Source organism: Cynocephalus volans, chromosome 7 (assembly GCF_027409185.1).
Source record: "Cynocephalus volans isolate mCynVol1 chromosome 7, mCynVol1.pri, whole genome shotgun sequence".
In the NCBI taxonomy this organism is placed as follows: Eukaryota; Metazoa; Chordata; class Mammalia; order Dermoptera; family Cynocephalidae; genus Cynocephalus; species Cynocephalus volans.
This window is the reverse complement of record NC_084466.1, coordinates 13,778,848-14,314,250: the sequence shown is the minus strand read 5'-3', so window position 1 is coordinate 14,314,250 and position 535,403 is coordinate 13,778,848. Positions and strand designations below refer to the sequence as shown.

Sequence of the window (535,403 nt, the reverse complement as noted above, 5' to 3'; positions counted from 1 at the left end):
CCGCATACAAAGTACCTCATGCTGGATGTCTTGAAACCACAGAAATTTGACGTCTCATGGTTTTCGAGGCTGGAAGTGTGACATCAAGGTGGGGGTGGGGCTGGTTCCTTCAGAGGCCACGAGGGAGGGTCTGTGATGGCCTCTCCCCTGGCTCTGCTGCTTTTCTGCAGAGCTTCGGGGTCCCTCAGTTTGGAGAAGCGTCACCTCCATCTCCACGGTGGCCTTCACACGGCCTCCCCTCGTATATGTCTGTGCCCACATTTCCGCTTTGTATAAGGACGCTGGTCATACTGAATTAGGGCCACCCTACTCCATGATGACCTCCACTTTGTATAAGGACACTGGTCATACTGAATTAGGGCCACCCTACTCCACGATGACCTCGACCTTACCGTAACTAATCACATCTGCAACAACCCTATTCCCAGACAAGGTCACACTCTGAGGTAGTGGGGGTTCAGGATTCCACGTATGAGTTTGGGGCTGCACAATTCAACCCATACAGTCAGAGGCCATTCATAGTGTACGGCCTATTGCTTTAGGTTCCAGATACCTGTCTACCTTTCGGAAAGGTTTCTGTACCTGACTGTCTAAAATCATAGGTGTAAGAGGCCTGTATCAGCCATCTTCTGGTGGTTTTATAAATCACCTATGACTTTGGCATCTCACTCCCATAACCACAGATGTGAATCTCTAACACCGTTCCTGTTCTCCTTCAGAAAGGAGACCTCTCTGGGGGCCCCGGGAGCCAGCCACCTGTGCACTTGCTCAGAGACCCGCTCCTGACTGCAGGGAAAGGTCAGTGGGCCAGCGTGCTCCGGAGCGCCCGGGTAGCAAGCTGTCGGCAAAGCAGAGATCCAGGCACCGGCCTAAGTCCTGCCTCAGGTCTAGGCAGGGAACCGGTACACAGGTGAGAAGATTTCCCTGGGTGTTAGAACAGCAACCCTTGCTCTCTACGTTATTTTCTTTATCTACTCCTAGATATTTTTATTCCAGAAGAACATCCCTTGTTCAGAACTTAGAGTTAGGTTTACTTTAAAGGCATAAGTGCTGAGAGTGAATAAACAAATATATTCACAGGTTAAGGAGAAGAGAGAGACACTACCCCAGAGCGGGGCCTAGAAGGGGACAGAGGACAGAATATGAAAAGAAGAGGCTACCAGCCTCCTGGGCAACACCTCCCTCACTTCCAGCCACACACACCCAACAGGCAACAGAAACTGGCATATTAGAGTCGGCCCTGATAATGTTGTGTATTGTCACAGGAGAAGACCACGCCAAAGGCACATAGTGTCACTAAATTAAAAGGAACCAATCTCCTGGTCTTTTGGTGGATTTGTTTTGGAAGCAATTAAGTTAGAGACCCTAACTTAACACATGAAGATTTTTAACTCTTACATGATAAATCATGTCTAGAAAAAATGCTTTACAATCACATTAAGTATGAAGTTAGGCCCCCCAAATCCTGTGTCCTGTGGAGCAGTGGCCACTTTACCACCCTGAGGGTTAGCTGTCCCGAGCTCAGACCCCAGCTCAGAGCAGTCACTGCTCACATGCTCCCAGTTCCCTTCCCCTCTCTAGGCCTCCTGTCACCTGGCAAGGAGCTGACAGGTTGGGCCATTGTTGGCCTACCACTGATCACTCAGGGTCCCAAGAGAGACCTTGTGCACTCTGCTCATATCCCAGAGCCTGGTTGGCCAAAGCCTGGGGAAAGGGTTTTCAGGGTGAGGCGTCAAGACAGGATCTCCAGGGATACCAAGTTCAGCTGTGGCTGTCAGGGGAAAATGGGGGCTGAAGTCCAGTCCAGGTGGGTCTGCCCCCACCCACACTGTACCCGAGTGACATTTCTCCTTATTGAAGAAAAGGCACTCTTTTTCTGCTAAACACAAAGGCATCGTGTGGCTGGAGCCTCGCAACTGGGAGTGTGGCTTGTAGACCAGCAGCATCAGTGTCACCAGGGAACTTGCTAGAAATGCAGAGTCTCAGGCTTCACCCAGACCGACCAACTCAGTGCCTGCATTTTAGCAAGATCTCCAGCTGACTCCTACAAGCACTTTACAGTCTGAGAAGTGACGACCCAGGGGTGACCCTGGGGATGTCCTCAGAGTAGAGGGTCAAGGTTCTTTCAGTTCTCCCCATGCCACCTCCAGGGATCCCAGTCGGTGCTCAGCCCCTGCCCTAAGCCAGCCCTGTGAGACCCTTGGCCTCGTAGATCATTCCACACTCTGTGTGACGTTCCCAGTGGTGGGAGTGACCTGCGGTCATCAGGGGATGGGGGTGGGTTTGCTGGTCCTCTGGACCCTGCTTTCTGGTTACCCCACATGCCAAGCAGCCTCCTTCCTCAGGGCCTCACCACAGGCCTTTGAAGGCGCGGCTTCTGGAAGTTGTTTTCTAGTCTGCTTGGAGAGCTTGCCCTCGCCTCTCTGGGAAAGCCTGGGCAGTCAGAGAAGCCCCCAAATCAGAGCTCACACTGGGAGTGAGCCCCTTACCTTCAGCCTGTAATAAAGAATGCATTGGTCCCCACTCGCCGCCCCCCAAAAGAAGTTAGGCTACAAAACCACATACGAATGCAAAATTTTTGCCCAGTGACATTCAGGTTGTACATATCTCATTCCTATCATGGGAACCTCTATATGAAAGTTCTAGAAGTAGAATGTTGGTAAAATATGTGTATTTTAAATTTTATTAGATATTATCTAACAATTCTCAATAGAAGGGTTAGGTGACTTTTTTTCAGTCTTCTCTTGTAATTTTAGAATAGGCATAGAAGAAACAGTCATTTTTTTTTAAAAAAAGGAAAAGTTAAACACTGTGTAGTTAAAGATTTCCTGGAAACGTTGTCCATGGCTGTGTAGTGCAGAATCAATAGAGCAAGAACATGATCTCAAGAATTCATTTGAGGTAAATCACCTGTGTCTGCTCTATCACTTTGAGTGTTTCTGATTTCACCTAATGTTACACATGGGGTTGTTTTCTACATACCAATTTTGTTACTAAATGGATCGTTTAGATCCACTGATTAATTTAGGTCGATTAGAGCTATGACAGGAGAATCCATCTGTCTTGCTAGGGTGAGACACTGGTCACTACACATAGCACCTAAACTAGGCTGCTGGCCACAACGCAGTTACCTTTACACCCTGAGAATATTCTCTCCCTAAAGGCATACATAAATGATATAAATATTTCAGAGAGAAAATTTTCTCTGTATCATGTGGGGGGTTGAATAGCATCCCCCTACTCCCCAAATTCATGTCCTTCCTAGAATCTGAAAATGTGACCTTATTTGGAAATAGGGTCCTTGCAGATGTAATTAGTTAAGGTGAGGTTATACTGGAGTAGGGTGGGCCCTTAATCCAATGTGAGTGGTGTCCTTTGTAAGGGTTAGGGACAAGAGACACAGACACATGGGCAGAGGACAGCCATGTGACAATGGTGGTGGAGACTGGAGTAATGCGTCTGTAAGCCAAGGAATGCCAGGGACTGCCAGCAACATCGGATGCTATGGGAAAAGCATCGTGGAACAGATTCTCCCCTAGAGCCTGCAGAGACAGCACAGCCCTGCTGATGCCTTGATCTCCGACTTGCAACCTCCAGAACTGAGAGAGGCCATTTCTGCTGTTTCAGAACACCCAGTGTGTGGTACCCTGTGACAGCAGCCACGGGAAACTAATACACCTTGTGAGTTTATGTTTTGTTTTGTTTTTCCTGAGAGATATAAATGTTCATTGTTTCCTTTACTATGATAAAATATACATAAGCTAAAATTCATCATTTTCACCATTTTTAAGTCCGCCGTTCGCTGGCATGAAGCACATTGACACCGTTGTGCAGTCATCACCACCTCCCTCTCCAGAACCTTCTCATCTTCCCAGACTGAACTCTGCACCCACCAGAACCCACTCCCCACGCTCCCTCCCCAGCCTCCCAGAGCCAGCATTCCACTTTCTGTCTGTATCTGTCTAACTATTCTAGGGACCTCATGTGAGTAGAGTCCTACGATATTTGTCCTTCTGTGTCTGGCTTATTTCATTTAGCATAATGTTTTCAAGGTTCATCCATGGTGTAGCATGTGTCAAAATTTTGTTCCTTTTAAGGCTGAATAATGTTCCACTGTATGGACAGACCACATATTGCCAAGTTCTTTCTTTCTGCAGCCCCTCTGCCCCTTTCCTCTGCGGAGCTCTGGTTTCCCAACCAGCACATGCCTGGGAGCCAAGGCCAACCCTGCTCAAAACAGACAGCGACCGCGTCTGCTGCGCCAGAAACCCTCCCCTCTCTGAGCTTGACAGTCCTCTTTCGGACCTTCAGGATGTTCCAGTCCTCTGTTCAGGGGACGGAGGGCAGCGGGAAGATATAATACTTCAACCCAAGCCTGACTGGTTAGCTGTGGGATTTCATGAGCCAGCCAGTGGGCTGAGGAGGGGGTGTGGGGTCTGCCGGCCTCTGCACTGTGGCCCCTCCACACACCTGCTGCTGTTGAAGTGGCTCCCCACCTCATCTCCACTTTCCAGGGCCTGCCCTCTGAAGGAGAGGATTTCCCATGAATTAACTTGAAAAAGAAAGAAAAGAAGCTAAGGCCACAAGGTTTCAGGCCCAGGTTTAGTTTATTTCCTAACGACCAAGCTCAGCTTCCTACTACTGGCTTATTCATTAGTGACTTTTTCTTTAATAGCCTCCTTCCCCGCATAGGGAGGCCACAACTGACCTCTTTCATAGTACAGTGGCTGGTGTGTACATGGGGGTGGCTGGTGGGGGGACAGCAGCTTTAGTTATTCTGCACTGGCAGGCATAGAGCAACTGTGCAAACAGGATGCCAAGGGGAGGCTGCTGCTGCTTCTGTTGCTGCCAGGGCCCCCGACACCCTCCAGGAGGCCACCACCGCTGCTGTTGGAGGCTGAGGACTGAGCTCACGTTGGAACGAACATGTCAACTCTGTGAACAGCTCCTGGGATCTTTCCTAATTACCTAGTTCCCAACTTGCATGTGAGGGGTCTGTGACCTAGTCTGTACAATGAGTTTGAAGGGTCCATGGGCCCTAGCCTGACACTACTTCAGTTCATTTCCAGGTCCCCATTTCACTGCAGCCCTGGATAGTCATTATTCTAGCTCCTTCCATCTGTCTCTCTTCTGCCTCCTTCCCATCATGGTATTCTCCAGTCCAGGCCCTCATGAGCTGGGGACAAAGCTTCCCCCCAAGAAAATGAATGGATCATTCATTAGGAAGAGGGGACCAGGCTCAAATGTCTAAACAAAGACCCCCATCCCCCCTGGCCTGATTCCTGATTGAATGAAAAAAAGGTTTATTCCTCCCAAAACATCTTGAAGGTACAAATGTACTTTTGCTATGTCCTAATAGAGCTTATATACAATCTTGTCACTCGAGGCAGATTGTAGAAGTTTTAAATACTTAGTTTGAGAACTTTAATCTGCCTTCTTACATAAATACCTTTGTAAATTTTCTAGTCTTAAGTCTGATCCTTCAACCAAGATTCACTCATGGGCATGGGCTGATTGTCACTATTCCCACATAGTGACTGGATGAGTCTAAACCTTCTCTGCAACCAGGTACTCCTTTCAGCAGCCCAGTTGGGGCTTTGTACAGTTTCCAGTCTAGGAACCTGGGAGGAACTAGACCTTCCTCCTTTTTATGTCCCTGTGGAAGATCCTGTCCCTCTTCCCCTCAGCCGTGGCACTGTCCAGCTGCTGGGACTGTCCTTTAATCCTGCACGCCCGAAACCTGAAGACGAGAGGGGCCACCGGCAAGCAGATGGCCCGCCTGACACAGCCCTCTTCATGTCAAACTCACGAGATGACCCTGCACTACCGTTTCCTCAGTGATGTATTTCCAGCTTCCCGAAACCAAGGGACACAGGCACAAGCCAGTGAGTGCCTGGCTCCTGTGTCACAACCCCAGCCTTCATGACTCAACGATTCCCACTTATCTCCGGTAATATCGCTCTTCCTCTTTCGCCATCCTCAGGGAAGAACGCGGAGCTGCGCCTCAGACGCCACCCGTTTCTATTTCCTTATCAGCTCACCTGGGACATCTACCCACTTCGTCTCCTGCAAGACATGGAATCAAGACGCAGTTGTGTCCCAGAGACACTTCCGCCCCGAGCTGGAAACGCCACCGGTGGGTCGTCCCAGCCCCCGTGGCTCCAGCCACTCCCCTGTCCTCAGTAGCTCTACCATGAGAACAGAGTGGCTGTCCCTGTTGCTAGTGAAGTGTCCTGGTAGCTCGTCCGGCCAGTCGAGTGAGCCCTTCATCTGTTCTCTGTTCTTTAAGGGATGGCTCAGTAGCTCAAAAGGCAGAAGGAAAATAAATGATTCATTCAAAAATCCACGTAAACAAAAACATTGAACAGTTCTACTCAGGACGTTTTGTAGACTACGCAAAAATGTAGCATTAAGATGGCAAATCCTCCAACTTTGACAAGTCACTGCTAGTTGCCGCTTTCACTGGTCTTGTACTACTGCATTTACCTCAAGTGTAACTTGGTGGGAAAATGCTGTTATGGGCTTATGTTCCTGCCCCCTGAGGATATGAGATTCTTCAAGGTAGGATTATTTTATACCCTCACACAGTAATAAATGTCTGCAAAAATAAGTGATGCAGGTCCACCCCTGCCAGCCCTAGCTGGACCACATTGTCACTCCTATTTATTTCTACTCTACCTGCATTCTTAAGTCAGCATCCACAGGCCACTTTCCAAATTCCACCTGCTAATTTACCCAAAGCTTCATCATCATGGACATGTATCCACATGGATAAGCCAGGGGCCAGACGGTACTAGATCTTCCCATGATCTCATGTTTAGGGCAGAGTAACAATTCTCGCACATGGGCAAGCATCAAGAAAAAAAGAGCCGTGCCATTTAGAGTCAGTTAGAGCCTCTGTTCTCTCAGCGTGGACCTGGGGCCAGCAGCATCACCTGGGTACTTGTCCAGACGTAAATCACTGAGCTCTACCCCAGACCTGCGGAACCAGAGCCAGGGGAGAGGGGCGGGCAGTAACCTGTCAGAATAGACCCTCACTCAGGCGAGTTGGATGCATGCTAAAGTTTGAAAACCACTGACCTAGAACAACATCAGCTCAAAAGATTCCAGTGTTACAAGTTCTCTCTTCCTGCTGCTGGCTGGGAAGAAAGTCAAATGCAAAAGGCCCCCTTCAGTGTGGAGCGACCTCGGCTCCCAGCTGGACATTTACAGCTTGTCGCAGGAATGCAGCTTCCCTGGCACTTCCGCCTGTGCTCTGGTTGATGAAAGAACTTCCAGGAAGAGGAGAGAATGTGGAAGGACTTTTAAATGACCAGGTTTGAGGTACCTTCAAGGCTGGTCCATTTACACTCCAGGAAGAGGGGACTTGGAAAAACTCATCGGAAGCATATACAAGGCCGGCCAGGAAGCTGAGATGGGCGGGGGTACAGAAATATGATGAAGTATCCTTCATTTTGTGAATGAATTTTTCAAATCAGCCTGGAGGCCATGGCAGATAGAGGCAGGAGCTTGCTTCATAGAACTTGAAGCCTTGTACCTAATTTTCAGAGTCAAATATGTGGCAAGTGACAAAGCAGAATCTAAGGTTTTCTAGGACCAAAGTGTGGCACGTAATTGGTGAAAGCAACAAATTTAGTGTAGACTCTTGCTAAGTTTTGGATAAGGGAGTGGAGTAGGAAAAAGACCAAATATTTGAAATCTTCAGCAAAAGCATCCCCAACCCTCCAAAGGCCTCCGAGGCTTGCTTCTCCTCACTGAGGTTCTCCCAGCCTCCTAAGAAGTTCTCTGCCATTTGGAGACCCAAGTCAACTGAACAGCCCTCAGGAAACAGCCTTCCCTCCTCCCCAACTCTGAGAAGCACAAAGACACCCTAGAGCAAGGGCAGAAACTAGTCAAGGGCCAGATCTGGCCCCTCCTGGCTTTGCACGGCTCGCAAGCTAAGAATGGCTTTTACATTTTTAAATGACTGATAAAAATTTATGACAGACTATTTTGAGGCACATGAAAATTATATAAAATTAAATGTCAATGTCCATAAATAAGGTTTTATTGGAACAGCTCCATGCATTTAGTTTCATATTGTCTATGGCTGCTTTGGAGCTACAAAGGCAGAGTTGAGAAGTTGCCACAGAGACCACATGACCTGCAAAGTGGAAATTATTTACTGCTTGCCCTTTCCCAGAAAAGGTTGCCAACCTCCTCCTTAAAACAAAGGGTCTGATGTTCTTGATCCCAACAAGACACTACGGCCAGGTTTAGCTGTGCATTGTCACACCCTGCCACTTTTTGTCCTCTATATCGTGGATTCTTGTTGCCTGTGTTACTAAGTCTAATAAACACCTACTGGCACAGTTTGGAATCTCCCCCAGTTTCCTGTTCATTCATAACTTCTGCCCCTGGGTGCCCAGGGAGAGGGGAAAGACCAAGCGTGAAATTTTGTTTCAATTACACCATGGGAGGAAGTCAGTGGCTCCTGGCACAGGTTTCTCTAAGACCCATTTCTTGCTTTTTTGCCTCCTGTCTTCTTCACCAAGTGTTCCAAGTGTCCCCTTCAGTCACCAGGGGATCTTAAATTTTGGCATAATCTGTGAGCCAAAGAACTGTTATTAAGAGTAAAAAGTTACTATTTTTTTTTCTTAAGTAAACCTTGCTATTGAAAATTCGGGACTTCAGTAAAAATCAAACCAGTGTCTGAATATAAACTTTTTGTTCCTAATCACATGCTATGCCAATCTCAGTTGCAAAAAAAAAGCACTTAAAGATCAATTTGCAAACTAGAAAGCATCAACGCATCTGGAACCACGCTTTGAAACGCCTTTGACAACTATTCCGATTTGAACCACCTGTTAGAACTGCTAAACATGGGTCACAGAATTCTAACTCTACACAGATGCTATTGAGGTATTTGGTATCTGAAGACCAAAAGAAATACTTCAGAGCACAAAAAGTTTCCTAGAAAAGTCACACCGAGTGCTAGCGAACGGTGTCTGAGGGTGGGACCAGAACTCCAGCCCAGGAGTCCACCTGCGAAGCTGGGCTCTGTAGGCTGCACTCGCCGACAGTCTCCACCCAAGAGGGAAGTTGCAGGTCCTTCTGGAATGGGCACAATTAGCCACAATTAAAAGTCCAAAGTGTGAGCCAAAGTGCTCCTGCTCCCGAACCACGACCCGGTGTGGCAGAGCAGGACCTGTGAGAGCCTGTGGGGCTGCTGCTCACCAGGGGCTCAGCAACCAGGGGCAGCCACTGACATTTCCACCTAATGGCTGAGGAAGTTGAGGCCCCCAAGAGCCTCTTTTACTGATGCAAGGTCATAGGGGTAGCGAGTGGAAGGACTGGAATATAAACGAAGGCAGGCCCAAGGGGTAGCGAGTGGAAGGACTGGAATATAAACGAAGGCAGGCCCAGCTCGGATCCCCTTCTCTCAAGCACGTGGCCACCTTGGGCCCATCATGGCACAGCTTTGGGGCAGTCACTTGACTGGGCTTCCCCATCTTTAAGAGAGAGGAGCTGGGGGGATCTGCCATCTCTCCCTGCTGTGGCTCTCTGCTTCTGCGTCAATTCAAGAGTGGTGGCTTTTTCTGAAGCAAAGCAGGGGTCAAGTGGTCCTCTAGCTGTTTGGCTGACACTCCATGCCTATCAAGAACCAGCTGCCCATCTTCCCGAGGACAGTGGCAGGACGTTAAGAGGAGACCACAAAGAGATGGCCTCAGTTCCTTTTGGACCAGGGCTCCCTCCAGAGCTCCAGGGTGACCTCCCTAGTCACAAGCAAACGAAGTGCCAAGATAGCCACAAAGCGCCCACCAGACAGAGGCAGGCTCTGCTGGCCCTGGCATCACCAGCCCGAGCAGCTTTCTGCCAGCTCCAGTGTGACCCAGTCCATCTTCAAGACCACCGCCGGCCCGCAGGGTGGGAACACTTGGACCGAGAGTTCCCAACAGGCGGCGGGTCAAGGTTGTGGCCATCATTCTTGCAGCCTTGGAGTCCGAGCGCCTCAGGGGGAGCGCGGTGACCACTCGGGAGGGGACATCGGGCGCCCCGCAACCTCCCCCGACCCCGCAGACCTCCGGATCGCCACGCTTCCCGCCGCCACGACGCGTCCCCGCCCGCGGTGCCAGCTCTCCCGCTCTGAGCGCCAGCCGCAGGGTGACAGCTGGGACCAGCGTCCGCAGCCCGGCCCGGGCTGGCCCGACGGCGCCCCCAACACCGTCCCCTGCGCCCTAGGAAGTGTCCCTGCCCCCCGGCCAACCCGCCCCGCCGGCCGTGCGCGTACCCATGGTGGCGGCTCCGAGCGCTCCCTGCGACTGGCGAGCCGGCGTCCGGCGGGAGAACTTCTTTAAAGCTGCTGCTGCTCGTCGGACCCGTTTCCAGGCCCTGCCCAGGTGGCTGCGGGGCGGCTGCAGGTGTGCGAGGCGGGGCTGGCTCGGCTCCACCCTCGGAGGTGGCGGCGCGGCAGGGACAGAGTCAGCGCCGCGGTCGCCCGCCCGGGACCCCGTGGTGCCGCCCCAGGCCCTTGGGGGGCTGGGCAGAGACTCCCAGTCACGTGGAGGGGCGTGAAAACACACGTCCCCAGGTCCCCTCCAGCTGTGCCGACTGGCAGGTGGCGGCCGCGGCGCCAGAACGTGCGTTTCCCGTGAGTCCAGGCGCGGCCGATGCTGGTGCGGGGACCACCCTTTGCAGCCCCCGCGCCAGGAACACACACCCCTGCGTGGCGATCAAAGCGGGGTGCGGCACAGGTCGGGGGCTGTGTGCGCGTGGCTGGGGTTAAAGCACTTCTGGAAGATTCCGGATTTCCTTTCTTTAAAAATAACAGCACTATAGCGATTGTCTCCAGGCCGTCCTTCTGCTTCCTTGTCTGACCCGAGGACGTCCCTGCTCTGCAAGCACTGAGGAATGAAGGCGAGTCTCTGTTACCTTTGTAAATCATGGTGAAATACACGTAACAGAAGATTTACCGTCTGAAGTGTAAAGTGTACAGTTCAGTGGCGTTAAGGACCGTCACAGCATCATGGGACCGTCAGCACAATCCAGCTCCAGAACGTCCCATCTTCCCAAACTGAAACCGTTCCCATTAAAAGCTCACTCCCGCCCCCCAACCCCCAGTCCGTAACCTCCATTGTCCTTCACGTCTTGTGAGTCTGGCTCCTCCAGGGACCTCATGTGAGTGGGATCGTCCAGGATTTGTCCCTTTGCATCCGGCTTATTTCACTTAGCACAGTGTCCTCAAGCTTTATCCATGTCATATAGCGTGTGTCAGAATTTCCTTCCTTTTTCAGGGTGAGGACTACTCCGCTGTACCATACGCCACACCGTGCCTTCCATTCATCTGTCTCTGTGATCTTTTGGTCTCAGCAGGGCCCCAGCCTCGCTGTCAGGAGGACCGTGGTGTGTGGGAAGAAAAGAGGCAGCTCCTCCCCAGAGGCGGCTGCACCTGCCCCGTTCTTCACTGCGTGGGGGGAGGCGGGAACCTCTTCAGCAGATGCTTCATTGATACACACAGGGGGGCTGGTGGTGTTGCCTAAAGCCATGAGGGCTACAAGTAGGGAAACCACATCAGGTATAAAAATGCAGCATTGACTGAAGGAAAGAAAACCTTGCTCTGGAAGGACTGGAAACAACGTTTTGTAGCTGTTATCCTGCCATCACCTTGCCTGGGTACAAAGGTGATGGCTTCCTGTCAAAGTTTTCTCTGCAGGGTGGTATTTCTGTTGTTCTGGGGCTTGTGAATCTTGGAATCCTGGGCTCCTGTAATGCACTCTTGCTCTAGGCCAGTGGTTCTCGAAGTGTGGTCCCTGGACCAGCAGCAACAGCATCACCTGGGAACTTGGGAGAAAAGCAAATATTCTCGGGCCCATCCCAGGTCTACTGAACCAGGAACTGGGTGGGTTGGGTGCAGCAGCCTTCTCCATACTTGAGAGCAAATGCTGTTCCACGTGCTTCCTTTGTCTGTCATTCAAGCATTATTTATTTATCTCCTCCGTGTGCAGGCTTCTGTGCTAGTGACAGGACTGGGCAAATGGTGTGTAAACAATATGGAGACAACCCTGCACTCACAGAGCTCAGTCTTTGTTATCTTTCAATCATGGCCAGAAGGAGACAAGCTCCACTGATCCTGAATAAATCAGCCAATCCCTAGAATCGACTAGAATTCCTAGGATGGTCTGGACTGGGAGGCCAGTCGTTTCTACCAGGCTGTGGCATAGGGGACAACAGACTCAGGAACTTCTACATCCTCCACAGGGGAGGGAGCACAGAGTCAGCCTCTCCCAGTGCTGCCCTTCCCTCCACCCTCCGTGTATTCATTTTCTGGGCTGCCCCAGCAAATTACCACAAACTTGGTGACTTAACAGAAATGTGTTCTCTCGCAGTTCTGGAAGACTGAAGTCCAAAACCAAGGTGTCACAGTGCGCTCCCTGCAAAGGCTCTAGGGGAGAATCCTTCCTGTCTCCTTCAGCTTCTGGTGGCCCCAGGTGATCCCTGGCTTGTGGCAGCATCACTCCAATCTCAGCCTGTCTTCACACGGTCGTCCCCTGTGCATCTTCTGTCCTTCTCTCTTCTCCTCTAAGGGCACTTGTCAGTGGATGTACGGCCCACCCTAATTCAGGGTGGGCTCGTCTCAAGATTCTTAACTTTATTCCATCTGTAAAGACCCTTTTTCCAAATAAGGCCACATTCTCAGGTTCCAGGTGGGCATATCTTTGGGAAGGAGGGCACTTTGAACCCACCACACTCCCCAAAGGGCTGTAAGTCGAGACTTGGAATGAACAGAATTGGCAAGCTGGTCCTGGGCACAAGGAACTGTTGCTTGGCCTCAGGGGAGTGTCCTTATGAAAACTACTGGAGAGAAGCAAATGTTCGTGGAAACTAGATCAGCACTTGCTGGAGGAGTAAAAGTCACCCCTACCTCCACCCTTCGTGACTCTCTGCGTACCGAAGCACTTGAATGGTACAAAGGTGTCATAGTCGTCTATTCTGGTAAGGACGCTGCCTTGAAGAGGTGGCTTATGGGCTTTTTGGAGTAATAGAATGTCGTTTTCTCCAGCTCTGTCCCTCAGATTGGACGGCTGTAAAGACCTTTTAATTCTGTCTCAGAGGGAAATTGAGTAGAAGCCAAAGATAAAGCAACTGTAAGTGCCGTGGAGGTGCTGATGGCTAAGGGGTGGGCTGTGGGACTAAACAACAAGAGCGGGTCCCACAGCCGTGGACTTGAGATGAGAGAGAGACCCTGAGAGGTGGCACGAGATGGAGGGGAGGAGGAATCTGAGGTAGGAAGATATGCTGAAGGTCACCTGGAAAATAGGAGGACGAGGAACCAGCAACCAGCTCCACCTCATTCAAAGACCTGTAGCAACCAAGGGCTGGCAGGCCCAGTGTCCATGTCCTGGCATGCAAACCCCCAAGTCCTCAGGAACGCGGGCATGGCCCCTGGAGGACGCGATTTTGCCCACCCCGGCTCCAACTGTGATGTCCTACTTAGAGCATCTAGACAACAAGGCAGCATATTAATGTTAACAGATATATTAACTTTACCGTGGGGACCAAAACAACTTAAATTACATCTTATTTGGCAGATTTTGCTTTCAAATCTAGTTACCAATCTTACTCACCTCTAGTGTTAGTACTAACGATTAATACTATCACACACTTACTATATGCGGGCCCTGTGATAAAGGCTGTGCGTTCTCCATCTCGTTTAATTCCTCACTGATGCTGTATCGCTATCAGAGAGCATTATTTTTTTCTTTTTAACTTTTTTATTATGGAAAGTTTCAAACACACACAAAAAGAGAGAGGAGGATATAACGAGCCCCATGCATCCCTCAGCTGGCGTCACTGGTCTGCAGCGTTCGGTCAGTCTTGTCTAAGCGTTATCGTGCACACTGCGCGGAGGAGGAAACTGCAGCACTTGGAGGCTGGGTAAATGGCCCGAGGTCAGGCAGCTGGTAGGTGGGAGGAGCAGGACTGGAAGCTGGCTGCGGGGTGTGTCGCAGGCACAACTTGGGAGGTGGATGGTCACACTGCGCTCTTGCTCTGCTCGTCCCCTCCGTGCCCTGGTCTGGCAACCTTGATGGAGGAAATGGTGTGAGTCCAAACTCAGGAACAGCAGCTGCAAAGAATGCGGTGCTCTTCTGTTCTTCCTGCTCCTAACGATGACTTCGTTCGGTCATTCTCAAGACACTCGCACTGCTGGGATTCCAAGATAAGCCCCCCCACCAAAAGCACGTGCCATAGAAATGAGCAGAAATGACTGTGAACTGATATTCTACCCTCCTTGACCAGTGTGGGTAACCCAAAATTGACTGGGGTATTGGGGAAAAGAGTAAATGTTGGAATTTACAGTTAATTTTCCTGGCATCTGTTACTGAGTATTTGCATATGATAAAAATTGTCAGAGGGGAAAAAAAGCAAATTGCTATGAACTAAATTGTGTCCCCCCCCATTCATATGTTGAAGTCCTAACTCCCAAAGTGATGGTATTAGGATCAATCTCTGACCACATTAAAAAAAAAAGCGTATGGTTTTATACATGATATATGGTTATAAATATGTGTGTGGTTAGATATATATAAATATGTGTATGGTTATATATACATATAGATAAATATATTTTCTCTTTGCAAGATGAACTTCAACACCACCATAATATCAGCAGTCCATGGTGTTTGAGGTGGGGGTTGGAGTGAGGGTAGTTCATAGGCTCCTAGATCAGATGCCACCTGGATTGATGGGATTCTCTAGAATCTTGGGGTACTGTGGAAGAGATGGCAGGAAGATAGGGATCCAGCACCTCTGGGGTGATTGAGGTCCAGAGAGATAAGATAGTTTCCAGATTTCACAGCGTGGTGTCTAGAGACATTCTGGCCTCCATGATCATGTAACTTTTTTTTTGTAACAGTGTTCCTGAGATATAATGCATATACCATACAATTTGCCCATTTAAAGTATGAAATTCAATTGTTTTTAGTATATTTACAGAGTTGTGCAACGATCACCACCATCAATTTTAGAACATTTTTATCATCCCCAAAAGAAACCCCATACCCATTAGCTGTTACCCCTCTCCAGGTCCCAGCAAACACTAATTTACTTTCTATCTCTATAGATTTGCATATTCTGGACATTTCACGCCAATTAAATCACACAATTTGAGGTCTTTTGAATCTGGTTTCTTTCACTTAACATAGAGTTTTCCAGGTTCATCCATTTTGTAGCATGTGTTGGTACTTTACTCCTTTTTATGGGTGAATAATATTCTATCGTATGGATAAACCACTTTTGTTCATCCATTTGTCAGCTGATGGACACGGGTTCTTTCCACTTTTTGGCCATTATGAATAATGCTGCTATGAACATTTGTGTACAGGCTTTTTGTGGACATATATTCTCATTTCTGTTCTGTATGAACCTAGGAGTGGAATTGCTGGGTCACGTGGTAATTCCATGTTAATCACTTGAAGAACTTCCAGAATGTTTTGCAAAGCTGCTGCACCATTCTATATTCCCACCAGCAGTGGATGAGGTTCTAATTTCTCCACATCCTTGTCACAGCCATCCTAGGCGTATGAAGTGATATTACTTATTTTTAATATTTTAACGTATTTTTGCATGTGTTTTATGTACTCGTATAAAATGTTAACATATTTAGTATATTTTAATATTAGTGGAAGCATTTTAAATATGTCTTCAGCCTGTTTTCTTTAGAGCAAAGTGGGTACCTCCAGTTTCCCCCAACAGTAATGAAAGTGTGGTCCTCGGTGCCAAATGGAGTTACTGCTGGTTTATGTCCTTACTGGGCAGCAGGGGGTCATGAGGGTGGAGAAGGCAGTGTCCCAGATTTACAGACGAAGAAGCTGAAGGAATGATAGATCATTAACTTTGAGCACAAGGTCTATCTTAGGATAATCTATGAAATGTTGGTGCCCTACAAAACTTCCTTTTTGAATTCTTTTCCTCCCACAAATGCTTCCTGTCTCAGCTTCCAAGGTCTTCATATTCTGCCTCTGCATCAACATCTGCTGTCAGTAAAGAATACGGTAACTTATGCACACTATGGAATAAATGCCCGATAAGCCTTAACGTGTTAATTTTTCTTGGAATATCTACATTTTACTGGGGGCAGGGAGCCAATGATTTAAACAGAATGAATGAAACTGTAGTTGTGAAATTGAGAGAAGGAAAGTTTCTAGAGCAGGTGTTTCTTCTGGGCATTAAGGAAATGATACCACGAGGCCCCTCCAGTGCAAAGAGTGGCTTGCCCTATGACCTCAGGGGGAGTGGGCAAGGTGTGGCCCAAGTCACAGCGCGTCAGGGCCTCCTCTGTCACTGTCACAATACCGCCTGCTTTAGCAGTAGCTGAACAGAAAGTTATGGGAAATAGGGATGTGGACACATCCTGGGGAGACAAGCGTGTATAAAACCTGGAGCTCTCAGGTGGACCAGCAATGGAGGGCACTTATCTCAGTTTGCCAAATAGTTTTATCTCTGTCATCGCCCAAGGGACACACTGCTGTCTTCCTTCAAATTAAGAAAGAAACAAACAAAACCCTCAAGTTAATTTGGGTATAAAAACGTATATCTCCTTTTGGTGGGTGGGGAGAGGGAATAAAGACCATCAAATAATTCTTCACCTCCATAGGCTGAGAGATCAAATAACATAATTAAAGAATATATTTGTTATTCTCAAGGTTTACCTCCTGAGGCATTTGGGAGGGAACTAAAAAGAGTTTCCTATTAAAGTGATACAAGGAATCACACACATTGTCTACCTGGGTCGGCAGCAGATGCTGGAAGCTTTTGACCGTCTCGATCAAATGTCATTGCTTCAGACAGAGTTAGAAAGTTGCATTTTGGAAAAACTTCTTCCAATTAATTAATATAAAGTCCTTGAGAAATCAAAGTCAAAAAAGAAACAGAAATCCTTGAAATTTCCAGGGTGCTCACTTCACTGCTTTTTTTCTTTTTCTCTTTAAAAATAAACTCATTAGTAGCTGATTTGAGAAATCGTCCCAAATTGCCAGGCCATGAGAATGGTAATGCCTCATGCATAATTGGTTTACATGCCAATAATATTTTAATTCGTTTGTCATCTGATGTAAAAAATACAGACACTTACAAATGTCCTATTTATTGCCTCCTGATTTAATTACACAATATCAGAATTTGTCAAAGTGCATTTATGAGATGATCTGCTTTAGTCAATTTCTACACATTTAAAATAATATAGGTGATGGAGCCTTGGGAGATTACTGTGAATATGTAAACATTTTTTTTTTTTTTTTTTTTTTTTAAAAGATGACCGGTAAGGGGATCTTAACCCTTGACTTGGTGTTGTCAGCACCACACTCAGCCAGTGAGCAAACCGGCCATCCGTATATGGGATCCGAACCCGGGGCCTTGGTGTTATCAGCACCGCACTCTACCGAGTGAGCCACGGGCCGGCCCAATATGTAAACATTTTTGACAACTGATTTACTCACAATTATTCAAGTTTATTTTCTAGAATTAAAAAAGATATGCCATCTCTCTGTATGCCATGGTTAGCAAAGATTTAAAATATTTAGGTATTTCTATAATGCATTGCTTAATTTGTCTTTCATATTTCATAACACCCAAATCTGTATTAAATAACCTGCAAAAATAAAGGATAATTTTTTTGAGGAAGGGTATTAGTTTCTTACTGGTGCTGAAATAAATCACCACAAACTTAATGGATTGAAACAGCACAAATTTATTAAGGTCTGGAGTTCAGACGTCCAAAATTGGTCTTATGGGGCTAAACTCCAGGTGTTGGTAAAGCTGTGTTCTCTGGGAGCTCTAGGGTAGATGCGTTTCCTTGCCTTTCCCAGTGTCTAGAGGCTGCCTGCGTTTCTCACTTCGTGGGCGTTTTCTCGACCTTCAGAGCCAGCAGCGCAGCGTCTTCCAATCTCTGTGTCTCTCTGACTGCAGCTTCGCTGTCACATCTTCTCTGACTCTGACTTTAGCGCCTCCTGCTTGTAAGAGCCCATGTGATCACATCAGGCCAAACTGGAATCCAAGACAATCTTCCTATCTCAAGATTTTAAACTCAATCACATCTGCAAAGTCCTTTTCACCATTTGAGGTAACATTCACAGGTTCCAGGGCATCTTTCGGGGGGAAGCATTATGCTAGCTACCACAGGCAGTAAGAGGGCTAGAATATTGGCTAATAATGTGGTAGTAGCCATTGGCATTGGCTGCTACCAATAAAGGTAAGTGAGAAGCCCAGATCATTTCTTAATATTGGTTAAAGGTGGTAACGAATTTAACTGGATACTTCTATCATAGAGACAGCGTTTTCTTAGAGGAAATCTGCATAGCACACAAGACAAAGAACCATATTTACATAGCATCTAGTCATTCCTCAAACTCACAATTAATGCCAAACAAATAAAACTTCAGTGAGGAACATGAGTCACACAAATGAAACATTTGGATACACATTTTATTTATTGAAATCATTTACAAATGCTGAGTTAAACTTTATGTTGATAAAAAAATTATCTTATATAAAAGTCTTCTTAGTCAATTTTTGGTAAGGCTACGGATCTCAATGTTTGCTTTACCATAAGATAGGTAAACCCCGAGATGTATGAGTTTGAAAGCAGAGGAGTTCAATATATGAAATCGGTGTCTACAGTTGCAACGAACTCAAATACAGTAAGTGAAATACTGTAGAAGGCAGTTGGCAAAGCCTGTGTCCAACTTCTTTTGGTAATATTGTTATTAGTTTTAGTTTTAATTCAAAATTAAAATTTATAAATGAGAAAGTAAAACCTACCACACAGTACAGAACAGCTTATGATGAAACGGTGAAGATCCCTGCTCCTGTCTCCAGTCGGGTTCTGACACTTGACCATCTAAATTAACCATTTTTATGTGTACGGTCCTGTAGTGTTAACACACACTGTAGTGCAACTGATCTCTAGAATTTTTCCATCTTGCAAAACTGCAACTCTACACCCATTGAACAACAACTCCCTATCCCCCGACCCCCCAGACCTTGGCAACCATTATTCTACTTTCAGTTGCTAAGAGTCTGTCAACTTTTGATACCTCGTGTAAGTAGAATCATGCAGTATTTGTCTTTTGGGACTGGCTTATTTCACTTAGCATAATGTCCTCAAGGTTCATCCATGTTGTAGCATATAAAAGGATTTCTTTCCATTTTAAGGCTGCATAGTATTCCACTGCATATATATACCACATTTTCTTTATCCATCCATCTGTTGATGGACACTTGGGTTGCTTCCACCTCTTGGCTATTGTAAATAATGCTGCAATGAACATGAGTGAGCAAATATCTCTGAGATACTTCTTTCAGTTATTCCTTTGGAAATATACCTAGAAGAGGAATTACTGGATCATACAGTAATTCTACTTTTAATTTTTTGAGGAACCTCCATACTGTTTTCCATAGCACCCCAGACTTTTTAATAACAGTTTTACCGAGGTTTAATTTACATACCATACAGTACCTACCACTTTTCTTTACTTTTCTCTCTTCTTACATCTCTAAGGTATGACTGCTGTAACTTTACTTTTACATAGTCAAGGCTGATACTCATAACTTTTCTATTCTGTTCTGTAATTGTCTTCCATGAACGGCCTACAAGTTGATTCTAAAAGTTAAAATCCAGAAAATAGCCTTACCCCGTTAGAATCATGTATATGTTCACTGTACAAACAAGCAAAAGAATCTAATTACATTTTCTTCCCCAGGATTCCGGCATTGCATTCCTGTTCCACAGTGGGAATATTCCCAGTGTCACTGTCGAGTGGATTCCCTTCCTAATGCTCCACCAATGGTTCCATTTGGAGCACCACTGGGTTTTAGTTTGCTTTACACAAACACAGTATAGCTTTTTCTTCTTTTTTTAAATAATAGTGTTTATTTTTTTCTTACTGATGAAATAAATACATGCTTTCACCTAATTCTTTCTTTTTTCTTTTTTCTTTTTTTTTTTTTTTTTTGTCTTTTTGTGACCGGCCGCACTGCGCTCAGCCAGTGAGCAGCGCACCGGCCATCCTTATATAGGATCCGAACCCGCGGGCAGGAGCACTGCTCACCTAATTCTTTTTTTTTTTTTTTTTTTAATGATAAATGGTACTTTTTCAAAATTAAAGAGTTCTCTTCATCAAAAGACAAACTTTACAAATGAAAAGGCAAGACACACACTGCAGAAAATATTTGCATTACACATTCCTGACAAGGGACCTGTGTTTAGAATATTTTAAAAACCAATACAAACCAATAATTAAAGACAAATAGGCCAATTAAAAATGGAGAAAGGACTTGAAGAGACACTCACATAAGGACATATACTAAGGACAGTAAACATTTGAAAAATATTCTCACCATTGTTATTCATCAGGAAAATGCAAATTTAAAAATCACAGTGAAATACTATTTTTTTATCTTTTAGAACTAGCAAACATGAAAATGATTGACGGTGCTGCTCACCTAATTCTGAAGATTATCCAACCCTTCCCTCATGTTATCTGTCACATAGAATCCACTTTCTTCTACCTCTTGTTCCCATTAGAGTTGACTGTTCTGTGGGCCTGAGGCCCAACCATTACCCCAGGTCTCCTCTTCAGTACCCTTCCAGTTGGGATTCCAGGTATTAGATCCCATGACTTCCCAACTAACTTCCTTCTTTTTTTCCCTTCCCTTCCTTCCTTCCTTCCTTCCTTCCTTCCTTCCTTCCTTCCTTCCTTCCTTCCTTCCTTCCTTCCTTCCTTCCTTCCTTCCTTCCTTCCTTCCCTCCCTCCCTCCCTCCTTCCTTCCTTCCTTCCTTCCTTCCTTCCTTCCTTCCTTCCTTCCTTCCACCTGCCTGCCTGCCTGCCTGTCTTGGAACACATTAGATCCCACAACTTCCCAGCTAACTTCCTTCCTTCTTTCCCTGCCCGCCCGCCCGCCCGCCTGTCTGCCTGCCTGCCGTGGAACACATCCTCAGTAACATCATCAGAAAGAGAGCTTGGGAAACAAACTTCCTGAGTGCCTGAGAACATCTCATTTTGTTCTTAGATCTGAATGAAATTCTTCATTGGAATTCAGTTTCCCTTAGGATCATGAAGACATTGCCTTTTAGCTTCTAGCATCTGTGTCGCTGGTGAGTGTAATAGCTGTCTATTTTTCCTTGGTAAGTCTTTTTCTCCCTGGAAACTTCTGATTCTTTACTCTTCTTGGGAGAGCGAATCTAGATGTGGGTCTTTTATCTTTCATTTTCCCGGATGTTTTTAATTTGAAGACGTCTTTAGCTTTGGGAAATTTTCCTCTCCTCCATTTCCTTGGTTCTCTTTTTCTTGAAAACTGTTAGATGTTGGTCTCCTGAACTGATTCTGTCTTTTCTTTTATATCACATTTTCTGTCTCTTGGCTTTATGGGAGATTTCCTTATTTTTATTTTTCCTCCCTTGAATTTTTATTTAGCAAAAATCATTTTTAATTTCTAGGAGCTCTCTCTTGGTTTCTTTCAAGATTTAATATGTCCTTAAATCTCTCTGAGGATACAAATGATCTTTCTCTTCCACAAATCATCTGCTTTCCTCCAGGGTCACCTGCATTCCTCTAGGGGCAGGAATTTTTAAGCTACTGGAATTCCTCACAAGTTTGGTGAGACGTTTTTTTATTTGTCCCTTTGAAGAAGGAAGGATTATGTAGATTTTTCTAGGCGGCTGGCATGGATCTGCCCTGCAGTTGGACAGGCGGATCTGTGTCCTTAGTGGCCTTTCCTTTGACTGGAGAGGCGGGTGGTGGCTGCTCTGGTGTGTGAAGAAAGAGTGTGGTGACCGCAGTGTCACTTGTGGTGACCCACAAGTGCCGACTGTGCACATCTCTTCCCGCTCTCCGTTCAGCGACTACAGGTTGGTGGTTGATATCAGCCATGGCGGGAATATTTCCACCACAGACATTGGCAAATGCTACTAATCAGAATTTTTTTCTTTTCAGAGAGCCGGTTATTAGATATTTACCAACACATCATGGGTAGGGAGGGTTGACAGGCAGGTTTCACTTTTGGGATATGTGGGTGGGGTTTTAAGTCCCACTTTTCTAATGACCAAATTATATTGAGCACTTTTCCATGTACATAGTAGCCGTTCATATGTCTTCTCTGGGGAAATGTCTAACCTTTTGTTCATTTTTACATTGGGTGTTGGTCTTCTTATTATTGAGTTGTAACAGTTGTTTATGTGATTTGCAAATATTTCCCCTCAGTCTGTTGCTGGTCTTTTAATTCTCCCAATGGTGTTTTTAGAAACAAAAGTTTTAAATTTTAATGAAGTGCAATTTACCAATTTCTTAATAGACCTTGCTTTTGTTGTCATAGCTAAGGAATCTTTTCCTTTTCCAAGATCACAAGTGTATGCTCTCATGTTTTCTTCTAGAAGATTTATATAGGGCTCACATTTAGGTCTATGGCCCATTTTGAGTTAAATTTTAGTGTATGGTGTGAGGCAAAGGTATAGGTTTATTTTTTGCATATATTGGATATCCCAACACCATTTGTTGAGGGAAATTTTATTTTCCCTCATTGAATTGCCTTCGAACTTTTATTTAAAAAAAAAAAAATCAATTGACCAAAAATATAAGGGGTTATTTTTAAATTTTTTTCTCCCATCGGTCTATGTCTATTCTTATGCTAATACCACACTCTCTTGATTACTGTTGCTTTACAGTAAGTTTTGAAACCTGATAGTGTAGGTCCTCCAACTTTGTTCTTCCTTTTCAAGATTGTTTTGGCTATCCTAGGCCCTTTATATTTCCATATAAATTTTAAGGTCAGCTGGGGAGGGGGAACTAACTGGCAAGCATATCACTATAAATACCGATACCAATTGTTACATATCAGATTATCTGAAGATCATCTGTTTTTCTATTTCCTTTTTGTCTCATATTTCAAAAAGTAAAATCAGTTATTCATATTAAAATTCTGCAAGTGTCCACAAAGACCTAGTATACTCAGTATGGTTCTCTAATATCTGCTCAGACTATAGTTGTGTCCGTTTATTTTTTTGAAAAAGAAAATATAAGGTGAACAGAAAGAACTTAACAGGGGTACAAAGCATCCACAATTACAGGATGAATCAGATGCCCTAAAGGGCAAATCAAGGAACCAGTCAGGGAGAAAACTGCATGCAAGAGAAGAAAGCAAGGGTAGCAGAAACAATGCTGTAAATGAGTAATGTTGGTAGACAGTGTTACTTTGTTATAAGGTTCAATATACATATTCCCCTCAAACGATTATATAAATCCCACAATCACAAAATTATTTACCAAATACATTTACAAAAATGTCTTTTTAATATAAAAACTATGTTCTTCTAGAGTGTCACTGTGCTTTAAGGAATGATGTGAAGCTGATGACAAGCTGTCAAGGACAGCTTAACATGACTAGTCAATGATATTTTGATTCTTTCATGTTCTGCTACACTTGACTCATTTGCTCTGTAGACAGGAGGAGAGGAGAGAGGACGACTGTTAATGTGTTTTTCAGTCTCCAGGCCTTTAAATAATTACCTTTCACTCTTGAGTATGTGAGAAACTGCTATTACATTCTTAGTTATCTACCCTAAGAACAAGATTTTGTTTTATTTGTGTTTCTGGTGTTTTTAAGGAGTAGGTTAACCTACCTTATTAGTTTCCTATTGTTGCTGTATCAAACTACCACAAATTTGGTGGCTTAAAACAACAAAAATGTATTCTTTCATTGTTCTGGAGACCAGAAGTCTGAAATCAATGTGTCAGCAGGGCCACACTCCTGGAAATTCTAGGGAGGAAACCTTCCTTGACTCTTCCAGCTTCTGGAGCCGTGGCATTCCTGGGCTCGTGACAGCATCACTCTAATCCTGCCTCCATCTACACATCACCTTCTCCTCTTCTTGTGTCCCCAAATCTCCCTCTGCTTCCCTGCTCTAAGGATACATATGATTGCGTTTAGGGTTTACCCTGGTAAATTAGGATTGGTTCACCTGTATCGGTCTGTTTCTGTGAATTATAACAAAATGCTTGGAACTGGGTACTTTGTAAGAAAACAAAATTTATCACTTACAGTTTCAGAGGCTGGGAAGTCCAAAGTCCAGGGGATACATCTGGCGAGGGTCTTCTTTGGTGGTGGCTTTACAGTAATGCAGGGGTCTCACATGGCAGAAAATGGTGGAGCAGACAGAGAGAGATTCTCATGTGATCTCCTTTTAAGCACTCAGAACAATGCCCATGACCACCATAATGATCCATTCATTAGGGCATGTTCCTCAGAATCTAATAACCACTTTAAGGCCCAGGCTTTCAATTACCAGAATAGGATTTCCCACCTTCTTAACACTGTCACAGTGGGGACCAAGTTTCCAATACCTGGAACTTCAGGGGACACAATTTAAGCTTCAATGACTTTGGGGGCACATTCAATCCACAGTACCATCTCTTAATGCCCATCTTCATCACATGTGCGAAGATGCTATCTCCATATAAAGTAACACAGGTGCCCACTTATGACCTAGTTAATTTGGCAAATCAGCTTGCCTGTACCTTTGAGGGCAACACTAAGAAGAAAACTGCTAAAATTCTTAATCTCCAATTACAACCAATGGAGGCTCCTAGGTGTAAGTCAACATAGAAACTTCCTGGGCTGTGCACTACTGTGAGAAACCAGGTCACTGGAAAGGAGATTGTCTCATAAGAAAGAGGGGTTCTTTATCTCAATTTTCCTTTCCCCCTCCCCCACCTGGTGACTAGTCTCAAGGAAGGGAATCTGAGGACCTACAGGGGCTTTTCCCAATTCTCCCACTTAATATCTGGGTGAAATGACACTTCAAATTGGGAATGAGGATTTCACTATGCACATAGATACCAGAGCAACACTGTCAATTCCTTAACCTCACCAGCCTCAATCAGCCCCTGCCTCAGAGTAATAAAAAGATACAAATGGTATGAGTTTCAAATAAACCTTTAACTGCCTTTTTCTCCCAGCCTATTCTCTTCCACCTTGGCCCTCTTCAAGACAAGCACCCGTTTTTGCTTGTTAGTTCTGTCCCTGTCCACTTCTTCAGATGTGATTTTTGGAAAAAATACCATGTCGCAATTTTATTTTCCTGAAAGGGGAAAATAATTTTAGAATTTAGCAAACCAAACTCTGCTGACTCAACCTCGGCATCCTCTGACTCCACCTTGGACTCCTCTGACTCCCTGAATTTCTTCATTTGTTAAGTCATTCCCTGTTCAGAGAACAGAAACAATACCACCACTTCACTGCTGAATCAAAAACCTGTCTCTTTATGGGAAAATTCATTACTGATATTGGAAAAATTCACAGCACCTCCTATTAAATCCAGATTGATCTTTCAAAACTCCTGCCTAATATTAAACAATATCCACTAAGCCAGATGGCATTACAAGATATTAAATCCATTATAGGGGAATACAAAAAACAGGGCCTCATTATCCCATAAACTAGTTACTGTAATACCTGTTGCTTTGCCTCTCTTTGTTGCACTCTCTTTGTCCTCACATGGATTTGCCACCTCTCTCCCCTGGGTGACAGAGACACAAAGGATTACTCAAAGCCCATTTCCTCTGAGCAGTGAGACACTCCAAAGGGGTTAACTTCCCGGCACCCTCAAGAGAGAGGCATTCCTCATTTGGAAAATTAACTCTGGACTGGGGTTCTGTCTCAGTATTTATTCTCCAAACCAGAAAGTTACAGAAAAGCAACATAGGTGAAGTTATGGCTAAGTACAGTTTAAAATAGAGGCTGGTAACATCAGTGAGATAACAAAGTGACATTCCATAATGCAATTTGCAAAAGGTTAAGTCGATTCACCAACAAAAGCTTGTTCTTAGCAAACATTTTCTTTTCCTACAGCAATTTCCTTAGTGCATTTACATAACAATTAAGTAAGGTTAACCTGCACCAAGGACATCTACCCTTTGAGCCAGCGATTTTGCTGTGTTACAGTTCTTATCTTCAACAGAGACGTTAGCCTGGGGAAAGTTTCCCATCTTTTGCAAGGTTAACATTTCTGTATGTAATTTTAAGAAGTTAGGCTAAACCTGAAACTGCAGGGCTTTGGAAACTAGGCCTTGTGAAATGCATTTGCTTTATTTAGTGTACTCCACATCTCCCCCATTTTACTTATTTAATTAAAAGAAAAAGAAAAAGCTATAGATCAAGTTTTCACAGTTAAGACAAAAGCATTTTGTTAAAGCAAAGTTAGTATTATTTAGCATGGCAAGTCCTTTTAATTTATTCCAGGTGAGGACTGATGATGTCACCGTCTCTCAGAGCTATTGCATCGGCATCATTTCAGGTGCTGTGAATTGGGGTGTAATTACCAGTTGTTGAAACTCCGGAATGGGATTCTGCTCCATATAATAGTTGATTTTGAGTCCAGAGAATTTGTTGATATTCACCCATTTAGGACATTACTGTTTCCAAAGCATCTAGTCTCTGTAAAATTTTTTTGATTAATTATAAATCTTTTGTTTAAGAACAGGATGTCTCGTCCAAGTTATAAACACCCTTTTGAAGGCCGAGAAAATTTAGAGAACTGCTTTTGTAGACAAGATATTATTTCCCCCTTTATAATCAAAGCATTTCTCATAAAAGCATTGATGATCAATATTTTGATTGAAAAGGTCTTACTTTTCTTTGTATAGATCCCTTGGTTCTGAGAAGGCTCATTCCCAGGTGGTCCTGTCCTATGTCAGGGAGAGGGGGAAGATGAAGCAGCAATTAGGCCAAATTAGGGCAACATGAAGAGGGGTCAGCAACTTAGAAGAGACACGCTATCCTGTAACCAAAGTTTTAAATTTTATCCTGTTATAAAGAGAGAGAGAGTTAACTTTTATTGAAGTTATGAAAATAGCCACATTGTCATAATAATCATAAAGATACTTAAAATTATTAAGTTTTGGGGGACCAAATAGGGAGAAAACAAATGCTTTTATCTCTGTTTTAAATGATATTTTACCAAACTGTTGTCAGTTATAGACAACTTAGGAGAGAGTTTTTTTTTAATCTGGAAAACAAAACATTTAAGAGAACCAGCAGTGTTTTAAAATAAGGAAATTGTAAAAACCCATAATTCTTTTTAATTAGTTCATTAATTAACTTTTGTTGTCTTGACCTTGGTGAGTAATTTTACAAACCCATCAGTTTTTTTTATTAAATTTTGTAAATTTAGTTTAAAGGTATGAACTTAAAGTTTGTCAGGAAACTGTACTTGTCAGAGTTTTTCCATTAAATATTTGAAGACATAACATTTTAAAATTATAATTGAACCAAGATTATGACCAGTAGCATTTATATCAAGATACAGATTTTCAAGAACCTTTAAGATATTGGAACACATATTTATAACACCTCAGTACTGATGATGCTTTCCCATATTCTCTAATTTACCAAATAAGCCAATTAGTTTTGATACATCTTTTATATATCCTTTGAGAAGCTCCAGGGTCTCTGGAACTCCTCAAAGTTAATTTAGGTCAAAAGGTTGAGCTTTAAGAATTTAGTTTTGGAAAGTCTGTCAAATAACAAAGGCTTAAAACACTTAGTTGAATATGATCACAAATTACTATAAAAATAAAACCACAGTGACAAAGGATTTCAAAGGGAGAGAGCACAAGAAACTATTATGCACAACTTAAAAGAACTCTAGAAAAGGCAAATGTAATCCTGTTTGATTAGTAAACCCAGGCAAAGATGTGTGCTGATAAGAACATTTTTATGCATTCTGGTTAGTAAATAGGCGTCGATTTGTCAGATCAAATTATACAAATCCCAGTTTGAATCTTGGCTATTTTTACCAAATAAATAATTATGGTTTTCCAGTCAAAAACTTTGTGTATTAAATCTATACCCTTATCAGATAATGTTAAGTAGGGCTTATGAGATATTAGGCATGAGTCCCCTTTCACTAACCATCCTGGGTTCCACGTTTCCATGGGGCATTTAGGGCCATAAGGAATCCAGAGAGGCAAAGGGCAGAATTCACAAAAATAATGTCTAAAAGACAGTGTTTCTTCCAGCACGGCCAGGAGGCAGAGCTGAGAGAAGGAAGAGGCATATTGACCTTGAGCCAAATTTAGGTAAAAGGTTTAAATCAAATTTTGAAGATATATTTATTTTATCAAAACTTTAGAAAATTAAAGTCACATGAACTTGAAAAGTATACTTATTTATTTAATGAGCATGCATTGATTATAAGCCAATTTGGTACCATGCAGACAATACAAACACACATACAAACATGAACATGTAGACATAACATGCAGCTTACATACATATATATACAGACATAAAAAACAAGAACAAATAAGGATCTTATAGATTTTGTTTACTAGTATAAAAGGACTGTTAGGCTTAGATTGCATTTTCAAAGAATGTTAGCGCTTACCAGTGAGGCCTCACCTGTTTTAAAGAAAGCAAGATAACAAATTACATTGTAAATCAAAGTATGCAAGGCTTTTCAAGAAGATACAGAGAAAGTTTTCTTTTTTAAAAAAAAATGGCAAAGAACTTTACCAGAGGATTTTGTGAAGAAATACATAGATGAGCCCAGAAGAAAATTTAGAAGTCTGTTCAAGATAACCAGCTGGATACCAGAAAATTTGAGACCATCTAGTTCAACAGGTAGATTTTAGTCTAGTTTTTGTTTCTCAAATGGGCTACTGAGCTTAAGCACTGAGCTAATGAAAGCCATTTGAATGTTGAGGTTTTCAGGAGAAGAGCAATAGACCCAAAAGGGGTTTGGTTAGCACCATGACTGCTTTTCTTCATAAAACCCCAGAGTCTTTGGCAAAAAAGAGTAGCACATGCAGTTAAGAAAGAACCTCTGCTTTTAAGAGAGAAGAGAAGCATTGTGTAGATAACAAAGAAAAACATGCTCAAACAAAACCAGCATTGCAAAGAAATATTAACTTCTTTTACTTTAGATTGTCCAACTTAAAAGTTTTTTCAGTCACTGGCAAAGATTAAGTTTTATCCTTTTTTACAAGCAACCCAATTTAAAAAATGGGCAAAAGAGCTAAGTAGGCATTTCTCTAAGGAAGATATCCAAATGGCCAACAGACATATGAAAAAATGCTCAACATCACTCAGCATCCGGGAAATGCAAATCAAAACCACATTGAGATACCATCTAACCCCAGTTAGGATGGCTAAAATCCAAAAGACTATGAACGATAAATGCTGGCGAGGTTGCGGAGAAAAAGGAACTCTCATACATTGTTGGTGGGACTGCAAAATGGTGCAGCCTCTATGGAAAATGGTATGGAGGTTCCTCAAACAATTGCAGATAGATCTACCATACGACCCAGCTATCCCACTGTTGGGAATATACCCAGAGGAATGGAAATCATCAAGTCGAAGGTATACCTGTTCCCCAATGCTCATTGCAGCACTCTTTACAATAGCCAAGAGTTGGAACCAGCCCAAATGTCCATCATCGGATGAGTGGATACGGAAAATGTGGTACATCTACACAATGGAATACTACTCAGCTATAAAAACGAATGAAATACTGCCATTTGCAACAACATGGATGGACCTTGAGAGAACTATATTAAGTGAAACAAGTCAGGCACAGAAAGAGAAATACCACATGTTCTCACTTATTGGTGGGAGCTAAAAATTAATATATAAATTCACACACACACACACACACACACACACACACACACACACAAAACCGGGGGGGGGGGAGAAGATATAACAACCACAATTACTTGAAGTTGATACGACAAGCAAACAGAAAGGACATTGTTGGGGGGAGGGGAGGAGGGAGAAGGGAGGGAGGTTTTGGTGATGGGGAGCAATATCAGCCACAATGTATATTGACAAAATAAAATTATAAATAAATAAATAAATAAATAAATATAATCACCAAAAAAAAAAAAGTTTTATCCTTTTTTGGTGACATAAACATATCTTTGGTTTTTGTTAAGGTCTTGGATGGGTCTCAAAGCAACTTGACATAGATGTTAGGAGGGAAGCCTTAACGAGACCCATTGCATAATTAACCAGTGACCAATTTGTTCCCAAATTCTTATGTTAAGGCTCCCTTCCTTGAGGTACCAAGGACATGGTTGTTTAATATCCACTAAGTTTTACAAGCTGCCATTCAGTTACTTTACAGCCTGCTGCTTTAAGGAGACATTGGAGTTGTAATGTATGTTCAGTCTCCCCTTTTGTTAATGAATTATCCATATTTTCAAAGTAAAAAGAAGGGAAAAATACCTTCAGGTTGAAAAGACCTAACTTGACCTGCTGCAGGTGTGGACCCCTAACTGAGAACTACCTGTGACCCTCTTTACTGGGGTGAGTCTTCCTTACTGGGACTGCCCTTTTGACGGGATGCGTAGTGGCCGTGGAGCAAGAACTCCTCACACAGGGCACCATTTGTTGCTTTGCCTCTCTTTGTTGCACTCTCTTTGTCCTCACATGGATTTGCCACCTCTCTCCCCTGGGTGATGGAGACACAAAGAATTACTCAAAGCCCATTTCCTCTGAGCAGTGAGACACCCCGAAGGGGTTAACTTCCCGGCACCCTCAAGAGAGAGGCATTCCTCATTTGGAAAATTAACACTGAACTGGGGTTCTGTCTCAGTATTTATTCTCCAAACCAGAAAGTTACAGAAAAGCAACATAGGTGGAGTTATGGCTAAGTACAGTTTATAATAGAGGCTGGTAACATCAGTGAGATAACAAAGTGACATTCCATAAGGCAATTTGCAAAAGGTTAAGTTGATCCACCAACAAAAGCTTGTTCTTAGCAACATTTTCTTTTCCTACAGCAATTTCCTTAGTATGTTTATATAACAATTAAGTAAGGTTAACCTGCACCAAGGACATCTACCCTTTGGGCCAGCGATTTTGCTGTGTTACAATTCTTATCTTCAACAGAGACATTAGCCTGGGGAGAGTTTCCCATCTTTTGCAAGGTTAACATTTCTGTATGTAATTTTAAGAAGTTAGGCTAAACCTGAAACTGCAGGGCTTTGGAAACTAGGCCTTGTGAAATGCATTTGCTTTTAGTGTACTCCACAATACCTAAATTCTACCTATTTAAAAACCAAATAACCATGGGTGGAGGTTTGTTGAGGACCTCACAGCAATAAATAATATTGGTGTTCCACAGCATCCAGTGGCTCCAAATCTTCATACCTTATAAACTCAGCACCCATTAATAACAGGTATTTCATAGTCATTGATCTATATAGTGCATTTTTCAGTATTCCAGTGGGTCAAGCCAGCCAACATCTCTTTGCCTTTGCCTGGGAAGGCCAACTATTCACCTGGACAGCAGTGCCTCAGGATTTTACTGAAAGTCCTTCTTATTTTATTCAAATATTAAAAGCAGATTTGGAGGATGTGGTTTTTTTCCAAGGCTCTACTTCAGTACAATATGTAGATGACCTCCTTCTTTGCTCTCCTTCACACAGTATACTTTTACCAAAGCAACAGACTGCTAAAGTTCATAAAGTCTCTGAATAAAAACTGCAGCCAGTAAACACTCAGGAGAAAAATTTGGGCCATTTAATTTCAGAAAATGGATCACTTATAGACCTAGACTGGATTTAAGGTATCTTGCAGTTTCCTCAGCCAAAACCCAAATGCCAACTCAGTGGGTTTCTTGGACTTTCTGGCATAACTAGATCCTTAACTGAGGAGATAGTCATGGATTGCCCTACCTGTGCTTGTGCTGCATGCTGTGGGAGCTCTCTTAAGCTCACATCACACTCAGCATCTTTTTGCCTATGACTTACTTTCTACGAGCTTCTCCAACTTGCCACTCTTCATATCACTCTCTCATGCTGCCATAATCTTAACCCTGCAACTTTCCTGCCCTCTTCTTCAAATGAGATGTCACATGACTACCCAACTCTGAAATACCACCTTTGAACTCCTCAGAAGAATCTGCAAGAGACTCCTCTGGACAATGCCGAGTTGTCCTGGTTTACAGATGACTCATATTTCAAGAATGACACTGGCAAGTCTTGTGCAAGTGATGCAGTTACCACTCCCTTTGAGATTGTGAAAGCAGCTCCTTTGCCTTTAGCCACTTCAGCCCAGCAAGCAGAGTTACTTGCCCTTACTCGAGCCTGTCTCCTTGTTAAGTAAGACATAGACTTTTAATGTCTGTATGGGCAGTGGGTATGCATTTGGACTTGCTCATGATTTGGGGATGTTGTGGAGGCAAGGATGTTTCCTCACTTCCAGTGGAAACAAAATAAAAAGTGGGACTTAGGTGAAAGTATTATTAGATGCTATACAGTTACTTACTGCTCTAGTCATTATCAAAGTTCCTGGCCATTCAAAACTAGACTCTGTGGAATCTAGAGGAAATCACCTTGTTCGTAAGGCAGCAAAGAATGCTACCCTTAAAGGTCCTACTGATCAAATCTCTGTCATGGCCCAGGTAGAAAGGTTCCCAAAAGATGGTCTTAAAACCGTAATTAAAGATGCATAAAATCAAGCACCAGAAGCTGAAAAACAAATCTGGAAAACAGTGGCTGCTGGTTTAATGATAAAGAGAGACTCTGGTTTGGGCCAAATAAAAATCCTGTCCTGCCAGACTCTACAAAAGTTTCATTATTAACTTCTTTACATGAATGAAGTCCCTAGGTTACAGAAAAGATAATTACTTTTATGAAACAATATTGTTGGGGTAACATCAATAAAGCAGCTAAAAATGCTAATTTAGCCTGCCCCACCTGTCCTAAATTCAGTCATGGAAACTCAGTGCACACAGTCTCTGTCCATTTTAACCTCTTTAAAGGGCCATTTGAGGTTTGGTAGATGGATTTTATCCAGCTACCTCCCTTGCATGGGTACAAATAAATTTTAGTCTTGATCTGTGTGTTCGCCCTCTGTGTTGAAACAGACGAGCCACCACCTCAGCAGTGGCTAAAGTCCCATTAGAGAAGATAATCCTTACTTGGCGCACCCCCCTTGACTGAGGAATCCATTTTACTGGACAAGTTATGAAACGAGTGTGTGCTTTATGGCCAGTCTTACAGCATTCTATTGTGCTTATCATCTCCAGTCCTCTGGACTAGTTGAACACAACAATAGTACTCTTCGGACCCAGTTGGCAAAGTTTATGGAAACCTTACAATTGCCATGGCCAAAAGCCCTGCCTATAGTGCTCCTGAATTTAAGGGCTACTCCGTTTGGATTACACAAGCTCTCACCTTCTGAGATAATTACCCGTGCACTTGGCTCCAACTTCAATTGACCCAAAGTTAATGAAAGGTAAAATACTTCAATATTGTAAAGGTATAATGAAGGTTATGGATGAAAATTATACTCTGGTTGAACAATTTTCCACAGTGCACTCACAGGAGTGAAGACCTAAAGCACTGGTCTACAACCAGTAGATTTTGTATACTAGAAAAGACCTTTGCAAAAGGATTCCCTTCATCCTAGCTGCAAAGGTCCACACCAGGGTCTGCTGACCAACCCCTGTGCTGCCGAACTTAAAGGAACTGATTTCTGGATCTATGTATCTCATACAAAGAAAACATTAGCTCCTGAGTGGCCTGCTCTCCTGTCAATGAATTAAAAGTAAAAATTTTGGGCCGAGCCCGTGGTGCACTCGGGAGAGTGCAGCGCCAGGAGCGCAGCGACGCTCCCGCCGCGGGTTCGGATCCTATATAGGAATGGCCGGTGCGCTCACTGGCTGAGTACACGAAAAAGACAAAAACAAACAAACAAACAAACAAACAAACAAAAAAGTAAAAAAAAAAAAAAAGTAAAAATTTCTAGGATTTGGGGCAGACAATATCTGAGTGAACTGTTTTTTCCCCAGATGTCCAGACCGGACCTGTAAACCTCTTTCTTACTTTTAATTCTTACTTTATTTTCTCCCTCTTTTGCCTGAAAATACAATGCCCTTATCTGCATTTCCCAGTCTGTCACCACATGGGGAAACTTACTGATTGTTGGATTTGTCGTCAGAAACTCCAATCTGTTCATAACTGTAGTGACCCCCTAGTCCAACCTGTAACAAACTTCAACTTCCCAGGCTCAACCACCTGTACAGATTGTATCCTTGAACCTCTGATAGGATTAAACTTATTCATCCACCTTCAACTCCCATCCTCTTTTTACCTACTCAAAATAATGGTCTCCTAGCTGGACTCTAGATACATGTAATAGGTCATCCTTCTTAAAACGTTCCTTGGGTCTCCCTAACATATGTAAAATAAAGTTATTGGGACCAATTCTGAAAGGAAGGTCCATTAGCAATATGTAGTAATATAACTGACCCCTGGTTTAATTCTACTATGGAAAATTCTCAGATGGAAGAATTGTCTGTGCTCCTATTGGATACATTTACTTTTGTAGGTTGGATTCCACAGTTTGGTCCTTCAGATATTTAGACACATGGACAACGGGAGGCTAATGTGAATTGGATACTTGACTGCTTTGTTGTCGATACATAACAGATCTGAAACTGATCATTGAAATATCATTGGACTAGCTCTTTTTTACTACATCAAGTGTAAAGTATCTGGTGAATTATGAGACTCTGGGTTCACTTCCTTTGGCAAATCTTTTGTACTATGGTATGACGTAGATGCTAATGAAGAAATAATAAGAAATTTATCTGCTACCTTAGAAATTCTTGCAGACTCTATTGCAAAAGCTATTGCCGCGCAACAGCACTTGTTAACTTCTCTTGCCAGGGTAGTCTTAGATAATAGGATTGCTCTTGATTCTCTATTGGCTGAACAAGGTGGTGTCTGTGCTATTGCTAACTCTACTTGCTGTACCTGGATAAACTCCTCTGGGAAAGTTGAGACTTGGTTGCATAAAATAAGAGAACATGCTACGTGGCTACAAGTCTCACCCAGTTCCCCATGGTCATTTGATCTATTTAATTGGCTGCCTGTAAGTCTAGGTTCATGGCTTAAAACCATCATGCAAACGAGAATTGCCATCGTGCTGTTATCTTTGATTTGTATTTTCCTTTTTAAACTGTGTACTTGTCTATCAAATCTCTACAGAAACGCAACTCCTAACAAAATAATGCTGGCCCATCACTTTCAGATGAGAACCAACACCTACAGAACTGACAACATCAAACTTAATGATGAAATCCGGGCAACCCAGGCCTGAGAGCTTCTCCTTCTGGCTTCCTTGTTGCTCAAATGTGGCTGAAAGGGTCTTGACACTGAATTCCAGCTCTTCATCACCTCCCCTCAATGTGGGACCAGACCAACTGACTGGGACATGTCCACCCCGGCCTTGAGGGAGCCTTAAAGCCTGACAATTGATCAGCTATGCTTTCAGAGAAACATCTTGATCACAAGGGGAAAAGCATTTTATGTCAGATCCGGACAAAATAGGGCTTGGAAAGGCATGAAGAATGGGGGATCATGCTTGCTTGTCTGAGACAAGAACTGTTTCCAAGGATCTTCTAAAACTGATCAGAAATCCCTTTATGTCCTTCACGTATCTCCTGCTTTGCACATATGCATGTGTTTCTGTGACAGGTTTTTCACCAGACATTCTTTAGAATTGCAGAAATCCAGATAAGACGCTCTGAGAAGAAACTGCCAGTAATGGCAGCTCAGTTGATGAGCTGACGACAAATCTGACTTTGAGCCTCCAAAACCCATGAACTCTTTTCCAAGCAGCTTACATGAACCTCTCCCTTTTTGTCTACAGAAGCTTTGTCTTACCTTCCCTCACCGAATGCATTCATGACTCGCCATGCATAATGTACACTCTGGATTATAATCCCATTTTCTATTTCCAAATAAACCCAACATGTTTGGAAATAATTTTCTCTAATGTGTTCTTTCCAGGTTGACACAGGTTACAGGGATCAGGACCTGATGTCTTTGGGGGGCCATTAGTCAAGGTATCACACCTACTGCTCTGGTGTTTTGGTTTTTGTTTTGTTTTTGGACTGTTGCTGGTAGCCTAAAAGACCCTCACCTCCTTTGGGCAAAGGTCCCAGGCAGAACATACAGCAACTGAGCTGTCACTCAGTGAAATATGACAGGAGTCGCCACTTTGGCATGATGAATGTGATCTTAGAATCAGTCAGTGGCAAGGAAAAATCAACCTAGGTGCAATATTTTGTGAATACAGAATTGAGCTGAAGTGCTGAGAATTGAGAATTGACATTTCCTTGAGGTTGGTGGTGTTATTGAAATTTCCAGATCCCATAATATTTACAATGTAAACATATTGGCAAACTAGACAGTTGTTCATCAAAAGTGTATTTACACATTTGTGTGTCTGTTTCATTTAGGGCCGCTACATAATTTGCAGGGCCTGGTGCGAAATGAATACACGAGGATCCTTGTTCAAAATGCAGGGAAAAGGTGCCATTGAAGGTCCCCAAATATATGGCTTTTTCCTTTCCTCCATGGTTTCTCTCTTGCCTTGTCGTACTGTTTATTTGCAATTTAATGTCGTTTTAAGTAAAGAAAAACTTTAAATCATTAGCATGAATTTTACTGTTCATCTTAACGTTATGTGATGCCAGTCTTAAATGGAACTATAAGCACATTTCATTCATAGGTGAAATCATCAAAAGTACATAAGTCGTATGTCATACCTTATGTGTGCATACACATCTCGTTCTTACCAGAACAGTGGAAACACTGTCCAAATTATCTCAGCTGGTTTTATTTCACTCCTTGACATAGGCACATAACTCTCTGCCTTTGGAGAGAGGAAAGGAAAAGGAACTTTAGGTTGTCCTGTCTTTCCCCTTTTATGTCATCACTTTCAGCAGAAGTCACTGCTGACACAGGAAATCAACACACGTGAGAAAGGAGGATGGGATTCCTTCGTTGGCTGCGTTTCTTAGAACAGCACTGTCTTCCCTCTATGTTCAAAGCACACTCTGGTTGGAATGGAAAGGGGGCCTCTCCTGCTCACGCAGTCATAGGCGTTACACGCTTATCCTGTCCTCTCTCAGTCTCACTGAATCTCATGCATCCTGGGTCCACCGGGATTCTGCGCTCATGGGGCATCGCAAACGCTATGGGTCAAGCAGTAAAAAAGGAACGGTGGAGGGCGTGCAGACTGGCTGACCGCCTCTGCTCACACGCATGCTTCAGTGTCCTGCCAAACTGCACTTACAGAGCACAAATGCAAAGATAATGTTATTAAGAATTTCAAGATGGTGACAACAAAGCATGAGTGAAGTACAGGGCTCTCCTGAGCGAGTGGCCCTGGGTGACGGCACAGGTCACATGCCCATCAAGTCAACTCTGGTTTTCTTGCCTTCACTAAGGATAAGATGGTTCAGTCTAAGTCCCTGTATACCTTCCCCTGTCCTAACCTTTGCTAACATCGGTGTTGGGAACACACTGAATTGCCCTCAAGTTTGGGATCTCAGTTTTGCTGCTAATTTTGTGTGAAATTAGATAAGTTGCTTAGCTTTTTTGAGCCTCAATTTCCTTGAATTTAAAAAGGTAGATAATGATACTTAACTCCTGGGGATGTTGCAGGGAGTAAGGGCATAGTTTATAAAATGTCTGGGTCTTGGAGTTCCATGGACCAGAGAAATACTCAAAATTAGAGCAATTTTTTTTATGAATAGACAGAATGACTTGCACACGCCCACCTATGTCCTGCTGGCTCAGGTTATTCCTGAGGAAAGGGTGTAGGAGAAATGGTGTGGGATGAGCACACCTGAAAATCTGGGATGGATTCCAGCCCTATTAAGCAATAGCTGTATGAACTTGGGTAAGTCACCTTTATTTTTCATGTATGGATTTCCTAGTCATAAAAGAGAAATACTATTATTTATCTCAAGTTACAGAGGTTCTAACGAGATAGATGTATGAAAGTGCTCTGTAATAAAATATGGATATTTAAAAATACAGATAAAAAATAAAGATGTAATAAAATACAAATGTTAGTCACTTTTTAAGTCAAATTTATTGAGTTCAGATAGATAAGGATCATTTAAAAGAAGCGGATTTAAGAAACCTTGCCCATCCTTTTATTTCCAATATTTCTCAAACTCCTTATTTCAGGTGTGTCTCTTGCAAACTGCAGAGTACTGAAATTTGCTTTGTGAGCCAATCTGAAGCTCTTCTATACAAATAGGTGAGTGAGTTAAACTCATTTACAGATGTTTAATTTTAGTTCTATCATATTATGTTTTTATAGTTTTTAAAAAGCTTTTCATCATGTGGTTATTTTCTTTGTGTTTTTAACGGCTTTTTGAAATACAATTTACACACCATAAAATTCGACCCTTGTAAGCATGCAGTTCAATGAGTTTAGTTTTAGTCCTTTGTATTTTGGGGGTTTAGTTTTTTTCCTGATAGTTAGGGAGGAAGATCTGTATTTTTGTACTGGTGGTTACTTTGTAATTATAATCTTATATAATACCCTTAGCCATCTATTTTGTTAGATGTTATCTACTGTTCTGCACTATGTGAAATAACATTACAGTGTTTCTTTTCCTCTTTTATTCCTTTCCTCTTCTTCACTGCCCAATGTAATGGAGTTCTCTTTATTAGTGTTTATTATGTACTGAAATGTCTGCTGTTACTTATCGGTCAGCTTTATGTGATATTTTTGGACTCCCAGCTGGTACACACAAGCAATTGCCTTTTTGTGTTACTATAACAGAATACCTAAGACTGGGTAATTTATAAAGAACACAGGCAGCCTCACTTTATAAAAAGCTGCTCTTGCAAGAACTAACCCAGTGTCCCCAGAACTGCACTAATCCATTCATGAGGGCAGATCCCCTATGACCCCAACTCCTCTAAAGACCCCACCACCTCTCGATGCCATTGCACTGCCAAGCAAATGTCAACATGTGTTTTGGCAGGACTCATCCAGACCATGGCAGCTCAGCAAATATACTCTCCACTCCTTCCCCCTTCCCTGATGTGTCATTGCTGGTTTCTCAAGACACAAGACATTTATACTCTGATCTGTCACTTTTTTCTCGCATTTGTTTTGGTCTTAATTTTACTCTTAAATATATTCAGTTCTCATCATTGGTCCTTTTGCTATAATTTCCCAGTTATTTTCTGATGAATCAATTTCATTCACCCATAATTCCTGAAGGGTTCACGGGAATAATAATCCCTGAAAAATATTCAACTAGCGAAATGATATGTGCCATTTCAATGGGGACAATATGAGGCCATAATGCATAGTTTTCCTTTCAATTGGAGAGTCTGTGACGAGAGAAGAAAAACAGCTTCCATTACCTTAAAGTGTTACTGATCTCTGAAAACAAGGTTTTCTGGAACAAATATTAGAGTACTGTACTGCCTTGGGAAACCTACTCTGAATGTCCGACGGACAAGCAATAAGGCCAGTAGACCATAACTCGGCAAGTTTACTCTTGATTTTAGTGAGCTGATAATTCCAGAGAAAAAAAGGAATTCTCTGTACTGAAGTTTTCTTATCTGTAAAACAGACCAAATAATACTCATTTCTCATGGTCCAGGAGATCGTGTCCTCAGATCCTAACACATTACTGTCAGTGAGAACAGAGTGGATCTATAGAGGCTAGATATGCATTAACCCTCCCCACACTGGTCTACTCAGTAATGTTTGCTCTCTGCAGTAAGTGCATTGGAAAATTCTCTTTTTAATCACATAAACAGTTTCTCTAAACCTAGTGATTGAGAAAAGCCAACACTCTTCCTGAAGATAAGAGAGTCACTACAAATGTTATCAGCAAAATCAAGTGAACAAATTTTTTACAGATAACTTTTCCCTTCTGAATGTAAAAAGTAATACATCTTCACTATAAACTTTTTGGGAAAATTCTGAAAAGTATAAAGAAAGAAATCTAGAGATAGCCAGTGTTAAAGTTTTGGTACACTTATTTGCAGACTTTTTCTTCCCACATAAATTAATAAACATAGCAACACTGGATCATACCATACATATTATTTCATAATCTTCTATTTTTACTCAAACTTCTGCTATGAACATTTCCCCATGTCACTAAGTAGTCTTAAAATTATTTTGAAAAAATTTTTAATTGAAACATATTGATTATACATATTTATGGGGTACAGAGTTATATTTCAATACATGTGCACAATGTGTGATAATCAAATCAGGGTAGTTAGCACGTTCATCATTGCAAAACTTAATCATTTATTTGTAATGTGAATATTTGATCTCCTTTATTATTGCCCCTTGATAACAGACCTTAAATTATTGTTAATTATAGATGCCTAGCTCAGCTATACACCAGTAAAGCTTATTTTTCCTATCTGGCTGTAATTTTGTGTCTATTAACCAACCTCTCACTGTCCCCACCACCTCTAATAACCACAGTTCTACTCTCTCTAAAAGTTCAACTTATTACTATTTATTATTATTTTTTTTAGTTCCCACATATGAGTGAGGACATGTGGTATTTCTTTCCATGCCTGGCTTATTTCACTTAACATAATTTTCACCAAGCTCATCCTTGCTGCTGTGAATGACAGAATTTCATTCTTTTTGACGGCTGAGCAGTATTCCATTGTGTACATATACCTCGTTTACTTTATCCAATCACCTGTCAGTGGACATTTAAAAATCATCAATTTATTTTGACTGCAAGTATATCATTGTAAATAGGTACCATACTTAATTTCACTTATTTCCTTTTATTTTGACTTTTAAGTTGGTTTTTAGTTTGGGACTATAACACTGCAATAAACATTCTAGTACAGAAATGCTTGTGTGTCTCTCTGCTGATTTCCCCAGTACACATTCCTAGAAATTGGAATTTCTTGGTCAAAGGGTATGAAAACAATTTAAAGCTCTCTTTATACACATTGCCAAATTGTCTTCCAGAAATACTTTTCTCTCATCCTTAGTGTATGAAAGTATGAGCCAAATGTGTTGATCATGAAAAACAAAATCACAGAAGCGTAAAAGCCATCATGGTTTTAGAGGACCTGTTCCCAAGACTGCTATGAGCGTGTACTGATGGGAGCTGCCTGTGCAGTATTTTGTAGGCCGTTGGCCAACAGGGCCCCCCACACAGGTGTGACACCCATGCTGTAGCGTGAGGACTCCTCTGCACCAGGTGTGGCTCTGCCGCTGCCTGCCCACTGCTTCCTTCAGCCCTTCTCATCCTGACACCTGATCTCCCACTCTCCACGCCCACGGGAGATACAGCCCGTACAGCATTTTATAGTTATCTGTGCCAAGCACCCCGCTGCAGCTCCCTGTGTCCTGAGACTCGGTGCTGGTGCTGGACCTTCAGGACAGTGGGTAAGCTAGTCCTCAGTCATCGTTCGCTGTGATAGTATCTGACTCAGATTGAGGAAGGGAGGTTACAGTTTGGAGGATTTAAAAGGAATCCATGCAGAACCTGAAGCCTCAGGAAAGTGCTTTTAAATGAGAGTGCGAAGGGCAGAAAGACTGCACATTTGGAAGGAAGGGGAGCGGTAAACAGATAGTGGCCTGGCGACTGGATCTCTCTAGCCCTCAGTTTTTTTCTCTGTCAAGAGGGAAAACTATCTTTCAGACTTGCAAAAAAAGAAAGATAATATATGTTCAGTGTGTGGCATATAACAAGGACTATCTAGTTACTGGCTTTTAAAAAATCACTATTAATAGTTGAGTGACTCTGGACTATCCAGAAACCCAAAGCAGACTCTAAATTAAGTTGAGCAACTGTTCTCAGAGGACCTGACCTTCTCCTGCCAGTCCTTTTGCCAACTGCATTGCACCAGCTCTAAGCTGCCAGCTATTGAGGGGAGCACCATGGATCACTAAGAAAGAAAAGACACAGCCAATTAAACTGTGACGCAAGGCTGTCTTATTGATCATATAAGGCATCCTGATTTTAGAGATGTTTAATGGAAAACATGATTCTTAGGATCAGTGAATGATGGTTCACTGTGTTTTAGCAGATAATCTCTGACTTTGGGACTCTAACTGGGCAAGGACCAGGGGAAGGAGACTGGGCATAGGTGGAGAAGGCTCTGAGCGACAGCCAGAAGGAAAGAGGATGGCAGCGTGGAAGGACAGGGTGGTCTGTAATGCTTCACACACGCACGAGTATGCCATGGGCTGTGCTGTGTGTGCACGAGCCACGTCCCCAGCGACACACCTACATGAAGGCTGCGTGCTGACACGTGGCAGCAAGAGGTACGAAGCATAGTTATAGAGTCAGAATAAAAAGGAACACATGTAGGAAAATAGTGAAACCGGTAAAATTCATTGCTAGAGGTATGGCCTCCCATTTCAGCTTCCTGGCGGGTGAAGAAAAGAGAGATGCATCATCAAAAGTATCCACAGACAGTATTTATAAGATTTGAGAAAAGAACATAAAAATAAAAGCCAAATATACAACCAAGGTGATTCATCCGGTGTGGCCAGTTTTCTGTGATGCTGAGGAATCCCTCCTGAGGGTTTTCCCGGAGTCCCTGAGCCCAGCAGGGCACCATGTCTCCAACTACAGCCCACAAAGACAAAAATGCACCAATTCGTTTTTGCAAGAGAAGAGAGGAAACAAGAAGATGACAACGCTCTAGGGCTGAAATGGGACATATGTCGTGGAAGCAAAATACAAGATATGTGGGTGATTGGCTTTAGTGTTTAATGCCAAATAGTTTTCCTAGTGCTTGTACCAATTTATATTCCCAACAGCAAGATAGCAGAGTTCTGGGGTTTTTCGTGAAAGGCAATAATATAAAAAATATGTGGTCCTCAATATGTCAAGAAAGGCAGGACTGTGACCTTGTATTTTATTTATGGAAAATAAAGAGGCAGGAAAAGAGGACAAAACCTCTTCTGTGACATAGAGACAGCCAGAGGCACCATGGGCCGGGCGTGTGGCCACCCCTGCAGCCTCCCGGCCTCTGCAGTTTATTGCCTCATCGTGAAGACAGACTTGCAGCTTCTCCTGAAACGAAATTTTCCTGTGTGACCTGTGTCGCTGGATAGAACTCATCTCATGTAGGATGTCCTCGCTGTGTGCAATGAGTCTAATCCCCGAGTGTTCACGGAGCTCCTGTTTCGTTCTCTGCACCGTGTTAGGAACCGTTAAGTTATCCAGGAGGGCGATCTGATGGCGTCTACATCTGGGGCTCTGGCGGCGAGCCGTGAACAGTTGTGCTGGCAGAAATGAAACCAGCCATAAGTTTGCCAGGAAAGTTAGCTGTTCTGACTTCCTCTGGGTCCCATGTTTTCAGGCTATGAGGTAGGGAACATAAAATGTCCCACCAAACACAGGTGTGTAAAGAGGTGGGCTGGATTCATAGGCAGAGAAACCATGTGTATCAGGTGCAATGGTCCAAATAGTCTTTAAAAATTTCTTAGGGAGGAAATATGTCTTCCTAATGTCTCTGCACGATAAGTCATGGTTGTCTGACAGATGGTTTTATAGAAACTGTCACACCATCTGCCTAGGGGGCGGGAGTTATCACTCGATCCTCCAAGTGATGACTATTAGGAAGACAGAGAAATCTCTAGAACTATAGAGGAAAAAAACTGTTAGAACAGCCAAACTCCAAAGAGGACATTGTCTGCACCCACACCCTCCCAGCTTTATTGAGGTGCAAGTTACACATAGTAAAATCCACTCATTATAAGTGTATGGTACCATGAGTGTTAGGAAATTTTGGTGTAAGCTTCCAGGATAACCACCTCTAAGCCATGTGCACTTGATAAACTATCGACTTTAGCACTCCTAGGCACAGAGGACTTGGGCAGTTACATCTTGAGTACAGCAGTCCCCTCTTACCCGTGGCTTTGCTTTCTGAAGTTTCAGTTCAACCCCAGAGCAAATTTTATCATCTCACACCATCATCATAGGAGAAGGGTGGGTACAGCACAGCAAGGTATTTACACATTCACATAGCTTTTATTAGAGTATAGTGTTATAATTGTCCCGTTTTATCATGAGTTATTGTTGTTTATCTCTTACTGAACCTAATTTACATATAGTGTTCAGTACTATGAGCGGTTTCAGGCATCCACTGGGGGTCTTGGGATGGATCCCTGAGAATAAGGGGGGACTACTGTAAATAGCTGATCTTGGGATAGTAGGAACTCCAAATGACATGCTTGAAACACAAAGTTTTCTTGAGGCCAGCATGTATCTCTAAATGCAGGCACTGTTTATTAGGATAGTTGAATTACGACCTCCTTGCTTTTAAGACAGAATGGCCTGGTCCAGGGACTGAGTGAATGCTGTGCAGTCGGTAGCCTCCAAGTCCATTTTGCTGGTCGTTGAACCCTTCTGTTCCAGTACTTACAGATTTGTTACATTTCTCTTGCTGTAGCATTTTGATGGCTCAAACTATTCTCATGTCATATTTGAGAAATGTAAAATATTTCAAGTGGAAAACTTAGGCCCCAGTTTTAAATTTCAAGCACAAAGCAGGACTACTTCTTTGCCTGATATTCAGGTTACAGGATGAGAAATCTCAAGAACCCTAAAGGGCACGCAGAGGACTCAGTTAATCTGAAAATAACAAACACCCTGGAACAGAAGGTACTGGCTTAGTTTTTGAATGACCGTGATGTCTTTTTGGCTGCTTATCACAATTAAGTCAGTCCATGCAATGACTCAGGTGAAACGACTTGAATATCCTGATGGGTCTCTGCAGCCCCACCTCCGCTCTGCTACTTGAGTTGTTTCTCAGAACTCAGAGCTGGTCGTGCCGCCCTCTCTTCCCACCTCACTGCCATAACAAAACCTTCTGGAGATCCTCACTGGCCACAGGCTAAATCTCAAGCTCGAATGTGGTACATACAATCCTGCATACAGCAACATCAGCTTCATTTCCGTACCGGTTCCTGTCATCTCAGACTCATGCATGAAGTTCCCCCCAGATAACCGTGCTTTTTTTTTTTTTCTGACCGGTAAGGGGATCGCAACCCTCGGCATGGTGTTGTCTGCACCATGCTCACCAGTGAGCACACCAGCCATCCCTATATAGGATCTGAACCTTTGGCCTCAGAGATACCAGCGCTGCACTCTCCCGAGTGCGCCCCGGGGCCGGCCCTAACCGTGCTTTTTAGATCCTAGAACTGTGCATAGGCTGCAACCCCTGCTGGAAATAACCTCCCCGATTTTGAAATGTCTTTGTCAAGTTGGCCCAACTCTCCTTGGCACTGTGTACATTGTTCTGGCTTAGACATTGATGACACAGTATTGTCACGAAGGGGTCCCCCAAATGCAGCACAGGATGTGGCACACAGCGGGCGGCCAGCACATGTTAGTGTAACCAGCGAGAGGACGTGGGGAGATTTCTGATGTAAACGTGTGGTCAACTTGTGACTGTGCTAGTATTGGTATTTCCATTTCACTATGATCCAGGTCACTTGCCTCTCCTGGTTTCCTTGTTTGCTTTGAGAGAGGGGGTGGTGAGCAGGAGGAACTGCCAGACAGAATGGATTGATTTTAGGAGCGGTTCCTCTGGCTGTGAGACAGCATCATACTTTCCCAAATGACCATAACAGTGAAAACAGTTACTGAAAACACTAACTGCTTGTTACTGTCCATTAACAGTAAGGTGTGTGTCACAGCCACCCAGGCACCTGTGTGCCACTCAAGTAGGACAATTTAAAGTCACACATGCATTGTTTATGATGGCCCAGCATCCTGCCAAAGTTTTTACTGGGCTACCTATTACCTATTCAAGACCAAGTAAACAGAAAATTGTTCACCGCGCCATGTGTGGCGATGGCAAAGTCCAGATGCCTTGGTGGCCCATCTGGGGAGCACCTAGCACAGACTCGGGAGAGAAACAGTTCAACAGAGTCCTGCAGGGGATCCAGCAGGTGCAGGGGGTGCTGGGGGGAGGCCTCCAAGCAGAAGCATCTGGAGGACAGGAACCTGGGGTGAGAGAGCATAGGGCCCCGGAGTTTCCCCAGGTCCCCTAGAGCTGCAGGGGAGCATTTGGGGTGGGGGCCGGGATCATGAGGGATGGGCAGGAGGAGGGAAGGAAGCCAAGAGCGTACCTAAGTTTCTGCACTTTGCCTTAAAGTTGCTCAGAGCGAGCCAGCATTTTTAAAAAAATCAAGACACAGCATGGTCACATTTGCCTCTTAGAAAGAACACGGTGGCAGCTGCCTAAAGAATGGACGGACAGAGGCAGCTTGCAGACAAGGACAAGACAGGAAAGTGTTGTAGTAGTTCAGGAGCGTGATGGGGAACTTCCAAACACAGGCAGTGTTTGTAAAGAGAGGAGGAAGCAGAGGGATTCTGGAAGTATTAGGGTGATAGACTAGAAAAGAAGTGACTGGATGTTCAGGGAGAGGAAAAATGCGGAGCCAGGGATGACTCCGAGAATTCTGGGTGATCTCTCCTCTTCCTGGAGAGAGACACACATAGAACAGTCTGGAAGGGAGGTGATCCAGTTCTACTAAGCCCGTTTTCACCAGTCCTGATCTTATTATCGAGGCTGCAGGTAACAGAAAGCCTCGACTAAAACTGGCTTAAACAATACGGAAATCTATCATGTCCCATCAGAGGACATCCAGAGAAAGGGCTGGCCCTTGGCCTCGGCTCCGCCCCTGCACTGTGGGCTCTGTGGCCACCCTGGACAGCCTCCCTCCCAGTCTGGCATCAAGGTGACTGCGATGATTCCAGAAGAGGAAGAGGAAGCTTTCCTAGAACCCCCAGCAACCTTTCTCTCAGGGCTTATTGGCCAGAGTGCCATTCCCACAGTCCTCACCGGCCAGAGGCCTGGGATTAGCCTGAGCAGCTGGGATGAATTCTGATCCTGCACCCAGCCAGGAGCAGAGATGGGGCTCAGAGGAAAAGAGACCTGAACCCCATCAGAATTCCACGGGCAGGGACAGAGGACAGGGAGGGAATGGACGCCTCGCCAAGTCATGCCTCTGTCATCACGTAACTTCCCCCAGCCAGGACCAGCTCCCGCTCCCCTCCTCACGATGTTAACACGAGGGGGCTCCACCATCACCCTCAATCTGCCACTTGCTCATATGATGCCTTCTTTGTGTTTTGTTTTGTTTTTTTAATCTCAGATTTTGTCTTCTTAGCAGGATTATAAACTTTACGAGAGCACAAGCCAGGCCTTACCCAACCCTGGGCCGTGACACGGGGACCCAGCACTGTCTGGGTTACTTGATTGACTGAAACAAAGAAAGGTGTTTCCTGTTATTACTATGAACTCCTTCCCAGCAGCGCTGGAATAGCTAACATTTATTAACTACATAACAGGCATGTAAGTTCTACAAGGAACAAGGCAAAGGATTTTTATCAGTTTTGAGTCCTGACATATCCCAAAGGCCTAGAACCATGCCTGGCACATCATACGAGCTCAGGCAATATTTGTTGAATGACCGCAGCACCTCCTTTACCCTTCACAGGAAGCCCGGCAGGTCGATGCTAGTGTTATCCTCCATTTATGAAGGTGGAGACAACTTCAGTAGTCCAGGCCCCTTGACTTCAGAGGTCGAGAGTGTCACCACTCTGGTGTACAGCCTCTCTGGGACAAAAGCGTTTGTTTCTGGTGGGGATGAGGGGGGATGCTGGAGCCTTTGGGAAGATGGAAAATTTAAGGAAGAGCTGTTCTTGTTGGTTCAGAGATTCCGAGTCTTGGGCCACAGGCTTAGTGTTACCTCTCCCTTGGGGTGACAGAGACAGAGACGCAAAGGATTACTCAAAGCCCATCTTTCCTGAGCTGTGAGAGGCCCGAAGGGGTTAAATTCCAGGAGGCGATTTCTTCAAGAGAGAACGAATTCCTGGGAAATGACCCCGAATCAGGGCTTTTCTCGGTTTTTTACTGTGCAGGCAAAAAGTTACAGAAAAGAATTCAGGTGGTTAATCAGTCAGTGAAAACGTAAACAGACTGGCTGCATAACAATTTTCATTAAAGTGCGTGCAACTTAAAAACAGTTTAAGCAATTTACCATCAAAGGAGTCATAAAACTAAGCTATGTGACATACAAAAGAACCAATGGGATAATTGTTATGGCAACCCTTAGTTCTCTAGGAAACTTAGACAAGCAGTTGAAGGTGAAATGTGGAACCAGCCACTAATTGGCAGAGTGGCCTTGAAGCTTTCAGTACACATATTTTTCCATAATTAGGTTTAGCTGCACTGAGGGCATCTGCCCTTAGAGCAAGCACTTATGCTGTATTACAATTCTCATATCCACACCAGAGACTTTTTAGTCCTGTGAAAGCTTTCTGTTTTTTCCCAAACTTAGCATTTCTATGTGCATTGCTAAAAGATTAGGTTCTTCCTCAAACTACAAAGCTCTGGCTTTGCTAAAACTAGGGACTGTGTCCCCACTGTGCTACAGCCTAAACTAAATGGCTTTGGCCCTTCTAACAGCTAAGGACTGTGGTCCTACTAAGATAAAGAACCTACTAAGTTACAGCCTGAGCTAAGGACTGTGGTCCTTCTAACAGCTAAGGGCTGTGGCCCTACTAAGCTAAAGGTTAAGGCCCTGTGAAATACATGTGCTTTACTAGTGTAGCACCCTCTACAGCTTACAGCAGGGTGCTGGCACATGGTGAAGGTCACATCCACAGGTGGGCCTTTAACGGGTCACTCTGGTCTACCCGAGTGAGCCAGACCTGCAGGGCTTCATGCCAGGATGGAGCTGTAAGGCCCTTGCAGAATCACTTCCATTGGCTCGCCCGTTACCAGGCCACCCTTGGCTTTTCCTGATGCACAGGTCTACTGTCAGCTTGTTGCGGAGGTCACCGTTCTTCCAGGACCCTAAGGAGAAGCTACGTCCTGCCTTAGTTTCAGGACCACCTATGTTTTTCTTCAACAAGTATTTACTCATCTATTGAAAACCAAGTTTCTTTTTCCACAGGCAACTAAAAAGCCACGTGTGTTCCCTTCCCTGTGATAAAAGTCTCGGTCTTTAATCAGCTGGATTTCTGTCTTCGCCTCCCTCTTGCCTCTGTTTTCTGTTCCAGGCCTGGTTTTGTTTTCTTTTTTCCACCCACCTTCCACTTGCCACCTTTCACACTGTCTGAAAGTATTTGTGGGACAAATGAAATACAGATGAGTTAAAAGTGTGACTAAGGAAAGGCTCTCTTTTCCTCCCTATCATCCCTCTAGCAGCCCTGCAGATATCTGGCCTGGCTCGGGCACACTGGTGTAGGACTTGGAGTGCTGGTCCTGACTGCCAGGAAATGGCCCTTTGGTCCCCTTTTCCTGCTGTGTGGCTCACTGAGGAGTGCTGAAGGACAGGAAGACGAGCACTCGGGCAAGGTGCTTTATCAGCACAGGACAGGCCGCACGTCTCTCATGGACATAGAATGCCAGCCCTTGGCTTTCTGCTAAAGTCTTCAAGGAATGGCAGCACAAGCAGGGGGACAGCTCAGGGTCAGGCCCAAGCTTGTGCCAGCTGGTCCTGGGGTGATCGTCCCAGAAGTGGGATGCCGCCAGGGGCACAAGTGAGCAAGTCCAGGCTGTAGAGATGACTTCGAGGTAGAAAACATCCCGAAGCCACTCAGGCCCGAGAGAGGACTGGTGGGAGCCGCGGGCTCTGCCCAGCTGCCCTCTGAGTGCGGGAGTGACCACCGTGGGGTCACACTTCAGGGGCTTCATCCTCCCGACTCCAGATTCTGTGGCCCGAATGTCTCGTGGAGGGGCTGGCCTGCCCGCCCTGAATGTGCGTGTCTCATATTGAAAACACAGAGGGATCACCCCAAACATTTCAAATTGGTTTGCCATGAGATGTCAGAAAGAATAGCCGGAGGGGACAAGCCGAGAAGCTAGACTTCTTTTTTCTCAATTATTAATTTTATTTTTTAATTGACACACAGTAATTGCACATATTTATAGGGTACAGAGTGATAATTTGGTACACGTATACAACACGTGATGATCAAATGAGAGTAATTAGCATTTCCATCACCTCAAGCATTTATCATTTCTTTGTGTTGGGAACATTCAAAATCCTTTCTTGTAGCTATTTGAAAATATACAATAAATTATGAACCGTAGTCAGCTAAGAGCGCTACAGGTCACCAGGACTGCCTGCTGCTGTCCAGCTGTGCTTCCGCACCCGCTGGCCAGCCGCTCCCTCCCGCCTCTGGCAGCGCCACGCCGCTCTCTGCTTCTGGGACTTCCACTCTTTTAGCTCCCCCACGAGCGAGAACGTGCTCTTTCTCATTCTGCAACGGACGTACTTCATTTACCATGCCTTCCTGGCTCATCCACGTTGCTGCAAATGACAAGATCTCATTCTTTTTTATGACTGAGTAGTATTCCGTTGTGTACACACACCACGTTTTCTTTATCCAGTCATCCATCCATGGACATTTCGGTTGATACCGTATCTTGGCTATTGTGAACAGAGCTGTGAGAAACATGGGAGCGCAGGTATCTCCTTGACATGCGGATTAACTTCCCTTTGGATGTATACACAATAGTGGGATTGCTGGACCACACGGTAGTTCTACTTTTAGTTTCCTTGAGGAATCTCCACACCGTTTTCCATAATGGCTGTACTAATTTACGTTCCCACCAGTGGTGTAGGAGTTCCCTTTCCTCCACATCCTTCAGGCCTTGTTATTTTTTGAAGTAAGACTTGATTAAATTTACTTTTTTCTCCTCTATGATCAACTTCGGAGCCATGTGAATATTGTTCCCTTCTTCCTTCCCTCCCTCTGTCCTTCCCTCTCTCTCTCTCCGTCTTCCCTCCCTCTCTCTCCCTGCTTCTCATATGTTGAGTCTTTGTTAGTTGCCAGGCACTGTGCTGGGCTCTAGGAGATGGAGAATGAGGAACAGACCCCCTCTCTCTGCTCATGTGAAGCTCACTTCCTGGGCAGGCGACTCTGATACTCAGGACATAATGGGGCACGGTGGGTGGAGGGTTTCAAAGTTGCCCTCTCTGTAACTGACCAGCAGATGTTGTGACCAAGAGCCGTCAGGGAGCTTCAAAACACTGGAACACATTGCTGAAAGGTTTGTGAAATCTTCTTGAGATTAAAAATCAAAATGATGGTGGCCTCTGTCTTTATGAGTTAAATAGTGTATATGTAGAATTTCATGAGGCCAAATCGTTCCTTGAAACAATATCTTGAAGATATTAAAAGAGCTGCCTATTTAGACAAAGCTTCTGTTGAGTGCTATATTTAGATTGGGCATTTGACTTTTGCTGTCAGACCCTTCTTGGCATTGGGTTGGAGACTGGGGGTCACTTAGAGCAATGATTCTTAAATCTTAATGTGTGTAGGAATTACCTGGGGTCTTGTTGAAATGTAGATTCTCACTCAGTAGGTCTAGGGTGGGGCAAGACCTTCTATTTAGCAAGTTCCCAGGTGCTCTGCTTCTTGAGGCTGCTGGTCTGCAGACCACACCTTGACCTACAAGGACTTAGATCAAGGCTTCTCAACTTTGACTTTTCTGACATTCTTGGGGAGGGGCATGCTCTGATGTGGGGGACCACCCTGTGCATTGCAGCATGGTCAGCAGCATCCCTGGCCTCAACCCATTAGATTCCAGTAGCACTCCCACCCCCAATTGTGACAACTAAAACATGTCTCCAAACACTGTCAAATGTCTCCTGGTGAGGGTAAGGGGACAAAAATCTTTCCCAGTCCAGAACCACTGGATTAGATGATTTTCAAAGACCCTCCCAAGTCCAGGCTTTTATGATCAAAAGCCTGTATTTAAACCTCTTAGTTTTAAAACACACAGGCCACTATAGGCCTGGAAAAGATGAACCTAGAGCTGATCTCTAAATGTCCTTTAAAAACATGAAATCACAGATCAACCTGTCTTTACAACAGCTGTATGCCACAGCCTCCTGCAAAGGCTGAGCACAGTGGCATTTGCACCCATTAAGGGTCCTGGTGTGTGGCATGACTGGAGAGGCTCTGGAGAAGGGACACCAGGTCTCTGTGCTCAGGTAACCCATGATGGGGATGGGCATGAGCCTGCCAGGGGACAAGTGTCTTCACCCCAGCTCCACAGTGGAGGCTTCCTTGTGAGCAAGAGGGCAGTGTACCTTTCCAGTCAGCAGAAATCACCCCTTTCTTTATGAGGGGACTTCGCTCCATTACCCACAAGACACAACCTGCGTGTGAGGGTTTTAAATGGGGCTGGGCCAGCGGCTGATGACTCAGTGCACATCAGTGTCCATAGGACAGGACAGTGGCAGAGGTCCAAGCGCTGATGCCAGAGACAGGCATGTGGGCCCCGCCTGGAAGGGACGGGTGTCTGTGAGACAAAGCCACAGAGAGAGCGGGCCCAAGAGTCACTTTGTGCAAGACACCACGTACATTAGCTTTTATTAGTATTTATTGCTCTGAAACAAAAATAAGACATTGTTTCAAAAGTCAGATAAACTACTGTACCTCAAGACAAGTTTTCAGACTGAAAGTTATGTGTATAACTACTATGGAGAAATTTCTAGAGAGAGGGGGTAAGAAGACTAGTGTACCACCATTTATCTAAGGGAGCAGGGGGCAGAGCGTGCGCGTGCGTGTGTGTGTCTGATACTGCAACAGTGGAAGGACAACCTAAAATATTTCAAGTTTGTTCTCTGTAAGAAGTAGGAAAGAATATCAGAGACAAGCATAAAAGGTGGTTTTCTGTAAATGTACCTTTTTTCTTGTGTAGTTGACTTTGGAGCCAAGCGAATTAAAAAGCAACGAGTACACTATATTTTAGAGCACTTTTAGGTTCATGACAAAATTGAGGAGAAAGTACGAGAGATTTCTCATACCCTCCCTCCCCGCCCCACGCACAGCCTCCCCACTGTCCACATCCCCTCCCGAGTGGTACGTTTGTTTCACTCCATGAACCTACATGGGCATGTCATCATCTACCGGATCCACAGTTTACATTAGGGTTCACTCTCGGTGTTGTACATTCTCTGGGTTTTGACTAATGTGCAATGACTTGAATGTACCATCGTGCTATCCTACAGACTAGTTTCACTGCCCTAAAAATCACCCAGCTCCACCTATTCACCCTTCGCTCCCCACTAACCTCTGATAATCATGGATCTTTTCACTGCCTCCATGGCTTTGCCTTTTCCAGAATGTCATATAGTTGGAATCCTGCAGTATTTAGCCTTTTTAGACTTGCTTCTTTCACTTAGTAATTTGCATTTAAGATTCCTCTATATCTTTTTTGTGCCATATGAATATTTTGCCAACACATAAAGCAAGATCAAATTTGAAAAGAACAATCTTCACAAATCGAAAACAAAATGACGTAAATGAACTTAACTATTTTAAGAGACTTTAAAGCATATTAATTTGACTAGACATCCCTAGTAGGATAAACCCTAAAAACAAAAATAGCTGCAAAAAAATTGTTTTAAACTATGTCCAACTCTTGGAACCATTCAATTATACTTTTGGAGATAATGTTCGTATTGTTACTGGGTTTTTTTTCTTTCTTTCTTTTTTTTTTTTTTTTTGGCAGCTGGCCAGTGTGGGGATCCAAACCCTTGACCTTGGTGTTACAAGGCTGTGCTCTGGCCAGCCGAGCTAACTGGCCAGCTCTGGTATTGTTTTCCCGAGGTTGTCTGGTATGTAATGTGGAAAAAAGCAAACAGGCAATTAATGATGATTGAATTCTGTCATTCCTGTTATTCTGAAAACCAGGATTATCAGCATGAAAGGGAATACAGATGAAAAATAGAAGAGGTTGCATGAATCTCTGCGGTCTTGGATGTGAGTTGGAAGTGTCGTTATGAGCTCACGGGGTCTGGAGTGGAATTTTTTTAAATGATGTGTTAATGTGTGTGGATCTCCCATTGGTATAATTTCAAATGGTGAGATTAAAAAGGACAAGAAAATCCAGATAGGTGCAGTAGACTGTTTCTTTGAAGTGGGATGGTGACAAGGTGCCCACTCTGACTCCAGGGAAATATTCATTAGGAAAATAGGAATATTGGCTGAAAGAAGCTACAGTGGCTTGGCACTAGGTTTCCCACAATTTTACAAGATATAGCCAGTTTGGAGTGGGAACTGGTTGAAGTGGAGCCCAGGACAAGCCGTCCAGTGCCTCGTCCCCGTGGAGGCTGCTGCCAGCTGCACTTGCTCGGGCAGGCAGAGCCATGACACCATCAGGGACAGGTTGCTCAATTTTCAATTTAAGAAAGACGAGGTCTGAGTCTGGGAGAGGCGAAAGAGCTGGTAATTCTAGGTGCTCCTACACAGTGTCTACCTGGAGCCAAAATTTCTAAAGTTGAGGCAAACCCAAGAAGCCATGGGGAACTCAAAAGACCTAGAGAAAATACTGGAGTGAAGTCACTGAAGTGTTGATGGCAGCTATCAGGAAGAGAGCGGGGATGGAGGACTATGGATATTTTTATTCTCATTTATATTTTTCAGTATTTTATACATTTTCTACTAGGAGCAGGAACGCTTTTTACAGTTAGAAAAAAAGTATAAAGGCTATTTTTATAAAGAGAGAATGAGAGAAAAAACTTTGCTGGATTTGCCTAAAACATGAGATTGTGACTGGGAAGAGATCACAGTGATAAATTCACCTATTCTAAGCTAAGCAACTCTAGAAAGTCGAAGACATCTAGAAATGTGGGAAATTTGAGTGTAGAACCTGGGTGGATTTTGTTCATGTTTGGAATGTGCACATTAAAATAAAATTACCATCTTAAATATTATAGAATGTTTTACTTTAAAATAGTACAGTATCTTACAAACTCCAAAGTTTTTTTCCATTCTACTTTTGAAAGTGTTTCACTTTTTCTCTTGGCTGCCAGGATGCTCAGAGCCAAATTCTGGGCTTAGTCCATGTGGCTTGGTATAATATACAACCACCTCTTCCCTCCTATCCTTAACTTCTATTATTTTATGCTTGCTTAGATAATTGTATTTAATACATCTTTATTACAACCCCCCTAGCATCTTTTGGGGAGTAGTTGGTGGCATAATAACCGATGACCTCATTTGGAAGTCAAGAGGGACGGGGACTTTTCCCACTTACAGATGCCGAAGCTGGTGCTGAGTGGCGGTGGGCTTCCACGCCTGACCCCTTCAACCAGAATCCACCCGCTCAGCCTCCTCCAGTGCTTCATTCTCTATGCCAAGCCAAGTGAGGAGGGGGCATCAGGATGGCTCTCTGTGACCGCCTGTCAGGGACGGTGACAGGAAGGCCCATATTACTTCCACTCCTGGGCCCTCGCCTACCTGGACAGGTGGAAGGTGACTTACCAGGCAACATGGGACGTTGGTGTTTCTCCATTCCTCGGAAGCACGCTGTTAAGAACCAGTCAGACGAGACCGCCAAAGCCAATGGTGACAAGTGATGTTTCCCAATCTTGGTTTCAGAACAAGGGTTAGTTCCCCCGACCCCATTTCTGTCCTGGTTTGGTGACGGTTCTGTTCACACCTTTGTCCCTCTGCGGGTCCTGAGTTTCTCCACACGCCCCTGGGGACGCCTCGGCTCTCCTGCCGCCATGGCTGGGAATCTCACTGGATGAGTTTGCTCGGGCTCCCAGAACAAAGTACCACAGACAGGGCGGATTAAACAACAGTTTACCTGCTCCCAGCTCTGGAGGCCAGAAGTCGGAGATCCAGGTGTTGGCAGGGTTGGTTCCTTCTGAGGGCTGTGAGGGAAGATTTGTTCCAGGCTTCTCTCCTTGGCTTGTGGATGGCCATCTTCCCCGTCGTACATGGTCTTCACCCTGTGTGTGTCTGTGCTCAAGTTTCCTCTTCTTATAAGGACACCAGTCATATGGATTAGGGCCCACCCTAATGACCACATGTTAATTACCTATCTCAAAATACTGTCACATTCTGAGGTACTGGGGGTTAGGACTTCAGCATATGAATTTGGGGGGGACACAGTTCAGCCCATGCTTACCCTCCCCCTCCCAGAGGGAGGGCAACAGGTTCCACAGGGCTCATGTTTCTGGGGGGCCTCAGCACGTAGGATGACCAGGGAATACCACCTCTCTAGAGCCAGCAGCTCTAGACTTCAGACAAATCCCAGTCTCGGCTCCCCACTCACTCTGTGACCTTTGGCGTTTTCCTCCATCTCCCTGGACTTGATTTCTTCATATGAAACCACCTCCCACCTGATAGGATTGTCATGAGGATTAGGAATAACAATGTCTGTACAGTGCTGGCACCTGGGAGGAACTCAAGAAGCAGCAGTTATGACTGATACACAAATTGATCAGGTTTTGCAAGGAGGAGGCTCCTGGCCTGTCCTAAGTTGATGGGGCAGTCACACCTAGAACAAGGTTCGCCCAGGACGGCCTTTGGGCTCCTGAGTGACACACAGGCATCTATTAAACATCTTTTGAGGCTCAGCTCAGTGTCTGTGTCCAAAGACTCCACGTTGTTGGCTTCTCAGCTTCTCGGGCCTGGGTTTGGCCACTGATTTCAGTGCGATGCTGCCATGATTGCTAAGGCCTGGAAAGTGGGCCTCATTTCTTTGCCTGTGGCTCCCTTTGCAAAGCACAGAAAGCTAGGTAAGTTCCCGGTGACTACCACCAGCATACCTGTAGGTGCCACCACCCCCATGTCAACAAGTGGAACCACATTCCAGTTAAATTTTAATTGACACAGACTTCGAGGAACTATGGGAACCATTGTTCTTGCTTCTTCCAAACAGGAAGAGGCATTCCTTCTCAGCCTCGCTGAGCCCACTGACCGGACTCCCCTCTAACATGCACATCACTCCCCACCGTGGGGTGGGAGATGATGGGGCTTTTCCCCTGACTTGTAGGAGATGTGGAGAGTGAAAAATGAACTTGCTGAAGTCACGTGTGGGACAAGGAAGGCACAAGCTCCAGATTCCAATGCCAAGTCTCCTGTCCAATGTTTGTGCAGCATGACAAGCCAGACCCTCGCCGGACGCCAGGCTGACCAGTGACATGCTGCCTCATGCAAGAGCACAGGCTTGGCCCGTTGGGGTGGGTGCCCTCTGCCTCTTCAATCCCCCATCTGATCGGATGGCTGCCAGGTGGAGCATGTGTGCTCCCAGCTGGAGTCACTGAAGGAGCGCTCTCAGGAGCCACACTCCTCCACACAGAGCGTGGGAGGCTACAGAGAATCAACAAGGCCTCAATCAATTTGGGGAATACCCTTAGTAGAGACCTTGCTTGGAAGCAAAGTCCGTAAAAAAGGTATTGAAAAGTACTACAGGGAGAACCTCCTTAACTTACTATACCCTACCTCTCCCAGTCTTTGTCCATTTTGTGCTACTGTAACAGTTACCAGAGACTGGGTAATTTATAAAGAACAGAAATTTATTTCGCACAGTTCTGGAGACTGAGAAGTCCAAGACTGAGGGGCCAGTATCTGGTGAGGGTCTTTCTGCTGCACCACGACATGGTGAAGGCATCACATGGGTAAGAGAGCAGCAGCCTCAAGCCCTTTTACAATCAGCATGTAGTGGATTGAATTATGTCCCCTCAAAACTCACTGAAGCTTGAATTGGGCCCCCCACATTTTATGTATTAGAAATTTAGCCCCCACTGTGACAGTTAAGAGGGTGGGAAATCCTATCATGGTAATTGAAAGGTGGGGCCTTGAACAGGTGATTGGATTGTAGGACCATGCTGTAGTGAATGGGTTAAAAATGGTGGTCAGGGGCTTTAAAAGGAGAGGAGAGTCTCTCTCTCTCTCTGCTTCCACTATCTTGCAATATGAGACCCCTGGGTCACTGTCACCACCACCAGATGGACTTTGGACTTCCCAGCCTCGGAAACTGTTAAGCAATAAATTTTGTTTTCTTTCTCAATTACCCAGTTTCATGTATTTTGTTATAAGCAACAGAAATGGACTAATACACAACAGTAGCACATTTATGAGGGTGGAACCCTTGTGACCTAAACACCTCCCATTAGGCCCCACCTGACAACACTGTTGCATTGGGTATTAAAAAACTGACACATGCTTTTGTGGGGACACTCAAAACAGAGCACTCCATTTTAAAATTTATTTTATTACCCCCATAATATCTGTTAACATCCCACATCCTTTGGAATCAATAATGTTCCATAGGACATGTGCAGGGAAGACACTGGTCAAAGAGGTTACTGAGCAAGAATTAATACTGAAGTCCTCCTTTGGGCTGAGTCCTGGTTTAAAAAAAAAAAGGTAACGTTTACTCAGGGTTTACCACGAGCCAGTCCTTTCATCCTCAGGACTACCCTAGGTGTTGGGGACTATTATTATCCCCATTTTACAGATGAGGAGACTGAGGCCAAGGAGAGTTTAATAACTTGCCTGAGGTCAAACAGCTAGTAAGTGTAAACTGAATTAAGACCCAGTTCACCTTTGGTGTCTTAATTTCCTTATCTTTTCCATTTGCTCAAGTCCAAATAATATCATCAAACTATATCAGGCAGAGTCTATAGACCATAAGTGCAAAGTGATCTGTAATTGGACCATTTGCCAGAAAACTTTCAAATACCACCACTAACCAATAAAGATGCTACATTTTAAAGCATTTAAAAATAATTAGCTTTGCCCTAATCCTGATGTTATTTTTTAGAGAGCAATTTGGTGATGCTGTCAATTTTAAAATGTGCGTTCCCTTTGACCCAGCGATTCCACTCAAAGAGTTTATCCTTTGGAGATAGACAAATGCAGAAAATGAAAATATATTTTGTACTTGTCTTTTCTCTCTAAACCTTAACACCTCTCTCCCCTTGCTTTTAGTGAATGATTTTCATTTCCCGGAGAAAACAGAAGCAACCATAAAGATGCCCGCACACACCCTCAGGCCACCTCTAGCAGAACCTGCCTGCCTGTCCCCTTGTCACCATGGAGTCAGCTCCAGATGCTCCTGTCCACTCTGCCCTGGGCTCCTGCCCTCTTGCCTATTTGACGTCGCTCTTTCTCATGTGACCCATTTTCCCCTTTCTGCTGGATATTTTCCTCAGCCCATAAATATGCTATTATTCTGCCATTTAAAAAACCTAAGCCCTCCCTTGACTTCACACCAGCTTTCCTAGCTACCATCAGTTTCTCTGCTCCCCTTTATGCAAAACATGAAATAAGTGCCCAGACTCACTGTACCCAATTTCTCTTCTTCCATCCCTTCTGGAACCCACTCCAATCAGCCTTTTGTCTGTACCATTCCATCAGGGTCCCCAATCACCTCTACTTCGCCAAATCCAGTGACAATTCCTGGGCCTCATTTTATTCTCACTGGAGTCAGCTGATCACTTCCTCCTCAAAATATTTACGTGGCTTTCAGAACACTGCTCTCTTGTTCCCCTGTCACTGGCTTCTCCTTCATGATCTTCAGTGTTAATTCCTCATCTATGTGGCCTCTACACACGGGAGGGCCCTAAGGCTCAGTCCTTGGACCTCTTCCCTGTACACACTCTTCCCAAAGGCAACCTCGGCTGGCCTCCAGGGCTTTACCTATCATGCTCACTGGCACTGGTGTTGCCACTGTTTAATTGTGGCCATTCTGATAGGTATACAGTGATTTATTAGTGGGGTTCTAATTTACACTGCCCTCATGACTGACGACAGAGCATCTTTTCATGTGCTAATGTGCCACCTGTATATCCTCTCCTGTGAAATGTCTCTGCTAGTCTTTTGCCTATGTTCTAATCAAATTGTTTGATTTTTCTTACTGTTAAGTTTTGAGCATTCTTTATATATTCTAGGTACTTCATTAGATAATATTGATTTGCAAATACTTTCTTCTGGATGTGAAACCCTGAAGACTAATATATAGGTTTCCTTGCCATCTCTTTTTTTCTTGAAACTTAAGAAACCAGGTTGTTTATCCTACAAAGCTTTCTACAAAATAGATTTTGTTTGTTGTATTCCCCATGGTGTCATTTAGTGTGTTCCTCTGTGCCCTGTATGTCCTGGGGAACTGGTGGGTGGCATTAGAGGCTTGATCAGATTCAGATGGGAGTTTTTGGCAAGACTACTTCATAGGTGGTGGTGTGTACTTCTACCACGAGAAACATAACAACACTGTCTTTCTTGGCAATATTAACTCCTTCAATAGACCATTTTTCTTTTTCTTTCCTTTATTCTTCTAGTACCATTAAGAACTAATGAATTTAATTATATACTTTCAATCCACTGCTATTATTTTCTTACTGATGCTCATCCTATGTCTAGCTAGTAGTAGCTCCTTTAAATCTTTTGTAAAATACCTTATTTTTTTAACTGACAGACAAAATTGTATTTTTTCATGTGCAATGCAATGTGATGTTTTGAAGGATATATACATTGTGGAATGACTAAATCTAACTAATTAACATATGCATTACCTCACATAGTTAACATTTTTGTGGTGAGAACACTATGTTCACTGTCTTGGCATTTTTCAAGATTACAATACATTGTTACTGTTTTTATAATAGTCACGGTGTTATATAATAGATCACTTCTTTAAACCCTTTTGACATGACCCAGGTGTCATTGCCAGTCCCTTTACTGTGTGGTATAAAAAGATGCTTGGCTCCTCTTGGACACTTTCTGTCTTAAATCTGGATAATCATTCTCCAAGGAGCCTTGGCTCCTTTGGGTGAGAAAGGTAGTTAAAAGCCATAATTTGGGCACTAGGGGTATGCACCAGCTACTGGGTTGACCTTTCTAGTGAACCAAGTTAGGAAATAAGTGTGTGTGTATGACAACTTGTATGTTTATTTTTATAACAGAAAATGGCCATTTATTAAGAATGCCTATATGTAATGGTTAATCTAAAATTAATCACTTCTCTGCCACCTACACCACTGTTTATAAAGGAGTCTACTGTAGATGATGGAAGTGTAAGTAGGTGTGACTATTAGATGCCCCACACACCAAACCTAAATAACCAAGAGAAATGAAATACCTTCATATGAGATTAAATAAATAAATAAAACCTGGTGCCCAATGATATCAACAAAATATTCATTTACTTTCTCTGGCAATAAACATGAAAAAGAATAACAATACTAATCTCACAAAAACAATACCACACTTCCACAAACAAAACAATTACTGGAAATAGTTGTTGCTTATTTATCATTTGCCTATTTATTGCTACTTTTTTTGTCCTTAGGGTATTTCCTGCTAAGAATGCACAGTGAAATCCCTGTATTTTAAAATTGTTTGAAATATTTCCTTTCTGTATTTATGTCACCAACTTGATATATAGTTAGTTTCCTTTATTTCATTTTGCTTTCAATTTCTAGAAATTAAAAAACCTCATTTTAATAATTATATAAATATTAACATGGTTCTAAAGCTAAATCTATAAAGCAAATTATACTGGACAAGTTTATCTTCTAACCCTGTCCCCTATATGTCATTTCCTCCCCCCATAGGTAACAACTTAAAAAATTTTTTTGCCTATATTTAACAACATGATATAGTGCACTTAAAAATTTATTAAGAGGGTAGTTCTCATGTTAAGTGTTCTTAACACCAAAAAAAAAAAAAAAAAGAAAAGAAAAAGGACACAAGGAAACTTTTGGAAGTGATATGTTTATTACCATGATTGTGGTGATGTCATGAGTGTATGCTTATGTCCAAACTCATCAAATTATATACACTAAATGTGCAGTTTTTTGCCTATCAATCATACCCAATAAAGCTGTAAAAAAATTTTTTTTATCCTGAAGAACACTCTATAGTATACGGAGACATTCTTAATTCCTTTTTATAGCTAAATAGTACTCCACTGTGTAGATGTACCATAGTTTATACAAACAATCCCCTATTGATGGAAATCAATTCTTTTAAAGCGGAGTTTATACACTGAGAAGCTGTCATGATTAATTCCCTATGGTAATTTTTCCACATTCCTAAGTTACCTTTCAATTTTGTGTACCTGCTCTAAGTAGCTATCTTCCATGCAAGGGGCTGTGTACTACCTAGAGTATACTATCTACAGTTAACTAGTTCCCAGGTTCCTAATATCCCTGACAAGGTCCTAACTAGAGTTTTAATTCCAAAGTTACCTCAAATACAATGTTCCCAAGGGGGAATCAGGAAGTTATTGTTTAATAGGTACAGAATTTGTGCTTGGAATGATGAAAAAGTTATGGAGATGGCTGATGGTTATACACTCACAAAGTCAATGTACCTAATACCACTGAACTGTACACTTAACATGGTTAATTTTATGTGTATTTTACCTCAATTAAAAAAAAAGAATAAGTAGGATCTATGGAAAACACACAAAAGTTTATTGAAAAATAGCAATAAAAATTTTCCCCAAGAAACTGCTAATGTGCTAACTTTATACAGAAATTAAAATTTTGTACATAAACTAAATGAGGTTTTTAATTGATACAAATGTGCTTCCCTGCAGGGTCAACAGTAGATGTCATCAACTTAGAGATGGCTCCTTTCTCCACTGCTGTAATAAGTAAGGGTTAGATTCCTAATTATCTTACTACACGGTGACTTGAATTTTATGGCTTCTAAGTTTATGACTAGAAAATCCAGGACAGCAACAGACTTTTATAGCCATCCCTGATAATGTTAGACTCAAGGTTTATTACACTGGCTGGAACATCAGAGATTCAAGACAAACATCTACTGAGACTTTTCTTAAGCCCTATGTCCAAGCAGACTAATGAACTGGCTGTAGACCCTAGTGAGTCACCATGATCCTTCACCGTCTCATCTTCATCTCTTCACGATCTCTTCTTACCATCGATAAAGGGAGAATGTTTCAGATGCCACAAGACCCTGGCTACTGGGGGCTCAAGAGGTACACAGCATCTCAAGTTTTCTCGAAATTGGTCACATAAGAAGATAGCCTTTGCAATCCTTCAAGTAGAAAAAACAGCTATTTTATTCCTTGTAGACAGTCTTCTCTTCCTTCCGTCACTGGGATATATGGGGCTGAGTGACAACAAACTGACTCACCTGCCGGGGTTACTGGACACACCAGAACCAGGACCAACACCTGCAACCTGAGCTGTCACATGTCCCAGTTCAGTGTTTGTGACACTGTGTGGATCAGGGTGTGTGTGTGCACACGTGGCCACCTACCATTGCTGGGATAAACGACCATCTTATCCCAGAGTATTCATCTCAAAGCAAGTAAAGGAGATGAGAAAGACGGAAGCCTTGCTCTAGTTGAAGAGAAAAAGCTGGAGGTGAAAAAGCATCTACATGTACTTGGGAATCACTGGTATAATTCAGAGCTGGACCACTATACAACAAAGCATTCATCCAAGTCCTCTGGCAGATAGGATCCCTAGACTTGCCTCTTGAAATCTATATCATGAAGACTTCCACAAAAGCAGAGAAACTGGGATTATGATTCTCCATGTTCCCAGCCTCAGCTTCAATAGTTACCAATACCTTATAATCTTGTTTTATTAACCCACCCTCTTCCCCCATCAAGTATTTTAAAGAAAATTTCAGAAACCATGTTATTTCACCCCCAAGGATTTCAGTATCCTGCCCCTCTTAGTACTGTCAAACAATAAATACCCAGTATTCACTACTGGAAAATCAGCAATGTTATTTTTAATACAGATGTGGTACAGAATGTTTAATTACAGCAGGGCAGTGATTCCAGTTAAATAAAATTAAAAACCTTTATTTTCCCAAATATAAAATTACTAAGTTAATGTCTTAAAAGAAAATATAACATGGTGAAAGCTTTAAATTATATCACCATTCACCACAGAATTTATGATTTACCAATTACATACTCCATTTTGGCAAAAGGACTAAAGTTTTAAAAGTTTATGAACCTAATATAGCAAAGACTGTGTACATCTTCATATTGCACTCTTTTATGTACAAGAATAAAACAGTAAAGTCAAATGTATTTCATATACTAAGAACAGCACAAATCTGTCACAATTAAACTTAATGCAGAAGCTGATGTATTAAAAATGTAGAAATGTTATACATGTATGTACAGAATGCCAACACGGTATTAACAAACCATATATACATGACAATATACTGTACTACTTTTTACTTTTTAGCATAGTTGTGTTTATTAATATAGGCCTTTGGTTCTAAACTGCTTGATTAGTTTTAAGCTCACATAGTTTCTTAAGCTTTCATATTTTTTTAAATGCAAGGAAATGAGTATAAAAGCACTAAATCTCCTGGTTCACTGGTACAAAAACAACAATGGTCAGTTTCCTTAGGTCATCAAAAACTAGTCACAAAAATAGTTCTTGTATTCAACATGAATGTGCCACAGGAAAAAAAAATATTTTCAAGATTTTCCAGCTTAGCCTAAGGGCACAAGGTCACCTTAGCCTCAATTTCAGTGCTGCTGTCCCTGCTATGTACATTCCAGAACGCTTTTTTCTTTAGGCCATTTATTTTAATACTACTATGTAGGGAAGAATAAAATTTAACTCCAGCTTAAGAGTATACACCACATACCTCTGTTAAAACACAATGGAAACTGTGAATATTGCCAGTGAGAATTAAAAAAATATGTGTACCCTCTTAGGACTCCTATAGAAAATCTGCTATGAAATAACACAGTTCTTTATTCCCTTCTCTCCCATTCCCCTTGGCTTCTCCCTGTGCTCGGTCTCCCCAGCGATTGGCTTTAGAAATCATCCTGAGTTTGAAAATGACAAAGCAAGTCCCCACGCACATCCACCAGGTGCAATCACACAACTGAGGACGAGCTGGTCATCCCGTGGACCATGGTGCTTGTTGGAGTTCCACTGATGGCATTAAAGATGTGGAGGGAATTCGGTAAAACGCTTGTCTTCTCCTCCAGGGGGCAAATCTTGAGGCACAGAAACACAACATTATCAAAGTGAAATGCCCCAAACAAACATTTCTCAAAATGGTGAGTTTCACGTAAAACACAAAGCTGTCATCCAATAGTCACTCTGGTACTGTGAATAATGGTGTGCCAAGATACCTTGGCTTTGGCAGTTTGCAGAGAGACTATTTCTGATTATCTAGCAATTGACCATTTTCAGATTAGAATTGTAAGGAGAAAGGCAAGAACAACATGTTTTGTTTCCTTTACAAGTTAGAGTAGAGAGCTTTCTAGACTTACCAGATCATAAGGTGGCTTGAGGTCTATCTTACACATACTTGATTGGTACACAACCTAAGCCTTGTCCCTTGAAATAGCCTTTTAAAATGAATTTGGAGTATCTGTGTTCTCTCCTGGCTCCTTTTCTCAGGGTCTTACAAATTTCCATCATGGCAAAGAGAGAGTGGCTACCCTCTGACCCTGAACACATATCTTTTTGCTCCCAGAGGCGCCTGATGGAATCTAAGTGTAAGAATCGACCTCTTGCCAGGTGGAGACTCAGAACCCACACATGCAGAGGTTCCTCTGGAAACAACAGAAGCAAATCTACCCCAGGTCACAACCCTTTTGGCTTAAGGGCTGAAAGGGATTCAATCTTCATAGTTGTTGACATAATGGGAAGTTCAAGGTACAGATGAGAGTAAAGCATTGCATTAGAAGTCCATACAATCTGAGAGTTTAATAGTTTCAGCCCATAACTTCTTCCTAGTTTCATCTTTTCTAGTACCAAATGCTCGTACCCACTGATCAAGCTCTCTGTTCTATAGGAATCTGGAAGCTCCATGGAAAAGGTCTTGAGTTCATTCCCACGAGACCCTCCCTTTCTGCTTAATTATTCACACATTAATCATTTCAATTTTTTTTCTACTTTTTTAAATGTCCAGAAAAGGGTTGCTTTCCTTTGCACATGGATTGTCATTACGCCAATGTCTGCAGTCGCTCAAACTTAGTAATAACTTCACGTGAGTCAGTTTATCAGAAAAATAAAATTAAAAAATGACATTACCATCCCATCTGAATTTGTTAGCATGAAGGAGAAAAAAAAGCAAGTAGTTAAAGCTCAAACACTGAAGTTAGTTTCCTGCAACAGAAACTTCCTAACTAAATCTTTATGTGATATGATAACTGACACAAGCAGCCCTGGTGTCCATTTTACGAGCCTGAAAGATAACAACATTGGAAACAGACAAAACCGGGTTTATGTGTTATCAAGGTGCTAACATTAATCATAAAGACCAGGACAGGGCCGACCCCGTAGCTCACGCGGGAGAGTGCGGCGCTGGGAGCGCAGCAGTGCTCCCGCCGCGGGTTCGGATCCTATATAGGGATGGCCGGTTTGCTCACTGGCTGAGTGCGGTCATAGAAAAAGGACAAAAAAAAATTTTTTTTTAATTAAAAAAATAAAGACCAGGACAGTGATTCAGACAAAGTCACTGTGGTTTGGGAGAATGGATGCTTCTCTTTGACATTCACTTGGTACGGTGGGTGGCTGTCTCCTGGGATGAGTACTGAACCCACATACAGAATCCTACTAAAGAAATTCACGTATTCAGGAAAGATGCCTGTCATGGCAAGGAACCTAAAAGAAGTGGCCACGAAGAATCCACTACGGCATCCAGGTCAGCTGGAAAGAGCCAAATATCAAATAACTATGTATTTTTAAATGGCAAAAGACATATAATACAACAGATAATGTTTTAAGCCAGGCCAGTAAGCCCTGTTCTCTCAAAGGATTGAGTGTATCAAGAAGGCTGTAAGAATATCATGGATATTTTTCTTTTGTGTATGGGGCTGTGTGTGTGAGTGTGTGTGTGTGTGTGTGTGTGTGTCTGGACTGGGGTGGAGGGAGCCAAAGCTTATGAAATGATGGGGTAGGGGCTGCTCTCCCCCAGCTGCTTTCAATGGGCAACGTATTAGCTGTTTGCCAAATAACCCGGGACCAGAGAACAGCGGGAGTGTGGTATGCTACATTTGTCTTCAGGTGTCAAAACTCTGGAAGGATATCAGAAGGCTTACAAGGCCATCACAAAGTGTGCTTGAGACCCGACTAATCCACTCATCTTCAATGAGAAGAACTGCCAGCTGCCACGGCCGGTGTGGCACTTACCTGCGCATGCATGATTTCAGAGAGCTCTTTTGCCATTTCCCTGTAGTTGGTCTTCATTTCTTCCTGATACTCTAACTGGTCTTCTTTAATCAGACGCTCGTTGACTGCTAAAGCTTGACCACAAGCTTCCACAAATTGCCTGAAAAGGTGTGGGAGGGTGAAATAAAGGCATGCGGAAGACAAAGAATGAGTTCAGCTGGTAGCATCTCTTTGCTAATTGAGCACAGAAATGATCAATATTTGAAGAGAAAAAAGACATTTTCAGTGTGCTTTACCTGAAAACTTCCTTAAGCAATTTCACCTTATTGTCAGGATATCTTTTTGTGTTTGTGTCATCTAAGAAAGCTCGGGCATAGGCTAGTGGACCAGCATTGACCTAGATAAAGAACAAAGACTTTAAATAATGTTAGGAAGAAAATTACTACTGTCATTTATTTAGTTTCAGTTGGCATGCACTAAAAACACTGTTTGAGTGAGTTAGTCATGACTCCTGCCTTCTAGGAACTTAACGACCAAAGAGGAAACCATGAATGAAGTGTATACGGTTATATGTTGCTTGATTTCATCCTCTCAGCCATCCTCAGATGATGGTTCATTTTATGTATGAAGAAACTGATGCTCGGAAAACTTAAGGACCTGTTCAAGTTTGAACAGCCAATAAGCAAAATGCCACAGGTCAGAGCCCAAGTCTTCAATTCCAGGTCAAGTATTCTTACTAGAAAGGTGTTTAGCCACTGGAATTTGCTACACTACTCTGAACTAACAGGTTAATCTGGCAAATTCAGTGAAAAAGGGAAAGAATATAGTATGCATGCCAGTTTTAAAAAAAACAAGTGTTCACTTCATTGAACTGTGCAGACAGCCCTGAGCAAACTGATTTGCTGTCTCGGATGAAGTAACCATCTGAGGTGTGCTGGGCAGCCAGAGATTGGGAGCTTCTAGGAACATGGGGAGTGCGCCAAACCCTGCATCTCTCAGTGAGCTACGAAGAGTTCTCTGAAGTTGGATAAGTCAGGAAATACAGGAATGTGATGAGAAAAAAGACCGGACACACTGGGATTAGAAGGAGAATGCTCCAGGCATTTGTGACAGCTTGGAAAGTACTCAACCATGCAGTCATTGCCTAATTTTTCCTGGAAGTTATGGTGGGACTGGAAAGCAAGGGAGTAGAAAGAACTGTGTGTCTGTGGTTCTGGTCCAAGGTGTGCAGGACATGTACAGTCATGGCAGGAGCACTGAGCCACGACAATTCACACCAGACGTGGGGAGACAGGAGGGTATCAGCCACAATGGTGAGAGGTGGGGCCTCTGAGGCAGGAACAATTAGCTAACCTCCCGTGATGACTTAATGTGTAAGGGCAGGATGTATCCAGCATTAGGCTGGAACCACGTGAATAACTCGAAGACGACCCAACAATTTTAAGAAGACGCATAGAGGAAAGCTTATGAGACTTCGCTGGGTCAAATATAACAAGATCTTGGAGTGCGGTGCCAAGAAGCCATGCAGACAGCTCTGTCGCGTAAAGCAGCAACCCCAGTGAGCCTCTGGGTGAAAGAATTACAGAAATACACAAATAAAATGATAAAATTTATTTCCTCTGGCTCCAACATTCTTGTTATACTTGGTGGCACAAGTATAAACTTAATACTTAATAAACTTAAGTATAAATTTAATGGCAGGGCATATTTTGCCCTTTAGAAAGCTCAGGCTATCCAGTCCCACCCTTTACTAGTGCCCACACCCCTCCGCTGGCCTCTTAACAGAGGCTGGATGTGCCCACGTCATGTTATTCAGTGATTTCGATTTTAGCTGTAGAAAGTGGTGGCCTCTGGCCCCCGTTATGTAATCACTCACATCGCTGGAATATTTATATTCACTAGCTGATTTATTTTGGCACATCAAGTCTTTCAGGCCATAAGGGAAGAGATTGAAAACATCTGTAAATAATTTGTGGCAAATGACATTTAGAAAAATGTAAGGCAACAACTCATGATTCTTTAGAGTGGATCTGATGAAAAGTTAACAAAAAACTGGATTCAGAAAAATTAACCAAAAAACCCTAAACCTAGATATTACAATTTACATGTAACTGTCATAAACATACCCTTTTTGAAAGAAAAAAGAAAACAATGGGATATAGGATACACACATACACACACACACACACACACACACACACACACACACACACACGCTTGAATTATTTATATACACTTAGAAATATCGATAAAGCAAGAAGCATAGTGGTCACTAGAGGGAAATGATTTAACATTTACCAATTATCCAAGAATCCACATAAGATAACTTTAAAAAAACCTCTTATTGAAGTGTAATATGCAAACAGAAAAGTGCATATATCAAAAGCAAACTGGACGTATTTGTTAATCCATACTTAGATCAAAGGTGATCTTTTCAATAAATGGTACACTTCACTTGGATGACCATATAGAAAAAATGTATCTTGACTCTTACCCTATATCACATTCAAAAATCAATTCCAGATGGATTGCAAATCTAAATGTAAATGCTGAACAAAAGAGGAGAACATCTTTAAATCTTGGAGTAGGCACAAATTTCTTAAAGGGAACACAAAAAAATGCCACCAGTAAATGAAAAATTGATTGAGTAGGCTAAATTAAAATGAAGAATTTCTGTTAATCGAAATATACTGTTAAGAGAGTAGAACTTAAGGTACTTTTTCAGATACAACTTTCACAGAAACCAGAAAACAACAATTTTATAAGAAAACCTACAGCTATCCTTATACTCAGAAGAGTCTTGATGCATCCAAAACACCTAGAATCAGGCACTTAGAATTCCCCAAATTACTAGAAAATCAGGTTAATATGGAGAGTGGTCTCTTGTTCCCAGCACTCAGCTTAGTGAGCATGACAGATCTCATAGGTGGGGATGAGTGGAGGTCCTAAGGCTACCTCCACCTCTGATATCAGGGGAAACTGCAGGAAGGTAAGGGGGATCACCTGAAAAACCAAGGATCTAAACCAGACCTTGCTGGTTTGAACGACCTGAAATTCACCAAGGCGCAAGGGAGCTTTTCACTTGGTTGCCCTGAGGCTGGCTTTGCCTGGCTCACCTGAACGCTCACACTACCCTGGAGTTTGAGCTGCAGTTTGATCATGTCTACATCAGCCGAGGAGCACAGCTGCCGGAGCTCAGCCACCTTCTTACTCATCTCATCAATGGCCACTTCAATGGGGTTCAGATCTGTGTGGTGCTGGTACATGACAGGGATCCGCTTCTTCACATAAGGGAAACAGTGTATTGCTGCAGAGGAACGAGGTCCAGAAGCATTACATGGTTTGCACCATCTTTATCATTATGAGGTAGAAGTAGTTATTATTCCCATTTTACAGAAAAGGATCCCAAAGCTTGCCAAAGTCACATGCCAGTTATTTGTGGAACCAGAATACTGTCTTCATTTTCAACCGTGTATGTTTAATGACAGGTTGTATCATATAAAGTCAATAGAGCTGAATCCCTGTTATCACTTTAATGTGAGAAGTGTGTCTTTGAAGAAATCATTTTTATCATTTCTTGCTCAATTTTCTCACCCATAAACGCCCTACATTCCTTGGAAGTTGTGAGATCTGAGTGTTAGTAGAAGATTCCTTTGAAAACACCAAAGACTAAACAGTTTTATATTACATAACATATTAAGTCTAGAAAATAGTTCCATAAAACTATCCTTGTGAAAATTCATTTTTCTCCACAGAACCACTTTGAATCATATACTAAATTTGCACAGATATGAGAAATCAATGAAAAATAACAAATGAGAATATATTTCCAAGCAAAGAATTTCGTGAACGAGAAATTCACAAACTGTTAGAGCTGCAGTATTAATAAAGGTATTTTGGAACTTATAGGAACAAACAAGAAATATAAATAAAAGTATTTATTTTTTCTTATACATTTTTTTAACCAAAAAAGTTGATTAAATTTGTTTTCATTTATAATAAGAAGATAGCTGAACATATCAATACCAAAGAATTAGTTTAAAAATTAACAGAAAAACAGTAGGTTCTAATTTGGGTCTTTTCCACATTTCTATCTTGTTGCTTTATATGGTACATACATATCCATGATATTCTCATTTAATATATATTTACTAATAAGCATGTAGATATGCACTTAAATTTTATTTTTTAGCAAGCAAAAGTAAGATGGGTTTGGTCATGTTTGGATTCATTACAACTAAGTAAGTGGCTGGGGAGAGTTTATTCAGGAAGGACTTAACACAAAACAGGAAAAAGGGTCAGTGCCCTTAAAACACAGTTCCTATGGGCCAACCAACATGTTGAAAAAGCTGGAAAAGATGTCCAACCTCATCTGTCACACATTTAAAGGCCTGTTCTACTCTCAAAGTGTTTTATCAGTTGCAGGTCAAAGGTCTCTGCCTTGGGTTTCTTTTGTGTTCCTCGTGGACACAGTTTTTAAATAGCAGCACCAGGACTGATTAATCCTCTTTGAATGAAGGCTCCTTTTGTAGGATAACAAGAACTAGGCATTGGTGCTTACCAGCCAGGAAAGCAGCACTCTGACCAGAGGAAGATATTCCTGTATTGGGATAGATAGCCTGATGTGCTTTATAGAGGAATGCCACCACATTCCTTTTGTAAGGAAGGAGTCCCTGTGGAAATGTCAAATGGGGCTAATGGCTATGTCACAACACTGCAATTAGCATCACAGTATTTTTGAGTGCCATAGAGTGATAGCTCCACTATTTCAGAGAGAAAAACCAACTTTAAGGGTAATGTTTGTGAGGTGTCCATGATTATACCGATTTCACTCTGTAAAAATCTTGAGCCACTGCTGCTTGTGACAGTAACTGGAGACGTCAAGAGGTAAAGGAGAGGTAAAACACTGCTACTCAGAAAAAACTCAGTCCCTGCTGAGCCCACCAGGTCCATCTGATCTGGGATACGCCCCTGCCACCCAGCTGTTCCTCGCATCCTTGCTGGCCTCATGTCTACTCCTCTCTCTCAGCCTCCAGCCACAATGGCCTCCTTCTTGTTCCCTGAAAACCCCAGGCATGGGCACCCTCTGTGCCCTGCAGCTTCTTCTCCCCCCAGATGTGTGCATGGCCCACCCCTCACCTCAGACGTCACCTCCTCAGTGATGCTGACCCCAGCTACCTCATTTCAACCCCACATTCCCAGTCTCCTTTTGCTTCTGTCCATAACACAGGTACATTTACTCATTGACTATCTATCATCTGTCTCTCCTGTTTGAATCTAAGCTGCACAGGGTCACAGATCTTTGTTTTGTTAGTATTCCAAGTTGGAACACTGTCAGTGCTCAATAAATTTTGTTGAATGAATAAAGGAATGCATTACTGCTCAAATAACTACAAGAGAGAGCAAAGCAGCCCTAAAAGGCAGACTGACTGAGCAAGCCATTATGTTATAAATAAATGGCCCACAGAAGTGATCTGTGGCCCTTGAGAAAGGAATGAGGAAGACAGAACTGATAAGTGTGGTGCCTGTAAGGCCTGCTTGGACTGAATAGAAGGCGGAGGGCAGCAGGATATTTCCAATCTGCGTAGGAGTCTGGGCATGATTTGTAAGACTTTTGAACAGTGATTAGGAAGAAACTCCTCAGCAGAAGTTCTATGAAAGAAGGAAAGGGAGGATCTTGTTGCGGGCTAGGCTCAGAAATTTCCACCAAAGGAGCTAGAGGAGGATCACGAGGTTTTTCAAATGATCACACAGTTGCAGCTAATGGACTGGGAACTATCCAGGAAAGTGAATCTTTGCCAAATTCAGAGGGCAGGGAAGGCCAGGACTCCCCTACAACCTGGAAGGCCAAAAGTCAGACTGACGCAACACAGTGGAAGAATAACCTAAAGCATTAATAACTGAAGGGAAAACTCACAACTTTGAAGCCTTCAGAATGTCCCAGCGTGTTTATCTTTAACTAAAGATTGATATGGAGTATATATTTTTAGTAGCATTTTTATAACCCTTTCTTTAAATCTTTAAGCTGCCCAGTAACAATTCTTTCAATATTTTGAGGTTTTTCAGGGCAAAAACTTCATCTTTGTGTGTGTGTTTTATTGTACTGTAATCCTCTTTTGCTCATAATCAACCCCAAAAGGCAAGGAGCTCAATGGTAGATGAGATCTAGCAAAATGAAGTAAATTCTTTCCCTCCTGGTTACAATTTACGAAATTATTTCACACAATATAGATGTTACAACTCATTTTACAGATGAGGAAACTAAGGCACAGAGAGGTTGAGTAACCCATCCAAAGTCACACTGTGAAGATGTGACCCAGATCTCCAGGACCCCAGGCCAGGCTCTCCACTGCCCACGCTCTCCCAGCCCCACAGCTGTGGAAGGTGATCATTCCCCTGATCCCCGCCCCCAGGCACCTGTGTGTCTGCTCTGCCTCTTGCTGCAGTGGCGTTACTCTTTGTCCTCTCTGTTCTGGCAGATATGGAGCTTTGCTCACAAGCTTTATCTAATCAAAAATAGTTCTGTAACAAAATGGAGAACTATAACCCTAGGGGAAATATGCCCAGGAAAAACACCCTATGATAACTGTTTAAGAATCAGTATGCTACCTTAATAATCCTAATAAAAATCCTGGCCTTGCTCAGCAGTGAGCTAGGTTTACTTAAAGCAGCACTTCTCAAATGAGTGTGCATCAGAATCATATCAAGGGCTTGATGAACACAGATAGCTGGGCCCCACCCCTAGAGCTTCTGATTAAGCAGGTCTGGGGCTGGGGCCTGAGAATTTGCATTTCTAACAAGTTCCTGGGGATGCTGCTGCGGCTGATCCTAGAACAACCTTTGATAACCACTGATTTAAAGAATCACAAGTAATGTCATCAGAGCTGTACAGACAAACAGAGTAAGCTGGTAATTCCTGTAAAAAGATTCCAAATAGAAATGTAGTTTTCTTGCTTAAATTTGCTACTGAGGTATCCATTAGAAAAATAATTCATTCACATATGGTGGGGGGAGGGCTAATGTTTGTGAGGACCATATTGTTTGTACTTTACATATGTTTTCTTATTATTATAAAAGCAGAAGCAGAAACACTTTAAGAATGTAGATTTGTTTTTGTTTTTTTAAACTTTTAACCCATTTCCCTCATAGGGAGGGTGAAAGATGCCCTGTGATACGCTGTCCTGAGCTATTTTACAATAATCGATACTCTTTTTTTGATAACAGCATTATTGAGATATAAATCAAACCCATACAACTCACCCATTTAAAGTTTACAATTCACTGGTGAGAGTTGAGAACCACCTGAAATGAAGCACCCTAACAGTGCTCCTTTCATTTGTTATGATAATGTGTAATTACAACATTCCATGTCATTGCCCTGATGGGAAACTCAAGACTTCTAGGGAAGCAGTGGGCACTTTCCTTGCTCCACGTAGCTAAGGCCACTCTTGGAAAATGTGCCTAAATGGTGTTATCGACACACCTGGCATTCTGAACAGGCCTCCCCCCACTTATTTAAGTCAAGAAAATGTGTCATTTTAGGTTGCGCCAATTATGTTGCTGGTCCTAACCTAAGAATGGATAGGTTAGGCTCCCCTAAAGAAGGTAAAATCACTCCCGAGATGACTCTACACTTGTCAGAAACTGGGAAATGATGCAAAACACATTTCCAAGAATGGGTTATCAATGGCGAAACAGTGCCGAAGGGATCAATTATAACTGCATGAGCTGAACAGTGAGCTTCCTAGACCGGAGGTATTCAAGCTGAAGCTGGCCAGCTACCGTCAGCAAGGAGGTGGAGGGGATCCAGCCTCACATCCCATTTACTTGCTCAGCCTAAAATTACTAGCAGGTCCATGCTGAAACCTGTGTAGTAGAGATAGGGCTCTTCCCCTGAGAACACACAGCACTATGCCCTCAGCACAGACTGGGGAGGTTCCACATGGGTTTTGGGATAGGCTGTAGATCACCCAGAATTGTGTGCAAGAGCATCCGGTCAGATAAGGGCCCACTGTTTTCATCAGATACAAAAAAAGGTAAGTGACCTTATATTGGATATGAACTTCTAATCTGGTAGAAGAAGAAAGTGTAAATAAATAAATAGAAAAATGTCAGAAGTATTCAAAAGTAATAAGGACTATCCAGTTGGGAGAGCTCTTCATCTTGGGGTGGAGCTGACATCGGGATGTGGTTCTCGGGAAGCCTACCTGTCAATATTGTGCGCCGTTTGCACTGTTCTTCCACCCCACCCTGCCTTTTCCCAGCCTGGGTAAAGGGCATCTCGAACATGAAGCGGCGAATGTTGTGTGATCTTTCAAACTCCGTTTTCCTTTCTTGTAATTCTTTCTCATCAAAGAATGGGATCACGTGAGTCACCTGGATATATGCATACTTGGAATCCAGATCCTTAGGGTTGACCTTTAATTGAATGAGTGAAATGGAAGATTGGTGCTATATGAAGGAATCTCTCAACCCTTGCCCAGCTGTTTTTCCAACTTTTTATTAGTAAATGTGTTGGGAAAACTTAGTACAGCATACACCCACACACCCACCACTTAGATCAACAACTGCTAACATTTTGCTATATTTGTTTCAAATATACACACACATATACAAAATGTATGAATATGTATACACACACACACACACACACACACACACACACACACACACAGGCACACACACACACACACACGCAGGCACACACTTTTTTAGCTGAACCATTTCAAAGTAAGTGGTACTCATCAGGATATTTCAGCCAGTTTCTCCTGAAAATGAAGACTCTCTCCTCTGTAACCACAATACATTATCAACCTACCAAAGTTAACAGTAATTCCCTAATATCATCCAACACCCAGTCTGTATTAACATCTTCTCAAATGTCTCCAGAATGTTATTTATAGCTACTTGTGTCTGAACAAGAATCTAATCAATGTTCACACTTTACATTTAGTTGTTATGTCTCTCTAGTCTTGTTTAATTTAGGAGAATTCCCCACTATTTTTTTTCAGGACATTAATTTTTTGAAGAAACCGTGCTAGTTTTCTTGTTGAATGACCCCTGCCACTCCCCAGTCTGGATTTCTCTGATTGTTTCCTAAACTGTGTTTTTATATGTTTGGTTTAAAGAGAAAAATGCTTAATTTTAGGAAAAATGATTGAAATCTAGGCCCCCAAATTATCATTACTCTGTACACAGACCAGATCAGATGCAAACACCTGTAGATTAATGTAATACAGGTACAGATTAATCTAAGACTAACACAAGTTTAGTTCCTGATTAACTCAGCACATAAATGCTTCTAAAACTACATTGCTAGAATTGGTGGTGCCCTCATGGTGACATGATAGAAAATTAAACATAGGCATTTTCCCTACCGAAACGAAAGCTAGTTTATAGGGGAAGCAAATCAATTTTGCACATTTTAACTGTACTTAATTTTCTAGAGCAATAAAAGGGGACAAAGAAGAAATGACTGTGCAGAGAGCTCAGAAGACTGTACGTGTACAAGGGCAGGCAATGAATGAGAGATGGTTTTACTGTTCTTGTAACAGAGATGTTTGTGAAGAAAAATGAAAAATAGATGTGAAAGTGCCTTACACTTTAGAAGTTAAAAAATAAAGGTATAGGAAGTTATTACTTGTATTTTAGAAAAAGCCATCTGGCCAATCATTATACTTGTATTTCAATCTATTAAACCTAACTTTCTTGAGTAGAAATAATTTAAAGGTAGTGGGAAGGAAATTTTCTTGCCTATTTTTCAGTGGCATTTCCCTACTCTCCATTTTGAAGGTTGTATGTATGTACTAGCAGAAGGAATGGAGGACTGGTGTTTGGTGGAGGAGGAGGTCCAGTGACTCTTTCAGCTGCCCTATCACGGGCCACGTATTAAAAGGGGAAGAATGATTAAGAACCTAGAGAACAGGCTGTAATATTAAAGCCAGCACTTGATCCAGACAAAGCTTTAGGTTTCAGAGAAAAGGAAAACTGGACCTGAGTAATTTGGTCTACAAAATACATAGGTCTTAATAAGGTTGTACTGAAGTTTCTGGTTAAAAATGGTCCCGTGACATGTGTTTATCCCTTTTCCTTTGCACAACTCTATTAAAATGACAGTAAAGAATTAGCCCGCAAGGACCCAGGAAAGAGGACAGAAGACAGCAGTGAGGAGAGATTTTTAACAATTTGGGGAGACAAGTGCATAGAGGAATGTGGGCTGATGGGGCAGGGTGGAGAGAGTTCCAGCCCACATTACCACACAGGTGGCGACAGTGAGTCAGTGCACTCCTCAGAAGCCCAAGGATGACCAGTACTTGTGACACCTCAGATGAGAGTGACTGAGTGAGGTGTGGGAGGAAAACAGGACAGGTGGCCCAAAGTGTCCATCAGGCATCAGGAACTCCAGGTTCCCCTCCCTAGTCCCAATTCCACATAAGAGGAGAAGTCATTCTCTGGAGAAACTGGTCTGGAAAAACTAAGTAGGTTCACTAGTCTCAGCAGAAAGCAGGGACAAGGTTCAGAGTGGAACAAAGGCAGGTAAGGGAGAGCTGCAGGTCAGACGTGATCCCTTCTCCCTTCTCCTCTCCTGCATCCAGAATCTAGCAGTTAGATGTTTATCCCCTGCCTTCCCACTCCTCTCCCTAGCTCTTCACCTACCCGGGCAGGAGACTGGAGGATTCTTCTCTGGAGAAAATGATGAGCCCAAGGAAACACACGGTAGACACCGGGGACTCCAAAGGAAAGCTCAGAAAAGGGGGCTGGCCGATTGATTAGAACATGATAACCTTGGCTAATAACACCAAGGTCCAGGGTTTGATCCCTGTACCGACCAGCCAGCAAAAAAAAAAAAAAAAAATGGAAGTAAGGATTACTGCAAAATGGTGCCCTTTGAAAGAAGCAGGGCTTATCGCTGGTAGAGAGCTGCAGAGGAGGAGCATTTTTTTTTTTTTTTTTTTTTTGTCATTTTTTCGTGACCGGCACTCAGCCAGTGAGTGCACCGGTCATTCCTATATAGGATCCGAACCCGCGGCGGGAGCGTCGCTGCGCTCCCAGCGCAGCACTCTACCGAGTGCGCCACGGGCTCGGCCCAGGAGGAGCATTTTTAATACAAAGGACAGGAGTTCTATCTTTGCCTGGGTTTCAAGAAGCAGAGGGATACCTAACTTCCTGGAGATATCCTGAAGAGTGCAGGACACATAAATGTACAGGAAAAATGTGCAGCTTCTCTAAACAGAAACTACAGCGCATTCCTACAATCATGCTAGCTGGTGAATTCACTCTTTGGTCTATCCCATCTGTCCACATATCCAACAATCAGTGACAGTGTCCAGGCATCCAGGCACAGTGCAAGTGCAGGAAAAGAGTGCAGTAACAGAACCTTGGACCCTACTCTTTGAGAGTTTCTAAACATCTGGACTAAAAATGGTAAAACCCTTCAGATGTTAATTATTTCATAAAAGATGTTTTTAAAAGTATGCAATAAAGATTTGCTTAATGTCAAGCATGTAATGGAAAACACAAAAAGGTAAGAAGAAAAAAATACAGCTGCCACTCAAGGCCAACCATACTTAATTTTTTCCTGTTTGTCTTTCTGTACACATTTATGAATATATAATAAGTAACCAATGACACAGAATCAGAACAATATTATATTGTTATGAAACTTATCAAAACATGGACATACCTTGCCAGAATCCTGTATCATTTTGACATTTTCAGAGCCAAATTTATCTGAATAAAGTTTAAGGAGTCTCTGAGAAATTTCAGACAGAGGTGTGAGTTTGGGTTCTTTGTAAATATACTCCTTTCCATCTTCATCTTCAAAAAATCCCTGTGATACAAAGCACAATTAGAGCTACCCCCAAATATATGCCCAAAGCTCACCACCCAGGAAGGGTTCTTTTGTTATAAGGGTGTAAAAAAAAGGGGGTGGGGGTGCGGGGATGACTCTAAAATAAAATCCTACTTAAAGAGGCTTTTTGAATAGGAAGGAAAATAATAATAATGTGAAGTCTGGGTGCAAAGACAAAGGAAAAACACAAAATTGCAAATTATTCAAAAATGCTGTCATTAAGTGTTGAGTGAAATGAAAGATTTGGGATTCAAGACTGTGTTCTCTCAGTGAAGTCTAATGATGGAGTCAAGCCTGTTTCACATTCCCAAAAAGTAGAACTCACTAAAAAATTAGCAGCAGCCTGCAACGGGCAGGCCTCAGAAATGCATACACCTTTTCTCCTGATGGCTCCCATTTACACAGGATTTTACGGCATGAACTGAAGCATTCAGGTCTGGAGTAGGTTTAGCAGAAGTTACACAAAGCTTCTGTAAATTGTATTGTGCTTTACCAATGAGAAAAAATATTAAGACCTGTAGTGCTATATCAGAACATATTCTCATTATCACCAGTCTGTTTTGGCACCAATCACGTTTGACTACAGGCTTAGAATTGCATGGGAAAGTGAAAAAGGTTGAAAATTTAAAACTGCAGACTGGGGTTAATATTTGAAATAATTTTTTAAAAAGTTTCTCATCTAAAATAAAAGAGAGAAAATGGTGCAAAAAACATATATTCATATATTAAAAAAACAGGCTAACATGAAACGAAAAAACATCCACATCAAACTAGGAGTTTAGATGCAGTAATTTCACTACATTACTTGCTTTTTAAGCATTTACTGTAATTACCTCCACATCTGTTTCACTGTCTGTAAACTGGTATTGCTATAAAGTTATAAAAGACAATAACAGAATAAATTGAAGGTTATAAAATGCTCATAGAAAACCACACACCCTAAATAAGTGGATTATAATTTATATCATTTAGCAATGTTAGAGACTTGAAGGTTAAAATTTAAGCTAAATTTAAGTAAACTCTTCTATATAGGGTTTCTGAAATATTACAATGGTAAATGGATTTGTGGAGATATTATATTACAAAAGATAAAGATGAACAGGCACAAAGGAAACCAGAAAGTCTTAATTTTGGTTTAATACATGCAATATAAATGGATAAGGAAACAAGTGATTTATTTCTATAGATGGAATAAAATGTTAATTTTTTTTTTTGGAGTTTGTAATGACTAGACAGATATACATATAGACTTGAAAAGGAAACTTGCAAACCACACTGAAGTATCAAACATACTGCTAAAAATGTCTTACGGAGGAAGAACTTACCGCTGCCTTAAGAAAGTAATAAAGAAAAGACAGAAAGGAAAAAAGCAGAAAGTTTACTACTGAGGAAGATAACAATCATACTAAATCCAACAAATTCATCAGATCAGCATTTATAGAAAATAGAAAATTTACAAGATATAACTTTATAGAATTGTAAAAAAAAAAAAAAACAAAACAAAAAACGTACGGCCTTAGGACAGCCTGCTGAATGGAGAGACTAACCTGTCCAAAGAAGGCTACTCGAAAGTAGGTGCCCAGGAGCCTGCGGCCCGAGTGCATGACCTCGGTCACTTTGCTGTAGGCCCGGTGCAGGGTGTCATACAGATGCGCTAGCCTCTAGAAAGCAGAACAAACCCATTTCTTCCCACTTGCAAACAGCAGAATCAATTTTAAAATTACAATTTAACGTGATAGTGTAGGAGAAAATTCCTTGAACTTGAGTAAAAAAAAAAACAAAAACAAGAATATATTTTGATTATACAACTTGTAGTGATTGTTTATGAATGGTAATGTTTCCTACCCAATGGGCCAACCTGCATGAGGACTCATCAAATTCCCACATTATAGTAAGTAAATTGTCTTCAAGCTAACATGAGATGTCAGAGGCAGTCCTCCAATGCCATTTTTAAACTTTGTTTTTCCTACTCCATTTGAATATGCTAAGAGAAACCAGACAACCTCCCTAGCCCAGGAAGAAGGGGCACTATTTTCCCATGTAGATGGAACAAAGAAGAGTTCTGAGGCAAAGGCACCTGGTGATTACAAAACTATGTTCAGGACAACCTTTCAAAAGTGGGGTGCTGGGGTGGTAACCCTTGTAGTTCGAGATGTGGGGGTCTGCATGGAGGTGGGGCCCATATATGTGTGATGCCTGATGACTCTTTAGAGGCAGTGACTAGTGCCCACCTTCAGCTTAATGTGGAGGGTCAGAGATCACCTGCTCATCACTGACCCACGGTCTGCTTGCTCTTTGCATATAGGCAGGTCTGGGGATATGTCACACCTGTATCCTTTCAAATAGGAAAAAACAAAAAGTCACTTGGCTACCTCAAAATCCCTCCGCTTCTCATAAATGGGAATGATGAGTTTGTAGATGTCAGCGATCAGCTCATAGCGTTCAGCTTTCCAGAGTCCATCTGCACACTGCTCGAGTAGCTCCATCAACACGTCCTGATCAGAGAGGAAGGCCGCCGGCCAAAGAACAGTGTTATGGGGAATGTGACACTGTATTCCTTGCAGATTGCACAAGTGGTAAGACTACTAGGAGGAAAATTTCAAAATACCTATTTTTAAATGCTAACTTTCATGCTAGTAACAACTCATCACTATGTTCCTTTTTAAGGAACTATTTTTTTTCAATCATGTTTACAAGCAAAAATGAAAAAGGGTCTCATTGCATGATGATTTTAATAGTTACTTGCATGGAAAAACTAACATTTATAGCTTCATACCGATTTTCAACTTTTGATCTTTGTTCTTTCTTTATAAATATAATTCAGAAATTTCTTTTTCCTTTCTGAGGAACAAAGACAATGCTGAGACATGGAGAGTTACTAAGCATGACTTCAAACCAAATTAAACATCTTAGAGAAATTTAGTGATAGTCTATTTCTGGACTCTATATGTCTATCCTTGTGCCAATACTACATGGATTTTTAAATTTTATTTTGGGGGCACTGGCCAGTATGGGAATCTGAACCCTTCATCTTGGTGTTATCAACACTGTGCTCTAACTGACTGAACTAACTGGCTAGCGGACAAGGAATATTTTTGATGCTATTGTAAATTGTACTATTTTAAAATTCTGATGTTTTTTTTTCCCGAGGAAAGTGATTTGTTTGAATAAGATTGAAAGTCATCAGCATATTTGTTTCTAGGAAATATATAATCATTAGCAATATAGTAAAACCATGGTATAACAATCTCTAAATATGAAGAAGGCTGATTGATTTCTATATATTAATCTTGTATCCTATGATCTTTCTAAACCAACATGAGTTTTAGCAGCTTCTTTTGTAAATTTCTTGGGATTTTCCCTGAAACGTAAGACAAAATATCTTATGTCAGTAAAGAAAGTTTTATTTCTTTTTCTTGCCTTACTATACTGGCTAAAACCTCCAGCATGATGTTGAATAGAGTGATGAAAGCAGATATTCTTGTCTTTTTCCCAATTTTAAGGGGAAAGCATTCAGTCTTTCACCATTAAGTATGATGCTAGCTGTAGGGTTTTTGTAGGTAATCTTTGTCAGGTTAAGGAGGTTCCTTTCTATTCCCAGTTTTTTATCATGAATGGATGCTGAGTTTTGTCAAGTGCTTTTTCTGCATCTATTGAGATGGTCATATGGTTCTTCATATTTTTGCTGTTGATATAGCAAATCACACTGATTGGTTTTCCAAAGTTGAACCAACCATGCATTCTCAGAATAAACCTCTTGGTCATAATGCATTTCTCTCTTCTATATATTGCAAGATTCAATTTGCTAATATTTTGTTAAGGGTTTTATACTTGCTTTTTAACGTTTGTATCCTCTATAATATTATAAATGAAGGGCAAGCAAGCTCTGTATTTTTCATTACTGACCTAATGTTTCATTGCAGGCCTAACGCCTACAAAGAAAATAAACATTTTTAAAGTAGTTATGAATCAATTTACCAGAAAATACTATCTATGCAAGACCATTAACTCCTATGTCATATTTATAACATACAAATCATAAAACTGTCATTTGTGTGGCTGAAGTCTGTACCAGTGCTTATAAAAAGATACAGCAGTTGTCTCATGCTTTTACTGTAGGTCTCATTAATTGCAAACACTAAAGCCAGATATATGTAGTAATCACCATAAAGCTATAGACAAAGAAAAAACCAGAAGACATTGTAACACCCTTTCTTTTCTTTTGCATTTTTATTATAAAGATGTATGCCTTTCTTATTTTTGTCTCAAATCCTTTCCAACAATCTACCCATGCTAAGAATGACAAATTTTTATGATTCTTTTCATGCTCTGCTGATTACTAAAAGCTATATAAAAGAAAAGCATTAAAAAAAAACTTGTACAATGTCAGTGTCAATATATTTACTTTTCCATATTTACGAAACTGGGGAATATATTAGAGGTCTAACCTAAACTGGTGTTTGTGAGGATCAAATAAAACTTTACTCATCAAAATGCTCTGAAAATTGTAATTTCTGTGTGGTAACTCACAGGTAAGTTAAACAAACTTCCCTTATTTCAATTATCATTTTCTTTGTATTAATTGAAAAAAAAAATCTTACTTCTGCTGGGCTATATAATATCCCAAAGTGCCACATATATATATATACTGGGTAGTCAAGTATTTCTTAGATGAATGAATCAGTTTGCATTTTTCTTAGTAACATTAACAATATTACTAGGTAATAACTGTCCTTTGCTGCAGAGATAGGATTCCCTTTACTAAATCCGTGCATTTATCGCATATCTTAGGTCAAAGACACCGTCAGTGGATATTTATTGAGCATCTCCATTGTCGGTGGTGCTGTGGGACTGCAGCAGAGGTGGAAGAATTCTGAGAAGACCCAACTTCCTATAGGAAGGAGAACATCATACCACCAAGGCATTCTTCTGATAATGAAACAGTCAAGGGCATGGAACTTTTCCCATTTTAAAACTATTCTTAGGTTTAACTTAACAGACTAATCATGTGATCCCTTCTGTTCTCACTGTTGGGGTTTTGTTCAAAGAGAAATGTATGTTTTTTGTGAAAAACTGCAATTGGTCCTGTTGATATGCTATGGTTCTCACTGTAGATATAAATATACAATGATGACACCTGGTTTATTGTGGATTAGGTCAAATAAACCTAAAGATTTTTAATTCCATGCCATAGCAGTTACAGCATCATAAGAATCCAGAGTAATTTTAATCTAATCTCATAAAAATTGAAAATCCTTCTCAAAAAGTTATAAAAGTTGTTACTATGCACCATCACCACCACATCACTAATACTTTCATTCATTCATTCATTCATTCATTCATTCATTCAGATATTTTACCAAGCATCTACTGCATGCAAGGCACAGTGCTTGAGGTTGGGGTTGTAAAACAAATCTATATAAACAGAATTAAGTCTGTAATTTATAAAACTTGCTTGATAATTTTACAAAATATGGAGGACAGGTTTTGGATGATCTATTAGACTATGTGGCATAAATAAAATTTGCTTCAAGGAGGGGGTCCCCAAGGACATACATGTCGTCGTTCAGAGCAGCCAGAACTGTTAATGTAATAGAGACTCATGACCACTGGCTGGAAGAGATCTGACCTATCTGTTAAGATACCTAGTATGGAGGAAAAAGTGATTTCAAATACATGCCCAAACTGCAAGTCACAAGGGAAGACACTGAACTGAGAGCAGCAGAGATTTATTTACTTGACAGTAGTCTGTGAGTCTCTGGTGAGAACTGAAGAGGCCAACTATCCTGTTCTCCTGGAGCTCAGTACTTCCTGCTCTCATAAAGCTCAGAGTCCACCACGGGAGATAGATCCATAAAAAAATTATGAAAAATAGTTCTAAGTGCACTGATAAAGAAATGTGCAGAGAATCAGGGATGCAGGCAGGAGTGGCATCTATCCAGCTAAGAAGGAAAGGGGAGGGATGGAAAGCTGGAGAAAGTGATGACTGCGTCTTAAAAGATGATCAGGAGTTAGTCAGGTGAAGACAAAAGGTGGGACTGGAAAAGGAACAAAAAGAGGGGAGACATTCCAGGTTGAGGGAACAGCATGGGCAAAGGCAAGGGAATGAAGATAGCATGGTGTGGGACGAATTTACGAGTAGTTTGATGGTTGGAGTATAAAATCTGAATGAGTGAGTGGCAAGAGATGAGACAGGGGAGGTGGGAAGGATTAAACATACACTAAATCGGCACATTCAAAGTCTTCTATGTCAACAATAAGTTAACTATTAAATATAGATAATTTTATGAGACATGAAAATATACAGACATAAATCTACTACCACAAGAAACAATGAAGTAAGTGTGACCCTTGAACAACAGGGGATTAGGGGTGCTGACTCCCTGTGCAGTCATTCAAAAAACCACATATGACTTTTGACTCCCCCAAAACTTCACTACTACTTAAGTACTTTGTCCACTTTCCTCCCGTGGAGTGGGGGGTGAGGTGGGGTCGGCAGGCATCGTTACTTAAGTCATAGTTAAGCACTTAAGAACTAATAGCCTACTGCTAGGTAGCCTACTTAACTGTTTAATTAGATATCTCATATATCCATGACATACCTATCCAAAATTTTTCCAATATATTTCTTGAAAAAAATCTGTGTGTGAGTGGACCCATGCAGTTCAGACCTGTGTATTATATAAGGAAGACATTACTTGATTTTAAAATGATGGTCTATCCATGTAAGGTATCTGTGTACAGCAATCTTTCAGGTATATTTTAAACAGCCCTAGATTTAGTCACTTAATAAATATATATCAAATAGAATTTATGGGTAGTCTTTTGGGTCAAATATTCCTAACTGAACACAGACTAAGATATAACAGACTAAAATATGATTACGATTTTTACTCTTGTTTAGTCAAACTAGAAACAGGTGGAAAGTTTAATAACAGTGAAACCTGAATTCAAGTAGCAGATGAGTACTGATATATATATATGATACATGTACTATACAATATAGATAACTGAGTTCATTATGAAAAAACCTGTTATATTTGGTACTAAAAATTGAACTTCAACTAGGGACACTCCCCAGAATGGCTGGGGAATGGGAAAGTTTGATAAAGTAAATAGAGCTTAGTAAATATTATAAAATAAGTATCACAATTTGATGGTTATCAAGAATTTGGAAATAACACATCATCAACTTTTATACTCTACTGAACATTATTTTATCTTCTATTCTGATTCAGGAGGCATTCAGGATCTGTAGTGTATCAGTCTAAATATCACTTATTATTGTAAAGAAATGGAAATATATTCTATAAAAAGCGGAGTTAGTACAGATTTTACCCAATAGCAAACTAAAAATGGCTTTTCATAAAAAAAAAAGTTAAGTCCTAAAAGGAAAAAAAAAAAAAAGATAAGTTCTTCTCATGAAAGTAGAGCATCAATTACTGATCACCAAAGCTTAATTTGGTAAGATAAATTATTCAAGTTAATGTAAACTCTATACCTAGATGTTTACAGCTGGTGCATAAAGAAACAATTATATGACTAGAAATAACCAATAATCATAGTTAAGTTTGAGAGGCCATATGTCAATACATAATTATAGTCATAAAAACTAAGACATAGTAACTAAACATTGGAGCACATGTAAGTAATATTCCCAGAAGAAATTCTAGTTATTAATTTACTTTGAATTCTCAGCAATCAATGTACCTGAAAACCAGAACTAATCCAGACAACGGTCAGATAGTGATAATCTTGAAAGTTCGCTGTACAGAATACCTGATGGTTTTACCACCTTGTTTAAAATTTAAATGTCAAGATACTTTTTCTAAATTGTTGACATATGCAAAGAACTGTAAGTAATAACTGGTTGAGAAAAGAAAAAAACTCAATGAACTTTATGCATCTGGAAAACATACACATGGATGAATTTAAAGAAAATTACATTAAGTGAAATAAGCCAGGCACAGAAAGAGAAATACCACACCCTCACTCATAAGTGGGAGCTGAAAAAAGAGAAGAAAAAAGAAAAAGAAAAGAAAAGACATACATACATATATACATACCACAATAAAATGTTGAACTTTCAGAAGGAGAAAACAGACCTATAGTTACTGGAGGTGGGAAACTGGGAGGGAGAGGGAGGTTAGGAAGTAATAGGGTAAGGGACACAAAGAATAATTATGATTTGTAACAATTAACATTTTAATGATACTGATTTGATCATCACATACAGTATACAAATACTGATAGTCAGCTCTGTACCCCATAAATATGAGATATGTATAATAATAAAAAATAAATTTATAAAAGGAGGACAAATAAAAAAAAGGAAAGAAAGAAAAACCAAAAACAAAAAGATTTCACTGCACCAAGTTCATAAGCTATTGAAGAAGCTTTTAAAATGTAATTAGCCAGTCTCATTTTTAAGTGCGCCACACTGATGCAATTCAAGACAGTGAGCATCTGTTTGTGGAAACAGCACACTGATGCTGTGCATGTGCGTGTGTGCGTGCATGTGTGTACGTATGTGCGAGGGCATGCATGAACATGCCTGTATGAGCCTGTGTTTGTGCAGGGTGTTTTAAAACTCTTTGTTTAGATGCCATTTGCTCCACTTTAAGATTGATTAATTTAATTAGCCCTACTTATGAAGCTAGATGTTGTCTCTATTGTCTACAATTTGGGGATTACTGTAAGTGTGTGAGCTGGCTTGGGCAACAGCATACCATCATAGCATAATTCACGTTTCTATTAGACCATCGTTTCTCAACAGTTGAGGACCATTCGCATCAGAATAATCACCTGGGACACTTGTTAAAATACAGATTCCTGGGCCCCACACTCACCCAACTGAACTCAGGAATTGGGGTAAGTATGGGAATCTACATTTGTAACGGGAATCCAAGTAATTCCTAGGCACTCTAAAGTTTGAGGGAACCTGCACTAGGTTAGCCTCTCTGAGGCAAGTGTACCTCGCTTATATATCCCCAAGCCAGCACACGACACAGAGCTAGTCTACGGAATGAATCAACAGATGTCAATATCGACATTTCCAGGTCACAAAGAACTCAGACAACTCCTCATTTGTATTCTCAGGGACCATGGTTGAGGTGTTCCTCCTCAGTGGGAAGAAGGCATCAGAAGCACAGAGTCTGCTGTGGCAGGGACAACATCCTGCTCACCCTCCAGTCTCCAGCACCCAGTCCAGTGCCAAGGATGCCCAGTAAGTATTTGCAAAACGAAGCCAGGCAATATGTTCTGGTATCAGGCCAAGGCAGAAAATTTACACACATTTCACTGGCCAAGTTCCCTAGTCACTACTACTACTGTTTTGGAGAATCATTATAATAGTAAGGATACACTCTGTAACTTACATGGTTCTAAGAGCACTCTCAGTCAAGGAAAAGTGGATGGTTAGGTGGCACTACAGGGTTACAATAGCCAAGCTTCAATAAAACATAAATAGTAATCACTGAATGTGTTCTGTTGATACCTCTGTCTCCTGGGATGTTCTATGGACATAATCATTTGTCTGTTACTAGCAGTTTCTGAGTAGAAAGAATTTTGGCTAAGAAAAGCCAGAGATTTGCCTGGTTAAATTCATACAATGTTTATTATACTCAGTGGTGATTCTGTAATGGTGAGAGTTGTTCTGTAAAATAGTTTAGTGTGCTAGATACAGTCAAATCTTGTTATCTGAAGAAATAATGCTCTATAAAGTCACTGTGAATACCAAATTAGTGAATACTGGCACGCTTCCTAAGGAAAATGTAGGGTTAAGTTCCTGCAACCCTCTGGTTACATTTTCATCAATTGATCAATATATAATCTTGCTTCATGTGTGTTTCTTTTTAAAGAATACTGTTGCTTCATTAACACTAAATGACCAACAGCACTAGAACTCATGCTTGAACAAAGATCATGTAACACACGGAAGGCACATCGCAGAGCTCTTACGCTTCGGAACCCTAGGCAGCACATCAGCACTATACCTGGGGCCATTTTAAATGGCAAAATTTCCAACAAAAACCACAAAAATGTGAAAAACATGGCAGTAAACAGACAATGGAAAGGCTACATATTCGTAATATGACAGCTGAAACAAGAAGGCAGAGTGTGACTTTGCTTCACCTCTGCTGGGAACATGTGCTGAGTGGCTCAAGTTCGTTGCTGCTGTGCCCATATTCTGAATGAGTGCAGAAGCGCCATGAGTATTGATTTTGGGGTTACAAAGACATTTTAGCAAATAGGCAGATCATGAGGATTGACTGTAATTTCCACTTTCCCTTCTAGGTCCCCTCTTGGCCTTGTTCTCCCTTACTCTGTCCTCTGGGTGCCGACACATCAGAACTGCTGGCCTGCATGCTGGGCCCCCTGTCCTCTGGCTCCTGGCTGAGTTCAGGTCCCAGCAGGAGACTGGAGGGCATGAGGAGAGTGAAGGTGGGGATACTTGCTCCCTCCCTCCCAGCCAGGGTGCCATGCCTGAGTCCTTACTAAATCTCCCAGGTTCTGTCAGGTGTCCCCTCTACCTGGTTTCTCTCTCTCTCCCCCTTTACCCCTTAAGGTTAAGAGGTGAAATCTAGCAGCTGCTAGCCTTGGGGGTGCTGCAACATTCTTTGTTGGTTTCCCTAAACCCTCTCTGAACTTTTAAAAACATTCCCTTTATGAGAACTTCTTCAATTTCCCAAGCATGGCGCCGATGTCTTTCTAGGACCCTGGTACTATATCACTCAATGGTGGAGGATCTCAAAAATACATGGGCCACTGGAATTGTGACACCATAGGGAACTCAGAATCTTTCAATTTACACAGGCTCAGACATGTGAAACAAAATTGTAAATAGGAATTGGATGTCGTTTTCATCAAAAGCAGCTCGGAGGGAGTCTGCTCTTCAGAGTCAGGAAAGGTGGCATCGGTACCAACAAAAACTCATCTAAGGCTTGCTGCTAAGAAAATTGTGTATTTTTAGGTAGCTCTCCTAAAAAAATTCATTTTAGGAGAGCAACTAAGATATTTAATTATATCTAATAATGCAGATTAAAAGGGCAATGGTTTTTATTAAACCATTTTTTATTAAAAATATACATTATTTCTTGTCAGCTTTTCCCAAATCGCCTTCCTCTCTGGCAGTGATTTTCATCTTTCTTTTTTTCTTCAAACATCCTGGTAGCCAACACAAAAATATACGTGTCAATTTCTGTTTTCCTGTCTTTTAGAACGCATGTTATTCTTTGCACTCCCTGTTAGTTTCAATCTGGATGTGCAGATCTTGCTCAGGACTTTATAACCCCACTGTGCTACACGTTAAACATTACAGATCATCTTGTACTATGAGCCCTGTTAAAAATTTACCAATTTTATGCTTCAAGGACAGGGTGGCAGATCTATATTCTGAGAATTGCTGATAAAGCAATCCTTGTCATATGCTTAGTAATCACTTAGAGGGGGTGCCATTCACAGACATCCCTGACAATGTCTGCACTTGACTTCAAGGGCTAATTCCTTAGGCTCTAGTGACCATTTCTGCCTATTACTAAGTCAGATGAGCAAACTTGAGCTTCATTTTATTATTCCTGTGGGATAGGTTACTGGGAAGTGTTTACTCTCAAAGCTTTAATTGTTCTTGGCATCACTGCTTTCTTTATCTAATTCCAAACAGAATGGTTACCTCTGGAGATCTGACATGGCACAGGGGTGCAAATGTGATTTCTGCAAGGAGACAATGTAGTCATGCCTCTTCCCAGGGAAAAACCCAGTCAAAATCCACCATGAAGTGAGTTTAAAGCCCACAGCATGTGGGCCTTGTTTCTTCCATGACAGGTTCCATGCTTGAGAGTAAAAAGTAAAAAATTAGCACCTGCACAGGTATTTGGAGGCGGAGATACAGCAGAATTATTAATGCCAAGTAATAACCAACCTGATTTTTTTCCCCTAGGATACTTGGAAAATTTTATTTATTGCGGTTAAAATTATTTTAATATTTAAACGTGAAGTGCACTCAATGTATTATCTTTTATCATGTTTAATTTCTAATTTTAAAGGCGAGTTGGGACTAGACAGTATACAAGAGGGGTTCTTAAACTTTTTGAGCTTAAGATCCATTTATATATCTTAAAAATTATCGAGGACCCCAAAGAACTTTTGTTTATATGGACATTCTCACTCCATAGTTACAATATTAGAAATGGAAACTAGAAAAAAATGTAAAGTGATTTATTTGTTAATTTAATTAAAACGATAAACCTATGACGTGTTTTAACAAAAATAACATTTTTCAGTGAAAAACTAATAGTATTTTCAAAAAAAAACGAGAGAAGAGTAGCATTGTTTTACATTTTTGCAACTCTCCTTGCTGTCTGAGTTTGTAGGAGAAACTGGTATTCTCATACCTTCTGCATTCAATATGTCTGATATGTTGTTTGGGTTGATGTACGAGCTCCAGCCTCACACAGACATTCAGTTGGAAAAGTAAAGGCCTCAAAGATTTCCTGAAAGGGCTCCAAGACCACATTTTGAGAAATACTGATTTATGGACTGGTTAATGTCATGGAGAATGTTTGTAATGGGCCCTCCTTACTGGCATGAAAATGGTTAAAAGCCATAATATTGACTGTATGCCACCACACCATGGTCCTGTGAGTCAAGATAAAACAAGTAAAACAGGCAGAAGATATTTACTCCTTTCTCTGTTCTTTCTCTCCACATGGACAACTTCATTTTTCCTTAAAAGATGGGCAAGATTAAAGAGCTTCCCCATGACTGTTTCATTCTGCTCTGGGTTGTGGGGAGGCCGGGACACATGAAGAATGCTTCTGGCAGATACTCACAGAAAAGGAAATACAGTGCATGCAAGCAGAAAACTGGCATTTATTCAGATTTCTAGCTTTATCTTAAAACTCTCTAGTTGCAGATAAGTGGCTACAAGGCTATCACATTTTGGCAAGAAACTTGCAGAAATTGCTACAGTGATCTCATGTCAAACTTTCTGGTCGCTGTGGAGGGCTGGGTGTCCCTGTGGAGGGATAGGATGTACCTCAGAACCTGGGCCCACAAGTGGGAGCAGGAACTGGGGCCCTAAACAACTGCTCTGGCCACATGCCAGTCTGGCCTCTCACAGCTTCCAGGGCTGCACCACAGGGGAGCTGTCCAGTGCTGGAGGCACTAATTTAAAAGTCAGATTAAAACAGCAATAAAATTCAAGAACCAGAGAAATGAATTGCTAGAGAGAATGAGACACTATATGGTCCATATATTCGACCTTTTAGCAGCCTCACTTCATCATGAACCAGCCCCTTAAACCCTCTTTTTAGAGTAAAGGAGGCATTCCTAGAAAGGGGAATAGCAGAAGCTGCTGCTGCTTTGTTTTGGTTGTCTGGAGCCATTTTAGTTAGAGCTGAGCAGGGAGGAAAGCCCTGGGGTGAGTCCCCAGCAGGGCAGAGAGCAGGCTCCAAGACGCCATGCGCTGGTAAATCTGCTGGCATCGAGCACTCACCTCGTTGAAGTGGACATCCTGCATTCCCACGTCTTCCATCATGGAGGCCTCCTCATCGATATTGGGGGTGATGACCCTGAAGGCCGTGCACCCTTGTCTAAACATGCCTACGAATGGAGAGAGCAGGGGTGAGAGTCAGAGTCAGTAACCTGAACATGGGGACCCTCGAGGCTTTCACCTGCCCCGAGTGTCTCTGTGTTGAATGAAATAACCAATTCTGAAGCCTCTGCTGGGTCGGGCCAGCACTCACATGGGAACTGGGGCTACTGTGTGCTTTTCTTCATTCACTTCCTCACCTCCCTCACTTTTTCTTTTTCTCATCCCTTTATTTTTCACCCACCTTTATTAAAATGTATGCAATCTTTAAATAAACTGTAAATAAGCTGAGAACTAAATATCGAATCAAATTAATAGTGAAATAATAATAAATGAAAATGATTTGGTAAGGTGACCCATCCTCAGATACCAAGAACAACGGAGAAACCAAAATCAATGAAAGAGAAATATATGACTCAAAAATAACTGTTTCCTTCAAGCTGTCATCTCACCCACCCTTGCCAGGGAATAACCCATAACTTAGACTAGAATTCCCTTCTCCTTCCTGAGGCAGTCTATGAGACCAAGATGGAACTCAACAGCCACAGCTGCGAGCTGAGAGGCTGCCTTAGCTGGTTCCCACGCCAGCTCCCTAGGGGGTGAGGAGAGGCCTTTACCTCCACGCAACTGAGAGAGCACGAATACTTCAGGGGCCTAGGAACTCTAATTCTCTCAGGGGAAATGGTATAAGCTTGGAGGAAGGATCAATGTCTGGGAGAAGGATAAATTCCTTAACAATTTAAGTCAGTTGGACAATGTCAGCTGTGCAAAATGCTCAAGTGAAGGAGGACTGGAAATGTTTGCTATTCTATTTTGAGATGCCTGTTCACAATAAAACAGAACAGAAGTCAAAACTTGAATTGAGACCTCTCACATTTTGAGGAAAAGAGGAACATAGAGTATTTTGAAATCGGGCCTTGAAAAAGTAGATCCTGAAGTCAGAGATTTTTCTGCTGCACATTAGTCTGGGTTTCCAAGCCATTCCTGGGTTATCTAGCATCTCTGCCACTGTTATAGTTGAGCCTTGCTTTTGTTACGTTGCATGGAAACAAAAGAGTCCCCAATGAAAAGCGTTAATTTAGGAACTTGAGGATGCATTAATGTATAAAAAATAAAATTATAAAAGCCAACCACTCGGGTTTCAGGCTACAGAGTACATTTAAACATAGAACTCAGCTCCAGTGGAATAGTAAAAATGGTGGCCAAAGTGCTTTCCTCTCAGTGCCCAGAGAAACAGAGGAAAAGAAAGGAGGGAAGGAGAGCAAAGTCTGTCCATGCAAAGACAAAACGGAAAATCCTCACACCACTGATGTGAACAGAGCAGATGGGGACCCCTGGGGGCTGGGCCGACCCTCCGCTCACCTCCCCGGCTCCTCCTCTGGCAGGTACTATGGCTGTAGGGGAAGAGGGGTGGCTCCCTCCGGAGTGCTATGTCCGCTTCTAAACATGAGGAAATGTATCACCTGATCAAAGGTCTCAACAGGAAACAGAGCTACTATTAAGTGAACATGGAGCCCTTCTTTAATTTCTTCACTTTTGGGCTCTGATGCATGACAAACCCAGACTCCCTTAAATTCCATTCCAAATAGCCAGCTTTACCAGAAACATACATTTCATGGCCTCAGCATCTGTGACTTTACAATATTTCTCACTTTGTAAATATACCCCTCAGTTGCCCAGATCTGATGCTGCTGTCCTTTAGTATTGTATGTGCAGACTATCTAAGAACCTCAGTACTGCAAAAACAAAAACAACTGGTTGGAGATGTGCTGATTTTGAAATGGAAATGAGCAACTGGTATTTAACCAAAAGGAACCCGTGAAAGAAACCATGGCCCCGTAACATAGGAATGAATGTACGATGCACAAATGAAGCATCAATTCTTGCCTCTCTCCTTCCACTGGGAGGCATGGTTTCTACCAGCAAAGCTGCCTTCTCATACAATAAAGCCAAGTGGGCTGCGTTCCAGAAAATGCTGTCTGATAATCTCCCATTACAACTGTCTTTTGAGTGATAAATAGTTCCAATGGGAACTATCTTAAGAGAAAATAAAATCTTCTCAGCTCTAGATTGGCTGGTCAGGGAAACCCAGATGCAAAGTTCATTAACTAGTTTTTATAGAATGCAGCTATCAATAAGAGGTTACACAACAACATGCCATCTACTTTTCTTTTTATTGGCATTTCTGCTGTCAAGCAAATGTCATGTCAGGGAATAAAGCAATGAATATACTTCACATACACACAAATCTTCCCCACCTCTGAATCTTCCTGATGGCCCCCACTTGCCTCTGCTGCTTTGTACAGTATTACATTCATTTCACAACAAAACACAGGAATAATTCCTTACCTTTCCGTGTGAGATATTCTGCCACCAGGGCTGTTACATGGACATAGCACATTGCTGCCTATAACAAAAGACATTTGCCTCAGAGCCATCCTTCATAACAGCATGTCATAATGCTCACAAACAGATGGAAATCGAAGGGATGCACGTACTTATATTAGCTTTCAAGGAATCAACTAGTGTTTCTAACAGCTGATGTCTTACCTTTTAAAAAAGGTAGATCACTCATATAAACTGAAATTTTGAATTAATTGGGAATTGAGGAAAATGCCAGTAAATTTGTAAGGCTCATTCCCATTTAGAATTATTGAATTTTAATGTAAAAGATAAAAATAGCATTTTTTCACTATACCTACTATTTCTGCATCATTTCTCTTAAAAGAATTCTTTTTCCTTTGAAAAAGACTGAAAAAAAAGTCTGACTGTTTGAAAGAAAGGTGTATTCCTTCCTAGATTCTGAGAGAATGGCTCAAAATTTCAGGTGATAATATATTTTTCTCTCAACTTAAAATAAGATGAAGCTGTAATGTTTTCCAAACAGAATTCTAAATAAAAATCCTGATTCAATTTTAAATGGATAATATTATAAATACCTTAAAATGAAAAATAAATTCTGTTCACCAAGTTGCCATGATGTAATAAAAATCAAAGACAGCTGTTAGACATGAACCCACTGTGAGGTTCTAACACATGAGGCTCTGTTGACTTCAGTTGGGTGGCTGCCACTGTGTGGTATCCTCATCCAGGGCCTCACCCCGAGCTAGCCAACACACAACCACAGAGGCTGCTTGACACCCATGTGTGAGTAAATACATGTCAGTAGTGGAGCACGCACTCTGACCTGTGCCTCCCACGCATAGAGAAGAGTCTGCTAGAGAGTTAGAGTTATACACTGTCCAGTCCTGAGAGGCAGTGTTCACACCTTCCACCTCCCTTCCCATAGTGCATGCCAGGATGGTATACACCAAACAGGTACATGCACAGGTTTACTGAGCAGGCACACAATACCAGATATGGCTAGAGCACCAAGACATCTTATAAATTAGCTGCCTGGAGCCCACACACCCAATCCCAGCCATGCTGTGATCTAATATTGAAACATGTCAGCTCTGTACAGAAGGAAACACTTGAATATCTACTGTATCCACAAAAGGAAATGGACTACCTCAAAAAGGAGAAAGCAATATCTGGTCATTACTTTAATAATAGGAAAAAATAATTTTATCACACAACAGCTGAATTTTAGAACTAGAGAAGAGTTTTGATGCAGAAACTGATAGGTACTTTAATTAGCAGGCAACTATACAAATATGCATATTTTAGGAGCTTTCAAACAATGTTTTTCATGACAGAAACAACTCCTTACAATTTGTTCTAAATTATTAATATGCTCAGTAACTATGAAGTCACCCTGAGCCTAATACTGTTTAAAGTATAGTGTATTTTTATTTGGCTTCTTTTGATTCATGGGACAATATTCCTCAAAACTGGCTTCTTTTGTGAGTGGGGCATAACTGTTTCTCTCAAATCTCAGACCAAGAGGCTGGCAGGCTACCTCTGAGAGATCCCCGTTTTTCACATGGATCCTGGCCATGCTGTCGAGCCACGTCTTCCTGAGCTCAGGAGTGCTGGCGTAGGACTTGGCCAGACTGTACTGGAGGTCCACCAGCATCTCTGGGTCATTCTCATGCTCCTTCATCTGGGCAGTGGCCATCAGAACCGTGCGTATCCTTTTGGTCAAGTCCTTCACATCGGAGGCAAAGCTGGTGTGCTACAACCAAAAAGGAAGAAGGAAGGAAGGACATGTGGCTTTCATCTCCTTTCTGCCTGTCCACATGCATGCCAGGGAGAGTATCAGGGGTGAAGACTAAAATGGGACTGGGCCACCCACCTTGATGAGCCGGTCACTGTTGGCACAGTTGTTGATGATAGACAAGGACTGCTGGAATCTGGTTCCCCCAATGCCAACAACATCTGCTATCAGCTGGCTGACAGAAATAATGACCTGAGAAATACAGAAATGTCAGCAAATCAATTCACCTTCAAATGACCACCCAGGTTCAGCCTGAGGATGTGCCTGAGCATGGGGCAAAGGTGGGGTGCTTCAAGCAGGAATCACTCCAGTGCAGAAAATGAAGTCTGACTTATTTTTTTTTCCTTTCAAGAATTATTCCAGAAGGTGATTTTGCTATCCTTAAAGAATTTTGTTTGCAAAGCAAAATGCTAAATCAGGAGAGTGTAGAACATGGAGAATCAGATTAGTATCACTTGGATAGTTACTTACCTGCTACCTTCTCTAATTAGAAAGGAGACAATATCTACCTCCTTAGTTTTTGGTTTGAACTCATATGTAGTAAATATTCAGTAAGTAGACTGTCCTTTGCATTTTTGATGAGAACATGTACATATTAACTATGGAACAGCGGGTCTGTTTTTGGCCTATGAATAATAGCATTGCCTTTATCCAGTTGCTCTAACAAAAACATGGAGGCCAGCCTTATTTCCTCTTCTTTTACTATACCCAGGTCTAGTCGCTAAGTACTATCAACTCAATCTCCTCTTCCTTCTAACCTCACCACCCCTGGTCCAGGACACCATCCTCTCTGTCCCAGATTTTACAACAGTCTCCCTAGCTGAGGTCTAGACTCCCCCCTATCTATTCTCAATATTGGAGTCAAGGAGATCCCTCCAAATATGCAATGATTTGGATATGCAACACTGTCCTCCTCAACTCATTCTCACTCACATTGTTAAATCCACAATAAGGAACTTCTCCAGTTTCCATTTCCCATGGTGCATCCATAGGCTGGAACATGCTTGCCACTCTTCAACTGCTAACCCCTATTCATCCTTCACTTCTGGGAAGCCTCTCCTGGTCCCCAGGGCCCCCAGCCAGAAACCCCTCCTGGTGCTCTCAAGTTCCTCTATGATAGCACTGGTAACACTGCACTATAAGAGTTTCTGAGTTTTCTGTGACCTCCATTAGATTGTACACTCCATGAGGGCCAGAAGAGGGTTCTATTTTGTTCATGGCTGTATCCATGAATGATAGCACAATGTATGCAGGCAATAAATATCATTTCAAAAAAAGCAATAAATGCAGAGATGGAGAAGGGACTCCTATTATTATATGTAGAAAAAGAGAGTCTACGCAAATAAGATTTGTCATTATCTTGCCTGGTTCTAAGAGAAAAGAACTTAGGATGTTTTAACTCTGGAGAGACAGCAGATTTGTCAGTAGATGGAAGACAGAAAAGAATCACTTTGGGCTTTTTGTTTCCCATCTAAGATGTTTACTATGAAACATCCTCACATAGGTTCTAATATTTCTTGATTCAATAGAATTTCAGTCAGTGCAATATTGATTCAATATTTAAATGTAAATTTACCAATAGAAACACATCTTGGGCCCAGATGTTACAGTACAGAAGCATGAAATAAACCAAGCTAGTAAATGTAACTTCCCAATTTTCCATCTTGGGGCCAGATCTTGCAGTATTTATGATAAGGTAAACCGGTAAATGTGATACTACAAGTTTTCCTGCTAAAACAGGATTCAACAGAGTAAATTGGTATTGGAAAGCTAAACTACACGCACTTGCAAATGTGTCCGGACAAAGGACTTCTTTCCAGTGTAGTCAAAATTGTTCCGCATCAGGAAGTAGAGAAGCTGGGAGGCCTCAGTCCTGATGGAGCTCAGTTTGGAGTTACAGCACTTGAGAATCTCATAGCACAGAGCAGCACACATGTCTGCTCTCCCTTCATAGAACGTTGAGGGAAACTAGAAGGAACACAAGGGAGAAGATCAACCACAAAAAGGTTAGTGCTTGGTAATGTTGCCTAACTCCAGGTGGAAGGAGGAAAACAAATGGCAATCAATTACACCCTTCACTGATGAAGCAACTTACCTTATAAATCAAGGATCTTAAGGCAGTGAAGACATTTTTTAAAGCTATTTCAGATTGATGTTTTTGAAGAAAACACAGGTAGACGTCAAAAACTTTTTTCATGAGAGGATTATGTCCATGGTCAGCCAAGAGCTGGTTCTTAAAACACAGTGACAGCTTCATTAGTAGGACACCCCAGACACTTTTATACAATTTTCAGACTCAAAGACTACATTTTCCAAGCATTAAGACAACTTATAGTTTAAACAAACTCTGCCATACATCCTCTTAGAAAGCACAAATTTTTTTGTGGAACAAATAAATCTATCAATAAATTTATGCTTTGCTTCCCAGCAAACTATCATACAGGACCACTGCTGCTTAGTACTGACTAGACTTCTATTTATTTACTTATTTTCACTCTACACAAGCAACTGATACAGAGGTGATATTTGTAACATCTTAATTCAAACAGAGAAGTGCCATTACAGGTGTTAGCTAATTAATGGGCAAGAAAAAACAGACTTGAGGTATATGAAACACGTCCTCTAAAACAGGGAGTGCTCCCCAGCCTTCTCAGGCACTCTGCTAAGCTATCAATAATCAGACAGTTTGGTACAGTGGAAAACAGACAGGCTTTGGTCAGATACCACTTACCACATACACAAATTTGCACATGTAAACTGAGTCTCAGCACTGTCATGTGTGAAATAGCAATCCTAAAACTGACCCGCACAGCTACTATGAAGACTTGAGATCAAGTGGAGAAAGTGTCTGATGCATATTTGGTCTAGCTCAGTAAGTGGAAGTTAGTAGGATTTTAACATTTCATAGATTTTACTTATCAAAGAAAACAGGAGGATCACAATTAATTGCTTCCAATCATCCTTCAAGATTCCCTCACGTCAGTAGGAAATTCACTCTAATTAAACACTCTGGAAGGCTGATTGGCTAAAACTCCCATCCACTGCTGAATACGCATAGCAGACAGGGGCGCAGCTGGGCAAGAAGCCCACCTGGAGCTGCATGTCCTAACGTGCGCAGCCTTGCAGAGCACTCTACCTTCAAATACATACAAGCATCTCTGCACAAAGGTGTGTGTTTGCAGAGGATACATATGTGCATTTTGCACAAGCAGGCAAAAATGACTGTAATCAAAAAAGTGTCAGAGGCTGGTATCTTGAACCAATCTTACAATTTGGCCAAGTGAACAGAGATAACTTATGTCCATATAATTCTGCTACACACCAAATTATGGTTGGAGTCTCAGAGCAAGATTTGCCTTATGTTAATGCCAAAGAGAAACTTTTACTCAAAAAATAAATTTTGTTTTTTTAGGTTCAGTGAGTCACAGATGTATCCCAGCTGGTAGAACACCTGGAATTCACAATGACTTTTATATAGAAATACTGAAATACCAAATTGAATTCCATCATGTGGAAGAGTAGCAATTTAATGAGCAGGAAATGTGACTAATTAAATGAATATAACATAATTCTCAACCATGAGCAGCTGTTCAAAAAAAAAAAGATTCTTACCAGTGTTGGGGAACTGCTTACATGTTTTGCTGTTTGTGAATACTATTTTTTCCAGAAGCCATAGTTTGAAAGTCTCACTTTTCACATTGCATTTACCTTCCTAATTATGGCTGGATTCAAGTTTAGGGTGAATCTGGAAGTGAGCTTTCACTTTCTTAGCACTCCCTGCTGAAGCTATCCAGGAGAGATGTTTCCTACAAAAATTGCCAAGACCCCTAGTCCTGCTGTCTGAATTGACCCTTGTTTCTAAGTTCTTACTACTTGAGTTACATTTCTCCTTCTTTCACTCTCTCTGATCAAGGCTTTTGCTTCCCATTTTCTGGATTTGGTCCTCCTGGGCTCTGATCTCAAAATTTGCTCACAGGAATGGAGTTCAAACTTATTTGCATTAAGATATAAATAATTTCTAATTTAAAGGGGTAAAGGACCTTTCATTCTAGACACATCCCAGTTTACCAACTACCTTCATTTTCCAATCAATTTTCTTCCCTCTTTCTCTCTGTGGCTCGCTGTTGCTCTCCCATTAATTCGAAAGTAATATGAGTATACACTAAATGAAAACTTTTTGTTGAACAATCAGAAAAGCCCACGGGGGGGGGGGGGGAGGGAGGAAAGCAAAAATCACTCTTCACTCAGAAATAACTACAGATAACAATGCAGTGTATCTCATTTCTACCTTTTTATCCCTATAGACTCTCACTGAGGATGAGAAATTTTTATTTAGGAAATGAAATGTGACATCAGAATAATATAAAGGTGATGGAGTTTGGAAGTGCTGTCCTCACCAAAACTCATGTGGAAATTTGATCCCCAATGTGGCAGTGTTGGAAACTGAGTCATAGGGGCGGACTCCTCATGAATGGATTAATGCTCTCCCTGGGGGAGAGGGGATTAATGAGTGAGATCTCACTCTATTAGTTCCCACAAGAGCTTGTTGTTTAAAAGACCCTGGCACCTCCTCCTTCTCTCTCTCTCTCTCTTTCTCTCTCTCTCTCACATCTTCTCACCATGTGATCTGCTTGTACCCACGAGCTTCCTGCCACTTTCCGCCATGAGTAGAAGCAGCCTGAGACCCATGCTAGATGCAGCTGTCCCAGAATTGTAAGCCAAATAAACCTCTTTTCCTTATAAATCACCCAGTTGCAGGTAGTCTGTTATAGCAACACAAAACAGACTAATACAAAAGGCGTGACATATTTCTAGCAATAAAGTGGAGGCTAATTCTCCAGGAAGGGTCTGACATGGATTCAGGTTCAACTGTTCAATGCAGTCTCTAACGGTGCTTAACCCAGGAAATGGTGCTTTCAGGGAATGAACACTCAATATCAGTAATTTCTAAAGGTCCAGGAATACAGAGGAAAACAAACTTAAATCTTGGGTGCCAAAATGAGATATCTGGAATGAAGTTATTTAAGACAGCAAAGTCTTCCCGAGGCATATGGCCTTTTATTGAGACATTGATTTAAAAATAATTTAAAAATTCAGGCTGGAAAAGAGCTGTTTCAGTTGAATATGCTTGCCAATCACTAAGGTGATCTAAACCTCATGTGTCTTTGTAGACCTGACTCATGGTCCTGTAAACCAGATCACAAAGTCCCTAGCAAGACTCTGATTAAGTACACCTCAGCCTTTTAGTTCCTATTGCTTCTTATAATTATGTATTAGTTCTCCTCATGCAGTTCAAATCAAGAAAAGACACTAAATGGAATTGCTAAAAATACATTTTCAGATTAAATTTGTGAACATATTAAAAAAATCATAAAATAGTTAAAGGCAAACAATGGTTTGGGATTGTGCTAATAACAGACACTGTAAAGTAGCTGCAGAAGAACCATATTTTTCTGCATGTAACTAACCCAGTTTACGACACACACCCTTTTATGTATTAAATGAGATTACATATGTGAAAAGGCCTAGCACTATACTCGGCACCTGGTAAGTACTTGGCAATTTTCTTTCTTTCTCTGTATGAGAGATCATTCAAATACCTTGATATTCACTTAATTCAGCTCATCTCTCTCTCCTCTCTCTCTCTCTCTCATATACACACACCTGACTTAATTTTAGAACAAGGCCTTTTGGACAGGCCAGTTGTAGAGTGATCTTGGGCAAATTTCCTAATCTGTCTCAGCCTTGATTTCTTTATCTGTAAAATGTGGGCAAATTAGATCTACTAGGTGGAGCTGTTGTGATTAATGCCTGAGGCACAGAAGGCAAGAAGCTAATATAATAATAACCACCACCACCACCAAAATTCAGGACTTAAATCTTTTCAAACATTTTATCTTATTAAGAAATTAATTTCTGGATTGTTTTTGGCAACTTATTAGATGTAATCAATTAAGAGAGTCAGGGCTGGCCAGTTAGCTCAGGTGGTTAAAGTGCAGCCTAATAATCCTAAGGTCATGGGTTCAGATCCCCCTACCAGCCAGCTGCAAAAAAAAAAAAAAAAAAAAAAAGTCAGTAATGTCATGGCTACATCTGGAAAGGTATTTCTTGCACAGAATTATGTCAGCTAATTCAATATTATAATTTTTCTGATATGCTCCAACTGATGCCTCAGCTGAGTAAATATTTGCAAAGGAAGATCCCAGTGGCTTCTGTGCCAGTGGGCCTCATGTACCTGGGAATCTAAGCTAGCTAAGCCTGCCGTCCCAATATCCAGTGGCCCAATATCCAGTAATGCCACAGGGTGCACCATACACTTGCCCATCTTCCCCTTTTTGGGGGGTGCTGAGCTTTAAACATCAAACACTTCTGCACACAGGCATATGAATTTTGAAAAGACTACCTCAGCTCTAAAGCTCAATCTTCCCTGGGCATCTCAGGGTTTAGACCCTTTATCATAGGACCAGAGAGGAGTGAACACAGGGAACAGTGCTCGCTGTTAAACTAGAGTTAACATTTGAGCTCCTACTATGTTCCATTCCCAAGGTGGATGCTTTTGGATTCATCACAACAACCCATTCAAACCTCAACCTTATAGAGTAGGCATAATTGCCATATTTTAGGTAAGGAAATAAGGACGAAGAGATATTAAGTAGGCCCAGCCCAAGGCTGAAAAGCTGGCTAATGGAGCTGGAATTTAAAGCCAATGGCATGTCCACATACAGGCTGCCTCCAAGTGTACTTAGTGTAATAGTGTAAAGAGTGTAGAACCTATTTTTCCATTCTTACCAATGAGAAATCTTAGGTCCAAAGATATCAAGCAATTTTCCCAAAGACATTCAGTCCATGAATGTCAAAATCAGCTTTCAATCAGAACTTCAGATGCTGTTTCTTTCTCAGGAGTCAGAACCTACCTGATGGCCAGACATTTGGAGATCTGCAAACCTTGACAAATACTCTTCTTTGATCTTAAGCAAGCAATATAAAGAGGGCTGCATAAGAAGTGCAGGCTATTCAGTAAGGAAACTGTCACCATTCCCATGGGTGTGCTTGGGCTGCTTGTGGCCTCACCTCGTACCCCTGATGCCAGCTCCACACCTGCTCTACAGCTCCAGGATCTCCTGCTTATTTAAGTGGTGGGGCGCAGGCAGAAAGGGAAAGATAGTGCTGCAACTGCTATTCTGAACTTAAGGATTCATGCTTAGCACCTGATACAGGTGTGCACAGCCAAATATTCACATTCAAAACCTTCACTGCCTATTTACCTAATAATTTCTAATTAAAGATATTCCAAAAGAAAACAGAAAGAGGTTCTAAAACTTCTTTTACGGTTCTAGTAGAACCATGGTTCTCAAGCTGTGGTACTCAGGTCTCCTACCCAGAGTTTCTGCTTCAGTAGGTCTGGGGTGGGCCCTAAGAATCTGCATTACTAACAAGTTCCCGGGGGCTACCACTGCTGCATGGCTAGACACCACACTCAGAGCCACTACAGCAGAGGCTACTGCCTCCATACTCTTTCCATTAGGGTTTGTATTTCCTCATCTCTCAACTGGATTCCTAGTAATGAGGTTTCACAGGGACATGAGTGGCATGGCTGGTAAGGAAAATAAAGGCATAGATAACAAAGTGACATCATAGCAGGGTAACTGTTTTCACTCTCCCTAGTAAAGAAATGTGCTTTATAAGTAGTGAAAATAAGTAAAAAAGAGAATGACTTTGGTTATATTTCCCAAATACTCTTGCAAATAAACATACTGTTTCAATATTCACAGCATATTAGCACTAATTCAATTTCCCCTTTCTACGCTAGAAATGGAAGTAATCATTTAGCAAAAGAATAGAAACTGTCAGGTTCCTAAAAACAAAAGAGTGGCTGAAGAGTCCATCTCTACTTACTTGAATATTACTTGCTAAAACTTAAATAAGAAAAAAGAAAAAGAAAAAAAACTTTCCTAAAATGCTTTTATTGTTTAATTTGGCAGCAGATAAAAAAATTTTAAAAGATGAATGTGTTTGTATGTATTGCTCCTCTCTCTACAGGTAGCTAATTTTAACTGCTACAACATTTGGATATGTTTAAAGATATTCAAGGCAGAAGTGCCTGATAGGTTCCCATATTTATCCTCCTCAAGGGTTTGCAAAGCCATGTCTCCTCTGGCAAATGATTTCTTCTAGCCCAGAGTTAACTGCCTCCAGAGACTATGTTTCCACCATTTCCAAGCACAGGGTACATGCTGACCACTTAAGCTTTATTATATTTCAGAGAATTTCACTCATTTACTGTGGAATGGTTTCATGAAGGGAATTTAAGGATTTACGATTTTCTTCCTGAGGCAAAAACAGTTGCTGAAGTAAAAATACAACACAGTAAGTCTGTGCTGGTTGAGCTTAATAAGCAGAATTAATTTAAAAGGTAAAACTGGCCATGAGCAGTTGTTCAGTACAAACCTTAAATGCCAATGTAAATAGAGAGAGAGTGTCCAGAGCTGTAAGGCAAACTTCAGTAGCAATGTTGGCTTCGAGTAATGACTGGTGAAGAACATCTGCATCCGAGTGGCCATAGCCTGCATGAATCGTAACACAAGATTACTGCCCTGTGGTTCAGACAGCAAGGCTGGCAGGATGGGAGAGGCACAGTCAACTTTTGATTACTTAGAGAAGGCCCACTCCAGGGCCTTGTCTCCTGTTTGCCTTTTTTGGGGGGGACCGGGGGGAATATTAATAATGTTTCCATTATAACTCCTTTTCAATTCTGGATGGGCAATAACCAGAGCAAACATTTATTGTGTGCTTGCTGTGTGCCAGCCATGATTCTATGAACTTTACGTGAATTATCTCATTTAATCCGCCAACAGCCCTATGAAGTATATATATTATTGAGCCCTTTTTGCAGATGAGACAGAAGCACAGAAAGGTTAAGCAACTTGTCTAAAGTCACACAGGTAGTAAACAGTGGAGTCAGGACATGCATCAAGACAGACGTCAATCAATTCAACTACCTGACTCAGCTCTCAGAAGAGTGGGAATGCTGAGGGAAGTTGAGATTTCTGAAGCTTCCCAGGTATACAGAAGCAGCATCACAGCACAGGGGTTAAGAAAATGAGACTGAGATCAGGCTGCTGGTCCCTGAATCCAGCTCTGCCACCTCCTAGCTGTGTGACCTTGGGCAAGTCATTTGACCTCTTCATACCTCAGTTTCCTCATCTGTAGAATGGGGATAGTAACAGTATCTACCTCAAAGGGTTGTGGTGAGGATTAAATTTGTTAATATTTGTGAAGCTCTTAGAATAGCGCCTGGCATATAGTGAGTGCTATAAAAGTGTTAAGTCAATAACACCAAGATCTGTATTATCAGCCAGAATCATAAATGATAATCAAGAGTTGACTGAACTGCTAACAGTATTCTACTTGCTTAAATAAAAAGCATAAAAGCCAATATGTCTGAAAGAAATGTTTAAGAAAAGGAAAGAACTTGAAGAATATGTCATTTTAGCTTAACCATACATAATTTAAATATAAACAGAAATCTTCTATATGTGACTGCAAAATCAATTTAATACTGATATAAATGCAGTTTGACATACAATTTGAGATATTAAATTATGAAATGGTATGCATTAGCAGAAATACATGTAGAGATGTGAAGATGTTACAGTATTGAACTAGATTACAAAGAAAGATGGCAATATAATAAAACACCATGTAATGTCTTTCTCTAAGGAGCAAAATAAATCAACATTTATTACTTAGGTAATTTCCTTAATACTCCAGAGAAGAAGACATTATGTATATAGATCAGGAAAATTAAGTACAGAAAATGTAGGGAACTTTCTTGAGACAAGTAATGGGAAAAAACCACAATCTACACTCCAAATTCCTTATCCAGGTTACTGTATCATATACATATCATTAGGAGAAAAGAAAGTAACTAGCATGACATCATTCTGATTTAAATAAATGTCAGAATTATAGAATGGTTTTAAAAGGCTACAAAGAAAAGCTTTTTAAAGCTACAGAAGAGCTTTTAAAAATGAAATAAAAACACTATGTTTTCACATAATTCTGCTTTGCTTTTAAAAAGGTGGTTCTGAGGTTTTATGTCTGTGGATCACGCTACTTTCACTCCACAACTCAGCCGGTATCTCTCTTTAGTGAGAATACATTTGGCACCATGCTAGTTCCATTTCCTTTTATTTTTGCTTTTTGGGTGAGAAATCTCTCAGAGGAAAGAAAGGTGGATATTCTGGAGTACTAATATTAATTGTACTGCCATTACATAAGCCAAGGCATTACTTCATGTGGTGAGGTTTGTTTTGTGAGATACAGACAATGAAAGAGGAAAACAGATTGATGATTATTGTTAAAGTGATCACAAACTATGGTAAGATGAAAAAAAAAAAAAATACAACACCTGTTATAAGACCAACCAAAATTATCACACGGGCCAAAAGGACCCTTTATTGAGGGCTGCCATTTCCCCTAAATGAGTTTTAGTCTGTGTTAAACTTTAACAAGGAATTTACTTTGGTGATTATTTTAATTTCTTTCTCTACACAGAACTCTCCTTTTCTCTTTCAACATAACCTAACCTATTGATCAGTGTATCCAGGTGATCATTATAGATGACATGGCCTACACACTAAAGAAATCACTCAGAATGTACCTACGCCTGGCTGAAAGCCTGGAACAAGTAAAGAGTTAGAATTTGGTGATGTTGTTTTAAAAATATATATAATCAATGGGCTATGCTAATTAAGATATTGTGTAATTATGTATACACATATGGAAACATAATGACAAAATTTCTCCGAGTTATTACACCACCCATAAAACACTACACCATCTATAATCTCCTTTAAAGTAAAAGTCAGATTCAAATAGAAATCTGACTGCCTTTGTCTGAGTCATATAGGAATCTCAAAGAAATGGTCCTTTTAGCCACAATTTGTTACACTTTGCTTTTCTTTAACTGTTTGATCTTAAAAATCAGCAGGATTCCTGAGCTAGTGTTATTTTTAAAAAATCCCTAAAAATAAAGAGCAGCACAGAGAGGTTGTCCCAATTACAGAGACTGGAGACCACATACTCAAGGCCCGGGAACAAAGCTGTGCATAAGGGAAGACTTTAATCAACAGACACCACATTACAGACCAACAAGGGAAAATGAAACCGAGCTAGTAAACCCAAGAAGGGGGCCTTAAGAGCCAGAGAAATTTCTTAAATTAAGGGTCAACAACTTTTTGAAAGAGGATTAAGCTGATTCTGACTCAAGCAAGGAAGGAGTGTGATGTAAACCACACCGATTTCCACTAGGGAGCAGTGGTGCCTTGGAGCATCTGCACAGATTCCCTCCATCCTTGCTGGTTGTGGGCAGCTGGGTAGGACTTTTCCATGGATGTGTCAACTTTGGCATACAGGCTATGGGCTGCTTTAGAGTCACTGCTCAAATTTACACAGTTTTTATTCTATTGTCACCCTGACAAAAGACTTATTCTAAAACCCCAAATCTTTTAAACATTCAGGGGCCAAGGATAAGATTTTCCCCAGTTATATCATCTGCCATGTTTAGATTTAATTAACTTAATCTGTTTTATAAATTCACATTACCTGAATTGCTCAACTTAATAATGCTGACTACAACTGTAAACTTTTCCTCCCACCCTCCTGTGACACACGTGGTAGGCAGGACAGAAGGCTGACCCACGGCCACACGCCTTTTCTGAACATCAGAGCACATTTGGGGTAGAAGAGTAAGAGATACATATTCTCCATTTTGACAGCTGCCTTTACCCCTTTATGAAACCAAAAATCTTGTTTTTGTTTTTACTTTTTTCCTCTAGCTCATTAATATGAATTCAGAATAAGTTTTTTGAGAAAATATAAATAATGAATGATGAGGAATCTTCTTGCTAAAAGAATCCCCCAAAGGTAGAAGACCTAGCTTCCTAGAGATATTAATTTATGATATTAATATTTACTAAGTGCAAATATTTATGCAAAATATCAAACTGATCAATCTTTACCTAATCCACTACTCATTTGTATCCCACTTTTATTGCTAAAAAGGTTTACCTCACAGATGGGCAAGGAGTAGAGAGTAGAATAAGGAATAATATTCCAAGGCAAAAATTATGTGATTTGATATTTGACCTCTGATTCACACACAAAGAAAATAAATATACTCAGAAGGATTTGTGGACATAATCTACAACCTAAGAGTTTATACTTTAGAAACTGGGTATCATGCTGTCAGCTTTCTCTTCTCTGTAGAATACCTCAACTTAATATTTAGCTGTGTCTGAAAATGGTACGTAGTATGAGACATAGCCCCAAACTGTTAAAACCCTTGGCTTAAGCATGCCATACACTTTAAGTCCTCTTTAAAGATATTCAAAATGACTGACTTTAAATGAGCACTGTACCAGATTTTCTCAATTCTGAGACTCCATCAATTCTAAGAAGCACCAAATCAATGACAGAACTACCGTATTAGATATAATATGGAAGATACACCCTGATTTCAGACATGCTAGAAAATGTGCAAAAATGTGACTCAAAATCAAGGAAACATCTCAGAATCAAGGAAATGTGGATTTATAAACAAACATTTCATTTACTATCTTGAGTATATACATTTATAGCATCCACGCACATTTTACCCAATTTAAAAGATGTATTATGCATGTTTTGAAACTTTTGAAAAATATTAATTTTAATTCAGAGATGCATGCACTATCTGTATCTTTCATATTAATTCAATATTATGTACAGTAAAGGAACTTAATAATCACCTATATTCATATTCTTATTTAATTTCAGAGCTAAAAGGGGCCTCACAAGTCACGCCATTCAACTCCTTATGTGATGCTTGAGTGACCTGGACAATATCCACAACAGGTCCTCCTCCAGTCTCTGTTTTCATACCTCCAGCTACAAGTGCCTGCTCTAGCTTTACTGGCAGCTCAGCACATGTCACTCATGGGCATTTCAGTTAGAAAACGCTTCCCAATGCCTGAAATCAAATTCTCTGATCTTAAACTGCCTCTCTATTGAAATATATAAAGTACATGTTTTCTTCACATGTTCCTTCTTCTTAGCTGGCTTTCCCCCATATCATACCAATGGGAAATATAAATTATCATGCAAATAAATTTAATATATTCCTAGAACATATAACATGAAAGTAAATACAAAGTGTTATTTTACATATTTTGCAAATGTATCACTTATTTGAAAACATGTTTCAGTTAGTTTTCCCCTCATAATGTGGTTTATATAATTTACATGTAGTTATCACTCTTGATTTCCCCCCCATAGCATGGTTTATTTGAAATATTCCACCTGTAGCTATCACTCTCAATTTGTCATCTGATGCAAATCTCCTCTACTGATACACGATGAGTACAAGTTACACTAAATAGATCAATGTCTAAATGTTCTAAAGATTTACTTTTCATATACAAGGGCAATGACCCAAGTAACAAAACTGCCCTTAAGAGTGTTTTTCAAATAGTTGACTATCTGGGCACAGTGAGATTTGTCATTTTCATTGTTTCCTACCAAAAGTAAAGAGTAAAGATAAATCCTTGCTACAGTTACTTGTGTAGCTCACACAGTCTTTTCCCATGTCCTACTATTCATGGGTGATAGGGACAGCCTGGGGGACAATGTGGACAGAACTACAAAGTATTAAGTTTCTCATCGTCCTCGGCTGCTCCCTGCTGGTCAAGCAGAGGTCTGACAAAGCCACTCCTCCAACAGAAAGAGAAGAAGTAATGCAGAATATAGGGACACTTCCTATTTTTATTCTTTTCTGAAATAAATTCATCTTAGATTTTGGGGTATTCCTGGCAATTCTATCACATATTGAATCTACGTTATATTGGTTGGTCCAATACAAGGTATTGTATTCCTTACTAAATAGAATTTTTAAAAAACAGATATATATGGACACAAATTTCCCATAAAATACCTAGGTACAGATATAAACAAACATGTATGTATATATACATATACATGTTCACACACATACACATGTATACATACATTGTACACTTCCTTCTCTTTGCGGTTATTGACTGAGTTGATGGTTTGGAGCTCAAAGAGCTAGCAGAGGGAAAGGCTGAAGGCACTCAAATACATAATCAAAATTAGAGATGTAAACACAGACTGAGTTCTAGGAGAAGATGCAATGGACTTAGGAGATATCACAACCAATTCGGGATGAGCAGGAATTGTAGGAACACAGGTGAGGGCTAAAAGAATCAGCTACACACTGTTTATTGGCAAAGCAGGAGGAAATGTGACTGAGGATGGTATGCCACTGAAAACTGAAGAAAGCAAAAATGAGAGAACAGAAGAGGGAGGCAGGCAGGAAAAGCAGAACGCTCAGGGGTTAGCAGGAAGAGATCACGGAAATCAACTGTGTTAACAGGACAGCTTTTGGCAGCAGCACATGGCCAGCTGTCTCTTTCCTCCAATTCAAGTCACCACCACAAAACCCATTTGTAGTGGGAGAAACTGCTGCAGTCTGAGTGGATTAAGGTTATTTCTTCATGTGTTGATCATTCATTTTATTTTTGTTTGTTGTCTGTATCCTACATGATTATCATTAAAAGTGGGGTCTGGGTCTGTTTATGTTTTTTTTTTTTTTTAAGTTCCTTCAAAGTTCAAGCATTTATTTCAACTGATAGTGAGTTAGTCTCTGTGATATATAAATTATGTGGGCAAAGGGAGTCCAGCAGGTCCTGTATGTTACTGGAGATCAAATTTCTGTTGCTAAATAGGAAATGAAAACTAAAAATAACAAAACTCCTGGTTTTGTTTGTTGCAACCCTTTCTCTACAGAGCTAGAAAAAGCCCTGACAAGATGTTGAAAAACCAAGTATTGTAGCTTTAAATATGTCACTAAATGTGCATTCTGACTTAAGTGTGGAACTCAGAACTAGCATTTAAGGGCTACCGATTCAGTGTGTGGCTGATGGGCACAATAACGATTTAAACAAAGTTTAGAATTTTTATAAAGAGAGACTATAGACATAAATTTAGTTTCGCTGGGATAGAAAGCTACTGTGTTTTGATTCCTCAGTCAATTCACTTTGAACTATTGTCAATAAAAGATGTTGGGAATATTGTCTTTTCTTTTAGCCTGTATATTAAGAAAAGGTATGAAAAAATCACGGTGAGTGGAATTCTTATGATTAGAAATGATGGGAAGATATTAATAACCATGCACTAAAGACAATACTTGGAATGAGAACAAATAATAGTCTAGGTAAAACAATACCTAGCTATGTCATGCTTGGGAGAGGAGATGGAACAATTCAGAGAACAGAATGCTAACAGAATGGGACATATTACAAATGATCACATTAATTTTTCATGTGCTGCATGGTTGACATCTTTTAGGTTTTCTGCTTTGAGAAACTCTTAAGATGAAACACTTCTAGGAACAGCATATGATGCCACGTCCCCTCTGGTGATTGATAAAAGTTAATTAAAAATATGCTCTCACATTTTGGCAGAATCTCTGTTTGTGAAGTTAGAAAGCCCCAAAGTTAGGAAGACAAGATGAACAAAAAGTCTCGGTTTGCAAGTGAAGCAGCCTCATAAGCAGACTTCAACCTGATTAAATCTTACCATTGTCTACAGAAATTCCAAGCACACTTGATATCTTTCTCACACTGAAAACACAGAAAAAGTCACTTTGTTATTGGATGCTTTTCCACACCCTCACAAATTGATTCACGGGCTTTATGTTTTCACAGCAGTGGAAGGATTAACATCCATTCAGAGACAGAATGTCAGAATGTGGACGCTTGATCAATTACGTGCACAGGATCATGAGGGGTGAGAGGAATCTGTCCCAATGTTTTTAGCAGTTATAGGGGTAAATCAATGATGCACTGGCTACAAGCAATGAATCCAAACATTACGTTTAAAATATTGGAGAACGTTTGGCTATCGAACCTGCCAAATTTCATTTTGGGAATGGGGCAGAGGTCTAGACTTTGAGGTTTGGTGCCGTAGTTGAGCATGTTCCACATTATGTCATCCCAAATGTTGAGGACTCTCCTCTCCTCCAAGGAAGGGAACTGTGCCATGAGCTCTTCATCCTACTTGCTTTGAGCTGGAAAAAAAATTGAGTTGGTGACATGGTATGGTGTGGCCTGGGGCTGTCCCCTCTGAGATGGCATATGAGATGGCTGGCTGTTACGATGGTATGTCATGGGACTTACTGTGGTTAAAAGTGAGAGAGTTATCCAGGCTGCCCAGCTGCTGCAATCTGGCATGCATCATTCCTGTTCTGTTACGGGAAACAGGCAATGTCTGAGATTTTCGATCATGAACTATGGGTCCCAACCCCTCCTGGTTCCTGCAACATGAGTGAAATGGGATAGAAGCAAAAGTTAGATGTGTTACACTGCAGCGAGATGGGGAGCATTAGTGAAGCCAGGACACTGCACAAGGGAGATGGCCACACGCTGGCAGCATAACAGCCAGAGACACAAACAGGTGGCAGGCAGCTTACAGAGTTCACAGCAAAGCACCTGACGACTGACCAAGAAGCAAAAAACAAGCGAAAGCAGAGAGTTTTTCATTTTTAGGAAATACTTTAGAGATGCTACTTTTAAAAATGTGAGCATCATTCCAATGTGGTGCTACAGGTTAGCGTTTTGACAACTGTCTTTTTGGATTACATATGTTCTGAAAGAGCAAAAATATTTTTTTTTCATTAAAAAAATGCACTGGAAGAAACAGAGAGCAAACATGCAATTGGAGGGAGTATATGAGGCAGTTTTAACACCTTTATTCTTACCCAAGCAGGAAGGAGAAGAGCCACACACTTTGTTAAACTTGTCAGCAGTCAAGTAGAAAAAATAGAAAAGTGATCCGGGTTAGCAATCAAACAGCTAACTTCCTACTGTGTACCATCACCAGAGCAGATGAAAAATGAGACCAGTGCTGGAATGACACCTGTCCCCCATCCCGGAGCCGACTGTTCCCCTCATTGTGTTATTGTGTGTAGGAGAACAGGGACATGCATGGACTATCATCAACAGCATGCTGCTGGGTGATTTCAAGGTGACAATGAGAAGGCACAGTGTTCATAAAACCAGACCACTGTGGATGGCAAACATTGACAACGTTCACATTATAGTTCAGGATCTTTTTCACATGCAGCAAAGGCATGCCATTTCTGTATAAAGCAGGGCATATCTTTCCACAGTGCACAGAACAAAGTAACACCATTTCCACTCCTGTCTTTCCCTGCCCATCTATTTTTAAGGCAGTCCACTCTTTTATATGCAAATATATACAGGGTGCTTATGAAGTCGGAAGAGTTTCTCTTAAAAAGTTAAGTTTATATCCGCTGAAAAATATAAGGTAACCATTTCACAAAACCGAATTCTAAAATATTTTGTCAGAACAGAAATCTTCAGCTTCCCACATTCACCATTTTAAGCTCTGAGACATTTTATTCTACTTGGCACAACATTCTCCAAATGCCATCTTGTGATGTAAGTGGCAGTTACTGCAAAAGAGGGTGTGAAGCTCATCTAGCACACTGCCCTTCTGTTAAAAAAAATCCACTGTTTTCCCATCTTGATGGGACAAAGTCAAAGAGAATAAAAATCAATGTATGAGATGTTATCACTATAAGGACACCTTGTATATATTTGCATTTGATACGTACAAACTCAAATATAAAAACTGTGATAAAAAAATGGTTAAGATTAGAGAACTTAGAGTGCTACTACATTTCAATTAAAAATAGAAAACATTAACAGGAAAGTGCAAATATTCTCTATAAATTTGCTTCTTTTTAAAAGAAAACACATACTTTTGTTTAACATAAAGCATAATTCTGAAAATCTGTCAACATCTCCAGAGAGAACAATGTTAACATAAAAAGAAAACCTCACATTCAAACAGAAGGTCTATTAAAAATCTCTTTTTCATTGCTATAAAGCAGAATTATAGATAAGAAAAACAAACCTCAACTATAACTAAATTGTAAAGCTTCCTTAAAACATAAATACAATTTTATTTATAATTAAACTGTTAAAAACAACAACAGTAGAAAAATATGATAGTTAGACACTAATGTAGAAAACACACAACACAGAAAAAACCAGATACAGACATACTCAATGGCTACCTGGCAGGAAATAAGTACTTGATGAGGACAAGATGTGCTATGAGGAAATACCCTAAAGAAGGCGCTGTCTGGCCACACGTCAGCAAGGAGTTTCTAGCTCTCCTTGAACTCAAGAGAGTTCAGGACAGGGCCGTGAGGAGTTCTGGTCAGATAAGAACACAGGGCCCTTATCTATTAGTTAGAATAAGAGGAGAAAGGGCCACACTTGAGAGCATGTTTGTAGAAGTCCACACAGATTTGGGATGGGCTGAAAACATTCTTTCATTAAGAAAGAGAGAGGTTAGATAAGAAATTAGTCTACTTATAGTTGGGAGCAGGAACAATACAAATGACCTCTGAAGTGAAACAGAGAAAGAAATCACTGAGGAAGGAGAAAATACATGAAGAGAAAGTGAGAAGAGAAAGAGAAGGAGATAGGACAGAGCCTGAGGGAGACTCTGGAAGGAAGTGGAGAAGTATAGTAACAGGCCACAAAGGAAAATCTTTCCAAGAGACATGCATGGGGCAAAACAAGATGGAATGGAATATAGGAACACAGACGAAAGATGCTATCAGAACTCATGGTGGCAATTCAAAGGCCCACCAGCCGTCTTCATGGCTGCTTATGTGAATCCCAACTGCCAGTCACCACAGATGGCCATTCTCATACATGCAGACCCAAGTGACAGAAAATGACACATCTCCAACTAAAATGCACCACAGTACCTGGCTATATATCGCTTCCCCATGTACTGGAACTGGTGCAAGCAGACTCTGAAGACAAGAGGAAAGATTATTAAGGAAACACAAAGATGAACTTAATCTTCAATAAATTGTTTTGTTTAAACTCATTAACAACATCAAATTCGATAAATACTTATGTCTGTCACTAGCCCCTTACTTCTGGTTTTCAGGAATTCTCTGGAAGGTCCCTCTAAACTCAGAGAAAATGATTATCTGTAAGGCAAGCCCTGTATTGTGTGCTATCCATACTGTGGTGGCTGGTGGAGCACAGAGCAAAGGACCAGGACAGAGAGGACTGTCGTCGGGTCAGGGATGGGAGATTTACTCCAAGGCAATCTGCCTTAGAAATCATGTTGGAAACCACACATACTGTTCTGAATTGTTTGTTAACCCTCATTCAATTCTATATAAGGAGCTCTCTCTTTTTGCTCAAGTGTATGAACTGGTTCCCTATAGACATCAAGTGTGTCATTTTTATTTTTTTTAATATAACTACAACACCAATTTTTTAAAAAGTCATGTGTTTAATATGAGGTGGTTAAAACAATGTCTAATGAGCTTTTCTGGTGCTGAATCTCGTTTCACAATATGACAACTCCCCCTTTAACTCATCAGAGGGCATGATCCTGAGGCTACCAACCAAGGCTATGAACCGAGACCATGAGCCAAGCCTCCTGCTGGAGGGTCAGGCCCAAAATGCATGAAACTCTGAACACTAGATTTCCACCTGAGTTGGTGCAAATACATTTGGCACCAAAACATGTCCTGAACTAACAGACATAAAGGTACTCATAGTTATGATTTATCCAATTATTGTGAACAATAACAGCACTGCAGAGATAATTTTTTACTGTGGAAATAGTGTTTGATTGTGGGGTGCTGCCTGAGATGCTGTTGGGATGTTATGGAATATATGTACTCTATATGTAGAAAATTCTGAATTTGGAAAATCATCTGGCCCCAGCAATTTTGGATAAGAGATTATGGATCCATGTTTCTAAAAGTAAAGAGCTCAAAGAAAATAAAACACTTATATGGAAGAAGTAAAATGAGATAAAGTAGATACTATGTTAAGATTTCACTTTTATGTCTTATCATATTTTAAAATTAAAGAAATTTTTCTGTCTCAGTTTCTGCATCTGATTAAGTTAGAGTCAATTTAGAAAAGTAGCATCTACCCAATTCAGCTAATAGATTTTATATTATTTTATTAAGATGGCTCACACATGTAAGCAATTACCTCTCATCTATAACAACCACACATCTGCAATAATTTAAGGCTGGCTACTGTTCATTGGGTCATCAGCCCCAACAATAGGTGTTGGGGTCAGGACAAGGAGAAAGAGCTTAAGGAGTGAGGATGTGACATATAATACATTCCTTGTACAACTACACTGTATTCTCCATACCTCCTAATTATCCAGGAAAAATCAAGAGGCAATGAGCAAAGAAAAAACTACTCACTCAGATATTGTAAAAAAATCCATAAGTTCAGATGTTGAAGCCTTGTTCCAATATGTAAACAATGCATCTAGAAAACAAACATTTATTTGGTCAGAATCACAATACATACTATGTACATTATGGAGAATCACCTGTTATGAAAATGGGCAGAGACCTTGGAGTGTATGCATCCAAACCTTTCCTCTGCCCGCTTTTTTCACTGACCAAAGAACAAACCACAGTGACCAATTTATACTGGATAACACACACAACAGGCTTATTCAATTTAAAGAAGCTACATTTCAACACCTGAACTTAAATTCATCATGCATCATCTAGTACTATATTACAGTACAATGCTTATTTAACTTATACATAATGTGCCCTTAAATAGACTAGAAAATCCAAAGACAAGTGGGCAAATAATCTAAAGTTGGGCTCTCTCATCTCCTACTAGAAAATCCCTTCCCAGCAGGGAATTTGTTGAAAATTTTTGTGAACTACACACTGCTCTGCCCTTTGAGTTTTAATTGAACAAAATATAGCTTTGATCTATTTCAAAGTTTTCCAAGATGCAAAATATTCCTCTCTATGGATGCACCATAACTGAGTTGACCAGTCCTTTACTGATAGACATTCACTGTTTTTTCCCCAAACTTTTTGCTAATATATTTCAGTGACCATCCTTTTCCATGGATCTTTGCAAGCAGGTCTAACTATATTTACAGGACAAATTCTGAGAAGTGAAATAGCTGTATCTAATGGTATACGCATTTGAATCTCTGTGTATGAACCCTTTAACGCTTTTTATTACACAAAGAGTCCTACCATTTGAGAGTTAAACATTTTTGCATTCTTATATTTTACATTGAGGTTGAGAAGTAGGTGAAGAGATTCCTCTCAGGGAAAAAGCCGTTGACTCTTTGGGTCCTGAGATGAGCTGAGAGGCTGCAGATATGCTAACAGCTCATGAAGATGCATGGCCACAAACTTTTACTCTACACTTCTCAAGAACACTGCCAGGCAGGGAAGACATGGGACAATATAGAGAATCTGTTATGTTCCAGGCGCAGTGCTAGGTGCTGTCATAATTCCATATATATTGTGTCATCTAATCCTCACCATAATCCAAGACAGAAGAGGGTTCGCATTTACAGATGAGCTACTGGAGGCTCAAAGAAGTTAAGTAATTCTCCTATTTAGCAGCCTAAAGAATCATGGCTGAACAGGGATGTAAATCAAGTCCACCTGATTCTAAAGGCCACATCTGGCCTATTAGACCAGTAAGGAGAGTGGGTCAGGGAGCTTCCATCTTTGGGAGGTTTTGAACTCAGAATCCAGAGGGATAGCCTTTGGTTACTTGAGCCTGGTGATCTTGATAAGGTGAGCACTCAGGGAGCCAAGTAAAGATGGAGAGCCTCATGGGATCGACCTGCAGGCATCTGTGGCCATCCCCAGCAGATATCAGCAATGTGTTACTAACACTGCCATTGGCTCAGGCAATTGGCAGGGGAAAGTGGGAAGACAGAGTTAAGGTCTATATAGAGGGAGGAGGAATAGAAGGCACATAGAGCCAGGGGCCCATTGTGTAGAAGGTGCTTATTAAATGTGAAATAAATGAGAGGACAGAGTGGCTACAGAGTTACACAAGTGATTTTGGTTGGCTGTCTGGTCAACTATCTCTGGAGGCAATTTCTCCCCCACCCTATCTCACACACAAAAATCAACTCGATAGATTTTTAGGTTTAAATGTGAAAATAAAAAAATACAGCTTTCAAAGAAAATATGAGAATATCTTTGTAACCCTGCGGAAGAGGAAAGGATTTCTTAAATAGGACACACACACAAAAATTTTTTTTTTTTTTTTTTTTTTTTTTTGTTGGTGGCTAGCTAGTACAGGGATCTTGACCTTGGTGTTATCAGCACCTTGTACTTCCAACTGAGCCACCAGCCAACCCAATGACTTTTTTTTTTTTTTTGCTGGCTGGCCAGTACAGGGATCTGGACCTTTGACCTTGGTGTTATCAACACCATGCTCTAACCAACTGAGCTAACCAGCCAAAAAAATTCTAATTTTGAAGAACAGAAAAATCAATGACTTCAAGGCTATTGGGAAAAAAAAATTCTAAAATTGTTTTGAAGAGGCAGTTGCATTTTTAAAATATGTGTCTGACTTTCCAAAGGGCTGACTTTAAAGGATAACTTTCATTTGGATGCAAAAGTTCTTATATATTTGACTTTAAAAAGCAATTATGTTCTTCACATCCTCGTACCAGCTAGTCACAGGAAAAAAATCCAGCAGTTACGTTCTAATTATATATCATACTCAATATTTGAAATTTAAAATATTTCTAAGAAAACTTTAAGCAAAGGCAAGACAGGATTATAATGCTGGCTAAAACTCATTACCATGAAGCGAAGTTTAGAACTTCTGACTTAAATGGGAAGAATTTCAATTTTGTAACCCAAATAACAGAACGAGTGCCCTGTGCTTTTACATTTGGTCATCACTCAAGGAAAATCTTGCTCATCTGTTTTTTCTTTTTCCTTTCTTTTTTAATTTTAATTTTAATTTTAATTTATTTTTTATTCTACTTCTCAATATACATTGTAGTTGACTTTCATGCCCCTTTATCCATTCCTTTCCACCCCCTCCCCTTTTCCTTTTTTGTTTTAAAAAATCGTTTTTAAAGTAACAAATCAACAGAAGAATAAAATTACCAATAAAATATAAGGATAGGCAAGTCATTTCTACCATCTGAGTTACAAAGTCAGGCTGCTAATGCTGTTGAAATGGAAACTTGATATGAAAGAACTACTATTTTTGGCAGAAATACCTTCCACTGGATGTTTAATGCCCACACCTATTGCCACCAGATACAAGCAGCACAAGAGGCCTTCACGTTCTCAAAAAATGGCATTTTATTTTCGAAAGAGTTCATGTTAATTCAATAACCTTAATGAAGCTCATAGCATACTTTCTAACTTGTTGTAGGGAAAATAAGACAAGATTTTTGACCAGGATAAGAATGGTGACCTTGTACCATGACACAATTTCATGGGATTGGTAATATCACACAACTAGAATTAAAATTGTCCTGTCATACATGTTTACATGCTTTATGTGGTACAGATAAGGCATTAACAGTTCTCATTTCTACTAAAAATGTGGCTGTCAAACCCTTAACCAGTAACATATTCTACTATGATAACACTATTGCCTTTAGAAAACTTACACACTCTAAATGGAAGAAATGCTTAGGTCCCCCGACAACATATTTTCTAATTCAAGAGACTGACTAATACAGTTGTATGAGGTGCTAATAAGTTTGTCTGAATAAAAAATTTTTAAACCCCCCCCAAAACCCAGAAGTTTATCTGCTTCTGTGTCCTTTAGTTAAGATGGTAGGTCCAAGTTTAATATAAATTTTTTAAATAGGCCCATTCACATTTTAGAACTCATTTTCTAGAATAAAAAAAAATTAACAAACCTATTTTTTTCACAGTAAAGCTTTTATTTCTACTACATTTACTAAATTAACATGTGTTTCATACAAGAAAAAAAAGCCTTTAAAATCTTTGTATCCTTTTGACAAATTACAATTTAAAAGAAAAAAAAACAAATACTAAAACAAGGAAAGCAAAATAAAAATCTTCATTTTTTACCTACCATCAGACATGCTTTTTAAGATGTATAGGAAACACATCAGTAGGCTCTTAATTTCAGACTGGTCAAGTTTGTCACAGCGAACCACTGAATTTCCCAAAGTGCTACTTTGTTGGTGCTAAAAAGGAAATACAGGTGATTTTTCTATTTTGTTACAGGGAAAAATGTTTGGTTCCATTTTGTCCCTTGGAAGAGAAAGATTCTTAGAACTGAGTTAAATCATACAAATTAGAAGGTACAAGTAATTTGCCAACAGTTAGATGACAGGCACACTTTCACCCAGATATAATACACACAAATGCTGTTTCACAGAAACTCTGGTTTGTCTCCTTTGTACACTTTCCTAAGGGACAAGCCAGAAGGCACAAACCTTTCACACTGGATCAGCATAGTTTTAGTTATGCCAAGTAAAACCTTCTGAAATGCCAAGTAAAACCTCATGCAAAAAAGCATATGTGCTAAGATGAAACAAAGAACAGGATGACTCAGAAGGCACCACTCAACTAGCCCAAACACACAAACATCTCCTCAGGAAAACAGCAGTGGCTGACACAGCAAGTGAAGCCCATGGTTCTGCCACAAAAGCCTGGAGCTGAGGTGCTGTCATTCAGGAGACTTCATGGGGCACAACGTGGGCACTATTGGGGGAAAACAATGGGCAGGTTCCCAAAAGGGACAAGAAGGGATGCCTCAGCACAGCATTGCCAAAGACCCTAAGCAAATGAGGTCACTCCATCAGCAGCTCAGCTCAACACTGCAAATGTCAGGAAGCTTGGGGGGGGGGGGGGGGGGAGGGCAGTTTTGCCACTAGGCAGCAGGTTTACATTTAAAAAAATAGAGCAAGAATCTCATATCATGATTAAAAACATCGGAGATTTAAAAACGCTTCAAGTTATATTTCCAATTGAAATCAGGAACAGTTTTTGCCAAATATCGAAGCAAAAAAGATTGGTGAAAAAGGTTTCATTCAGTGTTGGTGGCCAACTGAAAAAAATACATATAATAAACAGGCTTAAATAAAGATATGTGAATATTTCTATTTAAGGAAAAAATGCAGGTGCAATTAGTGACAAAACTGGCACAGATGCATCATCTCGCCCGCCCGCCTAATCAGAGCCACCAGGACAACTGGGTACTTCTGGCAGTGGGAGGGAGGGTGCAGTGTGCAATGTCTCCTCTGGCAAAGGTGTAATCGTTAGGAGGGAAAAGTCCACAGTGACCCGGTATTTCCTTGCTGACTGGCAGCTCTCCTCCTCCTCGCCAGCACTGCGTATGACACAAGCGGAGTGCCTTCTGAGCAGCCTCTCCCTCTATACACGAAGGAATGTCAGGGTCAAGGGAAAAGTTCAACACATCATGACACACACCTGCACTGGGATGCTCTCGCCTTGACAGAACTGCAGTTAAAGACAATCACCCACAGAACACATGACCAGATGGCAAACCTGATGCTGAAGAAGGATGTTTTCCGAGAACTAGGAATACATCCCTAAATGGTCCACCTGTCTATTGGTACAGGCACTTGGCTATAACTTGAAATAACTTAAGAAAACAGTGCCCAAGGTGATACCAATCTACCACGGTCCCAAGTTTAAATCCAAGCTTTATGCTTCCCCACAAATTTCCAAATAGTCTAAGTCCTTAGTAATTTCAAGAATAAGGGTTAAATATGAGGAGGAAGTGTTGTGTTGGGGGTGGGCACAATGTAAACAGAGTGATTTCAATTCAAGCCTCATGCTTGAGTCACCTTTATGAGGAATTAAACTTTTCTGGAGCTGGCTTCAGACCTAATATCCATGTGCACGGACAGCTGTGATAAATGGTGTTCTCTGGCATAAAGACTACAAGGATTCTAAGTGGGTGGTGGCATTCTGATTCCCTGCTATCCAACCTGCCAGAACCATTCCCTTTAGGTGCTCCATTGTAAACACTGCCCTGACCTGAAATCCTGGAAACAGGAATCAGAGAATTTCAGGGAATGAATCCCAACCTTAGATAAAGTTCTGATCATCTACCCCAGGTTAATTGAGCTGTTTAAAAAAAACAAAAGGTCACACTTAACAGACGCTAGAACATGAAGCATGTTTGCCTTTGGAGTAAACCCATTAGTTATAAAAAACACTTGTTATGTGAAAATAAATTACCTTATCCAGGGAATTGCTCTTCTCACTATTCCTTTCTGGAAGGCTGTTTCCTGAATCGGTGCTTATGAGAGAGCCTCTTGAATCAGCATTTCTTACACTGTTGATGTTTGGAGTTGAAGTTGTATAGGGAGAAGCTGAACAGAAATTAAAACAAGACCAAAGTTTTGGTAAGACAGAACAAAATAAAGATAAGTACAAAAGTTTAAGGGAAATTGCTTTTATACCATTTATTTTTTCTGTTAGGAAGCTGGCTCAAGAGTTCCATTCAATTACTTCACCTTTAAAAAACCAGGTCATATAGAATGAGATAAAAATAAACTTTAATCTGAAACATCAATTCACTTATTAGAAACCACCTTTCATTGCTAAGAGTAAAGGGACACACTATTTCAGAATGGTATAGAATGAACACTTAAATAAATTAAAAGATCAATCCACCTACAACTATTAAATCAAAAAAATAAACTATACAATAAACTGTATTCAACCTGTACGCTGAGATGCCCTAGCAAACTCTGAAGAGTGTCATTTTAAATTTTTAAGAAAAACACAATGATAGTCAAGACTGGCCAGAAACTGCAGTTTCAACGTTAGATCGTGCTACATTCCTTTCACTGATGTCATATCTTTGTGCAGCTCGGTATTTGGTGGTTGCTATGATAAAAAGCAAGTACTGGGTGAAGAAATCAATGTGAAACAGGAAATGAGGATAATGGTGGACATTCTGAATCCAAAGTGTGAGAAGCTGAGTGTCCAATGGGCACACACAACCCACTGGCAATAGTTGTGGGTATTAAAAATGAAATAAACATTTTTTTCCTTAAATTTATGTGTATAATTTTTTTCAAATGCCTACTAAGTTCTTAGGATATAAGTTCTATTAAGTTATTTGGCCCTAAGAACCTACTAAACAGAACTGTTATGTGTTTCTTTTGGCCATGAAAAAATTACTGTGACAATAAGCAAGCCATGAACTGAGAATATTTGGGAATCTCTGCTATAAACAGTTATGAGAAGAAAGGAAATCTAACTTAGAAATAAAATTTTTGATGTCCATGAAAAAACAGTGTTTGAAGGCAGAAATCAGACCCCACCTTGGCAGAATTTTTTAAGGTAATAGACTGACTTTCTGTTTAGGTAAGATTTAAGAAACTCACATAATTAAAAATGACTTTTTGGACTTGTACATTCTGTGTTGAACCGAAGGCATGCCTCCAGCCAAAAGACCTGGCTGGTTTTTACAGATGGCATGAGGAGACTTTTGGCAGTGTGTTTGGCAGCTGTAAGCACAGTCTCCTGGCCCCAAGCTGAGGATGCCTTTATCTGGCACCTCACAACAGGCTGGTTATTTTCAGATTTCAGTATGCAAATAAGCTGCCATGAACTGAGACACTTCTAAGTTAAAAAATAAATAAATAAGAAAATAAATATAGCCGGCTCCTAGGTTGCACAGAAAGTATTTTTGTAAGTCACTCAGTTCTTGCACTTTAAAATTTGATGGCTAATGACATAAATTCATCATTTCTCAGGTGATGGCAAGATGGTCTTTAACCTCAGAAGGAAGACCTGTGACACCTGAGTGGTAAATCCTTCGCACTACCAAACACTCAGATTTATCCACTACCATCCCTAAAACCGATTCAGTGTATTAAGACCAAGAAAAGAAGAGCCAGGGGAATTAGAAAATATAAGTGAAGGCTGGAGCATATAGACTGCTGTGCACACTGTAGTCACAGGCTGCATCTCCCCAGGATAGAAACTATGTGGCTGATTGTCCCAAGAAACAGGTTGAAAACTATGAAAAACTATAAGCCTTTTTCTATACTCAGAAAAGAAACATACTCTATGACCAAATTATAATTGTAGTTCTTCTAATGTAATGTGTGTGTGTGTTTGTATTTAACATACTGAGCCAGTGTATAACATTTAAAGACCTCAAGCAACATGTGAGTAAAACGAAAAGAAGTTTAGTTCACCCCATCCCCTTTGTACCAGCAGCTCAATGTGACACACTGAGTAGGTAGAAAAAGGAACCCTGAGCCTAAGAATGCTTGCCTTTTAAAATGAATGTCATCTCAGAGTAGTTTTTATGCAGGCAATGAATCAGTTTTAGGAATTTTTATGTACCATGCTCTAAAGACATTAAAAAAGCTGGTGAGGGTACATTCTCAATATGTGTGGAAACATATTTCTTCTAAACAGAGATACAAGGAGAAGGATAAGCACAAGGACTAAGATTAACTGGACACTCCCTGATGAATATGAAAAGAATTGCTAAGGCTACCAGGAAAAAACTAGCAAACTCAGTTCAAAGGTGAGCCTTCCCCAGAAGGCACTCCTGAAAGGGAACAATGATTTAAGTCTTCAAGATGGGAGGATATATAGAGAAAGCCTGGGTATAAATAAGCCTGTCATGGTGAATTCCTGTGCAAAGTGGATTTGGATTTTGAAATTCAAGGAGGAGAGAAAAGGGACTAAATCAGCCTCAAGTACTTTTCATAATTGCACTATGAATGCAGAGCAACTAAAGGCCATCTATGCCATTTGGGTCATGCTAAAGACACACAATGGCTCATCTCTAAGTTCTCGAGAAATTCCAAATCCTAACAGGGTGAATGGCTGCACTGGAGAAGAGCCAAATGAATCAGAAAAGAAGTATGCAAAGACTTTGTGGGAATGAATAATCAAGACACAGGGAGGTGATATTCTAACTCATTTGGTTCTCCATGCCAGGTACTGTGCACATCATATTAGCTCTTTGTCACTCATGGTGACTGTTTTGGAGATGTGGCTACAAAGGGTGAAGAGGATGAACACCCTGACCATGGCAACTAGTAAATGATCCAGTCCAGATTCACGGCCACAAGTGTCTAACTTTAAAGCTGGTGCTGTGAACTGGTGCATACCAAACCCTGTGAAGAAGGTACCTTCCCCACTTTCAGAGCAGTGGCTGGGCATATGGACAGAGTAGGACAAAGACAGAGTGCAGGCTCTTGAGGAAGGGCACATGAAAACTTGTGACAGTGGCCAGAATTTGCTGAGTGTTTACTGTGGGCCAGGCTCTGCTCCAGGCATTTTGCATGAATTAACTCCTTTAATCTTTCAACACCAAACAAGGGGAGTACAACTGTGAAAGATATCCATAAATATAAATGAGACTAAGGATTGATATTAGAATTGTAAGATAAATTTGGGTACAGTGTGAGCTTTCTGATTTTATATTCTCCCCTCTTTCATCACCTACATGAAATGGCATATTAACAACACAAAAGGGAAGGACATAACCTCAGAGTGGATGACAGTCCTTCAAATAACTGAATAAAAGAACAGCCCTTTATTCTGTCCATGAATTAGTTCCATTATTGGACAGTCTAACCATTAGTAATAGTAGGATGCTTCATTTATTCAAAGTGTGGTAAAGAGAGAAGGAAATAAAAGACAGAACAAGCTGGTGAACATCTGTGACAATTCTTTGAATATATATATGTATAGTCAGAATATAAATAGGTACATTTTATCAGGCATTTTCTTAGGGAGAAACTACTCTACTTGATTTATGCTATTTTATTTCTGTTTTCCTCCCCATGGGGGCTGCTCTTCCATTATTTCACACAGAAAAAATAGTGTAGGACAAGATTTTTGAAAACTGATTTTAGGATAGAATTCTAGCCACAAACTGCTATCTTCTTCAGGAATTACTATATCACATTTAATCTAAATTGCAAATGCTAGAAATACATCCTCCCCCTCTACCCCCAACACCTGCAAAGATATTCCTTTTCTCAAAGCATAAGCAATCCAATTAAGATTTAAAATGACAAGTCAACTTAACAAGCATTAAACAAAAATCAAAAAGTAGAAGTGACTAAATGTACTATATTCAGGATTCACAAGAATTTTGGGATCTTTATTTCAGTGTATGGTTGAGGGTTTCACTCATTAAATATCACAACCAGGAAAAGAATTCCTAGGGCAGAAACTCAGACTTCAAAGTCCTAGTTCGCAAGTGTGATACATTAACGAATTATCGGATTAAAGACACTTAGAATGACACTGGACAGAAGCCAGTAAGAGCACCACGCATTACCAATGCCAGAGATGGCACCCAGGAGGTCTTTGTGCAGGCTGTTGTCCAAGGTGTTTCCCTTCTGCGGTGTCACTAGTGGATTCACAGCTGGCAAAGCAAGGGATTCATCCTTCACCATCTGTCACCGGGGAAGAGGAGAAATAATCAAAGATGATTGAAAACAACTCATCAATTGTTCTTGGAAGCACAAGGGCAAGTGGAGGAACAAGACAGAGCAGACTGACATGTGACCTGCACCTGCACTTGTGAGGGAGGAGGAGGCGGATGGGTGAGGAGGGGACACAGGATAGTAAAGCCTGGGGGAAGAGAAATCTTGTTCCTTCAAGTCATTTTTTCTCTTTCCCCTGCAACTGCAGCACATTTCTCTTTCCAGAGCTCTGACGCCCAACATTTCTTTAGATCATTTCAGTACTTTTTCCTTCAGAGAAAGCCTCCCCCGCTCTTTCTGACCAACACTGGCTATTTTCTCACATCAGAAATCCTCCCTAATGAGCAACAGCAATGAGAACAGCAGCAGTGACAGTCTCAGGATGTTTAGAGCTTCACGTGAACTCTCAGTCAGTGGAGAAATTGTATTAATTTTGAAGTTATGTCAAAAAAGGAACTTTGCTTTAGTGAAAGCCAGAGAAAGTCCTTGTGTTCGTTTTCTCAGGATTGAAACAGTACCAGGAGGTCACAATCTGTTCTGAATATACTCTGGTTAGAAAAGCAGACAGGGTTAGAGAATATATGTGTGAAATGCAATGTTGCATAGGGTGAGATCAGCAAAAAACCAAAAAGATCTATAAACATGGCTCATCTCAGTGAAATATTATATTTGGAGGTAAGCAGGTAGTGTAAAAAACAGGATAATGCACCACTGTTAGGGGAAAAAGGACAGAAACTCCCCCAAGTATATACCATAATGACAAAGTGGCAAGATTAGCAACCAAGCCAGTTCATGGGTCCAGAATAAAATGGAAGAGGAAACTGCTGAACTGGTAATATCTGTCCAAATTAATAGCAGGAAAGCCCTCTGAAGCCAAGAAAAGAGCTCTAGGAAGAGAAGGAATATGGGTTTTAGCTTGTAAAACTTTTACAAACTCTAATAGTTAAAAAAATATTATAGGTTAATAATTAAAAAGCCTTTTGCAACTAAAATGGGATAAAGAATTTGACAGCGATAATGCTTTTAAAAAGTGGATATCAAAAATCCTTTTTAAATAACAAGACAAATCAACATGTATTATCAAACACTGAGTCAAAAATAAAATAATATATAACCAAAAAGTTTTGAGATAATTTGAGTTATCCTTTGGTCAATGTAATTTCTAATACATCTTTAAATGACCGCACAAAGATAATATAAATTAAGGGGGTCAGTTCTTGGATGTTCCTCATCTTGGCATCCCTAACACTGGCATCCCTAACATCTGGTTAACTTTCTAACTTTACAGACCAAGAGAAATTGTAGCCCAAAGAGGTAGCTTTTCCAAGACTGCATACCACATTACTATCAGAACTGCTAGCATGAGCTTTCATAGGACACAGGTTAGAACTATAAATCTTCTCCTATATATCCCTCCTCCTATAAATCTTTGTTGAATACATAAATGAAACTCCTGGGGCTTTACTCTCACATTAGACCATCAGGAGAGCACAGCTTTTATAGTTATTTTTAAGAAGAGTTGAAGCTTTCCTGATTGACCCCATCTTAGCCAGAAATGCAATTTACCAAGAGTACTATGGATTATCATGGTTTTATTGGCAAAATAAAGGTTGTGTATATACTTGATAGATTACTGTCCCCCCCAAATTTATGCCTACTTGGAACCTCAGGATGTAACCTTATTTGGAAACAGGGTCTTTCCAGGTATAATTTAAGATAAAGTTATACTAGGTGGGCCCTACATCCAGTCACTGGTGTTCTTTTAAGAAGAGGAAAGGGCACACAGAGACAGACACACACCAGGGAGAACGTCAGGGGCAGATGAAGGCAGAAATGTGAGTGAGGCAGCTACAAGCCAAAGGACACAAAGGGTTGCCAGTAACCACCAGAAGCTGGGAGAGAAGCACGGAACAGATTCTTTCCCTAGAGCCTTTAGAAAGAACCAAATCTCACAACACCCTGATTTTGGACTTCTGGCCTCCCAAATGCAAGAGAATAAATTCCTGCTGTTCTAAGCTGCCCAGTTTGTGGTACTTTGTTTTAGCAGCCCCAACACACAATACAGGCAGGGTCTATGGGACTGTGCATACGTACACTGCTTGGGTTCACGGGAAAGGGTGACACATCCTTCACGTTGATCCGCTGTACATTTTCAATAAGCAACCCAAACAGAGGCAGGTAGAGAGTGGCTATTCTTGCCTGATGACTCTGAAACAAAGACACACAGAGTCAGTTTGTCCCATGGCTCTGAGAATTAAATGACAAACTAAGTTGGCACTGGCTGTCTCCTTTATTTGGATCCTTCCTATACAAACAGATATTTGATTGTATTCCAGAAACAGAGAAAAGTCTTAGTGCTGTTACCACAAGTTTTCTAATTGGTTACTTTCTTTATATCACCTAAAATAAAGGACATTTATTAATGCCTATTTCCTTCCATTGGGGACCACATACCCTCGAAGCATATCTGTCATCAAAAGAATGCTTTATAAGCAGGTTCTTGAGCACGCTGATGGCAATTACACGGACCTCCCGAAACTCCTGGAGGGCGGTTCCCACCTCTCTCAGTAACAGTCCCACCAAGAAATGGTTTCTGCAGAACTCATCCGTTAACGAGTAGTCAAGCTGGAGATCTAAAATGAGGACAGAAACTATTTTAGTTAGGGAGGATGCAATGCTGAATAAAATAAAAACTAAAGTCCAGTCTCTGCATTCAGCCCACCCTGTGTGTGTCCACAGATGATCAGACATGGCTTCAAACAGGAAAGGGTTGATTCTAAAATGCTGCTCTACTTCTTAATGCATCAAGCTCTTAAATGAAAACCAAAGTGAAATACAAATAATGTCATTGAATTTTGATTTGGGAACTTATTTCATCCTACGTAATTAAATTAGTGAACAGTTTTGGTACAAATTTTTAGAATATAGAACAGCATATGTTACATTATAAATACAATTTTGTTATGGACAAAGTTCAAAAATAAAGTTGTCCTAAAAGAGCTATAAGAGTAATTTATGCATAACAAACATGTAATTGCAGAAAGAATAAATATACATGGTTTATTAAAATGATCTTTACTACATGAGTTCATTTATCCATATCCTGGTCATTAATGTCTATACACTCCCATTAAAACCCAACATGTTCAAATTGAACAAATTTGCAGATAACTACTTATTCTGCTATCCCTGAATCTTATGCAGTATTTTCTTAAATATCCTCTTAATACTTTTATACCTCTAAAAGTAAATAAAAAATTAATATAAAATAAAACTAAAATAGACAAAGCACCAAACCAAACTAGTAAACCACCAGCAAGCTAAATGAAAAAACTGAAACTCTTCTGGAAAAGAGACAGAAACAAATATGAACTCTACTGAGAGAGGGTGAATAAAAGAAGCTAAACATCACTGTAAAGCTGAAATACACATTTTCAGTAAGGTGAAGTTAGGATTTGAATTGTTATATTGACTCCATTATTAAAGGAAAGTCTATAGACCCCCTCCTTTGATTCTGGTCCCATATCAAATAGTTACTTCTAAATCTACCCAAAATACTGATGCAAGTCCTCTAAAACCCTTTCGTAGAAGGGAAAGAGTATTCATTTTTCCAGAATAATCATAGTAACTGTTCATGATTATTAAACCCAGTATATTCAAACTATAGTTTACAGCTTGAATTCACATAAATCTCTTAGAAGAGAACTATTTGTGGTTTAACTGTGTATGTGCTCACACGTCTGTGCTTGTGTGTATGTGTATGTGCACACTCGTGTGCAAGCATGTGCACCTGTGTGTGCATGCATGTGTGTCCATGAGAGAGAAGTGGGGGAGGAGAAGCAGGTGAGCAGGGAGAGGAGAAGGAGAAAGCTAAAAAGATGTATTCCTATCCGTGTAGTAAATAAGGCAAACTCTCCTGGTACGCACACGCCCACCATACTAGGGCAGCCCTCTTGCTACCAAATACCCTGGCAGTCTACCGAGAGCTTGTGTAGGGCTGCAGGCACTTGAAAGATTCCATTTCACTACATTCCACAGGATAAACAGCAGGGCCCAGCTGAGCAGAGGGGAAGATGGACATTAGCATACATTCACTGCTCAACCACTGGGCATAAATAGCTGACCTCAGTTCTTTAGCAGGTGAAGGGAAAGACAAGCCACAGTCCCAAGTATAGGTGACTGTAGGTGAGGGAAGGTGTGATGAGGTCTGAAGTGCAGGGAAGCAGCAATAAATCCCAGCTGGGGCTCTCAAGGAGGGTGAGGACACCCTGGGAGGCCCCACATAGGAGGAGCCCAGGAACTGGGCTTGGGAGGAAGATGAGGATTCCCAGGGAGGGGACTATTTGAGATTGAGGGGTATCACGGGTGGGCATGCCATGTCTGAGGAGCTGGGAGTAAACAGGTATGCTTGAAACATGGGGAACAGTTTGGGGCATGCAACCAAAGAGGTGGGCTGGGGTTAGACGGCGGTGCTGAATGACTGGCTGGTCCCCCGGCCCAGAAAGCTGTCCCCAGATATGTGTACACTTGGTGTAACCCTCAGTTTCTTCCCATTGTTATTTGGCCACCCTATCTCAAATATCACCCCTTTTCAAATCCCCTTTCCTTGCTTTTTATTTCTCCTCAGCATTTATCAGTCTCTAACATTCCACGTATTTCACACATGTAAAATATCCAAGGATTTTCATTCAGGTTGTCCAGAACTGTATACCAAAGCTAGACAAAGTCAGTGCTGGGTACATATTTGTTGAATGCGTGAATGCCAACTCTGGGGCCACAATCTCCCTTCTTGCTCCTCAAAAGGCAGTGCAAGTCTGTTAGGGGAGAAGATATTTGTCTCCAAATGAATGCCTTTGTATGTTTCTCTCTGAATTCCAGAGGCAGTTGGTTTAGGTGTCAATAGTTTGGTGGTATCCTTCCACTTCTCTCCTTTAGCACAAATAAACCTGAGCACACCTAAGTACTAAATTCAGTAAAGATTACTTTGCAGACCTAACAGACTAAACTGTTCAATTTGATTTACTCAGTGATGACACAGAAATTTCTATGAGCTTAATTCTCTTCAAACCTAAAGAGTATACGGAACAGTTAATAATGACTCAGCATGCAAACAAAAAGCATGTGAAAAAAGCTATGTTGCTTGTGATTTAGATTATTGCCACCACTATGGACAAGGGCTATGAAAATGGTGGAATAATGCATTTTTGAGGTAAAGCAAGGCTGATTGTTTTACTTCTTAAAGAAACACCCTAGAGTACCTTGGGACCCAAGGAGCAAGAAACCAGATGCCTCCCTGGGATGTTACAGCAATGTCTTATATACAACGAAAACAAATTCACTAGTCTATCCTGAGTTTAAAAATTTATCAAAGTATATAGGAAATGCTTAAATGAATAGCATATGTAAGCATTTCAGCAATCACTTGCATTCTTCTTGTAAAGGAGGAAAATGCAAGCAAGCAAGCATCATGCCCCACAGCTACCTACAGGAGTATCATTGACACTACAGTTGGTGAAAGAAAAGCTAATTCATAAGAAAAAAGGAAAAGTGAAATAAAAAGAAACTATACTTAATAAAACAGATTTTTATTGTTTAAGCAAAGGAATTTTTCGACGAAAAAGTCACACTGGCATGATCTGCAGTCTAATAAGCTTGCTGAAAAGTAAGTTCCCATATAACATTGTATCAATATTTTTTTAAATGGAAATTTAACAGGAAAAAAAAATTCATCAATGAATAAAATCATAAAATTCTAATGTCATGTTTGAATCAAATCTCTTTTCTTATCAAAAACAAATGACTCTTTTGTGAAAAGATTAATACAGGTAAAGATAGATTACCTTGGTACCTTTGAATCCTGCCTTTTCCAAATGGCATTGGTAAATTCAAAGGAATATAATGTTCATGATTGCATACCACACGAAGAAATTCAAACTTGTATTCAAAGAGGGTCTGCAGGAAAAAGTGTTTAGTCATAAATTAAATAACTCACTGGATATTTTATATAGTATCCTAAAAATCCTATTAGATATAATATGTAGCTTCTTGATCCTCTTGAATATACATGCTCTATTCCATTTTACTGATTTTAGAATGGCTGCAGGGATTTGTTTGAAAACCAAGAATACATTTCATTAAACAACATACTCAACTGATTTTAAGAACATTTATTATTTATGCTCCTCCTACTTCCATAAAGGATTTCAGACAGCTTATAATTATAGACATAGACTCAAAACAGTAAAAAAAAAAATTAGTAAGGCAGACCTTTAAAAAAAAGACAAGGGGGAGACATAGATAACTCTACTAGAGAAAGGTTACATGGTTATTGCTCTTATCCTGTTAAATAAACTATGATTTGCAACACATGTACTTTTTGTTTTGCAGTTGAGAAGTCATTTCAGGTGTTCAGAGGAAATCAATGGTATGTTTATTTCTCATTCAAAATTACTGTGTCCTTAACATCTCATACACTTAAAGTACTAGTATTTCCAAGAGAGGAAAGTGAGTTGTGCCTGTAGGACTGAAAGAAACTTTTGATGAGAATGGAAAGAAACAGGTTAGATTTCCAGATGTGAATCTGCAAGACAAAAGAATACAGGGCAACAATCCACATACCTTTGGGTCTCCAGGAGCAAAGCAGCTGATGTAGTTGTTGATCTGCTTAAAGACAAAGCCCCTGTCCATAAAGGTGAAACATCTCTGTGGAGGAAACAACCCATAAAGGTCAGTATTTCAGGCCCAAACTTTCTGGAAAGTTGGGTTTAAATCAGCATTTATTGTTAATAAATATATCCTTTAGCATAAAAACATGCCATCAACACTGGCAGAGCACCTAGTCACCGTACCCCCCCAGACAGCTACTTAAAAAGAACATCTTAGTCACAGCTGACACCTTCCCTGGAGGTCCCCACCTTGATGAAGACAGCAAGGCTATGATTTGCATTCTTAGAGGCCTCTGGGTTATCTCGAAACTTCTGAGTGATGTGTGGCATCAGCATATTCACAACAGTTTCCACAGCATGATGATAGGATGCAGGAAATCTCTGGTTTCGCAATAACTAAAAAGAAGTCAGAGTAAACATTTATTTTCTAAGTTGCAACCCTTTGGGGGAAACCAAAATCTCATCCCTGAGTCCATTTATAAAAACAAAACAAAACAAAAAACAAAAAACCCGACAGAGTTCTAATCAATCTCTGAAATTAGATAAAATGAGTTACTCTTCCTTCTCTCAAAGTACTATACAAGTATTCAAATACTTTAAATAAGTGCCCTGGATTAGACTTGGACCTCAACATTAAAGCCAAGGATTTGGATCATCATAGCAGCCAGTTGCCAAAAACAAACACACACAAATAAAATAAGGCGATTCAGTCTCTACTCTCAGAGATTTGGATCCAGGAGCTTGGCAGGGGTGCAGGGACAAGGGGTGGGAACCTGCATTTTTACTAAGCATCATTGGTGATTCTAGTGCCTGTACCAGATCTCTTAGAAAGCACTGGCTTAGGTTTAGGCATCAAGTATTCAGAATGAAAATACGCAGATTCATGATTGCACATGACCATTTTAAACTGTTCGGCAGCAGTCTTCTTTGAATTAACTTTATATAATAATCTTTTCCCATCAGGAATGCTTACCTAGGGAGCTAGGTGTGGTCATGTGACAAAGTCTGCCAACAGAGTTGCAGCAGCAGGGATGTGTGCAACTTCTGGGTCATATCATTAAGGGGGAAAGATGCATCTTCCCCTTCCGGCTGGCTGCAACGTGGGTGTGGACCCGAGTAGACCAAGAGGAGGAGCAAGCTCTCCAGGGGGCAAGGCAATGAGATGGAAGGAGTCTAGACCTCTGATAACTTTGTGGAACAGAATCCCCACGTGAGCTTGGACTTTCATGTAAGAAGAAATAAGCTTTTATCTTCTTGTTTGCATCACTGTTATTTCAGGTCTCTTTCACAGCAGCTGAACCTATGGCCCTATAGTTTAGGCAACCCTAACCCTAACTCATCACCTCCCATCCTGGTGAAGTAAGTCTCTACTGCCCTTCTCAAAAGCTCCTTCTTCTGTACCCTCACACAAAGTATCTAGATGGCCTTTTCCTCCACTCAAATCTGACTTTACTATGTTCTGTTTTGTTTTTGTCAGGTTTACTGAAGTAAAACTTACATAAACTTCACATTTAGAAAGTGTACAGTTTGTTAAGTCTTAACAAATGAATACAGTTGTGTAACCACCACCACAATCAAGAAAACAGTACAACTCTGTCATCCCCACCTCCTACCCCCAGTCCCTGGTAACTACTGCTGTTTTCTGTCCCCATAGTTTTTCTTTTTCTAGAATGCCATATAAATGAGCTCATACTATGTGTAGTCTTTTGTGTCTGACTGCTTTTACTTAATACTTCTGAGATTCATCCATTTTGTTACATGAATATTTTGTTCTTTTTTGTTACTAAGTTACATTCCGTTACATGCAGTTAACGACAATTTGTCTATCCATTTACCAGTTGACAGACATTTAGCTTGTTTCCAGTTTTTGACTATTATAAATAAAGCTGCTATGAACACTTGCATACAGGCCTTTACATGGATATATGCTTTCGTTTCTCTTCAGTAAATACCTAGAAGTGGAATTGCTGGGTTGAGTTAATGGTTCTATCTTAATAACCTCTCTTATTCATTCATAATGCTACCAATCCTTATTCCCAATCCCACCTAATCCTTCCCAATGCTAGATCTTCATCAGCATCACCATAAAATGTCATTTTATATTATTGCAGTTAGAGAGCTCAAAAAAAAAAAAAAAAAAAAAAGAAAGAGGGAAGCTGAGGTGGCATGGAGCAAAGCAGGTGGGGTGCTGGCTATATGGAGGCTCTGCCCAGGCTGCACATTAATAAAAGTATCCATGGAGAACACTGAAAACTCGGTGGATTCAAAATCCATTAAAAATTCAGAAACAAAGATCATACATGGAAGCAACTCAATGGACTCTGTAATATCTGTGGATAATAGCTACAAAGTGGATTATCCTGAAATGGATTTATGTACAATAATTAATAAGAAGAATTTTCATAAAAACACTGGAATGGCATCTCGGTCTGTTACCAATGTAGATGTAGCAAACCTCAGGGAAACATTCAAGAACTTCAAATATGCAGTCAGGAATAAAAATGATCTTACATGTGAAGAAATTGTGGACTTGATGCACAATGTTTCTAAAGATCATAGCAAAAGGAACAGTTTTATTTGTGCACTTCTAAGCCATGGAACAAATGGACCTGTTGACCTAAAAAAATTAACAAGTTTCTTCCAAGAGGATTAATGTAGAAGTCTAATTGGAAAATCCAAACTTTTCATTATCTAGGCCTGCCAAGGTAAAGAACTGGACATGTCATTTCTGACTGAGATGACATGTCAGAAAATACCAGTTGAGGCCAACTTCTTGCATGCATATTCCACAGCATCTGGTTACTATTCCTGGTGAAATTCAAGGGATGGATCTTGGTTCATCCACTCTGTGCTATGCTGAAACTGCACCCTGACAAGCTTGAGTTTATGTACATTCTTACCCAGGTTAACCGAAAGGCAGCAAAAGAATTTGAGTCCTTTTCCTTTGACTCTACTTTTCATGCAAAGAAACAAATTCTGTGTATTGTGTCCATGCTCACAAAAGAACTGTATTTTTATCACTAAAGAAATGGTTGGGTTTATTTCTTTAGTTGTGTGCCAAGTGGGAGAACAGTACAACTGATGTTGTATTTCCCTCTCTCATTTAAATTCAATCTAATGAGCCAGATGGTACTTTGAAACGTATCATTTCCATAGCAATAGAACAACCATGAAGCTACCTCAAACTCAAAACCAGGTAGTCAAAACTGAATTTAATTAGGAATAAATAGAAATGGATAATAGTGCGATAATTATGAGAAAAATGATTGCAAATTTACAGCTTTCATAATTAGCAAGTTTCAGTGATGCTATGCTATGAATTTTCAAGTAGTTATGAAAAAGTTAAACATTTTAGTAATGAATTTTACTAATCTCCCACCCTTTAAAACTGTGCATTCTAATCTTTGTCAAACTATAGGAATGATGATGTGGAATAATGTATCCGAGAACTTGGGAATCCTTGCGCATGGTCAAAGTCCTAAACCTTTATTTTAGAATTGATATATAAAGATGAGTCAAGTCGCATTTTTAGACCATTTATCTGAGATCATGGTTTTATGATGTTTGTCCTAAGCATGTCTTTGTCAAAAAAAATCATGTTTAATATTGAAAAAGAGACTGAATATTTTATTCGAGAGAAAGTGTGAGAAAATGGAGTTGACTCTTTTAAGACTGAAACGCGACATTCACAGAAGGACAGAGTTACATCCATAAGGTGCTGAAATGCAGCTGAGCTGTAAGTATCTTCTCTTTTACTCCTATGCAAATCAGTTGAGCTTTACATACCAGCAAAATACCTGAAGAGCTATTATGTAAATACTTCAAACTGCTGATTATTAGCAGGATAATATGAAGAAATTCTATGGGATCACACTAAACTATAACTTACAAAAGGTGGAATGCAAGGAAAGAACAGTAAATCTATAAGCTGCGCACTCTGTAATTCGAGAGAAGATGGTGTGAGCCTGAGCAGAGGCGGGGCACAGCCTATTCGATGAAACCTTCAGAAAAAGGACCACGAGCTGGTTTCTTCATAGGTACTGGTGCACATGAAGGATGCCCCCAACATATGAAGTGCCAAGTAAGAGAGTGAACCAAATCTAAAACTTCTGAAATGGGAATTTGCCAATGGTGGTGAGAGTCACAAGAATCATAGTACTCTTTCTTTGTAGTAAAATTTTTAAGCATTTATTTTCTGTTCAAGTTTACAATCAAAAGAAAATAGTGGTAATGTTTTATACTCTTGCTGAAATAAAAGAACTGTGGTACACAGCATGGTCATCAAGTCAGAGCTTCTCCCCTGGCACTCAGGGAAACTGAAGGCCAGAGCTCAGCACCAGCTAAGGCGGCCAGGCTATGGGCTCCCACGCTCAGAAGTGTGCAGCCCTCACTGCACCTTCATGTCTCACTGGCTTTCAATCTGACATTTCATGTGAGCTTTCTTTTTACTCAAAAAAAGAAACTCACATTTACAAATGACAGCTATTTGTTTTGACTGGATTTGTAACTCTTTTTAAGTAAATGTACCATGTAATAGTATCTTGAGGTGTGCTCTTGAGTGACAATTTTTAAAAATTTATTTTGCATCTTTATATTAAAATAGAAATTCAATCTTAAAATTAAATTTTTTTTAGAAAAGAAAGAAATATAAAAAATGGCAGTTGCATCAATCTGTTCCATATGCTCTTTAAACTCCAGGGAGTAGGTAGACTCACTGATATAAGTTTCCAAGCCACTCTAACATTTATAACCTCTTTTGTCTTGTCACTCCTACTAAAGAACCTACTCTACCTCTCTATGGTCTCTACCTAATTGTTTGCTGCTTGGCTTCAAAGCTCCTCATAATCTCATCTTTGTTTCTGAGCTAATCTTGTTTGTTACTCTTCCCCTGCCAATTTCAATCTAGCCAGCCTGAGCTCTGCCCCAGAGTCCTTACCTGGGCACGAGTTGTTTCCTCTGCCCAGTACTCATTCTCCTCTCCCTTAACCTGTGGCATCCTTTGAGGCCCAGGTAAATTCTCATCTCTACCCCCACACCAATCTCCTTTCATTCTTGGAGCTCATCTATACACCCTCCGGTACTCTAATTGTTCTAAGTTAAATGTATTCTTCCTCCAATGACTGTCAGCAAAATGACTCAATTTGCATTTCTTCTCTGTCCTCTGCATATAACAAACTGTTCAAACCACTTTCTCATGGATGGAAGTATGAACACAAACATTCTGCCTGTCACATATGCACAGCATTTACAAATCTGGCTTAGGGGAAGTCCAAACGGTCCCTTTAAAATATAAACCATACCATCCTTCTTCCACTTCTCAAGTGAAAGCTCTTTCAATTTTCCTTGCTCAATTAAGCTGGAAAATGGTTGAAGACTAAATAAGTAACACTTAAAGCTACATGTTCATCCTATCCCATGCCAGGTTTTCTAACCTCCTTTCTTAAGTGCACCTGTGGAATGCCAGCAATTAGCTTGATTCAGTGTGGGAGGAAAGGAAATTCAAAACAAGTCTGCTGAAATTATAGTTGCTGAATATAAATGATGAAAAAGAAACACCTAAAAAATGTTGACCACAGAAGCAAAGACTTGGGTGAGAACTCCTTAGTAGGCCTTGATGAAGTCTGTTTCATATTTTCCTCAAAAATCACTTACTATAAATCCCTAGCACATGTCACCTACAAAACACTGGAGTCTGGCACAGTCGTACATAATCAATCCAAACTTTGCAGGTCCATCTGCTATAGTAAGGATTGCTTATTTCAGATGCTACTTCAAAGAGAAGTTCTAATTAACACCATTCCTCGGTGAATGTAACAAAGTGTAGCTTGATTACCTGGGGACGTGGACATAGGTGGCCACCTCCCCCTTCAGCAAGAGTGCAGCATTAGAAGCAAGCCTAACAGTGTGTAAATGTATCCCTCTGTGTAAATATGCATCAGGTGGAGTCACCCCACTAGCACCAGGAATGTACACTGACAGCATCAGCTCAACTCAGCTATGCCCCCAAAGCCGATCAACGCTAGATATCCCTGGAGTAACACTGGAAGTGTTATCTGGCTCTTAAACCACCCCAGGCCCAGGTGCCCCTACAAGATGGTGTGTTCTTGTCATGGCTCTTTAACACTCATCAATGAGGGAAAAAAATCAAGGTCAAAGTTAGAAAGACATCGGAATAAATTAATAATCTTCAGTCTAAAAATATAAAAACTCTGAGAGAATTTGATCAAAGTTTTGGAAGTCACTAATGGTACAGGAACAGCGAATATGAACTTGTTTCCTAAATTTATAGCACTAGAATTGGGGATCAGGCCACAATTCTTAAGATGCAGATTCTTAATAAACACGACAAATACAAAAGCAACTAATTCAAACATATAAAATTCATTACTCCTAAGATATGAGACCAACTGAATGAAAAATGAAAAATGAAAATGTTAGAGGAGTTCCTAGATCAACAATGTGAGATTGAGGAAAAGGAGTGGCATGGCATCTCGGGGACACAGAAGCAGAAGCGAGGAGAATGCTCTGAAAGTAGAAATGTTACTCTACAAAGTGGTAAGTAGGTGTTTGAATCTCTTTTTATAGTAAATTATGTTATGGTTAAGCTTTCTACTTTTGGATACCAGTGTTTCCTTTTAAGCATAGCTGCACAACAATTTAAAAAAAAAAAAAAAAAACTACTTCTACAAACTTTCTGAATATTGTTTTAGGACTGAGATATAATTAACTTACGGAAAAGGTCCTGCATGGTAGCATGTGAGTGGTTTTTGTAATAAAGTTTCAAAGACAAACAAACAATTTCCCAGAGCAGAGATGTTAGGAAATCATGTTATAAGGCTGCAAATGGCTGGACACCCGGGAGACTGACTGTGGCTCTAGCATGAGTTCTTGGCTCTGTTCAGTCATGTGACCCCATGCAGGTCACTTCATGGGTCTACACTTCCATCTCTACCTTTGTGTGATAAGGGAGGAGTTGGGAACAGAAGATACCACTCAGGTCCTTACCATCCCCGAAGGGCGTGGTTTAATATGGCATCTTGAGAACAAACACATACAATTGAATTCCTTTATTCATTTTCTAACACAGTTCTCAGAAAGCTGGCACTGAGGCTTGCTTTTGAGTATCCTTCTTGTGAGTGTTCTCAGAAGCATTCCTTACCTCCCTGACCCTCCATAGCTGGTATGGTCTTCACTGCAGCCTTTAGGAGGGAATGGGCTACTGTAGCTCCCTGAATGTGTGGCGCTGGATCCCAGCTTTTTGCCAGCACAGGTCCCTTCATTCATGCCTTCTCTTCATTCTCCTTTTTCACATAGCCAACTCCTGTTTACTCATCAGAACCCATCTCAACCCACTCCTCTTCCAATCAATCTTTTTGTATTCCCCATGCTCCTGAGCACTCTGTGCCCACCTCTTTCAGAGCACTCATCAAGAGGTAAGGTGACAGTTGAGCTAATTGTACACTTTCCTGCCCAAACTCCTTGAGGGCACAAACCGTGCCTCACCTAACTTTGTAAACTTTGAGCCTGGCATATAGTAGGGGCTCAATGAATATTTGCTAAATAAATCAGTTATATTTTAAAATATAATAAAGTCACCATTTGCTCTGAAGTAATCACATTTATTTGGGGCCAAAAATAAGGAAAAATTCACTGTTATGGGCATGTCAAGGGCTGAACTGTGTCCTCTCTAAATTCATATGTTGACATCCTAACCCCCAGTACCTCAGAATGAGACTGTATCTGGAGATAGGGTCTTTGAAGAGGTGATTAAAGTAAAGTGAGGTCTTTAGGGTAGGCCTTAATCCAACATGACTGGTGTCCTCACAAGAAGAGATTAGGACACAGACATGCACAGGAGAAGGAGACCATCCACAAACCAAGGAGAGAGGCCTCCATGGAAACTAACGCTGCACACACCTTCACCTAAGACTTTCAGCATCTCAACTGTGAGAAAATAAATCTCTGTTGTTTAAGCCACCCAGTCAGTGCACTTTATTATGGCAGCCCTAGCAAACTAAAACAGGCTGTAATCCTGTTCTGTATATAACATTTTTAACAGAGAAGTAGAATATCCAAATGATGTGTGTGTGTGTGTGTGTCTGTATGTGTGAATGCACGCACACTTAGCTGCATACTGCCAAGCAGACAATCTGCTAGATTTTTGCTTGGCAGGCTGTTCTAGCATGAGTTACACGGTGCATTTCTCTGTGGAAGGCAGGGCCCACTTCCATCTGGCATCTTCCTACGTACTAAAATCAGAATCTTTAAACTGGATTTAAGAGGAAAAAAAAAAAAAAGAAAGAAAAGAAAACCACCAGGTCAGGCACCAGCGCCTGCTTTACTGGAGGAGAGTATGGCTTTAGGTTCTTAACCAACAACCTTCCACCCAGCAAAATCTTGCAGCCTTTCCAAGGCTTTATCTGAATCCAGATTCCCTGAGCAGGAGGCCAGATCCTGACCCTTCCTCCTCATCACTCCTCTCTGCTGCATAGGCTCTCATTGTGAGGCAGTGCCTGGCACACACTCCTTGCATAAGCTCCTCCCACCCTCAACCAGACCCCACCTCTACAAGGCTACATTGCTGCGATAATTCAGTCACAAAGACAACTCCAGGACTTGCGAGTCTCAGAAGGAGCTCTGGAATCATCAAAACGAGAATATGATATTTCCCCTTGTGTTTACTGCACTGGAACTTTATAAAAATTTATCTACCTTGAGCCTCATATAGCCAGAGGCAGCTAATCACACCTCAAAGGGTACCAGCGGGAACCAGGGGACAGTTTGGGAGACCCACAGAGTCACAAAGTCACACACACCTAGGTAAAAGTGCAAGGAGGCTAGAGGGGAGAGGAAATTTGAGATTGCACCTTTGCCCTACAAAGATGGGTTATCTCAGAGTCCATTTGTTGGTTCTTGAGGACCTGAGATTGCTGAGAAACTCCCATCTAAGCCCGTGAGAAATGCATACAACAGTCAAGATACATAATAAATACTGCATGATGACATTTAAATGAATACTTAAACTATTATTCCCATTTCAACAAACTTGAAGGCTTCTAAGCTGGTCAAAGGAAAAGGCATACTTTTCTTTGGACTGAGTAACACAGCGGTTCTGGAACACAGGCTTTAGAACCAGATGGTTTCAAACCCTGGCTCCGTCCACTCACTCACAGCAAGACCTTGGGCAAGTAACTCAAGCACTCTGGCCTCAGCTTCCGCATCTATAAAATGGGAGGACATAGCACTTCCCTCACAGGGTTGTTATGAAGCTACAATGACTTATTACTCATAAAGCATTTAGAACAGGCCCGTAACTGGCACACAGGAAGCGTTAATTAAACATTAGCTACAAACAGAATGAAAGAGACTTTTTCTTAAGAACACAAGCCTCCACATGAAGTAACATACCTTAACTTTGGAGTTCTCTATCAAATGTTGAGCCATGGATTTTATCAGCACATCAAAGAAAAACCATGAATACTGAAAGAAGAAAAAAAAAACAGGACCCCATAAGAAAAACAACAAATTAGTAGGTAAGACATGAACTCTCTGAACTCTCTTAGGCTGACAATGTTACTGACATGAAGCAGGTGTGACCCTAAAACAGCTGAACTTTTTGGCAAACTATCATCAGATCCAAGAAGTGAGTGGCAGACATCTTCTGCTTGCATGTGTCCCTCCCACTGGGAAATAGGACGTCTGTACTCTGGCACAATCCAACAAGAAGTGCTGCTAGATTATGTGGGCAGATTTTCCTCTTGGCTGATCTCTCACTTGATGCCACCTGCCTTTGACATCTCTAAATCAGTGTCCTCCATTGATCTGAATATAATGACTTACTAATACCCAACAGCCAATGAAACTCTAAATATAATAATCCCTTGCAGCTCTTATCTCAAGACACAATTAGCAAAGTTGGTATTGGAGAACTAATTCTGTTCCCTCTTTTTAGGAGGGTGTTGATTGTCTTATAAAAGTACACAAAAAGGGTGAATTGACCAAGCTGTGGAATTTGAATTTTTGTCAGTTGACTGCAATACCGCAGAGCATTGGCTCTCCTGACATACCTTAAGTAGTTTGTTGCTGGTGAGAAAATCAGCGGAAGGCTTGAGAATTGTGGTCATGGATTTGGTCAGTTCTTCATGCACTGTCTTATATTCGGAAGCAACATATGGCTCGGCCTTATAAGCATACTTTGAAGAAAAGGGAAAGAGACTTAAATGTACTGGTTCTCCAAGTTGGGCTGACAGCTCGAGAGGCTTCAAAGAATGGAGATCAGGAACTAAGGTACAATTTCAGGGGTGGGAGAGAAAGGAATGGAAATGAAGGTGGGAAAGATGAATGTCATGTGACAGAAAGAGGGAGACCAGGATGTCTTCAGGGAACCCACTGAAAAATGTGAATCATCTGACTCAGGCAGATCAGCGGCCATTCAGCACATAACTCCATCTACACCCAGGACTACAAGAAATAAGCAGTACAACAATGGGTAACTGATATCCTGAAGAAACCACTTTAGTTTTTAAACTATGACAGAGCTGTAATTCACAAAAGTGTCTTTTTAGAACAGTAGCTACCGCTAAGTTTACTGAATGTTATACATAAATATTTATCCTAATGTCATCTAATTTGACTGTGGCCAGAGCTAACCTCCTTATCTTGGGAGAAGCAGCTTTGCTGGAATTTCAGATAGAAAAAAAGGAAAATGCCTATGCCTAACTATATCAGAGGCTTAGCTAAAAGCACCTTAAAATAAATTCCTCTTGAAACTTCCACATCATCTGAATCACATTATTTGGAAAACCCATTAAAAGAAATGTAGCTGAAAGAATGAAATTAAGTAAATAAATGAATGACTGCCCCTGTTTGTAATTCCCCTTATTCAGGTACAAGCATTGGCTATGAAGAACAGAGAGAAGGCATAGATATTAAGTTTCAAGAACATCCCAAAATAACCAGGCTTGTAAAAAATAAGTCCTGAGAAGGAAAATTGGAGAGCCACAGACGTAAATGATTCAAACAGTTTGTTTTACATACCTTAACATATGACCTCAAGTGGCTCTCCAATCCTTCCTCATGGCACTGGGCAACCACATGAATAATGACCCTACACACCACAGGAATGAATAGAGCAATGAATAGTAGTGTGAAAATGGAAACATTTCATTATTATCATAGCAGTAGTAGAACAATGATGATGCTATTGGCACTTAGCAAACAAGGAGACAAGGGATTAGATGGGGTCCCCATATATGGGGTCAACATTTCTTAAATATAATGCTCAGCACATACTAGCACCCCAGATATGTATGACTGTGCTCCCAATGTGCACAGACTGGAAGGGAAGAAAAGTATCTATCTATCCACCTCCCTTACCGAGTCACATTAACTGCAACTTCTTCCTGAGTGGCTCTGGTGAGGACTCGGAAGAGCTGGTTTAGGATGGTGGGCAAGAAGGCAATCATCACGTGGCCCTCCATTGCATGCAGACTCTACAGACATGGAATAGCAAAGTTCATGTTATCATTTTAAAAGTAAAAGTATGCTGAATCCATAAACAAACAAACAAACAAACAATAAAGAGAGAAAGAAAGAAACAACAATCACAATAATGTGCTAAACTTTTAGAAGGAGAGAAAAGAACTGTGGTTGCTAGAGATGGGAAATTGGGGTGCTGGGGGGTTAATGAGAAACTGGCTAATGGACACAAAGAATAATGATGTATTATAATGATAAATAAGCTAACTATCCTGATCTGACCATCACACATTGTAACACAACTATTGAAAGTCAACTTTGTACCCCACATAATATATATACATATATAATAAATTATCTTTAAAAATAAATCATTGTCAAATACAATGTCAAAAAATAAGTAAATAAAAGTATGCTATTTCTAAGTCCACTTCTTGCCACTGTCTAAAACCACATAGAAGCTATTGATGTGATGGCAGCTATGTCAGAACATCCTCACAGAGGTTTCCAAGGGGCAAGAACAACACTGACCACCAAATAGAAAACCCAACACATTCCAAAATCATTAAAAAGGGGCTACTAAGAAAGTCATCTGATACCTTAAGGTATTTTACAAGTTCATTCCCTGAGGTTTGGGCTCCGGATTTGGTTCTCTGACAGTATAGGAAAAAATTATGTAAATGCTGATCCTAGGGGTGAAAAAAAAGAAGGAAAATAAAGTCTATTAATACTTATGCTACGGAAATTGGATCATTTGCTTCTTGCAGCATGCATTTTTTTTTAAGACTATGTAACTGATCACATAAAAATGACATCAAAAAGATCCTCCAACAAAAGAGAAAACCTGTTGAAAAATGTTACTTATACTATTCATTTATATCAGGACATACAAGCACTTATATGTGCTTACTTTCTTCAAAAAAAGACCTATAGAGTAAACATATATCCATAACATATTAGGATTTTGTTTTGCAAAAAGTGCAAACTCAGTCACAGAGCAATAGCTGCTAATTTTAATGGACTAACATGTACCTGAGTATACACCGTAGAAACCAGATGAGTTGATACTTTCAGCAGTGGCTTGCCTCCATCTACCCACTTAATTTCTGGACCATAATGCTGAAACAATATAGAGGAAAAGAAAATCCCAAAAGATTAGTTATCTTGACTTCCAACAGGATCGTCTATGAGGGAACTGATGAGGGACTGAAGGCCCAGGGAGCATCGATGACTTCACAGCTTGCCTGACCCACAGCAGGAATTCAGCCAATACTAATTTCTGCCCACTTTCTCCCCCACTCAGCACAATGCTCTTTTTGCTGGGTCTTCTAAGTTATCTTTTCTGTTTAGTTGCAGTTGTGTGAGTTACAATCTATTTGAGAGGGAAAAAATCCTATTTCACCAGTATCTTAACCAAACTTGAGTTCAAGATTCTGAAAGAGATTGTAGAAGGTATGAGATAAAGCAAACAGGACAGTAAGTACTACCGGCCCAGGCAAAGGGTCAATCATCTGTGCATGTTTTAACTTCTGAAACCTGCATTTTTTTGTCACATCCAGACTAGCAATATAACTGAAAGTGATTTATCCTTCTTTTGGAATATTTTACCTGTCCATAACATGAACCCAAATTTGGCATCATTTAAATGCAGGGAAACACTAAAAGAACAGGCCTTATTAAGCATGTTATAAAACTGAAGTCTGTAAAATTTAAGATGGTTTAAAAAAATGCAAAGCCAACAAACCAATTGGAGGGATCTGAGAAAAATCAGGCTTTCATGAATCAGAAAGATTTCAGAATTAGCTACCATCTGGTTAGAGATTTGCTTATTGGACTCATATTAAGCTGGAAGAAAATTCCTAAAAGTCTGCATGACCATAAGAACTCATATTTTTTTGAGCATGGCTAGTTTACAGAGACAGACTTCAACTTCATGCAGTATTTCCAACACTCTCTTCCCTGCTCAGGTACTGCTAGTTCGGGGCTTATAAAATGCCCAAACTCTAATTCTTATACTGTAATAACTGTTAACAGCACTGCCTTCTAATGGCCTAAATTTTTCCTGAAAATGAATAACTAAAATCAAAATGTTGGGACTGACAAAAATACTGTGTGATTTTTTGCTTTATCGCTGTTTTAGTTGTCCTTCAATATTTTCTGAAGGAACTGAGATAAACCAATGTTAAAGTCCTATACCCTGCCTATCCCAAGCTCCTGGTAGCCGAGGTAACCAGATGGAAGATTAGCTGAAACAGGGATGTGCTGCTCGTTGGTCACCACCCTTCCGTCTTTCAGAAGAGGAAGCCAGGAGTATCCAACTGTGGAAAACAATGAACAAAAACATCCACTGTAAGTGTACAAAAACTGACGAAAGAAAGCCGATGTAAAATCATCTGATTTTTAAGAACTGTTACTAGCAATCAGAGTAAGAAATTTAAAAGGCCCTGAATATAGCCTTTGCAGAACACTGTCTACAATGTACTTTGGCCCCTTTGGGATTAGAATTCAAAAATTTTCTTTTTTAAAAATTTACATATGCAACCCAGGCATGCTACCTTCATTCCACCTACTAACTTCATCTAAAAACCCCTTCACAAAAGTATGCAAATTCAGAACAAAATACTATTTAAGAACCTAAAATGTAAATTATCAAATGTCAAAGGAATGATTAAATTCTCAACCTTGTGTTTCAACAACATCCTTTTTCTTCGTGCTTCCTTTACTCGAGTTATCACAGCTGACATGGAAGAACGTGAACAGTAAGTGGTGCTTTTCATGTAGCTGGGTGGGCAGTTCTATTTTAATCTGAAAGAAAGAAAAAATAACAATCCTTCTAATATTCCCAAACATCAAAAATTCTCCTTGAAAGCAGGAACACAATATATCACCCAATGCACAAACGTGCATTTGTTCTCCAAACTGTCATTAAAATTTTCTCAAAGACACTGAGACTGTAAATAGCATCAAGGAAAAAATGGATCCTAAATTCACTGACCAGAAACAGAGAGTTGATGAATATTTCTACGCTAGAGAAAATTGGGAAACACATGACAGTAACCACTCTGCTAACTTAACAAAGCCAAGGCATTATGAAAAGCCAGGCTAGAACATTTCAAAGTAGAATTTATATAGCAGTTTTATAATGAACTGCATTATAATTCTATATAAGCACACCCAATGATAAAAAAGGAAGAGTCTCAGGTCCAACAGATGTAACTATACTTAAGTATGAATTTGAATGGAAATATTAATTGTGGTAGTAATGGTGGAATTAGAATTTTTTTTCTATATCACCTGCATTTTCCAAGTATTTATATTTTAACAAAGAATATGTTATCTTTATAATTAGGAAAAAAGTATGCAAAAAAGAATAGTTCAACATTTAGTTCTATCATTGTAATTTCAGTATAATATTCATCTCCTAAATTTTGCTTTACCAAGCAATTAACTTGGAGTTACCCTTAACTGGTCAAATAGGGTTTTCTACTGAAAGCATCACTTACCTCATCATAAAATTCTGGATTTTGGTGATGGTGTAAAACTGCAGCAAAGGCGCTTCTTATGAATACTGGCCCACCAGGTCTGCCATAAATGCACTAGAATAAAAGTTAGCAAAGGGAAACACCAGTGTTCAATTAATGGAGTAAGAAATTAAACTCAGACTGTTGCGAGAAAGAGGAGCTCCTATAGCACACTTAATGTAACCATCTCTGCCTACAAGACTCCAGGCCTGCGAGGCACCTTACTGCTGGGTCCAGCCCACCATCCAGCTCATCTTCAGGCCCACTTGCCCGCTCCCTTCCCCCCCACCCAATGTCCTAGCTCTGGACTGAGTTTTGCTCACTCTTCCTTTTCACAGATCCACAGATCTTCAATTCTGTGTGTACCAACCAAACTCGTGCATCCTTCAAGAAATTAACTCCTTCCTCTAGGTCCCCTCAGTGTTTTTCTATACTAATTATTAAATTTGGTCCAAAATAACCATCCAGTACCTTCTCTGTGTCAGGAATTTCTTTTCCATGACTCTTTTCTACTAAACTGAATTTCTTGAGCACAGATATTATATTCTTTTTTACATCTTTGTCTCTTTCCCTTCTTGGAAAGCCATTTTAACACAGTTACAGTAAAGAAGTTGGGCTTGCAACTCATCTGACCATGGATCTCTTTTTCTAATATATTATGGGACTAGTGGAGTGTATTAAGGAATACACTTTGAGTAATATTACTGTAAAGTGTTGGTGATTTAAGGTCAAAAAAAAAAAAAAAAGAAAGAAAAGAAGAAGTAGGGCTTGGAGCCAGACAGCCTGGGTTTGAATCCCACCAATGTATTTAGTTAAATTCTGTGCATTAGTCTCCTCATCTAAAATAATGGATATTAGTAGTACCTAACTTAAAAGAGGTTATCTTACATGAGGTTATCTTTTGGTTCTAACAGAACCAAAAAAGTTAGACTCACATAAGAGCAGTGCCTAGACTACAAGCAGCATTCAATAAACATTACCTATAATCTACTAATACCATTATTACTATACTATAATAAGCACTTAATAAAGATCATCTATTGTTGATCTATTATTATTTCTAATAATAATATTATTCACATCATAATTCTTAGCACCCATACAATGCCTGGCTCACAGTAGGTGCACAATAAGTGTTTACTGAATTGAATATGGATAAGAAACTTTCATCCTTAAAGAATATAACAAAACAGTCAATTAGGAGTAAGAATTTAAGTACTTCATAGTCTGTTAAGGTTCAGCATATGTGATTACATATTGTAACATCACATGTTTTTGGTTTGTGTCAAATGTGCTAAATTTCTTTAGTTGTACAATATTATGTGAGTGCACTTTTAAAATGGAAAAATCAGAATATGCAGGTGAACACACATAAAAAAACAAACCTTCAGGGGCTGAGAGTCTTCCTCATCTGAATCTTTGAATTCGATGCAAATAGCAATATTTCTGGCCTGCAGCAATTGTTAAAAATAAAGAATAAGAAAAAAAAATCAACAAAAATGTCAGAATATGTAAATATTCATAAAAGAACACAGAAAGCCAAATCCTAAGGAAGAGGCCGATATCAAGAATGAAACCTCAATCTTAGCACTCACCTTGGCAAAAGACTTTTGACTGTCATATTTCAAGTACTTAGGATAAAAGTAAAGGTGGTTGTTGTAGACAGTGTAAGGCTGAGTGTGTTTTGGTATGCAGGGCACAAATTCCTCTACTTCCAATGTGATTGGCATTTTAGTACAGGTTTCAAATTGTTTTGTGGGAATGTATGATGAATTAACATAATCTGAAAAGATATTAAAAACAATCCAAACTGAAGTAAAAACCAAACAAACAAAAATTTTGTCTGTCTATTACATAGAACTTACACTTACTAGGGAAGTCTGAAGAAACATTATCAATTGTAATGTCTAGATTGCCTAAAATCACTGGGAGTTTAGCCATCTTCTCAGGTCTACAAACAAAAGAAGAGAAAATCAAATATTTATAAGTTAGGTTAACTCTAAACCTAAATTCTAGAGAATTTCCAAGAGAAATATAACGTAAGCCACAAAGGCAATTTTAAACTTTCTAGTAACCACACATAAAAACAGTGAAAAGAAACAGGTAAAATTAATTTTAATAATATGTTTTATTTAACCCAATAGATCCAAATATTCTCATTTTGGTATGTAATCATTATAAAAATGTACAATCTAAGTCTTCAAAGCCAAATGTGTATTTTACACTTAGAGCACATCTCAGTTCAGACTTTGTATATTTCAAGTGTTCAACAACCACACATGGCTAGTGGCTACCCTGCTGGGCATAGTACAGGTCCAGATAAAGAGTATCAGCAAAACAGTTATAATTGAAGTATTCCTGAACCACTCCAGCCTCACCACAAATACCTGGCTCATTTAGAATCATCAACATTCAGAATTAGAAATCATCTTAGGCTCCAGTGTCTAGCATAATGACAGAGTAGGCGCTCAACAAAATGTCTGTTGTTTGTATTTGTTCTGACTCAGTCCAATATAGCAGTGTCCTGACATTCCTGACAAGCCCTGCTACTGCCTCAACCCCTCCTAGTGACAAGGAAACTTTTGACACAGCCACTTCAACACCAAAGTGTTCTGCCTCATTGCACAGTGAAATTTACCTCCCTGAAACTTCCACTCATCAAGGAGCCTAGTTATGTTTCTCTTTCAACCAGTTATAGATACCATACATTCTGAAGTCCTCCATTCTCAGCACTTTTGTACCTTCCTCCAATGCCATCTCTCTCTCAGAAGAATGTGCCATTTAAACCACAAGACCTGGAACTGCATAGATCAGGTCCAGGATAGTCTGATCTGGGGATAGAGTAGCTGCCTGTTTTGAACAATATAACCATCTACTAATGCAGCCCAGATGCTACCACTTTTAGGTAGCCACACCACCCTAGTGATCCACATTAAATTCACAATCACCTAAAACCCCTAAATCTTTTTTCATATGCTTTACTATCAATCTATATCTCTCCATAATTTATTTATAGTAACCATGTTATCAGACCTCAGAATAGAATTTTTATTTTTGTCTTGATGAAATTTCACCAATTTATATTTGAGCCATTTCTATTTGATCAAAGATTCTAACATCTAATGTATTAGATAGGCCTAATAGCTTTATGTTGTGAAGATATTTAATCAGCATGTTATATCTTCAAAAAAGTCACTGATGAAGATACTGCAAAGAATATTGCCAAGAACAGGCTCCTTCTCAAATCTATAGAGGCCCATTTCCAGACTGACACTAACCCATTAATCACCATTCCTGGCATCCAGTTGTTGCAGCAGTTGAACATCTGCCACTCCAAAGTGCAATGCCTCCCTGACTTGTACATAGGATATCATGGTATATTCACATGGTAAATACATTCTGTCAAAGGCTTTGCAGTCCTCTAAGGTGCTAGCTAAGCAACCCAGTTTAAAAGAGAAAAGAAATGTGGTTAGGACAACTAGGTCAACATGACATGACTTATTCCTAGAAAACAGGATGTCACCTCATGGTTCTTCATAAGCCACCTATTTAAGTTTCTTTTAGAACACTGCCAAGGAACATCAAAGTTCAGTGGCCAACAGATTCAGCATTTGGTTTTGTTTCCATTTTTGAAAAGTTCCTACCTACCATTTTTAAGATTCCTCAGACATTACTGTTTATCTAGTAAGCAGTCTCACATGTAATTTCTCAGTGTATCTTTGAACATTGCTCATCTGAATCATGACTTCCCTAAAAATTTTAAATTCTTGCTTCCTCGTGACTAGAGACTATATTGAGTAGACCAACCTTGTCCCATCACCACCTCTAAGTTGCAGAATCTCTTTCTCCCAGGGTTCTTCCCATTTCCACTTGTCTTCTGTTTACACTTGAGTTTAAATGAGCAATTCCTTGAAAACCTCAGAGATATGATTTCTGTCCTCAAGAAGCCAAAAATCCAGTAGGCATTATCACTACTTATACATATGATGATAATTACTTTCAAAGAGTGTATACAAACCTCTACTAGAAGGTGGAAGATCTAGATCTGTTAGGAATAAAGGGTTAAGACTAGTATTCATGGTGAGAGAAATCACCCTAACAAGGTTTTCATTTATTCCCCACTGCAGTTGTAGGAGGCACGGGCTATTATTCTCCACCCTTAAAAAGAAGAGGAATCCCAGGCAGAGGAGCCACGTGACCTATCCCGGGCCTCCCAGGATGGAAGTGAGCTACAGGCTGGGCTTTGAAAGATGAGTAGGGTCCCCTCAGAGACAAAAGGAAAAGGGGGACTGTGCATGCTGTGTTTGTGGTTTACATGCTGCTTGATGGGGTAGTGTTAGAGGGTGAACAAAACCAATGCCATTTTGTGCCCACCAGCCATGTCGATTGCTTAACCTCATTTTTTTGCTTCACTGACCAGTTACACCTTAACCTTAGGGCAAACATAAAGAGAACATAGCTTTCAGGGAGCGAGTGATTTATTACAGCAGGTGGCATCAGTGGTCTGAGCACAGACATCACAAGACCACCACCCCTCCCCTCAAACCCCATCACAAGACACCTGGTGAGTGATGTTATTACCTTATTTTTCTTAAGGTGTTTCCTTGAAGTTATTCTTAGTAACAGGGGCTTTGCTATATAAACATTGTCTATCTTGAGAGTCAGAGCTCTCACCTGCTGACATCTGATTCTTCACTGCATCCAGCTTCTGGGTCTGATTAATAAATATCTCTAGTTACCGAGCAGACCTGCCCGAATAGACCTGCCCTATTCCCTTGTATGGTTTCAAAGTACCTTCTCAATTTGGAGGGCACTGTATTTTAACTACCTCCTTGCACAGGCAGGAAGGGGACATAATTCAGGCAGAGAAAAAAGCACGGTGGAGTCAAAGTCCACAGTGAGTTTAGAGAAAGTCAAGCACCCCACCTGGCTTGAGTGCCATGTAAATAGAAAAAAATGCAGGTAAGAATGTAAAATGTGTTTGCAAAGAAAATAAATGTACAAATAAACACAGATACATCAAGTAGCATATGCAAAAATCCTAGCAGTATTATTATCCAATATGGTAATATTACTACCCAATATGGTGATATTAAAAAGGTTCCACTTTTTAAAGAAAATGCTCTGCTTTTATCCTTTGCCTTCATATTTCCAGCAGAAGTTAGAAAAGATACAACCCTGAGTAAATCAAGTCTCTCTTCATATATAAATATTTCTTGGAGCATATATGTCAGTAATTCCATCCATCTGATAGAACTGTTTTCCGACTAAATCTTGGAACATATCCCCAAGTAATTATTCCAAGGGAAAGGGAGAAGGTGGCTTATGAGCTTTGGCAGCTATTTTGTAAAGACAAGAGCAGCTTGAAAAAATTTTTCTCATCTATTATCAAATGATATTTTGCGACAAACACGGGAGCAGAAATGATAGCTTTAGATCCAAGCTAGTGCCCAGGCCTCTGATATGAGAAATTCCTCGGAAAAAATAAAGAAAAAGAGCAACGATAAGGTTTTTTTTTAAAAAAAAAAAATGACAAAGCAATCCTCCACTTCCTTAACGTTACTGTGAAGAACATGGAAAGTAGACATCAATGTTTCTTCAGATTCTTATTGAGGATAGCGGCTCCCCCAGCACTGCTGCATCTTCTGATGCTGTTAGCATTAGATCTCTACTTTTGAGTTTCAGGATCTCTAACTGGCCACCTGGAACACATTCTTCACACTAAATCCTTCCAACCAAGCACAGGCACGAAGGCATTTAGGCAGGAAGGGAATCACACTTGGATTTCCCCTGAGCTCTGAACCAACCTGGGCTCCTTGTTGCCTAGCCATGGGCCTTGCGCTCAGATCACTTTTTGATTAGTGACCCTGTGGTTCCTACTTTCCAGCCTCCACTGAAGAAGACAGGACCACGAGCTGGGGCTACCCTGAGGAGCTGCCATTGTGGGGAAGTCTCAGGGTAATCAGCCCAGGAAGTAATTTCTAAGACAGGGCTCCAACCTTCATCACCTATAAAAGACTTCATTGTCTGCTCTGTTTGAATATAAAAGTAAACGTTAGTTAAAAGAAAGTTCACATAAAAATGACAGAACACTATAAAGCAGAAAGTAAAAAATCACCACAAACCCATCCCTCAGAGGTACATGATTAATATTTTGTAGTATATCCTACATGACTATTTTTACGCCTGTCTATCATTCCATCTAGCTAGCTATTTGCCTATTCATTTTTACATTTACATACAAAAAATAAACTTTCTGTTAAAAAATGAGGTCATATAGATATACTTTTTCCTCCTTAACAATAAAGTCTGTTCACCTTCCTAAATTAATACATATAGATCTACACCATTATTATTAGGAGTTGCATGGTAGTCTAGTGAGGGAAAATATTGGTGACTAGGTTTTCAAAAAATTAATTTATTCTACAAGGAAGGCTAAAAGTTTCCTGGAACATGAAAAAAAATGACAATAATTATCGTATGTCAATACAGCATGTACAATAATATGTTACCCACTATCGATAAGGTTTTTAAAGATGCTAACTATGGCTATATTAATAATTCTGAAAAATGAGAACTCTAAATGTCCAAAATTGGGAGAAGAATTAAATATTCTATGATCCATCTGCTCAATAGACTATATTAACGAATAGACATTGAAAATTATGTTTATGAGAATGTACAACACCTTCAGAAAATATTTATGTTCTTATACAGGGAAATATTACACATCTAGCATGACCATAACTACCTAAAACAAACTAAAATACATATAAAGTAAATGCTCCCCCAAAATTTAGCATGGTTCTCCCTGAAGGGTAAAACTAGAAGTAAACCATTTTTCTTCCTTTTATTCTTCTGTAGTTCTCAAAATTTCTATAATGAATATGTATTATGTTTACAAATGGAAGAACCTCTATTATTAAAAAATAAAAATGAAGCACTGTTCTTTCATTTAATCTTCCAAGAACAGCAAGAGATTCATAGGGATCCAGGTGAACTCACTGACGAAACCTTTTGTCCTTGCCAGGGTGCATGACTGCCAGATGGTGACCAGCAAACACGAACACCTTATGTGGTCTAGGAACCTAGGGAGCTAACCCAACGGGCCTCATCCTTCACCTGCATCCTCATCTGTCCCTGCCCCGACTGCCTAAGTGAGCTGGGCAAAGAAAGGTTCATTCAGAATCAACTCAGTGGGTATGTATTTTGTTTTGCTGAAGAAGCAAAACATTGGTACAGGGGAGATGAGCTTAGCGACAGCAAAATTGAGGTTGCACTACTCTTTAAAGCTCCAAGTAGGGGAAACATCAAAACATCAAAACAGTCAAAACTTGTAGAATCTCATAATTGAAAGGGACCTTGAGAATCCTTCACCACTTTCACGAAGGCCCACCTTGATCCATCTAAGATTTTCCCCCTTTCTACTTTTTAAAACCTCTTGGCAAGGGATTCCACCTCCTCTGGAAGGCTGAAGCTGCCTGTTGACATGGACATTAGATTCTTATTAAGGATACATCTCTAAGTTTTTGGAACTTATTGAGCCTGTTTCTGATTCATATCTCTTCTATTCTTACCACTGAAGAGAGAAAAGTAAGAAAAGGGTAAAAATGAAGTAAAAGAAAGCTAAACAGCCATTCTTGAGTTCTAGGCAAGCTGATAATAGTGTTATTTTGATATGCATTTTTCAAATTAAAAAAAAAAGACAAAGTCACCTATGGCATAGAATATTTAGCACCTGGCTCATGGCCATTCTTTTCATTATCTTCTAATGTCCTCAACTCTTTCTCATTCCCAGAATTTTCCCAGAAAAATTCTAAAACCCATATCCCTAGCAAAGGAAATCTGTTTCACAGGTTCAGAAGCAAAAGAGCACCATGAGTAAGAGCACAGACCCTCGGCCAGCCTAACTTCCGCCCACTACCAGCTGTGTGACGCTGGACATGTTGCTCCCTCTCTGCCTCATTATTATGGGTGAATTGCATCCTCCAAAAACATATGTTGAAGTCCTAACCCCCAGTACCCTGTGAATGAGACCTTAACTGGAAACAGGGTCTTCGCAGATATAATCAAATAAGATGAGGTCACTAGGGTTGGCCCTGATCCAGTACGGCTGGTGTTCTTAAGAAGGAAATTTAGACAGAGGTACACAGGAAGATGGCCAGGTGAAGACAGAGGCAGAGATTGGAGTGATGCTGCTACAAGCCAAGGAACGCCTTGGGCTTCCAGAAGCTGAAAGAGGCAGGAAAGGATCCTCCCCTAGAGACTTCAGAGGGAGTGCAGCCCTGCCAATACGTTGATTTCAGGTTTCTAGCCCTGAGAACTGTAAGGGAATATAATTCTGTTCTTTTAAGCCACCCAGTTTATAGTACTTTGTTACAGCAGCCCAAGGAAACTAATACACTCATTAATGTGGAAAAACATTTAGAACAATGCCTGCAAAGTAGCATATAAGTTATTATCTTTTTCCCAACCACTCATTCACTTAATGGTACCACGAGTCAATCTATCCTGCAAGACAGAATCCTGGGAGTTATTTATCTTATACTACTACCCACTTCTCTCTCTTTCCCCTCTAGCACCCAATTGGGAAGCCATGACCCAGTAACTATGCCTCTTTGATGTAACTTGAATTAGTCCCCTTCTTCCTTTGCTGAGTCTTCTCATCTCTTGACAAAGGTTCCTCAGTGTCTCCTTCCTCTCTAGGCTCATCTCTACCCCTAACCCATCCTTCATAGCACCACCAAAACATCTTGTATAGAATTCAAATTAGCCAGGTTCATTATTCCTATGACTTTTAACCCTTTCTTCTTCCCCAAGGACTTGATGAAACGTTCCAAACTAATTCATCCTCCCCCATGATGTTTCAGTTGAGCAATTTAAAGGACTGCTCCCCTGTTCCTCCCTCTTCACCACAAAACTTGTGTTTTTCTGGTGTGGAAATAGGTAAGACCTTGAAACTCACTTCCGAAAGTCTGCAAGTAACTTGAGCATGTCATCATTTGATAGCTTATTGCTGTCTTGCCTGTAGACGGCAGAAAATCTGGCATTTTTGTCAAGGTTTCCAGATGCATCCTTAAACAACGTCCTGAAATAGCAAAACAACAGTTCTAAACTGGGCTTCCAAAAGACCAAAATAAATTCATTTAACCCTGTTTTTTTGTGTGTGAAGACTAATTATTATTCCATTGCCTCTAGCCAACAGAAATCTTGTTATCTAATAGCATGGAAAACATTCATGAGGATGAGCACAACTAACTCAATTTACACTGAAAACAGTTCAAAGCCAACACCTTGTGCTTAAGAAACAACACACATAAATGATTAAGAAGTAGAGACCACAGATAAAGACCACTGCAGGTCTACCTGGACTGCCACCCACTCCCAGCTGGAGGCATGCTGCTGGGACCTGGAATCCCAGGTCTGCAGCAAACGCTCCTGCCCAGCTCCTGCCCAGCTCCTGCCCACCCTGCCAGTTCCGGATGGCTGCACTCTGGCCAGCATCTTTCCACTCTGTGACTCAGCTACATGATTTTTCGGATTGGAGGCTTACTTATTTCTCAGTTTTACACATTCAAATCCTCTTTGTCTCTCAACATCAAGCAGAATAGGTTTATCTACCCATCTATCTATCTATATCTATACAAAAGGTATAAAGGTGTCCCCCTTACCTTGCTGCCCAAGCAAATGGCATTCTGTACTGTCCTAGTCTTTGGCATGCCTGCTTGGCATTCTTCAGCACCTTCTGAGCAACCTTGAAGACATCATAATAAAGTCATGAGATACTGCATCCCACTGACAGGAGAATTATGATTTAAAGAGCCATCATCACACATTCATTAAACAAGCTGTTACTATAACATCAGATGAAAAAATGCATCTTACAGTAATGAACATGGCTGAATTCACACTCCGTGCAGTTTTTTGTTTCTTACGTTTTCTAGCAGTGATTCTCGACGAATACAGAATGATGACTGTTTCCAAAATGCACGTGTTTTCTTTGGTTTGTGAAATTTCAAGCTGTTCATGTGGCAGGGAGAAGTGACAAACATGCTATTCCAGACTTTCATAGTTTTTATGACTAAGGGCTACTTATTTTAAGTCCATTGAGTTATTAATAATTACTAATATTTGGTATCCATGCAAACATATATCACATTACTAGAATTTAAATGAGAACACTAATGAACATACTAAGCTTTCACAGTTCCTAATGTGCACCAACTTGTACAGATTCCCACAATTTGGGGGATAGATATTCATTATTTAGACATTATAAGTGCTGACTTAAGTGAGACCAGGGTTTTCATTTTCTATATTCTTGCTCTCTCACTATAAATTACTGCTTTTTTCATTTTCCAATGATCAAATTTAGTTTGTTGCAGGATGGCTGATTAACCCTTTGGAGCATAGCAAAGCATATTTGCTTTTGGCTTAAGACATGTATGTGTAGCAGGTCTATTATTAATCAACAATACCCCTATTGCTAAAACAAATGACACCTCATTTTCCCAAATTTGCTGTACAGTGATACTTCATTGTTACTAATGCAAAGTTTGATTGATTCAGAGAGTCCGAGTTTGGGCTGAAGGGTCTTTTACATTACTTAAGAACAGCAAACAGGTATTGATATTCAATGCTGTATCCCACATCTATGTACAATCAATTATGTTTCAATTTTTAAAAAAAGAACATGAAGGTCAAACCAATTTTAGAAAACGTGATCTGGCACCTATGAATCATAGTGTGCTCTACAGATCTGCAGTGTTAGAAATGCAGGGTGTCAAGCCCCAACCTGCCTGGATCAGAACCTGCATTCTGACAAGACCTCTGGCGGTCTGTGTACACCATCAGGTTTGAGAAGAGAGGATCTAGAAGTCTCAGGAGTAGAATGACACAGCCATCTGTCTCAAGTGAAACTGAAACCAGCTGTGTGACTTTATAAGTCATTAAACCTCTCTGGACTTCACTTTCCTCACCTAAAAAATAAAGGGCCTGGTTCATACTTTTCATGATCCCTTCTTGTTACAAAACCTTATAATCCTGCCCTAACCATGCTGTTGAAATCACTGCCTTCCTGAGTGAAGAAAACACATCATGATTGAAACAGATGTCAGGAGTTCATCTAGTCGCTCCCTTTCTTCTTCAAGTGGGGTATGTTCACGCCTCCCTAAGGTAGGGTCTCAAACATACACAGCCATAGGATAAAATAGGCTACTTTCTCACAGTGTCAATCTTACTTAGTTTCAGGTTCAAGATTTTAAGGTTCTTATGTAACAATAATGAACATGTTCTACAGCAAAATACAGTATTTGCATAAATTTCAGAGCTAAAACACAAGGCTTCAAATAAGTTTTGCTCTTCTCTGCAGCTCTCGTACTTACCAAGGGTGCAACAGAACATGGTATGTGTGAAAGTCAATGTGAAAAACAATTTTTTGCCCCTTGTGGGTTTTTTCTCTTTCTTTCTTTCTTTTTAAAAAATCTATTCATGGTAGATACCTACAGAGGCTTTTCATAAAAAATTTCCTCCAAAACAAAAATTTACTCCAAACAACATTCTAGATCATCTTAGAAAACAACCCTGATATACAGAAAAAAAGAAATCATTTCACTGTAACATATCTGCTACAACTACTATGCTGATGTAAGGTGACTGAGCCATGATCTCTGCTTTAATTTAATGCTTTGGAGGTGGTAGGAAATTGAGTGCATGGACTAAATTCCACGTGGATGAGCTTTGCACTGCATAAGTAATGAAGGAAAAGCAGACTTCATCACATGCTCACTGGTCACTGGGAAGTGTGCAAAGTGTACACCACAGTGATATGTGATTTTTGCACCAATATGAGCTATGAAATTTCAAGCCATGCACATGGCAGGGAAAATTAGCAAAGTTGGTGTGTCTGGGCCTTGGAAATGTGTTGCATATTCAGTCGGGGGAGTAGATTTTGTCTTGGGCCTTCACTGATTATTAATCAAAACATGAAAGCGCTAAAAGAGCTGCTCATCCAAGGTTTTATAGACTTTTAGTTTAAAAAAATAAAACAGCTTCTCATCAGAGACCAAACTTTACTCAGCTTTTATCAGCTAAAAAGGCTTATTGTTTGAAGCAATGCTCCTGGGTAAATGGGCTTTTACTTGACTGGAGCTGTAGTAAATAATGATGTCTTACATGCTTTCGGTGATTTATGGTGTCCATAGTTCTGTCTCATACATTATCTGTTTGACCTTAACACTGTCCCTGTGAAGAAGGTAGGGACAGGTAGAAATATCATCTTTCACCCGCAGATGGAACACCTGGGGCCCAGAGAGGTGATGTGATTTGTCCAAAGTATCCAGGCTAGTTAGGCACGCAATACCCAGGTCTTCTAACTCCCAGAACCTGTCCTTTAATGACCGTCCTGCCTCTTCGTGGACGATCCTGTGATGTATGAGTGGTCACAGAGATGAAGAGAAGAAGCTCTGAATCAATTCAGTAAACCTCAGTTAGAGCCTCTGGGGTGTCCATCCACTCTACTGCTGACCTGTCCTTGTCAATGTTATTGGACCATCTCTTAGATGACCACGTCTAAATTTAAAACACAAAAACAAACCAAAAAAAAAAAAAAAAAAAAAAACCCTAAAAATATTGAAAAACTGGCAAGGAAAATAGCACTTCCTGGCTTACTCTAACCAGGTAGCAAAATGTACTAGAAAGTGATAGTCAAGTGCCCTTGGCTACTCTAGCTGTGGGACACTGAGCAGGTAAGTAAACCTTGTGAATCTGAGTTTTTGAAGTATGAAAGGAATTCTTGGACTAGATGACTTCTAATATTTGATAATTCTATGGTTTGTCCACACCTAGGCACTTCCCAAGAAATGAACACTACTTTGAAAATACTTTTTTTTGTCTTTTTGTGACCAGTAAGGGGATTGCAACCCTTGGCTTGGTGTCGCCCGCACCGCGCTCAGCCAGTGAGCGCACCGGCCATTCCTATATAGGATCCGAACCCGCGCTGCACTCCCAAGGGCCGCACTCTCCCGAGTGCGCCACAGGGCCGGCCCTGAAAATACTTAAAGAAACTTCTTGTATGCTTCCCTTCCCTCTTCCACCTGAGGTCTCACCAACTCTGAAGTCATAATCCTGCCCCCTCTGATGAAAACCAAGCGGACCTAACCTACTGACACTACTGGCCAGACCAAGGGCTTCTCTTGGTCTCTAGTCTCACATTTAAGTGTGAATGGACCAAAATATAATTCTAGAACACAAGAGACACATCAACAGTCGAATGAACTCTACTTGAATATAATGTATATACTTTTTAATGACAGAAAGTTTACTATTAAGCTGGTAATTCCTTTGGAAATTATTTTAGGATGTCAGAACAGACTAGCCAAATAAAGCATTTTATTTACCCATAGGACTATTTTTCATTAAAAATCAGACACAAAGTTAAACATAAGAGTAAATGTAGAGTATTCTACATTTTTTAGACTATAAATAGGATTTACCTTTGATTTCTTTAAGTATTTTTATTTAGATATAAATCCTTTTTTTCAGGTTGCTTTTTATCATCACAAAGCATAAAAGTCGTTCATACCTTAGAAGAGTCTGAACCCTTCATATACGGCTCAGCGCAATGTGTGATGCTCCCCTGAAGGACTTTTTCGATTCTAGCCACAAGAAATATATCTGGATGAGGACATGTGACTGAAAATATTCCCTAGGGGACAAACAATTTTCTTCAGTAAGTAGAACTCACAGCTGTGTTAAGCAAACCCATGAACATTAAAGGTTCCAAAGCAGCAAAGAACAGAGAAACATTTCAACTATCAGGAAGTACCCAGTGCCAAATGAGTTAGCTGATCAACAAGTCTATTTGATGGGGGACAAAATGAGGAGAAAGTTTGAGAAAAACAAATGAGAAATCAAAAACCACTTCTCTCTCAGCTTGTTTTTTACTGCCTAATTATACACTGTCAATATAATTAACAGTCTCATTTATCCCACTTGTGCACTACAAGATGTCACTGTGACTTTTTTCAATGTATTTACATAGCATAAGCAAGATAAGCCTGAGCAGCATGACTGCTGGGCTCATGCTTCCCACCTGCTTTGGATACTGCATGGAGGCTTCATGAAGGATGTCCTGAAGGGCAGGTGGGCTCTGTCTGCCACCGTTCATCAGAGCTGGGGACGTGGTAGTCAGCATCTGCCTCACTGAGAAATGGTTCAGGTCCACGTGGAAATCGGCAGAAATCTTCCGGTTGCATTTTATGTCAAACAGGGATAGAGTAACAAAGAAAGGCTCTACCTGAATAAAACAAAATAATCCAGATAATCACTGTGGCTCAAACAGCTGGGGAAAAAAGAATGCCACTATCAAAGAAGAAATGGTGAGACCTATTTATTATTATTGCCACGAATTACTACTAAAGATAAATAGTCTCCATCTTTGTCATATGGAGAATTAGGTTATAAAACTTTATAAAAGACAAACAAAACAATGATTTTCCTTTATTTGCTTTTCTACTTAATGTATGCTCCACAGAAAACCATCCTGTCCCTTCAGGCTAAACAACCCTCCATATCCTGATCTAAACACTGCACCTCTTCAATACCAGGAACTAGCATTTCATGTCCAGGCTGCACTGTGTAATGGGCATATCTGAAACTTTTGAATTTTTAAAATTATTTTTAAAAAGGAAAATTACATTTGTAGTGGGTCCTTCTTCATTTTCAGCAACACAGCATTGCAAATTGAAAGATAAATCATTACATTTGACAAGAATCCTTTTTCCAAACTTCTCTTCGAACGGCTTTACTTCTGGCTCAGCTGATGAGAAGTCAAGCTTCTTTAAAAGAAAATGTAAACATATTATACTCCCATTTAAAAATAAATCATTATAAATGTATCCAACAAAAACTGCCTAAAACATAGAAAAGCTATATATACTCATTTACTCACAATAGTGTTACTATTTTATAATAGATTTATATAATTTACAATAATTCTATATAGTTTATAATAACAGTCAAGTAAATGGTAGTGTTTCTATTCAATGGATGATTATACAGAGCTTAAAAATTATGGTTATGAACAACACAAATGTCCATCAACAGATGTGTATGGACATATTAAAAGGGCATATACATATTATGAAATAATATCCAGCCATAAAAAGGAAGGAACTTCTGACACATGCTATAATATGGATGGACCTTGAAAACATTATGCTAAGTGAAAGAAGCCAAACACAAAAGGACGAATATTGCATGATTCCATATTTATGAGGTTCCTAAAATAGGCAAATTCACAGAGACTGAAAGTAGGATAGAGGTTACCAGGGACTGCGGGGATGGAGAAATTGGGAATTGTTATGGTACAGTTCCAGTTTAGGAAGAAGAAAAAGTTCTGGAAACAGATGGTGGTAATGGTTGCACAACAACGAGAACGTATTTAAGGCCACTGAATTGTAAACTTAAAAATGGTTAAGATGACAAATTTTATGTTTTGTATTTTTTACCATAATAAACAAAAAACTGCCCCAAAGCAAATATGTATGTGTATGTATGTATATGTATATATATGTGTGTGTGTGTGTATGTACGGTTATGAAGTCTGTGAAGAAACATAGAAAAATACTTATTATTAAAGTTAAAGGGGAAAAGAAGTTCCATAATAAAGACCGCAAATAAAGAGGGGAAATACATGGGAGGAAATACAGCAGCAATTTGTCCCATCCGGGCAATCCTGTGAGGTACCCACTATTGTGGGCAGCCCTGAAGGTCCTCACCACACCATGTCTGGATTTCGTTGGGACACAGATGTGGAACACATGCACTTCCAGGTTTGTATTCCCTGGACTCGTTGGGAATTTTCACTGCCTCCCAGATATCTGCAGAGATGCTTGTTATTTTCTAATGATTATTTCAACAGTTAAATTACAGTTGTGTGCCACATAATGAAATTTTGGTTGAGAATAGATTGTATATATGATGATGGCTACACCATACAGCCTAGATGTGTATATGCCATCTAGGTTTGTGTAAGGATACTCTATGATATTCACACGACAAAAATCACCTAACAATGCATTTCGAAAAACGTATGCCTGTTGTTAAGCGATGCAAGACTGTAATGTCTTCTTTGTAAACTTAGGAATATCTTTGGATTAATCTCTCTCAATTTCTAGCACTGTATTAAATATCAACTATTCAAATAATTATACTATGGTGATAAGATTATAGGTTGTTTTTATTTTTCCTCCTTTCCCCAAATTTTGCATATTGTGATATTGCTTGTCAGTCCAAAATAAACAACGCAAACCAACAAACAACCCCATGAAAGACTCACCCCCACTCTCCACACACTTTAAATTTTAAAAATTAAAATAATTCTTACCTGAGCATCTGGGTCCAAGTAAAAAAGTTTTACTCTGCTTTCACTTTTCAGTTTGCTTTCTGCTTCTCTGGTACTCTGATAACAAGATAAAAAATTACATTTAAAAAATCCATTTTTTAACAGAAGTGTGCAAATATGTTTGCAAGCTGTCCCATCTTGAAGAGGCAGGCTGACAAAAAATTCTGCCTCATCTCGGAGAGTCAGCTGCATGTCAATAAACAGGTGTACCCTATGGAGCATGCAGCAAACAGTGAAAGTGCTGAGGGGAGAGAAAAGAAGTTAAGGTGTGATCCCTGCCCTATGAAGCTGTGATCACCAACTGCAGAGTCAAAAACAATACAAAGAAAGCAAATGAGAGTAATTAAGCAACAAACTGTCAAGAAAGACTTCATAAAAAGTAATAGAATATGGGATAGGCTTTGCATGAAGGGGTAGAATTTCAATTGCAAAAAGGAGAAAAACGTGAACATTCTAGGTTGAATGAAAAGAACGTATAACACAGACAAACACTGAGGACAGAAATGAGTCCAGATGGTAGAAAGGATTTAATAGGGTCCAGTCTAAAAGTGAGGGTACAAAAAGGGGAAGAGGAAGAAATATGTTTTTAATGGTGGGGTAAAGAAAACTGTGGCAGATCTTAAAGGACAAGAGGCTGATTCACTCAATAAATATTCACTGAGCACCTATTATGTGCCAAACACTGGGGACACAAACACGAATGAACAGTCTCTACCCCCAAGGAACACCAGCTTACAAGCAGGCAATAAACATATAAGCAGGTAATAAGAATGACAAAATAAAGCATAAGGTACAGTGGGAGCTCACCTGGACTAGGGGGTGGTAGTCAGGAAAGACCTCCCAGAGGAAGGCTCACCTCGAAGGACAAGAATATTTGGCCAGGAAAGGAGAGAAGGGCATTCTTGGAGGAGGCACTGCAGGTGCAAAGGGATAAATCACACCTGAACAATGACCAAGTCATTGGGCATGATGAATGCTTGGGCATGATGGAAACAGTAAAGAGAAATAAGTCTGGGACTTGAAAGCTAAAGACTGGGGATTTCATTCAGAATCCAAAATATTCTGCAATATTTCAGCCAAGAGAATAAAATAATGAGTTCTGCATTTTGGAAGCATCACTTGGATAGGGCTGAGGCAATGAATCAAAAAGGCAAGACTAGCAGGCCCATGGTATCTTTCTTGGGTTATCACCACAACAGCCTCCCAGGCTGACAGCAAAGTCCATAACAAATCTCACATTTCTAGCTTGGGTAGCCTGCTCAATGATAAATCCATTAATTGAGAAAGATAATTCAGGAAGAAGAGCAAGTATGTGGAAAAGATGATAAACAAAGTGGAATGTGGAGACATCTGTGGAATTTCCAACTGGAAACCTCTAGTAGACAGCTACAAGGATGGGACTTGAGCACCAGGCAGAGAGGAAGGCTGGAGTTACAGTCTTAGAAAATGTCAGCATAGAGGTGGGAATGCAAGTCTTGGAAGTGAATGAGACTCCCTGTGGGAGAATGTGAAAATGAGTCTGAGGACAGAATTCCAAGAGCCCCAACAATGAAGAGATTGGCAGAGGAAAAGAAGCCACTGAAGGGAACAGACATATGGTATAGTGCACAGATATGGGCTAGGGTGTGGGATTTGGGAACAGAAAGAAAAAGAAGAGGCTTCTAAAACATTCAAAGATAGAAGTCATCTCTAACCTTATCACTTCTAGTGCCTGGTGTCTCTAAATCTATATGCTATTCTTCTTGGCAGTCAGAATTCTGTTATTCTCTATCTCCACAGTCAGGTCTATGGTGTCAGAATAGAATGTCCTCTCTCATCTGCTACTTCCCTGAAGATATGAGTTACATCTCAGCACTTGATGGAGCAGTGACAGCCACAGTGGAAAAGGCATTTTGTCTTCGCTGTTGGTGGCTGAACGACGTCGATTATTACATTTATAATCAAGGCTAATGACAAATTAAGCATCTTCTTAATTTTCTCATCCATGCAGCTGTTATAATGGATCCTTAGCAATGACCCAAACTATCATGACTATTAACCAACTCTCTAAGTCAAAATGAAATAACCACCAGAACAGTAACTAAGAAATTGGGTTCTAGTTCTAGTTCAGTCGCTAACTAGCTATGCAAGCTGTTTAGCCTCCCTGGACTCCATTTTCATTTCTGAGTAAAAATGGTGAACATGATGATGGCTTGCATCTCCTGTCACTACAAAGTTTATCTTGATGCTTTCTATGTGAGCTCAAAGGCTTATGGAGGTTAAGGAGGATTCCTACAAATCTTGTTTGTACTTACAGGGTACAGTATGTACCTGACAGTGGCTGAGGCAGGATCTCTCCATATGGGTGATGGGACCATTTCTTTAATATAATCTAAGAGCCCACAAAACATAGCTTTAAAAAAAATATTATCCCAAAGACTATATAGTTGACCACTTCTTTTTACCCCATCTTGCCTATCACCTTTCCTAATTTTTCACATCAAAAGAGCTAAAACATGCACAAATGGAATCTATTTAACTGAACTCAAAGAATTTGCTTTACAGTGTATACTGCCCACGATGTTTCCTAACAAAACCATCAGTACTAGGTGCTGTGAGCCACCACCCACAGTAACATATTCTATTTCTGAACTGTCAGCTTGAGTCCCTCAACAATGGCAAATACTGTGATCTCAGACACTAAAGTAGAGCAATGGATTCCTAATGTAGACTCAATTCCTGATGGCTTTCTGAACGATGCTTGTTGTCTCAAGTTGACTGTGCTGGGAGATGAGAAATGAATAAAACAAGAACAATTTCTATGAGTTCCATATAATTAAAGGACAAATAAGGATACAGACATATTAAAAGAAAAAAATCAACTATTAGTCAAAATAGACACAAAGTATACTGATGTTGTCACTAATATCCAACAAATATATTCTTCACCAGAGAGATCCTTTACGGGAAAGAAGAGATGATTTTTTAGATGTAAAAATAACCTAAAAGCTTGTAAACTGCCTAACATACATTGACAGCTCTGCTATGAGAGAGATAAAAAGCAAACTTGACTTGTTAAAGTTCCTCCCATCCCTCCCAAGCCTAGGATGATGGATTAAACAGAAGGGAATGCCCAACAGTGGTGGAAGGAAATACTAAGTAAAATCTAGGAGGTAAGAAAATGCCTCAACAAGGACAGGGCTTTGCCCCAGAGTCATGGAATAATAAATATGTGGAAGAATAAAAATGATAAAAAGCTAACATTTATTGATAACTGCCAATATTGATATGCTAGATATTATCCTAAGTGCCTAGGTAAATTTTACACAGCCTTAGGAGGTAGGTATTATTAGTATCCCTGCTCATTAAAAAAGAAAACATTAAGACATGAGGGTTAAGTACTTTGCCCAAAGTCTCACAACATTAAATAGAAGCCTAGCTTCTAACTCAGGCTGTCTGGCTTCAGAGCCCAGACTCTCAACTAATACATAAGGAGAAAAAAAAGAAAAAGGCAAAGAATATGGTCAGGCAAGTCAGAGAGGAAGAAGCAACCCAAATGGCAAATAAATATATAAATATATAAAAAACATCATTACTGAGCAGCAAAATATAAATGAAAGCACAGTAAAATACCATTTTTCACCCCTCTGGTGAGGATGCAGAGGAACAGAAATGTGAATTGTTATAACCTTTTGGGAAAGTAACCTGGAAATATTAAAAGCCTTAAAAACACAATAACCTTTGACACAGAAATCCTATTTTGGAGGGCTTTCCAGTTAACTCAGGTGGTTAGAGCATGATGTTATAACACCAAGGTCATGGGTTCAGATCCCCACACCATCCAGCCTCCAAAAAAGCCAGTTAGAAATCCCACTTTGGAGAATTTCTCCTACTGAAATATGAACACAAGTATTTAATGTCATGATGTTTATTTATTATGCACTGTTTGTAAAGGCTAAAAACTGAAAACAACCTAAATGTTCATTAATAGGGAATGGCTGAATAAATTGTGCAACAGTCACAGTTGGAATATTATGTAGCTTACTGTGTGTAAGGTAGATTACAAGCTTACTACAAAAATGATTAAACTAGATCCTCTATTGACCTAGAGAGGCATCTACAAAATATTTTTAAGAGATAGAATAAATCTCAGAATAATGTATATATCATGATCATATTTTTAAAAAAATAGCTTAAAAACCCTACATGTGTGTATATATGTTTCTATTAGCAATTGGTTCAGTGAAAGAGGAATCACACAGGTTAACACCTGTGTTCTGAGGAATGTTGGAATGAAGGATGAAGGGAGAAGATTAACTTTTCTTTACATAACTTCGGGTATTTTTACTTTTTTATAGCAAGCACACTTATTTTTAATTAAAAATTTTAGTAAAGACAATAAAATAAATACTTGTAATATGTACTTACATAATCTAAGAGCCCATAAAATACAACTGTAAAAAAATATTATCCTAAAGACTATGTGGGTGAGTACTTCTCAAAGTGATAGAAACCAGCTCTGCTCTTAAAATCACGTGTGGTCAGTCCATACCACAGCGGAAGGAAGAACTGACTGGCTTTTCCCCAAGTGCCCTATCACTACCATCCTGCCCACAGCCTGTTTACTGTTTTGGGTTCAGTGGCGAGAAGAATGTGAGGAAAACAGAGAAAGAAAATGGACAACAGCAGAGCCGTTCTCTGTAGAAACTGGCACTTGTTCAGAAGTCAAAGAAAAGACTGATTTGTCTAAAAAAAGGCTATTCCCCATCCTGTCCCATCCCATAAACCCTATATTCAATCACTAACAACACAACCTGACAATGTTTTCTGTCTTAAGAAGTAATTTTGGACAAGCATTCAAGAGTTGCTGCTGCAGGCTTTAGGCATACTGCGTCTTACGTTTATTTGTGAGCAGATAAAACAATATAAAGTCAAAACTAGCATCTTACTTTGAGGCCAAGTTATCAGAAAAATATTGTGTTGACTGTTCAATCATTTAAACAGAATGGTTTGGAACAGGAAGACTTAGCAAAATCTTTCAAGGCCAGACTATATATACTTTTAAATTTAAAGGGCTATCATGATTTATTTCTAATACTTCCAAGGTATTTAACTCCCGAGGACCATCATCTCATTCTCTGTTTCACAAAGCCATAATAAAGCATTATAGAATAAGGAGGCCCAGAAACACAATACCAACTGACCTCACAAACACAGCCCTAGCTGATTACTTTGTATTGTAATCCCATGACATCGTTTTCTGTGTTGGGATGTAGGGAAGGAAGGACTTCTTACAGACTTGGTTTAAAAAAATCAGAAAAGATGTCTGTGAAACCATTTGGGTTCCAGCAAGTTCTGCTGAACTAGTCCCATGACCCTTGCTCAACTTAAATGGTCTAGACTATAAAGTTTGTCCTGTGTTCAACTGTGAAAGATTTATCTAGAAAGATAAGGTTGTTCACTGAACAAGAAGTTATAAGATAATAGGATGTGAGCAATTTTGGATTAATATGAAACTCTGCTTCTCTTTCAGAACCACACAGGGAGACCAAATTAAGAGTGAGCCACTATTCTTTGAGGACTAAAAAAGCTCAAAAATAGAAAAGCTGTGGAAGAAAATACAAAGTGGAGGCACAAAGGTTTTGTTCATACTATCTTTATACAAGGAGGTAATATACACGTTCCAATGTCATTAAGATTAATGTAACCAGAGAAAGAAATGATTAAGTAACTAGTAATGGGGTTTATAACCTGATCATATTACCTCTTGACTTTCTAGAGAAGAAACGAATGAACTAACTTTAACTACAGGTTGTGTATTTAGTAAAAACATTTATAAGACTGATGCTATATATCCTGTTACACTTACAACAAAATTTGCTTGCTTCCATATTAAACAACAGGAGGAAAAGAACAGGTTTTAGAGTAGATACAGTGTGTCCTTTAATATGAACACAACAGAGATGTTCAGTATTAAGTGTATAAACATAAGCTCCAAGAATATAAAAAATATTCTGAAAACCTATATCCATATCACTCACACTAAAACTAAAAGGCCCTTCTATAATACACCAGAATGAGACAACAGTTATTTTTGCACTAAAACAACTTCCTGTTGATCATATCCTGTTTGGCTATGTCTTAGTAACAGTGGAAAACAAAAGCCAGAGCACCAGGATAACGGAGGCAGAAAGAGGAGCTGACCAGAGAGAAGCCAGCCATTAAATTACACCTTCAACCACCTTCTGCATTCCCCCATTGTTCTAGGCCTTTCTCTGCAATCTTCCTTAACTATGGCCCAGCCTCTCGGCCTGATCCCTTCCTGCCCTTCCTACTCTGGTTTTGACCTCTTTACCTCTTTGTTCCCTGATGAAACTTACCCTCTATGCACAGCTGTGTGCCTCGAGCCTCTGTCTCCTCCTGCCACAACACTTCAATCTGATTCTGTAACCTTGGAATCCATTCCTCCCCAAAACAAGATGACCAGTTACCAATCAGCTTCTCTGCTTTCTCAGCACAACAAATGGCCCCCACACTGGAGAGGGATGATAAATTTCCAAAACCACACTCTTGCTCAGGGTCCTGGATTGCGAAGGGGCCAAGAGCAAGGTGCAGGTTTCCAGCTGGAACGTGGGCCCCTCCCCACTGCACACTACCGAGCAGGTCATGAAAAGGCAGAGTGGGCAGACACCGCTCCCAGTGCTTCTGATGGCAGCAGACTGAGTGAATAACAACACATCCTAATTTTCTTCACTTTTTTGCCCCTTCAAAAAATTACCTTCTGCCTTTTTCTACCTTCTTAAATAAAAATATTTTTAAAATGCCTGAGAACTAGGGGGAAAAAGCAATAAAGCCCCTCAAAGTGCTGTATTTTTGGGGCTTTGACCATGACCACAATAAGAAGTATGTTTACATTACAAGATAAACACACACACACACACACACACACACACACACACAATATATACATACATATACATATATTTGAAACAATATCTATCATTATTAAGGGCAGTGTACTTTATATGCTCTATTCAATTCTGCTTAATTTTTTAAAATGTGGGTCACATAACTTTGAGCTAAAGAAGCCTGACACAAAGAGGACAAACTATAATTTCATTTATAGGAAGGTCTAGATCAGCCAAAAATAATCTATGGTGATGGAGGTCAACATAATGGAGGTATCAGCTGGGATGGGGGTACAAGACTGTCTGCTAGGACGCTAGAAATATTCTATATATTTATCTGGATGATAGTTATGTTGGTGTAAAAATGTGAACCCCACTGAGCTGTACAATTCATGCTTGAGCATTTTACTCTATGTAAACTATACACCAGTAAAAAAAGAAAAAATCAAATCAAATCAAAACAAAACAAAAAGAAATGAGGGTTGAAACTAATTAAATTGATTTATCCAACTAAAAGGGCCTCAGCTGATTTGGTTGTAATCTGCAGTTTGAAAATAGTTCTAAATATGTTAATTTAAAAAAAAAAAGTGGAGATATATATAGTCTTCCTAGGTCTTAGGATCAAACAATACTGAATTATATGTTGGCCAGGTAGTAAGAGAAGAAAGGAGGAGCAAATTCCTGTATGTCTTCATAGTAAAAAATATAGATTTCTAATTAATAAACATTAGACTCAAGTAATATGAGTCTTCTCCTAGGTATCCATTCTGTTCACCCAGTAAGCGAAGAAAGTTACTTTCGGAATTCTAGATTGCATCATATATCAACTGCTTCAACAAACTAAAATCCAAACAGGTTCAAACAGTTTGCTTTGAGAAATTATGAACCCCCAAACATCCAGAAATAAAGCAAACCTCAATGCAAAATGTTCACAGAAGTTCACTGCATGAAAACACAAACACAGAAGTTCACTGCATGAAAACACAAACACACAAGCCAAAACTCTTCCCAGACTAGGAGGTTACAATGGTGGCACTAAAATTAGCTTTAATAGGCAGGTGCTAAAAAGATACTGTGGTAACAGTCAAGTCCTGAAGAAAAACAATGCTCTAAAGTCCTAGCCAGGGAGTAAGATTTTATATTTGAGAACAGCCATGTTGTCTTAAAATAAAGGTCAATGCTGAATGCTACTCTATTTATAATCCTATACAGATGAACCCTGTTTCTATCATAGTGTTTAAGATGTGGGTGTGTAATTTCACTGTATAATGAGAAAAAGAATAGAAAGGCAGTAACAGAATAAGAATACAAAGGACCAGAAAAGACAAAGATATTTCTCTCATTTAAAAAAGAATCATTCATAGATGCACACAAGGAGACAAGTACAAGGATTTCATTGTAGTATTGTTTATAACAGAAAAAAAATGGAAATAATAGAACAGCTAAAATAAAATGTTTATACAGTATAATAAAAGGATACACTAGATCCATATACCAACTTGGATGAATTTCAAAAACAATGGTGAATTAAAAAATAAAAGAAAATCAAGTGCAGAATAATACATGTAATATGTTGATATTTATATTACATTTTAAAATACAAAATACCACTATATATATCACTATGATAGATATATTTGTAAAGATATAAAAATAAAACGAAAGTAAAACTCATAACAGTGGCTGTCTCTTGTTGGGGGTAGTAGGGAAAGAAGAGAATGGGAAAAAGGACAGTGTTTTTAAAAAAACTTCCACTATAACTAATGTTTTATCTCTTTTAAAAACATGGAAGCTAAGAAGACAATACAGTAATATGTTAAATCTGGGTGGTGGCAATGTGGTTGTTTTTTCTTTGCGCTTTTCAGTAACTTTTAAGTTTATCAAAATTATAAAACACAGCTACTGCCCTTTTGTTTTTCATTGCGAGTGACCCAGAAACAATTTCTGTAACTCAGGCACCCTCTCTTTGGTTTAGTGTCAAGATTACCACATCCCTCTACCTGGAATTGTGTCTATTAACCTGAATAAGGGGGATCATGTGTGTAAACACAGTAAGTACCACGTCATTATGAGAACAGTTATCTGCATATTTTGGTTACTTCCTCAATACCTGTGATGCAGTATTAAATATTATGAGGGGAAAAAACACTTAGAGAAAAATAAAAAAAGAGTACTTTGTAGGGTGCTTTCTGGAAAACAGTCTGAAGTCTCCCTCAGGTTACTAATGTATTTCATGTCACCTCATATTCAGGTCAGAAAATAGTGGTGATCACAACGTAATTGTTATGATTTCAACAGACTGCATTCTGGACAAACTCATGACATGAGAATACTTCAGCATCATTCAGTGAAGAGCAGATTTGAGATGATGTTACCTTGGCAAGTTCAGGCAGGTAGCTATCTAAACCGGAACCAGAACCTTCCAATTTGCTTTGTTCATCATCTAAAATGGCAAAACAGATTACGTGAGTCCTTTGTAATTGAAAGTATTTTATTTAAAACAGGAGGAAGAAGGCTGTTTCTCTATGTGACCTCTAATGCAGTGGTTCTAAGCTCCGGACGCACATTAGAAACACCTGGGGAGTGTTGAAAAAAATTCTGATGGCCAGACCCAGTGATGAGAGTCAAATATTTAATAGCTGGTACAGCATGGACACTGGCTAATTAGAACAGATACTAGCTATGAACAACAGCCCAATGGCCACACCCATCAGACCCCCCACAAGCCCCATCCCAGGCCAACTAAATCAGAATCTTCAGTGGGACCAAGGAAACAGCACTTTGAAAAAGCTCCCAGGTATTTTTAGGAGGCAGCCAGGGTTCAGAATCACCTAAGGGCTTGAAGTATAACATGAACTGTCAAGAACAGAGCCAGGTTTTTCCCACTAATTTATTCTGAGGATCCTGCCCATCCTAGCTTTGTCTTGAAAATTCCAAAGAATATTATTTATTAGTAACAACAAGAAAAACTAAAACTAATATTTTTTTATGTGGATTCCACGTCAGTAACATGAGATACATTTTCGTGTTTACTCTTCTCATCTGACCAGCAAGTTTCCTCCTTATTCCCATTTTACAGATGAGTAAACTGAGGCTTAGAAAATATAAATAGTTTGCCCCAAGTTACATGATGAAAAATGATACTGACGGGACCCAAACCCAGGCCATCCTCTCTGCTTCCAAAGTTGTGGTTCTTCTCATTATACAATGTCCATATAAAAAATGTCAGAGTAGTAAATTCTCACATGACAAAATCTTTGCTATGTGTGAATAGTTCACATCTGTCCCACCTCTCATGTACCTGTGCACTATGTCTCCTTCCTATACCCACTTAACAAATTTAAAGTCATGCGTAGAGTTTGCATGTGCCTGAGGGAAGACAGACCTACCCACCTTCATGAGAGTCTCCATTTCGCTTTTCTTGCATTGCAGCTTCAAAGTTGAGCTGAAGAATCTTGTTTAGAATTGTGATCCATTCTTCCATTTCCACTTCACTGTCTGCTGCCAAAAGATAACTACTTTTGTCCTGCATCTTGAGCTCAAAAGCAAAACGCCTGACTTTGTTGTTCTGAAAGGGAAAAAGGTAGACACATTTTAAAGAATGAAAAGTGTCTTAAAATAATTTCTCTCTCTTATTTGCTGATGGGTGCTGTCTCATGGACATTTCAGACCAGTTCCCTCCCCATGAGCACCCATCACTATCCACCTTCCCTACTTTATTTTCTCCATAGCTTTATGTTTCCATCTACCTCATTACCTGTTTTACATATTGGTTTTATTCATACCAATGGAATGCATGCTCCTCAAGGGCACAGACCTCCTTTGTTTTGCTCAGTGCTACATCCTTAGTCTCTAGAACAGTGTATGGCACATAGTGGGCCCTTGAAAAATATTTGTGGAATAAATGAAATTTCATGTAAAATTTTCATATTCCTCTAGCTTTTTTTTTTTTTTTTTAAACAAAATAGTGTGTGTATTACGTATTTAAAAGCAAACCACTGTCTATCAATATGTTTGACTTACTCATCTGGAACTTTCTCATCATTTATGAATCCCACAAGGTATTTGGTCTCCCTGTTGATACCCTTGCCTCATGCCTCTGGTTTTTATGCCTGTGAGAGGGTGATTGGATCGAAGTACAAAAACACTGGTCCATGTGCTTTAAATGATGAAGAATGAACGTGCACTAGACCAGGACTGCTCAGCTTAAGTACCACTAACATTAGGGTGGAAAATTCTTCGTTGGGGGGAATGTCCTGTGCATTAGCAATATTTGGCCCCGCTCACTAGATGCCAGGAACACACTCTCCAGACATTGCCCAAATGTCCTCTAGTGTGGCAAAATCTCTCCAGGATGCCCACACTAGATAGAAGTTCAGCTCTGAGGAACCTCAGGCTGCACAAGACTCCTCGTAAACATAGGCTGAGAGATGTGAAATCGCAAACTCCCACCAACCTGAGTGGGCAGAGCAGTCCTCCTACACCTGCCATAGGAGGTGGTTATCCATAAAATTCTAGCTGGTTATCCATAGTCCCTGAAGGAGCTCCTCAGCATAGGTCTCCAGGACAGGGTGACCATCCCAAAGGTATGTGTTTTTGGCCTCACAGTTCTTAGAAATGCAAAGCCTAGTGCTACCCTTGGCAAAGCCACACAAACTATTGTGTACAGATTGTCTGCTGTGGACTCAGTAATTGCCACCTTGGATCTCACTTAAACTTCAAGGCAAGAATCAGAGAAGGAGTCAAAGGCTAGAAACAAAATGAGTTTTCTCCCCAATTCCCCTCTCCTAGCACATTCACAATCATGAAAACAAAAAGTTAAAAGCGGGGAGAAAACACTAGGCCTTGATTCTAAGTTATTCCTCTCTCTCAGCCTGTTTCCTCATTTGCAAAATAAGTATAATCACTTTCAAGGGTTCTAAAACACTTTTAGGGTATAAGATTATAAATCACATTTCTTTCAGGTCTATTAAAATTTTTAATTTAGGCATTGATTTGATTTCACAGCACTGATCAACTAATTTTTTAATGTCCAAAAGTAAAAACTTTTTTAAAACATTTAGATCACAACTTTTGATGCTCAGTTTACAAAGAGACACAGATGAAAACATTTTTAAAAATCTTCTGAAGCCTTAGATACAATTTATTAAATGAAAAACACCACAAGCTGCATCTGCAAAAAGAAATTGGAGGAAAAGAGTTCATGGAACTCCTTAAATTCTGAAATGCTTCCCAGAGACTAAATGATAGCTCAGGATTGCTGTACTTACAAACATCTGTATACTATGCCAAAGACATGAACAAAATTCTCTTGTAAAACTAAAATAATTACCTCTCACTTCAAAAATAAGGTTGCCAAATATATTTAGTTTTGCTTTAAACTTTTTTTAAACTCAGTGCCAGAAAGTTCAGCTAAAAAAGTAACTTAAAGGTCTCTCAACTTAAGAATACAAATGAAAGTCCTGCTTGGGAATCCCAAAAGAAGTGAATTCACTGTCATTGATAATTCACTCTGGTACTCCTTACTTCACATTGTCAATAAACATACTTTGACATGATTCGATTGTTCATACTAACAGCTTTCAGCTGAGATTGGAGTGCTAGCTGAGAGACATTCACATGTTAATTAGCTGTTGATTAAAAATAATTTTCAATGAACATTAAGTGGTGCTGCAGTCTTGATCTAGAGCCCAAATACACTTTCATGCATTCCACCTTTTTTTGTCATGGTTTTTCAATAACTACTAATTAAACACATCAAGATTTAACTAAAATTCTGTACATTTGGTGTTTAGAAAAACCAGATGATATGGCAACATTGAGCTCATAGTTTGATGTTACCAGACTGGCAACATCTTTACAGGGGGCACCTGGGCTCTGGTTTGTGCCAGTCCCCAGTGCTCCCTATTGTTTACAACCAAGCCTCTTCTGTCAGTTAATTTACCTCCATGGCCCCTACAGACATCTGATTTTGGACCCCTAACTTCCACTTCTGGCCATGATGAAGCAACAGGATCTGGACTTACCCTCCAGCCATGATCACTAGAAAACTGACAAAATGGATGAAACAACTGTTTTCAGATAAGGGACAACAGGCAGTGCAGGCCCATGATCCTAAGTAGAAGAGAAATAAATGGAGTCGTGCCATCCCACTGAATTGAAGAGACTGAGTGGAGCTGGGGAAGACCAAGGTGGCCAGAACAAAGATGAAAGAGGAAATGGCACAAAAGACAACAGAGAGCCAGACTCAGTAAAAACTCATTGAGTCACACACCTATTATGTGTATATTTTCTATTTATATGTTATACCTTAGCAAAAGGTTCAAAATCAAAGTCAAGACACAATAACCTAAATTTTAGAACACTAGAGATGAAGAGAAGATCACAAGGACAGGGAATGAGACTAACTCCAGACTCCTCCATCCCCTAAAAGGTAATGGAACATCTTTGAAATTCCAAGGTAAAATGATTTCATTGGATTTCTACATCCAGCCAAACTATGAGTCAAGTGTGAATGGAAAAATAAAGACATTTGCAGATACACTAACTATTAAAAAAATTAACATCTTACACACAGTTTCTCAGAAAGCTACTGTAGGATGTGCTCCTCCAAAACAAGAAAGAGGAAGACATAAGTTCCTGGAAACAGGGAATCCCACACAGGGAGGAAGGCAAAGGGAATCTGCAGGAGGACAGTTGTGTAGGATGGAGAAAGCAATCTCTACAGGTTAGAGCAGGCAGGAGGGTGACAGGAGCTAAAATGCTATCGACCGGCACAGGAAGCCATTCAATAGTGTCCATAATTGATGAATAAAGAAAGAGCAATGGACACTCATTAGCTAGCAAAAATGAAACAGACTCCAGAATAAATAATTTTAGAAGTTGCACTTTTAGCACTGCCCTTCAGTACTATTTGTTTCAATCAGATGAATGCATTCCTTTGATGAAAATGCAGTTTAATCTTAGGTAAACAAGTACACCAGTGGTCAAACAAGATGGCTGAGTCCCTGACTTTAATCATGCTGGCCCTGCAAAAGAATCTCCTTCTAAAAGCCAGCCTCAGGCCAATGTGATCAGCCACCATGGAGTCATTTGAAGGGAGAATTCTCTAATTATGGTGACTGCACCTATTGTGACAAGTTATCAGGGAGACTTCATTAATCACAGAGTCCTCTATCTGAGGGTCCCTAAGAGCAATGCCTGAATGATCTGCATTCTGAGATTACTTGGGTATAACTTCTGACTAATTGGATTGTCTGTATCTTATGTGGCTGTGAATTGTGAGACTGAACAGGTCTCCAAGTTAGACGGTGTACAGTCCAGTTGGTGGCCCACCCACAGCAGGAGTTAGGTCGGCAAAACATATGCTTTTTTCCTAATTCCACTTTATCTTGCCCCTACAGTAACCTCTTGTTCATCTTACTGCTTTCACTCCACTTTAAACTCATGCTACCCTGTGTATTACAAATCCTTATAAGCTGTTGCCTTAAATCTTCCTGGAAAAAGGGAGTGGGGGAGGGGTGGCTGGATGGATGAATGGATGGATGGAAAATGGACAAATGGACAGATGGGAAAACTGACAACACACTTTCAAATACAATTCTAAAAATGTATGGAAGGATGCATACCACACTGGTAACAACTCCCTGGTAAAGAGAGAGATGAGAAGAGGGAAGAAAGAGTCTACAGGGACTTTCACTTTGTATTGTCTGATTTTTTTTTTTTTTTTTACAAGAAGAATACATTCATGCATTATGTATAATTGAAAATAATTTCCCAGTACCAGCCAGCTGCCAAAATAATAATAATAATAATAATAATAATTTTTAAGAATAACTCTACAACTACAACAGCACTATGATAACAAATATATCTAATATTGACTGAATGTTTACCATTTGCTGGCACTGTTCTAAGCTCCTTACATGTATTAGTTAATTAATACTCTCAGCAACCATATTTGGTACTATCATCATCCCTCTTTAACAAACAAGGAAACTGAGGCACAGAGAAGTTAAATACAATTTCCAAGGTTAAGAGGTAGTAAGTAGCGGAGCAAGGATGTGAACTTAATCTGCATTGTAAACCCAATCTCTTGACCAATATACTACACTGCCACTGGTACTATGATGGCAATGAATCACTGAGATGCTAAGAACTATTCTAAATATTTCCATGTGTTCGCTCATCTAATTCTCTCATTTACCCTATAAAGGAACATTATCATTAGATGAATTTTGCAGATGAAGAAACTTTAGTTAAGTAGCCTGCCTAAGGTCACACAGCTAAAAAATGGCCAAGTCAAGTTTTAAAACATAAGAACTCACACACCAGAGTGCTCATAATTCTGCCTCTATGCTATACCATCTTCCACAATGATGAAAAACAAGCCTTTACCTACTTTAATGTTAGATATTATATTTCAACCACGAATATGGCCATTTCTGGAAGTGTTTGCTTAAATCTGCTGATTCACACATAGTGCTATTGCAGATATGAAAACTTGATGATAAAACTCTTTTCATATTTACCTGAACCACACCCATACAGGAATCCAGAAATATCGATCCTTTTGGTTCTTTGGAGATCTTTTCATCTTTATAAAAATTCAAATTATAGGATCCATCACCAAGTTGAATCAGGTGGAAAAATCGTCTCTTAAATGACTGGGAGAAAAATACACACACAGCTATTCTTTCAAAATGAAAGAGTCACAATCTCTATTGATAACTAAGTTAGACTACACACATACGTAAAAACTGTGTCTAATAGTCTCATTGCATTTCAGTTCTGAGGAGGTGGTCCTCTTAACATCCACTCATTTTTCCCATCCACAGAATTTGAGATTTTACATAATCACCCAAAAGCAGTGCAGGGAGTTCGAACTTGGAATGCAGCACAGAAGGATGGAAACTTTCTGTAAAATCCCCAGGGTTTCTTGCTCACACAGGACAGAAACTATTTTCTGCCTCGTGCTGCTGAGCAATTTCCCAGCCTCCAGATTATGACGGTCAGCATTTCTCCTAATTTAATTTTCATCTCCCTGTTCGTCCAACCTCCCACCTCCCTTCCATTGTTTCTTTCCTCTTTTTTATTAATCCTGATCTTTCTCTGATCCTACTTCTCTTCTGAAAGAACAGCTTCTTACACTAGTTTTACTTTTCTCTTTACAACCCTCTTCTAACTTAATATTTTCCTTTTCAATCCACAATTTTTGCTTTAGTTGACATTGTTGCAGTTTAGCACAGAAGTGCTTAGATTTACCATGAAAAATAGCCCCTCGGTGATGTTCTGTCAAGAACCAAGTGGCATTTTCCAGTTAATATAGAGAAGAAAGCTCTGTCAGTGACTGCACCTTCACACCAGCCCAGTGACGGTCTCATTATGCCATCAGAGGACAGTGAGGGGAAGTAGGCAGACAGGCCTGGACCAATGGGGGTGCTGTCACCCAGGAAGCATCTTAGTAACCAGACAATGTCCCTTGTGTCGAGGAGAACAGCACACCCACTAACGCTGAGTACTAGTCTCGAGACCTATAGCAGAAGGATTTCAGGAGCCAGGAAAGCAGGCTGATGAGGCTCCTTACCCTCATCGTCACGCTGATTGCACTGTTCATGTTGCCTTTGTACAGCCACCCGTGCTTGGTGATTCCGCCCTTCTGAGAACCGAGGGAAGCAGCATCCTAGCAGAGAAGGAAAACACCACCACAATCAATCTGTTGTTAGCTGTGCTATTTGCTGTGAGTTTGCTCAATGGGAAAACCATTCCATTTGTGCCAAGCTGTCCATTACCCTTTTACTGGAGTAACCACTGACACTAACACCTACAAGTCACATTAAAGTCCAATTAGCAGTAAAAGAGAGACCAGCCTACATTTCTGAAAACCCTATTCCACTAAACTCAAAGCTAGCTCCAGTCCAAGTTTTTATTTTTAAGTGTTTAATGAGCCGAAGAAAGTACATACCACACTTGACCACTCAAGCTGTAAGGTCTTGTCTGGTTTCATGAAAAATGTTTTCAAATTACACTCCCCTATAGTTGGAGGACAAAAGCAAATTCCTGGAAAACGTCCCAGAGGCTTAGTTCAGGGAAAGGTGAATAAAGAAAGGGAGTAAATGTGCAGCAATTCAGAAAGGAGAGATAAAATGATGGGGCAAAGGAAAAGAAGGAAAGAAAGGCAAAGTGCAAGCAGGGATGGAGGAAAAAGGGGGCAGTTAGAAAGAGAGGAGGAATAATAGCTAGAGCGTAAAGAAGCATGCATCCTCAAATTCAGACCCCACACTGTGAGATCTGGGTTTAAGGAGGTGGGCATGGAGCTGCCCGCTGCTGCTAAAAATGTTAGGCATATATTTGTTTACATATATTTGTTTACATACATTTGTTTACATCTGTAAACAGACAGATGAAATATATACACACAATCTGGCAAATCCTTTGTAATCAAACAGATAACTGAAGAAAGACCCATCCTATGTTTTGTTTTAGAGCATCTCAATATTAATATGAGTGGTTTTATTATTGTTATTATTAGCAATAACAGGAATAATTTACCTGTTGAAGACTTTACAGTTTATTATGCACCCTTACATGCATTATTTCTATTAGTCCTCTTGTGTTTATTAATCAGCACCTAGTTTTTCAAACCTTGAATGACCATTTACTTTTTCTCTTAATTATTTTCAAAGTGGATTCTAAAACAATGTACTACACGGACATTGTTGAATTTCATAAGTGTCTGGTTATGACTCAGCTGACAATTAAAAAAGAAAAGAAAGAAACCTAAACTCACAATGGGGTATCCAATATTTAGTGGGGAGAAGGAAAAATGCAGAGATGGGATGCACTACCTTTTTATTAGCTTTCCCTTGCTCAGTGGACACACTTATCTTAATGCTCTCCTCTCTTATACACTTCTCTAGCCATAATCTTTTCTCCAGGAGTAGGGGAGTGGGCTTGTTAAAATCAGACTTCACTAAAAACGATCATTGAAGAAATAGCCATTCTAAATCTACTGGCTGGCAGTTTGTTTCAAGATATTCTTTGAAAAACAACAGGTCTAAGTAATCTTGATATCTTTTAACAATGCAGCCAAATCTGGATCTGAGTCTTTGAAAATGATCCCAGAACAAATAAACATAACCAGAAGAACACGAAATGGTAGGTAGTCAAGTTGAAACAGAGACTTTATTTTAATCAATCAAATAATACATTTTAAAAAATTCTTCCTGTTTCATGAAACACTCAATTTTCTGTTTTGGCTAATGTTGGTCATTTTCTAACTAATCCTCTAAGTTTGTAGAATCAATATTTAAATCCAGAGTGAAAAGAAAAACAAAAGCAAGCCAGCATCCCACCTCATCTTTGTCCACCTCCTCGTCAACTTCATAGACATGAACTGGAAGTTTATCCAACTTTGCCACTTTGCTGTAAAAACAAGAAAGAAAACGTGTTTAATAATTGCCTAATCAATTGTTCTTGCATTTCTTTCTCCATCACAGGAACCAGCCATTAATAAATCCAAAGCTGGTCCATTCAGATAAAGAATAAAATAATCTATGCCATTGCTTTTCAAAGTGATTGAGCCAAAAGGCTCATGTCAGAAAGCTCCAAAAAGCTATGCAGAAAAGACAGCATAGCTTGTTGGGAGTCAGCAGGTATGTTAAAAGTAGAAAAGTGGGTTAGTTTTTACTAATGAAGACTTGATAGAGTAACTTTTAATACAAAGTTTATGAGAGAAAATGGAATATAGGATCACTGCATTTAAAGTGGTTAATGATAACAGTATTAACAATAATAAAAACACAACAGTAACAACAGCAGCCAGTATTTATTAAAGAGTAATTATGTGCTAGGCCCTGTCCTGTGTACTTTACATATGTTCTCACATTTATCCCTTTAGATGGTGGGGACTATAATTAAGATCAGTTAATAGATGAGGAAACTGAGGCTTACAGAGGGCAGACTTGATCCAGGAAGAACACAGAATCTATATGTTTAATCACTGTTACAATCCTCCTCCTTTTTCTCATCACACATTTAGAATTCACATTAATGCCCAAAGGTAAACCCTACCAGCAATAGAAGTCTATCATATAGTTGTGCAATTTGCTATCTTTAAACCATGAGAATAGTATGACCAAGATGATCAATAAAGATGGGTTAATTCAATCAAATGGGAAGAATTAAAAAATCCCCAAATGAGTACTGGATAAATATAGAACTGAAGAGCATACTCATCTGGAGAAGATAATGCTAGGAGGGAGTGTTCTCGGCTGAGGTTTAAAAAGAGGCAATCAGGGAGTTGGCTGAACACTCTTAAGGAGTGGCCAAGCCACACAAATAGGAAAAACAGCTGAGTCCACTGAGAATAGTATAAAAGGTTCAAACACAAAGATAAAAGAAACACAAAGAAAAATATATTAATCAGGTTTCAAGTAAAATTTTCATTGGCAATGGTTACTTTTATTTTTTTATTTTTTGACCGGTAAGGGGATTGCAACCCTTGGCACGGTGTGGTCCGCACCACACTCAGCCAGTGAGCGCACTGGCCATCCCCTGGCCACCCCCATACAGGATCCGAACCTGCGGCCTCAGTGCTACCAGCACCACACTCTCCCGAGTGAGCCATGGGGCTGGCCCCGGCAATGGTTACTTTTAAAACACAATTCATCACTATTTGCTTTCAATATTCATAATCAACTATACTTCAATTTGCCAACCGCATCATTTCAGGATTTTTATAACAGCCTCTCCAGGTGAGACCTACCTACTCCTGGCTCACTTTAACCACCACTAATCAATCTACACACACTTGCTTTTGGTATATTTTAGAACAAGTTAATATTTAAAGGAGGTAGAGAATTTATCTGGGAAAATGCTTGTTCCTTGCTTTACTTTTAACATAAAACTTGCTCAATATAAAATGCTCTTTATAAGTCTCTTCTTCAAAATATTTTTCTTTAAAAAAACAAAATTGTTTTTTAAGAAAAAGTACACTGCAGTATATTTCAATACTTATATTTTCTTTGTTTTATATTTCTCGGTGAAAAAATTTCACCTATTTATGGTTTCACCTATTTTTTGGGATCCTGTAAAGAATCCCTCATCATAATTAAACCATCCATGTGTTTATTACCACTTTCCAATACCAGAGTACATACTACATTTGAGTCTTATAACCGAAGGCCCTGTGAACAACAGCTACACATACACACAAACTATCTAGAAATATTTTCTCCAATTATTCGATTGCATACGAAGTTACATACCTCCCTGAGCATTTCAAGTGCAAAGACTTTACACTATGTGTATAACCCCATCTTGTATCATCTGACAATTTACTCACTTTGGAAGCTGTCGAAACTCTCCTGAGTAATCTTCATATTTATAGTTCACAAGGTGCCAGTCAGAGTTATAGGTTTTGATGCACTATTGGGGGAGGGAAGGGATTAAAAAATAGAAAGTATAAGAAGAAAACAAAAAGCTATATAATGACTTTTGGAGAACATTCAGGAAGGTTTGGGGAAGGCACACCCATAAGAACATCAAAAAAATGCTTTCCCATTAACCAGCTATTGCCTGATATTCCACCAGAGACTCCTGTGAAGCTTAAGACTCTGAACCACTGAAACATTACGCTTGGGAGAAAGATCACTTTATCATCATTAATGATCTGAGTACAGATTTTACAAGGAGACAAACTTCACAGAAACTTGTGGCATTTACATAGCAATGCACTTGTCTTATACTTAAAAGCACTTGGTTCTTAAGAAGCTACATGGTCACTACTAGAACATAAAAGTGAATGGAAAGTGTGACCCTAAAGACATTTTGATGGTATTTACTAAAGTTAAAATTAGCTCTGTTAGCTAATATTATAAATTTGCCCTTGGAAACTGAGTCACGGGGGCAGATCCCTCATGAATGGATTAATGCTATCCCTGGAGGTCAGGGTCCTGAGTGAGATCTCGCTCTATTAGTTCTCGCGAGAGCTGGTTGTTTAAAAGACGCTGGCACCTCCTCTCTCTCTCTCTTGCTTCCTCCTGCCATGTGATCTGCTTGTACCCGCCAGCTGCCTGCCACTTTCCACCATGAATAGAAGCAGCCTGAGACCTGTGCCAGATGCAGGTGTCCCAGAATCGTAAGCCAAATAAACTTCTGTTCTTTATAAATTACCCAGTCTCAGGTATTCCTGTTATAGCAACACAAATGGACTAATACAGTTAGTTCAAATGATTTTCTGTATAGTCAGCTCTTGACTATACAGATGTGGACTTTTAGTGTGGCACAAAACAAAAATAAAAATAAATAAACAAAAATATAGGTAGATAAATGTATTTATGTCTTACCTATTTTATTTGACTCTGGATGTAACTAACATCATAAACAAAGTCTCTGTTCTGCTTATTGCACTTCACAGTTTATACTGTTGATCTTTTCCTCTATGTTACAGCTTTGCCTGAAGTAAACTTCTGAAGTAAATTCCCTTCCACCTCCAAATTCATAAAAATAATAACAGCAACTACAGCCAGTGCTCATTTTGTGCCAGGCCCTATGATAAACACTTTACTCACAAGGGTACAAGGGGAAGGTAGTAGAAGTTTTTCACATTGCTATTCTGAGAGGTGGACTAATTTGCAGAAAGGGATTAAGAGCAGAGTCAGATGGGGGAGCAGAACAAATTTTCAATTTTTTTTCTATGCAGTTACAAATATTTTAAAAACTGGGGCTGGTCGGTTAGCTCACTTGGTTAGAGGGCGGAGCAGAAAACACCAAGGTCATGGGTTCATATCCCCATATCAACCAGCCACAAATAAATAAATATATGCATACGTATATACATACATACATACATACATGAGTAAATACTATCTTATATTCCTGTAAATGCTTTTTTAAATTTCTCATGGCATTTTCACATTTAGAACATCAGATATTCACATTCAAAACTGCATTCCCAAAACTATTATTTCAGAATTATCCACAGTTTTGGATTTTCCCACTACTGTCCCTAGGTCCACTGGCACAGCTAAATCAAGCCTAACTATGTATGACACAGTCTTATGGACATGCTCCTATTCTCTTTATACAGCCACAGTGGTTTTTCATCAAGCCTTGCAAAAACTAAATAAAGAAGCATAAACTTGTATATCATGAATACATTTATGAAAAGAACATCCGAGTGCCCAGATTTTTAACATCTTAAGCAAAATGGGGCAGAAAGACAGTTATCTTTAAATATTTACAATTTTAAGTCACTGCAAAAAACATAGCTAATCAGATTAAGTACCCAGAGATTATTAATTCAACACACCATTATTGACTGTCTACATACACAGCAGGCACAAGCTAAATTCCAAGGCAGAAGCACAGAATAAGGCAAGCAACCCTCCCCACCTCCAGGGATGTAAAAAGTCTAGGAGAAAATGGGTTTCATCAGAAATCTGTATCCAGAGAATCGTGCCTACTCAAAGACAATGACATGACTGACTGACTACATGATTAACTTATCAAACTTGTGAAATAATATTTTGAAGTTACACTGAAATATTTTTGAAGTTGTTTTTTTTCAGGTCATTCTCCTCTAGACCAGGGGATAGAGAGGATGTGATGTTTCACTCCACCCAACTGGAAGGGTACCAAATGGGTTTAGTTATGTTGGCTCCAGCAGCATAGGACAAAGCAGTTATTGCTCAACCTGCAGTGATTAAAGAACTTAATGGAGAGTTATCTCTCAAAGCAATCTTTTTTAATTAATTGGGAATACCGAGTTAGTAATTAATAATTTTGCCATATGTTTTAAAACAAGGGTCAACAAACTTTCTGCAAAAGGCTGGATAGTAAATATTTTCAGCATTGTGAGTCATATTATCTCTGTTGCAACTACTCAACACTGAGTTGTATTGTGACAGTAGCCATGGGCAATATGTAAACAAATGGGTGTGGCTGTTACAATAAAACTTTATTTACCAAAGTAGGCTGCAGACCAGATTTTGCCTACAGGTCATAGTTTGCCACCTGCTACTTTAAAACAAATATTTATGACTACATAAATATATCTGGCTATATTTATTTGTTATTAATTTCTAATATAGTGAGTGGCAAAGGAGGTAAGATGGGAAGTTATCTTTTCATAAGGATGAGAGAACACATTTAGTTTTAAATACATATTTCATTTTTCAAAATCTCCACAGAAACTAAATATTGTTATTTAATTGATCTTCACTTATGAAAACATAGCTTCCTTGTAGCCGGCAATTTTATTTATGGGCATATTTATCATCTAAGTATCAACTAGAAAAATGGGGATAAAAACTCATTATTTTTAAATGACAGAGCACTTCGAGAAACAAAATTAAAGCACTGAATTAGTTCATCCTGACTAAAAATACCTGTAGGAAGAAACAAACACCCCAAGGGGGAAACACAAACAACCTAAATTGCAATAATTTCTCTTTTCTCCATAACGAGATAATGTTATTTGTATATTCTAATAATAATAGTAATAATAATAATAATAATGATACACTGATCAGGAAAAGTCAGGCTCTGTTCATTATAACCTGGCACTTCATGAATATTAGACTAGTCTTGAAAATAACTTGCAAGTTATCAATGAAGTAAAGGAATACATAAATGTGGGTGCTGAGTCACCATTAAAAACTATTAATAATTATTGTAAAAAAAAATAATAATTACCAGTAAATTCATTTACAAGTTACCCTTTATTTGAAGCTTATGAGGTAAATTCTGTAGAAATCACTTTTTGTAGTCAGAAATGACCCCTGTGGATATTTCCGTCCAAGTTTCAGACTCTGAAAACTTCATGTGATCCTATTTTAATATCCACCATAAAAATATAATTACCTCTGACACTTTCTTGAAAATTCTGAGGTTTAAAGAAAAGGGGCAGGTAGAGGAAAATGTATATTAATGCCTCAAAAGGTCTCACCTCTGTAACAAATAAGCTCTGTGCTTCTTCTTCTGCGTTTACAGGAACTGTTGAGCATATGTATCGACCCTGTCGTCTCAGGATGGCTGTCTGTGAACAAAAGCAAGAGGAAAAGACTTGGTTAAGTGAAGGTGGAAGGCATCGGCCTCAAAATGCAGCTGAGCACTCTGCATCAGGGCCTCACCCCCATCAGCCCCTCCAATTTCTACCAGCCAGTGCAGCTGTCACCTTAGGTCACATACAACAGATTCCATTTGGCATCCTAAAATTCCAAAGCTAGAGTAGGTAATAGCTCCCACTTCTTCCTGGATCAGAGGTCCAATGGTCAAGGCAGGGTAGAGAACCCTTTCATAGTCCCTAACACCCCACCACAAAGTGCTTGATCTTGTCCCAATATACAGCCTTTTATTTGCCTTAACTGCCTTCCATTATTGTGGTAAAATACACATAACATAAATTTACCATTTTAAGTGTCGATAAGTATATTCACACAGTTGTACAACGTCACCACCATCTACCTCTTAATTGTCATTTACATACGCTCCTAATCACTGCCACATTCCCTGTGCCTAAGAGAATGGCTAACTAGACAACTAGAAATCCTCAATAACTGTTAAATGAATCCATGAATTACGAAACTCTCTCTCCTCCTAGGAATGTTCGAACTGTACTCATCCCATGAGGCTTTAATGCATTGTATTAGTCCGTTTCTGTTGCTTATAACAAAATACATGTAACTGGGTGATTCATAAGAAAAATGAAATTTACTGCTTACAGTTTCTGAGGCTGGGAAGTCCACAGTCCATTCCAGGGGTCTCACATTACAAGATGGTGGAAGCAGAGAAAGCAGAAAGAGAGACAGACTCTCTCTTCTTTTAAAGCCCTCAGAACCATGCCCCCGATCACTATTTATAATCCAATCACTACAGCACGGTCCTACAATCCAATCCCTCTTCAAGGCTCCACCTTTCAATTACCATAATAGGATTTTCCATCCTCTTAAGAGTCACAGTGAGGGCTAAGTTTCTAATACATAAAACTTGGGGGACGCAATTCAAACTTCAGTGAGTTTGGGGGGGGGACATAGTTCAATCCGCTACATGTGTATTTTAAATAATAAAATGACTTTCGGTAGCAGCACATCTACCCAATAACTGGCTTCAGATTCCAGAAAGGACTGTTCTAGATTTTTTTTCCCCATGGACTGTAATCCTTGGGCACTATTAACAGATCACAGTCATAAAAACAGCATACATGAAAACATTTTGCTAACAGAATCTATTCTGCTGGCACTTCAAGGCTAATGACTAAGCTGGGATCTCATGGCATCTGTCCTGGATGCAGCTCCGGGTCAAATCTATGATCCCTCCCTGACCAGCCCAGGTGGCGAACTTCAGGGCATGTATTTTGTGGATCACTTAACTTTAATTCCTGCCCATATTTTCTCTATTGTGTTTGGTTCACCTATATTTATTCTTTTCTTGCACTTCGTCCATCCTTGAAAGTAATCTTAAAGCCTATTTTTAGAATAAGGCTTTCTTATTCTAAAGGAAGAAGAAAGGAACTACACCAAAGTCCTCTGTAGGTTAATTATTCATTCATGCAGCCTCTGGGAGGGCGTTCAAGTCCCTGTGTCTTGGTTTCTTTGTAAATATTACAAAGAAATGCTGACCTTTACTACACACCTGTTCTAGTGAAATGCCATAGAATTAAGAGATCATAAGCATGGAAGAGAGGTACAATCTATTCAAAATGCTACAAAGCAACAGACTGATTATAGAGACCATTAAAACTGTTATAAATCAGGTGTGATATCAGTAAAGAGAAATTGTTTAGGAAATTCTATAAACTCCAAAGAAGGAAACATGTTATATCCCCATTTACTGAGTGCTGATCTTGATTTAATCTGGGTCTTTCAAGATTATTAAAAGTAATCATCATATTTTAAAAATGTTCATGAGATGGCTCAAGAAATAGGACTATTAGGGTCATTTCCAGCCCATTTCTCATTGTAGCACTAGGAAGAAAAAAATATTTATTATAAATTTTCCCAGTGTTATTACCAACTCAAGAAGCTTTAATTATGTGACACTTTTCCAAACACGCCTCTAAGGTGAGAAAAATAATAGGAAATAGATATTTTTGATTCTCACGTATCAAAGTGCCATTAATGTTCTCACTTGGAAAAGAAAGCAACTTTAAATCATTAGAGATGTGAGTTTTAACAGATAAGATAGCATAATGTTTCTCATTTTTAAATTGGGTTTACACAAATGTGACTGAAGAAGGCATCTTGGGGATTCCAGCCACTATAGACAGGAAGTAAAGCAGAAGAACAACCCAGCTGAGCCTTGACCAGATTTTAGAATTGAAATAAATTGTTTTCTTAAGTTGTTAGGCTTTGGGGTAGTTTATTACTCAACAAGAGATAATTGAAACAAGATCACAAGAGACTAGGAAAATCTCCAAATTGCAGTACTGAAGAATACTGCCATTTTCAAGAAAGTGAATTTCAAATATTAGCTACAGTACAGAGTTAGGACAGAAGCATTGAGGAGACACACTAAGCTACAATCTGCTTTCTACACTCACTGTTCTAGTCAGGGCCCTCAAAGAGGTCAAGTAAGACAGAGAAAACTGCCTACAGAATCTTTAGAGTAGCCTTTAGAGCATCTTCTCTTAATTAAAAATATTCTACTGATCTTTAAGGGCTCAGCATAAATATTACTTCATCTATTCACTCATCTATGCAAACCTTTACTGGGTCCCTACCTTCTACCAGACTCTGAACTAGCAGCTGAAGATGCAAAGTTTAGTAAAATGTAGTTGCTGTTCTTATAAAGCTTACAGTCTGATGACAGAAGATAATGAGGAAATCAATTATTAGAGCATGATATGTACTACAAAAGAGCATAGAGATAAGAGCACAGGAGCACAGGATGATATTCGAGAAAGAAGAAGGGGAGTCTAAATCCAACAGGGAGGAGAAAAGGACACCAAGAAAAGGTGCACCAAGGGAAAGAAGTGTAAGCTAAATTGTAAAGGATGAGTACAAGTTGTATTCAGAACAAAGGAAGAGAAACTTGGAGATCACTTACCCTTGGGAAGTTAAAAGGATAAAATCAAGACATATAAGATTAACTCTTTGCAAAAAAAAAAAAAAGCAATCCAGTAAGTCCTACAACTAAAAATATATCCCATGTCAAGGGAAAAACTGCCTAGAACTCTAGTTGACCTTGACTCAAACAATACTAAAATCCCACCATTCTGCAGCCTAGTCAATAGTTTTAACCCATCTGGGAAGAATGGGCCAACAGAAAGAATAGGGCTCACGTGCATAGAACAGTTTTGTCAGTGTCTCTATCAGTATTTAAAAGGAAAGGCTGGGGCCCATCAGGCTGGGCCCGCTGGGGGACTACTGGACTTGGCACCAAAGGAAGAGTCACTGTTTGATGCCACCAGTTGTCTGAGTTCAGCCCCACCAAGCCACTTGTTTATAATACGATTCTCTTTGATAAGTATTCTGATCTGCTTGCTAATTCTAGTTCTCAATGCATATTAACAAAATGATATTATGGCTTGTTCTCTTGTGGGGTTAACTGTTATAAGTCAGTTTCCCTAAGTCTGAACAACTCTGGTCATATGATATCCAGTCTTTGGACTTGCAAAGCTGAGTTCTGATTCTGTACTATAATGGTGACCTTACAAACCACCCCCCTGAGACCTGTCTGAATAGCTAGTCAATCTCTCACTCCATTATCCAAAACTCTCCTGCAGGCACATGCTCTTCTTTCCCCTACCGGATTGGAAACTTCTTTAAGCACAGAAGACATATCATCCTATTTGTATCCCTGTGCTAAGTACTCAATAAATTTTTCAAGAATGAATGAATAAAATGGCCAATGCAGATAAAAATAGGAACCTATCAATAACCATCCATTACTTGCATGTAAGTTTTTTTTTTCTATTATTACAAAAAGTTCTCTGGTCCATTAAAGAAATTGACAAGAAAAAATTACAGTATGAATGAATGATCTATTTTAATTTCTCCACAGATTTTATGTACTAAAAGTCACACAGTATACTTTATGCCAAACCAACTCACCTTAAATTTCTGTAGTTTTAAGTATCTTGCTTATAACAAAGTCTAAGTCACTAATACCAGGAGATCTATACTCAATGAATGCTAAAGCCCTTCTCAACAAGGAGCTACATTTTCTTTTTCATGGCTGTTGTATTCTTTCTTACTTTTCTATCAATTAAAATCCTATTCCTGCTAAAAGATGGATCTATAACCACTCTGTATACATCAACATCAAGGTGGGCATTCAAAGCATACCAGTCCTATTTCTATATTTGAAAATAAATCATTTCCACTCTACTAAAAACGCTGTACATTTGAAAGGGGGAGGGAGGAAAAACATTTCACACCATGAAGTGTGATGTGGATGTGCAAATTAAACCTAAACACAGCTAGCATCTCAGACATTCACCGGGATAGAAATCTCACAGCAAAAACACAACTTAAAAATAAAAGTCCTCTTCTTGCTGCTATAATAGAGTCTAAATTATTTCTCTTCAGTACCATTACTTAGGTTAAACTCTGGTAGTCTCTGACATACAGAAATCCTTAGTTACCTTGGCCAAGTATGAATGAGTCTTACAAAGAGTTCCACAGAACCACAGGAGTAACTGAAAAGGAAGAGAAAGGAGTGAAGTCCTCTCCCAAAGGGCTTATTAAAGATGCACAGACACCTGTCAGCCCCAGGTCAATCTTCACCAGACTTCTTTTTTCTTTTTAATGGAATGAGTTGAAAAAGTGTTGAATTGCCCCCAGATCCGAATCTGAAGAGTAAAATTTACAACCATCTTCAAGTCAAGTTTGGAATGACAAATTTCAAATACATTCTTTTTATTTTAAAAACTTGTTTTTCTCTCAGTTGAAATGATTCCCTCCAAAAACTGAGCTATGGGCCATATGTGGAAAGCATGGAATTGTGGGCTGCTGAGCCCAGCGAGGCAGGGCAGTGGGCCACCTAAAGGGAACACCCAGTGGTGCCAACTTCCTCACCAGGGCCAATATCTGGGGCTCCTGACGTTTCTTCTTCATCACTCGCTGCTCTTCCCTGATGGCCTGCTGCAACCCTGTCTCTTCAGCTTAAACGTGGAGGCCCTCTCTGCTAAACTACATTCCTGACCCCAGCCAGTCCAGGGCTCTGTTCTCCCTCCATCAGTGGTGGCCAACCAGTCACCTTGACCTCACTGAAGCTCAGGACACTGAGAAGCTCATGTTTCAAACCACAAGAAACGTGAAGCAAATCATTTCATTAAACTTCTTATGGAAGAATCTGAGAAGCGATATTGGAAAGAGTTTTGAATCAAGAGCCAGGAAACCTGAGTCCTCATCTGCGCTCTGCCTGTAACTAGCCATGTAATCTTGGGGAAAGTTTGAACTTTCCACATCCATAAAATAGAGTCTTCTAAGATCTCTAGGTTTCCTTTGTGGTTTTAAAATTCCACAGTTCTGTGAACATGGAATTCTGAGTCCATCCCTCTCAAATGGTTTATCTGAGTCTTAGGAATTGCTTTGTGAGAAACTAAACATAAAAGCTTCCAGAAAAAAGAAAAAAGATGAATATTGTATTTGCTTTGATTTATAGTTTTATTATTCCACTTATTTTTCTTTATGGAAGGAATTGTTGGGTTAAAAAGAGAGAGAATTCACTATGTAGATTTAGATAAATATGGGAGCGAGTATTAACAAAGACATGCTCTTGTGTCATCATTTTTTTATTTTTCTAACCCTCTCAACTCATATGGCAAAGGATTTTTTATTAATCACTTTACAATGGATATTAAACTATAACAGAACAACCCTCTTCATTCCTGGTGGGAGGTATGCATATCCACTGGGTATTTATAATATCATATTTTATAAGGTTTTAATTAAAAGACTGAAACAAAAGACCCACCCTTCCCCTGGGAACGTATGAACAATGGGCTAAAAGACTGTATCCTGGAGAAGTGGGTGGGCTGTAACCTGAGCCAGCTGCAGGGATCAGTGACAATCTCTCCACATCTCTACTATTCAAAGGCACAGGGAGCTGTGAGTGTTCTCCCTCAGAGAGAAAACATCACAGACAGCCCCAAAAGGAGCGCAGGCTTTGAAGCAGGAAGAGATGGGGAGTATATGGCAGCATCTGCTCAGGAGTCCCAAGAAGACAATCCTGAGGAAAGGTGGGTCCAGGAGTGCCAGCTGAGAGACTGAGGCAGAAGAGGGGAAGGCACTTCACTTCTCTAGGTAACCATCAGAGAGAGCAGGACTGCAGACATGGGGAGAGTGAAGGGGAATTTTCTAGGTTCCTGGGGACAACCTGAAGTCAAAGAGCAGAGAGCCCACAGCACACACTGACCATCTCTTGACAGAGAAGCCCACCAGGCCTCAGAGCCCAGTTGACTTCCATCTACCCTCAGACTAAAAAGCGGACTATCTCTGCTGAGCAGTCATCCCTCCCTCTTTGTAACTCCATAAAAAGCATCCCATATTTGTGTTTATTCTGTTTGTTTTCATTTACTAAATAGAACTATCCTTTCAAACCTAAGGACTTTACACATTTGTTAGAGAATGACTACATTAATCTGTCAGGAGAGGGGCAGCTCTTGGATGGGCACAGGAGTAGGTGCAGAGCTCAGGGCAGGGAGGGAAGGGAGCACAGCCAAAAAGCAAAGCTCAGGAGGTCTGAGCGTATTGAGCTCTCCACGCTGGTGTCCCTTGGGTCTGGCCCATCTCCTTCACTAAATGTGTAACCCTAGCTTGAATTTCTCCTGTGCTTGGCTGGGACAAATGGATAGAGCCCACTTTGTTGTTCTACAGTATCTCCAACTACTCCCTGTTAGACAGTTCCCAACAGCTCCTTCCTTTTGTCTCTCGGCCTGAGCCATACTGCACTGTGCCTCATGTGTCTGTAGCGTTATGTCCCTTTGATATCTGCTGGAATCTCTACTTGGTTGCACTGGTCCGCACATTAAAGGTTTTGTATCCAGCACAGCACTAAACATTACTCTCAGACAACTCTGGGAACGTTGCTGCAACTTACTGAGCACAGTGGTGATGGAACCCTTTCAAGAATCTGACAGATGCATTTGATTCAGAGCGTATGACTTGCTTTTCAAGAGGATTCAGTACCAAGTTAGGCTGAAAACTGAAATTCACACAGGGCGTTCCCACATTTCACCTCTCGGTTCATGTCTTGGCAGCTAACCCACAGTGCTACATTAACATCAGACAGTTCCATTTTCAGGGAAGCAGTTGCCTGAGGATTCTCAATGTTTAATTAGTTAATAATTAAGAAAATGAACAAAGCATGGGACAAGACAAGGGTATGAAGAAATTCCATTTAGGTTTCTGGAGGAATTTAATAAAAAAACAACTCACAAAGAATGAATTAAAAATTACAAGGGCCGAGCTTTGACATGGGCAGGGAAAGGTACATTCTTCATGGACTTTCTGAGCCTAGACGCACCTAAGAAAGATTCTAAAAAACCACCCTCTTAGGGGAATAGGGGGTTCTCTACCTCTCTCTCACTGCTCCTCTTCACTGGCTCCTGCATGGTCCCTGAGCTTCCATCTTTAATTGTCTTTCTCTGTTTACTCTATAGTGTCACCCTTCACCCTGTGTAATGTCAATAACTTTCCCCAAGGTACCTACTGGAATGCACTAATTTAGGGCACTGTCTTATAAAGTATAGTGTCGCACCTTAACTGGTATGCCTGCCTCCCCTTCTATTATCCCTTTTAACTACTCTCCGCACAACTGCCAGGCATCTTTCTAAAACTCATCTGATAGCATCATTCCTCAGCTTAAATTCTTTCAGTGACTCCTCACTGCCACCAAAATAAATCCAAACTTAGGCATGACCTAAGACTTTTCGTGATCAACCTTATCAACTTTCTAGACCTCTTCTGCTCTCCTTCAACCCTCCAGTGACATGGAGTATTTCCGATTCCCTAATGCACCAGCCCCACAGCCGGGCTGTGGAGTTGCTCTTCCTGACATCAGGGCTCCTGCAGCATGCAGCCCTCGACTAGCACACATGCCTTTCTGCTGAAATTACTCAAAAACATTTCTGCATTTTCTTCCAGGCTTGAGAGTCTGGCTATGTGATTCATCTTTCTTTCTCCAATATCCAGTATAACACCTGGCACAAACTAAATGTTTGCTGAGTGCATGGGTTGTCAGGATTTAAAAATGGAGATTGTACTGTTTAGTTGTGAGATCACAGGAGATTCCAAATAAGACTGTCTCAGAGACTGGTGAGATTCAGGTAGCTTCTGTCACCAAGTAAAGTCCTGTTTTCTAAAACTCATATTTCAGTAGATCTTTGAGAGTCATAAAAATTTCATTCCTCTATCTTCTCAAATCCCCAAAATTGTATAGACTGTTCAGTTGCAGTAAACTATAACTAAATAAGTTAAATGTTCAGAACCCTTAACATCTAGACTTGTGAATTAAGTGCATTTTTTAGAGAGTTTTTTGTTTTGTTTGTTTGGTTTATGTTTGGTTTGGTTTGGTTTTATAAAGAAGCCAGTTTTAAATCACTTCCTAAGTACTACTAAGACAGGAGAGGTACACAGAAAACTAGGATTGGCCTTGTGGTCATTCAGGGCCCAAGTGGCAGTGCTGGCTTCCCAATTAGTAAGGGATTCAGCCTATTCCACACCACATCACATCACTTTACAACTAAAAACTGCCACCCTCAAAAAGAAGTGTTGCCTAGAGGAGAAGATGGGACCATAATAATAGCTTCCTACTCAGCCAGCTCCCTCCCCCACCACTGAAGGGTGCATCAGCAAGGGTGTACAAAGAGAATCTATAGACTCTTACACATCTATGAGAATCCAAACTTTAGGGCAAACGTTATCCCTGAACTACAGATTGAGAAAAGTGAGTTTTAGGAAGGTTTATCACTTACCAGAAGATCCAGAGCAGTAAGAGATAGACCCAGGGCTAATGGGTCTTGTCACTACCTCTATGACTAGAGCACCCACCACCCCTCTTGTTTGCACACAATTTGCTTACAATTCAGTTACAGACTTGAAGGTGTAAGCACCTGTAGTTTCTTTTGTTTTCCAGTTGTCTGTACATGTCTCTGGTTGTCTTTCTTTACTATGTAATTTTAGTTGCTAAAAGGACCATGCTTTTGTGTGAATACCTGGCACAGTGATTATGCTTCAAGTTAAAACATGACCATTATCTATATATTCCAAATACGCCAATGAACTTTCCTTTCTGGACTTGCCTTAGGAAGGCACACTCCCTCACGTGCCACCCATCATTTGTGCATAAGGTTTCACTTACGCATTGAGGATAAATTCACTCAAATCCCTCCAAGAGTTTATCAACACCAAGCTGGTCTTGTCAGAGCAGCACTTCAGCTCCTGGGATGCCATCCAAAGTCTTATTTCAAAACAATGGAGAAAAGATTATGTTTTGCAGATAAAATGATAAGCAGATGAGATGGGGAAGGCCCTCTGATTCAAGGACTTTGACATCAGGAGACTTCACTAAACTTCCTGAATTTGTCCTCTTTGAATCTCATGCATACACTCAAGAGTATTGCCAACTCAAGTCTGTTCAAACTGATGCAGGACATAGTCAATGTTATCCAAGTTCTTCCAGGCAACCCTTATAGAATAAGGCAGGGACATAGCAGATATGGACATATGGACATAGCAGGACCCTTTTATGCTGTAGAAACCATAAAGATTTTGTGCCTGGGAATATGTTAAATGGCATCAGGCCAAAACCTGCATTTCTATTCCCTTTAATGACTTAATTTTTGGTTTTTATTTTTGTTTCTTTTTGCATGCAAACATATTAAGTCTCCCTCTCTTCTGCTTCCTTGATTTGCCACTTTGAGGTACATCCTTATGACATCAAAGGCAGCTGGTGCCAAGATCTCAAATCCATCGTTTGTGCAGTATACACATTAAGTGCCTACTCTGAATCAAAACCTGTTGTAAGAACTTTGGCAGATGCAAAGATGAATTTTCAAAAAACCATCTTTTATAATTTTTAAAAAGGGTTTTCTATTCTCATGGAGACTTTATTTTCTACCTGGGGAGAAAATAATAAGCAATCTTGTAGTTACAAACAATATCATAAAGAAGGATATGCAATAAATGCTGTAGATACAGTATATCCTTTATAAATCTCCATCTGCTTAAGCTACCCTTGACTTAAGATACCATACTTGGTTCAAATCTTCCCCTATCCATGCCTGTCAGTCATGTTTAATATCTTAAGATATATATATTAATCACATAGATAAAATTATCCCTTCCACCCTTCGCTGGTTACAAATATGGTCTGCATTTATCCAATTCTAACAATTGTAAAAATTTTACCATTCTCTCTGGCCTATTTAAAATGTGAGCTAAATGTTATGTAAAGGAAAAAAAAAAAAAGAAGAAAGAAAAAGGAAAAAAAGAGCATGTGACCTGACATGAGGAATATGTGCATACAGTGAGGGACTACTGGATTCATCCAATACCCTTTATCCTACATAAGAGGATAAAATCTTAGATTTACTTAATTCATACAGGTAATATTTTATAGGTGTGTGTTCTATGTCATCTATTTAATCCTAAATTTTCCTAAGCACCATATGTAGCAAAAATCATGTCACACAGTGACATTAAAAAAAAAAAAAAAAGCTACTTCCCTCAGCAGCCTGTGGAAAAAATGAGGAAAATGATGAAATGCTTTGTAAACATAAAAACCAATATGACAATCTTTTACTCTAATTGTTTTAGCAGGAGATGCCACAGTTCCACTGAGTTACCCAGATGCTGAGGGCACTTTCACACTGTGTTTATCCACTTGGGGTGCCATATTAGCTGAACCTCCACTTAAGGACAGCTGGATGGATTTCCTATCCTATATGGCTACCACCTTAAAAAGGATGGCACATATAGAAAGTTAATTATGGGGCTGGCCCCGTGGCTCACTCGGGAGAGTGAGGGGCTGGTAGCGCCGAGGCCACGGGTTCGGATCCTATATAGGGATGGCCGGTGCGCTCACTGGCTGAGCGTGGTGCGGACCACACCGAGCCAAGGGTTGCGATCCCCTTACCGGTCAAAAAAAAAAAGAAAGTTAATTATGGTTCCTCGGTAAATTTCTGCAGTTGCTGATCTGGACTCTGGTATAGAAGTTGTCCTTCAGAAGTAAATTTCACCCTACCAAACACTCTTCCTTCAATTTAGGAAAATAACTCTGAGTTGGCACAGTCCAGTGCTAATATTCCTTAAAGTTTGGTAAGCTAGCAAGATAACTTCAGGTAAACAAATGAAAGAACAAATGAAAGAGTCAAGGTAAAACTGATAACCAAATGTTCCTAAATCATTCTTTTCCTGGTGTATTTCCAATAGGAAAGAAAGGTTATCATATGTATATTTAAGGGGGATAGAAATCCATCTCAAGATTACTGTTGAGATGGATTAGTGTTTAAAATAGCTACGTGACAAATTCTACCTGTAACTTACTTATTTCGATTTAATTTTATATGTCATTTAAGTCCAGTAGACCCAGTAGTTGGGCTGAATGTTTTTACATGTATTAATTTTCTGAATTTCTTCCAAACTGTGTAATATTTTGGTACATGCTGATTCACCTCATCCAAGAGACATCTAAAATCACTCTGCCATGTTGTCTACTAAACATTCCACTGGTGAGATCTCAAATACTGAAATGTACCTTCTCTGAGTGCCTCTTGGTATCGGCCATGGTATCAATGGGTCCCCTCCAAAATGTAGGTGTTCCCAGTATGACAGTACTAAGAGGTGGGGCCTCTAAGAGGTGATTAGGTCATACGGGCTCTTCCTCTCATAAATGGGGTCAGGCCCTCATAAGAGGCTTCACACAGTGTCAGCTCACTTGACCTTCTGCCTTCCGCCATGTGAAGATACTTTGTTCCTCCCCTCTGGACAATGCAGCCCTCACCAGACAACCAAATCTGCCAGTGCAGTGATCTTGGACTTCCCAGCATCCAGAACTGTGAGAAATAAATTAATGTTCTTTATAAATTACCCAGTCTGTGGCATTCTGTTATAGCAGCACAAAACAGACCAAGAAACTGGTATGGGCAGTGGGGTGTTGCTACAACAAATACTTAAATATGTGGAAGTAGGTCTGGAATTGAGTAATGGGCAGAGGCTGGAACAGTTTTGAAGTGAACGCTGGAAAAAGCCATGAATGGAGCATTAAGGGTAATTCTGGTATCCCTCCAACTACCCCACAAAAAGCATTTTGCTCAATCATCCTAGTGTCTCCTTTTCCCAGTTGAGTGTCCGCCCCTAAAGACTACCCACCCAGCTGCAACTCCATAGGAAGTCATTTAAATACTCCCCCCTCAATAACTTCCATCCTTTGTTTTTACTTCTCTGTTCCCAGATTGTTGATGTTTTACCAAGGCTACTTTTTTTCATCTAAATCTTAGGTGGGAGGAGCCTGCTCTTGGTTGATAATTCATTTGTTTGTTCAATTTGACAAGTATTTACTGAATACCCACCCTGTACCATGTGTTTTATGTGCTTGAAAACTAAGATCTCTGCCTCATGGAGTTTATGTGACTAAACAATAACATACATGTATGTTAGAAGCTAACAAGAGATGGGGAAGAGACCAATAAAACTGAGCAAGGTGAAGACGACCGGGAATGCCAAAGGGTGTTGGAGGGCTTACAGGAGTGAGGGAAAGCTGGGTAAATAATGCGCAGGCAGGAGGACCATCTGAGGCAAGGCCCTAAGATTGCCTGGGTGGGGAGTAAGGAACCACAGAGGCCAGTGTGGCTGGAGTAGAGGAAGCAAGGGGAAGGCAAGATGGGAGAAGGCCAGGGAGAAGGGGTAGGATCCTGGGGATCCTTGAGCCACTGTAAGGCCTTTACTGAGGGATTCTGAACACAAGAGCAATGTCATCTGACTTACCTTTCCAACAATCACTCTGGCTGCTCTATTAGGATAGACTGGTAGGGAGGCAAGGAGAGAATCCAGAAGACTTGAGAGGAGGCTGTTGCATTAATCCAGGCAGCAAGGCTAAGGGTTGTGGGCACATTCCCCACAGCAGCGGGAGAACTAACTGATAACCCTTGCTGTTACCCTCTCCCCATGCCATTCCCCACAGTCAGCTTTCCAAACCGTCCTCACTCTCCAAAGCTGCACCTGCCCTTGGCCAACTTCACATTAGCTCCCTCAGACCAACCAATTCATCTCTAAATTTCTTAATATACCATCCTCTTCTTGCTATTTAGAGATAAAAGTTTCTCTCCTTCTTCCTAAATTCCTCCCCTAAAGACTCTTAATTCCATCCCCATAGACTCCCTAAAGAGCCTTGCTTCAAAACACATCCATGTATCATCTTGTATCTTCAATCGCTTCTTCATTCCTGGGTTTGCCTTCTTAGCCCATTCTCCTGTTTCCCCAATCCTGATAAGACCTCTTGCAGACCTTGAAATTGCGCTGAGCCTCTATCATTACTTCTTTCTCCTCCCACTTTACTCTATGTCTCAGCCACTCACCTCTTTAGCCCTGGCTAGTCAACTCTGCCGCCCTTCCTCTGGACCTTCCGGCAGTAGGACAGGACTGTGTGTTCTGCCTGCCTTCTTCAAACTCCCCTCACTGCCTTCCAAGACCTGAGGTTTCCCGGTGCTTGTCCTGGCTTCTGTTCTCTGCTTCCCCCTCTCTCTCCTAAGTGAAGGTGCACCCCAAGCTTTAGCCCGAAGGAGGCACTGTCATGCTCTTGGACCCCTTGGCTCCTGTCTCACATTTCTGGGGGAGAGTCCAGATCTTCCTCTTTAACCCCAACTTCTCTTTAGGCTGGACTTCTGCATTTCCAGTCACTTTAAGGTCTGCTAGCACCTGCCTGTCCCACTGAGCTCTCAAACTTAATCTTCCTAGAACAGATTCCCATGGGACTTGATTTACATCATGACACTGGTCACAGTCTTCTACTTATTACTAATATTAATACATTCCTTTATCTCCTCTCCTAAGCTTTGGGCAATTTGAAATCAGGGAACCTGTCTTATATTTACAGGCCCAAGCACTCATGAAGCTGAGCTCTTTGCACAGTAGTATAACTATAAGTTAAATAAATATCCTCTTCAACTCAGGTAATCAGTGCTATCTGAAAAATAACCTTTCCTTTTTAAGGAATATTTGTTAATAAAAGAACTATCAGTCAGTATTTTCTGTAAAAAGGATTACTTGCACTAGAATTAAGATTCTCTTCTGAAGGTCTTGCCAATGTCAATCTAGAGATATTATTTATATAGATTTTTCAGGGAGGTCCAATTCTAGACATGAACTAATAACCACAATGGTCACGGAAAGTTACATTACTGGCCACTGAATTCCAACTGATAAAGATTTTGAGGAATTTATACAAAGAACATTTTCAATAAAAAGCCAAAAACAAAGTATTGAGATTATTTTTTTGGCAGCATATAATAAAAAAGCAAGGACAAAACAACATGAAAAAAAATATTTTCTTTTCAAAAGAACAGATGGGAAATGAGATCAGGGACTTCCAGGCCTTTGTAAGTAGCGGGGCTTGGCTTCCTCCCCAGGTCAGTGGTTTGTAGATCATTATCACTCGTGTAAGTAAAAGAGGAAAGGAACCAGAGGAAAAATAAAAATCAGGATGTTACTGAAAGGGAAATGGAGTAACCACATTTTTTTACACAATGCTGAGAACTCTCTAGGATTCTCCTACATCTAAACATTTCCAAAAGGGAAAATTTCTAGGACTGTCATTTATTAATAATCTTTGCTCTGTATTCCCATCTTTCATTTTAAATTCTCTTGCTGAGACATTGATGTTGATAATATACCATGAATATCAGTAGGAAGAGCACCTGAAGAATAACTCCTCACCCTAACTTTGCACACAGTTCTAAGAATGACAACAGTTTCACACCCATATATACAGCACAGAAATCCTATGACATGCCCTTTTTTTTTTTCAAATTGTAATAAAATACACAAAACACAAAATTTACCATCTTAACCATTGTTTTCTTTTTTAAAAAATCTTTTTCATCTTAACTATTTTTAACTGATGGTTCAGTGGCAGTAAGTGCACTCTTATCATTGTACAGCCATTGCTGCCATCCATCCACAGAATGTTTTCATCTTCCCAAACTGAACCGCTGTAGCCTAAACAACAACTCCCCACCCCCTTCCTCCAGCCCCTGGCAACCACCGCTCTACTTTCTGTCTCTTTGAATTGGATTACTCTGAGTACCTCATATAAGTGAAATCATGCTGTATTTGTCCTTTTGTGACTATTTATTTCACTTAGCACAGTGCCCTCAAGTTTCACCCATGTTATAACGTAACATAATGTTCTTTTCTTTTAAGGCTGAATAACATTCCATTGTATGTAAATACCACATTTTATTTACCCATTAGTCCCTCATGGACACCTGGGTGGCTTCTACCTTTTGGCTACTGTGAATAATACTGCTATGAACATGGGTGTACAAGTATGAGTCCTTGCTTTCAAGTCTTTTGGGTATATACTCAGAAATAGAATGTGACATGCTACAGTATGGTACTGGCATAAAAACAGACACACTGACCAATGGAATAGAATAGAGAATCCAGAAATCAACCCACACACTTACTGCCAGCTGATCTTTGACAAAGGCACCAAGCCTATTCACTGGGGAAGGGACTGCCTCTTCAGCAAATGGTGCTGGGATAACTGGATATCCATATGCAGGAGAATGAAACTAGATCCATACCTCTCACCGTATACTAAAATCAACTCAAAATGGACTAAGGATTTAAATATACACCCTGAAACAATAAAACTTCTTAAAGAAAACATAGGAGAAACACTTCAGGAAATAGGACTGGGCACAGACCCCAAAAGCACGGGCAACCAAAGGAAAAATAAACAAATGGAATTATATCAAACTAAAAAGCTTCTGCACAGCAAAAGAAACAATTAACAGAGTTAAAAGACAACCAACAGAGTGGGAGAAAATATTTGCAAAATATACATCTGACAAAGGATTAATATCCAGAATATATAAGGAACTCAAACAACTTTACAAGAAGAAAACAAGCAACCCAATTAAAAAATGGGCAAAAGAGCTAAGTAGGCATTTCTCTAAGGAAGATATACAAATGGCCAACAGACATATGAAAAAATGCTCAACATCACTCAGCATCCGGGAAATGCAAATCAAAACCACACTGAGATACCATCTAACCCCAGTTAGGATGGCTAAAATCCAAAAGACTATGAACGATAAATGCTGGCGAGGTTGCGGAGAAAAAGGAACTCTCATACATTGTTGGTGGGACTGCAAAATGGTGCAGCCTCTATGGAAAATGGTATGGAGGTTCCTCAAACAATTGCAGATAGATCTACCATACGACCCAGATATCCCACTGTTGGGAATATACCCAGAGGAATGGAAATCATCAAGTCGAAGGTATACCTGTTCCCCAATGTTCATCGCAGCACTCTTTACAATAGCCAAGAGTTGGAACCAGCCCAAATGCCCATCATCAGATGAGTGGATATGGAAAATGTGGTACATCTACACAATGGAATACTACTCAGCTATAAAAACGAATGAAATACTGCCATTTGCAAGAACATGGATGGACCTTGAGAGAATTATATTAAGTGAAACAAGTCAGGCACAGAAGAGAAATACCACATGTTCTCACTGATTGGTGGGAGCTAAAAATTAATATATAAATTCACACACACACACTCACACTCACACACACACACACACACACACACACACACACACACAAACCGGGGGGGGGGGGAAGAAGAGATATAACAACCACAACTACTTGAAGTTGATACGACAAGCAAACAGAAAGGACATTGTTGGGGGGGAGGGGGAGAGGGAGAAGGGAGGGAGGTTTTGGTGATGGGGAGCAATAATCAGCCACAATGCATATCGACAAAATAAAACGTAAAAAAAAAAAAAAAAAAAAAAAGAATGTGACATGCTCTTTCTATCCTTCTATACAACCACTATCCCTTGTTTGTTTATACCAGACACCAAAGTCTAATCTCTATGAAATATGAATGGTATTCATAAATTGCCTCCTAATATCCTTTTTTTTTTTTTTTTTTTTACAATTTACTACATTTTTATATTCTATCACTTTACATAATTGCACAAACAGTAAGCTATGTAACAAGTCAGGACACAAGGAGCTTAAAAGCCAGATGCAGATTCAGTGGACTGACCTCTATGGTTAAGAATATCATCACCAGCAGCATAACCTGGTAAAGGAATTCCACTTGAAGGAGAATCATCATTGGAAATTAATGATCAGCCCCCATCCTGAATTCTCTGTCTCTGACAGGAGAGGTAAGAGTCCTGGGCATTACTCTCAGTTATGCAAAAATTTGTCATTTCTTAAGTGACAAGTCAACTCACACTTCTTGATCTAAAATATTTTAATATCAAGGTTGTTACCTCTGTATAACTGCCTGTTAAAAAGTTTATCTACAATTCTGCTCATAGAAAAGTAGGTTCTCAGACTTATGCTAAGTAAACTTGGCAAGGCCACAAAACTTTAGGAACAATAAAGGTTCATTAACTACTAGAAAAGTATATTCCTTTTAAAACCCTTACATTAGTCCATTTCCATTGCTTATAACATAAATACCTGAAACTAGTTGATTTATAAAGAAAACTAAATTTATTGCCTACAGTTTTGGAGGCTGGAAAGTCTAAAGTCCAGAGAACACTTCTGGCGAAGGTCTCAGTGGTGGTGACAGTGACCCAGGAGTCTCACATGGCAGAAATGGCAGAGCAGAGAGAGAATGTCTCTTGTGATCTTCCTTTAACGCCCTCAGAACTACGTCCCTGACCACCATTAGTAATCCATTCACTATAGCACAGTCCTACAATCTAATCACCTCTTCAAGGCCCCACCTTTCAATTACCATAATAGGACTTCCCACCCTCTTTACAATGGCACAGTGAGGACTAAGTTTTGGGGGAACATTCAACCCAAGACAACCCTGTTTCACCTGCATTTTTAAATTCCAAAAATTATCTAATTTCCACCAAACCAAATCAGTGATCTGGCAAACACTTTTACAAATCTAGTCACTGGGATTTCCACATGTACCAAATGGTGTTAATATTTATTTCATGAATCAAAGAAAAAGAACCTAATGTTCATAAGTTTACTAATTTGAAATGAAGCAACAGGTATTCAACCCTAGTACCCACATCGTGCCAGGGATTATGTGTGGGTGGGTGGGGTGGGAGGACAGAGAGGCATAAGACCAGCAGTTAAGTCCTCATCAGGACCTCTGCATGGATGATGACACTTAAACACAAAAAGCATAAAAAGTAGTTAGTGAAAGGCCAAGACAATATACCTAAGTAATCATGTACACAGTGTAGACAGTAAGGAGTAGAGAAATTAATAGAATGGGGGGAAAAATCACTGTGGACTTGAATAGCTTCAGAGGATGTAGGATTTCAAGTGATCTCTGAAGAATGAGAAGGATCTAGAAGGGTGGAAAAGAAGAGAAGACATGCTGGCAAGGAGAACCATGAAGCCAAGGCAGAGATGGCTCAGATCCCAAAGCACCAGGGTCTGATTCTGAAAAAACCATTATCCATGACACTCTTGTCTCTGGCCATGGCAGATAACACTTTACTTCATAAACATCCTCACAGTTGACAACTGTCCTCTGGATTTTTTAAAATCCACATTTACTTCATGTCTCCTAGTATAACACTTTCTTCCATCCTTACGCAAACAAAATCTTTTTTCCATACAATTCATTTTCAGAGAACATTTAGATGTCCTTAGGATTCAACCAATAAGGGCTCAATATGAACACACACCCTTGTGAAATGTACAAATGTATCATCACAATTCACACTTACATTTTACAAATTATCATTCTGAGTATATTTGGCAGAAATTTATGCCAAGTTCTATTATTTTAGTAGTTAATTAACATGAGGGTACTTTGAGGAGTTCATGGAAAAATGGAGTTAACAGATAATATGAATCTTCCCATAAGTTTTTTGAAAACACCTCACATTCTTTCATTATTTAAGTGCAGTATTGCAAATCACCCCTCAGCATGGACTTTGCTCACTTACTTGACTTATTTCCTAACCTACTTGCTATCTTTTTTCCGTATAAAATAAAATACTTTCCTCAATCTAATTTGTTCCCTCTGTTTCTAATAATACAATGATAATTCTGCTCTTATTTTGCCTAAGAAAACAGAGACAGACAGAAGGAATTTGTGGCATTGCTAAGACACTTCATTCATCCAGCTAGATGGTTCATAACATCACCAAAAAAATTTGGAAGAAAGCACAGTGTAAATGTTCTTCCCTGCTAAGAAATTGGGAGTCTTATAAAAAAACAAATAACAGCACCCAAACTTAACTGGGGACCATCACAATTACTATGATGGGGATCAGAACTGAAATTTAAGCTCCTTAATCTTTGGAAAAACTTCCCCCAAACAGAAAATAACACTCGTTCATCCTTGGCCAGCAAAATGTCAGTGAGTTCTTTGCCTTTCCTAGATACCTGTGCCTAGTATCACTGGAGAAGTAGTTAGAGACAAAAGAGACAAAGAAGTTTTCTTAAAGTTTCAATTATCTGATTCTATAACTGCTTAAACATCCAGGTTCCTCATCCCTGGGAGGAAAGATGATACTAAATTAACTGTATTGTGTTTTATTGATTTGTTTCTCAAGCAATTTTATCTCAGGCCTGCAAATGCAACTTTGTAGTCAATGTTGCAAAACTAAAAAAAAAAAAAAAAAAAAAAAAGACTTTGTTACTATAATTGATATCAAGAAAAACACATATTTCATGCTCAGAGATAATCTTTTACTTCCTCAAAGAATACTACAGGAAAAATTTGTCAACATGTAGTATACATTTTAATCATTTGATTTTGCTTCTCATTTGCTGCCAAATCACAGGCAAACGGCATCATGATGAGGTGCCCATTTATTTGTCCTTTATCTTTACAGTCTACTCATGCAATTAAGTTTTCAGAGCCTTATATGTTTTGGCATGACCTGAACCCATTTATCAGCAGAACATACATTGGCAACAACATTGTACTAATGGTTAATTTCATTCCCATGGCATTCCTTTTTTTCAGGAAAAAATTAAATAATAATTTTTCTGCCCATGTATCTCTAACAAGTTAGAAAGAGTGAACGTTTGTGACAATTCTCACCTCTGTTGTAAACTGGAGTCTCTTAAATTTGGTGGGGGAAAAAAACTTCAAGGATTATAATTTAGCAATTGTTATTAACATGGAAGTTTCTTTGAATTGTTGTTATTAACAATTCAATATGCATAAAACCATACAGAGTAGGTTATGTTCTGAATTAGAAAAAAGGTGGGGGGGGGCTTTTAATGTCAATTATTTCAATTTTTTGCCTGTTTTATTTATCTTTTACAAATATGTATTACTTTCTTAATTAAACAACAAAGAATCAATGAAACTTTAAAAAAAAATAAGGCAGCTCAGTTCACAGAAGACAGGGCTTGGACGGTAACATCATCAGGTAGAGAAGTGTCTAGGTGAGAACACAGAAGTAGAGAAGAAGGAGCCAGGCTCAGGTCCCAGGAGAGCAAGAGAAGTAACCAGAACCTCCAAATAGACCAAGGTGACTCTAAGTTGCCAGGCATCTAACACCACTAGGTTTCCTCAATAGCCTTAAAGATTCTGTGGGTCAATCTGCCACAGGCCACAGCCTGAAAGACATCAAGCATCAACCTAGAGAGCAGCTCACAGCAGAAGAGGCACTGATCTTCCACATTTCCTCCAAGGAACAATATCTACATTACACTAGAGAGGTGGACTTCATGACATTCCTGGCTAACTCCTGAACCCTTCTCTGGGAGCCCACACACAGTTCAGGGCCTCTCACAGTAGGTTCCCAAATTGCCATCCTAAAAGGATGCATGACAAAACCCTCCACTGCTCCCCAGCAAAGCCTACCCTTCAAACTCTAATGCATTTGGCCAAAAAAATCTGAGCCTAAATCTATCTCATAAAACATAGGAGGCACTTGTGCCCACTAAATCAACCTACAGTATAGCACTTTTATTCAAGATAAAACACATACACACCTCCATATATTTTTGCATATATACATTATCTAATATCTATATATACGTAATACGCAATATGTACACGTATATATATATATATGTATTATGTGTAAATATACACACACACACAATATGTGTGAGGAGCTGCCCGAAATCGCCATTACAAGATGGCGCTGATTTCCGGTGGAGGGCAGGGCTGCTCGGTAACACGCCTGGGCCGATTAGGCAGCCACCAATAAGGTAGGAGCACGTCCTAGGCGAGGAGCAGTCTCTATATAAAGGGCGCGGGTTCCCTCGCTCGGGGTCTCCATTTTTGGCAAGCTTATGCTCTCCCTCTCAAGATGCATTAAAGCTGATCTGCAGAAGGATCCTTTGTGTGCCGCGTCGTTCTTGCTGGCGAGACGGTAGCGCGGGACATTTGGTGCCGAAACCCGGGAACTTGTGTCATCGTCAGCACCTTCGGAGACCCCCTGGAGACAGGGAGGATTCAGAACTGCAGGAGGGTAAGTTCGGAGAGGTATGCCTGTTCTTGGTCTGGGGTTAATCCGGTTGGTTTAAAAGGTTTTGAAATCGCCCGTTGGTGTGGTCAGACTGACGTAGATAAGCAGCTGCACCAGAGACCTGTGTGAGCCTCTAGTACGTAAGGGAACGGCGCGTCTCACAGCGCCTCCCACGGAGTGGGGCGCGTTATGGGTTCCACTCAGTCCATGGTTACCGCGTTAAGAGGCCGTGCTGAGACAACGTGATATAAAGGTAGGGGGCCGTGTGCTCAAAAATTTTGTAAAAGAGGTAGATCGTGTAGCGCCGTGGTTTGCTTGTTCCGGCTCCTTGACTTTGAGCTCTTGGAACAAACTAGGCAGAGACCTTGACCGCAAGTACGCGGAGGGAGACCTCCGTCAGGGCACCAAGACCATTTGGAAGTTTATTAAAAATTGCTTAGAAGATGAGGGCTGTAAACCGGTAGTGATAGTAGGGCAAAATACATTAGAGGAGGTCCAAGACAGCATGTCAGAAACTGAACGGAGTGAGAGGATGGGTACCCGCAGGAGGAGAGACGTCTCCCATAAGAAAAAGGGCCCTCCCGGTAAGTCTACGGACGAGGGAGAGATTCTAAAACAACAAAGTGACACTCCCGGCACATCTGCCGGTAAAGGAGGGATTTCAAAACCCAGACAAAAGTTGGAAGGGAAAGAAGGAGGCCTCTACCCTATGCAAGAGCTGGGGGCCTTAAAACAAGAATTAGAAGATTTAAATCTGGATGAGTCCGACTCCGATCCCCTCAGCCCTAGTGAGGAATCCGATTTGGAGGAGGAAGCTGCCAGGTACGAGGAGGAGAGATATCATCCCGACAGGCGGCGGAGACCACTCGGGGAGTGGAAATGCCGGCCGCCCCCAGTGGCCCCCGCACGGCCTGCGCCTTCGGCGCCTCCTCCTTACGTGCAGTCTTCTAATCCCTTCTCATTCCTCTCTGATAAAGTGAGGAAAAAGGTTCAAGCTGCCTTCCCAGTTTTTGAGGTTGAGGGCGGAGGGAGAGTTCATGCCCCCGTCGAGTACACCCAAATTAAGGATCTAGCAGAGGCGGTTAGAAAATATGGTGTAAATGCCAATTTTACTCTAGTAATGCTAGAAAGGTTTGCTGGTGTGGCTATGACACCCGCTGACTGGCAAATGTTGGCTAAGGCAGCGCTCCCTACCATGGGTCAATACATGGAATGGAAGGCGCTATGGCATGAGGCTGCACAAGCTCAAGCCAGGGCAAACGCTGCTGCACTGACCCCCGAGCAGCGAGATTGGACCTTTGATATGTTAACAGGCCAGGGCCCATTTGCCGCTGATCAGACGGCTTTCCCATGGGGTGCTTATGTTCAAGTTTCTAGCACTGCCATTAAGGCCTCTTTTGAGTGGAATGTGACTGAGTCCTTTGAATCCACTGTGTCCATAAAACAGCTTGGAACAAATTACTCTGTCCCGCCAACACCAGTTTGCCTTTATCCTCCTTTCATGTTTATTTTAACTAATATTAGTGATGAGAGGAGTCAGATTGCTTGTGATAACTATACTTGCTTTTATGCACAGTGCTGGAATGCTACGCTGTTCAATTTGGCCATAGTTGCTCGAATGCCTAGATGGATTCCTGTCCCAGTAGAAGCTCCCAATACTATGGTCTTGTTCAGGCAGAGGAGGGATTTTGGTCTCACTGCGGCAATAGTCGCCGCCGTATCCCTGGCGGCGGGTGCAGCCACAGCTGCTGCCGTCTCCTTGACTACCACGGTACAGACTGCCACCACGTTGAATAATTTGTCCTCCGCGGTAACACAGGCCCTAGACAGACTGCGCTAAACGCTCAGCTGAAGGGAGGATTAATGGTGGTTAACCAGCGGGTGGATCTTGTGCAGGAACAAATAGACGTTTTATGGCAAATTGCTCAATTGGGGTGTCAATGGAAATATTCAGGGTTATGTGTCACCAGTATCCAATATAAAAAGTATACCAAAGCTGCAAATTTGTCTAAACAATTATCCCAGCATCTTTCAACAGGTTGGACGAGAGAATTTGACAACCTGATAAACCAGCTGCGCATGGCCATTGTGTCCGTGAATTCAACAAGAGTGGATGTCTCCTTCGCAGCCGGACTGTCCTCATGGATTAAAACGGCCGTGTCCCACTTCAAGGAGTGGGCAGGAGTGATTGGGGTTGGCATGTTCTTATGTGGGGGAACTGTGCTCCTACTATGGTTGGTCTGCAGATTAAAAGCCCAGACCCAGAGAGACAGGGTAGTCATCGCCCAGGCATTTCTAGCCCTGGAACAGGGGGCCAACCCTGACGTTTGGCTGTCCATGCTTAAGGATTAGCCTGCTCTGACTCCCCTTCCCCCTTCCTGTTGGCTGGCCTCCCTGAAGCTTGTTCAGAGGAGTTCGCCCTTGCTCAAACAGGTCTATGTGTAACAACAGGCTCCAGTGTGTCCAGAGACGGGCAACTTCCCCCAGACTTGAACCAACCTAAGACATGGTGCCCGGTGGCGATAGGGTCAACCTATGACGGGTAAGGTCAAAGTCTGTGGAGGGACGACCTAGGACAGGAACGCTGGCTAATTTGTCCGCGACCGCCGAGCTTGTACCAGCCGCTTTAAATGATAAAAAAGGGGGAGATGTGAGGAGCTGCCCGAAATCGCCATTACAAGATGGCGCTGATTTCCGGTGGAGGGCAGGGCTGCTCGGTAACACGCCTGGGCCGATTAGGCAGCCACCAATAAGGTAGGAGCACGTCCTAGGCGAGGAGCAGTCTCTATATAAAGGGCGCGGGTTCCCTCGCTCGGGGTCTCCATTTTTGGCAAGCTTATGCTCTCCCTCTCAAGATGCATTAAAGCTGATCTGCAGAAGGATCCTTTGTGTGCCGCGTCGTTCTTGCTGGCGAGACGGTAGCGCGGGACAAATATGCAGAATACCACTGGAAAGTATCAACTCACAAAGGATGCATACAACGACATAACTTTTCTCTCTTAAATAACACCTTCTTTTCATCTTTTAAAAATCACAAATTAACTAGCTAATAAATCAATCAATAGAAAAGAACTGTCTGTAAAGATCAAGCACATGGTTCTACTGACAGAAACATAAAGTTATTTACCTGAAAGTCATCATAAGGGAAGAGTAGCATCTCCCTCAAACAATCATTCAGGATTTGAGTCTTCTTCTGGACAATGACATTTTCATAATCAAGTGGCTCAATCAGCTTTGGTTTTGCCTGGAAGGCAAAAAGATAAATTGAAACATTCTTACAAATAAACGCAATTTCTTATGGTTAAAAAACTTTATACATTCTGCTCCATATGTTTTGTATTTTCCAACTTCTCTATAATGAGAGTATGATAGTTTTGCTATCAGAAAGAAACAGAAACAAGAAATAAAAGTTGTTTTCAAAGGGACAAAGACCCTCATGGTACTCTGTCTACACAGAGTGGTGCTTGTTCAGTTACTTCAGCACGAACAAGGTCTGCATTCTGGTGGGACTTTCAGTCATTTCTTGGATCACTCCTGGCTAGATCAGTCTCCTTTCAAGTCTTAGGGTCTGCAAGAGCTGCCCTGCTTAGGAGACCAGCCATGGCCTGGCAATGAAGGCCGAATACCCAGAATGACTCCAGCTATGACACTGTCTCTCTTGGTTCAGGGTCTAAATGCATCCACAGGACTCACAATTTCATACAAGCCTCCATGAAACCCTTCTCTGAGTCTCCAAATATCACTATCCTGAAATATATATACACTTACATATGTAATATCTAAAAACATTAGATACATAGATAAGTATGAGCTAGACCAAAACTAGGCACGCAACAAAAAAAAAAGTACTACTTAACCCAGGGCTTGTGAGTGAACCCTAGGGGATAAGGATGTCCATGCACTGAGTGGAAGAAAGAGGTAAAAAGCCAAGTGGGGAAAGAAGAAAGAATGCTTTTTCTAGCTATTTCAAAAGTTAGTCTTTTCAGTAAAAATCTCTTATCTATGGCCAGTCACTGCCACCATGTTTATGGATCACTTTCCATGTGCAAGGCACTGACTGGGCTAGGTTGAGGATAAAAATCTGGTACATATTCAACTAACTATAGTGCAGTATGTCAAATGCTAAAATAGGCATATATAAGATATTATCAAAGGTAACTAAGTACATTATATCAATAGTTACTGCAAGATTTTTTGAAGATATTAGTAAAAAAAATCTGATATACATAATCTCAATAAATGTTATATATATTAAAATGATAATTTATATATAGGAAATATATTGAAGATATCTGGTATGTGCTATCAAAACTGAGAATTATGACTGAAGCTGCTCTATATGTTCCCCAAACTTGTCTCTTTTCCTCCCCAATATAGCAAGACTACATTTCCCGGTCTCCCTGTGGTCAGGTGTGGCCATGTGACTGTCTTCTGATCAATGGAATGTGAGTGGAAGGGGTGTGGCCACTGCCCTGCCTGGTCCATAAAGGCCTCCCATAATACCTTCCCCCCTCCCACCTTCTGCCAATCAAATGCACAGGGCCCAGCAGTGGACTCAGAGATCTGAGGAGAGTGTGGACCCCTAAAAAAAGAGTCTGGATCCTTAATCACCCTGCAGAAGGCTTAAAACAGGCATTGAAATACCCCAGAAGCAAGAATTGAAACATCTACTATGTTCAGTAGCTCAGATTCTGGAGTAGTGTGATACAGCAGTCAGCTTGCTCTGCCTAATATATATAAAAATGCTCATATTTAACTGCAAGTACTTGATTTAAATAGATTCATTCTACAAAGACGTTTTGACACACTAAGAAAAAAAGCAATGCCCAAACAAGTGAGCAGTTATCATAATTAGGTAAAATATGTGTTATGGACACAGACTAAAAATATGCAAAATCAAAAAAATTAAAAGCTGTACAGTAAGTATCGGTAACTTATAATTTATAATAGTGAAAATATAGGTAATTCTTATAAAATATTTATAATGTTAAACTTTTTGCATTCAAAAAAGGCAAGATTTATACAAAGTAATTATTTTTAAAATAAGAATTTTAAGAAAATAAAAATATTCTCCATGATATTTTAATGGGAAAAAAATTTATTTTCTCCTTTATTTCTTTGTTTCGTGGCATATAGTAACCAACTGATAAATATTTGTTGGCAAAAAAAAAAGATGTCATGATCAATAACATTTTCCTTGGAAATGATGACCATATTCCTAATAAAAATCAAGTATGCATGTAGCTTTCTAAATTCCATTACCAGAATGGGACACCAATTGTCCACTTGCTTACATGGTATCTGCCACAACTGCAGGGCCAGGACGGCTGTTTCTTCATGACAGCCCTGGGCCACCTGCACAGGCACAGGCTGGCCAGGGGGAATCCTCAGCTGAGTGCATCCCCATCCCTGCCCCTTCACACAGGGCCATCAGCTCCACTCACTCCAGGTAAGTTTCCTTCAGACAAAATTTGGGCTACTTAAAAGTTATAATAATAAAAATATCCAAAGGTCAGTTTTTCCTATTCTTAGCACACCAAATAATGCTTTTGTTAATTAGACGAATTACTGTTTTCACCTGAAGGTATCTCAGAGGCATCTAATGACACAATCTAATGTTATAGAATTAGTATTACCCTGCTTTTGTGGACCAAAGTGTAACTTTCAAGGTGTTTTCACTCAGATGATCACACTTAATCCATTCAACAACTGAGGCTGGAAACTAAGCATCACAACTTGAGCTAATTGTGTGAAGTGTCCCACTAAGTATCCACAGGACTGGATTAGGACACAGTCTTCTGTCAATCAACTCTTTCTTCTCCCATACTGGCTGCCTCTTATCAGTCTGTGCTCACCAAGGCTCAACCACAGTAAATGTATGGAGAGCTTATCAGCCAACATTTCTGTTAAAGACTGATGATGCCTGTTAACCAGGAAAGCCCATGGGACTGCTTTCAATAAGGAAAATCTCATGGAGGATGAACATGTATCAAGGACTATGAAAATTTGAAACTTAAACAAACCCTAACTACGATCACTTAATGAAATAACTCCTAGCAAGCTGATTGGGAAGAAGTCTTCAGCAGCTTCAGGGAGCACTGTCCAGGACAGAAAGACTGACTCCAGTGAAAAGGTGTCAACTGAAAGCAACTCTCCTGCTACCTAAGTTAAGATCAGGCAAAGCTGTTGCTTCAAATACAACTACCTGGCACAATGCCTCCCTTTTACACATGGTCTTGGGGGTTGGGGCTGGGAGTGGGGGTGGGAAGAAACACTATCAGGGGAGGAAGGCTGGAGAATTGGTGAGGAAAGAAAGGGAAAGAGGACTAGAAGGAGATGCAGGGCAGGAAGAGACAGATCCCTAAGGATGGGGGAAGCAGAGATGGAGAGAACATAAGGAGGAAGATAAAGATAGAAAAAGAAGATTCAAAAGAAACAGCAGAAAAGGGCTTGGGAGACTGGGAGGTGGGTCGGTGGGAAGTTACACCACTGTTATCTACTCAATTGTGGGTTAAGAGGATAATCGCCAATTTTCTACTCTTCTTTAAACTGATGATTCACTGGTTACAGCTGTTCACAGTTCTTCAACTCCACTAAGCTTTTCCAGGTGCTCACAGGAGGGTGGGGACAGACCACAAGGGCACAGAACTGACTGGCCTGCAGCATGATTGGTGACTGGAACATCACACAGCAAAATGACATTAGGCTAATTACTAGACTGCCAGCCCCCCACTCCTGGTTTAGAAGAAAGAAGCTTAGCACAGATCTGGCCTTGGTTTTTAATGCCATCATAACATGCTCAATTCTTCCCCTGGTGACAGAGCTCCAAGGGCAAAGTTCTTAATTTTGTACCTTCAAAAGAATTGACCACAGTCATGGGTGGCGCTGCTCGTAGGTCATCAGTACCACTAAGCATTAAAACCCTGAGAATTCAACAGCTTGAATTTTAACATTCCAGGATGCTGCATTTCCCTAAGCATGGTGGCTTGGCCGACTCCCACATCTATGACAACCAGAACATGTACAGTGAGTGACTATTGCTTTTACAGTGTATAAAAAATGTAATTCAATCTATGTACAATCCTTTGGCATTCCCTCCCATTTGGAGGTTAAAAGTCCTTATTTATGAACATTCACTTCTCAGGTTGCTTGTGAAATCAGAAAGGGAGAGGACTATTTGAGCCCACAAATAGTCTACAACAGTGGTTCTGAAAGTGGGTACCCAGGAACCACCAAATCAGCATCACTCGGGAACTTTTTATAAGTGTAGAGCAGAATCAGAAACTCCAGGAGCTGGGACCAGCTACCCATGTTTAAATAAGCTCTCCAGGACATTCTGACGAGCCTGTGGTCAATAATGATGCCCCAGGAACTTGGTTAAAATTTGTAAATTCAGAGAGAAACAAGTCCAGTGCTGAGCTTCTTAACCTCCTCAAGGTTATAGACCCCTTTGAGAACCTGGCTCCACTCCCCCCAAAAATGTACATACACATTGCTTTCTAAAATTGTATACACAGTTTTGGGGGGAGGGTTATAATTCCCTAGAGAATGGCCAGGTGGAACTGAGTTTAGGAAGCCCTGGACTAGTGGGAAAGGCAGGCTTGTGAACAGTGAACTCATACAGACAGAGGTGCTGGCAGAAGTCAGATGCAAAGCTAAGAGAGGAGCTCTAGGCAACTGCTGTCCACAGACTGTGAAGTTCCCTCACTTCACTTAAGGAAGTGATATTTCAAGAGTGTGAAGGAAGAATGAGAACTCTTCAGGTGGGCAGGGGTTTCAGTTCCCCTAACTTGGCAATGGAACCCTCCTCAGCTAGGCAGATGCGAAGACCTCTAAGCCCCTGGGCCTAGCACGTGGCCAATGCTATGTCCAATGTTTCTGACACGAGCCTGCTCCTCTCACTCCCTCTACTGAGACAATAGGCCCCTCCCACCTCTATACCTGGCACCGTCCTATAGCTCCTCAGGCCAGCGGTCTACAAACATGATTATAGCAGCAGGATCTTTCCTCGAAAAACAATCTTACACACAAAGCAAATACGGCAAAAAAGTAAAAGCAGAGTGGCTCTAGGCCCAGGGCATACAGTACTTGGATTTATAACAGAAACTCCACCTCTCTCAACCCATTAAGAGTCAGCCTTTCCCCTCTCTGAGCTGCCACATCCTTAATTAGTAACAGTCCTAGGGATGCATGACATTCAGCTTCAGGGTACAGTGACCTGTGAACAGGTCATTTCCTCCAATACCATGCTGTGAGGCAGGGCCAGGTCTTGCTATCTCCTTGCCTCCTAAGCATCCAACCCAGGAGCGTAATGACTCTCACTTGCACAGCCCCCTCTCTGGAGGGTTTGTCTGTAGTTCAACTGTTGCTGGGCATCTTGGCTTCGGAAAATTTCCAGAAACATGTCCACTGTGTCCACCCACTGTCATGATACAGACGTGCAGGACAAGAGGCCATATCACAATACAGACACATCCTAAGGTGCATGGCCCCCGAACTAGCTGGGGGTATATAAGATTAGTCATTGCCCAAACTGAGAATGCCCCAAAATCATACAGCTCACAAATAAGAGAAACCGAGTAGAGGTTTTTCCAACCTTAAAAATTCCTATGACATTACCAAATATTGTAAAGTTAGAGAAAACTTTTCTAAACTCTCAATAATAAAATACAAATTTTGACTAATCATGCCAAAGGAAAGACTGAATCATCTGTTCTTGCAATACAGAATAATGCAAAATCATGATCATATAAAGAGGTGGTGAAAGAATATGAAGCCAAAAAAAAATGTAGGAAAGAAAGTATTACAGAGATGTGTCAAGGGGTTCATTGATAAAAATGTGTGGTTTCCCTGGATTTCTGGTGTTTATGGTTTGGGCTAGCTTTTTAAAATTTATAATTTGTTGTGATTTTGAGATTTCTTTTCAAATTCTAAATAAGTATTCATTTCCATGTGCCTTATTTTGTTTTTCAAAATTTTAAATTAATTTTTAAAGAAGGCCCCCAAATTCTGTAAGCTTTGTCTCTCACAAAACCTGGATCTGCCCTGACAGGGCCATATATACCACAGGGATGTTGATCAAATCAAAGGCAAAAGACCCAACCTAGAGAAACTGTATAACAGAGACAACACTGAAGTGCAAGGGCTGAGCCCAGAGAAAACAGAAATAGATGCAAATGTTATAAACAATTTGGGTACTGACACAGTTTGTGTCAGAAAGGACTGGGAAGAACTACTGTTGGGGCACCAGGGTATACAGAGAAGCACTTCAGACCCACTCCCACTGGGGCAGCTCCATGAAAGCAGCAGATCCAGGATTGGGAAAAAGAGAGAAGGCAGGCGGTAAACCTCAAAGCATGCTGCTCTCAGAGGGTTATGTGGTACTTACCAAGGGGGAAGAGAGAGGCAAGCTCAGCTAGCAAGTCTGGGAGGCCCAGGGCCCACAGATGGTTTCACAGTAAAGAACCTAAACCTTGGCCTCCAAGGAGGAGAACCACAGGAACAGCCTGAGGCAAAGGGCATGTGATGAGAATGGTCAGGAGAAAGAGCCCCTCCTCTCAAGGGACATCATGGGCCCAGGTCAGCCACTGATGGTGAGGCCCCGCAGGAGATCCCCACCTGCTGAGCAAAGCAGCCTGGCAGAGCTCCAGCAATCATACTTCCCTACAGCTCTCACGGAGGCCACAGAGCCTGAGCCCTCAATGCCCTCCCCGTTAACCTCTCTTTTAGCTTTCTGAACTCACTCCCTCCCGTAGCATTTGCTGCTTTGGGTCTGGCAGCCCAACATTGTACAAACTGAAATTCCAGATCAGAAGGCAATCAGAAGCAAGGAATTTTCTCAGTGCCAGGAAAATGAGATTCCTTTGGAATCCAGCAGACCTGGAGAGTGTTTGCCCGCAAAATGAGTTCAATTTTGGCCAAACATGTACAAAGCCTCAAAAACCATGGGAAGAGGTAAGCTCAAAGGAGCGAAGAGTAATTCCATTGCACTCCCCTCAGACATGATAGCTTCTCATAAACTTTCTAGTCATTTCTTGCCTTTTTGTTTCTGGTTATTAAATGTTAACACAAGCTGAAATCCTGAATGCCACTTCTTGAAATAGCAAACTAAGGAAATGGCAATTCTTGGAGCATTCTATTTTAAGAAATGAGAAATCCATATTTTCTGCTTATAAAGAATTTAGGACTTCTTTCATTTATCTGCACAGCTATAAAAGCTACTTGATGAGATGAGATAAAAACCCTTCATGAAACTTAATTTCAAAGTGCTTCTCAAGGTTGCCAACAGGACACCAGCACCACTGCTGGGGATGGGGACACGGCAGCCACAATCATTAGGGAGGGCCTTCTGAAGCCAAGTGCAAATACGTGTGAGCCACATGGACTTTCCTGCACTACTGTCTTGCACACGACTCATTACATACTCCCACCAAGAACTTCTTGAAGTTGTCAAATTAAAGAATCCTTGTTTTCCTATAATTAGGGTGAGCAGAGGAAATTAACTGTCTACTTTTCTTGTATACAAATGTTATTTACAGTTATGTGTTTCTTCTCTCCATAGATATTTATTGAGCCTGTCCATATGCATTGTGCCAGGTCTTTGGGACACCAAGATTAAAAGGACATAACCCCTGCCCCAGAGGGCTCACAATCAGAGGGGAGACAGATGTATGAACTATTACAACAGAATGAGTGACAGCAGTGGGGACCCAGGAATGGCATCTGACCCACTAGAATGAACCTGATATCCCCTAGCTAGACTATAAGCTCCATGAGGACAAAGACTTCTGCTTTATTCACCAGCACCTAGAACAGCACCTGGCATAGTGTAGGCACTCAATAACTACGTGCTGGATGAGTGAAGAAACCCAACCATGTAGGGTACTTCCTAAAGGAGGTTGCTGGAGCCAAGTTTAAGAGATGAGCACATCCTCCAGGATTCAGGGTGGACTGCGGATTCCCTGCAGAGAGCATGGAGACAGCAGGGAGCATGCTCATGGATGGAACTGAATTTTGTGAGGCCTGAAACTTGTACAATTATAGTGAAGAAGGCGTTAAAAAATACAAAGTAAAGTAATGTAATACGAAGTAATACAATTGCTGGAGTCCCTTCCAGGGCTTTGGAAGAGATCCTGAAACTTAAGCTTCCTTAGCTTCATGATAAATCCTTCTTGAACACGAATTCAGGAAGCAGTGAACATTTCAGAACAGCTAGAATGGAGCTGTGTAAAGGGGGGTGGGGTAGCAGCAGGTCAAGGGCTAGGGCACAAGTCTATAGGTATGATTTGGAGACACTGGTAATCCAACATGACATAGAAAACTACTGATGAAAACGCCTTTCTGAAAGGATACTCTATATGGTTGCTACCTGAGGTGAGCTGCAGGATGTCCAGATGGACATGCTTGAGGAACAGTGGATGGCCAACCACAGGGTCCTGGCTCCTCTGAATGGGTGGACACACTGGGGTCACAGAGGAACGTCTTCACAAGACGTTTGCCCATGCTTCACCTTTGCCCATGCAACCCTCAGTCTCTCCTCCAAAATGTAAACAAATGTTTGAAGAGTATTCATTTGAGGGGGTACCAATGATTAAGTCACCTGGGGTGCCCACATGTCTCAGAGCCACTCCTATACTACAGCCTGTGAGGAAAGATGAAGCCAGAGTGGCAAAAGGGCCACAGTAATAAGGGCCCTAAGGAAGCCAGCAAACAGGACGAGGAGCACGGGGACTGAGAGACACACAACTGGGTCTCACAACACCCCCCCAGCGAGAGGAATATGACCTCCATCACCTTGTAATAGACATGCTCTTCTGCCCTTAACACAGGACATTAAAACTAAGAGATGATGATAATCAAGACACAATTCCATTCTCATTCAATAATACATGTTCTTCTCCAGACTGCTTATTAGTATAAGGGAGAATGATCTAGAAGCTGTTTGGAAGGATGGTTTTTTTAAAGGTGCAGGAGGTTCTGTAATATTATCACTAAAAGCTTGTGTAAACATCAGAACCTGAAATTATCCAGTCTAGCCCTCTTGTTTTACAGATGGGGAAACCTGGAAGTGTGGGCATTAAGGGACTGTCCTGCGTCTCACAAGAAGTCTCCCAAGCCCTTCCCATGCTCTTCTCTCAGCCTCTACAAAAAAATTAAAGCCTACGTTTTAATTTTTCCACTTTCAGTGACAATGTGCATAAACATGTAATATAGATGTTATACAGACACTGGAGGAAAAGGAGAACCTTATCTAAGCTTGCATTTAGAAGTAAGCTCAAACCTGAGCACTAAAGCACAACAGTTAATGATGTGGAGACTGTTTATAAAAATGCATAAAGAACACCAAACTCTCAGACATCTGAATACATTTCTCATGCTGTAATGTGGTGCTATGCTCAGAACAAACTAACACCAAAAATGACACACTGGTGAATTCAGTTTTTTATATTAAAACACTAATAACATGTTGAATTTCCTTTTTATACAGCACTTTAAAAGGCACTCAAATTAGAGAACTTGTCACTGAATGAAGATTTTATTTAATAAGGCATGTCCATTTTAGTAAAACATGGGCACTCAAAATCAATCAAGTTGATAGAAGAAAAAGAGCATGGGTTTTGTAGTGGTGTGTTTTTATAAACAAACATGTCTTTCAAAATTATTATCCTATTACTAAAATGAACAAAATTAAAGACTGTGAAAAACTGTCAAATCGATAGCATCTAGAAAATGTGTAAGAGAAACACAATAATGGAAACTGAGGTAATAATAAAGGTAGTAATAATAATATTAACTAGAACCCACAAAACTGCTCATATTTAGTCAGCTGTGCTCAATGGAGATGCTGCCGAGAATGTTAATGAAGAGAGGAAGACAAGACAGGGATTTAGGGGACTTAATACACGTCCCGTGCCCACAGAGTCACATAAGGAGAGAGCTGAGTGGAATGGGAGTAGCTCCCTTGCAAATACAGTGCTTAAAGTGTCTTCTTTCTATTTTGAAATGGGGTATGGGCCAAACTGAGGCAAGGAAGGGTGTAAGGAGAAAAGAGAAAGATAACCAGACAGCCTGAGCATAGGCCCAGCGTGTGTCTCTTCCACATATTGGTGGGGCTTCTAATTCTGCTTGCCATTTTTTCACATGTGAAAGACAATAAGGAAAGCAAAAAAGAAAAAGACACACCATTGTAGCTGTATAAATAATTCTACCTTAAATCTTTACTACAGACTCTTTTCCAGCTGATAAGACTTTTCCCCCTTTTTTAGCATTATGGCCTGAAATTCTGAATTCTTCCTATGTCAATAAAAGCTATTTTTGGAACTCTGAAAGGAAGAGGTCAAGTAATTAAGCTAAAAGGCTCTAAAAGCCAGATTTAGTCAGATTTCAAAGCTTACTTTAAGCTACTTATTTTAAGATGGGTAAAATATTCATAACACATATCTGGTTCATAAAAGTTTCTGCGAACTTCACCAGAAAGGCAGTATAGAGAGAGTTAAAGACAGGTGTTGGGAGTTAGAATTTAAATCCTGGTCCCAATCTTGTTTACTACTGTTGGAGATGGTGACAGGTACAATGGGAATTCCTTATATCAATCCAGTGGTTCTCAAAGTATGATCCCAAACCAGCAGCAACAGCATCGCCTGGAATGTGTTAAAAATGCAAATTCACTCCAGACCCACTGAATCAGAAGCTCTGGGGGTGGGGCCCAGCAGCCTGTTTTAACAAACACTCCAGATGATTCTGATGCCCACTCATGTTTGAGAGTCACTCTACTAGACGTACTTCTGTGTATGTTTGAGAATTTCATATTAAAAAGTACTTCAAGAAATTCTGGCTCCACTGCTTATTGGCTATGTGGTCTTGGGGCAAGTTGCTTGCTGAACCTCTAAATTTCCACATCTGTATCTGAAAATGGGAAAAGTAATAATTTCTGGTATTATCAACACAGTGTTACTGAAGGGTTTCAATATATAGTGCCTGGTACAGAGTAGGAACTCAGCAAATGGTGTCATGGGGAGTTATGTATAATTCAGACTCAATGGAATGGTACCCCCTACAACATACACACCTTCAAAGGATTACACACACATCATCTTATTAAACCTCCCCAGATCTCTGTATGGTTGCACCATCACCATTGCACAGATGAGGACCCTGAAGCTCCGAGGAGTAAGACTTAATAAAGGTCTCACAGATGGTGACCCTTGGGACTCCTGGCCCCAAGTCCAGGACCTTCCCCATCACATATGAGCAAAAAGCATGAAAGCACCTCCCCAAGGTCTCCATTCCTCCTTTTCTGAGAAATGCCTAACATTGCTCCACAATGGGATGGTTCAGCCTCCCCACTGCCAGGGACAAAAGTCTGGGGCTTTCTGCCCAGCTTTGAGATCTGACAGGCACTGAACTGCCCAAGCTTCACAATTGTACCACAGCGGAGAGAAAAGGCAGAGTCCCTTCATGAACAATACTCTCTTTCTACCTGAAAAATATTAAATATCATACTCTAAAATACTAAATCTTTCAAGAACCAGATTTAAATACTTGGACCCATATTAAAGCCCGTAGGTAGTATGTAATTTACATTACCATCAAACATTTCAAGGCATGAATCTTTGCAAGGAAAACCCTACCTTACTCTTAAATCATGCTTTTTTCCCCCTACAGATTCACAAATATGATACACTATCCAATGACTCACTCTCCAAAATGGCAACTTTCTAGTTTGAGACTGTTAAGATACAGAATGTGAAAATTTATAGACCTGCACTGTTCGATGCAGTAGCTACTAGCCACATGCGACTACTGATCACTTAAAATGTGGCTGTTCTGAATTCAGACATGCTATAGGCATAAAATAGACACTAAATGTCAATGACATAGTATGAATAAAAGAATGTAAAATACCTTGATATTTTTATAAGGATTAAATGCCAGAATGGTAATAGTTTGGAAATACTGGGTTAAATCATATTATTAAAATCAATTACATCTGTTTCTTTTTACTTCAACTTGGCTATAGAAAATTTTAAATTACATACATGGCTCATGTTATATTTCTATTAGACAGCACTATTATAGACTGTATGAAATTTTAATATACAGCTAATTTTTAAACTTCATGGTAAAACAAAGTACAGTTCACTTCCTGAAATTTTTACTTGGGGAGACAAGACTTCTGGGAAAACTACCACATTAGAGATAAAACAGTTAGGTCTAGTCTTGGTCATGCAAAGCAGATGACTTGGGTTCAGTGTTTCTAAAAGGCATACCTTTCCAAACTCTCTTTCTCCCCAAGGAAGAGCTATCTTCTTTGCTGTGTACCTTGTGAATCTCCACCACCTTTTCCATATATAATCAATTTACTGGTAAGCTGTCATAATAAGGTCATACCTAATTTTTCCAAGTGCACTATGACCGTCAAAGAAGGAGTTAAGGTTTCGGGCAGGGCTGCCAGGAAGAAGTGGTACTGATAACAGAAAGGGATGCTAGCTAAAAGGAACCAAGAGAGCTTTTCACTCTGGGAACCTAGGCTTGCACTTCTGTACTCAAGTACTCCCATAAAATGTTAACTAACATTTTAACTGAAATCAAAATAACAGAAGTGGAGGAGAGTTAAGGAGCACAATACCCACAGCACATATGTCTATGAGCCAAGCAGGTTCTTCGAGCTACGTCCCTTCTTACTTTTCAGCAATTCAACACACTTGGATACTGGTGGATAAACCTTTGAAGGTGGAAAAGGAAAGAATGAAAAGGAGAATGATCCTCAGATCCAGTCTCTCCTGGAGGCACTTTCTACAACTGTTCTTTTCCAATACTTTCCCAAAAGAGTGACTGGGACCATGCCAAGAAGTAAAAAAATAAAATAAAAATAAGAGAGAGCTTTGACATTATGTTAGAGATGGGATACAAAGAAAACAAAACCTCTCAGGGAATTCCTGCTGGGCATAAGCCCCCATTAGTGAGGGACACAAGTATAAACCTTGGCTACAATAAGGCAGAGATGCCTAATAATAACTTAACATGGTAGGATAATAATGCCATGATGGGCCACAGGACCACATGGTCTTCTGGGAAATGTGGAGAGAGGGTTTTTAAAAGTTTCTTGAAGGAGCTGGCATGTGAGCTGGGACTTGAAGGATAAACGGGAATTTTATCCTTTTATCCAGGGCAGTGCATGCCAGGCAAAGGCACTCTAACCCAAGTGTGAAATCACCCCAACTGCAGGAAAGTAGAACCTGGGCCAGGACACACTGTGGAAGCTGCAGGAGATGAGGGTAGCAGGCAAGTTCAGGGCCAGTCTCTACGAGTCAAGGAGGCCATGCTTTGCCTTTTCTGCAAAGGAGAATGCAAAAAGGATTTTAAGCAGGAAATTAATAACTGTCTTTGTGTTTTAGAAAGAGTGGTCTGGTATCACAATGGAGCACAGCTTAGAGTAAGGAAAGAGTAAGTAAAGTAAGGTGAGTTGACCAGGCACTCCAGAGAACTTCTGGAGATGAGGCCTGGAGGGCAGCTACTACTACATTATCTGATAGGCAATGCAGTCTTTGCTTAGAAATGTCAAGGGGGTTTTCTGAGAGTGAGTGCTGGGCTCTGCACAACTCACTAACGCCTTTCCCTTAGCAGTGACAACTCTCTGTAGCAAGGAGATCCCAAAACAGAACTAGGAGACTGGCTCCTCCCCAGGAACCTAACAGAGCCCTCGGAAACCCACTGTAAGTGGCATATACACTTGTCAGTGAAGGCAGCACTGAAAATTTCCAATGCCTCAAAATGTCATTCTAAGAGAAACTCAGCACTAGCTATATTACATTACAGGGTATTTCAAACTTCTGGAAAGTTGAGGAAAAACTATAATTTCCAAGCCTTCTTGGTTCTAAAATTATCCTCACAGTCATATGCTATATGTAGGCTCAAACTAGGTCTTCTTGTATCTCCTGTCTAGTGTTCTCTGCTACCTCCAAATTCTGCTACCACTTTTATTCATTTCCAGGTGGCCATCCCATTCCCTGGTCTTACTTCTTACAATGGGTAGAAATTCAATATCCCCTTTTGCAGCTCCCAACACCCAAACGATTTCGAATAAACCAAGCTTAAAGCCTGGAACTAAAACTCCAGGGTCCTAAATCTGACTCCATTGTTGCTTATTCTGGGGTCAATGATACCAACACTGGAACACTGAACTTGAGCCCAGAAGAGACCTTAGAGATTATCAACCACACACTCCTTATTTGACAGATGAGAAAAAAATGAAGCCTGGGAAGGTGGTGGTAATCTTCAGAGATTGAGAGAGATCAACAATCAGAATAGGCCTGTGGTCTCCAAAGTGCTTTCTATTGGACCACCCATGCCACAAGCTACCTGTCACATAGTTCTGCTGCTTTGTATTTAGACACTACCTTTCAAGCAGTACAGCACACCTGGGCAAATGGTAGCCTCTTCTAAACACAGCTTGAACCATAGTGACCAATTTACTGACTAGGGAATAAACGTTTCAGGATTATCCTGGGTCATGCTATAAATTAATAAAAAAGAAATCTAGGAAGGAAAACAAGATACTTTCAGACTCTCATATATTCCACCAATCAATGCTCCTACATAACTTTCTGCAAAGATGATAAAATGTAACAGCCAAAATAAGAGCAACTCCTAATGCCAACTTCTTCAGGAGTGACCATCATTCTCTTTATCTGTCTCTGTTATTCCACCACTGTTGCTTTGTCACTTATAAACTGGCCTTTCTCTAACAATTTTTATGTTTTTTAAGGGCAGTGTGTTTTTACCTTTTGTGTTCATCTTTGTAGCCCCAATGCCAAGTGCACGTGAAAATGTTCATTTTCGTTCATGAATCATGCAAATGTGTCCATGTGTGGATTTTAGAAAACTTGATCAGATGTCTACAATCCTGGCTCTGCCACATACTAAATGTGTAACTTTGAGCAAGTTTCCCAACCTCTCCATGCTCAGTATCCTCATCTGTAAAAAGAGGAATAATAATAATAATAGTACCATGCTCCTAGAGTTGTGAGGATTAATTAAAATAATGTATTTAGGGCCAAGCCCATGGCGCACTCGGGAGAGTGCGGCGCTAGGAGTGCAGCGATGCTCCCGCCGCGGGTTCGGATCCTATATAGGACTGGCCAGTGCACTCACTGGCTGAATGCTGGTCACGAAAAAGACAAAAAATAAATAAAATAAATAAAATAAAATAATGTATTTAATGGGCATAAAACTGCCCGGTGCAGTCCAGGCACTATATATTTGCTATTTTCATTATTACACTAGGAAAAAAAAAAAAACACCCCCAAAACTAGCATTACCTTGCTATAAAAAACAGTGACCAGCCATTCTGCCTCCACACTGATAACGAAACATAAGAAAAGAAACATGCCACAGCTGAGTGGACTTTAGTTTTCTACACAAGCAAGAATCCTCAGAAAGAAAGAGAACCTCAGCATTATAATGTGCTAGTGACACAGCTGTGGAAGCCCCTTCTCTGGGAGAGTTTTCCAGGCCTGGCATGGTTACTGAATTCACTCCTTCCCTACCTAAGAATGCACTCCCCAGCAGGACAGTCAGGGGTCCCTATGCCTTCTGTAAAGCAGGGCTATGTCTGCTCCAGGTGCTAAAAAATCAGACAGTATGTCCTTCCTGGAGCTGATGATGATTTATTTAAGTGTTGTCTGCATAAGTGAGGTTAGCATACATTGTGCCTAATAAATACCGTGTGAAAGCATTTCTGAAGAAATGCTCATTACCTAGTCTTTACTGCTTGAAGAGAGGGAGGGTGTTGGTCTCCTTCACATCTATCCAATAAGTCTGGCAAATCTCAGTACTTGTAAATGTAGGTTGAATGAACTAATGAACAAAGAAATGAAGAGGGAAAACAAAGAGCATAGTAATGAAGGCTTGTGGCTCTGAATAAGTAATATTTCCTGTTTTTGTAACCTGGGAATATGTCACTACATAAAGCTTGTAGGAACATCTTTCCTTCACCATCCAATAAGTTTTTGTTTTGTGTTCTTTTGTTTTTCTGGTGGCTGGCAATCTGAACCCTAGACCTTGGTGTTATAACATTGTGCTCTAACCAACTGAGCTAACCAGGCTGCCCCCAATACGTATTTTAAAAACAAAGAAACTACTTATTAAATATCATCTACATGATATCATTAATTAATTTTTTCTAAAGTACTCTATAGGGATGCAGGAAAACCTATAAGGCAGAAAGGCTTTCTAAGTATAATCTAATTAACTCAATCACAGTAATCTAAAGTTTTGTAGGATATTAACAACATGATCATGACTCATAAGATTATACTTTGTGTCTTAAATTCACTTAGTCTGCTGTTTCTAGAGCAAATAGAACTTCAGGGATTAAAAAATGTTTTCTAGACTCCTCTCTCTCTTTGGAAGATAGGAGCACTCCCAGGTAATGCACTGACTTGTCCAACCAGAAGCCAAGTCCCTCCTACTCCTTCCTGCATCAGGAACACGTGCTGCCTGCCTTCTCACATAGTTATTTAGCTAGAGTAAGCATGTGTTTGTTCAAACATCAAAATAAGAACTCAAATTCAGTTTTTAACACTTGAAGACCCCAGGAAAAATATGAAACAATCCAAAAGGTGCCGCTGAATGATACTTTTCAAAAAAAAGAAACCTAATGAATACACCTAATGTGAAAATTCAGCTCTTCTCTATCTTCATATCTTTCAACCTTCAAGATTCCCAAAATAAGACCTGTGCTGCAGCAGTCCTTACCTGCCTCATGCAAGTAACCCAATGAAAGGGTACAAATGATATATAACCCAGCCATTTTTGACTCTTTGAGGTCACACTCTTTTCCTCTGAACTGTTGTGCAGTAACAGTTAGAATAACCTATTTCCAGGACCTACTTCAGAATCTGGGGGGCAAAAATAAGTATTCAGTTGCAAGCAGGGTAATTAACATGTACACATCAAGAATATCCTGATTGTTACCCTGTTAGTCATTCACAACCCACAGTCATTTTTCAATGGGTTTGGCAGTGAGCCTGGATAGGAATGGGGAAGTTTCACCATATGCTTCCTCCCCTGCTGACTGTCACAACACAGAGGACAAGACCCACCTACGTAGGTGCCTGTAAATTGAACCTTGCAGCCTCTGAAACTTTATAATGTCCAAACACATATTTCTCTCAGAAACAATGACTTTCTCTAGCACTGAACAAGCAGCCACTACTAAGGGAAACCTTAACTGTTGCCCTGGCAGAAGGGAAAGAAACATTATTTCCAAACATGAAGGCAAGAGGAAACTTCTAAAAGTAAGTTCATAGAACAAGTACTACCTCTGGCTCAGATAAGTGCTTTAAGATATATTTATCAGTACATTCACTGTGGCATTGTTACTAATTGCGAAGAATTGGAAACAAAATTGAATAACCACCAAATTATGGTATAGACATAAAATAGAATACTATACAGCTATTCAAAGTAATGGCATAAATCCACATATGGTGATAAAAAAAAAAGATGTTCTTGATGGGCTCTGAGAAAAAAATTAATGCAAAAATCTATTGTGCTTGTACGTTTTCCAAAAAGACACACACATACACAGAGTTATGCTTTTATATGTACAGGAGGAAGTCTGGAAGTGTATGCACCAAATTATTATTAGTGGTCACCTTTGGAGAGTAAGGATGATGGCACTTTGTTTTTCCTATTTCTCTTTGCATTTCTTGTTACATGCATTAGTTACTTTTATCCTTCCTAAACTATGTAATATTTCCCCCAAGGACTGTTTATGCACATAACTAAAATGAGCAATTTGATTTCAAAACCCCACCTTCTAAATAAAGTGTGAGAATTACATTTAATGTTTCTCAGTATAAATCACTCCAATTAACAGACAGATGGGGATTCTTTACCAAGCATGTGAGCCACTGACAAAATAGTGCGTAGGGCTATAACAAACAGATCTTATGGCTGCGTCTGCATACTTTCAAAAAGTTATTTTGAGTAACGAATTGTATTCCAAGCAGTTTATTGAGTTCTCCTTTGCCGTGGGCAGCCATAGTCACAGGTAAGGAGATCTGCCCTGGGCGGAGGCACAGCTTAAATATCCTTGCTTCTCTTATCTGTTATTAGCTCTTTTTATCTTGCTTACTGTGCTGGAAGAACAGAAACACTGTCAGATAAGACAAAGTTTCTTGTTGTATCACTGTTACCTTTGTCTCTCACTCACACCTCTCTGCAGGTGCACACAGCCAGAGCTCTCCACTCTGTGAAAGCTTCTGGGCCTTGATGAGCATTCCGCCAGGTATAGCTGCAGCCAGCGCAGCCTTATCCACTGCAGTGGGAAGAGATCTCCCCAAGGAACTGCCTGGAATGAGAACTGGCCTCAACAAATAACTGGAACATGAGCAGCAAATTTTTGAGCACTAAAAAGAGAAGTTTTTAAAAAGTCACCTGTGTGATTAAAAAAAAAAAATCACGCAGCATCTTTCTACTGTGTATTCAACCCTCTAGACAAATATTTCTGCACATCTGGAGAATCACTGACAGAAGATTTTTAAGAATATTCACAAGGGAACCCAAACCACACAACTTCCTCCAAGAAATTATAAGCTACATCAGCTGGGAGCTTTAAGCAGTTAAATCTATATAGCACTTAAGCGGCTCAAGCTACTCAATAGATAAACCAGCTATTATACTAGCAGAAAGGAATCCGAGATAATGAATAACAGTTCTAAACAATATACTGGAGGCTGAAAAGAAAGAAACCTAAGTCTCCTAAGATGAAAATCTGCAGTGAAAAAGATCACCATATTTTACTGACTTTCTCAGTTCAGGGTTAGCAATGTGATTTTGAAGGCAATACAATATAACACAATCTCACACATCACAGAAGAAAGCAGTTCAATTCAAATCTATTATAGGAAAGTTTAAGTTCAGACTCTTACAGACATTAATTGAAAATTAAAGAAATTAGTAATCAAACACTTTATGGTAATAGCAACTGAACTTCCATGTTTAAAAAAATCACTATATAAAATCACTAAGTACAAGTTAAACAATCCCTTTAACAGATAATTTGAAAAGCTCAATTGTCCCCTCTGCAGTGCATGTTGGTGTTTTTTTGCAGCTTGCTTAAAAAAATTATGTGCCTTTATTGTACTAAAGAAATTCCAAGAGAGAAGCACAACCTACTCATTGATGATAACACCACAACCATTTTTCACATTCCTCCCTTACAAAGTCCACCAAAGCACTTGACTTTATCCAAACTGCTAAGAGTTTAGCTAATGTTAAGAGCAGAAATTCTTCTATCAGTTGGATCACTGCTTTGGTTCTTTCCTACTTTGTTCAAGGCAAACCTCCTGCTAAAATGAGTGAGACAGAGAACACATGCAATTTCAATAGTTATGTTCCTTAACCTGCCTCCACTCCCCGCCCCAGACATCTGCCTCATTTTCTCAATAACATAAATAGGTGATGTAGAAAATGTTTTAATTTTGCAAAGAACATCTTTTTCCAGCTCTATAGTTGAAATTAGGTTTACGTTTGGAATCATTGCTGCTAGGTAGGACATTAATTTTGAACAACACATAATTGTTTCCATACAGAGAAGCCTCCTGGAAACCACGTTCAACCACAAAATGTCAACATTTCTTTTCTCACAAAGAAGAATCAAAGTGGAACCAAAGTCAACTTACAGGGAAAGAGAAAGAGAAGATTCACAGAGACAGTCAGCAGAGCAGGTTTTAAAATCAAACAGAGGTAAAAGGCATCAACCCAGCACACACATGCACAACACTGCATGGGGAAGACAGAGCAACACTTCGGTCAAGACCCTCTTACCAGCACCAGGCCTGGGCTCTCTGCTTCCACTTCTCCCTGAGCCACATCCTTGTATCGTAGAGGGGACTCGATCACCAGCTCCTTTTTGACAGTTCTACTACTTGTTCTGCACTTATCAGCCTGCATTCTCAGCTGAAAACACAAGTCCGAAAGTCTGCAACTGGGACAGCTGCGAGCCCCTGGCTGTGCAAGGCACACACATGCCAGTGGCCCAAGGAAGGAAAGGAAACCGGCTTCCCAGGCACAAGTGGTCAGCCCTGCTGGCTGGGTGTGCAGAGCCTGCAGGGTGGGAAAGCATGACAGCAAAGGCCAGCCTCCAGGGGTGTTACTCCTGCTCGGAAAATGGGAGGCTCCCACTTGCTGGCCAAAGGAAAACAAACCCAAAACTGAACAATACACAGTGTACTGCCTCGCCGATAAAGACCAGCCTCATTGTGTCTGTTCCACACAGCGTGGGCCAAATCAATCCGAATCAAAATAGTGCAGTGTTTAAGGAAAACCAGTCACAGTTAGACTCCTTCATAATTACTTCAAATCTTAAGCTCAAATAGCTCTAGAGACAGCTAAGTCATCTGGCTGTTCTAAAATTCTTACAGTTTTGGAATGCTTTCATTTGTGTTAGGCTGAACACCAAATGCTTGCCTGATGACAGAGCAGAGAAGAGCAACCAGCAGGGGTGTTCCTGTAGCCTGCACCTCATGGGTTTCTCTACCCATAACATACTGCAGCATGCAAAACTTAATTTATCTACTATTTAATGCCAGAAAGATGAGGTCAACAAATATTCTCATTTGATATCATGTATCATAATAAATGCTTTTATTAAACAAAATATTTCTTTAAATCCATTAATAGGTATGTGTGGGTACCAGAAGGAAATGTGCCCAGTACTAGGTACTGAGAGGATCACAGTAAAAGTATATGGTGCAGTGTCTCTCCCTTCAAGGATCTTAGGAATTAATTGAGAAGGCAATGCAATGGGCATCATAAATAGCAAATTGGTATCATTAACAGAGATATACACAAAAGCACAGGAAAGTAGCTGGGTCACTTTCAAAAGTCTGCTATTTTTTTTATCTCCTCACATTAACAGTGGAGTAATTTAGAAAGAAAAATCATCTCTGAGGAAAAATTAAAACATGTTAAGAGATTTATTAAAAAGTTACACGGAAAATGAGCATTAAAGGCAGGGTTAAATATTATTCTGCACTTACTGGGGTGCTACAGAGCTGCTCCCATTTACTTACTCTGTTTATGTCCTTGAAATCAGGAGGGATTTAATAACAGTAGATAATAGAAGGAGGAGGAGTAAGGAAACAATGAACATAGTTATCATATAGCAACAGTAAGTGCCAGAGGTATGCTACCCAGGGAAATAAAAAAACTATTAAACAAGATATGGGTACAAATATTCCCACTTTCCAGGCAAAGTAACTAAGGCTGAGAGGGCTCAGAAGAGATGGTGGAGCAGCTGAGATGCCACTTTGGGCCACGGCCTCCTTCTTCCCACCTGAGCCTGCTGCAACCACTCTACTTCAACATCTAAGCGGAGTCGCCATCACATGACCACCAGGAATCCTTCTGAGTATGGATATTAACTATGTAACAAATCACAATAGATCAATGAGTCCATAAAAAAATTTAGTGGCTTCTATAATAATTTTTTTAACTACCTAATTTCTCAACCTTGGGTAAACTTTCAGGGTAAATATAAGCTCTCCTACTAAATCTGTGTTCCAAAATACAATGACCTATGAATTTTAAAAATCTATTTTTGTAAAGTTACAAGAAAAGAGAAAAATACCCAGAGTCTCAATTACATATATATGGAGTTGAAATAACAGTTAAATCAAAGCTTAGAAATGTCCTATAAATCAGGGAAGTAAGAAAGGGTGAGCCACAGCACAAAATAGACAAACTTGAGCCTTAGTAAAGTACAGTATAACCAACAACTCGAAAACTTCTTTGAAATGGTTCAAGAAATTCTAAATAGCCCAGTTCTTCCTCAAACTCCTTGAGTCATTAGGGCATCAAAATTTCTGGACTTTAAGAGGAGAAATGCTATCCTATTCGTTGGGTCAAAATACCCTGGTATTCTGGAAGGAATAAAAAGAAACTTAAAAGATTATTTATTTGACAAACCCTATAAGTGCTCACTGCACCCCAAGCCTGTTCAAGCCCTGCTTGATACTAATCTATTTAATCTTTATAAAAGCTCTATGTAATATGATTTTCTCCATTTTACAGATGAGGAAACTGACACACAGACAGATTAAAAACATGCAGAAGGTTACACGGCAAGCAGTAGCATTATGGCTCCAATGTGCACACTCTTAACCGTAATGTATATACTATGCTGAACCATAGTTTATTCCAACTATGCTCAACTGTTAAAAAGCACAATACTGATCACCAGTCAGCAATTAAAGATAACGACAAAGGCAGCATCTGGGATTAATCCCACTAGGGGAATTTAGTAAAGAGGTGAAAAGGTCTCCAAGTGCCTGGTACATAGGAGGTGTTTATTTAATGGTAACTACTGTTACTGTTGTTTCTGTTATTATTCTAACCTGAAGAAATTAACCTTAGGGTTAAAGCCACGACTTTGGTTGTGTGACCTAAAATGACAATTCCATCAACCATGTTGCTACAACACATTAAAAGTACTTCAGCAATTTAAAATCAACCATTCTTCCCTCTTTCCTGCTTGATTATGACAGCTGCCTTCAAATGCTCCTCTTGAACCCTACGTTTATGCCATGAGCCAGGTACCTTCTTTAAGTTTTTCTATATTTTTCAAAATTTTTAGCAATGACTTTTTATTTCTTTTGTAATCAAGGAAATAACTATTAATTGGCTCTGAGCTCCCTCCCAGGTAGCCAGGACAAAAAGGAAAACATGATCAGTTCCATAATTTATAAGAAATGCAGGAGCAAAATTCACACAGCTGTTCCTTACCCCAGTCTCAGAGTATTATACTTAAATCCCAGTTCAAGTAAAGCAATTCTTAGAGCAAGTGAGTTATCTAAGTCTATCACCTTCCAGTGGGTCCAACTTTTGAAAAAAGGAAATTCTGAGGGCTCAGAGGAAGAAAGTGACTATTGTCAGTTTTCTCACTACATAACTTCTCAGGTCATTTAGGACAGATGAACACTTTAGAAATCTGAAGGAGAGTCACATAGCGCAGCATTCAACTTTGGATCCTAAACCTCCAAATAGGATGTGGTTTCTCTAAAGGGCTCATGAGATCAATGTCTAAGGACGTGAGGATGCCATCTGGTCAGCGCAGCCACTAGAGGAAATGCCATTTCAGAAGGACAGGAAGTAGATGGCCAAGGTTTCCTTTACATTCCAAAGAACAAGGTATATGTTGAACCCCTGGATTCAAAGTCCACAAACATTCACTGAGCTCCTACTATCTACTAACCACAAGTTCTTTCACACATTAACTTTTTTAACTCTTACAATAACAAACACATCTATTAACATGTATGAAGGGTATAGAGTTTGACTGTTAAAACAGGGGAAGCAGGAACACTTCAGTAGCAGGACGGAATGAATGCTTCTGTATATAGGTTTTAGTTCTCAAATTTTAATATGCATACAAATTATTATACAGGTTGGGTACTCAAACCCATGAAAACTTTACAGGAAATTTAAGGAATTTATGAAGACCATTTTTGACTGCAAGGAAGGCTAACTTCACACATAAACCCCATCTCTCTCTTCCTCCCATAAGATAAACTTCCATCACACTCTGAGAAGCTGAAGGAGCCTCTCACCCAGAGCACTCCTACTCACGCCCAAGACCTGTTTAAATGCTACCTTCCCTATGAAACCTCCCTTGATCCTCCCAGCCAGAGAGAATTAGCTCCTCTTCTGTTAACCCTCTGGTTACTACTTTTACCTCTATTATGGAGCTTTTCACCATTTACCTTTCATTAAGTTTGTTCTTGTTAAACTCTTCAGTGAAACTGTAAATTCACTGAGGGCAGGGACTGTATCTTAATCTCCTTTGAGTCTCCAGTGTCTTAGGGACTGAAAGCACTCAAAATATATTTGCTGAATGGAATGTTGATGTCAGTTTTGTGTCACTAGACATCTTTAGACCTAAAGTGAAATGGAGTACTTGTAAAAATATGCAAACATTTTCATTTGTTAAAGGCCCAAATTTAGGCAGAAACTTTCAACTGCTCATAAGTCAAAACCCAATGTGTAATTTACTAACAATTAAAATGTTCCTTTCTCCCAGCTAAAAAAATGTTATTTTACAAAACCTGCTAAACTTGTATTCTGCAATATATTTATTGGGACAAAGGTGTATTTGGAAACACTACAAACAAACATTTAAAAAGTACAAATAAGGGCTGAGCCCATGGCACACTCGGGAGAGTGCGGTGCTGGGAGCGCGGTGATGCTCCCACCGCGGTTCGGATCCTATATAGGAATGGTCGGTGCACTCACTGGCTGAGTGCCGGTCACGAAAAAGACTAAAAAAATAAATAAATAAAATAAAATAAATAAAAAGTACAAATAAACTTGTTTTTAGCAACGAATCTATATAAATTTTGAAATGATATTTGCTGTAGCTAATAGCCACAAGGAATAACTGTACAAGGAATAAATATCAATTTATCAACCTAATGGAATTTTTTTACTCTCTTTATTAGGGGCTTTTGGCATACTGGGATATTTAAAATATAACAACTAACTTTAAAGGCAAAAGAAAAAATACACATAAATAAATATATTTATGTATTTATGTCTCTACTCCAAAGAGATCATTCCTTTTTCCCCCCTGTTCTGGGGAAACAGAAACAGCAGAAATTAAGAAAAATTGCAAAAGGGAGCAAATTACTAAAGATTTTCCAGTGTATTGTTACTGGACAGTTTGCTGGCCAAAGAAAAGTGTCAGGAAAATGATGTGCCCTCCTGAGAAACAAAAACACAGTAGGTAGAAGGCACAAGTAAAAAGCAAAACAGAGAAGAACAGGACAGCATTAGAGGCAACAAATTCAGGAAGTAAGGTAGTAAATAGTCAATTACAGCAGAGGAGAGATAAAGCAACAAAAAGACAGAATACGTGCGGAGTAAGTAGAGGTGGGAGGAGGAGAGAGGATTACTTTGAGCACCTCTTAGAAGAGTTAATATAAAAAATAATACCTTCTGATATAAAGTTTGATGCCCACCTCAATCATTTTTATCATTAGAGACCTTCATCAAATAATCACAGAAATGTAATCTGCATTACCATCTAGTCTAATGTTTCTTAGCCTGGAATCCAAGGCTGAACTTGTGGGGGGAAGGTGGCCCATGAATCCTCTAAAATTACATACAAAATTCTGAGGAGAGGCCCACAGAGATCACCTAGTTCTCAGAGAAGACCCTCTACTCATTGCACAAGGAAAAATTGAGGTCAGAGAGCAGAGTTGGAGAGCCAATCAAAGTTTTGGGATACAAATCTCTTCAAGTTGGCAGGTTCAAATTCCATTTAAGTAGGGATAACAACAGCAATTTAAACACAGGCACCAGTTAAATAAACAACCATTAGATGGCAATCAGCAGTGTCAACATATGCACAGTCTACTAATTTGTTGCCTGATAGCCAAGTCAGCAAATGGGTCATTACATGAAGCCTAATGCCAGGTGGACAACCCAAGGCCAATATTTATTTCTCCAAAACAGGGCAAATAATATAACCTATAAAAATTGTTTTCTAAGCTCTTTAATGACATTAAGAAAATGCTTACAATATCACACACACAGAAGGCTGAAAAAAAATGTGGACTACTCATTACCTTTGGTATATGGCACTATTAGTGATTTTCCTTCTCTCTAAAATCTTCTATATTTTGCAAGTTTTTTTCAAAAGCGCTTATCACTTCTTTAGTCAGAAATAAATGAACGAGCTGGATTACAAGATAATGGTATAGAAGCAGCTCCCACTGGGTTCTAGACCCCACTATGCCACTCAACAGCTATGTGACATTAGAAAGGTCACTTTACTTCACTGGGCCACAGAAACTTCACCTATAAAACAAAAAGCTTGCACGAAAAGATCTTTCCAGCTTTATATATAATATTAACTATTAGAACTTCCCTTATTGGTAACATTTGGGGAAAAACAAACCACCCAAAGGAATGTTAAACATTTAAAAATCATATTGCCCTACTATATGCAAAAGAAAAACACAAAGATTAAAATGGATGTATTTCTAAATGTGTCAGATTCTCATTTCCAATGGAACAGAGCAGAGCCAAGAGGCTGGCAAATGACATGTGCTATTGGTAAAGAAAGTAGGGAGGCCTACTATCCTGTCTCAAGTAGTCCCACAGTGCTGGGATAGCAGTGGATAGGCCTCAAAGAAGTGTCTGTTTCCAAATGAGAAAACTAAAGGAGTGTCATGTTGATAAAGCATTTGCCTTGCTGTGTAGAGGAGGCTTTGCCTGCAGCCAAGGAATGTTCAAGAAGCTTCACAGTAAAGACAGCCCCACCCCCCACCTGCAACATCCCTCTCCCCTTTCCCTGCTTGCATTTTTCCATAGGCTCTATCACCATCTGGCATTCTATTTTCTATTTTTCTCATTTAATATCTGTCTAACATCCCACTCCACCCCCACCTGCCAAAAAAAAAAAAAGCTCTGTGAGGGCAGCGATTTTTGCCTGTTTTGTTCACTGCTCTAACCCCAGGTCCTAAAACACTGTAGGTACTCAAAAAACATTTGTGTCAAATGAATTTACTGAAGGGTTGGGATCACCCTCATTTTGGAAATAGAGCTCTGGATACCAATAGCTTTTCTGTAAACTATCAATTCATTTTGATCATGATAATGATCATTCAGCCAGCAGTGTTGTTTTACAGACAAAAATTTACAAAGCCAAGAAAAACATAATATGCCTGAGATTTTTCTCAGGAAACTAAACTCCCTCCTGGTCACAACCTTGTTTGGAGTGATCTGAGCATGCTTTATCTCCCCTTGTCAGTTTTAAGCACTGGAAGAGGAGGGCAAGTGGCTATGTCCACCAGTGCCTGACACAGGGCTGTGTACACAGTAGGCAACCCATAAATGTTTGCTTACAGGATAAATGTGGAAGCTGCCTCACTTTGGTATGATTTATTACAGACTCAAACCTCACAGAAGTTCACATAAGCTAATATTTTCTAACGTTCTTTACTATATCACAGACTTTGAGGTTAAGGGCCAGAGAACATATTCCTGGTGAGAAAAACAAAAACCGCTCAAGTTTCTCTCTCTAAATAAAATACATCCTTCAAGTATAAATGAAAGACACATGTTCATTCTCTGACTTCTCTCCATGTCCACCTCCCAAAGCATCCTAATGAAAAACATAAATTACCACCTTCCAGGTTTACTGGTTTTGTAAAATCTTTATTTGTATATGTTAAATTTACTTAAAGCAAGTTCCATCAGTGTTTACAAGGTTCAAAGCCAGTGGATCATCTAGATTAGAGATGATAGTTCAAAAATAGCATCATAGATTTCTCTTCCAGAATCTTCTTCAATAGCTGTATTTAATGAATAGAGATTATCGTTAAGTAGTATTCTGGCCTAGAAGTACAATTTCATTTCACTTTTCTGATTACTCTTAACCTCTAAATAAAATACTATTTAAAGAAATGACCATCCTTAAAAAAAAAATTGATTAGAGATGATAGAGATGGAACGAGCTAGCATGGGTCACATGGCTCTGATTACTCCCAGTAGTCATGTTCATGACAAGCAGTTATGTACATAGGGGAGTACGGGGGTCAGGACTCCAGGCAACCTCTGGAGGCCTACTTCTGCAAAAAGGAAAACACTCCCAGGTTACATGGGGAAAGTCCACCACGTGGAAACTTTGCAAAGGGGATTGCAGAGTGTCCCCTAGCACTTGTGACTTAATCTAGCCTGCATTTAGAAGACAAAGGTCACATACAGTAAAATCAGTTTCCTAACAATTGGGAAGTCCCCTATTCCCAAAAAGCAGTAAGTTACATCCCTTCCATAAGATAATATCATCAGCAGCAAAGATGATGTATCCTTTCTCATCCTGTTGCCTAAAAGTGGGCCTTCTGCTTCCTCCACACTCATTGTAACTGACTTCCTATGCAAATTTAACATACCACCAAGGAATAGAAAACACAGCCAGACAGTTTTAGGGGCTCACACGTTGTCACTCCTGGGCAACATATCCTGCAAAATCAAACCTCTCCCCCCGAGTGCTTGTAAAAATATGTAACTAAACTAAATAAATTTCTTGACAAATATGCTGCGAATAAAGGCAACTAGAGTTGGAGATAAAAACATGATAGATGACGAGGATGAATGTCAGGGAGGGCCATCAAAGCTCCTCTTCTCTTTGCTGCCAAATCAAAACTCATCATGTAACTTAGAAATTGATGGTGATGGTAATGGAGCTGCAGTATATTTAACCATTTTACTAAAGCTATTGGAATAGTCCAATGTGGTACTTCTGTTACATTTCTAAATAACTCCAAAATTGCCTAAAAATTAGATTTTAAATGTTCTCATCACAAAAAATTGATAAAAATGTGAAGTGATGGATATGTTAATTAGCTTAATTTAATCATTCCACAATGCAAATATATATCCAAATGTCACATTGCTCCTCTTAAGTATATACAATTATTGTTTGCCAATTAAAATAAAAAATTTTAAAAAGAATTATAGATGCAACACAATGGGAGTCATCTTTCCTTTCTCAAACAAGGAAAAAAACTTCCAGAAAAAGTGTGGTTAAAAAAGACAGTGAGACATTTAACCAAGCTCTGAAAACTGGAACAGCAGTGGATATGAATATTCCACTGGCCTTCTACAAAGAAGGGCCAGGTCTTAAAGCCTTTTTGTTGTTTGTTTCAAAAATAACAGGTTAATTACAAAATAAACAAGGCTTCCAATGTTACACAAAGCATTTAGGAACTCTCCAGACACACTCTTCCATTTATGCTTTGCCAAGACCTAAAGCTAGAAGTCAATGTACGTATTTTTTTATTATAACTGTGTCAGCGGGTCACCAAGGAAAACATTTATCGAGCCCCTAGACACCTGACATACATTCTTATTTAATTTAGTTCCATTTAACCCTATAATATAACACTACAGTTAGGTATTATTATTTACAGAAACTGATGCTCTTATAAATTAAATACCCAAAGTTCACATAGCTATGCTTTGAAGTCATGCTCCAAAATTAATCTAAAACCTGGTAATTAAATAGATCGGAATATTTAAAGTTTTATTTCAAACATAATTTTATCTCCCTTTTGAGCATATATCTCCTTAGGGGAGCCACAAAGGATATTGGAGAGTTTCCTAAGGCCTGAAAATATTACAACAGAAGATAACAGGATATAAAAACTGAAAGGAAATTTAATCTTAATAGTGGTTGTGTTTGAAATATAGAACAAATGGATTTTACTTTCCATTCTTTCTATCTGTATTTTTTAAACTTTCCTTAATAAGAATGAATTACTTTAAACTACACACATTTAAAAAATTTTTTTTTAATCTACTTATTACCATTTGGGAAACATTTTAAAATAATGTCCATTAAAGTAGCTAATGTTTACATAGTAACTCCTCCAGAGTCAGTGAGCAAGGTACTCACTTCAGGAAGAAAATGTACAAGAATGCTAAAAAATTCAGTAATCAAGATAATGTTATAGTGAAATACGTAAATAAGAATCAAAATTAATACCCAAAAAGCCATGATAAACAAATTAAAACTTCAAATAAAAACAGGATCAGCATTATTGATTTTTTTCCCCCTCGGGTTCCAATATGGCTTGCTCTGTGCCAGGCACCGGGATAAGCACTTTATCTATTCCTCCAACAACCCTGAAATAGGTCTCTTATTTTACAAATGAGGAAACTGAGGCACAGGAGTTAAAGAATTAGTCCAAGGTCACGAAGCTATAATATGGCAAAACTACTTTAAACAGATTAACAGGTAATTTTTACTTTCTTTGACAGTAAAGATAAAATCGACACCTATTTTTAAAGCCGCAAGTGACAAGATCTTCAGATACCATCCACAACTTGAAAGACTTAAAACTCAAGCCCAACATGCCTTCTTCTTCCTTGGAAGATAAGTAACACAGGACAACCTGGGCAAAGGACCAAAACTCTACTCTATTGAAACCTTTTTTATTTTATTTTCTTGTCCACACATAGGCAAATCTCCTTAATGGTTGGTGGTATGGAAACTCATGAATTAACATGCGTTTCCTCTCATGTTAATTCCCTAAAAAGAGGAAGGAAGGAAAGAACAGTATAGCCTGGAGACCTTGCTCCCACGGTAGGGCAGCTTCTTCATGTGCTGAACTGCAATCACTGGCCTAGGTCAATCCTTCACCCACTAACTTCAGGGCTCACCTGGCCCTGTCGTTACTCCTTACCCTGAACCTCTGCACAAAGAACACTGTGTTGACTCCCGGTGCCTCAACTTCATGTCTCCAGAAATGCTGTCTGTCAATCTGGAACATTCCTCCACCTCCTCCTGATCTTAGCCGACTGTCAAATGCCTGCTCACCTCTCAAGGTTCAGCTTGAAGGTCTCTCCTCCCTGCAGACTACTCAGTCCTAAAGAATGTCTTCCTTCTTTGTATTCCAGCTAAAATGAGACAAGGCAAGACCCAACTTGTGCAGGGGCTGTCAAACCTAGTTCTGTGCCAAGTTGTTTGGAGCTTTTAAAATAATAATAATACTACAGATTCCAGGACCCCACCTAGAACTTCTAAATTGGAATCATGAGCTGAGGCCCAATGATCTGCATTTTTCACAGGTTCCCAGGTGATACCTATGCTGCATCTATGTTTAGGAATCCCTGATCTTAATATAACAACTTAAGATAAGGAAGAATACTCACAATGTTCAGTGCAGATCCAATACAAGGGAAACATGGATGGGTTCCCAGAAATATCTCTGCACAGGTATATGGTATTTTTCCTCCACAGAATGGAACATACACCTTAGCCTTACTCAAAACACCAGAGTAGATGCCCACTCATTAATGACTGATCATTTTCTATTTGGCTGACCTTTTTTTTTTTTTTGGATGATTCTCTTTGTGGAGAATCATCAGTCTCTCACCTCCCCTGCTCCTTCCCTCACCCCAAAAATAAAATGCCTTTCCATTTCAAACCAATAAGAAAGGGCCTACAGAGCAGTACAAGCTTCACACATCTCTCAAATATTTGTAATGGTGTGATCACGAACTGCAACACTTGCTTAGCAGTATACTTACCTAAAGAGGATCTAAAATAAAACCAGCCCTAGCATTTTGTTGCCTACAATCCCATCACAAACACCTTACTTGCTTGCAGGCTGAGTTATAAGCTCTCATTCAAGTTCAAATTTGTGATCATTATAGGATGGTTGCCAACTAAAAGCAATGAAGCAATCTGTTTAGAGAAAAGTGACGTGCATTTCTAAGGATTTCCCTTCTCCCATGCCAAAGTCACATCCTCCATATGCATCCTGTATAATTCACAGCAATTAGGCCAATAATGAAAAAAATGCCCCATCCAATATTACAGGCTTACTGTACTATTATTTTCCTTTTAAATAGAATCGGTTACTCAGACTACACACTGTATTAATATAACTTTCATGAGCTTGCTTACTCTGATATAACACTTGAAGATAGTAAAATAAACAAAAAATTTTTAAACAAGTTTTGTTTGGCAGCATGTGTTAAACAACACTTTCCCCAACATCTCATTTTGAAATACCTACAAATACTACACATACTACAATAGGTGTTCATTAACTAGGAGGAAACAAAGGACTTCTAGATTTATTGCAATAGAGTTAAAGCCATTAAGCAGCAGATTCAGCTCCCCAGAGCCGGTGTGCCACCTCCAAGTCTCCATTTATCTCAGGAACACACATCAACAAAATGAAGACACCAGACTACCCCATGGTCAAGTTCTTTAGTTCAAACTCTCTTCAAATCAGTGATACATATTAGCACTACAGTTAATTAAGCTCACTTTATCCTTCTACTGTGACACTAATTTTTGTCTTACTCTGTGCAACCCAGCACCTATCACAAAAGAGAACGCCTTAGAAACTTCTACTAAAGTAGTCAAAGAACCAAAAAGGATGCTCTCCCAAATTTACTCATTAACTCATTCACAAATGAGTCAACTCATGCACTAAATCCCTTGCCTGCTCAATCACTCAGCAAGCATTTCTTAACCCCTGAGCACTGTGCAAGGAATGAGATGTAAGGAACTCACAGTCTCGTGAGGTATAGTAAGGTATCTAAAAAATGGTCTAAAAGGGATGCAAACAAGTAATTTCACTTCCAAGTGTGGCAGGGACTGGCTAGACCTGTGCTATCCATTATGGTAGCCACTAGCCAGCCACATGGGGGCTACTCAACATATGGCTAATCAACCTAGATGTGCGAGACACTCTGTATTTCAAAGACTCTGTATGACCAAAAAAAATGCAAATATATTATTAATAGTTTTATCATTGATTAGATGTTGAATAACACTTTGAATACGTTTCATAAATATATTACTAAAATCAATTTCATCTGTTTCTCTTTTTTAATGCAGCAACTAGAAAATGTAAAATGCCATATATAAATATAAATTACATATACAAGTATATTTACAATTAAATATAAATGTAAAATTGCATAAATAAAAATATTATATTTTTATTGGACAGAGCTGGACTAAATAGCACCCATTCCTGTCTTCTTCCTAGGCAGAAAGTAAGACCACATTTTCCAATCTCCTTGGCAGTTAGGCTGAAACTATGTAATTAGGTTCTAGCCAAAGGGATGTTAAAAAATAAATAAATAAATAAATAAGGTAGTAAAGTCTAGGGAGAGTCACAGGTCATGCTGCTCCATCATCCTTGCTCTCCCTCTCCACCTGTGTGTCCTCTGGATGCAGGGAACCCAGAGGAGGCCTTTGAGGAGACCCTGGCAACGGAACAACTGAAAGATATATGGAAATTAGGTTCCTGGATCATCAAATGGAAGTCCACCTAATGTACACCTAATAAGATCATGTCATAAGTGAGAAATGACATTTATAATGTAAAGCAACTACAATTTGGTTAGAGCAGTTAGCCTAATTAATACACTATAAAAAAATTCCACAGGAGAGATAACTAACTACCTGTTCAAGAGTTTTCACGGTAAGCTTTAGAGATGAGGTGCCACTCGGTGTTTAAAACTGGGCACTCCCAAACTCCATCGTGTCAGGATCACCCAGAGAGATTGTTAAGACAGACGGCTAGGCCCTCTTCTAATCCTCTCTGGGATGATCCAGCTAAGGAGATCTCTGTGAGAGTGTTGGCCCCCTAAGGGCACCCAAGTCTTCCCCCAGCCCCTCCTATGAGCGGCCATCAGTCTCCCCCACCCCTCAGTTGGGTCAGTCTGATTCAGTAGGTCTGGAGAACAGCTGAGAGTCTGTGGCTCTAACAAGCTCCTGGGTGCTGCTGGTCCAGGGAGAACACTTGAAAAGTGAAGACTTCAAGTGTAAGCAAGATTTTGTAAAGCACTGAACAATGTAAAAAGCATTCAAGGGAAAAGGAACTCCACATCCAAAAAGGTTTGGAGGGTTGAAAGAGCATGGTGTGTTTGGGGAACGGCAAGACTTTCGATGAAACAGCACCACAGGCATGGGAAAGGAGTAGAGGAAGAAAAAGCCGGAAAGGTAGATGGAATCAAAATAATGAGAGCTGAATCCTAGAATTTGGATTTTGCCTCCTCAATTAAAGCAGAGCCTTCCTTTCAGCATATGTAATAATAAAAATAATCACTCTAAAGTAAATAGAAATATCTGTTAATACTCAATTACCTACAAAATTCCTGGGGAAATGACAGGAGTACAAATATGGTAACTTGATCATTACGGACCCAGTAAGAGCCTCCAAAATCATAATTCTTGAATCAAACACCTATTTATTATTATCTCATTTTGTGACCTGAGAAACAATTTAACTGCTGTATAACTACTATGTTTATGTTATAAGCAGCCTTCAATCTACTTCACAGAAGCCTTTGGGAGATTAAATGTGGAAATAAAAAAAAAAATATTTCCTAGGAAGAGGTATATAATTTACATGCTAAGAGTGTCTATATAAACAGGTACTACTCAAAACTGATGAGATACAAATGGCTAATAGTCCTGGAGAGAAGCAACCAGAACTGACAAACCATGATGAAGAAATGAAGACAAATGGGCTTGAGATGGGTTAGGGAAGGCAGTGACCACAAGGAACAACATGACATCAATAAGAATACTTTCCAGTAGTTCAGTTCTGAGTGCCTTCCTTCCCACTGTTCAGGACAGACCAAACACACACACACACACACACACACACACACACACACACACACACACACACACACACACACACCACACACACACACACACCACACACACACACACCACACACACACCACACACACACCACACACACCACACACACACCACACACACACACACCACACACACCACACACACCACACACACACACACCACACACACCACACACACACACACACCACACACAGCACACACACCACACACACACCACACACACACACACACCACACACACACACACCACACACACACCACACACACACCACACACACACACACACACACACCACACACACACCACACACACACACACCACACACACCACACACACACACACCACACACACCACACACACACACACACCACACACAGCACACACACCACACACAGCACACACACCACACACACCACACACACAACATTGCCTAACTCACCAAACTAGATTAAAAGCCAGATGTTAGTGCCCTCTATCTGTAAAATACAGTAGTGGGATAGATAATCTCTAAGTTCACTTAGAGATTGAACAATACTTTATAAAATCATAGCCTAGTTTATGATTGTACCAAATTTCTACCCCTACCACAAATGTTTGTACATACAGGCAACATAACAACCAAACGGTGAAAAGGGAGGTACTGGTAAACACAAGAGTTGAAACAGGGCTGCTGTTAGTGCCTCATCCAAATGAGCGCTGGGGGAATGACGTCAGTAAGTGCATTTGTTTCTAAAAATGCTAAGAGAAAGAGTTCGGTTTGAGCTAAATATATTCTTTGCTCCATATAGAAATCTAATAGTCCCTTTGTGATCGTTTAGAGGGGAAAAAAGTGATTAAAACAGTTTGCTTAAATAAGTTTATTAAATGTTTTCTCTCACTGTCGTTACAATTATATGACTAATACAAGGAATTCGCTTATGTTGAAAATTGAAGGGAGTAAACAGGCTTTACCTCAAAGAGGAAAAAAAATATGATAATATACCTTAATATCATCAAGCTGCAATATGCGATACCTTTTGATACCTTACATTCACACAGAACTTTTTCAAAGAAGTTTCATGTACATTACCATTTAACTTAATCAGGTCTCTGTCCTAAGTTTCCAATGTTTATTTTGCCAAGTAATAATACTAAAATATAAAACCCAATCAAATAAAGCCAAATAACCATTACCACAGTTTCATAAAGAAAGGCTTTTAAAACACATGTGCATGCACACACACACACACACACACACTCTTAAACTAGTATGGTAATCTCAGAAAAATTTTTTTAAAGCTTTTAAATTAAATTTCATTAGAGGGAGAACAGGACTAACACCATCTTGTGCTCTGCCCACCATGCTGACTCCCGTCTAACCTCGTTCCTTTGTTTCACTGACCAGTATAGATTAACCTTAGGGCATGCACAGCAGGAACGTGGGGATTAGGGACTAGGTGACTTATCACAATCCCTGACATTAGCTAGTCTGCGCAGAAGCATCACAAGCTCCCTGCTTCACAAATCACAGGAAACTTATTTTTCTTAAAGCATTTCTTTGAAGTTATGCTACATAAGCCTTGCCTCCAAGTCCGAGAGAAAGCGAGCTCTCATCTGCTGTAAAGTCTGATTCTTCACTGTGTGCAACTATTCCACATACATAAGTTACTCTTTTAATAAAACTTTTGTAAACCACATGAATTTGCTTGTGTCACTCTTCAGTCTGAAAATTCCTTCCCAGTTCAGAGGGTTTTATACTCTAACTCCCTCCTCGCACAAATTTTTAAGAATTCACTACATTTTTCTTATTTTTCTCCTTTCTGCACAGACCAAAAATAGCTTTGTCACAGTCTAAGGACCTGTATTGGGAACCTAGGTGAGAGACAATCTAATGCCCATAGGAGTAAATGGGTGATCAAAGGAAAAGCTCCCTGAAAAGGAGGGTCTGAATTGGCTCTTACAGAATAAGTAAGAATTGTATTGGTGCTTTAAATTTTTTTTAAAATTAGAAGTTAAAAAAAACAATGAACTACACTTCATCTACTTCAGAAAAGTCCAGAATGAAACACCCACTGCAGGTGAAGGGGGGTTGGCATGAGCCCAACAGAAGCTGGGGCATGCACACCATCCCCTAGAATGGGAACTCTGATGTAGATTGGCACCCGGTTAGCCTGTCTTGAACTTGTTTTAAGCACTGAGCCTTTAGACTACAGGCTTAACCTGAAGTATCAAATATTCTAATCCAGTAGTTCTCAAGTGGGGGTGATTTTTACCTTCCTCCTGGGGACATTTGGCACCATCTGGAGATGTTTTTGGTTGTCATGACTTGTGGAAGGGGAGACTGCTACCAGCACACAGAGGGTAGAGACCAGAGATGCTGTTAAACATTGTACAATGCACAAGACAGCCCCCACAACAAAGAATTATCCAGCCCAAAATGTCAGTAGGACTAAGGCTGAGAAACACTGCACCCATCCTATCAGGAATTACTTTTCAAATGTGTAAATCTTCTCTGCAACAAAGGAATGTGTGTCCAGAGAGTTCGGTGTATTCATCCTATAATTATATATATGTATGTATATAATCATATTTATGAGTATATATTAGATATACATATATATTTACAGTTATGTCCCTGATCAAGATAATTAATTCATTGTCTTCATTCCTTCCTAATTCCTTTTATAATATCTTTTTTATCAGTATATAATGTGGTAGTTCCTCTTCCCTCTTCTTTCCATGCATTCTTTTGCGTGACATCTGGAAAAAAGTTAGGAACGTGCTTAGCAAACATCTAGGCCCTACATATTGTACTAATTTTTTGTGTCAAAATTATATAATTACTATATTTTAAAACAGTACATTAAACACTTTTACCTTTTTGTTTGCTTTAAACTGTAAAGAAGTGAAAACCTATAAGAAGTTAGTGACATATGGGTATTACCATCTCACAAACAGGAGATTGTGTAAATGACCCAGGTGATGTAAAGAAATGTACACATGGAAAAAAATCACTAGGATGTGACTCATGCTACTAGAAGTGTATCTGCTAGATGGACAATGGTTCTCAGCCGTTGAGGTTTATGTGCACATCATCAGCCACCCAGGACTCCAAGTCACATCATGACAGAAACAAAACAAGTTTCCTCAGGATGGCTTCTCTTTATGGATATTCTATTAATTTATTTCACTCATGGAAAGCTAATGCCAGGGTATCATCTGAAGTGATAACATTACGTTAGGTAACCATACACACCAGCAAGTGGGAGATGTGTTAACTGTCCAGGGATTCTATAAGCATACCCAGAGACCACAATCGAATCCTCCCACAAGCAACTAGCAACTACTAGTTTATTTACAATTGTGATAAGAAAAGTAGAAAATGATTAAGTAGTATGAGGTCAAATAAACTTTAAGTAAGATACTTTTCAGTGTAGCTAGAAGGAACAGTGAAAGTCGAATTAAGAATTACTGAGTTACTGCAAGTTGAGGGGTGAGAGGATAGCATGTGCAAAGGCCCTGAGGCACAAAATAGCTTGAATAGCACATGATAGGCCTGGTGGGGTAAGGACAGTGCAGATCACACTGAGCCTTCTTGGCCACGATTGGCATATTAAGGATTGCGTGTTTCAACCTGAGCTAAATGGAAAGCCATTAAGGAGCTTTAAGCAGAAAATGACAAATGGCCATACATGCAATGGGATGAGACACAGGGCTTCAGATGCAGACACAGTAGAAGACTATATACAGGCAGATGGCAGCTAAAAAATGAAAGTGAAAAACATCATGTAAGAAGAAAATGGTGGCCAAGGACAAAACCTTCAGTGACACAGGGGCTGCTGGTAATTAACACGAACCTTCCTTCTCACTCACGCTGTGTCCATGCTGCAAACCAGCACATAACTATGACAGCAATCACGCATCTTTTTCCAGATCCTGAGTACTAATAGCAATTCATCAATAGCTGACTTATGTTATACCTTATAAAGCCATCTAGAGCTAAGATTAATACTAATATGACATAGCTTTTTAATTCTTCATATATTTGCACTTCATACTCCAACTGGACTGTGCCTGATGGTTCTTATGTTATCCATATATTCCAATAACTGATTTCAAAATCAAAGAATTTCTGGCCTGGAGAGGATAATCTAATCCTTTGCCTTCCTTTGTTTTATTGTTTATGTTTTATTATAATAATGACTTGGAATTAAGTTACTCTGCCAATGGTAAAGCAAACAGCATAGCTTTCCACAAAACAAAAATGTGGGTCTTCTGAAATGCAAAAAAAAACTCCATGTGTGCTAAACCCAATTTGTACTCATTTCTCAGCTGGCTCAACAGAAAGAAAACAAGAAAAGATGTATGCTCCCCTTCCACAACCTCTGAACGGGAAAAGAGTCCTCCCTGAATGTGCGGGCAATGTGTGCAGCAGACATATACTGCGCACGTATTCTAGAACACACAGCTTCATGGGGGCGCCCGCCCAAGCTGCTTGTGGGTCCACACCTTCCGGAACTTCAGGAACATAATGAAATCACAAAAAAAAAAGAAAAAAAGAAAGAAATCACTTAGCTGAGGCCCTCTGTAGATAATTTCATATTTTCCACTTGTTCTTCAGGTATAGTTCTGCACCCCCAAGCCCAAATGCACACAACATGAAAATGGGGGTACAAAAGAACATACCCATTTGGCTTACATTTCTAAATAAAACCTTTTCTTTGCCAATCTCAGTCCTGCTCAACCCCTCACCTCAGAGTTGCTGTCTAAAAATCTGTCAGGACAAGCTCTCTCGAAGGCTGTGATAACACATCTCCTGGCTGACCACTGGATTCCTACTCCTATTTGCCACATCTGAAACTGAAGTGGGTCAGTAACAATGTGAAATGAGGCCTGTCTTCAAAACCGCCCACTAGGCTGACATCCTTCCTCATTCTCTCTACCCTTCCCTCACTCCACCCACATCAGATTATGTTCCAGGGATTTGCCATGCACAGCCTTCTCCATTTCTTTGTGGGAATTCTGTTCCTGTCTCTGGGCATTGCTTATTCGCAGTTCATCAGGATGAGACGTTCAAATCCTGGGTGGTCAGGAATACTCCGGCCACCCCCTGATTCTGTGCCTCTTTGCTGTATAATAGAAAACACTTCCCTGTGGTGATCACAGGAGAACAATTTAGAAGTACGCAGCTTTTCATTCCAATCTTGCAGTTAGGGAGAGGTCTGCTCTGCCTAAGTGTGGTGTTGGCCAGCCCCACCCTTTACCAACACAAGAAATCCCTGCTAAGTCCCCAGGATCTTCTTTGTAAAAGCCTTGATGATTTTCTCAGACCAAGGCAGAGGCCATTCTGCTTTTCCAAGATGTGCTGCAAACCCCAGAAACATCTCTAGGATGGAATAAAAGTAACACAACAGTGTGCAACCTGGTATTCTCCTCAGCTTTTCCTTTGCACTTGGTGGAACCTCTGAGTGACTCACAGATGAAAACAGATCACGTGGGACCAGGGTCTATGGGGAAGCCTGAGGGCAAGAGTGACGCAGCTGGCAGGGATGCACCATCAGAGAAAAGCCAAACAGGGTGTGACAAGGTCAGGGCACGTCTCATCTCATTACATCAAATCGAAGGCCCTGAAGGTAGGAACTACCCTACCTTCATGGTTCAAATTGTGCTCACCCTCTGGTTATCAACTAAAGCTGATCATTTGTCTGGACGGACAGACAAATGAAAAATGCCTGACCCTGATTATGTGATGAGAACTTGAAGGCCCCCTTTAACCTGGAGTGCAATTACAGCACTCCTCGCCTTGGTTTCCAACTGAATCATGCAGGCAGAATCCCAAGCCAAGCTGCCAAACTCTGTTAAGAGTTTCCGACCCAAGAGGCTTGGTAAAATCCATAAAGGAGGAAGCATTGTGGTAAGAGGAAGCATCATCTTGGTCAGCACCTCCTCCTTCTAGACCTAACTCCCCAACTCCCCACCCGACCCAGCTCTTCCAATCTATCTCCTACCCCAACACTGTGAGAACAATACTCTCAAAAGGAAGGTCACATGGCTGCTAATAATCCAACTGCCTAAACTCTAGGCACACAAACTCGTCTAAGTTTATTCATTACTCTCCATTACTCCCAAGATAGTGATGGAAGGAGGTGATGGTACAGACTGCCCATCATGGTGGACAATCCAAAGATTCATCTTCCTAATAATGTTTCACTTTGGGCTATTATCAAAATTAGTCTGCAATCCCAAACACACTGCAAGTGGGTAGTGGATGACAGCCATAAAGTCCCAGGGTGGGAGAAAGGGGAAGCAAGCTTAGAATCACAGTTTTGCTACATAACTCATCTAACCACAAATAGGGTGAATAGGGTGTCAAAGACATGTATCAACTCCCCCTTTTACTTTTGCTATAAAAAGACCTAACCCAAACTCAGAGTCACTGGCACTGGAAGCCAGTGCCAAAAACCTAGCGTGGCAATTTCCTGAGTTCTCCACTAGTCTTTCCAACTAATCTTGTTCACATGCTCAGAGGGTGGGTGTGTGGCCCAGAACACAGGTCACAGAAGCAGTTATGAACACGAACACATGCACATAAAAATACACATGTGTGTGCACACGCACTGGAAGATGACCAATGAGAAGATACCAAAACAACTCTTTTTTTAATATTTTTAATAATGAAAGCAAACATAGTTTTAAGTTGAGGTTTTTTTTTTTTTTTAGTTCATTTTCTAATAGAAGGAATTCTCAAACGATAAACTCTCTTGTTGTTTCCAGATCATCTGGCCTTCTCCTAAATTTTCTAGGTGCCTGCCTACATGTCTGGGGTTGTAGGACAAGACAACATAAACAGTCCTAAAACTTACCCTGAATTTTTTAAAAATTTTTTATTTATTTTTTAACAGAGAGCGGATTCAAAATTATAAAAATGAAAAAGGTTTTCAGTGTCCAGCATTTTTTCAGATAAACACACATCTGTACAAACTATCAGAGTTTCCACTTGTTTTACAATACCCATCACAAGAGAGTATGATTTGGACAGCAGCATGCATCTTTCTTAACACAACAACCCAATCTAAAAAGGTGGTTGAATACTACGGGTGAAAAGTGAAAACAGAAATTCAACATCAACCCTCTTGCCTCATAGTTCCCAGGTACCATCAACGCACCCTCATGTGTTATATGGCATGGAAGGACTGGTAAAACCCCACTTCAGTAAGTGGAAAAGAGAATCCAAAAATAAAATAACGATGTCCACTTTTTGGGAGAGGCTAAAACATTCAGGGCTCTGTCTGCCTTCAATGCCGCATCCCACCCAACCACCTTAATCAGCCTTATCAAAGCAGGATGATCTGGTCTGACTTAGGGCCCTATAAGAGAACATACATAGAAGGGGCTCCTACCACCGACTGTAGTTACAAATATACACTGATCCTTGATCTTTTTCATAGCCCTTCTCTGGATTTTTCAAGCCCTGTCATGTCCTTCTGACATGCACATGAACACATTTTGTGTTCAGTTCTGAACAGAGAATCCAGAACACCAGCAGGACATTGACTTGACTGAGAAAGCCCTCTCTTCACAAGACCCCAGGATTTTAGACCCAGCAATGCAATCTGCAGATACTTTCAGCTCACAAGAACAGCAGCCAATCTTTCCAAAGCAAGGGGCTAGATTCTCGGCAGCCAATCTTTCCAAAGCAAGGGGCTAGATTTCCAAACTCATCTTCCTGGTAGCTTGGTAGAAGAGCGGCTTGCAGGAGACAAGACATAGCAGGGAAGGCTACCCACTTATGCCCTCCACAATTGAACATTTGAAATCTGCTCCAGAAAAATCAAACACAGAAAACTGTCACATACATGGAAAAGAATAGTAGAAAATGAGGTAAAATCATTCCCCTCCTCTACCCAAACACACATGCAGTGATTTGCTGGCATACAGACTACATTCATTCTGCAGTTTGAAAATGAATGACAAACTGTTCCAATACCTTCCATAAACACCTCCAGTGTCACCCTTAGTTAACAAACACCCTTCTAAAATGCAAATACCTTTTGGCAGATATCAGTCTATTAGCTATTTATATCATAGTGTGACTTTTAAAATCAGATAAGAACCTAACATCTAACTTAGATCATTCACACACAGAAACTGTTAAGGTCTGACAGTGAATAAAGGGGCATGGGGGTGGAGATCAGGGCACCCAGGGTGGGTGGGTGGCTACCCAGAGGATGTGGCATTGCAGTAGGGTGTTCCAAAGGCCAAGGAGCAGCAGGAGGAAAAAGGACAAAGGAGGAAGTAGAAGGGGCCTCCGTGCAATTACCCAAATATAAACTTATCCTTGGCAGTGTCAGCAATTCCCTCCCTGCAAGGAAAGGCTGATTTTCAGCCTGAGTTATCAAAGACAGACTAAACAATGATTCTAGGATTCTCTTCTCCACTATCTTACTGCTATAGAACTCATTTTGTATTATTGGGGTAGTTATCTAAATGTACTGTCTTCCATTTACTGTCTAGTATAAAATCACTTTTAATCTCCATTCAGAAACCACTTAAATTTCATTTAAAAAGTTGTTCAAAGTGAGAAGATTTAGGTCAAATAGCTCCCCAGAACTCTTTAATAAAGGAATAGCTGGAAGTGCTATGCTCACTATATACACAGCCACCAATTCCTACTGATAATCTAAATGGAGAGAGTATATTTTCATCTTCTTTCCATCATGGATAGTAACAATAGACCACAGCCCTCATCCCATTATAAGCCCTCTGTTGCTTTTTCTTTTGGTTTTTCTCGTGTGCTAGGAAGAGGAAGCAGGGTACCTTTCCTGTGGAATAATCAGAGGGCATGCCATGGGTGCATGAGTGTTCCTAGACATCATGCTAAGGTAACCCTGGATTAACCTTAGTTCTCACAGTCTAACAAGTCATCAGCCTATGGCTGAGAGAGAAGAACCTGGGGGCTTTCTGACATCAAGGAAGACACAGCATGAGCCATGAGAGAAAGAAAGAGGCCCCAGGGAGCCTCAGACATCTGCCATGAAGCAGGAGCAGATGGAGAAGTTAAGCTTCAGGATCTTCCCTTGCAGGGGCTCCTCCCAATGTCCTGTACCTAACTCGGTATCTGTAATTTTCTATTCATTTTCTTAACCAGGGACTCTAACTTGTAAAAATATCAGGGCCCTACAAAAGCTGGATCTGTCCCTGACTCCAAGGTTCCTCAGGCATTCGAACATAGCAGGCCCAAAAGTGTACTCGTGATCTCCCTGTGCTCTTACCCCACCTACACTTGAATCTGCTTCTTCTGTGTCTGCAACCAATTAGCAGTATCACCACCTCCTGAGTCAGAAGACTGGGCATTGTTAATTCTCCGTGTCCTCATCCACTTCCAGCATCAATAGTCAAGTAAAGTCTAGCTCCATTAAAAATCCTTCCAGCTTGACTCTTTCTCTTCATGCCCTCAACTGCAGGGCTTGTTGGGGGCTCAGAGCTTTCACCCCTGGTCCCCATCTCCAGTCTCTCCTTTTCTGATTTTGACCCCACTCTGATGTGAGATGGAGGTCGAAACCCTCCAAGTGTCCCTGCAGGCTTTTGAACACAGATTGTTCAGCCCACGCAGGCAGCTCTTCACAAACCAGCTGGCTCCTCCCAACACCCAGCTCTGAACTTCTCGGACTTCCTTGAACACCACAGAACATGCTACTCCCTTCGGCTATCACATCCTTCCCACCCACTCCTTAACCTCCTGGCATTTGTGTTTATCCTTCAAAATCCAGCTCATATATCACCTTCCCTCCTTCAGTCCTTCTCCACTTCAGTTCGTCTCTGTCGTCCCTGGTCAGCTGGCTCACACAACTCTTTGATCTCTCATGGAATTCAGCAATTTTTTTCTAGTAATGTTTACTTGAGTTTCCCAAGCTAGACCGGGCTCCTATTCATCTTTGTCTTGTCTTTTCTCACTTTTCCACTGTTGTGGGGGCTCAGTCAGTTCTAAGTACTCTTCCATGCACTATCTTGACTTAGCCCTTATACTACCTAGGCTATACTGACAGGCGGGACTCTGATATAGAGGTAAAGGGCACAGGGCTCTGGAACTAAATGACTGGTTTGAATCCCGGCCATCCTACTCAGTAGCTGCAGGACATTAAATAGTATTTACCCTTTTCTTTGTTCCTTGGTTTCCTCATCTATAAAATAAAGGAAACCATAATGTTTACCTCATGGGGTTGTCATAGGATTAAATGATTAAAAAGACACAAAAAACTTAGAACTGTGCATGATAACTAGCTGATGGAGTTTTGATGTCCCCACCAAAACTCATGTGGAAATATGACCTCCAATGTGGCAGTGCTGGAAACTGATTGAGTCATGGAGGTGGATCTCTCATAAATGAATTAACGCTCTCCCCAGGGGAGGGGAGATTAATGAGTGAGTTCTCGCTCTATTAGTTCCCGCGAGAGCTTGTTGTTTAAAAGACCCTGGCACCTCCTCTCTCTCTCTTTCTTCCTCTCGCCATGTGATCTGCTTGTAACTGCCAGCTGCCTGCCACTTTCCACCATGAGTAGAAGCAACCTGAGGCCCATGACAGATGCAACTGTGCTAGAATCGTAAGCCAAATAAACCTCTTTTCCTTGGAAATTACCCAGTCTCAGGTATTTCTGTTATAGCAACACAAAACTGACTGATATACTAGCAAACAATAAATGTCAGCTATTCTGATGGAGGAAGGGCAGGAAAGGAAGAAGAAGGGGAGGATGGCTTTATCTGGTGATCAATTCTTGCCGCAGTCTATTATTTAAGTCCCATTTAAAGGGCAGAGAGGATACCTTGAAATTCTGTTGTGCCTAGAAGGGCACTATACACATAATATATTTTGTTAAATGTTTCCATGAATAATAAAGATGACAGTGTTGGTGAGCTAGAAGCAAGAGGCTTAAACAAATAGGCTCAGGCAAAGTTCTTCAAGCTCTGAGTATTTAGTAGGCTATAATCCTGTTTCCAAATGCAAAGCAGGCTATCCTTCACCTCCCTGACCACTCAACTACAGACACCTTTTCCAACTCCTTTTCTAAGACCCTCCCAAGTCCCTTGGCTCTTTGATTTCTGAGCAATCTCACCAAGAGACCTCATCTGCTCCCATGCCTTCATTATCAGACATCCATCTACACTGGGATCTACAACTCTACCTATGGTCCTAATAGTCATATCCCACTGATTTACAGACATCTCCATTTCAGTGTGCCAAACCTCAAATTCAGGATGTCTGGAACTGAAATCTCCCCCTCTATCCCAACTCCCTCAGACTCATTCCCTCAGAGTTCACCAGCTCGGTAGATGTCACCCCAGAGGTGCCCAAGGCTCCTTCCTCTCTAGTTTAACTGCCAGATCTCTCATTTAACTCTCTCTGAAATCTAGGTGCTTTTCTCCATCTCCACCACCACCTTAATTCAGGCCACCATTACCTGTCACCCCAGTACAAGGACATCCTCGCTGGTATTCCTATCTTCAGACTTCCCCTTTCTCTAAGCCATTATCTTCTCTGCAATATGAGTCATCTTTTTAAAACATGAATCTGATCATGTCTTTCCTTGTTTAAAACCTTCAGTAAATGGCTCCCCTCTGATACTGAAATAAAGTTCCAACAAGACTCACCATGATCTGGTCCCTGCTTACCTCTCCAGCCTCAGTGGTCACCATTGTACCCCCCACTGTTGTCCTCCAGCCCAATAAGCCTCCTCCAGCATTGCAGAATTACCAGCAGCTCCAAGGAGGTCTCACCTCTCTCTTCCAAAACTTTGCTTCCACTGCAGAAATGTCCCTCTCCTACCCCTTCACCTGGTTAAATGCTTCTATGAGGAAGGAGTCCCTCATAGGTTCTCATGGTACATGTGCTTACCCCCATCACAACCATATCCCACTTGTGAGTTCTATGGACCCTCCGTGAGCACAGATTATGGCTTATTCACATCATACCACCCTGAGATTAGCAGCCATCAATGGATATTTGAGAATTGAAGAAAAGATGGAGGGTGAGAGGAGGACAAGGAAAGTCTCAGGGTTCTCTTCTGACTGCCCCTCAATAATAAAGAAAGCATACAGAAATAAGAATAACTTATAAGACCAATTCCTTGATAATGTTGTTATCTATTTCATAAGCATTGAAAACATACAGGGAATAGCAAACATGCATAAAGGCAAAACTATTTAGCATACAGGACTGCCACCAAGGTAACATCTGAGAATCATATAAACAAAATTTCTCCACAGAGACACTGCAAAGGTACAAACTATCCAAGAGAAGAAAAAAACCTATGAGTCAGCAATTAGGTCCAAGCAGTCCCTCTGCTTAGGTTTACAAGTCACATCGACTTGAGTTTTCTAAGATATGTGTTTTTCCTTGGCAGGGAAACCAAATGCTGATTGAAACACATCCTAGGAACTCTCATACATTGTTGGTGGGACTGCAAAATGGTGCAGCCTCTATGGAAAATGGTATGGAGGTTCCTCAAACAATTGCAGACAGATCTACCATACGACCCAGCTATCCCACTGTTGGGAATATACCCAGAGGAATGGAAATCATCAAGTCGAAGGTATACCTGTTCCCCAATGCTCATTGCAGCACTCTTTACAATAGCCAAGAGTTGGAACCAGCCCAAATGTCCATCATCGGATGAGTGGATACGGAAAATGTGGTACATCTACACAATGGAATACTACTCAGCTATAAAAACGAATGAAATACTGCCATTTGCAACAACATGGATGGACCTTGAGAGAACTATATTAAGTGAAACAAGTCAGGCACAGAAAGAGAAATACCACATGTTCTCACTTATTGGTGGGAGCTAAAAATTAATATATAAATTCACACACACACACACACACACACACACACACACACACACACACACACACACACACACACACACACAAAACCGGGGGGGGAGGGGAAGAAGATATAACAACCACAATTACTTGAAGTTGATACGACAAGCAAACAGAAAGGACATTGTTGGGGGGGAGGGGGGGAGGGAGAAGGGAGGGAGGTTTTGGTGATGGGGAGCAATAATCAGCCACAATGTATATCGACAAAATAAAATTAAAAAATAAATAAATAAATAAATAATACAAAATAAATAAATAAAATTTATTTTATTTATTTTTTTTTGCTTATTTTATTTTATTTTATTTTATTTTTATTTTTTTCTTTTTTTATTTTATTTTTTTTATTTATTTTTTTATTTTGTCGATATACATTGTGGCTGATTATTGCTCCCCATCACCAAAACCTCCCTCCCTTCTCCCTCCCCCCCAACAATATCCTTGCTGTTTGCTTGTCGTATGAACTTCAAATAATTGTGGTTGTTATATCTTCCCCCCCCCCCGGTTTTCGTGTGTGTGTGTGTGTGTGTGTGTGTGTGTGTGTGTGTGAATTTATATATTAATTTTTAGCTCCCACCAATAAGTGAGAACATGTGGTATTTCTCTTTCTGTGCCTGACTTGTTTCACTTAATATAATTCTCTCAAGGTCCATCCATGTTGTTGCAAATGGCAGTATTTCATTCGTTTTTATAGCTGAGTAGTATTCCATTGTGTAGATGTACCACATTTTCCGTATCCACTCATCCGATGATGGACATTTGGGCTGGTTCCAACTCTTGGCTATTGTAAAGAGTGCTGCGATGAACATTGGGGAACAGGTATACCTTCGACTTGATGATTTCCATTCCTCTGGGTATATTCCCAACAGTGGGATAGCTGGGTCGTATGGTAGATCTATCTGCAATTGTTTGAGGAACCTCCATACCATTTTCCATAGAGGCTGCACCATTTTGCAGTCCCACCAACAATGTATGAGAGTTCCTTTTTCTCTGCAACCTCGCCGGCATTTATCGTTCAGAGTCTTTTGGATTTTAGCCATCCTAACTGGGGTGAGATGGTATCTCAGTGTGGTTTTGATTTGCATTTCCCGGATGCTGAGTGATGTTGAGCATTTTTTCATATGTCTGTTGGCCATTTGTATATCTTCCTTAGAGAAATGCCTACTTAGCTCTTTTGCCCATTTTTTAATTGGGTTGCTTGTTTTCTTCTTGTAAAGTTGTTTGAGTTCCTTATATATTCTGGATATTAACCCTTTGTCAGATGTATATTTTGCAAATATTTTCTCCCACTCTGTTGGTTGTCTTTTAACTCTTTTAATTGTTTCTTTTGCTGTGCAGAAGCTTTTTAGTTTGATATAATCCCATTTGTTTATTTTTCCTTTGGTTGCCCGTGCTTTTGGGGTCGTATTCATGAAGTCTGTGCCCAGTCCTATTTCCTGAAGTGTTTCTCCTATGTTTTCTTTAACAAGTTTTATTGTTTCAGGGTGTATATTTAAATCCTTAATCCATTTTGAGTTGATTTTAGTATACGATGAGAGGTATGGATCTAGTTTCATTCTCCTGCATATGGATATCCAGTCATCCCAGCACCATTTGCTGAAGAGGCAGTCCCTTTGCCAGTGAATAGGCTTGGTGCCTTTGTCAAAGATCAGATGGCAGTAAGGGTGTGGGTTGATTTCTGGATTCTCTATTCTATTCCATTGGTCAGTGTGTCTGTTTTTATGCCAGTACCATACTGTTTTGGTTATTATAGCTTTGTAGTATAGCTTAAAGTCAGGTAGTGTTATGCCTCCAGCTTTATTTTTTTTGCTCAGCATTGCTTTGGCTATGCGTGGTCTTTTATTGTTCCATATAAATGTCTGGAGAGTTTTTTCCATTTCTGAGAAAAATGTCTTTGGAATTTTGATGGGGATTGCATTGAATTTGTATATCATTTTGGGTAGTATGGACATTTTCACTATGTTGATTCTTCCAATCCAAGAGCATGGGATATCTTTCCATCTTCTCGTATCCTCTCTAATTTCTCTCAGCAGTGGTTTGTAGTTCTCATTATAGAGATTTTTCACCTCCTTGCTTAACTCAATTCCTAAGTATTTTATTTTTTTGGTGGCTATTGTAAATGGGCAGGCTTTCTTGATTTCTCCTTCTGCACGTTCACTATTGGAGAAAAGAAATGCTACTGATTTTTGTGTGTTGATTTTGTATCCTGCTACAGTGCTGAAATCATTTATCAATTCCAACAGTTTTTTTGTAGAGGTTTTAGGCTGTTCGATATATAGGATCATGTCATCTGCAAATAGGGACAGTTTGACTTCATCTTTTCCAATCTGGATGCCCTTTATTTCCTTCTCTTCTCTGATTGCTCTGGCTAGTACTTCCAACACTATGTTGAATAGGAGTGGTGAGAGTGGGCATCCTTGTCTAGTTCCTGTTCTTAAAGGAAAAGCTTTCAGCTTTTCCCCATTCAGGATGATATTGGCAGTGGGTTTGGCATATATGGCTTTAATTATGTTGAGAAACTTTCCCTCTATACCTAACTTATAGAGGGTCTTTGTCATGAATGAGTGCTGAACTTTATCAAATGCTTTTTCAGCATCTATAGAGATGATCATATGGTCCTTGTGTTCTACTATAAACAACTATACGCCAACAAGTTTGAAAATCTGGAGGAAATGGATAAATTTCTGGACACACACAAGCTCCCAAAACTGAACCGTGAAGACGTAGAAAATTTGAACAGACCAATAACAATAAAGGAGATTGAAGCTGTTATCAGAAGGCTCCCAACAAAGAAAAGCCCAGGACCAGATGGATTCACAGCAGAATTTTACCAAACATTCAAAGAGGAACTGACACCGATTCTTTACAAACTATTCCAAAAGATTGAAACAGACGCAAATCTCCCAAACTCATTCTATGAAGCAAACATCATCCTGATACCAAAACCAGGTAAAGATATAACCAAAAAAGAAAACTACAGGCCAATATCCTTGATGAATATAGATGCAAAAATCCTCACTAAAATACTAGCAAACAGAATACAGCAACACGTATGTAAAATTATTCATCATGATCAAGTGGGATTCATCCCAGGGATGCAAGGTTGGTTCAACATACGCAAATCAATAAATGTGATACACCATATTAAAATTTAAAAAGAAAAAGAAACACATCCTAGGATAAGGTCTTTGATTATTCATTAACATCAAAAAAAATAGTAAAGTATCCAATATTCCAGTACTGAGTTGACAAACAAAAACTATACACACACATACACAGTCACATGTACTTTCACACACAAATACTCATATCTAAACCTTCACATACACGTATAAAATCTAGGTAAGAAGAGAAATTAATTATCTTTAGAATTTGTATAATGTATAAAAGAAAAACTAGAATTTACTCTTCATCTATAAAGGGACAGATATATTTCCTGCAGACATGAGTATACTGGGTTTGGAAACTCCAGCAGCACCTCTACTTATATTTTTTGAGATCTCCTTTTGTTAGCAAAGACCAGATATACAAAAAATATAGATTCAAATCAAGGTTACTTGAGGACACAGCTGCCACATTGGAATTTTTCTTTCATTAAAATGCACCAGAGAGTCCATATAAAGACAAACTTGTCTACTCCATGAACAGGTTATTTCCCGAGGAAACAAATTTACAAACATACTTAACTCTGCACTCAAACCTTAACCCTTAACCCTTAGCTCCTGAATCTTAGCCAACATATGCTTTATAAGACTACTTAATTCAGTTACTTGTGCAGTATCTCCTGTTTATTCTGTCTTTAAAATATAGAATTTATGTCTCTCTCTCCAAATTTCTTGACTCCATTTTTCCTGAATTGCAATAAATCTGACAGCTGGATAAGAACTTTGCTTCTATAGCAGACACAGAGTAGTGCTAAAGCAAAGCCTAGTGCATAAAAGAACATTAAATATAATGAAGGCCGCATCACAAACCAACGAGTAAGGAATGGGACTGGGAAAAATGAGTGTTGGGGGAGTAGGGAATCAGATCAGGACCTCGACTGAACTATATATCCAAATAAATTCTAAGTCTACTAAAGCAGGGATCAGCAAACTTTCTATAAAGGGCCAGCTAGAAATACTTAAAGTCAGCTTGTAAATACTAAAGGTCTCTGTCACAATCACTCAACTCTGCCACTGTTCAAGCATAGACAATATGTAAATAAATAAGTGTGGCTATGCGCCAATAAAACTTGGTTTACAAAAACAGGTGGGAGAACTGGACAAAAAAGACAAATAGTAAACAAACAGACGAATTCCAAAAGAAAATACTAGTGAATATATGATATTAGGTAGGCATGAATTTGTAAGCATAAAAGTAATGCAAGAAATCACAGAGAAAAAGATGATTATGTGTATCATATACATTTAAACTTGTCAGTAAAACAAGTACTGTAAAAAAAATTAAAATTAAAACAAAATAGAGAAATATCTGAAATGAATACAACAAAGGATTTAGAGTTTGAAAGGTATCTTTTGTCTCTCAAACTGGCAAAGAATCATGCTAGCAATGACCATATGTAGAACAAGCACTAATAGTCACTGCTGCTGGAAATACAACTTGGATAGATCAAGTAATAAGACAGTATGCCTTAAAGGGCCTTTAAAAAATTCATTCTTGCCTTAACAAGTTCACCTTTATAAATCCAGCCTACAAAAATAATTAGAGATCCAGACAAGTTGAGTAAAGATGTCTTCTGTAATCTTAACTATAACAACCTAAACATCTCCCAACAGAGAAGTATTTAAATAATTTCTAGTACATACACTACAATGGACTATTATGCACATATTAAATTATGTTTTAGCAGAATATAAGAAAATGCTCATAACACAATGGTAAGTGAAAAAGGCATCAGGAAGTATTTATGGATTAATTATCCTATTGTTAATTTTGCATAAGCAGAAAAGAAGTTAGAAAACATATACCACATATTAAGCAATAATGATTTCTGGGCTGTGGGTTTATGGGTAAATTTTGTTTTCCTCTTTATTCTTCTTTACAGTCTCTAAATTTTCTATACTAATTATGTATTCCAAATATGAAAGATAACAAATGCTACTTTGAAAAAGCAAAAAAGTTGTTGCTTCCCACTAAGGCCATGGGAGAAATATAAATCAACTGCTGTGACTAACTAAAAAGTAAGACTTGAGGGCCGGCACCGTGGCTCACTCGGGAGAGTGTGGCGCTGGTAGCGCTGAGGCCACAGGTTCAGATCCTATATAGGGGTGGCTGGTACACTCACTGGCTGAGCATGGTGCAGACGATCCCCTTACCGGTCAAAAAAAAAAAAAAGTAAGACTTGAGCAAAGCAGTAACAGTTTTACTCATGTGTTTCTACTCAGTATCTGTGCTGCTCTCTCCTTTTGAATGTCCATGAAATAGCTACACCAATTCTAAAAGGGTGAAGATCTCCCAGAACAAACACATTCCAGCCTCCACAATGGAACATTTTAGAATTCTCCTGGGATATTTAAGAATGCTACTGGTCATGCTTCCAAGAGTAGAGGCAAAATCAGTGCTAATTTGAACCCCAGTATCATTAGGTTACTTGCCTAAGCATATGTCAATCTAAGTCACTGTATTTTGTTCAGCAGATAACCCTGTCAACAGCTTAATAAAAGGTAATAATGAAAGCAAACTGCTTTAAGTCACAAGAGAAGAACATAAACTTTCTTGCCTTAAATTTTTAAAAAGCTCAAAATAATCTTTCTGGATGGCAATCTGGCTATATACACCAAAATCCTTCAAAAGATAAATAGACGTTGACCCACCTATTCCAGACCTAAAAATCTGCTAACAATCTGACAAATTTTTAAAGTACGTATGCAAAGATGTTCATCACAGCATTTATAATCAGAAAAAAAAAAATGGAATAGTGGGTATAGGTTAAATAAAATATTTTACCTCCATAAAATAAAATGACACCATTAAGAATGACACATAAATGTACATTTATTGACATGGAAAGATGTTTGTGATATACTGTGAAGTCTCTTTAAAGCAAGATACAAGACTATGTTACATAATAACATTCTTGTTATACTGTGCATTAGTCAGCTTGGGCTGCTATGACAAAATAAGATATTTTCTCCCAGTTCTGGTGATCGGAAGTCTGAGATCTATGTTGCTACCATAGTGAGAGCCCTCCTGGCTCCTTTTGTTGTCCTCACATGGGAGGGGGAGGGAGGGAGGGACGGGAGTGGAGAGAGAGAGAGGGAGAGAAAGAGATCTTCCTCTTTTTATAAGGCCACAGTCCTATCAGATTAGGGCCCCACTTTATGATCTCATTTAACCTTAATTACTTCCTAAGGAACCTATCTCCAAATATAGTCACTTGTGGGGGTTAGAGCTTCAATATATGAATTGATGGGGGGTACAATTTAGTCCACAGCAACTTATGTACTTTTTTTTTTTAATAAACAGTACTATACGTGGACAAAATTCTGGAAAGTTTTGCCTCAAGATGTTTAAATCAATGGTTAGCTCTGTGTAGCTGACATAAGCATGCTTAGTTTATAAAACAAATGTTTATTACTTGTTTATAACTTAATAAAGATTAAAATAAATGAATATCATTGATAAATTAGATGGTAAATTTTAACCAAGTACTGGGGAAAGGTCCAGGCTTCTCTTGTGCTAGCTCACACTGGTTGCACTCACAAAAAGCAGCAACCACAGAGCAGGGGAAGCTCAGTCATGATGCAAGAAACAGATCTAGGAATCAGAGAACACTGTTCCTTGAAAACATCAGCCCGATTTACTGTGGTGATCAAAACAGACAACAAAATCCACTAGTTAGGTCATCATTGGGAAGGCTATTAGAAATAAAATGGAAAACACAGCCTACCAAAAGCCATGATCCAAGGAGTATTGCCTGGCACCAGAAGGCAGCCAAGCAGGCTCCTGCCTTCCTTATACCTCAAGACAGACATAACAGAGTAAGAAAAGGCTATGAGAGGAGAGCACCTAAAATAATCAAGATCCAGCATGTACTTTCCCCAACTCCCAACCACCTCAAGCTGACAGATGTCACACCATTTTTCACATACCACTTGTCAATGATTATACTGATTGCCCCTCCCCCTAATCCCACTCATCCCTACTGCCAAACACACACACAGATGTGCACAAGCAGGACTGCGGGCTCTTCCGGGGCCAGAGAACATACTGCCTTCAACTCTGTTCTCTTTACACCGTGCACACATTCAATAAATGATGGATAAGTACATACACATCAAAAGATTTTCATAGCCAGTAGATTTTTAAAATTAGGAAGGACTATAAAGTAGTCTGATAAAACTTTATTCAGTAATAAAGGCTGAGGACACATTGAAGATATTTAGCAAATCTTATAACCATAGAACCATAAGAAACTTCAAAGCTTTAAGGCAGAGAAAAAAGCTTTAAGACAAAAAAAAAGATTAAATATTAATTTACAATGGATAAAATTATAGCTGCATTATCCCAACATGTCACAGAAGAAATTGAAGACAATAAAGTTTGTGTTCTCCCCTTGTGACTTCATGCAGTTTGCCTTCCTTATGGCTCTTTATTAAGCAGTTGACAGGCTCCTAGCTGCTCAAGGTTATAACTGAGCAACTCCTTCAACTTCAGTTATAATTGGCAAAAACATCACGTTACAGAGTAATCCATCAGCTCTTCACTTCTTCCATAGTCACATTAAGGGAGTAGAATATATTACTAGCTATGAGTAAAACAGGTCAGGTCCTAGTCAATAAGGCTGAGCCCATCACAAACCCTCCCAGACAAGGAAAAATAGAATTTACATTGTGTTTTGTTTTAGCTCCAGATTCCCCTCCTCATGGAAGGTCCCAGGCTGACCCATATCTTCCTGTACCAGACAGTCCCTGTGTATCCTGTTAATAGATCTGCAATATAACCAGCGCCACTTTAGACAAGCCCAAGTACAAAATGGTGCCGCCCACCCTCTCCCATCCCTGCTTCCCTTTACGAGAAGCCTCCTGACTTAAACAGAAACCCCTTCTGCTTCCACAAGGATGCAGTTCTCCACCCCGACCCACATTAGCATAATGACCCTCCTTGATGGCATCAGCCAGCCCTTGGCGCACTATATAAGCTCTACCACCCCCACACCTGGTGCTGTCCACCATTTTCAGGGCAGCCCTGGGCTTCCTGCCACTCTGAGCACAGCCCAGCAGATTTCTTTCTTTAATAAAGCTTCAATGGTACCCGGCATCTTGGCTCACTTTCTTTCACCTGTGTGTCAGCTTCCCCATCGTTTCTGTATACCCAGCACAAATAAGCACTGAAGATTGTTTCTTGAATGAGCTGAACTAATACATTCAATTAATTAGAAACAAAAAAATCCTTTAGGAAAAATCCACACTCAGGTATAAAATCTATCCCAACTCAGTCTTGCCCCTCAACTGTAATAGAATTACTAGTCAAAATTTAAGTGTCATATACTTGAAATTCAGTCAGTCCACAATGACCAGATAAGTCCATTTCCCAGTGTGCTGCCCACCATGGGGCTGATTCACTCTATTTAGATATAAAAAGAACCTTCCAATAGGCAACTGCATAATCCCAGCCTTACAAAGCTAAAGTCTGCACTCAAGATATCTATTTTTTACTCACAATCATCCTTAATGATCATCAAAAGGCTTTTTCTTCACAATATAGTTCTCTATTAGCTTATTAATTTACATCCTACCTTGTTCCAAAAGGATTTAAAGTGATTTACATACATACAAAATAAAATAAAAAGTATTTTAAGAAGTAGGTGAGAAAAAGCAGACTGTGATAAAAATAAAATAAAGGAAAATAAGAAGCAAAGTTTAAGAGCAATATAAGAAAATTTGAAAGAGCCTATACGTTTGTTAGAATTGGGTCATATATTTGGAACTAAGCTTCCTTATAACAGTTAACTGAAGACATGGCTGAGATCAGTCATGTGAACCATACGTAAATAAAATAAAAAAGTAATTCTTCAGAAAAAGCACAACCATTCAGAGTATGGAGAGAAGAAATTTCATCCAGGGCTCCTCATAAAGAAAACACAAAAAAGTAGAAAAAACAATGATAATAATAGCTAACAATTAGCACTTACTTATGTGCAAGAAACTGTCCTAAAGAGCTTTAGACATAATCACGTACCTGCATATAGCAGATAAGGAAAATGAGGAACACACGGCTTAAGTAAATTGACCAAAGTCACACAGCCATCAAGTTGTGGATTTAGAATTCAAATCCCAAAGGCTGGCTCCACTGGTTCCACCACCTCCAGACTCTTAACCACTATATTACAGTGCCTCTCACTGTTCTGGGAGCAAGTGAGCAATGCTCTTATGATACTGTAAAAATATATATTTGGTCTTCATCCAGTTTCCTAGCATATAGCTCCCAAAATCCAAGGAATCTCTAGAGTGATGAGTGTCTTTTGTATGCTAATGAGATGATTGGTGGCTGGGGGGGTCCTACAGAGCTTCAGGATGGGGGCTGGTCACAGGAAAGACCAAGGCAGTATATGGCTGGGACTTTCAGCCCTACCCCCACCCCAAACCTCCAGGGAGGGAGAAGAGCTGAAGGTTGAGTTGATAACCAATAGCCAATGAAGTAATCAGTCATACCTACAAAATGAAGCCTCCATAAAAACCCAAGAGGACTGAGTTCTCAGAGCTTCCAGATAGCCCTAAAGGGTTGCAAGACGGAGAGGACATGAAAGCTCTGAGATTCCTCACATACCTTGCCCTGTGCATCTCTTCTATCTAGCTGTTCATCTGTATGCTTTCTAATATCCTTTATAATACTGCCTGAAGATAAGATCATACCACCTTTGCATGGAGGTGACCCAAGGGAATGCCAATGGGTGGGGCTCCCTTAAGAAAAAGTTTGGGTGGTTCAAACCAAAGGGCAATAATGTCCTAAAATGCCTACACCATAGATAGGAATCAATAGAGCTAGTCTGGATATATCCAAAGATAATATAATTAATTGTCAATCATGACCATAGCAAACCCACTGAGCATTCAGCCTTGAACCACATTACTTCTTGGTATAGCTCTAGAACAAAAGAGTTGGAAAGTATAGCTCTAGGGAGCTGAACGGTCAAGAGGCTAGGAAAGTTTATGGAAGATGAGCCAGTTATTGTTTAGGGGAAACTACAAAAAAATTTAAAAATCACACTTTGGTTTTAGTATGAGCGATTATAACCTATCTTCTCAGCAGCTTCTCCAAGTTCAAGTTCAGGACAATAAAATGAATTCACTTTTTAACTGAGCACTTATTATGGAGCCAGGTACTTCTGTTAGGAGCAGAGCAGTGAATAAAACAGGCAAAAATCTCAGCCATCCTGAAATCTTACTTACTACTAATTACTATTACTATACTAATGCTGTTATTCTGGACTAAGAGTACAGCAGGTGGAGATAAACTATGCAGGGAATGGTGAAAGGGCCTGCTGAGATGTCACAGGGTCCAACAGGGGGTCAAGGGAGCCTCGCTGAGGAGGATCTCAATGAAGACCTGCAGGAAGCCGGGCAATGAACCCATGGCAGTGCCTGGGTGGAGATGTCCCGGAAGAGGGAACAGAAGGCAGCCTGAGTGGCCACAGAGAGGTGAGGAATGAAGAGCAGAGAAAGAAGCAAATAAGCACAAGCAGAGAGGAGGAAGCAGGGAGTGGTGGGCGGTATCGCAGACAGAGCTGGAGGCCGCTGTAAGCATTCTGCGTTTGACTTTGAGCTACCAAAGGGCTCTGAACATAGCAGTGACATGGCCTGACTGTCCTTTTCAAAGGATTCTGCTGCATGGAGAGGAGGCCATAGGGGGCAAAGAAAGAAGCAGGAAGACCAGTTAGGAGGGAGAGAGTATATCTTTCCATCCAGCAGCACCTTTGACACACACACACACACACACACACACACACACGCACACGCACACGCACACGCACACATGCACACACACACACACACCTGCTAGTGCAGATGAGGGTGGGGACAGAGAGCCACTGCCGCAGCAATGCACAAGTGCAGTGTTTTAGAAACCTAGGCCCAGAGCCCTGACAAAGCTCCTGGCAGGTTACTATTTCCTTATGCAATGAGAGAGAAAAGAAAAATTGGCAGTCTCTTAAAGCCAAGTTAACCAGAGAAAGTCAGTCAGGCCTAAGGGAGCAGGAGCTTGCAGCATGGAAGGGGCATTGCCATTACTGGCCCAAGTGGGTCCTAGGCTGCCAAGTTGTGGATATACTAATGGGACAGGGTGCTGTAAAGAGCCAATCCTTCTAATCTCTGATGCCAATGTTCTCAAAAGCATATTCCAAAATACACCACAGCTTAAAATATTAAACAGTTAATATAGCTCCACTTAAATTCCACACCACACATAACACTAACTTCCAAAATGCATCTGAGGCCTCGGGTGATGCTCTCCTTTCTTCCTCCCAAGTATTCTGAGTACTAACGTCACATAAGCCCATCCACAAAATGCATCCTCTCTCCCGGCTCTTGCAAGGCCAAGGCAACCCAATCGGATCCTGAGGTGCACATGGCACGCCAACCCCCACCCCCTCCACACCCCCGGTCTCAGATGGCAGCCTCACAACTGGGAAAGGTCTCGGAGTTTCCAAATGTTTTGTCCTCCCAAACAGCTGCTGGCAAGATTCACAGAGAAATTCTCACATGCATTTGTCCCCACTCATTCAGATGAAAACTGTGATAAGAACAGAAGGAAAAATGGCAAGGCATCCTGAAGGAGACCAATATGTAGCTTGCTCATAAGGCTGGCATTGGTAAGAAGGCCATCAGGAGGCACACCCATCTGTGACTGGATACCTCTTTGAGTCTTGACAAGGAAGGACAGAACACAGAAGTGTCCTGTCAAACTAAGCTTCCTTTTACTCTTAAGACCCTTCATCCAGAACATTATAAATAGTTGGATTAAAAAAAAATTACAAATATTTGTCTCACGCCCATTACAATTTTGTTCATGCCCCCTTTAAATTTCTGCCCCTGAACTGAACGACTAACCACAATCCATTAGTGAGAAAAACCTAGCCAAGTAAAAGACTAAGATGTAAAGGGACTGAATAATTCACTATCACAAGGAGAGGGTTCATATATATAATACCCTAAACACACACTTTGCCAAGTATTATTTCTGGGACTATATCAAGAACACATAAGCTCATAAAACTACCTTAGAAAACTATTCTGTAATAAAATATCTTACTCCAACTCCTCTCTATGTATTTAACTTTGATTAATACACAGCATTCTCACACATACAAGCAGGCACCTCATAATTTAAATTTAAGGACATTACCCATATATACATACAAACTACATATATACAAGCATATGAAATAAATATCTTTGCTTTACAAATAAAGACTAGTTTATTCTAACACCATTAAACTACTTGTTAGTTAAGCCAGAGAGCATTTACCAGACAGGAGGAGATCAATAGTTCTGAATCTTCTTTTGTCCAATTGTATGCCGTATATTCAAGGACATTATTCTCTCCTTGCTGCTTGCACATATAAGCACAGTTTCTTTCAAAAACTGTGCGGATGCCTTTAAACAGAACCACACTAGTAGTGCAACCCATCCCCAAGGTGTGGATGTTCCAATTTCTAGCAATCTCTACTCCATTTCCACATCCTCTTCCTTGGCTCTTCAGAAACAGACTCCCACTGTACCATCTTCATGACAAGCAGTTACCAGTACCGGAACAGAAGGGAAGCTCCGAGCTGTTGTACTACAATCCGTTCCTGCCCAACAGCCTGACAAAAAATCCAGGATCCGAGTGTAAAACAGGAGGGGTGGTGCAAAAACAAGATGACACACCCCAGATGCACCCAAACCTTTAAAGAATCATTTTTCCAGTGGATTGCTTCACTTTTAATACCAAAGAACAAATAAGCATAAGATTTGCATGTGGTTACTGGAAAACTGCCGGCTCCTGTGACTTGCCTGGGATTGTTCTCAATTTCAGAACCTGCCCAAAATGAAAAAGACAGTGCCAGACAGTCACACTGCTGCAGATGCTGCTGGAAGGCACAAAGAATGTTCATCTGCTGCAAGAAATCACTTTCCCAGAATGCTTAGCCTAGCATCTATATTAACAAACATCTCTTTCCTTGACCTAAATATGCTGTTTGTTTAATCCTGCATCAGCAAGAACACAGAAGCAAAAGAAAAAAGTCCAAAAACGAGTGAAATCGCTAATATGACTGCTGCTATGGAAACATGTGTAAGCCCACTTCACACAACCTTTTGCATGTATGGGTAACAGCTTGCTGACAGCAAACCACAAGAGAACGTAACATTGCTGTGTCGATCTTGACTTCTGCCCACCTCCACTCCTTGCTAAAGAGGATTAGCAAGATTGCACTGCTTAAAAGGATTTTCCTATCTCTGGTACCCAAAGATGCAAATGAGAACATAGATAAAGGGTTACCCACGCTGGCTGGACATATGCCTTCTGAATCAGCACTCCAGTATGCAATGGTAAATACACACTAAAACCGCACAGTCAACATGGTCATTCTTTTCTGGTGCATACGTAATCCAAGTCCTTCCACTGCAGACTGAACTTAGTGGTCCTACACTATCTCATGTGAATCTCTGAGAATGGCTAATAGGGAAACCTGTCACTGACATAATGCCGAGTTGACTCTTGCCATTTTCCTTCCTAAAAAATGAAAGGCTAACTATATAAAAAGACAACAGTGAACACACAGGGAAACCTCTCCCACCCACAACATGCATCTAGAAAAAAGTTATCATTCTTTTAAGATATGCTCTGATATCATTCCTCATTTTACAAGGCAACAAATAGTTTTCATTTTCTATCTACAGATTTCAATGTTATAATGAATTATAACAACTGAGTACCTAGAGGCTGGTAACAGAAACCCATATAATGTAGAAAAAGCAGACCTGTAGAGAACACCATCCAGTCACAGGATCCCGAAATGTCTGTTTTCTATGGCTAGTTTAGCCACTGGACCCCAAAGAAAAGCAAAAATCTAGACTTACTCTCTCCCCTGCATTTTTATGCAAAGTGTGTCTAATAGCCAAAGATCAAGGAGGTGGAGAAATTAGCCACATGCACACAACAGAGTGACTCTAGGGGGTCTAGAGCATTCTACTTCCAAATGGTGATTATGTTAAAACAGACATATAGGGTTCAAGGTGACACCCAAGTGCTGACTCAAAGATCCAAGTCTTCACGCAACATCACAATGCTGGCAAAGAAACAACACAAAAGCTCATCTGCACAGAAACTGAATACCAGAGACTATAAAACATTAACACATGGGTTGAACTGCCCGTTTTGAGAATTCAGAAAATCCACTAATTAACCTAGCTCCTGTACTGCAAGGGAAACATCTTAAAAAGCAATAGATCATTCATTATAAATAAAGACAGTACCTAGAAATTTTAAATCAATTTGTTACTGATATTATCTATTTTACACATCCTGGGTGTAGAAGCCAGAGAATATTATTTGAGACATAAAAGATTATGTTTGAACTTTACAAAGAATTGTAAATGATAACCAAGCACATTTGAAGCTGCTGGAATGTTCTATTTGATTTACTTTAAAAACCTTAAGTCAGTGTTTAAAACAATGGTCTTAATTATTCTCACCACAAAAAAAAGTGAGGTAACATGTATTAATTAAGTTGACTGTGGTAATCTTTTTACAATATACAGTATATGTACATCATATCATCACATTGTATACCTTAATTTTTACAATTCTGTCAATCATACCGCAATAAAGCTAAAAAAAATAATAACCTAAAAAAATAAAACAATGAGAGAGAATGGAACAACTTCCTAACAATCATTCAGAGGAAAAAGAATATTTCCTAGAGATATGTTAATAAACATTAGGCAACTTGTATCAATTTTAATTGTTTTCCAACCAAAGTTGGGGGGGGGAGAACAGAAAATAAACAACGCCAAAAAATGGGTTTCATGTTAATAGAAGCAAGACAAAATGAATAATTCAAAATGTGTATTTGGTTTTACTGATTTTTCTGCATCAGAATGATCTTAGATTTGTCTGAAATGATAATTACTATGCATTTCACCAGAAGACATGAATATATGGATGGTATCTATTGGCAACCAGTGCAGCCACCTAAAGAGTATATATTTCAATTTGGTGGTCTCGTTTACTCTCACGTCTTTATTCATCACCTCTAATTTACACAACTCCCAACACTGTTTGTCCCCCTTTTACTACCTTTTGAAATCCAGGCCCATGTCTTCCTCTCCTGCTAATACTGTCACCTGACTCTCCCAGCACCACCTTACCCTCAGGTATTCCACATCAATCATCTTTTAACATGACAAACTCGATGGCATATCCACAATGGAATATCACTCAGCCATAAAAAGAAACAAAGTACCAATGCATGCTACAACATGAAGGGATCTGAAAAATGTGATGCCAAATGAAGAAGCCAGTCACAAAAACCCCATATTGTATGATTCCATTTAGATAAAATGTGTAAAAGGGGTAAATCCATAGAGATAGAAAGTAGATTAGTGGTTACGTAGAGCTGGGGAGGAGGGAATGTGCGGTGAATGCTAACAGGTACACAGTTTCTTTTGGGGGTAATGAAAATATTCAGAAATTAGATAGTGTTTCTCACACACACATTATCTATACACAATATACAGTCTGTGACTATATTGAAAACCCGAGTTGAACACGTTAAAAGTGTGACTTTTATGGTATGTGAATGCAATAAAGAGCCTGACTCCATTTTTGATGTTTTACTGATGACAGCTTTTAAGTCTCACCCCTCCTTCTTCCTCTTCTGTCCCACATCTGGACAAGCTGATAGGACCACGTGGCTCCCTCTTTTGGCATCGGCAAGAAATTCAAATCACTCATGGAAAACCTCATCCCACACTCCCGAACCACCACAAAAACACCAAGCCAGTCTCCTTTCCTTACTCTCTCAAGCCATTTTAGGACCTGCTTGGGAGCTGCCTCAATACATGAGTAATAAGCCTTATCACACCATGTAGCAGTGTGTGTAATGTCATTAGTCTCAACATCCAAAGCAAATTTGGGGGGCCAAAGGGAGATCTATCCTGTTTCTGTGGAGTGGCCCCAATAGTGAATTATATCTCAATAAAGCTATTAAAAATGGGGAGGGGAGGAAAATGACACCTATTCTGCCCACCCCACAGGGTGTCAAATTCAAATAAAATAACAGGAGAGAACTCAACCAAGAGATTGCCATAAAACATAAGTACCGATTGTTTTATACTCACAAAGGATTTACTGTGTAACTTAAAACAGTGACCCTGCTTGATAAATTTAACAATTTCTGAATGTTGCTTTGGCCCCACTTCTCAGGAATACACTAACCACATAACATGGGAGGTGGCTGGGGCTGCCATCAAAGTATGCACTTTAGACCTGGGAAAGAGACTCAATGCTGTACAAACCATCAGAAAGCTTAGACAAACAGTAAGTTCAGGTTAGGCTCTGCTGGCCCACTTGGTCACAACAAACCTCAGCCACACAGCCAGGGACCATGGCAAATAGGTCCCAAGCTTTGAGCCCCCTCAAAGCTTATCCATCCAGAGCTGCTGCTCCCATCTGTACTCTCTCCTTGCCAACTCTGTGTTTTAAATGTCTTCTAAAAGTCAAATTAGTTTGGCTGGCAGACTGACTTACTACTCTCTCCTAGAAAAATGTGGAGAAAGAGGAATCTGAAGTGACACCTAAAAGATCTAGAACTACAAACTGGAATATTGTATTTCAAACAGATCTAAGTCTTCTACCTATAGGCCACACCTTATGTCTACCCTAGGAGGCCAGGAAGGGAATGCAATTCCCTCCATTCTGCAGTGGCTGAAATGAAAATCTCACATGACAATCACACATCACACTGATTTAGCCACACTTCACAAAACTTAAATAAATGGAATATGGGTAGAATTCAATCTAATATGCCATTCATTCAATTTAAGTGCCATAACAATAGCCAGTCCCTATGAAGACTTTATTTCTATCCATAACAGTCCATATTTCATATGTCAATGTAGTAAATTTTGCTTAACAAAGAAACCTTATGTAAGCTGGCCTCTCGGAGCCCTATTCACTTTATATTCAATCAATAGAATCAAATGAAAGTAGAGTATCTGGCACAGAGCCTACTATATAACACATGCTCAGTAAACATTGGTCTCTCTTCCCCTTTCACCCCGAATTAAATTTTTATGTTTCCTAATATTAAGACCAAAAGTGGGGTAATTCCTCTAAAAATCATCTCTTACACAAAATTCAAAGTTATGAGAATTTCAGATCTAACAAATTCAAACTATCAGTTACTTCTGTTGATAAAAATGATTAAAAGAGAGAACATGAAAAGGAAGTTAAAACTGGTGGTGAGGGCCGGCCCGTGGCTCACTTGGGAGAGTGTGGTGCTGACAGCATCAAGGCTACAGGTTCGGATCCCTATATAGGGATGGCCGGTTGGCTCACTTGGAAGAGTGTGGTGCTGACAACACCAAGTCAAGGGTTAAGATCCCCTTACCGGTCATCTTTAAAAAAAAAAAAAAAAAAAAAAAAACAACTGGTGATGAAAAAAGGAGTAGAGATTTCAGCAATGATCTTTAGAAAAAGCTTTTTAAAAAGCAAGAAAAATTAAGGACCTTTAAAGAAATAAGGAAAGGGTGAACTCTCTTACCATTGTGTATCTCAGGAACAGAAACCTCAAAATTTAGACTTACTGCATATTTAAATTTATCCATCAACTATTATTCCCCCCTTAAAACGACAACAGAGTTAGAATGCTTTTTGAAATGTCAATCTTATCATCACCTTTAAGTGAACAGAGATGACAGGCGGCCCAGAGGACAACACTGTAGACAGGAGCTTTAGACCCCTGAGAGAACTCAGGTCTGCACTCCCTCTGTGTGTCCCGCTGCTGTGAGGCAAATTATTTTTGCTAAAAATATATCCCTAAAGTCATAACCACATAAAATACCAGAGTCAGGTCTGTTGTTAACAGTGATAGTTAACTGTTCTCAAAAGCAGAGAACACAAAGTAACAGGTTTCTCCATGCTGGTGCTAGAATGCTCTAGAGGCAAACAGTCCGTGTGGGCTGCTCTGAGCAACCACACGCTCACGGAGGGACCAAGCGAAGGCAAGTGGAAGCAACCAGACCTGGCTACACAGCATAAACGGCGGGGGTCTTCCAGAGATGACCAGAGTCTCTCAAAAGAAACGAGAGAATCCTCCTTTTTTTGGCAGGAGACCAAGTTAAATGGCTTTTAAAATAAAACAGATCTCCCAAAGGAAGAAAAGTTTGGGTTAAGAAAGGCAATTTATTTGCTAGTAGGAATGTAAAATGGTGCAGCCGCTATGGAAAACAGTATGACAATTTCTCAAAAAATTACCATATGATCCAGCAATTCCACTTCTGGGGATATACACAAAAGAAATGAAAGCAAGGACTTGAAGAGATATTTGTACATCCATGCTGACAGCGGCATTATTTACAACAACCAAGAGGCAGAAACAACCCAAGTGTCCACTGACAGTCAGATGGATAAACAAAATGTGATACATACATAACAATGGGATATTATTCACCCTTAAAAATGAAAGAAATTCTGACATATGCTACAACATGGATGAAAAGTAAGGACATTGTGCCAAGTAAAATAAGCCAGACACAAAAAGATAAATATTGCATGATTCCACTTAGATGATGTTTCTAGAGCAGTTGAATTCCCAGAGACAGAAAGTAGAAGGGTGGTTGCCAGGGGCTGGGGGTGTGGAATATACTAAACAGCATATGTACTTCACAGGGCCTGGTTTTCCAAAGCCTTGCAGTTTCAAATATAGACCTTGCAAGGACAGGAAATTTCCTTCAGGCTATAAGTCTTTGTTGCAAGATAAGGATTGTGGCACAGCAGGTTGCTGGCTCAAAGACAGACTAATTACTGACTGTTATGTAAAGATACTGAGAAATTGCTGTAGGAAGGAATGTTTGCTAAGATCAAGCTGTTGTTGATAGGACCACTTAACTGCCTTACTGGAATGTTATCTGGCTTGTTTCACTGAAAGTTACCAGCCTATACTATTAAACTATAACCCCATCTATGTCTCTTCCTGTAACTTCTTGGTCTGGAAAATAAATGCAGGAAGAGAACCCCAATTCGGTGTTCATTTCCCAAGGAAGGGCTGCCTCTCACTGGAGGGTGCCTGGGAGATTAACCACTTGGGGGCCTCTCACTGTTCAGAAGAGATGGGCTTTGAGTAATCCTTTCATCTCCGTCACCCAGGGGAAGTGGGGTGACAAATCCGTGGGGGGCGAAGCAACGCAAAGCAACATGGGGGAAAGGAAGAAAATGGGAGTTACTGTTTAATGGGTACAGACTTTCAGCTGCATAAGATGAAAAAGTTCATGAGGTGGGTGGTGGTGATGGTTGCCCAACAATGTGAATGTATTTAATGCCACAGAACTGTACACTTTTAAATGATTAAAATGGGAAATTTTATATATTTTTTACAATTAAAAAAACCAAAACAAAAAAACTTTCTCTGCACTGCTTTCCTATGGAAACCAGTGAGGTGTAAGAACAGAAAACCAGGAAAGGTAACTAGTATCTTCTCCCCCTCTCTCCCTTGGACCCTCAGACCCTCCGAAGGGCAGATAAACTGCAAGAACATGCTTTATAATGTTTATTTTTTCTTTCCTCATTCCACTTGGTACTGAACATCTTGGAAAAACTGTTCAAACTATGTACCATCACAGAAAAAAGATAGCTGAGACTTAAATTTGATTCATAGACAATTTCCACTTAAAGTGAATGAAACAACAGAGTTTATACAGGTCCAACTAACCTGTCAGCTCAGGCAGCTGCAGACAGTGGCAGAACTTCAATTACTTTTACAAGTGGTTATGGAGCAAAATCATGGTTTCTAAAGGGGCTCAGTTCTTTGAAGAGAAACTGATAAATCCATAAATGCTGATCCTAGGTAAAATATGAGAGAAGCTGCCAAAAGAGCTCACCTATTGGCAAAGCCTTAGAACCTCCCACTGAGCACATCTGGAGGGGAGGCACTGGGAGGAGGGAGGCTGATGGCACAGGGATCACAATGAATGCCGGAAACACCAATGGTCGAGCTGGAAATGAGACATGGAACGAAGAATGAGGAAGCAGAGAAAATTCACAATGGCATAATGAAATCAGAACTCACAGTGACCTCATCTTGGCCTCCAACAGCCTCCTCCGAGGAAATTCTATTTTAGGCAGATATCTGAAAAGATCACTTAATGGCAAGGTATACTGAATTTGAACAATAGAAGATATACACGGTATAATTCATGTACAAATGCACTCTTGAAACAGTTTATGTTCTTCAAATATGGAGTTATGGCTGTTGAATAGTTATTGACATGTGAAGAAAGAGACAATTCAGATTCTACACACTTCAATTACTTATATCTTACATTTTAGCAGCTGACTATTTTAAGTCTTTTACTGTCATTGTGGCAGTATAGAAATATTGCTTCAACATAAATATTCTTTTTTTTTTTTTTTTTTTTTTTAAAAGATGACCGGTAAGGGGATCTTAACCCTTGACTTGGTGGTGTCAGCACCACGCTCTCCCAAGTGAGCTAACCGGCCATCCCTATATAGGGATCTGAACCCGTGGCCTTGGTGTTATCAGCACCACACTCTCCCAAGTGAACCACAGGCCGGCCCTTGAATAAATATTCTGGAAGGGCAAGAAAGAAAACACACATAAAATTTGAGTTTGCCATCTTTACAACTACTGCAACTTAGATTTTCAATTAGATTAATCAAAGCTAAGTAATAAAAAATAAAGATACTAAAGTGGTTACCACTCTAAAATATAGAAGGAAAAATGTAATTCTTCAAAATAGTCCTATGTTTTTGAAAAAGCAGAGTAAAAAGACACAAAGTTAAATATGTACCCCCTTATCCAGGCTTCTAGTCAAGTCAAAAAAAACCTAGATGTATCATATACCCTCGCTTATGGAATTCTATCTTTATCTAACTCTTTACAAGGTTTTGTTTTTACATACGCACAAAATTCAGAACCTTCATAAGATTTTCTTTTCTATACAGCCAGGTGAGTTATGGCTTCACTATAACTGTGTTTAAGAGTGTTAACTTCAATCAAACATTCCCTGATGCTTAAGCGGATTTAACTAGGTCAGAGAAGTGGGATAATTTTAGGAGAAACCACCTTCCACATAAGAACTGGGCAGATTACAGTTACTGTCACCCCTCCTTGCCAATTAAAAGTAGAAAAGACCAAAAAAAGATGGGCAATAAGCAAATGAAAAGCCATTGGGGAAGTACAAATCAAAACCACAATAAGATAATACTTCATACCCATTAGACAGCTAAAATAAAAAACACAGATAATAAGTATTGATGAGGACGTGTAGAAAATGGAACTCTCATACAATGCTGGTGGGAATGTAAAATAGAGCCACTGCTTTGGAACAGTCTGGCAGTCCTTTAAACAGTTAAACATAGAGTTACCATATGATCCAGCAATTCTACTCCTAACTAGATTCCCAAGACAGTTGAAAACATATGTCCACACAAAAATTTGTAAATTAGTGTTCTTAGCAGCATTGTTCAAAACAGATAAAAACTGGAAACAACCCAAATGTCCATCAACTGATGAATGAATAAACAAAACATGGTATGCAACAGAATATTACTCAGCAATAAAGAGGAATGAAGTATTGCTACATGCTACGATGTGGATGATGCTTGAAAACATTACGCTAAGCGAAAGAAGCTAGTCATAAAGGACAATATATTGTATGAACCCATTGGTATGAAATGTCCAGAATAGGCAGGTCTATAGAGACAGAAAGTAGATTAGTGGTTACCTAGGGCTAGGGGGCTGAGTGGAGTTGGGGGGTGATGGCCAAGGGATCCAGGGTTTCTTTGAGGAGTAATAAAAATGTTCTAAAATTGACTATGGTGATGGATGCACAGCTCTGAATATACTGAAAACTACTGAATTGAACACTTTAACTGGGTAAATCTTATGATACATGAATCACATTCAGATGTTTTTTTAAGAAAAACAGGATATATCAGGGGTGCATCTATAAAGTTGAATTTCTCTTCAAAGTACCCAACCCTCAATATGGTTCTCTCCTAAACATATCACTACCTCTAACACAGTGAATTCCCAAAAGCATTCCTGGCACTGTATATGCAGAAGAGATGATTTCTTCATTTCTTCATCAGGGCCACTTAAAGCTATTCTGCTTTAAATTGACAGAGCACTTCAGGGAATCTTCTGTCTAGTCAGTAACTTTGGCTCATTCATAATGTTAGGCAAGGTCTGGGCCTGAGGACCAAGCCATCTATCCCAATTCACTCAAAGAAATTTATTTTTCAGATATTTTCCCACAAAATTTCATCTCTGCTTTAACCACAAGGCTGTCAAGATCCAAGAAAAAAATACCACTTGGAGAAAAAGTCAGAGGGATGGAAAGAGATTAGCAGGAGATATGAAATTTTATTCAAATCAGAAAATGGACTCTATTTAAGTCAGTCTGGTCATCTGAACAACATAGGAGATTTAAATTTTAAATGTAAATTTTAATGTAAAAGTTAAAGATAAACATTATATAAAGAGTTCAGTGCTGGACACTTTAACAGTGTGTTACATAGTAATTCCTGCTACAAGCCAGATACTCAGAACAGAATTTAGTCACATAATCTCATTTAATTTTCCAAACAAGTCTAAAAGTTCCCTAAAAGGGATAGGTGATTCCACTCATGATGGCCATCCTGATCTTGTTCCAAAGAAACAAGATTTCCACAGAACCCCATCCTTGAATTCAGGCCCACTGAATGATTACGGCCAATACTGACATCACCTGGAACGGAACTGAGAAATTAACCCCTTTTAAACCTTGGGGGGTGCAGGGGGCGGCATTGGGGATAAGAAAACTGTAAGTCCAAATGTCTCTTTAGACCAATAGCTTTCAAACTAATATAACCATGAATCATATTAAGAAGCGCATTTTAAATCATGACACAGTAAATGTACATAATATTTCCCCCCCAAATTTACCCTTACAACATGTAACCAATAACTATATTATTTACTATTCCAGCCTCTCTAGTCTACTATAGTTCACTGAAAGGGATGGAGGGATGGAGTGGGGGAAACTGGTCACAGCCCACTAAACTGTTTTCAGGACCACTAACGGCTCATGACCTGCAATTTGGAAACCGCTGCATGTACCAATTACTAAGGAGCATCTCTCAGCACTTGGAATTAACCAGTGTCACCCATACCCATCATCTATAAGCAGCTGGCCAGCAGAAGAATGGCATGGCCTACGGAAGATGACAGTTGTAAGACAACTTTCTGAAAGATGGAGCTCTGTCTCACGTGATGCAGTACATGCTTTGAATCAGCTGTCTCTCCAGAGTCAGAAGATGTTGGTCAAGGAATCAACAGGTAGAAGCGGGAGTGGCCCCTCTCACTATTATCCTAATAACTCACATAAGTTTTGCTTCCCATCGCTGCTGGTATAGAGGTCCTAATTTTAAAGGGAAGAATGCTCTCATTAAAGGGAGACAGGAAGATTTCCAGTGAATTGGAAGGTGAGACTGTTACTTGGACATTTTGGGCTCCTCAAGCAACTAAACAAGGAGGATACTCTGCTAGCTAGAATAAGTGGAAACTGGATTGCCGCCTCCCAAGGGGTAGTGAAGAACTATGGCTTCCTTCCTCGAGGCAAATACCTCCATCTCCAGTAGTAAAACTTAATGGAAAATCACAGCAATCCAAAAAAGGCAGTACTGCTGAGAATTCAGACCTTCAGCAGACCTTCAGATAAAGAACCCCAATCAATTGAGGTCCTGACTAGAGGCAAAGAAAACATGCAATGAGTAATGGGAGAAGAAAGATATAAATGTCAACTACTGAAAGGTGGCAGCTAGGCATATTTCCTTCTCTCTTGCAGGGGATGTGTGTGCGTGCGTGCGTATGTGTGTGTGTACCAATTCCTTCTCTTCTCTTCCTTCCTCTTGTATTATTTTATACAAGCATTATTGAAACTTAACTCTACAATTCAGACTTTGGGTAACACAATATGGATATGGGACTCTCAGAGATAGCTACAATGACTAATGTGTGATGTAACACTACATTTTGGGGAGGTGGTGAGAACATCTTCAGGTGTGTGAAGGATATTTACATTCTGTTAGGCTGAAACAGTAGTTTCTGTTGTATGGAAGCTCACACGTGTTTAGAAGGGTGGAGCCAGATGCTGAGAATTCAAAGGGGTAGGCGGTGCCAGTTTTAAGCTACTGTTTCTCAGCTCCAACCCCAACCTTCCAAACTCAGCTTTGCAATGCTAGAGTTGGAAGTCTGAAAACCACATCTCTGTCTTACCAGTTGGCTCCCTGGTAGGCTCTGCCACCAGGGCACATTAGAGGATGACTGCAAGACTTGCTCCTTCCCCTCTGCTTCTTGCTGGCTTTCTGTTCCCAATGTAACCCCAGCAACACTTCCTCACCCCAGCAACAGCAATTTCTTCCTGTGCAGCAGCTGAATCGGTTTTGCAGTTTTTCAGCACTTACAGAACTAACCACCTTATAGCCCCCTCAGAAACACCATCACCAGCTGCCCAGCACCCATACCTCTTAGGCCTGGGTTTCAACACTGTGGGGCCCTTCGTCTAAGCTTCTAAAACTTATTAATACTTATGTCCCCCCAGCCCTACGGTTGACGGCTGCTCCTACAGCCACTATCTCTTTATCTTATGTTTGCTTTCTACCTTTTTCAGTTATCTACTTATTAACAACTTTATATCTAATAAAAATTCTCTGTTAAAATAACTGGAGTTATTTCTGTTTCCTGGTTGGACTCTGACCTACACTAGGTTATAAATATAGTTTTAAAAGACTAGCATCACCAAGGAAGATATGAGAATGGCCAATAAGCACATGAAAAGATGCTCAACATCATTAGTCATTAGCAAAATGCAAATTAAAACTACAAAGACATCCCACTACACACCTATTAGGATGGCTAAAATTTAAAAAGACTGGCCATACTGACTGTTGGCAAGAATGTGAAGTAGCTCGGACCCTCCTACATCACTGGTAGAGCCACTTTGGAAAACAGTTTGACAGTGCCTCAAAATGTGCAAGTTACCGTTGACCTAGCAATTCTATTCCAAGGTATCTTCCCAAGAAAAATGAAAACACATGTCCACACAAAGAATTGTACAGAAATGTTCACAGCAGCATTACTAATGGTAGCTAAAAAGTGGAAATAATCCAAATGTCCATAACTTGTAAATGGATAAACAAAATATGGTTTATCCAAACAATGGAACGGAATACTATTCAGCAATAAAAAGGAAGGAAGTACTGATGCACGCTATAGCATGGATGAATCTCAAAAATATTAAGCTAAGTGAAAGGAGCCAGATGCAAAGGCTTCATACTGAATGATTCCATTTACATGAAATGTTCGGAAAAGGCAAATCTAAAGAGACAAAAAGTAGATTAGTGGATGCCTAGAGCTGGGGGTGGAAACTGAGAGTAACTACCAATAGGTATGAGATTTCTTTTGAGGGTAATAGAAATGTTCTAAAATTAGATTGTGGTGGTGATTGCGCACATTCGCAAATTTACTAAAACTCACTGAATTGTACATTTAAAATTTAGAGTGAATTTTATGGTATAGAAATTAAACTTCAATAAAGCTATTAAAAAAAGACTAGGAAAAATATTTAAAGAAAATCTAGAATCACAGGCAAATGAAATAAATCATAAAAAGAAGAAACAATGTACTGATAAGTAAAACGAAACATTTGTGTCTGCACAGATAATTGTGCAAACATATAATTGCATATAATAAATACAGCATGCCCAAGAACCAAATCATTTCAGCAAATGGGATGTCTTTCTTATAAATCCCTAAGAACAGGTTTGGTGTGAGGCATTAAAGAAATGTCCAGCTTTGTGAAAGATGGTTTGAGTGCTTCAAAACAGAGCAGATGGGATATAGCAGCATTCAGATCTAGCTAATTAAAGAGAAAGACAGGCAATTTTGAAGTTGAGAAAATTCTCTCTTGTGAAGAAATAGACTTCTTTTTCTTTTGTGGCATTGCCAAGGAAGACAGACTGATGAGGCCTGACTACAAGTCAGTAAATCCTGACTGACCACTGGTATCAAATACAACTAAAGACACCATGTACATCACTGAAATTGTACTTGACCTTGAAAACAAACTTGAACTTGAACTCAGGTATCATTACAATGTAAAAGTAAGGGATCTCTGAAGATGGAACCACTCCCTCCACTAGACTAATCATTCAAAGACAGGCAAATACTTTTTTTTTTAATGACTGACTCAGATTTTCAACTCATTTGTTGATTCTTGAATGATGAAAAATGTCCATGCTTGCTACAGAGTTTAACAGGAAAAGAACTAATCTTTAGCCCAAAGTTCAGTGCATTCATATTTTAAGAAGATTCTTCCCCAAAAATCCATGTAGAATATCACAAAAAGGAACACTAATAACAGATTTTATAATAATATCTTGTTTGTCCATAATTGATGTTTTAAAAAGAAACATTATGATTTCCAGTTAGAGTGTAACCTTATAACACCAAGGTCACAGGTTTAGAGGATCCCCATACTAGCCAGCTGCCAAAAAAAAAAAAGGTTTAATTTTGGGGGCTTTTATGTATAAAATTAGTTTCTCCAATAGAATCCCATTTTCTAACATTGTGCCTGAAAAAAATATCCGTGAATTTAACACACAACACTTCAAATGCTATCCAAGAACTAAACAGGCCATGAGACACGGGTCACCTGAATATTCTCCAATTACAGACAACATGAGCAAGGCTCAGAGAAGTAAACTTTGACAAAAGTCACGCAGCTAGTATGTGGGATACAAACCAGGGCTCTCTGGCTCCAAAGTCCCTGTTCTTTCCAGCATGTCACATTAAATCCTATCAATAAGATTTTAAAGAACATTAACTTACAGCTCTATATTTAGTTATACGTAGTTCCTTAAAATAGATGTGGTCCTCTATTTGGGAAACCTAAGGCTGGGACTAGGTCTTTTTCATCAACTGAAAGTGGAGGTATAAACCACAGAGCCAAAGAGCATCAGTGAAAATGTTCAGTAAGTGGTCAGGTGTCATTTTTATTCTCTCAGCCACCCTATCAAAACTTCTACAATAACAAAGGTGGTTCACATGCATAGCCAATGCAAAGTTTCTGTTTTAAATGCCTACTTCATATTCTACTCAGAACACATTATTCCTATTGTTCCTGATGAGAATCACAGTAAATTCAAGGGTTGATGTCACTGCTTAGGACACTCCAAAACATACCTCTGATGGGAGGGAGAGATTAAATTCCTCCAACTTCCATAAATAAATAAACTCAAGGCCATTTCTGGGAAGACATTCTTAATTTCAAAATAACCAATACCTTGATTAAATCTCTTATTTAACCAAACAAACATCTTGATGATTAGATATTTCCTGGGAAAAACTAATGATGCATTTCCTTCTTTCAACCCATCAGAGGTACCAATGTAGGTCACTAGCTGGAGGTCACAAGGAGATCAAGATACATCTTTATGCTAAATAGCTTCAGTCCAAGAAGTGCTAATGAGATTATATACTGTTAAAACTGATTCCAAAATCCATTCAAATATATGAGGATCCCCTAAAGCTCCTCTATCTGGGAAAGGTAAGCCTGAGGCTAGGTCCTTTTCCTCCACTGAAAGAGGAAGTACTATAAGTTTATTAACTTATATGATATAAATTAAAGTGGGCTTGGTGTTTTGTTGCTTTTCCACTGAAGCTACCAAACCTGTTTAATTTAAAATGAATTCTGAAGAGCCTGTTTCCAAATATCACAAACTCTTGTACTTGGCAACCAACAAGAATGTCAACTTATATAAAAGTCTTTAATTCAGCAGATGTCTATTTAATTAAAAATTAACAGAAATTAGGAATGGTGAAATTCCACATTCCCATAGAAAGCTCAAAACTACCTAAAAATAAAAGTTTTAATTTTACTTCATTAAATATTTAGTAGCAGATCCAGTGGTCTAAGATATTGGCCTATACATCATTTCATTCGGCCAGGCCCAGTAGTAGAGATGACAAGAACAAATGTTCCATCTTGTCCTAAAATAGAAAATCAGAATATGGAAGACAGATTAGATTGCAAGATCTGGGAGGCTCCAGAAGGGTCAACCGGGACCAATATGGAAAAATTCTCTAATAACCAGTGTTATCCTAAAACAGAATAGGCTATTTGGGAGGAAAGGAAACTCCTGCCCCAGGAAGTGTTCATTCACAAGCAGGAATGCCAGTGGGTGATAGAAGCTTTACAATGGCAACTGAACTAATGCCATCAAAGGTTCCTCCAGTCCTGCAATGCAATAGATTATCCATTTGACAGATACTGGCTGTGAATGCAATATCAGTCAGGCGAAATGGGAGCTAGTGCATCTTTGATTACACAGGTGACCTGAAGGGATGTCACAGGAGGCCCCATATACTTAACATGTGTAGCGTACATCTGACATATTGCCTAGTACAACAATGTTACAAGTGAGGACACTGAGGCTCAAAGATGGTTGATAATGACATGACCAAAGTCACAAAGCACTCAGTGTCTGAACTAGGACATTTAGTCTCACATCAGACTTCAGATCAGAACTCTTTTTACCACGATGCTCTTCTGTCATGCTCCCGAAGAACCTCATACATTCCTTACACATAGATGTACCAAGTAAAAGGAAAGTTTATATTTATAAGAAGAGGGGAAAAAAAAGGATCAAAATCCTGGAGTTCAGGGGGGTCTGCGATATGGCTCTAATGTGAAGATCAGTCTTTTCTTCCAACTTTTTTTTTTTGACACGTAATAATTGTACATATTTATGGTGTACGGAGTTATATTTCACTACATGTATACAATTGTGATGATCAAATCAAGGTAATTAGCATATCCATCACTGCAAAAATGCATCGTTTCCTTGTGATAAGAGCATTTGAGCTCCTTTCTTCAAGCCATTAGAAAATATACAATACATTATTGTTAATATCACACATTGTACACAGGTATTGATATTCAACTCTGTACCCCAGAAATATGTATATTTTTAAAAGAAAATTATTGTTAATTATAGACACCTAGCACTACTGTAGACCACTAGAACATCTTTTTCCTATCTAGCTGTTATTTTGTATACATTAACCAACCTCTCCCTATCCCCTCTTCTCCCCTACCCCTCCCACAATTCTACCCTCTACTTCTATAAGGTCAACATGAAATATATTCAAGCCAGGTGCTCCATCTAGTGGATTAATGGAAAATCCTCAGAATGAGAGAAATGCACATTTTTAAATACTGTTCAGTTCACACAACACTAAAGGATTCATTTGCTATCCCATATTCCATACTCCAAAGAGCAGCACTAAAAAAGAGATTATAAAAATCACAAGCTTTCAGGAGTCAAGGATAATTCATTCCAACTGGTTAAAACTATTCAAAATCTGCTTCCTCCCCCATTCCCCCCCACCCCCCATTAGAAAAGAGTCAGCAAAGCAGGTCACTTCATAAGTAATGAGAGTAAAAGCTCTCCAGTGGTACACATCCAGTAGGTGTAACTCAACCTTGAGTCTGAAGCTCATGGAGAGTCTATAGTCCCTTGATATGCTGCGGTTCCTAATCTTCATCCTAAGCCTAAAAGCAGACGTTCCTCTCAAAGAGGAAGAGAAACGCAGCCCCGATCTATCATATTCCCACACTGCTCCCAAACTTTCAGTCAACCCATTTCCCAAATAATGAAGTAGAATATTCTCAACAAGGTGGGTTTCTAAATCATTTGGTAAGTCAACTTCCATGTACAAGTTCAACCAAGACTTGTGTTTTAAGTGCTGAAGAAAGATCAATTTCAGTAACACCAACTATGAATCTTGTGTTGTAACTCTCAAACGTGAGTGAGCACATTTAATATCACCAGTAAACATACTTAACTCCAGTTAAACTATTAACTGTAACAAGACACAAAATATGAACCAACACTGTCAGAGACAGCTGAATGCCTCCCTCACCCCAACATCCTCCCTTTTTGATACAGTAATAGAAGTGTTAGTGGGCTTATGGCTATCCAGCCACAGACTACATTTCTTAACCTCTCTTACACTTAGGTGTGGCTACATGACTAAGTTTTAGGTGATGGGGTGTAGGCAGAAGTAATGTATACAACTTTAAAGTCATGCACTTAATTTGGAAGAATAATACTATCTCCTTACCATCTCTCTTTCCTGCTAACGAGAATACAGACAAATTAGCAGAAGCTGGAGCGGACATCTAAAACTACAAGGAAGAATCATGTGGAAGATGGCAGAACAACAGGAGAGAAGGAGCCTGGGACTCCAAAACGGTAGTCATCAATCAACCCTGAACTGTTTACATTTGGACTATTACCTAAGAGTGAACTTAACTTCTGTCCTTTATAAGCCACAATTTTTAGGTCCTTTGTTAAATTTATATCCTAACTATGATGATTAATTTTGTGTGTCAGCTTGGCTAGGCAGGCCACAGTACCCAGATACTTGGTCAAATATGAAGGTACTTCAAAAAGTTCATGGAAAGACTTACATTATCTTTAATTCTATTTTTCCACAAACCTTTTGAAATACTGTCGAACATCTGGATGTGGCTGTGAAGGTAATTTTTAGATGAGATTAACATTTAGATCAGTAAACTCTGAGTAAAGCAGATTACCCTCCATAATATGGAAGGGCCTCATCTAATCAATTGAAGGCCGTAAGAAAAAGACAGATCTCCTCCAAGGAAGAAGAAATTCTAACAGCAGACTGTCTTTGGACTCCAACTGCAACATAAGCTCTTCCCTGGGTCTCCTGCCTGCCTTCCTAGCCTACAGATTCTGCACTTGCAAGCCTCAACAATCATGTGAGCCAATTCCTTAAAATCAGTCAATCTCTCTCTATATACACACACATACATAATGTGTATGTGTATTTATATGTATATGTATGTGTGTGTACACACTCACATACACACACACACACACACACACACACACACACACACACAGATCTGGTTGGTTCTATTTCACTAGAGAACCCTGACTAATATATTAACATCTAGGTACTGCATATCTGTGTTCCTCCAAAATTCCTATGTTGAAACCCTAATCCCAATGTGACGGTATTTGGAGATGGGGACTTTGGGAGATAATTAAGTTATGAGGGTGGAACCCTCATGCATAGGTTTAATGCCCTTATGAAGTAAAGACCAGAGAATTTGCTAGCTCTCTTTCTGCCATGGGGAGATACAATAGAAGTCATCTATCTGGGCCCTCACCAGAAACCAACCATGCTGGCACCATGATCTTGGACGTCTAGCCTGCAGAACTGTGAGAAATAAATCTGTTGTTATTAAGCCATCCAGTTTACGGTATTTTGTTATAGCAGCTGGAGCTGACTAAGACACTAATATTGAAACAACAATAAAACCTGAAAAACATTTTGTCCACTCAACAAATATTTATTGAGGACCTACATTTTGCCAAGCACAGTATAGGCTCTGCAAACACAATGGAGAATAAGATACAATTCCTGCCCTCACAGACCTTGCACTGTGATGGACTCTACGACTATGGACTATAGTATTAAAAAAAGAAAACAACAATGTGAACATACTTAATGCCACTGAACAGTACACTTAAAAATGGTTATAATAGTAAATCTTATGTATATTTTACCACAATAAAATTTTTTAAGAAGAAAAAAATTATACAGAAAAAATAAATTTTACCTCAGTGATTTAAAGTTTTCAAATCACATACCTGATTAAGGACTTGTATTTAAATATATAAAGAACTTGTATTTAGATATATAAAGAACTTTCAAACTCAATAAGAAAAACAATACGAAATAGATAAAAGATCTGAACGGACACTTCACAAAATAAAATCAGTAAGTACATGAAATCAATATGTGCATGAAAAGTTGCTTAAAATTATTACTAATCAAGGAAATTTAATTAAAAACCCAATGAGATTCCCATATGCACTTATTAAATGGCTTAAAGACTGACCTTATAAAGCATTGGCAAGGGTATGGAGCAAATGAAGTCTCATTCTTTTGGTGGAAATATAAAACGGTACAACTACATGGGGAAAAAAATCTGGCAGTTTCTTGAAAAGTAAACATTTACCAGCCATATGACCCAGCCATTCTACTCCTACATAGTTACTCAAGAGACATTAAAACATACATCCATACAAAAACCTGTACACAAATATTCATGGCAACTTTATTTGTAATAGCCAAAAATTAGAAACAACCCAAATGTACATCAAGTGAATTGACTGATAAATTACGGTACATATCCATATAATCAAATGGACTCATCATTAAAAAGGAATGAACTATTGATACATACAACAGGGACAGATCTCGAAATAATTATGCTGAATAAAAAAAGACAAAAAAGTACAGTTCATGCTATGGTTCCATTTTTATAAAACTAATTTATAATAACTAAAGGCAGATCCATGATTATCTAGGAATAAGAAAGGAATCAGAGGAATGAATTAGAACGGGGCACAGGAAAGTTTTGGGAGTGATGGATATATTCATTCTCTTGAATGTAGTAATGGTTTTACAGATGTACAGATGCCAAAAGTCATCAAATTGTACATTTTAAATATGTGTAGTTTAGTATATGTCAATTATCATCAATAAAGCATTAGAGGGAAAAGTCTTTATGGTAGCATTTTCACACAGCAGACTCTCAGATGCACACTTGCTTTAGCTTGAATCTATTCAGACTCCAAAATTATCAAAATATCCTAGTCTTCGTGGTGAACTACAAATAATTATTAAGCTGAAAAGCTGGCTTTATGCCACTTTCAATTCATAACAAAACTGGCTTCTGAAAAAAGGGAAGAAGTTGCATTTCACACTCTCTTCCTTGAAAAACAAGAGGATTTCAGTTTTCCCATATGCCATTTTTGGCATCTCCCATGGGAAAGCACATTTATACTCAGCCTGTGAAAATGTATATTCTTTAAAGAGGAATTAAGAAAGGAAAGAATAAGTAGTGCCTAGAAATTAAATGAGCGTTAGTGGATGAACCAAGATTCTCCTAATTCCACTATGGGAATTTCTCAGAACACAATGAAAAACTCCCAAATATAATACCTAGTGGATGTCTTGGAAGCTATATACATTTGCTGCATGACATTAATTACTATACCACATCATCCTCTGAAAGATCATAAAAACATAGAGTCATTTAATTTTTTAATCCACTTGATATATATCCACTTTCCTAGAGAATTTCTAAACAAAAATCTGTGCTATTGTATTTACTGTATCCAGCATGGAGCACAAAAGCTTTCAGAAAACATCTTTTATAGATTAATTTTTAAGGCATTATTCTAAAAACAACATCTGTTTGGGTAACAGATCCAGTAAATAATATACTTTTTGAAGTTAGAAAATGTATTGTTTTGTACACATAACAATTATGTTAATAAACTCTCCAATACAATAAGACAGAAGTCTTAAAAGTCATAACACTCTAGTTCACAAAATAACCTTGTAATTTATGGTGTGAAAATGGCTCCACAATCTATCTTTTAAATGACATTATTGCCACCATGACTCATGGGAAGAAAAAAGTGTTTTTCATTATTTAACACTTGAAAGTTGTTTTATTTTTAACTACTAAAGTAAAAGAAAACCTGACTCTAGAATGAAACTGTGGAAAATGTTACAAAGAAGAAAACAGGTTAGAAAGTCATACAGGTAATACTTTAATTGAATATCGATAATAATAAAGCATAGTGGGTATTCTCTGCAAAATACCATCTTTCAACAAGCACTATGCTAAGTGGTGTAAATACAGTGGAGAAGAAGTAATTCATTTCCATAAGGGTCTCCATCTAGTAGGGAAGTTTTCTACACAAGAGGTGAAGACAAGCCTATCAGCACAGCAACCCCTTTAAGTGGGCTGAGAATCATTAAAAATTGATTACAAAATCCTGTCTCAACTTCCCTATGGAAGTTATACAAATCTGATTGCACTGAGAAAGTACTCAAAATCTGCAGGGCTTTGGAGTCAGACAGCCTTGGTTTGAGGAGTTGCGGCTCCACTTCTTACTGACGTGTAATCCTGAACAAGTTACATAACCTCTAAGGCTTAGTTTTCTCATCTCTTAAATGGGAACAATAATAGTACTTTCCTGTAGTTAGAAACTCCATAAATGTAAGCTATAGTTCTGAATGTGGATTGAATGACTTGAATGTTTGTATCCTCCCAAAATGCATATTTTGAAACCTAATCCCCAGGGGATGGTATTGAAGATGGGGTCTTGGAAAGGTGATTAAGTCATGAGGGTAGAGCCCTCATGTCTGGGTTCATGCCCTTGTAAGAAGAGACAGGAAAATGTGTGCTTCATCTCTCTCCTGCCACTCCCAATGTGAGGATACAACAAAAAGGCACCATTTGCAAACCAGAAAGAGGCCCCTCACGGGACACTGAGTCTGCAGGTATCTTGATCTTGGACTTCCAGACATCAAAACTATAAGAAATAAGTGTTTATTTGTTTAAGCCACTCAAACTGCGGCATTTTGTTACAGCAGCCCAAACTAAGACAAGTTCTTTTTTTATCACAGTCAAGAGTAGAAATGATCTATGAGTATTGCTGAGACCAGAGTGGAATTTTTTTTTAAAAAACTGACACCGACTTTCCAAGACACTGAAGATATCAGATACATAAATTCCACGAAAATGTGCACATGGTGATTGTATAAATAAAGCATTCTATTTCAAACTCAACCCAAGTATTGTCCCAGAAACTTGGTGGCAGCATAAATCATTCAGAATTCAAGTAGTCATTCACCAAACATTTATGGAGAGCTCCTACTCTGTTCTAGATGAGGGAGAAAGTACACAGGCCCAAGACTTGCCCTGTCCTGAAGGAGCCCATGACAACAGGGGGTGGGGAGACTAGGGGGAGGAAGGAAGGGACACATCATAACAGAATGCATCTGACCAACCTCTCCTGACTTCTGCTCCACCCAGGTCCCCCACAGAATGGCTGAATGAGGCTATCTTCCCTAAGCCAGCAATGTAACAAAAGAAGGCTTTATTCCTCTAAAGGAAACAAAATGGAAACTGGTTTGGTAGACTACACAAATGTTGAGAGAGTAGGTTTTCTGGTTCCTAGTCATTCTGCTAATACCCAAGGTAGTCCCTGCAGAACCCTTTGTCCAGAGGTGTCTAAGAGTCCTCAGTCAACAGTGTGGGCTTGAGGGGCAGGCTGCATCTGTGGCCACAGCATTTATGAGTAAAGGGAGCAGGAAGTTGTTCAAGCAGGACAGCAGGTAGAAATAAGCCATTTTTTCCTCCTTCTCTCCTAGAGAGACCATATACTGATAAGCAGATGTACTGTTTCCCTGATTTCTTTATACTCCTTTGTACTTCTTAAATGTTCTACCACAAACTAAGAATGAAGTACACTGTCTAAACACATCATTCCCCAGAGATGAACAGCTAATGCAGGCCTCAGGAGTGCCCATGGTATACTTTTTTGTGTCCCCCCCCAAAAAAAATATGACCAAGTCCTAATCCCCGAATTTGTGAATGTGACTATATTTGAAAAAAGGGTCTTTACAGATATAATGAAGGATCCTGAGATAAGACCTTCCTGAATTACCCAGGTGGGCCCTATACCCAATGATGAGTATCCTTATAAGAGACAGAAGAGAAGACCCAGACACAGGGGAGAAAGCCATGCGAATACAGAGGCAGAGACTGGAGTGATACAGCCACGAGTCAAGGAACACCACCAGAAGCTGGAGGAGGTAAGGAAGGAATCCCCCTTTGAGTCCCCTGAGGCAGCATGGCCCTGCCAGATATCAGACTTCTGGCCTCCAGAACCATAAGAATAAACTTCTGTTGTTTTAAGCCACAAATTTGTGATAATTTGTTACAGCAGCCCTAGGAAATGAATACAGAGACCAATATGATTAATACAGGAAACTCTGTGGTTGTAAGAATTTTCTGGTGGTCTTTTATTAGCATCCTATAAGTCAGGCACCTTTATTTCTGTTATAGCCAATAACGCTAACAAACTGCAAGGAACGTATTATCTTTGTTCCACAAATAGTCACTGGTAAACCAAAAGTTAATTTGTTTGAGATCAGGCAGCAAGACATGGTGGAGCAGGATTCTGAGACCCCTCTAAATGTGGTCTCTTCCTACACCTCCATGTCTTCCAGCTAGAAACTGTGAAACTGTCCATCCAAAGCTGTCTAGCCTCCCCTTCCTGCTTATCACGTTGCTTCCTCAGTCCAGCTGGACAGTGATGATTCCCAGACTTCTCAATGGAAGACATGAATCCCAGGGTCTGGCTTGGCAGTCTGGGAAGATGGTATTGCTACCAACTGAGACAGGGCAAGTTTTGGGGGCAATGACTGAGTTTAGTTTAGGACATGTACTGGAAGTACCTAAGGGACATTTGGTGTAGGAGGCCAGTGATCCCCTGTCAAAAAAGGAAGGAACCTGAAAATATTTTTAAACTTTGATTGAAATATGTTAACACCAATGAGTTACTATTCCCCAAGCATTTACAATTTTAGACATTTTACTTTCAACTGTGGAACAGAAAGATTTGTTACTGTTATATAAATGGGCCAAAGATGGTCTCTAGGTAGTTTATTTCTTCACTGCAGGCTGAGACTAGTTAGCTTAAAACCCCGCTGGCATCAAACTCACATTTTTACACATCCAATTATTTTTAAAATAGTGCCCCAAAAGCAGACTTTTAGCCATTTAGCCTACAGTACATACCCCATGAAACCTTGCCTGACCCACTGATAAGATAGGGCCTTATAAAGTCCCAAGCCTTTCTGAGCTCTAACTTGGAGACTCCCATCATGCTGCTAAGTGATATCACACCTAGGCACAGACCACCACAACTCACCTTCAGGAATTCCCTCGATCACCGCCCCTTCTGACTGTGGCCCTAGATAGTTTCAGTCCCTGAGGGACATCCCTGTCATACAACCCTGTCCCAGTGCCATCCAATAAAGCTTGTGTGTCACTGCCTCTCACAGTCACATCTTTTTCCTTGGTCAGCCTCAAATCCCTTGAGCCCTCTACAGTCACCTCAACGGGACTTTTAGACCAAAGGAAGAAACTGGGGAAGACACTGTCAGTCTTTTCCTTGTCTCTGAAATCAAACTTCCCTTCGAGCTGGCCCAGAAGATCATTGAGCTTCAGTGAGCAGCTGCAGGCTGCATGAAGTGTGGGCCTTATGGGGGAACACACCCATCCCTCTGCCCCAGACCTCCTGGACAGGCTCTCTTCTCCCGCCTACAGAAGGGCCATCCTGTCCTGCTTCTCTATGGTCTCATATCCTGGGATGTCAGCCACTCCAGCTTTCCCTCACTTACAATGCAGAACACAGGAGCAGGAAGGGGCTGAAGGACCTTCAGGTATATGGGGGAGAGAGGGAGGCTGCCAGAGAAGTAAACAAACAGGACCAAGCAAAAAGATGAAACAAATAAAATAGCTGCCAAGGTTGCATATACTCCTTATCCACCAAGGGTAAGGGAAGGGAGCTGAGGACATCCCAGAAGGAATATGCAGTTTAAAGTAGCTAGTGGTAATAATGGAGAAGAACCGGTACCTTTACCCTGAATCATCTTATCCATATCCCTTCCACACTCAGCCTATCCCGTCTTTGAAGCCCTCCATGGCCGGTCACAGCTGACTTCAGTGTTTGCTTATCCCTGCCCCACTGCCCTCTATATATGCCGCTATTGTGGCCAGGACAACATTGGTGTGACCATCCCTCCACATGGGCCTCGGAAGAGCACCTCAAATATTGCCTGGCACCAGAGGCCTCTACTGAATGTTTCCTGAATGAATGACCATGAGCTACTTACTCACCATTTACATTTATTTACCATGTAACCCAATTGTGATTCTTACTTCTATGACAGATTAAATCTGCTACAAAGTTATCTGCTAACGATAGCTCAGGGACGCTCAGTCATGGTTTGCTGGTCACTAAGCATGTCCAAACTACTCATACGACATTGCTGAATTTTCACAACTGGAAAGCTGAGGCCAAGCCTGATTGCTCATTGCCCTGAGCTTTATTAAGCAAATTGATCCTAAACATAGGCACTGAGAGAAGCCACTGGCCAGTCCTCCTGCAACTGATTTTCTTGGAATCACTGAATCAAGAACGCTCCAGGGAACTCAGCTATGGACAGTGGGTCATATTTATGTTTGTTCCCTCAGGAGCCAGCAGGGTGCCTGGTATACAGTAGGACATCAATAAATGCTTATTGTGAAGTTTCCTACAGTAGCAGCAGGTGCTTTCCTACAGGTGAGGTATCTTGACCTCTGGAGACTACAAATGTCCCCTCTCACCTGGCTGACAGCCAAGCCAGACCCACAACATTCAGGACCACCATGCAGTGGCAACTAGAAAGGAACAATAGATCACTATTTATGAAAGCCAGGATTGCTTCCTAGCTCCTATGTTAAAGTGATATAGGGTAATTCCTCACTAAAACCTTATAAAAGTGCAAATTTTGCTACCAAAAATAAATGAATTTGGAAATGCAAAAGCTTAGAACAAAAAGCAACTCAGTTAAATTCAAACACATACTTTGAGCTCCCTTAGAAATCATTTCCATATTGACAGTGGATTGAAGAGCAGTCATTTCCCCCAAACTACAAAAGTGTCTAAAACTATGACAAAAACCAAAACGACTACCACCTGACTGTAAACGCAGTTGCTTATATCATACACACATGTGCTTCCATTCCTTCCTAACCATGTTTCTCAGGAGCAGGACAGGATTTTATCATCCTGAGAACAAAAAAAAGGGGGGAAACTCCCACCATAATTCCAGCCCACAAAAATATCTAACCACAAACCATTTAGTAGCACCCAGGTAGACAGACCTTCTTCAAGAAATGCCTCACTATAAGGTTGTGAAGAAAAAGAAACTCTTGTATACTGTTGGTGGAAATGTAAATTAGTATAGCCATTATGGAAAACAGAATGGAAGTTCCTCAAAAAATTATAAATAGAACTACTATATGATCCAGCAATCCCACTACCAGGTGTATATCCAAAGGGAAGGAAATCAGCATGTCAAAGGGATAGCTGCACTCCCACATTTACTGCAGCACTATTCACAATAGCCAAGATATGGAATCAATCTAAGTGTCCATCAGTGGAAAAATGGATAAAGAAAATGTGGTATATATACACAATGAATACTATCCAGCCTCAAAAAAGAAAGAAATCCTGTCACTTGTGACAACATGGATGAACCTGGATGACACTGTCAAATGAAATAAGCCAGGCACAGAAAGACAAACACCACATGATCTCACTTATATGTGGTATCTGAAAAAGTCAAACTCATGGAAGTAGAGAGCAGAATGGTGGTTGCCAGGGGTTGAGGGGTTGGTAGGTGCTATAAAAGATACAACATTTCAGTCAGATAGAAGAAATAAGTTCAAGGTATCTATTGTACAACATGGTGACTATAACAACATATTGTAATTTGAAAATCTGCTAAGAAAGCAGATATTAAGTGTTGCTCCCACCACAAAAAATGTTACGTGAGGTAATGCACATTAATTAACTTGATCGAGCCATTCCATAATGTATACACATTTCAAAACATCATGTTGTACAAAATAAATGCATACAATCTTTGTCTATTTAAAAATATATATTACAAAAAAAGATGCCATGCTATGTTAATCATTTTTTTAAACAGCGTCAATGTGTCTGTCACTAACAAAACAAGGAAATATCTAAAGCAAACGCAGAGCCTAACACTGGGCCGCCCCAGAGGCAGCACAGGGCTGAAACAAGTTGAGTGACTTCTCCCACCTGGCATTTCTTCACTCAGAGGGGGGGACGCACAACAGGTTTTGCTGGCACGATGCCCATCTGCTCCAAGTAGGAGGATCCTGACCTCCAGGGCCACAACACATGATGTAACTAAAGGCTTGGCCTTGGCCTTGTCTTTCACCCATCCAAGATTAATAGAGGAAGTACTTTGTTGGTTTTGAGGTTTGCAAAAGGAGGAAGGATTTCACACCCAGTACTCTAACCCCCTTAGCGGCACTCAGGAAAACAGCAATTAAAAGGTTGCCCAACTTTTGGGACTTGTCTTGGCAGCAAACACCCCCAAAATGTGCCTGGTTCTCAGGAGGCATACCTGGCAGGAAAGTCAAGGGCTCACAGAGGGGCTGGTCCTACAGAGCCACTCTGAATCAATGATGTGTTATCAAATACTGTGTGTGTGTAACATAAACATACACACCCTCAAAACCTCTCTTATTCTAAGTTCAGATACTGATATCTGTCTCTGTTTGAATCTATCATTTACTTTTTTATTTTCATTCTTGTACCCAATTCCTAACCCCCAAGCTCTCCTGAAGATATCACCAGAAATATCTCATGCTTAACTTCATGGGTGCATTGAAGCTACAAAATGGAGCTTTGGGTATTTTTTTTTTTTTTTTGGTGGCTGGCTGGTGCTGGGATCCAGACCCTTGATCTTGGTGTTATGACACCACACTTGGGTATGCTTCTTAAAGTTCCTTTTTAGGTTATGCTCTAAGTGAAAATCCATCCTGAAGCTTCCTCTCCCCTAAAGATGAGTATAAAGAAAGAGTGAAAGTTGGGTGAGTCAAAGTTTAACCTCTTCTATCCCTAATAATTAATGGACAAAACGTTTATTTAAAACAATGCCAAAGATCCACTGAAATCCATGCCATTTTTGGTGGCTGTGGTGGAAGTTAATACGGGGGACCAAACAAATAAAATGAGCCAAGCCTATTAGAAAACATTTTCTCAATGGTAAAATTTCCCAAGATGATGTGCTAATTAAAATACATTCCAATTGACTCTGGAAGTAACAGAGGGCCTATTTGCCAAAAAGCGTATTATTTTATTTCCTCAGGAAACACAGCCTGTCCTAGGTACAGGTTCAGGCTCTCCCCGGAGCGACAGATCCACCAGACTGAGAAATACAAGGCCACCACCCAAGCATACCAGTTTCAAATGAGCATTTTTATTACTGTGAGGGTCCCTGAATTAGAAAATAGAAACTAAAATTAAACCTTTTGTGGTTTAGGAATGTCTTCTTTGTCCTATTGTTTTTCATTCCTGAGGTGTCCGAAAATAATCAAACAAAAAATTAAACATGAACTCCAGTCAAAATTTTTCTTAGAATCAGTGGTTCTAAGAAGCACCAACCTTAAGCAAATGCCCTTCCTGAATACAAATTTTGCTGTCTCTTCCATTTGCTCACCTTCTTGCTTTCCTGGATAGGACTCCTTAACAGCAGAGCTTCTACTAGTCAAATCGCCGGCTCTGACACAAATTTTCAGACTGGCAAGGCCCCTGGTCACTGGGCAGCACGAGGGACCACACTGGCAGCAAAATCATTCATCAAACCCTATGTTCAGTGACAGTTCTCACTGATAACACACTCCATTGTGTTTCAAGGTTCTGGAAGATCTTCACATGGTATTAAAAGGTATTCATTTTCCATTTCTTGGTTTATGGTTTTATTTGTTTTGTTTTCTCCTGGCTCAGAGCCCTGTCAAGATTTTCACCAAATTTCAAGTTTTAGAGAAAGAAGCAAACCTGGAAACAGCCTGTGGGTGATCCAGACACTAAGCTTCCCCCAATTATCATTTCTTAGTCCTAGTGTTCAACTTTTCACCACTTTGCTACCATTTGGTCCCTACTCTAGAAAAGAAAATGAGAAATTTTGAATACGTGTTTTGTGTTTATCAAAGTAGCATACGCACATAACTAAAAGTACAAATATAACAAAAGGGCTGACAATGGAAGTGTGACCCAGTTCACCCCACTCCCAGCCCAGCTCTAGCTGGCAGATCTTTTCAATAATTTTGGTGGTTTTTCTGGTAGTTCCTCCTATATCTCTAATATAGAGATTTCCCCAGTTTATCCTTCCCAAACACTTTCAATCAACTTTCTGCTGTGATAGATGAGGACAGCTCACATACAACACTCCCATTCTCACAATGCCTCTACATTTAGTTTTCTTTGTGCCTTTAAGGAAGTAATGTATTTGCACCTTTATTATTCCATTACTGGTAGTTTCTCATGACTTCCCACTTTGTAAAGGTGTGAGCACCAAAAAGTGCAAAAAAAACCACTTAGCTTTGCTAATGAAACAGCTCATAAACGGTATGGCTGAGAATGGAATGAAAATCATTAGGTAAAAATATGTTTGGCCATTGTATAGACTTTGATTAATCACTCTGTTGCCTGGTTCCAACTGACAGTAACATCAGTGGCCGCCATCCTTATTCAATTCTGTCATTACTTAACAATTTTGGGGGTGAAACCCAACTGTGAAGCAAAAATTCTTAGATGGTAACACTGAGTTCATCTGAATGTTTACAATACATCTGAACCCACACACCCTACTGAAGGTTGTTCTTGGGGCCGGCTTGGTCAATCTCATACCTTAGGAAGCTTGGTATGGACATGAAGTAAGGACATGCTAGAAAAAGACCAACCTGATTTGAGGGCACCTGTTAAAGGCTACTGTTTCAACCTAAATTTTTGAAAGCAGGACACACTGTATGTGTACGTATGATCCCTAACACATAAAACAGAATTTCCTTAGGAAATTACTGATCTTTCAAGATAATCAATGCTGTGGGTACACTCCCAGGCCAAAATCTTCATAACATCTAAAAATACAAAAAGCAATTATGCTATAGATGAAAAATTTTTTTAAACTAATATATGAACATATTCAAAATAACCTATAAAGTTTTCAAAGTTTATAGAGGATACTTAGGTTTCAAAATGTAAGATAGCACCTGCTTACATGTTGGATCCTATCTAAAATTTCCAACAGTACACAGCAAGTAAAAACAAATCAAAAACTGAAAGACATATTGGAATGCATAGTTTTTACATGTCACAAAGCAAAAAATATAATTATAATCAAGTATCTACAGTTCATTCAATATAGGCCTATAGGAGAAAAATAAACAAAACCACTTCCCTTGCAGTGATACAGCAGTAGAAATATGGGAGACCAAAAAGCTACAAGTAGTATGACCTTGAATGACTCCCTTATTTTCCCATTCATTCAATAAACATGTAATAGGCACCCACTATCCCCACACACCAGATAACACCAATCCCCACACACCCTCTCCATCTATTTTTCAAGCTCCTAGAGCAGCTGCAGCCTGAACCTATTCTAGGTGCCTTTTGCTCTAAAATGAGATTCCACTTTTATGTACATGACCTCCCCAAATGTTGGTTACCCTTTCATCCAAAGGTACCTGATTCTTGAAACCAAAGATCAAAACTTGTCAGACACAGCTGCCAATACATAAAGTCAAGCACAATCAGCTCATCTCCTAGAAGTAGACATAAGAAGGATGGAAAGACAAGTGGGAGACTTCTTTCTCCATCACCCGCCTCACAACCAGATCCCTTGCCCAGCTCTGCGAGGACCCCCTCCATCCAGTAGTAAAGGGCACTGCGAGCCAATGCATTCTGTGTGATTTCCAGTTCCTCCACTGTCACCTGAAAAAATGGGGGGAGTTATGACCTTGAAAGGCCGAAAGGAAACCTCACCTGTGTTCTCTTTGCCTAATGGCCAGCTCAATGCTCCTTTTGCTAGCAGTGAGCTGGCAACTGAAACTGTGAACCCTCCAGGCTCCCCTTATCTTCCTAACTCCAGGTCCAAAGCTGAGTTCTTCTTGCTCTTTACCTCACCAATCTCCACACACGCTCTTGATTCACACACAACACACTTGCAATTTCCTCAAAGTCCCTGAAACAGACAGAGCCTACGGACACACATCTTCACCCAGGGTTTGGGGCTATGTTCCTAAGGACTTTCCACTCTGCCTCCCCCCTTCTCTTCAACCCCACATAGGAACCTGAGGTCTGCAGCTTTCATACCAAACAAAATATCACCCAAACAAGAAAAATGTGTCTTTTCAAGACCCAGAATTTCAGGCTATCAGGATACTCTATAGGTTACACACTGATAGACATACAAACGTCTCACACATATCAAGGAAAGCAGAAACGCGAAGGATGAACACATCTGCAGAGGACTTGGCTCAGCTGTGGAACTGAGTCCATCACCATATGCACCCTTTTCCCCTGCAATTACCTCAACCCTCAGACAAAAGTGGTCCCAGGTGCTCAGGATGATCCACAAAGTACATTAAACTCTCTCAAGACTCTATGTTTCTGGTTTGGAGAAAAAGAGTGTGTTTCACTCTACTAGTGGTTGAGAAAAAAAAACCGGAACTCACAATCTGCTAAACTTCCTCATAATAAATTTGCCCGCAAAAACACAAGAACCACAGGAAACACCTCATAGGAAAGAAAAGTGAGCTGGCTTTTTGAAAATAGAGAAGAAATTCAAGGAGCAACAGAAGCCACACGAATATTCAGCCAGCCAAGTACCATTCCTGTTTAAAGATTCAAAACATCCTTAATAACCATAAGTCATTAGTTCTCAGCATGACTGCTTTTCTCCTTGGAAAAACCTGAACTACCAGCAAACCCCACAGTCCATGTGGAAACACCAAGGGACCTACAGGGGGTAGTGGATACACAGCAAAGGCAGGAGGGTGCACTATCTAGCAGAAGCGTCAGCATTCTCCTCGCCCCACGCTCTGCTGGGAATGGAGTAGGATGGCAGAATCTCACAGTAAACAGAAGCCACCACACAGCTTACCTCTCCTCCCTGAACCCGGCTCCCCATCTCCCCAAATTCCTCGGAGAAGCGATCATCAACATACAAAATATTCTACCCTAAATGATTTCAAAGTATGGTTCTCCATTCACTCTCTTGCTACCATCTCCAAAGAAAAAAGACTATGGATTTATTTTAATGTTTTTACCCAAGAGGCTGTTGCCTTTCATTTGAAGAATGTTAAAGTGACAGTATATTATTAGTTCTTGATAACTACCAATAAGATATTATTTTTAGAAGGCTTCATAAGTTCAGCACCTACCATGTGCCAAAGCTTATGTCAAGTATTTTATACATATCTCTTTCATCATCCCAGGTTAGAGCAAAAAAATTAGCGATAGATGAAAGCTGCCCTGCACCACTGCTGACCCAGAAACAGCTGCCCTGAGAGTGAAGTTCCCGATACTGCTGCTAACTCAGCCATCAAACAAGGCCAAACTGTGAAGCTTATGAAGTTGCTCTCCCATTCTGTGCCCTTTTCCCACTTCTATTCCCCATCTTATTTTGGAGGAGAGCTATCCCATTAAAAGGTTAATCAGAAAAACTCTTCGAAAAATTAATTCACACTCAGACATCAGTGAGTTAAGACATGATTACTCCCAGAGATATATATTCAATAAACGGAGACAGCAGGGAGACAGCTGTTCTTAACACAGATGATTTTTTTTCACTTCTCCTGTCTAACTGAAATTTTGTGTCCTTTGATCAACATCTCCCCAATCCGCCCATCCCCCAACCTCTGGTAACCACCATTTTATTCTGTTTTTATGAGTTTGACTTTTTTAGATTCCACACGTAAGTGAGACCATGTGGTCTTTCTGTGCTTGGCTTATTTCACTTAACAAGGTCCTTCAGGTTCATCCGTGTTATCACAAATGACAGGATTTCTTTCTTCTCTGAGGCTGAGTAGTATTCCACTCTGTATATACACATTTTCTTCATCCATTCATCCGATGATGGTTGATTCCATATTGTCGGCCTAGGGTTCACAGACCCTTCAAACCCATTGTACACACTCGGTCACAACGGTGGCAGCAGCAGCAGCAGCCTCCCCGTGCCCCCCACCCCAGGGTATCCCAGGGGTAGGGGGCATTGTGCATCAGAGCAATCCGTCCTTTATACTTAAGTCCAATAACACAGGACACCTGGGTGCCCACACGCACCCACAAACTAATAGCCAAGGAATAGCTGGGTGCACATGCATATTTACATCAAATGCTCGGCAAAATTCTGAACATCTGATGAACCCCGACCATTTACCTTTACTTTCCCTACACATATCTTGGCTATTATGCATAATAGTGGAATGAACATGGGAGTGCAGATATTCCTTTGACATACTGATTTTGTTTCCTTTGGATATACCCAGAAGTTGGGACTGCTGAATCATACACTCTATTTTTAATTTATAAAGGAACCTCCATACTGTTTTAATGGCTGTACTAATTTACATTTCCACCACAGTTCAAAGGGTCCCTTTTCTCCACATCCTAGCCAACACTTGTTATCTTTCCTTTTTGATAACAGCCATTCCAAATGATGTAAAGTAATAGCTTACTGTGGCTTTACTTTTGCATTACTGTCAGGCTAGGGCTCAGACCTTTCAAACCCGTTGTACAGACTGGGTCACAGACCCCTCACATACAGGTCGCAAGCCAAGTAATTGGAAAAGATCCCGGGAGCCAGTGACAGAGTTGACATGTTCATTCCAATGCAAGCTCAGTCTCAGCTTCCTCAGCAGCAGCAGCAGCAGCAGCTTATAGCAGCCTCCAGCAGCAGTAGCAGTAGCCTCCCAGAGCCTCCTGGGGCCCTTGGCAGCAACAGCCTGCAGCAACAGCCTCCAGCAGCAATAGCGGCCTCCTCATGGAGCCCCCAGGGCATCCCGGGGCGGGGAGGTGGGGGCTGTGGATCAAAGCCACTTGTCCTTTATACTTAAGTCCGACAACCCTGGAACACCTGGGTGCAAGTCAGACAATCCAGGAACACCTGGGTGCCCATGTGCATCCACAGACAATAGCCAAGGAACACCTGGATGCATGTGCACAGATAACAGTTACATCGAATGCTCACAAGATTCTGAACTTCTGAGGGATCCTGACCATTTATTTCACTTTTCCCTACAATTACCCTGATGACTGCATTTTTTCATATACCTGTTGGCAATCTGTATGTCTTCTTTTGAGAAATGTCTATTCAGATCCCTTGTCCATTTTTTAATTGGGTTGTTTAGTTTTTAATTATTGAATTGTTTGAGTTCCTTGTATACTCTGGAATTTAGCCCCTCGTCGGATGCATATGGTGAAGTCTTTCCCATTAGCCCTTCAATCAAAACACTTCCAATATCCTATTTCCTGGTTGTCTCCAGAGGCCCACTTCCTAAACACCCTTGAATATACCACCTCTAAGCAATGCCCTCTACACTGTCCCCCAAAATAGATTACAATTGACATATTCCTACTCCCTCTCCCAGCTGCCTGTGTGTTCACATTTTTAATGTCCTTTTCTATTGAAATCAGGTAAGAATTATGTTGATAATAACTTAAACCATAGATTTCAAGAATGTTGTTGAGAAAAGTAAAATTTCAAATGCCTATAAAAATCTGCAAGAAAGCTAAGAAAATAAATTCTGTCTCTCATGTGTTGTTCAAAACTGCAGCAATAGGTACTGTACATAAATAATTTCCCACAAAAATCACATTTGTCAAGGAGGGGGAAAAATAGAAAACTGGATACAAATGCCCCAAATATCACATTATACTTAAGAAAAAAGTTAGAATATAAATTTATTGAAATCCAATATAATTTGATTAAACGTAATTGCATTAAATTATTTAAATTGTTTTCAAAGATATTTTTTCTGTAAGCCACTGGTACCAAGAAAGCCACCTGGTTTTATTTAAGGCCAATGGTAAGAACTGAGAGAAGAAACCTCTGTAACTCAGATACTTGTACAAAGGGTAAAGAAATTAAAACAGGGTCCAGGTTTCAGTAACTGCTGGAGGATTCTGCTTCCTGCCCTGGCCTGGAGTAAGGATAAGTTACTGTAACCTCAGACTCTTACCTGGTCCTCAGTGATACTACAACACGTGGCCTGGCCCACCAGATAGCATAAACTCAGAGGGGTTTTACCAAGGGAGCAAAGGACCCCATACCCTCCACCTCCACTCACCCACCCTCCGTCCTGTTCCCAAGAAAACACCAGGTGGTTTGGGGAACAAGGTTAATTCTGCATTGAAAAAACACAAAATAGATTGGGCTGAGATAATCTAAACACCACATCTCAAAGAAGATTATTTGCCTAACACAGTAAGCAAGAAAGCAGGAATCATGGAGAAGTCAAAGTCAAAATCTGGGGTGAATGTCTATACAGATCATTTTTCACCTTTTTCCTTTTCCACTGTAAAAGACATTGTGATACTTTGCCACATCTCAAAGTCTGCACCTCTTCTGGTGGCTTGCTCTGAAATCTAGTTCATGGGGATTTATCCAGGACTATTTATAAACCCCAATGGCTGAAAAATTACCAATATAAGCACTCTCATCTAGAAAAAAGAAGCCTCAGAACAGAAGCGTTATTCTCCATTCTCTGAGACCCTTAAGCTGCATCAATTTCTGATCTACCTAAAAAATTTGAGAGGTGGGCCCACACAACCCACTATAACCTAGAGTTCTAGGCCAAGATAGCTTTACCAACTATCTTCAGTACATCCTAAAAACCAGACACAGACAGTGAGTTTATCATAGCAGAAATAATGCAAATCCTTATAAAGCAGGTTTTACAGAATAGCTGGGGAAATCACACAAGTCTACATAAAACAGTTAAGTTCCTAACTGTGATGAACCTAAAAACTGGGCTTTTTGTTTGTTTATTGGTTTATTTGACACAGTTTGATAGTAAGTAAGAGGAAAAGCACAGGCACAGAATGACACACAATTTCTTTTATTGCTACTGTTTTATCCCAGGCATAAAGCACAGTGGTTTGATGAAATCTGCTCCTCTTTTTACCCGTGCTACTTATGTTTTCTCTCCTCTGCTGAGAGATTCTTACACCTGTACCACCCGCAGAACAAGTGCTATCAAAGAAACCACGGTACTGAAGGGATGAGGCCGAAGGAGAGGGAGGGAAAGATCAAACCACCTTTCATCTGAGCTTGCCTTTAATATGGGCCATTTTTAAAACCAATATAACACAGTGAAGACAAAAAAGGTGGTACCTCAGCATTATATGAGTCAAAATCTGGGGTTCTATATAGATCATTTTTCCTTTTTCCTTTTCCACTGAAAAGACATTGTGATGCTTTGCCACATCTCAAAGGATGAAACTCTTCTGGTGGCTTGAGGACCTCGTAGTGCCTTCTCCATTTACTTTCCTAACTCAGGAGAGAGATTTTCATCCATCCATTTTATAAACCAAGAAATTAAACCACAGTAATGACATGCTATTAGTAGATATGAAGTAGGGAGAGAAAGGTTCTCATCCCTTTTTTACACAAAGGTTCTGGTATGAAAATTTCTTGAATGAAAATATGAATGAAAGCATGAATGAATGGCCCATTACTCCACCACTTGGGAGTTCAGTGATTTAACTGATTCTATTGAACTTACACAGAAAAGTGTCAAGAGTTGGAGGAAGAGCAATTCTACTCCCAGGTATATAACCAAAGGAATTAAAAGCAGAGATTTGAATAGATATTTGCGTGCCAATATACACTGCAGCATTATTCTTAATTGCCAAAAGGTGGAAGCAACCCAAGTGTCTGTAGATAGACAAATGGATAAACAAGATATGGTTTCTACTTAGAATATTTTTCAGTCTTAAAAAGAAAGGAAATTCCAACACATGCTACAACATGGCTGAACCTTGAAGACATTACGCTGAATGAAATATGCAAGTCACAAAAGGACATATATTGTATGATCCCACATATATGAGACAAGGTACCTAGAGTAGTCAAATTTGTAGAGGCAAAGTAGAATGGTGGTTACCAGGGGATGAGGGGAGGGGAGAATAGGGAGTTGTTTAACGGGTACAGAGTTTCAGCTCTGCAAGATGAAAAAGTTTTGGAGATGGTGAAACAGTTGTACAACAATGTGAATGTACTTAATGCCACTAAACTCTACATTTAAAAATGATTAAGATGGTAATTCTATGTTTTGTGTAGTTTAGCACAATTTTTAAAAATTTAAAATGGCTAAAATAGTAAATTTTATGTAATGTGTATTTACCACAATAAAAAAATAATATATTAAAAACCATTTAATTGCACACTTTAAATGAGCAAATTATATAATATGTGAATACATCCCAAGAAAGCTGTTTTAAAAGAATGAACACTTGGAGGAGGAAGGGAGGAGACAGTGCTTTCTGGCTACCTGGGAGAAATCACCCCAGCTGCAAAGCTGGAGGTCTCACTCATTCACTTCCAGGACCCTTGCTTCTTCCTTCTTCCTGACCCCAAGCCACACACAGCAAGGCTGGAAGAGAAGCACCATGATCTTTCTCTCCTGACAGTCTCTTCAATTATCTTTGCAGCCTGGCACACACAGAATACACAAGAACTGGTGTGTTGAATACATGAATGAGAGAAAATTAATTTCATAAGAAAAATCATTATTGGATTCAACTACTTATAAGGCTCTTACTAACTTTGCATTTGGAGTTTCAAAGAATACAACATTAAATACTACTTGACATAAGTACACAAACACATACAAGATAGAATTTTTTTTTTAAAGGCCTAAAAGTACTGAGAAGACGTGGTGTTTCACAGTAGGGAAGAAATCATATCCAATTCATGCCTTTTCCATATGCTTTCAGGAAGATGATCAATAATAATTTGCCCTCATATAAACACCTGCAATATCTGGGCAAAGGGTACAGTGGGGCTTCCTTGTACTATTCTTGCTTTTTTGTGTAAGTTCAAAATTAAAGTTCCAGAAAACAGAATAAGAAAAATGATAATAACTTGCCCTGTGTGGGGTAGGGTTCCAATGGAGACCAACACTAAAGGAGTTTTCTAGAAGCTTTCAAAAACAAAATCTGTGTCCCTATGTAGAGGCAGGAAAAGGGGACATTCAGTGAAGAATAAGAAAGGAAAGAGGGAGGGTCTGTGTGACTAGGAAATGGGAATGTGTGTGTTGGCTTGGGATGCTCAACTGAGTGGAGGAAGGTGCTGCACCTGATAAGAGAAAGCTAGCTGGTGCTTATCCATGCAGGGAAGACATGAAAGGGAGGCCCTGGAAGAGAAGGGCAGCATGGCAAGCACTGGTCAGTGCAGGAAAAGAGGCACAAGGAATTTGGATCAGGGTTTGTAAAGCTACTTGACTATGCCAGTTGTCGGTTCAGGGACGTTGCTAATTGGCTAGGCATTTCATAACTAAAGCCAAAACGTTTCATTATTTTAGTTATACTAAGTTTCCATTTGTATTATCAGGGCTAGGGCTCAGACCCTTCAAACCCATTGTACAGACTGGGTCACAAACCCCTCACATGCCAAGCTGGGTCATAGACCCCTCACACGCAGGTCCACACTGGGTAATTGGGAAAGATCCCGGGAGCCACTGGCAGACAACACAAGTTCAGTCCTCAACAGCAGCTTACAGCAGCAGCAGTAGTGGTGGTGGCCTCTTGGGGTTATCGCAGGGGCACTGGCAGCAACAGCCTCCAGCAGCAGTAGCAGCCTCCCAGTAGCCCCCCAGGGGACGGGGAAGGCACTGTGGATCAGAGCCATTTGTCCTTTACACTTAAGTCCATAACCCAGGACACCTGGATGCACATGCACAATTACATTAGACAATAACCTAGGAACACCTGGGCACACGTGCCTATTTACATCAAATGCTTGGCAAAATTCTGAACACCTGAGGGGTGATGAGCATTTTCCTTCACTTTCCCTACAGGGTTTTAATGAAAAACTACATGCAATTATATGACATCAACTGTATGTAATTAGTTGTATTAATTCCTACTATGCACATAGTCCTTAACTTTTCTCTAGGCTTCTAACAGCACTACCTAATAAGCCTGTACAACCTCTCTCCAGCGTTAAATGAAGACAGATACCAGATACAGGCAAAGATGGCTTGTAACATACACAAGTACTAGAAGTCTGCAGTGACTACACCCAGGATCTGAGGCCTATTGTAGATTCCTAGCTCACGGTATCTGGGCTTTTTCTGAAATAAGCCAAGCTTTCCAAAAGCACCCTCAGAACCAAATATCAGCTGCACTAGGATCACAAGGACATGGAATTTTAATAACAAAAGTGCCTTTGTAGCTTAACGAAACAGAACCTGGTCTGGTTATTATATTCCATACTAAATGCTTTAAAGATGACAAATTTAAATTCCAGGTCTTCTTCCAGTTCAGCGAACACAAAGTGTTTCCCTGGTAATATTTTTTGTCCTGTAAAGAAAGTGCCAAATATATTTTTGCAGTCATTCTCAAATATATGTGTAAAAAATACTTTAGAAAATGTGATTGTAAGACGTTTTGCCACATAAACTAATAACAAGCAATTCAGCCTCCACAGGCATCCAATTATTTTCTTGTTTGATATTGTTTGGGCACATTAAATGGTGCTGATAAAGTTGTTTTAGAGCTTGTCTTTTAAACAACAAATCTTAGAAAACTATCAAAGTGAGATTTATATACTGACTATTCAAAAATATTAAAAGATATGTTAATATCTTTACAAAGGATAACTAATATTATTTTATACATTACAAACTCTAGGGGGAAAAAGATGTTATGTCTATAATGATTCAACTAGGTGTGGACCAGGCTTTGCTGTGAGTAAAACCAGCTCCTAATCATCCAGAACAAAATGAGCAATCCAAAAGTCATTTCTGAATTGATTTGGGGCACCAAGACATTCTGTTTTTCTAAGCTAAAATAAATTTCATGAACACCTGTTGGGGTGGTTGCCTGGCACCTCCCCTTCCCCATCACACATCTTTTTTCTGAGATGCCCTTTTTCCCTACCCCCCTCCATGGTGGTGGGGGTCATTCATGCCAGAACAGGCTGAAAGGCCACCTAGGACATGCCTTGTCTAGTGCCAACAAGCAGCCCCTTACTCTGAGGACAGACAGTGGCCCTGCAGAACCATAAGTACAGCAGTGGGGCTCCCAGAAGCCACACTTCTATGAATGACCCCACGGTCCAGGCCACAACAGAAGGTTCTAACGGTGGGCCATCAGACCCAATGCAGATCCCCTCCCTAAGAGGTTAGAGCTGGGCCTGCGAGAAGGACCCTGCATCCCTATAACACATACGCCGTTTTTACTTAAATTACTCGGACTGAGTTTCTGTCACCTGCAACCAAGAGTCCAAACTGTTACTTATAACTCCTAGCATACACACCAGAAAAAAAAAGTGGTCTCAAAATATTAAGAGTTGACACATTAAGCCTGAAATCTTACAGCACAAAATTGACAACCATGGAAGAGGACAAAAGGGATCTTTATAAATCTTAATTTTTAAGCAATTGCTCTGCCACTCAGGGAAAGTCCTGGCTGAGCTGATGACCGGGCTTTCATTTCACCTCTGATTTCTTTACCAAGCCAACGATAAGGGCAACTTTGCTTTTAGGGGATTTCCACATCTTGCTGTTGTGCAATATTTCCCAAATAAAAGAATAATATTTATTTTAATACCTAAAAATTTCCAAAACACTAATGTGCTGTCTTAAATAAATAAAAAGTAATTGCAACTTATAAAATAAATGTTAAAGGTGCAAATTATAAATTTATAAGTGGAACAGCTTCAAAGTTCTTTGAAACAATACTATCCCCTCCTTAAAGAACAGCAATTTCAAAAACATAAACAGCCCTAGAGATCCATGCTGAATTACAACACACTAAAAGATCAGCAGGCACTCTACTTAGACAATAAACTAATTAACATACATCTAACTGAGTTTGAAGATACTGTCATTCACATTGATTTTTCTAAAACTGATAATACACTGTAAATTTGTTATGGTGAAAATGGATGAGACCTAGATTTACAGTCCTAAGAGAATTACACAAGTTTTATTAGACAATATTTCAAAAAACAAAAGACTGTGCCAAACAGGGTGGGAGGGTTGGGGTTATTACTTCCAAGTATTTGAATAATGTTTCTCTCAAAACTGTACATGACCAACGAACCAAGAAGGTATGAAATGCCCCAACTTCAAAAGCCCCAGGCCTCAGTGATTCAGACCCACAGCATGATAGTACTCAACATCTTGACACACACAGTGTCAGGGGCCATCGAGCACAGTGCTGGACTCTACCAGGCTCAGCAAAGAACCAGACGCTACATCTGCTGTGTCAGCAGATGCCGGGACCCTCTGCCCTAACGTTGAACCTCTCCTCCTCCACCCAGCTCTATGTACCACTCAGGCCTGGGCCACACATCAAGGGTTCCCCCTATTCAGCCTCAACTAGTGGAGGCCCTGGAAATACCTGTTATGCTCAAATGAGGACACGCCGTGGAATGGGGCAGAGCCAAGGAAAGCACGCTGGGTGGCACTGCCCATCAGCACTGCAAGGACTCTACCCCTCAGAGGGCCATGTGTGTCAGCCACATACCAGCCCTGCTCTGAGGACATCTCTGCACCATCCAAGGCCCTTACCAAAGCCATCACTTTGTTATTAAATCCAATGCAAACGTTCATATCCTGCCTTACTTGACCTCTCAGAAGCTTATGACACCCCAGCATGCTTCCTTGCTCTTAAGACACTCTTCCCTTGGATTCCCTGATACCCCACCTTCCTGAAGGCATCTTATCTCTCTGGCCTGAGCCCAGACTCCTGTGAGATCTCCTCTTCCACTACTGGCCTAAAAATGGTGATGCACTTCTCATCTCTACACACTCTCCATTGGAAATCACACCCATGACTACGGTTTCAAGGCATGCCCACAGCATGAATCGTATTTAGGTAGACCCACCATGACCAGAAATTCTGGCTCGGTATGTCTGGAATAGAGCCTAAGAATAAGATTCTGGGTTCCTGAGCTCTGTAACCTCTACGTGCCTGGTCCAGGGACATCTCGTGGGTGTGGCCATGGACATGCTGCAGTCACCTTTCTTCCTTGACCTGTTCTTTCTTCCACTCATGGCTTAAGCTGGGCATACAGGCAACATCCTCAATTCCTCCCTCCCTCCCACATCTAATCAATCACCAAACCCTGTTGAGTTCTATATTTCGAACTGTCTACTTGCTGTCATTCCCACGGCCATTTCTCTGATTTAAACCACAACGTCACTTACCTGTATTACTCTAACAGTTTCTTAATGGGATCCCTGCCTTGAATCTTGCCCCTTCCAAGCCAACTCCTCACTGCAGCCAAAATGATCTTCCTAAAACTCAAATCCAACCATATCACTGCCCTGCTTAAATCCTTCAGGGGCTCTCAACCAACCTCAGGACAAAGTTTGCACTTTTTCACCACTGCCCCAGGCCCCAGCCAGTGTCCTGAGGCAAGGAGCTGGGGGAAGCTGAACCCAGCCACAACTAAGCAAGCTGCCACCACCACGCCAGGGCCCTGCTGGGGTCCTGAGGTATGGAGCTGGAGGAAGCCAAACCCAGCCACAATTAGGTAAAGAGCACACCAAAAACACCATTACCATGTGGGCAGCCCACCACAGCCACCACAATTGCCATGGCTGTCGCAAAAGCAGCTAGTCTCTATAGCAGCAGTCACAGCCACCGTGCAGATGGCACACCAGACTTTCAACTGCATTGACACAAGGAGAGGCACCAGCAGAGATAAAAAAAAAAAAAAAAGAAAGAAAGAAAGAAAAGAATAGGTCCTCTCTCTCCACAAAGCACCCTCCAGAGTAATAAAAGAAGCATCTAATTCATGATAATAGGAGAGGACTTGATCACACCTTTCTCAGTACTGGACAGATCATCTAGGCAACAAACCAACAAAGAAGCAGTTAATCTATCAATGGAGAGAACAAATTTATGGTTATTAGAGCGAGAAGGAGGAGGAGGAAGGAAAGGGAGAGGGGGAGGGGGAGATAGGATAAAGGGCATAAAGAATAAGTATGATTTGTAACAATGAATATGCTAATAAAAAATCAATTTTTAAAAAGTTTGTACTTTTTAATAAGTTTTATTGAGATATAATTCACACACCACAAAATTCACCCATTTAAAGTATAGTTTAGTGATTTTAGTATATCCCCAGGATTGTGCAACCACCCCAACTATTTCTTCACTCCAAAAAAAAAACCCACACCCCATACCTCCCTCCTCCCCCCAACCCCTGGCAACCACTAATATACTTTCTGTCTCTAAGCTAATCCGGATATGAATGGAATCAAACAATATGTGGCCTTTTATGTCTGGCTTCTTGCACTTCACATAATGTTTTCAAGATTCATCCATGCAGTAGCATGTATCAGTCTTTTCTATGGCTGAATAATATTCTATTGTATGGATATACTATTTTTCATTCATTTCTTATGGACATTTGGGTTGTCTCTACTTTTTGTCTATTATCCATAATGCTACTATGAACATCCATGTACAAGTTTTTGTGTGAACATGTTTTCAATTCTCTTGGATATATACCTAGGAGTGGAACTGCCAGGTCACAGAATAACTCTATATTTAACTTTTTGAAGAACTGCCAGACTGTTTTCTAATGTGGCTGCACCATTTTACACTCCCACCAGCAACTGATGAGGGTTCAAATCTCTCCACATCCTTACCAACATGAGAACAACAGACAAGAATTACTGCCTGTCTTTATATTTTAGCCATCCTAGTGGGTGTCTCACTGTGGTTTTGGTTTGTATTACCCTAATGGCTAATTATGTTGAACATCTTTCACATGCTTATTAGCTGGCCATTTGTATATCTTCTTTAGAAAAACGTTTGTTTAGATTCTTTGCCCATTTTTTAATTGGGTTGTCTTTTTATTAATGAGTTGTAAGAATTCTTTATACATTGTAGATGCAAGTCCCTTATCAGACATATGATGTAAATATCTTCTTCCATTCTGTGGGTTGTCTTTTCATTTTATTGACAGTGTCCTTTGAAGCATAAAAGTTTTTCATTTTGGTGATATCTAATTCATCCATTTTTTCTTCTGTTGCTTATGCTTTTGGTGTCATATCTAAGAAATCATTACCTAATCCAAAGTCATGAAGATTTTCACCTAGGATTTTTCCAAAGAGTTTTATAGTTTTAGATTCACATTTAGGTCTATGATCAATTTTTACATATGGTTACACACAGCTCTAACCCCAGGTCTGACCCAGTGGCTGGTATGTAACAACAGCCAATGAATATTTGTTAAATAAATGAGTTACCAAATCAACAGATTACCCAGTTCAAGCCTCCACTTTCTGCTTTACATGTTAATCCTTCATTATGTATAATAAAATAACTAGTGTATGTGACAGTAAATATGTTTTCACAGATAAAAAAGCCCAAGGCAATTTAATCCCATGATTTATAAGGATCTCTCTCACTACCTATATAAGCTAAAACTGACTGAAAGTATGCTCTGCTAACAGCTGCTCTATAAATGTTTACTGAGATAAAACAGTGGAGCCCAAGTTTCTTCATTCCGTAGAACACCTAAGCATCTGTCAATACGGCAAAAAGTTAAGGGAAGGGGAGGGTATGAGGGAATGAGGGGATGAGGAGGGCAGCGGCCCTTGCACAATTCCTCCTCCCCACAAAAAAGATTTTATTTTATTGTTCTGCATCTTCTCTTTTATATTCTCTTTATCTCCCTCACAGCCAAGATTCTCAAAGATTTACACACACACCACTCACTCCTTGACATACTTTCTTCAGAGACTCTCCCTGCCTAGCACTCCTTCCCCTTCACTGACAGACGTGAAATGCAGCGAGTCAACTGGCCTTTCGACTTGTCATTACACAAATTAGAAAGTGATCAGATCTAGACCCGTGGCAGCCTGGGGAGGCCAGCTTCAAAGGGAATAAAGTCACAACAGAAGGTGTGTCATCTAGGCAAGACAGCTTCCCATGGGCCTGGGGGTCACAAAGAGGTTTTCCCTGACCCTCTTGCAACCACAACTGCCCCCAGAAGACCCTGCTTTTCCCTCTCACCACACCACACTCTAATCTTCTGTTTCCATGTCTTTCTACCCAATATATTCCTATACTGCTCAGTTGTCTGTGCTTTCTAATTTTCCTGCAATAAACATGTACTGTTCTTGTATTAAGAGAAGAAAAAGTTAGTTCTTTTTTAAAAGTACCAAAGAATGGTCCCCTAAGAACATATGACAAGCCATCTTTTTATAAATCTAATTCAGTATGAATTTTGCCATCTTTAAGTGATTTTAAACTTAAAAATAAATAAAACTTGCATAAAGTTTACATTAACTTTTACAGCTCACTGCCCCCTCCCAGGCAAACTTAGAATGATCTCATGGGAAACAAAACAAACAAACAAACAAACAAAAACTTTTGTTTTTTTAATTTGTACTGTTATAGAACTCTGGTCTGACAAGTTTTTAAATCACAAAGCATACACTTAAACCTTCTCATTAAGCACCATAAATCAAAGGAAAACCATTTGACTCGGCCTGCAGTGACTGATTTCCTTCCCATCTCTAATTTCCCTCTACTTTTCCTTAAAGACGGGGAAAGAATGAGGCTCATCTGTCTGCATGCACCCCACAATCCTTCCCCAACAGGATATCTTCATCCGCTGCCTGCTTTTCTGTTTTTTGTTCCCTGCTCGTAACAGGAAAACTCGCTTTCCTGCTTTCTCAATACCAATGGGTTAGTCCTGTGAAGGAAAAAACATCCCTTCAGAATCCACCCCAAGGCTACACAGAAGGCAAGAGAAACAAAAGCTGGTCCCACTCTGTCCCCAAATATTCTGCTGGCAGGCAGCCGAGGACTGCGCAGGTCCAGTGATTTAATAACTTGTCTCTTTGGCAGAAAAGAGAGAGAATTATGAAGTTGCCTGCCCAGAGTCTCAGAATCTGTTCTGCTGGTGTGAATATTGGCTGGGTAACCATCATGACACCAACTTTGCAGGAAGACAAACCAGCCACTGTCAGTCAAGGGACAGAATTAGGAAAAGGCCTATGTGAAGGCTAGGGCTCAGCTGGGTATGGGTGTCCACATGTCCAAACACCTTCCTCCATCCTCAGGTCACAAGACTCCATGCCATTAAGGCTCCCTTTGCCTCAAGTGCTAAAAGGAGTACCTACCTGCCTCCCAACCTGAGCACCCCTTATATCTGCTCCCAAACTACCACTTCGAATAAAACACTCCCCAACTACCACCTCCACAAACAACAGGGCTTCTCAAGCTACATGTGGTAATAGTGCACTTGCTCCACTCTCTCCTACTTCTACTAACAATGACTCATAAATAAAATAAAAAACAAAGACATACAAAATATAAAACCCAATTTTTTAATTTGATTCAACAGAGTTAAAGTTACCCTGTCAATTTGTTAGAAGCCTCTAAACACTTACTCTCAATATCTGGACTTATCTCGTTGTAGGTCAGTTATAAACAGTTCACAGACCAACCCCTGCTGCAGATCTCACGCTGAGGGCACTTCTTTACAACATGAAATGGAAGATCAACACCTTCGTGTCCTCACTTCTTACTAGGCTTCTCCATTCTGAAGGCTTCCTTATTCTTCCACGTGGGATAAACTCTCATTTCCCTTCATCAACTAGCTTTCTCCTAACCTCACAAATGTCTTGGGCAAGACTAGAAATAAAGGCTTGGGAATGAGTCTCTGAAAGGTGAAAGGGGGAGAACATCCGGTACCCATTCTTCTAGGGGACGAATACAATAGGAAGCTGAAAGGGAAAACAGAGAATGATGTGGAAAAAAAAACAAAAACAGGTATCATTATAACCACTGTCACCGTATTGATTAATAATCAGGCAGTAATAACAGTGTTTGGATATCAAAGGAAGATGGAGTTTCAGAGGAGAGATCTATGGTCACATGAAGCAAAGAAATCCAAGAAGAGGAAAACTGAGAACACTTCTCTATCTATAATTTATCAGTTCATGCAATGACTTAGCCTGTATTTGGAAATGTTAAAGAAGCTCACATCAAAAAATGAACTGGGGCCCCAGTGAACTGTTGCACAACACAGTCACATTTATTTTCCCTTACCTAGAACAAGTAAACTATAGAAACATGCACAAAAAGAATAACAAAATAAATTACCTAACTGTAAATCCTGTCTCTAAATAATTGTTTATGAGCCTACCATTTTTAAAGGATTCTTTCATTCTTCCCTTAAAAGGGGAAAGTGGAAAGAAGGTGCCAGAAAACTTATATGAAGTAAAAATGTCAGCTCTGAAGACATGGTTGTAGAAAAGACAGCTGGCTGGGCCTCATGGTTAATGCACACTGATGATGACCAGGTATTTTAAAGAGGACTAGATAGATGGTTTTTAAAGCTGTCTGTTCTACCCTAAACACTCTAAAAAAGGAAAGCCCCTAATAGCTTACTGCTAATCCCTTTCTCTCTGCTAGTGGTTTATAATGGGAATGAGATGGGAATCTGTCTGCAATGGTTTATCTGAAAGTATCTGAAAGCAAGGGACCAGATAAATTCTACACTCTCCTCAAAGACTGTAACAGGCATGGGTGTTCTCAGATTTCTACAATATCTCCCTCCCTGTCACGGTCACACACGCCTGAAATCTAAGGCTACACTTAATGCCTCCTACTTCCCAGTCTCATTTTGCCAGGGAGCTCCAAGCTCACCGTGGTCTGGTGTGAGAGAGGATTATTCATATATTTATGGAATAAATATATACCCTAATCTAACCAGGTTCAAATACCCATCAACAATCTCAAAATACTTCTTACACATAACTTACACATTACTTCATGCCCTCCTTATTACCTATTGCCTAAATTATGGCAAAAGTCTCCTAAGTAATATCTAAACCCCCAGCTCTCTGCCCCAATCCATGCCCGAACCACCAAGCTCCAAAGACAGTCACTGTATTCCCAAGGCAAAGCGCTAATCCTGGGGATGTCCAGCTCAAAAACCTACAACAAAGAATAAAGTCAACACTCCACAACCTGCCCCTTGACCACCCTCCCCACTACTTGGGTAACCCAAATCTATGTACCCCTAACTCTTCCTACATTTCACCAGATTCAACTACTCACTGTTTCCATGTACATCCCATGATTTTCTTCCTCAAGGACTTCACTCCTACACGTCTCTCTATCCAGAATAATTTTCATCTCTCAAGTCTACTTTCAGCTCAAAACGCCATCTCCTTCATTAAGCTTTTTCTGATTCCCTCAAATAGAGGTAATCTTTCTCCTGAGGCCCCTTTCATGCTTTACTTATAACTTTCCAATGATATAATCTTCTATTTAGACATGTATAAAGCTTATTTTGCAATCTTCTGTCCCCTGTTAGTCTGTCAGTAAAGTGGGACAGGATCTGTCTTATTCATCCTGGTTCCCCAAAACACCTAGAACAGCAGCTGGCAAATAGCAGGGATTCTGCTTGGCACATAGGAAGGAACCAACAAGTGTATTCACTTAACTGATGCACTGTGAAATTAAAAATCTACCCATTCTGCCAGCCACCAAAAAAAAAAAAAACCTATCCATTCAGATATATACGAGAAAAAGCTTTCAAGCATCTATAAAAATATATGTGCATGCATATTTAGTGTCCAATACTTGCTCATTTCTTTACCCAGGAGATTATTAGCATGATCCACACATGTTCATAATAGCAGAAAGCAAAACAAAAAAAAAATTTTTTTAAAAACCACAAAACCTAATCCTAGTGCATGCATCTTCATTTAAAAAAAAAAAATACAGTTTTAGTGTCTTATGAATGAAGATGTTTCTTGGCACTTTTCTAGAAACCAAGACCAGTACTCTTACCAATTATGCTATCATTAGCCCAACTGCAATCAGCAGGATGTGACCTAGCTCCCAAAAGCCCCCAAGTTAAGTATTCAGTATATTTTACAATTGCTAAAACCCCAAGCAACCGTGCCATGCAAATCTGTGTTCCATGGAGCTTAACGTCACTAGCAGTTTTACATAAAAAACGAATTTTCTTTTCATGCTCAGTTCTCACAATCAATTCAGATTATTTTTAATCCGGGGCTCCAAAAAACTGGTTTCATTTTCAATTCTAAAGAAAGCAGAGGCTTTTTCAGTTCTTGCACCCTCAACTATGGCACGTAAAGGACCACAATAATATGTTAGTATATTACTTAACATAGATTTAATATGTTAATATGATACTATATTATTTAACAAGTTTAATATGGCTTCTGGGGTTAATTAAGGACATAACCAAGATCCAAATCCCTGCATATTTGGGGGATCTCTGCACCTAGGGATCATATTCCAGATGCCAAGAGAAATAAATCTCTTAAATGCCCCATTTTCCCTAGTTACCTTAAAAGGATATTACCTGTGTCTAGCTAAAAAAAAAAAAAAAAATCTTAATTTTAGGACTCGTTAGAATGTATTAACATGCTATATTACCATAAAAATCGAAAGCCTCCCCTCCCACCTTGCCAGCCAGTTCCCTGGAGCCCTGACCAACAATTCTCACTGCATTCTTATCACTGATAGCAGTTTCCTCTGTCCCTACCCAATATCTTCTTCACAAGAGAAACATTCTATCACTACTCCCACAAGCAACAACCACATCAAGCTTCATGTTTGATCCATGTCTGGATCTCTGAAGGCAGAGTAATAGATGTGTAGGTCCTGGTATGTTTCTACTTCCCAGAAAGCTGACTTCAGTCTCAGCAACTTCCTACAAACTTGATTCCAACTAGTCACAGCCTCCCTTCTTCATTCCAGGGTGCAAAATGGTCAAAGTGGCAGAGGATTCTCAAAGGGGATGGTGACACAAAAGCTCCCTGGATCCCTCCTCTGCTCCTTTTTCCCCTCTAGATTCCATGCTCCTTGAGGACAAGGTCAGTGTCTTAACTAAGTGTTTATCATTTAATGTTTTTTGAGCGAACTAATGACTAATGACAAGGGACCTATTGAACACTACAGCATGAGCGCTTTAAAAAATTGTAATAGCACTGCATTTTTCTCTGCTACTGTCATTGTTAAGAACTCAAAAATGACTCAAGATCTGCTAAGATCCTCCACTAAAAGAGAACACTGAATCCTCACAAGGCTCCAGGGCAACATGCCCTGGCCACATAATGTGGAAAAAGATCACAAGGGAAGCCTGAGGGCAGAGAAGACTAGTTTCCATCTGGCCTCTGCCCCCACCCCTCCCAAAGGTCACTGCAGATGGAAATGAGCTCCAGAACTACACCAGGCCAAATTATTTGGTCAAAAAGGAATCAACTCTACAGCCTAAATCAACTTGGGGCTGGTTGGTGCCTCCCTCATTGTGCAGGTGCCAAACATAGGCACCAGGCCAAGACCACGAAAGAGTAAGTACCACAGGCAGAACCCAGTCTTCCTGACATAAAATGCAATGCTCACTGGAATATGCTGATTCTCCCAATGAGGTGCTCAGGAGATTGTGGGGTAAGACTGGCTTGGGGCTTACTTCCCAAGGTAGAGAATATCCAAGATGCCAAGACTCCACATTATAAGGACAGAAGTCAGCTTTTTTTTTAAAAAAAAAAACAGTGCCTAACAACTGAAGCCATGAAAAAACATCTGTGATTCTCTCAAATTCTGGGAGCTATTCTGAAACCCACTCCATCGAATGAAGCTCTCCATGCTTACCAAAGGAGCCCATCCCCACCACCCAACCTGTGGGGTCTCCAGAGCCGATAATCTTCAGCCCTCCTCTTCTCCAGCAATGAAACTCTAGACAATAATATGGAATTTATAAAATGTGACTATCCCCAATTCAAGAAATTGTCCATCTACTATTGGTGATACCTCCTCTCTCGTGCCAACTCTTACACACTATGAAATCTCAACACCAATGTGTTTACTCAAGTCACCCAATATATGTATTAATTTTTCCAGGAAAAAAAAAAAAATCAACATTATCAGGAATCTTTACCTCTCTAAGTTTTCAGTGGAGGACTAATAAAGTCCTTTTAAAAACCTGATACCTTAATTGCTTAATTGGCTGTTCACAAAAATCACCTCCAAAGAAGTCAGTAAAGTACATACATTTTCTGTTTCAAAAACAAAAAACAAACAAAAATCACATAACAATTACTTATAATCTTCTGGTAAAAATGAATAATCTTTCATTATACATTATGAGGTTTTTAAAAGAATAAGAAAATAAAAATGGCAAAATGAACACAGTATGAGTCTGGGAAACAAGGAGTTAACCTAAGAGATTAAATATCCTGTGAGTTCTAGCTAGTATAATAGTTTATAAATGAATCTAATATACTATAAATATTATGGCACCTCTGCTATCACCATAGGAGTTCTGCTTTCTACTTAAGAAAACAGCAATATGTTAGAATGACAGATTAAATAAACCCTCTAAACAATCTTATAAATGCAACTCTCTCCATAACAATACAATTTGAACCAAGTTGCTGTTTCAATATTTATTTTAGCCAAGGCAAAGCAGCCTGAAATGTAAAATGACCTAGATTAACAGAGTTTATTCTACGTTAACAAATTTTAGGTTATAGGCTTGGGAAGGTTTTTTCTCAAGCTACATAATTATTTTAACCAAAGTACATGTAAAACCATGAACTTCCATCCCTTAAATAACATTATTTGCCTACTAAATTAAATCTTAAATAAGTTACTATTTTAGGTCTTTTTTAGATTAATTTTATAATTCTTGCTTCTTATTTCTTTCTCCCTTTCACCCTAATACCCCTTAAAAAGAAATGCAGAACTCCTTTCTTGGCTTGTGAAAACATGAATGTCAATTTCATCTACAAACTGGCCTGGGACCAATGAAATATAAAAGTAGGGAGGAGATCCATGGTACAAATAGATGCTTTATATTCTGCTATTATCTGATTACCATGGTCTGTAAAGATAGTAGATGAAATACAAGTATAAACAAAGTAAATTCAATTATTTACTATAGTCAGTGGAAAATCCACTGGACCAGGAGTCAGTAAACTAGATTTTGTTCTTGTCTCTAAAACTATCTGTATGACCACAAACAAATTGCTTACGCATGGTGGACCTCATCTTCCTCTATAAAATTAGGAAGCTGGATCAGATGACCTCTAAACATAGCTTTCACCTCTAAAACAGTATGATTTCATTTGCACATCATCCCTATCAACCTAGAGAATTCGTGGTACTTTCCAAAAAATATGTTTAATGATTCAAGTTAACCATTTAAAAGTTCTCCGAAAACATCATTTTTAAGATTGTATCTTAAAATGTTTTGGTGCTTCTAGACAATCCCATCTTACCAAGAAAAAATGTTAAGTTTAGCCAAGTGACCTTAAGTGAATCACTTGATTCCTCTGGTCTTCAGTTTCTTCATTGAAAAATAGAAAAATAAAACTATCCCTGCCTATCTGACCAGATTTTCCAGAGGCTCAAGCAAAATGAGTTTTTTGAAAAAACTGTCAAATGCAAAGTTTCATTATTTCACACAGGCCTCCTTCCTCTATGAACACTGACTACAAGACTCTTAGCTTAACTGGTTGGTTGACAGTATTTTTCCTTCCAAAAAGCACAAGTATGCCTTCACTTCAGGAACACATTTTACATTACAATGCACACTTGTATAAGCACTAAGATACTCAAGTGTAATTTTCAAAGAGTACCAATTTGAATGTCTTATTGTAGCACCAAACTTTCCTTCCTATACTCTTTTCTTTTGCTTTTTCTTGATAGATTGTTATCTAATCACTCACGGAAGTAAAACAATTGGGAAATATTAGGCTATATAAAGAACAAATCATATTCCTACATTTTCATGTATTTCCTTCCATTTTTCTCATACACAGGTTATTTTCTACACAATTATAACCATACATATTTCTGTGTACTGCTTCTTCTTTACTCAGCGTTATAATTCTCCCATGTTACAAATTCCCCATAAGCAGCACTTTTAGAGGTTAGATGATATTCCTTTAGCTTGCCCTCATAAATAACAATAGCTTGCATTTAGTGAGCCAGGCCCTGTTCTAGGTGCTTTATATACAACTACTTGCTTGGTCACAAAGATCCATAGGATAAGTATTATTAAGATGTCCATTCTCTGGGTAAAGAAACTGAGAAAGCAGAACTAGGAAATGGAAAAGCTGGGATTGGAGTCTCCTGAGCCCAAGTTCTTATCGATTGCACCTTACTGCTATCCCTAGCAACAGCAATCCACCTACTAATAGAAAGTAGGTCATATCACTGAATTTCTGTGTTCTAGAATTGAGGGAATAAACATCTGATTGTTCCTGAAACAAAAGAGAATGATTTACTATAGCATCTGTTAAGATCATAAAACTTTCTCATGAAATATTGGTGTTTTTTTTAAAGTGAGTCATTCTGTGTATATTATTTACAACCTTTTTTTAACTTAGCATGGTAAACATCTTTCCTAAAAACATTTTTATATCCATATGACTGAATGTGTATTTTCTGTTAACACAAAATGTATGAAAATAGAGTCTCAAACTAAGTACACAGGAGTTTTAGAATAAACTTCAAGGGGTCAATGGAGTCCCTAGGTAGTTCATGGCCATCTGTTTTCAGATTCACTTTCAGATTAATATCCAACAAATGGTGGAACTGTCTAACACAACTGACCCAGCCTGCCTTCCATGTTGCCACACCCAAGCACTATCTTAATTGCAATTTTCCTTGCCAACTTCAAAGAAAGGGGGGCAGGGAGAGTCAAACAAAGTTCTGATCAGATAGTAAATCTCCTTGCTACCAATTTACTGATAAGGAATCAAAAACGAAATAGAAAATAAAAGTGTAAAAGAAATAGAAATAACTTCATACAAGTGATTCTTGATGGTTTGCAAAACTCATTGTTCAATAAATGAAGAGCACTTCCAGTGGTTTTCTTAGTTGTATTTTTGTTATATTTTGTTTTCAGATAAATGAGTTACTAAATACCTAACACAATGTGTTCTTTTACATGCTGGGGCTATAAGGAGGTGGTGAAAACAAATGGTCCTAAAAAGAAAATTAATCTTTTTTTGTATCAAAATGTTTGAATGTGGCTGCTTTAAAATACTCAGCAAAGATTAGACAGATTGACTGACAATCTGACCATCTTTTTCTAAACTACAGCAAACACAGGCCGGCCTCAAAGTGATACATTCTTACGTGAGGGAATATCACCAAATTTATCATAAGTGGCAATGAGAAACTAAGGATATAATGAAACCTGTGCATTAGGAAAATTAATCTGGCAGTAGGAGGTTAACTGGAATGAAGTAGACAGAAATGGGTCCAGGGGAAAGAAATTAGGGGCACAGAATCTGCTACAGTCAAGATGGTGGCTGTGTCATCAACAATGACTGGTTCATGACAGAAGAGAATGTATTGGACATAGTGATGATTGAACGAGGAAGGCAAAAGGAGATGAACACAAAAGCCAAAGTAGGAGTTACAGATTTCAAGTTGGTCATGATGAAATGATGCTCCTCAGGAAAGAAAACAAGAATGCTTTTGAAAGGATGACCTGGTTTGAGATGAATAGTGACAATTTATGTTTCATAGATGCTGAACTTAAGGGACTGCTAGGACAGCCGGATATGAGTGTTAGGATGAGAGAAAAGCAGGCCTGAGCTGGGGGGAAAAATGAGAACTGAGATAAAGCTGTAGAAATTGCAATGAAAGTGTGGGTGCACACTTCGGAGTGAAGGGAAGAGGTTACATTTCGTGAACCAATGGTAGAGAAGAGACCCCTCAGAATGTCCCTGTGCAGTAACTGTAGCAAAGGGACAGAGTGAAGAAGACAAAGGTGGAGACATAAGGGAGGAAGGAGGAGCAGCAAGATAACCTTGTGCTATGGAAGGGCATGGAGGGCTGCTGAACGGCAGGGAAGTGAGGACTGAGAGGCCACTGCATACTAAGGACAGAAGCAGGTTGCAGGGGCCATGGAGCTGTGGGTGGTGAGGAAGGAGAGGCAGACTGAACAAGCAGCATAGAAGTGAAGGAGAGAGCTGGGTCCATAGAGCATAGGAGTCACAGGCCCAGGAATGGTTAAGGGCCTGAAAGCCAACAATCCTGTGTCATCCTCTGGCTTCTCAGCAAACTCCCAGGCCTTCATCTCCCCACCATTTGTTAAAATCTAAGTGACTTTTTTTTTTTCACATGATGTAAAATTGCAGATGCTCAAATATACAACAGGAATAAAATAACAATCTCATAATAATAACTGTGCTTGCTCTGAAGACTACATGAAATGTGGTATGTGACAGAACCCATTTATCACAGCACATTCTAAAAATCTCTTCTCCTGTCAATCTTTTTCAAAATAATAAAAGTAATACATGTCAGCTGTAGAAATCTGGAAAGGACAGAAAATCAAAAAGACAAAATTTGAACTTTCCATAATTCCTTATCCAGAGATAACCACTGACAACATTCTGCAATCTGGTTCATGTCAAAGGCTAAACACAGATAAGTCATGCAGATGGCAGTCAACTGATGCCCAGAATAAGATTTATGCTAAAGAAAAACAATTTTATCATGGGTACACTTTCAAAATTTTATTCTTACCAAACCTACATTCCATACTGTACAGCCCGGCTTATGTCCAAAATCATATAATTTTTCAATCTTTGAGCTTTTTTGGAATGAACATGCCTGATCAGACATTGTGGCTAAACAGTCTTTTTCTTTATTTCCTTCCCAGTCTTTTTTTCTACACATATACTTTTTAAAAATAGAATTTGCTTCATACCATGTTTATAACTTTGTAGGCTGGTTTTTGTCCCCATAATAGTAATTTTAACTACAACCAGTCACATTTATTGAGTGCTTACCATGTGTCAGTTTTCTAGGAGCTTTGTAAGAATTCACTCATTTAATCTTCACAACAGTCCTATGATTAGGTTCTACTAGAATCCGGACCTTTCGTACAGGAAAAACTGAGGCCAGAAAGGTTTAGCACCTTGCCCCAAGGTTACACACTGGTTAGTAGCAAAGAGGTTATCACACCCAAGCAGCCTGGTCCAAAACCCCTGAATCTAACCACAAGTCCTCACTGCTTTCCAACATTATAACGTAAGAATTTTCTCAAGCCATTATTCTTCTAATACAAAAACTTGACAGCTTCATAAATAGTCCACTTTCCATAATGTATTTAAACTACTGTTAAGATGCTTAGATAGTTTGCAGTTGGTCAGTATTTCACACTTTCTGCCCTGAACAACCAGCACTGTGACTTCAGGAGCTATGCTTTATGCACACTTCAGGTCAGAAATGCCTATAATTTTAAGTACTGGGCCATGGAATGGGAGCATGTTTAGGTTCCTGACATATATATGGCCCAACTGCAAAAAGGTTTTTACCATCCACCATGTTATAAAACTCCAAGAGACACAGTTCTCATAAAATGCCATGTGAATGGGGTACCTGAAGTTGTGGAATAGGGTGGCACTGCAAACAAAACTATCCAGTTCATTTGCAAATATCTCTTCCATCTTTGCAAATCTGTTAATCTGTCAGGCAAAAATGGTATCTTGCTGTAGTTAATGTTTCTTTAATTTTTAGCAAGGCTGAACCTTTTTTTCTGCTCTTTATTGGCTAACTGTAGTCCTTTCTTTAAGGAGTTTCCTAACCTTTCCTATTCTTCTACTGGAGTGTTTTTCTTTTTTAAATTGATTTGTAAGAACCCTGAAGATTTTTTTTTTTTTTTAACATAACACTATGACTGAGATACAGCTATAGATAAATAGCTACAAGGCAAATATTTCTAAACTTATTGTTTGGCTTTTAACTGCATGGTACTTGTGACATACAGAACACAGGTTTAGTGTTAACATGGGGGGTAATAGGCAGTGGCTAGAAGCTCAGGACAAAGTCACAGTGCCCAGGTTCAAGACCCAATCCTTCCATCTACAACAGTGACCTTGAGGTGACAACCTCCAGTGTGTGAAGCCCTCACACACATCCTAAGACATCATAGGTGCTCAATAAATGCTGTCTTCAGATATATTTAGTCAAGATAATCAGTCTTTTCCTTGACTAACATAGTAAGAGCTTACACTTGTTAAACACTGACTATTAAGTAATTTACATGCATTATCTTATTTAATCTTTATTTTAAAAAAACCCCAAAACTCTAAGATAATAATGCCTAACAGTCCCAATTCTCAGATGACTAAACTGAGGCTTAGGTAAAGGAAGTTACTCAAAGTCCTCAGCTCTTCAGTGGTAAAGCCAAGGTCACCTCCAAAGCCCAGGCCAAACTGGTTTTTTCCTGTACTTTCATGCTTTAAAAATCCTTCTCCACCCTTACATGATTATTCAACCATGCTTTATGCTTTCCTTTATTTTACACATGACTCTTACATTTAGTTATAATTGATTTCAGTATGTGATATAAGGTGGGGCTCCAACACTATTTTTTCACAACACCATTTACTGAATAGTACACCCACCATATTTGACTACTATTCACATGATACCCTAAATGTTTACACATACACAAGACTGGCCTATTTCTGGGTTTTCTCTGCCATATCACAGACCTCTCTTCCCATTCTTGTGCCTGTATGACACAAAAGAGTCACATTATTTACTCCCAGGATTGCACTTAAGGAAAGATCTAAGAAGCATATGTTCATGGGCTGGTTTGAACCTCTTTCCTAAAACAGGTTTCAAAAAGACAAGAAAAAAATCTATTTTACGATGTGCTTTCAACCAATCATTGAAATCATTCCCAAATTCAGTAACTGTATTTCTCAAAACCTCTCTAGACGACTGACCTGTCCACCCGTTTAGATCATAAACCCATCACAGGCAAGGGCCTGCTCTGACACAACATCGTATTCTCAGCACCCAGCCAAATAAGGATTGTCAGTAAAGATTTCACAACTCCTTCCCTTCCTGTTCAAATTCAAGGCATTACTAATGTCCTCCTGTCTCTTAATATTCAAATGGACTAGAAACCAAAGGAATAGAACCTGTTGTTGATTATCTACTTGGAGATGGGCCTCCACCCTGCTTCCTGTATTTTGGGACATTTCTGTTTGTTAGGACTCCACCAGAGGGTGGAGAAAGACAGAGAGGTGAAGCTCAGGCCAGTTCAGTTGTCAGCTTACTAACATATCTGATTTAAAATAACCAAAATGAGGTTTTACCTCACCTAAGGATTTCAAAGAACACCACTCGGGTCTCACATTACCCCAGATAACACTGGAATCTTGAGGTGATTGAACGGGTAGGTGAGGGAGGCTTCAAGCACAGACTCAGGGATATTACCATCCCACGCCTTCTGTCTGCCCTCCTCCAGTAACACAAAGGAAAATATAACGATGACCTGACTGGGTTTCCTTTCATTTCATATTGCTGTATCTCAAAGAGGTGTGGAATGGTATTGCTGGCAAGGGCTTGACAGTGAAGGAGAGTTTGAAGCTGAACATACTGAGATAAGATCAGTAAGGAAGCCGGGCAGCCAGATGACTTGTATATTAATACCCAAGTGCAAGAGAGCTGGCAGACCCATGCAAAGGGATGTGTCACAATATTTACACAAATCTTACAGAAAAAGGATATTTTTAGGCCTTGGGTGATATATTCTCTTAGATCTGGGCCATTATGATCCCATCTTTATGGCATCTGAAAGACCAAGGTAAAATTCCTTCAGGAGCTCCAAAGGCAATTAATCACAACTCAACCCGGCTCGGGGAATACTTTCTAGCTTTTCTTCGAAACTTGCATACATTTTGAACATACTGCCCTCCTGACTATTTTAAATCATGGAAGGCTAATATTGAAATTGTGAGGTTTCTTCTTTCATTACCAAAAATCATAAATTACTTTTCCTACAGTTAGGAATATTACTAGTAATATCTCTACTACTCTTATAAAAGCAGCTTTGAATCAAAGCCTGTTGGTGGGGTAAAGGACTCTAGAAACAATCTAGTACAGCCCTTTATTTAACAGAGCAGGAACCCAAAGGTTTAGAGACTAAGTTAAGTAGCTGGGAAAATATGTCAGGCACTGTCTAAGAACTTTATCTATATTGCTCATTTAATCCTCCCAACAACTCTGTAAAGTATGATTATTATCTCCACTCTATAGATAAGAAAACTGAGGACCAGTAAGGTTAAGTTATAGTATATGCCTAAAACCTAAAATGACACAGCTGGTAAAGGGTAGAGCTGGGATTACAAACAATGCTCTAAACTACTAAACCTCTAGGATTAAAACCCAGCACTTCTGACCCCACAGAGAATTCTCTCCATCATAAATAATTCTAACACTCATGAAATAGCTAACCACATTTGATGACAGCCTCTATTACCCATTGACTATTTAATTTCATTGTTTCTGATCTCACGACCGTCTACTCATCAAAACTTAAGTCATGGAAAGAGTTATTAGTTAAATCTATACTTTTTTTTTTTAGTTCATCTGCAGAACTGCGTTATAGTCAGCTAATTAAGAATATTTATTGAACATTTATTATGTTGTGGGCATTGCATTAGCATTGACCCAAATTATCAAAGACAGAGCAGAGTAATACTTCCATCGGAGTACAGAGCCATACATCACAGGATTCCAAACCCTGGATCAGTTGCTGCTCTGCCTCCTGAGAGGATCAAGGTTACCTTCTTAGATTCTCATACCAGAAGGCCAGGTCAGAACTTATGTGTCAGGTGCACCTGCTGGGGCTTCCTGGCAAACACTGGAGCAGCAAGAGGAAGCAGGCAGTGGCAGAGTACCAAGCAGGAGGTGAGGGGGGTGAGATTTACGGGTGATTTTTAGTGTCTGTAAGCTCTCCCAGATTCCTCCTTCTGCAATGCAGAACCATTGCAGTACATTTCCCATATCCCAGTCAGCCCTGGAGCCCTTCACATGCCCAAATAGGCCCAACTGCTTTCCTGAACTTTCTATCTGTTTCATCACAGGTTTTGTCTGACAAGTGACCAAAGACAGACAGCCAGGCATCTGACTGTTCATGCTCAAGGGTGTCAAGGGAAACCAGAAGTGTCATGAGGTAACACAAAGAATGTCACACACAGGAATGGACACTACTAGGTCACTATCAGTAGGCCATCTTCCAACAGGAAGAGCAGACTGATTCAAGAACTGCTGCACAATAGTAATTAGCAGTATTGTGCCTGGGTTGGCACTTCCGTGCTCCACCTAAATGGCTTATTAAACTAGTACCTCCTTTTCAGTCACGGTCTGTCAGCACCATGGAAATAATGGCACAGTAATATGTTTTATTCTTCTTTTGCCTCCAGCCCCTGATGAGCATAGCAGGCCCCAGTTTTAAAAAACCAAGTTCTGTTTGAGAACAGAAAAGATGTCACAGAGGTTGCGGCTTATCCTTAACACACACTGGCAAAAGTCAGGAAGATGCAGGAAGTCATACTTAGGCAAAGCAAGAGAAGTTAGTTGGGGTTTAGAAGGGATGACACGGTTCGGGTCTATTCCCAACTACTGTTCTACTCCTTACCACCAACTAATCAACGTCCATAAAACAGAAAAAATATAATCCCTGTTTATTACAAATCAAATTGGAATTTGAGAAATCTGGAGTGAGTTGGCAGGGCTGGCAATCGAGAAAAAATTCAAACTGAGCAAACTGGATATGAAAATCAGCGATGCTTCAATCTCCAAACTCCACAAACATCATTCATCCAAACTCGTGTCTGCCCAAGAAGGGCATCAATCTGCCACCGACAGGATGCATCCGCCCCTGTGTTAAGGGACCCAGCACCCTCACTCCTCACACTCACGCCCCCCTGCACCACAAAGCCCAAAGAACCATTTCCAAAGCCCATTTTCTTACACTGTTCCAACAAACACAAGTCACTCACCCACAAACAAGCCCCTTTCAACAAAACAAATTCCGGCAACAATGCAAAGAGCTGCTAAAAGTTTCCAGCTGCCCTGCAGAGCTCGCTCCTGCTCAAACGTCGCTCTACTCCTGTACCATCCAAGCGATCGAGGGTACTGCTTTTCCAAAGCTCTGGCTGTAGAAAAGTTGATTTAAAACTTCATCTTCCTCACACCCAGAGGCCTATTCTCTAAAGACGTTCTGCTACGACCAGATTCATCTCGGGCTGCTTGCTTTGCTTGCTTCAAATCCCCAACCTTCACAGTAATTTGCACCAATCCCCAAACTTTCATAGTAATTTGCACCAATGCTGAAATTACCAAAGGTTCCTTTCAGGCCCCCTAACCCTTCATAGAGGCGGCCAAACCTCAGGATGACGGCTTGGTGGAGGGGGCGGAGGAGAGGATGCTGAACCCGTCCCTCCTGGAGTTCAGGCCACCCAACGGGTTCACAGGCCATCTCCCATCCTGGGCCGCGGACTGGAGGAGGAAGCCCCCACCTCCACTCCCCAGCGTCCCTCCAGACCACAGGTGCCAAGTCCTTCTAAAATACGTGGAGGACTGGACGAGGGATGGTGGGACAGTAATTTCCCAATTATCAGAGGCAGGTGAACTGGGGGAGATGAGGGAGAGGGCGACCTTACTCCGAGGAGATTTCCCAGGAGGGAAAGGGCAGCAATGGGGAGAGAGGATCCCGGACGCGGGGAGGGATCTGGAAGTTGCTGCCCCTCCAGGACTTTCCTTTTTCCCCTGAAGAACTCCCCCCGCCCCTCCCCGCAACCTCACAAGCCCGCGGACCCGGCAGGGTAGGCGGCTCCGCCTCAGCCCGCCCGGGCCCGCAGGCTACCTGTGCCCGCCCGCCCGCCTCCGTCCCGCGCTCGGTCCTCGGTCGTCCGCACTCACCAGGAGCACCGAGCCGCGCACCACCTCTGACACGCTCTGCCGCAGCTCGGCCGCCGTGCCCGGCTTACTCAGCGCCCGGGTGAACTTCCGAGTCTCCGCTGAGGCGGGGAGCGGCGGCGGCTGCGACATCCTCCCGACGCCGCCGCCGCCTCCTCCTGCTCCCGCGGTCCGGCCGGGCCGCGCCGCCGCCAGGTGCGCCCTCCGCGCCCGGCCCGCTCCGCCCGCGGCTCCCGGCGCCGCCACCCGCCCGCTCCCCCCGCCGCTCGCCGCGCGTCCGGCCACCGCAGCCCGGGCCGCGCCCTCCGCGCCGTGTCACGCCCCGAGGCGCCCCCCTCGGCGTCTGCGGCCCCCAGCGCTCGCGGCCGCACCCGGGCTCGCTCGGGGCGACCGTGCGTGTGGCAGCAACGGCGGCAGCTCCCCCATGCCACCAGCCTCCCTTGGCGGCCGCTCGCGGAGCTGCCTCCTCGGGGCGTGGTGTCCGGCGCGGGGCGGGGCGGCCGGGCGGAGGAGGGGCCGGCGCGGCGGGACGGCGGGCCCGGCAGGTCGGCGCGGCCCAGCGCGGGAGCTAGGCGGCGGGATCCCGGCGGGGAAGGTGGGGGCCGTCGCCGACGCCTCCGCTCAGGGCCGCTTCTCCCCAGGCAGCACCTCAGAAGACCCGAGGGGGTCCCGGGACCTGGCGCCTGGACACTTGGACAGTGGGTCCCTTGCTCGTAGAATCCCGCGGCGCTCGTGGGGACCCCGAGGCCACCGGCGGGGTCGGGGCGACTTGCGGGCCTCTGCGGGGATGGAGTCTCAGCAAAGTGGCCTTTATTTGCGGCACCGAGAGGTCACGGGGCCCTTCGAAAACCGTGGCCGGGCGGACCTGGCCGGAGGGCTCCTGCCCGGGACCTGGCGTGGGGCGCCGCACGCACTCGTGGCGGCGCTTCTCGGCCTAAACCCAACATTCGTCCCCGGAAGCACCCGGCTAGCGGTGGGACGACGACGGTGGAGGCCGGGACGGGCGTGGGAGACAGGCAGAGCCCGGCCCGCCAGCTGCTGCGTCACCTTGGACGTGGGCAAAACTTCGAGCCTCAGTTATTTCACCTGTGGCCCGAGGCCAGTAGCCGGGAAGGGGCTTAAGTGACAGGGCGGCCCGGCACGGGGGCTGGTAAGGCCGCTCTGGCGCCCTCCGCAGCCGGGCCGCCAGGCGATGCGCCGGCCTGTGAGCACACCATGACCCAGAGAGCTGGCGCTGCTAGCGACAGCCGCCGCCTGTGAGGAACCGCTCCCACAGCCTTGCCCTCTTTGCCTTCCCTAAGGGCTCCCACGCCTCGCTCCTTTTTTCCTCTTTTCTGAGGAAACCCTGTGCAGCCTAATCCTGAAGGGGCGGCGGGGAGGGCTCCCTGCGAGGGGGATTTATGCCAAGCCCGCGGCGCATGCTCAGTGGTTTGGGTTCGGGCGGGTTCTCGGGGCGGGGAGTCTGCCTTAAGGGCGGCTCCGCTGAATGGTCGGGATGCTCAGGCCACGCCCATCGCCTTCTGATGGACAGCTTTCTACCTGCCTGGGCGGCTTACGCGGCGCGGGGTGACCCTGGGTTTCAGGGAAATCCCTGCCACCTTCCCGCCCCCGTACCCTGAGCTTCGTAGCGGCGGGCTGTTGCGTCCCACCCCACCAGAAGGTCTAAAGCGTAATCTTAAAGTGGTAGGGAAAATACCAATGTAGTGCAGAAAGCAAAACACCACCGTTCTGGACTTAATGGGCGGGTCTGACACATAATAAGACTAGAAGGTAAGTATGCAGTCAGCATTCAATAAATGCTTGCTGGTTTGGATTGTTTACCTAGTGGGTTGGGACCGCAGGATGTAGTACTGAGTGAGCCTGACAGGTTGGAAGATAAGCAAAACAAGTAATGTGTTAATAAAAACAATTACACACTAACCCATTTCCTCCTCTCTGAAATGAGGGAATGGCCTAGACATTTCCCAGGCCTCTTGTGTTGTAAGAGTAGAGCTGAGTGACCCAAATAGAGTAGAGCTGGGGGCAGGCCGGCTTCACCTTGGCTTGCGTGGGAACTTGAACTGTTTTGTATGGCTATGCTCAGCTCGCATTTACACCTCTGAGCTGCGCTGAGCATGTCAGCTCAGTTATCTAAACTGTTAAGAACAGTTATGTTCTCAGAATCATAAATTAAAGTTTCCCTTTGAGCATCTGACTTCCTAAGAAGGACCAGACAACACAAACTTTCCCCCAGCTGTGTTATCTTGGCTCTCTAAACTGTATCTACTTACATGGAAGGCAAACAGATTTTTTTTTTAAGTTAAAAACAACAACAAAAGCAATCAAGGCTGTGGGGTTTTATTTTCTTTTTTCCTTTCCTTTTTAAAAATTTTTAAGGAGCTATATAATTAAAGAGTGTGTGTCTGTACACACATATGTGTGTGTATATACATACTATATATACACTATATATGTATATACTCTCTATATATGACTATATATATAGGCAAAGAAAAAATTTCAACAAATTGAGTTTTAAGGATCTACTTGGCTTTGATTAGGTATTCATGAACCAGCAGCATTCAGTCTACAGAATAAACAGGAGCTGCACTGGGCGTGGCAGAAGTTGGTTTTTGTAAGGTAGTTTAAGCAGGAACAAGAAAATAGCATAGTGTAAAAAGCAGATTGGTTAACATCAGGTTACTTCAGGTTACTTTCCTTGTTATGGGTTAAAGCAGAATGGACTTCCTTATCATGCTGGCTCAGGTTGACTGGGCCCATTTTGATTGGTTACTGTGACTCCCCTGTTTTAGGAAAACTGTCCTGTTTGGAGATTTTCCTATTTTTTAAAGTTTCAGTTTGATTATGTGGTGCTTATCACAAGTGACTCCATTTTGGTTTGGTCTGTTGGGGCCTAGTGCAGGAGCTCAGTGCAAAACCATGGCCTTCGATAAATTTCACATATGTAAATATGGAAGGTAATGAGTTCCCCAAACCTTCTACTAATTTCATCCACACTTCTACCACTCCTAAATTCTGTACTTGCTTGCTGATTCATTATATTCTAAAATAGGCAGATTTTCATTTAGGAAGCAGGGGTGATGTATAAGGTGCCAACAGTAGTCACTGACAATGTCTAACCAAGTGCAAGTTCTGACAGCGAAGGAGGTATGGAAATGCGAACTAAGCCCAGGAAGGAGATTTATCCAGCAACACAGAGTTGATCTTCTTCTTCCTGGTGAAGTGTTGTTGATAACAAATGGGACATTCTGGTTTGAGCAGAAACTCGGTCCTTACTGTTATGGGTTGAATTGTGCCCCCCCCCCCAAAAAAGATATATTGAAGTCCTAACATGTGAATGTGGCCTTATTTTGAAGTAGATTTTTGCAGATATAATCAAGTTAATATGAGGTCATACTGGATTAGGTGGGCCCTAATCCAGTATGAATGGTGTCCTAATAAGAAGAAACACAGACACAGACACAGGAAAAACACCATGTGACAACAAAGACAGAGAGAGGATTGCCGAGAACCACCAGAAGCTGAAAGAGGCAAGGAAGGATTCTTCCCGAGAGCCGTCAGAGGGAGTGAGTCCTGCTGACACCTTCATCTCACACTTCTAGCATCCAGAACTGTGAGAGAATGTAAGTCACATAGGTTGTGGAACTTACCAAAGGCTATTTTTTAAATCCCCACCAGAGTGGGCCAAGAATGGTGTTAGTTCCTCTGGTATCAACTCTTTCATGGAGTCGGGGTCACACCTTTATAGAAGGAGGAGCATTAGCTGAGGAAAGCGCACTGCCTGGGCTAAGGCTGGCCGCTAGCTAGGATGGATAGAGTGTTTAAGGTGTGGTAGGAGATACATCCATCTACTTTAGCTTGAGGGAGTAACCTCATCTTTGTTTTTACAAAACTGTAGGAAGTTTTTCTTTCTGTTGAAGATGATACTGGTAGGAAGTAGAGATGAAATATAATTGCAGGGAGTTCTGAAATTTGCATATAAATGACTGTACTACACCCAAATATTTATAATTCAAGCATTACCCGAGTTTAATGATAACCTCTTACTACATTTCCTTCCTAAGTTTGCTTTAGAATTTGTATGTTTTTTTATGACACATAATTAGTTTAAAATCTTTTTCAGGTATATCTTGAAAGAGCATGTCTGTTTTTAGCAAAAATAAAAAGTAACCTATAAAGAGTAGGCACTCCTGTGCATTGCAGCTTCCAGGGAAGTGCAAACGGAATTTCACTATTTTATCCTTGCACTGATTGAATTTTTAAATAAGCATTTACTTGTTACTTTTATACTTCATTTCCTAAATATTTCTTACAATGTTTGTTTTTTAAAAATTAATCAACCAATGCTTAGAAGTAGGCACTTGTTAATTCAACTAAGTAACATAAATAGAAGATGCAACCCTTCAAAGGAAGAGCATCTGGGGAAAGGTATACAATTAATCTAACACCTAAGTTTACAGATATCATTTAGGATTAATGTTATTGGAGGAATATAATCCTCTCTCTCAATTCTATTTTACTCAGGAGAGATTCTTAGAGAAATACGAAGTCTTCAAATAATAGCTGAGACTAGGGCTTCTCCCAATTTACTATGCATATAAATCACCTGAGGATCTTGGTAAAATGCAGATTCTGCTTCAGAAGATCAGGTGTGGTGCCCAAGATTCTACAAGTCTAACCAACTCCCAGGTGATATCAAGCTCCTAACTAATGCAGATGCTACTGATCCACAGACCACACTTTGAGTAGCAAGCACTTAAGACTTCCATTTCCAGCAGGATGGAACACTGCAGGCCTTTAAAAATTCCCCAGCTGACTTTTAAAAACCTAAAGGGGAAAGCAGACCAAACATCTGATAGGAAAATGAACAAAACTCATGATCAAAGAACTCACAGAAAATATGTAAGATGACAGGTAAGCATGTGAAAAGATATTTGATCTCATTTATAATGAAATAAGTGCAAATTAAAACTACACTGATATACAGTTTCTCACCAATCAGACTGGTAAAAATTATAAAGTATAACACTTTATATGGAAAGGCTATGGGGAAACAGGAGCTCTAATACATAACTGGTAGAAATGCAAGATGACACAACCCTTGTGCAGTGGAATGGGCAATATCTAGCAAAATGACAAGCATTTCTCTTTTGTGCCAGCAGTCCCACTACTAGGAATTTCCTCTGAAAATAAACCTTAAACAATAAGATACTATGCACAAGTGTATTAGTCCATTTCTGCTGCTTATAACAAAATACATGGAACTGGGTAATTTATAAAGAAAACAATTTTTTTTGCTTAGTTTCTGAAGCTGGGAAGTCCAAAGTCCAGGGAACACATCTAGTGACAGCTTTGGTGGTGGCGACAGTGATGGCAGAGTAGCACATTGCAAAAATGGTGGAGCAGAGAAAGAAAAACACTTTGTGTGCTTTCCTTTTAAAGCTCTCAGAACATGCCTATGACCATGTCCATTCACCAGGTATGGTCCTACAATCTAATCACCTCTTCAAGGCTCCACCTTGCAATTACCATAACAGGATTTCCCACCCTCTTAACAACCACAGTGGGGATTGAGTTTTGGGGGAACGTTCAACCCAAAGCAACAAAGTTATTCACTACAGCATTATTTATGATAGTAAAATATTAGAAAATATCTAAATACCCAGATATTGGAGATTGAGTTCAGTGATGCATACACTCAGTGAGATATTACTCAACTGTAAAAGTGAATGAGAAAGATATCCATTAACTCAAGTGAAATGATTTTCAGGTTATATTGTTTTTAAAAAGCAGAAAGAGTATCTGAAGTATGCTGACTTTGTGTAAGAAATCAAAGAAAATAGGAAAATATACTAATCTCTGCTTATTTGTGCAAAAAGAAACACAGGAAGGATAAGCCAGGGATTAACAGATTTGGTCACCTTTAGGGGTTAGGTGGGAACAAGGTAGGGAAGAAGAGAATGAATGGGGGAATGTGGAGTGAGTGATGCTTCTCTGAATACACTTTTTTGTACAATTCTGACTTTTCATGTTCATGTTTGACATATATAAAAAAAAATGAGAAGCAGAAAAGAAATAAAATTAACAAGAATGAAGAAAAACCCTAAGTGGAATACAAACAAAAATAAATGGATAGACGTATATTTAACCACACTGAAGGGAAAACATTTTTAAAAGAATGAGCCCCAGTAACTTTGAACACAGTATTTGAGCTATATGCCATTAGGTTAAAGACAAAAAGAATTTTTAAAAAGTATATAGAACTCCAGTGAGCAGGCTTTTCTTTTTTTTTTTTTTAACAGATGTATGGGCTAGCAATTCTGAAATGACTTTTTGTGTATTCTAGGATTGAGCAAATAAGTAATATGTTCTTAATAATGGGAAGTATGTTTCTCATTGTCAGAGAAAGGAGTTAGAAATATGAAAAGGAGGAAGGACAGAATAGAGCCTGTGTTGTTATATTGGATTTGGGAATATCAGTATAAACTCGTGAGTTTTAATACAGATAAATTAAGTGGGTGACAGACACTGGGTAGATAGATTAGTAAAACTACACATATTTATCGGCAGTGTGCTATTTGCTCATACTGTCTCAAGACAAGCAACTGTTAAGTTTTCGGGAATTTTGTTAACAGGTTGTTAAATTGGTACCTTTAAATCAGCTAAATTTCAGGAGTATTAACACCACAGAAATCAGTAAATGTTACAAATAAGGGATTTCCCCCCAGTGAGCCAGCTGTTAAACATTTATCACTATACTGCTCCATGTGTCTATACATACATGTATTTCCTAGTTCCATCTACTAAAAGGTCCTAGGAGCAGACACCTTAGTAGTGATGAGCATACCTAGCCCCTAGAAGTTGCTTTTTAAGTAACATTCTCCACTAAAAGGAACCAGGGATCCCTGAAGAAATAGTTGATTCTAAGGGGAAAGTCCAAGACAGACCAGCAACATCTGAGCCAGATATGCCACAAGAAGCCTGGCCACGTGTCCTGACTGTTCTGAGTCCCATACTTCCCAGGATTCATGTATGGTCATGCCCAACGACTCCCCAGGGGCTCTTGTAAGCTCTCGGTGAAGGTGAAGCCAATCTTGACCCAGAGACTCTGTGTAGTTTATTCTTTCCTGGGAACCTTCATCTTAGAGTGGCAATATTGCCCTTACACAGCTAGGTATATGCTTGCTATTCAGTTTTTACGATAATAACCAATAAGATACATTTATATATAAATAATTCTTGAAAAATAAAATATTTTATCGAGAAAAGTCAACAGGTTAAACAGCAGCCTGGAGCAACTAAAAAAAGAATTAGTAAAACAAAAGATAACTAATTAGTAAATTAAAAGGTAATTAAAAGAAAAAATAATTCACAGGTAGACACAGAGGTGACCACCCAGATCCCCCTTCAAGTAAGAGCTTGTTGCCCGGGGAATCTAGTGAGATACAGCCTCAGCTGCCAGGTCCATCAGAGTCTGCCTGTGCTTCAGCTGCAGACAGCACCTCACCAGGAGGCATACCCTTGTCAGGGAAGCTCAGATCAGGTGAATGAGTGAAATAGGGGCAGAAAGGCTTGGCCTTTTCAAGTTGTTGTGGGAAAACTCTGATAGTCATCTGTATTCCAAAGCTCTCTGTTAAGGTGGCAAAAGCTTTACTGCCTGCATCACTGTTCAACTTTTCCCTTTGTCCACACCTTGATCTTCCTCTTTCCCTTCACTGGTGTTGATCCCAGTAAACAGCGCCCTGAACTTGCACCCCAAACTTTATCTCAGCATCTGCTTATGGAAAACCCGGTCTGCAACAATTCCAGAATGTAGCACAGAGAATCCAGTGGAATATATGAGGAAGGTGTTAAATGAAATGGAGGAAGAGGAAAAAAAAAATCTGACATGGAACTGCAAAAGAAAAAGAGAGAAATAAAAGGAAATCTACACCTAGACACATCATAATGAAACTACAGAACAAGACAGAAACTACGGAACTACAGAGAACAAGACAGAACAAGTAAAGACTTCTGTTCATTATTGCAACCAGAAGGAAAAGACAGACTACTCACAAAGATAAGTAACAATTCAACGACAGCAATGAAAGCTAGAAAGCAGTGGAATAATAACACCAATGTTGCTGACAGAAATACCTACCAACAATAATTTTACACTAATAGAAATTACCTTTCTAGAATGAAGGCAAAATAAAGACATTTTTAGGAAAAAAATATTTTTTTCTGCTATCAAATAAACCTCACTAAATAAACTTTTAAAGAATGAACTTTATGGTAAATTCCTAGAAAGATGCAAACTACAGAAATGGTATCAAGGAGAAATAGAAAATCTGAATATGCCTATAACAAGTAGTGATTGAATTAGTATTGTAAAACTTCCTACAAAGACATGGCGTGGTCTGTATATAGCCTAAGAACCTCCTCCCCACACACAATAAAGCCCCAAACAAACAAACAAAAACTATTAGAGCTAATAAACAAGCTCAGCAATGTTGTAAGACTCATGATCAATATACAAAAATCAATTTTATATTTATACACTAGCAAAGAAAAATCCAAAAATGAAATTAGGAAAACAGTTTTATTTATAGTAGCATCAAAAAGAATAAAATACTTATGACTAAATTTAACAAAATAAATTCAAGACTTGTACACTGAAAACTATAAAACACAGTTGAAAGAAATTAGGTAAGACCTAAATAAATGGGAAGACATACTATGATACTGAATTGCAAGACGTGATATTATTAAGATGACAATACTCCTCAAATTGATATACAGATTCAAAACAATCCCTATGAAAATCCAAGTTAGCTTTTTTGCAGCTGACAAGCTGATCTTAAAATTCATATGGAAATACAAGGAAATATAAGGATTTCAGAATAGCCAACACAGTCCTAAAAATAAAAACAAAGTTGAAAAATCATACTTCCCTATTCCAAAACTTACTATAAAAGTGCAGTAAACTAGAGTGTGTAGTATTGGCATAAGTATAGAAATATAGATCAATGGAATATAATTTATAGTCCAGAAATAAGCCAGTACATTATGGGCTAGAGTGCCAAGATCATTTAACAGGAGAAGAATAATCTTTTCAACAAATGTGCTGGGACAATTTGATAACCATATGCAAAGAAAAAAAAAAAAATGAAGTCGGACCCCTACCTTACTCCATCTGCAAAAATTAACTCAAAATGGATCAAAAACCTGAATGTAAGAACTTAAACTGTAAAACACTTAGAAGAAAACAGAAGCATAGATCTTTTTGACCTTGGATTAGGCAATTGTTTCTTGGATATGACACCAAAAGCATATGAAGCCAAAGAAAATAGGTAAATTGAACAACAAAATTAAAAATGTTTGTCTTCAAATATCACTATCAAGAAAATGAAAAGATAACCCACAGAATGGGAGAAAATATTTGAAAACCACATATCCAACAGGGGTCTACTATTCAGACTATGTAATTAACACTTAATACACATCAACAGTAAAAAGACAAATAATCTAATTAAAAAATGAACAAATGATCTGAGTAGACATTTCTCCAAAGATATGCAAATAGTTAATAAGCACATGAAAAGATACTCAGCATCATTAGTTATTAGAAAAATGTAAACCAAAACCACTATCATGTATCATTTTGCATGCTCTAGGACGGTCATAATAAAAAAGACAGACAATAACAAGTGTGGGTGAGAATGTGGAGAAAGTAAAACCCTCATAAACTGCATGTGGCACTGTAAAATGGAGCAGCAACTGTGGAAAACAGTTTGACAATTCCTCAAAAAGCTAAATAGAGAGTTACAATACAACCTGGCAATTCCACTCCTAGACATATACTCAAGACAACTAAAACATATGTTCACACAAAATCTTGTACAAAAATATTTACAGCAGCATTATTCATAACAGCCAAAAAGTGAAAACAACCTAAATGGTGAATGGATAAACAAAATGTAGTATTTTCATACAATGGAATACAATTTAGCTATAAAGAGGGATGTGTACTGATTTATGCCATAACATGTATAAACCTTGAAAACATTATGTCAAGTGAAAGCAACTAGACACAAAACCAAATATTGTACAATTATATGTATTTGAAATGTCCAGAATAAGCATATCCATAGAAGCAAAAAGTAGGTTTGTGGTCATCAGAGACTGAGGGGAGGGGAACGTGGGGAAAATCTGCTAAGGGGCATGGGGTTTCTTCTTAAGGTGAGGAAAATGTTCTGGAATTACATAGTAGTGATATTTGCACAACTGTGTGAATACACTAAAAACCACTGATTGTACACTCTAAAGGATGAATATTATAGTATGTGAATTACATCTCAGTAAAAGGAAAAGGGAATGTATTTTAGGCAAGAAGGAAGTAACTCCAGATGAAAGATCTGAGATGCAAGAAAAAAATGGTGAACAAACAAATAAATATGCGAGCAGATCTAAACAAATATTGACTATATCAAACAAAAATAGTAATGCCTAATTTGGGGGATTAAATCAACCAAAAATACTAAACAACAGTATATAAAGCAGAATAGCGTTTGAAGGTCCTCCTATGGTTCATGAGGAAGACATTAATTTTAGAATTTGTTAAATGTAAATACTAAAATATTTAAGGTGCTTACACTGTATACATGGAGTATATATTAGTCCGTTTCTGTTGCTTATAACAAAATACCTGGAATTGTGTAATTTATAAGAAAACAAAATTTATTGCTCACAGTTTCAGAGGCTGGGAAGTCCAAAGTCCAGGAAACACAGCTGATGAAGGCCTTGGTGGTGGTGACAGTGACCCAGAGGTCTTACACAGCAGAAAATAGAGGAGCAGAGGGAAGACAGACTCTTCGTGCTCCTCTTTTAAAGCCCTCAGAACAAGCCCCTGACCATCTTTATTAATCCATTCACTACTGCATGGTCCTACAATCTAGTTGCCTCTTCAAGGCCCTACCTTTCAATTACAATAATAGGACTTCCCACACTCTTAACACTGTCACAGTGGGGGGTTGAGTTTGCAGGGGACATAATCCAAGGCAGAGTATTTATCTTCCAAACTACTAATGTGAAAAAAGAGAATGAGAGTGGAAAAAATTTCAGTAGAAAAGGAAATAGGAGAGGGGATAAAAATATAGCAAGTGCAATAAATGGAAAGTATAAAATAAGATGGTAACAATTAGTCCAGATATACTAGTTACCATAATAAATGTAAATTAATTTAATGCTCCCAATAAAAGACCCAGATTGTCAATATGAATAAAGAAACAAAAGCCATATACATGCTGTTTATAAGAGGTACACATAAATCATAAAGACAAAGAAATATGGAACACAAAAGGATGAGAAAAATATATACTAACCAAAATAAAGCTTAGCACAGAAATATTATTATCAGAATGAAGAGATTCAGGGCAAAAAGCATTACAAATTTAAAGAGATTCACTAAGAATAACAACAACAAAAAGGAAGTTCAAAGCTGCAATTCCCCACAAGGATATAACAATTTTAAACTTGTATGCATCTAATAATATCTCTCTCATAATCTACAAAGAGATGGGCCACCCAGGACATTTCGGAAAGAATAGTATTTCCCCTAAATTGTCATATATGGTTTTTTCCTGACACTTCACATTCAGACTATACTTTTAAAATCTCTCAACAAGAGCCAGGTGTTAACAAAGGAGTTGAAAATATTCTAAAATGTATTTTTTAAAAAGAATTATGAAGTGTTTCAGTACACTATGAAAGGAGATGTCAACAAAACAAAGATTTTAAGTCATAATAGAACACTTAATTTGGATCCCCATACCATCCAGCCACCAAACAACAACAAAAGAACACTTAAAATGATATCACTTAGTGCTTGTGCTTGTTGGCTACAGTGGCAGCAGCAGCAGACACTGGTGATTGAGCTGCTAGGAGCTGGAAAAAAAGAAAAAAAAAAGTATCATTCAACACCATTTAAAAATATGTAGTCATTATGATCATGTCCAATTGTTTAGATTTACAATATAACATACAGCATCATTTCAGATTTGAACTATCTTTTTTACAGTAAATAGTTGCTTTCCTACAAATTTTTGCTGAATTATTTGGAGTTGAAGGACTAATTGGACTAAATTTTGGCAGTTCATATTGAATGGAATTAGCTTTAAGTTTGGTGGTAGGACTTCTAAATCTTTGCTGTTTGCCTAACCTTGTACAAACACACATATCCTAAATCATAATAGTTTTCATTTCCTTAACTAAGATGAAATGACTATTTTTGGGAAGGTGATTAAAATTTGATTTGATTAAAATTTAATCAATTTTAATTTGAATATTATATTTAAAAAGCATATCAATGTGATACATTAACATAGTGAAAGATGAAAATCATATGATCATCTCAGTAGATGCAGAAAAAGCATCTGACAAAATTCAACATCCGTTCATGAAAAAAACTTTCAACAAATTAGATACAGAAGGAATGTTCCTCAGCACAATAAAGGCCACATAGCAAAAGCTCACAACTAACATCATACTCAATGGTGAAAAGCTGACAGCTTTTCTGCTAAGATCAGAGACAAGGCAAAGATATCTACTCCTGCCACTTCTATTCAACATAGTACTAGAAGTTCTAGTCAGAGCAATTAGGCAAGAAAAACAAACAAAAGACATCCAAATTAGAAAGGAAGAAATAATATTTTTCTCTATTTGCATATGACATGAATATATATATATGTGAAAACCTAAAGTGTTTGTTACCAGACAGATCCATTCTATCTACCTTTCTTTAAAAGATAGCACCAATAGTTTGCCATTATTTCTCTAGGAGAGAGAATACAAATTGCATTAAAAATAAAAAAGTTTGTGGAGATTCTTTCAAGAGATGGATATTGTCTGACATACATTTACATCTTTAAAATGCTCTGTAATACTCTTTAAAGAACACTGTATCAAAATACAGATTTTTTCCAAAGTTTAACCATTTATTACCTTAGGATTGTGATGACAGTTGCAAATCCTACCTTCTACCTCCATAAGAAACAACCAAAAATTAATCCACACTGAGTCCAGGGATCTTCTAGCCCAGTCTAAATATTAGGGGCAGTGGTAGTAACCCTGATGGTTTCCAGATAGAATTAGATACATTGTTCCTTATTTATTTATTTATTTATTTGCTATTTTTAAAATCGAAATATCATTGATTCTACATATTTGTGGCGTACAGAGTTGAATATCAATATCTGTCTACTATATATAGTGATCAAATCAGGATAATTAGTATATTCATTATTACAAAACTTAATAATTGTTTGTGACCTTTAACCAATTTCTCACTAACCCCTCTCCCCTTTTCCCACCCCTAGTAAGTACCACAGTTCTGTTCTCTCCTTTTGAAAGTTCAGTGTATTATTGTGATTGTTCTTTCTCTTTCTTTTTCTTTTTCTCTTTCTTTCTTTCTTTCTTTCTTTTTTTTCTTTCTTTCTTGTTATTTACTTGTTTATTTTTTTAGCTCTCACTTATGAGCAAGGACATGCAGTATTTCTCTTTCTGTGCCTGGCTTATTTCACTTAACATAGTTTTCTCCAAGCTCATTCATGTTGGCTGCAAACTGGAGCATTTCATTCTTTTTTATGTTTGAGTAGTATTCCATTGTGTATATATACCACATTTCCTTATCCAGTCATTCGTCAATGGATATTTAAGTTGATTTCATCTCTTAGCAATTGTAAGTAGAACTGCAAGAAACAGGAGAGTGCAGGTATCCCTTTGACATGATGATTTCCATTCCTTTGGATATATACCCAGTAGTGGTATTGCTGGATCATAGACAGTTCTCTCTGTAGTTGTTTGAGAAGCTTCAGTACTGGTTTCCATAATGGCTGCACTAATTTACAGTCCCACCAACAGTGTAGAAGTTTTCCCCTTTCTCTGCATCCTCACCAGCATTTGTTATTAGAGACCTTGTTATAAACCCTTAGAGCTTCCTTTCCTGTCCAGAAATGAGATGGTTTCAGCCATAGGTAGACAAAGGAACTCAGAAGAAAAGGAGAGTTGTAATTCATTTTTGCCCTTCCATGTTACTGGGAATGATGAACAGTCAGAATTCCTCTAGAATAAACTTATCTCATTTCTGAACTTCTGGGGCTGGTCTGGCTGACGAGGAAACCTCACAGTGGCCGGGGATACTTGAATGTGTTCCCTAGCCTGTATTTGTAATTCCAGTTTGGGAGCCCTCTACAGACTCAAAACACCAGTAAATATCCACGCTGTAGGTTGCCCTTCATTCACAACCTTTTGGGTACTTGACACTCGATAAAACACATACTAGATATTAAAAAACAATTAAAGTTATGAATTTGGGTCAATTCTGTCCAATGATGCAAAGGATAAAATATGGGAAAACACTAAGAGAGACAGAAAAGAGAGAGAAAAAAAAAGGATGACCATATATTAAAGAGAAAAATACAGATATTTTACATTAGAGATGACGAAAAGAACCTTGCATAGACCAATATGATTACTAGAGTCATAACAATCAAATTGCCCAGACAGTGTCCATTTGCAACCAAATATTTATATAGAAACAGTTGCGTCGAGTGCCCTCAGTTACTATGGAAAGTGCAGCAGGTGTTGCTCTGAAAGAAAATATGACCAAATATTTTTACCTACTTACAGACTGTAGTTTTTAATGTTTTAAACCACATTGGCTATAAGATATTTTCATTCAACAAAGTAGTTTACCCAACAGTAAACCCAGTGACATCTCTGGCACTTACTGTCATTTCTCTCTTTATAAACTTCTAAATCCATGGATTCCTCCCTCATTATGCTGCGTGCTGAGGGTATGGGAGAAGTAAAACAGTTACTGAGCTACCAGTGTCAGAACGGAACTGCTGGGCCAACCGGTTATCTCAGTTGGTTAAAGCACAGCCTTGCAACACCAAGGTCAAGGATTCAGATGGCCATACTGGCCAGCTGCCAAAAACGAAAACCAAACTTACTGTCCTTACCTGTTCTCTTCTCTCTGCATCCTGCAGGCAGATGGCAGTTGTTAACCAGCACATCTCCCTCACTCAGCTTGGCACCCCAATCAATACCTGTGCCATCCAACAAGCAGAGAAAAAAAATCCAACTGCATCAACACCTCACTCTGAATAAATGAAAATTTCTCATAAAGCCAAAGGAATAGTTAAGCTGTAATATGTAAACAAAATATAAGGAACGGTTAGTAAAATTATTCCATTAACTTGAGAAGATTTCAAGTGAGTGATCTGGGGTTAGAGAACGGGCTTCTATGTGGGATTTCTCGGTTCAAATTTTTTCCTTTTATTCTATTTTAACTCTTTCTTTTCTCAGTCATTGAAATACTGCTCAGATAATTTTAATGACCTATAATTTTCTAACATGAATCAAAATATAAATTTATTGTTTTTCTATTGTCTTTTATATACAGAATGTTTTAAAAATGATCATTACAAATAACATTAGCAAATGCCTATCTCTGTAGGACATTCAATTTATCCTCAACTTTTATTAGTTGACACAAATTTATTCATTCACCAAATATAAGGGTACTTCAAAAACTTTGGGAAAAATAGAATGAAAAGATAATAAAAATCTTTCCATGAATTTCTTGAAGTACCTTCGTATATACTGAGCACCTACTATGTGCTAGGTACCATTTTAAGTACTTAAGATATAGTGTGATCTTAAAAAGATTACAAATTTTGCCCTTGTGGAGCTCATATTCTAGTTCAGGAGGCAGTCAATACACAAGCCAAATAAGCAAAATGTAGAGTGTTCTAGTAGAGGCAAGTGCTAAGATAGTAAATAAAGCAAGGGTGGAGCCTAGGACACATTGGGAGTGAGGTGAATTGAAATGCAGGTGGTGTGGCCAGGGAAGATCCCAATGAGAAAGGAACTATTGAATAAAGACCTGAAGGCAGTGACAGATGAGCTGTGTGGGTGACTAGGAGAAGAACATCCCAGGAAAGGGGAATAGAACAGCAAAGACCGTGAGGCAGGAGCAGGGCAGGTGTAGTAGAGGGGCACCAAAGCCCGTGGGGCTGGAGTGGAGGAGAGTGAAGACATGTGTGGATAGAGGATGTGAAGCTGGAGCTGTAAGGTGTAGAGGGTGAGCAGATTAGGTGGTACCTTATAGGCCACTGAAGTGATTGAATTTGACTCTGAATCACTAGGGTTCTGCATAGCAAAGTGATGTCACTAGAGGTGCACCAGACCTGTTTTCTCGTCCTAGGCACACAGGCACAAGATTGCATTTCCTTCCTTGCAGTGAGTGGGTGTTGTGCAACTGGGTTCCAGTCAATGGAAGAGGATCAAAGTGCTGTATGCCACTTCCAAGCCTAGCCTTTAAACTCCCTGTGTGATTCTTCATGCCCTCTCTTCCCTCTGCTAGAGCAACTCATGTTGATAAGGGAAGGACTCAGGATGGAAGGAACCCGGATCCCAAAGTCATTGCTTAGAGGAGAGCTCCTCAGGATTGTTTCCCGACCAGGAACATATTGGATTTTGTGTGATCAAGAAAGAAACTTTGATTGTGTTAAGGCACTTGCGTTTTGGTGTTGTGTGTTACACCTGCATTCAGAATAGACTGAGGCTGGGGGAGGAGAATGCAAGCAGGAAAACCAGGCAAGTGGCAACCATCCAACCAAGAGATAATGGTGACTATTTGTTAATTTATTGATAAAAACTAATGTTTCATGCTCCTGAAAAGCTACTCACAGTCCAGTGGAGAAGACAGACCCAGAAACAAAACTGTGATACAACAGATGGGAAGGCGGGACTACAAAAGATAGCAGCTAACTTTATATGAGGAGCCATGGGTGGCTTCACAGAGAAGGCAAAGTTTGAGCTAAATCTTTCACTGGATGCTGTCCTGTAAACAGTGTCTAGAACAGCTGTGGCATATAGGACATGGGGTGCAATAGGTTTGCATAATGATGTTTGTAAAATATCAACACAGGGTCTGTCCCATAATAAATGATCCATAATTAGCTATTAAATAATTGTAAAGTATTTCAAGAAAGTGTTGTTAGAGCTGTTTGCTATATATATATATATAGCGAGGGTCCAGACTGTGAGATAAACTCCCTACCCCATGACTAAGGAGATATTTTCACCACCAAACTTCTCTCTTTTTCTCTTTGAATTTGCCTCAAATTTTTGCTCTCTTTCCACTGCTTGTCATGAGTGGTTTTGTTCTTATATGTGAGCAATATTCATACTCTATATAGATTGGGTGATACCAAAAGAGCAAATGGTGTTGCTCATTTCATTTTTTGATCTGTAATTTATATATATATATATTTATATACATATAAAATGAAATTTATTGTAAGGAATTGGCTCACATGATTATGGAGGCTGGAGGCTCCCATGACCTGCCATCTGCAAGCTGGAGACCCAGAAAGGCCAACACTGTAGTTCAAAGGCCTGAGAGCTGAACACCCAACGGTATAGATTCCAGTCCAAGCCTTAAGATCTGAAAACCAGTAGCACTGAAGGCAGAAGATAAATATCCCAGCTTAAATAGTCAGGGCAAAGAGTGAATTCAACCTTCATCTGCCTTTTTGTACTATTCCAATTCTCAATAGAATGGACAGTGCCTACCCACACTGGGGAGGGCCATTTGCTTTGCTCAGTCCACTAATTCAAATACTAATCTCTTCCAAAACACTTTCACAGACACACCTAGAAATAATGTTTAAGCTATCTGGACATCTTATAGTCCAGTCAAGTTGACACAAAATTAACCATCACAGATGTGAAGGCTGTGTCTGAGGAAGTAAGCAAAGCTTTCTCCTTAATTATTTCCATTGTAGGTAAGGATCATCAATGAGGCAATACAGCAGAAATTAGGCAGCAATTCTGCATGGTTTTAAAATAAATGTCTACCTGAATTGACTGGATGAAACAGGACTCAAAGCCAGTTTACTCTGGAAAAGACTTACTTAGCAAAACTGCACAATTTTTCTAGAAAATACAATAATAAGAATAAAAATATAGAGTTTGAACAGATGGGGAGCTTTACATATGTCTAAACAAAAGTTTATGGTTTCTCATGTGATTTTATCTTTCTAAAGCACAGTTAATAAGTTGCATTCCTAATTCAACTTCCCCTTAGCAAATCCCAAAACTGTGCATGGGGGAATTCAAGACAGAAAGACACAGTGGGCTTAACTAACTGCAGTTAAAATATCTCATTTTCACAAATTTTGTAAAAACTTCAGACCATATGAGCTCATTGCTAGGGCCCCTCCAAGGGCCTTGGGAAGTACATGCAAAGAGGGGCCCTGAAACTCTGGCAAACTCTTCTTCTGTCACTAGCCCCAATAGAACCTTTTCCCTAAGAGTAATGTTCAGAGAACAAAGTCAGCAGTTTGCCAATGTACCATACTTGAATTGTTTTCTTTTGCTTCATCACCACCTCTTGCCAAACTCCTCCTACTCTTGCTATAATTGGATATAATTAAGAATTGTTTGTTTCTTCCTCCTTCCCTCCACTCATTTTTTTGTTGGCTGCTTTCCACTCCTCTTGCATTCTGGGAGAACATGTTCTGGATTCCCTGCTGTTGCTGACAGTTTTCATTAGCCTGATGGAAATGTTTCTCCTTCTCAGCCCCTCCTTTAGCAGCTGCCAAATTTCTCTCATCTTCTTTGCATGCTGAGCGTCAGCTCAGGTCTACACTGACCTAAGCTTCTATAGACCTGAGCTGCTACATGTCAGGAAATTGTCTGTGTGTCACAGAGCAGTGGGTAGCACTAAGTGGAAATCCAGCCATGGACCTTCCTTTAATTCATACGAAGAATGAATATATTTTGGCCAATGAAAGTTAAAATACAACTTCTGATGCTCCAAACTTGATCTCTGTCCTTTGATTACACTTTGCCATTTCACATGTCACTGATGTTACATGAGTGAACTGAAGTTTCAGGGACCCATAGGCTTTAAAATAAGGCAATATCTAGCTGTCAGATGCATTATCAACAACTCATAATTACAGTTTTTAGCATGTGCAAAAGAGAATTCCTCTGTCAATGCCAGGAAGTCATGGTTTCAAAAAGCAGTCTGTTCATGGAGAAATTCTGATTTTCTTGTTAGGCTTCAATTTAAGTGTTCTGAGTAGAGTATGTGAACAGTCTCTGAACAGAGATGAACAAGCTGCTGCTGGAAAGTAACTCTAGAAAGTAATAAAATAGCACCCATTGGGGTATGAGTATATATCTTATAAAACTGTCTTATGATAGGCAAGGTAGTCAAAAGACGACAAGACCAATAGTCAGGCACTGTAATTTGGGGGAAGATTTTCTGAGTCACAATTTCTTTAGCTGTAAAACTGAGAGGATTGCTCCACCTCTAATATTAGAATTCTATACTGTTCCATTAATTCCCACAGCTTTTATCTTTTATCTCTTCATCTTCCATCTTTTTGCCACATGTCCAAGGGTACTTTTAAAAGTTCATGGAAAAACAGAATTGAAAGAATATGAATCTTTCCATAAACTTTTGGAAGTACTCTCATATTCCTAGCAACCCTGCATTTACATACCACAGTAGGAAAATAATTTTAAAGATCAAGTTCTGTCAGGTCTAGAATTTTTGAAATATGAATGGAAAATTCTAGGCTTGATTTTGCTGGGACTTTCAGGCAATAAGTGTTCAGTCTTTGCCACAGTCTAGAGTGAAGGTCAGCAAACTTTTTCTGCAAAAGACCAGGTAGTAAATATTTTAGGCTTTGCAGTCCATACAGTCTCTGTTAAAACTGCTCAACTCTGCCATTGTAGGGCTAAAGCAGATATAGAGAATATGTTAATAAATGAGCATGGCTATGTTCCAATAAAACTTTATACACATAGAAATTTGAATTGGAATAATTTTCACTTGACATAAAATATTACTCTTTTTGATATTTTTTCAACAATTTGAAAATGTAAAAAACATTCTGAGTTTACAGGTCATGAAAAAACAGGTGGCAATACATATTCAACACAATGCCTATGAAAATTCCAGCTACCTTTTTTGCAGAAATTGACAAGATGATCCTGAAATTCAAATGGGAATTCAAGGGCCCCAGAATAGCCAGAATAATCTTGAAAACAGCAAAGTTGAAGGACTTACATTTCCTGATTTGAAAACTAACTACAAAGCTACAGTAGTCAAGACTTCATGGTACTGACATAAGGATAGACATATAAATCAGTGGAATAGAATTGAAAGACTAGAAATAAGCCCATGCATTTATGGTCGATTAATTTTTGACAAGGATGCAGAGACAATTAATGGGGAAAGGATAGTCTTTTAACAAATTGTGCTGGGACATCACAATTATCCATTTGCAAAATAATCAGTTTAAAACCCTATTGTATGTAAAAATTAACTCAAAAGGATCAAAGACCTAAATGTAAAAGCTAAAACTATAAAACTCTTAAAAGAAAACATAGGCATAAATCTTCACGACCTTGGACTGGACAATGGTTTCTCAGATACAACACCAAAAATTCAAGCAACCAAAGGAAAATTAGATAAATTGGACTTCATCAAAATGAAAAACATTTGTGCTTCAAAGGACATTACCAAGAAAGTGAAAAGACATTTCATCAAATAGGACAAAATTTTTGCAAGTCATGTATCTTATAAGGGACTTGTATTTAGTATACATAAAGAGCACCTATAATTCAATAATAAAAAGAAAACAGAACCCAGTTAAAAGTGGACAAATAATTGAATTGAACAACTCCAAATAAAAAATATTTATATATAGCCAATGAGCATATGAAAAGGTGCTCAACAACATTAACCACTAGGGAAATGTAAATGAAACCAGGAGAGGCCATCCACACACATTAGGATACCTATAATAAAAAAAGACAGTTAACAACAAGTATTGGTGAGGATGTGAAGAAATTAGAACACTTACATACTGCTGATGGGTATTCAGCAGCTGCTGAATGGTGCAGCTGCTTTGGAAAACAATCTGGCAACTCCTTAAATGATTAAGCATAGAATTCTCACATAATCCAGCAGATCCTTTCCTAGTTATATACCCAAGAGAGTTGAAGACATATATCTACACAAAAATACACTTAGAATAAGAGAGTTTGACATGGTTGCAGGATACAAGATAAATACACAAAATGATTAGTATTTCTATACACTTATAATGAACACATGGACACTGAAGCTAAAAATACAAAACTGTTTACAGTTGCTCAAAAAATATACTACTTAGGTGTAAATCTAACAAAACACATGCAAGACTTGTATGTTGAGAACTATACAATGCTGACAAAAGACATCAAAGATCTAAACCAATTAAGAGACATACTTTTTTCATAGATTGGAAGAACAAACATAGGAAAAACTGTCAATTCTCCCCAAATTGATATGCAGGTTTAATAAAATTCCTATCAAAAACCCACCAAGATGTTTCCGTACATGTAAATATGATTATTCTAAAATTTATGTAGAGATGCAAGGGAACTAGAATAGCTAAAATGTCTTTAAAAAAAGAAGAAACTAGAAGGAATCAATCTATCCAATTTTAAGACTTATTATATGCCTACAGTAATCAAGACTGTGTAGTACTGGGGGAAATATAGACACAAAGATCAATGAAACCAAGACAACCAAAAAATAAACTCACACAAATATGGCCAGCTGACTTTTAACAAAGGCACAGAAGCAATTCAATGGATGAAAGATAGCCTTTTCAACAAATAGTGCTGGAGCAACTGGACATTCATAGTTAAAAAAATGAAACTCAACCTCAGCCTCACACCTTGTACTCAAAATGGATCACAGATTTAAATGTAAAACATAAAACTATTAGAAGTTCAGAAAACACAGGAGAAAATCCTTGGGATCTATGGCTAAATAGAGTTCTTAGACTTGACATTAAGCAACTGAGCTAACCAGTCAGCCCGTTAGACTTGACATTAAGAGCATGATCCATAAAAGGAAAATTTGATAAACTGGCCTTCACTCATACATTGCTGACACTTTCTTGATATTATCAGATGTCATTAACAGAATGTTTTCTGACAACACTAGGGCTCATATTCTCCCCATAAATGAACTTTAAATGGTTTACTGATTAAGTATCAGGGCTTTCAGTTGTCCGGTTATTCAACTATGAATAAGATCATGTGTTCACAAACAATGACCATCATTGCAGTCACCTTATCAACAATGACTATAAGGTTTTCAATTTTAAGACAGATCCATATTTTAGAGATGGAAAAATGTGAGAGGGAAATGTACAATTCAGCAGTGTCTATTGCCATTTGGGTCTAGTGAACCCTTTTTAAAACATCATGAATACTATGAAATGCATTTGAAGGTACTTTAGGGTATCCTGGAGTAGAATGTTCCCTCTCATTCCCATTCAGCCATTCAGGGAGGGTTCCCATCTCATAAATAGAGACATTATGTAGTTTTCCATAAAATGCTTACCAATTAATGTAAGTCTAAGGTATAATTATAAATAATTTTATGGAACAAATATAAATAAATGTTTATTTTACATATATGTTATCATTATTTATTTACATGGTTGTGATTTCTTCATTTGGGTTTGCCACTACAATAAACTTATTTAAAAGAGAAATATTTTAATTTTACAGCTTTGAACACAAATGATTAAAATCAACCCTGGGGCCTTTTACATTCACCATTCAATTATCTGCAATGTATCAATGATTAGTTCACCTTTGAAGTTGGTATTCAATAGATTCTAGCAGCTTCTGGAAATGAAAAAGTTCCTAAGCCATCAGGTAGGACAAGCCCTATGGAAGGTAGGTAATGGGATTTGTAGGAAGATGGGAAGGTTCCTTCCCCACTTCTCCTGTCCTACTCAAAGCTATTGCTCCTATTGGGCTGTAATCTGATTACTCCTTTAGAAGATGGAATTTGACTGCAGGAAATCTCAATTTCCTCATGCTATATCTTTTACCACCTCCATTTATTGAAAGTGTATTGTGTGCCAACCCCCGGACTTGGTGTTTTACATGTACAGTACAAGCTACAAAATGAATAAATAAGTAAATAAGGCTTATAATGAGTTAGTTCAAGGAATAGCTTTCTAGCTTAACAACTAGTTGTGTGCAAGACCCTGCAGGACCAAGATAGCTGTTCTCAAAGGGAGCTATTCCAGCTCTGGAGAACATTTTAGGAAATTACAGGGTGTTAGATTCATTTTTCTGTTTGTTTTGACATAAGGATTGAGGCTGCTGCTGGCATCTGAAGTCAGGAGTCATGGATGCTAGATTCAGGGCTGCCCCATGTAATCATTAATTTTGTAACACACAAAGATGCTGAGCAAAAGAGTGGGTGGGGCCAAAATCCAGCCCATGCTCCACTTGCTAAGAGGAGAGCTGCATTGGTTCTGATGAAGGGCTCCACACTGTAAATCTTCCACCTAGAGGGAGCACCTTTCATAATCTGCCCTAAGAGGGTACTCTTTTGCAATTCGAATATAAGGGTGCTTCAAAAAGTTCACAAGATTTGTGCTATCTTTTAATTCTATTTTTCCATGAACTTTTTGAAGAACCATTGTACAGCTGCCCATATGTGGAGCTGCAGCCCTGGCTACATATACTGCAATGAGACAGTCCAGCATAACAAAGAATTACCCTTAATTTCATCCAACTTTTCAACTTCTCACTGGTCATTCATGTAGGTGAAAAATCAGTTTATAATTATCTAAGCCTAGATTCTAACTGTTTTACATTTAAAAATTCACAATAAATTGACTTTTTTGTGGTACACAGTTTCAACACATGTATAGATCTGTGTAACCATCACAACAATCAGGATACAGAATAGTGACATCACCACAAAATACTCCCTCTGGTTATCTGTTTGCAGTCACATCCTTCTCTAGCCTCAAACCCCTGGCAACTACTGATTTATTATCACTCACTATTGTTTTGTCTTTTGGGGAATATCATATATACTGGGATCATACAGTGTATAGGCTTTTCAGACTGGCTTCTCTTACTTAGCATAATGCCAAGTTATTGCATGAATCAATATTTTGTTCCTATTATTTCTGAGTTGCATGTCATTGTATGGATGTACCACAGTTTGTTTACCCATCCATCCACTGAAGGACATTTTTATTGTTTCTAGTTTTCGAAATTACGAATACAGCTACTATAAAGTGTTCACACATGTGTTTTCGTGTGGACAAAAGTTTTCACTTCCCTAGAGTAAATACCTAGGAGTAGGATTGCTGGGTCATATGGCAAATGTATATTTAATTTTATAAAAACCTACCAGACTATTTTCCAGAGTATACATTTTGCATTCCCACCAGCAATACATGAGAGTTCCAATTGCTCCACATCTTTGCCAGCACTGAGTATTGAAAGCATTTTTAATAATATCTCATTGTGGTTTTAATTTGCATTTCCGTAATAACTAATGATGTTGAACATCTTTTCATATGCCTATTTGCCATCTGCATATATCCTCTCTAGTGAAGTGTTCAAGTCTTTTGTTAGGTGCATACACATTTAAGATTATTATGTGTTCTTGGCATAATGTAATGTCCATTTTATCCACTACAATTTTCTTTGTTCTGTAGTCTAGATGGTCTGACATTAATATAGCCCCTTTAGCTTTCATTTGGTTAGCACTTGCGTGGACTATATATTTCCATTCTTTTACTTTCAAATCTTACCACTATGTAGTTCCTTTTCCTTCTCTCCTTTATGTTGTAATCACCTTAGGTGTTAAATCCACATACATCGAAAACCTCATCAAATGTTATAACTCTTGTTTTCAACTGCCAAACTAAGAGCTCAAGAGGAAAATAGTCTATTATATTTAGCCGAACATTTACCATTTCTGTGGCTCTTCCTCTGTTACTGGTGTTTCACGTTTCCCTCTGGTATCATTTCCCTTTCACCTGAAACCCTTTAGCAATTCTTTTAGAGCAGATCTGCTGGCAACAATTTTTAAAGTTTTCCTTCATCTGAAGCTATCTTTATTTCACATTCATTCCTGCAGAATATTTTCATGGATATAGAATTCTGGGTTGACAGTTCTTTTCTTATAGCGCTTTAAAAATGCTTTTCCACTTTCTTCTTGCCTACAAGGTTTCTGATAAGCAATCTGCAGTCATTCAAATCATTGTTACTGTGGCAGCTTTCAAGATTTTTTCTTTGTCTTTAGTTTTCAACAGTTTGAGTCTGCTGTGTGTTGGCATGGATTTCTTTGAATTTATTGTGTTTGGGGTTTACTTAGTTTCTTGGATTTTATGTCTTTTGCCCAATGAAGTTTTCAGCCATTTTACCTTCAAATATTTTTTCTGCACCACAGTCTTTCTACTGTCCTTATGGGGATCCAATGATATGTCTCAGACGTTTGGATGTTGTCTACAGGTTCCTGAGGCTCTATTTATTTTTATAAAACTTTTTTAAAGCTCAGAGTGAATAATTTACATTTACTATCTTCAGGTTTACTGAACTTTCCTCTGTCATATCCACTTCACTGTTGAGCCCATCCAGTGAATTTTTTGTATTCTTTGTTTTGTTTTTGTTATTGTATTTTTCAGAACATGTTTCCATTTGGCTCTTCTTTATATCTTCTATTTCTTTGTTGAACTCTTTATTTTTCTATTTATTTCAGGAGTCTTCACCCATAGTTAATTTTGACAGCATTTTTATAACAGCTGTTTTAAAGGCTTTCCTGATAATTCTGACATCTGCGTCATCTTGGCACTGGCATCATTTCCCATACTAGTTGAGATTTTCCTGATTCTTTGTATGCTGAGTTATTTCAGGTTGTATCCTGGACTTTTTGATTATGTTATGAGATGCTGGGCCTTGCTTAAATCCTGTAAAGAAAATTTCTGTACTTTTGTTTTAGTATGCAATCTACCCAGTTGGGTTCAGACTGTAAGTTCTGACCAGATTTCTGTGTGTGGTTCCAATGTCAGTTTCATTTACAAAGTGTTTGCTGTACCTTTTTTTTTTTTTGGCAGCTGGCCAGTATAGGGAACTGAACCATTGACCTTCTTGTTACAGAACCACACCTTTGCTGTACTATTCAGATCTGTCCTGTGCGTGTACTACCCAGTGGCCAGCCTGGAACTTAGTATGCTGTTTCGGGTCAGATCCATGCATATGCAACTTGGAGGTGAGCCCAGGAGTTGATGAACTTTCCAAAGGTGTTCCCTTTCTGCCAAGTGCCTGGTACTTTATAATTTACTGTGGGGTTTTGGTGTTGTTTGCTCTTCTATCTAGACAGTTGGGGCATTAGTTATCTCACTTTGTTGCACACTTTTCAGAACAGTACCCATGTAAAGAACCAAGGGATGGCAGGCCAAATAGAGGAAAAAGCAAAGGGATCACCCTTTTGGGATCACAGCACTTCTGATTAAAGAGAAAGTCTCCCCTGCCTCAGAGTTTTAGATACACGTAGGCTCCCACTGCCGCTGTTATGCCTGGGATTGTCTGAGGGTGAGGGCTCAAGAGAATGGAGAAAAGAAGGGAAAAAAAGAGACAAGATTTCACCCTAAACTCTCTGTTGGGAATCCCCTTTCCAGCTGCTATAGCCAGAACAAGAGAGCTTTTCCTGGAGCTCATTCTCTCTGAGAGTGGGGCCTACTTCTGGATTTAGGACTACCCTCAGTCTAGGTCTGGGGATCCTGCAGGGGACAAAAACAGGAAACTCACCTCTAGTTTGGTGGTAATTGAAATTCTGGTCATTTTTCCCGATCCACGCGCTACCATTTACTTTTTAGAGTCCTTAGATAGCTGCATATTTTATAGCTGCATATTTTATAGCTGCATTCAGTGACAGAGACGGGGTAGGATATGCTTTCCCCATCTTACCCAGGTCCAGAACTTCTAAACTCAGTGCAGTTTTTTATACTGTTTTAATATACAGTAAAATTTCAGGGTTCACCTAACACATAAAATCAGGAGATACTGTATTTGACTTTGTTTAGAACTATACAAAAGATGTGTTCATCGTCTTCTAAAGTCATGGAATTTGGGTTGCTAACACAGCACATCCATTTGAGCTTGCAACTGTAGTTTCTCCAGTGATTTTAAATACCTCTACACTCTTCTTTATGCCTACTACTTTGTACTTTGCCTGAGGCATCAATATTGAAATACATATTTTATTATAAATTGCTTAACTTTTATTTTCCTTTATATTATAGATTGGACATTATTTTGATACTTTAAAATGATATGTTTGGGCAGATTAAAAGTGGCTTTAGATATTTTGACACTCCCCCTCCTGTAAAGAGGTGCTTTAGGGGCTGACCAGGCATGTCACCCTTCACATAATTTCAGGAACTCTCCATGTGTTCTCTCGAGCATGGTGGTCTTGGAGTAGCTGGACTTCTTACATAGCAGCTCAGGGCTCCATGAGAGTTCCCAGAGCTCCAGAAAGTAGCTGCAAGAATTATGACCTAGCGAGATTGCGGAGAAAAAGGAACTCTCATACATTGTTGGTGGGACTGCAAAATGGTGCAGCCTCTATGGAAAATGGTATGGAGGTTCCTCAAACAATTGCAGATAGATCTACCATACGACCCAGCTATCCCACTGTTGGGAATATACCCAGAAGAATGGAAATCATCAAGTCGAAGGTATACCTGTTCCCCAATGTTCATCGCAGCACTCTTTACAATAGCCAAGAGTTGGAACTAGCCCAAATGTCCATCATCAGATGAGTGGATACGGAAAATGTGGCACATCTACACAACGGAATACTACTCAGCTATAAAAACGAATGAAATACTGCCATTTGCAACAACATGGATGGACCTTGAGAGAATTATATTAAGTGAAACGAGTCAGACACAGAAAGAGAAATACCACATGTTCTCACTTATTGGTGGGAGCTAAAAATTAATATATAAATTCACACACACACACACACACACACACACAAACCGGGGGGGGGGGAGAAGATATAACAACACAAGTACTTGAAGTTGATACGACAAGCAAACAGAGGGGACATTGGTGGGGGGGAGGGGGGAGGGAGGAGGGAGGGTGGTTTTAGTGAGGGGCAACAATAATCAGATCACAATGTATATCGACAAAATAAAATTTAAAAAAGTAAAAAATAAAAAAATAAAAAAATAAAAAAGAATTATGACCTAGCATTGGAAGTGCCCAAACCACATTCTACTGATCAAGCAAGTCAGTAAGGAGCAACCTACACTCAGGGGGGGACGGCGGCGGGGGAGCTGCCTAGAAAGGGCTGGTGCCAGGAATGAATTGTGGATAATATAATGACCTGGGGGATCAAAGCTCCCCAGACTTCAATCGATGAACTAACTGCCTCACATTGAGCTACTCTTGATAATTCATAACACAAATAGAAAGGAAAGTGTCTTTCATTGGGTGAATTTGTGTGTAGTGTAGACGGTATATTTCTTGATCTTGAATAGCTACCAAGAATGTCCTTTGAATGCCTTGGGGCACAGAGCAAATATATATTTATTCAATAACACAGTGCTAGGCATTGTGGGTGATAAAGTCTCCACCCTTCAAGGTTACAATGCTGCTGTAAAAACACTTATACAAATATTTATAAATCAAGCAGTAAGCAAAAATTTCCATAAAAGAGGGTTGAAGAACTTCATGAACCTAGAGGACAGAAATAGCTATTTTCATCTCTAACCATATCTGTGATTTTAACCCTTGCTTCCCATTGGAGTTACCTGGGGAACTTTTTAAATATAATGACTCCCTCTCCTCCAAGATTCTGATTTAATTGAGGGATGGGACTGAAGCATCATTGTTTATAAAGAGCTCTCCAGATGGTTCTAATGGGAAGCCAGAGTTGTGATCAATGCCCAGCATTTCCCTACTTTCCTGATGACCAGATTCAACTGGGTTCAATCGTAAATGGGATAGCTTTTCCTGGAAGATGGGGATTCAGGTCTGAGAGGCCAGGAATTGGTAGTTTTAACAATTGCCCAGGTGATTCTTATCATCGGGGAGGTTTAGTGAACACTGCCTTGTTCTAATCCCTTCCCAGTACCTAATATCAGCTACACCCTGAATCAAAATTCCATCCAAATAACAGAGGCAATCCTCACCCTCAAACTCTCAATAAAGTCCTAACTCCAATGCCAGTCCTAGATTGACTCTTAACCTAAGATTTATTTCAATTTCCACCCTAATAACTACTTCAAATTTTAACCGCCAAATCCACTCACTCACACTTCTGGGGAAAAAGCCTCATTTTTAACCCAAATTTTGTTTAACCTGGTGTGAGCATTACTTGGTATGTTAGCTTTGGAGACAGGTAGACCTCTGTTTCAATCCTAGTTCCACTTTTAGCAAATTGTTTAATCTCTCTAAGACATACCTTTCCTCATCTGTAAAATGGGGATTATAATATTTGCCTTACAGGACTGTTTGGAAGAATTAAGAAAGTAATGTCTGGGAGGCATTTAGGGTTAATAGCAGCAATTAACATTCTGTAACCTCTATGATTTTCTATTCCAGGCTTCAATCCCAGAAACATCAGTCTAAACTGATGTTAGATTTTATTTAGAAAATCTAAATAAAATTTATTTGGCAGTGTTGTAAATGTAAAAGAAAAATCTTAACTTATTCAAAAAGAATGAGAGGGCTGGCCCCGAGGCGCACTCGGGAGAGTGCGGCGCTTGAGAGTGCAGCGGCGCTCCCACCACGGGTTCGGATCCTATATAAGAATGGCCGGTGCACTCACTGGCTGAGCGCGGTGCAGGCGACACCAAGCCAAGGGTTGCGATCCCCTTACCGGTCACAAAAAAAAAAAAAAAAAAAAGAACGAGAAAAATGATGAGACAAGAATGGTGCTGAGATTTCTGGTTTCTTTCCCTTCTACCTGTCAATGAAAATTCAGAAAGCTAGTTTAAAAAACTTAGACCTGCTTAATTTGAAAGTTTTTTATTATATGCGTTAAAGGGCTATTATCAGCAGATGTTTCATATTCTTTCTCTTTTAACCTCATTTATAAATCACCATAGTTTGCTCTGTCAATTTGAAAAAGTTTTTTAATTTATCATTACATTTTATCTAGACTTTAGGTTTCATCATAAATCCACATTCCTCTGTTCTAGAAGAAAGAATATCATGTAAATGGGTGATATCAGCTTTACTATTTTCACTATTTTAGGAAATAGAGAATTATGATTTTTTATGACAACTCCCTTCCATGTATTCCTCTGCTTCCATAGGTCTTTTTCTAGAAGTAGGACATAACCTACTTTACATCAGTTATTAAGAAGGTTTAAAAGAAAAAGAAAAAATACTTTTAACCTAGCTTTTAAAATGGCTCCTTTTTTAGTGGAATGGCAATTAATGGAAATGGAGGTCCCGATGAAAACGGAAAAAGAGGAATATCATTTATAAAAGAAATATAATCACATTAAATACTCATACAGTCATAGCGCAGTTGGCTAGAGTGTGGTGGTGATAACACCAAGGTCAAGAGTTCGAGCCCCGTACTGACCAGGTGCCAAATAAATACATACATACACATGTAGTCAGATTCAGGGACAATAGCATTAAGGAAAAAGAGCCAGATATATATATATTTTGGTCTTTTGGGGTTTTTTTTTTAACAAAAACAGCTATATAGATATATATCTTGGAGAATATGTGTGTGTGTAAATTCTCCCGATTTAAGACTTTAAACTATATTGTTAATGGAAGCTATGATTAAAAATTCATTACTGAGATATCTAACATTATTAGAACTCTAGTAAAATGGATGAGAGGTGGGGACAGCTGCATGTGAATTGAGAAAGAAAAGGCTGTTATTCTCTACACTGGGAAAGCCCCATTTCTTCTGACTCCTTGTTGGCTGGGCAAGACAAACAATCCTGTCCCTTCATCTGAGCTTCTTTTCTGTGGAATGTTCTTTCCTGCTCTTTCTCTCCCTTTGCTGTGGGTGCTTGCTGTAACAAGAATATATCATTTTTAATTTCTCAGGAACCCATAAACATGCAGAGTGAACAATGAAAGGCTTGTCTCTGTCTTAAAAGAAGCCATCTTTCAAATCCTAATGAGAACGTAAAAATATCATTTATATAAATTTGCCAAATTACCGCAGGACAGACCTGCCGATATGTGTGCACCTTGTTATTCATTCTTAGAGATGCTTTCTTGGCTAAAATAATGGTGGGGTTTTTTGTTGTTTTGTTGATTTGCTTTTGGTTTGGATAGTAGGAGACGGCAACTTTGCAGTTTGTCATTGTGCTTTGTGACCTAAATTGCTGAGCATTTTAGTCTAAAAATTCCTTATTCCTTACGTTTCAGATAACTTAAAATGAATTAAAGCCCTTCTTTGTCAATATGTCATATTCACAGTGCGGCAAAATATGTTTCTTTCAATGAGGAATAACCCAAACAAATATTACACATTTAAAATTCTGTAAGAAGAGTGGATGTCACCATGGGGGGAAATTCCAGTGGTGGCTGTGTAATGGCCGACCAAGGGAAAGGGAGAGTTTCCTGTTGGAGCCAGTGTCTGGAATTGTGAGCCTGAGATGGGAAGTAGAAGGTGGGGGACGAGGAGCCTGGCAGAAAAGCACTACGGACACTTCATGTATCCATGGCAGAGTTGCTTTCCTGCAAATGTATGGAATAGAACGGTCTTGCTGAAACCAGGGGAGGGGATATTAGTCATACCATTTTTGTCATAGCCTTCCTAATTTCTCACAAACACCTACCTGAGAGGGAGTTTTTGTTGGCGGCCATGGACCAGGAACTGTGTTGACAAAAACCTTCTTGGGATGGATCAAGGAACTCCAAAGGGCAGCAGTGGGACCAAGGAAAAGTTCAAGGGAGGTAGACTTCATTCCAGCCTAACAACTGGTGCACCGGACCCTAAACTGTCTTGGTGTGGAAAGTCGCCTCCACCTGTCCCAGCTCCCAGCAGCTCCCCCTAATCATTTCTGCCTTTACTGGCTCAGCCCTGCCTAGTCTCATAACCAAAGCAACCTGCAGCCAGCTGGATATTAGTTGTCCCTGCCCGCAAGCAAGTGGACTTAGGCCATTCTTGGCGTCCCTTGTGTTGGCTGAGTAACTTGCACTGATCGGCGCCAGGTCTAGCAAAACACGGCACTGGAGCTTTTGCACTTCCACACCCTGGGCTTGGCCTGCGCTGCTGCCGGTCTCTTGCCTGGCTCCCTGCTGCCCACTGTCCACTAGTTCTCCCCAGGGAAGGAGGAGCTGGAGGCCCTGCCCAGCTCACCTGCTTCCTGCCAGCCTATTTGCTCAAGGCTCAACGCTGTACCAGGGTTTTCTTCCCAGGAACAGCCTTATACCTCAGCCAGACAGCTGCGGAGGGCTGGTATTTCCATGTTGTTCTGATTCTTTTAGAGGCCACCACCTTCCTATGTAGAAATAGGTGGCACCCGATGACTAGTCATGGCCTGACGTTGTCTAGAGCTGTCGTTCTTCTCACCCCGAGCTGACTCAAGGTTTTGCACATGTTCCCTCTGACTGGTCACCTCCGTTGCTCCAGGGTTTACCCCTGCTCACTTGCACCCCTCCTCACCCTGGACACTACGGGGTTCAAGGAGTGAATGTCCCCATCTGCTGCTTCAGGTCAAAAGCAGCGAGGGGAGCTTAAATCTTTCTATCTTTCTACATGTAGCAGATGCTTTCAGTGCCCCCACCGGAACCCCTTGGCATTCACTTTCAGCTGACCCCTGAAAACTTCCACTTGCAGGATTTTTTCTGGCCTCAGGAACATGTGCCTGTGGCCGTGCATGGGGAACCCAGAAGTGCTGGACAGTTCATTCCCCTGAGGCATCCTGAACCAATGACAACTGGGGAACTGGTGGATAAATACCCCAGTTTCCTGCCTCCTTGGTTGGGTTAATTCGGAGTCATGCTTTTCAGAATTCCCTAGTGGGACTGAGCTTTATTTGGCCACAGTGTTATCTTGCTTGATAAGGTGTCCTCGATTGGCTTTCTTCCCTTCCCTGTCTCATGTCCACCATTTCCAGTGTTTCCTGGTAATCTGTCAAATACACTCCTTGCATTTGAATCCTTATCTTAGGGTCTGCCACTGTGGGAGACTCAGCACGATGTCTAGCACATAGTAGACACTCAATCAATCCTCTGCAGGTCATCTACCAACGTTGCAGGTGGCATTTCTGCACTGGGAGACAGGCTATGCTATATGATTATGGAGGATTCTTTTAGGAGCAATAATCTTCCTATGTAGCAATAAATGTCCTTCTGACTAGGAGATCTGGAAAAGGAGATGTGAGATGAAAAAACATGAAAAAAAAAAAAAGATTTTTCTCCCCTCTGTGCCAACGTGCTTTCAGATGTGAAGAAGAAAGCTAGACTCATGGGTTGATTATGAAATCATTCAATTTCTTGAGCCAGCATTTTGCCTTTTATGGACACTGCAGCCCAGCATGCTGTGCAGGAAGTGATTTTCCATCACCTTCTGTATAGTTCACAGTGGAGCCAAAAATAATATAAGATATTCATGCCCTAGAGTATTGCATTATAAATACATATGGCCAAAGTCATATACAAAATAAAATGGTAATTACTTTATAACCTGCATTCTCGTAACACTCTTTTATGGCTGATTGGCACTGCAGTAGTATTTCTGTATTACAAGTGAGGAAATGAGTCACAAAACCTGTCAAGTGGACGTGCTGAAGACGCTCCAGCGCTGTCTGAGAAGAGCTGGAAGAAAACGTTCCTGACCACATTCCTTATATGCTCAGTCTGATGCAGGGTTTTCATACAGTGTAAGACTCTCAAATCTTTCTGATATACTTTTATAAGAGAACAAAACCTTGTGGTTAATTAGCTATATGAGGGCCATCTGTGAAGGGGAATTTGATGAAATGATATATTGTTGGGGTAAAATGAGAATGTAAAAATCAGATTTTTTTTCGTAACAACTGAGTGTTTAATATGGTTGAGCAAAATCAGGTTTGTGGGTTTTTTTGCATAACAACTAACAGTTTAATATAGTTGAGCTTGTGCAAAATGACCTCCAAGCTGCCTGCTGGGAAGTCTCTGAATTCTACATCCTTCCTATGAAGACAGGAGCCTATGGATAGAGCTGATGGGACAGGACAGCCCAAGAGGAGTCTGCACATGGAGTCTAGACATGCTCATGGAGTGAAGACAAATTCTTGAAGGGAGGGGACACACATGCAGTTAGCACATCACCTGCTGAGAGGACCATGGTTGACAACAGACTGGGCAGTGTTTAGCACTTTGGAAGTCCAGAAAAGAAATAGTACAGGGTGATGTTCAGACAGGCATGGCAGCAGGGAGTAAGTAACATGTGATGATCCAAACAAACAAGCAATAATGTCTGGCAGCCCCAGGACTGGCTAAAGAGGAAGTCACTTTTTAGGCTACAAATGTAAGCTCAGAAGTTAAGAGACATTGGAACCAAGCACTGAATCGGGGCAAGGAGCTCAGTCACTACAACTAGAACCAAGGTTAAAGCAAAACCAGCAACATGGCCAGCACAATGGGGACTCACTCATCTATAGAACCAGGCTTCTAAAATTCCCTGCAGCTAAGGACAGGCTTGGTCCCAAAGCCGAGGGTGGGAAATTGAAGTTGTTGGCTGAGCTTATAGTGGGTGGCACGTTCTTCCATTAGGAGGTGGGAAGGCCAGTACAGGGGCAGAAGATCTAGCAGGTTACACTCCAAGTAATTCCCAAGAAGGAAAACATCCATTTCTAGGAAGTAAGGGAAGGGAGGTACCCCCCCTCTTTAAAACTGAGACCCATGATGAAAGGGACACCATGTTTCCTAAAGCAGAATGAGGGCAAAGTAAACTTAATTATTACCTATTTTTAAAATTAGGATCTTAGGAAAATGAGTTGGATTCTAAAGAGATAGCTTCTAGTACGTATCCTTTGCTCTCAACTGTTTGATGTTTTTATCCATGTCTTGGCTGAAGATATAAGCTGCATAGTTATCAAATTAGAAAATGATAAAATTCTGGGAAGATAACAAAACTCTGGATTATAAAATCAGGCTCAGAAAGAATCCTGAGGACCTTGAAATTAAAAACACAGTACCATTTAAATTAGCACCAAAAATTTGAAATACTTAAGTATAAATCTAACAAAATATGCACAAGACCTATAAGAGGAAAATTGCAAAACTGATTTGAAGAAATCAAAGAACTAAATAAATGGAGAGAGATTCCTTGTTCACAAATAGAAAAATTCTAATTAAAACAAGGCACCACTATGCACTTATTAGAATAGCCCAAAATCCAGAACACTGACAGCACCAAATGCTGGCAAGGATGTGGAACAACAGAAATTCTCATTTAATGCTGATGAGAATGCAAAATGGTATAGCCTCTTTGGAAGGCAGCTTGGCAGTTTCTTATAAAAGTAAACATACTCTTACCATATGATTCAGCAATTGCACTACCGGAAGCTTACACAAAGGAGTTGAAACTTATGTTCACACAAAAACCAGCACATGGATATTTATAGCAGCTTTATCCCTAATGTCAAAACTTAGAAACAACAAAGATGTTTTTCAACAGGTGAATGTATAAATAAAATGTGGTATATCCAGACAATGGAATATTATTCAGTGATAAAAAGAAATGAGCTATCAAGCCATGAAAAGACATGGAGGAAACTTAAACTCATATTACTAAGTGAAAGAAGCCAATATAAAACAGCAATACATTGTATGGCTCCAACTATAGGACATTCTGGAAAAGGGAAACTGTGGAGACAATAAAAAGATCAGTAGATGCCAAGGGTTGGGGGGAGGGAGGGATGAGTAAATGGAGCATAGAGGATTTTTAGGGCAGTGATACTAAAACGGTGTATACCTATCATTATACAGTTGTCCAAACTCATAGAAAGTGCAAAACCGAGTGAACCCTAATGTAAACTTTGAACTCTGGGTGATAAAGGTGTGTCAATGCATCCAAGTGTGAGCTAACAATATAATGCCCACCAAACTGAGAAGTAATCCTGAGACTGAAGAATGAAGCAGGCAACTCTATAGGGTTTACAAGGAGTTTATTATGATTATTATTATTATTAGTAGTAGTAGTGAGTTACAGGAAACAGATCGGGCAGAGTATCAATCTGAGTGCTGAGCAGTTGTTTTCTCAGCAACCCTGGCGGGGGGGAGTCAAAGCTCATAAGGAACTTAGATATAAAAGTGGAGTTATGCCAAAAAGAGAAAGGCTGCAGAAGTGGAAGATTCCCAGGCACCTTATAGCCACCTGTTGCTCATCCTTGGGGTTGCTAAAGTCACTCCTCTAATCTCACTGAAGCATAGTATTCTGCTCCTTTGCTTCCTTGGTTGCTAAGCAACCTGTGCAGGGGAAAGATTGTAACTATTAAAGCCAGAGCTCTGAAGGCCATGAGGATGGAATGAGTTCTGACTAGCATTCCTACATAGGATGGAGTGAGTTCTGACCAGCATTCCTATGCAATGTAGATTCATCAATTGTATCAAATGTGTCACCCCGGTAAATGCTGATAGCGGCGTAGACTTTGTATGGGTGAGGGTAGGTATGGAAATTTTCTGTACCTTCCTGTCAATTTTGCTGTGAATCTAAAACTGTTTAAAAAATAAAGTCTATTAGAAAAAAAAAAAAAAGAATCATTTTTGGGAAAATGTTGTCTTAAATATCCACATGCTCTGCTTCCCTCCCAACTCCAGTCATGTCCAGGGAACCAGAAAGACAGAAGGAGGGCTTTGGGCTCTGCCACCATTCCAGCAGAGAGCTTCCTCCTTGCTGGATCAGAGAGGCACTGCAGGACCAGCAGCAAAGCCCTGGGGTAAGATCAGAGAAGCCTTCTTGGAGAGGGTTTGGCCTGTGGAGATTCATGAACCTCTATTAGTCGGGGTTCTTCAGAGAAATAGAACCAGGAGGATGATTCATTCTCCTCTCTCTCTCTTTTTCTCTCTGTCTCATGATAAGATTTGAGAGAGAGATTTTAAGGAATTGCCTCATGTGATTGTGGGGGTTGGCAAGCCTGAAGTCCGCAGGGTAGGCTGAAGATCTAGGAAAGAGCTGAGATTGCAGTTCAAGTCAGAGGATAATCTAGAGACAGAATTCCCTCAATCTTTTTCTCTTAAGGGCTTCTACTGCAATGGAGGCCCACCCACATTATGGAAGGTAACCTGCTTTACTCAAAATCTACTGATTTAAATGTTAATCTCATCTAAAAATACAAGTACCTTCATAGCACATCTAGACTGGCGTTTAACCAAGTATTTGTGTACCACGGCCAAGCCAAACTGACATAAAATTAATTATCATGGACCCCCAAAAGGAAGGGTAATTCTGGTCCCTTATGAGTATCTCAGGGACAGCCCACTGGTCTCCCTGAATTCCAAGAAGCTGGAGAAGGAGGAAGGGAGGGAGGCAAATGCATCTTTATTGATGAAGCTGAAAACATACGAGCTCACGTAGCTGAGAAGATGAGGGTCAGGGAGCCTTCCTCCCAGCACCACAATGGGGAACTGATAACACATCACCTGCCACACTGCAGGTCACCAGGGCAGACACTGCCTTGTTTTCAACATTCACAGGATGGCCTCCATTGAATAAGTTCTGTGGTGGACTGATAATACTGCCCCAAAGATGACCACATCCTGATCCCTGGAACCCATAACTATGTTCCCTTCCATGGCAGGAGGGACTTTGCAGATATGATTAAGTTAAGGATCTTGAGATCAAGGACTATCCTGAATTATTGGGGGTGGGGGTGGGGAGGGAAGGTGGAGGAAGAGGGCTAAATGTAATCACAGGGTCCTATAAGAGGGAAGCAGGAGGGTCAGAGTGGAAGGAGGACACGTGACAAAGGAAGCAGAGACTGGAGGGCTTCGAACGTGGTAGAGGGGACCATGAGTCAGGCATGCAGGCAGCCTCTAGAAGCTGGAGAAGACATGGACATGGGGCTCCCCCAGAGCCTCCAGAAGGAACGCAGTCCTGCCGACACCTTGATTTTAGGACTTCTGACCTCCAGAATTGTAAGATAATAAATATGTGTCATTTTAAGCCACTAAGTTTCTGGTAATATTTTACAGCAGCCGTAGGAAACTAATACAAGTACCTTAAGAAGACACAGTAGCCATAGAGAAAACACAATCAGAATACTCATAAGAGTAGAAGTCCCCGTAACACCCAACTTGGTGGTATGGAAGACAAGTAGAAAGAAAACACTTAAAAGACAGAGCAAATATACAAAGAAATGGCAATCTTCAGAGGGGGAAAAAAACTCTACAGATGTAACTAAGAGAAATAGCAAAATAACAGGATCCAGAGGGATAAAAAGACGGGGGTGTTGCTAGAAAGTAGAATCGAGCTGAATGCACTACCACGGGAAAGGGGAGAACAGTCTCAGGGAAGGGGAATGAGGCAGGGAGGGAGGGGACAGCAGCGAGGGCCACCTAGGAGCTGGCGACAACTTCCTGAAAAGTGCAGCTGGAAGCCTGGCCTCGGGAGAGGTGTTCACACACTGGTGCAAACTACCGTGACTCAGAAAGTCCTCTGCAGGGACTAGGATGGACTCTCCAGCTCCCACCGTGCCCTGCCTCTCGCTGGTCAAAGGTCGGGGACTCCAGTGACACAGTGACAGATCTTTTGTTACAGTCCCACAGGTCTCTGCAGCTCTGTTCATTTTTTCCAGTCTATTTTCTCTCTCTCTTTCTTGCTATCTGACCTTTGTATGCATATTTCACGGCTGATCCTGTCATCACATCATTTAATTATATAACTGTCCTTATTTGTATGTCAGTGTTTTAAAAGAATCGAGTCTTAGAGAAATGAGTCACCAAAAAAATATACAAACGGTCAAAACACGGCCACTACCTAAATAAATAAACCATTAGATTGAAAACTGAAGCTGAGCCCTAGGAGGCAGGTGATAAGTATCCATCATTAAAAATCAAGTCTTTACTGATTTGATTAACACAGCTCATTAAAATATTAACAAGGAGAATAGGAAGTGAACTTAAAAGTCACAGATGGATGGAACAAATAGTTTGGGAAAGTCGGTTTTCATTGTTTAATTTTCTGTAACATTTTCAAAGGACGATAGAACAAGTTTGGTTAAAGTGTAACATACAAAAAAATCCCCAAGACATTCTGCACGTGCCTTCTGCCGGGGCTCAGTGTGACCTTATTGAAGTCCAATAATAGCTTGAAGTCTCCAGGTTCTCCAGCCAGAGGAGGCTCAGAGCACTGACTGGAGAACAGCGCTGCTGCCGCGCCCCTCACTTCCTCTGTCGTCCCCCAGAAGACAGGTGTCGCCCCCCAGAAGACAGGTGTCGTGCTGGAAAACGCACAACGCAAGTAACAGCCCCAGAAGAACGCCGAGCTTGGGCAGCCAGAACGCAGGGGAGGTCCTCCAGCCGAATCAAAAGGCTGGCTGGGGAAGGGGGAACGAAGGCGTGCTGTGTAGTTTAATAAGGAAGAGGTATTGGCTTAAATTCCCCAATCAAAAGACACAGACTGGCTGACTGGATCAAAAAAGAGGACCCAAATATATGCTGCCTACAAGAGACCCACCTCACCCATAAAGATTCAAACAGACTAAGAGTGAAAGGATGGAAAAAGATTTACCATGCAAACAGAAAAGAAAAACGAGCTGGAGTAGCTATTCTTATATCTGACAAAATAGACTTTAAACTAAAAACCATAAAAAGAGACAATGAGGGACACTACTTAATAATAAAAGGACTGATCCATCAAGAAGACATAACAATCATAAATATGTATGCACGCAATGTTGGAGCAGCCAGATTTATGAAACAAACACTATTAGACCTAAAGAAGGAAATAGACACTAATACCATAATAGCAGGGGACCTGAACACCCCACTGTCAATATTAGACAGATCATCTAGGCAAAGAATCAGTAGAGAAACACAAGATCTAAACAAGACTCTAGACCAATTGGAATTGGCAGATATCTACAGAACATTCCACCCAACAACCTCAGAATATTCATTCTTCTCAGCAGCACATGGATCATTCTCCAGGATAGATCACATATTAGGTCACAAATCAAGTCTCAATAAATTCAAAAAAATTGGAATTATCCCATGTATCTTCTCAGACCACAATGGATTAAAACTAGAAATTAATAACAAACGAAACTCTGGAAACTATACAAACACATGGAAATTAAACAGCATTCTACTTAATGACATATGGGTCCAAGAAGAAATCAAGCAGGGAATCAAAAAATTTATTGAAACTAATGAAAACAATGATACATCATACCAAAACCTGTGGGATACTGCAAAAGCAGTATTGAGGGGAAAATTTATTGCATTAAACGCTCTCTTCAGAAGAATGGAAAGATGGCAAGTGAACAACCTAACACTTCACCTTAAAGAAATAGAAAAACAAGAACAATCCAATCCTAAAGTTAGCAGACGGAAAGAAATCATTAAGATCAGAGCAGAACTGAATGAAATTGAAAACCAAAAAACAATTCAAAAGATCAACAAATCAAAAAGTTGGTTTTTTGAAAAGATAAATAAAATTGACAAACCATTAGCATGGCTAACAAAAAAAAGAAGAGAGAAGAATCAAATAACAAAAATTAGAAATGAAAAAGGCGATATTACAACTGATTCATCTGAAATACAAGGAATCATTCGAGACTACTATAAACAACTATACGCCAACAAATTTGAAAATCTGGAGGAAATGGATAAATTTCTGGACACACACAAGCTCCCAAAACTGAACCATGAAGACGTAGAAAATTTGAACAGACCAATAACAATAAACGAGATTGAAGCTGTTATCAGAAGGCTCCCAACAAAGAAAAGCCCAGGACCAGATGGATTCACAGCAGAATTTTACCAAACATTCAAAGAGGAATTGACACCGATTCTTTACAAACTATTCCAAAAGATTGAAACGGACGCAAATCTCCCAAACTCATTCTATGAAGCAAACATCATCCTGATACCAAAACCAGGTAAAGATATAACCAAAAAAGAAAACTACAGGCCAATATCCTTGATGAATATAGATGCAAAAATCCTCACTAAAATACTAGCAAACAGAATACAGCAACACATACGTAAAATTATTCATCACGATCAAGTGGGATTCATCCCAGGGATGCAAGTCTGGTTCAACATACGCAAATCAATAAATGTGATACACCATATTAATAAACTCAAACACAAGGACCATATGATCATCTCTATAGATGCTGAAAAAGCATTTGATAAAGTTCAGCACTCATTCATGACAAAGATCCTTTATAAGTTAGGTATAGAGGGAAAGTATCTCAACATAATTAAAGCCATATATGCCAAAACCCACTGCCAATATCATCCTGAATGGGGAAAAGCTGAAAGCTTTTCCTTTAAGAACAGGAACTAGACAAGGATGCCCACTCTCACCACTCCTATTCAACATAGTGTTGGAAGTACTAGCCAGAGCAATCAGAGAAGAGAAGGAAATAAAGGGCATCCAGATTGGAAAAGATGAAGTCATATTGCCCCTGTTTGCAGATGACATGATCCTATATATCGAACAGCCTAAAACCTCTACAAAAAAACTGTTGGAATTGATAAATGATTTCAGCACAGTAGCAGGATACAAAATCAACACACAAAAATCAGTAGCATTTCTTTTCTCCAATAGTGAACATGCAGAACGAGAAATCAAGAAAGCCTGCCCATTTACAACAGCCACCAAAAAAATAAAATACTTAGGAATTGAGTTAACCAAGGAGGTGAAAAATCTCTATAATGAGAACTACAAACCACTGCTGAGAGAAATTAGATTGGATACAAGAAGATGGAAAGATATCCCATGCTCTTGGATTGGAAGAATCAACATAGTGAAAATGTCCATACTACCCAAAAGTGATATACAAAGTCAATGCAATCCCCATCAAAATTCCAAAGACATTTTTCTCAGAAATGGAAAAAACTATCCAGACATTTATAAGGAACAATAAAAGACCATGCATAGCCAAAGCAATGCTGAGCAGAAAAAATAAAGCTGGAGGCATAACACTACCTGACTTTAAGCTATACTACAAAGCTATAATAACCAACACAGTATGGTACTGGCATAAAAACAGACACACTGATCAATGGAATAGAATAGAGAATCCAGAAATCAACCCACACACTTACTGCCATCTGATCTTTGACAAAGGCACCAAGCCTATTCACTGGGGAAGGGACTGCCTCTTCAGCAAATGGTGCTGGGATAACTGGATAGCCATATGCAGGAGAATGAAACTAGATCCATACCTCTCACCATATACTAAAATCAACTCAAAATGGATTAAGGATTTAAATATACACCCTGAAACAATAAAACTTCTTAAAGAAAACATAGGAGAAACACTTCAGGAAATAGGACTAGGCACAGACTTCATGAACACGACCCCAAAAGCACGGGCAACCAAAGGAAAAATAAACAAATGGGATTATATCAAACTAAAAAGCTTCTGCACAGCAAAAGAAACAATTAACAGAGTTAAAAGACAACCAACAGAGTGGGAGAAAATATTTGCAAAATATACATCTGACAAAGGATTAATATCCAGAATATATAAGGAACTCAAACAACTTTACAAGAAGAAAACAAGCAACCCAATTAAAAAATGGGCAAAAGAGCTAAGTAGACATTTCTCTAAGGAAGATATACAAATGGCCAACAGACATATGAAAAAATGCTCAACATCACTCAGCATCCGGGAAATGCAAATCAAAACCACACTGAGATACCATCTAACCCCAGTTAGGATGGCTAAAATCCAAAAGACTATGAACAATAAATGCTGGCGAGGTTGCGGAGAAAAAGGAACTCTCATACATTGTTGGTGGGGCTGCAGAATGGTGCAGCCTCTATGGAAAATGGTATGGAGATTCCTCAAACAACTGCAGATAGATCTACCATACGACCCAGCTATCCCACTGTTGGGAATATACCCAGAGGAATGGAAATCATCAAGTCGAAGGTATACCTGTTCCCCAATGTTCATTGCAGCACTCTTTACAACAGCCAAGAGTTGGAACCAGCCCAAATGCCCATCATCAGATGAGTGGATACAGAAAATGTGGTACATCTACACAATGGAATACTACTCAGGTATAAAAACGAATGAAATACTGCCATTTGCAACAACATGGATGGACCTTGAGAGAATTATATTAAGTGAAACAAGTCAGGCACAGAAAGAGAAATACCACATGTTCTCACTTATTGGTGGGAGCTAAAAATTAATATATAAATTCACACACACACACACACACACACACACACACACACACACACACACACACAAAAACCAGGGGGGGGGGAAGAAGATATAACAACCACAATTACTTGAAGTTGATACGACAAGCAAACAGAAAGGACATTGTTGGGGGGGAGGGGGGGAGGGAGGAGGGAGGGACGTTTTGGTGAGGGGGAGCAATAATCAGCCACAATGTATATCGACAAAATAAAATTTAAAAAAAAATAAATAAATAAATAAAAATAAAATTTAAAAAAAAAAGAAAGAAAATCAAGCAGACAAAATGTTTAAAAATATATAAAAGAGTTATACATAATTAAAAAAAAAAATAAGGAAGAAGTATTACTTATGGCTGTTTGTCCCTTTAGCCTCATCACCAAAGCAGTGAAGTGGAAGTCTGAGCAAGAAGGAGAGAACTCGGCACTGTGAGGAATGTGGAATTCAGCCAAGTACACTTTACCCAATTCAGAAATTCACTGCGAAGGCTTTACAGGGAGAAGATTTAAGGGACCAATTGAGAAAAACAAACAAATTTTGTTTATTTTCCAGAAAAGGGTCAGCTCTAATTGTCATCAAGGGGTCAGAGCCAACACGTGATTTCCCAATGTCAGAGCACGCTGGGCACTAAGGGCTCCTGCGCGTGGAGGGTGAGTGAAGAGCTGGCTGGGGTTGGGCAAGGTGCAGGGAGGAGGCAGCAGCTAGATCAAGCCGGTGAGGACAGGTCACCCCAGGCCATTCCAACCAGCAGTGGGAACCACATTATCTAAGCTCCAATGTGAAACATATACTCTGATAAGAATGTTTGCAAATGGGTTTATCCCAGAAAATCCAGGACGTATGTTTGTTGTATCAGCAGGGTTTTCAACGTTAGGACTACTGACACTTGGGGCCAGGCAATTCCCTGGCGTGGGAAGTGTTGTAGGATGTTTCCCCGGATTCTCCTCCTTTTTCAGTGCCTATTCTTTCTCAGCCATCCCCACGGTAGGTAGAGTCCTAGAACCTTTGGCTGTTTCCTTGATGATTTGATCTTCTCCCATGACAGCTCTCTCAAAACACCTAATTCCTCAAGCACCTGACTCCCATGGTGATATTCAAAAGAGTTGTTTCCTGGAATAGCACAGGCGTTGGCTGGGTCGCTGGAGTTGTGAAATCAGCCAAATATCCATCCTGCAAATCAACTTCTTTGTCCTGAACTTGCCTCTGCACTTCATGCCCACACTTCTGAATTCTTGCTCAGAATCTCCCGTGGATTTCCCTCTGGTGCCTTAAGATAAAAAATGTCCAGGAATGACTGACCTCTCTCCCCACTCCAGAATGTACTCCCTGTATTTATTAATGGGATCATCATGTTTACTGTCCCTGGAGTTAGAAAGCTCTGAAACATCTTTGTCTTCTCCCCAAATAGGCACTTGGTCTTCAGTCTGGGTCATTCTCTCTGCAGGGAGAGCATTTGACTCTCGCTCTGCACTGTGTATATCCACGCCTTCCTCCCCACACCACCAATCTGGCCAGATCCTCTTCGTCTCTCACCTGGATGCCTTTCTCTCCACCCACCTCCATTTTCTCCCATTACCCATCCTTCCTACACATTGGTATTAGTCCATCCTCCGTTTTGGCCCTTTATTGCTCAAAAGTAGCTTCACTGGTTATAGGAAAACATCCAAGCTCTTTATTTTGGTGTTCAATGCTTCCTACACTTGAACTTCATGGCTGACAGACTCTCCAGTGGCACTCACATTTTGGCCCTGCATGGTCTCCATGCAAGTATGGGTGGAACCTGTGACTTCCTTTTAACTGACAGAACATGCAAAGGTAATGGGATATCATGACTATGATTTTATATACACATATATTTTTTCAAATAAATATATAATGGCTCCATTATATAGTTTAGAAGAAGTAGCTGCCATGTGGTGAGGGGCCACAGAGAGGGCCAGTGGCAAGGAACTGCTGGTAGGCTCTGGAAGCTGAGAGCAGCGCCCGGCCAACAGCCAGCAAGAAAACTAGGTCCTCCGTCCTGTAGGAGCAGGACTCCACAAGGAGACCATGTCTTTTAACACCATGAAAGCTTGGAAGTGGGTCTTTTCCCAGTCAAACCTCTGAAGGGCCTGTAGCCCTGGCTGACACCTGGTTTTCAGCCTGGTAAGATGTTAAGCAAGGACCCAGTTCAGCTGCGCCCACACTTCAGAGGCACAGAAGCTGTTAGATAATGATTCTGTATTGTTTCAAGTGGCTAAGTTTCTGGTAATGTGCTACGCAGCAACAGAAAACTAATAAAGCCCTCGATTTCTGTCAAACTTGAGTTCCCAAATGTGTATTAAGTGGAGAAAAAAAAATGAATGAATGAAAATGGCCTGGGGTCAGTGCTATGTTCCAGAAGCTGCAGGACAGAGGCTATTGGAGGGCATCTGAGGACACACGATTGTCCAGAGGTTGAGGAGTGGTCCAAAGGCAGTGGACTGGGCGGGTCCATCTCAACGGGCCACAACGCACCGTGTTGCCAGGAACGAGATCCAGGCTGGAAAGGGAGGCCTTGCAGGATGGGTATGCAGCTCACGCCACCTGTGTCAGCAAACCAGCATGACAAAATTTTGCAGTAAACACGCACACGCCCACCACCTAGATTCTACAATCATCTTCCTCAACTTGCTGTAGCACCTGTCTTTCCCCTTGGCCTTCCCTATTATCGATCCAGGTAAGTGTCAAAGTAAATTGAAGACATCAGTATACTTTCCTCTTAAATACTTCAGCATATGTATTAGTTAGAATTCAATATTCTTGACAGTTATTTTTTTTTCTTTTGAGATAAAATTTACAGTGAAATTTTCAAATCTTAAGTGGATGATTTTGACAAATGCAGACACCTGTGTAACCCAAATGCTCATTGTAGAGACAAGATACAAGGCATGGCCATCACCCAGAAAGTTCCCTAATGCCATTTCCTAGTCAATCCCTACCCTAACCCAGAGGCAACCACTGTCCTGACATTCTTCCCCCATAGATTAGTTTTGCCTGTTTTAGATCTTCATGTAAATGGAATCACATAGCATGCGCTCCTTTGTGTCTGGATTATTTTAATGTGTAATGTTTTCAGGATTCTACCTGGGCTCCCAGTTAGCTCAGTTGGTTTAAGTGCACTCAGGTCAAAAGTTCAGTTCCCTATACCCATCAGCCACCAAGAAAAAAATTTTAAAAAGATTTATACATATTGTTTCATGTATAAGTAGTTTGTTCCTTTGTATTGCTGAGTAGAATTCTACTGTATGAATATATGCATCAAAGTTCTTTTAACCATTCTCTTGTGAATGGACACCTGGGCTGTTTCAGTTTTTGGCTACATTTTCAATAAAATCGATCTTTTCTTTAATATCATTTATCACAGTTGTAATATATTTTTGTTATTTTAGTAAATTATGGGCTAAGAATAATTATAATAGCAACTTAATACAAAAGAAATTTTTAACACTTTCAATTTTATAGTCACAGAATGTTAAATTTAATTTAAATACATATTTTATTGCAAAATATCAAGAAAGAGTGAGCAATAAAAGACTTCCGAGCACAAAAAATTACATTAGGATTAACTTCTAAGAGGAAAGTGAAAAAGAAATAGGAATTCAAGGGGAAATAAGAAACAATGTTGATGATGGTTGTATTTTTTACATGGATGATGTAAGTATTAAGTTGATATGGCATTTAGATTCCAACAGACACATTTGAAAGAGTGACATGATAGTTTAAGGATTCAACCATCAATACTTATAACAATTGCAAACTTGTGATGAAAAAAAATATTAAATGTCAACATAAAAATATGTGAAGTTCATCATTTTCCCAAATTATTTTAGGGAATAGGTAAGTAAATTTGTTTAAAGATCATTGAAGATGACTGCTTTACAGCCTTTACTCTTCCGGTTACAATTGCTGTGCAACACATTACCCCCAAATTTATGGCTTAAAACGACACCATTTTATTTATGGTCACAGATTTTGGGGGTCAGAAATTCAGGCAGGACACAGTGCGAGTAATTTGTCTCTGCTCCACCATATCTGGGACCTCAACTCCCAGGTGACTGTCAAGACTCAAAGGTGGGGGTGACTTGAAGACAGGGCTGGAATCACTGATGGGTCCTTCACTCCCACATCTCACGCCTGGGCTAGGAGGACTCAAAGACCAAAGACCTGGCTTCCCTGTGGCCTCGGCCTCTGCTTACACTTCATACACGGCCACTCAAGGCTCTGAGCAACAAGGCAGCTGTGAATAAGGACGAAGCCTCATCCCCTTTTTGACCCACACTTGAAGTCACCCAGGGCCACTTTTGCACAGTATATTGGTTAAGGCGGTCATAGGTTGTTAAGGGTTGAATTGTGTCCCTTAAAAAGATACATTGAAGTCCTAACCCCTAGTACCAATGAATGTGGCCTTATTTGCAAATAGAGCCTGTGCAGATGAGGCTCTTCACGCCACGTGGAGACAGAGGCAGAGACTGGAGAGAAGAATCTACACCAAGGAACGCCAAGGACTGTCGGCAACCACCAGAAGGTGGGAGAGAGGCACGGAATGGTTTTTCCCTCAGAGCCTCCAGAAGGAACCAACACTAATGACATCTTGATTTTGGACTTCCAGAACTGTGAGAGAATACAGTTCTGTTGTTCTGAGCCACCTGGTTGGTGGTAATTTGCTGTGGCAAGCCTAGGAAATGAATACGCAAGCCCGCTGAGATACAGCGGAGGGGCTCTTGGCCCCACGTATCCATGAGAGAAGTGTCCCAGAGCTGTAACCCTACTGTCACGGTAGAAAAAGTGAGCGGCTGTATTTCAAGCACTTACATTGCGACTCGATGGATGGCTTGTAATTACAGTACAGGTGAAAACAAATCTTTTTGTTCTGAAGACAATTTCAAAACCCACTCAACCTATCAGGAAGAAAAATGAATCTTTTCTGCAAGGCCTGTTCTTACTATCCTAAATTGAGTCTCGGCCTCTAACTAGTCACTCCCCAGCTGTGGATCTCAATGTGCTCAAGCACACTACTGATTAGGCGATCATCTTGGATAGGCTCTGGTCATATTTTGTGTCTTAGAAACTGAAACGGAGGTCAGCGCTTGGGCCAGCTGAAACCCAGATGGCCAGCCAATGTGGTCTCATTAAAATGCCCTTGTTGCTATTGTCTTGGACTGTTGTCAAGTTCTGATCCAAAGTAGACTTGAATTTACATTTCAAAGCCTTCCACATTGCAGGCTTTCCAGCATCCTCTTTTCCCATTTCCACCAATGTGGCTTGGAACACATCTAGGGAAATCATGGGCACCTTTGCGTTGGTTATTTTATTTTTCCTCAGAGAAAGCCTCTTTTTGCTGGAAACTACCATGCCACAGATCCCATTACAGAAAATAGAGGTTACAGAATTTTACAGGTTCCTGGTGTATTATGAAAAGAGCTCATTAATTTGTGAAAAACATAGCCAAAGTGGTGGAAACTGCATAAACAAGACCACTGACTGTAGAATTTTTCATTTGCATACCCTGGAGCCTCACTGAAACCTAAGGGTCATGGGTGGACTTGACTTTTCAGGAGAGTTGAAGGTTAACACTGTGCCCTTGTATGATGTTTTACAGTTGTTCTTTCAGGAAATTTTCACTTCTTACATGTCACGGTTGCAGGGTTTCACACAAATAATTCCTAACTATTTACTCTGTGTTTGTTCCCTCCTCAATTAAGTTATACACCTCGTTAAGGCAGGGAATTTCTAATTTTTTTCCTGTTGCCCCCAGTTCTGATCACTGGATTAGGTACACAGCAGGTGCTTAATCTGGGGGTGATAGTCAAAATCTTCAACAACTGACTGATTGCAAAGAACGTGCCATAGCACTGGAGAGCCCGCAGCTGCTCCAGGCATTTTAGTTGCTGGATGGTAGGGAAGTCCAGGGAGGTTCCAGGAAAGTGGCCAAAGTAGTGGGTGGCATCTGGGGGACCCAGAGCCATGGCTATTTACCACTCAGTACAGAACTATTACGTATTTTGACAATCAGTGGGTAACTAAAGCAGTAAATACTAACTGAATATCAGCCCAGAAAAGTGAACATTATCTGAAAAAAAATAGTAAAAACATTATAAGTATCTCCTTTTAACAAAAGAGCCAACGGAGGCCCAAGATGCAAAGTCACACTCCCAAAGTCACACAACTCGTTAATAGCAGGACTGGAAATCAGCAGCCAGTTCTCTGGAGTCACATTTCCCAGGACAGATCATTTGACGCACCGGATGAGGTCGTTGCTCTGCCTGGATCCGCTCTGCTCCCTTTTCCCCATTTTTGTCCCATTCTCCCTTTGAGGTGCTTCTGATTTCAACAAGCAACACCAGCTGCTCTTCTACGGCGCTTTGCCTTCTAGCTACTGGCTCCCACTAGCCTGCAGGTGAAGTCCCTGGGGGTGGTCTTTAACCTTGACCGTTGGGGTGCTGGGGCAGAAAACCCAGCCCCTCGCCTGGGGGAGCCTGCTCTAGGCACTGCTGCCACTCCCCGCTCTGCAGGGCCAGGCTACGTCGCTGGCAGCAGGACTTGGGCTCAGCTTGCACCCTCGCCGGACTCACATCCCTTCCCTGTCTGCTTCCCGTCCCTCATGGTTCCACCTGTGAGCGCTTCCTCCGCAGGTCACTGCCACCCCACTCTAATTCCAGGGAATCAACTGTATTCGTTTCCTGGGCTGCTGGAACGAGGTACCACCAACTGGGTGGCTTATGACATCAGCAGTTCAGTCTCTTGCAGTTCTGGAGGCCAGAGTCCTAAATCAAGGTGTCAGACAGCCTAGGTCCTCCTAGAAGGCGCTAGAGGAGAATCTGTTTCGTGCTTTTTTCTTAGCATCTGGGGTTGCAAGCAGTCCCTGGTGTTTCCTGGCCATAGACACTTCACTCCAGTCAACGTCTGCCTCCACTTGACGTTCTTCCCGTGTCCTCATCTCTCTTTTCATAAGGACACCCACCATATCGGATTAAGGGCCCACCCTAGTTCTAATAAGTATAACCTCATTTTAACTGGATTATAGCTGCAAAGGCCCTGTTTCCAAATAAAGTCAGTCACAGTAGGAGGGGGGTTGTTAGTTTGCTGGACTGTGAGGGAAGGATCTGTTCCAGGCCTTCCTGGGCCTGCAGGTGGCCTGTTTCCCCGTGTCTCCTCACATCGTCTTTCCTCCATACATGTCTGTCTCCATGTCCTAATTTCCCCTCTTCATAAGGATGCCAGTCATATGGAATTAGGGCCACCCTAATATCTCATTTTAATTTGATTACCTCTGTAAATACTCTCTTTCCAGATAAAGTCACATTCTGTTTTAGTCTGTTTTGTGTTGCTGTAACAGAAATACCTGAGACTGGGTAATTTATAAAGGAAAGAGGTTTATTTGGCTTACGATTCTGGGACAGCTGCATCTGGCACAGGCCTCAGGCTGCTTCTACTCATGGCAGAAAGTGGCAGACAGCCGGTGGGTACAAGCAGATCACATGGCAAGAGGAAGTGGGGGGGGTGCCAGGGTCTTTTTAAGCAATGAGCTCTCGCGAGAACTAATTGAGTGAGAACTCACTCATGAATCCCCCCTCCCCCGAGGAGAGCATTAATCCATTCATGAGGGATCTGCCCCCATGACTCAATCAGTTTCCAACACTGCCACATTGGACATCAAATTTCCACATGAGTTTTGGAGGGGACAACACATCCAAACTCCATCATTCCATGGCCCCCCAAAACTCATGTCACTCTCACATACAAAATACAATCATTCTATCCCAACAGTCCTCAAAGTCTTAGCTTGCTCCAGCACCAACTTAAAAGTCCAAAGTCCAAAGTCTCCTCTGAGACCAAAAGCAAAAGTCCTTCCAGCTGTGAACCTGAAAAACAAAACCAAATTTATCTACTGCCAAGATACAATGGTGGAACAGACATTGGGTATACATTCCCATTCCAAAAGGGAGGAATAGGCCAAAAGAAAGGAAAAAGAGGCCCCAAACAAGTCCGAAACCCAGTAGGGCAGACATTATGTCTTAAAGCTCCAAAATAATGTTCTTTGACTCCAAGTCCTGTATCCTGGGCACAATTGGGCATCTGGGCCCTCAAAGCATCAGGCAGCCTCATTCCCACAGCTCTGCCAGGTGCAGCCCAGTGGGCCATGCTGGTGTCTGTGGCTTTTCCAGGCCCGTGTTCCACTCTGGTACCTCCATTAGTCTGGGGTCTCCATGGTGGTCCCACTGCCTTGGCTCTACTAGACATTTCCCTGGTGGGGGCTCCCTGTGGGGGCTCCAACCCCACTTTCCTGCTCAGCATTGCTCTAGTAGATAGCCTCAGCAGTGGCTCCGCCCCTGCAGCGGGTCTCTGCCTGGGCCCCCAGGCTTTTCCATACATCCTCTGGAATCTGGGTGGAGGCTGCCATGCCCTCACTGCTCACATGTCCTACTGGCCTGCAGACTTAACACAATGCAGACGCCACCAAGGTTTTGGGCCTCTGCTCTCCAGGGCTGCTGCATGAACCACACTTGGGGCTTCTCCAGCCAGAGCAGCTGGGATGCAGGGAGCAGGATCCCGAGGGCAGCTGTGCCCCAGGTCTGTCCTCCAGGATAACACAGTCCTTCTAGGCCTCAGGGTCTGTGATGGGTGGGGCATCTTTCCAGACTTCTCAAATGCCTGCAGGGCTTTCCTCTCATTTTCTCCACTATTAGCATCTGGCTGCCTCACTGTCAAGAAAATGTCTTTAGCAACCAGTTTATCTGATTCACCCTTGCATTTTTCTCCTGCTCTCCACTTCTGTACCGCATGGCCAGGCTGCAAATTTTCCAAAACTTTACCCTCTGCTTCCCTTTTAAATTCTGGCTTTATGTTATGCCTGTGCTGCCATAACTCAGAGTAGGCTGTTGGAAGTAGCCATGCAGCGTCCTTAATGCTTTGCTGCTTAGAAATTTCTTTGGCCATATGCTCTGGTTCACAGCTCTTAAGTTCCATCTTCCACAAAGTCCAAGCGTATGGATACAATGCAGCCAAGTTTCTTGCTATGGTGTAGCAAGGGTTGTCTTTTGTCCAATTCCCAATAAGTTCATTCCTATCTGAGACCTCATTATCTGCATGGCCTTTACTGTCCACATTTCTATCAGCATTCTGCTTGCCACCACATAAGTTTCTAAGACGTTCCAAACCTTCCCTCATCTTTTTCTCTTCTTCTAAGTCCTCCAAACTCCTCCAACCTTTTCCCATTACCCAGTTCCAAAGCTGCATCCACATTTTCAAGTATCTGTTTAGCAACACCCCACTCCTCAGTACCAATTTTCTGTTTTAGTACATTTTGTGTTGCTATAACAGAAATACCCGAGACTGGGTAATTTATAAAGGAAAGAGGTTTATTTGGCTTACGATTCTGGGACAGCTGCATCTGGCACAGGCCTCAGGCTGCTTCTGCTCATGGTGGAAAGTGGCAGGGAGCCAGTGGGAACAAGCAGATCACATGGCAAGAGGAAGCAAGAGAGAGAGAGAAGGTGACAGGGTCTTTTTAAGCAATGAGTTCTCGCAGGAACTAATCGAGCGAGAACTCACTCATTACCACCCGCTCCCCCAGGGAGAGCATTAATCCATTCATGAGGGATCCACTCCCATGATTCAATCAGTTTCCAACACTGCCACATTGGACATCAAATTTCCACATGAGTTTTGGAGGGGACAACACATCCAAATTCCATCACATTCTGAGGTACTGCCAGTTAGGATTTCAACATATGAATTTTTTCAGCGGGAAGAGGGGGCACAATTCAACCTGCAACTGGGGTTAGGATTTCAACATATCTTCTGGGCGACACAATTCAGCCCACAACACTGACCTAAGACATGTTATTTATTACTTTAATATTTCATGAAGGTCAAGAATATAAACACAATAGCATGTACTGTATATATAAAAAGGTTCCCAGTTGTGAAGCAAATATCTTAAAATATTTAAGTAATATTTTTGAGGGTACTTCAAAAAGTTTATGGGTGGATTCATATTATCTTCTTATTCTATTTTTCCGTGAACTTTTTGAAGTACCCTCATATTTTTTAATTTTTCTGAATTACTGGTCATAAGGTCAAAAACAATATTATGGTTTTATTTATAGGACATATGAATTTACAACATTTTTTTTTTCTTTCCTATAGCTAAGGTTAGACTTTTTTTCTAAGTAACTGTTTTGAATGGGAAATTACGTACCCTTAAGTATTGTTTTGAATGAGACAAATGAGTCATAAAAAAAAGATAAATAAACCGTATAGTGGTTGAGAACTCTGATGTCAGAGTGCTTAGATTTGCAACCTGGCTCTATAACTCACGAGCTGTGTGACCTCAGGCAAGTCGATCAAACTCTCTGAGCTTTCATTCCTCCATTTATAACAGGAGAGGACAATACTGTCACGTTGAAGGACATTGCATAGTGTTTGCTCATAGTCAACACTCACTAAATATTAGCTATTACTTTGTTTGAAGTATTAGTTTATAGATAATGATTCTGAAAATAAAAAGACATAATAGAAGTAAAGCTTTTATCTCTTTAGGTAAAACCTCACATTTTCCCAGAAAAGTATTGCTAATATTTTCCTTTAAAATGACAGAATATGACTAGTTCTTTTCTCTGTCTTAATGGTTTTGTAAAAATAAGTAATTCTTGAATATGGTACAAATTCAATCATAAATGGAAATATAGCAAAAAGTAAATCTCTTCACATTTACCCCAACTTCTCAGATCAGTTTTTCATAGGCAACCACTATTACCATGTAAATACTTCCAGAAACAGCCTATGCATATGTAAGCAATGTATATGTATTTCTCCACCCACATTTTTTTTTTTTTTTTTGGCAGCTGGCCATACAGGGATCCAAACCCTTGACTTTGCTGTTACAACACCACCCACCCACATTTTTATGCATGCTGGCATATTATGTATGCTCTTCTGCATCCTGATTTTTATAATTTGATAATATATCTAGGGAATTTTCTCTTATCAATACCAAATAATTCTGTCTTATTCTTTTCACTGTTGCATAGTATTCCATTCTATGGATGTGCCAGAAGTTACTCACCCAGTCTGCTACCACTGGGCATTTGGCTGGTTTCTTCTGTTACTGTAATGTGTATTTGCATCCTCATGCTTATGTGCAAATATGTATGTATGATAAATTCCTAGATGTAGAATTTCCATGTCAAAAAGTATATGCATTTTAAATTTTGATTGGTGCTTTTTAAATTGCCTTCCAAAGAGGATGGACCAATTTTCCCTCCAATCAACAATGATGCCAGGCCCCCATAATCAAGGCATTATTAAGCTTTTTGAATTTTTCCAATCTTATAAGGGTCAACCCCATCTCATTAAACTTCAAATTTATATTTGTCTTATTAGAGTGAGATTTAACATCTTTTCATTTGTTTATGAATACTTTATATTTCCTTTATTATAAACCGTTCAATTAACTTGTCCATTTTTCTATTTGAACATTTATTCTTTCATACTAGTCTTTATTAACTCTTTATATGAGTCTAACCTTGATCATGTGTATGTGATATTCTTCCTATTTAGTCATTTGTTGTTGACTTTGTTATAGTATTTTTTGTCTTGCAGAAATTTTTAATTCTTGTTTTTTTTTGGTTAAATTTATTAGAAAGGTAGGAGACAATTGCAGTTCTCCAGGCAGGAGAGGATCATTTGGCTTTGGCTAGAGCCAACAAGCATGACAGCTGTGTTAAATATGGTGGCAGGCAGGCAGGTGGGTGAGGCGAGGGAAAGAGAGATTGACCCTGAGGCTTTTGACCTGAGGAACCAGGTGAACAAAAATGCTCCTGACAGCAGGACAAGGCTCTAGGAGGAGCCAGTCTCTCACCTTCCAGGTTTGGAAACACGCTTCCACATGTCTGGTTTCATGATGGGATACACACTCAAGTCTTGTTCATTCATTGTCTAGTGAGGCTCTTTCCATCAAAGTGAAATGTGAGTCAGACTGAGCGTTCAGCAGGTCTGAAACAGCCATGACTACATTGCATCTATTCCTAGATAGTGACTTAGAGACCAAAAGCTAATGTGATACCTGCCATGTTGTGGCCTCACCCTGTGTCTGCTTTTGATCTTTTCTGGGGACTTCAGCACACTCTATGCAATAAATGGGAACACAATGACCCACCTCTGTGTCTGGGACCAATTTAAATAAGTTTGACTAGTATTCTCTGGATTCACAGGTATTTAACTGATGAGTCAAGTCAGTTTAGCAACTTGCCCTGGTAAACCAATAACAACAGCAAAAAATCAGACTGGTTTGTACATGTCCATAGGGCCACAGACTATGAGCTCAGTTGGTGGAGGCAGAGAAGAGGGTTGATTTTTAAAGAGACTTTGAAAATATAAAATTCTGCATGGATGATTAATACTTCTATGCTCCATAATGGGTGTTGGCACATGATGTGAAGAAAATCTTACTGAAAGAGAAAAACCAATGTTATGAAATGAACTCCTCTGGGAATTTCAGCCTATCTCAAGGAAATGTTTGAAGATTTGTTTTAACCCCTATGTTTTTCATGTATCCCTTTGACAGTAAATTAGTGCATAGCTTTATTGGACATGCCGAAGATCGGATGCCAACTAACAACTTGGTTCAACTGCAGAGGTAAATTGTCAACTCTTCTCACTATCACTTTGTCTAGTCCCAGGTTGTTCTCATGAAGTCTATTTTATTTCCTTATACACTGCAGTATTTGAAGTGGGATTAAGTAGGAGGAGACACGTGACTAAACAGAGTGAAGAACTGGAGCAGCAGGAACTGCCTTAGGTAGACAGAGCAAGAGGCCCCTGCAGGGCAATGCTGGGGCTGAGGGGGCAGGTACCACATTGTCTCACTGGCTTCTAGGACTTTCTTTCCCTGAACTGAATGGTTGTACCACTGGAATTACTCCCTCTGGCGTGAAGGTGTCATATCTAGATGGCTACTGTTTAAATGCTTTATTTTAAACTGGAAGTTAAAAGGACCTGTTAAGTCACATGTCCATGTAAAAGCATTGACTTGAATTGACTCTCGCCTTGCCAAGCAGGTGTATAGGACACTAAGGGGGCCTAGAAAACACATAGGACATGGACTATCTGTTCCAGATGGGGAATACTGGACAGACAGCTGGGAACAGCCATTGCTTCAGCTAGACTCCAGGTGCCCCACGAAGAGGGGCCACAGTCTTTGTCCACCATGGTACCCTTGACAGCTAAAGCCGTACCTGGAACATACCACTGGTCATTCTCTAAGCATTTATTGAGTGAAGGGATATATGAACTGGGCACAGGGAAGGGAGTAAGAGTCCGTAAATAGGCAGGGAATACAGGGTCTGCTCGAGATCAGCTCTCACAATTCCTAATCTTCTCTGGTTCTGGAAACAATCTACTTGGGTTAGAGAAAAAAAAAGAAAAGAAAAGGGCATGATGACAGCTTCTGGGGAGATGAGAAGAAACAAAATGATATCTGTGAAAAAACGTTTTAAAGAATATCAGAAAAAAACTGTGCAAGAAAAAATTGTTATAACAATCTTTAAATTCTTTTTCACTTTTACAGTAAGATAAAATATACATACAGTTCTATGAAAATTGTTTAAAGTAGCTTTGCACGCTTGCTTTCTTGCTTACTGGATTTTATAAAATTTCAGGTGAAACAGTTTTACAATCCAGCAAGTTGTGCCATTTTACTCCATGGCTTTAAGTATGCTGGTGTACTCCACATTTCTTTATTTCTCCTTTTAACATATATTTATAAAGAACCTCCTCTGTGCCAGGTATTGTGCTTGATGCTGTAGATATAATAGTGCTCAGCAGTATTATAGACAGCCCCTGGCCTCAGAGAGCCTGTGCTCAGGATCTTGCTGAAGAGGGAAATTAGCAAGTAGGAGTCATGCAGAGGTGGAAAACCAGAGGGTAATCAGAGGTCTTCACCCCTGATTTCTTCATCTAGAAACAGGTCCTCAAGAGCCTGAGGAACTGAAGCTCAGGAAGAGGCAACTTGTTGTAGAGGGCAAGGATTGTCCAAAACTTAGCTCAGGATCTCCTGTCCCCTCAAATCTGCACCCTTTCTGTTATTCCTTGCCCCCAATGTCACACCACCCAAGTTGAACATGCCTCAGTGCCAAGTAGACATTTATCAGGCAAAAAGTGAAGTGCTGGGAGCAGCGAGGGGAGGAGGCTGCTTGTTTACTCCTGCACGAAGCTGGTTGCTGCTGCAGTAGCTGCAGGGGGCAAAGGGGGGCTGGAATGTGAGGCTGTGCACAGGAGGTTGCCAATACAACCACGTATTTTTTCGTTCCCAACACTGAAGTAAAAAAGATGTTTGAGCCAAAGCAACTAGCTCCATTTGCCTAAATTCACATTTGGAAACTAAAAGGGAGTTTTACACAAACAATTGTGCCAAATACCAATGACATTCTTCACAGAAATAGAAAAAATAATCCTAAAATTCATAAGGAACAACAAAAGACCCCAAATAGCCAAAGTAATCCTGAGCAAAAAAAATAAAACCAGAGGCATAACACTACCTGACTTCAAATTATACTACGAAGCTACAGCAACCAAGAGAGCATGGTACTGGCATAAAAAGACTCATGGACCAATGGAACAGAATAAAGAACCCAGAAATCAACCCAGGTACTTACAGCCAGCTGATCTTTGACAAAGGTGCCAAGAACATACATTGGGGAAAAGACAGCCTCTTCAGTAAATGGTGTTGGGAAAACTGGATGTCCATGTGTGGAAGAATGAAACTAGACCCATACCTCTCGCCATATACCAAAATCAACTCAAAATGGATTAAGACTTAAGTATAAGACCTGAAACTATAAAACTCCTAGAAGAAAGCATAGAGGAAACACTTCAGGACATAAGACAGGGCAAAGACTTTATGTGTAAGACCCCAAGAGCACAAGCAGCAAAAGAAAAAACAAACAAATGGGATTATATCAAACTAAAAAGCTTCTGCACAGCAAAGGAAATGATCAACAGAGTGAAAAGACAACCTACAGAATGGGAGAAAATATTTGCAAACCATGCATCTGACAAGGGATTAATATCCAGAATATACAAGGAACTCAAACAACTTCACAGTAGAAAAACAAACCAGCCTATTAAAAAATGGGCAAAGGAGCTGAACAGACGTTTTTCAAAGGAAGATATACAAATGGCCAACAGGAACATGAAAAAATGCTCAACATTACTAGTCATCAGGGAAATGCAAATCAAAATCACATTGAGATATCATTTCACCCCAGCTAGACTGGCTGTCATCAAAAAGACTGAGAATAGCAAATGCTGGCAAGGAAGTGGTGAAAAAGGAACCCTTCTACACTGTTGGTGGGACTGTGAATTAGTACAGCCTTTATGGAAAACAGTATGGAGGTTTCTCAAATAACTAAAGATAGATAAATCCAGCAATCCCACGTCTGGGTATATACCCAAAGGAATGGAAATCATCATGTTGAAGGGATACCTGTACTCTTGTGTTCATCACAGCTCTATTTATAATAGCCAAGATATGGAACAAACGTAAATGTCCATCAACAGACGACTGGATGGTGTGTGTGTGTGTGTGTGTGTGTGTGTGTGTGTGTGTGTGTGTATGCCAATGGAATACTACTCAGCCATAAAAATGAATGAAATTCTGGCATTTGCAGCGACATGGATGAGCCTGGGGAAAATTATGTTAAGTGAATAAGCCAGGCACAGAAAGAGAAATACCACATGTTCTCACTCATAAGTGGGAACTAAGAAGCAGAATAAGAAAGAGAGACCATGATAAAACATTGAACTTTCAGAAGGAAAGAACAAACCTACAGTTACTAGAGGTGGGAAAGGGTGAGGAGGAGGGGGGATAAAGAGTAATTGGGTAAGGGACACAAAAAGTAATTACGATTTATAATGATGAACATGCTAATAATATTGATTTGATCATCACATACTGTACACAAATACTGATAGTCAACTCTGTACTCCATAAATATATATTTAAAAAAACAGAATAAACTATGACTTTTCTAATGACATTTCAGTCAAACTGGAACCAATTATTCATTTTTAGTGAAATTAGACTACCTCTAAAATAATACTGAGAATTCTAACCACTTAACTTTAGCCATTTAAATTGTTGTGGAAAAAAAGTGTGTTCCTCTCAGCAAATATTCTCCGAAACTGATATGTAATGAGAAAATAAAACCAAAATATTTTACTTTAACAATTAAAAAGCATAAACATATCCTTTCCTAGAGATTGGAGAAATCCCCAGATTTCTGAGAACATTTCCCTGTGACTGAGGAGTGAAACATCTTCTGCTACAGTTTGAATGTCCCCTCTAAGACTCATTTTGAAATTTAATTGTCAATGTAACAGTATAGGGGAGCAAAGCCTTTAAGAGGTGATCAGGTAATGAGGGCTTGGCCCTCATGAATGAATTAATGCCATTATCTTGGGAGTGGGTTAGTTATTGCAGGAATGGACTCCTAATAAAAGGATGAGTTTGGCCCAATTTTCTCTTTCTGTCTCATGTGCTTGCTTTGTTCTGCCTTCCACCAGAAGAGATTACCCTTGCCAGATGCCAGCACCATGTGCTTGGACCTCCCAGCCTCCAGAACCATGAGCCAAATGAACTTTTTTTGTTGTAAATTACCTGGTCTGTGCTATTCTGTTATAGCAGCAAAAAAGAACATTTTCAGAGAATTCAAACTTCACTAGCCCATGTTGATGAAGAGTTTACATACACATAGAGGTTAAATAATTCCTTATCTGCAATCCTATTTTGAGGTGAGGAAGATTTATTTAAACATTTAGATCAACTCAGACAATTTGCTTAGTCAAAGATGCTTAAGACTTATGTAACACATGAGATTTTTTTTAAAAGAAAAGAGATGCTTTTAAAATATCTACTACTTGATTCTACTTATATTAGGTACCTATAGTAGTCAAATTCATAGAGACAGGAAATTAAATGGTGGTTGTCAGGGGCTAAGAGGTAGAGAGTTTCAGTTTAGGAAGATGAAAATATTCTGGAGATGGATAGTGTGATGGTAGCATAACAATGTGAATGTACTTAATGACACTGAAATGTGCACCTAAAAGTGTTCAAAATGGTAAATTTTATGTTATATATATTTTACCACAATAAAAAAATTTAAGGCAGAAACTTAGCTATAATGAGTGCTTCAGGGGTTCCACCACCTCCTTGGCAATGACCAGACAATGAACTTGATGATTCAGCCTGAGTGACTAAAAATCAATGGCTTAGAGGAGTGTTGCTATGGCTGTCATAAGATATGAAAGCATTTTCTGACTTGCTGATAGAACAACTAAGAATGTGGTTAAGAGAATGTCTTAAGGATAAGACCTGTGCCCTGCATTAGCAATGGGAAGCATGTAGGGTAGGGGAGGAATTCTTCTCAGAGAACAGGAATTCTCTATAATTTCTCTTAAAGACCACTTTAAAAAAGTAATAGATAATCAAGTTATAATGGAAAAAATACTATTTTTTGTTGTCATGGGCAAATCTTTAATTTTATTAACTGTTACCCTCCCTTGTGTGTTATCATTTTGCCTACTATATAATGATTATTTAAGCTTCCAATGTACTTGATATCAAAACCTTTCTTTAATTTAAAAAATGTAAAATTTCTATACCTGAGTCTACCTAAATAAGAAAGTTTATATTTTATTTCTTCAAGTACTTTTCTTAATTTTGGACTTTATACATTACAAATTAGTGAATTATTAAGAGCTGTACATAAAATAGCCAAATACAAAATAGTAATAAAATAGCCAAGCAAACTGAAAATATGTATTAAGTATTATTTATATAGGAATATCAACATGACAATTAAATGATATAACACATGAAAAGCTCTTAGAATAGGATCTAGCACATTGTGAGTACTCAATAAAATATCTTAAATTTTGTTCATTATAAGACCATGAAATATATATTACACACTTGGTATATTTTTACTAGGTAAAAGTCATTCTACTAGGCTGTATGAGGAACAGAAAGTTGAATGTGATATGTAGTAGTTAGGGTTCTCCAGAGCAAAAGAATCAATAGGATATATGTTTGTAGGTGATTGTGTCTGTGTTTGTCGGGGGTGGGGAGGGTTGTATTTATTTACTATAGAAATTAGCTCACATGATTATGGAGGCTGAGAGGTCCCACAATCTCTCATCTCCATGCTGGAGAACCAGGAAAGCCAGTAGTGTAATTCAGTCTGAGTCCAAAGGCCTGAGAACCAGGAGTGCTGATATCCAAGGGCAGAAAAATATGGATGTCCCAGCCCAAACAGGGAGAGAGCAAATTTGCCCTTATTGTCTTTTTGTTCTATTTGGGCCCTGACTGGATCAGATGATGCCCACACACATTGGGGAGGGTCATTTGCTTTACTCAGTTCACCAACTCAAATGCTAACCTTTTTTAGAAACACCCTCACAGACACATCCAGAAATAATGTTTTGTCAGCTATCTGGGCATCCCTTAGCCCAGTCAAGTTGACATATAAAATTAACCATCACATATATACACCATTGAGAAAAACATCAATTCTTCTAGGGAGGGGGAAAAGACAATTAGATAAATAACAAAGCACTTGACATATAAGTGGTATCAAGTGTTATGGAGATTCAGATCAGGGGAAACTTCATAGAGGAAGAGGCATTGATCTTGGTCCTTGAAAGACAGATGGGATTTCAACTGGAAAATATAAGAGAGGGAGGTCCATTCCAGGTGGAGGGAGTAGAGGAAGAGAGTGAGGGCAGAGTGTAGGAACAGGACTATCCAGTGTGCCTGGAGCACAAGAGGGCAGCATGGGAATTCTTGGAGGTCAGATGAAATAGGCTGGTTGGGGCCAGAGTACGGTGATCTCAGATGCTGAGAGAAGTCTTGAAGGAAAGCTTGAAGGTGTTTGTACCTGAAACAACATTACTAGAGGAAATTTCAAGAGTATTGATCCAGATGCAATCTATTTCTGCAGCACTGAAAGAAAGAGAAGTTTTATTTGGTATGGGAAAATGGTTAGTTCTCATTTCACAGATGTAGTCAGTGATTTGTTTCAGGCTAAAACCAATGTTTGGTCTTCAGACCTGAAGTTCAGTGCTTTTTCCATTTTGGTACCATTTTGAAAGATCTTGCTCCTACTGGTAATGTCATTTGGGAGTTGAGGAAAAAGTGGCAACCAAAGTCAGCAGTGGTACTCATCTTGCATGTTTGAGCTCCTTTAACTGGAGGTGTGGCATCTGTAGTCATAGGTTGCAATGCTTATTTTACAAATACATATACAGTGTTTACTATTGTGCCAGGCACTAGTCTAGGCATTTTTAAATATTCCATATAATTATCACAAAAAGTCCCTGAAGTAGATACTGCCATTACTGCTATTTTAAGATATGGGCAGTCACACTCAGAAAGGTTGAGTCACTTGCTCAAGGTCTTACAGCCAGGAAGTACTGGAGGCAGGATTTGGACCCTGGCATCTGGCTTCAGAGTCCATACTCATGGAATCCAATGGGACTCACTGAGAACCTGGGGAGGTGGGTGGCAGGAAATCAGACATCAGCTAGAAAGAGCTTCTTTCCTTTGATAGGTAGGGTGCCCATGTTGACCGATTAATGTGCTTTCCAGAGCCTAGAGGGTTGGGACCTTGTGATGTGAAATCACCTCTCACACCCCACAACCCCCCCATGTTCCTCCCCACCCCACCTCACCCCACCCCACCCCACCTCACCCCACCCCACCCCAAATCTCTACTAAAGATTTTTTTTTTGGTGGCTGGCTGGTAGGGGAACTGAACCCTTGACCTTGGTGTTATAACACCGTGCTCTAAACAACTGAGTAACCAGTCAGCCCTCTGGTAATGATTGAATTGGAAAAGCAGATTCCCTTTTAAAAAATGAGAATACTCCTGGGAAGATTAATTTATCTTTGTTCACTCACACCTTGCAGAGAATTATTTCATTTACACTTTCCAGCTATGTAAATCTGAGGATCCCAGGGCATTTTCTTTAGAATATGTCGAAGGATGGGTAAATTCATCATTTGAGGGCTGGCTTAAACCAGGGTGATTATGAAAAATAGGCTCTATGCTGTCTCTGAGAGAAGTTCCAAGAGGTCCAAAGAACTTTTTGAAAGCACATAGCCCTGCTTGAATAAAATATACAATCTCTTACAATACCTGCTTTAACATATTTGTTTTTAAAAATCAGTGTTATTCTTCTATAAAACATATCTACCAGAGGCTGCTAGGGGTCAGCAATACCCAGCTATCCTCTCCTTCCTGATCACATGACCTGACTGCATTTCCCAGGCCCCTGGTGCCTAGGTGGGGTCATGTAACTAGCTTTGGTCAATGGAATGTGGAGAGAAGCGGTGGGTGGCATTTCCAGACCTGGCCCCTAACCCGTCCTTTGGTTTCTCCACGTGTCTCTTCCCTTGTCTGTTGGTTGGATGCAGAGAATCTTCCAAGGACTCCAAGGCTTCCATCTAGAGGATGGAAGGACCACCAGATGGAAGAAGCCTGGGTCCTTGAATGATGGTGTGGAGCAGAGTCCCCTGCCCCCCACCAACCCATATTGGACTGTGACTTTTTTGTTTAAGCCAATGACATTTGAGTATTGTACGTTACTGTAGCAAGCTTCTCCTGACTAGTACATACTATACTTCTTATATTCTGATGAAATTTCTAACAGCTGTATAAATGGCACCTACCCTGTGTCTGAACCTCAAATTTGTAGCACACTGGACACAACTGCTGTTTTTGCATTTATCTAACACTGATGCTACACACACTTTTTAAAAAATTGACAAGTAAAAACTGTATATATTTATGGTGTACAACATGATGCATGTATACATTGTGGAATAGCTAAATCAACCTATTTAACATATGCATTACCTTACATACATTTTTGGGGGTGAGAACATTTAAAATCCACTCTCTTAGCAAGTTTCAAATATACAATATATTGTTATTAACTGTAGTCACCATAATGTACAATAGATGTGGGGCTGACATTGTAATAAAGTAACTGTTGGGTTAAAAAAAAAATCTTGAACTTATTCCTCCTGTCTAACTGATATTATGTGTCCTTTGATCAACATCTTCCCAATCCCTCCACCCCCAGTTTCTGGTAACCACCATTTTACTCTGTTTGTGTGAGTTTGACATTTTTAGGTTTCACATATAAGTGAGACCATGCAGTATTTGTCTTTCTATGCCTGGCTTATTTCACTTAACATAATGCCGTCTGGATTCATTCACGTTGTCACCAATGACAGGATTTCCTTCTTTATTGAGGCTGACTAGTATTTCATTGTGTAAGTGTCCCACATTTTCCTTATCCATTCATGCATTGATGGACACAGGTCGATTCCATATCTTGGCTATTGTGAATAATGCTGCAATAGGGCTGGCTTCTTAGCTCAGCTGGTTAGAGCACAGTGTTATAACACCAAGGTCAAGAGTTCAGATCCCTGTGAACTGGCCAGATGCCAAAAAAAAAAAAAAAAAAAAAAAAAAGCTGCAATAAGCGTGAGTGTGCAGATACCTCTTCAACATATTGATTTCATATCCTTTGGATATATATCCAGTAATGGGAATGCTGGGTCATATCGCAGTTCTGTTGTTAATTTTTTGAGGAATTCCATACTGTTTTCCATACTGACAGTACTAATTTATATTCCTACCAACAGTGTACAAGGGTTTTCTTTTTTCCGCATCCTCTCCAGTACTTGTTACCTTCTGTCTTTTTGATAAGAGCCATCTTAACAGGTGTGAGATGATATTTCACTGTGGTTTTAATCTGCATTTCCCTAATAATTAGTGATTTGAACATTTTTCCATATATCTATTGGTCACTTGTATGTTTTCTTTTGAAAAATGACTATTCAAGTCCTCTGCCCATTTTTCAATTGGGTTGTTTTCTTACTGTTGAGTTGTTTGAGTTTCTCATATATTTTGGATATTAACCTCTTATCAGATGTATAGTTTGCAGATATTTTCTCCCATTCTGCAGGCTGTCTCTTCACTCTGTTGATTGTTTCCTTTGCTGTGCAGAAATTTTTTAGTTTGATATAATTCTATTTGCTTATTTTTGCTTTTTGGTCTGTACTTCTGGGATCACATCCCAAAAAAATCTTTGTCCAGACCAATATCATGGAGCTTTTCCCATGTTTTCTTCTAGTAGTTTTACAGTTTCAAGTCCTACATTTAAGTTGTTAGCCCATTTTGAGTTGATTTTTGCATATGGCTGGTGCTAAACTCATTTAGTCCCCCAGGCAAATTCCTCTTCCTTTGGCTTTTATTTCACTGTTAATCAGTGTCAATTAGTCCAACTGATCAGCAAGAGATTTCTGTGAGGGCAGTTAGCTCTGTTTCTGACAAGAGGCTTTGACTGTCCCGGGTTCCCTGCTTTACTGGTTTGTCACCTCTGTCTTCTACAGCTCTGTTAACAGGCCTATGAGCTTCACTGCCCCCTGCAAAGTGCCCGAAATCTTTCCCACATTTCTTGAATGTGTACTTTGAGATTATCAACTGTCATTATACAGTTGAGACTGACCCAGAGTGCCAGAACTTTTGATAGCATTACCAGCCCACGGAGTTTTCAGAGATTTAAATATCTATTTTCATAACACCCTCAAGTTCTCTTTTTGTGTCCTCAGGGAGAGATATGCATAAATTTATTCTGTTTGTATTGTGGCATGATTCAGAATGCAAAACAGTCATTCGAACATAAATGGCCAGATTCTCATGTATTAAGCCCAAACACTCTCAGTAGACTTAGTAAATGAATGAATTTCTGTGGCTGCTCAAACTTGTCGAATATGTATTTTTATCAAGTTGTCTGCATAGATTTTACTGGGTTAGCAATAAAAGGTGGATAGATGTCTGGATATTGTCTGTCTCCTGCAGGGCCCTGAAGCAAAGACCATGTCTGCTAGATAACTCCTGGTGTCACTGTGGGCTGTGATTCTGGGAGAAAGCTGCTGACAGTTGTGATGAATAAGAATTGTAGTATTTCACTTCCAGCAAAAATGTTTATAATGGTATCATAATCAGGTGAGCCCGTGGGCATGTAGTTTTGGTAAAAGAAACAATTGAGAACCACTCATCTAAATAGCCCTGGATTTCTTGACACTCAGCATGCAAACACCCTTGTACATGCATTAATTTGAACTGCTTGTTCCTTTATCAAAACTACATTCCTTTTACGTGAAACACTGAATGACAGATGGCATGGCCTGAATTTATCTTGGAGATTTATAGTTCACTGTCTTCGAGTGACAGTCACATACCTAAAAACGCGTAGAACTGGGAATAAAATCAAGGTTCTGAGTCAAAAATTTTAAGAAGCCTCTAATGGAGATGTCACTGCTCTGACATTCACAATTGTAGGTAAATTGATGCCTCTGAGGATTAAATTAATGACAGGAGGAACATAATTATATAAAAGAGCTCCATAATCTATGAAGCACTACATTAAATGAAGGTTATCATTGCTTCTTTTTTTACATTTATTGAGCATCCATTATATGCCAGGCACTGTTCTTCGCTGTTTAGATTCATCAGTAAGCAATTCAAAGTCCATAAAGCATATATGAGGGACTTCAAAAAGTTCATGGAAAGATTCGTATTATCTTTTAATTCTATTTTTCTGTGAAACTTTTGAAGTACCCTCATATTTCTAGTCTGGACAGACATTATATAATAGGTATAATATAAGGTCAGGAGGTGACTGATGATGCTTGATATAAAATAAAGAAAGGTAAGTGTATAGAGAGGGACAGATGCTGCTGTGTTGCACAGCGTGGTCGGGGAAGGCCTCACTGAGGAGGTGACATTTGCTCAGAGGCCTGAGAGATGGGAAGGAGTGAGCCCACGAGGACCTGGAGGAAGAGGGAAAGACATGAGTGTGGAGTGTTCAGCGTACAGATGTCATCTATTCCCAGGGACTGAGGTCATCCAGGGAGAGAATGTGTGGAGAATCTACGTAGGTAAGAGAAGAGGGCACCGTTGGGGCACTCCGTCACTCAGAGGGCACAAAGAGGAAGAAGAGCCATCAGTGGAAAGCAAGAAGAAGCGACAAGTCAGATGGGAGGATGTCCCTGAAGTCAAGCAACGAAAGTGTTTCAGAAGAGACGTGAGCAAGTAGCTTCCCATCCAGAAACAAACAGTAGAGTTAAATCCCCGCCCTACCTAACATACAGAAGCACGACCCACTCGAATTAAGAACCTAAAGGTGAAGGGCAAAACTTTAAAAACTTTTTGAAGGAAGTATAGGCAAATATTTTTCTAGCCTTGATGAAAGGAAGTAGGTCTTTAAAAGACTTCCCAGAAAAGGGAACAAACTAGTAAAATATAAAATACTATTCATCAACAAACACAATGAAAAAGGGGAAAAGACAAAGCACAAACATCACATGTAATCACCAGAAGCTACTTAATAATCCAGAATATATAAAGAATAACAAATTAGTGAAACAAAGACAACTCAATCAAAAAATGGGCAGATGACATAAACAGGCATCTCTTCTTAGAGGAAACATGAATGGGCAATAAATATATGAAAAGATGCTCAGTGTCATTAATAATTTAGAAAAATGCAAATTTAAATCCTCAAAAGATAACATTTTACCCCCTCTGGATTGGCATAAATTAAAAAGTCTGACAATACCAAGGATATAGAGCACGAGAAATATCATTTACTGCTGGTGGGAGTATAAATTGTACAAGCACTTTGGAGAGCAATTTTGGTATTATCTAGGAAATCGGAAGATGCACATACCCTATGGCCCAGCAATCTCCTTCTAGAGAAACCCTCGCCTGTGTGCACCAGGAAGCCTGAACAAGAATGATCATAGCGACACTGTTTGTAATACTGAAGAAAAAAAAAAAAAAGGAACAACATAAATGTTGTCAGTCAGATAATAGAGAAATAAATTGTGATAGAGTCCCTGTGGTTGCCAGCCTCCAGGACAGCCTCGTCCTTCCTTTGTGTAGTCACCTGTTTACTGGAAGCCAGTAAAGTCTTGCTAGTTCTATCGTACCCCAGCAATAGCAGTATCTGACTTTACGGAGCACATACTAAGTGCCAGGAGTGCCTAATCACTGCTCTGATTTACAAGTGTAAAGTTGTCTGACAATGTGAGAGGCCCCCCAGAGGCTAGAGGATACTCGGGGGGCAGAGGTAAAGCCCCAGACCAGCCACATCCATACATCAGATCTAAGGTCAGGACTAAACTTCAGAGGTGCTGGTACTTCCTTACACAGGGAATGTGAGATCCAAACTGGAGAGAATATTGAACCTGGAAGCTGAGAAACAAATGAAGTTTGTGTTGGAGAGGAAAGGAAGGTCTGAAAAAATGTACCCAAAGACAGACAATGAGAAATGCTGCTAAAAACAACAGTTACAGGCAACAAAGAATAGAGAGAGGATATTCAGAAAAGGAGTGCATTACACAGACACACACACACACACACACACACACAGTGCTTTATATATATAAAAAGCATTATCCTCCTAAAAGCATTAGGGGTTTGAAATTAAATACTGATAGCCTGAATCTTTTATTTTTAATGTCTAATCCACTGTACTAAAATCTAGTTTGGAAGTAAGTATCTTCTCCTGTTACACCAAGAACCGCTACTTTAAACAAATCGTTCTACATTCTTCAAAACAGATTTGGGGCACTAGAAACATTTTGCTAGTTTTATGGTATTTTAAAAGGATTTTCTTATAGGTCTTGCACTTTGATCCCTTATCTCTGTTGCTTCGAATGTGCCTGACTAGAACCCATTCCAGTGTCCTGAAGTGAAACAAGGTCAGTCCACACGAAGCTGCTGTTCTAAAAATTTGTTTCTATTCTTATTCCATCAGTGTGGGTTCCAAGGGTGGGGATCTGTGAGCTGATTTTTTTTTCTGTTCTTGTTTTCATGTCATAGGTCAGAAACTGTACCTCTTTTCTGCCTCTGAGCCAGAAAGAAGAAAGAAAAATGCGACATGAATTTGGCCCCAATGGCCGCAAGCGAGGGACAGGGTCATTTCCTGGCCCCAAAGTATACCTGGTTATGTTCCTTCAAAGTCCTCTAGTCATTACTTTTTTGAAATATAGAAGAGATAACCATGGACAAGGTGAGGGTGGTGACACTGTTCAGCAGAGGAGCAGAGAGGGGTGTGGGAACAGAATTCGGTGCAGGAAGCCTGGACTGGCCACCCTTGCCGCAGCCTGCGTACAGCTGGGCAAACTCATTCCTATGTAAATTCAGGTTAATTGCTGCTAAAATTATACTGGATTTTTTTTCTTTTACTCATTATTGTCATAAGAAAAAATCTAGGAAATTCTGCAATTAATTGCTTAATGAACCAAAGTACAATTGGGAAGCCTTTAGCTCTTGTCCCCAGCAAGCCCTGTGAAAGCTAATTTTCTTCACTAGCAAATTCAGGCCTGCCCAGTTCGGGAGCCAGTGTTTATGAGGGTGAGAGCAGATCGCTATGTCTTTCCTCACTTCCTACACCATCACGACCAGTTCAGGTCAAGTATTTGTTGTGCTACTGAAGGCCTGGTATCTCCTGTGTGGAGTAAGGACCTTGTTATGAGCTGAATTGTGTCCCTTCAAAACTCGTATGTAGAAGTCCTAACCCCTAGTACCTTAGAATGTGACTATTTTGAGAGAGAGAACTGTTAAAGAGGGAATTAAGATGAAATGAGGTCATTAGGGTGGGCCTTAATCCAGCATGACCAGTCCTTATAAGAGGAGATGAGGATTCAGACACACACAGAGGGAAGACCACGTGAGGACACAGGGAGAGGACGGCCACCTGCAAGTCAAGGAGAGAGGCCTCAGAAGAAACCAACCCCGCCCACACCTTGATCCAGGCTTGTGGCCTCCAGAACTGTGAAAACACAAATTTGTGTTGTTTAAACCACCCAGTCTATGGGACTGTGTTATGGCAGCCCGAGCACACTATGTAGCCCCAAGCTCTCCTTCCCACCCAGTAACAGCTGTTCCCTTCTACTCATTTGCCATCCCCTACACATATGCTTCTGTTAGAACCAGTCTCTGTCCTGAACCCGTCCCTCAGACCAGGGCTCAACAAAGAGCTTTTTTCTGGTGGACTAATGAGTACAAAACTACACCATCTACCCTCAATGAATCATTGTGCAATGTATGCAGGTATTGAAAGAACGTACTGTACCCCACAATTATGTGCAAGTAAATGTGAAAGTATTTTGAATAAAATTAAAACAAAACAAAACAAAACCTTTTCTGTAGAAAGTGGAGAGTAAATATTTTAGACTTTGAAAGCCTAAAGGCAAAAGAAACAATATTATGTAGGTGCTTTTGTAACCATTTTAAATGGTTAACTGCTTACACTTAAATACACACACTCATTGCAACACTATTCACAATAACCAAAAGGTGAAAACAATCCAGGTGCCAATCAACAGATGAGTAGATAAGCAAATGTGGTATATATGTGCCATGGAATATTATATAGCCTCAAAAAGGAAGGAAATTCTGATGCATGCTATAATAACAGAGGAACCTGGAAAACATTATGCTCAGTGAAAGAAGTCAGCCACAAAAGGACAAATAGGTGTGACTCCACTTTACGAGGTTCCTAGAACAGGCAAATGTGTAGAGACAGAAAGAATAAAGCTTAGCAGGGCCTGGGTGGAGGGGGAGTTGTTACTAAATGGATACAGGGTTTCAGTACTGGATGATAAAAAGTTATTTCCAGCAACTGGAATTGATTGTTGAACTTGAAATTGGAATGGACTGTGGTGATTGTTGTATAACTTTGTGAATGTACTTAATGCCACTGAACTGTACATTTAAAAATGGTTAAAATGATAAATTTTATGTTATCTATAGTTTACCACAATAAACTATTTTTAAAAATGTATTCATTAAAAATGTGGAAAACTAAAACGGGGGGAGGAGCAGAAAGGTGCGGGGAGGGAGGTAGACTCGGCCCAGGGACCGTAGTTTGTCACCTCTGCCCTGAACGGTTTGGCTAGGGTCCCTCCTCTATACCTTATTTCCTTAACAATAAGCAAGAGATCTGTTCTAAAACAAACAGGCCACCTGTAACTGTCAACATCTGCCATCATGTATTGCAACTACTGTCTGGAATGATTTCTTACTCTGCCCCTTCTAAATTGCACACTTTGGACATCAAATTGAGCCTAAATTTATCATGCTTCCTCAGATCTTCTTGCCTACTCACTTCTGGGGACAACCCTGCCCTGGTGACTCACCAGCCCCAGACCCAGGTCCCTGTTTTGTCTCTGTCTCCATCAGCCTGCACTGGTGAAGTCTCCGTGTGCTTTGGGGCATACAGATGGAGACGTTTGAAGCCTTGCTTGGGGAGTGACTTATCCACGGAGGATACAAACAATTTAAAGAATATGATTCTGGTTTGGCTGTAACAGGATCACCACGTAATACCTGAAATAAGAAAACAAAGCTGCACTTATTGTTTACTGTTGCAGAGGAGAGCTCCGCTGGTTGGCTCAGTCTCTCCCAGCAGAGTGTTGGCTTACACAGTGTTTTGGAGAAGTGGAGCTCAGGGCTTGAAGGACTTTCAGAAGCACAAGTTGACATCCTCAGTGGGCGTGTGGTTAGTGCCTGAGCTGCCACCGATCGGTTGACACTCAGAGGTGCGTTTAAGGGAGCCAGTCTCTGGCTGACCTTCAGAAGGCCATAGGTGAGCTTGTAAAAGTGTGTTCACTGAAGCCAGTTGTCACTGATTGACTGAACAAATGTAAAACCGGTTCTGGTGGTTACTTGTTACCACAGCTATGAAACAACCAGGCTTTTTTTTTTTTTAATGGCTTGTGGGAACTTTTTAATTCTTAGATATCATCTGTGTAGCTATCTCTCTAGCCATTAAAAATCAGCCTTCTCTTTTCTGTGGTGCCTCAGAGGTGATTAGCCGCTTCAAGACGAGCCGAACATGTTCCCAAACACTGGCTGCCAGCAACCCATGGACGTGGATGATGAACGCAAACTTTGGACCTTTTATAAGAAGAGTTTGGTCCCAGAAGTTGCTGCTCACGCTCTGGGTGAAGAACGAAAGGGATATGTCATCCAAGTCAGTGGTGGGAATGACAAACAAGGTTTCCCCAGGAAGTAGGGTGTCTGCCTGCTGCTGAGCAAGGGACATTCTGGTTCGAGACCCAGGAGAACTGGAGAAGGAAAGGGCACATCTGTTCTGGGTTGCATTGCAGATGCCAATCTGAGTATTCTCTATTTGTGAAAGATGTTCCCGGACTGACTGACACCACCATGCATCAATGCCCAAGGCCCAAAAGAGCTGGCAGAATCCACAAATTTCTCAATGTCTCCAAAGATGCTGCCCATCAGTATGTTGTGAGAAAGCCCAGAAACAAAGAAAGCGAGAAGCCCAAGACCAGCGCCCAGGAGTCAGTGGCTGGTTACTGCACACGTCCTGCAACACAGACGTGCGTGTGCTGCTCTGAAGAAACGGCGTACTAAGAAAAACAAGCAAAAGGCCACAGATGTTCTGCTAAACTTTTGGCCAAGAGAATGAAGGAGGCAAAAAAAAAAAAAAAAAAAAAAAAAAAAGCCAGAAACAGATTGCCAAGACACAGAGGCTGTCCTCTCTGAGAGCTTCTACCTCTAAGTTTCAGTCCAGTCAAAAAAGAAGATTTTCCAAGAGTAACATATAAATATGATCATACATCAAAATCCAAAACACGGGGCTGGCTGGTTAGCTCAGCTGGTTAGAGTACGGTGTTAGAACACCAAGTTCCAGGGTTCAAATCCCCATACTGGCCAGCCACCAAAAAACCCAAACAAAAACAAAGCAAACTCCATTCTGCCTTATCCTCCATGGCAAAGACTCCCAATCGCCTACCTAATATCCATTTTCTCCTTCTTCCTACTAACAGAACCCAGTTTTTGCTCAGGGTAGCAATGTTCCCAAGAACGACATTTCCCAAACAGTCGTGCATATTGGGTTGACCATGTGCCACGGTCCTAGAGGGTGAGATGTGTGCAGAATCACAGGGTGCTACTTCTGGGAAGGCTCCTTAAAGTGGGGACAGAGACTGTTGGCCTGCTCCTTTTCTCCTTCCTGCCTGGAAGGGGTCATAATGTCTGGGGATCAGTAGCCATGTTGGATTCATGAGAACTAAAGCCACACCCTACTGATGGCAGAGTGAGAGACAAAGAGCCTGAATAGGGTGATGTCACCTCAGCTCTGGACTGCCTGCCTCCCGACTAGTACTCGGATCAACTATTGCAAGTTGACTTTTCTGTGTAGCCAGACCTATTCCCAATCCATAAGCCTGCCCTTCTGTCCTTATGTCTTCACCTCACAATTGTACGAATGGCTCCATTGTGTCCTCACTGCACAGCACAGCACCGCACAACAGACAACACAAACGCACTGTGAATGTATGTATATTTGTTGAGCGTGTAATTCCCAGATCAGGTGTAAACGATATGACGAGGCAATGAGAAATACAAAACATCACCTACAGAGTAATCTCGCCAGAAATATTTACACCAAAGCCAATCATGAAGAAACTATTAGACAAATTCAGCATGGGGGACAATCAATAAAACAACCCTTCCAGAAAGTTCCATGTGACAAAAAAGTAAGCAAAAAGGTGGTGGTGAGGGGAGACTATTCTAGATTTAAAAAGACTAAAGAGGGCTGGCTGGTTAGCTCAGTTGGTTAGAGCATGGTGCTGATAACACCAAGGTCCAGGGTTCAATCCCTGCACTGGCCAGCTGCCAAAAAATACCAAAAATAACAAGAACAAAAAAGAGTGACCTTCTCAGTTGGTTAAAGAGCGATGCTGATAAAAAGACTAAAGAAACATAACAATCAGATGCAATGTGTGAATCTCAATTGGATCCTGAATCAAACAACAAAACATATTCATATCACCCAGTATTCTTAGATTTACCTGCCTGAAACCCCAAAAGCATCCGCAGTGGCCTGCATGGTATGGAAAAGGCACTTCTCAGCGGATAGATTCCCCCACTCCAAACGCCACACAGACCAGTCAAATCAAGGGAGAACTTGGAGTTTTTGACTCCAAAAAGTACTTCTTGTAGTTGGGATATAGAAAGAAATTCAGGAGTTTCTTTACCATTCCGAGGATCTCTACAAGGAGAGAAGCTTAAAAAGACTTTTAAATCTATCAGGGTTGATCCTGCATGGATTGATGGGCTGTTGTAACCAACATACAATAATCCTGCCACAAGCCTCCAAAGCACCAGGGTTGCTCCTGGGAGGTGAGTCTGGGGTGCCTCACTAGATATGCAGCAAAACTCAGCCACTGCTGCCACTTGTCATAACACAGCTGGCGTGGCGCCAGGGCAAAAGAAGGGGGCACGCTGCAGAACAGAAAACAATGAATGCGAAGTTACTTACTGAGTGGCAGAGAAGCTGGGAAACTACATGGATATAAACTGAGACAACGCTAGATGAGGTGGTCCACTAGAGGGCGGTAGAGCCCCGTGGTTAAGGGCACAGGCTCTGCGACAGAGAGAGGGCGTTTCCACCTGGGCTTCTCTGCTTAGCAGACAGGTGACCGAAGGCTACTCACAACCTCTCTGAGTGTTAGGTTCCTCACCTGTAAAATTGAGATTAACAGTATCTACAACATAGGTTTGTTGTGGATTATACAAGTTGTAGACAATATATGGATAACATATGTGCCTGGCATATTGTAAAGACTCAATGTCAGCTATTATCATCATCTGCTGAAATCAATTATTCATAGGACCAACAGAGAGGAAGGCTGGCCCCGCATGTATACACCTGGGGGGGTGGGTGTGCAGCAGGGCAGACGAAGACACAGGTGCATAGGAAGTCCCTGAGCAAAGCCTGGAAAATGCTGCTCACCAGGGTGAGTTGAGAAATGAATCACTCTGGGGGGATGGAGGCAGGTGACACATCAGGCTGGGGGCCACCCACCCATGTTCTCCAGCTTTAACCTTCATCTAGTTCCTTTTTACTATATATTTAACTGTGGTCAAATACACAACCTAAAATTTACCATCTGAACCATTTTCAAATGTCCCGGTGAGTGGCATTAAGTGCACTCACACTGCTGTGCAGCAGTCACCACTAGTCATTCACTGAACATCTTGCATCTTGCAATCCTCAGCTCTGGACTCATTAAACTACAACTCCCCACTCTCCTCCCCCCAGCTCCTGGCAACCACCATTCTACCTTCTGTCTCTACAAGTTTGCCTATGCTTGGAACCTCATATAAGTGGACTCACACAGTATTTGGCTTCTTTCACTAAGTGTAATGATTTCAAGTTTCATCCATGTTGTAGCATGTGTCAGAATTACCTTCCCTGTTAAGGCTGAATGATATTCCATCACATGTGTATACCACATCTTGTTTACCCATTCGTCTGTCTATGGACACTTGTCACCCTTGTCTAGTTCCTTCTGCACCAGGTGGCCCATCAAGAACTTTCTGGAGGAGAAAATTTTCTGGCTGAAGGGAACCAGAGGCTGACCTCTGGAATGAGAAGAAACTTCCAATACCTCAAGGGCCTGGGAGAACAAGAAATAATTTGCAGAGGAAAGAAATTCAGCCAGTATACAGACTCACATGCACATACAGTCCCTAAACGTCACTCATACAGTGAGGGGTGGATTTGTGGATTCCCCATAACAGTTACTAAGTTATTGCCTCTCAGCTCCACACCCAGGCATCTCTGCTTGGCCTTGTGATGCCAGGCTGACACTGCAAACCCCACATTGGGCTCTGTCATGAGAGGTGCTACAGGAAGACTGCAAGCCTAGGGAAGAGGGAGGGACTTGTGACCTCCTTGCTGCTGCGGCCTCTCTGAGCAACACCCCAGCCACACTTCCCCCAGCAGGGGCGGTGCTTTCCTGTGGCTGCTGCGGAATCCAGTTGTCAGTGTTTCCACCACTCGCACCCTCCTCAGAGGCCCAGGTCCTGTGGGACCACTGCTCTCAGTCTCAAGGTTTTAATAATTCCAACCACATCCCTTTGTCTGCCCAGCCCCAGAGGTGGTGGCTGCTTGCTCTATGGTATCTTAGAGTTCTCTTTGTACACTTGCAGTTACCTAGTTCACTCCATATGTAGTTAATTATTTATACTTTTATCTTTACATTTACTTCTCTCTCTGGTTCCTTTCCCCTGACTGGACTTTAACTGATAGACCTCCAACCACTATCTCAAACTTTTAATGCCCTCCCCAAGCCCTGTTTAACTTGACCCCTCACTCTAGGAAGGATGACCTGGCCCTGTTTCATCCAGAAAATCAAAGCCATTATAGGTGACCTCAAATACCCCTGTTACCCCCTCCCCCTCTCATCTACAAACACTTCTATAGCCAGTTTCCCTTTTTTCCATCTCAGAGGATAAAGCAGTTTCTCCCTATTCAATTCCAAATCTTCCACAGGTGCTTTTGAGCCCAACTCCTTCCCATGTCCTCTTGGACCCTGCTCTGGCCTCCTATCTTTTCCCAATTCTTAACACACTCCTCTCTAGCATCTCCAGGAAGACTGCTAGGGACAGGTGAAAGGATCGGTGTGTACTCCTCCTCTCTCCCATTAACTGCATCCACATTTTCTCCCAGGGCCCGTCCACCTGCGCAAGCTCTGTAATCACAGCATCCAGCACAGTGCCCAGCAGGCGGAAGGCAGGGAAATCACACTGGGTCAGTGTTAGCTGAATGAATGAGATACACAGGAGAGTTACTCACCTGTTTGCTGAAGGAATCACTGAATGGGTGGGATTCTGTGCTTAGAAGAGCTCAGTGGCACATCCCACTGCCACATTTTTCACAGTGGAGTCCTTGGGCCACCTACATCTGAATCACTTGGGAAGCTCATCACAAATGCAGACTCAAAACCCAGATTGATGGGAGAGTGTCCAAGGGACACAGGAGACAACAGAAAGAGCTACCAGTGGACAAAGATGAAACAATTTGAGCAACGAAACAAAGTAGTACTGGGTTACAACCCAAAGTATAAAATCAATACCCATGAGTCCATACTGATTGATATAAATGAATGGCTGAATAAATAAATGGGGGAGAAGAGGCAAATCTCCTGTACGGAAGAATTGCAGATAACTTATGTAGACACTCTGTCCTCAAGGAGGTGGACAGTAACTGCCCACTCCTTAAGCATGACTGTGACTTTGTGACTTCCTTCCAAACACTACAGCATGCGAGTTGGGGAGAGCAGAGAAACCTGACAAACACTCCCTCAGCCAGGTGGTCAAAGTCAAGGTCAACAGTGGTAAGTGAGGTTGGTAGTGTGTACCCTTGATATGATGTGATGAAAACAGCACTTCACTTCCATGAACTTCCAATGACCCATTACCCCAGTCCTGTCATTAGAAAAAATATGAGACAAAGTCCAACAAAGGTACACCTATAAGATTCCTGACCAGTATTCCTCAAAACTCTCAAGGTCATCGAGAAAAAAAAAAGGAAAGTCTGAGAAACCGTCATAACCAAGAGGAGCCTACGGAGACATGACGACTAAGTGTAATGTGGAATCCTGCATGGGATCCTGTAACAGAAAAAAAAATTAGGTAAAAACTAAAGAAGTCTGAATAAAATATAGACTTTAGTTAATAATAATGTAGCAATACTGGTTCATTAATTGTCACAAATATACCATGCTGATGTAATATGTTAATCAAAGGGGAAATAGTATGGGTTTATGGGAACTCTGTACCATCTTCTCACTTTTTCTGTGGATCTAAAACTGTTAAAAAAAAATAAAGTCTATTACAAAAATTTTTAATGCAGATTCCCGAGCTCCCATTAGGATCTCAGAAAATGAGCCTCGGGACTCTGCATTTTAAACAAGCGTCTCAGCTGGCTTTTGTGAACACTACAGTTTGAACACTGTTGTGGAGAATCTCTGATCAGAGATATAAAGAATCATTGCTTACTTGGCTTGTGGACCCAGGCCACCACACTGCACAATGCCCGGGTCACCATCGATATTGTGATCAACTTACAGTGGTAATGGCGTCCCTGAGGCTATGAAGTAGACGCGCATCAGCCACAAGCCTTCCTGCAGCATTACTTTGACTGGCCTAGCCAAAGTTTGACGATTGGGAGAGGGGCTGGCTGGTTGCTCAGCAGGTTGGAGTGTGGTGCTGACAATACCAAGGTCCAGGGTTCAATCCCTGTACTGGCCAGCTGCCAAAACAAAAACAATTGGGAGAGTCTTCTTTAAGCCCAAACTCTGGGTGGCATCTCCACCTCCCATGCCCTCCTAGGAGTGGCTCAGCCCTTCAGATGGGCCACGCTGATCAGTTCAACAGTCTCCGCCACTCCATATTGCTGCTAACACTTTAGGAGATGCTACTATCATGGCTGTGTTGTTGACTCTTTATAGAAAAAAGAAACAACAAACCAGTTCTCTGCACCTGTGTCACTATCAAGAGTGGGAAAATGAAAGATACATCAAGTGAACCTGGGTTTTTAAAAGCTGGGAGAGATCGCCTTTAGTCGTGTGAGTGGACAGTATTATTTCGTGGAGAACATCCGAGGCAGATGGTCTGACGATTCACACACAGCTTCCTCCCTCATTGATGGCACCGCAGTGTACCAGACCCCACCTGGACCTCATGTCAGCGAGGGATGGTGCAGCGATAAACAGCCCTGTATTAGTCTGTTTCTGTTGCTTAAAACAAAATACTTTAAACTGGGTGATTAAAAAAGAAAATGAAATTTATTGCTTATAGTTTCTGAGGCTAGGAAGTACGAAGTCCAGGGAACACATCTGGTAAGAGCCTTGGTGGTGGCATCAGTGACAGTGGAGTATCACATTGTGAAAATGGTGGAGCAAAGAGAGACTAACGTCCTGATTCACTCTCCTTTTAAAGTCCTCCAAAGCAGGCCCTGGGCCATCATTTTTAATCCATTCACTATGGCACGGTCCTACAATCTAATCACCTCTTCAAGCCCCACGTTTCAATGATCATAATAGGATTTCCCACCCTCAACAGTTACAGTGGGGATTAAGTTTTAGGGAGACATTCAGTCCAAGGCAAGGCCCAAGGTGGATGCTGGAGGGAGGGGAGGGAGAGAAAATGACTCTTCTGTCCCCTCTGTTTTGTCATACCCTGGGAACACCACGGGGAGAGTAGCTCGACTCCCCAGAGAGTCAGGATCCTGCTGGAGCTAAGCCAGAGCTGCATTCTCAGGCCCTTCATCAAATGGCATGAACACACTGTTCTGGTTCTTTCTTTCTAATTACTAATTTAGGAACAAACTGTCTCATGAGTGATCCAGCAGAAACAGACAGACTTGATTTTGAGAACTGTGTTAACTTCCTTGCCAATGTTCAGAGTGTGACTATTAAAGGATGATTATAATAGCGAGCACTTACTGTGGGCAGGACCTGTTCTGAGTGTGTTTTAAAAAAATACATTAACCTATTTGGTGCTCATTAAGCCCCTAGAGGCAGGTATTATTCTTATCACCATTCCCTGTTTACAGATGGAGAAACTGAGGTGCACAGGTGTGCAGGAGACCGACTTGAGGGCCTGCGTTAGTGAGCATAGACAGAGCTGGGATTTGAAGCCAGGCTCCAGGCATGGAGCCCCTCACCACTGCACACACCATTCTGGTCTCCAAGAGGATGAACAGGTGTCTAGAGCATTCACTCTCGCAATGTGTCAAGTTGCCATAAAAACCACAGATGGCATTATTACCTACTTTTATTTTATGAACGTAACATACATTTGTGTTCACATTTTAAGATGATGTATAATATACAACATATGGCACCAGTACACAAATTATTTTACATAGAATTATTGATAAAATCCCTGACATTTTCTGATTTGGCATGATGGGCCGGAATTTCTATAAACCAGGGGGAAAAAAAAGTTGTTCTGCCGTGAATTTGCTTGGAATAACTTTTTAAATGATACTTTTTATCTTAAATATTCAGGTGGATTGTTTTCTTTACCAAACCAAACTTTGAATTTCTTAGTAGATTGTGTTGTAGTCTCTCTTCCTTTCCTGGAGTTCAGGGATTAGACCTTGTCGGTTATCAGCACAAATGTGTCATGATCAATGATATTTTATGCCTCTGTTTTTATGGGTAGATTATCATATACCATTAAAACTCCCTGATGGAAGAATAATATGGAAAATTGGAGAGGATTCAAAAAAAGGAATAAAAATGATCAAATGGTTGAAAAGTTACAGAAATATTTAGTCTGGAGAAGAGAAGGCTGAAAGGTGTTTGAAAAACTCACTTCAAATAGATGAATAGACGAATCAAGGGGATATTGAACAGATGTTTTAGTCATCTTGTGGCTGGTGGAGCAGATTTGGTCAAGGCCATTGCACAGAGCAACTGTAAGGGAATAAAATGGGAGAAACAGTGCCAGAGTGCCAGAGATCAGAGCTATAAGCAACAGTGGGCATGCTTGAGTTGGAACGACGGCTGGAGCACAAAGGCAGGGGTTTGATACTCAGCCAGATGGACACATGTCAGGACTATCTGAGGTCAGTGTCAGTATCCCACCATCCCTGTGCACCTTCCTCTCTCCTTGGAGTCAGGCTCCCTCACGCAGGGGCCGCCTGAGTCCCACTCTGTCCACCTGGCATATTTGCACAGGGCAAACCTCTTTAGCTTGCACATGAGGACAGACTGCCATCAGCTGGTTCAGAAAACCCAAGTTGTTGTTCTTTTGTATCTTCTTGGACATTGGTGGGGTACTTATTACTGAATAATTCCCTTATAAACACTCTAATCCCAGTGGGCATAAGGATATAAACATTTGACAAATCAGAGCAACCCTCTCTCATTTTAACATTTTAACCCATCCCAGCTTCTATACATATATGACATAATTGTAGCAATATAAAGAAACTCTACCAGTAGACTTCCTGAGACTCTTCTAGCTTCTGGTGGTGACCTGCGATTACTGGAGTTCCTTAGCTTGCAGTTGTATCCCTCCAATCTCTGTCATCAATGAATCGTCTTCCCTCCTGTGTCTGCGTCTCTTATCCTCTTTTTATGAGACCGCCAGTCATACTGGGTTTAGGACCTACACTACTCCAGTATGACCTCATCTTAACTAATGACATCTACAATGTCCCTATTTCCAAATCATATCACATTCTGAGGTGCTTCAACATATCTTTTTGGGGGATACAATTCAACGCATAACACTGAGAGAATGAAAGACGTAGGTAAAAAATTCCTGGGCTCAGTTTGCCATAAAACAAAAATAGAAAAGCTAATCAATAAGCAAAATTAAGTGGCATGTGATGGTCAGTTCTTAAAACTTTGCTTTGTATTTACAGCTTATTTTCTGAAATTTAGAAAATATTTTTGGGCTGACCCCCTGGCTCACTCGGGAGAGTGCAGCACTGGGAGCGTCAGCGGCACTCCCGCTGCGGGTTCGGATCCTATACCAAGCCAAGGGTTGCGATCCCCTTACCGGTCACAAAACCGAAAAAAAAAAAAAGAAAATATTGTCATGTGTCCTTTTTTTATTAGTTGCTGTGGTAATGATACACTCCTTATATGTCTGCATATTTCAATGGCATTTCCATGGATTTACAATAATACATACTGCCAGTAATGCGAATAAGGTTATGAGGAATTTTCTACACAATATTTTAAAGATTATCTCACCTTGGAAAAAGGAGAAATAAAAGCTCACTTGTGTATATTTTGCTTTAGAACATTGTGTTGACCACATGGACTCTCTCAGCGTGCCCCAGCCACAAACAGGAACAAGCAAGACGAAGCATCTGAGTCACTTGGCGTCTCTGAGCAGGCCTGTGAGAGCTCAGCTCCCACTTCTGTGGAAACGACCTTGTGGGAGGTATATCCGTGGGCGTGGTCCTTGCTCTGAGGGACAGGAGGTGGTCTCCGTGAGAGGACACATCCTGTCAGGGGGTGAGATTGTTACGTTTGGCATATCTTTCCTGTTTTGAGGATGCCCTGAAATCTGACTTGCACTTTGGCAAGGATCCAGGGTAGCCACATCATAGTCCAAGAGAAGTTACTAACATAACACCAATCAATAGCCATACCCATCAAGAGGAAGAAAGTGCTGGTCCCCCAAAAACGTCCTGCCTGGGACCAGGGGTGAGAGGATGGGGGAATAGGCAATTCGGTCTCACTGCCTTCTTTCCACGTACAGGAGATTCTGCTGGTGTCCCAACCATACCCTCTTTGCCTGCCCTGGAGGTCGCCTAGAGCGTTAGTGGGCAATTCTCATCCAAGCCTCTGTGCCTGCAGGCTTTCTCTGGACGCAGGGTGTGCTCGGCCCACGCATGGAGCCGGTTTAAAGTGTAGGTGGGTTTATAACTCCCCCAGAGAACCCCTCAACCTATAAAGGGAGTTGGTAGACAAATAACTCAGCTTTCTTGCTCATTGGTGAGTCAGTTTTGAGGTTTGTTCTGCTCTCCTAGAGGGTCTCTAGTCAGATTTAATTCCAGGTGCCCACAGTGGGCAGTTCCCTACCTCACTTGCCTAGTTCCTCACCAGGCTTCCTGGGATCGTCTCTTAGAATTTGCACCCAAATCCTTCTCTCAAGGTCAGCTTTTGCGGGAATACAAAGTGATAGCATTATACCCAACACCCCCTTTTATGAGAGTAATCAATTTGTTCAAACAATATGGATGGGTTAGAAAATGAGCTATGGTATCGCAGAACGCTGCAATGGGAAGCAGGAATCCACTTTTATTACTGCAGTGTGATTAGAAGAAAGATCCCGTTCACTGGATTGAAATTACCCTCCAGAAAGAAAAATGGATAAGGAAAAGAATTATCCTATTTGCATACAAACATTGATGTTTAACTAATGGTTAGTAGCATGGAATATGACTAGATGGCCATATTAAGATGAATGAAAGCTTCTATGTCCCCTATTTGTAAGTCATATACCTAAAAATGAGGTATAAGAAAATGACTAATGTATCTGATTTATAATTTTGAAGATTATTTAAGATTACATCGTCTTTATACCACATTAGGCTTAGAACCCATGACATTTTGTCGTATACATGCATGGCACGAATAGCATCCATCTAGTAATGATTGTCAGTCCTAGGAGACCCAACTCCCCCTTTTATAACAAATATTCTGTAGTTCTGCCTTTAATATCCTAAATGAAACTTAAGGAAAATATGCTACACATAATTTTAATGATCAGTATAACATCCTTACTTTGATATAAAGGAGAAGGAAAGGAAAGAAACAATAAAAGGATACACTGTTTGATCTCTAGGTGTTTTGGTATGAGGACTCTAGGAGACATAATTCCTGAATCCACCTATTAAAATATTAGTTTGTATCTAAGAGAAGATCAGAAGTCAGGGCACACATGATATATGGAAAAATGAAAGAGCAGAGGTATGATGCATAGCAGAATAAAAACCAGTCTGAGATGAGTCAGCACATGGCTGGTACCAACAGATCAGGCATGTTTGCACGTGGTGTGGGAAAGAGAAATAACTAACTTAGCCTCTGACAGAGAGCAGTCAGAGCTGAGAAGCCGAGGCAATGTGACAAAGGGATGGCTCCGTATGAGTGGCCTGGAAATACTTCCCTGTGTCTTGAAGCGGGAGTGATGAAAAGCTTCTCTCTTATTCTGAGTGTGAGGGCATATATTCCATCTGCAGAACTTAAAAGACTCTGGAGACAAAATCCTTTGTTATGTGATGAGAAACAGAGATGAATTAGAAAAAGAAAAGGCTCCAGAGAAATGATGTGGCAAATTTCTAGGTGCGTGCTGGAGGAAGACCGAAAAAACCAATAGGTAGACCAATGCCTCCCCCCTCCAAAAAAAGCCCACCATCATGTCCATATGTAGTTTTCTCAGCACAGCTTTCCTATCATTGAGCTAGAGCACCATGAGAAATATGGGCAGGACAGCGAGGAGATGCCTGAGCCTTTGCCATGTCTGGACATACTCCCCAGCCGCAGCTCTTAGCCTCTCTGCCTATCATGTGGCAGGCTGGAAGTGGCAGGGAATTGCCACTGCTTGGGAGTAGCCACAGTGACTGCTGGGAGTCAGTGGATAAATACCCCAGCTCTCTGGACCTTTGGTGGGCTGACTCTGAGGCACTGGCTCCCAGGGGTTCCCAGTGGGATTAAGCTCCAGCTGCCCACACTGCTGATTTGTTTGATATTCATCACTATTGGCTTTCATCCTTCCCTTCTGTCTCACTTCCCTGCCCTTTCAGTAGTGTTTCCAAAGACCACTTCCTAGACAAGCTACTTGTAACTGAAACTTCATCTCAGTGTCTGCTTTTAGAGAGACTCAAACTGAAACAGATGGCAATAATATGAAATATTTAAAAATTTTTTACTGATGAATTTAATGAGGCTCTAATTTTGTTAAAAGGAATCTCCAATGTTCTGTTATATTTTGTTGCTTTTGCAACTGTCCTATTATTGCACTGAAAGCCTTTTCACCTAAATATGCAATATACTATGAAAAATAAAGTAACTCCCATTTTAAAGGATGAATGAAAGTCATAGGTGAATCCAAAATATTTTGTAATTAGATTGAAAAATTCTTTTGTATCCAAATCATTTTTTTAGCTCAATTAACATTTACTGCAAACATTGGTTAATAGTTGCATCATTTTCAAATGGATTAATCACTTAATCTGATATTATAAATCCATATTGATCTTTAGATCTAGTCATTATACGTTTTAAATAGCATTATAATTAGCAATATAGTTACAAACCAGTATCCTTACAACTAGTCTTATTGCTAATGAAACTGATAATATTTTTCAGATAATGGAACTGTAAAAATTCTGGGCAAGGGCTGGCCAGTTAGCTCAGTTGGTTAGAGTGAGGTGTTATAACACCAAGATCACGGGTTTGGAACCCCATACTGGTCAGCCGCCAAGACAAAAAAAACAACACTGGGCAAGCAAGCTTCCTTTAAAATGCTAAAATCTGTTGAAAAATCTTATGATAATCTTTCTTTTTTAATACTATCAATCTCACCTGCTTGCAGCTTGAGAATGTTAACATTTCTGATATATATAAAATATATTTCCAATCATTTTGTAATATTTCGATATCACTAAATAACTTTTCATTTATTAAAAAAATTGTATGTTAGTGTTAAAGAATAAATAAAACATTTTAAAACAATTTTCTTTGGAATGCTGTCTTATTTCCACATGTAGGATAGGATTATCAAACTCCTTTTCAGTCATTACAAAGATTACAAAATAATCTTTTATTCAAGTCATTAGTTTTATTAATAGCACTGATAACATTCATTGATTTGTGGGTCTTTTACTAAGATTGCTGGTGACTGAGGTTGTCAATGAATAACTCAATGACTTGCTCACATGACTGTTGCGACTTTCAGGTTGTTTATAAACCCATGTTACCCGTTGCCTATAACTCCTGCTCCATCTGCAGCACAATAAAAACGGAAAAGGAAAAAAGCATTCCTGTGAAATAATTTTTAAGAGCTTCAAATTTTGACAACTGTTAGTATCTGTACTGTTAGAAATATTTTCCTCTCAGTGTTTTCATTCCCCATGAATCATACATTTGTAATCAGCAAAGCTTCATTATTACACAGATCACTTATATTCACTTGCAACAAAAATTTTTCAGACTGCAGATCATTTCATAGCTGATTTTTTACCTGTCTGGATTTCACATAGATTCTACATATGATATCATTGCTCAACAAATAGAGGAAATTATTTAAATTTCTTACTATCATAACTTACGCAGCTGATAAAATGAATTTTTCTCCGATATTGTTTAGATTACCACAAATTGTTATCACTTGTGTTATTCTATAAGAAATAAAACTTTATATCTTTCAGATGAAACCTCAAAACAAAGTTACGGGACAGTATTTTGATTTTCAAAGTCTCCTTAAATCTCTGAAGTGTCTTATCTTTGTCAACACTGTGTTGACTTAATCTTGATGGGTTCATCTTTTAGATGAAATAGAAAAAATGTCTTGTACAAACATGTTCAAACATTCAGCTGAATATTCTCGACACCATTTCTTAATATTAACACATTATATGTAGTGTTTTAAAATAAGGGAAAAATTTAGACATCTTTATGAAAGATACAGAATCACCAAAAATGCACCAGCCAAAAATTCAAATTGATATTAGTGACTCAGATACTACAGTGAGCAGAGTTGCTGTAGGTGGTGTGGTTTTTTAAATTGGTAAACAATCCTAATTTCCAAATAACAAAAACAGTATAATAGTTGCATTCCTGGAAAATTCAGCATGAATTAAAACTCGGAAGAGCATACATTCTGTTTACATGTATCTTAGTCTGTTTAGGCTGCTATAACAAAATACATTAGGCTTGTAATTTTATAAAACAAAAATTGATTTCTTAGTTTTGGAGGTTTGCAAGTCCAGGATCAAGGCACCAGCAGATCTGTTGTCTGATGAGGGCTTGCTCTTTTTTTCTAGCAGTGTCCTCACATGGTGGGAGGGCAAAAGGAGCTATCAAGCTCCCTCTGGCCTCTTTTATAAGGGCACTAATCCCATCCACGGCCAGAGCCCTCATGAACTAATCACTTTCCAGATGACCCACCTCCCAACGCTCAGATCAGAGCAACCAACGTGTAAAACAGAATAGGTTCTAGACTCAAACAAATGCAAACAGGCTTCTTACCTACCTTATAAGCATGTGGTGGAACAGTCATAAGTTGATTCAAATAGAGAACAATTAGTTTTTTGTGCAGGATTGTGTCTGGCATCACTGGACCTCATGGAATATCCCCCAATATATTGCAACAACCAAAAATACCCTAATGAATTTCCAAAATGCTCCCTGCTGCGTAAACATTTTGAACATAATTGAAAATATTTAACTACTCTTTAAAAAGCTTCCAAACCCATTTCCTAATAAGTAGGAATTTCATAGATATTATACGTTACAAGTACGTTTGAAGCAGCAGGATGAAGGCTACTTTATCTAAGGATTGACCATCAATCTATTAAATAAAATTTGTGGGGGGTCATTGATTTGGACTAGGCTCCTGCACTAAACCTAACAGACCAAGCTAATATGGAGTTTGTAGTCGCTGAGTTTTAGTTTTAGTGTTAGCCTCTGCAACCAATTAACCAATTAAACCAGTTAAGCTGTCACTACACTGTACTTCCATTTCTGATAAATGCTGTCAGATCATATTTTGGGTTGGAGTTCTCTGAACCTGCTCTGGTTCAGAGGGCTGCCTGATTTGCATATTATTTTTGGTTTATTTGTTTTGTTTTGGTCTGTTTTGTTTTTCTTTGTCAAATAAAGTCAGTTAAAATTTAAATGTCTGTTAACAAACCTTAGTCATTATCTACTGATTCCCCCGAAAGGTTGCTGACTAGAATCCCTAGGAATTTGGAATGGGGCTACTCAGCCAGAATGTGGCCTAGGATACGGCCTATAAGCTTGAGGCACAGTAGATATCATCTGTTCATAACTCCACACTTTGGAAGTTTGTGATTCTCATTTTTGTTGTTGTTGGTCCCTCCACTACTTAGTAATCCTTAGAAATAATTCCAGTCTCTCTGTCCTCTGCAAAAGGAACACTCTGCTAAAAGCAGGTAAACCTAGGGGAAAGGCAGTTGTCAGCGATACTTGGTTAACAATCTTCCCTCCTGCCTGACAAAGATTTTCTCCTTTGACCAAACCTTTAGTCAGTCTCCTCTGAGTTCTCTGCTTGACTAGGCCTGACCTTGGGCTTCCCTTTCTGTCCTGGTAGAACCCAGTTTGAACAAGAATCCTGTTAAGTCAGTTTACTGAAAGTCCCCCACTGTTGGTATCTCATTACCCTTGCTATCACCCTGGCCTGCCTTCATTTAGTCAGAAAACTTCTTATCCTTGATGTTTCCTCTTAATAATTTTCCATCCACTGATCCCTACCACTCCTTGGTTATAAATCTCCGTATGTCCTTGTCGGAATCACAGTTGAGTCCAATCTCTCTTCCCCACTGCAAGACCCTACTACAGTGGTTCCTGTACCTATTACTATGGTCATCCCTTGAATAAAGCCTGCCTTACCATTGCTGTAAAGTAAGGCAAATCGTAACTAAAGCCAAAATATTTCGTTATTTTAGTTATGCTAAGTTTCCATTTATATTGTCAGAGCTAGGGCTCAGGCCCTCCAAACCCATTGTACAGACTGGGTCACCAGACCCCTCACATGCCAGGGTGGATCACCAGACCCCTCACACACTGGTCCATGCTAGGTAATTGGGAAAGATTCCAGGAGCTGTTGGCAGATAACATGAGCTCAGTCCTCAGCTTTCTCAGTGGCAGCAGCTTACAGTTTCTATAGCTTGCAGGTCCGGCAATGGCAATGGCCTCGCAGAGGGTCCTGGGGGCACTAGCAGCAGGAGCCTCCAGCAGCAGTAGTGGCCTCCCCATGTCCCCCCCACGGGGGAGCATCCTGGAGCTGGGAGGCTCCATGGGTCAGAGCCACTCATCCTTATATTTAAGTCCATAACCCAGGACACCTGGGTGCACATGTGCAATAACACTAGACGATAACCAAGGAACACCTGAGCGCATATGCCTATTTACATCGAATACTTGGCAAGATTCTGAACATCTGAGGGGCCCTGACCATTTTTCCTATATTTTCCCAACAATTGCCAAATACAAAATTACAACAAATTTACTTTAAATATCTCAATTAGCTTTATTGTGATTCTAGAATTCAGGCAATACTTCATTTCATAAAATAGAATAAGTGTTCCGATCGGTTGAGCTATGGGGTTGGTTTTATAGACAGAAAGGGCTGAAGAAAGCAGAAACAAAGAACAAGAAGTGGATTGGTCATGCCAAAATTACTTTCCTTGTTAACGGGGACAGGAAGATAGAAGAATGGAAAGATAACTGATTAGTTAACACCAGGTTACTTCAGGTTACTTTTTGTTGCAAGGATTAAAAGAGGGAACTTCATTATCATGCCAATTGAAGATTGAAACTGGCCTTGCAGGGAAAATATAGGAAAATGGTCAGGGCTCCCTCAGATGTTCAGAATCTTGCTGAGCATTTGATGTAAATATGCACGTGTGCCCAGGTGTTCCTTGGTTATTGTCTAATGTAATTGTACATGTGCACCCAGGTGTTCCTGGGTTATCTGACTCACACCCAGGTGTCCTGAGTTATTGGACTTGAGTATAAATGAGGAGTGGCTCTGACCCACAGTGCTCTCTGTTCCCTCTGACACACTCAGTGGGGCCATGGGGAGGCTGCTGCTACCAGTTGCATCTGTGAGCTGCTGTTGCTGCTGAGGACTGAGCTTGTGTCATGTACCAACTGCTCTTGGGATTTTTCCCAATTACCTAGCTTGTGGACCTGCATGTGAGGGATCTGGTGACCCAGTCTGTACAATGGGTTTGAAGGGTCTGTGGCTCTAGTTCTAGCCCTAACAATACAATTGGCTGTGTCAGCAGGATTCTGACAATAGCCCTAACAATACAAGCCCATTTGGAAAATTGGCTTATTTCTCTCTCCTGATTTCTTGGAAAGTCAGATAACTTAGTTTTAGTTTGGTGACATGGAACTTTGCCAGGGGTGACTCCATTTTGATTTTTAGTCTGTTCTTTTAAGGTATAGACCAGGAACTTAGTCCAAAACAGTAGCCTCCTATAATTTTTGTTTCACACTGTCTTTAATAAGTGTCATGAGCTGGCCAGGTAGCTCAGTTGGTTAGAGAGCACTGTTATAACACCAGGTCAAGGGGAAGGGTTGCCCAAATAACCCAACCAACCAAACAAGTTTCACGAATAATTTTTTCCTTAACATGATCCACCTGGAGATTCTTTCTAATGCTAAGACCTTAGAAAAGCTGTTTAATTTTATTAAAGGAAGACAATGTCTTCACACCAAGAAACTCAAAATCGATACAACATTTTACAAAATGCATTCCCTGTCCTCTATGGGCTGATGCTTTCATAGTAGAAGACAGAAATGTACTAATAGAGACAATGAAATAAGTATTATAATGCAGATGAGCATCAAGTATGACCGAAGCATGGAAGAGAGAATAACTACTTCTTGTTACAGTCTCAAGGAGGTAACATTTGAGATGATATTTTGGGAAAGTAGTTTACTGGGCAGAGGAATTGGGTAACTTATTTATTCAATGATACTGTTAAAATACATAGCTAGTGGTGGTAGGTAGCAAATTATTCTTTCAATTTGTATGTTGACACATTGTTACCTGTAACCAGCCTTATTAATTTGGTTGTAAATAAATGAAAAGGGCGAGTTATATAAAAATTAAATCACCAAGGTCCCTATAAGTGTTACCTCCAAATATGTTGGAAGAACTGACATTCCCATTCTGCATTCCCTAGACACTGAACTGTTGAAGTTAACTGTTAATTTGTGATAATTTATCTCATGATGCATCAGAAGCTATTCTGACTTCTGGGTCTTTCTGTTGGAGACAACTCTTCACCTCTGTAAAGCTTATACAAACACGATGATTTCCTCATGTTGCGTGTAGCTTCTAAAGCTTACAAGCGTACCACCATTACTCCCAATGTAGAAAGCAGATTCAGGGCCGACCCCGTGGCGCACGCGGGAGAGTGCGGCGCTGGGAGCGCGGTACCGCTCCTGCCTCGGGTTCGGATCCTATATAGGAATGGCCGGTGTGCTCACTGGCTGAGAGCGGTCCAGCCAGTCACAAAAAGGACAAAAAAAAAAAAAAAAAAAAAAAGATTCAACAAAACACAGCAAGGCAAAAGATGATTCCTAGTGATCAAGAGAATTAATTCTTCATAATAAAATGTGGAGAAGAGACAAGGTGGAAATACAGGTAAGCGCAACAGAAATGATATACACTAAGAGTTCTAGGGACTTCATGATAAAGTCTGGATGAATTACACTAGTGTAGGCTTTCTCAATCTCTGAACTACTGATATTTTCAGCAGGGTAATTCTTTATTGTGGGAGCATTCCTCTGTACCATAGGACATTCAGCAGTATCCTTGGCCTCTGTCCATTAGATGCCAGTTGTGTCTCCTGCCCCACAAGCTGTGACACCCAAAAATATCTCCAGATACTCTCCACTAAAGGTCAAAATCTTCTCATGAAGAATCAGTGCACTGGGCCTCAGCCATGCCCCCCACAATGTCCGTACCAAGCCCCACAGATAACCACCAAGCCGCCACTGGAAATACCCTGGGCTCCTGAGCCAAGCCAGGGTGGTGGGGAGCCAAGAGCCTCAGTCACACCCCCTGACATCTGCAACCAGCCCAGCAATAATGAAGCCACCACTGGATTTCCTCTAGTCTCCTGTGCCAGAATGAGGGGGGTGCTACGGGCCTCAACCATGTCCCCCATAATTCCTCCTCCTCCCACCCTATTTCCCCCCCCCCACTCCACATATTAGAATGTAAAAAAATAATAATGAATTAATTTTTTTTAAAAAAGGATATGGGCATAGAGATGGGGAGATAAAGAAAACAACATCGGCCATTAATTGATAATGGTTGAAGCTGAGTGAAAAGCACATTGGGGTTCATGAAACTATTCTATTTCTGTATATGATCAAAATTTCCCAAAATAAAATTTAGACGAATAACAACAAAAAGAATCAATGCACTAATGCTATTCAGACTTTAATGTGTATATAAATCACTTGGGGGGTGGGTTTTGTTAATGCCAATTCTGCTTTAATAGGACTGAGGCCTGGCACTCTAGTTCAAACAAGATCCTAGGTGAGGCTGATATTGCCAGTCCAAGGATCACACTAGCTCCTTTGGAAGACAAGACTACAGTCTTCTACCAGTCAACACGTACAGGTTCTCAGGATGCAGAGTAGACGTACAATCAAGGTACAGGGCACTGCAAATACTTTCAAGCAAGATCTGGATAGCGTACTACTTTGCATGTAGTGCAAAGAACGTTTGTCAAATTGAACATAGTAATTGAAGAGTTTGTCTTTGTTTCTTAAACTTTAGAGCATTATCTCTATTTCAGCATTTCTCAAACTTTGTGGTCTTGGGATTCCTTTACTCTCTTAAAAACGACTGAGAACTGCAGAGCTTTTGTTTATATGGGTTTATATCTATTGGTATTTACCATATTAAAAATTAAAACTTTGATAATGGTTCTTAAATTGTTACTTTAAGATGAATTTCATAAATATTTTAAAAACTAAAAAATGTTAAAAAATATTTATGAAATTCATCTTAAAGTAGCAGTAATATACCTCTCTTTAAAAACCAACATGTTTTTATGCAAAGTTACCAAAGATTCCCAAGCAAAAAAATTATGGGGAAGAACAGTATTGTTTAGCATTTTAGCAAACGTCTTCACTTATTTATTGTTTTGGCAGGGATCCAAACCCTTGACCCTGGTGTTATCAGTACCACACTATAACCAAGTAAGCTAATCAGTCAGCACCAGATGTCTTTAATGCCTGGCTCAATAGATGTTAGCTGGAACATCACAGCTGCTTCTGCTTTGTTGTGATCCATGGCTTTGGTTGAGATGTATGAAGACAATCCTGCCTCACATTATAGGTAGTCGGAAAAGCAAGTATTTTAATAGCTTTTTCAGATACGTATATTCTTTTTTGAAACCACACCACAACTTAACAAGTGCTGGTTTCTTAAAGATTAGTTGCAGACGAGTCTGAAACAATATCAATAAACTTTTGTACTCTGTTACACTAAAACTTACTGGTCTACCCTGCTGTTTGCATTGATCTTTTACCCATGCGTGAATTCTTAACATCACACATTAGTCAACTGTAAATATGGGTTCACGGAGTTATGCAGTTCTTCCAACTGTGCAGTGGAAAACTCCACTATATACTCATAAGTGAATAAAAGTAGAAAAGAAAATTAATGTCTTAGCATTACTATGAAAATAGTTTTGGTCTTTTGGATCCCCTAAACAGGCCAGAGGTCCCCATGTCCACTTTGAGAACCACCGTCCTATGTTTGCTACATGTTCTGTGGCCAACCAACAGCTTCTGCAGACATAAAGGACCTTTAGACTATCGTTTTCCTGCAAAATAATGCAACTGAATGAACCTAAAGATTTAATGTTAAGAGGTATTTCAAGATTTTGAACAAATAAATATTTGTATAAGGCCTAAAGAAGGAAATAAAAATCACCTACACTTTTGCCTTCTACAAATAGTCAATGTGGATATTTTAGCCCCATTTGGAACCTCTCTTGAAGGCTAGTAACTGTTTTTATTGATCCGTGAACTCCAGATTTAGCACACTGGTTGGCCCTTACAAGCTCTCAAAATAAATTTTTTTTATATAAAAAAGCATGCTGTGCATGTTTTGCGGCTTGTCCTTTTCATTTAGCCATGTATTGTGGTCAATTTCCCCATAATACGTATTCTTTAAAAACTTTTTTAACGACGGCATAATAGGAGATTTAACGTTTTCAGGCTTAACCTCATTTAAAAAACCGTGACTTTAGCGAAGAGTAATTTCATTCCGCAAAAGGAAAAAAACGGAAAGGCCTGAGTCTGGACCGACGCCAGGGTGGAAGCCCGGGGAGCAGGGTCGCTCCTCCGCGCCACCTCCGGCCTCCGCGGCGGGGTGCTGCGTCCCGACACCCACGTGGGAAAAAGAGGGAGCGGCTTGACGGCCCCGCTCTCCTCGACGGGAAGGGACGTTCGGCTCCAGCCACCCTTCCGTAGCATTCGAGAAATCTCTCGGACTTAGCTGGGCGCCGGAACCCGAGACGCTTCTACCCCTCAACAGCCTCTGGGTAGCGAGCATCGGGACATTGCCTGGAAAGACTGAGCATGCGTGGAACGCGCCGGGCGTCCAGTCCAGAGAGGTTAGAGGTCGCGGGGAATGCCCAGGATCGGCATGCCAGAGGCCTCCCCTGCCATCGTTGCTCCAAGGGCTGTTGGGGCGGCACTGGTCACGTGGGCGGCTTCCGGTGAGCCACAGCTTCATTCTTCCTGCGCCTGCCCACTCCCTTTCTAAGCGAGGTCCGTGGCCGTCGGAAAAACCCCGGAGGGGCGGACCCCTCCCGCCGCGGACGCACTTCCCTTCCCTGCAGGAAGGGAGGACGCTGACCCAACGGGTGCGCTCACTGGTCGCGCATGCGCCCTTCGTCAGGCGCTCGGGGGCGTGGCATCGCGGAGGTCGATTCACCGCCCCGCCGGAGTGCGCCTGCGCGGTCGCCGGGACTCTCCACCTCCGTTACCACTCCCCCTGTCCCCCTCGCGGGGGCTTCGGGCCGGCGGGACCATGTTCACCAGCACCGGCTCAAGTGGGCTTTGTGAGTACCGGCCACCGCCATCCTGTCTGTCCCCTACACGCCGCCCTGGGCACCTCCTTGAGGAGGCTGGGGGAGGCGGGGACCCTCGGGTTTGCAGGAGGTTGGGGTCCCGACCCTTCCTCCCCGCGCCCGAACCTTGGTAGTTCCTGCCCTTGGGGAGCAGCGGGTACTGCCCCCACCTCAGCCTGGAGGGGCGAGTGGGCACTAAGTCCCGCCGTCAGCCCCGGCCCCCACCTGTGAGCCCCAGGAGCTATGCCCAGGAGCTCTAGGGCTGCCGCAGGTGGGCTGGGCACTTTGGGGCGGGCTGGGTGCTCAGGTGTTCCCGTGCCCTTTGCGGCGCTGTGCCAGCCTGAAAGAGGAGACCCTCCAGGTGGAGGCGAGGCTGGACGCCTGCCCCCTTCACAGTCACCCCATTGATCTAGGCTACTGTGCGACCGAACCGACTTTCCCTGCAGGCTGACCCCTCAGTGTGACTGAGACGTGTTTCCTCCCCAGTCTCGCCGAAGAGTTTTTAGACAAAAACTGATTAAGGTGCCTATGGCACTTTCAAAGTGGAGGGAAGTTAGGAAGTCATTTGGAGAGGAAAAGAGCGCATATTTTGCTGCTGGATGTTGCTGTTATTTTACTGGGCTGTCACCGGGGTCAGCAGAAAGAAAGAAGTATATAAAGCCTTTAAACTGTTTTTCTTACCGAAATCGAGTGTTTAATTGACTTTCGGCAAGATGGTCTGTGTTAAGCAAACACCACTGAGATTAGGTGCGGATACAAGCAACTGAAATGTTTGAACAGCTGTAACTTTGCAGTTGCTTGTTACTGTTGATACTTCATATCTCTATACATGTGAAGTTAATGTTGCCAGAGTACAGAACATCTGATATTTCCAAATATTAAAGATCTTTTGTGAATGTCATGAATCTTTTTCTGAGTATACGTGTCTTAGTCTGACAGTGAGTTAGTATCAGAGCCACAGACATAATTTTAAATCTTCTTTACTTCTCAACTTCTCAGGTTTTAAAGTGGGTTTAATATTTATCATTTCTCTTGATTCATAATTAATTTGATTGATGGCATCTTTTATGCATCGGCCCAGAGTATATTACAAGTACTAGCTAATTAATCTTCCCCACACTACCCTTTGGATGAAGAGCATTATGAGTGTTGGTGAAGCTGACAGTTCAGGAAGGTGGTGTGGTTTTCATACACGGGTGGATGTAATATCAGTGATGGAATTCTTCAATATTGGTTGTTCTCTCAGCATTTTGAGCTACCCTTGCTGACCAAAATACATATAAAAAATTAAAAGGGAAAGAGAAATCTGTTATTGGGTTGCTGAAATGTATTAGCTATTAGATTGTATTGGCAAAGTGTATTCAAATTTGATACAGGTGACCCTGGGGAAGGAACATTTCATAACTTATGGCAAAAGTTTGTGAATATTGAATTCTGGGAACTAAACTGCTACCCAGAGAGAAGATGAGGCCAAGGGCACCTCATCAGCTGCTGTGGCCTGTTTCTAAAATAAGTGCATCCACAGTTCTAAGAGTTGATGGGATGGCCATTCCTCAGAAGGCCATGTCTTATATGCTCATTTTTTTTTTTTTTTTGGCAGCTGGCCAGTACAGGATCAAAGTTTGGACCTTGGTGTTATCAGCACCATGATCTAACCAACTAGCTAGCCCCTTATGTGCTCATTTAACAGACATTTTGAGTATCTGCTGTGGGCCACAAACTGCTAGGTGCTGGAAATGTAATGGTGAAAAAAGTCTTGGTCCCACTGTTTACAGTGCTTACCGTGGAGTTTAGGCACAGTTTTTCTAGGTCTAGTCGTTTGGCAAGTCTGCATGTTAACAGTTATCCTGCTTTATAATCTTTCTCTGGTGATGCTACCCACTGAGAGGGAAGTGATTTCCTTTAGATACGAAGTTGTACGCCTTTTGGTGAATCAAAGTTCTGATCTTGAGTAAGGGTAATACATCTACCCCTGCCCCCATGGGTGGTGAAGCAGACTTTCTTTTATTTATTTATTTTTTGGCAGCTGATGGGTACTGGGATCCGAATTCTTGATCTTGGTGTTATAACACCACAGTCTAGGTTGGCCGGTTGGCTCATTTGGTTAGAGCATGGTGTTATAACACCAAGGTCAAAGGGTTTGGATCCCCACACTGGGCAGCCATCAAAAAAATTTTTAAAAAAAATAGCTCCACACTGTAACCAATTGAGTTAACCAGCCAGTCCAAAAAGTCTTTTGAGGAAGCAATCCCTGCCATTTCCTGCCATCTGCATATTTCCCACATTTTGTGACTAGTAGATAATGGTGGTTTAGTGTTAAACTTGCTCTTCTATCTCATTCATTTATTCATTTATTCAAGAAGTGTCTGTTGAGTACCCTTATAAGACACATACTGTTCGTGTACAGAGTATAATCTGGTAAACAGGATAAAAGAGACCGCCATCAAATAGGTTAACAAGTAATTAGTGAGATTTCACATTGTGATAAGTGTTATGAAGAAAATAAGAGGGTAATGGCAAAGAGAAGTTATGGCGGAGTACTACTTTGGCATGTGTGGTCAGGGAAGATATCTGGGAAGGTGGCATTTGAGCTGAGACCCAAATGGTGTTAAAGGAGCCAGCCATGTCAGAGTTTGTTGAAAAATCTTCATTTTGAAGTGCAAAGATTCTGAAACAGGCACAGCAGGTTGTTTTCAAGGTACTAAGGATGGCTAGTGCAGCCAGGGCAATTAATCAGAGGAAGGACATTTGTGACCATTTCTTTGAAACTGGATTGTTGTCTGCCCAGACACAATTCTGACTGGGTAAAAGTGCATAGGAGTAGTGTTCATGACTTATTTAAGATTCCTTGCTTATGGACCAATGCTGTCACTCAGCTCCATGTTGAGTAATATATGTATCATTTACATTTCATTTATTGATGCGTCCCATTATGTACTCACTTCACTATGTATTCACTGTGTAATGAAGGATTCAACCAGCATTTACATCTCATGTGCGAGTATTCCAGGTATAGTTCCTGCCCTCAAGGAGTTCAGGGTCTATTGGGGAAATTTTTTTAAAAAAGAAATTTATCTTCTGTGCTTGGTGCTATGGGTTTATTGCAGGGAGTTCGTTGGTAGGGGGAGAGGCACAGTTGTTAAAGAAGACGTCACGGTGTAGTCAATATTTGAGCTATTTTTGAGGGATGAGTAAGAGTTGTCAGGCATAGTAGTGGAGAGGGAGCCTCTTTGAGAGGCAGAGCCTGGGCAGGGCCTGGCAAAGAGGCAGGAGGTCATGAATTAGGGAATTGTTGATTATGGCTGGAGTAAGTCATTCCTAAGAGGTGTGCGGTGAAGTCATTCAAGGGGCAGTGGAAGGTGAGGTGAGGACTGTACACACTGAACATTTAAAGAGGGAGAAGAGAAGGAGCTGGGGAGGAAGACTGAGGGGTGGCTAAGGAGGTGGCAGGATAACAAGGAGGAAAGAGTTTCATGGAGGCAGTGGCTAGTAGCATTCAATGCTCCGAGGATTTTCAAAAAAATACTGAAACATGACCTTTTGGGAAAGAGGCCACCCAGAACCTTTCCAGGATAGCTTGTCTAGTTGTTGGGGAGACAGGTCAGATTATAGGTGGACGAGGAGTGAGTGGGAGGAAAAGTGGAGACTGAGCTCGGAAAGCACTTTCAAGGATGTTGGGTAGGAAGGGCAGGAGAGCGAGTTGTAGTTTGAGGTGGCGCAGGTGTCAGGGGAGAGTTTCTTTAAGTTGAGAGAAACCTTAGTTTGTTTAAACAGTGTTGGGAAAGACCCAGTGGGGAGGGCAAGGTTGAAGATACATACAGGAGTGACAGAGCAAAGTCCAGAGAAACAGAAGGAGGTGACAACATTCTAGCATGCTTCTCATTGTCGTGGGAGGGAAGAAGGGAGATTCCTTACGGGGATGGAGCAGTAGTTTCCAAATGCTCTCTGTGTCCTGGCTGCAAAAACAAACCAGGGCACTTTCTGAATGTACACTTTCCTGGGTACCATCCCCAAAGAGTCAGATTCAGAAGGGCTAATGTGGGCATTAAAAATCTGTGTTATTATTATTATTTTTAAGAAATCTGTTATTTTTAAAGGCTCCTTGGGAGATTCTAATGGACAAACAGATTTAGATCAGGGCAAGAGGGTGGCCAGCAGGAGGGTCAGAGAGAACAGTTAGAGTCCAGTGGGGATATGCTGAATTCAAGCCTTAATTAAGGTCATACCAGTGAGAATGAGCAGGATACAGAGAAAGATTCTAGAGATGTTTAAGCAGGTAGGTTGTGTTAGTAAAGCTTACTGGATTTGGAAGGTGAAGAGGAATTAAAAGTGACTGTGGTTTACAGATTGGGCAGGTGGGTAGGTTGATGGTGTTACCATTCACTAAGATAAGAGAATGCAGAGAAGGAGGAGCTCACCTGGGGGGAAGATGAGTTCAATTCTGGACGTGTATAATGTTGAGGGGTCTGCAAAATCCACTTGGATACCCAGGGGATGTTTGGGGTTGGGATCTGGAGCTGGATTAGACATGGTTAGGTGGGAGATAGACTGTGGATGTGAGTGAAGACTGCAGAGGCAGTGAGTAGAGTTAGAAGGCTGAGGACAGAACTTGGCCATTCCAGTATTTAAGGGATGGGTAGAGAAGAGGAGACAACATACGTAGAGATGGGGGTTTCTTGAGGAGCAACTGCGCCTTCTTTCCCTTATCCAGTTGTATGTGTGCTCTTTCACTGAAAATGAACATGCCTCGGCTTCTTCATTATCTCACCACAATGACTGATCGCCAGACTCTTGATCCCTCCTTTTCTCCAGTTTATCAGCCCATTTCTGGCATCTCTTTCTTCCATCCGGTCTGGAACCCATAGTTAGTCACCAAAGTTGTGGTCTCATCCAGACTGTCAGAGACCTGGCATTCCTGTGCTGCTAAACTAGTCTAGCAAAACCCCAACCTTGTGTTAATTTATGGTGTCTAATCTAAGCTGAGTCCTTGGCATGATTTCTCAATTAAAATATGTTCAGTTGGGGAAGCTTTTTGCCCTTATGGAAAAGTATCAGGCCTTTTGACTTTCCATTCAGTCTTTGATTCATTGATTCAACAGATACTGGGCCAGCAACTCTTCTAGGTTCTCAGTGTTAGTAGTAAAGAAAAGACCAAACATACATTCAAGCGGTGGTTAATCTTTGGTAATAGAAGTCAAGAAACATGGGCTCAGTTTAAAAATTAGAAGTGTCTTGTTTGATATATTAGTTAACACTTCATTCTTCATTCAAAGATAACACTTTTTCTTCCTCTTTCTCTCGGTTAAGAGTTGTAGTTGGCAACCACTTGCTGTCAGAAAGAGGGGTGTGATTGGCTTCTGCTTCTGGTCCTCCTCTGTTCCTCACATTTCCTGTGTCTGACCTACTAGGTTCTAGATTGGGTGGAAAAGGAAGAGGAAGGCATGGTGAAGAACTTGTGTTGTTCTTCTGTGGCTTCTTGAGCCTGGCACATGGTTAAAGCTGACCTTTCATCCTGGGAGTGCTCTGGTGGGCTCTTCAGAGGCTCTTAAGCGATTCCCATCCCTGCTACTCCCTTGACCTGGGGGGCTGCATCTTTATTTTGGTCGACTTTCTTTTGGTGGCTCTTCCTCAGCCCCTAGGAACTTAGGCCCACCTACGATTTCCTCCTGCTGGGGTCCTTTTGGCGTGCTTGGGGGCACAGCTGGACTGAGCCAAAAGTGATCCCCCTTGCTGGCTGTAGTGTGTGGCCCACCTCCACTCTGCTGGAACTGCATATTCTTTGCGCTGGTGGTGCCTGTCAGTCCTAGGGATTAGCACGGCTTCTCCTCCTTCTGCTCTTCAGATTTCCCAGGTTAGAAGTCCTCTGTACCCCCACTTCAGGGGGTCATATATTGAGCCCCCCACCCAGCTTGATGAGGGTGCAGCTGTACTCAGAGCACTTCAAAGGTTCTCTGCACAGTTCTTCCTCATAATGTCCCGTCTTCACGATAGGGAACTCTCACATTGCACTCACTCTCTTTATACCCAGGTCTGGCTGAGGGGAGTCTTAAGTGCTTTGGATTCACCTTCTTTGTAAATTCTGCATTTTGATTTGGAGTCTCTTTGGTAGGCAGCAACCCTTGTATTTCGGTACTTTAGTGGAAGCCTAATTTTATCATCTTGTTTTAGTTGGGTTTCTGTTTTGTGGGCCAGGAATTATTTGGCTGGCCTCTTTAAGGGTGACTTTGTAATTTATACGTTTCTGCTGTAACCAGGCCTGGGTGGTTAGAGCTGCAGATCTGCCTTTAAAGCTTGACTCTTGCGGGTGAGCTATTCCCCACATTTCTTAAATTTTGGGAGACTGTATCCTTGAAACTCCCAAGGAATATTACTGTTTATTTGTAAGTTTTAGCGAAGAAGGAAGGATAGGCCTTAACCAGGGAGAGACAAGCTTGAGGGAGGATACTTTTAAAATGTTTCTTTTTATTGTAAAAGTAAGATTAGCCACATTATAGGAAGTTTGGAAAATAGAGAAAAACTACTATTAGAATTTCAGTTAATTTTCTTCATCTTTTATTTTGCTACACATTTATGTTGTTGTTTTAAAATAACTGATTTTGTTATTATATAACATGTTCATCAAAGAAAATTCTGAAATGCAGAAAAGCACTAGAAAGAAATAGAAATGGCATTTATTGAAATTTTGGTCTTTATACTGTTTTTCCAGTGCAAAAATGAATAACAAAATAAATAAGTAAAAATAAATTTATCACACTCAAATACTATTTTGTAACTTGCTTTTATTTCACTCAACAGAATGTTTTAAAATGTAATCATAATGACTATATGCGTATTCTCCTTTTCTCCTTTTGTCATAAGCATTTCCCTAGTAAGCTATTCTTGCAGAATTAGATTGTTTCTCCCCTCCTTTTTTTCTATTATAGTAATGCTGAGAGCATCTTAATTTACAGATATTCCTAGAAGTGAAAGAAGGTTAAATGAAATGTATTATGTTATATAATTTTTGGTGCATACTCTGCCAAATTCCAACCCCAAAGGTTGGTACCCATTTAAAACTCCACCAGCAATTTAGGGGAGAAAAGATTGTTTTACTTATTTTGTTTAATTTTCACAGCCCCGCTCCCCCCATGAGTGTATTGAGGCTCTAAAAATAATTTGTACAGATCACATAGCTAGTGCGTGGGAAGAGCTGAGATTTGATCCAGATTTGCCTGCCTCCAAAGCCCGTACTCTTTATACAGGCTTTCTACTAATCCCATTACATTAAGGGGACTAAATTGACATAAATTTAGTTCCTTTAATGGAAAATGGGAATGGCAATTAATCTTTTAAGCCTTAGGACAAACATCTGGGAAAAAGAACCATAATTTAAATGAGGGTTCTACATATGTCTGTATAATTTCTTATAATTTTCTATCAAGAGCAAATGAGTTTGAGTTATTATTAGTTTACTTGTATAACACTTGCTGTGTGCTATGCACTGTTCTGAGCAGTTTACATATGTTAACCCATTTAATTCTCAGAACATCCCTGTGAGGTAGGTGTGGTTGTTCTCCGCAATTTGCAGATGAGAGGAACCTGAGGCACAGACATTTAAGTAACTTTCCCAAGGTCCCATAGCTAGTGAGGAGCAGGAATTTGAACCTGGACAGTCTGGCCCCATATTCTGTGTTGCATACTTCTACTGCTCAGCCGTGAAGACTCTTCTCTCTGTTGATCCCTCTTGAGCATGGGGATCTTCATAGGCTAACGATGAAAATAATAGCTCAGGTTAGCAGTAGAGCTTGTGCCCCAGTCACTGAGAACTGCTGTATTGTGTCCTGGCAAGTTGCTTTTTGTTCCTCCCCTTGTGACTGCTGCAGCTGTTTACTCTGTGCTCCATCATGCTCCTCCTGATGGCTTTCAGTCCACTGGTCTCCCTCTTTCTATGTCAGGACTAAGATCCCGTTTGCTTTCAGTAGACATGTGTTTTTTCCTAATCAGGATCTTTTTGTAGTAGCAAATGCTCTGTAGTTATTTTCATTTGTGTATGCTTTTTCCTCTTCTCCTCCCTTATCTTCCTTCTCCAACTTTTTCCATTCTCAACTTGTCTCAATATTAGTTTTATGTATTTATTTATTTATTTATTATTTTTATTTTGGGGCGGCTTGCTGGTGTGGGGATCCCAACCCTTGACCTTGGTGTTACAACACCACAGTCTAACCAACTAAACTAATTTGCCAGCCCTTGATATTAGTTTTAGTAATGAAGATGGAACCTACCTTACCTCAAGCTCCTTTAAAAATGCTCTTCTATGGAATTTTAATAAATGCAACTTAATAAACAATATCTCATAAATAATTTACTCTAGTGTTTTTGAGGTGTGCTTTATGGACACTGATACCATGAGGGGCTCCTGAAGTTTTTACCCACATTTGAATTATGAGTATAAATGAGAATTATAATTTAACCCTCATTTACATCATGATTCTTTTTCCCAGATGTTTTTCCTGAGACTTTATAAGTTATATTGCCATTGTTCTCAGCCATTTTTTAGTGCTTATGTCAATTGGCTGTAATGTAGCATGATACAGTTGAGAGATCACGATACCAATATTTGGAAAGGGTTCTACAGCCAAGTAGGTGGGAAATGTTGTTGGCTATATTGTTTTTTAATGATTGATAGTGCAAATTAAAACTTGAAAGGCCCTTAGCAGCCCTGCAAAAAGGAAATTTGCTTAACTTTATTAACTCTTTGTTTCTAAGACTTAATTGGGGATGGAAAATAAAATATAAGAAAGAAACATTAAATTCCATTTCATTATTTTGCCCTGATTGATCCTTATTTACATATTGCTATCTTTTTTTCTCCTGTGTGTATGTATGTAAACATTTTTAAAAGCAAAACTGACCAGTTGGTTTGTAAGCTTAGCTGGTGCCGATAACACCAAGGTCCAAGGTTCAATCCCTGTACTGGGTAGCCACCAAAAAAACCCCCAAGAAACCTATAAAAGCAAAATTGGAGCTATTTACAGTTTTGTATTCTGCTTTTTTAATTGAACCTTCTTCCGCGTGTCATTAATAATGTTCAAAGCTGACTTTTAACATTATTTTTATTTTGCCTTATTACAAAACTGAAACATGCTTGTTGAAAAATATTCAAAAATTACACGAATATGTAATGTAGAAAGGACTAGTGTCACACAGTTATTCCTCCACCCAAATAACCATCATTGAGAGTTTAGTGCTCCTTCTTCTAGACTTTTTCCATGCACCTCTTTTTCCATGCGTTCTCTTTCTTCTCTTGGACACATACAAACGTATACACACATACATGTATGTATATTTGGTTTTATAGAGAAATTACATTCAAATATATATATTATGTTCTCCCAACATTATCTTAGATATTCCAAGTGATAAGTTTGCATGATTATAACATTTTATCATATTAAAATGTTTTTCTCCCACTGTTTCCCCATTTAGAAACAATGTTGTGTTGAACATCTTTGTAACTAAGTTATTGATCACATCTTTGACTTCATCCTAAAGAAATAATCATAAATGTGGAATTACAGGGTCAAAGAATACGAATATTTTGAAGCTCTTGATGTGTATTGCCAAATCCTTCCAGAAAGGGTGTATTACTTTGTGCTTTTCATCAGTTTAGGAACATATCTTCTTCACCAAACTCTTGTAACAATTGAGCATGATAATTTAAAATAATTTTTGTCAATTGAGAGATCAGAAAATGGCATTTTATTGTTATTTTAATTAGCATTTCTTTGAATGCCTGGGAAAATGAACTTCTTTTCTCTTTCATGTTTGTTAGCCATTCATCTTTCAGTTTTGGTTTGGTTACCACTCGTAGCATAATTTATAATTTTAAATAATGGACAAAAATACTTTAAAAGTTTAAAAAATAATTTAAAAATAATTTTAAATAGTGGACAAAACTCTTATTTTTTGATTTATCAATTTTTGGCACAATAAATGGACTCCACTTTGAAAATGAGAAATTAGCCCAGGAACATGTATACCTCTTCTGTACTCTGTTTCCTAATTTATGTGTTATATGTATGTTGTGTGTTGCAGTCTGCTCTATAATGGTAATTAATCAAACCAATAGCTATACAACATCATGATTGTGTATTTATTGTAGAACCAAAGGCATGTGATTGGAGTTATAGAAGGAAATAGAGCCATAGGTCAGAAAACTTGTGCTGCTTCAAGGAGTCTCTTAGTTTCTTTCGACATTTCTTTTCTACTATAAGTTCACACCCAGCTATTGCTGTTTCTTGGATCTTGCATCATTTTTTGTCTTGGTATCTTTGTTTTTTCTTTTCTTCCCCTGGCATTCCTCCTTGAGTAAATTTTTTTCATAGGTGGTAAACTTTCTGGATCCTTGCTTTGCTCTTGTACAGTACTGAATGACTAGATTCTTAAGTACCTAGTGTGGTTTTCCTCTTTCTTTGTGAGATCTTTTCCCCCAAGAGGCCCATACCTTAAATGGCTGGGCTGACTGTAGGCTCTGTTCAGGTATGCAGGGCATGTGAATAGGCTGGCTTCCATACAGAGTCCGGAGGTGTGGAGCAGGTGGTGGGCAGAAGACTGCGAGAACTCCCTGTGGTCATCAAAGTTAGGTGGGCTGGGTTCTTCTTGTGAAGCTTCCCTTCTGACTACCATCCTCTTCCATTCCCTGTCACCCCATGCTGTGATCTCTGGGAGTTTGATGTTACCCCAAGATGTCTTCTGCTTTATAGCAAACCTTCAGCCCTCTTGGTGTCCTCCTTAAGCAGATTGCCCACTTTCTTTGGAGTGTGTTTTTATTTTGGGGGCCACACATTCTTTCCATCTGGGATGGTGGAATGAATGGCTGTGTATTAGGAAGAATGTGAGAGAGTGGGTTTGGGGCTGGGGTTTGTGGAAGATCGACTGGCCCACTGTCATGCGTGGTTGTTGGCACATGCTACCGGGGATGACTTATTTATTTATTTATTGAATCATAATTGATTATACATATTTTTGGGACTCAATGTTGACATATGTTGATCAGATCAATATTACTAGTATGTATATTGTTACCAATTGTACTTATTCTTTATGCCCCTTGTCCAATCTCTCCCTATCCCCTCCCCCGCCCCCTCCCACCACTGATAACCCTAGATTTCTTCTCTCCTTCTGAAAGAGTAATGGTTACTCTGTTGATTTGTTGCCTAGATGATCTGTCCAATGCTGAGAGGTGTGTTCAGGTCCCCCAATATCATAGAGCAGGTGCTTCTTCTGTCACTCTGGAACAGGCTTTGTGGAGAGCGACATCCTCTTCTTTTCTTTGGTCTCTGCTGGTGACTCTCCTTGTGTCAATGCACTCCAGTGGCTGGCGGACCATCTGCGTGGTGGTTGTGATGTCTAGCCACTTTCACGGCAGCTGTGGTTAATGTGATGACTGTCGTGGGCCACCCACATGGAGGTGCTGTTTTTGGCATGCTCCTTGGCGCTGGTGGTGTGCCTGGTTGTGGGCAGGGGGGGGTCCAGTCCCCGGCTCCATGCCCTGGGCTGGCTCCGAGGCACTGGTGGTGTGCCTGGGCTGGAACTAATTTTTTATCCTTTTCTTACTTCTTTTTTTTTTTTTTTTTTAAAGATGACCGGTAAGGGGATCTTAACCCTTGACTTGGTGTTGTGAGCACCACGCTCAGCCAGTGAGCAAACCGGCCATCCGTATATGGGATCCGAACCCGGGGCCTTGGTGTTATTAGCACCGTACTCTCCCGAGTGAGCCACGGGCCGGCCCATATCCTTTTCTTACTTCTAAAATGGGGGAGCTTCCTGTGGGAACCAGTACTTGAGCTGTGTTGTTGAGCTAAATTGCTGCTTTGCTGCTGTTTCCCTAGGGAAGGCTTTTAGTGCAGCTCAGGGTTTAATGGTTGACCTTATAGATACTTCCGGCTCTCCAGAGACCCAGTGCCCCTGGGTTGTGTAGAAACTCTTATCTGAGCCTGAGTCTTTTCATCAAACTCCACCCTGTGCAATTCTGCATTCCCGACCAGTCTCCTCTGAGTAGTCCTGTGCTGACTGGGGAGTGGATTGGCTGTCCTTGCTGTGTCCCAGTGTTCTCCCGGGGAACACTTCTCCCCCACCACCCATGCTGCAGACACTTCTCATGGGATGGGCCCTGTGTCGGTCTCTTGCGATGACTCATTAGCCTCTGAACAGCTCCCTTTTTCAGCTGTTCTGGCTCCTCCCTCCTGTGTGGGTCCACGTGAACTCTATTAGTGGTCTTGCTGTCCTGGGGGCCACCAAGGCCCTCTTCTGCCCTGCAGCCTCCAAGTAACTCCATCTGAAGGGCACAGCTGTGGCTTCTGCCCGCTCCTGCTCCATGTGCTCAGTAGTTCCAACCTTAAAGCGGCACTCCATCTGAAGGGCACAGCTATGGCTTATGCCCGCTCCTGCTCCATGTGCTCAGTAGTTCCAACCTTAAAGTGGCCATGGCCCGAAACGCTTCAAGCAGTTTTTTCTTTCTCTCATCGTGGCTTCTCCCCTGTCATGAACTCTGTAGGTCTCTCCTCCTCTTCCCCTGAGTTCCAGTGGCCCCAGCTTAGCTGTTGTTACATTTTTATAGTTGTAAGTTGATTGATTTGTGGGAGAGAGTGACGCTGGGGACCATCTATTCTGCCATCTTGACCGGAACTCTCCCGGAGATGACTTTTTACTGTGCGCAGGCCCAGCAGTAAATACCATTGGAACAGATAGTGACTCCCTTTTCAGTACTAGTGACTAGTTTCCATTGTAACAAAGAGAATGGGAGGCAGGCCAAGATCTTTCTGTCAGCAACAATATTAGTTAGAATTTAATAACTTTTGCTATTAGTGTATTTATTTTTATAGTTACCACCTACTAATGACAAAGTGACACTTGTTTTCTGTTTTCTGTAGTGACATAAAGTTTGCTTTAAAATAAATATATTTGTGTAAAACATAGTAAGGTGATTTAAAGAAAAATATTAAATAATAGGATAAGTGATACTGGGACATGGCAGAAATTGTGGTGCTGTCGTGGGAGTGACTTAAGTTTGAGAAATGCTCTAAATTGTTCTGATGATTGCTCATATTTCTCTTCAGGTCTTGGTATTTACTGGTTAGTTCTCTGAACTCATTTGAAAGGACACATTTCTGTGGTGTTTTGAAGTGGGGTTTGTTTGTTTGTTTTTGTTTTTTAAATTTCAATACAACTTTGAAAGGGAGGAAAGGTAGGCAGTCGTCCCGAGTTTGCTGTTTCAAACTGGAATTTTATCTAGCTATCTTTTTGGTTTCATTATTTTAATTTAACTCTTTGCTCCTTTTAGAACTAATTTTAATGTTTGGGGTTTGTGGGACTTTTTCTCCCCTTCAGCTGGCCAGTTTTCTCATCATCAGTGGTTAGAGGTGTTCAGTAGCTTCTGGTACATCCTCTCCTCACAAACATGTTAGATGCTGAAAGGCCATGTAGAAGTCTAAACTTAAAAGGACTTGCAGCTTGGTTCTCTTATGCTTTTCCACCATATAGGAGTGGGAGAGGTCCCTTGGATCATCAAAGCTTTAAAATCAGACTCAAGTTTCCCTACCTTGCAGATCTGTGTTCTGTTTGTCATCTTTTCCCCAGATAGACCAATTCAGTCTACAATAAAAATCTGCCAAAGTAGATCCCACCTGCCCCACGTTCTCTGGTGTTCCAGCACTTGTCTTTGTAGCCCGGCATCCTTACTTGTTGCCCTCCTCTGGTTGATTCAGATTCATTGGGTCTTTGAACACATGGAACCATCCCTGGCTTATCACCAAGCTGTTACCAGCAGCACTTTCACCACACTTGGCCTGACAACTCTTACTGCTCTTGTAAATTAAATCGTGCTGATAGACACCAGCCTCAGGATGCTTCTCTAGTCTAGATGTGGGAACAGGTGGGCCAGGCCACGCAGGTGAGTTTCCTTTGGTCACTGTAGTGTTGGGGAGGGGAGGGGAAGGGATGGGGAGGAGAGTTACTTGCTAACATTTTAAATTGGGGTATTTCAGACCAAGTCCAGATTGTTATCTCTTGAAGTGGACGATCTGGCAGCATCAGGCCGAATCTTACATCTGAGCACACGCCTGCCATTGTGCCTTTCACTGATCCTGCCTGCTTCCTGAGGCGCTTGAATTTACAATGCATTTCCCCTCACATTTCCCCATTTTATTTTGGTTTTTCTTCTCTCTTACAGTGTATTGCAGAGGTCCAGAACTTTCCACATGCTTCCTGATTTACTTTTTCAGAGTTGTTCCTACTAATGAATGATTTATACCTTATTTATGTGAAACATTCATAAATTTTTTTTCCCACTGCTTTTGGCCTCTAAAATTACTTCATCATAATTGTATTTTGTGTCTAATTAGCACTTTTAACAATTGCTGTCTTTTATGCTTAATGAAAGGGTTAATGTTTGCATAAAATCTCCCTAAGAAGTATAAACCCAACTGGTGTCCAGCACAGTGGTAGGACCAAACTAAAAATGTGAGTACAGCTGTCTAATGCCATTGTTGGTGACTTTCAGATTTGACACACTTTTCTCTGGCATGTGAGCCTCTTTGTTTGGTGCTGTCTTTGAACTTCCTTTTTTAGTTTTACTGCTCCCTCTCCCCGCACTTCCCCAGGTCACACTGCCTAAATATTTTAGGTATAGAACACATTTTTGTATCTAGAGGGCAAGTCCTCCTACTTCCTGCCTTTTATTTTTTGTTTTTTGTTTTTTTTTTCTGGAAACTTCTTGGCACTTTCTCCTGTTTATTTTCCTGATAAACTTTACCATTGGTGCAGTATTAAGTGTTTATTGGCTGCCCTCCTGAGCCAGGCACTCTGCACAGTTGTTTGAGGACGTGCATGAGGAGCAGTCAGTGTGGCAGGCGCACACTGTCATTGAATTCTTCCCCATGCATTAGGGACAGGAGCCCATTCACGGATGGCTTTCAGTGTTTCACTTCCTAACACTGTAGGGAAATGATGTAACAAAAATAAACCTGGGACCTTTGATCTGTGGGTATTCTAACTGGTCTTTTTTGAGGTGGTCACCAGGAGGTACTCACTCTTCCCTAATTTGGTCACTGAAGAGAAGTTTCATTAAGTTTTCTTCTAGTAAACTCAGAGGCTTGAGGAATAAGTCATAGTGGAACCAGGGGTGTCCCTTGAAATGCATGGCTTGCTACACTTTTGTGAATTTCCACCCTTATTTTTGATTTAGCCCCTTTTTGATTATATTAGTCAGTTTCTGTTGCTTATAACAGAATACCTGAAACTGGGTAATTTATAAAGAAATGAAATTTACTTCTTCATTTGGGAGGCTGAGAAGTCCATGGTTCAGGGGGCATATCGGTGAGTACCTTCTGGGTGGGAACTCTCTACAGGGTCCTGTGGCAACCAGGGTGTCACATGGTGAGAATGGCAAGAGCTCTCTCATGTGCTCCTTATAAAGCCACCAGTCCACACCCATGATAACTCATTGCTTATGATATGGGTTAATCTGTTCATGAGGGCACAATCCTCACAATCGAATCACCTCTCAAAGGCCCCACCTTTCATATATCATATTTGGATTTCCTACCCTCTTAACACAATTACAGTGGGGATCAAATTTCCAACACATGAACTTTTGGGGGACATATTTGACCCATAGCACTGATGAAAAACTTTTAAGAAAGTTACTTCATGAGACGCCAAATCACTCTATTTTTGTGTCAACCCTGAGAAGTTTACCAAGTAGTTAAGTAGTCAGAAACGGGAAAACCAATATTGTGGTAGGATGTGACAGCCCCTCCTTTCAAGAGTGTGAACAACTCTGGGCTTTTTGACGTGTGTATTTTTACGTGCTTGATTTGGAGCAGGCAGAGTTGCTGGGCTCCTGCCCCCTACCGCCAACTGTCCTCAGCTAGAATGCTTCTGTAATAGCTTACATGGCTAAGCTTTGCAAAACCTGTGATTTTATATAAGTGGAATCATGCAATATATGGCTTTTTGTGACTGGCTGCCTTCACTTAGCATAACGTTTTTTAGTTTCATCCATGTTGTAGCATGTATCAGGACTTCATTCCTTTTATGGCTGAGTAATAGTTCATTGTATGGATATTCCACATTTTGTTTATCCATTCATTCGTTGATGGATATTGGGTTGTTTCCACTTTTTGTCCATCATGATAATGATGCTTTGTACCTTTGTGTGTAGGTTTTTGTTTGGACACCTTTTTTTTAGTTCTCTTGTGTATATAACAGAATTGCTGGATCATATGGTAATTCTATGTTTGACTTTTTGAGGAATCAAAAAGATGCATATTAAGTACTAAAATAATAAGCATATAAAGTTACCATATTTCCTTATTATATATTAGAAAAAAAATTGTTTCTTTACCATCAGGCAGAACTGGGTTCAAATCCCAGCCCCTCTACTAACTAGGTGTGAACTTGGGCAAGTTATTTAACTGTCTTATTCTATTTCTTCACTTAGAATATGCAAATAATTAATTTTGGCCTCGGGGTTACTGTGAGAATTGGCAAGTTGGTATTATGTGGAAAGTTTTTTCATTAGCACAGGGCCTGGCATAAAGTAATAATTACTTTAGGATAATACACAGTCACTCAAGCCTGATTGATATTCATTGCCACAAAAAAATGGCTATGCACTTTGGTCATACCAGAGAGAAATAAGAGGAGGTAAATGACCCAGAAGGAAATCGTACACTTTGGTGTTTTATATTATCTTTGCCATAGATGTTTTGCATTTTTACTTTTAGATTAATGTATTGTCTGTTACTCTCAAAATTCATAGCATCCCTGTTTTCAAAGGTTGAAGGACTTCTTGCAGAGAAGTGACTTTTTTTTTTTGAACTTTGTATTCATTGCGTGGGTTCTTTATGTGTGAACCACTTCCTGGCTCTGAGAGGCTGGAAGATTGCTAGAGACTTACCCCATCTCAACGCATAAGGATTTAATGGACCTTTTTCTAAACTAGTTACTACTTAAAAATTATTTTTTCTAATTTTTAAAATAGATTCTTATAAAAGGTTAACACCTCCCATGAACAGATCAGAGATTACCACTGTTAATATTTTAAGAAAAACTAGGTATTTATGTACTATTTTTAAAAATTATATAATACCACTAGAAATATTTTGCACTTACTATTTAAGAACATCTTTTCAAGGCTCATTGAAATAGTTTTCTACCAAAAAAAAAATAGAAAAATATTTTTCTGCAACCTATTTGCTAATGTTGATTATTATTCCATTTTATGGGTAGAACATAATTTACCCCTTTTTTTATTGGACATTCATGTTGTTTCTAGTCTTTTTACTATTATAAAAAATGCTGTGATAAGCGTCTTTATAGCAAAATCTTTGTGCACATCCATGATAATTACTTTGGATTCCTAGAAATAGATTTCTTGGATATATATTACATATATACAATATATATTAAACTTCTGGTAAGTTCAGCGTTTGCACTCTCCACAGACTCTGTGTTGCACTCTCCACAGACTATGGTCATTTTGTATCTCTATTTACAATTACATTTACTTTTGTTACACAGGGCACCACTTTGATTTCTCTCTTTTTTGCGGCTGGCCAGTATAGGGATCCGAAACTGTGACCTTGGTTTTATAAAAGTGATTTCTGTTAGTGTTGTTTGTGACTGTGTATGACTGTCAAAAAATCAGTCATGCAGGTGAAACTCCCTTTGGACCCTGAAGCTGTATGGCAAGGCAGCATAGGACATAGCTGTATTTGTAGTCAAATTGTCAGGGTTTGAGTCTGGGTTATGCCACTCACCAGCCATTATGTCAGACACCTCTTTTTGCACACCATTTTAGTGTGCTCAGCCTCACCTCTCATGCCATCTCTTTCTACAGAGTCCTGTTTGGCGTAAGCCGGTCTGGTTTGGTTATACTTATTTTTCTGTTCCTCCCATGGGGCTTCTTTTTTATGGCCACTGTAGACTATTGAGGGATGGAAGCTGATGGATAAAAATGCTTTCCTGTTTCTTCCCTGGGTGATAGTTCTGAGACAAATTCACAAGACTTCTTTTTTTTAAAAGAAAAGTAGATTGGTCATTTTATTTATGTTTTTGGCAACTAGCTGGTATGGGGATCTGAACCCCTGACATGGTTGTTACAAGCTGGCATTCTAACCAACTGAGTTAACCAGCTAGTCCCCACAAGGCTTCTTGGAAAGTCCTGTAGGACCCAACACCTGTCAGTAACATCTGTCAGTCATGGTGATCGCCAACTCGATAATGCACCCTTGTATGGACTGTCCCTCTCTGTTTACCTCCCCATGTCCTTCACTCCTGCTCCCTGGGTCCCTGGGGTCACATTCCAAAATAAACTGCCTGCCTGTAAGCCTTTGCCTCAAATTTTACTTTCAGGGGAACCCAGACTAAAACATTTTGTGGTCATGGGTAGGTAGCTTACTCTCTCAGTCACAATTTTCTCATATGTATAAATTTGAGGAGGGTATTATTTTGAGGACTAAACCACATAATTCTTTCTTTCACTACATACTGAAAGGCTGGTATGTGCCAGTTGGTGTTCTGAGGATGGGGATATAGCAGTAAGACAAACAAGGACACTACCTTCATAGAGTTTGTGTTCTGATGAAAGAAACAGACAAAGAAGTAAATAAATAAAGAATTTCAAGTAGTGAAAGATACTATGCAATAAAGCAGGATGATGTGCTCAAGAGAAATAATGTCATGAGAGAGGGCCATCTGAGGAGATGCTATTTGAAATGAGGACTTAATAAGAATAAGTCAGATGTGAGAAGAACATTTGGGTAGAGGGAATAGCAGGTGTAAAGGCCCTGTGGTTGGAGTGAGTGTGAGGAGCAAGGTAGTACACAAAGTGATGTGTTTAGTACTTAATCTATTGATATCTGGTGGATTACATTGATTGGTTTGCTTTGCATTCCTAGGATAAACTTCATTTGTTCATGAAATATTATTTTATTATATGACTGTATTTGGTTTGCTAATGTTTTGTTGAGAATTTTGCATCCATGTTTATAAGGGATATTGGTCTTTGTTGTTGTTATTCCTTTTAATGTCTCTGTCTGGTTTTGGTATCCGTGTAATGTTAGCTTCATAAAATGAGTTAGGAAATGTTTCCTCGTTTTCTGTGTTGTGAAACAGTTCGTATAGAATTGGTATTCTTTTCCCCTTAAATACTTTGTGGAATTCTCCAGTGAAGCCATCTGGCTTGGAGTTTTCTTTGCTGGAAGACTTTTAACTATTAATTCAATTTTATAATATCCATAGGACTATTTAAGTTATCCATTTCTTTTTGAGTGCATTTTGGTAGGTTGTGTCTTCTAAGGAACTTGTCTCTATTTCATCTAAGTTGTCAATTTGTAGGCATGAAGTTGGTCCTAATATTTCCTTCTTATCCTTTAAAAAATACTTATTTTAGTTGTGATAATAAATATATAACATAAAATATACCATTAACTATTTTTTTGTGTATGGTTCGGTGGCATTAAGTACATTCACATTGCTGTGCAATCCCTTATTATCCATTTAATGTCTCTGGAATCTGTAGTGATGTCCCCTCTTTCATTCCTGATATTTGTAATTGTGTCTTCTTTTTTTCCTGATCAGTCCTGCTAGAGGTTTATCAATTTTGTGTATCCTCTCAAAAAACCAGTTTTTAGTTTCATTGATTTTTCTCTATTATATTTTGGTTTTTCTATTTCATTGATTTCTGCTCTTAATTATTTCTTTCCATCTGCTTGCTTAGGGTTTAATTTGCTTTTCTTTTTCTAGTTTTTTATTTTATCTTATTTTTGTTGAAACATAATTGATTGTACATATCTGTGGGGTACAGCATCTAGTTTTTTAAAGAGTATAATCTACATCATTATTTGAGAAATTTCCCTCTAAGCACTGCTGTAGTTGCAGCCCACAAAGTTTGCTTGGTTGTACTTTCATTTTTTATTCTATTTAAAATATATTCTGATTTCCGTTGTGACTTCTTCTTTGACTCAGATATTATTTAGAAATGTGTTGTTGAATTTTCACATATATGGGGGATTTTTCCATGTGTCTCTCTTTTGTTATTTTCTAATTTAATTTTGTTTTGGTCAAGGAACATACTTCATATGATTTTAATTTCTTTAAATTTGTTGAGGTATCTTTTATGGCCCAGAATGTGGTCTGTTTTGGTGGATGTTCCATATGCATCTGAAAAAATGTGTAGCTTGCTGTTGTTGGGTGAAGTGTTATAAATGTCAATGAGGTCAAATTGGTTGATAGAGTCTTTCAGGTCTTATATATCCTTACTAATTGTACTAGTCAGTTCAGGCTGCCATAACAAAATACTGTAGACTGGGTGGCTTAAATAAATTTGTTTTCTCACGGTTCTGGAGGTTTGAAATGCATGAACAAGGTGTTAGGTTTGGTTTCTCCTGAGGCCTCTGTCTGTGGCTTGCGGATGTCTATCTTCTCACTGTGTCCTCACGTGGTCTTTCCTCTGTGTGTATGTGCATCCCTGGTGTCTCTTCCTCTTCTTATAAGGACATCAGTCAGATTGGATTCGGGCCCCACCTCATTTAACCTTAATTACCTTTTTTAAAGGCCCTGTTTCCAAATATAGTCACATTGGGGGTTAGGGCTACAACTTATGAATTTTAGGGGGACATATTCAGTCCACAACAGTGATTTTTCTGTCTACTTGTATTATTGATTACCATATTTGTGGATTCATCTGTTTCTCATTTCAGTTTATCAGTTCTTGCTTCATGTATTTTGAAGTCCTTTCTTAGCTCTCAAATTCTATGATTCACTGTGCCCCCCAAGTTTTAATTATGAAAATTTTCAAACATGTGAAGAAGTTGAAAGAGTGGTACAGTGAACACCCATATACCTGCTACCTAGCTTCTACAATTAGTATTTTACTGTTTGCTTTATCAAATATCCATCTCTGTTCATTTGATCAATCCATCTTATTTTTTGATTCATTTCAAAGTAAGTTGTAGTTACATTTTCCCTAAACACGTGCATGTCATTAACTAGAATTTAATAATTGTTTAAAGTTTTTATTTTTTGAGATAAAATCATCATATAGTGAAATGCATGAATCTTGAGTTGATCTGTAAATCTTGAGCTGATCAGTAAATCTTGCTGTCCGTAGTAATACCGTATACTTATCCTGTGATGTGGGACTTCTTTGGTATTTGTTTATTATCTTACTGCGTTCCACATAGATTTTTAGGATCTAATTTTTGCTTATCTTAAAAGGAGGACTTGATGGTGGAGTTGCAGATTTAAGTGACCAGATCTGTATTTTTAGGGGTTTGTTTAATCCTAAGCAGAACTAAAATGGTTGTATAATCATTAATTATGTATTTATTTTTAGTTTTAATTTTTAATTGTGGTAAAATATACATAACATAAAATCTTAACTATTTTTAAGAATACAATTTAGTAGTATTAAGTACATTTATATTGTTGTGCAACCAGTCTCCAGAACTCTTTTTATCTTGCAGAACTGAAACTCTACACCCATTAAATAACTCTCTTATCTTCCCTCCCCTCTGCCTCTGGCAACCACCATTCTACTTTCTGTTTCTATGAATTTTACTACTCTAGGTACCTCGTATAAGTTGAATCATATAATATTTATCTTTTTGTGACTGGCTTATTTTACTTAGCATGATGTCCTTAAGGTTCATTCACTTTGTTGTATGTGTCAGAATTTCCTTCCTTTTAAAGGCTGAATTAAATTCTATTGTATACCACATTTGTTTAGTCCTTTATCCATTCATCTGTCAGTGGACACTTGGGTTGCTCCCACCAGTAAGTATTTGGGCACCTCTTATAAATCAGTCACCTTTCACTTAACAAACACTTATGGACTGCCTTTACCAGCCAGGTCCTATTACAGGCACGAAGGATACTACAACAGTGAACATATCACATAAAGTTGCTGTCCTCAAGAAGCTTATCTTCTAGTGGAGACTGAAGGTAGGGGAGATGGACAATAAACAAAAAAATTTTCCTTGATTCTAAAATGCATTTTTTTCACATTTTAATGTTTCCAAAATTGGGGTGTGCCTTACAATTGATGACATCTTAGAATTATATTTGGCAGTGTTTCTTTTTTAATGGCATCAAAAATAATAGTGTATCTTACAATCAGTTTGAATCATAGAGTTGATGAATCACTATTGAGTTTTGCTGGTAAGTGCTATGAAAGATAAATCAGGACGAAAGGGTTAGAGAGTTACAGGGAGGTATTTCACGAAAAAGATGATGTTTGAGGAGAGCATGTTTAGTTCAGGTGGTATTTTTTCATAGCAGGACTTTATCCCTGAAGGAGGCAGTGTGTTGATTTACAAAATCCTTACCTCATTGTAGGCTGGTAACGGTTTGCAGACTGGTTACTTTGAGTAGTGCTGGTGTAGATGGTAGAGCCCTAGCAGATGGGGTTTGGAAGCTTTTTGCAAGATGTGCTAAGGTCTTGTAGGTATGGTAAAGACAGCATCTGAGTAACTCATTAAGGGCTGTCTCAGTAATTGGCAACAGTTCTTTCTTGGGCTTATCCTGCTTTTAGCTGCAGTGGCAGCCTTACTGTTTCTTAATCATACTGAGCGTGTTCCTTTCTCAAAGCATTTGTATTTGCTTTTTCGTCTACCAGGAACACTCCTCCCCCAGATATCTGCAAGGCCCACTTCCTCAGGCCTCAGCTCAAACCTCACCTTATCAGAAGGGTCTTCCCTAACCCCCCTGTGTAAAATGGTACCTCTCTTTCTCCACTAGCATTCTGTTTTGCCCTGGAACCAGGACTGGCTAAGTTATGCTGCGGTAGCAAACAACACAACACCAGGGACCTAAAGCAACAAGATTTGCTTCTCACTGATGCTGGTACATCTCCACTGTGAGTTATCTGTGAGAGGGGAGTCTACGCCATTGTCTGCACTCAGGTGTCTGGCTGATAGGGCAGCCACTGTCTTGAGTACTGGCAGAGGGAAAGAGCAAGAATGATTCACTGGCTCTTAAAGTATCTGCCTGGTAGTGACTTACTTTATATTTACTTGGCCAAAACAAGTCACGTTGCCATACCTAACTTCAGTCAGGAGTGGGAGTGGGTAGCAATCCTACCATGTGTCTGGGAGGAGACCAAGGAATAACTGGTGGATCACACAGCCCCTGGCTTTACCCTGCTTAGTTTTTCTATAGCATTTATTTCCATCTGACATAATATGTCTCTACCTTGATTTCTTTTCTTTTCTCTCCTGTGTAGACTGTAAACACCACAAAGGTAAGGACTTTGTGCTGTACCTCAGGATCTAGAAAAATGCATGATTTATAGTAGGTGCTGATTAATATGTAGAGGATGATTGATAATACCATAGCAATTCACTCTTTCTTCACTTGGTGACATGTAAGCCAGTTGAGGTGTGAAGTCAGGACATCTGAGGAGAGAGGTGGGGATGATATAAGTTGGAGACAAGACTGACTAGAGAAAGCAGTGGAACTGCTGGTCAGTGGAGAGTGTCAGTTTGAGATTTGAGACCATGAACATACTGTGAAGTCTCGCAGCTCAGTTGTGTGGTTTTCTCCAGTAAGGAAAAGGTAGGAATCACGGGGCCCATTTCACAAGCACAGGTGGAAGTCCAAGTTGAAGAAGGAAACTTGATCTCGCCACCCCTTTAAGATGCACCTAAGTCACACTGCTACATCTTCAGCTTGTCACAATAATGAGCTCGCCTTTAATGAGGGAAGCCCATTTCCTGGGGCGTTGTGGTGGCACTGGTGCTAGGAGCAGTTTTCCCTGTATTCGTTCTTTATTTCATTTTCTTTTCATAACACTTTTAAGATAGGTTCTCATCCTCATTTTACTGGTGAGGAAAACTGAAGCTGAAATTACTCAGGATAGAATTTAGGTTGGTCTAGCTCACAGCCATGGTGCTCTCCTGTACTTTTAAGGTACTAGGTAGTTGGGAGCTCTGTTAGATTTTAGATTCTGTGGAGTCTTGATTGCGTTTTGGTCATGAGGAGAGTATGCAACCACTTTATTAGTGGTACCAATTTAGAGGTTTGCAGGACCTTACCAGAGAGGAAATAGTTGGGCTATTTTTATATGCTTAAGTGTGTGCAATAACCACAGTATTGACTAACTGGTAAATTCACCCCCAGGAAATTTCTTCTGAATAAGATCAAAGTGTACCTCACAGAATCTGAGAATGCCCCCATCAGTGGTGCTTTCCTGTGGTCCTGCCTGCTGATGATCTGAACATTTCATTTGTGCAGGGGGCTGTGCTGGGTTTTGTAGCAGATGTAGAGAAGAGTAAGGCATGTGGCCTCCCTTCAGGGATCTCCAGTGTAGTTGGGAAGGCACAACTGTCCAGAACCCTGACTGTTCATAGTAGTGTGTGGGCATGAGGGAAAAGCCTTTGGGGCTAAAATGGTTCACTTAGGCTAATGAAAGAATATGGGAACTGAGCTGTAATTTGAATCTAGTGTCCAGATTTGTTTTCTAAAGACCATTCCCTAACATTCCCTAACAGGGCTCCTTTGAGAAATTCTAGGAGAGTACATGTGAGCCAGAGAGCAAGGAAGTGCTCAAAAAGGAATGGGGTGGGCGTGGCCACAGCAGGGCATGGAGGGCCAAGGTTGAAAGGCCACAGAAGGGGGAGTGGGTGAAAGGTCTGCCACTGGGACATTAAAAAAAATAATAATGTTATTGATTGTAACACACTGAATAAGTAAAATTTGTGAGGATAGAGATACCCAAATAAAAGGAGAATGAACCCAGGAACTTATTACATGAAGAATGCCAGCTAAAAAATATAAAAATAATGATAGCATTATCAAAACTACCATTATGTAAATCCTAGTGTAAATCTTGATTCGGGTAAGGATCATCAGTGGAAATTAAAACCACACTTTTTTCTAAGTGTAAAATTTTTCATAATAAAAGGATGGGAGAAAATAATGATATTAGTAGGAAAAAAGGAGGGTTTTAGGTTTTTGACTAAGCTTGAGTATTCCATTCTTTTATGAAGATCTCAGCTATGCTTTTGTAGCCAAACCTGCTGGTACCACATGGGTTCTCAATACTACTCTTTTGACACTATGGATATTACTGGGTTATTATGTAAGGCCATTGTTTCCAAGGAAAACGTTATTTCAGTGGCTTCCCTAGATTTCGATCCACTTTATTTTTCTGAGCCCATCCTGGCTGGGCACTGTGCTAGCCATTCTCATGTACTACCTTGCTTCAATCTCAGACTAGCCCTGAGAATTAGGAGTTACCAGGTGAGATGACTGATGCTCAGAGGTCAGTGCTGTGTCCAAGGATGAGCAACAGTAAGTGTCCACACGAGGTCTTCTGGGTTCTGGCCCCTCCCTGCTTGCAGCCCTCATCTTGTCCCGTGAATTAGCTCAGGAGCAGCGTCAGGGGCTTGCTTTCAGCATCCATGAGAAGGGAAGGCACGAAAACACAGAGGGGGAACTGAAGGAAGACCAGGAGGGAGAGGAAAGGCCACCTAGATGTCTCAAACTGACATTTTTTGTTGGGAAAAAAAAGTGAAGAGCTGGAAGAAAACAAATTTGCCACTCTTCTTTCTCTTTTATATCAGAGGGAAGAGAGAAGAGATTTATACTGTTTCTAAAATATCCCGCATATCCTTGGTAATGTAGTTAGATCATACGTAAATGATTAGATCAAGAAGCAAGAGCAGTGCGATTGCTTTTAGTGTCAGCCTAGTTGCATGAGGAAAACTGACTCAGGCTCCAGTTGTGCTCATGGTGGAAAATCTCAGGAGGCCACTGGTCAGCAGTGGTAACACTTAACCTCTTTTTATTTTTTAAACAAATATATTTATGTTTATGGATCTCTTGCATGCTCCGGAGCTAGCTGGTCGATTTGATAAAAACATACTCTTCAGTTTCTTAACACTTTGGTAACCATTTTCTGAAAGGAGTGCTGTGCAAGTTAATGGCTATAAACTTGGTTCAGTCTCATAAAAGCCAACTGACAGTGAAGCCCCTGCCAGTGAATTCCACTCGTTTTCCAGTGTCCTTTGATCACTTAGGTGGTTGTTTTGAAACTGTATTTTGGTAAGAACTAATTTCGGAGTTTCTGGATTTTGTCTTCATTCTGATTCAAAAGAAGTGAATTCTCTTGCTTTTCACCCATGTGGTTTTAAAAATCTTTTAATTTAATTTAAATCTTTTAAATTCTTAAAGTGGTTTCCTTTTTCCTTCCAGACAAGGCACCTCTGTCGAAGAGTCTTTTGCTGGTCCCCAGTGCCCTGTCCCTTTTGCTGGCTCTCCTCCTGCCTCACTGCCAGAAGTTCTTTGTATATGACCTCCGAGCAGTCAAGAATGACTTCCAGGTGAGCTCTGCTTTGCTGGCCTCTGGGAGGAGAGAAGGATAATTTTTTTCTAGATTTGCTTTCCATCTATTTTCACTTTTTGTCATGCAAGTGCAATTTATAATTTCAAGCGAGTTTTAAAAACAATGTTAAGTCTTTTTTAAAATTTTTTTGGATCAGTATGCAAACTTAACATTTCCAAAAACTTGTCTTATTTTGAATATTTGATTAGATGATGTAGGCTGTTTGAGCTGTGACAGATTGTGTATTTATGATTACTTTTATAGTGGTGGTTAAACCAAGTAGGAAATTTCTCTTGAGTGTTTGCTGTGGGAAAGAGCAGAAGTCTATGGCTTTCAAGATTTATGGACTGATATCATTGAAAATGCTATTGCTGGGGTCTTGTTTGTGAGTTGGAGTATTGGTGTGAATTCTGGTGTGTAAACTGCCAATCTTTCTTTGCTAAGTACTGGTTAAACATTTTAAGCATAATAATCCCCCTCCCCCTTTTTAAAAAAATAACACTGAAACCTTTTTTTCATAGTGATGTAATTAATACCATTGCTCAACTGGCTTCACCAAGCCCCTCTGAAGGCCTTTCAGTTATTTATCCATATTACTGCTTTCCGTCAAGATGCAGAATAGCTTCTGTGTTATTCCAGTTGCTATAATGCAGTGGTTCTCAACCTTGGCTGCACATTAGAATCACCTGGAGAAACTTAGAAAAAAGATATACATGGGGTCTTCAAAACGTTTATGGAAAAGTTGATATTATCTTTTAATTTCTTTTTTTTATGAAGTACCCTTGTATATATACAAGTATCTTTATACAGTCATGCATAGCTAAATGATGGGGGTTCATTCTGAGAAATCCATCGTTAGGTGGTTTTGTCGTGTGAACACCAAAGAGCGTGCTTACACAAACCTGGATGGTATAGCCTACTACACACCTAGGCTGTATGGTATAGTCATTGCAGTCTTACGGGAGCACTGTTGTATATGTAGTCTATCGTTGACCGAAACATTGTTCTGCAGTGCATAGCTTTATGTATATATTTATATGTCCATATCCCTAGGGTCTCACCCTATTCCAACTGAGTCAGAGAGTCTGGTGGTGGGGCCTGGGCTTTGGTGTCCCTTTTATAATGATCCCCAGGAACTTCTAGTGTTGGGCCAACTTTGAGAATCACTGCTGTAAGGGAAAGTAAGGGCCTTCTGGCCCTGGGTTGGCCCCTTTCTCATTTCTAGGGTTAATTTGGTTCATCTGGCTATGCACCACTCTATGGGCATCTGTGCTTTAAAGGTGGTGACCTGCCTAGGTGGAAGAGGACCACTCTTCTGTCCAGGAATGTGAGTAGACACACTCTCCTGTTAAAACCTCCTAAGAGGCTGTCAGAGCTGCTACAGAGGGGCTGGCCGGTTAGCTCACTTGGGAGAGTGTGGTGCTGATAACATCAAGGTTAAGGGTTCGGATCCCCACACTGGCCAGCCATCAAAAAAAATTCAAATCTTGGATTTAAAAATAAAAGAGAGAAGCCGCTATAGAGATGTGAGGAGTTTCAGTTCTGCCTTGAGAAATCTAAACACATACTCCCATAAGAACGTGATACTGTAGGACATGAGTGGACATTAAATCCTCAGGGGATAATAATAAATGAAGTAGGGACCAGTAGAGGGTAGGTGGGATTGCCCTGGAGAGCCTTAGGGGTGTGAATTTTCAGTTTGGTTTGAAAGAAGGACTGACTGCTCGTTAAAGAGAAAGGCATTTTACTTCAAAGCAGTATGAGCCTCAGACCCTTAGGAGTACAGTACAGGAGGCATGGTTTGAGTCTAATGCAAGCCTGGATTAGAGGAGTCCAGGAGTGGCAGTTGATGCAGGGCTTTATTTTGTACGATCTGAATCTCCCAGAGTTTGGCAGTTAAAGCGGAGATACTATCTGCAGTTTTCTTTAGGTCTTTGCTGTTTCCATTCTCCCTCTCCCTCCCAGCTGTCCACAACAGCATCTTAGAATGTAAAAAAAAAAAAAAAAAAAGATAAATAAATTTTAAAAAAAGCACTGAAGTTACCAGTTTTATTTGTCATTAGCTAAAGAAACAAAAAATACCAACAAAAAGTCCAGTGGGGTTTTATAAACACAATTTGTTATGTTAGTAATCATAAAGTCTTAATTTCCTTAATCTCTAAGTTTTCCTAGTGGCTATCAGAACTTGAGTAGAACACTTTCTTTATAATATTAAATGTGGGTAATGTTGAGTATACTAATTGTCCTGATTTGAGCATCACATATTACACACAGGTATTGATATTTGTATACCTCACAGATGTACAATCAACTATGTTTCAATTAAAAAAAATAAATTATTAAATGTGTGGATAGAAGACTTGGAGCTGCCTTTCATGGTATTTGAATTTGCTGTTCTGCAAATATGATAGTCATCATTATCTTTTATTTGTGAAATACTTGACAGTTTCCTAAGTGTTGTTATGTGTACTCTCATTTGACCGTATTGGTGATGGTATGTGTGGTCTAAGCTTTCAATGTGATTCTGGTGCAGTCATAGAATTTCTTAGGGAGAAAAGAAGCTTAGTTTTAGGATGCCTCATATGTGACACATGTGTGCCTATGATAGTCATTCCTACCTGATCATGGTGCCCTTTCTCCTTGAACTCAGCTGTGGCCTCAACACAGACTTGTAGACCCCCACTTCAGCTAGGCTGGCTGGTGAAATAAAACTCTAGTAGCTATCCCTGAACTTATCTAGTGCCCTTATACTTTGCAGTACACTGATGACAAAGACTGCCTGGTGTCTTGCTAGAAATAAAGACAGATGTGAAATGTTTTGACAGTTGGTATTCTCATTATTTCTGTTGGCAAGAGTACAGGTTGTATAATTTGAGCAAGTAAAATACTTTATTTGTGCCTTTTTTTCTTTATCTTAAGACAGGGTTAATATTAACAACGTTCATAATAGCATTATTCACAATAGCCAAAAGGTGGAAACAACCCAAATAATCCATCAACAGATAAATGGATAAACAAAATATGGTGTATGTATCCAATAGAATATTATTTAGCCATAAAAGAAAATAAGATTCTGATACATGCTTCAATGTGAACCTTGATAACATTATGCAAAGTGAAATAAACGAGTCACAAAAGGACAAATATTCTGTGATTCCACTTACAAGGTATCTAGAATAAGCAAATTCATAGAGACATAAAGTAGAATAGCATTTACCAGGGGCCAAGGGAAGGGGAATAAAGAGTTAACATTTAATGGATATAGTGTTTCTGTCTGGGATGATGAAAAAGTTCTCAACATGTATAGTGGTAATGTTTGTACAACGTTGTCAGTGTCCTCAATACCACTGAACTGTACACCTAAAAATAGTTAAAATGGTAAATTTTACGTTATGTCAATTTTACCACAATAAAGATACAAAGAAAAGATAGAGTTAATATTTCTTTTACCTATCTCTTAAGGTAATTGTGAAGGGGAAATAAGATCCAAATGTTTTATGTCACTGGGATTATCTTTAAAAATCTGGAAAATGTTTAAGATGACTCCAAATAGGCTTTTGTGTAGCTCTTTCTTCTTTGTATATTTCCTTTTATGTTTTTCACCCAACCAGAAGTTGATTTAAATAAACTAATAATATTTTAAGTCTAGTAATATTTAGCAGTGGTTACCATAAATTGCCTTGTACATAGTTGCTATGAAGTAGGTTAATCACTAAAATTAAGCTCAGAAATGTATATTTTTAAGTTTATGTCTAAGTTGTTTTTTAGTTACAGCTTTTATTCAGTAGTGTAGAAATGAACGTTTGTTAGACTTTAGTTCCAGCTCACATATGTAATTTTTTATCATACTAAACATAGTCCTAAACTTTTTTACAGGAAGTTTTCTGTTGTTAAATACCCTTTGTGTTATTGTTGGAAGCAATTTTTAGTATGAGAGAGTTGAGCTTGTTTCTTAAAGAATACACATATTTAGATTTCCTTTTGTGTGTGTATCATGATTTTGCTTAGAATATAAAAAATAAACAATGTAAAGTAAATGTAATAAGTTTGCTAAGGAAGAGACCTGAAAATCTTACTTTCATTTATTTTTCTTTTTTAAACTCCCATTTAGATTTGGAGGTTGATATGTGGAAGAATAATTTGCCTTGATTTGAAAGATACTTTCTGCAGTAGCCTGCTTATTTATAATTTTAGGATATTTGAAAGAAGATATGGAAGCAGAAAATTTGCAGTAAGTTTTTATGTATTTTGCCTTGCTACTTAGGTTATAGAAAAAAAAGTTTGTTAAATAGGTTTTATTTTATTAAACTTGGTATTATTATTTATACATATCTTTTTAATTACATGATTTGAGACATGGACATTAACCAAAGAAAATTTTAAAATTGCAGCCACTAGCATAAATAATAATAATAATAATAATAGTAGTAGTAGTAGATAATATTAGATGTGAGGAGATAATAAAATTTTAATCAGGAATTTGACTTTAATAAAATTCTAGGGCTGGCTGGTTAGCTCAGTTAGTTGGAGCATGGTGCTAATAACACCAAGTCCACTGTTTGATCCCTGTACCAGCCAGCTGCCAAAAACAAGCAGACAAATAAAATGAAATAAAATAAAATTCTAATCACTTATTTTGCTTAATGGTTTGTGTGTTACTTATTCAGAATATATCTTGCTATAAATATCATTTTTTCAACATACTTGGAAATTATGGAAGTTAATGTGTTTGAAAAATATAGTTCTACTCCACAATTTTGAAAAGTTTGTTCTAGTAACAACAAATAACTTCTTAAAATTAAATATATATTGGAGCTGGTACTAGCTAAATTAATAAGTTAGTTTGTTTTAGGGAGACTCATCTCTATAATTTTTTTCCTGTCTTATATTTTAGTCGTTTTTGCTGGGCTCCTGGGTTTTGTCAGCCTTCTTTGACTTTATCCTTGTTGAAACCATGCAGTATTCATTTGGTATCACTGCAGCCAGCAATTTGCCTTCTGGATTGTAAGTAGCTCTTAATGATTGACTTAATTTAGAACTACTTAAATCTGATTTGAAGTGTTATTGTACACGAAAGTCAGTAAAAGAATATTTGAATCTTTTAGGTATAGTAAAATTGATTTTACATGTAAAAAAAAATCCAATGTGTGCCTACATTTTCACTATGTTCTTGAAACAATCAATTTTACATTAACTTTTCTTTTTCTCAGCTGCAAAATTCCACATTTTAGAAAATTTCTAATGCATTTCCTAGTCTGGTCCTGAAAGTAGAACTAACTTTGTGTGTTTTTTATAATGAAATTTGTAACTTTATGAACTAATTGCACACACAAATGCAAAAGTAATTAGATTAGGAAACAAAATAAATTTGTATGAAGTTAATCTTCTGAAGAATGATTTTTTTAAGCTGGTATTGTTTATATACTTCCACCAAACATAAAACAAAGTTAGTGTATAGAATGTAACTTTGTAGCAAACCTGCAATAATGACCAACAGTCACTCAGAGTATACATGCTTTCATATTGTGTTGATCTTCTTTAAAAAAACAAAAACTATGTATTAATGTATGAAATAACTAGCATCTAGGAGCAGAGTTGTTAGCACATATAAATGATGAAGGCATCTCTGAATTAAGTATCTGAGATTATATTTTGGAGATGAGGTAGTATGAAATATAGATATCAGATATTTAAAATTCTGTGTGTACTAACTTCAGTCTTGTTTTTTTTTTAAATATATTTTTGAGAACCTTTAACCTCTTAAATGTATCTTGATTCAAATTCACTTTGGATTCCTATTTAAAAAATATAATTAGTGTTCTAATAACATTCACCCTTACATTGTTAATATTTTCAGTGTAATTGTCCTTTGTGGGATTTACTGAATTATAGTTGGCATGAATATCCATCGATGTCGACCGTTAGCTGTTTCATATGATTGAGTAATATTTGAATGGAGAAAGATAAAGTTCTGTGTCATAATTACTACACGGTGTTTGTTGAGTTCCAAGGGTTTTAATTGTAATTAGATTGAGAAGTTTAAGTTGACTATTGTGCTATTGTGGAAAATAGTGTAATCATCGGAATGATTCTGTGTTGATTCTGAAAAGGAGCAACATTGCTAAATCATCAGTTTCTCCTGAAACATTTCTCATCTAGGCCATGTTTTTGGATCTCTGTACGGCCTGCTAAGTTATGGAAGTTATCTTGGTATCTAGGTGTCCTGTGTATTTAGGTTAGAATACATTTTTGGAATGGATATCTTTTAATTCTTATTTTTATCGTCTCCTTCTCTGATGACACTTTTTTCCCCTTGTGCGTACAGACGTGAATAATAGTAGAACCTTCTTGTTCATTTATTTTATTATGGAATCCTATTAATTGGTACATGAAAAGAGGATTGATTCAATTTTGAAGTTGGTGGGAAAATTTCTACTTATTCTTAAGAGAGGGAAGGCATTTACCTGTTTAAATCAGTTTGTAGCAAGAGTTGCAAACTTGAATAAATTCAAAAGTTATAGTATCTCCTTTAAAGACAATGTGAATGCTCAGCCATGTCCTGAATGAGAATGTATTTCTCTTCCTTTTGAAGACACAAAACTTTACAGTATGACTTTTTAGAATCTTGAAACTTTCTTGAAGGTAATCTTGGAACATAAATCTTTACTTCAATAAATAAACTTTGAATTTTTAAAATATAGTCATCCCTTGATGTCCACGGGGGGTTGGTTCCAGAACCTGATTGAATGCCAAAATCCATTGATGCTTACCCCTGATATGAAATGATGCAGTATTTGCATATAACCTATATTTTCCCCCATTTTTAAAATCATCTCTAGATTACTTATAATACTTAATACAGTGTAAATGCTATTTGAATAGTTATTATTCTAAATTGTTTTGTTATTTGTATTATTTTTTATTGTTGTATTTTTTTTTCCTGAATATTTTTGATCTATGATTGGTTGAATCTGTGGATGCAGAAACTGTGGATACAGAGGGCTGTTTATCTTTTATTGATGACAGCAAAGCTTGAAAAACCCAGGAAAGAAGGAACTACTCTTTTTTAAAAAATCAGTGTGCTTTATAGCTTGCAGTGTTTTTCACGTGAATCTTATCTTTTTCTTTCTCATCAATGCCAGATTTATCTGGACTCTCTACAGTTCTTCATTTCCTATCTAATTCTCTTTTTTTACCTCACCATTATTGAAACTTCTCTTATAAAGGTCACCAGTAACCATCTAATTTCTAAAGCCACTGGTCATCTTATTTGACCTTCAGTAGCACACATTAAATACTTTTAACTTCTCCTTATTTCATGAAACAACCTGCTCTCTTGAGTCCCACCCAGCACACTACTCTCCCCTGGTCCTTTTTGACCTTAGTTATTGTGCAGCTCTTTTCTCAAGCTTACACCAAGTGGTTTCTCTGGGCTGTTTTGTCCAGTCCCATGATTTCTACTACAGTGACAGTATGTTGTTGGTTTCCCAGCTCTCTTTGTATAGTTCATACTATTCTCCCAATCTTTCTAAAGTCTTCTTTCCTAATGACTTCTGGACCCAAAGAAAACTCATCATGTTCATAAGTTCTCATCTCTTCTGGTCTCCCCTCTCTATGTTCTTCTTTTTCTCCTTTTTTAGTTAGAGGCATTTCAGTCTACATAGTCATCCAAGCTGGAAATCTTTCCTTTTTCTCACCAATGGGGTAGGGCACTGAGTCTTATTAGTTCAAAGTCCTAAATAACTCATTCATTCCTCCTTTCTTCTCTACTTCTACTGTCATTATTCCAGTCTAATCTTTTCTTGCCTAGGTTTTTACAGTAGTTCTCTAGTCTCCCTATCAATTTCAAAGTATTCAATACAATGCTGTCAGAAGTTATCTAAAATACAGGCTTGAACATGCTAGTTCTCCTTTTAAAAATCTTTAAATCCTTGTTTTCTTTGGGGTAAAGGTCAGACTCCTCCAAGATGTCATCAAGGCAGTCTGGGATAGTGGGAATGGCATGGGCTTTGCCATCAGACAGACCAGATTCAAGATTCCGGCTCTGTCCCAGTAGTTGTGTGAAATCTTGAGGAAGTTACTTCTCTCAGCTTCCATTGCCTGAGCTCGGTTTACAGATGACCCTCACATGTCAAAATTTGAGGTACTTTATAATTCACAGGGCAGTGGAGAGAATTAAATAAGCTCACTTATGCTATGATTCTAGTGGTGACATACTCTCCTTCCATATGTTGGTTTTCTTCTTTCCCTTTAAAGCCCTAATATGATAATATGATCACATCTAGTTCTTCAAGCCTCTCCCCCATTGGTCATTCAACTTTTTTAACATGCTATGTATTTGTATTCTTGTGCCTGTTTGACTTTATTTCTGCTTCTTCTTGCCCTTTGGCAGAATTAATTGCACTTTTATGTGTATTACAATAAACTTACTAATATCCCTATTTATGTTTGTTATATTGCACTGTCATTATCATTATCTGGGCCTTCTATGCCACTAGCTCTTTGAGGGAGAACCAAGTTTTACTCTACGTACTCATTGCCTTACACTCAATAACATTGAAGGGATAATCTTGATTGCAGTGTATCCTCAATCACACTGTAAAATGACTCATTGAACTGTAGACCTGTTCATCTCTTTTTCTAGTGCTTTGCATAGAAAATGTACCTGGCATATATATGATAGGTGCTCATGACTGAAATTCAGAAGATGTAACTGTAAGGTTTTGGAAGTAAAGATAGCTCTCTTATTAAAAGCTCTATATATGAAGGTACTTTTATTAACCTATGCCTGTCACACATCTGTTTTTATATATGTAATATTTTTTAAGGCTTAGTGTTCACATGAGAATATTACATTGTTTTCCAGAATTCCTTTTTTTTTTGGCTGCTGCCAGTATGGGGATCTGCACCCTTGACCTTGGTGCTATACACTGTGCTCTAACCAACTGAGCTAATTGGCCAGCCCTGTTTTCCAGAATTAAACTCCAGAATACAGTGGAATTTTGAATTTTTGCATATCATGTTAAAATGTATCTGATTACAGTGCTAAATACTTTTTAAATTAACTTTTTAATTATCTACAATTAAAGTATAATTTAGATTATCTATAATTTTACCATAAGAACCATGACATACATTTTCACTTTGTTGGTTTTGTGTCAACAAAGTCTTTTGTTGTGCTTCGTACTGTCAGACTCAACTCTTCTTATCAAGGAAAGCTACTGCAGAGAACCTGCCATTTAATAAATTTGAGTAGATTTCTGCGTAGTTGAGAGAAGGCTATGACTGTGTTTGTGTACCATAAACATGTCTACATATCATGTAAAGAAGCTATTTCTCTTGGTTTAAAAATAATTGTTTAAATATATTTATCAAAGTATCTTACTTGAATATTTAAACTAAAAACTTTAAGTGTTTTTCTCTTTGTTGAGAAACTGCGTCTCAGTACCACCTTGACTCCTTTATCTTATGTAGCTGTAAGAATATTTACATTCTGTGTGTTTGCTTTTTATTATTGAAAACTTGTTTGACATGAGAGGAAAGTTGAGCTTGGTTTCTAGTTCTGGTTCTTTAGCTGAGCAAGTCACATAACCTCTTTGGACCTCAGTTTCTTTCTATTTCATATGGAAGATTTGGACTAGAAGATCATCTAAGAGATGATTAGACTTCTCTGTGTTTTTTTTTCTGCAAAGAATATGAATGTATTCATGTTAATTCTAGAAATGCATTTATAACCAATGCATTTATTTGGTTTAAAATCCCATTAGGAGGTGATCATGTTAAGAGTAATAGAAGTAAATTTAGCAGAGAGGAAGTTATAGTTCAATCATTCGTTTTACTTTCATAGTATTTAGAATAATAGGGGCTTTACAGATTATAGTTCAATTTCTTTTTTTTTTAATATGGAGAAGTTACTTCGTTTGTTTCTTTATTAAGAAGAGATTAAATGGCAAGTGTGGGATAAGAATCTAACGTCCCTGACCGATGCTATTTATACTGTGACACATGGCCTGGAAAAAAATCAGTTAACCTCTTTTGTAATGTGATATTTAATCACATAATAAGAGCAAGCTATTTGTATTGGAGAAGGGTATTTCACTATTTGTAGAAATCATGTCATAGGAATGGACTTGGATTATTGCACAGAAATAGGATCTCAGGTTAGGTTTCCATCATTGGTCTTAAGTAGGGTTCACTGCCTAGTAGACTCTCAGTGTTTGTTGAGTGACTGTAGTCTGTCTTCAAAAGAATGAATTCAGAGTAGGGGAGGACTGATGGGGATGGCCTTTACAGGCTCCGTTGGGTTCTTGCTCCCATTAATTTTGCTCTGCAGCAAATAACAGGTGAACATAGTTTCTTGTGTAGGAATCCTGGAAGTTTGGTTTTAGGATATAAAATATTGGATTTAGGACTTCAGTCTTAACTGTAAAATAGACCTGAGAGCTGCGTCTAGAGAGAAAATAATTTGATCAAATTATTTTTAACAGTAGCTGGATTTCCCCTCTACTGACTTGATTAACATACATGAGCCACTTGCACATAGAATTAAATCCAAAAAGTTAAGTCAGTTGTCTATAAGTCTTGACTATGAAACACAAATTGGGTACTTTTCTCCCAGTAATTCATGAAAATGTTTTATACAAGTTTTAAATATAAAAATGAATTTATTAGAATACTTGATTACTTAATTATGTTGCCACAATAATAAGATTCCACAAAAGAGGTTTTAAAGTTTATTTTTTTCAGGAGAAGAGGACTTGGTAATATAAAGAGTATCCATTGATCCTAGAAGTAGTTAGTGAAGTGAATTTTAGGGAGATTGAGGGGAAAAAACTTTTTATTTTTTATAACATTTCACTGTTTATGTTGCTTAATGACCGTAAACTACCGGATCGGAAACTTTTTCTGCGCATACTCCGAAGGTAATTGCGGTATAGCATGACGCTAATGACTCGAGCCTGAAATTGTTTTGAAACAATGTAGTAGAGGATCACATCCAGACACGTGCTGAGGTTCATGAGGAAGGTGGTAAAGGCACCCCAGGGACTGTAACTGTTCTCGTCCCCTTCCAGCATCAGGAAAGCAAAGCAGATGTGGAAGGGCAGAAAGCAAATGAGCACCTGCACCAGGAGCGTGATGATGATCCTTATGGACTTCTCCTTGACCTTGGGTTTCAGCTTAGATGTCCTACCATGAAGGAGACTATGAATGATGATCAGGTAGCACCCAATCATGATGAATAAAGGGATCAAGAAAAAAAATACCAGTCGAGTGAAGTTCAGCATGTTAACAGCTTTTAGGTGGATGATGTCAGAAATTTTGAGGCAGGTGGCAGGGGTGGAGGCTTTATCTGGGTCTTCATAGAGCAGTAGCAGAGGGACAGTGGTTGTCAGGGTCATTATCCAGACTCCCACACATGCTAGCACGGCTTTGCATGTGTTTTTAAGTTCTTTGGCATACTTCGGCTGTACAATGGCCATGTATCTGTCAGCACTAATAAAAGCAAGAAGCCATAGAGCAATACTTGGATAAAACACTGTGAGAGCTCCAAGAATGTGGCAGAAGTACTCTCCAAATGGCCATTCACCATTTGCATAATAAAACATTCGAAAAGGTAAACTCATTATAAATATTAAGTCCAGTAATGCCACATTCATCATATAGATGGTTACAGTGGTTCTTTTTTTGGTGGTGCAACTGAAAACCCATAACGCAGTGACATTAACAAATAATCCAATTACGAAGATACAGCTGTAGAAGACAAGGGCTGCAATTTTGTATTCATCTGGATGTGAGTTGTTAGAAGGGACAGGTAGATCTTGATTGTTGAGTGTGGTCATCTTATAGCTCTTACAGCTTGTTGGTAGGCATGATACTTAGAAACTGTTAAAAATAGTTAAGAAAAACAGGAATAAATTCTTGGTTGAAAATAAATGTTTAACATTCTCACACTCAGCCTGGCAGTCAGTGAATTTTAATTTCGAGAGCATTTTATGTTGTAGACTCTATATATGTGTCTTAGTATGTATTAAGGAATGCATTCCCTAGATTATTACTAATTTGTATTAATCTATTAAAATAGTCTGGGGTGTCATAATGCACTGACAAATTTATTCATTTTCTCTCTCCTTGCTCATCTCCCTTCTTCCCAAAAGAATAACCTTTTCTTTATGATTTTTTTCCTATGGTGTTAAATTGGATAACAATTGTTCCTATGACAATCATTCTTTGATTTGGACTAATTGGGGAAAGGCTATTATGGATTTTGTATCTTATACTTTGCTACTTTTTACCATCTTCATTCTGTTTAAATGTTTTGTAAATCAGATTAATAATGTCCAAATAACAAATTTTTATTCATTAAATACAATTTGAACATACAAAATATGTATTAGAAAACTAATAAAAGAACCATATAACTAGTTGATTACTGAAATCACAGTAGTTCTCTTGAGAGATCACAGCAGAAGTTTTTCGTTTGTCACTGCCGTATTCTTACTGCCTATTGAGTACATAGTAGGTACTCAAATAAATAAATATTTGCTAAATGAAGGATGAGTGAAGGAAAGAACATTTGATGAGGTGATCCACAGCAGCTATCGTCTAGTTTGTCAGTGAAGACTTGTGTAGTTGGCCATTACAGTAGCTGTTTGTTTAAAGTGATAAACACTTCATCACAGTATTGTCTTATGTTCTTTTAAAATTATCGTTGGTTTGCAAACAATGATGTTTTGTGCCATGATATGCAGATCAAGAACCTGACTCTTAGAACAATAGATGAACTGTATTCTAATGCATAATTGGGAGGCCCAATGCTGAGTCTTCCAGATTGCATTTACCAAAGCAACACTGTGAAAATAAGTTATTGCCAGTATAGTAACTTTCATACCCTCACTCTACCTGGATACAGAAGTTTAAACATTATTTGTCAAATTAAATTTTAAAAAGGAATATCTAAGACAAGTAGATAAGAAGTCACTTAATAACTTGATATGTATGTAGAAACAAATTCCAGTCACCAAAAAATTTTGTCCATTTCAAATGGAAAGCAGTTTAGTTGTGATTATAAATATCATTGACCCCCGTCAGTGTGAAACTTCCATCACCTATCATGCAACACTAACAACAGAGACTTTAAAAATAGACATGCTACAAAGAGATGGAATCTGTGGCATCCCCTTGCAATATGGAGGTGTATGAAAAGTTTCCTTGAAAAATGTCACTTTGCAGAGTGGGCTGTCTCTCTAATTCAGCCCTGAATCAGTCTTTAGTGAAAACTGCGGGGGAGATTAGCAGCCTGTGGTCAATGGCATCCTGGGCTGTTGATAACTAAGAATTAATTTGAGCAATTGCTGTGGACAAATACAAGTTTGTTTTCCTCTCTCCCACCCTTCCTGACTCAACTGGTTGTCTGAATTTTAGGTTAAATACATGTGATTTTGGAATAGAATTCTATATATTTAAAAACCTATATTAAATTTTCCAAATATTCGTGTGACTGAAATATTAATTTCTATCAAATAAGAAAAGTACTGCATAGAAAAATTAAATCTTCAGTATCACACAAGGAGAATAATTTTGGAGGCTTAAATCTTATTTTTAACTCAAAGTTTTTTATAATTTTTAAATAGTAGGAATTGAATTGTAAATGAAATTTTGTATTTTTTTCATCCATCCTCATCCCCTAATTTTGTCACATAAATTCTGTACCTACTGACTATCTTGATTATATTTTTTCCCCCCGTTGGGCTCAAACTGCTTTTATGTAGCCAATTTGTCACTAGCACTTATATTCATTTGCTAAAGTTTGAGAAAAATAGGAGTGATACATGTGTTTTAAAGGCAGTGCAGTATAGGTTGTGCTCTGAAAACACAGGGAAATTTTTGGATAAATATTGAAAAGTGATTGGTTTTCAAGTCAGCTTTTTTTTTTGGAGCAGCTGGCCAGTATGGGGATCTAAACCCTTGACCCTGGTGTTACAACACAGCACTCTCACCAGCTGAGCTAACTGGCCAGCCCCCAAATCAGCTTTTTAAAGCTTTAGATTCCATGATTGTCTGTAGTTTTTCTTTTCATAAAAACAATTAAGAACATTTCATCAAACAATGTAATTGAAACCATGTGACACAGATACCTAAAAATATCGATGACTTAACATATCAATGTTTTCCTTAAATTGAAAAAATTTACATTTACAATTAATATAAAACAATAGTGAAAATAAGTGCAAAACCATATTAATAGTGTGGAAAGGTAACATAACTTATTTCAACCTGTGTCCTTCACCAACATAGTTTCATTAATTATTCATGAATTATTAAAATAAAACAATGATTTTGAATTCAGTAAGTAAAGCAATGATCTACGACGAAGTTAGTTAAATGCAGCTTACCTCCTGTCGGTCAAAAGGCTTTCTTGGAGATGAACATTTTGTGGTATACCCAGTTCTGTAAAAGAGATATCTTTCAGTTGCTTGTGTTAAAATAGCCCTTTCTGGAAATGGTGTATTTAAGAAATATTGTATTTCTTTTGCTTTAGGCTCTCATGTTGCTTTAAAAGTTGTTTCAAATATAACACTTGGTATGGGAGTCAGTGCTGTTCAGCCGTAATTGCTGCTTTGTCTCTTTCAGGAAGTACTCTCTCAAATAAGGTTTTTTCAACCTATGACTTTACCCTGGATGTGGTTTTTCTCTTTCATAAATGGTTTGTTTATGAAATCATGCTTAGCAAAAGTTCCCCTTGAAATGATGGCATATATTTAAGAGAATCATGTAAAAGGAGGAATTTTCTTGTTTACTTTGATGCTTAAAGTCTGGATCATCTACGGAAAGAAGAGATTTGATGTTGAGTAGAATGGGGTTCAAAATCTAGCTTCTTTACTTCCTAAGCTGTGCGTCTTTGTCTAGTTACTTACCATGCTGAGCTTTTGTTCCTACTTAGTTTCTTTACATTTAAAATAGAAGTAATACCCATCTGATAAGATTGTGAGGATCCTAAACCCGAAAAGCTCCAAGTGCTTAACATGGTACCAACCAAGCGCTTAGTAGGAGGTACTCCTAAACAGAGCCTAACTCAAGTTCCTAAAATCATAGAATATCCACTTTTTACTACTTAAGCATTTCTAAATGGTTAAAATTGGGATCCTAGGTAATTTGCTTCTGCTGTGCACATTTCCCTGCCTTAGTTTGCTTTTTATTTTTTAAGTCCCCAATGCTTCATATCCCTTTTCTATCATATGGAAGTCTAGAAATAATTTCTATGCATAAAGATCCTGCACATCTAAGCAGAAAGGGCTCTGAAAGTCTTTAGTGAATAATTTACATATTAAGAGTGTTTTAACCTAATGGGAATGAAACCAACGGAAAGGGAAGTGAATATCCCGAATCACTGCCTGCCTAGTTATGTTAGTTTTTTTACTTTCTCTTTACTTGAAAAAAAATCATCTTATTTGCATGTTCTAAAATTTTGATCATCTTTATATTTGGTTATGCCTAATTTGTCAACTTTTAAAAGGTACACAAACTTAACTGTATTTGTCTTTTGAATTTAGGACAGTTTGAGGGCCCATGCTTTTTTTTTTAAATCTCAGAACTATAGTAAATCTGTGACTTAAATTCTTATTTAAATTCTTGCCTTTGGTGATAAGATACTTTTGATTATGACAGCCTTTTGAGTATGACAGGAATACTGGGTCTTAGAAGTGTTGGAGACAACCAGATCAACTATTTCTCATGTAGATGAGAAAACTCAGGGTAACAAGCGGGCCCAGCTTCTTTAGGTGTTCACTTCAGCATCCTTCCCTTCATCCCCTACCTACCGTCGTAACTTCTTACGAGATGATTCATTGCTTTATTCACTAGATGTGTCTTCTTCTTTGCTGAAGTACATGCATCAATTTTTTATGCATGGAGTTATGTTTCATATGTCACACAGGAATTTGATATTTCAGCTGGATAGAACCCTCTTGTCTGCAGACTTGATCTGTCCTTTGCCTTATTTCACATAGCCTTTGACAAATTTTCTAAAATGAAGTATCAATTAGCTTCCCTCTTGCTGTTAAAATCATCAGGTGCAGTGATGGTCATTAAGACTCGAGTCCTTTACAGTACATGACATTTTTATTTCTGAATCCCTGGTCTCTTAGAGGCATCCAGGGGCAAATTAGGAGCTCCCCGTAGGCCTGGCTTAACAGCTGGGATCAGCTCTCACTCTTTCCCATCTCACTCTCCATTTCAGCCATGCAGGACCTTTCACATTTGCTCTTCCTGCCTTTCACATGCTGTCTCAACCACCTGTGACAGTCCTTACCACACGCTCTCCCACCTCTTGGCTTGGCCAGCTGCCATTTAGCTTGAAGCTGCCTTTTGCAGGGAGTTGCCTCAGCGCTGCCGAGTTGGGCTAGCTTCTCAGCCCCGTGACGTTCCTTGGCACTTGGTACTTAACCCTGCGGTGGCACATGTTTATATTGCTATTGAAGATTTTCCTGCCTTTATCCTCCACTACATTCTGTTCCTTGAGAGTTGGCATGTGTCATATATGTGTGTGTAAAAGGCATTTAATATTGGTTGGATGTATGACTGAATAGGTAGGTGAGGAAATGGATGAGGTTGGGGAATAACAGATTACCAAACCCAGAGTCAGCAGTGGGGACACTTTGACCAGCTTATGAGATGTGGAGATTTAGGCAAGGGTCTGGGGGAAGTGTCCTTCCTCCTCTCCCCCCCTGTGACCCCCACAGCATTTAACCAATCTCTGTGGTCCTGGCTCTTTAAAGTGATTTTGTGTTGGAACAGAATTATTGTGAAAAGAATTCCCCCAGACCATTTGACAGTAAGTAATCAATGGGTCACAGGTTAAACTTCATAGTGTCTAGTTTGCTTTTTTAATACTTGAACCTAATGGATTGTTTTTCAAATGGAGGAACTTAATCAGAGACCATTCATACAGCTTTAATTTCCTCACTTATTTTGGAATATGAGTGAAAGAGAAATTGTTCTCCGTGCAAAACAGGGATTTCATATATTTCCGAAGTCTGCAGGTTTCCCTTCATTTTTTGAAATAATCTGTTTTAGCTCATTTTGAGTTCCGGTTTAAATGTTAAAAGCTTTAAGTGAGTTTTGCTTTTAGCACTAGAGCCCAGTTTTTGGGTGCATATAATTCAGTTAAGCCAATTTTATAGTTATTAGCAAGGATGTAGTTAATAGATTCATACAGCAAATCTCCATCATAAAACATACTCCTATATTAGAGATTTGTCTGTGCTGCAGATAAAATAATAGTTCCTGTTCTGAACAGAGTTCTTTTTACTGTAGCGAGCGTGAGGGTGGCTTATCGTTGTTGCCTCACTGCAGCACAGTGACCAGGGGACCACTGTGGTCACTCCGCATGTGTCCCAGCATGGGGACTGTCAGCACACACACCTGCGCAGTGGTTGGGAGACAGTCAGTCCCCAGGGAGAAGAGGGTAGGAGGGAGACAAAGAATGCTCTGAACTAGGGGGATAATCTTATCATTTAGCCCAAACATTCAGCAACTTTGATATTATGGAAACTTTGTCCCCTACCCCTCTGTTTCTCAAACTTGTATCTAAACTGACTGCTCTTTTTTGTGGGGGTGGGGGAGAAATGTTGAATAGTAGGAGTTTCTAGATAAAGAAGACTGAGAAAGTATTTGTCTAAACATGTGGTTTTTTTCAGTCCCAACAATTTACAACTGTAATCTTACAACCAAGATAATATGAGCCTCCTTTCCATTTGATTTCCTGAATTGTATTGTAAATTTAGCATTACCAAATTCCTTTTCTTTAGCAATTGTTATACATTTTAAAATTTTTATAGATATATGACAATCACTTACCTCACAGCAATAAGTTGAGCCCAGATATAACCATATATAAGTGATAATTCTAGTTAAAATAGAGCTAACTCAGCAACGAAAGTAGAATTCCTTAAAGATATTAAAGCTCTTGTCACTAAGAGAATCTTCATAGGAGAAGGCTCCTACATAATGGTGCAATCAGTCCGGGAGCCACTGAAGTCTTTTGGGACCCCATGCGAACAGTTAGTGACATTTCACTAACTAAACAGAGCTCCAGTGAGTCTCCAAGGCAGCTGATTGAGTAGAACTGCACGGTTATTGTGACCTCTTCCTTCAAATTGTGACCTCACAGTTGAAGGAGGTGCACATGGAGATGAGCCTGTAGGGAAAAACATCTAGTCATGTGAGGAAGTAGCAGTTCAGAAGAAAGAGTACTTGTGGAGGGCCAGGACTGATAAACAAGAGATGTGTTATCACGTTATTTAAATACAGACATACGTACTAGTGTGTATATAATTGGGGATTTTAGTATACAGTAATCTGTGTACTAAAAGTAACCACATAACCATAGGTTGTTGTTTTAAAATGAGCTATTTAGAGTTTTTGATGATCTCTGCCATTATTATCTATATTATCAAAGGTAATCAGAGGTGAATAATCATCTGGTAGGATTCCAACTGCTTTAAATGCATTATGTAATTTAATCTTTATGCTGACTGCAAAGTATATGTTGAGGACACAGTATATTGTAGATGGTGGGACCCAGGAATATTAAGATTCTCAGATTGTATGCTCTTTCTGTATGCATTATGTTATTATAGTTTGTTTTGGTAAATTTTGTTGAAGTTGGTCCTACTTAAAGAGAATCATCAGAAATGGTCATTTGACTTTTAGCAAACAATCTCCAAGAGAATAGAACATCCTTTTCTTTTCCTGTTTCTCACTAATGAGTTGATATTCCCAAGGAAGTGTTTTGTAGCTGGAGTCTGTCAGCCTGGACATGTAATTGTAGTGCCTGGGAAGATCTCTTGAAAAGACCTGGACAGGCACTCAAAAATGAAGATATCCAAGTGGTCAATAAACATGCAAGTCTGCTCAACTTCATTAGTAATCAGGAAAAAGAAAAACCCACAGTGAGATATTAGCCACTCACCCAAATGCCTGCAGTGAAAAAGACTGCAATGTGAAGTGTTGGTGAAAATATTGATTAACCAGGAACTCTTGTACATTGCTGGTGGGAGTTTTAATGTGGAAAACAGTTTGATATTAAGTGCTAAAATGAAGATACATGTAAAGCTATGACTCAGAGTACACTCATAGGTATAAAATCAGTAAAAATGCATGTTTGTGTGCACCAAGAGACATTAAAAAAATGTTCATTATTTATAGTAATTTCACATTAGGAGCAGCCCAAATGTTCAACAGCTGTAGAATGGCTCAGTCAGTTATAGTGTCAACATAGAGTGGAATGCTGTTCACAATAAAACAAATGACATACAAGGCATATACAATATGGACAAATCTCATGTATATAGTGTTAAGTTAAAAAAGCCAGACATGAAGGAATTCATATGTATGAATCCATTTGTATGAATTTCAGAAAGCAGGTCAAACTAAAAATGTTTAGGAGTTCTTGCTTAGGTGGTAAAACTTTTTGCTGGGGTGTGGGAGCATGTAATAATGAGGGAGGGACACCAGACATCTGGATGGTAGGACTGTGGGACTATTGCTTTGTTGTTTCTAGAAACTGGGAGAGAGACCTCTGTCAAGTCAGCTACTTTTTGAGAAGAGTAGTGATTTCTGTTGAGAGACTGGAAGCCTGAGGTTCCTTTATAGGAAGAAACCAGGGGAACAATACCCTGATCTCAGGCTCTTTCTAGCCTAAATCTCCTCTGAGGCTCCCATTAGCAGGACTCAGCTGGAAGCCAGGGACCCTGAGCCTTTGGGTAGAATTTGTACCCACCAGCCCCTGGGACAGAGAGCAGGGTGGAGAAGGGAAAAACAAATAGGTTTTCCAGCATACTGTACTTTCCTGTATGTGTGTTCCATTGTAAGACCCGTGCACCAAGCACAAATCCTACACGCCGGAGTGGCTCGCCTCACAAAGACCACAAGACCAGGACCGTTGCAATCAGCAAGAGGAATTTTATTTTTCCAGCATGCTGGGGCGCTTTGCCTTTCAGAAAGCGGCCCCCAGTTTACAACACAAGCACTTTTTATACAGTTTTTCCTGAACAGATCTTTATGACAGGATGAGTTGTCGGTTATCTGTGGTGCCCTTGGATTTATGGGCAGACTCTAGCAGGCTGGTACCCCGGTAGATCTGTGGCGCCTTTAGATTTACAGGTGGGCTTTAGTAGGCTGGTACCCCCGATAACGGCGCTTCTTTCAATCGTATATCTTCCTTGGTGCCTGGCAAGGAGGCTTTTAGATAAGGAACCAGCCGGTCCCTGGAACCGGGTGGGGACCACCCCCTTCTTGGAATGTTTAGTGTACTTGGGCCCCCTGCTGCTTAATAGCCCCTTAGAAGCTGCTTTACATTTCAACAGCCCCTTAGAAGCTGCTTTACTTAAAATGCCCTTAGGTATGTTTCCCCGTTTTAGCAAAGCGTTTGCAGAAGCAAATTGTGCAGGTTAAAGCTATACTAGCAAATTGTGCAGGTTAAAGCTATATTTCCATTACACCATTTCATATTGAAAAAGGCCTTTGAAAGAAAGTGTGTGCTTTGGGATTGGCAAAAACTGGGTTCGAGTGCATCTCTGCTTCTTGTAAGCTCTTTCCATTAATAATTTTTTTTTTTACCACCTTGAGTGTCAGTTCTTATCTATGAATTGCCTCATACCTCATACCTAGAGTAGAATGTGTGCCATGGACACCAAATACTGGCTGTCTTTTTCTCTCTTATCTGAAACATACCTTTATTTCTTCACAGCATATTTAAGTTGTTCCTTTCTTTAGACAGGGATTGGATAGCTGTGTGGAGCCCCGCATGTGCCACTAATTAATTAACCAAGTTAGGTCATTTCTCTGATCATCACTCTCCCCAATTGGAAGAAAAGGGAAGTTGGACGAGTCCTTCTCTAAGGGGCCTTTCACTTCTGACATGTATAATTTCAAAGAATTCCTCTCCTCAACTATTTCCATTGCAGTGAGTATTTTATCTTTGGTCTCCTTCTGAATTTCTGTAGGATTGTAGACTAGAGCTGTCAGGATAGGACATGGGGGTCTGAGCATGGAAACTTTAGTGTGTCCAGAATCCATTTAATAAAGCCTCATCCCAGGGAGGTAAGCCTAGAATATGTCTGCTGGTGTTTGGGCCTACTCTAAACTCAAAGTGTCCAGTGTCCTGATGGGGGATCATGTTAGTTCCTGACCTTTGCCTTGCTTTTATCATATGTCTTTTATTGTGTTGTTCTTTAGTGTGTTTTTTTTATCTTATTTTAAATTTATTTATTTATTTTTGACCGGTAAGGGGATCGCAACCCTCGGCACAGTGTTGTCAGCACCACGCTCAGCCAGCGAGTGCACCAGCCATCCCTATATAGGATCCGAACCCGCAGCCTTGGCGCTACCAGCACCGCATTCTCCCAAGTGAGCCACGGGGACGGCCCTTAGATTTATTTTTAAGTCAACCTTTTGGAGACATTATAATCAGCCTGCAGAAGAAGACATAAAAATTGTTCATCCTTTTTTTCTTGATAATAAAACTGCATTGACCTGGATTACTCAGAAGAGTTGTTTGCCAGAACTCTCCCTTATGTTTATAAAATAAGTCTAGCACCAGTCACAAATCAGTTGAATTTTTGCAGCAATGTTATCTTCTTATTGCTAGTACTTTTCATACAGATATACTTTATGAGAAGTTTATGACTTTCAACTCATACAGCTTCTTGCCATCAGCATACCATGCAGTCTAAACAGAATCTTAACAAAAAAGGAAGGAAGGAGGTAGATAGCACCACCCTTAGAGACCTGCAGGGCAGCTGCTGGGGTGCTTCTGTGGATGCAGGGGCACAGACTCATGGGTTGCTTCTTCCTGCCTCTGGTATAGGGTTTATTCTTCTCACGTTAGTCTGACACTTTATTTTAAGATCAGTAATCATAGGTTTTGTTTCTGTATTTTTGGTGCATGTCTTGTTGATAAGGACCTGGCATATACATCTTCAAATATTTCAGTGCACCTAGCATAGTGCTTCACACAGTATGCCCTTAATAAATAGGCTTACTGATTTGACTAGTGTTTGTGTTTTTCTATAAAAAAGTTATGCCATGTCTCAAAAAATGATTGGCTAATTGTTACCAGGTAAATATAATCACAAAGACAAAAATAAAATTTTTATTTTATAATCAAATACAAGAATGAGACAAAAAAGGAATAGAAAGATTAGGATTGGCTGTGTAGAGGCCTTAAATTAAGGTGAACATTTCTGGGCAAGATAAAAAGGTATCGTATCTGAGAAGTATTGCAATTTATTTAGTGTAGGAGTACTTACATAGTTAATTGAGCACGAACTAGTTTTAGATTTCTTATATATGTTATCCAGTTTTCCATACTGATTGATGTTTCAAGGCTGCTTTGACATAAGTCCCATGCTTTTACTGCCACCTGCAGGTGACTAGTGGATGCTGGAGTTCTTCTTTACCTGACTTGACTTGTTGAAATTGAAATAAATTTTTGTAAAAGCTATTAATTGGAAGATAATAACAATATTTTAATGTTAATGTATAAATATTTCTATATTATTTAGTGTTATGTAATAGACATTGTCTTCATTCATCTACAACATGCTGGTTATAGATTTTCTGCTCTCATTGGAAGTGTCCTATCCTTTTTAGGAAGCAGTTTTCCTCTATAGGAGTATATATTCCTGTGCTAGGGCATTGAGAAGATTCCATTTTTAATATTATTTGTGCCTGACATTCTATTAAGTGTTACATGTAGGGCCAGCCCTGTGGCTCATTTGAGTGAGTGCAGTGCTGATAGCGCCGAGGCCGCGGGTTCGGATCCTATGTAGGGATGGCTGTGCGCTCACTGGCTTAGCATGGTGCAGACAACACTATGCCGAGGGTTGCAATCCCCTTACCAGTCAAAAAAAAAAAGTGTTAAATGAAAAGGTGACCTTAGAACAAATTTGGCATGTTTTTAAACATGCATTTATGTATATATAAAACACATAAAACTTATCATTTTGATCATTTTTAAGTGTACAGTTCAGTACTGTTTTCATTCACATTGTTGTGCAACCAATCTCCAGAACTTCTTTCATCTTCCCAAACTGAAACTGTATCCATTAAACTGCAACTCCTCATGCCCCCACCCCCATCCCTACAACCACTATTCTTCTTTGTGTCTCTATGAATTTGGCTACTCTAGATACCTCATGTAAAGTGGAATCATATAGTATTTGTTTTTTTGTTACTGGTTTATTTCACTTAGCATAATGTCCTTAGGGTTCATCCATGTTGTAGCATGTGTCAAAATTTCCTTCCTTTTTAAGGCCGAATAATATTCTGTTGTATGTAGATATCACATTTTTTTTTATCAGTTCATCCATCAATGGACTCTTGGGTTGTTTCTGTCTTTTGGCTATTGTGAATGATGTGGCTTTGAACATGAGTATACAAATATCTCTTCAAGTCCCTGCTTTCAGTTCTTTTAGGTATATACCCAGAAGTGGAATTGCTGGATGTCAGGTGGTAATTATATGCTTAATTTTTTGAGGAATGGCCATATTATTTTCCCTAGTGGCTGCACCGTTTTACATTCCCTCCAGCAGTGCACAGGGTTGCAATTTCTCCACATCCTCACCAGCACTTGCTATTTTCTTTCTTTCTGAGAGTAGTCATGCTAATGAGTGTAAGGTGATGTCTTGTGGTTTTGATTTCCATTTCCCTGATGATTAATGTTGTTAAGCATCTTTCATGTGCTTGTTGTCCATTTGTATATCTTCTTTGGAGAAATGTCTATTCAGGTTCTTTGCCCATTTTTTAGTCAGGTTGTTTGTTTTTGAGTCATAGAAGTTCTTTATATATTCTAGTTATTAAACCTTTATCAGATACATGATTTGCAAATATTTTCTCTTATTCTACAGGGTGACTTTTTACTCTGCTGATTGTATCCTTTGACAGTTTTTTTGTCATAGTTTTGGGTCTGCCCATTTACCATATTCTGATGATGAGGATGAATTTAAAAGCTTTACATTTGTGAATGGTAAGGGTAAGGCAGGATAGGTTTTCCTGATAAAATCAGTGGGTCCTTTCAGGACCTTTCCCAATGGCTTAATCTGAAGCAGTATTTCCCTGCAGTCGTCATCACCTTTACTTCATCCAGGAGGCTGTAAAATGGGGAACAAAGAAACTAGCTCTTTTCCAGAATCAGCTCACTTCAGAATCTTCTACTTGCTAGTGCTGTTTTCTTAAGCTGTGAAAGCAATCTGCCTTATTGTAACAATAATATAAAAATGAAAGAATGACATTTACCTTTTTATAGCATTCTTATTCCCTGCTCTGTTCTGATTAACATTTTATCAGTGATTAATATGAAAATATAGTGTGTTTGCTCATCACATTTGCAAATTACAAAAGCTAGGAGGATATTTTGGTGTTATGGTAAGGTCTAAGCTCCTATAACAAAGAAATCCTGAACACAGTGGCTCAGAGAACACAGATGTCTATTTCTCTTTGGTGGGTGGGCAGGCTGGTGGATCAGCTCTGTCCTTTTCAGCATGTGCCCTCCAAGGTGGCTCCCATTGTTTCCATTTCCAGCTGGCATGGAGGAAAAAAGGGATGTGCAGGATAAGGGATTGCCTTTTCCCAGGTGCCTTATAGGGTGCAGGTGTCATTCCTGCTCCCAAACTGTTGGCAAGAACTTGGTCACATGGCCACACCTAATAATAGGGGAGGCTGGGGAATGTACTCTTAGAGGGGCACTAATGTCCCTGGAGATGAGGGAGCAGGGGGTTCGGGGGGAGCTGATTGCAGTCTCTTCAAAAGAGTGTAACACATTAGCTGGCTCAGCAAGCTGTAGTTATGGGCTTCGTAACCAACGTGCAAAACACAGAAGGTGAGACAGAACCTCAAGTCTTCCTCTTGAGCCTAAAAACTCAACTGTGGAAGCATTGAAGGGCAGAGTTGTTTTGGCTTGTGAAATGGCATCATGGTGTGACTGCTACTTAACACCTCTTATGGTCTTGGTTGCCATCAGGTTGCGACAGGGATGCAGACCTGCCAAAGGAGTGATGGGCAAGAAACAGGCAACACTTATCCTGGAGAGGAGAAGCTGGGGCAGGAGGACTATCTTGAGCTATGGAAAGGACTGCCCTGTGAGAGAGGAATTAAAAATGGGGGGACCATGGCCTAGTATGAATTAAGACCACCAGAGATGATATGGGATATAACTTTGGGCTTGGTATAAGGAGTCACTTTGCAGCGTTAACTGTCTCAAGATGAAGTGATCTGTATTGGGAGGTGCTGAATTTGACATTGAGGATACTCAAGCAGTGGCTGGGAAAGTATGAGGCAGAGATGTCGTCAGGAAATCAACACATTGGTAGGTAACACGAATGAAGGACATCTCTGATTCTATGTGCTGCTTCTTGTTATAATTGTTCTATTTTATTATTTTTTTTAATTTTGATATTTTCTTGTACATGTTTGTGGGGTACAGTGTATTGTTTCAATACATGCATATGCTGTACAATGATTCACTTAGGGTAGATAGCATAGCTTTGTACATGTTAGTCCACCACTTCTCCTTCCCACCCAGCCTCTGAGAACCATTACACTAGTCTCTACTTCTACGAGAACCACTTTTTTTTTTTCTAGATTCCACATGAGTGAAATCATGCGGTAATTGTATTTCTGTGCCCGACTTACTTAACATAATGGTTTCCAGTTCCATCCATGTTGCTGCAAAGAATAGGATATTTCTTTGTATAGCTGAATAATATTCTGTTGTGTATATATACCACATTTAAAAAAATCCATTCATCTGTCGATGAGCATTTAGGTTGATTCCATTGCTTGGCTATTGTGAATAGTGTTGTGATGACAGGTGTATTTTTGATATGTTGATTTCATTTCCTTTGGCTATATACCCAGTAGTGGGATAGTGGGGTTATAAAGTAGATCTCTTTTTAGTTCTCTGAGGACCCTCCATACTGTTTTCCACAACGACTGGACCAATTTACATTCCCACCAATGTAGGAGGGTTCTCTTTTCTCTGCATTCTCACCAGCATTTGTTATTTTCTGTCTTATTGATAATAGCCACTCTAACTGGAGTGAGATAATAAGTCATTGTGGTTTTAATTTGCATTTCCTTGATGATTAGTGATTTTGCACATTTTTTCATGTGCTTTTTGGCCATTTGTATGTCTTTTGAGAAATGTGTGTTCAGGTCCTTTGCCCATTTTTTAATTGGGTTATTTGGGTTTTTTTGCTGTTGAGTTGTTGGATTTCCTTATATATTCTGGATATTAGCCCCTCGTCTGATGTGTAGTTTGCAAGCACTCTCTCCATTCTGTAGGTTGTCTCTTCACTTTGTTGATAGTGTCCCTTGCTGTGCAGAAGCTTTTTAGTTTGATGTAGTCCCATTTGTGTATCTTTGCTTTAGTTGCCTGTGTCTTTGTAGTCTCTCTCAACAAAGTGTTGCCCACTCCCATTTCATGTAGTGTTTCCCTATGTTTTCTTCCCCTATGTTTTCTAGTAGTTTCACAGTTTCAGGTCTTAAATTTAGGTATTTAATTCATTTTGAGTTGATTTTTATGTATGGTGAAAGATAGGGATCTGGTTTCAGTCTTCTGCATGTGGACATCCAGTTTTCCTAGCACCATTTGTTGAAGAGGCTGTCCTTTCTCCACTGTTTGTTCTTGGCACCTTTGTCAAAAATCAATTGGCTGTAAGTATGTGGGTTTATTTCTGGGCTCTGTATTCTGTTCCATTGGTCTATTTGTCTATTTTTATCAAATGCCTTTTCTGCATCTATTGAAGTGATCATTTTTTTTTTTTTTTTTTTTTTCCTTCATTCACCTCCTTGGTTAAATTTACTCCTAATTTCACTTTCTGGGCAGCTATTGTGAATGGGATTGCTTTCTTGATTTCTTTCTCAAGTATTTTGTTATTGATATATTGAACTATTGATTTTCCTATGTTGATTTTGTATTCTGCCACTGTACTGAATGCATTTATTAGTTCTAGTAATTTTTCTGGTGGTGTCTTTACAGTTTTCTATGTATATGATCGTGTCATCTGCAAATAGGGATGGTTTCACTGCTTCCTTTCCAATTTGGATGCCCTTTATTGCTTTCTCTTGCCTTTTTGCTCTGCCTGTTGACTTTTAGTACTATGTTGAATAAGAGTGGGAAAAGTGGCATCCTTGTCTTTATTGGGTTGAGGTACATTCCTTCTATGCCTAATTTATTGAGTGTTTTTATCATAAGGGGTGTTGGATTTTATCAAATTTTTTCTACATCTACCGAAATGATATGTTTGGGTTTTTTTTCCCTTCACTCTGTTGATGTGTGATGTGTCATGTTTATTGATTTGCATATGTTGAACCATCCTTGCATCTCTAGGATGAATCCCACTTGATTATGGTGTATGATCTTTTAAATATTTTGTTGGAGTCTGTTTGCTAGTATGTTATTCAGGATCTTTGCATTTGTGTTCATTAGAGATATTGGTCTGTAGTTTTCTTTTTTTGTTGTGTCTTTTTCCTGTTTTGGTATGAGGTTAATGTTAGCTGTATAGAATGAGTTTGGAAATATTCCCTTCTTTTCAGTTTTTTGGAAGAGTTTGAGAAGAATTGGTATTAGTTCTTCTTTAGATGTTTGGTAGAATTAAGCGCTGAAGGCCTCTGGTCCTGGGGTTTTCTTTGTTGGGAGACTTTTTATTACTGCTTCAATGTCATTACTTGTTATCAGTCTGTTTAGGTTTTCTAGTTCTTCATGTTTCAACCTTGGTGAAGTTGTATGTGTCCAGGAATTTATCCATTTCTTCTAGGTTTTCCAGTTTGCTGCATGTAGTCGTTCATAGTAGTCTCTTATGATCCTTGGTATTTCTGTGGTATCAGTTGTAATGTCTCCTTTTTCAATTCTGATTTTATTTATTTGAGTCTTCTCTCTTTTTTCTTCATTAATCTAGCTAAAGGTTTATTGATTTTGTTTATTTTTTCAAAAAACCAACTCTCTGTTTCATTGTTATTTCTCTCCATCTATTGATTTTGGATTTGATTTGTTCTTGTTTTTCTAGTTCCTTGAGGTGTAATGTAAGGGTGTTTATTTGAAGTCTTTTTTTTTTTTTTTTGAAACTTCAACAATCTTTATTTCCAAACTAGTGCAGGGTTAACTTGTTAACCTGGCTAATAGCAAAAACATCTCTAACAAGATCAAAGATGGAGGTGCAGACCCAATAAAGATTGTCTCTTTAAAAAAAAGATTGGAAAAAAATATGTATCTGCATAAGTACTTTTTCAAAAAGTAAAATTCTCCAGTGTTGTAGAAAAAAATATCCCAAAGTGATTTCAGTCCATAAAAAACAGAATTTGGCAGTCTGTGTTGCCTGAAAAACCCTAACTCAGGATAACCCTAGGAGGAAATCACCCATTTAAAAAGAAAAAAAATCCCCTTTCTCCTCTCTCTTGTTCAACTTCCACTGCTTATTCCAAGAAACACCCCCAAAATTACAGGATAAACAAGATACAACTCATTTCTCTTCGCCTCTACCGTTAAGGCTCACACCAAGGACTGTTCCTTAGGAATCTTCACCTCTACTATAATCAGGGAATTGATCCCTAATTTCTGGGCCAGATTTCTAGAAACTTGCAAAACATTGCCCTGCTTCCTTCAAGGAGGAGCCTAAGGGCCCCTTGAAAGATTAAGGGAGCAGGCAGTGCTCCTGGAATGCTTGTGGGCTGTGTGGGGGATGGAGGGGCCTCCTAATAACAAAAACAGCCAACACCTTATAAGCTGAAGCCTAACCTACCAGGTAAAAAGTAGCAGTGGGTACCAAACTACTTGCTGTACGAAAAGGTGTGCATCTCCCCCTTTTACTCATAAACATTAGGGAGCTGAAGAGAGCCAGGTGAGTATTTGACCTCATCTGCGTTTTAGGCTAAAGCAAGGGTACAAAGAAAGACATTCAGTCTATGCTGTTTCTGCCATTCATAGCAGCCTGGTTCACAGCTTCTTTCCAGAAGCTTTTTCTCCTTATGCAGAGTACTTAAGAATTAATAGGGAACTTTTCCATTCAACTTCAGAAGTGACAAATACTTCAATAGCAGTTTCTTAAAACCACCAATGGAGACAGACCACCCCTCAGTTCAGGATCACGGCTCCTTCAAGTTGATGGGCTTCTTGCCAGACTTCTGCAGCAGCTCGTTGATTTTTGAAAATGTCTGCATCCGAAGAACCTTCTGTACAGGGACAATGGGGATGGATGAGCAGTCTGCAGTACATGGTGGCTGCTTCCTGTCAGTGGCACTGCCCTTCTTCTGAGTTTAAGAGCTCTAGAGCAAGAAGACAAGGCCATTCGAATTTCGATTTAGCCAGGACACACCCGCATGGTAAACTGCTCCCAACCTCTCTCCTTATGAGAACTGGCTTGATGAGCCAAACAGTGAGTAGCAGAGCACCTTGTTTGGCCCACCCAGATGAATCTCTGTGGCCGATATGAACAGAACCATCAATGTCAGTATATGGCTCTTCATAAATGTTTTCCAAACTGGGCGGAGGTGGAACAGGTCTTTTGTACACTAAAGCAGAGCCCATGAGCTTGACTAGGTCCGTGATCTGGATCCTGTCCCAGGATGACAACCGTCACATACACATTTGGGTCCATGTGAAGACTGCTGTGGGGGTGGGTAAACAGTGTGATGTTTTCCTTCTCCTGCGACAAATCCGCTTCCCGAACTCTGCTGAGGTGCTTCCTCCACGTCTCACCCGAGCCACAGCACGTGGCGGGCTGCGATCTGAGCAGGGCCGCGGCCTTGTTCCTCCGGATGCGGACCTGCTGCTCCGGGCTGTGGGAGAGGACAGCGGCGTGCCCGGCTTGTCCTGCCCACCCTGGGCCTTCTGGGCGGGCTGTCCGCCACGCCCCTGCTCTCCTCTGCTCCGGCCGCCACGCCGGGCCTGGGTCGGCCGGCTCGGGGACAAAAAGGAGAAGAGAGTCTTTGTCCGATCATCCCGGAGCCGAGGAGGGCGCGAACGCCTGCCGGGCCGTCCCTACTCGGTGCCCGGCCGAGGCCTTCTGTTCTGATGCAGGCATTGACTGCTGTGCACATGCCTCTCAGAACTGCCTCTGCTTTGTCCCACAGGTTCTGCTATGTGGTATTTTCATTTGTCTCGAGGAATTTTTTAATTTCCTTTTTGATTTCTTCTTTGACCCATTGGTTGTTTAGGAACAACATATTGTTTAATTTCGTGTATTTGTGTGGTTTCTAGTCTCCCTTTTGTAATTGATTTCTAGTTTTATTTATTGTGGTCAGACAAGGTAGTTGATATGATTACAGTTTTTAAAAATGTATTGAGATTTGTTTTGTTTTTGGCGGCTGGCTGGTACAGGGATCTGAATGCTTGACCTTGGTGTTACAACACTGTGCTCTAACCAACTGAGCTAACTGGCCAGCCCTCGAGATTTGATTTGTGACCTAAGGTGTCTATTCTAGAGAGCGTTCCGTGTGCTGCTGAGAAGAATGTGTATTCTGCAGCTATTGGATGAAATGTGCTATATATGTTCATTATATCCAGTCAGCATAGAGATTAATTCTGTTGTTTCCCAATTAATTTTCTGTCTGGGTGATGTGTCCTTTGTTGAAAGTGTGTTAAAGTCCCCAACTATTACTGTGTTGGAGTCTGTTTCTCCTGTTAGGTCTAATAATAATTGCTTTATATAAATGGGTGCTCCGAAGTTGTTTGTGTATATATTTAGAATTGTTATATCCTCTTGTTGAATTGATCCCTTTATCATTGTATCGTGACCTTCCGTGTCTTTTTTTACTTTCCTTGGCATGATGTCTATTTTATCTGATACAAGTGTAGCTACTCCTGCTCTTTTTTGGCTTCCATGTGCATGAAATATCTTTTCCATTCTTTCACTTTCAGAGGGTGTGTGTCTTTATAGCTGAAGTGAATTTCTTGTAGGCAGCATATTTTTGGTTCTTGTTTAACAATCCATTGAGCTACTCTGTCTTTTAATTGGGGCATTTAATCCATTTACATTTAGAGTTATTATTGATATATAGGGACTTGTTACTGCCATTTTGATCTTTTTTTCCTTGTTGTTTTGTTGATCCTTTTTCCAGTCTTACTGTCTTCCTTTGTGATTGAGTGGTATTCTGTAGGAGTGTATTTTGATTTCTCGCTATTTATTTTTGTGTGTTTCTTATACATTTTTGTGTTATGGTTACCTGAGGCTTATAAAAAAGATGTTATAATATAACCAGTTATTTTATACTAATAACAACTATGATATCTAAGAAGAAAGAAGAAGCCAAAGCTAACTCTACACTTTGGTGCTATTCCCCCACTTTATGACAATTTGTTGTTTCAAGTTATATCCTTTAATATTGCCTCTTTCATGGTTGCTGCATATGTTAGTGTCTTGTTAGGTTTGTCCTTTAGTCTTCATACTAAGGATGTAAGTGTTTTATTCACCACCCTACAACGTTGGAGTATACTGAGGTTGTCTGTGAACTTACTTAACTAATGAATTATATACCTTCAAATGTTTTCTTACTGCTCTGTAGCGATGTCTTCTCTCAGGTTGAAGAACTCCCTATAGCATTAATTGTAATGCAGGTTTAGTGTTGATGAACTCCCTTAGGTTTTATTTGTCTGGGAAAGACTTAATTTCTCCTTCATGTTTGAAGGCTAGTTTTGCTGGATAGAGTTCTTAGCTAATAGTGATTTTCCTTCAGCACCCTGAATATTTCATCATATTCTCTTCTGGCCTGTAGGATTTTTATTGAGAAATATGCTGAGAGATGTATTGGGGCTCTGCTGATATTGTGTGTTTCTTTTCTCTTGCTGCTCAGTATTCTTTCTTTGTCTTTGGTTTTTGATAATCTGATTATGATGTGCCTTGAGATGTTCCTCATTGGATTGAATTTGATTGGCAACCTCTGAGCTTCCTGTACCCGGATGCTGTCATCTTTCTCCATACTAGGAAATTTTCAGCCAGTATTTTCTTGAATATGCTTTCTACATCTCTCCCTTTTTCCTCTCCTTCAGGTATGCCAATTATGTGGAGGTTATTTTGCTCGAGGGAATCCCATATTTGCTGTATTTCTGTTGTATTTTTTCTTCTTACTCTTTCTTTTTGCTCCTCTGATTTGATAATTTCATATGTCATATGTTCAAGTTCACTGAGTCTTTTCCTCTGTTTGATTAAGTCTGCTGTTGGAGCTTTCTATTGATTTTTACAGTTGAAATAAGGTATTATTTCTAGAATATCTATTTTTTAAAATTAATTCAATCCCTTTATCAAGTTTTTTTTTGTTTTTTGTTTTTGTGGTTTTATAACTATTTGACAATCAGCAGTTAGTTCTCATCCACATTGACTGTCTGCAGAATTTTGGGAGTGGTAACAGGTACATAGGTAACCAAAGTATAGAGCTTGTTGGATGAATCTTCATCCTCGTACGTTTTCTGAATAACCGCACACGGATACAGTATGGGACGTTCCTTATTCCTTTTGCCCAGACAGCTTTGTTGGGCCTGGTATCAATGCGTACATCTGTAGTCCCCATCTCCTTCATGACAAATTTCCGGATCTCTTTGAGTGCCCAAGGGGCACGCTTCTTGAAACCCACTGCATGGATACGCTTGTGAATGTTAATGGTATATTCTCGGGTCACCACCTCATTGATGGCAGAACAGCCCTTCTTCTTGCCCTCCTTCTTTGCAGGAGCCATCCTGCCAGGACCAAGTTCCTTTGTCAAGTTTCTCATTCTGCTCCGGGATTGTTTTCCAGATATCATGTAGTTTTCTATCTGCATTTTCTTGTGACTCCCTGAACATCCTTAAGAGGGTTATGCTGAATTCTCTGTCTGACATTTCATGGATCTGCTGTTCCTCTGGGTCCATTGCTGGTGCTTGGTTTGTTTCCTTTGTTGGTGTCATATTTCTCTGTTCTTTCTTGATCTTTGTGTCTTTATGTTGATGTCTGGGCATTTGAGGAGACTGCTACCTCTTCTAGGTTTTATAGGTGTTCTTTGGTGGTGTTAGACCTTTCCTGATTAGTATCAGAGCTTTGTCTCTGTTCTGTAGTTTTGGTTAATCCCAAAATTGGGGGACTTCCTGTGTGGACCAGCACTTGAGCCCTGCAGTTGTGCTAAGTTGCTGCTTTGCTGCTGACTCTCTAGAGAAAGCTTTTTGTGTGGATTGGATTTTAATTGTTGACCTTTTAATCACTTCTAGATCTTGTGAGGTCAGATATACCTGGGCTGCATGGAAATTCAGGCCCAGGACTGAGTCTTCCCAGCAAACTGCACCTCCTGCAGTTCTGTGGCCCTGACCAGTCTCCACTTGGTGGGCCTGTGCTGATTAGAAGGCAGATCAGCTGCCCACACTGCACCCCAAATGTTCTTCCAGCAGGCCAGCCTCCATCCCACACTCCAAATGCTTCCTGGGGGGTGGGCCTTGCAGCCTCTGGGTGGCTCCTTTCTTCCGTTGGCTGTGGCCCCTCACTCCTATGTGGGTCCACAGGAACACTGTCAGTGGTCTCCCTGGTCTGGGGGCTGGTATAGTGTGGTTCAAGGCCCTCTTTTCCCCTTCAGATTCCAGGCAACTTAATGCAAAGGGCTGAGCTACAGCTTTTGCTGGCTCCTGCTCTGTGTGCTAAAGCTCTTCCCACCCCTCGCAGGGCCGGCCCTGATGTGGCCAGGGCTTGAAACAGTTGGAATTGTTTCTTCTTCTTCTCTCACAACTTTCCCTGCCTTCGCTAAAGCCAAGGCTCTCTCTCCCACCTCCCCTGAGCTCCAGCAGTCCCAGGTTGGCAGTCTTTGCTTTTTAATAGTTGTAAATTTGTCAGTTGTGGGGACCATCTATTCCACCATCTTGATCTATGCTCCTCTTCTTTATTGTGGGATTCATGCTTAGAGAAGTAGAGAAATTAATCAGAATCCAAGAAAGGACATTGTTTCTCGGGAAGTTATCAACCTGGTACTGATACAGCAGAACTTGTTCCAGGAGACAATTCAGTGCATTATAGAGTTATTGCATTAGTGAAATAAGCTATTTCTAAAACAAAGAAGTTTGATATTTTTTCTGTATAAGTAAATGATTGCTTTTGTTTTCTTATAAACAAAGTATATTTTCAAATATTGAAATACATACTTCTAGAAAATCTTTATAAGTACATAAAGAGGAACAGAATGAGAAAATCCTGACCTGTTAAAAATAAGAGCTAAATAATGAGTTGTAGGGTGACATCTTTGAAGCATTTATAAAATATCTAAAATAAATTATTTTATATATTACTAAGAATTGTTACAGAACTTTAATATTGACTATGTGAGCTTCCATGTTAAAGCTATTTTCCCTTTCTGAAATGTGCACAATCAGCAGTTACATAGGCTTTGCCTGAGGTCACACTCTGAGCCACTAGATGGCAGTGTTAGGCAGGACTTGATAAAAGCTGTAACCCTACTCTAAAAGAAGTTATTACATGGGGCTCAAAAGGTGAAACATTCTAGTGACACAATAAAGGTATTATAGTTTATACAAACAGCTTTGACGGTTTGGATACCCAGTGACTATTTTAAAAACATGTATGCTATAGTTAGAATTAAAAACTGGTAACATCTGTGTGTGTTTATTTTTTCCTAAACCCCACGATTAAGTATTTCAGACACCATTGGTGTAACAATTGTGGAACTCCTATAATAAAAACCTAAGAATAATATTAGTTTTTGATTATTAGTGGACTCAATGCAGTACAATTCCAAATTTTAACACTGCAAGATGAGGTGACACGCTATTTGGCCCTAATAGTAATTGTAAGGCAAAAAATACTCATTGTTATCTGAAAGTTATTGGGCTAACCAAAGAGAATTGCAAACAGATTTTTGTCAAGGAAATATAGTAATATTGTTTCACATTTTGTGCCTCTTTGAAGTCTTGTATGAACCATAAGCTGTGCTTTTATCAGATTGCACGAGTATCTAAATGTTAATAAGAATACAATTGGAATTAGCAGAGGTAAATATTATAATCCTATGTTGCAGTCATCAGCCTTTTTCTTCCCAAATAATGTACCTTAGCTAATTCTTGCTCACAGATGAAGTGGTACATTTTAATACCTACTTTTTGTATTTTGATATCAATATCCAAAGGTACAGGTGTCAATAATAGGTAGAATATTCTCAAAACCCAGAAAGTAAGTAAGTAGGGGACAAGAGTTTGTACTCAGAAATACGGTTAGATAGAAATTGGTGGTTGATGGTGTGGACATGCACATGAGTTCTAAGGAAGGATAAAAATAAAGAACAGGAAGCTGAATTATGAAAGGTGATTTTTACTCCACTGTGTACCTTTAATAACAGAAAATGTGCTGATATTTTATGGTCAATTTTTCTTTGAAAAGTTTATTTTAGTTATTTTTTAGGAGAAAAGGGAAGAATTTGCAAAGTGAGGAAAGGAGTATCTTGACCCTCTTGTATGAAGTAGCCACTTAGTAATGTTTGAGCATGCGTGCATGACTGAACGACTGAGCGAATTCTGCCTCATATTTTATAGGAGTGTCCAGCTCCCTTCTAATTTCCCCATCTCTGTTTGCATTCTCTTTTTCATTCAGTAAATACTTATTGAGCACCTACTTTATGATAGGCATGGTTTGGGGCATTAAGGATCCTATACTGATCAAAACAGACAAAATGTTTGTCCTCGTTGACTTTACATTATGCATGGGGGTGAAAGGCAGTAAACAAAATAAAAAAGTACAATACAATTATGTAATATGTGAGATGATAATATATGCTATGCAAAAATAAATAAACCAGGGGAGGGAGTGTCAGGGTGTGTGAGTGGGGTTGCAGTTTTAACGAGTATAGTCAGGAAAGGCTTCAGAGATCAGGCAACATTTGAGTAGAGGCCTGAATGAGCATGTGGAGGTCTTGGGGAATAGTAGTCCAGATATTAGGAACTGCCAGAGCAAAAGCCCTCAGGTGGAAGCATGGCCTCAGGCAACTGTACAGCTGGAGGAATGAGTGGGAGGTGGAGGTAGGAGATGAGGCCAGGGAGAGAAGAGAGGTCCCAGGGGCTTACAGGCCTTTGTACAAACTTTGGCCTTTACTCAGAGGGCAATGGGAAGCCATTGCATGGTTCTCTCGGTCTGTACTATTTTTTCATTATGGTTCCTGTTCCTTTAAAAAAGAATTTAAGCATTTTACAGATATTTATAGTGTTCAGATTTTTACTTCTGGCTCTCAGGTTATCAGATTCTCCCTCAGGGTAGTCTGTTGTCTCTTGTTGTTTGTAATTCTTTATTGTGAGCTCATATTCAGTGGATTTTTGTTTGCAGTTGCAGTTCCCATGTGCCCTAGCTCATGACAGTATCTCTATAGAGTGACTTTGTGTTTACTACTGCTGGGTCCTGAGGGAGTCTTGTCTTAGGTTAGCTTTTATGTTATTATTTTTTTTTTTTAACCTTAGAGCTATCAGTAGGTGAGGATAAATCTAAACCACAAATTTGGGTGTGGTGTAGGCCTTAGATTTTAATTTTTGTTGGGACTATTCTTTTTCTTTCCCAAGGCTATTACTGTAGGCTCAGTTTCTTTGCTGCTTCAGCAAACTGTGAAGGGAGTATTCTTAGCCTTCTCTGTAAATGACACAGATCTTTGATTTTCTGGACTTAGTCCCTCCTTGAGCAGCTTGAAGCCATGTTCTCTGTCTCTGGTAGGACTACACATACTAGCCTGTAACCCTAGAGACTTGTATCTAAGTCGAGTTCCTGTGTGGTCACTGAAGCACCTCACGTTTTGATTCTGGCTTTGTTTCTGATATCTTGGTTTATTACTGAAATTTTTAAGTGTACACAACAGTGGAGAGAGCACTACAGTAAACCCCATGGTTCACCATCACTCAGCTTCAGCCATGATAAACTCATGGCCACTATGTTTATCTGTAACCTTACTCACTCTTATGTGATTGTGACAGGCCTGTAATAGACTCTCTTTGGCATATAAACCCAAGAGCAGAAATGTAGTGTCATAGGATATGTGTGTGTCTTAGTCAGCTCAGGCTGCCATAACAAAATACCGTAGACGGGGTAGCTTGCATGAAGGAAATGGTTAATGGACTTCTGTGGACAGCACCCAAGGATGTGTTCACTTGGTGAACTCACAAACGAGTTAGCCAAGAAATGTCAAGGATTGCAAACAATCCTTGACAAAGCTTGAAGTCGTGAGAACCCTTTCTTGGGATGTTCCCAGGAGACACAATATAGATAACCAAGTGCTTCAGAAGGGAGGTAACGGCCTTCTGCTGATGAGAATAGTATAACAGAATTTATGCATTAATGCTTATCTTGCATGCACTTGCTTGCTAAAAGTGATAAAAGCTGTAACAGCGGCTGGGTCGGCGCTATTTGCCTGAGAGAGCAGTAGCCCCCCGCTCTTCACCTGCATCTCATCTGCTGCGTCTCCCTTCGCGTCTCCGATCATTTTAATCAACACTTGCACAACAGAAATTTATTTTCTCACAGTTCTGGAGGCTGGAAGTTCAAGATCTGGGTGCCAGCCTGGTTAGGTTCTAGTAAGGGCCCCCTTCCTGGCTTACAGATGGCCTCCTTCTCACTGTGGCCTCACATGGCTACGAGAGAGCGAGCTCTGGTCCTTCTTATAAGGACATTGATCCCATCATGGGGGTGGTCCCTTCTTCATGACCTCATGAAACCTAGTTATCTTGCAAAGGCCCCACCTCCAGCTACCATCACATTGGAGGCTAGGGCTTCAACATATGTATGGGTGAGGAGACACAATTCAGTCCATAACAGAGTATGTATGTATTGTGTATACATTATGTATGTGTGTGTATCTGTTTCTTGGCTGTCTATTCTATCCCATTGGTCTGTTTATCTGTTCATGCTCTAATATATTTTTTTAAACTATTCTTTGTGGTATGTATTACCTAGTAAAATATGACACTCTTTGTTTAGCTATTTCAAGATTAACCTAACTATTTATGCACTGTTCTTTAATATAAATTTTAAAATAAGCTAATCATTTATCTTAAATTCACCTGGAAATTGAGATTGCATTGAATTTGTAGATTGATTTGGGAGAGAACTGATACCCTTGTTAAGTTTTCTCATCCAAGAGCATGGAATATATTTATTTATCTGTGTTGTTTATTAGATTTGAAAAAATTTTTGTACAGGTCTTTTTTATCCTAGATACAATAGTCTTTGTTATGGTGAATTATATTTATTTGTTATGTTTCCTAAGTGTAGTTATTTTATTGCTGGAGTAGAGAAATGCTGTTGATTTTCTGAATTGACCTTGCATTTGACAAACATAGTGAACTTTCCTGTTTCTTGATTCTGTTCATTTTTCTAGGTGGCACGTAAGTGTATGTTTAACTTTTTAAGAAACTGCCAACTATTCTCCAAAGTGTCTGTAACATTTGCATTCTGATCAGTAATGTAGGAGAGTTCCAGTTACCTGGCATCCTCAGGATCATGGGGTATTGTCAATTAAAAATTTTTGTTATTCATCCTAATGGGTGTGTAGTGGTATCCAGTATCATTTTAATTTGCATTTCCCTAATGACTAATGATGTGTTGAGCATCTTGGGCTTATTTGCTATTTGTATATCTTTCAAATCTCTTGCTCCTTACTGTATTTAATTTGTTTGTTCTCTTATTACTGAGTTCTGAGGGTTCTTTGTACTCTGGATTCCAGTTCTTTATCAGGTGTGTGTTTTTCACATACTTTCTACCAGTCTGGCTTATGTTTTCGTTTTCTTAACAGTGACCTTTGAAGAGCGTGGCTATAAAGTTTGATGAAATCTCGTTTATCTGTTTTTTTAAAGTTCATATTTATTATGTACTGTTTAAGAAATCTTTGCCTAACCCAAAGTTACAAAAATTTTGTCCTAGAAGTTTTATAGTTTTAGGTTTTCCATTTAGATGTATGATCCATTTTGAATTAGTTTTTAAATGGTGCAAAGTATACGTCGAAGGTCATTTGTTCATATGTGGACGTCCAACTGTTCTATCTTCTTTTATTGAAAAGAGGATCCTTTTTAATAGATTTGTCTTGGAACCTTTGTCAAAAATCACTTGACCATTTCTATTTCTGAACTGTTTATTCAGTCTCATTGACACATATGTTTATCCTTTTGTCAGTAGCACACTGTCTTGATTATCTGGCTATTCTGAGTCTTGAAATAAGGTATTATAGGCCTTCAGACTTTTTTCTTTTTGAAAATCACTTTGCCTAATCTAGTTCTTTTGCTTTTCATTATGAATTTTAGAATTAGTTTGTTAATTTCTACCAAAAAAGCATGCTAGGAATTTCATTGGGATTGCATTGACTCTATAGATCAATTTCAGGAAAATTGACATTTAAACAATTTTCTGTTCTGTGAACATAGTATATTTCCATTTATTTAGGTCTTTTAAAAAATTTGTCTCATTAGTGTTTTATAGTTTTTAGCATACAAATTTTGCACATTTTTTAAAGATTTATATGTAAGTATTTTATGTTTTTCAGTATTATAGCAAACAGTACTTAATTTTTAAAAAATTTTCCAATGGTTGCTTGCTAATATATAGAAATAAAATTAATTTATTTCATGTAGGACTTATTCTAGGAATGCTGACATAGTTCAATATAAAGAAGCCTATTAGCATATATCATGTATTTCATTATATTAATAGGTTAAAGGCAGCAAAGTGATCATTTTACAATTCAAATATAATCAGGTCATGCCTGTGCTAAAATACAATGATGGCCTCTATTTCTTTTTTTTTAAATTTTATTTTTAGTTGTAAAAAAAAAAAAACAAAACCCACATAATATTTAGCATCTTCACCATTTTTAAGAGTATACTTAATTAGTGTTAACTATATTTACATTGTTGTGCAACAGATTTCCAGAACTTTTCATCTTGAGTCTTTGTGTAAGGCAAAGCTCTGAGTCCTCGTATACCTGACAATGTTTTTCATTTGCTATCACTTTTAAATAATAATTTGGATGGATATAAATTCTTTTTTTTTCTTTTTCTTCCTGACTGGTAAGGGGATCACAACCCTCAGCACAGTGGGGTCCGCACCACGCTCAGCCAGTGAGCGCACCGGCCATCCCTATATAGGATCCGAACCTGCGGCCTCGGTGCTACCAGCGCCGCACTCTCCCAAGTGAGCCACGGGGCCAGCCCTGGATATAAATTCTAAGTTGAGGTTCTTTTTCTTCAATATCTTATTGAATCTCTTGAGTCTTTTGAGAAATGTGATGTTGATCTGATTCTTGTTACTTTGTAGTTTGTTTATTCTTTGCCTTTGGAAGTTTTCAGAATTTTCTCTTTTGTTCTTACCATCTCACCGTAATGTGTCCAGGTATAGATTATCTTTATCTAAACTGTTTGGCTCTCTAAGAGATCTTTAATTGAAATATTTTTTGTATTCTTTAAATGACTTATTTCTTTAAATATGTTCTCTCCATCTCCTCCCCCTATTCAGCCTTTTATTCCGACTCTGGGAAAGTTCCTCAGTCTGTTATATTTCCAGCTTGCTAATTTGATTTTCTACTGTATTTATCCCACCTATTGTGTTTTTTATATTTAATATTTCCACATAGTCTGATTTCATATTTTTAATATTTTTTAATCTCTTCTATTAGTGTAGCTATTAATACATTTTATTACTTGGAGTTCATCTGTTCTAAAAATTCTTTTGTTAGTATTATTGTTAAGTTTGTTGTTTCTCTTTCATTGTGATTGTGTTCCAAGGTTATCTAGTGATTTTGGCCTCTGAACTCATGTTCCATGAGGGGTACTAAAGTACTTTGGCAATGTCAGCTCAAGTAAGAGGGGGAATGAGCCCCCTGGATGGCGAACCCACAGGCAGTGCAGAACTTGTTACCCAGTGCTGTTTGCTGAGATTCCAGCAGCATCTAGTCTAGTTGGAGATTCACCTTTAAACTCTTACTAATAAGCAATGTTTAGAAGAAGCAGTTTCTTTATATGGTAATTTGCCTGTCCTGGAGGGAAAGGAAAGATGTAGAGGAAGAAATAGGTGAGGGAATGCTATCTCTTGTCACCTTTTGCAGTATGGTTGTTAGCAAATTTAGTGGGGATCTGATTATTAGTACTTTGTGATGGATTGTGATGAGGTGCTTTGGAGTGACTGTTTTCATCTGTTTGGATTGTACACTTGGTGCGGGCCCTGTCAATCAGGAGACTTCTGTATTTCTCTTTCTAAATTTTTCCAGAATTATTTTGATCACCTCCCCTTCTATTTCCTATGTTCTCTCTTCTTGGATATCATATTACCTGGATGTTTAGCCTCCTGAACAGGTCTATTTTTACTGTTTTTTCTCTTATTTATTTTTATTTTTTATTTTTCTCCTCTCTGTATTTTTGGTCTTCTTGCTGGGAGATTTCCTGAGCTTTGTCTTCCAACTCTTCTAATTAATATTTTTAAACAAACTTTTATTGAAGGACATGTACATGGGAAAATGTATATATCATAAGTTCAGAGCTCTTTGAATTTTTACAAAGTGACACCTTTCTAAATACCATCCAGATAAAGAAGTAGATCATTACCTGTGCCCTAAAAGTCCCACTTTTGCTGCCTCATAGTCACTGCTTCTTTCCAAAAGTCTGAGTTTTAACACCCTGGTGTAGTTTTGTCTGTTTTAAACTTTATACACGTAACAGTGTAGACTCTTCTGTGTCTAGCTTCTTTCTTTCATTAATATGTCCAGTTTCATCTGTGTTGCTGCACATAGCTGTAGTTTATTCTTTTTCATTATTGGTGTGGTGTTTTGTTGTATGAATATACTACCATTGATCTGTTCTACTGTTGATGGACATTGAGATTGTTTATAATTTGGGACTATTACAAATACGGTAGCTATGAATATCCTTAAACATGTCTTTTGTTGCATATATGTATACATATCTTTTGGGTACATACCTAGGAGTTCAAAGCTGAATCATAGGATATACATATGTTTAGCTTTAGAAGATATTGCTGGTTTTCTGTGGGTCAGGAATTTAGGAGCAGCTTAGGTGGGTGATTCTGTCCCAGAGTCTCTCATATAGTTTCAGTCAGAATTTCAGCAGGGACCACAGTCATCAGAGTTTTACTAAAATGGAATACCTGCCTCCAAATGGCTCACTCAACATGGCTGTTGGCAGGAAGCCTTGGTTTCTCACCATAAAACTGCTTGAGTATCTTCGTGACATGACAGCTAAATTCCCCCAGGGTGAGTGAGTTCCTTTTAATTAGCAGTCCTTTTAATTTTAGTTGTTCTAGTGGATGTGTAATGATATATTACTGTGGTTTTAGTTTTCATATCCTTGATAATTAATGAGATTGAGTACCTTTATCTCTGTCATGGTATTAAGGATAGTTCTTTCTCCCCTCCCAGGGTTTTCATTTCTCTGCAGTTTCTGTTTGTTCTGAGTTCCTTTTTACCTTCTTGTTTTCTGCTTTTGATGTTAGAGGTTTTTCTTAAATGTCACTGAGCCTTTAGCTATTTACATTTAAAATCCCACTCGTAAAAAAAAAACTGATTGAAGGCTCTGTGCAAGGGGCTGGATTACCATGGGTTTCATTGTAGGGTCCCTTAGTTGGGATGTTTCACTGGTATGCAAATGTTTAAGTATTTTTCCTCCCATGGGTTGGTTAGATTCCCCAGAGCATACTCTACAGTCTACTCCCTGTTAGGGTATAAGCCTGGGAGTCTCAACATTTAGTATATAAACTTTCACTTGAGTGTGTAAATTTTTGTTTTTAGTATTTGCACTCTCAACTGTGCATGTGAGACCCAAGACCCAGACCTCCACTTTTACTATGTCTAGATAATAAACCTCCAGTGATCTGCTTGTGTGGGGAGAAGAAATAAGGGGTGTTTTCTAGTACCAACAACCAATTTTTCAATTTTCTACACACTAGCTGGGTGTTGAACAATTCATTCGATTCTGACACTATCTACCTGCGGTTAGTGTCAGATCCCACAAATCGTAGAGCTCAGTCTCACAAGACTGCCCCCATTTCAGATGTCATTTGCAATCCCAGGCCACCTGTACTTCTGACTGGCTGGCTGTAATTGGGGATTCCCACAACCTTCCCCCACAACACACACAGGTTTGATAATTTGCTGGAACAGTTCATACAAAACTCAGAAAGACACTTTACTTATGTTTATTGGTTTATTATAAAGGAAAAAACTCAGGAACAACCAACGGAAGAGATGCACATAGGGCAGGATGTGCAGGCTGGGAGTACATAGGGAGTCCATGCCTTCTCTGGTCACACCACCCTCCCTGCACCTTGGTGTGGTCAACAACCCAAAAGCTCTCTGACTCTTATTGATTAAGAATTTTTATAGAGTTCAGTCTCCAGCACACATACCCTTTCTTCCACTTCCTGGAGGTTGGTGGGTGGGGCTGGTCATTTTAGGTTGTCATTCTCAAACAATTCTGTTACTCAAAATAAAATAAAGTTTGTAATCATTATGCTATATCGTCTTAGTCCTTGAGCCTATTTCCTGGGTACGTTTTAGTATGTCAGTCAATTTTGTCTCATTCCCACACATACCCAATCCCACCAACCATGTGCATCTCTTCAAAGCTCATTCCTTGTTTCTTTGCAAATTGTATTTTAGGCATCTACATACTGTTCTCTGTAATCTGAGGGTGGGGGTGGTGAAGGGAGCAGGAGGGAGCTTACTTGGTCTCAGGATCTGTCTATGGGAACTTAATGTTCTCATTTGTGCAAATACCCAGTTTACAGCAGAATAAATTTCCTAATAGTCTCACCAGAGGGACCTTTCCTGTTGGTCTTGATGAACAGATTATGTGTTTGATGTAGATCTTGTTTTATCCAAATTTTCCAACTCTGCCTCTTCGTGCAGCACAGGACAAAGCTTTCTAGGTCTGGGCACAGATGACTCAGGAGGCTAAGAAAGAACTACTATGGTGCCACCAAAATTATTTTGTAGACTAATCATTATTTAGACCTATTTAAAAGAATCAGTCAGAGATACTTTATGTAATTCTTAATTTTGTAGCCCTGTGTTCTACTTTCAGTTGGGTAACAGAGTTGGTACTCAGTGGTAGTGGTAATATTTCTCTCAAAATCATGTAGAGATTGGGCTGTCTAGAGACGAGGACCAGTTGGAGAGAGGTGGCACACCTACAGTCATCTGTGGTCATCTTGTATATCAACCACTGGAATAGTTTTAAGGGAAGTGGGTATTGTGGGCACAGTTAGCAGTTTAGTGACAGCTTTCTAAATCACTTGTCCCTCTGGTTTGAACTTGGGCTAAATATTCAACATATAAATAATCATTATAGCTTGAAAGATAATCAGTGTCTTTACTTTAGAAGTGAAATGATATTTCTCAAAATAATGATAGAGCCACCAGGAACTCCAAATTCGAGGTGATCACATTAATGTGTTTAGAATAATAGATGAGTTAAACTAATAGATATTTTAGCTATCTTTGCTCCTTTAATTCCTATTTAAAAAAAAAAAAAACTTTATTAAGTTGGCATGGTTATATCTATTTTACTGGTAAGAAAACTGATTCTTAGAGAGACTAAGAAATCTGCCCAGGAACATGTAACTCAGTTGACAGTGTTGGAATTTTAACCTAGATTACTCTATTCTAAAATCACAGTGCCTCCCAGTCAAGATTAAGCAGTAGAAGTTGACAGGTTTAGATTCATCACATTTATGAGTTTGCAGAGGATTACGTTTCTGAGTATTGATCACAACAAATGTTTAAACTTTCTTTCCTTGATGGGTTACTCAGTATAAAGTCTGTTGTTTTACAGCTAAAGCCTTTGGATTTTGAGCTCTGTTCTCCTCCCTTCCTCTACCCACTTCTCCTTCCTCCCCTCACCCCTCCTTTTCTCCTCGTTTCCCCTTCTCTGACCTCTTTTCTTCTTCCCCCCTTTTCCTCTTATCCCCACACCTCTTTTCCCCTCCCAACAATATCTACTGATTTGGTTAGTCCTACAGAGATATTAGTAAACAAATACTTGAATGTGATTGCACAGAGCAAAGTTGACTAATGCGAAATAACTTTCTAAAAATTTTTATTTAGAAAAATAAAGGTGTAATAATAAATAGCCACCATTCAAGGGTTTCAGGAAAAGCTCAAAGGTCACTTCTTGCAGAAGTTTTCCATGACCACCTCCACCCTCAGACCAGGTCACAGTCTCTTGTGATATGCTTTCTTAGAAGTTTTTTCTTTCTCATAGCACTTATCACCATAGAAAAATTAAATAACATGCAATGAATGTTTTAATATCTGCCACATCCACTAGAATACAAACCTTATGCAAGCAGGAGACCACGTCAGTCTTACTTACTAATGATGCCTTGGTGTCTTAGTCTGTTTGGGCTACTATGACAATATACCATAGATTGGGTGGCTTATAAACAAGACACATTAATTTCTCACAGTTCTGGAAGCTGGGAAGTTCAAGATCAAGGCACTGGCAGATTCGGTGTTTGGGGAACGCCTGCTTCCTGGTTCATAGACAGCTGTCTTCTTCCGTGTCCTCATATGATGGAAGGGGCAAGAGAAGTATCAGGGTCCCTTTTATAAGGGCACTAATCCCATTCATGAAAGCTCCATCCTTGTGACCTTATCACCTCCCAAAGACCTCACCTCCTAATATTGTCATATTGGATGTTACAATTACAACATATAAATTTTAGGGGGGACACAAACATTAAGTTGATAGCACTTGTTTAGCATAGTGGCTCCCACATAGTGGGCACATATGTTGGATGGATAGATGATGGATGGATCGATAGAGTAAAAAAATGAATGAAAAGTCATTGGTCTTGATTCCATCTCATCTTTTGTTTGGACTATTTCAGTAGCCTCCCAACTGTTCTCTCTGTCACCATCTCAACACCATCATCTGCACTGCCCCACTCACCCTAATTTTATGTCCAAAGGAGATCTGGTCTTATTCCTTTATAGTCAGATAAACCTCCTGTGGCTTCCTCCTGCTGTTTTATAAAGTTTAACTCGTTAGTGAGGCATCTCAGACTTGAGTTCCGGCCAACCTTTCCAGCCTTGTTTTCTTTTTATTATTATTATTTATTTATTTATTTTATTGATTATAAATACCCATGGGGTACAAAGCTGACCGTCACCATTTGTGCCCAACATGTGATGGCCAGATCAATACTGTCAGCATGCCCATCACCACAAATTGCAATTATACCCCATGTCCCCCACCCAGTTAATCCCCAACCTCCCTCCCCCTTTCCCCCACCCCACTTTGCAACCCTAGGTATGCTCTCTCCCTGTGCAAGTCCAATGCACCACTGTGGTGTTTTCTTCCTTCCTTCTTTCTCTCTTAGCTCCCACTTGTGACTGAAGACGTATGGTATTTTTCCCTCCATGCTTTGCTTATTTCACTCAACATAAGTTTCTCCAAGCTCATCCATGTTGTTGCAAATGGCAGAATTTCATTCTTTTTTATGATAGAGTAGTATTCCATGGTGTATATATAACACATTTTCCTTATCCAGTTGTTCGTTGATGGACATTTAGGTTGGTTCCATATCTTGGCTATTGTAAACAGAGCTACGATGAACATGGGAGTGCAGGTATCCCTTCGACATGTGATGATTTCCATTCCTTTGGATATATATCCAGAAGTGGGATAGCTGGATCATATGGGAGATCTATCTGTAGTTATTTGAGAAACCTCCATACTGTTTCCCATAGTGGTTGTACTAATTTACAGTCCACCAACAGTGTAGGAGCATTCCCTTCTCTCCACATCCTTGCCAGCATTTGTTATTCTCTGTCTTTTTTGATTGTAGCCAGTCTAACTGGGGTGAGGTTTTAGAGATTAATACCTTAAAAAAGAATGTAACAGAACTCCTTGAAATGAAAGATACACTCAGTGCAATAAAAAACACAACAGAAAGCTTGAGTAGCAGGCTAGAGCAAGCAGAGGAAAGAATTTCAGAACTTGAAGATGGTCTTTTTGAAATAACCCGGGCAGACAAAAAAAAAGGAAAAAGGAATTAAAAATAATGAAGAAAATCTAAGAGAGCTAGCAGACAATCTCAAGCACTCTAACATCCAAATCGTGGGTATTCAGGAGGGGAACGAGAAAGGAAAAGGCATTGAAGACCTATTCAAGGAAATAATAACAGAAAACTTCCCAGGTGCAGGGAGAGATGCAGACCTTCAGATCCGAAGCCCAAAGGTCCCCACACAGATTCATTCCAAAAAGATCCTCCCCGAGACACATTATAGTCAAATTTGTAAAACTCAAAGACAATGCCAAAAGCAGCAAGAGAAAAGCACCAAGTTGACTATAAGGGAACCCCCATCAGACTAACAGTAGACTTCTCAACTGAAACCCTACAGACAGAAGAAAGTAGAATGACGTATTCAAAATCCTAAAAGAAAAAACTTGTCAGCCTGGAATTCTATACCCAGCAAGGCTCTCCTTCAGAAATGAGGGAGAAATAGTGTATTTCCCAGGCAAACAAAAATTGTGGGAGTCCCAGCCTCGTTTTCTGTCATTCCTCCCTTGTACTCTTCACACTAGCTAAATTGCACTGCTCACCACCTCCTGTCACTCCTGTGTCATTTGAAATATCTCTGGATTCATTTATGCTGAGTCCTGGTTACAATATCCTTTCTTCCCTTTGCTTGGCAAACTTCTGCTAAACAAGCAAGGATAGCTTCAAGGCTCCCGTTGGATATCTCTGCTTCGTGAAACCCTATCCTGGCCAGAATTAACTACTTCCTTTGTGCTCACAGAAGACTTTGTGCTTGCAAGTTACATAGAATATTTATTACTTGGGATTGTAATTATTTACCTAATTGGCCACTCTGTCGACTTAATGCTTTTGAAAGGGCAGGATCTTACTCTTTTATAGCTCCCTCGGCATGGAGTAGTGAAAAGAGTGTTTTTTTAGAAACAGAGATCTGACTGACTAAAATTTTGGTCTGCCACATGCTAGTTGCTTCAGTTATTCTTTTGTACTAATCACAAGTAACGGTTTTTCTTCCCTCCCTCCCCCGCTTTCTTTCTTTTTCTTTGCTGCCTTGAATCTGTTATTCATGAGAAAAATACAAAAACTGAATTTCAAATTTGGGTTCAGTGGTATTTTTAAAGGATTGAAGTGTGGATTTATAAAATCATTTTTAAGATCTTACCTAGAGAGAAACATAAAACCCGTTCATTCTTATATTTTGAGAATATCTCCTTTCTCAACCAAAAAGTTCTCAAACTTTTGAATCAGTTCAGCGTTTGGATATCTGATACTTGGCACCATGTCATACATTAGCTGTCAGCGAGCACACATCGTGTCTGTCCTGGGCACTCCACATGTATGCCCACTGATATGCCATTTTCCATCCTCAGAATAACCCTGGAGGGTGGGAATTCTCATCTTTGAGGAAACAGGCTCAGAAACCTGCAGCACCATTTTCTGTAAACTGGTAAAAATCATGATGTTAGATATGTAATGAGAGGAAGCAGCTTTTTTTATTTTTATTTTTGCCTCACTTATGCATTTGACACTGACATTGTCTGAGGAATGATTAGGAAATGAGATTGCTCATAAGTTTGGTCAAGATATTAGTAGTGCTTGATGCCATGTGCCTTCTCAATCATAATGGCATGCACAGTTACTTACCTTTTGAGATTGTTGGTTAATTGTGAAAGGAGACTCAGGCTTTTAACACTGCAGGGATTTCAGAAGTGACAAGTCTCAGTGGCCAGAGCATCTTTGCAGGGGACAGATATAATGTATCCTTTTTAAAAGGGTCTGCAAGCTGTCATAGAAGGCTGTGTAAAGTCATACAATCAATGATTTCATATTTGAATGTGAAATGCAGTGGCATAGTTGACATAAACTACAGTTTTCTCAGCATTGACACTTTTGACCTTTTAGCCATATAATTCTTTGTTGTCAAGGTCTGTCCTGTGCACTGCAGGATGTTTAACAGCATCGTGGTATCTGCCCAGTAGATGCTGGTAGCAAAAGCCCCTTCCACCAGTCATGACAACTAAAGATGTCTCCAGATATTGCCAAATGACACTGGGTGGGTGGGAGTTGGGGTAAAATCACCCCGATGGAGCATCATAATGTGCAGTGCTAGGGGGTAAATAGAACTGTAAAGAGCCCACACCCTTGAGGAGCTCATGACCTATAAAGCTTTTTGAGATCTTTTGACTAGGTAGAATATTTCTAGTAGTTGACTGAAATAACTTTAGTTGAGGCTATTAGTGAAAATTTGTTTCAAAAAAGTTTAACATCTGTTTTCATTTCTGCTTTTTTAAGTCACTTGGTTCCTCAATTCCTTTATTTTAGCTGTCTTCCTCTTAGGACTTAAAATACTTGAGTATGTCAGAATTTCCAGTCTAATAGGAAATATGCTTTGTTCAAACAGAAATAAAAATATTAATGATTGTTAGGATGATGGGAAGTATGGTCCTGGTTAAGTCAGACTCAGGTGACTGCAAAGTAGATCATTCAGTAGTGAAGGGAACTAGACATCTAGTCACATTCAAGATTCACTTCCTGTTCTTGTTTATCATTGGAAAGTTGCACCTTGTGAAAGATTTTAGATTCAGATCATTGTATTATTCTAAGAAAAAAATTTCTAAATGCTAACCACGTCTTGGTAACCTCAGCAAAATATACAGCACAAAAAAATAATCTTGTACCTATCTTAGGGTTGAATTTTTTTGCATATGTTATACGTTGAGTTCTGAAATATCTAATGCACTTTATCATCTGTGGTCTAAAGAAGAAAGGCTTTGTTGGTTACAGCAGCACAGGCATGCCTGTTTTGGCTGGATTGTTAGTTGAAGTAATAGAATGAACACTGGCTGATTGGGTCTTGGATGCAACAAAGCTAGAATGAGTACTCAAAATTCTCTTCTCCCCTGAAATGATATAATATTACTTTTTTACTTAATGTTCCATATTGGCTTACAGCACGTGAGATTCAGAGGGCAACTTAGTCTCTGTTTTTGCAGCTGTCATCCCAGTGCCTAGAATAGTGCCTGGCTCATAGAGGCATGTAATAAATATTTGTTGTGTAAAGAAATGACTAGACCAAAAATATGTTTGTTAATACCAGTGGCAACATAGAGGAAAAATACAGGGTAACATTATGAAATGTTAACATTGTACATTCCATTTGGAGATTTTTTTTTGATTGCAGAATTTACTGTCCTCTTAAGAAATCTTAATAAATATATATAGAAGAATTATTTTATACCATAAATCATTGTTTTACCTGTGTTCCTGATTTAAATGAATACTCACAACAGTCTCGCAAGAGAAGATATTGATACTGCTGTGTTCTACATGAGAAAGCTAAGGCTCTGAGGGTTGAGTCACTGGGTGGTGGCTATTTAAGTGGCGAGCCTAGGTAGAAATTTATGCCCATCTGACTTTTAGCTCGGTTATTTTCCTCTGTGCAACATGCATTAATGCCAGTTGCTTTTTTTTTTTTTAGGTAAAAAATCTAGTTAATGGTCATCTTCAATATTCTAGAAAGCAATTTGTGTATAAACTCATCAAACTGAGACTTCCTGTATATATTTTCAACTGCAGTGATGTGATTATAAAAGTAAATGTTACTGTCCGAACACAACTTTTATGATTGTATTTCAATTTTGCTGCTAAAATGCAAAGTACAAAATAAACACATACTTGCAAAACATTTTTCAGATTGGGAAGGAAATGCCCCTCAGAATGGGATCTGAAGAAGCATTAACTACGTGACACTCCAATTATTTAGCTAATTTACTTTTAATTTAGTAGACAGAAGAAACTGTGCTGTTTATCTTTGGTAGCTCCCAAATGCTGCCACATATGTTTTCAAAACTTTTTAAAAATTTTAACATAGTTCAGGCTTATAGAAAAGTTGCAAAAATAGGGCAAAGGACTTATTTATACCCCAAAACCAGATGACCCAGTTATGGACGTTTTCTACATTTACTTTAATGTTTTCTCTGTATATACACATGATATTTCTCTGAATCGTTTGAGAGCGAGTTGTAGATATAATGTCCCTTTACTCCTAAATACATCTGTATGTATTGCTTTATTCATATTTGCAATTGTCAAAAAAATGTCCTTTATAGCAAAAAGGAAAAAAAATCCTTGTTCATTATCCAATCCAGTTTTATATCTTGCACTTAGTTGCCATGTCTTTTTAATCTGGAATGTTCCTCAGTCTGTCTTCAGTGATCCTGACATTTTTGAAGAGGATGAGCTAGTTACCTTATAGAAAATGGTACTTATTTTAATGCTGTGGTAAAATTAAAAATTTTGAAGTTGAAGCTGTAGATAAAAACAATTTGTACTTTTCATATTTCTCTTGTATAACATTTTAAAGCTTTTTATTATGAAAATTTTTCACACAAGTAGAGAGAATACTAAAACAAACCCTATTACCCAGATTCAGTTAACATTATTGCCATCCTTCTGTTCCCTGGCATTTTTATTATTATTATTATTTTAATTAATTTTTTTTTTTACATTCTAAGATGTTGCAGAGCAGTTGGGGTGGAGGGGGAGGGGGATAGGGTGGGAGGACAAGGAAGGGGGAGTGAGGGTGTGGTCAAGGCCCATGGTACCCCCTCATTCTGGCAGAGGAGCCCAGGGGGCTTCTGGTGGCGTCTCAGTTGTGGCTGGGCTAGATGTGGAGATCAGGGGGACATGGATGAGGCGGAGGCTCTCAGCCGCCTCCCACCCCAGTTCAGGAGCCTGGGGCACTTCTGATGGTGGCCTGGTGGTCATCACTGGGCTGGGTGGGGAAGTCAGGGGGTGTGGCTGAGGTCCTCGACTCCCACCGCCCTGGCAGACTGACACACTTCCAGTGGCAGCCTGGTGGTCATGGCTGGGCTGGATGTGGACATCGGAGGGATGTGGCTGAAACCCTTGGCCCCCCACCACTCTGGTTCGGGAGCCCAAGGGGCTTCCAGCAGGGGCTCAGTCACTGGGCTGGATGTGGATGTGGCTATGGAGTGGGGCTGAGGCACTTGGCCCTCTCCACACACCAGCTTGGGAGCTCAGGGGTCTTCTGGTCCTTTTAGGTTTTATAGGTGTTCTTTGGTGGTGTTAAACCTTTACTGGTTAATATCAAAATTTTTTTTCTGATCTGTGGGGTTTTTGTTTTTTCTTTCAGCTCTGTGTTGGATTATTAACTACCCCACCACTTAAACTCTGCACTGGAACTAATTTGTTGTCCTTTTCTTCTAAAATGGGGGAACTTCCTGTGGGGACCAGCACTTGAGCCCTGTGGTTGAGCTAAATTGCTGCTATGCTGCTGATTCCCTGGGAAAGGCTTTTTGTGCAGTTCAGGTTTTAATGGTTGACTTTATAGGTACTTCTGGGTCTTGTGAGATTTTGTACACCTGGGTTATGTGGAAAGTCTGGTTTGGGCCCGAGTCTTTTCAGCAAACTGCACCTCCTGCAGTTCTAGCTTCCTAACCAGTCTCCACTGAGTGATCATGTGCTGATAGGAAGGCAGATCAGCTGTCCATGCTGTACCCCCATGTTCCCGCGGTGGACCCATCTCCCCCACTGCCCGCTCTCCAAACTTCCCATGGGACAGGCCATGTGCCTTGCAATGACTCACCGACCTCTGAGTGGCTCCTTTTTTTCAGTTGTCTGTGGCTCCTCACACCTGTGTGAGTCCATGGGAACCCTGTTAGTGGTCCTGCTGGCCTGGGGGCCACTAAGGCCCTCTTCTCCCCTGCAGCCTCCAAGCAGCTTCATAGGACAGGTACAGCAGCGGCTTTTGCCAGCTTTTGCTCTGTGTGCTCACCAGGGCCAGATGTGAAGTGGCTGGGGCTTGAAACGGTCAGAGTGGTCCTTTCTTCCTCTCATCACAACTTTTCCCACCTTCATGAATTCCATAGGTCTCTCCTCCTCTTCCCCTGAGCTCTAGCGGCCCCAGGTTGGCAGTCGTTGTTTTTTAATAGTTGTAAATGTATTGATTGTGGGGGAGGGTGAAGCTGGGGGCCGTCCTCCACCATCTTGATCGGAAGTCTGGCATTTTTAGTTAAAGTATTTTGAAGTAATTTCTAGACATCATAATATTTTATTCCATATTTCGGTAAGCTCTAAAAAGATAGCTAATAATATTACCTTACCTAGCAAAATTATTTATAATTCTTTAACATTATATACTACCAAAACTATTATATTCAAATTTCTCCTATTACTTTGGAAATGCTCTTTTATATCCATTTTGCTTTGCATTTGATTGTGGTGTCTCTTAAGCAGCAGCAGCAGCAGCTTCTTCTTTGTCTTTTTATTGAACATTCCTTCCTGCCTTTGATAGGGTATTGTAGTACTGTGATAGAATGGAATGATGGATGCAGTAAATTGGCTTGCTCATTATCTGTTCCAGTCCTCCTAGAGTACTTCCCCATAAAGCAGAGGTCAGAAGACTGAGTTCTCTGTTTCTTAAACTCCCTTGAATCTGGAGTTCTAGATATGGTTTAGGCTCCACTACTCAGATGAACTTGTGTGGCCGTTGAATTCATTGTGTGCCAAGCCAGTAGTATATGAGATATCCATTTTGCTGGTAGAGTTCTACAGAACAAACAGGGCTCTGGAGATCATGACAGTTAAGACAACTTCCTGATCCCTAGACTCTGCTGAAATGGTTTGACCCTGGAGTTCACCACTGATGTAATGACTTCATGATTGCCCACCCTCCTCAATGTGGCAGAGGAAGCATTTCCCCTAGCAGACCTCCCCTTACGTGTTGTACCAGGAGTCTATTCCTGGAGGCACAGCCTCGGTCTGTCCTATAGCCCTTTCAACAATTTTGTGAGCACCTAATTCTGTATACTAAATATTTTTCTGCCCTAAATAGCTTGGGAGGTGTCTGTTATCTATAACTGATCCTTGGCTGACAGAACTGGTAATCAAGAAGATATAACTTTTTAATATTTGACTTCCAAGGTATATATACAGAACAATATATCTGGATCTGACACGTTTAGATTTGAATTGGGGCATGGTTTTTCGCTGTAGTCCTTTGTGTTAGGTGATCAAGTTCCTCAAGGAGCATATGTGTATGCGTGTGTGTGTGTTTATGAAACCTTGCTGATCTTTTCATGTGGATTTCTGTTATAACTTGTTCTTTGCTGGTGACTTTGCCACCAATAACCATCTCTTATTAGGATTCTGGAAGATCTGTTGAGATTCCCCTCATATGTGATCTTAGAATATGGCCTCTGTGTGTCTCATTCTCATATGATTTGGGTTGCCACAGTTAACTGATTAGCCACAGAGACTAGTCGTTGTGCAATATCTGCTGCCGTCTCTCTCAATTCTTTCTCATTCTGACCCTGAATTCTGCTCTCACCCCCTGATGTAACAAGAGTATGGGAATGTGTTAGAGACTATACTTACCATTTAAAAAAATGAATTACAGAAAATTTCAAATATACACCGATGGAGAGAGCATGCTATAATGACTGCCATGTACCCATCACTTTATAATCATTTTGTTAAACACACAAACTTCAAATAATTCGATAACTGGATCCCTAACAGGGCACATTTTTTCCATTTTTCATTTAGCCATTTGCTTCCTAAATTCTGTGTGGCCAGGACCCACAGTATCTTTCAACCCTGACCGTGCCTCACATATACCAGTCTCTCTCTGCATCTCTGCAGAGACCTGAGTGCATGGACGCAGGCACAATCAGACACCATGCTTCAGGTAGAGCCCTGAGATTGTTGGGACTGTAAACAAGGACTGCTTAGATTTCTTGTCCCATGGGTGTCAGATCTGTGGGTCTGTTTTGATGATGTCTTTCTCTTCACTGCTATTCTTTAAGTAAAATCAATAACATTCAACTTCATGACCTTTTCCTTGCCCTTGCTCTTTTAGTGGGGGAAAAAAGAGGCAATAATACATGAAATGGCACTTGCAGATACTTTCATTACTCTCAAATTATAACGCATGATAATATAGTTTGCATTTATCTTTTTAAACCCTAATACAGGTGGTAACCTATATATTTTCACTATGTAGCAAAAAAAAAAAAGAAAAAGGGCAGATGTTTCACTAAAGGACTTAAGGGTAAAATTTTGGAACTTCTGCCCCCAAGCAATAAGAATGCATCAGAATGTTACTTTTTTTAGAGTAGTATTCATACCATTTGTAGCCTCTGTGTAGTTTCATTCTGACACACTTTTTTCTTCTCAAAACTTGCATGGGAAAAGTCATTCTTACAAGATACAAAAACCAGAAATACATGTTCTCACACTCTGAGAAAAGCTATAAAGGCCAATGAAAAAGGCTTTGAGTTCTTATTTTGGATCATTTGTGGTAGGTCCTGAGTGGGACAGAAAGATATGTGGCTCCTGCCCACGAGTGGCCTGCATTTAGGTGAGGACACAAGACATCTAAAATGCATTATTACCAACGAGAAGCAAACAGTTTAAGTGTGCAAATAAAGAGAAAGAGGAGGTCTTCAAAATTTTTGAGGAACAGAAACCATTGACAGAAAAGCTAAGTCGTGTATTGTATTTCCCGTGTGTGTTGCTCTCTTACAGGTTCTTCTTTCTAACAACTACAGTGTTGCAGAGATTTCTGTAAGTCTGAACATGCTTCATCAGAGATAAATAACTATAAGTAGTCACGTGTTGCTTTTTCACTTGCAGAAGTGGAAGAGCTAGTGGTACTCCTCTTACATTCTCAGCAGAAATCTTTCTTTTTGGAAAAGAAATCCTGACTGATTTAAATGTCATTCTAGTTTCTGATTTAATATATTTTCTATGAGTAATAAGGGGGAACTTCAAAAAGCTTGTAGAAAAATAGAATTAAAAGATACTAATGTTTCCATGAACTTTTTGAAATACCCTTGTATTTTAGTACCAAGCATGTATTAGTTATATATTGCTGCCTAACAAATGACATGCAATAATATAAACCTCTTACCCACCAGACTAATAATGCAAACCATTTGGTATCCTCAGCTAACATTTGGTCACCTGTAGTAAACATACATTTTTTGAGCTTAGTCTGTGTTCAAAATGCTGTATTCAGAGCTATTCAGAATAGAAAGAAGTAAAAATCAGTGTCTCTGCCCCATGGAATTTATGTTTCAGTTGAGGGATACAAGAATAATGCTCATGAACTGATAGACCACAGGCTGTATGATGGCTGGCAAAGAGCTTACATATTATCTTACACTTACTTCACTGAAGTCTAGAAAGGCTCAAAGACTGGACCAAGTGGGATGGAGCTGGTTAGCAATCAAACTAGAATCCATCAGTCCACAGTCTCCAGAACAGTGTGGTTTTGTTTTGTTTTGTCTTGTTTTTTCCTTTGCTGTAAGATAATATACATTTAAGTGAAAACTATATGGCATAGACTGTAAAAGCCAAATAAGTTGAGGAAGGGAGGATAGGTGGCTTTGAGTAGTCAAAGAAGACTTGAAGGAGGACGTACCATCTTAGATGTAAGTATAAACAATTAATGGAAGAATCAGAATAATCCAACCAGTGAGAACCAAGTCTTTGTTCTGTTTATGGAACAGAGACAAAACCAACCAGTCTAACTCGAAAGGTACGTATTGGGCAATGGAAGGAAATTAGGTTGGAGGGACTTGAAAGTGTGGGAGAGGAACTAGGATTTGATGTGGTATATCATGGGGAACTGTTCTCAGTCCTTCAGCATGAAATGACACAATGAAAGTGAGATTAAAGAAGATTATGTTTGTTCACGAGGAGAAGTGGATAGTGTCTACATTGTTTTCTTTTCTTACACTCTGTGTATTGTCTTTTCATTCCAAGTTGGTTGAACACTGTAGTAATCAGAATAGGCCAGTTTATGTTGCAGCCACAAATTAACCCTGAAATTGCAGGGGCTTAATATTGTGTGTTTGTTTGTTTGTACTACTTGTTGATCACAGGTGGGTGGGAGTTCTGTACCTCCTCATACAGGGACCCAGGCTGACAGAGATCCCACTGTGTAGAACATTGCTGGCCACTGTGGCAGGAGAGAAGAGCTGTATGGAATGTCCCTCAGTGCTCTCTAACGCTTTAGCCTGGAAGTGACAGATGTCACTTTTTCCTTTCCTCCAACTCATTGGCCAGAAGTAGTCACAAACACCACTATCACCCCCGCCACCCCCTGGGAACTCAAGGGTATTTGGTGAGCAGTAAGTGTCTCTTTGAAGGCTCTCTGAGAGACATACAATTCTACTTGTTTAGGAGAGAAAACCCAGTGATTAAGAATGTAGACCTGGAGCCAGGCTGCCAGAGTCTAGAGCCTGGCTTCCCCAGTTATTAGCAGTGTGACCTTGGGCAAGTTATTCAGCTTCTCTGGAGAATAGTTTTGTCATCCGTAAAACAGTGGTCGTAAACAGGATGAGTCTCACAGAAGTATTGTGAAGCTTGAATGAGCTTATACATGTGAAATCCTTAGAGCACTATACTGTGTAATTGTTAGCAAACATTTATTATTGCTGTTATTATGAATTTAATCTGCTGGCTCCCAGGATAGCTCCCATTTAGTATATCCTAAATAAAGGCTAAAGTTTCTGATTCTAGTTGAGGGGCCCAGAGGGAAGGAGGTTGTAGCACATCAGCTGTACAGGGGCCATCGCCTGGACTAGGATGATGACGCTGCGCAAAGAAAAGATGAGCAAGAAAGAGCGCAAGAGGAGAAAACCCAAGCAGGGACTGTTCTCCAACTAAATCTCTTTGGTGAGAGAAAGAAGATCAGGTGTGAGTGACTGAGAGAATGCAGGCGGAGTTTGCCGAGAAACTGGGGGTCATGAGGAGAAGCTGAAGTTCAGATGTGGTGGTGGGGAGATATCTAATGCACAGGAGGCCACAGGAAAGGGAGGAATGGAGCCCAGGCAAGAGGACAAAACTGGAGCTGGCTCTTAATGAACATGTTTCAGTAAGTGGTGGCATTTGAGTGCTCCGAGTCAGGCTGCAGGCACTGGGCTCAAATGGTTTGGCTTCAAATTCCGGCCCCACTAGGCCACATGGCTTTGGTGCTCTAGTTTCCTTATCGGCAGCATGGGAGTAATAATCTCTTAAGGTAATTAAGTGAGGTAATGCCTGTACAGTGTTGGGAAAGGTGACGTGTCGTAAACAGTCAGTAATGCTCGTTCTTAGCTTGTTAAGGTTTTAATTGAGTAGAAATGTGGGGGTTATCTTCTAAGGATTCAGTCTTTCAGACTTTAAATGTGAAACTTCATTGGCTGTGGTTCGGGTGAGTACTGTGTAGTCCTCACTAGTTAAAAGAATGGGCCTTGTTGTCCCATATCACTTCTAATCCACATGCTTTCTATTTTTTCATTCTTCACTTGAATCGTCAGTGAGAAAATGTTTTTAACTTTGCAGAGAGAACAAATTATATTGGGCTAAAAAGTGTCCAAAATAGACCAGTTTAAGGGCTAATTTAAGATCAGTGCTTCCCCCTTTTAAATTGCATACTACATTCTACTCATTGGTAGGAGTCACTGCTCTTGCCTCTTGAAATATGAAATTGTTTCCAAGCAGAACATATTCCTGTAACTAGTTTTAAATGAACTTGTTGGTTAATTAGCTCTGTCTTTTAATACGTCTAGCTTAAATTGCTGGATCTTCAATGACACACGCTCTGCATTTGTGTAACTACCTTCAGTTACACATGCACTCTAGCATATATAATTATTTATGGTATTTCTTTTTGTTCTGTTGACAATTTAAGAACTTCACAAATATTCAGTAGGGCTTTAGACTATTGTTTGTAGTAGTACAAAACGTGTTATTCAATTAAATGGATATTTAAAAACCTTATATGTGCCAGGCCAGGCTCTATGCCAGTCCTCATTCTCATGGAACTCACAGCTTAGCCAAATTTATAATCTACCTATTGTTGGGTTATTTGTCATATTTAAGGATTATATAGAGTGCTGGCATAAAATGAGACAATCATGCCTTCATTTTTCCAGGGTCCACATGATTCAGTTCTGCTTTCTTTATGGCTAGGATATGGAGTTAGGGTTACATTGCTGGTCCTATCTCTAAGTTACCAGCTGCCTTTAAAGTGTGGGCAATACTATCTGCTCATCCTGTGCACATGATTGTGAAAAGGAAGACATTACATAATGTATAGACTACTTTGTAAATTTTTGAGCTCTTCAGATATACCTGATGCCATTTTTAACATCTAACATTTACTATTCTATACCATCTATAATATTCCATACTATGACTGAATAGTCTATTTACACAGATTTGAACTAAATAGCTTTGAGATTTTAAAAAATAATTAAATGATTCTCTTGTAAATAAAAATAAAATTATGAAAGAGGTAAATGTGGTTAGCCACCATAATAACTATCTCTTTTTCCAGATTAGTTTTTCTAGCTCGCTGTTATTATTTAAAATTATTAACACATCACCTGATTCATGTAGAAAATACTTACAAGGTTGTGCTTTTCAAACAGTGTGTTATATATAAGGTCACCTCTTTTGTTCTGTAGCAGAATACAAAAATTATCCAACATTGTTCCTATTCACCAAGTTTATGCACAGGTAAAGGGAACACACTAGAAATGGAAGTAAAGCTAACTAATAATACAAGACAGTGGGAGGATGCCCCAAAGCCGTGTGTGAACAATGGCTTGATGAATGGAATGGGCAGTAAAGGCCTTGGAAGGAGAGAGAAAAGCTGAGTTTGACTGGAGAACTGACTTTAAAAAAAAGATTAGTTGGAGATGGGTTTTGAGTTTACTGTTTTGGCAGTATGTCTACTGATGACTGGATACAATAATCTATATAGATTTGTGGTATAGTGGAGGGAGAAGGTGGAAAACAAAACAAATAAAAGAGTATGCTATTCCTTTGTAAAATGCCATAGGTATTTACTTTCTTTTTTGAAGAGTCCTAAGAATTGACCCCATTAATGCTCTGTCATCTGCTGTGGGTCAGCATGTTGGCTCATACATACAGTAGTCTCTATGCTCCAATGTAGTCATATAGCCTATGCTGCAATGTAGTCATAGAACTAGGGTACTATAGTTAGGCTCTGAAATTAAGAAAACTTTGTTTCTGGTTTTCCTTTAGTAGCCCTCATAGAGATTTCTATTTAGAGGTCCAACTCAAATGACTACCCAAGAGCTACCTTACATAAAATGTAGTGTTTTGCCCTTTCTTCTCCTTCACTTGCAAAAGTTTATAGATGGAGTGGAAGAAAGGCACTAAGATTCTGACTTCCATCGATGTGGTTTCACCTGTCTCCAGGTGAAAAGGTGTTACATAGACTAGTGCCTATTTTTGTCAGTGGCTTTAAGATCTGGTGACCCTTTATAAAATTAATTTAATGCAGATCTGAAAGTACTCAGTAAATGGTGTTGAATCAACCATTAAGATTAATTTTCTTATGGAGTAAAAGTTAAAAATGAGTAAGATAAGAATTTAAAAGAAAATATTTCCAGAGAATAAAGCCCAATAAAAATTTAAAGTATGACTCATGACATAACATTTCATTTCTTTATCTTCCATTATCAAAATGATATAATTGCCAACAGAGATACTATATTGGGGTAATTTGGGGGGTTGGATAAAGCAAATTTGAGCTGACAGACAGGTTGACTATACTTGCAAAGGTCATGCTGCTTATACTAAGGTATTCATTTGAACAAGTGTATAATGTAAAGAATTGTGGGAATGCTTAAGTTTACAATTTCTTATTTAGGCAGGCAGCAACTATTTTCCCCGCTATTCATCTCCCATGCCACTTTCTGGTAACTCATACTATTGAAATACAGATACAAGGTACTACCAACCGAGAATAAAAAATAAATTCCCTAGAGACGCAAGGAGAACCAAGCATACAATACACATATTTTTTGTTTCCCAGAAAAAGTAAGTGAATCCTCCTCCCAAAGGGTACGTCCAAATGAAGTCATTGTCATGTGTATTCCTGAGCAGTGCCCCTTAAATACTCTGTGGCTGTTTGGGGAAAAGCTCAATGCTTTGATTGCCTGTCACCAACATTTATAACATGCTATTCAAATCTGTCACTAATTATATTCCCCCTGTAACTTATGCTGATAGTTGACAGTAAGCATTGAGGGACATATTCCTAACTTCATAGCATCCTGCTCTTTATTCCAAAAGTGTTCTTTGAAAAACAGTTATGACTCAGAACAAAAAAATGTTATTGAGGAGATAAAATCTAAAATTGAAAGAAACAAGGATTTAAGAAGTATGTTACCTCCCAAAATATGTTACAATATTAACATTTTTACACTGGCAATATACAATATAATCAGTCTTTTTTCTTTTGCCAAATTATTGGCAGGAAATATTAGCAGTTGAATTTTTTATTAACATAAAACTGTTCTTTTTACATTGAGAGTTATTCAGATAGCCTACCTTTTGTTATATTATTGCATTTACAAATTAGAACTTTGTTTTATGTTCTCTTGAGCTGTATGTATCTGTTTACTTCTAAGTTGGAGGTGGAAGATACTCCTCAAAGAATCCTAATTGGAAGTTGAACAACCATTTTCCTTTTAAGAAAAGTGCTGCAAAGTTCATCCATCATACTGTTCACTTTGCTAAAAATCTGAGATCTAATACTTTTTACTTTCCGTTTAAAGACTTGGCATGTATCATCATCTGCGTTTCTGTCATTTCACGTGAATTTTCTTCAGGGGCTGACTTTACAACACTGGAAATTGATACACTGACTTGACGTTTCAGAATCTTCATAATCTTTCTCTTGTACCCTTTACATGCAAAGAAATATATAAAAGGGTCCATGCAGCAATTGAAGTTCATCAGGCATACTGTAAAGTGCAGAGAAATCTGGAAGGAATGTTTTTGGCTACATTCCAGGAGATCGTAAAAAAGGAGCTTCTTAATCATGTGTTGAATAATTGCAACATGATAAGGTGTGAAACAGAGAACAAACACAACAATGATAAAGATAATTGTGTTGAGAGCCTTTTTGTTTACACCGGATTTCTCAGTTAGTGGGTTTTGTTTGGCAGTTTTAAAAAGTTTGCAGCAGATTCTAGAATAGCAGATGAGAATGATTAGGAGCGGAAGCACATATCCTATGAAACATGCACCAAGCAGAATCCAGGGAAGAGCTTTTGTTTCTTCAAAGTTTGGATATTCCATGCATGTAGTCCTCTCTGCCTCCTGCTTTGACATAGGTTTGATGAGGAGTGGGAGTGTTTGAACAAATACTAGAACCCAGACAAATATGCAAATGCCTTTTGCATATTCAATTCTTTTTATCTTGTTGTATCGTAGAGGGTGCACCACAGCAAAGAAGCGGTCAATGCTCAGGCAAGTCATAAAGTTCACACCTGCATATGTGTTGATGTAAAACACTAGAGCAGAAATCCTGCACAAGGCATCACCAATTCTCCAGTCAAAGCCCATTGCATAGTAGGCTATCCGCGTAGGCAGAGTGGTGGTAAAAAGTATATCAGAAATCACCAAATTTGTTGAATAGAGGGTGGTGGAGTTGATTTTTTTCCTGTTTTGAACAATGACGACGAAGGCCAACAAGTTTCCCACAAGTCCAATGATGAAGACAAGGCTGTAATGGAGAGGCATCAGTATCCTCGCTGTGTTGTGGTGTGCATAGAGATCGCAGTCACTTCCCCAAGGAGTTGTGGAGGCTGTCGTAAAATTGTTAGCCATTTTTATATCCATCGGTGGTGGTTAAAGTCTCTAGAAAAAACCAAGAAGGGTCATTTAATTAAAAGCACAATTAACTCAAAGCAATATAAACTGCCTTTTGTATATCTAATTTTTAAAATGCTAAGATTTATACAATTTTAAAAATCTATGATATATAATATAGTTGCATATATGATAACAGTGAGGAACAACAGAGAATAATAAGATTAAGGCTTTTACTCACACAATTTGATGGCTTTGTCATAGCCCCGGCAAAGGAAATAGAACCATCTAAATAGGGCAGATGCTGTGACAAGAGGGAATGTACTAACTTTTTAGGCAGAAATTTCCCTTCCTTTGTCTGAATCATTGTCTGGTTAAGAATAAAATCATGTAAAGCACCCCACATTTCAGATGAGCATTAAACTTTGCTTTTAAATTGAATTTCAGTTGGATTTTTTTTTTTTTTTTTTTTTTTTTTTTTTTGGGCCCAATACATATCAGTGCCAGGAAATGAAATCAGTCACACATTTATGTAGTGAAAAATGAACTTACCACAGTGATCTGATTTGTGTTAACCTAAAAAGTATGAGAAATAAGCTTAGGTTTTGTTAGGAACTGAAAGTTAAGTTTTCTTTAAAAAAGAAGACGACGATGACAACGACCCTGACAACCATGACTAAAATGACAAAAAAGAAGAAAAGGAGAAAAAAACTCAGGCTACTTCAAGGGGAAATTTTAAAATTAATTAGAAACTATATCACTCCACAGGTACTCCATGGACACGCACAGTATACTAATTCCTGCCATTGCTCATAGTGGCAAGCATCACACGCGTGGTATTTTGTGTCCTGCTTTTTATATATCTAATCTTCATGTCAGTGTAATCTATATATTTGTCATATGTGTAGATTGTATGTAGACATCTGATATTCTATAGTATTCCAGTGTATTAATGCAAAATTTGCTTAGCTACTTCCTTGATTATTTTCAATTCTTTTCTTGTTATAAATAATGTAAAGGCAAAAATTTCAAGTCCTAAATTAAAAAATGAAAAACTACAATAAAGCTCCGTGAGTGTGTACTTTGATAAAAGTAGGAAAAGCAGAGCCAAAAATCCTGTGTGGTTATTTTTAGAAGAAAATTAATTTCTCTGATAGAACTATCTGTCTCCAAAATTAAGAGAAAATTTCAATATATCTAGTGATGCTGCTGCTGTATACTAAAGGAAAGGGACTTTATTCCTTCCCTGATTGAAAGCAGTGACTGCAGTCTCCTTCTCCAGTTGCTGTATTAAATGAAATGGGCCTCTGCTAACTTCATTCTTACAGTCTTAAAAAACAGTGATGCTCACAGGCACAGAGTTATCAGGGGATTGCACTAATATTATAGGTGTGCATTATGTATAGTTTTGATAAGTTAATCATTACAGTATGGAAATATAACCTAAAGCAAAAGAGAACAAAAATAGAAATAGAACATTTTATTATCCGAGAGAAGACCTGAAAAGAGACTATGGCAAAAAAGCAAAGAATGAGGATGGTAAGTAGAAAACACAAAATGAGGGGGTAGAAATATGTCGCAACAAATTTAAATGGGTTGACAGAATTTAAAGGAGAAATTGTCAAATCCACAACCATAATGGGAGATCTTAACACATTTCTGTTAGAATATACCAAATATAAAAGAGATTAAAGACTTAAAAGATTAACCAAACATGATTTAAAAGCTAACAGACTTTGTGTTGAAGGCACATGAACATATCTGCAAAACTTTCAGAAAATCATTATTTAGCAGATCACATAGCCTGACTATAGTACAACTAAATTAGAAACCAACGATAAAAAGGTAAATATAAAGGATGATTTTGGAAACTAAAAAGTGTATTTCTCAGGAACTCATGTGTTAAAGAAGAAATCACAATGGAAATTTTGAAATGCTTAGAACTAAATGACAAAACACTACCTGCCAAAACTGTGGGATTCAGCTAAGGAGCTAATCCAAGATAGATGCAAAGCTTTGAATGTCTTTATTTTAAAAGGTTGAAAATAGGTAAGGTAAATATACAGATCAAGAAGCTAAAGAAGAACTTAGTTTGTCCAAAGAAAGCAGATGAAAATAATTACAGAAATTAATGAAACAAAACAAAAGACAATACATATGGATTTTATATTTTGTGCAGAAAAAAATGGAGTGGTTTTTAAATAGGAAGTCATGAGAATTGGATTGTGTAACAAAAGTGGAAAATACTCATTTAAGCTTCATGTGAGAAGCATCTTTTCAGGAACTAAGACTAGACACAAGAGAGAGGTGAAAATTTCAGGCCAGGGTTGAAGCTTAGGAAAAGGCATTAAGAACTTGTTTTATTAATATTTTTCTAATTTCCGTGAAAATGGCTTTTATCCCAAAATCTAAACATATGTATTTGAGTATGTCAAAGAAGATTTGTGGGAAATGCCCTTAAAATACATGGCAGGGGGCGGAAAAAAACCTCACTGTGGAGTCTAAGGATCCTCCATATGAATAATTATTATTGTAGAGATTAGAAAAGTTACTCTTGTAAGATTCAAAAGAAGGTTCCATTGCTTGCCAGTTTGTAAATGTGCATCTAACTGCTTAAGTGAATGAAATATAGCATCTGGCAGAGCCAGAAATGGCAGGGGTTTCAGAACAGTCTTAAGTTCAAGAATGTTTAACACAGTGTTCATTTTAAAGGTGAAAATTTGCAAACAATTCAAATGTCCTTCATTAAGGCACTGGTTAAATATTTTATGGTACAGCCATAGAGTGGAATACCATGCAGCCACCGAAAATGGCAGCATGGGTGCCTATTTCTTGACAGGGAGCTATGTTAAGTAAGGAAAGCAGATTATACACCATGCCACTGTTTTGGGGTATGGATAACAAATACACACACACACTCAGTGAAAGATGTTTGCATGTGTTATACAAGGGTACTTCACAAAGTTTGTAGAAAAATAGAATTAAAAGGTAATATAAGTCTTTCCATGAACTTTTGGAAGATTTCTCGTACTCATATATGCCAAAACATAATTTTGTACAGGCAATGTTTGGGCTTTATCCATACATTCTAAATTTTTAACATTGAACATGACTCAAATAAATAGGTAAATAATTTTATTAAATATGAGGAAAAAAACTTTTAAATTCAACTCTTCTTGCAAAAACCTTGTTATCTGACAACTTTTCAATTTCTCTTCAATGTTCTTTATTCAGATTTATGCTTTATCTTACTAGTTGCCTGCCTTTAAATCAGGTCACATAGAAACTTCGCAGCAGCCCTATGAGCTAAATATTGCCATCCCCTTCCTCCTTTCCAGGTGAGGAAATTGAGGGTCTGAGATGTTAAAGGCCATATTGGATCCTTCTTCCTGATGACTTGGCTTCAGATCTTCTACTCTGTGCAGTCCTTTGCAGGGGCAGCTGTTTCATGCTGCCCTTGAAGAACTGAGAGTTTGTGGTTTCAAAGTGGTCTAGGCTTTAAGGGTCATCCTTACTTGTAAGTACAGATAGCACAGCACAGCATGGCCCAGCTGCTCCAGATCCAGAGGCAAGGGCATTCCCACTTTCAGGAGAGATGTGGTCACCGCATTGTAGAGCCCTGACGGGAAGACTGTCAAGGGGCCCTCTTACTGACCACCCTTGTTAACCTACAGAATGTGGACATGTAAATGGGGTGGTTCAGAAATGATCCTTAGGTAAAGGAGTCTTGAAGTTGTTTTGAAATGACTTGAGGTCACTTTGGATATTTAGTAACCTCTGAAAGGTTGATTGTACTAGGTTACTATAGTATGTCACTTTAGTTTCTGCTTATTAATGGTATGATTTCTAAATTGAAGGAAAATCCTTTTATGTACTTGATTGTTGTTATTCCATTCTTATATCAACCAATCCCAGTTTATTATTATCTTCCCTCAGAGATATTACTTTATACCTTCTTTTAATCATCTTATGGATTACTTTCCTGAATTAACTCTATTCTTCTGTTTAGCAAAAATTGTGCCTCCACATGCTAGATCCTGGGAATACCTTGAAATCATGCCTTTTTATATTAGAGGGTCTAGAACTGAAGGATGAGTGTATAATGTTGGGAATGTGAAGTTTTCTCTCAGGCTTCTTTGCTCTGTTCCTTCTTGTACATACCAGTGTTCTGCTTACTCTTTGCATTACAGTGCACCTGCATCAACCTTTGGATTGTAAATTCTTTTTTAAATCATTTTTCAGGCACAACTGTTTATTTATTTATTTATTTAGGGGGCAGCTGGCTGGTACATGGATATTTTTGAATATATTTTAAGTATTTTACATTTTAATTATTATTAGGCAGCACCTCTGACATGTTATTTTGAATATATATATATATATATATATATATATATACTGAGTTAAACTTGAAAGTACTATAACTTGTCATTGCATTGCCTAGGGAAGAACCCAAAGAAGTGTTTATTCTGAATCTTTTTTTCCTCAAACACTAATATCTGTAAGAGTTATGATTTCCTCATAATATTTTCAGTGCAAAGATATGCATGGTCCCTAAGCTGGCCTTCATGCTCCACGCACTGGGGGACAGGAATCAGGACAGTGGCCTTTTCCTTGAGGGCACAGAGAGTGACTGGACTGCATGAAGTGTGGATTTGTATTCCAATTTGACCTGAGGAACAAGGCTCTTTTGGCCTTCAAAACACAGATTCTTCCTGAAAATGAACTACCTGGCAGTCACCCTGGAAGCCATCTATGCCATTCTCTTATTATTATTAATAAACAAAGCAGACCATCCCAGTTTTGTGTCTGTAATATGATATTTGATCCTTCTCACTTTACTGTTATCCTAACATGTGTAAAACAGTGTGTTCCTCAGCAAAATAACTTCCAAAGTAGTTTTACTTATATTTTTGCAAGTGGGCCTATGTAGGTTTTTACTTACGTTTTCGCGAGTGGGCCTATGTGTGTTTTTCTCTTGAATTTACTTCTTTGCTAATAGAGTTGCTAACATTTCTTGAGATATTATCATCTCATATTTGCATAACCGGACATGTTGACTTGAACTGACAGGTTCTTTCTAGCCACAAAATGGAAAAAAATAAAAGGCCCCCTAAAAAACTCTAATTAGTATTTAAGAAAATTGCCTAAGCTCTAGTATAGTTCATACTCTGGAAATATTTGCCTTGGATACCAACTTGGAGTCATTTGTGCTTTCTCACAGGGTACACTTACTTTCTGCAATCCTAATTTACTCATTTGGATGATTAAAACGGTTGTTTTGTTTGTTTGTTTGTTTTTTAGCTTTTTATTCATGGCAGAAGCAGAACAAAACCTTAACCATATTCAAAGATTTAGTTAGTGCTAGAATAACAGCTTTTGATTTTTGCTTTGATTCCTGAAATGTCACCTTTACCCCCAATAGTTATATATTTTAATAATCATCAACACCTTAAATGAAAAGTAACTAACCTTCTAGGAATTCTGTTTAAATTCAGCCTTTAGCAGTGACTTGAATGGGTCAAGTCATGCTGAAATGACCACTGTTAGGAGGTTTCAAGATTGAGTCGTCTCAAGACCCAGCTTAAACAGAGAAGTGGCCTCATTCAGGTGCCCCTGGTGGCATACACTGAAGAGGAAGTTCAGGAGCACACTTTCATAAACAACCAGGGGAGCCATCAAAATGTGGGCATACAAATGTTAATTGTATTTGTATATTGTTAAATGATGAGAGTTGTTTGATCCTATTTTTTCTCTGGTTTCTGTTGATATTTTGTCCTTTGGCTGTTTTCTTGAGAAAAGGTAAGATTTAGGAAGTTTCTGGAGTGGGGAGAAATAAAATCATTGTTAAAGGAGGCGGAGATGAAAGGCTGAAGGTTAATTGGAGTAACAAGGATATAGTTTTACTGAGGAAATAAAGACAAGCACAGATGTGTGAGGACAGTTTGCTGAGATTGTTTCAGTTCCCTTGAAAACACACATGTGCCGTGGAAGAGAGAAATCATTCATTACTTCTTCCTCTGGTTACTTAGCTTTATAAGCATTTGCCACTTATTTGAAAAAGCCTCCTTGTTCTCATCAAACAAGGATGGTTTGGTCTAGTGTCACACATGCTGGGTCCTAATATTCAACCAGTGATTTTCCTTACCTCCTTTTCAGATGACTGACTTGAGGTGTTGAGTGCCATTTGCCTGTAAAATGGGCAGGTGGGAAACATTATTCCTGATTCTGGAAGGGGTCCCTGATGCACAGTGGAGCTGTGACCAGCACAGTCACAGCCTCATGTCATTGGTAAAGTCAGATTGTCCATTCAAATATTCTGCTAATCGATTACATTAATAGTCAGTACACGCCCGTCACCAAGTCAAATCTTTACACACTATTAGGTGATTTTTCCCCCCAGCTGGCTTTGAGTCCCAAATTGACAGCCATGTCTGTGTCCATGACTCATTTTTTGGATGGATATAGGGAGCATAGTTTCAGTGTTCCCTTATATTCTTCCAAAAAATCGAGCATACTAGAGTGATTATGTTGAGAGCAGAACGGACTGTGGTCAGTCCGTCAGAAGGGATCTCTCCTCCCTCCTGGGGAGCTCGCTTCCTCTGGCTTGCAGAAGTGTGACAAGCTGAGGGGCCGTAGTGGGCAGCCTTTCCTAGCAGTCATTAGGTCTGAGAAGGTCATTAACAGGATGAAGCACAGAGAACTTTTTCAAGACAGCATAAAACGGTGTTTACCAGTCTGCAGTTTTCTCTTTGTGCCTCTCATGGTGTCCCAAAGCCGATGGGCAGTTGGCGAAGATCAACTTCACCCTCACAGATGTGGCCACTGGGAGTGATGGCAAAGGGAAAGGGGCCCGAGAGTGGGAATTCTCGGGCTAAACACCCACTTGCAAATTCGGGTTTTATGTGTTCCGGCTATTTTTCTTTCACCTTTCACTGATTATTTCTTGTGTGGCTTTGGTGGCTTTAATACTGACTAGGAAGGTATGGAAGTTATCGAAGGTGAAGATGACATAACCTTTGTGAACTGTAAGAAACTGAAAGCATGCCACCATCGTTCTCATTGCAGTGTAGGGAAGACACGTACTCCGCGCTTCCAGGTGGCATGATTTGTAGGATCCTATATGTGCGGTAACTAACTGCGTAACATGAAAAGCCTCTTTATAGTGAAGGTCTGTATCTGTATAATATCTCTCCTCTGAGTCCAAAATGTTTCTAGAAATAATATGTACCTTTTCTCCTTAAAGTTCATGGGAGTTTCAAGTTTCATTATTTGTCTCTATTTCATGGAAATTAGAAACATTAAATATATTTGTTTTAAGGATAAATCAAATGCCAGATCAGTTTGGTCATTTGTTCAGATTTCTCCCTGAGGTGCCCAAGTTGGGGTCTTGAAGGTGTCCCGGGCCTCACACCCTCCCTGACCTGCTCCCCCCAGTCAGTTCACGGTGCCTGTGCCTCCAGCCTCCTGCTGCTCTTCCGCCCCCGGCCTCTGCTCTGCTCCCTGTGTTTGTGTCTGTCCGTCTGCCTGTCTGGCCCTACTCCCACTGCCTCTGCCCACCTTCAGGCCGTCCTCCCTTCTCTCTGGAGTTGCACAGCAGCCTTGTGCCATGCCCTTCAGATAGAACCCATCGAACCCCGGGTACCGAAGACCCTGAAAGCTCTTCCTCACAACTCAGTTTCTTTCGTGACTGGGCTCTGCTCCCTCGTCAGCTGGCTCACTGGCCGTCTTCCCTCTCGCCGTGTCCTGGCTCCAGCTATACTAGGTTACTTGCAGTCTTCAGGTGTCCCATAGTGCCCCACAGCTCTGTGCCCAGTGACGCTCCTCCCTCTGTCTGGTGCCTGTCTGTCCCTGTCCTATGTCCTCAGCTGCTCCTGGAAGCTCTCCTGATTCCCATCCACTTGCTGCCTCCCCCACCCCCAAAGACAGTGGCGTCTCTTTGACCTGTAATAGCAACTGTTTTGTTGATTTTCTTCTGTCTGCCACAAGCCTGTGAAGTACTGTGAGTAGGAACTGTGTGGTGTTAATTTCTTATATCTCTAGCTGATCTATGATTGATATTTAATAAGTACTCATTAGCTAAAGAATTGCAAAGTCCCAGCTTTCTTTAGCCTCAATGAAAGGTTCTTTATTAGACTACAATAACCCCTTGATGAATAATAATAACCAATATTATTAAGCACAGACGATGTTCCAGGCACTGCCCTGGGCACTCTGTACGTAATCACTCACTGAATCCTCACAAAACTCTTTTTCAGGTCCACTTTCAGATGGTGAAAGTGAGGCACCGAGCACTTAAGTGACTTGCCTAAAGACACAGCTCTTACGGGTCAGGATTCAAGCCCTGGCAGTTTGGCTCGAGAAATCATATTCAGTACAATATGTCTTCTCCCCAGTTCCCACTTCCAATATGAACTGACGTTCTGAGTAGAAGGCAAGTAGAATAGGAAGGCACCTCAGAACTTTAACATGTACCAACTCACACCTGTCTGAACACGAGAGATGAAGAGGACTAGGGGAAAGGGAAGGATGGAGATATTGATTTAAAGGAAGGAATTCAATAATTTATTTGTAACATCTTTTAAAAAGTAATCTTTTATAAATTTATATTTTACTGTTTTAAAAATGTTTTAATAATGAAACAATTTAGAGTGAAATTTCAGTTGAAAGAAGGTGTTGTATACCTAGAATAGCTTTTAGGCTATTAAATCACTTTTACACTAATTTTTAGGTATTTGCACATATTTAAGAAAATATTTTTATTCTTTTCTTTGGGATTTCAAAACACCATAGGAATCTTTGTTACCTCCACAGTTTTCAGAGGATTTTTCACATACGTTATCTCGTCTTATATTGATGCCCCGTAGCTTACAGACTTCTAAGGGAACTGGGAAACTATGCAGACTAGAAGATACTACACATTCTCAGCACATGCCACACTCTAGGGCCTTTTAACAACTGCAGCAGACCTTAACTGTAGCAGAGAGAAAAGTATCCCTTGTAAACTCCTTTATTAGGTGGTAAATTTTTTTTTTAAATGTAAACTTCTTAAGGATGATGACTGCCTCATGCAACATTTTGTCTCATGGAATATTGCAGAACCAACCTACAGTAGATATATAAATAGCTATAGAATAAATCAATGAATGAAAGTCATATAGTGACCCCAGTTAATATTTATTCCATTAAATGACTAGTTGTGGTATTAAGAAGCTCTAAGAAGCCAGTCAAAGTAACTTATAGAAGGAATTATCACCACACCCCCCATGTAACACATGAGCATGTGAGTGAGAATGCTTTACGGAGCTGGGTGCACTTTCCAGTTTTATGTCCAGAAAGTGTGATTAACCTCCAGAGAGAAAAGGTGCGCTGAAATACCAGCAAATATGGAGTCCTAACAGTAAGCACAGTTAGATGTATAATCATGCATATACTTACTGAGTCTTTATGTAAAATATTCTGTAAAATAAAGATCTGCAAGGAAATTCAAGAAAAATAATTCTCGCAAAAATGATAGGGCAAGGAAACTGCCTATTGGATTCATCCTTTGATAGTTTAATGGGCAGAGGGAAGGGAGAAAAATGATAGAAGACAGTTTTTTAAAGCACTTGCTGTGAGAGGTTACATGTTATAAGGACTTGGCAGTTTTATTACTCCCCATTTTCCAAACGAAGCAACTGAAGCCAGAAATATTAGGTAACTTGTATGAGGCCACACAGCTTGTAAATAATGGAACCTAGGTGTCAGCCTGATTCCAGAGCCCATGCTCTTAGCATTACACTATATCGTACTCAGAGTGACAGCAAAAAAAAAAAAAAAAAAAACAAAACAAAACCCAACAACCCCCTCCACACCCTGCTTTAGAGGAAGTCTCTTCACAGCTTATATTTTGCCAAGAGTTCCTATTACCTCCATTTCCAACCTGGACATAAATATTGGCAAATTACTGCACATAATTCATTGTTTTGTAGGTTTCTTTAGGTACGCAGAAGTTTTAGAAATTATATGGAGACATGTTTAGCTTTACTGATCACCATAAATATAAACCAAATAATGGAGGTATTTTTTTCACCTATCTCATTAATAGTTTATATTTAGAATTACCCATATTGGCTGAGAGGCAGTAAAACTCAGACTTTACCGGTGGGAGGGTAAATTGATAAAATGGTTTTTGTTTTTCTTTTTTTAAGATTTGTTATGTAAACTTAATTTTTTCGGTGGCTGGCCAGTATGAAGATCCGAACCCCTGACCTTGGTCTTAATAAGTCTGCACTCTAACCAACTGAGGTAAACCCAAAAAAACCACTTTAAAGCTTTAGAAAATATACTCTTTGCTCCCAAAATTCTACTACTGAAGATTCTATCCTGAGAAATAATCTTGACTATAAAAAAGACTTTACATGGTCAAACAGTAAAATTTAACAGCTCTTTTGTTTTAAACTGTGTTGAATAACATATTATATATACAATACATTCAAGTGTAATACTCCATTGTAACATAACTTTGTTCCTTTCCCTTCCAATTAAAGTATCTTGAAACACACAAGTACACAAAGTAAGCCCTATGTTTTGGCAAAGATATTTCTGGCATGACCCATTGCTGTAGCTAAGTTAATGATAGCTAATTAAAACTGCCAGTCACCAGAGAATCTAAACTATTAATAATATAAATTTTGTTAGAAATAATATAATTTTTGTTAGCTTGTCATTAGATTCTTTTCCTTTATCTTTTACCTTAAAACTTAGGCTTTGAAAGTTTTTCTTAACTGAAAATAATTTGTTGAAAAAGCAAAATATCTAGTACTTACCTATCAGTGACTCATTCAGGTCTCTGAGTAGCAGCAGTCAGTATTTGCCCGAACTGAAGTGAATTAACCTTAGCATGTTGTTTTAAGAGAGAGTGTGCAGACATCCTTTTATGGTGGTGACTTTTTTTTTTGGTCACCCTGTGACTGAGCATAATGATCACTGAGCCTCAAGTATGCGTGTGCACTTTTTTTTTTTAAAAATGGGAAGTGAAATTTTTCTGATAGCGATTTTTTTTTAAACACAACTGTCCAAAAGCCCCTTGGAATTTATGAATTATTGATATCTAGGGAACTTTATAAATTTTTCTATAAAGGCTTAAATATCAAAATATTATTTGAAAGAGACTGAAAGAACCTTAACCCCACAAGAAAGAATCATGGTTATTGATGATTTTATGTTGATGTTCTGTGTAAAAGTATAGGTTTTAAAATGTTTTAAGGAAAAATGTCAACTGTGATCATTCTTGGTATCGGGGAGTAGTTTTACCCATTCTAGATCTTATCAACAGCTTATAAGAAAGAAGCAGGTTTCTGTGGTGAGTGGCATGAGGACAGGATTAGTGTTCTCAGGCAGGAGGCAGACCTACTGACTCAGTGACTGCATAGACACACGAATGACAGGGAAAGAGGAGAAGGAAGGCCCGTCACAGATCAAATCCAGCCTCTGTGTACAGGCTGAGAGAGACCTGTGATGTTCACCTTATAGATTCCAGTTGACTCGGTTTAATCCAGCAATGTAACATGGCTGCCAAAGTGCAATTTATTTGTAGGCTAAATTACAAGAAATATAGTGTCCAGAACAATAGTCGTGATATTTACACTTACCCAGGACTGATCTGGCTGTTCCCCGTCAGTTCAGGGTGCTGTGTTTCATGAACGTCATAGATGACTTAGATTGTGCCTGGGGTGGGGAGGGGCCTGGGTTGCGGTCTTAGGAGAAAGAATTGAATAAGCTGAGAGCATTTAGGCTTTGGGGGGATATGATCATTATCCTCATGCATTTGGGAACTGTCTCATAGGAAAGGTTTAGATTGCTTATGTCTGTCTTCCTAACTCCAGGGAATAGCAGGAGGGCTGGTAAAGGGAGTTACTGGAGATAGCTTTTGGATCAAAAGTTGGGACCATAAAAAAATGGAATGTGCTGTTTCTTATTTAGATGGTTATGTAAATGGGATGATGATTTTGAGTGATAATGTAAGAGAATTGAACCATTTGGTAGGAATTGTAACTCTGTGACCTAAGAGGCCTTCCCACTCCAGGATTCTGTAAAAATGGCCAAGTGGCTTTAGCCTCTCAGTGGTGTCATTAGGTTCTTCTAAGCTCCAAAGTGCTAAGGGTCTTTGGAAAAACACTGTCAAACAGACGAAAGAGCATCAAGTCGGCTGAATTCTTTGGTCCTGCACCTCACTATCTATAAAATGTAGGTATTAAACTAACTGATCTCCAGAATAATTTCTAGTAGAAAACTTCTGTGACTTGGTGGGTAAACATGACATAAAATTCTAAACTAGTTTATTTAAAACTTAGATTAAAGAATACTTGAAAAAGACACTGTTGAGAAATCTTTTTATTTGTTGAAAGGCCATCCTGGTGGGGTTTTTTGCCTTTGATTTTTGAAATAGTTGTTATTAAGTAAAACATTATTATATAATGAAGGATTCAACTAGTTAAAGTAACCGCGCTGATAAACTGGATCTGTCCTTTTTTTGGTATCAGAATAGTCACAGGTATGAAGAAGAGGCACTGTGGTTATTGTCCTGTGGGATGCTGGTGAAGTTTCATGTGAGGTTTTTATTGTTGAAGGTTACCAGGGTTTCTTTAGCCGTGCTTGTATTATTAAAGTGGAGTTGACAACCTTTTCTATAGAAGAGGTGAAATGGACATTTGTGACCTGAACTGAGTTTCTGTTATTTTACTTGTTCTATTGAGTTCAATTGTGAGTATATATGGATTAGGTACTCAATAAATATTAGTGATATTAGTTAAAAGAATGAATTCTGTGTAACCTGTTTCCCTCTTTTCTGTACTTCTAGCCTCACATGCATAAGCCAGATAAGGCTTCCAGAGGTTAGCTACTCACAATATGAAAAGGGTCAAACTGAATTATTGTTGACAGTATAAAGAACAGATGTTGTCATAAAATAAGGAAAAGAGAAAAACTGGTCAATGACTAATAACACTATGGTATTTTGTGAAGTCTGTGTGTATAGAAATAGCAATGGAAATTTTCTGCAAAACAACCCATGTAATCCTGGTCTGAAATGTGTGCTTTTGTATTATGTGTATATGCGGTCTAGTATTTAGTCATCATTTAAAATTATACAGTGATTAGTAACTTTTAAGGAATTTTTAAACTTCCTCTATTGGTATATAAGATGTAAACTGTGGTCATTAAAATTCCTATCAGGATTTTTATAGCTTACATTGAAATGTAACCTCAAATAAGAACTCTGTTTCAGGTTATTTAATTATAACATCACCGTTTGAGCTTTATTGCTAAATGTAAATGGAGGAACTTCTATGAATGCAGTGAGGGAGCTCCAGTGCAGATCGCTAACCAAAGCAGGGCTTTATTATTACCAAGAGACGAACAGGCCGTATTTTGAATATTTGTATATGAAACCGTATGTTTTAATCCTTTTAAAAATGATAAAACAAGGAAAGGGGCTTTTTTAAACAAAAGGCAAGTTCTTTTTAAAAAAAATTTCTTTATTTATTATGAATATTCATGAGATACAAAGCTGATTGTTCCCCCCCAAGGCAAGTTCTGCTGTATGGTTTTACCATTTTAAAGGAAAATTCATTTTTCTGCAAGTATTTATTGAGCACCTACTCTGTGCCAGGCACAGTTGTAGACAGTAGGGATAAAGCAGCAAACAAAACAGCCTGAAATCCTGTCCTTGGGGAACTTCCGTTCTAGTTGGGGAAACAGACAAAAAACAAATAAATACATCATGCAGCAGATTAGGTTATAGGAACTATGGGGAAGGAATGTCAGGAAAGGAAATAGAGAATGCAGAGTAGGATGGGGCTGTGAGGCGGGAGGGTACGGTTTGAAATGGGGTGGTCAGGGAGGGCCTCTCTGGTGGGGGGGGTCGAGGGAGTAGGGCCTTGTAGTTCATAGTAATGACTTTGGCCTTTGCTCTAAGGTGGAGAATCACTGGAAGATTTTATACCCGGGAGTGACTAACATGTATTTTTTAGTGAAAAGAAGGCATGACTATTTTAATCAACCATATTTTGTTTAGAATTAGGCAAAAACAGTTTTATTTCTATTAGTATTTAGAAATTGCTTTAATTTTTTTTTAATCCAATAAATACAAAGTGTGGATTATGTGTATGAATCTGCCTTGGGCACTAGGGAGATGTAAAGCTAAATGAAATATGGTGCTTTCTCTCAGAATTAATCTATTGGGAGATTTCTGAAGTGTAAATGAAAATGTGAGTCATACAGTTGTTCAAGAATATGGATTATTTCATTGCCCCAAATTTAACGAGCTGCTCAGCTGTGCCAGGCACTGCGCCAGATGCCAGGAGAACCAGCACTGCATGTTCTCCCCTGCTCTGGGGTGTGCCCAGTCTGGGCAGAGGGCTGGAGGAGTGAGTTTACCACTGACCAGTGTGGCAGTGGCCCCGCTGGGCTGTGCACACAACTCTGCTGCTCTGTCCCTGCCATGCTCCTCACTGGACTGCAAGCCAGGTGTGTCTTATGCTTTTCCGTATCCCGAGTCTTGATGCCACACCTGTGTTTAGGTGTTTACGAGCTGGGGTTTTCCCTATTCTAGTGTCTGCTACATTCTTCTCCATACCAGTTGGTGCTGCTATCATTGATCACATTTGCTGTGTATGTGTTTTTGTTTTGTTTTGTTTTTAATAGTAAATTGAGAGGACAGTGAATGATTTTCTATTACACGCTGTCTATCAAAGATGAGAAAATGCACAAGAGGCCAGGAGGTTCCTGTGTTTCCACAAAAATGGCAGCGGGGTCATTTCGTTGTAGAAGTGAAAAATAGTTCTTGCATTTTTCTTATGTTAATGAAGTAATTCTTTGTACTGGTGCCATTTCCCCCAAAATGAAAAATAGACTGAGTAATTAAGCCAAGTGTTTAATGAAAAATAGGTGCAAATGTGTGCCCAAACCATTCTGCTCAGTCTTGTCACCTGCCTCGTACTTGCAGGAATATGAGTTTGCAATCCTGGGATGAGTTCCTTGGGGTTAGGGACTCCTTCTTACTCATAGCTGAGATGTAGCCCTCGTGCCTGACATCTGCTCTGACATGGTTAGCGCCCAGTTGATTCACTGATTCACTGGAACATTGAAACTGATGTAGCTTTGGGTGCAAAGAAGAGAGCTATTAACTGCCAGGAGGAGGCAGAGAAAACTTCTGTGAGGAGTTGAGCACTGTCATACAACATGAGTTTCATAAGCAGGAAAGTGGGAAGGATATTTAGATCAAAAGAATAACCTGTGTTGGTGTATAGTCAAAGGAGCCTAATAAGCCCAGGGAGCAGCATGCATGCATGTATGTGCATGCATGAAAGAGAGTGGGGGAGAGCTTTGTGTGTGATAGTCTGGAAATGGGCAAGGGAGAGGAGGACAGTGGTAGGAAACTATAGTGATAAGACAGTTCCTTGTTATTTCATGGTAATATTTAAATTTTATCTTTGGATACTGGGAGCCTGTCAGTGAAAGGGTTTTAAGCAGGGGAGTGATATGATCAGAGTTGTTTTGGGAAGAAAATAACTGTTAAAAGTGTTAATGGATTAGAGAGAAGCAAGACTTTAGGTAGAAAGACACATGTGACTTTTGAATAGATGGAAGTTGAAAGTATCAAACAGTTACAGAGCCAGGGTGAGGAATAGACAGGCAGTTTTAGGACTCACTTTATTTTCTTGTTTGAAGTCATGGAAGGGGTTGAGATTGTACAAAGAGAGACTAGAGCAAGAAGAAAAGACTACAATGGAACCCTGGAGAGGGTAGGAGAGTGGTATGAGAAATCACTGGGAAACCAGCAAGAAACAGAAGTTAACATGAAAGGAGGAAGGAATTTGAGGAAGGGAGGGCGGGAGTGGTAAGCAGTGTCAAGCGCTGTAGACTATCTGAAATGAGGCTTCTGGATTTGACCATGAAGAATTCTAATGTTGCTTTTGGTTTGTCTAGTCTCTTTCATTAGATTTTAAGTTATTCATGGGAGGAAAATGTAGCATGCACTTTAAATTTTCTCACAGTGCCTCAATTAATTAATCACAAAAAGATGCCGGACCACTTTTTGACAGTGATTTTGGGAGGGTCAACAAGGATAGGAGTTTTCATAAAGTATTATATATAAGTACAAATTATTTTAGACATGATGCATGTTTAGAAACTAACTTGTATATCTGAAGCCATGCTTTCAGACTGGAATAAAATTATAAGCAGTGTTACTTCAAATATACATCTGCCATTGATATTTTAAATTCAATATTATACTATAGTGATTTTTTTTTTATTTGTTTGCATAGCCTGGCACCTGTGTTTGCTCTGTTTGTACCATTTTACTGCTCCATACCAAGAGTCCAAGTGGCACAAATTCTGGGCCCGTTATCCATCACAAACAAGACATTGATTTATATATTGGGACTACAGGTACAGTATGCATTTTTATGTTCACGTTTTTTAACCAGATCTTTTCTTCTTTTTTTTTTTTTTTGGTCTTTCTCTCATTTGATCTCCTTGAAAACAATGGTTTTTTTCCCCCCCGTAAGTATGGCTTCATGATCTATATCAAATGTTCAAAGGAAGTGTTACAGAGGATGAACATCAAGGTATAGAGGTACTAGAATACTTTCATAGCCTTTAGAAATCTGATAAGAGCTTTCACTGTAATTCGTATCAGTGGAAAATATTTTCA

The 535,403-nt window shown here is 39.9% G+C and overlaps 4 protein-coding genes, 1 non-coding gene and 4 pseudogenes across 14 annotated transcripts in view; 4 read left to right on the top strand and 5 right to left on the bottom strand.

Annotated features, from left to right (window-relative positions):
* Window positions 1-63,758: 63,758 nt before the first annotated feature.
* Window positions 63,759-335,222, bottom strand: DOCK9 (dedicator of cytokinesis 9). Of its 9 annotated transcripts, none has more exons than XM_063103055.1 (54): window positions 335,094-335,222; window positions 213,397-213,513; window positions 188,607-188,696; window positions 185,001-185,083; window positions 183,010-183,079; window positions 181,242-181,337; window positions 180,187-180,321; window positions 175,049-175,223; window positions 174,031-174,098; window positions 164,751-164,825; window positions 163,060-163,200; window positions 162,456-162,659; window positions 161,946-162,068; window positions 158,035-158,117; window positions 157,329-157,451; window positions 150,235-150,314; window positions 149,959-150,146; window positions 149,749-149,814; window positions 148,346-148,438; window positions 147,524-147,647; window positions 147,039-147,160; window positions 145,875-145,961; window positions 145,442-145,531; window positions 144,741-144,856; window positions 144,402-144,471; window positions 143,432-143,557; window positions 142,773-142,844; window positions 133,614-133,760; window positions 133,318-133,401; window positions 132,540-132,651; window positions 129,154-129,332; window positions 128,794-128,907; window positions 126,552-126,669; window positions 122,465-122,598; window positions 120,324-120,438; window positions 116,675-116,741; window positions 115,193-115,240; window positions 112,563-112,630; window positions 104,773-104,888; window positions 98,420-98,557; window positions 98,110-98,292; window positions 96,403-96,516; window positions 96,067-96,282; window positions 94,515-94,572; window positions 93,528-93,605; window positions 92,070-92,176; window positions 80,947-81,069; window positions 80,122-80,235; window positions 78,407-78,553; window positions 74,931-75,141; window positions 69,840-70,030; window positions 67,020-67,120; window positions 66,745-66,883; window positions 63,759-64,598 (listed from the first exon to the last, which is right to left on the bottom strand). In XM_063103055.1, exons 1-54 carry the CDS (start codon window positions 335,220-335,222, stop codon window positions 64,476-64,478), a joined length of 6,291 nt encoding a protein of 2,096 aa, XP_062959125.1. In that variant the 3' UTR covers window positions 63,759-64,475. The 9 variants fall into 9 exon arrangements, with proteins under 9 accessions (XP_062959125.1, XP_062959124.1, XP_062959127.1 ...); XM_063103054.1 differs by lacking the exon at window positions 335,094-335,222 and adding an exon at window positions 233,106-233,343 and having other exon boundaries at window positions 150,229-150,314; XM_063103057.1 differs by lacking the exons at window positions 112,563-112,630; window positions 335,094-335,222 and adding exons at window positions 111,964-112,007; window positions 233,106-233,343 and having other exon boundaries at window positions 150,229-150,314.
* Window positions 135,601-136,388, top strand: LOC134382711 (caspase-3-like; annotated as a pseudogene).
* A 72,125-nt stretch (window positions 335,223-407,347) lies between the features above and the next one.
* On the top strand, window positions 407,348-408,083 carry LOC134381588 (small ribosomal subunit protein eS6-like; annotated as a pseudogene).
* Window positions 408,084-409,077: 994 nt separating this feature from the next.
* TRNAI-GAU (transfer RNA isoleucine (anticodon GAU)) lies at window positions 409,078-409,151 on the top strand. Its single transcript has one exon. It is a non-coding gene; the product is annotated as a tRNA-Ile (tRNA).
* A 20,370-nt stretch (window positions 409,152-429,521) lies between these two features.
* UBAC2 (UBA domain containing 2) overlaps window positions 429,522-535,403 on the top strand; it is a 169,566-nt gene continuing 63,684 nt past the window's right edge. The window contains exons 1-5 of one of the 2 annotated variants that reach the window (XM_063102500.1): window positions 429,522-429,649; window positions 455,897-456,024; window positions 460,138-460,257; window positions 460,921-461,030; window positions 535,015-535,138. In XM_063102500.1, coding sequence (XP_062958570.1) covers window positions 429,619-429,649; window positions 455,897-456,024; window positions 460,138-460,257; window positions 460,921-461,030; window positions 535,015-535,138 — 513 coding nt within the window. In that variant the 5' untranslated portion in view covers window positions 429,522-429,618. Of the gene's footprint in view, window positions 429,650-452,458; window positions 452,559-455,896; window positions 456,025-460,137; window positions 460,258-460,920; window positions 461,031-535,014; window positions 535,139-535,403 lie in introns of those variants that run through there. The other variant, XM_063102501.1, reaches the window with a different exon arrangement.
* On the bottom strand, window positions 466,871-467,866 carry GPR18 (G protein-coupled receptor 18). The gene has a single exon (XM_063101508.1). It carries the CDS (start codon window positions 467,864-467,866, stop codon window positions 466,871-466,873), a length of 996 nt encoding a protein of 331 aa, XP_062957578.1.
* LOC134382381 (uracil-DNA glycosylase-like) lies at window positions 485,169-486,106 on the bottom strand (annotated as a pseudogene).
* LOC134382603 (large ribosomal subunit protein eL31-like) lies at window positions 488,380-488,762 on the bottom strand (annotated as a pseudogene).
* Window positions 517,649-518,734, bottom strand: LOC134381845 (G-protein coupled receptor 183). The gene has a single exon (XM_063101649.1). It carries the CDS (start codon window positions 518,732-518,734, stop codon window positions 517,649-517,651), a length of 1,086 nt encoding a protein of 361 aa, XP_062957719.1.

Bases quoted from the DNA above. Each gene is read 5' to 3' on its own strand.
- GPR18 (XM_063101508.1), bottom strand. From the start codon at position 467,866: ATGACCACACTCAACAATCAAGATCTACCTGTCCCTTCTAACAACTCA.
- LOC134381845 (XM_063101649.1), bottom strand. From the start codon at position 518,734: ATGGATATAAAAATGGCTAACAATTTTACGACAGCCTCCACAACTCCT.
- DOCK9 (XM_063103054.1), bottom strand. From the start codon at position 233,231: ATGCAGGCTGATAAGTGCAGAACAAGTAGTAGAACTGTCAAAAAGGAG. The intron at 157,452-158,034 runs GTAAGGGGGACA...TTGCTATTTCAG, and splicing joins CCATTTGCTTGGGCAGCAAG to GACGTTGTTTAAGGATGCAT. The intron at 116,742-120,323 runs GTAGGTAAAAAA...TTTGTTTTCTAG, and splicing joins CTTAAAAAGCATGTCTGATG to ATGCATTGTTTACATATTGG.